Below are 573910 nucleotides of genomic sequence, written 5' to 3' on the forward strand. Positions count from 1 at the left end.
AAGTTCCCCTCTCATCTCAGAGCAAGAGAAGAAGCTAAGTAACCAGAACTCTTCTAGTTGAATTAAAGGAGAAAAGTGCTCAGTGCCTGTTCGCTTTGTTTTCTCTGAGACAGACGTGCCGGAGAGACATTGGAGGTGCGAGCGATCGCTTCGCTTCCAACGCTGACCTCCCAGATGGAGAAGGCAGAAGCGAAAGTGCTAACGCGAGCGGCACGGAAGGAAGTCGACAGGAAGCCAGAAGTGTGGGGTAAGTGAAACCACTTTTTTTTTTTTTTTAAATCCTCACCTGAGGACATTTTTGTCTTCATCTTCAGATAGAGCAGAAGGGAGAGAGGGGGAAGAGAGAGAGAAACATTGATGTGAGAGAGACACATCGAGTGGCTGCCACCCACATGACCCCAACTGGGGCCGGGGACAAACTGCAACCGAGGTACGTGCCCTTAGCGGGAACCGAACCCGGGTCTCTCTGGACCGCAGGCGGACGCTCTAACCGCTGAGCTAAACCGGCCAGGGCCTGACCCTTTCTCTTTGTCCCATAGCTTCTTCAACCAGAAGGTGCCCAAAAATGAAAAACATCTTCCCCCGACCCCCAAATATACACATTTTACCGTGGCTTACCCGTCTCTTTGTTTTATACTAAGTGTTACAACCGTGAGTCAAATACGCGAAACACCGATGAGAACAGAGGCCGTGGGCATAGGCCCTATCGAAGAAGAAGGCCTCCCTCGCTATCAGACTAGGCGAGGCCACAGCCTGACCTTTGCCACCAGATGCTGCCTCCTCCCCAACCCCACACCCCCAGCCCACAGTAGGTCCCCCACCCTTTAAGACAGCAAGTCATTCATTTCTCATGGGAACCTCTCAAAACCCTGCTTGCCCTGGCCAGTGTGGTCAGTGGTTAGAGCGTTATCATCGAAGGGTCACCGGTTCGATTCCTGGTCAAGGGCACGTACCTGAATTGCAGGTTTGATCCCCTGCCCTGGTCAGGGTGTGTGTGGGAGGCAACCAATTGATGTGTCTCTCTCATATCAGTGTTTCTCTCCCTCTCTCTCTCTGTCTCGTCCTCCCTTCCTCCCTCTCTCTAAAAATCAATGGGGGGGGGTATCCTCGGGTGAAGATTAACAGAACAACAACAGAAACAAAACCTGCTTGTGAGTTTCCTGCTAACCACCCCCTTCCATGGGAAGAGCTCACTGCATGGTCACTGGGGGAAAAGCGAATGGTCCCTGAGGTGATCAGTTCGCAAGGATGGTCGCAGGGGATGGTTTGGATGCTTGGGAACGGCGTGGCTGGGGTCTGGATTCTTCTGGAGGGTTTCAAAGACAAGGAAGAGCGTAGGCAAGTCTGACCGAGAGCGTACGAGGGGACTCAGAACCCAGCGTGGGCTGTTGGGAAGGCCTCTAGGCCTTTCTCTGGAGCAAAGGACAGAGCGGGGTTTCTGGACAATGAGCCCAATTCGCCTGGTTGGAGGGAGCCAGGCAGGACTGAGGCTAAAGTCACTTCGTTAACTTTTAACTCCCCTCTGCCTCTTCCCTCCTTCTGCTTCTTTTTGTCCCACAACCTATTCACATTTTGCCATTGCCGAGCAATTTATTTGTCTCACGCATCATAATTATTTGGGAATTTATTTAGTGCATCTCTGCTAGCACCTGCCACACGTTCGGTGCAGTATCGCGGAACACAGAGACAGATGGGAAAGAAGGTGGTTTTCCTGGCTCCGTCTGAAGTGTTAGCCATCTTAGCAGAAGGCGGTTTTGTGTCTTCTGTGTCTTTCGCATGGTTGTCTTTCGTTTTCTTCTTCGCCTGAAAATAAAGCTCAGCGAGGCTGTGTTTCTCCTTGAAACTGCTCCGTTAGGATGGACTGAAGCGAAACGTGCCTACTACTTGGAGAGAAAGCATGCGCTGTGTCAGCCTCCGGATCTCCTTCTGGCCACAGGGGAGTTCCTGAAGTTCCCAGGGGGTTGGCCCCCGTCACCTGGCTCTTTCCGCCACCTGTGGGTCCTCCTCCCTTCCGTCTCCTGCCAGCCACCTGCCTTGTGTTGTGACTTTGTCCCGAGTCTTTTGTTTGGTTGCAGTGACCTCTCCCCTCGTGAACTGAGTCTGACAACTATGCCCCAACTCCTGGTCCAGTGTTCTAACCGCGACACACCAGGCTGTAGCCACTGGCTACATGTTTTCTCTGGCATCTTCCCTTAATTCCTCCCCTGGTGACTCTCTCCTGGTAACTCTTTCTTTTTTTAAATATGTTTTTATTGATTGTTTTTTTTAGAGAGAGAGTTAGAAAAATGGATGTGAGAAACATTCGTTGGCTGCCTCCTGCACGCCCCCTACTGGGGATCGATGCCCTGACCGGGAATTGAACCGGGACCTCTCAGTCCATGGGATGACGCTCAATCCACTGAGCCACGCCGGCCAGGCTGTCCTAGTAATTCTTAAGCAACTCCTGGGCAGCACCAGTGTCTTCTATTCTTCTATGCTCTTCTGTCCAAAAAGTGTGCCTATTCAATTTTTTCCGTCTTAATATCTTGAGGACCTGACATACCTACAATGAAATACACAAACCTTCCATGAACAGCCCCACGAAAGTTTGTGTATGATTTTCATGAAGCCTGAGCCCAGGTCAAGAAAATAGAGGCCATTCTGAAAGGCTCACTTGACGTGTCTCAGGGACGAGCAAGTCCCCCCTCGCCGCCCCAGCCTAGGGTGACCATGGCTCCGATTCCTGCCTTTGCAGATGCATCCCGCCTCTTCCTGAGCTCTGTAGACACGGAACTCTACACTGGCTTCTATTGCTCAATATTAAGTCTGCGAGATTCTCCTCTGGTGTTGCGTGTGGCTGAGGTCGTGTGTTGCCTTTCATGATAGGAATGAACATGATGTATCCATTTTCCTGTTGATGGCATTTGGGTTGTTTCCAGTTGAGGGCTATTATGAAGAAAAGGTTTCTTTTTAATATTAATCCTTATTAGAAAGTGATAAAGAAGGACCTTCCTTTTGAGCCTTTCTGAAGGAGACTCAGAGTGATGCTTGGAGGTCCTTTTCCCCATCCCATCTGAGCAGAGTGGGATCCAGAAGGCCCGACCCCACCGTCTGCCTCTCCACATACTTGGAAGCAGACATCTGGTCCCAGGCAACACACTGAGTCAACCTTCTCAACAGGGGGAGGGTCGAATCTGCTCAGGCTTGTTAAGAGGAAATTTCACAAGCTGAATGCATCTGCTAACATCTAAATGTTGAGTAATGCCGACTGAAAAATTAAAAGGCAGCCAAACAACCCTTTGGCTCATCTTTAAGTCAACTGCAGTGCATTGAAAGCTTGTACTTTTTATTTCTTCTTTTTTTTTTTTTATCCTCACCCAAGGACATTTTTCCATTTTTTGTTCAGATAGAGTGGGAGGGAGAGAGAGGAAGAGAGAGAGAGAGACATCGACGTGAAAGGGACACATCGAGTGGCTGCCACCCACACAACCCAACCAGGGCCGGGGACAAACTGCAGCGGAGGTACATGCCCTTAGCGGGAACCGAACCCGGGTCTCTCTGGACCGCAGGCCGACGCTTCAACCGCTGAGCCAAACCGGCCAGGGCTTGAGTCTATTTCTAAAGAGCTAACAATGAGGCCTATCCTAGAGAAGGCTAGGATTTCAATTGGCCCAGGTAGGCGGCTTTTCCCATTTTCTCAGCCGGGGTGTGAGGATTCTAAGACTCTCCAAGGACCCTTTGAACTCTACAAGCCTGGTGCACCTGCTGACTGGACCTTCCAGTCAGGGCCCTGTGGGGGCTGGGGCACCTGTGTGATGTCACGGAGCTTTGTGAGGCAGCTGGTGCTGTGTTTTAAGTTCTACCCTGCGGGCAGGACATCCCAGCCCAGTCAAGTATTTTCTCAGAATCCAGCTGCCGTAGAGTCAGCCATTCAGAAAGTAACTCCATCTTTCAGGTCATTCCAGCGTACATTCCTGCCTCTGACTCAGAAAACACATCGGTTGCAAAGCAGCTGGAGAGGTGGTCTCGGGGGTAGGTGAGTGAGCTCCGAGTGTTGGGGGCAGGAGCAGAGGCGGGCGAGGTTCCCCACGCGGGGTCTGTGGAAACAGCGCATCGAGCCGCTGAATCGTGAATGAGATGCTGGCTCTGTGGGTGAGGGTGAAGAAGATCTGATTTTGCCCTGGCTGGTCTGGCTCAGCAGTTAGAGTGTCGTCCCACGGACCAAAGAGTCGCGGGTTCGATTCTGGTCAATGGCACGTACCTCGGTTGCGGTTTGGTCCCTGGCCCTGGTTGGGGTCGTGTGGGAGGCAACCAATCGATGTGTCTCTCTCACATGGATATTTCTCTGTCTCTCTCTCCCTCCCTCTCTATCTTAAAATAAATGGAAAAAATATCCTCAGGTGAGGATTAAAAAAAAAAGGAGATAAGAAGATCTGATTATTGTAAGGAGTGATCACCCCCCCCCCCAGGTTACTGGGCCTCCCGGTGACTTCAGTTCTTAAAAATCAGGGCCAATTCTTATTATCTACAATGTTTATTGTGCTTCTTAAGATGTTTACCAAGTGAAGGTGTTATTTACTAATAAAATTAAGTAGGAAACAAAGCCCTTCATGCTGTCAGAAAGCTGTAGGTCTTGCGTGGGGATCGGTGTTAAGATTGTCCAAGGCGCCCTGGCCGGTTTGGCTCAGCAGTTAGAGCGTCGGCCTGCGGTCCAGAGAGACCCGGGTTCGGTTCCCGCTAAGGGCATGTACCTCGGTTGCAGTTTGTCCCCGGCCCTGGTTGGTTGTGCAGGTGGCAGCCACTCGATGTGTCCCTTTCATGTCGATGTTTCTCTCTCTCTTCCTCTTTCTCCCTCCCACTCTATCAGAACAAAAAATGGAAAAAAAATGTCCTCAGGTGAGGATAAAAAAAAAAGATTGTCCAAGGCAAGCGAGGGGTACACGTACAGATGCCCCACAGAGACACTGGTTATGACATGATGTAAAGCAGGGGCACCTTGTCCTGGCTCTAAAGACACATTTTATTTTATTTTATTTTATTTTTTTAAATCCTCACCAAGGACATTTTTCAATTTATCTTCAGATAGAGTTGTGTGTGGGGGGACATTAATGTGAGAGGGACACATCGACTGGCTGCCTCCCGCACGACCCCAACCAGGGCCGGGGACTGAGCCGCAACCGAGGTATGTGCCCTCGACTGGCATCAAACTCGAGACTCTTTGGTCCACAGGCAGACATGCCAACCACTGAGCCAAACCCGCCAGGGCTAAAGACACATTTAAAAAAATTTTTTTTTCCTTTATTGATTTTCGAGAGAGAGGAAGTGAGAGGGAGAGAGATAGAAACATCGATGAGAGAGAACACTGATTGGCTGCCTCCTGCACGCCTCCCACTGGGGATCAGGCCCACAACCTGGGCATGTGCCCTGACTGGGAATCGAACTGGTGACCTCTTGGTGCAGGGTCGACGCTCAACCACTGAGCCACACCGTCCAGACTAAAGACTCCTTTTAAAACCAAGTCAAAGAGCAGTATTATCCTAAGCGAAATAAGCCAGTCAGAGAAAGACAAGTATCACATGATCTCACTTATGTGGAATCTGATGAACAAAATAAGCTGACAAACAAAATAGATCCAGAGACGTGGAAGCAGGGAACAGACTGAGGAACCTCAGAGGGAAGGGGCTTGGGGGAGTAGGAAGGAAGAAACCAAAGAGCTGATATATATACACACACACACACACACACACACACACACACACATATATATATGCATAACCCATGGACAGAGAAAACAGTGTAGTGAAGTGGGGGGCAGGGAGGAGGGTGTCAATGGGGGAAAAAGGAGAAACATCTGTAACATAAATAAATTAATTTAAAAAGTTTTTAAATGAAATAAAATAAAAAAAGAATTAAAACCAACTCAATGCCTGTACCCAGACTGAGCTCAGGGTCCTGGTTTCTCGATGGGTGTGCAGGCGTGTACGCATGTGCGTGTCAACGCTGGGGTTTTTAAATGCATTTAACATTGTGGTTGCTGTAGGTACACGTCATTACTGAAATACGTTCTACAAATTCTGTGTTCTTCTAGCATGTGAAATCAATACACTGTAGAGAAGCAAATAATCGAGCATGATTTCCTTCTGAGGAGACAGAGTTGACAAACCCATCCCAGACCTCCTGGATCTGTCGTTTGGAGGCAGAGGTTTGTGGTGTGTGTTGGAAGTGTGTGTGGGTGGGGGTGGTGATGACATAGTCCAGACAACTGCAGGACCTCTGCTTTAAGAAAATGGAACCGTGCCCTGGCCAGTTTGGCTCAGCGGTTAGAGTGTCGGCCTGTGGTCCTGAGAGACCCGGGTTCGGTCCCCGCTAAGGGCATGTACCTCGGTTGCAGTTTGTCCCCGGCCCTGGTTGGTCGTGCGGGTGGCAGCCACTCGATGTGTCCCTTTCATGTAGATGTTTCTCTCTCTCTCTCCCTTCCTCTCTCTCCCTCCCACTCTATCTGTACAAAAAATGGAAAAATGTCCTCGGGTGAGGAAAAAAAAAAAAAATGGAACCGCCCGGCGGAGCGGCTTGGTTGGTTGAGTGTCGTCCTGAGCACCGAAAGGTGGCCAGTTAATTCTGGTCAGGGCACATACTTGGGTCGCGGGTTCTAACCCCACTTGGGGAGTGTATGAAAGGCAACCAACTGCTGTTTCTCTCACATCGATGTCTCTCTCTCTCTCTCCCTTTCTCTCTCTTTAAGTGTGTCTTTGAGTGAGGATTAAAAAAAGAAGAGAAGAAAAAGTAATATAAGAAAACACAGATTAGTAAAATAAGAAAATTGGGGAGGTATATTTTTATAGATGTTCACATCAAAAGAGAGTTTTCCCCCAATTTTTTTTTCCTTTATTAATTTTCAGAGCGAGAGGAAGGGAGAGGGAGAGAGAGATAGAAACATCAGTGAGAGAGAACATTGATTGGCCGCCTCCTGCACGCCCCCCACTGGGGATCGGGCCCACAGCCTGGGCATGTGCCCTGACCGGGAATCGAACCGGCGACCTCCTGGCACGTGAGCTGATGCTCAACCAGTGAGCCTCACCAGCTGGGATTCCCAAATTTTCTTAATATGTAGGATCCCTCTAGAGAATATAGATTTATTTTATTTTTTCAGTAATAATCCTATTATATGAATCCAGGGGTGTATTTTCTATATAAAATTTAGTTGGCTTCTCTCACCTATATCCTCTTTTAACTGGTTTCCGGTTGCTTTTGGATCTTGGAAAAAGTTAACATGAAAGTCTCTCAGGGTCTAAACACTTAACAGGAAGATGTGGTGGCTGTTGACGTGGAAACAGCTCCATTCTGTTTTTAGTTGTTTTGTTTGGTTGGTGGTTGTTTTGTTTTTTGTTTTCAGTAGTTTTAACCCATCCATTTCCCCCAGTTAGAAGTTATCTTCTTCTCATATACATTTGATACTTCTTCTTTGATCATCAAATACCTCGTTGTTTAAAGTGTTATTTGTTCCATCAGTGAGCCTTTCCTGGGCAGCCAGGATCTGTCAGGGTGGCCAGTGCTGTGTCCTGGGAGGACGCTGCTATGGTCACGAACTCTCCCTCATCCGACCTTGACCCAGTCACGTCAGGACTCCGCCCAGGCCCAGACCCCTGACTCTGCTGGGTGAGCTGCCTGGTTCCGTGGGGAAGGCCCTCTGCGCCCTGAGTGGGCTGTGCTGGTTAACTAGACCCTAGTTATTGATCTGGTGGCTAGGATGGGACCTGAGGGGTGAGCCTGAGGGAGGAGGGCATGTGTCGCCTTGCAAAGCAGAGGCCTCTCCAGCATCCTCAAGTAGAGGGGGACAGCTGGCCTCCCCCAGGAAGGAGGGAGCCATTTCTTTAGGCCCAGAGGATCCCCATAAATCTAGGGTTTCAGACATGTCCCACCCAGACGTCCCCATCCTGAGTCTCTGAGTCTTCCGCCTCCCCCGGACAGAAGACGGGCCAGGGTTGAGACGTCAGCCTTCCTTGGAGCTCTGGAGCCCTGTCGCTAGACCCTGGGCATGACCTTCAGCCTTCTCTGCCCTTCGGTCACAGGGCAAGTCCCTTCACATGCCACGCAGGAGGCCCAGTTAGTGATGAAGCACCCTCAGCCTCTTATTGCCTTTCTCAGATGCACCCGTAGCATCCTGCAACAGCCCCCTAGGCCACGGTATCTACCTCCCTACTCCCTGCCCACCCTGGGACAGCCCTTCCACCAGCATCCCATCCCAGGTCACCGCCACTGAGGTTCTGTTTTTGTTTTTTATCCTCACCCGCGGACATTCTTGCATTTATCTTCAGATAGAGTGGGAGGGAGAGAGAGAGAGAAACATCAATGTGAGAGAGACACATTGACTGGTTGCCTCCCACACGACCCCACCTGGGGCTGGAGACGAACCGGAACCGAGGTACGTGCCCTTAGCGGGAACCGAACCTGGGACTCTGGTCTGCAGGCCGACGCTCCAACCTCTGAGTCAAACTGGCCAGGGCATCACCACTGAAGTTTTTATTTTTTTTATTTTTATTTTTGTTACAGATGTTTCTCCTTTTTTTCCCCCATTGACACCCTCCTCCCCATCTCCCCCACCCCATCCCCAGCTTTGTTGTCCGTGTCCATTGGTTATGCATACATGCATATAAGTTTTGTGGTTTATCTCTTCCCTCCCCACACCCCCCCTCTTCTGAGGGTTGTCAGTCTGTACCCTACTTCCACGTCTCTGGGTCTACCCTGTTCCTCAGACTCTATGTTCATTATATTCCACAAACAAGTGAGATCACGTGGTATTTATCTTCTTCTGCTTGGCTTGTTTCGCTTAGGATGATACTTTCCAGGTCCCTCCATGTCGTCTCAAAGGATAAGAGATCTTTCTTTCTTACAGCTGCGTAGTACTCCATTGTGTATATGTACCACAGCTTTGTTATCCATTTGTCTGATGGACACTTGGGCTGTTTCCAGATCTTAGCTATTGTAAATAGTACTGCTATGAACATAGGGGTACATATATTCTTTCTGATTGGTGTTTCAGGCTTCTTAGGGTATATTCCTAGAAGTGGGATCACTGGGTCAAACGGAAATTCAATTATTAATTTTTTGAGGTTACACCATAGTGTTTTCCATTGTGACTGCACCAGTCTGCATTCCCACCAGCAGTGTACCAGAGTCCCCTTTTCTCCACACCCTCGCCAACACTTGTTTGAGGATTTGTTGTTGGCGGCCATTCTGACAGGTGTGAGGTGACCTCATTGTTGTTTTAATTTGCATCTCTCTGATGATTAGTGATGATGAGCATTTCTTCATATGTCTCTTGGCCGTTTTTATGTCCTGTTTGGAGAGTTGTCTATTTAGCTCCTCTGCCCATTTTTTAATTGGGTTCTTTGTCTTTCTTTTGTTGAGTTGTATGAGTATTCTATATACTTTGGAAATTAACCCCTTATCTGATGTATCATTGGCAATGATGCACCACTGAGGTTTTAACAAGGACACTGCCACGGAGTGCCAGGGCTGTCGGAACACCGCCTCTCCACCAGCAGTGGGGTCCTCGGGGCCAGCCAGCCAGGCAGTGACCAGTCCCCAAGTCCCACTTTAGAGTCTCATTTCCAGCACCACATGCTGCAGATGGTCACCTTTTAACTGTGTCCTCACACGGCTTGTCCTTTGTGCTTTACCCCGGGGGTCTCTTTGGGTCTCCTTATAAGGACACCCGTCACATTGGATCAGGGCCCGCCCATATGACCTTGTTGGATCTGTTACCTCTTTAAGGAACCTATCTCCAAATGCAGTCAGTTGGGAGTTAGTCCTTCAACATATGATCTTTGGGGGACACACTTCAGTGCACGACAGCATTCCGTTCCAATTGAAAAGCGAGATACTACACGCCGATTGGATTCTGTGGGTGTCTGTCCGACCCGGGCCACAGGTGTACTGTCTTCAAGGTGACACACGAGAGTCTCTTTGGGGTATAGTCCTAGAGATCCACACCGTGTGCGCGAATTCAGTGTAACTGGATCCCGCCAAAACGGCTGTTCCGGTTCACAGCTCCATCGGTGCTGGACATAGGTTTCATTGCCCGTTCGTTTTGCAGCATGCGATATCGTGTCTTTATGCTTTTAACAGTCTGATTGATGGCAAATCAGATTTTAAAATAGAGACCTATACTGTCACCCCAAGATGGATTGAACTGAGCATGTATAAGGGATGAGTAGACCTTTCACACTATAGCTTTGTGCTCAGGAGTATGGTCCAGTGACCTTAAATGCTATTGTACATTTTATAAGCATGTTACACATTTTGATGTAACGTAATCTCACGAATATCAGTTCTAAGAGTTGTCAGTGATAGAAAAAAGCACACTATCTTATCCAAGTATATGATAAGCACCGATAGCAAAATGATAATCTAGAACACTGAAAACTGAATTTCAACCGAGTAGATGAGCCTACAAACCACTGAAATATCTAACGTGGCTTCTCTCAAATCCTCCCGATTTAGGAAGTTGAACAATGGGCCCTCAGAAATGCTAGGTTTACGATGAGAAATGTCACAGTCCAGTGTCTACTCTCTGGGACCTTGGTGCTGGGGATCTTGTCGGCTCTGTTATGTATACGTCTGCACCTCTATCACGTGACCCAACAGCAGAAGACAACCCAGGAGCCTCCCTTCATTTGGTCCCTGGATAAAAAACTGCAGCAGCCGGTACCAAGAGAACCTGTGATATTCGAAAGACCTGAAGAAAATAAAGCTGAAAATGACGGATCAGTTCTTAAATTCGGTATTTTTATTTTCTCTGTTAGCAAGTTTAAGGAACACGGTATTCAATATTTGGAAGAGAGAATGTCCTTTTCAGACCCATTCTATTTTCAAAGCGTGAAATATTTTTATATACGGTATACAGAAAATCATGAGATGGGTGTGTATGTATTTAGCACCTGAACGTAACAATTTTTAAATGTAGTTCGTTATACTTGTTTCTGGTAGCTTTTTGTTTTTCACAAAAATAAATGTTAAAATGGTGATGTTTTTAACTACCTATTATCAAAGTGCTGGTAGTAAGCTAATACTTAGTGACTCTAATCATTTCTTCTTGCAGCTCAGGATTTTAACTATACAGACCAAGAAGTTATTCAAGGCTTTTTAAAATATGGGTTCAATGCTGTTATCAGTAAAAAACTGGGCAACAGGAGACATGTGCCAGATACGAGGAATGAAATGTATGTTTCTCTTGTTTTTATTTTTATTTTTCGTATTGAGATATAATTGACATATAACTTTATATGTGTCTCGGGTGTACAACATAATGAATTGATATCAGTATATATTGTGAAATAATCACCACAATAAATCTAGTTAGCATTGGTCACCATACATAGTTACAAAACATATTTTTTTGTAATGAGAACTTTTTTTTTTTTTATCCTCACCCGAGGACATTTTTCCATTCTTTGTTCAGATAGAGTGGGAGGGAGAGAGAGAGAGAGAGAAACATCGACGTGAAAAAGACACATCGAGTGGCTGCCTCCCACACAACCCAACCAGGGCCGGGGACAAACTGCAACCGAGGTACATGCCCTTAGCAGGAACTGAACCCGGGTCTCTCAGGACCGCAGGCCGACGCTCTAACCACTGAGCCAAACCGGCCAGGGTTGTAATGAGAACTTTTAAGATCTATTCCTTGCATCTTCTTTTTTTTAAAAAATATGCTCTTATTGATTTTTTTTAGAGAGAGGAAGGGAGAGAGAGATAGAAACATTGATGTGAGAGAGAAATACGGATCTGCTGCCCCCTACACGCCCCCGACTGGGGATCAAGCATGTGCCCTGACTGGGAATTGAACCGGGACCTCTCAGTCCATGGGATGATGCTCAGTCAGTCCACTGAGCCACACTGGCCGGGTTATTCCTCAAAACTTTCAAATACGCAATATAGTACTATTTAACCTGCAGTCACCGTGCTGTATGTTACATCCCAGTACTTATTTATTGTATAACTGGAAGTTTTTACCTTTTGACTGCCCCGCCCATTTTGTCAGCCCCTGCCTCTGGCAACCACCAATCTGTTCTCTATATCTATGAGTTTGTTTTTTTGCAGCAGGAATATAGGGGATAGTACGGATTTGTCTTTCTCTATCTGACTTATTTCACTTAGCATAGTGCCCTCAAGGTCCATCCATGTTGTTGCAAATGGCAAGATTTCCTTCTTTTTATGGTTCCATTTTTTTTTTGTTGCAATTTTTATTAATTTATTATTATTACAGATGTTTCTCTTTTTTCCCCAAGACACCCTCCTCCTGATCCCCCCTCCTAGCATTGTTGTCTATGTCCATTGGTTACGCATACATTCATGTAAGTTCTTTGTTTTATCTCATCCCTCCTTCCAACCCCCCTCCTCTGAGGTTTGTCAGTCTGAACATGGTTCCATTTTTTAATGGAACTTTTTATGTCTATATATATCATTTTATATATATATATATACTGTATATATAAAATGAAGACATATATATAAAATGAAGACATATATATATAAAATGAAGATATATATATATATATACACACACACACACCACTTTTTTTTTAATCTGTTCATCCACCAATGGACACTTAGGTTCATGTCTTAGCTATTGTAAATAATACTGCAATGAACATGGGGGTGTAGATATCTTTTCAAGTTAGTGTTTTTCTTATCTTCAGATAAATACCTATAAGTTGAATTGCTGGATCATATGGTAGATCTATTTTTAATTTTTTGAGGAACCTCCATAGTATTCTCCACAGTGGCTGCACCAATTTGCACTCATTCCCACCAGCAGAGCACCAGGGTTCCCTCTTCTCTGCATCCTAACACCTGTTATTCCTTGTCTTTTTTTTTTGTTTGTTTTCTTTATTGATTTTTAGACAGAGAGGAAGGGAGAGGGAGAGAGAGACAGAAACATCAATGAGAGAGAACATTGATTGGCTGCCTCCTGCATGCCCCCCACTGGGGATCAGGCCCACAACCTGGGCATTTGCCCTGATGGGGAATCGAACTGGTGACCTGCTGGTGCAGGGTCGACACTCAACCAGTGAGCCACACCGGCCAGGCTGGTTTGTTTGCTTTTGAGTTGTATGAGTTCTTTATATATTTTAGATATTAACTCTTTATCAAGTGTATGATTTGCAAATATTTTCTCTCGTTCACTAGGTTGCCTTTTCATTTTGTTGGGGGTTCCCTTAGCTATGTAGAAGCTTTTTAGTTGGATGCAATGCCCTTACTTATTTCTGCTTCTGTTGCCTTTGTTGGAGGGTGTCGGAACCAGGATTGATGTAAATAAAGTTACCACCTGTGTGTCCTTCTAGGAGTTTTATGCTTTCAGGTGTTGCATTCAAGTCTTTAATCTATTTATAGTAAATTTTTGTATATGATATAAGACAGTGCTCCAGTTTCATTCTTTTGTATGTGGTTGTCCAGTTTTTCCAACACAATTTATAGAAGAGACTGTCTTTACCCCATTGTATATTCTCGCCTCCTTGTCATAAATTTATTGATCACGTAGTCACGGGTTTATTTCCTGGCTGTCTATTCTCTTCCATTGAGTCACATGTCTGTTTTGATGCCAATGCTATACTGTTTTGATTACTATATCTTTGCAATATGGTTTGAAACCAGGGAGCTGAGATCCCAAAACACGAATCATTTTCTTCCTTTTATTTATGCCTGCAGGTGTCTTAAAAAACATTACCCAACCAGACTGCCTACTGCAAGCATTGTCATTTGTTTCCACAATGAAGAATTTCATGCCTTGTTTCGGACAATATCCAGTATCATGGCCCTCACTCCACACCAAGTCCTTGAAGAAATTATTTTGGTAGATGACATGAGCGAATTTGGTAAGACAGAACGCTAATAATCGACCTCATCTACGCTGAAAGCTGTCTCTGATGGCATGTGATTTATTTTCCATGAGCAACAGTTGAGGCAAGCATGGAGCTCGAGGCTGTTGCTACACTGGCGGGGGTGTAAGAGCTGGTCCCCTGCCCTTACGGTGCTGGGCAAATGGGGTGGTCAGCGCTGCCCCGAGGTACATGTAGGAGCACCAGCCTGGTCTTTAGAAGTCATCGATGACGTTCAGGAAGAAGCGATATCTAGACTGAGGTCTGCAGGGTGAATTGGAGTTACCTGGATGGGACAGGAAAGAAGGGGTATTTTAGGCAGAGGAAATAATGTCCCAAGGGCCCAGAGGCAAGAGAAAACGTAGTGAGTTTGGAAGAGTTCTGCAGTTTCTGCCTGAGTATAAAATTGAGGGGAAAGGTGGACATAAACGCAGAGCTGTAAGAAGGTAACCCCTCATGAAGGGCATTGTTTGAACTTCATCTGGAGACAATGGGGCGCTGTTGCAGGCTTAATGCAGGGAGAAGACATGAGCCAGGTACTTTCCATGAAAGAATTGTAACCGGACCCGCTACAGGTAAGTGCTTATTTCTGTTTGCTCACTGGTCTAAAGAACTGGGATACTAGTATAAAAATCTGATTAACTATGCCTCGCCCTTGACATCAGTTGTCTGTTCTACCACATTAAGTACAAACCAGGGGCTAGCCCAGGGGGACAGGATCCAGATCAGTGAAAAGATTACAGGTCCTTGAGCAGATTCTTAGGATCTGCAGGTCCCTGGGGGGTCCATTTCACATGGAAGCCATGTATCTGTTTACCCCGTCACTGTGAATCTGACCCACAGTGGGCTGGGAACTAAAAAGACAAGGGCAGACAGTAGGAGGAAGAACAGAAAGGAGAAGACACTCCAGGTGCATCAATTCGAAGGTGGAATATGACTCAAGCTAACGTCAGCTGCATTTAGGAATTCACACACGACGGTATTTCTGGAGACCACTCAGATTGAGCAGAGTACTGTTTGTACACGACGGTATTTCTGGAGACCACTCAGATTGAGCAGAGTACTGTTTGTTTCTAGCCTCGTGCACGGGAGGGAATGTGGAGACACGCTCAGATTCCTTATCCGTAGCAGGGAGCCACAAATTTGGCCACATGCTGGGCAGGAAGTCCCCCAAAAAGCCATGAGCAGCCCTGGCTGGTTTGGCTCAACAGAGCATCGGCCCGCAGTCCAGAGAGACCCGGGTTCGGTTCCCGATAAGGGCACGTACCTCGGTTGCAGTTTGTCCTGGCCCTGGTTGGGGTCGTGTGGGTGGCAACCACTCGATGTGTCCCTTTCACGTCGATGTTCTCTCTCTCTCTCTCCCCCTCCCATTCTATCTGAACAAAAATGGAGAAATGTCCTCAGGTGAGGATTTAAAAAAAGCCATGAGCTGGGGCAGAATGGGATGTTTTATTAGACTGTGGAGTTCTGCCTTCTCACCCAGGCCAGGGGTTGTGCGCCATGGAGATACCATCTCAGGATGATCACGGGACATGTCCCCAGCCTTTCAGAGCCACACCGTGGGTTCAGAGACATACCTAGTGCCCTGCTCAAATTCATCCTTTAGGCAGGAGAGGACTCACTGCTGATGACCAAGAACTGGGTGTGCACCAGACTAGACACCTCTCCTTGTCCTTGTTCCACAGTCACCTGGCTTGTGGTGACTTCACCTACCCCACCAAGGAGCTTATTCTTTGACTCTCACAGAACCTCAGCCCAGAAAATACAGGAAGCGGGGTATTCTGTGTTCCGATGGAACTCAGGCTCGACACACTCCTGCTTTCAATTTTTAACGGCTTGATGTGGGCTGTCGGAGATTTTCTGAACTACGGCTTGTCTTTCCCAGCTGACACCGGTAGTCCTGCCAATGGACTCTGTCGCTTGGGGAGCAGGGGACAGGGACCCACTGAGTTACACGAGAGACATGTCTTCCACCTTTCTCAGAGTCCTGGTCCCTGCTGACTACAAGCCAACAAGAAGACGATGCTTGGGCAGCTCTCCATGTCAGTGATGACTGTTCTCAGAATGGCGTTCCCCCTGAGTCTGGCCCCCAGACTTCTTGTGTCCGGGATGTCAGACAGATGTTTGTGGACACTGAGCCAAGCTGCCGCCCCGCCCTGGGCGTGCCTCTGAGCAGGGCCCTGGCACTCTCTTTAAAGGTGAGGCAGGAGCCCTGGCCGGTTTGGCTCAGCAGTGAGAGCATCGGCCTGCGGTCCAGAGAGACCCGGGTTCGGTTCCCACTAAGGGCATGTACCTCAGTTGCAGTTTGTCCCCGGCCCTGGTTGGGTCGTGCGGGTGGCAACCAGTTGATGTGTCCCTTTCACATCAATGTTTCTCTTTCTCTCTCTCTTCCTCCCTCTCTATCTGAAGCTAAATGCAAAAGTGTCCTCTGGTAAGGATAAAAATAAATAAAGGTGAGGCAGGAGATGCCTCCACCAAGAGGGCAGTGAGCCCGCTTCCCTTGATCCCCGCCTCCTGATTCCGGGGACTCGGGAGCTGAGACTCGGAGACCTCTGCGTTCTCCTCACCTGAGCCGCCTCCATCATCATCACATTAACCTCCGAGGACTGAGCGACTATTAGGTGCCGGGCTCCATGCCGAGTGTTGTGTTTCTTCCTCTCACTACGACACGGCCCGGGATACAGCGGGTATCACCACGGGAGGGAGCTGAGCCGTGGGTGGTTGCCACCTTGCCTAAGACTCAGCGCCAGGGAGAGGCACGCTGTGAATGGTGGCGCCGGGAGGCCCCCCAGACCCGGCAAGGGCCGTGCGGTCCAGCGGAGGCGTCGCCAGAACAGAACAGCCAGGCTGGGCTGGCGCCGAAACCCCTTCCGTCCGTCCGTCCTCACTCAGGATGCTCGTGTCTTTCCCAGCGAGAACCTGTGTGGCTTGGCGGGTTCTCGGGGATCGGCCACCATGGGGCTGAGTGGTTTTCATGTCTGCAGCTGTCCTTTATATATTGTCAAGTCTTGGATCTTTTCTCTTCCCCTAGATGACCTGAAAGAAAAACTAGACTATCATCTGGAAGCGTTTCGGGGAAAGATTAAAATAATCAGAAACAAAAAGAGAGAGGGGCTGATCCGAGCGAGGCTGATCGGAGCGGCGCGCGCTTCAGGTAAGGACACTGGGCACGTGACCTGGTGCCCGCGCCGTGGGACCTTCCTGCCCACGCGGAAGCCATCTGCCCCGAGAGCCTCCGTGTCCACTGGCGGAAACAGACTGGACGTGCATGTGAGCCATGTGAGAGTTTCACTTTCTTTTGACTCTGACAACAGGCTGCTGCTTCAGAAGGTCAATTTGTTATTTCAAATAGAAAGTCGCCTTCAAGGGTTTCAGGTCAGCCCCTGCTTACAGGATGAGTGTCCCCAGCTACAAAGTCTGAGAGGTAGCTGCATGCTATTGGAACCCACTGGGGTGCTCTAGAGAACCAGGCCCATCAAGCAGCGAGGGGAGAGACTTTTGGGGGCCACTGGGGCTGGCGGTCAGCCGCCTGCGGCACAGGAAACGCTGGAGCCAGGAAGGGCCCCCGTTCAGGGCCTCCGAGGGGCGCTGTTTGCTCAGGGTTCCCCACTGGTCCGGCTGAGCCTTCCTGAAGCTCTTTCAACCTGAACCTCCTTCCTTTCTCCTTCCTCCCTTCCCAGGTGTCAGGCCAGACTTGGGGTTCACACTCCCCCCTCTCCTCGTCATCCTTTACAGACATTTCTCGCAGTAACTCTTTCTCCTCTCATGTCCCCTTGGCCTCAGAGGCCGTGAACAGAGGCCCATCCTGGCTCCCCTCCTGCACCTGCCCCCCTCGCGCCTCCACACAGAGTGCTCAGTCATTGTCTGGGCGCCGGGGCGAGCAAGGCCTTGGTGTGAACACAGTACTAGATCCAAAGACTTGGAAGCTGTCGGGTGGGCTCCTCACAGGAGGTTCTCCTGAATGGAGACCTGAGCAGCGTTCTCCGTAGGCTGCCATCTAGAGCCGCGGCGGAGTAAGGGGACAAGGCCTGAGTGAGGACAACCCTGCCCCAGGAAGGTAGCATCGCCTTGGGCAAGGCAGCCCCCACCCTCGCCAAGGGCAGGCCGCTCCTGGGGAGGGCTCAGCTGAGAGCCCTGAGCCGGCAGCACTACTGGGGGATGGTGCCAGGGGTCTGGCAGGTCCAGCTGTCTCCTTTCAGGAACGGGAGTGTCCTGGGAATTGCATCGGGCCACGATGCAACCCGGGACTCCTTACTGAGCAGAAGGCCAAATAAAAGCAAAATCTGATCTTCTTCACCTAAGGATATTCTTCCTCCTCCCCCTCCCCCTCCCCCTCCCCCTCCCCCTCCTCCTCCTCCTCCTCCTCACAAACTGCAACCGAGGCACATGCCCTTAGCGGGAACCGAACCCGGGTCTCTCAGGACCGCAGGCCGACGCTCTAACCGCTGAGCCAAACCGGCCAGGGCCGTACTCTCTTTATTGTCCTGAACTTACTTTTTAAATTTAATTTTAATGTTTTGGAACGTGTCCCCTGACAGTCCTTAAGACGTACATCAGTTTTTAATGGTAGTGCGGCCTTATGGATTCCATGAATGGATTGCCGTAATTTGTTTAGTCAGTTTTCAATTGGTGATTTTAATTTTTTACTATTACTAAAAAAAAAAAAAAAAAAAAGCTGCACCTGCCTTTCTTGTATCTGTTCGGGCAAATGTGTGCTTGTGCTTATGGGGTAAATTGCTAAAAGGAGAAATCCCGGCCAGAAGGGAATTCTTGCTGTAAATGTGGGAAGATACTGCCAAATTGTCCTAAAACACCACAGCAACGAACCGTCCCACCCCAGGGCGCAAGAGGGCCCTGGACATTTCTAAACACACATCCTTTTATTTCGGCTCTGCCGTTTCCTCCCCACAATCCCTAATCAGAATAGACCCTCATTAAAACTCCAACTCACAAGCAAAAATAGCCCGGCCGGTGTGGCTCAGTGGTTGAGCATCGACCCTGCACCAAAGGTTGCCGGTTCGATTCCCAGTCAGGGCTCCTGCCCAGGCTGTGGTCCCGATCCCCAGTGGGGGGCGTGCAGGAGGCGGCCAATCGATGTTCTCTCTCATCGATGTTTCTCTCTCTCTCCCTCTCACTGTAAAATCAATAAAGGAAAAAAAATGTTCTAATAATTTTTTTAAAAAGCAAAAATAATTATGCATCTTTGCATTGCGAGGGCAATACAAGAGAAGGTGTCCTCACAGTAAACACTCAGTTGAGTTGGTCGGTCAAAGCCACGCTAAAATATTTTGAATCGAATGCCAGCTTGCTTCTACCTGCTTCTTTAGAGTCTTCCCCAACCTGCTCCCTAACCCTTCTACATGTCCAGAGCACATGGCCTCCCACATTTTTGATACAAAGTAATTTCTTTCCTTCCTTCCTTCCTTCCTTCCTTCCTTCCTTCCTTCCTTCCTTTTCTTCTCCCTTTCTCTCTCTCTCTTTCTTCCTTCCTTCCCTCCTTCCTTCCTTTCTTTGTTAATCCTCACCCAAGGATATTTTTCCCACTGCATTTTAGAAAGAGTGGGAGTGAGGGGTGGGGGAGACACAGACAGAGAGAAACATCTGTGTGAGAGAGACACATACATAGGTTGCTTCTTGCATGGATCGAACCTGCAACCCAGGCATGTGCCCTTGACTGGGACCCTTCTGTGCAAGAGCTGACACTATCCACTGAACCACACGGGCCAGGGCAAAATAACGTATGTGTTTCTTGTCTCCCCCTCCAATGGACTTGAAAGCACCTTGGGAGCCAATCACATAGCAAAAGCTCGACAAATCAGCTGCACTGGGCTTTGATTTGGGTTGTCAGACGTGTCATCCATGTGGACGGACACTGGTCCTGTTCTTGCCTCCCCAGGGGACGTCCTGGTTTTCCTGGATAGCCACTGCGAGGTGAATAAGGTATGGCTGGAGCCCTTGCTGACTGCCATTGCCGAGGACCGCAGAATGGTGGTGTGTCCCATGATGGATTCCATTGAGGGCGACACGCTGAAATACAACCCCTCCCCTGTTGTAAGAGGAGCTTTCAACTGGTACCTGCAATTTGAATGGGACACTGTTCTGTCTTACGAGATGGATGGACCAGAAGGACCCACTACGCCCATCCGGTGAGATTTCCTCTGGTTATGGGGAAAGAGCACAGGTGTGCTGGTACCTGGAGTGGGGAAGCTTTCAGAGATCACATCTTCAGTTTCCTGGGCTTAATGATACGTTGTTACTTACCTTGTTTCTGAAAGTTACCTTGTTTCTAGATGTCTATAACAAAATAATAAACGGAGTAGGTGTTGAATTTCTTCCACTGAAAATGAGCATCTCACACCTCTATTAACTCTTCACGTTATTTATTTTTTATCCTCACGCGAGGACACTTTTGCATTTATCCTCAGACAGAGCGGGAGGGAGAGAGGGAGGAAGAGAGAGAGAGAGAGAGACATCGATGTGAGAGAGACACATCGACTGGCTGCCACCCACACGACCCCAACCGGGGCTGGGGGCCAACTGCAACCGAGGTACGTGCCCTCAGCAGGAACCGAACCCGGGACTCGCTGGTCTGCGGGCCGACGCTCTAACCGCTGAGCCACACCAGCCAGGGCGGGCCTTCACATGATTCAATCCAGTGTTCAGGTCTCAGCTCTCATTCACTGGCTCTGTCTGCCGAGCTCTCCCTCCTTCCTCTCAAAGGAACGTGCGTTCTTCCCTTGGCCTCCTGACCACCACCGGGCCTTCCCCCCGCCTCGCCTGTCCCTCCTTCCCATCCTCTTTGCGGATTCCTCCTCTTCTCCCCCACCTCTTACTGTTGAGGTGCTCTTGTCTCAGCCCTGTGTCCTCTTCCCCACCCCATCCTCACAGAGCGAATCTCATCCTCCTCATACTGATGACACCCATACCTATGCCTCCAGCCCCGACCTCTCTCAGGACGCCAGAGGCATCTGTCCGACTGTCTACTGGCCCCTCTCCTTGAATGTCCCACACTAAATCTCCCCGCCCACCCCTGCCCCACCCACCACACTCCCATCTAGCCATGGCAGCTCTGTCCTCCAAGTGCCCAGGCCAAGGGCATAGGAGTCAGTGATGACTCTCTCTTCCTCCCGACACCCCACATCCCACCATAAGCAAGTCTGCTGGCTCCATCTTCAAAACACATTAAGAATTTGACCACATCTCACGGCCTCCTTTATCATACCTTTCTGCAAGATCCCATGCCTTTCTCTGGGACTTTGCACAACCTCTACCTGGACTCCCTCCTCCCACCTTTGCCTGTCGACGCCCTAATGTATCCCTAGCACATTATGGATGCTTAATAGATACTTTGGTTTGCTTGCTTGTTTGTTGTTCATCCTCACCCAAGGATATTTTTCCATTGATTTGTAGAGAGAGTAAAAGGGAGGGAGCAAGGGGGAAGGGAGAGAGACAGAGAGGGGAACATCAATGTGAGAGAGACATATTCATTGGTTGCCTCCCGCATGTGCCCCAACTGGGGTTGGGGATCGAACCCGCAACCCACGTATGTACCCTTGACTGGGAATCGAGCTCTTGACCCTTGGATGCGTGGGCCAATGCTCTAAACACTGATCCACACCGGCCAGGGCAGTAGATACTTTTTTTGAACAAATGCATGAATGAATGAATGAACATGTAATTACTTTTAAACTAGTTTGGTGTGTATGGGCCCTGCCCTTGGCAGACAAAAGAAATGCTTTGTAATGTGACAGTTTTTCCCAGAAGTAAATAGTGCAGTTCACTTAATGCCCTTCAAAGTGGGGATCTCTGAACTCCACCATCCAGTTCAGTCACCATCCGCACAGGAGACTTGCAGCCTAAAGATCATTTTCCCGCCCTGGCCGGTTTGGCTCAGCGGTTAGAGCGTCGGCTTGCGGTCCAGAGAGACCTGGGTTCGGTTCCCGCTAAGGGCATGTACCTCGGTCGCAGTTTGTCCCCAGCCCTGGTTGGTCGTGCGGGTGGCAGCCACTCGATGTGTCCCTTCACGTCGATGTTTCTCTCTCTCTCTCTCCCTTCCTCTCTCTCCCTCCCACTCTATCTGTACAAAAAATGGAAAAATACCCTCGGGTGAGGATAAAAAATTAAAAAAAAGATCATTTTCCCTCTGACCGAGACAACGTCTAGAAGACAGGGTGGGGCAGACATGGGTTTACGGTTGTGAGAATGCCAGACACCATTTATCCCTGTATTATTATTTATTAACGATTGTATTACTTTCACCCCGCCCTGTGTACATAATTTGGCTAGAGCTAAGGGAATGTTATGCCTACCTTCAGGTAGGTATAGTTTTAACTTAATACCTGTACTAAAATATACATTAAGATGATTTCAACATTATTTAATAGGGTTGTTTTCTAGTTTTTACTATGTTATCGTTCGTAGTCAATTTAACTTTGCCAAAAAAAAAAAAAAATCTGTAACAACTGAGTCTGAAGAATCACTTTAATATGTATGTGCCCCGTTTAGGTCCCCTGTCATGGCTGGAGGGATGTTTGCTATCAATCGGCATTATTTTTACGAGATTGGGCAGTTCGACAAGGAGATGAACTTCTGGGGAGGAGAAAATCTGGAGCTTTCACTGAGGGTGATTCAGATTTCGTTGTTAGTTTTTAAATAGTTATCTTTGTACATGCAAAGTGAAACCGACTGTAAATCGCATAATCTGCTGTGACGGTTATGCCATTTTTCTCCATGAGTATCTGGTACCACTCTGGTGTCCCATGAAATATATGATGTGTGGGACTTCTTGTAAAAAAAAAAAAAATTTAAAGTATTGCATAAGATATCCGATTTTCCTACCATATGTTATTTCCAATGTATGATATGTCAAGTTAATAGATTATTTAATCTGTTGTGGAATCTTTTTTTTTCTTTTTGTTAATACTCACCCAAGGATATATTTTTTCCATTGATTTTTAGACAGTGGAAGGGAGGAAGGGAGGAGGAGGAGGAGAGAGAAAGAAAGAGCGAGCCCTGGCCGGTTTGGCTCAGCGGTTAGAGCGGTTAGAGCGTCAACCTGCGGTCTGGAGAGACCCGGGTTCGGGTCCTGCTAAGGGCATGTACCTCAGTTGCAGTTTGTCCCTGGCCCTGGTTGGTTGTGTGGGTGGCAGCCACTCGATGTGTCCCTTTCACATCAATGTTTCTTTCTCTCTCTCTTCCTCTCTCTCCCTCCCACTCTACCTGAACAAAGAATGGAAAAATGTCCTCAGGTGACAATAAGAAAAAAAAAAAAGAAAGAAACATTGATGTGAGAGAGACATCGATTGGTTGTCTCCCACATGGGCCCTGAGACCAGTGCTGGGGATCGACCTGCAACCAAGGTGCATGCCCTTGACCAGAAATCGAACCCTCAACCCTCAGTCTGAGGGCCGGCGCTCTAACCACTGGGCCACACCAGCCAGGGCTGGAATCTCTCTTTTATGCTACCGATTGTCGTGGTAATTGTAGTGTGGCGGAGACAACAAAGGATTAGGAGGTCCGGTTGCTTTCTAGTTTTATCTGTCCCACTACATCCATGAGCTATCTTAGGCCTTAGTTTCTCCATCTGTAAAATGAGAGGACTTGGGAAGAAGATGTCCGCATCGTCTCCTGACTCTTAAATCCTGGGACCCTTGCTACAACACGGATGAAGCTGGAAACCATGAAGGTAAGTGGAAGGGGCCACACACAAAACCACTTATTTACACGGATCCATTCATATGCAATGTGCAGAGTAAGCGAATCTATAGAAACAGAAAGTAGACTTGTAGTTGCCGGGGCCTGGAGGAAGGAGAGAGACTGCGGACGGGTACCAGGCGTCTTAATGGGGCAGGGGTTGCACATGTTCTAGAATTAATGGGGATAGTAGCACAATCTTGAGGAATCAATGAAAAATCACTAAATTCTATGCTTTAAAAGAGTGATTTCTTGTCCCGACAGCTGTGGTTCCGCGGTTAGAGCATTGACCTGCAGACCAAAGAGTCATGGGTTTAGTGGTTGAGGGTTCAATCTCCAGCCAGGGTTGTTCAGGAAGCAATCCATCGATGCATCTCTTTCATATCAATGTTTCTCTCTCACTCTCTCTCCCTTCCTCCTTCCCACTCTCAAAAAAAAAAAAAAAAAAGAGTGATTTCTTGTGGTATGTGAATTATATCTCAATTATTAAAAATAGATTCCACTTTAAAAAAATCCTGTATATTGGAGCTTAGCATGAGCCCAGTTCTGCTGCTGTAAGCTCCTTGGCAGGTCATTACTTCCTGTGTCTCAGTTTCCTCACCTGTTAGGTAGGAAAAAATATCAGTGCCATTCGCAGAATTTTGTGAGATTTCATGAAATAATTGGGGTAGAGAATAAAGTAGAACAAAGTAGATATTCCTGGAGAGAGAGAGTCCAACAAAAATCTAAGCTACGGCCCTGGCTGGTTTGGCTCAGCGGTTAGAGCGTCAGCCCGCGGACCAGAGAGGCCCGGGTTCGGTTCCCGCTAAGGGCACGGACCTCGGTTGCAGTTTGTCCCCAGTCCCGGTTGGGGTCGTGTGAGTGGCAACTAGTTGATGTGTCTCTCCAGTCGATGTTTCTCTCTCTCTCTCTCTCCCTCTCTCTCTTCCTCCCGCTCTATCTGAAGATAAATGCAAAAATGTCCTCGGGGGAGAATAAAAAAAAAAAAAAATATATATATATATATATGGTTCTATTCAAATGTTTATCGTATGTGCATTACAGGTACTTGTTTTTTACTCAATTCTAGGCTGTGAGCTCACTGCTATTCCTCTTAACATTTTTTTTTAAGTCCTCAGCTGAGGATCTTTTCCCATTTATTTTCAGACAGAGTGGGAGGGAGGGAGAGAGAGAGGGAGGGAGAGACACACATCTACTGGTTGCCTCCCACACGACCCTGACCAGGGCTGGGGCCAAACCACAACCAAGGGACGTGCCCTTGACTGGAATCGACCCCCCCACTCCTTGGTCCATACTCTAACCACGAAGCAAAACCGGCCAGGACCTCTTAACATATGTTATCTTTTTCTTTTCTTTTTTTTAATCCTCACCCGAGGACATTTTTCCATTTTTTGTTCAGATAGAGTGGGAGGGAGAGAGAGAGAGAGAAACATCTATGTGAATGCTACACATCGAGTATTTGCCACCCGCACAACCCATCCAGGGCCGGGGACAAACTGCAACCGAGGTACGCACCCTTAGCGGGAACCGAACCCGGGTCTCTCTGCACCACAGGCCGACGCTCTAACCGCTGAGCCAAACTGGCCAGGGCTTAACATACTTTAATTCTCACTTTTCTCTGTCTTGTTTGTCTCTTTGCCCAAACAAGAAAGTTGGAGTGGAGGAAACAGATTAACTGATGAATTTACAGGAGCTGATTAACAAGTGATTACCACTACCCATGCAGTTTAAATTTTTCCATCTGTCCCTTATACTGTGAAGTCATCCACAGAGATCATACTTTGAATTTCATGTTATCTTAGCAGGTATTACATTGTTTGCTGTATTTCTTTGTAGTATTTTCTTTTTCCGACTTTTTTTGTTTTCTCTCTTCTGTTTTGGATGTTACCTCCCTCCTCCTCCTTTTGGCTGGTTACTTCATTCATGTGTGTGAAAGTTCTTTCAGGCATAGACTTATGGTGTAAACCTTCAGACATTTATTGTGAATAGAGGAATATCTAGAGCAGTATATTTTCCTTCCAAGCCCCCAGGTGGCAGCATCCTGTTAGTTATTTTCTTTTAATTTTTTTTTTTCTTTATTGATTTTAAATTTTTTTTTTTTTTTAATCCTCATTCGAGGACATTTTTCCATTTTTTGTACAGACAGAGTGGGAGGGAGGGAGAGGAAGAGAGAAAGAGGGAAACATCGATGTGAAAGGGACACATCGAGTGGCTGCCACCCGCACGACCAACCAGGGCCGGGGACAAACTGCAACCGAGGTACATGCCCTTAGCGGGAACCGAACCCAGGTCTCTCCGGACCGCAGGCGGACGCTCTAACCGCTGAGCCAAACCGGCCAGGGCTTCTTTATTGATTTTAGAGAGACAGAGGAAAGGAGAGGGAGAGAGACAGAAACATTGATGAGAGAGAACATCAACTGGCCTCCTCCTGCACGCCCCCCACTGGGGATCGGGCTCACAACCTGGGCATGTACCCTGACCAGGAATCGAACCGGCGACCTCCTGGTGCTTGGGTCGACGCTCAACCCCTGGGCCACACCGGCCGGGCCTGTTAGTTATTTTCATTGCTTGCTTCCACTCATGCCTTCCCTTCTGATCAGCCGGTGTTGTGTAACACCCAGGCCTTTGCCATCTCCCTCTGCCTGGTGGATCACGCCTATTTCAGACTTTTTTTTTTGGTACGTGCCCCTAGCGGGAACCGAACCCTGGACTCTCTGGTCCACAGGCCGATGCTCCAACCGCTCAGCCAAACTGGCCAGGGCGATCACGCCTATTTCATTCCATTGCTCTGAGAATATGGTGTACAGACCCTCCCCTTTTCAGGGCCTCATACCTTAAAAAGCCTGTTTTTCTGTCTCAGAATAAAATCAATTTTGTGAGTGATGCGTTCATATTTGAAACGTAAGTGTATTCCAGCTCAGCCAGTGTGGCTCAGTGGATTGAGCATCCTCCCATGAAATGAGGAATCCCGGTTCGATTCCCGGTCAGGGCACATGCCTGGGTTGCAGGCTTGATCCCCAGTAGGGGGCGTGCAGGAGGCAGCCTATCGATGTTTCTAGCTCTCCCTTCCTTTCTCTCTAAAGGATCAATCAATAACAACACATAATAACAGAACAAAACTGTATTCCTTTTTCCGGCTCCACATTCCCTCCAGCTAGTGAAGAACAGCTCATTTATTACTCAAATGTATCAATTTTCCTCGCTTCAGTATTTTCCACCGCTCCATTCCTAATGGCCCTTTCCTATCTTGTGAGTATCCTTGGGTCTCTCTTTTCATAAACAAACGTTAAAGCACTCTCAGGATACTGGCGGTGGGCTGGAACCGCGAGAAGCAACCTTGTCTCTCCGGAGAAGAAAAAGATCCTCGATGTCTGTGTGTGCTTCTTCATTTCTCACTTCCTCTTCAGTCCAGTAGACCAGCATCAGGGGGCCTTCGGCATCCAGAAGCATCGTGACAGTGACGTCCCTCGGAGATGGCCTTCGGTCTTCCGCAGACTTGAGATTCCTGCAGCATTGGACACCGCAGACCAGTCTTTCCCCAAAGTTTTCTTGGCTTTCAGGACAACATTTCTGGTCCCCCTTCCCTTGCTTGGTGGTGCTCAAAGTTTCCTTCACAGGAATTTCTTCATCTGAGAATCTCTTAAACGTGGGTGTTCCCAAGACTGTCCTCGTCAACTCTATCTTCTCACCTCTTCCGGGCTCGGGGCTGACCTCAGCCACTTTGCACCTATGAACCATCACCGTGGCTAACACAGCACAATATTTTCTGATGTTGTTGGAGAATATCGTAAGACACGTTTATCATGCCACTCTTCACTCGCGATCAGCCTCAGAATTGGTCAAGGATGACAGAGGCAGAATCATTGTGTATTCAGATTGCTTGCGATGGGGCTGGGTTTCCCGAGTTTGAATCCTGTGCTCTGCTACTCACCAGCCCTGGGTCGGTGCAAGCTGCTTGCTCAGTCTATGCATTCATATCTCCATCTGTAAAATGGGCATGATCACGGGATCTACATTATACGGTTGTTGCGAGGACAGAATGAAATAAGACACTTAATAAACGCGAGCCATTGAGGCTTGTAAAGAACAATGCGTCAGTTGCCGATTACTAGAAAACACACCTGACTGTGTTTTCTGTTTCTCTTCTGTCCAGATCTGGATGTGTGGAGGCCAGCTTTACATACTGCCCTGCTCTCGAGTGGGACATCTTAATAAATGGAGCAACCGTAATACTAATGAATCCAGAAGAGCCCTGATCTATAACAACCTCAGACTGGTGCACGTCTGGCTGGACGAGTACAAGGTAAAGAATACAACTCTGGCCCTGGCCGGTTTGGCTCAGCAGTTAGAGCGTCGGCCTGCGGTCCTGAGAGACCCGGGTTCGGTTCCCGCTAAGGGCGCGTACCTCGGTTGCAGTTTGTCCCCGGCCCTGGTCGGTCGTGCAGGTGGCAGCCACTCAATGTGTTCCTTTCACATCGATGTTTCTCTCTCTCTCTCTGTTCCTCTCTCTCCCTCCCACTCTACCTGAACAAAAAATGGAAAAATGTCCTCGGGTGAGGATAAAAAAAAAAAAAAGAATACAACTCTGGTTTGAAAACATGGGAGTCCACAGTGGGGCTTGCTCTGAAGAAGTCGTCTACTGCCTTTCCGGCAGCAAGTTTTGTTCCTTTCTCTGTGTTCCTGTAGTTAGCAGTACCCCTTCCCCTGCTCAGCCACTCGCCTCCAGACCCTGTTCTCAATGAGTTCACTCTAGGTGGCCACACTCACGCCTGACTCACTCTTTCTTTCCTTCTTTCCTTCTTTCCTTCTTTCCTTCTTTCCTTCCTTCCTTCCTTCCTTCCTTCCTTCCTTCCTTCCTTCCTTCCTTCCTAATCCTCACCCAAGAATAATTTTCCATTCATCTTCAGATAGAGTGGGGGGTGGGGGAGAGAGCAACACCGACATGAGAGAGACACATCGACTGGCTGCCTCCTGCATGACCCCAACCGGGGCGGGGACAAACCGCAACCAAGGGACATGCCCTTGACCGGAATCGAACCCATGACTCGTTGGTCCACAGGCCGATGCTCTAACTGCTGAGCCAAACCAACCAGGGCAGCTTTGCAGGTATTAAAGCGCTCAGTGCTCACAACTTCATGAGGGTAGGGGCCAAGGTCACCTAGTTAATAAACAGCAGAGCCGGCATTTAAACCCAGGCTCTCTCTGAGTCGATTTGCCCTGAGCCGCCACACCACCCCCCACTTCTGCAACCATGACAGTGTTGATTGGAATGGGGCAGCGAGGGCTTTTTGTCCTTGAGTATCACTGAGAGAGTAAGAGGCAGGGGCTAAACCCCACCTCCGCATGGTCCATCGCAGCTCATACTGTCCATACGTGTGGGCTGAGTGAGTCCCAGGTGGTGTGTACCGATACAGAGGGAATCAGAAGGTTGTCCGTTGTTTTTTACAAAGTTCATATGATGCCATGATTGAATTCCCAAAGACTGGTTTTGTTTAATGAAACTCTTTATTTACATTTAGGAGCAGGTGTTTTCACGAAGACCTAGTCTGAAATCCTCTCCCTATGGAAACATTAGTGAGCGTGTTGAATTAAGGAAACAACTGGGTTGCAAGTCATTTCAGTGGTATTTGGAGAACATCTTTCCAGAACTGGAGGCATACAAAGGAAGCCAATGAAGGAAAACCAATTGTTCTCATTAATAAAGAGGTAAAGAGTCCGCTAGTCCTTCAACACAGAGAAGACTAGAAGTTTGGAACATCATGAGATTGTATGAAATGCAATAGGAAATACAGCCAGTGTGCTCTACAACAGACTGCCTACCTTTGCTCCTTGGACGATGACCGTTGACTACTGTGTAAACTCATCTGCCACTACATTTCTGGGGTGGCAAGACCTTGAACGTTAGAAATGGACGCTGTCACACAGCTAAGACTCTATCATATAATTATCTCTAATTGTTTGCCAAACTCACTTGGTCCTGATAGATCGACCATAGGGACTGCCAACTCAATTCCTACTCCAGAAAGGTGACCTGGCCCAGTGGTCTCAGAAAGACATTCACAGAGAGCCTTGGTTGGTAATTCCCACTTTGGTTCAACCTAATTGAACCCCTTTCTTGCTGCCAATGTAGATTCTGGTATTGACACCTTGCTTAGTTGGGTTTCTGAGTTTCTGATGTTCAGTACACTTGCCTGGGTGCCCCGGTCCAGTTCCCATTTGTTCCCGTCTGCCCTTCTGTCACTTGGAGACACTCCCTCTTCCCCACTCCTGATTTTGCCCTTTTCATGTCTGCTCCCTCCTATGGCCCTGGCCTACAGCTCTCCTGACACTTCTTGGATTTCGTGCGCTGTTGATAATCTCTATTCTAACTGACTTGAGGACTATTTAGCTGGGATCAGGGACGAGGCAGCTAGGTTCCTAATCTCTCCTGTACAAACACACTCCCAGATGTCTCAAGTACCTCCTTTCGGTTAGAGGGCATGTCTACTGCCTCTCAGCCTGCTGTGATCGGTGCAACGCAATGAAACTACAAGCACACGATGTTTGGAGTGAGATCGAGCTTTGCAAGAGAGCAAATGCCCCGAATCTATGGACGCAGTCCCTTTTATTTGCATATTGGTACCCCCAGGTTAAAATTATTTCCTTAATGCCGAAAGATCATAAACCCTTATTCTCATGCAAATGAAGCACCCAATACACATGGGCGGGCCGGGTGAGCGTGCTTAACACAAGGTTACAAAACGTCCATCTTCCATCCCCCCAACCCCACAGGTGTCTAGGAAAGGGAAATACATTTAACTTGCAAAGACAGAATGAGAAAATAAGGGAAGGAAGACATGGAAAGGAGTAAAAAGGAGTGGACGAGACTTAGGACAGCCTTAGCTGGAGAAGACATAAGCTGGTTTTTACAGCAAGTAACAGCTTGACTCATCTGTGATGCTCATTCAATCTGTAAATGAGGGGTCATCCAAGCCCAGGTGTCCTCCTAGGTGCTGGGGTGCAGCAGACAACAGAGAAGCCAACCACCCCTCCCTTCATGAGATAATATATACAATGCAAAGGAAAAAACAACAACAACAGTTTGCAATCTCTTTATACCTATGTATTTAGCAAAATACAAAAATCTACTGCAAGAAAGACAGTAAACACCTGTGCTTGTATGTTACAGATGGCCAGGGTAACTTGAGTGAGCCTTTAAAAGGTCAGCGTAGCAGCACAAAATAAGAACAACATTATCATTATATTCTTGGCCCATATTTATACCTTGCCTGCTTCTAGAAATAAAATACTAATTATAACACACCCATTAATCTGTTCAAATTAGAGTAAAATTCAAAATAGAAAATCTGTAGCAGAAGAAAAAAATTATAGAAGTAACACCATTTTTCTAGTTAAAATGTGAGAATTTTTAAGTAAGCATAAAGGAGGATATTATAAATATCTGCTTTGTGGACAGAAAAAGACAGGAACGTTTTCTTATAGCTCTGGGCCTAAGATTGAGTCAGCTTTGTAGTAATGTAGTCACTAGATAGCATGAATAAGTCTTAGAAATGATGTCGCCTGTTGCTTAAACAACCTCTTCTTGAATACTGTTTTGGTTGCCCCTGGAATAGAAAACAAATCAGAATCAACACTCATTTGGTGTGATCGGGAGGACATCCCTTCTTGCCTGTAGGTGGCAATTTTTGTTGTTGTTGTTCTCTTATGGAAATTTAAAAATCTGATGTGTATCCTGCAGCTAGTTGAGAAAGGATCTGCTGACTTGATCAAGGCTTTTCACAAAACACCGTTCTTGGTATGATCAGATGCTCAGACAAGCCCTAAGTTAAACCCATACCTCCAGGCATTGATCCTAAAGAAAGAATGAAATAATGAAATAATTCAGAGCGAACGTTTATTGAGCTCTCGTCGTCTTCCATGCCCCTGGTAAGCCCTGCTGCATGGCTCATCTCCTGTCATCCGCACAACATTATGAGATCCGTGCTCTGCTTACTACCCCGGTGCACAGGTGAGAAAACTAAGGTTAGAATGTGTCCGAGGTTAGGGCCGCAAGAGGTAGCACATCAAAACACAGGCTGCCCGGTTATCGTTGAATTTTGGATGAACAATAAACCTTTAGTATCGGGGCAGTCCATGGGACACACTTACACCGCAAAATTATTCTTTCTTTGGAGTTCCTATTTCAGGCCCGTGTTTCAGCGGGCGGCTGTATCGGGGGCCAAAGTAGCATAGTCCCTACACGAGCTAAGCAGCCCAACCTCAAAGACCCCGGGTTCGACCACAGTGCTCCCCCGCACAGGGCGCTCGTGTCATTGGCGATCTCGGGAAAATGCACATTTTGCCGTATAAGTAGGTGTTCAGGACGGGAGCCTGACGCCTAAGCTTCCGCCCTGCAGCAAGCTGCCAGGGGAGGCGGCTGCACGTGGGGCGGCTCCGCGCATGCGGCCCTCTGCGCATGCGGCCCCTGCGCCCCGCCCACATGCGTCCCCTGCGCCCCGCCCACCGACGCCCGGGGTTTTGCATGGCTCCCGGGAGCGCATCGCCTAAACCTTGACGTTTCAACCTGCATTTCTTTCATCCTAAGTGACGCTGACCACGTTCTCGCGTGTTTGAGGGTATTTGTGTCTGACAAAGCTCTTTATCAAAGAGGAAAAAAAAACACAGCCCCAAAGCCTGCGCGGGGCAGGACGCCCGGCAGCGGCCACGCGCGCGAGGCCTCGAGAACGTTCCGGACGACGTCGGGGCCCGCGGCGCGCGCACCTGCGGGCAGTGACGTCACCCGCTGCGCGCGGGGGCGGGGCCTCCGTCACGTGGCCTCGGCGGGCGCTCTCGCCGGAGTGGAGGCTGCAGCGCGGGCACTGGGCCCGCGGCGGCCCGTGCGGCTCGGACCCGGGCTGTGTGGGAGAGAAGATGCCCCAGCCCGAGTCCCAGAAGGCCGGTCTCCTGCGTTGCCCGCTTCGGGGTGAGTAGCGCGCGGCCGGGCGGCAGCGTCTGGCCCCGCGCGGCCACCGTCCCCCAGCGCCGCAGGCCCCCGTTTCCGGCGCGCGGCCCCCGCATCAGGGCCCGCGGGTGCAGGCTGCCCTCGGCGGGGCACGGCCGGCGCGTGCGGCGTTGCAACCCCCGGACACGGTGCTTCCGGGGGGTGCGGGCCGCGGAGACGCCGGAGACCTCGGCGCCCGCCCCGAGGGACTTCCGGTGGGGCGCGTGCTGGGGGCGGGGGGGGGGGGTGCGGCTCGCCGGGTCGGGCCGCGGGGCCGGGCCGCCGGAGGGAGCCCAGCGGTGCGGGGGAGAGTGCCCGTCAGAGCGGGGGCCCGCTGCGCCCCGAGTCCCCCCGAAGTCCCCGTTCCCGTCGTCAGCAGTAGGGTTCGCGCGGCTGCTCTGTGCCGCCGGGATGGGAACCCGGTCCGCGCCGGCATTGGTGGTGGACGTTGCCCTCGAGGTCTCACCCCCCAAATAATAGTAATTTATTATTATTATCATCGTGTTCACAGCTGCTTTGTGCCCGTCGGGGTTTGAACCTGGTCCACGCGTGACATTCGGTTGACAAGACATTGTCCTCAAAGTCTCACCCCCCAAATAATAATAATTATTTTATTATTATTATTGTCATCAAAGTGTTCACAGCTGCTTTGTGCCCGTCGGGATTTGAACCCGGTACACACAGGGCAGTTGGTTGATGAGCCCTTTGCGGGTCCCCGTTAGAAGACAAGGATGCTTTGCCCCGCACGGGGTCGCCCCTCGGTAAAGCCCGGCCCGTTGGGGTGAACGTAAAACGCCAAGGCCCCTCCCGCAGCCCGACAGACCCTTTGAGGGGCGCTGCCTGCTGCCCGGCGCGGGGTCGTCCTGGGAAGACCCCCGGCTGCTCGGCTTTCCCAACGCGCGCGAGGGGCGTTGTCTGCTGCCCTGCACCCCGGAGGCGCTGGGGTGCTGCTGCCCCCCCCAAGCACCGTTGCAGACCCACTCGCCTCGAGGCTTCCCTTTTATGTAGAAACAGCCTGTGCGCTGCCGCCTACGGGCGGGAGGACAGACCGCTGCCCTCCCTGCGCAGGCACTGCGGGCGTGGGGGCGCGGGGCCCCATCTTCACATGACCTTTCGTGCTGTTCCTTGCAGCTTTTTTTTTTTATCCTCAGGACATTTTTCCACCTTTTTTTTTATCATCCTCACCCGAGGACCTTTTTCCATTTTTTGTTCAGGTAGAGTGGGAGGGAGAGAGAGGAACAGAGAGAGAAACATCGATGTGAAAGGGACACATCGAGTGGCTGCCACCCCCACGACCCAACCAGGGCCGGGGACAAACTGCAACTGAGGTACATGCCCTTAGCGGAACCAACCGGGTCTCTCTGGACTGCAGGCCGACACTGTAACCGCTGAGCCAAACCGGCCAGGGTCCTTGCAGCTTTTTAGATTTATTTTTTAACTTCAGAAAAGGTGATGGTAAATTATGTGTAACACGACGTTTATCATTTTCCCCACTGGAAGTGTACAGTTTGGGCGCATTAAGTACATGTACCATACTGTCACGGTCACCACGGTCCATTTCCAAGTTTTTCATCACCCCAAACAAACTGGCCATCAAGCAGGAACTCCCCGTCCCCTCCCGGTTCTATCGAATTGGCCTGTTCTGGACACACAAGCGGAATCCCGCAGTATCTGCCCTTTTGTGTCTGGCTTATTTACTTACGGTTCAAGGTCCACCCATGTTGTTGCACACAGGAAACTTCATTCCTTGTTGTGGCTGACAGCACTCTTCCATAGCTGTATGAGGGTGGTTTCTCCATTTTTCTGTTCACCGACATGGGTTGTTCCCACCTTTTGGCTACTATAATACTGCCGTGAATATGTGTTTACAGGTATGTTTGAGTCCCTGTTCTTTGGATAGGAATTATAAATTTAACTTTTAAAAAAAATTCTCTATGTTTAGAGAGGGAAAGAGAGAGAGGGAACATGGATAGCTCTCATCTGTGCCCTGACTGGAGATCAAACCTGCAGCACCGGAGAATGCTCCAACCAACTGAGCCCTCCGGCCAGGGCTGTTTAACTTTTTGAGGAACTACCAAACTTCACATTTTAAAACTTACTTCTTAAAGACCCTCGTGCCTTACTAATTGCTAAATCTGATGACTCCCACCTTAACTCCCTCAGCTTGATCTCTCTAAATAAATCTTTGTGACACCTGGTGTTGCTGGTCATCGGACCCTTTCAAGGTTCTCCGACTGTGATTCTTCTCAGGTCCTTGGTAGGCTCTTCCTTCTGTGCATGAGAGGTTCAGAGCTTGCTCCCTAATCCATTTTTGCCCTCTTCATTACTTAAACCATAATTTTGATGTTTATTTTTAACTTCTATCAGAGGCTTAGATTTGCATTTCAAGCAGTGGGCATCTCCATACAGTATTCTCTTGAATGCAACTGTTCAAAACAAAATTCATTTGTTAATGCTCTTAAAACTGTTCTCTCCATGTTTCCTGTCATTGAGACTTGAAAGCTGGTGTTTTTATTCTTCTTTCCCTTAGGGTCCTGTGTCTAGTCAAGTTGATAAGTGCCTCTGACCCGACATTCCATTGATTTCCACAGCTGTAGATCAAGCCATGATTGCCTCTTACTGGCATTTTTGTTACTGGACTCCCTGGTTCTAGATTTTTCTTCATTCCAAACCGTTTTACACACTGCTCCTACAAGTTTCTTCCTAAGATATAGTTGCTTATAGACGTTCCTTTTTGCCTGCAGAACATGTTAATTCTCCTCAGGGCCAGAGCAAATTAATCACCTTCCACTAACCTCATCCAGCCAGTGTGTATTCATTAGGCCAATCATTCTCCTTGCTATTCAATTTGGGAAGACTAAAAACAAACATGTTGCAATTTCCCAAGACTTGGGCTTTCTGTTTAAAATATTTCACTATTTGGCATTGAAATTTTAATCTTTGAAGTCAAACTTAAATCACATCTCAATTTTTGTAAGAAATTTTCTTAAGTTTTTCATACAAAATTAATTTCACCTCCATACTTGTTTCTATAAAGTTTGTTTATATCTTTATTGCACTTTTTAGAGTTTGCCTGAGTTTTTCATCTGATTTATTATTTCTTTAGGATTTTTGTTCTTAGAGAAAGTGAGATTACTGACCAGGGATATTAAGGTTTTTAAGTCTCCTGTGCCATTGTCAAAAGCTTTTTAAAAAGGCCCTGCAATTGCCCATGCAGGGTGGCTCGGTTGGAGCATCATCCCATACACCAAAAAGGTTGTGGGGTTGATTCCAGGTCAGGGCACATACCTAGGTTGCAGGTTCAATCCCCAGTTGGGGCACATATGGGAGGCAACTGATCCATGTTTCTCACATTGATATTTCTTTCCCTTTCCCTCTCTAAAAATACAAACATATCCTCAGATGGGGATTAAATATAATAATAAATGAAAAAAATAAGTGTCCTGCAGTTTATAATTTTATTACTGATAAATGCATCATTTAATTACTTATTCAGTGAGTATTAAAAATGCTAATTCAAGAGTTAGAAAATGTCTTTTTTTTTTATCCTCACTCGAGGACATTTTTCCATTCTTTGTTCAGATAGAGTGGGAGGGAGAGAGAGAGAGAGAAACATCGACGTGAAAAAGACACATCGAGTGGCTGCCTCCCACACAACCCAACCAGGGCCGGGGACAAACTGCAACCGAGGTACGTGCCCTTAGCGGGAACCGAACCCGGGTCTCTCTGTACTGCAGGCCGACGCTCTAACCGCTGAGCCAAACCGGCCAGGGCAAAAATGTCTTATTTTTATTTGCATGTCTTTACTAATTATTGAGACTGAAGACTTTTCCATATGTATTGCCAAGCTTTATCCAAGTTCTCTCATTTATCAACAGTCTGAAAAGTGCTGTATGTAGATTCCCAGCCCCAGCATAACAGAATAGAACAGGTTTTCTCAAATTTGGTACTGTTGCAATTTTGGGCCAGATAATTCTTTGTTGATAGGGCAGTCCTGTGCATTGTAGGATGTTAACAGCATCCCTGGCCTCTGCCCGTGAGATGCTGGTAGAATCCTCCCAGTTGTGACAACCAAAAACATGATTAGACATTGCCAAGAGACGGGGGTGGGGAGGTTGCCAAGTTTTCCCAGACGTTGTCAAATATCTCAGCCCCTGGCTGAGAACCACTGTAGTAGAATAGAGAGAGTGGACTTGGCACTGTGAGACTAACTTCACTGGCACAGTCCACTCTGACAACTCTGCATCTATCTACACTTACCCTTCAACATGCATTTCCATGTGAACATTCTGTTATCTAAAGACTAAATTGAAGAATTAATCTCCAATGAAACTTGTTTTAAATAATGAGGAGGCAGAAGTGAGGAGAAAACAGTTACTCTATACAAAAAACAAAACCCGCCCTGGCTGGTTTGGCTCAGTGGTTGGAGCATCAGCCTGCGGACCAGAGAGTCTTGGGTTCGGTTCCCGCTAGGGGCATGTACCAAAAAAGTGAAATAAAACAAAAAACCCAAAGAATCTGTGTTCTTTGATTTCATGCACCAGAATTAGCTGAGGACTAAATTGTGTAAGCAAGTGCATTACAACCCATAGAAACCAACATACAGGGTGGGGCAAAAGTAGGCTTACAGTTGTGAGTATGCAAAACAGTTTAATCTTGTATTATTTATTAGTTGTTGTAGTATTTTCTATATGAACAATTGGTAAACCTGCTTTTGCCCCACCCTGTACCTCAGAACCCAAAATCTTAATATAAGGGTCATGGTCAGAGGTGCATTTGTTGGGTGATACACACACACACACACACACACACACACACACACAGTTTTATTATAGAAAATTTAGAAAATATTAATATATTTTTTAAAAATCTAGTAGTCAATCTTTATTCATCTAAATCACACCTATTTTACCTCCTGTTGGCTAATTTGAAGCAAATCTCAGCTATGGGATTAGATGATCTTGGCAGTATAAAACAAGTTCCTTTTGACCTCTAATCTTCTAAAGTAGACTTTTAGTTATAGAATAGTTTTAGATTTACAGAAAATTGCAAAGATAGTGCTGAGAGTCTCATACCAAGATTCCGTTATTAACAACTTACATTGGCGTTGTACATTTATCAAAATTAATAAATCAGTATAATTAACTAGCATACATACTTGATTCTGGTTTCCTTAGTTTTTACCTAATGTCCTTTAAACTAAGGGTCCTATCTAGGATATCACATTACATTCAGCCAAGTTTCCTAGACTTCCCTTCTGTTTGTTTGTTTGGTGTTTTTTTGTTTTTTTTGTTTTTTTTGATGACCCTGATAGTTTTGAGGAATAATGGTCAGGTATTTTATAGCATGTCTGTCAATACGGATTTGCCTGATATTTTTCTCAGTGTTAAATTGGGAGTTTGGATGTTGGGGAAGAAAACCACAGAAGTAAAATGTTCTCATCACACCCTATCAAGGATACATATTCTCACCATGATCATCCATCACTGGGGTGAGGTACTGTTTGTCAGTTTTCTCCACTGTCAAGTTCCTCTTTTTCTCATTTTCTACTGTACTGTTCTAAAGGAAGTCCCTGTGCATAGCCCACATTTCAGGAGTGGAAGTTATGCTTCACTTTCTTTTTTTATTTTTTATTTTTTTTCTTTATTGATTTGAGAGGGAGAGGGAGATAGAAACACCGATGAGCGAGAATATCGATTGGCCACCTCCTGCATGTCCCCTACTGGGGATTTGGCCCACAACCTGGGCATGTACCATGACCGGGAATCGAACCAGCAACCTCTTGGTGCATGCGCTGATGCTCAACCACTGAGCCACACTGGCAGGCTCTCCCCATTTTCTAAATTGGATTTTTTATTGTTGTTGAATTGTTTGAGTTTTGTTTTTGTTTTCTGTTAACATATTTTGGATTCTGGCCCCTTATCAGAGGTAACATTTGCAAATATCTTCTCCCATTGGGTTGGTTGCCTTTTGGTTTTGTTGATTGTTTCTTTTGCTGTGCAGAAGCCTTTTAGTTTGATGTAGTCCTATTTATGTATTTTTTTGCTTTTATTTCCCTTGCCTTTGGGGTGAGATTCACAAAAACCTGAGACCAAGGTCCATAAGTTTTGTACATGTTTTCTTGTTTCAGGTCTTATATTTGTCTTTAAATCCGTTTTGAGTTAATTTTTATATATGGTGTCAGACAGCAGTATAGTTTCATTTCCAATGTTCCAAACGTCACTCATTATTGAAGAGGCTTTCCTTTCTCCACTGTATGTTTGTAGCTCCTTGATCGAAAATTAGTTGCCCATTTATGTGTGAGTTTATTTCTGGGCTCTCAATTTTGTTTCATTGGTCTGTGTGTTTTTCTGTCAATATATAATGTTTTGATTATTGTAGCTTTGTAGTATAATTTGAAGTCAGGGAATGTGATACCTTCACCTTTGTTATTTTCTCACAGGATTGCTTTGGCTATTAGGGTATTTTGTGGATCCATACAAATTTGATGATGATTTTTGTTATATTTCTTTGAAAAATGCCAATGGGAGTTTGATGGGGTTTGCATTAAATCTGTATATTGCTTTAAGTAATGTGGCCATTTTAACTATGAAATTATCTAACTGCATTTCCCAGAATGGTTCCCTGAGGTTAACTGACTGCATGACTGACTGTACATACGGTGTTTTCAGAATTAATTCTCCCTGGGAAACAACTTTGTCAACTAGAGTACGGTGCATATGCACAGTTCCATTTGCATTTAGTCTAGTCGGCTCCCACCATTTCCATCATTAAGTCAGCACCTTTTTTCCCCTATTCCCTTCAGTGAGATTGTTTTATACATTTGTAATAGTTAGATTTTTTTCTTCTCATTTTCTATTTTATTCTAGGGTCCCTTGGGCTCTTAAATAATTTTTAAAATTTGCATGCATGTTTTGGGCTCTTTTGTTAGGTAAAGTTTTATGGTTTTGACAAAAGCAGTGTTGTGTATCTATCTCTTTAATATACAGAAGTTGTACTAACCTAAAAAAAAAAATCTGGCCCTGGCCGGTTTGGCTCTGCGGTTAGAGCGCCGGCCTGTGGTCCAGAGAGACCCGGGTTTGGTTCCCGCTAAGGGCACGTACCTCGGTTGCAGTTTGTCCCCGGCCCTGGTTGGTCATACGGGTGGCAGCCACTCGATGTGTCCCTTTCACATCGATGTTTCTCTCTCTCTCTCTCTCTTCCTCTCTCTCCCTTCCACTCTATCTGAACAAAAAAAGGAAAAATGTCCTTGGGTGAGGATTAAAAAAAAAAATCTGTGCTTCACCTGTTTAACCCTCCCCACCCTTTGAGCCCTTGGCAAACAGATCTGTTTATTACCTCTGTAGTTTCACTTTTTCCAGGATATGGAAATGCCATATAATTGGAAGCTGACTTCTTAGTAAAATGCACTTAAGATTCTTTCATATCTCATGTGGCTTGATCCTTCCTCTCTTCTCACCCCTTTCTCCCTTTCTTTTTCTTTTTTCAAAATAATATTTGATCGTATGGCTGTATCACAGTTTGTTCATTCATTCACCTTTTGAGGAACATCTTGGTTGCTTCCAAATCTTGGCAATTATAAGTCAGGTTGCTAAAAAACATTTGTGTGTAGGTTTTTGTGTGTGAGTTTTGGTAGTTTCAGGGAATTGGTCCATTTCATCTTAAGTTATATTTGTAAGCATAGAGGGCTTTGTAGTGTTTATTATTATATGGTGATGAGTGGGTAGCCTGCCTAGAGGTTTGTCAATTTTACTGATCTTTTTAAAGAACCAGTGTTTAGTTTTATTGATTTTTTTTTTTTTTCTGTTTTCAATTTTACAGGTTTCTGTTCTAATTTTTATTATTTATTTTCTTCTGGTAGCCTTAGGCTTAAATTGTTCTTCTTCCTCGGGTTTCCTAAGGTGGAAGCTTAGGTTGTTTGTTTTAGATATTCTTTTCTAATATATGCATTTTAATGCTGTGGATTTTCCTCTAAGTTCTGCTTTTGCTGCATCCCACAAATTTTGATGTTATATTTTCAATTAGTTCAAATATTTTTAAATTTCTCTTGAGACTGTTTAATTTCCAGACATCAGAGGGTTTTTTGTTTTCTGTTACTGATTTCTAGTTTAATTCATTGTGTGTAAGAATAGACTTTGTGACTTTAAATCTTTTATGTCTGTTAAAGTATGTTTTATAGCCCAGAAAGTGATCTACATTGGTGAATGTGGGCTAGAGAAGAATGTGTATTCAGCTCTTGTTCTGGCAGTAAAGAGAGAGGGAGGTTAAGATTTCTGTAATCTTCTGATTAAGTCTCAGCCTGTGTCCTTCGCAAGGGTTCTCCGCTGGTGTGGCTTCCCCCCTTGCAGTCTGCTCCCTTCCCTAGCTGAGGAGTTCCCAGTCTTCCTTTAAGCCTTGACCTTTGTTGATTATCTTTTTACTCTTTAGATATGACCCTAAGGCTAGAAGGGGCCTGAGTGGGAGGAGTATCCTTTCCTGACCTTTTTTATGGAAAAGGCTCTGGGCTTGTTTCACAGTGATTACTCTTTCCCTCCCCTGCCAGATTCACCAGAGGGTCTTTCTGGGATCTTCACCTTCGATGTCACCTTGAGGACCTGCTGGGTTCCTGGAGGTAAAGCCAGCAGAAGTGTGCCTGTCCTCCCAAGACTGCATCCTTGGAGTTTCTAACTCTCATGCCAGTTCACACCCCGCCTCCAGCACGAGTTTATGGCTCCAGCAGCTTTTGCTCCAGGTAAGCAGATCTCAGCTGTGGGTGGCAATTTGCCCCGTAACTTCAGTTCTCTGATGGATCCAATGTATCATTAATTTTCAATTTGTCCAGCTTTTCTTGTTCTAAGGATGGAAATGGACTTCTAAGCATAATATCCTCTAGGTTCATCCATATTATTGCACATGGCAAGATTTCATTCTTCTTAATGGCTGAGTAATATTCATTGTATATATATGTACATCATCTTCATCCATTTGGACACGTAGGTTGCTTCCGTATCTTGGCTGTTGTAAATAATACTGCAGTGAACATAGGGGTGTGTATATCTTGTCAAATGACTGTTTTGGATTTCTTAGGATAAATACCCAGAAGTGGAATTGCTAGGTTGTATAATATGTAGTTCTATTTTTAATTTTGTTGATGTAAGAACACCAAACCTATGGAGACTTTTTATGATTGGGCCAAACAGGATAATCCTGGAAGTGAGATCTCAACAGAGAAAAATGCTTTCAAGAAATGAGTTTGTGCAGCTTTTATACATTTGGAATTAAGGAGAGGACATAGGGAAGATTATACATGAAGGGAGGAGAAAGCAAGGTTGGGATTGGATTATAGAATAATTAAGATCATGTTCTCTTGAGGATGGTCACCCTTTAGATGTACTTTGGGTTTAAAACCCTTTTTATGGTCAGAAGGAGAAAAAGAGATAATAGTTTTCATAATTTGGGGTGGGGGTCCTAAGTGATTGTGTACTATTCATTTTATGACCTCTATCAGGAGTTGTAGTCTGGAGGCCGACTGATCAACAAAGCTTCTTTAGTTTTGGAATTTACATTTCTTTAAGTGTGAGACATACCCTGCCACTTTCCACCACTCTTATGTTTCCTCTCTCTTTGCTCATTTATCTGCTTGGCTTCTGACCACACTTGATTTTATTACCCCTGTGATAACCTAATAATATGCTTTGTTTTGTTGGGATAAAGACATATGCATTCAGAGCATTTCCGTGAGTGGCACATGAGGTCAGAAAAGAGTTATTAAAATATGATGGATCCATCCCTGGCTGGTTTTGCTCAGCGGTTAGAGAGTCAGCCTGTGGTCCAGAGAGACCTGGGTTCGGTTCCCACTAAGGGCGCGTGCCTCTGTTGCAGTTTGTCCCCAGCCTTGGTTGGGTCGTGCGGGGTGGCAACCACTCGATGTGTCTCTTTCATGTCAATGTTTCTCTCTCTCTCCCTTCCTTTCACTCTATCTTAACAAAAAATGGAAAAATGTCCTCGAGTGAGGATTAAAAAAAAAAAAAAAAGATGGATCCAGTGGTGGATCCCAATAAAGCATATTAAATATTTATAGTAGGCCCTGGCTGGTTTGGCTCAGCAGTTAGAGTACCGGCCTGTGGACCAAAGAAGCGGGTTTGATTCGGATCAAGGGCACATACCTTGGTTGTGGTTAGATCCTCGGCCCTGGTTGGATTGTACAGGAGGCAACCAATTGATATGTCTCTCTCTCATCGAAGCCCCCCCCCCCCACTCCCCACTCTGTCTGGAGATAAATGGAAAAATATCCTCAGGTAAGGATTTAAAAAACATGTTTATAGTAGAATATATGGTTAGAAAGATCTGCAGTGTAATGATTCCATGAAGTAAATGTTTATTGTGAGGCCCTTATGAGGCTATGGCCACTTTCTCCTTATTGTCCTCCACTGGCCTTAAGCAGGGAGAGCTGCTCCTGCTCCTTTCTACCTGGGCATTTGACCAGACAGGGTATTAAAGAATGATGGTCAGACCCTGGCCATGTGGCTCAGTGGTTAGAGCGTCAGCCTGCAGACTAAAGGCCGAGGGTTCGATTCCCATTCAGGGGCATGTACCTGGGTTGCAGGTTTGATCCCCGGCCCTGGTTGGGGCACATGTGGGAGACAACCAGTTGATGTGTCTCTCTCATATCAATGTTTCTCTCCCCCCTCCCCCCAAAATCAATGGATAAAATATCGTTGGGTGAGGATGAGGATTAACAACAACAACAAAAAGAGTAATGGTCGTCCTCTCCCGGCCCGTAGTCATTGACCAGCAGGTGTCCCGAGCTTGGTTAGTGCAGGTGTTTTGCATGTTACGTTGTCTGTCCTTTCAGTGTTTTTTTTTTCTTTTAGCGTTTAATTAATTTTTCTTCTTTCTCCTATCAGCATCACGATGTGATTTTCCCCTGCATTTGAGATATAAAATAGAGACACCGCACGTGTTTATGTTCTCCTTAGATTTTCTTAGAGGAGATTCATAAATATCAGAGGGGAGTCAAAAGATATTTTCCAGGGAGCATATGATGTCTGGAATTTGCTCTGAACCTTTTCTCATTCAGTAATCTCTTATTTGTAATTATGAAGTATGTTGGTGGCAGTGTTTTCTTCTAGTCTTACAGGGTAGATAAGGAATGAGAAAGAATAAGGTGTACTTTTGTGTTGTCATCACCTGGTCATTTCACAGGGGTGTTCAGGAAGGGCACTGCTGTAAGTCAGTATTTGTACTCACATTCAGATTTTACCTCAGCTACAGTCATGTGTCTCTTCTGGACAAAGCTAACAAATGTTTGCTGTTTGACAATTTGGAATAGAGCGTATACTGACGAGAAAATAGCTGGACACTACTGAAAGGTAAATACTTAACATTTCAAGATAGACATTTTAAACTTCATTAAATATTATGAAAATTATCTTTTACTAAAGGAAATAAATGCTGTCTTGTTTAGTTAAATAGAATTGTCTCATTAGTCTTGTAGTAAAAACGTTAAACAGTTAAAAGGAACACAAATTTCAAGCCAGATAGTGGTTCATTGAAGAAAAACGGTTTTTCAAATGGTGCTTTTAGAATATTTGTTCATTGCTCAAATTTTATTCTTACATTTTTGACAAATTGATGGAATATATATATATATATTCCTTTTTATGTGCTAAAATCGTTTGCTTCTGAGATTCAAAGCCTCAAAGCCTAAATTTGTTCTTATATCTCTAAGTTAGGAAGTTTTTTCCTAAGAAATTTTTATTTTTTTTATTTTTTTTATCCTCACCCGAGGATATTTTTCCATTTTTTTTGTACAGATAGAGTGGGAGGGAGAGAGAGACAGAAACATTGACGTGAGGGGACACATCGAGTGGCTGCCACCCGCACGACCAACCAGGGCCGGGGACAAACTGCAACCGAAGTACATGCCCTTAGCGGGAACCGAACCCGGGTCTCTCCGGACCACAGGCCGACGCTGTAACCGCTGAGCCAAACCGGCCAGGGCTCCTAAGAAATTTTTACTTTGATTAAAAGAGACACACATGTTCTTTGTAGAAAATGTTTTAAATAAAGAAAAGTAACCAGAAAAATTATCCATAATGCCACTAACCCGAATCTATTAAATTTTTTTTTTCGGTAAGTGCTGATAGTATAACATTTTATAGCTGGTATAGAGATTAAAGATAAGGAGTCGAATTTACAGCAAAACATTAATAGTGGTGAGATTTCAGGTGGGTTTTTAATGTTTAAGCTTTTGCTCATCTGTATTTTCTGATTTTTTTTGGCATGACTGCAGAGCAAAATACAAATTCCCAGCACCTTGTATGGTGTCTGACATAGAGCTCCTACTGTGTTCTAGATATTAGTCTTTCCTTTAGGATTATTGCATGATTTTCAGAAGAAAAATGTTGGATTGTTCACTACATTTAATAGGCTATCACTGGGAGATTAATGGAATGATTTCAAGTATCATGTATGGAATGACATTGCATAACAGGAATGTGCCAGTGAACTTTACATAATTTACTTCATGGAGCATAATTTAGTAGCTGGTGTGTGATTCGTTCTTTGTTAATAGAAACTGGCTGTGAAAATTATCTCAAAATGGGTCTGCTTAGCTCAAACTAGTGTGCTGTAAAGAAATACCCCTCCCTTGCCGTGGCTGGTTTGGCTAAGCAGTTAGAGCGTCAGCCAGTGAGTCGCGGGTTCAGCGCCGGTGAAGGGCATGTACCTTGGTTGCGGTTCATCCCTGGCCCTCGTCGGGTCGTGCGGGAGGCAGCCAGTTGATATGTCCCTCTCATGATGTTTCTCTGTCTCTCCCTTCCTTTCCCATTCTCTCTCTCCCTCCTACTCTGGTAATAAAAAGAAAAATGTCCTCGAGTGAGGATTTAAAAAAACACACAAACGATCACTCGAATCTGATAATGATGCTGGGATTTAAACTGATCAGACTTCTGTGGCCTCGTGTGCCACAGCACATTCTGCTGTAACAACAGTAGATGCTAACAGCAGCAGTGATGTTTGGTTTGAGGTGTGCCGGTACTACAGGCACATTGTTCATTAAGATATCTCCAGTTCACGGAGCTGGAAAGGATTCTTCTATCACTAGTTGTATTTCTCCACAATCTGAGTGTTGGCAGCTCATTTTCCAACTACATCACAGACTTTCCAGGTCACTCTCTCAGGTACATAATTCCAACAGTTATTCAGCCACACCAGGACCTCTAATCCATTGGCCCATACATATTTGTCATCCTGCCCCATTTTTCCACATCCCTCCATTTCTCCTTGCTTGGCTTAGATCTGTGGTCTGTCCTTCTAATCAGCATGTGGATATACTTCTTCTCATTCTTCTGTACTTCCCTGGCAAAACCCTGACTCTCGGCTTACAGGGTCACCTGTCCCTGAGCAGCCACCACACCATGACTAAAGAAAATGTAAAATCACCCTGGCCAATTTGGCTCAGCGGTTAGAGCGTCAGCCTGGGGTCCAGAGAGACCCGGGTTCGTTTCCCGCTAAGGGCGCGTACCTTGGTTGCAGTTTGTCCCTGGCCCGGGTTGAGTTGTGCGGGTGGCAACCACTCGATGTGTCCCTTTTGCATTGATGTTTCTCTCTCTCCCTCCCTCCCTCCCACTCTATCTGAACAATAAATGGAAAAGTGTCCTTGGGTGAGGATAAAAAAATAAAAAAATAAAAATAAAATACTCTTAAAAAAAGGAAACATAAAACCATTCTGCCTTGTTTCAGTGAAAGTTCATGTACACAGCTGGTTAGCCTTTTATTCATTTATTTACCTTTGAAAAATATATTACAGTGATATCTAACTGCTGAAGTTTTGGCTTAATTAACTTCAAGTTTATGATTGAAAGAATTTGTTCAGTAGTTGTTTGGTATTAACTAACCTCTAAAGGTTTGCTTTGACCCTCCTTAAAAGCTGGGTATTAAAGCCATAGGTGATTGCTTATAGAAGGAGTAACAAACAGTATGAAGCAAAAGGCTTTATTGTGTAGATGCTGGATTCATTATTTGTTAGCATAGATTAGATTAAACGTTCAGCTTTCAAGTTGTGTTTGGAGGTTTTAATTTCTTAGTTAAATTTGGTGTTTGCTTTATCTCATCGGTTTTGAAAAAGTAATATTTTTACTATTTGGCTCTAAATAATTTCTGATTTCCATTTAGACATTTCTCATTTTTCTAGTTATCTTTTTGCCATTGGTTGCTTTTTAACCTGTGTGGTTGTCTTGTGACTAGAGCATGTGGTCTGTAAGACAGACGCAAGCACTTTGACCCCACTGGGCACACTTCCTTTTGACGGTCTTTGCTTTTGCTCTGCACTCGCAGGGACAACTCTTGCCCAGATCTTTGCAGTGCCCACTGTTTTGTTCAGGCCTTGATTCGGCGATCACCTTCTGGGTGAGGCCTAGCTGGCCACCTACCTGAAATGTCACAGACCCTCTGCTACTTCATATTGCTCTTCCCTGCCTTATTTTCATTCCTTAGCACTTTCTAATGTTACGTAACATGTTCTGAACGAATAGGGAGGAAGTAAAACTTTAAAGGATGTGTGCCTGGAGACAGAAATAAAAGAAATCTTAACTGTAAGGGAAAGGTTGGGTGTCTGGACTTGGCCTAGAGTGAGACTGAAGAGTTGTATAGTGTGGGCGAGAATGACACAGCTGGGAGTCAGGGTTGTGGTCAGAGTGTGGTTTTAGTTTAAGGCTTAAGATGAGTTCTGAATAATGATGAAATCGGGGTGGGGCAGGGTTTCTTAAATAGAATAGGGGTAAAGGTTATAAAAGGAACATGAATGAAAAAATTTTGTAGTTAGGGTTTTGAAGGGCTCTGAAAATTGCCCAACATGCTGGTGGGATTTGGGGTAAAGAAAAAGACGTGAGTCTGTTGTTCAGAGCTGCTTGATGGAACAGCCCTGATTGCCATCCTCTGGCCCCTCCCTGTGATTAAAGAAGAGATTGGCCGGCTTTCCTCTTCCTGTCCCTTCTGCCTGGGCCACTTCTGTGTTCGGGGTTGAGAAGGCCAAGGTGGGAGTGGGAAGGCCTGGAATAGTCTGAGAAGACAATCTGGACAGCCGTCTGGTCACAGAGCTGGAGGAGGGACTGCTCCCTGGACGCAGAGCTCCTTGCTGAGACCAGAGTGGCCTGTGCCGTCGCTCTTGCACTTCAGGGCTCCATGGCCTTTCCAGGAGAGGGCGCTTTTGTTTTTGATGTTGTTTGCTTGCTTTTTGCCCACCCGCTAGTGAATATTCTAGGAAGTTATAATGTTTAAATTAAATTTTAATGTTTCACCTAAATGTCTCTCCTCTATTCTTTACACTTTTGTTGCAAAGTGGCAAATTTGCAACTTTCTGTCTTATTTGCCTTGATGGCTCCATTCACTGCTTAGAGAACATTTTTCTCCACTTACAAATACAGCAGTTGTTTTATGTACGTGTCTTTCGTTTGACAGTGTGACAGCCGACACGACAGCAAGTGCACTGGTGCCTGGCTTTCCTTCTGTGCTGTCATTCCCAGCCGCTCCTTTGGTGTCACTGTAGTTTGGGTGCTGCTGGTTTGTTTGTTTTTCTAAGCTTTTGAATTGACATGTAGTAAAATAACTACTTGGTTGGCGGTAGTCAAGAAATTGAGCTGTTTATCCACCACCTCCTAGGCTTATGGTATAACGTACAAAATAGTTTAATTTTTGAAGTGGAACTTAACCGATGCTGATTTGCTATGTCTAGATTTTGAGGAGGGTGATACTATTATGTTTAAAATTATTTCAACTGTAGAAATAAAGAGTAATGTATTAGTATCACTTTGTAGATTTCTTCTGTGTGTACATTATTTCCATAGGGAAGTGGTTCTCCACCTTCCTAATGCTGTGATCCTTTAATACAGTTCCTCATGTTGTGGTGACCCCCAACTATAAAATTATTTTCGTTGTTACTTCATAACTGTACTTTTGCTACTGTTATATCTTAGGCGACCCCTGTGAAAGGGTCATTCGACCCCTAGGTTCAGAACTGCTGCCATAGGGTTTCTCTGCCCTAATGTTCCGTGAAACTGTTTTGTATTATGTACGTTTGTCTCTTTATAAAGAATTCCTCAGGAAGTTGTGTGATAAAGGATTCCTCAGGAAGTTGTGTGAGGCCTCCATGAAGACCATATATAATCAGAAAGCTTAGGAAAAATTTGTGGTGCTGTGTTGTTTATAGGACATCATAAGGAGAGGGAAAATAGAATTATTTGAACTCTTTTGGTTATAAATTTAAAATGTAACTGTTTAATCTAGAGTAGGCATTAGAGTAGGTTTAATCTTTGATTAGAAAGGAGAACTGTTTTTTCAAGTTGCTTCTTTTTAATAACAGTTTTTAAGATCCTTGGGTTAAAAGAGTCTTGTAATTTTACATTGGAAGGGATCTTAGATGTACTGTCATGACACATGTCATACTGGTATTTTCCTCATTAAAAATTAGGATCTGAAAAAAGTCACCAAACTGGAAGCAATCCAGAACAGAGGTGGAGCAGTATCCATTAACATGGGCAGGTCAGCTGTTTTGCTGTCATAGATTTTCTGAGCACTAACACACTGGTCTGTGGTTTTAATTGCTGAATTTATTTTTTTAATTTGGTTATCCACATATCTTTTTCCATTTGAATCCTTGTTAATAGTATGCCTGGGGATCCTAAGTGAATAGTTCAGAAGTGCAGTTGGGTGGTTTGGGAAACTGCCTATGAGCTTGGTGGATGATTTACAGGTGTCCCGCAGTGTCTGACACATCTATCCTTCTCTTGCAGGGGAATGAAAATGGCCCTTCAGCTATGCTAGGTCTATGATGGGAAGTGTCACAGCTCGCTATTTCTGTTATGGATGCCTTTTTACTTCTGCGACCTGGACGGTTTTGCTTTTTGTTTATTTCAATTTCAGTGAAGTGACTCAGCCATTTAAGAATGTGCCCATCAAGGGGTCTGGGCCCCATGGACCGTTCCCCAAAAAATTCTATCCCCGTTTTACTCGAGGTCCAAGTCGAGTATTAGAATTACAGTTCAAAGCTAACAAGATTGATGATGTGGTAGATCATCATATTGAAGATTCAGAAAAAGGCATTGTGAAATTCTCTTCTGAATTGGGTGAGTGTATTTGATTTTTTGCTTAGCATGTCAAAATATTTTATCATTGGAGGTTTAAGTTTTAATTATTATTTAAATCATGTGTTGCTTGGGATTAGAAGTTTGTCATTTCTTCCCCACCAGTTTATTTTGTTCATGAACTAGCTGGGGTCCTTATGATTTTTGATGACTTAGAGTGGTGTTATATTCTAATATGTCCAATTCTGACTTCAGTATTTTATGAGGACTTGGGAGAAACTAGTAAGTTCCAGAATAGAAAATGAAAAATTAAGTGGCTGGAAAGACAGTGAAACCTCTGGAGGAAGATTTAAATCGCTATCATTATTTAATTTCTGCTTATAATAATTAATAAGTTGCTGGAATATACTTATTAAGTAAATATAGGATTTTATAAAACCTAAGCATAAAATAGAATTTTTTTTTCTTTAAAAATTCTGTTCAATTTGGTAGCAAGAATCTGTTTGTTTTTTTGAATTATTCTAGAGTACTGGTTTTAGCAAACTTTATTTTAAGGGATAAAGGAGCCATTTTGGTTTTCGTTAAAACTAAAGAAATTTGATCTTGTGGACGCATCAAATAAGTAATATAGTAAAAGATTTTGATATATTGAAAGATCTACAGAATATAAAGGAAATGTTATATTTTTATTGGATCATAGTTTCAAAAATAAAATCAGTTCTAGCACTTAAAGATTTTTAACACATGAAGTCAAAAGTATTTATAGCCTGGCCGGTGTGGCTCAGTGGTTGAGTGTCGACCCTTGCACCAAGAGGTCATTGGTTTGATTCCTAGTCAGGGCATATGCCCAAGTTGTGGGCCTGATCCACAGTGGGGGGCATGCAGGAGGTGGCCAGTCTATGTTTCTATCTCTCCCTTCCCTTCTTTCTCAAATCAATAAAGAAAACAAATTTAAAAAACATATTTAAATTATATGAGGAAACAGAAGCTAATACTTCCATTTTAATAAGATACATCTATTGTTTTTCAAATAGCCATGTAAACATGTTAAGAGTATTAATGGGAAAAGTTCTTATTCATGGTTATTTTGGTAAAACTTTTATAAAGAACTAACACTGGGTTTTTACCATTTTGAATGGACATTGTATTTGCCTTTGAAAGAAGCGGTGAGAGAATTGTAGCTATTTGAAATGACAAACCCAAATTGCTTAACTGAAGAACCAAATTCTCAAAAGGACCCTAAAGAATACACAACAAACTATTATAGCTAGTAAATGAATTCAGCAAATTTGCAGGGTATAAGATCAACATGCAAAAACCAGTTGTACTTTTGTACACTAGTAATGAATAGTCTGAAAATTAAGAGAACAGTTCCATTTACAATACTATCCAAGAGGAATAAAATACTTAGGAATAAATTTAACCAAGGAGGTGCAAGATTTGTACACTGCAAACCACAAATCATTGCTGAAAAAAAGTAATAGTAGGTCTAAATACATCGGGAAAAAAAACCTAGGTTCATAGACTGGAATACTAAATACTGTTAAGATGTCAGTACCACACAAAGCCCGCCACAGATCGAATGCAAACTTTATTGAAATCCCCCACAGCCTTTGTTTAAAAGATGGAAAAAGTCTTATTCAAAAATTAACATGGAATTTGTCCACATGAGAAATGTTCAAACCTGTAGAGAATTTTTATTAAAATGTATTTGAGCCAAAAAGAGGATAGACCTGGGAGCAAGATCTCAACTGACCAAGAGAAATGCTCCCGAGAAAAACAGTCTGCAGTTCTTTTCATGTATTAGAGATGAAGAAGGAAGGAGCGAGCGAGCGAGCGAGCGTAAAAGAGATTACATGGAGGAGGGAAGAAGCAACTCGGGGTGGGATTCCAGGCGCATTAAGATTATGTGCTTTCTGGTTGTGACTGCCCACCATGATTTGCCCAGTTAGGAATTTTTGATCAGATCACCTTATGAGGTTCCTTTCCATAGAACCTCTTTTTTTTTTTTTTTTTTGTACACAAATTGCAAGGGTCTCTGAATAGCCAGAAAAATATTGAAAAAGAACAAAGTTGGAAGACTCACACTTCCTGATTTCAAACTTTCTACAAAGCTACAGTGTGATACTGGCATAAGGACAGACACTTATGAATACAAAATAAACCCTTTGACATCTGTGGTCAGTTGATTTTCAGAAAGTGTGCCAAGGCCATTTAATAGGGAGAGAATAGTCTTTTCAACAAATGGCACTGGGACCACAAGGTACCCACATGCAAAGGAATGAAGTTGGACCCTTACCTCATACATGTAAAAATGAACTCAAAATGGATCAGACCTAAATGTAAGAGCTAAAACAATAAATTCCTTAGAAGAAATCATAGGGATAAATCATGACCTTGGATTTGGCAATGGTTTCTTAGATATTGACACCAAAAATACAACAACAACAAAAAATAGATAAATTGGACTATCAAAATTAAAAACTTTTGTATATCAAAGAATACTACCAAGAAAGTGAAAAAGACAATCCCAAAAATGGGAGAAAATGTTTATAAACCGTATCTCTTACAGGGGTCCGTTATCCAGAATATCTAAAGAACTCTTACAACTCAATAAAAAGACAGAAATAGCCCAATTAAAAGTTATATTTTTGTCCTCACTCGAGGACATTCTTGCATTTATCTTCAGATAGAGCGGGAGGGAGAGAGAGAAACATCGATGTGAGAGAGACACATTGAGTGGTCGCCACCCACACAACCTCAACCAGGCCGGGGACCAACCACAACCAAGGTACATGCCCTTAGTGGTTCTAGCAGGAACCGAACCTGGGACTCTTCGGTCCACAGGCCGACGCTCTAACCGCTGAGCTAAACCAGCCAGGGCAGGAATAGCCCAATTTAATAGATATTTCTTTAAAGAAGATAGCTATCCAGCACATGAAAAGATGTTCAACATAATTAGTTATTACAGAAATGCAAACCCAAACCACATTGGGATACATTAGCTAGGATGGTTATAATTTTTTTAAAAAGGGAAGTAACAAATGTTCATGAGGATGTAGAGAAATTGGAACCCTCGAATGTTGCTGGTATGAATGTAAAATGATGCAGCCACTGTGGAAAAGAGTTCCTCAGTAAATAAGCGTATAATTACCATATGACCTAGCAATTCATGACACTCCTGGATATATACCAAAAAGAATTGCAAGCAGGCTTTCAAACAAAACATGTACAAATTGTCATAGCAGCATTTTTCTCAATGGACAAAAGGTGGAGACCTCCCAAATGTCCATCAGCTGATATGGAAGGACAAACAAAATGTGGTATAGATACAGTGGAATATTACTCACGCATAGAAAAAAAGTTATATATGCTAGATGAATTTTAAAAACATAAGGAAAGGAGGACACAAAAGGTCAACTATTGTGTGATTCCTTTTATATACAAAATGTCTAGACAAATTCAAAAAGAAAGCAGATTAGTGGTTGCCATGGGCTGGGGGAGGGAGGAAAGGAGAGTGATTGCTTTAAGGGGTACAGGGTTTCCTTTTGGAGTAGTGAAAACATGCTGCAACTGGGTACTTGTGATGGTTGTACAACACTGTGAACACCTAAGTGTCACTAATGGCAAATTTTATGTCTGTACATTTTACCATAATCCAAACAATGGGAAAAACCCCACTAAATTTCTCATGAAGTTGGTTTAGAAGGAATTAATATAAATCAGTCTAGTAATAGTTAAAAGTACACTGATTGCTAAATAGGGCACTATCAACAGTCAGGGAAAAGAACCCATAAAGTACATTTTAGAAAAATTATCAACAAAAATTAAAAATAGATTTTCTGATTTAATCAACAGTTATAAAATTAATTGAAATAGCTCACCTGGCATGTCATTTCATTGAAATTTAGCTATAATTTTATTAGTGCAAGAGAAGGAGAAAACTAAGCTAAAGTGATCTCTTTTTCCTCCATTTTTAAGATCTACTCTTAGCAACTTTTAAATATATGATGCAGTATTTTTTTTTTTTTTTTCCTCACCCGCGGACATTTTTCCATTTTTTGTACAGATAGAGTGGGAGGGAGAGAGAGGAAGAGAGAGAGAGGGAAACATCGATGTGAAAGGGACACATCGAGTGGCTGCCACCCGCACGACCAACCAGGGCCGGGGACAAACGACGATGCAGTATTTTTAACTGTAGTCACCATGCTGCACTTCACATGTCCAGAATTGTAACTGGTAGTCTATACCTTTTGATACACTTCATCCAGTCCACCTCCATCCCCCTTCCAATCTCTGCCAACCACAGATCTGATTCCATAGTCATGGTGGGGCAAAAGTAGGTTTACAATTGTCCTAATGGAAAATAACACAATAAATAATAACACAAAAACGAATTTTGTGTTTTTCATACTCACAACTGCAAACCTACTTTTGCCCACCCTGTATAAGTGAGAGTCATACATTATGCCAGTATTTGTCTGATTTATTACAGTTAGCGTAATGCCCTCAAGATCCATCCATGTTGTTGAAAGAGCAGGATTTCCTTCTTTATTATGGGAATAATATTCCATTGTATGTGTGTGTATATATACATACACATACCACATTTTCTTATCCATTCATCTTGATAGATAAAAAATTTTTTAATATGGAATAATTGTTCAACAGGTCTATATTAGAAAGTAAGTTTTTCCAATATTCAGTATGAGATAGTCCTTTCTTTGATATTTGTTGAATCCAGGAATATTTGTTGAGAATCTAATTTGTGCAAGGCTGGTCTAGGTGCTGGGTATCAACCAATTTTTATTTACTTTTTGTTTGTTTTGAACATAACCAAAGTCTGTATTCTCATGGAGTTTTCATCTTTATATAAAATGCTAAAAGAGCTTTGTTCTTTTGTATTTAACAAAGGATGCACTCCAACTTTAAAAGTTCTCATGGATGAAGAGGTGGTGTTTCCCAAAGTGGATCTGTAGTCATGCGGTCAGATAAATTGGGGGAACACTGCCTTCTATATACCCTCCCCATTATTAAAGGATTAGAGTTGTCCTGCCATAAAAAAACTACTCAACTTTTAAAATCTAGCATTTCCCTGACTTATTTGACTAACACCTGTTAATGTCCAGTGGAATTAGTTTTCACGACCAGACTTTGGGAAGTGCTGCTGCAAGGTAGTCATTCCGTGAGGAGAGGCTAAAAGTTGACATGGGAGAGAGAAAGCAAAAGGAGGTATGTTCTTGGTCAGGGGAAGATGGACAGAATGCTCCAGCAGGGATGTTAGGTTGAAGAAGTGACTTTGAGCTCTGCAGAGGGCTTTCTTGACTGATACTGATTAAGCCTGGAACCAGTGACTTTTTTTATTTTTTTATTTTTTATCCTCACCCGAGGACATTTTTGCATTTATCTTCAGATAGAGCTGGAGGGAGAGGGGGAGGAAGAGAGAGAGAGAGAAACATCGACGCGAGAGAGATACATCAAGTGGTTGCCACCCACATGACCCCAACTGGGGCCTGGACAAACTGCAACGGAGGTGCGTGCCCTTAGCGGGAACCGAACCCGGGACTCTGGTCTGCAAGGCCGATGCTCTAACTGCTGAGCCACACTGGCCAGGGCACCAATGACTTTTTTTTATCCTCACCCGAGGACATTTTTCCATTTTTTGTTCAGCTAGAGTGGGAGGGTGAGAGAGGAAGAGAAAGAGAGAGAAAAACATTGACATGAAAGGGACACATCGAGTGGCTGCCACCTGCACAACCCAACCAGGGCCGGGGGACAAACCACAAGCGAGATACGAATCTGGGTCTCTCCAGACCAAAGGCCAACGCTCTAACCGCTGAGCCAAACTGGCCAGGGCACCAATGACTTTTTACAGAAAGGTTTATCAAGTCTTTATTAGGGGAAGGATTAATATAAAAATTTGCTGACAACTGGGACCTGTTGAGGCATATGTGGGTACTATAATTACTGCTTTTATGGACACAAAAATCGTAAGTTTTCTTTTTTTGGTCAGAGTTATATTTTTCTCTTGAAAATATTCTTAAGATTATGACTAGTGAGAAGATGTCATTTATGGTTAAGGTACACTTTCTTTTTGAGCTGGACTGATAAAAATTGGGCTTTAACCTTAATTTACTTTTTCAAAAATGGATTGAAAAACATGGCTATTTGGTTATAAGGGTTTAAAGTCAAGGTTTTCTTAAGATCATAACATAACAGTAATTGCAGTAATCCTTTGCAGATTTCACACACTGACTTAATTTCACTTTTTTGCAGGTATGATTTTTAATGAACACGATCAGGAGTTGAGAGACTTGGGGTATCAGAAGCACGCCTTCAATATGCTTATCAGCAACCGCTTGGGCTTCCACCGAGATGTGCCAGATACAAGGGATGCAGCGTACGTTCCTTATTGGCTTCTGCTGTCACCTTAGTAACATGGTGCTTTCAGGGCCCCGCAGTGAGTCTTGAGGCGGCGTTGATACTTTGCAGTTAAGCTTTATTATTCAGGATGCTGGAAAACTTAAGGCAGATTTCCACTCTTACTTTGCTTGAATCCACAGAGTCTGAGACTGTACTAACAAAGTTCTAGAGCTTGCCGTGTCTCTTAAAAGTTAAAATCATGTGGGGAAAAGGAGAGAGGTGCTAACTGCGTATCATTTTATAACCTTCTGAGCATAAGTTTCTAAAAAAAATGTTTATTGAATTCATGGCAAAAAGGAATAAAATCAGTGAAGAATTTTACTCATCTCACTTTTGTTTTCATTATTTTTGTTTCGTCAAAGGCTTTTCATTCATATGGTTAGTTAGTCATTCCACATACAGACTTTTTTGAGTACTTCTGTTTGCTACACACTGTATTAGGCCTCAAAATAAACAGATTAAGACATTTCTGGGTTCACAGGCCTTCAAATCTAACAGGGGAGGTAAATAAGGAAACAAGTAATTGTAGTAGCACAGGAATGAGGACTGTGACAGGAACTGGTGAAATGGGTTCCCCAAACTGGAGTGGCCAGGGGGGTTTCACAGTGTGATAACTGAGCAGTGATGCAGGGGAGTGGAGAACAGACTGAGGCATAAAGCTACACAGTCTGTCCAGGGGCTGACACGATTCACTTAGGCTCTAGTGGAAGGCTCTGTGCGCCATGCAGAAGAACACAGAGTTCCGGATTCGATTCTGTAAGTTACTGGTCTTTTATTGTCTCATAAAGCCACCTATTAGTTGCTTACCTGGAAGCTCTTCCATTATCTTGATACATATCATAGTTTACTCAAATCTTTTCCTGTTATTGGGCAAAAAGTAAAATTTTAAATACAAAGTTTTATGTTTCTTTATTTCCTTTGGAACTCTCATTGAGAAGAAGCTGCACACCAGCTTACAAGTGCTGCGCTAAAACAGTGAAGGAGGAGGCCAATCAATGTCTCTCTCCCCCTCTTTCCTCTCCCAAAATCAATAAAGAAGAAAAAAAACTTGCAATGATTTTGTGTTACCTATGCACCAAAAAAAAATCAAGTTTTTAAAGTGTTGATCAAAATATGACCAAAGTAGCACATATCCGAGGCAGGAGTTATTAACAAATGTAAAACTCTTGAGTAAGAAATCACATTATTTTCTTAAAAGCTTTTAAAAAAGTTGTTATAATGCAAGGAAGAGGCTGAATAAGGTCATAGTTATTAATAACTTAAAACATTTGAGTCTTTTAAAATGTTGGGATTTTTCTCATCTTTGCAGATGTAAAGACAAGACATACCCAGCAGATCTGCCAGTTGCTAGCATTGTCATTTGTTTCTACAACGAAGCCTTGTCTGCTCTGCTCCGGACTGTGCACAGTGTCCTAGACCGCACACCAGCCCAGCTTCTCCATGAAATCATTCTCGTGGATGATGACAGTGACTTTGGTGAGGAATGTGGCAACTGGTACTGTAGATCTAGGCTGTTGTTCCCTGTGGTATTGATGACATCAGCGGAGCCAACCATTCACTCCATAGCGGATGGGAGAACCCTATGGGCTTGCAATTGCAGTGGAGCCAACTACAAAGAAATGCCTGTCCAGTGATTACGGGCTAATTTTGCAGAAACTGCATCACCTTTGTAATCTGTTCACAAACTCTGCTACCCAAATTTGGCCCTTGGAATTTTTTCCTTGGCTTACGTTTTTTTTAAATCTTTTTAGTTTGGGCCATGTATGACAACCCACAACTAACATCATACTCAAAGGGGAATAACTAAAAACATTTTCCTTAAGAACAAGGCAAGGTTGTCCATTTTCACCACTTTTATTCAGTATAGTGTTAGCAATCCTAGCCACAGCAATCAGACAAGAAAAAGAATTAAAGGCATCCAAATTGGAAAAGAAGGAAAACTGTCATTATTTGCAGAACCCTAAAGATATCACCAGAAAACTACTAGTACTGATAAATGAATTCAGTAAAGAAGCAGGACACAAAATCAATATTAAAAAATCGATTGCATTTTTATGCACCAATAATGAACTATCAGGGAAAAAAATTAAGAAAATCCCATTGGTTTGTTCCCAGGTGGCTATGGAGTAGGTGTAAGTTACACTCGCACCTCCCAGGATCAAGTTGGAATTACAACCAAATTATAGAACAGTCGACCTGAATAACAACTGAAGACTATCTGAACAGAGTTCTTTTAACTAAGTATATGCAGAAAAAGCCATGTCAAGACCGGTAGGAATAGTAGACACACGAAAAGAGAAGAGATTAAATACAGATTGACAGTCACAAAACAGTCACGGGGATGCAAAGTACAGCCATAGGGAATATAGTCAGTGATACTGTAATAACTATGTATGGTGCCAGGTGAGTACTTGAAATATCGGGGGACTGCTTTGTAAAGTATATGATTATCTAACCACTATGCTGTACACCCGAAACTAAGCCATAATAATGTTGAATGTCAGCTAAAAAAAGGAAGCACATGTTGCTGCATATTTGGTGATATAAAGATAGATCAATTTGGTTGTAGTATTGTTACCTTGATTCACCCACACTAAATTTTCCCATTTGTCTTTTACCTAAATTGTATTAAATTCAATTCATGTGCAGGTTTAAAATGAAATCTTGTTTACAGTGATATTAAAAAAAGAAACAACCTAGGCATAAATTTAACCAAGGAGGTAAAAAAGCCTGTACTTGGAAAATTATGACATTAAAGAAAATACAAATAATTGGAAGCATGTACTATGTTCATGGATAGGAAGAATATTGTTAAAATGTCCACACTAAGAGCAGTTTGTGGATTCAATGCAGTCCCTATCAGAATACCAAAGGCATTCCCTAAAATTTGTATGGAACCACAAAAGACCTGAATAGTCACAGCAATCTTGAGAAAAAAGAACAAAGTTGAAGGAATCATGCTACCTGATATCAAACTATACTACAGGGCTATTGTAATTAAACCGATATGGTACTGGCATAAAAACACACAAAGATCAAGAATGGAGAGCCCAGAGATAAATCTACATCTGTATGGTCAATTTGTGACAAAGGAGACAAGAGGCTATACTTTGGGGTAAACAGTGTATTCAATAAATAGTGTTGGGAAAATTGGAAAGATACGTGCAATAAAAATGAAACTAGATCACTGTCTTACACCATATACAAGAATAAACCCAAAATGGATCAAATCCTTAAATGTAAGACCTGAAACCATAAAACTCTTAGAAGAAAACATAGGCAGTAAACTCTCTGACATTTCTCTTAGTAATATATATCCCCTTGGGCAAAGGAAAAATAAATGGGACTACATCAGATAGCAAAGGAAACCATCAACAAAATGAAAAGGTAGCCTACTAAGTGGGAGAAATTATTCACCCTTGGACAGTCCTAAACTAATAAAAGGCATATTTACTGCTGCTATTATATAATTTTTGGTAGGGGCCAGCCATAGAAGTTGTTTCTCAATTATTCTGAAATGGAGTAAGATTTGATAAATTATTTTGAAACAAAAACATTGACATCCTATTTTCTTTGTTTTATATCTGATTTACATGCAGTAAGGGGGATATTTCACTCAAGTAGGCATTTCATACATTTTTTAGGCAAAGCATTGTGCTAACTGCTACCAAATACAACTAAGTGTATAAGGTAACTTCCTCTTGGCTAGTATTCCAACTCCTACCCTTTATCTCTTTTCCTTTTCCCCCCTTATAGCTGCAACCTTAAAGCAGAAGATTCTATAATTTTACGTGAAGTTTGTGATTTCAAGTACCATATACAACTTTAGAGTACTATGAAATGTCTCGTGGTTTGAATAATTGTGGGACTCTTTATTTTCAGATGATTTGAAAGGCGAACTAGATGAATTCGTCCAAAAACACCTCCCTGGAAAAATTAAAGTAATAAGAAATAGAAAGCGTGAGGGATTGATTCGAGGAAGAATGATTGGAGCAGCCCACGCAACAGGTATAACTTCCCGTTGGGTTTGTCGGTGGGTGCTGATGATGAGGGGTGCCCTCGGAGCCTCCGCTGGTTCTGCAGAGGTCTGGAAAGTGGGTCCCACGCGGGCACTGGCCGCCGGAGAGCAGGCTCGTCCGGCCTTGGAGAGGCCTTTTCAGAGCTCGGGCCCTGCTGTCCCAGAGCACAGACTCCGGGGGGTGGCCGAGCGCAAGTCCTCTCATCCATTTTTTTAAAGACACTTATTAATTACTGCTCCTCAGATATGTTTATATCTTGTTCTCTTGTAAGTAAGAGAGTCCAAACTAAAATGCCCTTGAAGTTTTGTAATTTTTTTTTTAATCCTCATCCAAGGATATTTTTCTATTTATCATCAGGTAGAGTGGAAGGGAGGGAGGGAGAGAGAGGCACATTGACTGGTTGTACAACCCGACCGGGGCTGGGGACGAACCAGAACCGAGCTATGTGCCCTTGACCAGAATCCAACCTGTGACTCATTGGTCCATGGGCCAGTGCTCTAACCACTGAGCAAAGCCAGCCAGGGCTGAAGTTTTGTAATTTTTTAAAAAAATGTTAAATGTGTGTACCCAAACTGTTTGATTTGAATTATGCAATAAGTCTTGAAGTGCGGAGGCATACCACTGGGAATGTTAGTTGGGCCAATAGACATGATATTAAAAAGGCACTTTCTTTAAAAATCTCCTCTTAATCCTCCCGAGTCCATCAAGGAAAAAGTCTCTATTGGTACAACTGTATCTTTAAAACCTTTCCAACTTACACTTAATTCAATCCTTTAAAAAACAAAACAAAACCGGTATCAAATTCAGAAACTTCTGCTAAAAATATATCTGCTTAGTCTTCAGTTACATTGTATTGATGCCATTGTGTAAGGTTGGTGATCCTGCTTGTCATTTATTTATTTATTTTTATTTTTTTATTTTTTTTTTTTAATCCTCACCTGAGGATATTTTTCCATTTTTTGTACAGACAGAGTGGGAGGGAGAGAGAGAGAGAGAAACATCGACGTGAAGGGACACATCGAGTGGCTGCCACCCGCACGACCGACCAGGGCTGGGGACAAACTGCAACCGAGGTACGTGCCCTTAGCGGGAACCGAACCCGGGTCTCTCCAGACCGCAGGCTGGCGCTCTAACCGCTGAGCCAAACTGGCCAGGGCCTGCTTGTCATTTATGATCTTGGTAAAAACATTGCCTTTAAAATACATTCAAGTTAAATGAATTTGTTTAAAAATATTAGGTATATAATATTGCACATAGTATGTGGATATTACCCCCCCCAGTCATGAAGGTAATTTATTTCGGTCTGGCTGCCAGTTCAGTTGATGTATTATATGGCATAAAATGTAACTGCTACCCTCCCAGTTCAAACAATTGAACCATTAGTTTTATTCCAAGTCAGAAACAGGAAGTCTTTTATCTAGGAATTCTGCCTGAAGTGTACTGTTGTGAAAAAACTTAGACATTTTTAACTCCTCTTAATAAATGTGAGTGGAAATGATGGTTTCTTTGATAACTGCATGGTTATTCTGAGCAATTGAGAAAAGATAATCTCATTGTCAGCAGCATTATTATTCTAAAGATTTATCCATGAAATGTATTGCTATAGATTTCACATGAATTACTTAAAGCACCAGTATCATCCTATTTCAGTTAATGATAGCCGAAGTCCTGCAGGCAGCCACATTCTCCACAGTGCCAGTGAGTGAGCTCAGTGTCTGACCAGCCTTGTGAGGATGCAGAGTGCGCATGCGCAGCTCGCCAGGTGGCAGGCTACAGGAGGAGGAGAGCTCACCTGTCCACCTGTCAGTGAGCAGCGAAGTCAGTCAGATCAAGGTGGTTCTGAGAAAATGTTTTCTTAGTTTTTCTTAATTCTAAAAATGTTACTGTTTTCAATTTAACTAAATGAAGATTACATACACATGGTCACGCTGAACCTGAGGCTAACTTGCCCAAAATTGGCTTGTTTCTGACAGATCCTAAAGTGTATTTGAACAGTGACCAGCAGATCATGATGAAATATAGAAACTCAGTAGCATGTTGTAACAGTGTGGCACTTCAGATGCACCCTCTTGCCACTTCCCCACCAATGCTCCAGGGTTTCTCCTGCCCCGCTGCTGTCAGTAAGTCACGCGGCTCAGTCAGCAAGTCTTTGAGTAGAATTAGATTGAAAAGTCATAAGCCTTGAATTCAGTCTGCACATGACCTCAGGCTACATGGAGAGGAGTTCTCCTTTTGTGTTAACTGGTTCAGTTTACTGTAGGTTTAATGAGAAAGGAGGGAAGTCTAAAAACGAAGTCCCAGCCAGAGGCAGCGAATGGAACAGTGGGTGTGCAGGAGGGGCGGCGGCGGCGCCTCAGCTCGCAGGTGAATATGTAGAGCGTGCTGTTTGCCTCCTCAGGGGAAGTCCTGGTGTTCCTGGACAGCCACTGTGAAGTGAATGTGATGTGGCTGCAGCCCCTGCTGGCCGTCATCCAGGAAGACCGGCGGACTGTTGTGTGCCCGGTGATCGATATCATCAGTGCGGACACGCTGGCCTACAGCTCGTCCCCTGTGGTGCGTGGAGGGTTCAACTGGGGGCTACACTTCAAATGGGATCTTGTTCCCCTTTCTGAGCTCGGAGGACCAGAAGGAGCTACTGCACCAATAAAGTAAGATTTCTGCTGTGCATTAGAAATTTCCACCATTACTCCTTCAGAAGAAAAAGTATTTCAAAGATAATCCCTTCTTCATAAGAAGCAAGTGTTGGCTTAATTTGTCCGTTAAAATGCTGAGTGCTCACTGAATTTTGTGCACTCTGCCAAATCCTATGGGCAGATTCATGAGTAAGAAATTGTCCTGCTCTCAGGGAGTCACATCTTAGTGAGCAAAGCTGATGGAACGCAGTGTCCTAGGGTAAGTTGTATAGGGGACCTTGGGAACGCCCTGTGTGCTACATTAGTAGTAACTAGCTTCAGTTCTTTGCTAGTGTGAATGCTGCTCAGAAGATCATTTGATATATAGCATTTCCTACAACCAGGATTTTTAGGATGGATTCCTAGCGTATGAATTATTTTCACTTCTCATCCATATTCTCTAATGTTATAAATCTGCTATGAAATGTTATTTCTCCTTATTTTTGTTTTCTTTTCAATTTTTCATGTCAGTTTCAGAGATTTCTCTGTATTTCTACTTTCAAATTTCTTGGACCTGTTCTTTTTAAACTTTTCTATAGTAAAAACAAAATGGCATAGGGAAAAAGTGCATATTTGCGCACAATGTAATAGTTATAATGCAGGTACCTGTGCAACTACCACTTGGGTCAACAAACAGCACCAGATGCCCCCACCCCCTTCTGGTGACAGCCCTGCCCTATGTCATCCCACCTGGAGATCAGCTTCTTCCTGTAGTGTTTGCCAGGGTGTGTGCATCTCTAAGCAATAATGTTTAGTTTTGCCTGCTCGTGGGCTTTATATAAATGAATCCATGGGACTCATGATTTTGTCCATCTGCATTGCAGTATATAGCTGTAGTTGATTCATTATCATTGCTGTGTAGTATTCTATTATATTAATATAATTTAACCAGTTTGCTTTTGGTGGGGTGGTTGGGTTGTTTTCATTTCTGTTTTGTTTTTTTACGTGGCAAACAGTGCTGGTACCAACATTGTTATTTGTGGTTTCTGGTTTACAGACGTGGAACTGCCGGGTCGTAGGGCACACCACTCTCACCTTAGTAGATGAGGTTTTCCCAACACCTCAGGAGACTGGAATGCTGTTGGCTCCTTAGCTAGCCTTTGGGTACTTGCCAGCTTCCTTTCATCTGAACCAGACTGTCCTCTAGGGTGGTTCACAGAGACCTTGGCCAGTTCCAGGTGTCTGATGTGGCTGTCTTCTGCTCTCCGGTTGTGTAAGAAGCTGTGAAGGTCATGAAGAGAGCACACCCAGCTCTCAGTCATCATCTTCACATGCTTGTCGCTGTTCTTGCTCCCTACCAGGGGTTCAGTGTCGGGCACTGCCCCTCTGCCCCACAGGCTCTGCAGATCAGGAATGTAGGGCTGCTTCTGGGCCCTGTCCTGGTCACCAGGACCTCACGTCCTGCCATTACTACCGCCTCTCGGGTCGTGTTTTCTTTATTAGAAATTGAAATATGTGTAGTCCAAAAATGTATTTCTTAAGTTTTCCTTTGCTAGTGGAAGAAGAAAGTACCCCAGACTGTTACATGTACTCTAATTCTCAGTTTAGTGCTGTTGCCAGGTTTTGCCTATTTCACCATCTTTATGGGTGTTTTTCATTATTTAGTTTTTTATATTTTTAATTGAAGACCTGTATTGAGTAACAAACAGGGAACTCAGGTGGAAAGTGGCTCTAGCCCTGTCTCCCCCCCGCAGTCCTCCCCAGAGGCACCTTCTTCTCCTCACCCAGGGACATTGTCTGCATTTATCTTCAGACAGAGCGGGAGGGAGAGAGTGGGGAAGAGAGAGAAGCATCGATGAGAGAGAGACACATCGACTGGTGCCACCCACACAACCCCACCAGGGCCGGGGACAAACTGCAACTGAGGTACGTGCCTTTCGCAGGAACCGAACCCAGAATTCTCCGGTCTGTGGGCAGTGCTCTAACTGCTGAGCAAAACTGGCCAGGGCAAAGCAAATTCTTTTAACTGGTTTTATTTTTGGTCTTCGTTTCTCACTTCAATTCTGTAGGTGATATGGATAGCCCTTTTTTCAACATCAAACCAACTTGAGACCCTTCTGGGAAAAATTAAGATTTAGTTCATTTACCTCACTCCCTTGTACACTTTTTTTTCATTCCTCACCTAAGGATATTTTCTACTTATCAGATGGAGTGTGAGGGAGGGAGAGAGACAGAGAGAAACATCGATGTGATAGAGAAACATCAATGTGATAGAGCCACATTGACTGGTTGCCTCCTGCATGACCCGACCAGGGCCGGGGGCAAACTGCAACCACTGTACGTGCCCTTGACTGGAATCGAACCCGCAACTCGTTGGTCCATGGGCCAACACTCTAACCGCTGAGCCACACCAGCCAGGGCTTATTTATTTTTTAGAGAGAGAGAGAGAGACATCGGTTAGCTGCCTCCTGCACACCCCTACTGGGGATTGAGTCTGTAACTCGAGCATGTGCCCTGACTGGGAATCGAACTGGGACCCTCTATCCTTGGGATGATGCTCAATCCACTGAGCTACACCAGCCAGGCTTGAACAGTTATAAAATAACTCTATTATTTGACCCCCTTGCACATCCGTTTTATTGGAGATTGTTTCTCTTTCATGCAATAGCTTCCTGATTGCTTGGTTATTTGCTTATTTTTGTTTAGTCCCAGACACTATATGAAAAATTGTAGAAATACATTTGTACCTGTGGTGATGTTTTCTTCTTGCATAGAGAATTTCGCTTCACTTGGGGAAAGCAGCTTGGGATGTTAGAATCCAGGATCACCTAATCCAGTTCCAGGACGTGAGGCCTGAGAGCTGGCCTTGCTGTGGGAGGGCCAGTCCACTCTGCTGTCTCCCTAACACAGGTCTCAGTTTTGACATGTTGGGCCGGATAAATTCTTTATGGAGCAGCATATCGGACTCAACCCATCAGAGGCCAGTAGCAACACCCACACCCAGTCTGACAGCTAAGAATGTGTTTAGAAGTTAAAGAAATGTTTACTTGGAGAGAAAACACCCTACTTGAGAGCCACTGGTCTAACACATGTTATGAATCCAATTCATAGTGGTGGGTTTGTCTGGTCTCAGCTTAGCAGGCTCTGGAGTCCAGCTTTTATCCCATGGCTCTGAGAGACTGCCAGGAGGAATTAATTCTTCTCAGGTGCATTTCTGTCAACAATGGTTGTAATAAAATAAAAAAAGTACTTTTGATACTTAGCAAAATAGCCTTCATTTTACCAGTTATCTAATATCACTAGTGACCTAGAAAATTTGCTTATGTGGCCCAGCTCATTCCCTGATATTAGATGTTTCACAATAGTTAGTCTGGTTTTTACTAGTACTCTTCCAAAGCTACTGTTCCAAAACAAAAGAGTAGCTAAATTGACTGTACTGAAAATTTTAAAACAAAAGAGTAGCTAATTGTATAGAATTGGTACAATAATTATTTTTCTTTTCTAGGTCCCCTACAATGGCTGGAGGATTGTTTGCCATGGATAGAAACTACTTCAGTGAGCTCGGGCAGTATGACAGTGGCATGGATATCTGGGGAGGAGAAAACTTAGAAATATCATTTCGGGTGATTTTACTTATTTTTTGCATGCTTAGATATTTGTGTGTTATTGAATATAATTTTCATCCATGATTCCATATTTTCTGTAAATGCTCTTTCATTGCCTTTATTAAGAAATTATCCTTAATGATTGCTACTTTGCCATAATCTGAGATGGATAATAACCACTCAAAATCTCAAAAGCATATAAGAAACCTTATATTTATTTAGTAAGAATTCAAAAAGGGTGTGGGATATAAATTTAGAAGACTTAATGAGCAAGCATTTAATGTAGTTTATAGTTGGGATCAGGTTTCCCAAGAGAAATTACTAATTGCTCCCCATTTCACTTTTAGAAGTAGCCTAGTTTATATGACATCATTCATCACCCCATGAATAGCTTACTGAATCCTGTATATCTACATGTCCTTCCAAGCTGAGGAAGGAAAGGGGGCGGGGAAAGAACTCAGGGACCACCATTCCTGTCTGGTCTGGAGAGCAGAGTCAGCACTCAGACACTAGCACCAGCACCTTGTGTACATGTCACTTTGTGTGTTTGCAAATGTACTCACCACAGTATTATTAACAGGTAGTTTTTCTTATGTAATCTTTACAGTTGTAAAGTTAAGAATAGATATTCAGTCTTATTTTGTAAATAAGGTAATTGAGTCCCATAAAAATTAAAATAACTCATAGGGCCTGTTAGTAAGCATTCCTTGTCCCTAAGTCCTGAAGATCAAGTTTCTTGATCTGTTAAAACAATTGTTGGTAGTAAAAAAACTACATTAAGAGTTTACTTTCTTTTAATCATAAGACAGGTGATTATAAAAAGTATATCCTTTGACTATCTTCTGTTTGAATAAAACATCTTGCAAAGTCCCACAAATGGCTGTTTTTGTTTTTTGTTTTTTATCCTCACTCGAGGACATTTTTCCATTTTTTGTTCAGGTAGAGTGGGAGGGGGAGAGAGGAACAGAGGGAGAAACATTGATGTGAAAGGAACACATCAAGTGGCTGCCACCCGCACGACCAACCAGGGCCGGGGACAAACTGCAACCGAGGTACGCGCCCTTAGCGGGAACCGAACCCGGGTCTCTCAGGACCGCAGGCCGACGCTCTAACCGCTGAGCCAAACCGGCCAGGGCCCACAAATGGCTGTTTTAATGATTAGTTTCATGACGATTCTTACGCCGACTTCACAGCACTGTGGGGCAACTATTGATACGTGTTTTGCTTCTGACCAGATTTGGATGTGTGGAGGTAAGCTCTTCATCATCCCTTGCTCTAGAGTTGGACACATTTTTCGAAAAAGGCGACCATACGGTTCTCCTGAAGGCCAGGACACCATGACACACAATTCCTTGAGGCTGGCACACGTTTGGTTGGATGAATATAAGGTGAGCTTCAATTTCTCATTGAGAGGGATGAATGGTGGGCCATTGCTCCTTTGGGGCTTGCTTTTCACGCCTGTGTATTTCTGTTGGGGACCATCTCTTTCTAGGTTTCTTTTCTCTCTTCACATGGGGTTTCACTCTTTTGTTTTTACTCTTCTTTTAATTTTCCAAGTAACCACTCAATAACAAGTAATAGAGCCAACATCAGAAGAAATTGTTTCTCTTCAGTTCCTTTAGTCCTTCTGGTCCTCCTCCCACAGACCCTGGCTCATTTCCTTTGCTCATTGGGCTTCGCTGTGACCCCACCCAGCTTCCAGTGTTAGACTCTGCTCACGTAATAGTCCTTCCGCACCTCCTGTGAGACACAACCCGCAATGTTTTCTCTCAACATCTTTATTGACATGTAATTCAAAAACCATTTAGAAAATTCTGTCACCCCAAAAAGAAACTCTATGTCCTTCAGCCATCACTTTCCCCAGCCCTGGACTGAGCTCCTTGAGGTCCAGCTCCATGCCGAGCATCTTGGAATCACTACCGTGGAACACAGCAGCCCTCGGAATGTGGCCCCCGGCCCGGAAAGCCCCGCCCACCCTTCCAGGGCCCCTGCCCAGGCAGAGCTGCTTTCACAGCCCGGTTGCCAGAGCAGGTGCCGTGTCCCGTGCCGGCGCCACATTGGTGGGGCCCAGTAAGTCATGGCTCTGGCAGCAGACCGCATCCTTCACTGCCAGTTCCAGCGCATTCAGACGCTAAGAAGGAAAAGGCCGCTTTATCTGAGCATGTCATGGGTGAAGTAGTAGAAATGATTGTGTCAGCCCTCACCTTGTCTCTCAGTGTTCGCAGTGAGTATGGAGACAGTGGTGGTTACCAGGAGAAACGTGTGCAGGAGTTTGAGTTGTAACCGAACTAGCCCTTTATGTCAGAGAAGGACTCACACACAACCATGGTTATTTGGGAATCACGTGGGAATTTGGCAGACATTTTCTCAAAAATGAGCCTCTCACCTCAAAGGAAACAACCGCCAGCACTTGTTGCTAATGATAAAACCTAAGCTTTCGGGAAAATTAGGACTTGGGGAAACTTGCATCCTCTACCATGAGCTTGACTGCTTCCTGGCTCTTCAAAACTGCTGCTGAGATCAGTGGTGCTATTTATGAATATAATTTTTTGGGGGGATATTGTATAGTGAAATTTGTCTATTAGGAAGAACTTCGAGGATCAGTATTTTCCAAGTGACTAATGCATAAAGGTATTAAAATCTTGCGTGGACAAAAGAACCATTCAGAAAGCAAGATAAGCAGGTAGATTTTAATGCAACAGTACAAAAAGCTCAAAGGGATGGTTTCATAATCTACTGCCACTAATCTTGAAAAGTTACTGAGCTTTAATGGCGTATCAAAAAAGAACAGCCCTAATTATCTAATTACTAAAATATTTTTATTTTAAAATATGTTTTCATTAACTTGTATTTTAAAAAATATATTTAACCTAACAAGGTACAGGAACAGGTTAAATGTATATATGAGTCCAGCTCAGTTCCTTTATCTACTGAGCATATTTGCAGGAGTATAAAGCAGTCACTGTTCTCACTCAATTTTTATGTTAATAGGTGGTGAATTTAAACTTCTGATGTGATAACTATCAATAGGTATAACTTACAGGATCTCCTTGGAGTCTTTGGTGATTTTTAGAATATTGAGTCCTGACAGCAAACAGTGAGAACGGCTAATCTCATACGTAGCCTGTTGCATTGATTCTGAAATGCAGTTTAGAATCAGTTTACACATTTTGCCATTTATGAAATTGAGGCTTACAATTTAAGATGTCTTATTATCATTGTCAATTATGGACCTAACTGTGTCAAAACTTTCTGTTGCCACTTTCCTGTGAATATAAGAAAACATTGGCATGAAAAATATCATAATCCATTTTTCAGTTTTTTAGACCCCAGATATAATTGATACTCGTTCATTCTCTTTTTTAAATTTAGGAGCAGTATTTTTCCTTAAGACCTGATCTGAGGACAAGAAGCTATGGAAATATCAGTGAGCGTGTTGAACTGAGGAAGAAGTTGGGTTGTAAATCATTTAAATGGTATTTGGATAGTATTTACCCAGAGATGCAGATATCTGGGCCCAATGCCAAACCCCAGCAACCCATTTTTATCAACAGAGGGCCAAAACGCCCCAAAGTCCTTCAGCGTGGAAGGGTGAGGAAGTAATCTTATCAAATGTTTTCATTAAGTGTTGTATGGTATAAGTGACATAACAAATGTTTATAGTGAGCCCTGGCTGATTTTGCTCAGTGGTTAGAGCATCGGCCCGCGGACCAGAGGACCCAGGGTTTGGTTCCTGTTCAGAGCATGTACCTCGGTTGCAGATTGTCCCGGCTGGGGTCATGTGGGTGGCAACTACTTGATGGGTCTCTCCCTCTATCTGAAGATAAATGTCCTTGGGTGAGGATAAAAACAAACACAAATGTTTAGTGATAGACTGAAGCTTGCCTTCCCTTATATTCTTTTATGAGGATTTCCTTTCCTCAGGTGTAAGACCTTAGACATTTTAATGCCTTCACTGTTAGGATCCTTTGCCTAGCATTGTGAAGAGAGCATGACTTCTAACTTCTGTGAGTTATATGCCAGCTTCCAAGAGGGATGTAAATAGGATTATACAAATAAAAGGCAGTATGAGTATAAAATTCATTTGGCAGAAACATGTCAAATAAGGAAAACAAAAGAAATTAGGGCAGCTGTATACTGCTTGGCCTCAGGTCTTGGAACTGAGTGCAGACAGAAGAAAAAGCTGGGTTCAGGTCTAAGTATTGGTATAAGTGAAACTTCACATCGGGGGTCTAGCCAGAAATTCTTCCTTTTTCCTGAATCATTTCTTGCATTTTCTTTCTGAAAGCTGTGCAGATACTGTCATTGCTGCCCAGTTTTCTTCTGTTCCAAGGAAGGCCCTCCTCTTGAGGTTCTGTCACAGGGCCAGCTGTCTGGTAGCTGGCATGAAGCCTAGAGCTTTCCCCCTTCTTGTTCTTTTCAGATGTAGAGAACCATCGAGGGGCTTTCTGTGCCTGTGCGGCTAGTTGACCCTCCCCATTATTCTTGCCTGTACCCCTAGCCGCGCTTGGCAGCCCTCGTGCTGAGGCTGTTCTCTGCTTCTTGCTTTGGAATTCCTGTGGCATTTATAACGTCTAACTCCAGTTGACCATGAATGTCACATTGATTGTGTAGTGCTTGCTTTCTATCCTTTTTAGTACAGAGATCATTTCATTTTCTTCCTTCCCTGCAGGCGATTAATAAACCTGTACCTGTAGGTAGAAATTCTACTTGACATTAACTATAACCTTGAAGTCTGTTGTAATGCTTCTATGTACTGAAGCTAGAATTTAGGAATAAAAAAGGCTTTTATGACCTTTGGAATTCATACCTCTGAAATATTATTTTCATATTTCATCCCAAACTTTTGCTGGCATTAGTCTTCCTTCAGTGCTGGGTTTCACGAGGCATCTCTTCTTTTACAGCTCTATCACCTCCAAACCAGCAAGTGTCTGGTGGCCCAGGGCCGCCCGAGTCAGAAGGGAGGCCTAGTAGTGCTTAAAGCATGTGACTACAGTGACCCAAACCAGGTGAGTGAGGCCTCTGTGTTTGCAGCCAGTCCCTACAGTGTGTCTTCAGTGAAGGGAAACTCACCAGTGTTGGAGGGAGGGCAGACATCAAGACTTGAATCTCACCTCTGATCATTGTCTTAGCAGCATTGTTCAGAGCAGTGCTTCTCAACCTTCCTGATGCCGCGACCCTTTAATGCAGTTCCTCATGGTGTGGTGACCCCCAACCATAAAATTATTTTTGTTGCTACTTCGTAACTGTAATTTTGCTACTGTTATGTCTTAGACAACCCCTGTGAAAGGGTCGTTTGACCTCCAAAGGGGTCATGACCCACTGGTTTAGAGCATTATTTGAACTTTCCAATTATCTAGAATGAACGGAAGGTTATATGAATTTGTGAGAAATGGCAAAGGAAGTATATACCTTCTCCTAACCCCGACCAATCCCCTTTGGCAACCATCAGCTTGTTTTCTATATCTGAGAATCTGTTTTTTGTGTTCTCTGTCTGGCTTAATCATTTAGCATAATACTCTTTAATCCATCCATGTTGTCACAAGGACAGGATTTCTTTCTTTTTGATTGCTGAATAATATTCCATTGTATATATGTACTGCATCTTTATCCATGCATCCATATCTTGGCTGTTGTAAAGGGTATAGATAAAGGTTTTCAAGTTAGTATTTTTTTTTTTCCTTTGGATAAATACCCAAAAGTGGGATTGTTGGATCATGTGGTAGTACTTTTTTTTTTTTTTTTTTTAAATACTCTACCAAGGATATTTTTCCATTGACTTTTTTTAGATAGAGTGGATGAGAGAGACATCGATTGGTTGCCTCCTGCACGACCAATTGGGAATTGAACCCAGCAGCCTAGACATGACTATGTGGACTCTTTGGTCCACAGACTGATGCTCTGCTGAACCAAACAGGCCAGGGTGGTAGTTTTATTTTTAATTTTCTGCAGAACCTCCCTACTGTTTCCATAGTGGCTGTACCAATTTACAATGCCACCCACAGTGCACAGGGTTCCCTTTCCTCCACATTCTCGCCAACACTTGTTGATGGTAGCTGTTCTGGCAAGTGTGAGATGATTTCTCATCGTGGTTTTAATTTGCATTTTCTGATTAGTGACTCAGTTGAGCATTTTTTCATATGTCTGTTGTCCATTTGTATGTCCTCTTTGGAGGAATGTCTATTCAGGTCTTCTGCCCATTTCTGAATTGGATTGTTGGTTTCCTTTGCTGTGTAAGAACTAGATTATGTTGGTGTAGCTCTATTTGTTTCCCTTGCCTAAGGAGAGACATATCAATGTTCTGTAGTTTTCAGAGTATAGTCTTTGCTCTTTGGTTAAATTCTAGGTATTATTCTTTTTGATGCTGTTGTAAACGGGATTATTGTCTTAATTGCCTAGGAGTGTTCCTTATTGGCCTGTGAAAACACAATAGACTCTCTAGCAACTTTACTGAAGTCATTTATTCTAATAGTTTTTTTGGTGGAGTCTTTAGGGTTTTCTATAGTATCATCTACAAATTGTGACAGTTTTATTCTTCCTTTCCAATCTGTATTTTTCTTTGTCTTGTCTGATTGCTATGGGTAGGACTCTGGGTTTTGATCTTTTGTTTTCTTCCTTAGATCTGGATTTACAATGAAGAGCATGAATTGGTTTTAAGTAATCTCCTTTGCCTGGATATGTCAGAAACTCGATCATCAGACCCACCACGACTCATGAAGTGCCATGGGTCAGGAGGATCCCAGCAATGGACCTTTGGGGTAAGAAACTTGCTTAGTGAGGATGGGAGGAGGCAGATGGATTCATAGCCTACCTTGTTAGAAGGGTGTTCTGAGATTGTAACATCCTGTAAGTCATCTTAAATGTTCCACATCTCTTCTCGACCATATTCTGCCAGTAAGTGTTTTAAGTTACCTTTTTTTGTTTTTCAGAAGAATAATCGGCTCTACCAAGTGTCAGTTGGACAGTGCCTGAAAGTGGTTGATCCGCTGAGTCACAAAGGCTATGTTGCTATGGCAATCTGTGATGGCTCTTCCTCTCAGCAGTGGCATTTGGAAGGTTAAGGTGGATGCCATGGCTGGATGGAATGCATGTCCTCCTGTGGGGATGCTTGGGAAGATTAGCAGAGGTGAGAGCACCATGTGACCATCAGGAGCTGAAGACATACGTGTCACCAAGACATTAAGGTCATGTCTAGGCTGCTGTTAAAGAATTTATTGCTTATGGTAGGAAACCAGAATACAGTTTTAACATAAAGTGTCAGGTTTATACAGAAGGACAAAACCCAGGAAATTGCTAGGTCTATTCAAATTAGTTAATGCTTCTTTTTAATCCCCTTTAATAATGGACTGGTGTTTATCTGATTGGGAACTTGTCATGATTTCCTTTCTTAGAGACTTCATAGCAGACAGTTGACTGAATCCACATTACTTTTAACTTCAGAAGGCATCATTCATAAGATCATATTTAAGAGGTAGTTAACTACTATAAATTATTTTGATGAATTATGGTACTATCTACATTTAAAATAAAGGATCCTTTTAATAATTTACCTGTCTTTTTGTAGTGGAGCCTCAGGTCTGAACTGTCCTGTGATGCATGGTAAGAAATACACTTGGATTCAGCTGATGAGATGGGTAGCAGCTCTAACCGAAGGGAATTCTCAGTTTCTTAGCTTGAATTATGAGTGAAGGTATATGAATTTGGGTACTTGACATTAAAGTTGCCAGATCTAGAGGTCAAGATTCATATATCAATTAGTGATATAAATTTAGGAATCGTGTATGTATTAAATGCCCAAATATAAAGGGAGCTTGTTTCTTTTTTTACCTTGAACCACAAAGCAGTTTAAGCGCCATAGTAGAAACATGTTGGAGAATAATGTATCAGTCATTCAACTTCAAAGACCAGATGGTACCTAAACGAAAACAGACTGGCTGCATTTAAACCCAACAAAATCAGTCCTGGCTGGTTTGGCTCAGCGGTTAGAGCATCAGCCTGCAGACCAATGAGTTGCAGTCGTGTAGGGAGGCAGCCACTTGATGTGTCCCTCCCTCCCTCCCACTCTATCTGAACAAAAGTGGAAAAAATGTCCTTGGGAGAGGATTAAAAAACCCAGCAAAATCAGTCAATGCCCCAGTCAGAAATTTTTAGATGGGGAAATATATGCATGTTGAACACTAACTGCAAAACATAACAGTTAAGGAGATTTCAGAACAAAAGAATATAGCTAAGGATAAAGAGGGTTGTTTCATAACCATAAAGGGGCCAATTCATTAAGAGGAAATAATCCCAAACAACAGAACTTAAAATACATGTTGCTAAACTGTTCTATCAGGACTTCCAGGAGAGACATTGTCTACAATTATAAGAGATTTCAACACACCTCTCAATAGCAGTAAAACAAGTGGACAATCAGTAGGATATAGAGAACTTGAACAATACTGTGAACCAACCTGACATAATTAACATTTACGGAAACACTCTACCCAACTAGAACACAATCATTCTCTCCAAGTACACATGAAACATTTCCCGAGATAGATTATGTTCTGAGATATTAAACAAGTCCCAATTTATATAGATTTAACACATGAAACTTACTTGATTTCTAATATAACAATAATAAATATACCTGGAAAATCTACCAGTAACACCTTCCCAATACTCTCTGGGTCAAAGAAGAAATCAAAAGGCTATTTTGAACTAACTGCAAATAAAAACATCAAAGACTGTAGGATGCATCTAACTCAGTACTTGGGGAATTTATAGCACTAAGCCCCTATATTAGAAAAGGATTAAAAGTTTGAAAATCAGTGAGTTAGGCTTTCATCTTAAGAAAACAGAAAAAGATCAAAGAAGCAGAAGAAATGTTCAGTATCAGAAAAGAAACACTTGAGAATGGCAACCTCCCCAGAGAGTCTACAGAGGTTAAAGAGGATAAGCAGCAACAGGAAGTCTTGCTCATTGTTGGTGGGAATGCAAAATGGTGCAGCCACTTTGGAGGTTTCTTACCAAACTAAACAGTTTCACCATAGGATCCAACCATCAAGCTTCTTGGTAGTTACCCAAAGCAGGTGAAAACTTACACGCAGGCAAAGATCCTACTTATAGCAGCTTTATACATAATTGCCAAAGCGTGGAAGCAACCAAGATGTCTGTCAGTAAAGTTAATGGATAAACTGTGGTACATCTAGACAATGGAACAGTACTCAGTAGTCAAAGAACTGAGGTATCAGTCCACAGAAAGACACAGAGGAACCTTGAATACATATTCAGTGGAAGATGCCAATCTGAAAATCTACTTACTGTATGAGTCCAGCTATATGGCATTCCGGAAAAGGCAACACCATGGAGACAATTAAATGTCAGTGGATGCCAGAGGTAAAGGGAGGGAGGGGACTGGGGACTATTGTGTGTGACATAATGTTTGTCAAATCCTACAGAATGTATAAACCCAAAAGTAGACTCTAGTGTCAGCTATGGACTTCAGATGATGATGATGATGATGTGTGAGCATAGGTTCACTGGTGGTAACAAGGCACCCCTGCTGCAGGATGGGGGGCTGTGCGTGTGTTCTATACTCGATACTCAGTTTCCCTTTGAGCCCAAAACTGCTTTAAAGAAGGATAAGGGATCATTATGACGAACTTTATGCCAATAAATTAAATGGACAAACTCCTTGAAAGAAAGAAATCACCCAATTTCTCTGAAGGAATAGATAACCTAAATAGCCCTATACCTATTAAACAAATTGAATTTGTACTTTAAAACTTTCCCACATAGGAAACTTGAGGCACACGTGGCTTCACTGATGAATTCTATCAATCATAAGAGAAAAACCTATACTTACAGTGCACAACCTCCTCTGGAGAGCTACTGAGAAATTGACATTAGCAATTTTATTATTTTATTCTTTATCAATTTTCGAGGGAGAGAGAACATCAATTGCCTGCCTCCTGTATGCCCCACACGGGATCAGCCTGAAACCTGGGCATGTTCCAACACTCAACCACTGAGCCACACCAGCTGGTATGAGCAATTTAAAAAGCTATAGACCAATAACCTTCATGAATATAGAGGCAAGGACTCACAAGACATTAGCAAATCAAATCCAACAATATGCAAAAAGGATATGTGGTGAAAAGAGGGTTTGACCCCAGAACTGCAAAGTTGCTTTAACATTACAGAATCAATGTCGTTTACGACAGTAACAGAAGTAAACATTTGACCAGATTTCAGCACCCATTTATGATAAAAACTCAGCAAACTAGGAATGGAAGGGAAATTCCTCAAACTGATAAAGAGTATCTGTGGAAAACTATAGTAGTCTCAAAGGAAAAAGAAAAAAAAAAAAAAAAAGACTGGATTAGGAGCATCAGCCAGTGCAGTAGACAAGAAGAAAGGGCATGAACATTGGAAAGGAAGAAGTGAAACTATTTGAAGACTGGAATCAAGTGTGTAGAAAATGATAGTGAGTTTTTAAAAGATTTATCAGGACCACAAAATAAAAGGTCAATATAAAATTGAACTGTACGTTTATACCATATCAACAAACAGTTCAAAACAGAAAATAATGTATTGTCATTGCAGTGTACAAAAGTGTCAAAAATATGAACAGTGAAAAGTATAAAACATTGCTGAGAAAATAAGTGGAAAAGTATTTTTAGGACTTAATTCTCCAGTTTTATCTACAGATTGAATCCTGCCCTCCATCAAAATCCCAGCAGACTTTCTGTAGTTGACCATCTAACTTTCAAATTTATATGGAAGTATATACAACTAAGTGGCAAAAATAATTCTGAAAAGAATGAAGTTGAAGGACTTGCACAAATTCCAGACTGACTGTGATAATGGCTTATAGACAACGGACAGATTGATGGAACAGAAACAACCCCACGCACACACTGACTTTCAGCAAAGGAGCCAACACAGCTTCCTGGGCAAAGAAAACGTTAACAGATGGTGCTGGAACAGAGTCGCATCCCTATGGACAGAAATGGAACCTTATACCACACACAAATTATTTCAAAACCAAAACTATAAAATGAAGCATACCTTCATGACTCAAAGGTAACAGTTATTTTTTAAAAGTTACTTTGTCCTCTTAATAGCAAACTGAGAAGTGCAAGAAGCAAAGAACAAAGTTATCCATGACCACAAGCAGTTTCCAGTTGGGTATGTCCTTGTCGGTCCCCTGTGTGTCTACCCAGCCATGCTTCCATTTTTATGTAATTAGGGTTGTGTAAGTTATGCATCATGTTTTTTCACACATCATGAATATTTACCATTTCAAAGTCCCCAAACTATACCAGTGTTTTGCTATCCAAGAATACACTGCTACCCCAACTCTATCTGGAAGAAGGGAAATGTAACCCTGCCTTTCTTGGTGACAACAGTTTCACAAAGGACTAAAAAAAAAACCCACAACAGGCCTCTAAATAAAGCTGTTGACAGGATTAAAATACTGCATTCCCTGATGTTCAATTGAAAATGAGACACAAAGCAACAGAGTAACAAAGTATAATGCTGCAACAAGAATTCATTAGGATCTATACTTTTGGAATAGCAGCAAGGAGGCAAGTTTGCACTGGAACCCGTGACGTGGCTGCGCTAGAGACAAGGGGGACTCACCAGTGGCGCCAGCGCACTGCACATGGACACGCCCACCCCTCCTGCTCCTCTGCTCCAGCCCCACAGAAGTCCCGGCGCCCGTTTCTGAGCGGGCTGAACAATTCCATTTCCAAGCTGAGGCAAAGATTCTTAACTCGTGACAAGAACTAGTCAAAGAAGATTAAAGAATTGGACTTCATCAAAATTAAAATCATCAGTTCAAGACACCATTAAGAAAATGAAAAGGTAAGCCACAAACATTGTATCCAGAGTGTATAAACAATGCTTAAAATCCAATAAAAAGACTACCCACTCATAGACACAGACAGCAGTATGGTGACTACCGGGGCAGGGGCTGGAGGGGTGAGCATACAATGCAACACACAGATGATGGATTACAGAACTGTACACCTGAAACGGTATAATTTTATTAATGTCACCCCAGTAAATGCAGTAAGAAAAAAAAACACCCCAGTTTTTAAAACAGGACAAAATACTTGACCGTTCAGCAAACATAAATGGCTCAGCATGTGAAAAGGTGTCCAACGTCCGAGTCATCAGGGAAATGCAAACTAAAACCACAATCAGATACTACTTCATATCCATGGAAATGGCAAACGTTTAGAAGACTGATCTGGGTTCTGAGGAGATGGCAGGGAAGCTTGTTCCAGCCTGGATTTCAGATCTTCCCCCAGTCTGCGTCCGTGTCCAGTTAGCCAGACTAACCCGTGTGTAAGACGCAGGCTAACTAGGTGACGAGGTGGCCAGTGTTGGGGAAGCTAGCCGCTGGCAGACCTGTGTGTAGCTGACGTGTGGCCGGACAAAAAGAACTGACAGTGCCTGGTGGACCCAAGAGTAAGAGACCCCGATGGCAGCTTAACAGGACACCACGTGTCGGCGGAGTATGAGAACAGCTAGGGAGCCCGGGAGGACTTTCCCACTCGGGCAGAGGCCAGGGTCGGAAGCATCCTAGCTCCTCTGAACTCTTGAAACTTACCTCTAGGGCTTCTGTCTGGTAGGGCGCTGGCCTAAGGGAATGGAATACATTGAGCAGAATGAGGAGAAGGGAGAGGAGATCGAACTCAGTTCCTGGAGGAGGAAGGCAAAGCCAGGCATCTGGCAGCAGCCACAAGGCACACACCTAGAAATGCTCATCACAGTATATTCTCGAGGAAAACATGGTGTTTTCCCTTCTTGCTTTGTTTATAAGGATAAACATCACAAAACATTATCAAGTAGTTTAGCACAGTATGCGTTCACTTACACTGTTTGATGTCTTAATTTCAAAACCTGTCGTCTTTCAGGGGTCCCATTAGGAAACAAGGCCCATTCCTCTGGAGCACTTCCCTCTCTGAGCTGGAGGCGGAGAGGCAGGATGGGGGACTGCTGGGGAGCACCAAGGCCCGAGCGTGTGCGTCCAGGTCGGGGCGCAGGTGCAGGTCAAGGCATTTGGATCAGGGCTGCAAGCTGGAGCTGATTGGCAGGGCACACGGGAGCAGAAGCGTCGGCCGGGGGTCCTGGGTGGGCAGGGCTGCCACCAACACGGTCAGGAAATATTAGTGGAGTGGCTTTGGGGACAATGAAAATTGAGTTGTGAGCATAGCTTTTACAGCATGAGCAGCAGCCGGAGCAGCAGTAACCGGCAGGCCTCTGGTGGTGCCTGCGTTTGGATCGGAGGAGGACAGGAGGTTTGGGAAGCTGTCACCATATGAAACACACTGGATGGGGTCAGCTTGGAGAGGCAGAGGGCAAGAGAGCCGAGGATGGAGGCTTGGGGTGAACTAAGGCTGAGAAGGCCAAAGGAGAAGTTTGAAGCTCGGGGGCCGGCAGCAGGAGTCCAGTGGGGTTGGGGGTCAGGAGGAGGAAACCAGTGTGGTGGCCATGTGGTAAGAGGGCGAGCTCACAGGGACGTGCCGTGAAGCCAAGAAGTGAAGTCCTTTCTACATTCCCGCGGTTGGAGTAAGAACTGAAATTCTTCCAGAAAAGAATTTCTGGAGCCCCAAAAGCGGTCTTCAAATATGAGAACCCAAGTTTGTAGGCAGAGAGCCTCAAACCATACCAGGGGTAGCCTGCCTCGGGAGGAGAGGGCTGTGGCCACGATGGAGAAAGGAGGAGGCATCTTTCCCAGAACGGCCCGATCTGCCCTTTGGCCTCGGCAGCAGTGTGTGGGAAGTGAAAGAAGGCCTGGGGAATGGGGATGGGGCTGCCCGGTGTGACCTCGGCCACCTGAGGGGGCCTGGGGGACCCGCCAGTGGGATGGAGGATTCCCGGAGAAGAAATGTGTTTGTCGTCGATGGGAGAAGGAGCCGTCCTGCCTTCCTACCAAGTAGACTCCACGCATGAGGAGTGTGCTGATCACGACGTCGCGCGTCCCTACCAGCCACGCAAGACGAGTCCTGGCGCTGCGTCCTGGTCTGTCATCTGCGCACAGGCCTGGTGCCCGGCTACTCACATCCTGACGGGAACCACCTTGCTCTGCTGCTTAATAATGACCTTGTTTCTTCGATGCGTGGCGAAGACTCCTTTGGCTTTGCTAGAAGATGATGGGTGCCCCCCCGCCCCCCCCCGCTCTGTTAGAACCTGTGGGAAAGTGCTGACAGTCTTTCGGGACCTTGCGAGCACACAACAGTACAAAGCATCGGTGCGCCGGAGAAGTAAAGGCTTGTCTATCCACTGAAACAGAAACACAGCACCTTCTCAGTGTGTGTCATCATGGGCCAAAAGGAACCAGACCTTGGAGTGACTGCCTGCTCTACGCAGCTGCTGGAATGCTGGTGGCTTTGACACTGTCCCACAGCAACGGGACAAGGTACCTGAGGAACAGCAGCTTTGCTCTTTCCTGTTAGTGCTGTTTGAAATAAACAGTCCGCTCTTCAGAAGTCGTCTGTGTTGCTTCTGGGCATTTGGAAGTTTTAGGGTGTTGGTGTCTGAGGCTAAAGGTTCTCACATCATAGAAGCCAGGGGTGACTGCATAAGCTGGGCTTCTGGAAGAGGTGATCTTTCAGAAGTTGTTTTTCAGATACTACATAACTCTTTGAATGAAAAAAGCAGATCAGACAAGCAGGAAGGGGCGAAGGTGAGAGGTGGTAATTTGGAAGAGTTGATTGAGCAAGTCTATCTGCAAAACCGCTGACTGCTGAAGACTGCTGGAATTCTCCGTGGTCAGCACGCTGTCCCGCCCCGCCCCCGGCACCACCAGCTCTTCTTTGGGTCAGTACAAAGGCTACTTGGCCTTCCTTACAATCGACCCTCTGCACAGCAGCAGTCACCTTTGTAGGGTTGGGTCACAGCCGCTCCTCCTCCAGTCGCTTTCTAGAGCACTTAGATCATCTGATCTGGGACTTGGATCCTGCTACTCTCTGGTCTCATCTGCCAGTGTTCCAGCCGTACTTGACTCTCGGAGACCCTTCTACCACTGATTTGGGGTGTAAGAGATACTTGGCCCTATGCTGCATTTCTTCCTAGATTCAAAACCTTCCATGTTTCCTCTTCCTGTGTCCCTCCCTCTCCCTATGACACTGTATTCCATTTGTCGATCTGATGGCTAGAATGGTCGGTCTTTCTTGCTGTTCCTGGACAAGGAACAGGAGTTGGCATCCACTCCAGCAGACAGCAGACCCCAGGCTGTGATGACTCAGAAATTTCCTTCCTTCTGTGTCTCCATGTTAGAGATCAAGTCTGAGGTCAGAGAAGAAAACACTAGAATGACGACAGCCTGAGAACCTGGCGCAGGCTGTGAACACTCACCAGCCTCATGAAACTGGCAATTCCACAAATTGTGTTTTAGAATAGTATTAAAAAAACAACAACACTCAGATGGTAGGTGCTTTGAGAATTTCTGCAAAACCATACAGTACAAAAGGTTTTTTAGGGTACTCATGAAGCACAAACTAAAAGTCTGTTGTGGAAATCTTGAGGGGGGACTCTAGTCAAGATAGTGGCACTGTGCTTGCCTCCCACAACCACATAGAAATTACAGCCGAATCGCAGAACCACCATCTCTGAGAACCAACTGAAGACCAGCCGAACAGAAGACCTATGACCGAGGCTATAAAAACCCATCGCCAACGGTAGGAGGGCGGAGATGCAGAACAGGCAGGTCCCACACCCACGCGTGGTGGTAAAGTCAGGAGGGCTACGTTGGCTGTGGAGATGGCCTGAGAAGTGAGGGGTTCCAGTGCCGGGAAGGTAAGTCCCCAACAACATCTGGCCATGGAAACCAGCAGAGGCTGTGTCCAGAAAGACAATGGTTGGTAGAGATGTAGGCGCTGCAGGTCTTGGGGGGCTGTGCAGACTCACTCGCTCTTCACTGTCTGGGGCAGCAGCTCCAAAAAGCACCAGGACATCCGCGGAGATGAAGTTGTCAGGGAAAGGGCCGGAGGGACAGCACTTAGGGCAACTCTGTCAGGGGTGAACGTGCCATTGCTCTTTGGTGGAGCTCCCTTCCCACGCCACTGGCCAGGCACCCGTGGGCACCAAGCCCAAGTCTCCATCAACCTAACACTCCACCACACCACACCACTGCTTCCCCAAGATGCTGCCCCACCCAGCTCATGACTCAGCTAGAACCTCTTCCAGCCACTTTTCCACACAAGCTGTCAGCTTCAGCCCACTTGCCTGGAATCCGAGGTCTGCAAACCCTCCACAGGCAGCGCCAGGCTCGGGGAGCTCGGAAACTCGTGCTAAGCGGCTCCCAGCCCAGCACAGCAGGAGCCAGTCACAAGTCATGTGGGCTTCATCCCTAGGATGCAAGGTTAGTTCAGCATCTGCCAATCAATCATTGTCCTTTACCACATAAACAGAACGAAGCATTAAAATCCTATCAATAGATGCAGAAAAGGCATTTGACAAAATTCAGCATTCATTGATAACGCTCAGCAGTGGGAATAGTGGGAACATAACTCAATAGAGCAAAGGCCATAGGACAAACCCATAGTGCACACACCCAGCAGTGGGAAGCTGAAAGCCTTCCTGTATGATCAGGAACAAGACAAGGTTGTCCATGTTCACCACTTTTAGTCAGCATAGCGCTGGAAGTCCTAGCCACAGCAATCAGAACAAAAAGGCCCTGTCCAGTTTGGCTCAACAGAGCAGTGGCCTGTGGACCAAAGGATCATGGGTTCAATTCCCAGTCAAGGGCACAAACCTGGTTTGAACCCCAGCTCTGGTCAGGGTCATGCAGGAGGCAAACAGTCGATGTGTCTCTCATTGATGTTTCTTTCTCCCACTCAACACCACACACAAAAAACAACACATCATTAAAAAAAACGGGCAAAGGAATTGAATAGACGTTGCTCCCAAGAGGACATACAGATGAATAACAGACACATGAAATGATGTTTGTCACTAATCATTAGAGAAATGTAAATGAAAACCACACTGAGCTATCACTTCACACCTGTCAGAATGTCATCAAGAAATCAAACTGCAAGTGCTGATGAGGATGTGGAGGAAAAGGAACCCTCATACACTCCTGGTGGGATTACAGACTGGTACAGCCACTGTGGAAAACTATATGGAGGGTCTTCAAAAACTAAAAAAATGGAACTGCCTTATGACCCAGCAATTCCACTTCTGGGTCTGTATCTGAAGAAATCCAAAACCCTAATTCAAAAAGAACATGTACACCCCTGTGTTCACTGCAGCATTATTTACAATGGCCAAGCTATGGAAGTAACCCAAGTGGCCGTCAATAAGATGGGTGGATAAAAACAATGTGGGGTACACACACAATGAAATATTACTCGGCCATAAACAAACAAAAAACCTTAAATCTTACGTTTTCAACAACTTGGATGGACCTAGAAGGTATTATGCTGAATGAAATGTCAGAAAGATAAGGACAAATACCATATAATGTCCCTTACATGTGAATCTAAAAACAAAAACTCTTAGAACAAACCGATTGTGGCAGATGAAAAGGCGAAGGGATTAAGAACTACACACTGCCAGTTACGAGGAGTCACGGGAATGCACGCTGCAGCCTAGGAGAGAGTCAGTGCTACCGCAGGGACTATGGCTCATGTCAGACTGGCACGAGACTTTCCGGGACGGTCGCTGTGTAACAGGATTACTGTACTGCACAACTGAAATGAATACAACACTGTAACTGCAAAATCACAAAATTCTAAAAATACAACAAACATATTTCACATTGCACATAGAAAGTTTTACTGGAAGAACAAATACATAAACAAAAGGCTCCAGGTTTCTTCACAAATTGTAATAAACCTCTCTACTAAGTAAAAAAAAAAATCTTCATGAGGATTCTAAGCAATTTTAATTCTTAGTAACCTCTATACATGTTAATACAGTCAATAAAGTCTCTACCACACAGAATAAATCTAGGAGAACTGAACAAGCAAACAAAAACAGGCTTTGAACAAGGGAATAAGGCACAAGTAGTTTGTAATGAGGCCTCAGTGAGCTGAAATGAAACTGAAGTTGCCTCCTTTATCCAACTGCAAGGAAGAGAGTCTCTCTTTGCAATGAGTTATGACCTGTGTCTAAACTTCGAGAAGAGAACCAAGTTGACTACATCAACATGCCAGTAACTTTGGAAAGTGGACCAGACCATCGGTGAATTTCAGACAATCCTCTGTTTCAGAGCTCAAACCAGAGCAAGCGAGGAGTTAACAGAGACTCGGTGGCTTTTATAGATGTAAAATATTTTATTTGTAAATGGTGATCTTCTAAATCTGTGTCCACAAATTCCAAAACCCATAACACTCTGTATACTTCAGAAAATTCCATTTTTGCCAACATTAGAGATACTATTATACAGAAGAGAAAACAAAACAAAAACCTGGTAGGACAAATACTGGTAGGAAGTCAGAATATTGTACAAGAGAAGAAAAATATTCAAGAAACAAATTTCATACAGCTATTTATCAAGAGAAAAATATATACAATTGATTTATTCTGTAAGATAAAAATACATCATGCCATATACATTACAAGTTCAGAACTGCATCACTGGATATACCAACAGCTTACAGTCCACTTGAATTGTGCACACAAAAACTTCATTTTATACTTAGTCTGTGAAGTGTCAGTACCAGAATTTTAAGTACAAAATAAAAAGCTAACCTGGTTCAAAATGCTGATTAAGTTTCTACAAGCAAACACAAAACAGTGTGTTTTTTATTAAAGAAATGTAAACAAACAGTTCATACAAACACATTTTAAAATTACAACTTCCAAAACCCTTTCGCCGGAGTCCTGCAGCTTGCAAAGCATGATCACGTCCCTCCTTTTTTTTTTTCTTTTTCAAATTTTTGTGTTAAATAGAAGGCTAGAGAGTCAGATCTGAGTTCCTGCTACATGATCCTAGTACATTTAAATGATTGTGGCTTGAAACAAAGTTCTAATCAAAACTACTTCTGCTGAAGAAAATTCAGCCTCCATTTGGGTGTCTTTTTAAGCAGTTATTCACAGTTATCACAAATTGTAAGCACAGAAAAACCTGACTGAAGAAGTAGGGATGCAACAATATAATATGAAAAAATTAGTTTAAATTACCAAAACAGCTATAAAAGTTGTAGTCATGGCATACACTCCGTTCTATCAGAAGGTGTATAAAACAGTAAGTACTAACTGACTGCAGTTTCCAAAAAGCCCCGAACACTCTAGGTTGAAATTTTGGTTATTACATAATTATAATGGCATATTTAATAACACAAAATTATATTGTAACATCCCTGTGTGAACATTTTATAAGCACCCGAGCTGCTGCAGAGCCTGGTAGCATTTGGTCAATAACTATTTTATACTGTATTTTTTCTCAAAATATTTACATATTTGTACAAAGTAACAGGGTCTGTTAGTTCTGCAGGTAACAGCAGCAGCTTGGCTTTCTTCTAACTTTTATTTAAAAATAGCTTCATTCACTTATTCAATAATAAATACAAAAAGTTTCTCTTATTTTACAGAAATCAAAAACTACAATAAACTGACTCATGGAATCAAGTATTTAAATGTATTTTAGTGCAAGTTATTATCCCTTAGCTCTATCCCTAAGGAAGTCATTTCAGTACATTCCTTGTTCAGTGGTGTCTACTTTATTTAAAAAACTTTAAATCAGAGGGGCCTGCCCCTTTTTCAGATAAGGCCGTGGCCAGCACTTTGGACATCTCCCTTTCGCTGGTGATTTCAGTCTTACATTCATAGGAAGGCCCCTGCCCCGGGGCAGGGCAGCCATCGGCTCTTTGCCCCAGTAAAAGTTTCTCCTTAGTGAGACTAAAACAACAAAACAAAAACAAAACCCACCCACAAAAAGAAAAAAGAAGGAAAGAAAAAAAGTGCTGGACCATCCTGTAGTTCTGGTTAACCTCAGCATCTTCAGGAGAGCTGCTCAAGGCAGCTGTCTCCTGGGGCCCCCTTTCCTGAAGGACTGAGGAAACCAGAACTCCCAGAAGCTAGGTTTCAAAGTCATAACACAGAGAACAAAAATATCTTCTGCTGCCAAATCCAAACGGTGTGTTGACTCCTCCTTCCTAGGGACAAGCTGCCCGCCGAGACAGCCGGACGCGCTCAGTTCATCCACTTGCGGCAGTTCACGGCTCCACAGTGACAGGGGATCTTGTGCTGGTCGTCTTCGAAGTCAAACTTATAGTCATAGCACAGCTGCCCACGGCAAAGACACAGAGTCAGGAGGACCGGGAAGGGAGGAGAAAGGGGCCCTGCCTCCATCCGCCCGGGGCTCACCACCAGCGAACAGAACAGAAGTTACAGGAAGGCCCGCTTGGTTGAGCTCCGCAGGGCCTGGGTGGGGCGATGGGGGGACCTCGAGAAGAAATAAAGAAACAAGCTGGCTGTGTTTACCTGGGTCCCAAAGGGACAGGAAATCGGGGGCGAGTGTTTCCAGGCCCAGCCAGCTCTGGAAAAGGGCGGCTGGCCAGAAAGGTGCATTTCCTGCAACCTCACCTCACTGCGCCGCAGGCGGAGCAATGGCGGCCCCTCCCCCACCAGCCCGTGGGGCGGGCGAGTGGGACAGAGGTGACCCGCCCTGGCCAGCTACCATCTTTCTCCTCCTCTGCTCCTCACTGGAAGACTATTTCAGGGATGCCTTTCTATAGAGGCCACCGAATTACTACCATCTCAGACCAACCCTGCTGCCAAGAAACCTGGAGTCTGCACGATCCCATGACACAGCCCCGGACCCGACACTGCCAAACACAGGGTGGAACCAACCCCTACTCTCAAGATCCACCTGCTGCTCGCTGGCACCGTGCTGGGCTTCTCACATCCTTTCTCTTACTCATCGAGTTACTTCAAAATGCACAACAGGCCCTGGGTCAATTCTTTATTTAAAAAAGGGGGGCATTCGAAAAAGATGACCAACACACACAAGGAGAAACCCACAGCTCTGTTCCCAAAGGGCTGGGGGCTCCAACAAAGACAAGACACTCAGCTCCTCATCCCTAAACGGGAGGTCGTCTACGGAACCCCGTGTCGGAGGGAGCTCCCAGCCAACGCGGATCCCAGCTCTAGGAACCGCCTTGTCGCGGGCTGGTCACATTCGTGAAAGATGACGTCGGGAAACGCAAATGAGGCAACAAGACTAATAATCTTAACAGTCATCCGTGAGACCAAAGCAGCACATGGCAAGCCCAGCATTTAACGTTTTAAAGAAAAGAAAAAAATATAAGAAAGCCAAGCTATTTGAAAATGTGTTGACTTGAAAAACCTGCAAGCTTGTACTCCTCATGAGTGACAATATAAGCGACCTGGAGCAGATGGCCCCGAAGCTGCTGCCTGCAGCCCTGTGGTGGCCTCGCACGAGCCACAGCGCCCCGAGACCACAGGAGGCCCCAAGGCCGTGATCCGCTCCGGGCCTCCGCTAGGGCCAGGCTTCTGATCGTCAAGGAAAGGGAGCCTGCCAGACTGTGCCCAGGGCAAGGGGGCAAGGAGCCCGAGACACAGGAAATGATGCCACACGAGTGCTGTGGAAATGGAGGAGGGAACACAGAGGGGGCAGTGGGCACTCAAATCTGTGGTGTGGAACATCGGGCAGTGAAACGACAGCAGGGCAAACTGGGCCCTACCTCGAGCAGACTTTCTAGCAATGAAGAACAGGAAGACCACGAGCCAGCTACCTGGACGGGGCGGAGACCACCCAGGGCGCGCCCCCAGCAGGGCTCCGACCCTCTCTCACCTCTTCTCCTTTCTGGATCCTCCGGCTGGAGCTGATGATGATTTTGTGTCCCCGCTCGAAAGTCACCACTTCGGCCACACAGTTCGGTGCACACGAATGGTTGATATACCTGCAAACCACCGTTTCAGAAAACTCAGCATCAACCGGAAGCAGCTTTGAAAACTTGCAGCTCACAGGGAAAGCGTGTCCTAATTACATTTCTATTCACCCACCCCCAGAATGAGAAGAGAGAGACTTCATTTTAAATCAAGCTCTTTGGAAACTTCCCCGCCCTGAATTTTCAATCCCAGGAAGGCTATCGAGACAGTGGCCCGTGGGGCAAGGACACGCTCAGACTTTGTCTCACCTCGCAGGCCCTCCCGTAAGTGTCGCATCGATCACGTGGTCATTATCCATTCGGAACATGTACACACCTCGGTTCTGAAAGAGAAACAACTCAAAATTCCTCTCCGAGGCCCCATCCGCATCAGGAAGTCTAAGCTGGACGTGACCGGAGATGCCCTGATCACACTGCTGCGGACATGACACCAGCCAGTCCGTGGACACTTACACGCTCTGAGTGGAAATCCACACACTGGTGGGCTGCCTGCAAAGCCAGGCTCGTTCACCCGCACACGCCTCTGCAAACCCCAGCGTCAGTGGCGGGGAAGACGAGGGAACGGCCGTCTCCAGACAGGGCTTCTGTTCCAACCTGACCCTAGCCCGGCAGTCCGCTCTGGCCGCCTCCCAGGCTGGCCGCAGCCCTAGGACAGGAGGGCAGCTGGGGCACTGACCTGAGACTCATAAAGTTTCTCTTTTCTGTTTGCGACTTCATTTCGAATGATGGTCCCAATGTATTCAATGACCATGGTGTGCTTCTCGATATCTCTCGCAGCGTACAGGCCCAGCCCCTGCAGGAGAAACGAAGGTGAGAGTGTGTGTGAGTGTGAGAGTGTGTGTGTGTGTGTCTCTCTCTCGCAGCGTACAGACCCAGCCCCTGCAGGAGAAACGAAGGTGAGAGTGTGTGTGTGTGAGTGTGAGAGTGTGTGTGTGTGTGTCTCTCTCTCGCAGCGTACAGGCCCAGCCCCTGCAGGAGAAACGAAGGTGAGAGTGTGTGTGTGTGAGTGTGAGAGTGTGTGTGTGTGTGTCTCTCTCTCGCAGCGTACAGACCCAGCCCCTGCAGGAGAAGGTGAGAGTGTGTGTGAGTGTGAGAGTGTGTGTGTGTGTGTCTCTCTCTCGCAGCGTACAGGCCCAGCCCCTGCAGGAGAAACGAAGGTGAGAGTGTGTGTGTGAGTGTGAGAGTGTGTGTGTGTGTGTGTCTCTCTCTCGCAGCGTACAGACCCAGCCCCTGCAGGAGAAAGTGAAGGTGTGAATGTGTGTGTGTGTGTGTGTTTGTGTCTCTCTCAAACACTGCAAGTCCTTGGGCAGCAGCCCTGCGTTCTTCCACACAGCGGTCCTGCCAGGAGCCACCGGAGGGGACATCTGAACTGGGCCTGTGCGCACAGCTTCTGAACAGGACGCTGTGCCTCGACTGCCTTGTTTGCGCGTCTTTCTTACACCACGCTCTTAGGGCCAGTTCACAGCGGCAGAGCCGACCGGCCAGCCACACGTGCTACCAGCTTTCTTATCGTTCCCGGGGCACCATGCTGAGGCCCCACGCACCCAGGCTAACGGCTTCTGGTCTTTACCTTGTCCCACCACTATTTCTAAAGGGACCAGACATGACAATACACTTGACAGGATACAAACAAGGCTAACTGGAAGGGATTATGGACTATAATCAGCTTTCCGATTAGGTGAGTTCCTGGAAACTAGGGCAGAAAGGAGAAACAGGAAAAGCTAATTTACTCCGATTGTCAGGGAAGCTGGACAGAAACAAGTTCTCGGGACAGGCACGTCCCCCAGCAGAGGAGCCCGAGGCAGGCTGCGGGAGGAAGGCGGAGGAGCAGGCGCGGTGAGCGGCGCGGCCCGTGGCGCCAGCTACAGTCGTCAGTGTTCCAAGTTCTGGAAAAATAGCATCCTGACAAAATATGGACAACCCCACGAAGACCTGTCTTTTCTCATCCCAATCTGAGCTTCTGCGTTCTCCACGAGAACCGCCCAGAAGGCAGCGGGGCGGCCCCGGCCCCGCCCGGGACACACGGGCGGAGCGGCCCCCGGCCTGAAGCGGACTCTTCTCTGGGGAAACGGGTGCGCGTTGTCTATTCGATTCCGGCCATGACTCCGGTGAACAAGCCAGGGCAGACGGGGTCTGTGTGGGGAGCAGGAGAGCTGTACTACAAGGTGCTTCGCGGCTGGGGATTCGTTGGAAGAAAATCGAATCATCTTAAATATAAAAAATTAAACTTCGGAAAGTAAAACAATCTCAGAGATGATATACACAACCTACAGCCTTAACCAAGACTAGAAGCAATAGAAAATTAAAGCCATAGACTATTTAAAATCAATCTTTCGTAAGAAAAAGAAGCCTACCTCCAGGTAGGCAAAGGCTGTTCTGCAGGGGAAATAGCCAATGGTGCGGCCCTAACTGAAAAATGGACAAAAAATATGCTGTGTGATTCACAGGAGAGCAAACTCCTACAGCAAACAGGAGGAGTCACTCTCGTAATTCAAGCAGCAGTGTCAGCCCACACTTAGTCAGCTGCAGAAACAGAAAGGGGCCGTAACACTTCCCACGTGCAAAACTGGCTCAGCGCCTCAGGAAGGAACAAGCAACCGCCGCCTCTCTGGAAAACTGTCATGAAACGTGCCTGTACTTTTACACACAAATAACCACTACGAGTGAAGCTATCAACACCTGAGAGGTTGGTACAGGCTACTGACGGCAACGCTGGTTGTTTTGGGAAAAGTTGTACACAAAATAAATGCGAGTCCATAATGGACAATTTAATTCATCACAGCCACTGAAGAGAATGAGACAGAGCCGCCTTGTGAGTCTAGACACTGAGTGTTAGTGAAAAAAGATGTAAGAAGTATAAATCACATGACTCCACTTCCACACGTGCACACAGATCCTGCGGAAGTAGCACCTGCTCACCCGGGAGGCAGGCGCACAGAGGATGTAAAAGGGAAATCACGCTTCGGGTGAACGGTGGCAGACTGAGCGTGGCTGTCCCGAACCCATTAACGTGGAGGGAGGGAGGGAGGAAAACCACACTCAGCAGCAGGACTGGGAAAGAGTGCTGAGCTACTGGGAGCCTTTCCAACGGAGAGGGACTGATTTAGCAGAGGGGACATCACTGCTGGGAGCAGAGGCCAAGCGTCCGAGTCCCAGGATTCAGGAGTGTCTCTGTTCTTGAGGCAACAGCAGGAAGAAAAGAAAGACTATTCCGCCTTGGCCAGTTTGGCTCAGTGGTTGGAGTGGCGGGCCGAGGACCAAAAGTCTCATGTTTGATTCCGGTCAAGGACATGTACCTCGGTTGTGGTTCTGTCCACGACCCTGGTCGGGGTCTGCGGGAGGCAACCAGTCAATGTGTCTCTATTATATCGATGTCTGTCTCTCTCTCTCACACTCTATCTGGAGATAAATGGAAAAACTCCTCGGGTGAGGATTGAAAAAAAAGAAAGACTATTTAAAATGTAAAAACAAGATACAAGATAAAAAGAGCAGAACACAGAAAGGGCCCTTGGCTAATTTTTAAAAAAAGCAAGAAGAAGTCGCAGGACAAGAACAAGGAAACCAGAAGAGGAGGAGGAAGGGCCGACCGCACAGGTGAGTCTCTGGCTGCCCTGGAGCCCACCTGAGGTCCCGCATCTCGGGACCAGTATGTGCCCAGAGGTGCAAACAAAAGAACAAACATGACGACGTTTCGCAGACTCAAGGCCACATTGCTCCAGGTTGAAAGGGCTCATCAAGTGAGGACATCAATTAAGACGGCACATTTTGTTAAATGCCCACATATCAAGAAGAAAGCCCTAACATCTTCTGGAGAGGGAAAGGGTCCAGCCAAGGAACAGAACCTGAAGGAGCAGACGATGGGCTGTGGGCGGGACTCCCTTCTGAAGGGCTCCTGAGGGGCAGGCAGGTCCGAGGTGTGCAGACAGCAAGTGGGGGTGGCGGAGTCTGAGAGCAGACTAGAAAGCTTTATAATTCCAGTCCGGGACAGCCAAGGGGAGACGCTGACAAGCCTCTGGCCTTCGGGTCTCGGCTCTGAAGGAAGTGGGCATGCTGAGCCCGAGGCCCGCCCGCAGCACCCGGAGGACAGCGTCCCATCGGGCGCACAGCTCCCAGCTCCTCTGGCTCGCCCCTGGCACAAGGCCGGAAAGAACTCCTGTGCGCAGAGGCCCAGTGCCCGTCCCCGAGCCCCGGCGTGCAGCCCACCCGCCTCTCCGCTGGGGAGCGAAGCACCCGTGTGCAGAGACCATCCGTGTGCTGAGACCGCGTGTGGATGTGCTACTGTTTGAAACGATTCTGATCAGAGCTCAGTCTCTCCTGAATGCTAGATCACACCCCTCCTTTTCTGAGCATGCGCCCTGTCCCACCTGGATCCGAGACCGGGCAAGGTACACGTTGGACTTCCACTCGGTCTTCATCTTGCGGTACTGCGAGGACTTGGAGTGGACGAACTGCTTGCTGTAAGGGGCGTTCAGTTCCCCCGTGACTGTGCTCTGGAAGGACTTGGAGGTGCTGGTGCTGTTCAGGGTGTGAGGCCTGCAGACAAGGGCGCAGCACAGGGGGAGAGAAAAGGAGAACTGAAGACATCTCCGAATCACACCCCACGCCAGGCAGATGCAGATTCGCGTGACAGGAACACACACGGAAAGCCGCCTTGCAGAGCCACACGCGCGGTCTCTGATGTCGGGCAGACACAGCCAGAGACACAGGGTTTGTAAGCAGCAGACAAATCAAGCACAGAAACCCTGGGCTGTACTATGTGAAGTTAAAACAAAATACCTTAACACAAACCTCTTGACATGGGCACTCATTTTAGGTTCAGAACGGGCACAACCTGTGGGGTTAACAGCAAGAGGAAGTTCCATGAGAGGGTTCCGGCCATATCGGAAGGTGTAGTTTTCACATGCCTCAACCCCAGGGAGCTGAAAGGAAGCAAAACAGACAACAAGTTAACTCACGTGCCGAAGGCTCCAGGCAGCCGGAGCTGGTGGAAGGGTGGCTCAACGAGCTGCAGGGAAACCACCTGTCAACAGCTTCAAAACGTCACTTATGTCAGCACGATCAGCCTACTCTCAGCTCTGAGGAAGGTGGACATGCACACTCGGTCTCAAAGCAGAACTTAGTCACCGCTGGCAAGTGTCCCTTGCAGAAAACCAACGCGCACGCCTGTGGGAGGTTAGGGCCTGAGGATGCAACATTCCCAAGCACGTCCTCATTCACGACACAGTTCTTGCACTCCGTCCCATGTCAACTCTTGTGTCTTTGCTGGGAATTTTGAAAGCCTAGTTAAAAATCACTTAGGTGGTTTACTTTCGCAATCATTTCTTCAGTTTGACATGATGAGAGGCTCACCCTCAGTGTCCCAGGAGTATGGGTGGTAAAACTCAAGGCTGGCTTGTAAAACGGCATATGCTAAGGTCTTGCTGGAACATTTCTCCGTAGACACAGCAGACACATCATTTGGGCAGGGCTCTCTAACAAAGGCAGCAACTGGGCATGTTACTCAGCAGCTTTTGGGGTTCTTTGCTTCTCCCAAGAAAGCTCATCAACAAGTTCTGAATTCTTGAAAATAATGCCTATAACCATGCGATTTTCCAAAACTGTGGAGACTCACTGACAGAGGGCTTGTAATCTTAAAGACTACAGAGAGATATGAGAGATGACTTGAGTTCTCCTGTAACCTGACAGTGGCCACAGACACCCCCACCATCAGGGGTGGGCACACGACCTCCCTGAAGTGCAGGAGACTTCACAGCAGTGGGGAGACCCCGAACCGTGTGGTCCACCTCACTGAGCGACCGGGATACCTTCCCAAGCTCTTCCAGTGAACACAGAGCCTTGTTAGAGAGAGAGGACCCAGGCCACCGGCAGGGCACCAACGGCGCATGCTGAAGCAGTCACACTCACGCCAGGAGCACGCCACACACCCACCATGTCCGTACTCACCGATTCCGCGATCCGGGCCACTGCAGAGACAGTCAGGCCAAACAGATCCTCTCCTTTCAAATAGGCCGGGAAAAGCTGCAGCATCTCAGACTGTTTCCTCACACAGGCCACCGGCTCCAAGATTTTATCCCAAACACCTACATATGGACAAAAAAAAGTCTGCATGACAAACTTGCTTTCTGTTAAACAGGGAGGCAAGCAGGATGCAGCACTGAACCCAGAGGAGAAACACCACCAAGCCTCGCGGGGCCCTGACGAGCGTCACGTGCCCAAGCAGCACCAGCTGGTGGCAGTGCCCTCCAGAGGCTTGACGGAACTCGGGGGGAAGAACAGATGTTAAGGAAATTAAACAGCGAAAATTTTTAAATAACTGAAATTTATGTAACTAATTTCATCTTCTTTTTTTTTTTTTTAAATCCTCACCGGAGGACATCCCTCCATTTTTTGTTCAGGTAGAGTGGGAGGGAGAGAGAGGAACAGAGGGAGAGAGAGAAACATTGATGCGAAAGGAACACATCGAGTGGCTGCCACCCGCACGACCAACCAGGGCCGGGGACAAACCGCAACCAAGGTACATGCCCTTAGCGGGAACCGAACCCGGGTCTCTCCAGACCGCAGGCCGACGCTCCAACCGCTGAGTCAAACCGGCCAGGGCCTAATTTCATTTTCATATTGGCCATATTAACATTAGATTTTAAAATATCCAATGACTAATATCTCTAGAATATCACTTTCCTCTCAGATCTAAATCAAACTGTGAAACTAATATTTTTATTAATGTCCTCCTCTTTAGAGCATTTTCGTATTTTTAAAAGCCGCTAAGCTTCAAAACAAGGAAACCTGCTGATCTTTAGAAAATACACGGAAGTAGTGACAACCTAGGCCAGCCCCGAGGTCAACACTGCCTCATTTCAGCTCTAAATTGAGCACCCGACGCTCCGGGACAAGGCAGTAGCATGGGATCTGCATTTATAGGTGGCCCCTGCTTCTGGGTGGGGTAAATGGCAGGCAGCCTTTGTCAACAAGCTGCTTCTCTAGTTCATCAGCTCTGCCTGGATGCACACCCGTCTCGCAGTAAGTCCACAAGTGAGACAGCTGCACAGCGAGGGCGAGGCAGAGCCCCAGGAAGCTCGGACCTGCGTTTGTAAAGAAAGGATCTGTATCGTCATAAAGGGAGAAACAAACATGAGAAAAAACATGGAAATATTTTTAAATCCTCCACGAGGATATTTTTCCATTGACGGTTTGAGAGAGTGTGGAAGGAAGGGGGAGAGAAAGACAGAGAAACGTCGATGTGAGAGAGAGAGACATCCATTGGTTGCCTCCCGCACAACCCGTTGGAACCTGACCCAGGTACATGCCCTTGACCAGAAATCAAACCCAAGACTCTTCGGTCCATGGGCCAACGTCTAACCCAGCGGTTCTCAACCTGTGGGTTGCGACCCCTTTGGGAGTCGAATGACCCTTTCACAGGGGTCACCTAAGACCATCAGAAAACACATATTTCCGAGGGTCTTAGGAACTGAGACACCGCTCCTCTGTCCGTCTCCAGGCGGGTCCGCCCACACACAACACGAGGAATGTATTAAAGGGTGGAGGCATTAGGAAGGTTAAGAACCACTGCTAACCGCTGAACCAAAGCGGCCAGGGCTAGAAACATCGACATACGGTGCGCTTACCTTTGGGTGAGGTGTCGCTCAGGACGAGATCTTCGTGGCCCTGCTCCACGATCCTGATGACGAACACGGGGCGCCCATCTTTCTCCTCGATGGAGCACAGGTAGCGGCAGCGCCTGTTGGCGTAGCGCGTGCTCCAGTAGAGCCGGCTGGCTTCGTAGCCGACGGGGAAGAGCGCCTTGGGCGAGTGGAAGGCCTGCATCTGCTGCGGGAGCAGCTGGCCGATCGTGTGGAAGATGAGGCTCCCGACGCGGAAGGTGTGGTCGCGCTCCCCTCGCTGCACGATGCTGGCGATCTGGCGCACCTCGTCCCGTTGCACGTAGACCCTCCGGAAGACCGCGAAGTAGCTTAATTCCTGCTCATGAATTCCCTTTGGTTTGTGCATGGGACAAAGCATAGTTTTATCCTTAAAAAACATGCATTGTGCTTTCATGGCGCAGGTGAAGTGATAGATGCTGGTGCAGCGCAGCCGGTGGCACCCACTGGTGGCCCCCGTCTTATGACAGAAGACACACTTCATGTGCAGGCCCCTCCGCAGGGCGAGCTCCACGTTGATTAGGGCGCCGGCCTGGGTCTCATAGACCTCGGTGGACCACAGAGCACAGTTCAAGTGGACCCACAGGTCCAGGTCCAGGTTGAGCAGCCGGGCCGGCCCGTCCGTCAGGCCATCGCCTTCTTCGTGGCAGAAGCAACACTTCCGAGAGTCTTTGGGCACAGGGTCGGGTCTCAGGGAAGTGCCCAGCTTCTTGAGGAATTCATCGATGTCGTCCTCACAAGGCGGTTTGAAGGAGCCCTTGGGGATCATGATGTGCACGCCCCACTTCTTCCACTTCACCCCGCGCCACTTCTTGGGCAGCGGCCTGCAGTCCTCGAGCCCGCCGTGCACGGCGCGCAGCCGCGGCTTCAGCTTCACCGTCACCTTCAGCTCGTCAGGCTTGGCCTCCACTTTGGCCGCTTCAAAGGCTGGAGGGAAAGTGATGGGAGGCGATGCCGGGGGCGAAGCCTTTTCCTGGAGCTGCGGGAGACAGTGCACGTCCAGAGTGGAGGTGTTGTTGCTGTACTGATGGAACGTTCTGGAAGGAGTCTCTTTCAGAGGCGATTGTGGCAATGGAGGAATGGACTCCTGGTGATAAAGAGAAGAGTAAGTCACAAGCTCTAAAAGCCATTCTGGTTGAAAAGAGAAGCCAAGCAATAGGGTTTAACGGTGTGTGATGGGCGAGTGAGGGGTAAGGCAGCCGGGCGGAGTCTTCAGACACCGAGGTGCTCAGTGTGGAGACAGGGAGGGCTGGTGAGGGGAGGCCAGCCGGTCCCCGTTCTGACCCTCCCAAACCCAACCCCGGAGAGCAGAGCTGGCGGGCTGGACTTGCAGGGGACAATGCTTTTGGAAAACAAATCTCCGCTGAGCTTGTCCCCACTCTCCAAACTTCCTGTCTGGCTCTTGGCGTCACCACTGGCACGCACACTTAAGAAGGGGGAGAAGGCCCTGCAATGAGCGAAAGAACTCTCCTGAGGCTGTGAGGGTGCAGGTCGGCTGCTGGGGGAGTCGAGCGGAGAGAGAAGCTCCGACAGCTCCCCTGGAGGGGAGCGTCCTGCCCGAAGCCCACCCACAGGCTCCCTGTCCTCACGCCGCCCCGCCAGCTCTCTGGAAGACGTGTGCGCTCTCTGCGAGAGACCAGCCCCTCTCTCACGCACGCCAACACACTCCAAGTTCTACTCTAAGCCTGCCTGGCATGTAGCGGATTTCATTCTACTGCGGGCTACTGCCTGCTAAAAACAAAGCCTCCAGGACGTTCTTTCAAGAAGGACACATGAGAGCAAGACTCTGGAGGGAGAAATGACAGGCAGGGTAACTACACGGGAGTAACGTTCTTCCACACTGGCCGGCAGACACAGGAAAAGATGCTCAATGTCCACAGTCATCAGGGACACGCAAACTGAAACCAGAATAAGATGCCACCTCACACCTGTCAGAATGGTATCAAATCAACAAACACGTGCTGGCGAGGGTGGGGACAAGCCAGCCCTCGCGCACGGAGTGGGAACGCAGACTGGCGCAGCCACTGCGGAAAGCAGCGTGGTGTGTCCTCAGAAAACGGAAAAGCGGAACTGCCACGTGACCCAGGGATTCCATTTCTGGGTATTATCTGAAGAAACCTAAAACACTAATTTGAAACTCTATACGTACCCCATGTTCACTGCAGCACTATTTACAATAGCCAAGATACAGAAGCCCCCCAGTGCCCGTCAGTGGATGGGTAGATAAAAAAGAGGTGCTACGCACACACAACGGACAGCACTCAGCAGTAAAGAGAAAGAAACGAAGGGCTGCAACACGGAGGGCTCTAGAGGGCGCTGTGCTCAGTGAAGTGGGTCAGACAGAGAAAGACAAACTCTGTATGATCGCACTTACATATGGCATCTTTAAAAACAAAATGAAAGAACAAAACAGAAATGGACCAAATTGATGGTCAACAGATGGGAGGAGTTGGAGGAATGAGAAAAAAAGGTAAAAGGAATTTAAAGAAGTACCAAGTGCCCGTTAAAGAAATGATCGTGGGGGTGTAAAGGACAGCATCCAGGGGTACAGTAACAGTGCAACAGCAATGTATGATGCCAGCTGGGCACTGACTTATGGGGGACACTTCACAAGGTCAGGCATCTGTACACTGTACACCCGAAAGTGACAGCATTGGCCCGTATCAACCACACACTGAGACACACTTCATTACACAAAGAGTAAAGCAGACCACTTCCATCATGGCATGAGCAAAATAACTTCTCCCCAAAACACGACACAGACTTAAACTGTGTTTGTGAACAGGTTTTCCCATGGGGATAAGATCAATAAAAACAATATTTTATAGTTGTAATTAAACTAAGATATCTGCAACCAAATAAGTGAAGTTAAACACGTCAGTGACATTGTTTTATTCGATTCTGAAGCTCTAAGATACATTCCAGCCTCTCCAGCTGGCCAGGTCTCTAACTCTGAACGGCAACATGGGCTGAGGCAGCTGTGCCCACTTTCTCGACCTGGGCAGCGCCTGCTTAGATCGCCTGCACCCAGCTCTGGACACCTGTCTGATCCACCATGTCCCCAGGACATGGGAGTCAGTCATCGCATACTGTCGATTAATTGAAAGTGGACTAATTTTACCTTGCTTTCTGAGATTTTTGCTTGAGCAGTCGACGAGTAAAGAATAAAGCAGTTATTACTACAGAAGACAATGTCCTTCTCCACTTGACCGGCGCTTTCGCGGGAATCCTGAAAAGCAGAGAGAAATGTGTGGGGTCTCAGCAAGTCACGACGTAACGAAAACAAGATGGACGTGCTGTTGGTTTTTACCTTGTGTTAAAAGTGAAAGCAGCTCCCCATCTTAAGAGTAAAAAGGTGACGTGTCTATTTAGCATATAATAATTTAACCACAGCGAAAATAAATTTATGAAAATAAATTTTACTATCTACATTCCATTCCATTTAAAAACACGTGTTTTTGTAACATCCACTCCACATCTGCTGCGGTTCTTTGGTCTTAAGCATGTCAACACTATATTGCTGCTCCCAGGGGCGTGTGTCCCGTGAGGCACCAGGGGGCAGGCTCCAGGGTGCGCTGCAGGACACTCCCAGCGCAGGAGTGGTGTCCAAGTACCTTGTTCAGAAAGGCCAGGTCTCTGAGAGGTTTCCGCACACCGCTCCCAAGAACGACCACTTTGCAGTGACAACACCACTGGGTTCTGAGTGCCATGCTCTCTGCGACGCCGCGACCAGAATCCCTGTACCCGGAAAGACCTGAAGGCAAGAGCTTGGTCAGTGAGGAAAACGACCAATAACACAAAGTGATGATGGCGCAGACCTGCTCTGTCAGCTTATTACAACGGCTCACTTAACTCACCTATGTTACTCTTTTTTTTTTTTTTTTCCTGGTACGTGCCCCTAGCGGGAACCGAACCCGGGACTCTCTGGTCCGCAGGCCTACGCTCCAAACCACTGAGCCAAACAGGCCAGGGCTATGTTATTCTTCATTAATAAAAACCTCATCTTCTAAGCAGTGCTCACAGGGCATCTGTTACATGCATGGCACCAGGGTACAAATAAAGGGGCAGAGCAGCTCCCAAGCAGCTGGGAGACAACGCTGGTCGCAAGGGGCAGGACGGAAGCCACAGAGCATTACCATCCAGCCAACGTGCATCGGGGAGAGATGTTACTTTCGCTTGAGGGTTAAGAGGATACAAAAACGTTTTATGAAAGATAAAGATGTCCATGTACTGGAGTCTTAAACACACCTGGACAGCCCAAGACGGATGAGCAAAGTCTCAGGGCCAAGGTGAGTGTCGGGACTCTGCAGGGCGTGGCAGTGGGGTGGGGGGCAGTGGGAGCGGCAGGAGCAGTAGAAGCCAGGGGTTCGGACTCCAGGTCAGTAGCTCCCAGCTGGAGCTCAGACTGCGAGCGGGACAGGCAACCAGGCCCAGCTGCAGGGGCAGAAGCAGGGTATGGATGCCACCCGAGCAGAGAGGAGGGGCAGGCCCGGGGAAGGCCTGTGCACAGGGTGCAGAGGGAACCAGGGGAACGGTGATGGAAGGGACAGGGAGGAAAAGGCCACCGGCAAGGCTGCCAGCCCTCTGAGCACCAGCTGAAGCAGCAGCGGGGAGGGAGGTCTGGGTGTGCAGGCCCAAGTGTGCTTCCGGGGAACCCGACCCAACACTTCCTGACCGTCGGTAGATCCCATACACCCCAAGCACCAAAGGCCAAATCCTACCACCGACGGCGGAACACCCACAGGGGGTTAATTTACTGAAGTCTACATCCCATCACGCTACCTGCTACTTGTTAAAAATTAAAGTGACATTTTAAACAGAAAAGGCGTAACTTCTGAACGCAGTGAACCAGGCTGAGGCGGAAACCAGCTCACCATTGCTCGTTGGAGGGAACGGTGCGCTGGGCGGCTTCAGCCGGTAAGAGCTTGCTAATCGGGGAGGGTTCGCAGATCCTGGTGGAGGCCCACGAAGAAATAAATGCTGTCGATACTCCAAACCTGGGTTTACTCTGTGGCTATTGACCAAACCCACGGATGGAACGTCTGGAGCATTACTAACCTCATAGCTGTTAGGGATTCGGACGTGAAGAAGGTCGGAAAAGGCAGCCACAACGCTGCTGATGTTCTAAAACAGAAAGGGCAGGGAGCACCGCGTCACCGCCAGCGACCCTCTGGAGAGCCTGCACACGCAGGACACGCGGTCTGCACGACACACCCCGCAAGCAGCTCCACGAACTCTGCCCACACTCAGAGCCTCGGGGGAAACACTGCTGTAACGGACCAACATCCAGAGAGCGTTTTCATCCACAGAAATGCTCCTGCAGGGCCTCAGCTGGGGGCAAGCACCGAACTAGTCCATAACTGTACCAGACGGTACCCAGGACGCGCCCCGGGAATGAGCCAGACGCTGAGGACTGGATTCTGGCCTGGAGGCTCAAGGGGTCCGAGAACACAGGGTCACGTGACAGCTATGCTCTGGCCACCAGAGTGCCCCACGGTAGGACTAGCTTGTGTGCCAGTGGAATGTCTTCAGAGAGTTGAGAATTAAAGACAACTCAGCGATTCCCTCGTGTCTGATACAAGCAGCTGCCACCTGGATGTTTCTATTTTGCTCCCGGAAAACTTCTGTCCATAACTGCTTTTCACGCTTAATTTTCTGTATGTACACAGTTAACCAACGGGTCCTCTCCAAAGAGTTCCCTCAAGTGCACATCCTTAAATTAGAAAATGAGAACGCGACCTCCACCCTGCCCTCCTCACGTGGACTTGGGCCGAGACCGGCCCGATGCGTGCTGCAGTACGCCGCCGCTGGCCCTAACCCACCGTCACCTCGCCCTCCAGGCCCTGCCGTGCACATTTCACGGAAAGCCGCCTGTCACAGCTTTAGAGACTGGGACACGTCCGATGACACTGAGAACCGTGCGAGCTTTACCTCAGCAGCTGTCGGATGCAGAGTGATGGCCACAGATATCAGGCCCGACCTAGGGCCATTTGGGGAAGAACCAAATGGTGGTGAGAACAAGAAAGTGCCCGGCTCCATTTTGATGTCATTCCTTCTGGGCTCGGAACCTAAGGGGGGCCGGGAGGGAGGGAGGAGGGAAGACCGAGTGTTACTGCTTTGGAAGCAAACGCGCGCGGCTCAGCAGACGGGCCCAGCGCGGAGGCTGCACGCGGCTCTCCCTACCTTTCCCAGTGTTGCTGGGGAGCATCGGGATGATGGGGGACGGCACCGGCTCCGGGGGCTCCTCTTTGACCAGCGACAAGTCTGGGTATCTGCTCACTTCCATCCCCACCACACTCTCGGGAGAGGATGAGGGGACAAAGCTGTCAGGAGAGTCCCGCTCAACACCGTGGTCCTGCATCCTGCAAGAAGGAATGTGACGTCCACACGAGCACACCTGCGCTGGGCCTTCCTGCACCGCCGGCCCCTTCCAGCGTGTCGGATAGGTCCTCTGACATGGCCGTTACCACGGCAACTGGGGCTGGAGGGCAGTGTGGCCTCAGGGAGCCGCTGCCATGCGTAGGGAGGCCCGAGCACAGCCTCCAGGCGGCATCCCTGTGGAAGTCCGGCACGGATGGACCCCTGCCCGCGGGGACCCCTTCCCACAGCTGCTCTGGCACCCCGGACTCCGCGATCTCCAGCAGGGAGGTGCAGAGGGAAAGGAGGCCTGGATTCGCAATCTGAACAAGTCCTTTCTCATCTCTGGTCCACAGCTGTCTCATTAATACAGTAGAGACTTGGACTAATGACTCTCATCCAACAGAAGGTAGTTACCAGATCTTCCGAAGAGGAGACAACGACCTGGATCTAAGCAGTCGGGCAGGGACTACCTACACAGCAACACTGATCCCCACTGGACTAAACCGACACAAAGAAATCACTCAACTACTCAGGAGAGTCCTTAAATTCTCTCCCCAAAACACCTCTGGCACCCGTGACTCGTCGCCTAGTTCAGACTCTGCGCACATCAACAGACCCGATCAATCGCGTTAACAGCGTACGAAGGACAGTGGGCTCTGACATACTTCACGTGCGGATTCCCACTGCCTTTGTCTACGTGCCTGTTCACTTCCTGGTATCATAGAAGATGTCAACAAACTAATTTTATTTAATAGCAAGAATGTTATATAAACTTTAAATTCTGAAGACAAGCCCAGCAGGTGTGTCTCAGTAGTTCAGTGTCAACCGATGCACCAAGAGGTCACTGGTTCAATTCCTGTTCAGGCCACATGCCCAGGTTGTGGGCCCGATGCCCAGTGGGGGGCGTGTAGGAGGCGGCCAGTCAATGTTCTCTCTCATCGATGTTTCTCTCTCTCTCCCTCTCCCTTCCCCTCTCTCTAAAATCAATAAAGAAGAAAAGAATTCTGAAGAAAAATGTTCACCAAATTTTAGCCCTTAAATGTTTTCACAGGCTATTCCTCGACGTCATGCTAAGTACATACCTATGTGCGTTTATAAACTATGTAATGACTACAAAATATTGTGAAAAAAGGACCTTCTACCTTAACTCCTCCTGGTTGTTGTGAGGTGGTGTCGGCAGGGACGCTGGGACGTCGACAGTCTGTGGGCCTTGAGCAATGGCTCTGGCCAGCAAGTCATCCTGGGAGCGGAACGGCAGCTGGAATGGTCTAGGGCCCAGACTCTTGGTAACTGGAAAAGCAAACACACACGGCCATGGGTACATTCAGTCAGATCTGCTGAGTGGGGGGAACACTACGACCCAAGGGCCATTCCCCATCGGCTGGTGAAGGCACAATCCGTGAGGGGTCCCGGGGGGGGGGGCTCTCGGTCATACCTTCGTGGCTCACTAACACTCCGGCTTTCCCAGCAAGCTCTTCAGTGGTGGCGAAGCCATTTGCCATCTTCTGACAGGCCACAGGAGGTGGTGTAGGAGGAAGAGAGGCAGGGGGTGTTGGAGGATTACTTAAATTATTCTGCTGCAGGAGACCAAAAAATTTTAAATTACATGCTACTGAGCAAATAAGCCATGACCTTGTAAAATATAGTTCTGTGAATTCTTAGCACAGGGGTTGCAAGACTACAGAAATGTAATCAAGGTGCCTGCTGCTCCCTACATCACACCAAGAAGGAAAGTAACTGCCCGAGGTCGAGAGGCTTTCTAGTGGAACCGACATGCTGACCGTGTGACTCACTACCGCCCGCTGCCTTGGCCCAGCCGGAGCACTAGGCTCTGCAAGTCAGAAGCAACTGCCCAGGACGCCTGACCCGATTCTATGCATCTCTTTCAAGTGTCACTGTTGTAGCTGGTGAAGGACAGCTTTCAAATACAATCAACGAATTGTACAAGGTTCTCAAAAATTCCTTTGTTCAATTCTTATTAAGATATGCCCCAGTTCTATAAAAAACTTGAGAATTTGTGGCCCTAATTCTATGGCTGCAACTCACACCTCAACATTAGAACCTGGATTATCCAAAATCGCTAAAAGAAGCCAGAGCAGGAGCACTGATGCTAAAATGATGGAGTCATTCACAATGCCGTCCCTCTTCCAAACACTTTCCCTGCTTCGCCTCTGTCACCGATTTGTCATTTGCTTTTGATGTGGGAGTCCACCGACAACAACATGCAAATCAGGTGCAAGGTGGAGCTGCAGGTCTGGGAAAGCCCGAGGCTCCCGGGCCAGACGAGGCCGGAGTGCTGGGCCCGAGCTGAGGGCTTCCCGAGGGCCCGGCCAGCTTCCGGGAGGAGCCACCAGCAGCCACACACGGAGCGCCACCCAGACTGGGCTTAAAGCTCGGGCAGAAGAGAAGCCCTCGGGGAAACCGACAACGCTCTCAAATATTTCGGCAAAAGAGATTGGTCCATTCCATGAGTTAGATGTGAAATGAAAAATGACTGATTGGGCTATCATAAAACTTGGTTTAAAAAGTAATACCTAAAGGATGCACTTGATTTAGTACGATAGTATTTTAGTAGTCTAAGAATTCATGCAAAATTCAATTAGTACCTAATTAGACAAAATACATTTAAAAAGTTTTCAGGGTCAATTCCTAACTGCATGTTGTTATAATCCTCACTATTAACTATGAATTTGGATTTGTTGTAAGAGTTAATAAAGGTTACAGGGAAATAAATACAGGGCGGGGCAAAAGTAGGTTTACAGTTGTATGGAAAAGACAGTAAGTACTAAGTAACGATAAAGAATAAACTGTTTCACATGGTCACAACTGTGAACCTCCTTCTACCCCACCCTGCGTGTTGCCCACCATGGAAACACTTGGTGGATAGTTTTCAAATCTTTATTCTTTCCTACACAAAAATTTCAAACGTTCGTGTCAGAGGCACGTTCACCAGTAAACTGTTAACCTTTCCGTTGTACCAAAGTTTAACTGATACTCGGAAGATCAGATGCAAACTAGATGGGGAAAAAAACAAAAAAACAAGACAAGCCCCCTGCCAATGCTGCTATGTATCCAGCGAGGAAGCGAGGTGGCACCTTGGCAAAGAAACATACCTTGTAGATCAACTGAGAATAGTAATCCGAAACCCCGTCAAGGGTCGCACTGCCAAAAGTTCCTAGAAGTCGACTCCCACTATTAAATTGGCCACTGCCATAAGGAAGAAAGTGCGCAAAGTTCACTCCAATGATTGGTTCCATTAGAGGGAGCAGAGAGAGCTGCTATTGAAAAACACATTTAAGAGTAATGTACACGGTAAACAAAACAGGGCGATTCTCAACTTTTCTAAGACCCGAGGCAACTCAAACAGGCTTGAGAAAAATAGGACTTAAAAATTTCAAGTATCAAAATGCTGGAGTGAGAGACCACAGAATCTTTGAGATCTACTTCAACATAAGCTGCACTGTCTGTCTCAAGGAGACGCTCCAGGCATCTAAGAAGAAAGCCCACTCCTCATCTTTGCTCAGCAAGAATCGGGGCGTGAACCGAGGCCAGGCACCTAGTGCTAGCGGAGGCCGCTCCCCACCTCGGTGACAACGTGTGAGAACAGTGTTGACCGGGAGGACCCGCAGCTGCATGTGTGTGTGTCCGGGCGCAAGTACTGCGGACAGAGGTGCTCTGTGCTGAGCTGCTTGCCTGGCGCTACCTGCCCACGCATTTCCACTGTGCTCTCTGGGCCCACCAGGACAGGCGGCCATTCTGCAAACAGTAACCCTGTTAGGCTCCTTGCCGAGATGTGTTCTATCCCCATAACTAACTCTCTACTTCAGGGTTGCAAAGCGTTTGATGTTCTCACATCCTTGAACTGTTCAAGGGCTACTGGGAAAGGCTCACCTGCTTCAGGTGGGTAAAGGTGTCGACGGCAGAATACACGGCTTGCTTCTCCTCCTCGTCCTTCCTCCTTTTCTTCGAGCGAGGAGCTGCCTTCTCCCCTGTCCTCTGGGTTCGTTTACTTCTCTGTTTCTTGGTTTCGCCTCCTGCATCTGCTTTCGGCAACTGGCTGTTGCCACAGCCAAGGCCACCTTGCACGGGAGCCCCCAGGGTTTGCTGATGTAACTGGAAAGGTTAACAAGTAAGTGAGCTGTTCACACGTGGATTTTCAGTTCACATTGACAGCCGCCACCCTGACACACACCCTTAACGAGAGGAGGGAAGCGGTGACGTGGAATACTGTTTTCTGAAAATACCCCTTTCTCCAAGCTGTTCCCACGTGTGGAAGTCAGGAAGCTACCGGCGGGAGGGAAGAGCAGAACCCTCCGCCAGCTGCGTTCCCTCCAGGGGAAGCCTGCAGCAGCCTGACACCACAGCGGGCACACCAGAGCTCCTGCACCCTGCTCACTCGAGCTCCTGCACCCTGCTCACCCGTGGGGAGAGTGCTCTTGGCCAGGGGGCTGGGTGGCTGCTGCCCGGTGGTCGGGCTGTTGCTCTGGGTTCCCCAGAGGCACAGGCGACACACAAGGTCTGCAGAACAACAACAAGCTCCAGAACAGGCTTATCCTGTGCACCCTTAGCTGGAAGGAAGAGCTAACCTGGGAGATGAACAGAACCGACCACCACGGACGGTCCTTCAGATCAGCCCACGATCATACAGCTGACCACATACTAACTGCTGCACACTGCGCGTCAATGACAGAGGGCTTAAGGGACAGCAAGCAAACCTTTCTGTACTTTTGTTTTTATAACAAACAAGTGAGAATAACTCGGTCCTCAAAGAGGTTTTTAAGAGTACTGCTATCAATAGCTAAAAACAGGTATTTTTTTAGGGCCATTACTTTGCTATATAGGCAACAAGAGCTTTTGAAGATTATAGTTTCCAATTATATTCTAAATGGCTCAGAGCATAGACAGCAACATATTTCTGCAAAGGGCTGAGAGGTAAACACGTTAACCTTAGACAGCGTCTGTCCCCACTACTCAGCTCTCGGCTGGATACTGAAAAGCAGCCATAGACAATTCATAGAGGACAAGCTTGGCTGTGTCCCAAATAAAACTTGCAGCACGGACACGGAACCTTGAATTTGGTGTAATTTTCACATGTTGAGAAATATTATTTGTCTTTAGATTTTTTCCCCCAGCCCTTTAAAAATGTAAGAACCATTCCTTCCTCATCCCAAGGACAGATGAAAGGAGGCTCAGACCGCCCCGAGGGCTGGGCCCGCAGTCCGCAAAGGGCCGCCACAGCCGCAGAGCGCACCCTGCTGGGCCTGGTCAGAACAGCAGGTTCTCTGCCCGGCCCAGATCTATGGACTCACACCTGGGGAATGAGGCCTCCAGGTGGTTCTACACGTTCCAGTTTGGAAAAGCTCGGGCCTCGAGCGGTCCTCTGCATGGACATATGTATAGGAATCACCAGGGATCTTGTGGAAAACACACTCCAATTGGTAGGTCTGTGCTGGGCATGGGATTCTGCATTTCTTCAAGAGCTCTGGGGTGAGGTCACATGGCTGACCCCAAGGGCTCCATCCACATAGCAAGTGCCTATGAGTTCTCAGCAGCTCACGAGAGACTGCTACGCGGCCACTTATGTTAAGTGGGAATGGGCCAGGCACACTCTCTCTAACCCTCTCAATTACTCTGGGGAGCTGACGTGACCCCATTTTAGAGAAGACTTCTAGCTACAGAAGAGCACAAAGATGAAAACCAACGGAAAGTCTGCCAAAGATGAAAGACAGCCAACATTTTCACGTACTGGTGTGCAGTCTGTCATTTGCACCTACATGTATTTTGTCAAACACACACGGGCTGCACTTTGCATGTTGTTTCATGTTGTTTCAGTGGCTGCTTTTCCACCTTGACAGGTGCCCGGTGACACTGGACAGCCTTATGTAGCAGGCATGGTAATGGCTGCAGACCAACCCTGCATGTCATGTTATTATTTATTTGGGACATTAAATAATAATTCAACTGGCAGCCGCTGTAGTAAGTCTACACTGCAAGGTAACGTTCAACCGAAACCATGGAAAAGCAACGGGAGCAGCACTGTGGGAGACTTATGAATACACAGGGGTGCACCAGAACCCCAGTCTCAGAACCATCTCAAGAAAGCTCATCGAAATGCAGGGTCTGGAATCCCATCGAGGTGTATTCGCGAGGAAGCTCCTTGTACGAGGAAAAGACAAAACAAAGCAGGGCCGAAAAGCAGAAACAGGAGAGGATGGCGACAGCAGCACCATGGTGGCGCCGGGCATGACACTAAGTGTGAGTGCCTCGGAACGGTGCTCCCGCTGCCCCCGCTGCCCGAGACCCGCTGCCCCCACTGCCCACAGCCCCTGCTGCCCGGAGCCCCCGATGCCTACTGCTCCTGCTGCCCAGAGGCCCGCTGCCGGAGCCCCCACTGCACAGTGCTCCACTGCACAGAGCCCCCGATGCCCCCGCTGCCTACTGCTCCTGCTGCCCAGAGGCCCGCTGCCCGGAGCCCCCACTGCACAGTGCTCCACTGCACAGAGCCCCCGATGCCCCTGCTGCCCCCACTACCCGGAGCCCCCGCTGCCTACTGCTCCTGCTGCCCGGAGCCCCAGCAGCCCCAGCAGCCCCAGCAGCGACTCCTGCTGCACTTCGAAGGCCACTGGAAACTGCTCGCTTTGTGGCAATCGACACACACAGACATTCACTTCTCTGCCTTAGTGAGAGGGACCCGATGTGGAGAGTCAGCCAACAGGCCCCGGCCACCCAGGAGCATCACGACGACTCTGAGTATCAGAGTAAGCAGATCATTACTTACTATCGTTTATGGGTCTAAGTCAAAACATGGGGTCCAAGGAGACGGACAGAAGGAAATAGAACCACAGAGTGAGGGTGACGCCAGCTGGGACCCCTCACCACTCCCAGCGTTCAAACAGGGAGACCGCCGGCTGCCGGGGCACGAGCCACTTACCGGTCCTGGGGCGGCGGTCCGCCTCTCCAGCGGCTGGCTGTCCTTCCCCCCGTCCTTTTCTGGGCACGAAGCACCGTCAGGCTTCGGGGCCGCAGGGGCCGCGGCCTTCCTGTTCTTCAGCAGGTGCTTCAGAAGCTCGTTGCCCGAGTCTCCTTTGGCAGCAGGGGCCCCGGCAGGGTGGGGGGGGCTCTGCCCCGCGGGGACTGGACAGACCGCGGCCGTCTCCGCAGCCTGACCCCCAGCTTGTCCCTCGGAGGGAGGCCTCTCCAGGCCCGGGCACTGCTGGGGCTCGGCCGTCTCGGGTTTGACCTCCTTGGCCGCGGCAGGGGTGTCCGCGGGCCGCTTGTCCACCTCCGCAGCCTGTTGGCGCGGGGTTCCCCGTGAGAACTCGCCGTGCGGCAGGCCGGTGTCCAGGTCCGCGCACCGCTGCCCGGCGGCCGCACTAGGAGCCAACGGGCCACCTGCTTCCACGGCCTCGGGCTCTCCTTGCGGGGGAAGCTCACTGGGCGTGTGCACTGTGGGCGTGGAGGTAGTTTCGGAGACACTCGGGGTCGGCGGAGCAGTGATATCTGAGTGCGGAGTGGACGGAGCCCTGGTGGAGTCTGTCTCATCATCTTTCTTCTTCTTTCTGGTTCTTTTCTTCTTCCCCTTTTCCTCTGGGATGATATCAGAGTACAGCTGGATGAGAGACTGGGCGGATCCGGGGTAGCCTGGGGCGTGGGTCACGGCGGAGTCTTGGCCGCAGGGGAGGCTGCTGTGGGCGCCCGGCAGTGCTGTGGCCAAGGCAGGCGGGAAGGGCCTCACAGGGGACTGCTGGAGGCCAGCCCCGGGGGGAGCCGTGTGTGCCTGCTTGCCAGGGTGGAAGGTCGGGCTCCCGCCAGGAACTGCCGGCGAGTCGGGGACAAAGGCGGGGGCTCCTATCTGCCTCCGCTCATTGGTCTGCATGAACGCTGGGGCGGGGGGTGAGTTAACAGACCCCTGTTGCAGGCCCCCCTGCTGCTGGTGCTGAGGAGACTGCTGCAGGAAGTCGCGCGGCAGGTCAGGCCCGTAGAAGGGGACAGCGGCCCTGGCGCTCAGCTCGGGGCCGGCCAGGCCCCGCGGCTCCAGCTCCAAGCTCTGCTGCAGAGCCCGCTGGCGGTCCACCTCCTGCATGAGCTGGATGCGCTGCCTCTCCTGCTGCTCTCGCAGACGCTCCTTCCGCTCTCGCTCTTGGAAACTCTCGCTGAAGGGGTTGTTGTCGTCAAACTCCACCCGTGGAGGCGGGCCGCTCTGTGGATTTGCATTGGGCGCTGTCCCTGGGGCTGGTGGGCAAGTTTTCATTGGTAATTGGGCAACTGGAGGCTGAATCCGGGGAGGGTTGAGGGGGAGGTGAGCAGGGGCACTGGGAGGCTGCCATCCGGGCAAGCCGGGCATCCGTGCGGGGCTGGCGTGGCCAGGAAGGACAGAGGTGTGCTGCAGCGGCGGGGCGGCCAGGGGGAAGCCAGGCTGGCCCATGGCGGGGGGGGCAGCTCCGGGAACCAGGGGTGGCTGGGGCGGCACCCTGGGCACGACGACGGGCGGGGCCACGGCGCACTGCTGCTGCTTGATCCGGTAGTCCTCCATCAGCTCCGCGTGCTCCTTCTGCTGCTTCCGGATCTGCAAGAGAGTCACAGCTCACTCGGGGCCAAGGCCGCAATGGCCAGGGCTCTGGGCCATGCCGGGGCAGTGCAGCCTTGCACGGGAAAGCACTTCGCTCCGCCAGCGGTGGGAAGTCACCAAAGGTTGGACTGACAGGCATTAACTAGACTGCCTACAATCTCATTGAGAAATAGGGTTTTTCTTGTCATCTGTCAAAGTTCTTTACATGTGAACTACCAAAAGCAAATTCAAAATACTGTTTTCTGAAACGAACAGTAAGAAAACCTCACAGTGAACGTCAAACTGTTTAAACCACACAAGAGAAACAAAAGGAACCAACTCGCTGTCACCTCAGAAGTGACATTAACACACGTCTGGAGTGGCCTGAGACGAGGCAAATGGAACCGCTGGGACCTGCCGCGAGCTCGCTCCTTCAGTGCACGTGGCACCACCTGGCCCAGCGGATTACCGCCCGGCTGGTGCAGCTCAGTGGCTGAGCATCGACCCTGCACCAAGAGGTCACCAGTTGAATTCCCGGTCAGGGCACATGCCCAGGCTGTGGGCTTGATCCCCAGTGGGGGGCATGCAGGAGGCGGCCAGTCCATGGTCTCTCTTCCTCTCCAAAATCAGTTACGGAAAGAAATACTGTTTTAATGAATTACCACGTTCTCCCCTGCAGGTTGAAAAGACTGGTCTGGGAAAACCTGGCCTTGCTACTAACATGCTCAAGGTGCTCGGGCGGCAGTTTGTGGATCTGCACAAGCTCCAAGGTGATGCTGGAGTAGTTCCCAGGAGGGTCCTGACTGCCTGGTGTCAGTGAGCTCAGTCCGAAGTCCTCCGTGCCCCGCTGCATGGCGCCACCCGAGTCCGGGGCGCTCAGCCTCCCCAGGGGGCTGGGAGGGAGGGGCGCTGGGTGACGTCCACGTCCCTCAGAATCACTCCGTCTGGGGACGCAGTATATTACCATGCCAGAAGCTGCAACAGATACAGGCTCCCTGGCGGACGGGCACACTCTCCACACAGGACCGTCCGGCCCTGCTCTCCAGCAGCCGCTAACATCTGTCTGCCTGCCTTCTCGTCTATGACCACCTCACTAGGCCCTCCTCATAAAGAATGTCTAGAAGCACACCAAAGGCAATTTAAGTGCTCAAATTACTCTAAGAAATACAGGCTTCCCCTGGCCGGTGTTGCTCAGTGGTTAGAGCGTCGGCCCGCAGACCAATGAGTCGCAGGTTCAATTCCGGCCTCGGTCGGGTCATGTGGGAGGTGACCAGTGGATGTATCCCTCTCACGTCGATGTTTCTCTCTCTCCCCCTCCCTCCCTCCCTCCCTCCCTCTCTCTCACTCTAGCTAAAGATGAATGGAAAAATATCCTTGGGTGAGGATTAAAAAAGAAATACAGGCTCTTTACAAGTACAAGGGTGGTGCGCTCACTTCTTCAGACGGTGTCGAGGAGGAGGGTGTGTGCTGGTTCTCATTACACAGACAGCACTGACTGCAGTCAATCTGCTCTGAACTCCTCTCTCCTGTTAACATTTAAATGGCTTTTCAATTTTATTGTAAAAGTTAAAATGGACAGAAGCAAAGGCAACTTTTCAGTGTACAATTCTGTGAATGTTAACACAGACACATATCAGTGCACAATCAAAAGACAGAAACTTCTCTCGTACGACTCACCCCTTCACAGTTACACCTTCCTCCCTGTCCCTCGGTCCTAGAAACCTCTCAACTACTGTCCATCTTCATAGCTGTCATTTCAAGAATGTCTCACAAATGGAGTCAGCATGTAGCATTTGGGGATTAGCTTCTTTTACTCAGTATGAGAGTCCAGAAATCCATTTGAGTCGTTCTTTTTCATTGCTATGTAGTACTCCACTGCGTGGATGTACCATCGTTTGCCTAATCATTTACCACAGATAGACACCTAGGTATCTAGTTGTGGATGACTATGAATTGAACCACTGCAAATTTTCATGTACAGGTTTCTGTGTGAAGCCAAGTTTTTAATTTACTGGAGTAAATACCTACCCATTTTGAATAATTGTTTTATTTAAATAAAAATCTAAAATTTGACTTAAGTACAATTGTTATTTCAGCATGAGCATTTGAGACATCTTGTTTGTAATGGAAGATAACAGCAGAATGGTTTTTTTTAGAAAGGAGTACTTTTTTTATGAAATATACCAATGTATTTAAAAACTGAAATACTAAGAAGCAATATTAATAGCAGACCATGAAAAAGAATCACCAGAATGACTCAAGACCTGTATCTGAAATTTCACCAGAAACCGGGGAACTAAAGGCAAGGGTCAAGAAAAGGTCAACTCCAAGCGAACAAATGTGCCTCGAGCCCAATCCCTGTCCCCGCCGTGCTCTGCGCTCAGAGCTGAGGACCCTGCAGAGCCCCCTCTCAGGCAGGAAGTGCCTGTGTTCCCCAGCGGCCTAGGTTTCATACCCGTGTGGAAACGGTTCCTCTAGGTCAGGATGACTAACACCGACGTCTTCCGTGTGACCACCACTCTGGGGACAGGGCTGGGCTCTCCCGTGGGTGAGAGCCCGACACTGCTCAGCTCCCGGCCCTGCTCGCTGGCGCCTGCGCTCACCTGCTCCAGCTGCTTCTGCACCATGCTCTGCTGCTCGGTCACGTGCTTGAGCTGCTCCGCGTCCTCCTCCGGGAACTCGCGCCCGGCCTTCTTGGCGGTGCGCTGCTTGGCCGACAGCGCCTTCTTGGACTTCCTGTGCGCGCCGATTTGTTCCTCCAGGTACTTCTGCTGCAGCTGCAGCAGCTGCTGCGTCTCCTGCAGCCACTCCTCGTACTGCTTCCGCTGCGAGTCGTCTGAGGGGAGAGGACACAGTCAGCTACGTTTCTCGTCTCAAGAGTCCGACCACGGAAATACACACATCCATTCCGTAAGGAACGCACTTTGCCATGACCTTGCAATAGGTACTCTGAAAACACAGTGCTGACCATCAGACCATAATGTAACTGCCAAGTAGAGATTTTAGAAAAATGTTTGAGAAAACCGAAAGAGGCATGTTTTTTAGGACACAGGCTAATGACTTCACACTTATTGAGACTATAAATCCAGTCTCTGAAAGCAGAAGACTTGTATCTAACAGATAAGAACAATCTACGGAACTACCAAACTCTCTCACCCCTGTGTACTTCAGTAAGTCACGTTCACAGACTTGGGAGAGACAGAGTGAGACGTATCCTGGGAAGGCCCAGAGCACGGGTGATCCCCTCCCATGCTCCTCTTCCTAAGTCGATACACTTTTCCCGATTTCTCAGCAGAGAAATCCTGTGCTCAACTGAGTGGGCGGGAACCTGGAGAGTCTTAGAAAGGACCAATCGGGTCTCTGTTTTAGAGAGGAAATCTGTAAGTTAAGAAGACTGGTGACTTCTATGAATTTTTTAATTTGTACTTCTATAAACACGCAGAGGTAGGAAATAATGAACCAATAAAATCTTTTCTACTTGGCTGACTGTCACCGATGTTGCCCCAAAATCATTTTATCGCTTCATCTTGTATCAACACTCTTTCTTTATTCATTACGGGCATTTCACTTCACTGATTCAAAGTTTAAAAAAAAAAAAAAGTCATCTCACAGTAATGAAATTCAGAATATACCTTTTTGGAGTCACTAGAAGACAAAGAAATGAATAAATACAGTTCTCAGAGAACAGAGCTGGAGAATTCCATCAATCACAGTATTGTCATACAGTAAGAACGCAGCCAGAACCAATGGGCACAGTAAAGCCAGAAAAAGCCAGTTGGTTACAGCAGTTGTTTTTTTTTTTTAATGCGAATGTGTTCAAATCATGATAAGAATTAGCGCAGGGGTAATTTTAAAGGGTCAGACTTTGGGTTTGTTCCTAAACCCAGAAGTCCGGGCCGATGGACGGACTTGCAATCTAGTCTGAATTTGAGGGGCGTTTGTCAAGAACAGGCTTTTTCACAAGGTTTCAGAAGTTCTGCTTCTGCTGGAATGAGACCTACCGCAAGGAAAGCCTTTCTGGTTTCTGGAACCAGGAGAGCAGAGGTGAGCAAAATGAAAAAATAATGGTGAAAAAAAAAAAAAAAGTTAGCTAAACAGTCCGAAGATGTCAGAAAGGTTCAGTTTGGGGAGAACTTTAAATACTATCCTGAACCACCTGGGACCCCTGGCGAGAACTCGAAAGGACTCGGTGGCATCCTGCATCCTGCATCCTGCACACCATGCCGCCAACCCGCCGCGCTCCTGAGCACCCCACGCGGCTCCCCTCTGGTGCCCTTGTCACTGAGGCAGACAGTCAGCCGAGCGAGGCTTGGAGTGCTTTGCGCAGAGATCGCGCACTTTGCAAACAAGCCAAAAAATCGCAGCCATGTCAAAGAGAACGGGGAAGACGATCTTTCTGCATTAGAATCTTTATCTAACTCTAATTCTTCATGCACAGAGGAAAAAAGCAATGAAAACACATGCCTTGAGGAAAAGACGCCAGAGAGGGTCTCGGGAGAGGTGAGGCGCTCCGCCGAAGCAGAACACACCTACACTAACTCCAAGTTTCTGCAAGGACACAGTGCAACACGCAATCCCCAGAGAACACGTAACGTATTAGATTCATACTTACTGACAAAGCCTGGACCAAAATTTGGAGGATTAGGCCTAGAAAGCTGATGTGTTAAACTGCCATCCTAAAACAAGTAAAATTTACAAATAGGTTTATTCCACATTTCAGGTAAAGGGGGAAAAAAAACTTTATAAAAGAAGAAAAAGACATGGAAGGGGGGAAGAACCCTTGAATTTCCTAAGACATCTTTAAAGCACTCATGTTAATAAAACGGAGAGGAAACTGAGTGGTGACAATCTGTTTGGCGGAAAATTCTGAACGATCTCTGAACTGTTTTATTGTATAGATTTCGGCTGAAAAACCATGATGGTGGAGGTGCGGGATCACCCAGCGGAAATAGTAGGGCACATCAAATACTGCTGGCACATGGCCAGAGACCACGCAGAACCCCATTTTCTGATGACATCTACCTGGTTTCTTCTGTGATTAAGACACAGACATGGGTTCTGGGCCGACTCAGGTCCACTCCACAGCATGAAGGTATTCATACACAAGACCAGGTCTCGAGCACGTACCAACAATAGAACAAGTACACACTGCTTGAAACACTCGTCTTCTTTTTTTAATTAAACATCTGTTTCCTTCCAGGGTGCCTGAGCGAGTAGGTTTGTAACCTCACAATTCCCTGGCAACAATCGAGTACATTTCACTTTGGGAAAACACGGGCTGGGTCCTTCCATGTCCCGTGAGGACAGGAGCTGCACGCAGGCAACAGTTACAGACGCAGTAGCAGCCAGGACGTGCTGCGTGTGACCCTGGCTGCAGGGCAGCGGGACCCTGACAGGCTGGGAAAGGCAGGTCACAGAACGTGGACAAACCCACAGGGAAACCAGAGGGTCCTTTGTCCACTGCCTGCGATGGTCTCTCTCCTTTAATAATAAAAAATATATAGTTATGAGCATAATGAATCCAAAGCACAAATGGCTGGGCAGAAAAGGGAATTCCACAAAGATGTCGCTCACGGATAGCTTTCTGTTTGGTGGTTTTTTTAAGGCAGATACTTGGGGGGGATCACAATGGAGAAAATGCTGAGATGCGCAGGCGTCTGCTCTCCCTGGCCCTGCCTGGCCCTGAGCAGTGCAACAGTCACGCCTGAAGCTGGTTATCGTGAATGGGGAGCACCCAGAACAACTAGGTTTTTCTAGGGACTAGTGAACAGAGCATGACTGCATCTAAACAGAATGACTATGATCAGTATGTTCTACTGTTTATAAGAGATTTACTTTTTTAAATAATGAATAACTTCCAAAATGCAGGACATGAAAACGTCTTTGTGGAGTTAAAAATAAATAAAAACTGGGAGAGATGAGCCAAAGAACACGTATACACAGCCCATGGACAGACCACAGTGTGGACGCTGGGGACGGAGTTGGGCAGACAGGGTGGGTGAGTGGGGACGGAGTTCTCGGTAACGGTGTCAACAATAAAAAATAAATAAACGATCTAGAGCAAAACCCCAAACCCTAAGCATTTGGTTTCCCTCCAAATGACTTTCTACCCTTAAAGATATGTGTCCTTTTCAGAAACTGGGGCTGATTTTTAACCTGAATAAAGCAAGCTTGCTTTCTGCGGAGCCGATATCTAGGGTCCTACGGCTCCCCAGAAGCGGCCTCACTGCAGGTCTGTGGGGACAGGGAGACATACCTGAGGAACGGCCTGTGGCAGGAGGGTCTGGCTGTCACTGGACTGGGCTCCAGTCACCGACTGGCCCATGAACGAGAACCTGTGAAAGGGAAGCACCAGGTATCAAATGTTGAGCGTTTACAACTGTTCTTGTTTTTGTTTTGTTTTTTTAATCCTGACCTGAAAATGTTTTCCTTGTATCTTCAGAGTGGGAGGGAGAGACAGAGAGAGAAAACCATCGACGTGAAAGAGACAACCATGGCCTGGCTTCTTCCGCACGACCCCAATGTGGCCGGGGGCAAACTGCAACCCAGGTACGTGCTTTCGTCCGAAATCGAACCCGTGACTCACTGGTCTGCGGGCCGATGCTCTAACTGTTGAGCCAAACCGGCCAGGGCACAACTACCACCGTTTTAAGTGCGTAACAATGTCCTCCTCCAGTGAAGCAAGAGAGCGGCAGGTGCCCTCATCCCAGACCTCTCTGCTCACGCTGCCTTCTGGGTGCCGACCACACTCGACCCTCCTGCCCCTATGAAGTCACTGCTGACCTGACTCCTGAGGGAGGAAGAGACTGTGAGACAAGTCACTGTCCCCACAATGACCAGCGAGCCCGGACCGGCAGCCAGGCCAGGCCAGGCTTGACCTACTCTCTGTTAGATGCTTCCTTGTGCCTTAAAATAAAATCACTTCGGATTAAGAAAAACCTAGTGAAGAAATAGTTTCATTACATACATTCTAAGAAAAATTATTTCTTCTTCCAATCTTAATTTTTTTAAATGCCTTTCCTGAACTAAAAAAGTGTAAGTAATTGAGAACTCAGCTCGTTTGTAGTCTAAGGATGCAGCCCTCAATGAGGAAGTCTCACACGTGCTGTTACATTTCTATACGTAATTTAAGGCAAATTAAAGATTGGTCACAGACCAAGGAAGGAACGTCTACAGGGTTCAAAATATCCGGCCAACGTGCTGATTCACCTGTCAGCCCTGGCCCCGCCGCAGCCTGGGTGGGGCTGACCTCCGAACCCAAGCGGCACTCACCATGACCCTCAGCAACTCCGCAGAACAGCAAGTGCAGCCCAGCCCGGGGCCAGTGAGACAGTAGCCTCTACTCCAGGGAGGGTGGCGGTGAGCCAGCAGGGCCTGGGATTCTGAGGCCCCTCTTTTAAACTAAGGGCGACACAATGTCTAGCATCTCCTTCTAGTCTGACCATAGACGACAAGGCATTATTAGCGGCACAGGAACCACCAGCAGAGTCCACGTCACCTCCACAACAGCCTACTGCACAAACCTAGCATGGGCCATTTGGTGCCAGCGTCACCTTGAAATGACGGTCATCGTCAGACCTGCTGCTAAATTTGTTGATGCCCGGAGCACCCTAACGTGAATTTAAATAACTAGTTTCCAATGTGACCGATCCTTCGCAGCGCTATGCGTTCGGTTCTGTGTATGAGACGGTGAGAGCCAGGAGCTGAGGACAGAAAAGGAACCCCTGGGAGGGAGACCCAGCGGGGACCACCACTGCGCAACAGCGCGAACTCCACTTAGACCTCAGCGAAGTCCTAACCCTTCCCAAACTACCTCGACACGAGAAGAACCACACCTTTCAGGTTTCCTGGCTTGTCGGAAGTCTCATGGTTATGATATTCATGTGGATTTTACATTCGAGTCTATAATCGTCCTTTTCATGAGAAGTTGTTCAAGATGCTGAGGCCAAGTGCAGGCTGGAGGCCTCTCCAGGGACAGCGGCCACCGAAGGGCAGTCTGTCGGCTGGCGGCAGGGGAGGGCCACGGGCAGATCGTCTGCCTCGGGGGCTGCTCCGGAGAGCGAACATGCACTTGAGACACGACCACAGAGCGCTCTGACTGTGGTCCGCGATCAACACCTAAGCTGACTGCCCGAGGTCAACACCCTTCAGGGGAACACGGGCTCTATTCCCAGAGACTCCGACGGGCAAAACAAGTCTTAGAATCTTCTTCAATACAGAATTTCCAGTGCTCTGCCAACATGAAAAGGTACACACAGATCCTTCAACTGCTAACTTTCAAACGTGTTCTTCTCTAATCCCCTCATTTTTTTTCTTTCTCGGATTCGAGTTCAGTTCGGGGCTTTTTTTCAGAACCTGACTCATTCGGTCTCTAGTGAAATAGCCCACGTTTTCCTTTGCATTGCTCCTTTGAGAAAAGAAACAAAATACTCACAGGCTTGAATAAACTACTGTCTTATCTCAACACAGAACAGTTTGGTTCCTGTTTTCCCATTTACCTTCTCATCTCCAATCAGGACCGAAGGTCTTCGCCCCAAGGACCTCTAAGCCAGGACCAACTATTCTAAAGGTATTTACATGAACACACGTAAAACACTAGGACTTCCTCATCAATCCAGTCACTGTGCCAAAACTGTCTACGATGTTTCACTGTGCTTGCCCAGAAACTGAGAGAAATTAGATCCTGACATTCGTTTGATCATATGCAGTTGACATCATATAACAATAAAGACAGTTCAGTCATAGAATACAGGTTTCTGAGTCACTAGACATTCTGTGTAGGAGCCAGCTATGACCCCAGGCCCTTCGTGATGCTGAGGGAAGAGGAGAAACGTCTTCACCTACCTGTTCATGACCATTGGGGGCATGCCCATGTTGCTCTGTGCCATGACCTTGTTTATGCCTTTCAGGGCCACCATCTTGGCTTTCATGATAGGGTCTGTAATTGCATCAAAATCTAAAGAAGAAATACATTTTAAAGTTACTTATTTCCTAGTACGTGAAGTTCACGGTCACACACATGATGTGATGTGCAGGCTCTTGCTCCTCATTGTTTAAGAACCACTCTCAAAGGTTCGGGACGAGGTGAGGAAGGCACAGGTGCCAGAGGCCGAGCCCGAATGGAATCCCATCTCAGTGACCCTTCGCTGACGCAAGTTTTAATACCCTAATCCTGAGAGAATAAAACCCGGAAGTAATCATCAAAGCAGTGTGACTCCTTGTCACCCCGACTAACCCAAACTGCTGCTTTGGGAAGGTCAGCACCGTGAGAATTTGCCGTTCCTTCGCGTACTAAGGAGTTCCACTAAATTAGCTATCACCCTTTACGGGAAAAACGTGTCAGTTTCTCGAGGCCACAGCTCACAAAAGGACAAGGTACTGAGAAGGGATCTCTTTGCATGAAAACGAAAGCGAGATGGTCAGGGTGACGAAACTGGTGACGTGTACAGGACAGAACATCAGTTTTACTGCTCAGACACACGTCCTCTGAGGGCTAAGTCCTATTCCTAGAGACACTCAGAAATGTTACTGCCCTGCTCTTTTGTGGGGTCCCCCCCCATCAGTAAGCTGCTGGAAACGAGGTAAAGAGCTGTATATAACGAAAAACTGCCCAGCATTTACCGTGCACAAATGGACATTAAGAAGTTTATTTCTATCCCAATTTCTTTAGATCAATACCCTGCAAACAATGGTTGGAAGGAAGGGACTTAAAAGACGACTCTTGGCCCTGGCCGGTTTGGCTCAGCGGTTAGAGCGTCGGCCTGCAGTCCTGAGAGACCCGGGTTCGGTTCCCGCTAAGGGCACGTACCTCGGTTGCAGTCTGTCCCCAGCCCTGGTTGATCGTGCGGGTGGCAACCACTCGATGTGTCCCTTTCACATCGATGTTTCTCTCTCTCTCTCCCCCCCACTCTACCTGAACAAAAAATGGAAAAAAGTCCTCGGGTGAGGATAAAAAACAAAAAAACAAACAAAAAAAAAGACGACACTTGTTGCTATGAAATAAGACCGCGCACAGAACTAAGGTCAGACTCGGGGTCCTGAACCTCCTGATTTACCCTGAAAGACTCTCAAACTCTCGATCTCTATGTGACCCTCGGAGACCTAGTCCTTAGGAACGTGGACGCTGAAATCCCACAAGCATGCCGCCACCCCTGCCGCCCAAGCGATTCCCGGCGCGCGGGCCCCCTACCGATGTTGGGGAAGAAGGGCTCCGACCGCTGCCGGATCATCGCCTGCATCTGCCTCTGCTGCTGCTGCTCCTGCCGCTCTTGGTCCAGAAGATCCTGCAGCAGCAGAGGCTGCTCCTCCAGGAGGAGGGGCCGCTCCCTGCTCTGCTGGGCCAGCGTCGGGGGCACCGTCAGCGGCTGGGGTGCCGACAAGCCAGCGGCCCCAGGCTGGCTGGGGAGAGGCACGGTCTGACTCACAGGTTTTCCTGTCCCGAAACCATGACTCACTGCGGAGGGACCCGGCAAGAATCCTGGAGTCACCTGCACGCCCTGAGGAAACGCATGGTTGACCCTAGAGACGAGGGCCACGTTGGAGTTCACGGGGTGGTCCAGGACAGGCCCGGGCGGCGACATCAGCGGAGGCGGCAGACTCGACACGTGGCTGGACGGTGAGGCCGGCAACGTTGGCGGTGGAGACCCCAATGGCCTCATGTCTGGAGCGTCTGGTTTTTCATTCGCAAGTAAACTGGAGAGAACGGGCGCGGAGCCCGGCACGCCGCAGGAGCTGGCCGCGTCTCCGGCAGGCAGCGGCGTGGGCCCGGGAGCTGCTCCGGCGGCGTCGCGATGCGCTCGGGGGTCGGGCAGGTCCACGTCACTGGGCGGCAGCGGGGCCTCGTTGCCCCCGCGCCCATCTGCGGGCGTGGCCGCCTGGGAGCAGGGCCCGTTGGCCTGACCCGGACCCTCCTCGCTTTGCTCACTTTCGCATCTGGTTTCCCCCTTAGACGCTGGGGACAGAACTTCTGTTTTGATCTCACTGGCGACAGTGGGCTTTTTCCATGGGGGATGTTTATCAGAGGGAACCCCCGTCTTCTCCTCGTGCTCCTTTTTTTTTGGTTCAGACACACACTGATTCTCTAACTTATCGTCGATTGGGACACTGAGGTCCAACTCCTCGTTAAACACGCTCTTCTTATCTCCCAGGTCGAGTTCTGGATCTGTGTAGGCGATGAGATCGAATTCTCCCGACCTCAAGAGGTCGTCCAGGTTGGGGTCGTTCGTCTCCAAATTGCCCAGCGTGTCCAGTTCGTCGCCCTTGCCGTCCTCGGCGTCCAGGTTCAGATTCTCGAGGTCCTCGTCGTCCAGGTCCTTGACTTCCACCCCCTCCAGGTCTTTGACATCTAATTCTTTCACCGACGGGTCATCAGAATCAAGTTTCTCTTCGAGGCCGTCGGAAGAAGGGGCAGTTCCCTGTAAGTTGTCAGACGCCGTCTCGACGGGGGCAGGTGCTGGCAAAGGGGCCTCCGAGAACTCAGCACCTAAGGGGTGACCCAGGGACCGCAGGACCACAGAAGACGGGTGGACAGGGTGTCCCTGCTCCGGCTGGGAGGGAGGCACGTGTTCCATGGCCGGGGGCACGGGCAGGGGCTGGGGGAGACCCTGAGCAGGCCGTCTCACGGGGTCCGGGTGTCGAGGGCCTGGGAAGTCCGGCCGGGGGGTGAAGCTGCCAAGTCTCGGAGGCGGAGGCGCCTCGAGCACATGGCCGGGGGCGGCGGCGAAGGGCAGCCGTGGCCGCCCCTCGGGGACCCTGTGCCGCAGCTCGATGAACGCCTGGCCCAGGATGCTGTGTTGCTGCACCGGCAGGCCCTGCGGTGGGAAATGCTGGGGAAGGCCGACGGGACTGCCCATCTGGGAGCTGTTTAAAGGCCTGGGCATGTCGACGGACAGGGACCTCCTCAGCTGGGGAGGGACTCCAGACGCCTGTATTTGCTGAGGAGGCACGAGGAAGCGTTCCTGACTTGACAGGCCACCGTGACCACCTCCTGGAAACCCAAATCTAAAAGCAAAAAAAAAAAAAAAGCCAACAGTCTATATTAAGTATGACATTCCATTCAGAGTTGGGTTGAGAAAAGGGAAAGTTTCAGATTAAACGCAGACACAAGTGTCGCAAAGACCATGACTTGGGAAAGACGAAAGGATCATGATTAAAAAGCATCTGTAAAGTATCCACGTGCACATAAATGTTTGCTAACACCCCACAAAGAACACCGCGTCTGAGCTCTGAAGACATGTGCTCCGCAGACTGATGGGCTTCATCGGTGAAGAATTAGCAAATGAGTCAATCCCAAGACCACCTTGATTCTGTACCTCAATCTAGAGAGAACAAGAGGCAACTTACAAATAGAGATGAATAAGGACAGACCTACACTAAGACTGAGGAGGACAAAAGGGACTTAAGGGTCAGCCTGCATCACACGGAGCAGGTATCACCTGCAGAACGAGCCCCTCAGGCTGCCTGGGCTCCGGTCTTCCCACTGGCCCCCTCAACAGACAAAAACCCCCACCAACATGACAACCTATGTCACCACGAAAAGTTCCTGAAGGAAAACACCCTCTCCCTCTGGAAAGCGCCACAGACAGTCACAGTGTAGACTAAAACCAAAGTCGGGGTCCCCAGGGGAATGCTCAGGCATCATGTCACAGGGGGCCCTGCCTGAACAGGGGTGATGAGCCACGCCCTGTGGCTGTATAACGTGGCTCACACAGAAAATCACAAGGGGGTGTCTGGGGTCTTCGTTAAAGGCGAATAAAAATAAAACCCACTGGATCAAAAAATTTAAGGTACTGAGGTCAAGCATTCGCCAGGGAGCCCAGTGGCCAACGGGTGAGGTTTGGGATGGGAGCAGGGAATACACGGAGCTGTTGTTCTTAGAGTCCAGTCAAACCACCTCCCGAGGCTGCCCGAGCGGGGTTTAGGTCACCCACCCCCGAGGAGAGCACACAGCTCTCTGCCTTGAAAGACTTATCTATGCTTTAGCATTGTTCCTCTGTCCTCCATTCTAGCCCTTCCTGACCTCAGATCCCACAAGTCTGGGCTGTTTTCAAACAAACAAAAATCTTTCTAAAGGTAACAAGAGAAAATAAAAAAGTTAAAAAATAAAAGTTTGCCTGGAAATGGCATTTCTGTCTTTTTCTAAATAAAAAATTATTCGATGTGGAAAATGCAAGCAATATAAAAACACAAAGTATGAAAGATCAACTTACTTAAAATTTTCCCAATAACCACTGTCAACATGTTAGATGTCATTAAAGATACTCATCTATGCAATTATGTACTTTCACACAAACAAAACTCTGTGGTTTACACATCTGTATCAATTATTAAAGAACGGCATTTTCAATGGTGCCTTGTACTCTACAACATAGACATACCATCACATATTTCACCGATTTTTTTCTGAGCTACGCTCTTCAACCTCTAGAGTATCACTGAACCTATGTAAAGATTTTATAAACGCCTGGCGTGCACAGAACAGCACTTCACGTGAAGTCAACGTTCAACAGACGTGAGCCGTCCCTGCTATTTACCACCATTACAGATGCTATTTCGATACTGTCTACTTTTTTGTTCTTCACAACCAACAGTTGAGAGAATACCCTTGAATACAGTCCCTTGCACACTGCACACCTGTGTCTGTGAACATCTAAGTGCCCAACTGTCCATGGTTGAGCCAACCGACGGACACGCCCATCAACTTGACTGGATTGCCCATTTTCCTGAGGAACAATCTTCAAATATTTTCCAATCTACATAAAAACGCAGTATTTTCTTCTAATCCATGACCTCTCGTTAGTGGAAATAACGGGATATAACCAGTAAAAAGCAGTAACAACTTCTTAATCACGAGTTAACGTCTAACAGCAACTGACATCTGGTGGGAAATGAAATCCGTTACCTGAATCCATGGGGTCTCATCCCCATACCAGGGACGTCGGGGGGATAGGGTCCCCGCGGGTCCTTTGGGAAGACGGCATATCTGGGTCCCAGCGGAGGCACGGCGGGCGGCCGGATGCTCCCGGGATAGGGGGGCGGAGGCCTGCTGAAAGCCTGGCCCACCCCCTCGGGCTGCCAGTGCAGGTGGCCGGGGTGCGGCACCGCGGGGGCGTCCTGCGGCCCCTTCTCCTGCCTCCCCGCCATCTTCTTCTGCTGCTGCTGCTGCAGGATGATCTCGCGCAGCTTCTGCCGCTGAAGAAACAAACAAAAGTCACGGGACTGCCGGTCACTGAGGCCTTTCTAAACCCCGTCGTTTCCCATGTGTGACTGCGGTGGGGTTTCAGGGGTCCTGACGCCTGGCGCTGGCCGGCGGCTCAGCTCAAGCGCGGCTCTGATACACCAAGGCTGTGGGTTCAATCCCCAGTCAGGGCACACGAAGGAATCCGCCCACGAGCGCGTGGCTATGTGGAAAAACCCCTCTCTCTCTAAGTAAATGAATAGGTGAGTTCTAAAAATCTTAATCTTTTAAAGTTTGATGACACCCTAGTTACACTCACCTGCTCAACAGGCTATAAAACAGACACCGATTACCGTGGGCCTGCTCCTCACCCCACAACCATCGGAAACCAAAGCTTCATGCAGAAAAATCCCCAAGCCCACGGGTACCGAGGTCAGGTCAGAACGAAGCCAGCCAAACCCACGCTCCTGCCGCCACCCCCGTGCAGGGGCCTGTTTGCAGTGACCGACTCCACAGAAGGTGGACTTAACATCTGTGCCGGAATCACTCCGTTTGCTGAACTCAGCAGCCTTCTCAAGGAACCCACACGAACATCTGAAAACACACGTGTGTTTACCTGTCTCAGCTTCTCCGTGTCCGCCTGAGACATGTTGACGGCGTTCTGGGTGTCGGTGACCCCTGAGGTCGGCACCGGGCCGGGCAGTTGGGGGGCGCTGGGGAACTGCTGGCCTTGAGGGTTCATGGGGGCACTGGCAGGAGCACCGAAGCTCCCCTCGGACCCCGGCCGGGGCTGATCGCCAGCATCCGGGGCCACAGGGCTGGCTCCAAGAGCATCCGCCTGAGGCCTGGGAGTCGCTGGCGGCCGGTCGTACGGATCCCGAGCAGCGGATGGGGACACGCGGCTGAAGGTGTCTGCGAGGCAGGGCCCCGGCCCGGGCGTCTGGGAGCAGGCCTCCGGCGTCCTCCCCACAGGGCCCGGTAAGGCTGCACCTCGACTCTGAGCCGCCTGCAGGAAGGCGTCCTGGCCCGGCATGAGCATGGGTCTGGCCGCTGCGGACCGAGGAAAACCCTCCGACGCCCTTGGCCGAGGTGCTGCTGGCGGCTGAGTGTAGAACACGGAGACACCCGGCCTCGGGGTCCCAGGAGCGCGGGCGTACGGGTCACAGTGCCTGGGACTGGCTGCCGGGGGGACGAACAGCTCAGCTTGCGTAGGCGGCCGTGGGGTGGGGGGCTGCTGACTGTACGGATCCATGGCGGGGGGCCGGGGCGTTCCAGGAGGCTGAGAGTAAGGGTCTGGGTTGGAGCGGGCTGGTCCCGAGGGCTGGGCGTACGGGTCCTGAGGCGGCCTGGCCATGGTGCCAAGCTGGGGAAAAGCCCTGGAGGGGTGGGCGAAAGACTCGCTCACTGCCGGGTGCGGGGGCAGGGGAGGCTGGCTGTAGGGGTCGCTTGACTGACCGTGGGGAAAGTTATCTGCAGGTCTGGGCGTCAGAGCCGGCCTTTCGTAAGGGTCATGGGGCAGCCGCCTCGGGGCCTGGGACACGGATCCATAAGGGTCCTGGGAGGGTGGCGGCGGCTGCATCGGGGTCTTAAACGGCCCGGGACCGCCGTCGAGGGGTGCAGGCGCCATCAAGGCTCGTGCGTACGGGTCGGGGACCCGCTGTCTGTGAAGCACTTTGGGGAAGTTGTCGCTGCTCCCAGCTGCCAGAGGACCCTTCGCAGTTTGCTCCGGGGCCCGGGGCAGGCCCGAGGATTTGGGAAACTGGTCTCCGGCCGCAGGCCTGGGCGTGTCTGGTGGCTTTGCATAGGGGTCGCTGCTGGCGGAGGAGGAAGAACAGAACTCGCGGGCGGGGGACGGCCTGTGGGCTGGGCTCTCGCTCATGTGAGGGGGCCTGGGGCCCGACGGCGAGGACGCACAGCTGTCCACCAGCGCGGAATTCCTTCTGGAAAAGCCGTGGCCCCCAGGAAGTGGCCTTGGGGTACCAACCATTTTCGCGTAAGGATCCATTGGGGAGGGCGGCCGGGAGTTCGAGGAGCCAGGTGAGAACACCTGTGGTGAAGGCGGCTGAGGTGTCTGAGACTGTGCGGGGCCCTCCTGGAGGGGGACCCGGGAGGGGGTGGGCGGTGGCGGCGGCGCCTGCGGCTTCACAAACACGTCGTCGGCTGGGGCGGAAGTCGGGGTGCCGGGGAGCGGCTTTGTGAACAGGTCTTTATGGAATGACTGCGCGGGGGACACGTTCCCAGGGCCCGGCTGGGGGGTCAGGGGGCTCTGCATCCCGCTGCTGGGCGTGTCCGAGCCGGACGGCGCCGGCAGGGGCTGCGGACCAAACTGCTGCTGCAGCTGCTGCTGCTCGTTCTTCACCTGCTCCAGCTTCTGCGTGGCCTCGATCTTCGCCTGCTGCTTGCTCTTCTGGCGCATTTGCTGTCGGGTGGAACAGAGAACGCGGTCACGGGGGTCAGGGAGAGCTCACTGTCACGGGGAGGCTTTGGCCTTTCTCTTCCAACTAATCCTAAACTCTGCTGAGAAGTCATCCGTGTGAGGTCACCAGGACCCGATCGCGCCCACCTTCGCGTCCAAGGCTCCTAAACCGGAGCACTGTTCACTGGATGCCCACCCCTGCCCGGGTCAGCATGTCCTTCCCAGCACTTCAATAAACTCCCCAGAGCAACCTACGGCATTTCACTGAGAAAGCAGAGTCTAATTCTAATCAAGTTGTTATGTTCTAATAAGGAGTAGGTTCTGAGATAATGACCCAAATCTCTCTTCAAGCAAAAATGCAATTTAAAAAAGCTAATTTTTTTGGTTTGCTTATAAAAACCACATATACCTGTCTAAATTTCCATTCCTGCTCGTGCTCCGACTCTCTCTGCTTTAAGGGATCTTTGAAGAGATCCGAGTCGAGCCGAGAGCCGGGGTCGCCGCTGTCCGGCTGCTGCTGCCTCTTCAGAGAGTCGCTGGACATTTGCACTTTGTTGATGCGCAACGCGGCTCTGTTGTCTCTGGCTTTTTGCTTTGAAAAAAGGATCAGAAAGTTATCTCCCCGTTTGTGTCAACAAAGTTTAAGAAGTAAAAAATAAAATAAAACCGATCATATAAAAACAAGGAAAAGGTCGTATTGCGGAGTTGAACTACAACCCTTTACAGCCACGCCTATGAAAGGACCTGGGCCCCGCCCACTGCCCCGCCCTCTCCCTTCCAGAATCCAGCTGAATGGGGCTAGAGACCCCAGGTGTCATCTGGTATTTTCAATCCTAAATCTCTTCGCAATGGGAGAATCCACATCTCTCAATTTAGGCAAAAGGAAACTATCAAATCAATCCTCCGAATCGAAACCCCGGAGTTTGAGTCTTCACATGCCAGACAACCATCTGGATGCTGTAACTACGAGAGTGCAGGTAGAGCAGATGCACGGCATCAGCACTCGTCAAGAACAGGCTCTGCTCTGCCCACAGGTGTCACCGCTGACAGCGCGTGCCAAGGTTCACCTGGGAAGTAACTGTGCGCATTTTTCAGAACAATAATGTCGACCGAATAGGCGGTAACACAAAAGCAAGGGCTGGGAGCCAGCTGACCATATTAATTAGGCTCCTTGGGAAATGTCCATCCACCCTGAACTGTGAATTCTGTAAACACCCGACGACTCTGACAAAGGGCGCACTTCACGAGCTCCCTAAGGCTGTCTGGGTCTCTCTCGGGTTACAGGGCGACTTCCTACTGGACCTCGTACAGAAAAAGCTGATTGTGGAGGGAACGGCCAAGAATGCAGCCTCAAAACTCAGGGATCAGAAGGGGAAACATCTGTAGCAAAAATAAATTAATAAAAAAAAAGGAAAACAAAAACAAAAACTCGGTACTCTATTGAAGAGAGAAAACAGCTTTGACGTGGGATGAATTCAACACGCTCCTAAAATAACAGTTCAATCTTCAACATCCCTGTTCTGTTCAGCGGCTTATAAAAATGCCCCACTCCGTGTGAAGATGGGAAGGCGTCCGGGAGTCACTACATGAAGGGGACTGCGTGCTGCACAGGCAGGAACGTGTTTCCTGCGTGGACCTAGGCAGTAGAAGCAACACCCGGGTACGGGGCTGAGGGATGTGACCGCAGTTCGGATACCACGTATGGCGCTCTCTCCTGGGAACTCGCTTTCCGCCACAGCTTCGCGATCTGCTTCACTCGGGTGGTCCAGTCTGCAAGGGAAACACAGCGCGCGTTCAGAGCTGCAACCAGGACCCGGCCCGGGCAGAGGCTGCCGAATGTCGAACAGCTGAACGCCTCCCGGCCAGCCCTGCCCGAAGGGGGAGGCCAAGTTCACGGCACGCAGCAGGCTGAAATCACATCTTCTGAACAACGTGTTGTCTTATTAACAACCTCGCGTGGAGAGTGGGGAAGTTTTTAAATCACAGGGTGAAGCAGCCAGGTTAATTTAAGCCGGAGGTACACAGTTCCCTCAACCGCGGAAGGTGCCAGCAGAACCCCAGTGGAAAGTTCTGCAACAGCTGAACCCGAGAGAAGTCTCTCCACTTTGACCCAAAGGAAGTGAGATTATAAACAAGCATTTCCCTGGCGTCTTTGCAAAGACACGCAGACGTCACGACTCCAGGACATTGCTATGACAATTTTCGGAGAGCATATAAAATGAAGCTTGGGTGAGATGAACAGTTAGTGGTTAATGCAGAAACAACTTAGTCCATATTAAAAGAATTGCGGGACAGAGGGAAGAAGAAGGGAAGGCGAGGAGGAAGGAGGGAGGAATCGGAGGGAGGGAGGGAGGGAGGGAGGGAGGTTGGTTCAAAAAAGCCTCTGGAAACGGGCAGCAGCTGACAGACCAGCAGCTTTCACGTGTTATTTCACGAGGTTCCAGGACCATCATCAGAGAAAACCAAACTGCCCTGGCTGGCACTGCTCAGTAGTTAGAGCGTCGGCCCAAGAACCGAAGGGTCGCAGGTTCAATTCCCAGTCAAGGGTGTGCACCTGGGTTGCAGGTTCAATCCCCTGCCCCAGTCAAGGGGCATGTGCAGGGGGCAACCAACCGAGGTCTCACTCTGACACTGATGTCTCCCCCCGCAACCCACACTGTCTAAGAATCAATGAAAAACATACTAGGGTGAAGATTAGCAAAAAGAAAGAAAGAAAACAGAAACCCCAACTACAGCTTCACAGGGACCCAGTGTGACTGTGACCTGCTGGGACCAGGCGTGCCGGCAGCAGGTCAAGGGCAGTGGGCTGTGCCGATGCCCTGAGCACTGTGCTCCCAGCTGGGGAAGGGGCTGCACTTCCACACCACAGCGGGTGTGTCAGCAGGCAGGGGGTGTGTCAGCAGGCAGGGGGGTGTGTCAGCAGGCGGGGGTGTGTGTCAGCAGGCAGGGGTGTGTGTCTGCAGGCAGGGGTGTGTGCCTGTAGGCAGGGGGTGTGTGCCTGCAGGCAGGGGGTGTGTGCCAGCAGGCAGGGGGGTGTGTGAGCAGGCGGGGGTGTGTGTCAGCAGGCAGGGGTGTGTGTCTGCAGGCAGGGGTGTGTGCCTGTAGGCAGGGGGTGTGTGCCTGTAGGCAGGGGGTGTGTGCCTGCAGGCAGGGGGTGTGTGCCAGCAGGCAGGGGGGTGTGTCAGCAGGCAGGAGGGTGTGTCTGCAGGCAGGGGGGTGTGTCAGCAGGCAGGAGGGTGTGTCTGCAGGCAGGTGTGTGTGTCTGCAGGCAGGGGGTGTGTGTCAGCAGGCAGGGGTGTGTGTCAGCAGGCGGGGGGGTGTGTCAGCAGGCAGGGGGGTGTGCAGGGGTGTGTGTCAGCAGGCAGGGGGTGTCAGCAGGCAGGGGTGTGTGTCAGCAGGCAGGGGGGTGTGCCAGCAGGCAGGGGGGTGTGCCTGCAGGCAGGGGGGTGTGCCTGCAGGCAGGGGTGTGTGTCAGCAGGCAGGGGGGTGTGTCTGCAGGCAGGGAGGTGTGTCAGCAGGCAGGGAGGTGTCTGCAGGCAGGGGGGTGTGTCTGCAGGCAGGGGGGTGTGTCTGCAGGCAGGGGGGTGTGTCAGCAGGCAGGGGGGTGTGTCTGCAGGCAGGGGGGTGTGTCAGCAGGCGGGGGGGGGTGTCAGCAGGCAGGGGTGGTGTCAGCAGGCAGGGGGGTGTCTGCAGGCAGGCAGGGGGCCCCAGGACCCCGAGAGCCTGGCGTGCTGGCAGCTGGGAGCTATGGCAACACCCAGCATGAACCACCTCACGATCCCGGTTTGTCCAGCAACACGCACTTGGACAATGACAGCATTTGCTGGCGAATACTCTACAAAGGACAATCACTCATCCAAACGGCTCATCCTCTGGTCAAACAGAATTTTCAGGAAGGATCCCACTGTATCATCTGCTATTCTTATTCGAACCAACCTGACCACTGGAGGAAGGGGACATAATCCCGAGTCAGTTTCGATGGGAACAGTCCCAGTCCAGTCTGATGGACCCTAATTCAACACTTTGGATCTCTGAGGACTCGTCTCCAGGACAGTTTCTGTACGGTGACACATACAACACGACACGGAGTTCCACACACACACGAAGTCTCTAGGAGCTGAAAAACGGAGCATTTCACTCACTGAAATGCGCTTCTGGGGAATCTGCAAACGGCCGCCAGGGCCCAGGACTAAGAAAAGGCAAGGTGCTTCCAGGACCCAGGAACTGAGACCATCACTCTGCACAGTCACCCTCGATGACCGCGTGGTGGCACCTGGCTCTCTACCGCAGTGAGAGAGAAACAAAGCAACTCCTGTCTTCCGCCTGCGGAAGCTGGTACCGGACGGGCGGCAACCATCTATGCAGCGCTTACCAGGGAACTCGTCCTTGAGGTTGGGGAAGTTGATGTTCGTGTAGAGAACTGGGGCGACCGTGGCCATCTCCCCCAGCGCCTCCTCCTTCTCCCACTTGAGCGTGCTTCTCTGGGCGTTGGACATCGTGTCGCCCTCCCCTTCCAAGGGGGGAGCAGAGGACGCCCAAGAGCTGTTCGGGTCGCCGGCCAGTGGATTAAATCCGGGGTTCTTATCCCTGGCAAATAATATACAATGTTACTTCATAAACATCAAAATGAATTGCAGGTACAATCTCATTAAATCCTATTGTTACAAAACTGCTAAAATGTTGGATGACTTTTAGCAGAGATCACAATAAATGTAACGAGTGCTAAAATGCACAATAGCCGACTAACATTCACATAACAAAAACTACTTCCGTTTCCGGAGGACGTGGAGGCGGGTCCGTACCTGGCATCGGGGTAAGGGGACTGCACCATGGCGGAGAAGGTCCCCAGCCCGCTCCCGGGAGGCAGAGAGCTGTGCGGGAGACGGGGACCAGGTCCAATGAGGCCGTTCACGAGGGGCATCCGTGAAAAAACATCTTCAAAGAAAAAAATACTCAGTCTGTACATTATGCATAAATCATTCTTAAAAATCAACAGAAATATTCAATACAAACTATTTTATCGAGATAAATGATGCTTAATGATAATGCCATTTAAGAATAATCAAGCTGGATATTTCATTCACGATTATCCTGTAAAAGATTGTTAGAGGGACCGGCCATACCTTTTTGAAATCTGGTCGCTATGAGCCTGTTTCGTCAGCCACCCCACACGCAGGAAGGAGGATGAGTTTTGGGTCTGCCTGCCCTGGGCCTCTACCTACAGGGATTTCAGCTTACTGACCTCGCATCTTGCAACACCCCTTCTCCACTCTGACCTACGGGACCACGGCCCCTCCTCGCCACAGCCACCGGAGTTAGTCCACGAGGGTCTGCCCTCGCCTCCCAGTGAAACCGCCCAGCACACACCTCACTGAGGGCCTCTACTGGCCTCATTTCTAAGACCCTACACCTCTCATTCCACGTGCCAACCTCTCTGTACTTTTCCCCTTACACCTAACCCTTTAAAAGGAGAAATATGTTAAGTGCACGTGCAGTGGAAATCAGGGAAGAACGCAACGAGATTCTGCACCCGCCAGCAATGCTGCAGCCAGCCCACGTCCTGGGCTCTCCCCCTCCCACCACTTCAGATCTGCCTTCCATCAGCACTGCCGGTGGATTCACCGAAACCCAAACTTCCGCTCAGTCCCAGCTGTAACGAACTCTGCACACACCCCTTCTTCGCCTCAGATTCGGTTCCCATGTTCACGTGAGTGCTACGTGGCCAACACATGTAACTCATGAGGTCATTTCAGTGCCGTGTGGTGTTCAGTGGCTCGGAGCCGTGGGGAAGGCAGGCCCCCTGCCCCGGGCGTTTCTCAGCCACCTACGTGCCACCTGCCCCAGGGTACTCTCTCCAGTTCCTCCTCCCGAAACACTGCCCACGCACCTCTCCCCGGCTTCGGGAAATAATCCAGTGGCCTTTCTTAAACATCTGTGCCACCCTGTCTGTGACCTGATCGTGCATTATCCTGAAACTGGATTATTTTTTCAAACATGAGTGTTGAAACCTCAGTGACCCATAGGTTCTACTTGAACTGTGCTCTGCTGTAAATTAGTTGTAACCTGGTCTATGATCCCAGGGTTATACGTCTTATGGGTGGACGGCTTTTCTCAGCTTTACATCCTACAAGCATCTAGGAAAAGCCACCTCCTCAAAGCCTTCTACATGAGGCTCCAGAGAGATGATTTAAATACTGATCATAATGTCTTTGTCCGAGTGTGTGGCACACGCCCAGGGTGTGGGCCCGATCCCCAGTGGGGTGCAGCAGGAGGCGGCCCATCGATGTTCTCTCTCCTCGATGTTTCCATCTCTCTCTCTCTCCCTCTCCCTTCCTCTCTCTGTAAAATCAATTAAAAAAATTTTTTTAAAGAAATACATCTTTAACTCATCTCATTTCTAAAATCCATACTTTCCGTTTCAGACGACAGGGAGACAGATCTTTTCTCTAGGTTGAGAAGAGAAGCAGCGAGGAGTTCACAGTCCCTATGACCCCACCTGGGGGTCGAGCAAGGCGAGCAGCACCTGGGAGGAGTGTCTTCCCCCAGGGTAAGTCACATGCTTTAGCCCAGCGAAAATTAAGTTTACATCTGTGTGGAGAAGCTAACCTGGTAGACACTGATATTTTAATTCTGCGCGGTGTGGAGTTTTTCATGTCTACACAACACTGATAGTCAGGATAACGTGAAATCATCTGTGCGTTTCGGCGCTTACATGACAACCACGTGAGATTCTACAAAAGCATCACTGGGTTATTCTAGTCCGTGTATCATCACAAAGCAGGGTGATCAACGGGACGCAGAGATGGGACCCCGCGCTCCGAACTCCCTTCTAAAGGGGACCCTACACCTGCAGCTCTCTCCTGCGCACCCCGCACGTCGGCTCTGCCTCTAGGCTGTCGGACCCCAGCTCCCAGCAAGAGGCGGAACTAGAGCCTTCGACTCACTGGGTCTGACAACCGCTGACGAGGCAGCAAAGAAAACCAATCATAAAAAAAATAATAATAATAAAAAAACAGGCCAATGTCCACAAAGTCAGGCATTTCATAGCTGACAGCAGCAGAAAGGTCACGGCCCCTCGGGAGCATGTGCACACTCCAGGGCACAGAGATGACGACAGGTGTGACCAAGCCCTCGGGGTGCTCTTAGCCAGAGAGAAAACCAGTGTGACCCACGTGTCCTACGGGCAGCACCCCTAGAAATGAAAGGCCACAGGGACCAGCTCCCCCGTGCTGCACAGCAGGTCTGGGCGAAGGTGGGCCGAGCCACGGAGGGGAGGGTGACACGGCCACGCTGTCCCCACTGCCGATGCAGTGGTGGAAGAATGCCGGTCACCAAGTGAACCGTGGATTGCAGAGGCAGCCGGGGAAGCAGGTGTGGGACTGGGACTGAATTCAGGGTCGGCCTTTCCCATCGTCACAAAGGAGGGCTTTCGCCCTGGCCGGTTTGGCTCAGCGGTTAGAGCGTCGGCCTGTGGTCCGGAGAGACCCGGGTTCGGTTCCCGCTAAGGGCACGTACTTCGGTTGCAGTTTGTCCCCGGCCCTGGTTCGTCGTGCGGGTGGCAGCCACTCGATGTGTCCCTTTTGCATTGATGTTTCTCTCTCTCCCTCCCTCCCTCCCACTCTATCTGAACAAAAAATGGAAAAATATCCCCGGGTGAGGATAAAACAAAAAACAAAGGAGGGCTTTCTCCTCTCGGCGGTGTGTGTTGTCTCTAAGGGATGGGCCTGGGTGCTTTAGCGAACGTGCAAACGCATGCGCACACACGCACACCCCGAACCACACTGGCACACTCTGCGGGTGACCTACCCTGACTGTGGATGGGCATCAGCTGTGGCGCAGGAGGAGGGGGAGGCTGTGGCAATGGAGTCGGCTGGGCGGTCACAGGGCTGAGCACAGCGGTAAACAAGTCTTCGACGTCCTTCCCTCCAAGCTCTAGGAGACACGATTGTAACGATAATACAATTACAAGTCGATGGGAGCCATACAGGGAATGCCACTTTCGTCAACTTAAAAAAAAAAAATCAGAACACGGTTACCTGGAATTTTATATAACTTCCCGAGAATGGCTCCTATGATGGAATAGATAAGAAACATTAATAATTACCACTTCAGAATACTGATACAAAAATAGCAAGTCACAGAAATCATCAGAATAGAAGTTAAATGATAGATAAGCATGCAAAATTCTTTGAAAATCATATTTACTCATGTCTTTTAGAAAGCCTAGCTGTAGGGCAAATATTTTACCATCTGTGACCATTTTGTCTAGTTCGGGACTAAGGATCCCATCCAGCTGCTCCTCACTCAATGGTCGTGAACTCTGATTGACACCTGGCTGAGGCACGGAGGCGGGGTCATGGGCGACAGGGCCAATATCTATTGCTGCTGGAGGAACAAGGTCAAGAAATAGAAAGTGAGGTCAGAATACACACAAAATGCACAACACTGTTCACCTGCATGAGTGCACAACAGTGCGATTCAAGTCAAGCAATGAAAAGTCTGTGACTGAATTCATCAGATTCTTCTATCTATCTGGACAGTCAAAATTAGGCACAATGTATTTGCAAAACTAGCTGCCTCAAAGTTGCGTTTTAATAAAAATAAATAGGGATAAAAGAACACTTCAGGGCCTAAAATGCTCATTTCCATATAAAACAAGCACCGTTATTATTACGATAGGACCCTGAAGACTCTCCTATCTACAATATTCACCGCACAAATAATCGCTTCGCCTTGGAAACAGCGGTCCCGCCGTATCAGGCACAGTTCAGCGATCATGGGCAGCATGTGAAACAGGCCTACGTTTCACACAGATTCATGAAGAGCCCTAGAATTCTTAACTCGTGTTTGGCAAACATCATCCTGGTGAACGGTGTCTACTACAGCTCCTACTCTTGAATTATTCTGCAGTCAAAACACAAAATATAGGTTGTGTTGAGCACCTGACGTGCTCTATCGCACACAAACCGGTTTTGAAAGCAATCGCCACATTTAAAAGTCACCTATCGTCGGAACCCTTTACCATGCTGCCTCCACATCACTATTATTAGAGAGTAAAATGTAGTTGGCTCCTATTTGATTTCATATTAGAAACTACCTCTATAACATTTAGGTAAAATGGCAAATTACGTATTAACAAAAATAAAACCATAAAAAAAAATAAAATAAAATAAAAGGAACACTACTGAGAACGTCACCCAGAGCAGGTGCTGGGGCACCAAGCTTTGGCTCACGCACACGCGGGAACGCAAGGTACGGATTAGTGACACGTTAGCACTACGACCAGCACGCATGCACCGACAGGCCGTGGCAGCTGAAATCACTGTAAAACTCTACTCTAGTCAGCCGGCACCCCGCCTCAGGTTCTTACCAAACGGAAAAGGTGAGCTGTCAACCTGGAAAGTGCATAAATCAAGACCTACAGGACCCAAACCAGATAAAATGGGTAATTACCACAGGGGCGGAGGCGGGGAGCAAGGAAAACAAGAGGAGGAGCCACACACAGCGAGACTTCGGGGCGACACTCAACCGTGCCGCCGTTAGAGAGACGACAGGAATTAACTGACTATTCCCCCCCGCCTGGAGCAGAAAACCCGAGGGGGTCAAATTATACGAGGAGTTCGTTGATAACAACGTGAAAGAAGCTTTTCTTTCCCAGTTTTAGAGAAAAGACTAGAACTTGCTCCACACACACATACACCCTGAGAGAGACGCCGGGCAAAGAGCATTCAATATACCTGAATGATCAACTGATTTTGCAAGGTCATCTGAAATTATTCCAAGAATGTCATCCTCTGTGTTTAAGACTTCAGAAATGTCAGCTAAGGGGTCGTCAGCAGTACCTAAATATAGTAAGTATATTTTTAATGTCTTGATATTTTCCCAGACATTAAATTCTAAAACACCCTTATTCATCGACCACTTAGTACGTATCTCGAGGGCCGCAGATGCTGAGGTAGGTGCAAGGGTCTCAAAGATTAAGATCGTTACTACTGGAGAAAAGGGTTTTTTCACGGAAAAGGTACTCTGATGTTTTGAATAATAAAACATTAAAAAGTAAGACCATTTGGGGTTGGTAGCTAATTTATATTAAAAAGTAAGACCATTTGGGGTTAGTAGCTAATTTATATTAACAATGAATATAAAAACCTATAGGCAATGAAAGTGCAATAGAATACTATAAGAAACAAAGCAAAAAAAAATTTGATTAACCAAGTGACATCTCTAAAAATGACATCTGGAAAATAAACACAGAAGATAAATAAAATATGAAAGACACACCCATTATTTAGAAATTTGTTGTAAATTGTAAAACAGCCCCCCTCACCTAACACCGGACTCCCCCACTTCCTGATTCCCGGGGCACCCACAGAACCACAGCTGCGGACAGGGCCAACCAGCCTGGCTGCAGCCTCTGGGAACACAGAAGGTGCGGAAACCAAGGACCTGCCCTCACCGAGCTTTACTCGGAGGGGGGAGAGTCAATGACATCAGAAGTGCCATGAAGACATGTCAAATAGAGAGACAGGACCGAGACTCAGATGTGGGGGCGCAGTCTCAGATGACGGGGTCGGGGAAGACCTTGTAAAGGACACGGCCACACCTGAGGGTACATGAAATCAGGGAGCTGTGAAGACCGCAGCAGGCGGGCGTGGCCAGCACAGGGAGCCAGGGTGTGTGGGGTCTTACAGGTGGTGCCGAGGACCACGCCCCTCCCTCTCAAGTACGATGTGTAAGGGGAAGATGCTGGCGGGAAGAGGACACATGCACAGGTGCCCGCGGGCTGCCCCGGGCAGAGCAGACTGGGCTGCGGGGGGCTAGGCGAGAGCGGGCAGGAGAGCCGAAGTCAGAAGTGGTGTCCGGGGACACTCAAGGCAGACAGGTGTGTGGGTGCACAAGATGGAGTCGGGGGGCTCCACAGACACGGAGGGACGTGTTTAGGCTCGCTGTAGCAATTATCTTTGTCATTTAAATTAGGGAATATGATTTTTTTTAATCCAAAAGGGACAAATAGTCTGGTCCCATTAAATGCACACTTTACAAGTAGGATTCACTCATAGACAAGAATATAATTTTTCAAATTAAAAGGAAATATAAATTTTCTTTGCCCAAATAGTCATCGAGTTTTAAGAGGAATAAAATCCTTCCAGGTACTGTATTCTCTAGACAACAGCACACTTGAAAGAAACAAGATACTGGTAATTCCTTCAGGGGTCATCTAACGTGAGTGGGGGCATTTTAAACTAATGGCCTCCTGCACACAAATTCAACACACATTTGAAAGGCATGTTCAAAAAGGTTGCCCCTCCCTGAGCAGACTTTATATCCTACAAACAAACGATTAAAACTGATGTCACGGACTGTATTAAATGAAATGTAAAGGAAAGGAAGGGAAGGGAGGGAGGGAGGGGAAAAAGACAAGACAGCCATCACTTGTGCACGCTCCTTTTTTAAGGCAACGAGTGATTGAGCTGCCGAGACCATCTAAGTTCTGAAATGTTTCTCTTTCCTAGTCCTCCTACTTGGCTTTATCTTCAAACCGTTTCTCTCCAGCAATTTTGTGGGGGAAACAAGAGCGGATAAAGGAAAAAGGAAAAACAAGGTGGGGTGATGTCTTTCCCATCACAAGACGGCCGCTGCTCAGTTTCAGGCCTGTTTCTTACAAACACCCCCGTGCAAGTAACTTCTGTCGAAGTGCTGGGTGTGATTCTTGTTCGTCCTCACGCGAGGATATTTTCCCACTGATTTTGAGGGAAGGGATGGAGGGAAGGGGGGAGAGAGACACATCGATTGGTTGCCTCTCACACGCAGCCCACAACTGGGACTTTGCAACCACAGTATGTGCCCCCGTCAAGAAATCGAACCCGAGACCCTGCGGTGCAAGGGCCAATGCTTCCACCTCGGAGCCACTCCGGCCAGGACGCTGGTCCTAATTTTACAGTAAGCTTTACCTTTCAGAGTTAGGGTGTCCTTTGAGGGACCACAGGTTTTTCACTACTCGTCACCTGAACAACAGTCCCGCAAGGACAAGAGCAGGTAAGTACTGAAAACAACAGAGTGAGTGGGAAACTGATGGACAACGTGCTAAAAGGGACGAGCGGAGACGGCCACATGCGATCAGAGGGGCTGAGGCAGCTGTCCCTCCCTTCAGCCGAGAAGTTAAAACCAAGTGAAAGCGTGCGCTCGACCCAGGGCATGCCAAGGTCGAAGACGCTGCAGCGACTTCCTGCACGTGACCTCCAGGGGACGACTCCTGGGGAGTGCTTCGTAAGGGAGCTTGCTGAACGGACGGACGGGCGACCCACGCTATCAATGCTGAAAGGAAGCTCGTCAGAAGAACGCTGACTTGTCACTGCTAGTGACACAAGAATGTGGGAGAGGTGGGGGTTCTGACCACAGCTCCCACACCCTGGACCAGCTCGACTCCCAGAGCCCGGCTGATGCCAACGCAACAACCTGCTGATCAGGTCTGACCTTCCTCCAGCCTAAACAGTCCCCGTAGGCACCGCACCCGGTTCTCAGTCGGGGGGGACTGTGCAGGGGTCACCTGGCAATACTTGGAGACTCTTCTGAGCCTGACGACATCACAGGGACAGAGATGTCAGCAAATAATCCACATGGCAGGGTCTGCCTCCCTCCTCCAACTCAGACTGATCCGGCCCACGCTGTCGGCAGTGGGAATCGATCTAAGGTGGTGGATCTCACTATTGACACGGCCTGTCAGCCAGCCCCTAGCCCGGCACCCGTGGCCTCCTCTCAATTTCGCTGGGCTGTGTAGTTAACAAAACTCTACCTTACTTAAGTTGAAGGTGATCATATTCACAAACTACACCCCCTTACCTTACCCTAGTGTAAACCTAGCATTTCCCTTTACAACCACTGCTTTCGGTGGTAGTACCACGGAGACATTTATTTCCAACATACTGTAGACCTGCCCACTTAGAACAGTTACCTTTACTGAACACAAGGTGTACCCCAATAAAGCTGATTGTAAAACCGCCTAAGAGGCCAAACAAAAGCATTTCAGAGGTCTTCTTAACAGGGAGAGACTGTCACAGGATAAACACACCACGTACCGTGAGCTGCGGGCTTCGCTGGCGTCGAGGACGCGCTGAGGAGCGGGTCTAGGGAGGGGTCCAAGAAAGGCGTGTTCACGTGTGTCTTACAGGACAGCTGGGCGGGGTCTTCCGACAGGTTGTCTACATTGAGCCTGTTCTGTCTACTCGTATCCAGAAGATCTTTTCCAAAGAAAGCTTCCTATGTGGAAACAAGCACACGGGGTAAGATTCTAAACTGATTACAGCTCTGGCACCGTTTCTGAAGAGGAGGCAAGCTTGGTGCTTAATAACACAGACATTGACTCCAGAAATATATGAACGACACAGAAATGTCCTGTCAATTCTGCTATACAGATATCCCTTAGCTTAACCGTACAGATTTTTTTGTTTTACTAGAGAAAAATAAAATTATGCTAACAATAGCACATGCTTCTGTGAAACTGTTTCTGGCGACTGCAGTGTAATAACTCGATCATTCCAGATTAGGCCACAATTAAATTTAAAGGCTGATAAATTTATAAACTATTGGCACCTAGTTCGTGTTCCAAGAGAAACTCAAGCATGAATGTCGTTATTACTTATAGATTACCTGTGGGGGAGGGCACAGGGCCTGATCTATAGCTTCAATACGTACAAGTCCCCGATAGATTAGTAATCTCCTGCCGGTTCTTGATCACATTAAAGACTGAACACATTATCAATCTGAAGGGGTTTGCACAGCCATTTTAATCTTACTATGTGCACAAAATTTACTTCTCGTAAAGGTGTTTGGCTTTTTATCCATTTACTCCCATGAGTATTTCTCCATGTCGACATACGTTCTCCACCCTAGAGACCAGTGTTTCAGGCTGGTCCTTACAACGCGAGCATCGCTCTGCAACAGCTCGAGGCCCGATACAAAGGACAAAGAGAAACACTTGGGGTCATCCCCTCGCTTTAACCCAGCAACTATGCGTTAGTCTGTTTCCTGTAACGAGGTCTCTCTGGAAGAGGGGTCCGTGCAGGACAGCTGTGTAGTGTCTGTCAACAGGAGCACATCCTTGACAGAGACACACAGAACAGGGTCGCTGCAGCCTTCTTAATGCCAAAATCCAGTTAAGTGCCTGGTCTTTGTCAAAAGACATAGAACTAAACAAACTGCAGACACCCACAAAACGGCTGTTTTTACAAAGGATGCTAAGCTATGCTGACCAAGAAAGCAAGTTGAAGATGTGTCCAGCTACACACGAAACACCAACCTAGACTAGTAGGGCTGTGCCAAAATAAATTATTTTGAAAGTTATGAATGAACCAGCACCAGACTGTTCACCATGCTAACTGCGGGAGGAAAAGACGGCATAATCTGACTTTAATTTTTCACGTATTTTACATGAATGATGTTGATAACATTCTTATTAAAAATTTGGTGGCTTTTTACTTCCTGGCCCCCCCATGGATTCTAACTTGATCACGTGGCCAGAGACTCCCAGAACCAACCGGAGACACAGGATCTCCAGGTCCCAGGGCACCCTGGCTACTCGGTGGACCGCACAAACATTTCAGTGCACAGATCATACAATTATGTATATTTTACGTTGACACTGTTGAAAATAATAAAGAGAACCTGGAAAGACACTGTGCCTGAATTCCAGCGGGGTTTTGTCACTGTGTATTCTGCCCACACCCCACCCACAAAGGAAGAAAGTGTAACTGCTATCACAAGATGTCCGGGAACCAACCAGGAAAAAAGCGGTTAGTACCACTATGTACCAGGGAGCAACGTCCACCAGAGGGACAACGCAGCTTCCTGGGGGGCACAGCCGGAAGCAAGAATCAGGCCCTTCTGCTCATGGGTGAGCTCGTCAGTGTCTACGATTTAACAGTTGAAGAAAGCTTCCTAAATATAGATTACACTTCCTAGAAGAACCAGGAACAGGAAGGGGGCACAGGAGGGGCGGGTCTTCTGCGCAGGACTCCCGGGAAGGGCTGCTCCCAGGGAGGTGGAGAGAGCAGGAGACAGCCCAGAAAGGGAGCAATTAGAGACGATGCAAACAGAAGCAGGCCCAGTTCCTGACCAGCAGGGTTACGTTACCCAGTTAACAGACACACAGCTAGGATGAATGGGTACCTGATGGGAACGGGGAAAATAAAACATGGATTAAAGATAGACGGTATGGGCCTGGCCAGTTTGGCTCAGCGGTTAGAGCGTCGGCCTGCGGTCCGGAGAGACCGGGTTCGGTTCCCGCTAAGGGCACGTACTTCGGTTGCAGTTTGTCCCCGGCCCTGGTTGGTCGTGCGGGTGGCAGCCACTCGATGTGTCCCTTCACGTCGATGTTTCTCTCTCTCTCTCCCTCTCTCTCCCTCCCACTCTATCTGTACAAAAAAATGGAAAAAAAAAAAAAAAATGCCCTGGCCGGTTTGGCTCAGCGGTTAGAGCGTCTGCCTGCGGTCTGGAGAGACCCGGGTTCGGTTCCCGCTAAGGGCATGTACCTCGGTTGCAGTTTGTCCCCGGCCCTGGTCGGTTGTGCGGGTGGCAGCCACTCGATGTGTCCCTTTCACGTCGATGTTTCTCTCTCTCTCTTCCACCCCCCCCCCCACTCTACCTGAACAAAGAATGGAAAAATGTCCTCGGGTGAAGATTAAAAAAAAAAAAAAAAAAAAGATAGACGGTATGTAAGGCACAGGGTTAAGCACTTTACATACTTAATTCTACTTAATCTCTCAAGATTTCCGAGCAGCTTCACGGAGGAGAGGCCTGGGTCACACAGAGGCTGAGCAAACCCAACCACACAGCGACCGGGCAGCAGAGCGGTCCTCAAACCCGGACTCCTGAAGGCTCAGTCAGCCCTTTCAACGGACACAGCCCTGGAGGTGTTGGTCGTTTAACACAAACTGACACTTGCAAATATGACTCGATACTTAAGTGACTATGCTTAGAAGTCCTACTTAATGAATACAGACGACCTTTCCCTTAAATGAGTGTTTTACTTCTATGCTTCTCATACACGAGGAAGAACGGACAGGGTCAGGACGGGAGTCAGCTCGACGCCGAGACAGACGGTCTGTCTGTCCTACCTCTCATCCGGGGCTCTTTCCAACACAGACCCCGGCCTGGGACTTTCCCGTGGCCTCCGGTTTACCAGGTGATCCAGAAAGAGGTCTGTTTGCACCTAGTCCACATCTCGCGAGCACAATTTCTTTATACGGAGGGGCATTTTTCTGATGGATGTTTTAAAACGCAAAAACAGTTCTGCTTAAATCTCGGGTTCACTGAACCTCGAAAAGTGGTCAGTGGTTATTACAGCTACACCTCTGGCCGCTGAGAGCCCATCCCCCCTCAGTGAACATCATCATGAGAACCCCGTGCGCCCACGAATCTTCACAACACACGATGCTGGAGTCTTCAGTCGGGCACCACCTCTTCTCCCTTAGGTGGTCAAGTAACAACAAATGACAACGGCCAACACACTAGCTGTCTGGTGTGAATGAATCAAAACTACACCTGTTGGGGTTTTTTCATTTTGTCAGCTGGGCAAAGAAGGTATCTTGTTTGGCGTGCCCCAGAGTTGCGTTAGCGTGTGTGCTGTGGGACGGGAGAGGCTGAGGACCGCTGGGGTGGGCGGGAAGGGAGGGGGCCGCAGCACCCCAGCACACGCAGCTGTGTCTGCTCTGCAAGACGTCTCGCTCTGCCCGTGTGTCCCTGCAGACCTTACGAAATAGTCAGAAGTGGAAAACTAGGATGAAAAAGAACTTTGCATCCAGCCGGTGTGGCTCAGTGGTTGGGCGTCGACCCTACACCAAGAGGTTGCTGGTTCGATCCCCAGTCAGGGTACATGCCCAGGTTGTGGGCCTGATCCCCAGTGGGGGGCACACAGGAGGCAGCCAATCCATGTTCTCTCTCATCCATGTTCCTCTCTCTCCCCACCCCCCTTCCTATCTCTCTAAAATAAGGGGAAAAAAATTTTTTTAAAGAACTTCGTGAAGTGTCTCAAAGCACAGAAAAGTAAACATTCATTTTTACGAGCCCCTGGGAGGTAAAAATGGCACTTATGATAACTAACTAAAAACGAGTAAACCAATGAACAAAAACCAACAACCCATTTCCCAAAACTCCACACACTGCATTTCTCTCACGAACAAACTACGGAACGTGAGGAAAAACAAAGCCTTACTTGCAGATAGGCCGGGAAGGTCTCCTCGAGCTTGTTCTTCCTCTTCCGGTATCTCTTCTTTATCTTCTCAGTGTTTCCGGCGACAGAAACAGCTTCGTCAGCCAGGGAGTCTGGCAGCTGCTCGCTCCAGCCTGCAGGGCAGTCAGCTCGTGAGCGGGCGGCACCGAGACTTCTCCGACCCGCGCCCCGGGCGCCGCGACAGCTTACCGTCGTCTCGGCTGGGTAACTGCTCAGAAATGGAGCCCGAGGAGTCTTTCCTCATCACAGATCTCTTGGCTTTTCCTTGCCCGGTCCGACTTCTTTGCCGTACCATAAATCCACCAATGCCTACCCAAGAAAAAAAAATGACGTAACCTCATAAATACCTAACTTACCCCTCTATGTCCGCAGTAAGTAGGGTGAAATTGCTTAGTCTTCAACAGTAAGGCATTCGACATAATAAATAGCTAAAATGGTTAACCTCAATTTCATGCAAAACCACGAGAGTTCGGAAATCAGCAAGTGCGAGAGACTGAAGCTCCTGTTGCCATATCGCTAACAGGACAGGAGTGGACATCCACTGGAGGACACAGGGCCGCACAGGCCTTTCCTCCTGCACGTGGGGTCAGGGTCAATGTTTTCACCTAACGGGTATCAGTAAGTCGCAGTCATCACTTGAGTGCAGACCAAATGCAAACGATTCAGGGACCCGAGTCCTGCACCTCCTCTGGGGGCCCTCAGACCACACACAGGCGCAGCTCTGAGTTCAGGCCACAGAACCGGAGCCAGAGCCGGAGCTCTGGTCACACTGGGCTGGGCGATGTATTTAACTCCGCGGGGCTCCAGGCCCTCACGGCTACAGGGACAGTCCTGCAGACAGACAGGCTGGGCTAGACGGGCAGGTGGAGGTGCTGGAACAGCTCCTGCCACGCGCTCAACACTGCCAGCTTCCGTCGCTGGACCCAACAGTCCAGCATGTGCTGTGCGACCTAACGGCCCACTCGGGGGGATGGGCAAATCCCCAAGAGGCAGAGAGAGAACAAATCAAATGTGAGCTCCTGGGAGGAACTGTCTACAAAAGTCTACGTATAAGCCTTGTAACTAGGGAAGAAGGAACCCTCCTCTCCAGTGATGGGGTGATGCTGGCCCAGGTCCGCCCAGAGGGCGCCCGGGCCGCAGGGTCCAGCGAGCAAGCCCCTCCTCACAGGAGTTCAGCTCGCTCTTCAACAACGTGAGCCATCAGAACAGAGATGCAACCGTCCGACGTAATGCTCAGTGACTGGTAATAAACATGATGGACTGCCCGAGGGAAGCCTGTAAGCTCTGTATTGTGACCACTGCAATCATTGTTTCCAGGAGAGCAAATAAAAGGTGACAGGCAAGACGGCCTCTCGACCACCCGAGGCAGAGGGGCGGTGAGTCCCATCGGCACAGCGCTAGTGGCACCGCGCACTGTAGGAGCCCGAGGAACCCACGGGTCCCCTGCACAGTCCTGCATGACACTCGAGTTCACAGGAACAGAAAAGCGTCAGAAAGGCGTGAGCAGAGCCACCCTGCGAGGCATTACACGGGGACGCAGGGGGAGGCTTCGGATTCAGCGTCAGCGATCCGCCACCTACGGGCGCATCAGTTTGGTTCTTTAATTTACACACACGATTCATTCTGGAGAGGTGCCGAGAAGCTATTTCACCCTGACTGTGACTAAGTGAAGCCCTCGCAGGTCCCTTTCTGGGAAACAAACCACGCGGGGCGGGGCAGGCCCACCTGGTCGGTAGGGCTTCCGCTTCCTCTTCTTCACGCCCTCGGCTCCTTCGGCGCCCTTGGCCTCGTCATCCGCGGCTTCCCGCTCGGGGCTGGATTCGGACTTCCCGTCACAGTCCATGAGCTCTCCCTCTGGGAAAAAGTGAATACGCAAAGAAAATTGGAGAAACGTGGGGAATCCGCCGATCCTACGGGAGGACACACAGGCGAAGCGGCTGTCGAGCCCGCGGACCGGGCGTCGGGTGGGGAGAGCATGGGGAGGCGACAGGTCCCCAGGGCCGAGAACGCATGCTCCTTCAGCCCTATCTCGGGAAAGGAAGCGGAGTTATGAGGCAGAGAGCACATTACAAATCGATTTGCTCTCGAATCGCCCCCTTGCTTTTCATTTCGGCTTCAGGCCCAGGACCACGGGGTTCACTCTCCTGCCCAGACCTCCGCTGGGTTCCACCTACCGCTGTGACTGATTTCACCCAGCTACCGAAACTGCTTCCAAACAGAGCCACCGACTTAAGACAAACCTCCTCCCTTTCCAGGGGTCACCTAGCCTCATTGAAAGGCATGGAGATGCACCTGGAGAAGCCAGACTCCTGGGGGGAGGCCCTGACAATCCTAGCCTCGCCTGCGATCAAGACGCCTCAAGCTTCCGCAAACACATTTCACTTCTCTACGTCTTAGTCCAGCCTTGACCTGCCGTCTACCTCGCTCCCCTGCCTCCGAGTATAGCCAGGTCTCACATCAGCTCTTGAAATCGCAGGCTAAGTAATCTCTCCATGCATGTGGATCTGCTTTCCGCTTAAATTCTTCACGTCTGCCCACCAGCCTCAAAGTGCAGTTCAAACCAGAGGGTCCATTACACACGAGTCTCTGTGAACTCGCTGGCTCACCGTCTTACAGAATTCCTAATGCTCAACAATGTGACATTCCAGTTACATGTTCCTGAACGTCAACATGATGCTTTATTTTTTTTAATTTTTTATTTTTTTTCCCTTTATTGATTTGAGAGAGGAAGAAAGAGAGAACACTGGCTGCCTTCCTGCATGCCCCCCACTGGGGATCGGGCCCACAACCTGGGTTTGTGCCCTGACCGGAAATCAAACCAGTGACCTCTGGGTGCAGGGTCGACGCTCAACCACTGAGTCACACCAGCCAGGCATGACACTTAATTTTAATTGGTTCTTTTGTGTCATTATTAACCCTCACCCAAGGATATTTCTCTATTGATTTTCAGATAGAACGAGAGAGAAGAATGTAAGGAAGGAGAAGAGGGAGAAATAGAAATATCGGTTGCCTCCTGCAGGACCCCGAGGCCAGGGATCAAACCTGCAACCCAGGTACGAGATCTTGACCTGAAATTGAACCCAAGACCCTTTGGTCCACTGGCTCAATCTCTAACCTCTGAGCCAAACCGGTCAGGGTTAATTGGTTCTTCTAATGTCTGTCTCCTTAATGTGGTACCTAATAGGTATTCAATAATTATTTCACTGGCCCTGGCCGGTTTGGCTCAGCAGTTAAAGCGTCGGCCTGCGGTCCAGAGAGACCCGGGTTCAGTTCCCTCTAAGGGCACAAACCTTGGTTGCAGTTTGTCCCTGGCCCTGGTTGGGTCGTGCGGGTGGCAGCCACTCAATGTGTCCCTTTCACATCGATGTTTCTCTCTCTTCCTCTCTCCCCCTCCCGCTCTGTCTGAATAAGAAAACGGAAAAATGTCCTCGGGTGAGGATTAAAAAAAAAAAAAATTATTTCACTGAATGAAGTAAATGATGAAATTAAGTAATAAATACCAAAAAAATGCAGTTCGTAGAGAAAAAGGCGATTTTAACACTGTAGTGATCAAACCTTTGCAAGTTGTATACGGTTTACACTTCTATAGGAAAAAGATGAAGTTACCAAATACATGTAAGGTTAAATATTAACTCTCTTCTTCACAATTCTAAGCATTATATACATTTTCTGTAATACCATTCCCTAAATTTGCGACTGTTTTTGATAGTATTTGGTTGATGTTTGAGGCCAATTCCGTAACAATCTGATAACTGCTCTATACAGCTAAGACTAAGTGTTAGAAAGAAATGTTTCCTTACTGACGCTTAGCAGTAAGGAAATTTTAAAATATCCACTGTTCACCATAAAATAAACCACTCTATAAACATATGGGGGGGACGTGGTTGAGAGGGTAGACTAAATTCAGATCCAATTTCAGTCTCTAAACCCTACTAGGCTTGGTTGCTAGGGTGATTGTTTATGACTTATTTTCCTAAAGACACATGTATCAGAAGGGTTGAAATTCAACAAACAATGGGTAATGTTGCAATGTAACACATGTAACAGGAACACGAGTTCCCCTGGAGCCTGGCACCGTGAACGTTGTGTACGGAATGTAACGGAACCTAACGGGACTTCGACGTCTCCGGGGATGTATCTTCTAGAGAACAGCCACCATCGGACAGTGCTGGTCGACCGGACATCAGTCATGGGGAGAGGGACCCTCTCAGGTCTTGCGTTCGTGTCCTGTTCTGTTTTGAAAAGGTTCTATCATCTCATAGCTTGAAGACTAATGTGCACTATCAAAAAACCTCCCGGATTTTATGAAACGCAGCAATCCCTAACGTGAACTGTGAAACCATTTCGCAGACAGCACCTCAGAGCCTCCGACGCCAGGGTTCTTCCCGGGGCTCGGGCTGGTGATGGTCCTCTGACCTGCGCCTCCCAGATGCACAGCCTATTTCTTCACAAGCACCAAATCGCTTGAACTCCAAAATCAACTTTCCGTTCAACCGTACCCGAGCCCCGGTCACACGTCAGCATTGGGACGCTTCCCTCCCCACCACAGACCAGAGACGCGGCACTGCAGACGCGCTGCAGGCTAGCTGACAGACCTCGGGAAGACGGAGGGCAGCGTCCTTCTGAGCCCCGGTTCTCTCCCTGCAGCAGCCTCCTAACCCTCCCCCTGCCGCAGGGGGCCTCGCAGTCTGCGTGCATCCCGGCCGAGTCTCCCCGACACAGGCTCGGGCCTCTCTCCTCCCCGGAAACCGCCCGTCCCAGTGAACCCAAAGGCCCGAGCACCACCGCACGGCCCGGCAAGGGTCACCCTCCTCTCCTCCCCTCTCACCCAGCACCTCTCCTCCCCCAGCTCCCTCTGCGGGACCGCTGGGCTCCACTGGGCACCTCGCACCCACGGGCACCCCCACCCGCAGGCACCTCGCACACGCGGGCCCCTGCACTGCTTTCTCCACGCTCTGCCCTCACGTGATCCGGTGGCTCACTCACCCCACCCCGCAAAGTCTGTGCCCAAACATGCTCTCGGTTCACCTGACCCCTCACCCCCCTCCTGTGCACCCCAATTCCCCTCTCTCACTCTGTTTTTCCCCATAGTACTTGCCAAACACATTATCGTTAACGTACTTATTGTCATACATTTCAACAGCCTTTTCTCCTAACATCAAAATGTAAGTTCCTGGAGAGAACGATTTTATGTTTTGTTCGCTGATGAGACTTCCAACACAGGGCACACAGGAGGCATTCAATAAACACTGTTTAGTGACAAGATGTGATAGAGCAGAAATAATCATCGCTTCATTTCCCAATCAGCGGAAAAGACATCACACCCTGAAAATAAGCAGCCCTGTGGTCGTCCGCTTCAAAGATAAAGAAACACATAAGTCAAACTGAATTTACTGCTACTAAAAACAACTTTGTTGTATCTCAAGAATCCAGCTAGAAAAGTCTTCATATTAGAGCAGGAACTTTTATAAACAGGTAGTTTATGCTGAATCTGTGACTATAAACGTCTACGACAGATCAAGGACGGCGTTTCCATTTCCTGAACAGGATGCACGATCGCACTCTGGCTTTAACTTAACCCTGTGCCCAAGCTCACAGCCTCTGGAGGCTCAAGCTGCCATCCAGTAACCTGGAGCCAAGCCGTGCCCTCTGTGATCCTCAAGTGCACGGTGCTCAGGAGGTTCTTGCAGCTCTGTGTCAGAGGGCCCCTAAACAGGGAGGGGCCCCTAAACAGGGAGGGGCCCCTGAACAGGGAGGGGCCCCTGAACAGGGAGGGGCCCCTGAACAGGGAGGGGCCCCTGAACAGGGAGGGGCCCTCCAAAGGCAGGTCCAAGAAGACCACCCACATGGAAAGGGCAGGTGTCACATTGGAGGGTTATCTAAGCCATTGGAATTTACCATTAGGAAAAAAAACCGTTCGTATTTTTAAAAGCTATTATGTATGCTTTATATTCTCGCAAACACACTCCACAGAAAATAAATTAGTGTTACCTCGACTATCATCCATTTCACCGTCCCGAGAATGCTCTGACTGGATGTCTGGGGGGGTCTGCAGGACGGCCACACTGTTCTGATTTATAATCTTCAATTTCAACTTTGGTTTCGACCGTTTTCTCCTTGGAGCGGTGGCTACGAGGCTCTGTAACTGAGCCCTCCCTGATTCGGTCAGGCACACGCCATCCTGGGTGTAGGTCTTGGGTGGATCTAAAATTACAATGTCCAAGGATACAAAGTAAAACTCTCGCTTTAATTCTGCGCAATAAGTTGACTAACGATACAAAGTGCCCGTGTCAAGAGAATATTACTTCTATGGAGCAATTATCTACGAAATGCCCAAATGGTTAACTTAAGAGTACTCGATGAAAAGTACGAGTAATTGGCCAAAGTCCCTTAAGTTATAGGCAGAAAGGCTGCACGTTTTTCTAAACTGGTCTTCCTGGCCTGTCTTTCTTCACGTGTCGATGTGAGGATTTAGAAAGACAGCAATGAAGCCAGAAGCAACGCGTCAGCCTCCCAACTAGGAGCCTTTCCCTGCAGACTCCTGTCTGAAAGGTGAGGACCCATTTATTTAAGAGAAACAAGAACACCCCAGAAACTGGAAAGCAAAGTAGCAATATAATCACTTTCAGGGAGAGGTATAAATAAGGGAGAAATCCTGCAATTTTCTAAATCCACAAAATTGCCGTTCGTGCAAACCATGTCTGAACTATCCGAGTATTTTTTGTGTCGGATGATAGCAAATAGAAATCAACAAGAGAAAGCGAATTTAATAAAGCACATTAGTCATCTTTCTAGGCTGATCTAGCCTGGAAGACGATAGCAACGGGCGGAATTGCGCTGAAGAAGTCTGTTAGCTAGGCCCCGCTTTCGGCTTCCTGATGATATGGGACAGTCGCATATCAATGAAAACACAGCAAACAGGAGTTGGGGGTAATTTCCAGAGCAGTCATGTCACTGCCTGCTGGGTGAGGCACAGGAACACTGCCCCCTAGGGGCTGGAGGACATGAGCACCACCATCAGTTGCAGAAATGAGCACCCACAGGATCAAGGCGGGTGTCCTGCGCATGGGGACAGTCAGGGACCTCGGCAGGGCCACGTCCACGTCCACGAGCACTTCTGGCAGGAACTTACCTAGCTCCTTCGCTTTCGTGACGATCTGCGCCACCAGGGCGGGGTCGCAGCAGTCCGAGGGGGGTGCTGAAACGAGAGGGGTCCACGCAATTGTCTTTCAGGAACAGGTGAAACGTCCTTCCAGGACTACGAGTGACCACGATTTCTATTTCTAGGACCACTTCACTAAAATAAATGCTGGGAGGCGAGGCCGGCGTAAAGGCTGCCTCAGAAACGGGGGTGAGGGACATGCGTCAGGAGGAGAAACAGGGGGGCTGGAGAGCCAGGCCCTGGATGCCCCACATGGTGACCCATGAGGCTGTCACAGAGGCTGGGAGCCAGGCCCTGGACGCCCCACACGGTGACCCACGAGCTGTGATGGAGGCTGGGGAGCCAGGCCCTGGACGCCCCACGAGGCTGTGAAGGCCAAAAGCAGAGCTACCTTCACCGCTACAACACGTGCTTCCTTTGCTTTATGGGGACAGATGGCTGCACTATACGAAGCTGGAGCAACAAGAGTTCATCTACCACACAAGTAACTTGACTTCCGGAAATGGCTCCAACAACAGTTTCCCAGAAAGAAACAGGAAGGAGCGGCGTGCCCACGGTGGGTGTGGCCGCGGGCACAGAGTGGGGGCGGAGGCGGGCGGAGTGGCCGTCTCACCGTGTGGGGGCGGCATGTAGGGTCTGCACAGGCCGCAGTCGAAGCCGGTGTCGGCCACGTTCTCCACCTCCTCTTCGGTGTTCAAGTTCTGACAAACCGCATGCATCCATCTAAAAAGACCACACTTGTGCATTAGAAAGATACACACACACCCATGCACACACACCCCCACTCCCCATACACACACACCCATGCGCGCACACACACACTCACCCACACATACCCACACACACCCCCACTCCCCATACACACACACCCATGCGCACACACACACACTCACCCACACATACCCACACCCCCCATACACTGAGATGGTTTTCTTTTAAAACAGGAGTTGAGACTTGCCTGGCCGGTTTGGCTCAGCAGTTAGAGTGTCGGCCCGAGGAACAGAGTCTCGGGATCGAGTCTGGTCAAGGGCATGTACCTCAGTTGTGGTTCATCCCCGGCCCTGGCTGGGTCATGTGGAAGGCAACCAGTTGACATGTCTCTCTCTCTCTCTCTCCCCCTCCCTCCTGTCTTCCCCTCCCATCCTATCGAAAAAGTCAATGGAAAAATATCCTCGGGTAAGGATTAAAAAATAAGTTCATTAAAGGAGGAGTTGACAATCTCCACACTTCAAGCCCTTACCCTCAAATGCTCCCGTCTAGACCAGGTTACCCTGTTCTCCTAACCTTGCCTGTTGACCCACAGACGTTTCCAAAGCTGAGGAAGAGGGAAGAGAAAGGAAGGAGGCCGTGTACTGGGAAGGAAGCAAAGCACAACTACGGGGAGGCAGGGACAGCCCGGGACCGGTCGCACACCGAGCGTTTCGGAGGCTCGTGGGGCCCCCACTTGGGGGGTACAGCCACGCAAGTGAGGCGGGACGGTGACTGGGAGACACAGGAGTTGTCTCGCCTCAGAACAGGACTGGCGGGGGAGCCATGTTTAAGGAAAACCATGTGTGAGGTCCTCAGCAGAATCTGGTAAATCATCCAGAAGCCTCCCAGAAACACGCATGTGTGTCGGCGATAATTCGCCTGCATCTCGTTCCAAGGGGTTTGTAAGCCTTCCAGCAGCTCTATGCTAACAATCTGCAGCCTGGAACCCAGAAGGCAAAACTGGAAACGTCTGTGGGTTTCTAGCGGCCTAAACATCTGGAAAGCAAGGGCGTCGTTCCCGACGTCCGCCCGCGGAGCAAGGCCCGCGCTGCAGAACCAGGTCCTACCTGTCGCACTGCCTGCACTGCAGAATGAGGTCCTCCTCCCGGTAGCTGCGGCAGCAGATGGGGCAGGCGGACAGGCTGGCACAGGGGGCGCACTGGGTGTAGTTGTTCTGCCACTCGCACCTCAGGCCAGCGGACGTGGCTCCGCAGTGCCGGCACCACACGCACCTGGAAGTCGACACCCACCAGGGCCCCGTGTGTCAACCGACCCAGCGGCCACGGCACGAGAAGCCGCGCACGGACAGGACGGGGAAAGCACTTCACCCCCCTCTGCGAATTCTGATGGGCGGCGATCGAGCGCGGAAACACGGATCGTGACCGCGAAGCGCACGGGGCTGCTGTTTGGCACTGGGGTCGCGTGGGCAGGTTCTGAGCCTGAACGGGGAGCAGGGCACGCGTCAAGCCGAGAGTACCATTTGCACTTCCAGCCTCCTTTGGGGACGGTCTGCAGGGGCGGGTCCAGGCAGTAGGTGTGGTAGCTGATGTCGCAGTCGTCACACAGCAGCAGCCGGCCGGGGTCGGTGGCCTTGCCGCAGGCCTCGCACACGGTGCACTCCAGGCACCGCCAGCCTTTGCTGAGAACCACACTCGTGACCTGCAAGAGAGGCGGCCCCGGCGGTTCAGGCGCGGCCCCCGTGGGGCGCGTGATCCAATACACCCTATGAATGAACATGGCGCTTCTGTCCCGAGGGCGAGGCGGCGGCCAACAGCTAACGCGGACGGGCACCCACCGGGCCCCCGTGGAGGTGGGCACCTTCCCCTGCTCCCTGGAGTCCACCTCCTGGACGGGGTAATCGAAAGGGGCACGGACGTATTTTAATGCCTTTTTCGGTCCAGGTAACTGGCCTGTGGTGCGGGGCTCATGTCCACGTTCTACGTGTGGTGACCGGGTTTGTGGACATCAAGTCACCTGCCCCTTTACTGCTAATAAAGGACTTCAAACGTATCCCATCGGGTCCCCTCGGACACTCTTGAATTGGTGCTTCTGAAACGTGGGTGCTTGCAGACACACTTGTGTATTAAAAATCAATATAAAAGAGAAAAGAGGAAAGGAACGTGAGTTTCTGAGAACACGTCATGACGTAGAGAACCAGGATTTTCCAAGCTCACACTCGCTCCTCTGTCTCTTCCGCACAAGGGTCCAAACTGCTCTGAGAAACTCTAGGGACGTTCGAGAAGCCCTCTCCTTGCGAGAAACTCCTCGAGGCAACCACCACACGTACTATTAAGAGTTTGGAATCCACCTCGAGACCTCGGAAGACCAGAGTCCACGGCCAGAAAGGACCAGAGGGCCCGCGTCACAATGAGAGACGCACGATAAAGCGCAGACGCGAGGAGCGGGGTCTGAGGGGCGCCTACCAGGGCCGTGAGGAGGGTTCAATAAAGGAACAGCCATCGAACTGGCATCAAACTGCACTTCAGCAGCCGGACTTGGGAAGTTTCATTTCACGGGATAAAAACACTTTCTAAGGTACAGTTCTTAACGGAATAAGCCAGTGGTCCCCTGTGAAAGGAGAGTCCCTTCAGACACCGAGGACCGAAGCCGGCTCCGGGAGAAGCCAGCTCGGGAAGCTGCTGGAAGCTATGGGGACAACAGCGGTGTGTGCCGAGCCAAGGAAGACGGGGCTCCAGGAACGGTGGCCCCAACGAAGGGGGTAAGGATGACAGCGAGCAAGACCCAGGCTGGGACAAGGGAAGGCAGGAGGGGGCGGCACCCCTCCCGGGAAAACAGGGACCACCCAAACAACTGCTTCTCTGGTGGAAGCACACAACAGGAGCCGACGGGGATGGGAATCATTTCCTTCCCGCTGGCGAACACTCAGTGGAAAACAAGAAGAAAGTCACCGTGCGCCGTGCAGACGGTCAACGAACATTTACCGAGTCACAGGAACGCGGATCACTGACAAATGCAGTGACGGGCGCCCAGGGAGGGCAGGGCTGTGTTTTGAGAGTTAAATGACACCTGTTCGTGCCCGGGAGGAGGTCGGAGCCGCGGCCAAGTCCAGTGACGGCGGCAGCACTTGAGTTGGAGCCATGGCGTCCACCCTGAGGACCTGAAAGGATTGGAAGTGGCCGCCTGAGGGGACCGGGGTTCAGGGTTCAGGGGTGGAGGTGGAGGCAAGACGGGGTCACCGTGAAGCTTCCAAGCCATTTGACACCCTCAGGCACGTGTACTCATCACTTCGATCCGTCAATTAAGTCTTTTAATCAGCCTCCCGTTAGCACGTCGTCCTATTTCCCAAGTGGAGGGAAGAGCCCGGGGGGAGAGCAGGGCGCAGAGCAGCGGTCAGCAAAGTCCCGTAAAGGGCCAGTGGGGCCTAGACGTCGTGGGCGTGGGGCCTGCTGAGCGCCACACCTGTGGTGTTGCCGTGTGAGGCCGACCACGGACAGGTGTGGACACAGCAGCGGGTACTCTGGTGGAACGGAGCTTACAGCAGCCGTCGACGGGCCAGATATGCCCTGGGTGCCTAGTGTGCCAACCCCCGGTGCAGGAGGAGGACAAGGTGGGAGACAGACCCTCGGTCCTCAGTATAGCAGTGTGTTTTACAGACACCTGCGCTGTGGTCCTGACGGCCAAACTCAAGTTCTCGGTCTGCACTGGCTCCCCAACGCCCTGATCTGGTGACTCCGCCCATCCCCACTGACCGTGCTCTCGCCAGCGAGAACCCTCCGGACTCCCAGCCGCAGTCGCCACGTCTTATCTGACCTCTCGAGTGTATCCCGACATCTGAGCACCGCCCCCTCACACACCCGGGGGGGCCCCGCTGAGGACAGATCCCAGGGCTCTGCTAGCAACTCGTCTCCTCCTGCTGACTGGTTTAGTCTTCATTTTTGAGGACCCTCCGAGGGAAGGATGGTCCAGGGCTCCCCCCAGGGCACCATGACTAACGGCAAGATGCATGCATTTCATTGTCTACAATTTGCATCTGCTTCAGCCAGGGTGCAGTTGCTGAGACGCAACCTTTCTCCCATCATGAGACACTAGGAAACTGGACAAAGTGTCACGAAGCCTCGGTTCCGGGCACTGGACGAGGCGGCCCAGGCTCCGGTGTCTGCCTGCAGACATCCCCGGTGCTGCCAGGGAGGGAGAAGCCCAGCCGAGCACGCCGGTCTCACTGCGCTGCATGCACGTGCCAGTCCAGGGAGGCAAAGGCAGCCGCAGTCTGCCGGACAGAGAGCTGGACAGGAAGGAGCCGTCCACACAGGCTATCCCTGCAGCCTCCGGCTGAACCCCAGGCTGAACCCCAGGCTGCGAAGCCAGAGCCCCCAACCGGGACAACAGCTACCGGGAATGCGTGAAGTCATCAGAGCCCACGCAATGCTGGACAACATCTGGACCTCAACCCGTCGGAGTGCGAAGACCGGGTGAATGCGGGGAGGGGCAGCCAAGCGGCAAGAAGGGGTAACTAGTGCACGGCCGCCGTAAGGTGTGATCTGGGGAACCCCAGTGGTCCGGGAGGTCAGGACTATTTTCTGCCTTCACACATCATCATATCGACCCCGTAAAGCTGGGCCTGTGCAGCTCAGTTTTAACTATTTCCAGTTAATTTCTAAAATAAAATAGTCAGGATTAATTATTCTCATGAACACTCTATGGGATCCTTGACAATGCTTAAGAGCGTGGCAGGGTCTACAACCAAACGTTTCAGGACGGCCACCTCATGCCGGTTCCCTGCAAGGCACCAGGAAGGTTAAAAACAAGCTTCCAAAGGTCTGAGCTTACCCACAAATCACTGCCACCACCAAAACTCAATACACTCCCAAGGAACAAAACCCAGACTCCCTGCAACGTGTAACCACAACGCACAAAGTCCACATTCAATCCAAAATCACAAGATGATAAAAAAACAAAGTAAAAAATAAAAAATGGCAGGAAAACATCTCCTCATGATGAGAAAGATGATTTAATACAATGAGAAACCCCACGTAAATATATACAAAGATTTGAAGGGGAAAAAAAAAAAGTAAGGAAATTAAAAACTACAGGATAATAAATTGTAAAATGGAACTGAGATGAAAGAACACAGCTCCCTGAAAAATCCACAGGATGGGCTCGAACAGATGACACGCTACCACAGTGCCTTTGAACAGATGACACGGCACCACAGTGCCTTTGAACAGATGACACGCTACCACAGTGCCTTTGGGGAACAGAACAGAAACCGTACAAACAAAAGCAGAGAGAGAAAAACTGGAGATAAAATCCAAGTGTCAGTAATCGGGGCATATGTTATGCAGTTTCACACACACACACAACTGAGATTCCAAAGGGTATGGGGGCAGAAAAACTTCGTAAGAAATATGGCCAAGACTGACCCAAACGAATTAAAAACATCAAACTACTGACCCAAGAAGCCAGCAGAACACGCTCTGGATATGGCTAAGGGTTGAGCAGGGGGGATGGGAGGAGAGACCAAGAAAGGCTGACACGTTTTTTTACTAAGTACTCTAGACACTTTCAACTTTTATAATTAACAAACAGAATGTGTGAACTAAACCTCATGCCTTAGAAATAATGGTATGAATTACCTTTTAAGTTACGTGTGTTTTTTTTAGGTTTAATTGTTTTGATGACAATAGCGGGGTGATCACGACAATTTAAGACAGCAGATTTACGGAGTCACTTTCTGCGGGTAAACCGTGAAAGGCAGTGTTGACAGTATTTAAGTATTGTCCCATACGCACGGTTATCCTGATGATTTCTGATTAATGATAAGAACTGGAAGCAGCCCACTAACCAAATCAAATCAAATCAAACGTAAATGCATTTCTGTTAAGTCACTTAAACGCAAGCATATTTACCTTAATACTGACACAGTATGGGTGGTAACACTGACCACATTGAGAACAGGCCAGTAATCGTCCCTCTGCTCCTTGGCCAAAACTGCCACAAACTACGCACATATCCTGAAATTAAGAACACGTGAACACGTTTCGAATGGGGCGCGGAGCTATGGATGCACCGATTTTGTAACTTTGTACAAGTGCAGCGCTAAGCTAGGTGTTAGATGGCGTCGGTGCACAGGAGACACAGCGGAAGTGGGCGAGGAGGGTTCGGAAGTGGAAAGCCGTAAACAGCTAAGTTCAAACCTGGTGCAAAGTGAACTTGTCGCTACTAGAAAACAACACAACCGTGTTGTGCATGGAGTTTTCTTCTTCATCCTTGTTCGATGAAATGTCCGCAGCAGACACCTAGAAAAGGCGATAAAAAAGAGAGAGAGATAAAATATCATGACCAAGAAGAGTGACCCCAGGAACACAAGACAGCCTCAGCATACAAAAGGCCAACCGGTCTCATTCGCCACGTCAGCAAATGAGCTGTAAGAGTGTCTGTATAAACCCGGAACAGGCATTGGAAGAACCCAACATCTACGTCTAGTTTAAAAAAAACAAGAAAACCTCAACAAATTAAGGATAGGAGCTTCCTTAAACTGATTTAAGATGTCTAAGAAGAAAAAAAAAAACAAAGCGAGAGCTCACACCGTATGTTGTGACATAAGACTAAACGCTAACTCCTCAGTGTCCACAACAGGACGGGGCTCCCTGTTCTCATCGTGTCTACCCAACGCTGCACTACAGGTAATATCAAATGCTATCTCATCGATGTTTCTCTTTCTCTCCCCCCTTCCTCTCCTTCTAAGAAAAACAAAAACAACAACATCAAAAACTTAAAAAAAAGAAAGGCCCCCGCCCTGGCCAGTTTGGCTCAGCGGTTGGAGCATTGGCCCACGGACCAGAGAGCCCTCAGTTCGGTTCCCGCTAAGGGCACGTACCTCGGTTGCAGTTTGTCCCCGGCCCTGTTTGGGGTCATGTGGGTGGCAGCCACTCGATGTGTCTCTCTCGCATCCATGTTTCTCTCTCTTCCTCCCTCTCTCCCTATCTGAAGATGAATGCAAAAGTGTGATCGGGTGAGGATTAAAAAAAGGGAAAGGACTCCAAATTAAAAAGACTTAACTCTTTGCAGACTTGATTGAGTACGTACAAAATCCACCAAACTCTACAAATAAGTAGCTAGAAGGAATAAGGGCGTTGAAGGCTGGAGAAGACAAAATCAGTACGTGAAAATGAACACTTTTCTAGATACTGGCAACCAACCACCACAGACATGGAGACGACACAACCATGTGCACTAGCACGGAGAAGAATCCGAGAAGTGGTGTGGAAACATGCCGGCTGCACACTGCACAGCATCAGAGAGAAATGAACGACCGAGAGAAACAGACACACCAAGCCCAGGGGGGAAAGGGCTCGAGATGGATCAAATGTCCCTTTCCTCTCAGGGGTCGGCAGTTTGAATGCAAACCCAACCAAGAGCCTACCACACTTATTTGTAGAAACTGACAGGCTAATTCTAGAATTCTTCCAGGAACACGAGGGGTTTAGAACAGCCAAGACATCTGTGGAAAAGGAGGAAATGAGAAGACTAACTAACAGTGTCTGATTTCAAGAGGAGTCACAAACTGGAAGTGATCAAGTGAGCACCATCCTCGCCCAAAAACAGGGAAAATTGTCAAGATTTAAAAGTCGGATCCACAAATATGCAGATAATTTTCAAGAATGATACAAAGGTGACTCAGAACATGGCACTAAGACAACCGGACACGCAGTGAGACAGACAGCAGGCTCTGCTCCGTACTCATAGCTGCGTGAACAACAGCTCCCACGGGATCGCAGACGCAAAGCCGAGCACCACCACCGTCTGCAAGGAAACCCTGAATACGTGCGGAACCCTGGGCTGTAAATCTCTCTGGCACCAACGGCACAATCCACAGAGGAAAATGAATTGAACTTTGCCAAAATCAAAGCATCTAGTCTTCAAAAGACACAGTTAAGAAATGAAAAGACAGACCAAAAAAAAAAAAAAGGCAAAATATTTGCAAATCCTGTCAATGATAAAAAAAACTGGCACCGAGAATACGTCAAGAAATCTCCACTCAGAAAGTTGAAACACTCTTCCATTTTTAAAAATGTACTCAAGCCCGGCCAGTGTGGCTCAGTGGTTAGAGCATTGGCCTGCGGTCTGGAGAGACCCGGGTTCGGTTCCCGCTAAGGGCACGTACCTCGGTTGCAGTTTGTCCCCGGCCCTGGTTGGGTCGTGCGGGTGGCAGCCACTCGATGTGTCCCTTTCACGTCGATGTTTCTCTCTCTCTCTCTCTCCCTCCCACTCTATCTGAACAAACTATCAAAAAAAAAAAAAAAAATGTACTCAAGCCCAGCCAGTGTGGCTCAGTGGTTGAGCATCGACCCTGCACCAAGAGGTCTCTGGTTCGATTCCCGGTCAGGACACATGCCCAGGTTGTGGGTCCAACTCCCAGTGGGGGGCGTGCAGGAGGCAGCCAGTAGATGTGCTCTCTCATCGATGTTTCTCTCTCTCCCTCTCCCTTCCTCTGGCAATTCAATAAAGGAAAAACTTTTTTTAAAGACGAAGACCGGAATCCGTGTTTCCTTACTCCTTCGGGAGTAAAATTACCAATCCCACCTGTCTCCTGGACTCAGAACAGCAGCTAGAATGCGGCACACAGGGCCTGGGGGAAGAGCGTCTGCAGGAAGTACTCCCTGCCCACACACCTCTTCCGACACATTTAATAAGACAGCCTCGCCACGCACTGCCGAGCAAACCGCTGTCCATCTCAAGTCGTCAGAGTCACGACACACCCCAGGTCTGCACTGACCTGCAGCTTCTCCAGTCTCCCCTGCGAACCATCTCACAACCCCGAGAGGAGCTACGGGCAAAACGGGAGAACGCCGACAGGATGCTCCAAGTCAGCGAGAGTGCGCCGCGAGGCGCCCTCTCCTCAGGAATGAAGGAAAGGGGCTACGTTGGTTCGGGGGGGACAGTGGGCAGAGAAAGAACAGAGTCAAAAAGGGGAGGCAGGAATGGAAAAAAGGGTAAGAAAGTAAAAGCCTGACCAGATTTTTGGGGGGGATTTTTTTAAAAAGTAACTAGAGATAGAGTAAAAACCAGCGTTAGCCTGTTTCTGTGACTCGCAGCGCCCCATCTGCTAGCCAGGAGGTGACCGCCACCCGCCGGCGTTGGGCCGCGCGGAGCGCAGGGGCGGCGGGCCTTACCCCCGGGAGCAGGACGGCCCCGATTCCACTCTTCAACTTGGACCTGCCTCTGCCGCCGCGGCCAGACAGCCCCGCACCTCGGGGTCTCCGCCGTCCTGGGAAGCCGGAGCCTCGGCCCTACACAGCAGACAAGGGAACATCAGCAAAACCCAAGTGGGAGGTGCAACATTGTATCAGACGTCACAACAAACAGTCGCTTCTTTCTTTTATTCTGACCCCATCAATACTGAGAGACCAGGGTTGTTTCGTTGTATCTTTTGATATGTATTGTGCGATGTAAAAGAGATATAAACATAAAACGCCTATAACCTCAAACCTCGTGATCAAACTGGGTCTGTCGCTGGGCATGCACTGTGTCCCCAGCCCTGGCCTTGCTCTCCGTGGCCTGACCTGCCTGCCGAGCGCCCAGAACCCCCACCCCCACCCGAGTAGCTCTAGGAGCAACAGCGGCTCTCAAGCCACAGGAAGTAGGACTGACTTGGCTGCCTGGTCTCAGTACCCACGGTAAGAGCTCACATGTTCGGAGTGCTTCCTATGGGTTGCTCTAAACACCTTTGACTCTCCACAATCTTATAAAGGCAGTCTTATTTTTTGTCCCTTTTAGAGATAAGTGCACTGAGAGATGAAAAGTTAAGTAACTTATCCAAAGGGTTAGCCAGACTCTTCTCAGCCACTGTCCTGAACGGCAGGAAAGCTCGCTTTTCCTAGTTCACAACTGTACCTCTCCTTGCCACTGACACTGTCCGTTTCTCCCACTATTCAGCAGTTGGCTGTGTGGGCGGAACAGGCGTGCCCTTCTTAGAGCAATGTGTGTGGAGACAGGAGAACTGTCGAAAGAGACAAGGGCTGCCTTGAGTCGTCGCGATGAGGATCCCTTACAACGAAAATAACTTATCTGAATTTTTCACCCAACGTGAGAAAAAACATTCTACGGGAAAACACGTTCTACTCTCCGATAGTTTAACAAGTACGTACGCAGGTTATTTGCTGTGTTTTTTTCTTGTGTACATACACTCAGACGGCTTCGTTACCACCTGAGAACACCTGACATCTACACAGCCGTCTACGTTTAAGGTTAAAATACTCGGGAAAACCCTTTGCTATGCTGTCCGAGCAAGCTCCAGAGCAGGTCTTATGCTCATCGGATGCCGCTAATCGCAGCCTGGAATGCTAATCGCATTCCCTATCCAGCAGCTCGGTTTCTCGGTCGGTAACTATCGCTTCTGCTGTGAGCGTCAGACGATGCGTGTGAAGGGAAGGGAAGTGTTTCTCCCTTCAGTTCTAGCAACTGGCCCACCCCTCTCAGCGGTGCACCCGAGCTTCTCCGCACGCCCCTGAAGGAGGGGCAGTGCGGGGGCGCTGGCTCGCTCCTTCCTGCTCCTCGCTCAATAGGCAGGAAACACCATCTTGTAAAGCTAAGTCAGTGACGGACTCGAGCCTGTGATAATCTCACAATTTACGTTTCCCCAACATCCTGACACAGATCAAACTAAGTAAAAATCGGTGGTATGTGCTTCAAAACCATCCAAGAAGTCATCTTTTATCCTCTTCAAACAATTTATACTTTCAACACCCTGCGTGACATCAGAATGAGTTGAAAAAGTAGTTCTTCCGATGCTGATGGGAAATTAAGTGGCATCAACAACTCCTCGAAATCCTTGACTCGTCTCAAGTCAGCGCCCTTAGATGCACAATGACATCAAATGTAGGAGACGAAGAAAAACTGTGTTCTCTGATCAGCAAAATGTTTTAACTTTTCAGATGATTAACGTTTTTCAAAATAATTTTTTATCCTGTCCTGGCCAGGCAGCTCAGTTGGTTAGAGCATCATCCCAATATGCCAAGACTGTAGGTTCAATCCCAGGCCAGGGCATTTGAAAATAAAATAAATAATAATATTTTTTTACCCTTCAAAGTGCATTAGACTGCCCTGACCGGTTTGGCTCAGCAGTTAGAGGGTCGGCCTGCGGGCCAGAGAGTCCCGGGTTAGGTTCCCGCTAGGCCAGAGTGGTTCTCAACCTTCCTAATGCCCGACCCTTTAATACATTCCTCGTGTTGTGTGTGGGCGCATCTGCACGTGGGCGGACCCGCCTGGAGACAGACAGAGGAGCGGTGTCTCAGTTCCTAAGACCATCAGAAATATGTGTTTTCCAATGGTCTTAGGCGACCCCTGTGGAAGGGTTGTTCAACCCTCAAAGGGGTCACGACCCACGTACCTCGGTGAGGGTTTGTCCCTGCCCTGGCTGGGGTGAAAACCACTCGATGTATCTCTCTCACATCGATGTGTCTCCTTCTCTCTCTCCCTCCCCCACTCCTCCTGCTCTATCTGAAGATAAATGCAAAAGTGTCCTCAGGTGAGGATTAAAAAGTAATAATAAAATAACGTCATAAAACAAAGTGCATCAGACTACTTAACCTCCTCCAAGGACTAGTGGGGTCACCAAGGACACAGGACAAAGGCCTGTGATTCTGAGGTTAACGCAGCCAATGGGATCAGCTGGGACTCTGTGGTTATTTCTCCTCCCTTAACCCATTACTAGCTTAGTGTAGTTTTCCTTTTGTTCTTTTCTAAGCAACAAAATTTCATGAAATCACAAATAAATAACCAAGTCCTCCACTACATCATGGCCATGTGACAAGGATTTCCCCACACACTGTGAATACAACTGAACAGGAAGAAACCATGGAAAGGGGCATTAACATTTCACACTTAAATGCAGGCATATAAAACAGCGATTTAATGTCCCCCCGAGTTCAGATTTTTAAGTGCTTCTTGATGGTTAAAACGTTCAGGTTAAAATGTGGCTCTGGGAGCTGAACCAGTGAGGAAAGACAAGGTTCAATTCTTAACTTCTACCCGGAGAAAAGCGGAGAGAAATGAGACATGAATGTAAATGCGATTTTATTTACCACTTTGATGCTCCAAATGGCACCGCCAGGAAGCTGCCTGGGTTTAAAAATGTCCCGACCTTCTGAAATGTCTGGGGCCCAGGAGGGTGGGCTCACTGTGTTATGGGTACTCCAAGCCCCCTAGGGTATGGCAGGTGAGAAAACAGATGTGTAAAACTCAGCAACATAAAAGGTCCAAGCCAGCAACTCAAGAACTTTAGAACAGCAAAAACAATGCAGACGTGGGGGTATTCTGGACAACTTAGGGAAAATAACTTATCACCTTCAGCGGACTTCACACTTAGATGTTTGCAGTAACAATTTACATGAAATATTTTATTCCGGTTAAAACGTCAGTACCGTGAATCATTAAAAATTAAGGCTTAGATGACATCAACATTGACTTATGAACTACAATTGTAACACCAAATATAACTAAAAGTCAAGTAAACTCTAAAATTAACACCGTAAGGAACTATTTAAGGATTACTTTCTTTTAACTATCACTCCACTGGAAAACAGAATGGATGACCCTAAAGGGCATTAGGTAACCTGTTGCTATGAACAGCCCAGCCAGCAGGCTGGAAATGAGCAACCCGTAGACACGGTCACTGTGAATTGTGTCAAATACAGTACCACTATAATCCTGGCACTGAATTACTCTACCCTCAGTGACCTCAGCTGTGGGTTTCGGCTTTTCGCTAGAGGACTATTATACTTAGATCACATCCGAGGGATTAACTTGAAAAGTGAAAAACGTTAAAGCAATTGTCCTAAATTTTAAAATGAAAATGCCTCGGTTACCTGATTATCTATGCAAGAAATAGTACCTTATTAGAATAGCTACAAGAACATTAAGACACTTTACTCCCCAATGACCACACTCGGCAATAACCTGAACCACTCTGACGAAGACGCTCAGCGGCATGAAGAAGAATGGTTACTCCCACAAAATTACATTTTTAAAGGAAAACAAGACGAATGTCCAACAATAAGGTAATTCGACAATGCTTAAACGTAGAACACGCAGTACTTACCAGGTTTCTAGATTATCATCGAGCTAACACGTCGCAGCCTATTTATCACATAAAAACACCACCGGGAATGTGAACCACCAACCGGAGAGAAGAGCACGTGCCCTTTGTGGAGCAGATAGTTCACGGAATAACAGTATTTAAGGAGAAACCGACACAGACAGACAGACAGACAGGTTGCACGTTTAATCAACCTACCTACCCTCGGGCTCGGCTAAGGCCCCGCTGATTTTGCTCCCTTTCCCACTACCACGCACACTCGCCCGACATCCTCGCTGTTCTTACTGTACTCAAACCCGCGCCATCCGCACGGTTGGGTTCGCGCCTGTGAGGGCCCTCTGCCGGCCTGCAGACCTTCGTCCCCAGGCAAGTTCCTGCTGCGATGTCGTCCGAGCCCTGCCTCCCCAGGGCCCAGGCCGGACAAGTCCTCCCTTCGCGGCCTCACCCTGCACCGTCTGGTCGGCGAGGAGGGCGGTCAACACCCTCCTGCACCTGTTGGCTCCCAGGCTGTGTTCTCAGCACCGAGTTGCTAAGAGTTTCAACGTCCCTCCTAGCGTGTCCACTGTCCCACGCGAAACCTCTCACGTTGGCCACGTCTAAACTCTCCCCTCAACCAGCCCCACCTCAGAACCGGACCCGCCTTTCTAAACGGACTGGGAGTCACAGGACAGACCGGGCGGACAACCGACGGGGAGACGGCAGGAGAGGACAAGCAGGGAGGAGAGAGGCGTCTGAGAGGAAGGGACAGGAAGGGGCAGGCTCAGGGACCGGCCGGGGACGGAGGCCAAGCAAGCCCAGGCACCCACGCCTGACCCTCCGCACAGCAGCAATGCTGGCCACGCAGGGACCCGAGGACGGACTGAGGCAGCCTCGCCGACAGTGTAGTCCTGGCTTCAGTGGACATGCAACTCGCTTAGCAGTCACTGCGAACAGCTTAGTTCAGAGAAGAGGTGGGCTCAGTGACAAAAATGTCCTGTCCCAGAAAGAAATGCACCGGGAGGCACTGGATCCGCTCTCTTCCCTCCTCTCTCCGCTCCTCCCTTCAGTCCCCTCCCCGGCCACGGCTTCAGTCCAAACCTGGCAAACTCGGTTCGCCTCACCCCGGCCTCCTCTGAGGCCCCGCTTCTCTGTCCCGTGCTGCCTGGCCCAGGCCTGCGGCCAGCACCCCCTCAGGCCCCGCCTCTACCTCACCTGCACCCCCTCAGCCAGCACTTCTCTTCTCAAACACGCACATCCGATCGCGCAAGCTGCTCCTTCAGCGAGGCCCCGGCTCCGAAGGCCACGCGTGCACAGGGCCTCTCCAACCTGGGCCTGAGGCACCGTCCAGCTGCCGCTGCGCCCTGGCTCCCCCTCCTCCAGACACGCCCCGCTCCTCCCTCCTCAGAGCCCCACGGACCCAGAATAACCCCAACTCTAACGGCTGCTTCCTCCGACCCCTCAGCTCCGGTCCGAACATTCACTCATCAGCGGGGCTCTAGTGAACCGTCACCTCCCTGATCCCTCCAAGTCGGGCTCTTATGTCGAAGGCGCACAGTTCTTCAGTGGCACAGAGCAGGGACAAGGACGTCTGCATTCGCTGTCCAGGTCCGCTGGTTCTTCCCCGGCGACACCTGGCTACTGTCCATCTCCGAGTCCTCGGGCGCTTGTTCCATGCTACGTCGGTAGGCGGTACGTGAGGCGCACTCGATGATGCTATGTTACCCGTCACCATTTACAAGTTAGCTTTGGCACCAACTCTGTACCTCATTTTAAACAGCATTCATACTTCAGAACACACAGAGGGACGAAATGAAGGGTTCTATAGATCGAAAATGTTTGGATGTCGTTTCAGGGATAATTAGAAAACCACTCAACTGCTATGAAGAACTTATGTAATAAAAGCCGGGGTAATTACGTTAAGAATTTTCATAAGTAGGCGATCATGAGACATTGGAAGATAAATTGTGTGCAATTTTGTGGGAAGAGAAGAAAAGTTATGATACGCTTAGGTATTCTGACAAAGGAGAAACGACCTAATGTACTCCCCTTAGACCTTAAAACTGAACCACAGCTGTAAAGGTTAACGTCACAATGACCCTTCACACCTCAGCGTTGATCAAAAGAACCGGCCGTTCTGAGGAGGCTGGCACCCCACTGGCTGAGCATGGTGTGCACCGTTCTCACACTTGAATTTACATGGATTTACACGCGCTACACTTTCATCTGTTGTCACTGGGGCGTAAGCTTGATGAGAGGAGACCGTCCTTCCTTTTCACAGTTATTAATGATTTTGCTCAGCATTTATTCAACATCTACTGTTTTGCCTGCTGAACATTTATCCCCTTTTGCAAGCAAAAATGCATCAACAAACACTTAGTATAATATGAAACATACTACTTCACCTACCAGCTACAGCCTAGAAGCTTGAATTTCCTCACCGATAAAAAATGAATCTGTCCACCCTGGCCGGTTTGGCTCAGGGGACAGAGCATCGGCCCGCGGACCAGAGAGTCGCGGGTTTGATTCCGGTCAGGGGCACGTACCTCAGAGTTGCAGTTCCCCAGCCCTGGCTGGGGTCATGCGGGAGGCGACCAGATGATGTGTCCATCTCACATCGATGTTTCTCTATCTCCCTCCCTCTCTCTCTCTTCTCTCCCACTATCTGAAGATAAATGGAAAAATTTCCTCGGGTGAGGATAAAAAAAATAAATAAAATAAATAAATCTACCCAATGCCCTGTTACTCTTTACAAAGCATCTACACAATGAATTAAAAGCCACAAGAGGCTTCCGGCTGTACAGCTAAACACAACCACTGGCTACCAAGTCCTATAGAAACGTAAACATAAACTACTCTGGCAGAGTGAACTGATTCCAATGATAACTCCAAACCCAAAGTCTATTTAAAGTTGGTTCCACTGGTTCTGCTTCGAGGCCAATCTCTCAGGGGAATGAGTGCATCAGCCTCGTAAATGGTGCAGCGGCTGCCGGGACTGTGGGGCGGGGAAGGGAACGGGCCTGGCAGGGGGATGGGCTCCTCCGGGCCACTTCCTGTGAGAAGTCGAACCCTGTTGCTGTCTGCGAACGACCCACGTCATGATGGGAGCCCAATCCACCGCGTCCGTTCAGGAGAGACGGGAGAGGGCTCGCCGGCTCCGGGCAGACCCCCCGTCAGACAGTCACCCAGCCCCCTCTCCAGTGCACTGCACAACCAGGGATGCAGGAAGGATGAGTCTGGCTTAGAGGAAACGAGACAAGGGAGAACAGGAAACAGCACAACGAGGAAGAGAGAACAGTGCGTGTGTCGTGTCTTCTGGGGCACACGTTCGCTCACACACGTCACGGCCACGCAGCCAAGGGCTCGCTGTGCTTGTCGGCGTCCACTTCCCAGCAGCGAGTCTCAGGTACAGAACGGAGGTCAGAGGTCGCACCCAACAGAGCGAGGAACCTACTCCCAGCTGGACGCGAGGTCCTACAGCGGAGACGTCGCGCCAGCAGTGGTTCTGGTAGGCGTGGCTTCAGAAATGTCACCACAGGCCCAGGGACACTCAGAGGAAAGGGTGATGCTTCTACTCTGTGTGTGTGTTGGTTGACTCCCCCGAAGAGCTAGACATCTTTTAGGGTTCAAACTACATCTTAATTTCTCAGTGGTCTGGAGGAGTGCTGCTTGGCCACTAGCCAGCACAGGCATCTTCTTAAAAGACGCACTGTCACTCAGGTTCAAGTGGACCCTGCAAGCCTGCCAGGCGCTGTGGACGTTCCTGGTCCGCAGGCTGCACTTTGGGGTCGTTGGTTCTCCCAGCATCCGGGCCAGGCCTGCAAGCCACCTCGCCTGCTGCCCACAGTCCCCTGCGGCTCCCTCCACCCCGGCACACATCACACACGAGGTGAAGCCTGCGCAACCACGCTGCGGCTTCGGGCTCCAGACACCCCCTCCGCATCCCCTCCGCTGAGCAGTGCCAGACGGGCCAAGGCCTGCAGCTCATCGGACCTGCACGTTCCAGCACAGACCGTTACCCCCCCCCCCCGCCCACTCCAGCTACCCCGAATCCGGGCTTCTATCCTTCTCGAGTCTCCGTTCTCATCGAACAACATCTGCACTGCTCTGCGGCCCGAGGCAGGGACAGGGCAGCAGCCCCCCTGCTGGGTCAGGGGCGTGTACCGCCCCAGGGACAGCCACCCTACCATGGCCCAAGACCATTCGCAAGGGGACTTGCTCAGTCACACAGACGACAATGGAAGAAGGGTGCACACCCACGCAGCTGCACCGTGGACACGTTTGTGCTGATTTTTATATCAATTTGCCCTTCCTAGAACCGATCAATCATAGTAGAACCGACGTGCACAACACAAAACACTTCTTAGAAGTCACTTTCTCAGAAGACAGCACCTGCCCCTCCGCCACAGGGAGGTGACCTGCCGGCATCTCGGGCCCAGCTGGGGACACGACCTCCTTCCTCCCTTGAACTAGCCCAGCTGACACCAAACTGGAGCAGTGAATTTAAAAAAAAAAGGGGGGGGGGTTGAAAAAGGACAGAAACTAGCAAATGATAAACCCAGAGAGAAACCAGGATTTTAGGCCTGAAAACGTTGGTTGACGCCCACGTGCCGTAAGGAACCCTGGAAGAAACCCTGCGTCTTCCTTCTGCAGGGCAGGTGGACACATGAGCCATCCGCACGACCTTGACGCCGGGAGCGACCCAGACTGCATGGGCCAGCGCCACCCACTCTCACCCTCACAGGAACAGACGGAAACTGATCTGTTCATTCGAATCCCTTCATGTAAAAGGTTACTGCGGTACACACGTACGTTATAGTTTCATGGTTCATAATAAAGTTACTTAAAAGTAGTAAAAAATAAGAAATCCAGGTCACACAGTGCGATGGGGACACAGTCCGGACCTAATGAAGAAGTGTCTTTGGGAACCTACAGTGGAGAAACTTCACCTCTTCTGAGAAACTCCGTAGACACCAGTCTCAGAACTTACAGAAGTCCCTACGCTGTCCATGCTGATGACATTAGCAACAAAAAATGGTGGGAAGGCAAAATCAAAAATGAAAAAAAATTCTTAGAATTTAAAAGTTATCGAAACTGAATTTCTTTAAATAAAATGTTCTTGCAATACTTACAAGAGTGTCTCAAGTAGGTCACAGTTGTGTCATGACATTAAATATTTTCCTACAAAATACGATGCTACAGCCCTGGCTGGTTTGGCTCAGCAGTTACAGCGTTGGCCTGCGGTCCAGAGAGACCCGGGTGTGGTTCCCGCTAAGGGCATGTGCCTCGGTTGCAGTTTGTCCCGGCCCTGGTTGGGGTCGTGCGGGTGGCAACCACTCGATGTGTCCCTTTCACGTTGATGTTTCTCTCTCTCTCTCTCTAAAAAATGTCCTTGGATGAGGGTAGAAAAAAAAAAGAAAAAGAAAAAAAACATTAACCTTCAGCCTGGCCGGTGGGGCTCAGTGGATTGGGCATCATCCCATGGACTGAGAGGTCCCGGTATGATTCCCAGTCAGGTCACAGGCCCAGGTTATGGGCTTGATCCCCAGTAGGGGTGTGCAGGAGGCAGCCAGTCAGTGTTTCTCTCTGACATCAATGTTTCTCTCTCTCTCTCTCTAAAAAACAAACAAAAAAACATATTTACAAAATAAATAGAACATTAACCTTCAATTACTAAACTGTTCTAAAGGAAAAACAGTCCTGTATGATTTGCCATTTGATAAAGGACTTCCAACACTTGAGAAAGAGATTCCATGCACTGTGTCCTGACATGGTCCAGAACGGCAAGGTATGTATCCATACCTCAGAACCATCACATACACACTCGTGTACATGTGCGTGTTTATGCACGTGCTCATCTATGCGTGGACGGATGTGAATATATGAGTCAATGAGAGTATGTATATGTATATGTATATGGATTGCATACTGACAACCTAATGTACATTGAAAATACAGAGGACTTGCTGCTATGACAAATGGTTTTGTTATCTGTTTTAAAATGTGTCCCATGAGCAACTGGAAGTAGTAGAATGTTTCTACTTCAGTCCTTACAAATAGTGACAGCATAGCAACATCTTTGGTTCATCAATTTTAAATTCGCTGAGTATTTCTTTAGTTTCACCAGTAACTCTGGGACTCAAGTTTCCATACATCGGAAAATGCCCTGCCGTGTACTGTGCATCCGGGTACCACTAGTTACCGGCGACGAAGCCCACCGAACGTCGCCCAAACACTGTCGCTAGAACACAGCATGAGAGTGCACGGACAGTGTCTCATCGATCGTTTTATGTAGACTTAACACTGAAATGCAGTGGGCTCAATAAAACATGAAAATTTGCCTCACCTGCTTTTTGTTTCTGCGGTGGGACTACCTGAAAACCTGAGATCGGACCTGAGGCTTGCCTGTTTCTGCTGCACGACGCTGGCTAATGCCACCTCCGGAAGCACCCGACAATCCCATCAACAACTGGCACGTCGAGGCACACTTTCAGATTTTCTTTGTTTCCAATTAAAGTATTCATTTCATTTCTAAGTGAATTATTGGAAAAGCTCATGTACTATTAGAAAACGGTTAAGAGAAACAAAGATTTGGCTACTCTGAAACAGAATTTTCGTTGATGAAACCAAACCGTTCTTTGATGAGGATGGTATTCACTATACTGGTAAAGACCATAAAACTGAGGACATTCAACAAAATACGGAAATGCCAGTGATATTAACAATTTAAAAAAAAAGATGGAAATCAAACAATCTCAATTATATCTCAAGTAACTGCTATGAAAATCCATCTCATTTTATAGCCAGCCCCCACTATCGAGAACAGGCAAAACAGCCCTGGCCAGTGTGGCTCAGTTGGTTGAGCATTGTCCCATGCACCAAAATGTCTCAGGCTGTCTCCAAGTGCGGGGTGGTGAACTCAATCCCACGTAAGGGGTGTGCAGGAGGCAGCCAATTAATTGTTTTGTGCGCTCTCTCTCTCTCTCTCTCTCAAAATCAATAGAAACATTTAAAATATTAATAAATTCAGCCCTAGCTGGCATGGTTCAGTGGTTAGAGCGTGAAGTCGTGGGTTCAATTTCCCAGCACTGTTGGGGTCATGGAGGAGGCAACCAATCAATGTGTCTCTCTCACATCGATGTTTCTCCCTCTCTCTGTGTGTGTGTGTGTCTCTCTCTCACACACACACACACACACATTCTATCTTTTAAAAAAAAATCAATGGAAAATATCCTTGAGGATTAAAAAGTAATAATAAATTCAAAAAAATATGCATTAAGAGATATGCACAATAAACACAAAATAAAACCAAAAATATAATACAGGAATGCCTGATAGTAAAGAAATTCAGCCCTGGCTGATTTGGATCAGCGGTTAGAGCGTCAGCCTGCGGTCTGGAGAGACCCGGGTTCGGTTCCCACTAAGGGCATGTACCTCGGTTGCAGTTTGTCCCAGGCCCTGGTTGGGTCGTGTGGGTGGCAGCCACTCGATGTGTCCCTTTCACGTTGATGTTTCTCTCTCTCTCTCTCTCTCTCTCTCTCTCCCTCCCACTCTATCTGAATAAAAAATGGAAAAATGTCGGGTGAGGATAAAAAAGAAAAAAGAAAGAAACTCATGGAATAGAATAAAGGACTTCAGGATTCCGGACAGAAGGCTGCACACACTCCCGCTCACGTGCACACCATGATCCCAGCGTCTCTGTGCAAGTCCGGCGGCGGCTCAGCACCAAGGACTCACCAAGGCAGGCTGTTTGCTGCCCGGCCACCACCAAGACCATGGGGAGGTAAACACGACCGACTAACCGCTCCTGAGACTAGCAGCCAATCAGGGGGCAGCGAGTCATTGTCGGCTACACAGAGCGCGAGACCCCACCAGAACTGGGGATGGGAGAGGACACCACAGAAGCAAATATGCAGACATGGCTCATACAGAACGGGATAAACCTGGAAGAAAGGACGGACACACACACACACACAGTATTTCGGAACAGAAGTCAACAGAAAAATAATCCTAACGGTCTCTCAGTTGGAACAGAAGCCTCTAAGGAGAAATACTGTCAAACTTAACAGGAACATTTATGATGCCGTATCCTTAAAGAATGTACATTATCTGAACCAAAATTAAATTTGAGAATCAAATTTCCATTGCTAAAACCTTTTCAGAGACAAAAACTACATAATTATTATGTAACAATTTAAGAAATAAAAAAGGAAAACAAACACTGAGAGGTAGGAAAACTGGTTTGAGAATGAAAAACCTCCCTATCCTCTTTAGAGAATAAAAATACGTCTGTACTTCATCTAGAGACTAATTCTCACATTTAAATAAATTACAATTTTATTTTTCTTCTGGCATTACAATTCCAAAATTAGATGATTAAGATATTATTCCTATCAAAAGTCAAAGTTTTAATCAATTTAAATCATGAGACTTGAAATTCCAAATTACTGTTGTGACTGAACATGTCTGTGCTGTTTGATATATGGTCATTTTATAAAAACTTCAGAAAGCAGGAATTTAGTAGAATAAATCAATCTTAGGTACCATGTCTTCACTTTGCATGTCACTTCTCTTAAATCCCACTTCAAAAGAACTGAAATTTACCCTCAAAGGGTAGAACAATCCCGGAAGGAGCTCCCTTCACTTCCTAAAGACCAACAATGTAATCCTAAGATTCTTCCATGAAACCACTGATATAGTAAGTCCTAACCTGAAATGTTAGTTACACTATATCCAAAACTTCAATGGCTTTTAAGGCTCTACTGTTACTATGGCATAGAAATAAAAAATGTTAAGTGTTTTCTATTAGGAGTTACTACCAAATAGGTTACATGCGTATGTTGCAACTGAGCTGAAATCCAGAGATCACTTCAAGTTTAACAACCTTCATGAACAGCATGTTTTTGTCAACGGCCCAAACACCGAAGTCAACACGACATGCGAGTTCTCTCTGAAGATAAATACTGACCCCTGCAGACCAAAGCTTGTTTTATAGAAGAGCTCGGACATCTCTGGTCAACATCATTAAAAGCACCCTACCTGTTTGGACCGAGGTCTACCGGGAGAAAATTTTCTTTTGGTAATAGCTGGTTTACCCATGCCGATTTTTGGAGTGACTGCGAAGTAAGTGGTCGGCATGGTGTTTCCCACAGAGGCGTTGAGCGCGGACGGGTAGTTATGCGGCAGGTCGTGGGGAGGCAGGTCTGAGGAGCGGGGAGGGGAGGAAGACACGGCGGCCTTGCTGGTGTCCGCTGCCGATGGAAACGGTGACCCCGTCTCGGATGGTAACTGGACAGGTCTGTCTTGGCATAAAGCATCCTTCGCACAGCTCTCAACGGCAGGAGTTGTTTCAAAGTCCATAAAGGCAGTGGGAGAGTCAGAGCTAACTTTCTTTTCCGTTTCTTCTTGTACCTTTTCTACAGTCGACTGCTCCTTGGGGCATACGGTGCTCTCCTCACATAGGGACACCACGGTTCCTGGTGGACCGGTGACAGCATCGATGATCACGGTGGGAGACCTGGACTCCTCCGTGGACCCTGCCGTTTGGGGTTCCTCCAGCAACTGCAGCTCCTCTTGCATGGGGCCCGGGTGTGCAAGGACTTCGACGTTTTCTGTCACCTCCATTCTGCTGTCGCTGTGATCTTCGGCACAAGTGTGCGGCACTTTAGAAGAGGTTTCCATTTTTTCATCATCGACTGCGTGAGAAATCTGATTTTCCAATTCGGGGTGCATTTTATCTTGAGATGATTCTATAAAACCCAGAACATGTGTTATGTTAATGGACACATGCATTTTTTTTTCATTTCTAACTATGAGCGGGTCTACGGCATTAATGTCTTATACGTCTGTAGCTTTGCGGCTTAAAACCAACAGGTTTGGGCAGAGTCGGTCACAGATCAGATCAGAAAACCTACAAAAACATCGCCTCAAGAGGATCCCCAGAATGTAAGGTATTTCTGGTAAGAAGGTTGAAATAGAACTTTTAATATAATTCTATTAAACGGTAAGCTGTTTTATAATTTGAGCACTTATAAAAGTATTTAAAACCTTGGAGGTGAAGTTATACTCGTTTAGCAGCTAGGAAAAGGAGGCTCAGCGATGTTATGTGAGGTCTCCGAGCTGAAAGGTGAAGACTCGTCTAGAAGATACGGCTATTTTGCAACAGCAGGCACCCAGAGGTAATGCCTTGCGACTCACGTGGGTAATGACCAAGACAGGCAAACTCATTTTGTCCAGCTGTGCCTGCTAACATACTCAGTGCACACAACCCCTGTTCGGCCTCATCTCCATTAACAGATGAAACTAGTACGAAGCAAGTCAATAAACATAATTAGATATCAGAAATCTCTCTCATCTCGACTAGTAAATTTTAAATCAGGGGACAAGTGTGTGTCAGGCCACTAACCCAATCTTACTTAATAAATTTAGAGGTCCAACTGACATGAACCCTAAGTGCTGCATTCAGTAAGACCACTGACAATAAAAAGCACTTGATTTCAAATACCACCGAGGTGACATCTAAGTTACATGAACAGAGACTCGTTTCCTCCTTTGTGACGTGCTATGGTGACTGAAATTCACCTACATTCCGATGAAAAATGAAAACGCACCTCTCGTTCCCACTTTCTTGCAAGAGTATAGTTGAGGATAGAGGAAAAAAAAACAACAAATAACAGATCTGATTGTATCCAATATTTTTAAACACAAAATGCTTAAAAAATACTTAATATAAAATTAAACACATACGAAGAGTAAACACTTAAAAAGGTTTAAAACCAAAAGCACCATCATGTGAGTGACGCGAGGGAAAACACCTTAACCTGATACCTCAGGAGGCCTGAAGCACAGGCTAATAGAAGACCAACCGCCCCCGGTCACACTGGCAAAGAGGAGCGAGTATAACACATGTACAGACCACAGGTATATATATTCTTTGTTCTACGTTGGAAGTATTAAGAGGAAAATGTGAACACACAGTTCAGTTATGATCAGCTACTAGTCTTATACAATAATAAACGTTTGACTTAGCAACTGTTTATAGAGAATGTAACCTCCTTCAGAATTCCACTGCCAATTTTTTTGCAAGAAAAGGACCGCTTAAGGATTTCACTCCCGGTATGTGTCAATAAGCAGCAGTTAAACAATTCTTTGGGATAGTTAGTTTGACAAGTCACCACACAATGACAGAAATCTATACAGAAACCGTAAAGCATGGCTGTGGTGCAATCCAACCAGACAATAGGAACATGCTGCTTACCAGAAATGAGAAGACCGTGTGTGTCGAGACTTTCTGGTGGATTCCTCTTCTGTTGCTCTCCAGCGTGGATCTGAACTGCTGTGAATAACACACGTATGGAATCTCTAGAAAGGAGTCAAAATTTCCCTAACCCTGCTCTCTCAACAGAAACTTGAATACAAATTTTTATCCTGTTGCCAAATGCCAATTTCCAACACAAGCACAAAACACAATGCTATGATTTTTTAGTGAGCAGGGTGTGAAGATGAAAAAGAATGAGGATTATGACTATGCACTATGACAAGACTTATTATTACAGACAGCTTTGCCTTATTCATCTTCACTTTACGTACCTTTTAATGAGTTGTTAAATATAAATTTAATCTAAAAAACTCTGAGACTTTGTACATATATATTCAATCTATAAAACACGCAATTTCACATGAACTACCACAGACCATTAGATGAGCCCATGATTAAATTTAATGCGTAGTTTTTCCCCAACCTGGTCTCTCATTAATTTCAGATGCTGAAGTACAGTAATAGCTATTATCGATATTGCAAAAGCTTAATTGAAATAACTGAAACAACCCTCAACAGGACTCCTGAGACAACCTAAAATGTCTCATTATCTCATCACAGAACATCTCACAATTAGCAACAGCTCGAGGTAGTAATTAACAGGTGTAACAAAAGAAGAAAATAAACTAGTTTTTAAGGGAAATCACTTGATTCCTAAACAAAGTATTTATTTGTGATTAAGTCTAGATCACAGCTGAACTACAGATAATATATATATGTGCCCTTTCTCATTAATTTCTGTCTAAGGTTATTTTACTAAAATCTCCTCTGTAATTGATTTCCTAAATACTGCATGTATCTTGGCTCATTTTAATAAAGGGCACTAAACTTTTAGCAGACATTCACATATTCGCTGCGCATACACATTTTCTCCAGAAAACGGACTATGCCCATGACGGAAACAGCCTTACCCTCTGGAACAATTCCAGGTGTGGACTCCTGACTACTGGCATCTTTACGAACTGCCTGCTCCAGAAACACCACTGGGTCTTCAGGGCCTTCAACTTCCATTTCATTGTTATAATCTGAACAGAAATGCATCGATTCTTGAGCTTGGAATGAGTTTTCCTGTATTTCTTAACTAAGTCAACAATTATTACTCTGCTTTAGTGACAGTGTAAGTTATCACCAGAAATGCCGTAAATTCCTCTTCGACACATTTTCCTATTTTGAACCCAATATATATTTATGCTTTGAAAAACATGAAAAGTACCATGAATTAAGAGGTCACTGGCACTCCACTATTAGAAAGCACATTCCACAACTGTATCCTGACGTCATCCTCCCGGAGGAGAGGAAAACACAATTAACACGTAACAAGCTACGTGCGGAGAACAACACAGGGCGTTTTACAGACGATGCCACACTCGCCAATGAAAACAAAAACATTCTGGCAAGAAGCTGTTTCCTCACCATCTAAGCATCTTATCAGGTTTATAGCCCACAGCACACAACTAAAAACACCTGAGCAAAATTTGGGGCCTAATGGTGAAATTTAACATTTAAGAAAGACATTATAAAACTAAAGCTTGTGTCCACACGGTGTGGCTCAGTGGTTGAGCGTCGACCCTGCACCAAGAGGTCACTGGTTCAATTCCAGGGCACATGCCCAGGTTGTGGGCTTAATCCCCAGTGGGGGACGTGCAGGAGGCGGCCAGTCGATATTCTCTCTCATCGCTTTCTCTCTCTCTCTCCCTCTCTAAAATCAATAAAGAAAAATAAAATATGAAAAACTAAGCTTGTTTGGAGTGAAATAACCCAGATTTTGAAGCGCAAACGAGGTCCCGTTGCTATACACGGAGGACCCCCAATGCGGGCTCAGGGAGCACACCTGGGGCACAGCTCCCCACCAATCCCGGACTGAGACACCAGCATCACAAGCTTACTGAGCCGAGAAATCAAGAACAACGGGATCTGGCAGACGGGACTCACTCGTCATGACTACAGTAGCCCATTGGCGGCTGGCCGGCCCAAGCGTACCTGGGTTGACGTCGGCCATGTCCACACTGCTGCCCGTCTGCAGCGCGTCCATCTCGGCGGCCAGGTGTCTGCAGTACGTGCAGACATACTCTTCTCTGAGCTGCGAGTCCAGCTCGGGATCCGCTGGCTTGTCACATTCTGAGTGAACCCACCTGCAGTGATCAACAGTTTTGAATAAAACTTTCCAGTTGAAAGTCAAGTTCATCATGTAGGGCAAAGAGAGGCACTTCCTGAAAAGCCGGATGAAAGAGGGGTTGAGGATGCCAGAGAGGCTGTTGCAGGGCTTGGTGACCAGGAAGGTCCTAGGTAAGGCCCTGGCATTTCTGCCCGGCAGGACAGCTGCTGACAGGCATTGGTCAAACTACTTCCTTTTCCGTGTGTCCCCTCTTAATGCTCATTTCTAGTCTCATCTTAGCCTTTGCCCTTTGACTTCCTCATGCGATCCAGGAAAAGGTGACTCCACTGCACCCGGGGCAGCACTCAAAGGGACCCGGGGCAGGGAGCGCGGATGTGGGCGGAGCGCGACCCCGCGGGGCAACGGTCTTCTTACCTTTTGCACATGTTACAGTGAAGCATGTCCTTCTGCAGTTCTGGGCTGTAGCACTTCCCGCAGAAAGGACACAAGTTATCCTGCTGCTGGTAACAACTGTCACATACCAGGCAATTGTGGTGCCACTGAGAACTGGACCGCGTGCCGCACTGGACACATATCCTGCAGTTCTGGACGCGGGGGAGACGGGAGAAAACCAGCGGTTACACCTCGGGCGCGGACTGCAGCCCTGGGGGGCGCCGCTCCCCACTCGACGAAGCCCACGCGGATTGTTCGTTCAACCCGAACGTTCGCGAGGCTGCTTTGAGAAAGCCACTTGTTGAGAACATCTGACAAGACATCACTCAGTTTCCACTAAAACCGACAGGAAAATGTAAACAGGGGGTAGACACAGCCAAAGAAACATAAAAGGGGGGGGTGGGCACAGCAACTACTCAAACGTAAAAAAAACAGAACAGAGGTCCCGAATCAGGAAGTGGCTGTGTGGACTTCGTGGACTTGCCCCACTGGCTACGGCTGCTCAGAAACCACAAACGAGGACTCGCACTGGAAAGTATCGGCACCGATTCCAAATGGCCTGGTGTCTGAAATCGTGACAAGAATCACCCCGCATCAAAAGCCAACTACAGCTTCTCCTGTTTTCAGAACAGAACGACACTCTCCTTTTCAAAATAGAGCTTTTCATGGAGTGCGAGGCCAGCCAAAGCCTTCCTGTGCGCCTGTGAGGGAGCACAAGCCACACTGCGGGGCTCCCGCGACCCGCCCTGACGTTCCAGCCACACCGCCAGCCGGAGCCGCATCTTTCTGAGCCGCTGGACAGCGATGCGAAGACTCGCTCGCCGGAAAAGAGAAAGTAGACTGAGCCATGGTCTGCTGAGGTCTTACAGAAGTCACGAGAATGCACTAATATGAATGCAAAACTCCTGAATAATATTACAAATGGACCCCAACAGCAAATCAGGAAGATAATAAGCCACGTCCAAGTGGAATTTATACAAGAAATGCAAGGATGGTTAAATAGTAGAAAAATCTATTAATAAAATTTAACATATCCTTAGGTCTGAAAGAATACATCATTTCAACAGATGCTGAAAAAGCCTTTGGGGTGGGGATCAAAACCCATTCCTAATTTTAAAATTCTTGAGAAAATAAAAATGGACGGGTATTTCCATAACATGATGTACATACTCTAAAGCCAACATTTTATTTAACTGGGGAACACGAGAGGTGGTCCCACAAGGGTCTGCTGCTCTGCCCACTACTCCTACCACAGTTCTGAAGTCAATCATTGAGACAAATAAAAACACAGTAAAAAAGGAAGAAACAAAACTCTATTTGTAGATGCCAAGACAGCACACTTGGAAAACCTAGAGAATTGGTCATAAATTCAATTTTAAAAATTTAAGAAACTAGCAAGATATAAAACAGGCAATGAAAAATCAAGAGAATTCACATACACAAATAATAACCAGTTAAAAGATACAATAAATGAGAAAATGCATAAGAATGAACTTAAGAAATGTCCAAAACCTACACAAGGAGGATCACGGGCACTCTTATAAGATGCTGAGCTAGACCTGAACAAACATTGAGACACCTGCTCTTAGTAGGGTGTCTTATCATCAGCAAGATGTCTTTCCTCCCCTACATCAATTAATAAATGTAAAGCAGTCCCATTGAAGACGCCAACGAGGTTTTTCGTGGCGTTAGGTAAGCTGGCCCTGAGTTCATAAGGAAAAACACGCAGAAAGGCCAGAGGAAACGGGTTTAGAGAAAGCTCTGGAGGACCAACCCTTCCACACTGCAAAGCTTCCGCATGGAAACAGGATGGTAGAGGTTCACAAACAGAAAGACAGACCAGGAGAACAGACTAGACATTCCAGAAATAAACCCAACCAAATCTAAACTCCAGTCTGGAATCTCACGTCGCTGGGTGAAGGGAGTCTTCTCAGCGACTGGTCTGTGGCCAGCTGGAAAGAGACCACTCACACCACACAGAGGAGCAACTCCAGATGAACTGGAGGTAAAAGTTCACGTGAAACTCTTCCACAACCTCGGGGTCGGGGAAGGATACTTTTAACTAAAACATCCAGATGTAACAGAGATTGATAAATCGGGCTATACTGTGTGGCAAAAAAATAATAATAATAAAAAAAACATAAGCAAAGTCAAACAGGAAATAACTAGAAGAAAATATTTGTATCAAATAACACAAATAAAGGCCTTATATCCCCCAATAAATATATAAAAAAAAAAAACACCTTAAATTGGGGGGTTAAAAAAAAATCACATTCTTCAAGTATAACAGGTAACTAACACACATGAGCAGACAACTCAAAAAGAGATCAAAACTACCCTTACACATAAAAAATAATAACCCACTGCACTCAATAGAGAAATGAAAATTAAACTACGTTGAGATACCACTTTTCACCATAAAACAGGCAAAAGTTCAAAAGCCGAGGAGGACACTGTTGGCCAGGACACGGAAGAGAAGTTTCGTACACTGCCTCCCGGGGCCGTGGCTGCAGCGGCCCCTGGAAGGAACTGGACACTGGGGTTGGCTTCAGGTGCTCGGGCCCCAGCCAGGAATCCCACTTCCGGGGGCGTGTCTACAGATCCCCTCAACCATTCAAACCCCGTGCACAAAGTCGCTGCTTTCAGAACCCTTTGTTATGTAAACACGGGAAACTACCTAAATATCCCAGCACAGGCCACTGGCTGAAATAAACTAGGGTAGGGAAGGGGTGGGGGGAAGAGAGGGAAATCTCTATGCACTGATGTGAAGTGACTTGTCGGATTTGTTAAGTGAAGAAAGCGACCTGCCGAAGAGCATATATAATATGCTACCTTCGGTGTAAAGGGAAATAGTGTATCTGCTTATCATTACAAAAATAAATACAAAAAAGAGAAAGCAAGTTAGTTAACAAATGCGATGGCAGTCATACAGGAGTTGACAATTCTGTGCCTAACTTTTTATATAACTGGCTCTTGAAGGCATGTTAGTATCCTACATATTTCTCAGATTTGAAATCAGTAAGAACAGGGGAATAAGATCTACCACCGAGTGCAAACTGAAGGTTTGTTTATTGCACTGAGCAACTGGGTCAATGTGGGGGTGTCGCTGGGACCCGGGATTCTTACTATGGACATAAGGACTTGCAAGATGGGAAAAGGCAGACACCTCAGAGGGAGGGATCAGAGCTGGAGGCATTGGTGTAAATCCGTTACTTATAAACGATGCATGTGCGTGTGTGTGCGTGTGTGTGTAAGTGCGTACACATGAACTGCTTCCTGCCCCGGATGCTGAGGGGCAAGCCCACTGCCCCTGCCTACTAAAGGCACCCGGTCTAGGAAGCAGGGCTGGTCCAGGGCTGCAGCAGGGGGGTGTAAGATGAACCTGAACATCTCGGTAGCCGGAATGTCAGAAAGTGCTCAAGTAAGTGGGGAGGGCGTGTCACAAAGAAGGGGGGGGTGAGGGGGCAGCTTGAAGAGGCTGCCAAAGGGGAACGTGGGACAGTCTGAGCAGAACACGGACCGGCTGCAGTAAGGAATGAAAGAGTCATTTTACCACCAACAGGTCCCAATGGCATGGATGGCAGGTTGGACGAAAATACTGCACGGATGCAAATGCATGAAGTAGGAACAGTGCTTCCATGATGAGAGAATAGATCATGTAAGAACATCCCTACTGTTGAGAAATGCACGCTGAAATATTCAGAGGTGAAGGGGTCACAGTGTACGTAACTTACTCTGAAATGGTTCAGGGCCCCCTCAAAAAAAAAAAAAAAGGGCGGTGGGGGGGTGGAAAGGAAGGAGAAGGGAGATGATACTGAAATCCCAGCAACAGGTGAATCTAAGCAAATGGCATATGGGCATTTTTATTTTCCAAACTTTAAAAATTTGAAATCATTCTCAAATAAACGTTTGTCTAAAATGTGTAATACACCAACTCGCAAGCATTCCCGAGCGAGCAGGGAAAGAAACCTACATGACGGTGACCGGGACACTCTGCCAAGACCCTGGGACCACCCTCACTTCAGCCTCACGAGGCCAGAGCCGCCCTGAGGGCTCTGCCGCTCCAGCCTCACCGCAGTGTAGGACGCCTGCCAGGCCTTCCAAGTTCAACAAGTGAGCAAGTTATGACTCAAGACCGTAGAGACGTGTGCCAGTGCTCAGGTGCTCCTCTGAGGCATCAGGCTGGGCACTAGACACCATCGTCATGCTAAACCCAACACCCCTGTGAGCTAAGTACTGCGAACATTCCCTCCTGAGGAAAACTGGCTCAGCCAAGTCAAATAATTGCCAGAGACCAGGCACTTCGTCAGCAAGAAAGCTGGGGCCTGCCGCCACGACCTAGCCTTCTACCCACTTCCTGTGCCTCCACAGAACAGCACTGCTTTAGAAACACAGCTTCCCGGTCTGATTCGCAGCAGGGTTATAAATGATTCTGTCCCCAGGAAGAGGGAAAAGCAGAATAAGATAGAAAGCAAATGAGTAAAAGAAAGAAGGACAGAGGGAAGTCTGAGAACAATCGTGAGAAGTAAACCTGGAATTCCGAAGACATTTTCCAAGATAATGAAAAACATGACAAAGAAGATAATACATTAAGAACAGGAAGCAAAAATCACCTGGATGCACTACGTAGGATTAAAGAGAATGTAAAAAACACTCTTCTCTAGACCTTTCCATCGGGCCCAACCGGAGACCGAGGGTGGTCACCATGTTACATCCACTCTAATTTGTGTACAATCAGAAATGCGGCCTGGAAACAAATATGAAGAAACAACCAAAAAATAAAATAAAAATCCGAAAGCTTTTAAGCAGAAAACAGGATTATAACTAGGTTGACTTACCAAAAATTTTTTTTCTTCTGTGATAAGCTGAAAAAACTCTGAAAACAACAAAACCACAAAACTGTTTCCAGAGTATAAAAAAAGGTATAACACAAAATTAGAACAAACCAACTCCTTGTGGTAGTCCAAAGGCAACAGTCTCCTTTCAGATACGGCATTTCGGAAAACTCACCATTCTTTTTTACAGGAGAATAACAGGGACATATCCTTGTGACAAGGTTTATAGTCGGTGTTCATTTTACCAAGACAAAGAGAGGGAAAAGAAACATCTCTCCTGTCTTCATTTTCAATGGGAAGCGAGAAGAAAAAAAAATTACTTTCAACATTTATAACTTAACATTCATAAAATAAGATTTTGAATTGCAAATCATTGCAGGAAATAGGACGAGTCTGTCTTAAAGTAGCCAAGTATTTCCATCACAACCATTAATCACAAACAGTTAGCTCTATTAAACCTTTCAGAAGATACATTTAAAATTACAAAGGAGGATCCAAAAATTTTTTTTAAAGATGTGAAAAGATCATTCAACTGGTAAACTAGAGCCCCCCGTGGCCATATTGTCAAGCAAAGCAAAGATATCTGGTGAAAAGCATCACACAGAATAAGAGCAGTTTTGCATCAATAAAAGGCACAACCAATGCACCAACACCGGCCTGACCTACTTGCTCAGTAACAGCCACAAAATAATGGTTTCATTAAAAAAAAAAAAAAAAAAAAGGCAAAAAACAAGGAGAAACTATATGAACAAGTACAGAAGTCAATTTTATCTATATCCTTACATGATATTGGATCAGCTAGTCAAAACACAAGGACGTTAATGAAATGAAATTACAACTACAAATACTACACCTTAAAAAGTCACTATTTCAAGCGTCAAAGTTATTTGCAAAAAAGAAAACCACACTGGTTCGACTATCTGGCTAAACGCAATTACAGCAGAATTTAACATGCGAAATACAACCTAAAAAACAAATTTACTAGCTCAAATGCACGTAAATGCAGATCAAGTTAAAAACATAACCCATTCGGGGACAGCCAAACCTAGAATCAAAGGTACATGTATAGTCTTAAATATCCTTTTCCTTAGAGAAACGAGGAAAACGAATGACGCTCCCACGTCCCCTTTCAGAAAAGGCGGGCGGAGGCGCGGCGACGGGGGAGCGCACACAGCGGCCCGCAGCCGGCTCTCCCCGGCCCCCAATCCCGCCGCGAGGACAAACCACACCACCTCGTCCCGCAGACGCCCAGGGCCCGGATGTGCTGACCGGCGGCCGCAGCTTCGACCAGCGGACTCAGCGCCTTCCCCCGGCGGGCGGCCGCACCTGAGGGCAGTTACCGGGAGAGCAGCCCTCCGCCCCCGCAGCCCCACCCTCCGGCCCGGAACCCGCCGCCGGGGGCCAGGAAGCGCCGCCCCGTCCAGGCCCGACCCTCACCTGCGCGGGGGCGGGGGCGGGGGCGGGGGCGGGGGCGGGGGCGGGGGCGGGGCGCAGGTGTCCGCGGGCTCGCGATGCGCCTCCTCCCGCCCCTCACCCACCGGCCCTGGACCCCGCCGCCAGGAGGACAAACAGCCCCCACTCCAACCCCTACCCCTGGCCAGCGCCTCGCTCCAGCCCTCAGGTCTCCACCTTCTCCAGCTCCGGACGGGGGTCCCTGGAGCAAGACTGTGGGGCTGCTTGATTTCTGCGGGCTTCCAAGTTTTCCAGAGACGTGCCAACCTAAAATACTGTCGAACCCAACGGGCCTGCAAGGCCCGCATCCAGCAGGGTCCGCCACTGTTAGTCCCCGAGCTGAGACCTCGGGAAGACGCGGGCGGCGACGGGTAAAATCGGGCCGAGGGCGCAGCGCGGGCCGGGGGCGTGCGCCGCGGCCTCGGGCGGAAGGTCCACGGAGCGAGCGGAGGTTCCAGCTCCATTCGCATCACGTGGCAACAGTTACGCCGCGAACAACAGGCCAGGAACTCATCATGCGGACCCGCTGTTCGTCTTCTGGCAGAGATTGGATGGGTGCCCTCCACGGGGCACCTGGGAGCGAAGCTGTACAGCGCTACCCGGGACGCTCGGCTCCATCTCACGCTCCGGGACCCTGCTGGCGTCCCGAGGCCTGCGGCTCTGGGCTAGGAACCGCGTCATGACTATCAGTACTGGTTTTACACAAACACCTACCCGAAAGCCATGCTCAGGACCAACGCTGTTCACACCAAAGAAAAACCTGACGCACTGATCGGGACCTGAGACAGTATCTGTCTACTGAACCCAGACCTGAGAATTTAGTTTCCAGGCAAAAAAAACCAAAAACGGTTTGTTAGATTCACTGAATATTTTACTTTATAAGTTATATTGAGGTTTATGTTTAAAGTCAGTGTAGTTACTGTAGATAAAAAAGTTTACGCCTAGCTTCATGTCTGTGCTATAAAACATCATTTTTAAAACCCTCAACGTGGGGGGGAGGGGGCATAAATGGCCCGTGGTTCTCGAGTGTTCCGTGTTTTACGATCCACACCCTAGTACAACATGAAATGAGATCCGGAAATGCTCCTGGAGAGAGCCCAGTCCTCCTACTCCGCCAGTACAGGAAGACAGCCCAGGGAGACGGTTCATGTGGGATAAAGTAGGACAGGACAGGAGAGAAGGCCCGAGTTCTAGTTCCTATTCGGCTTTTACAAATCAGTCACCTTCGACGATTTAATTAACCATTAGGCCCTCACTGGCTCCCAACCTGGAATTTATTAGTTAACCTTACAGATTTCAAAGGAAACATGAACGACTTTTAAGACTCATTCAGCCTAGAGAACATGCAAGGAAAAGTCATAGTAAATATTTTTTGTAAATATCTCCTAAACAGGAAAAAACAAAAAGTTTTATCCAATCAGTTAAGAGTTAAAGGTGGGCACACAGCACAGTACACAGATCCCGTATCATGGAAATGCACACTTGAACAATATGATCCTAATGGCACCCAAAAAATTTTAAGTTAAAAAATAAAGGTAAAGGAGGTAGTCTTACCTTCTACTTTAAGAATTTAAATAGTGTGTGTTTCCACAGACAAATAATTCTAAAATTTGTTCACCGGGTCCTAGACTCACTTTCCCTATAGGTAGAGTTGTCAGCCAACTCACAGTTTAGAGGCATGGAAACAGAACCCCTGGAAGTTAGAGAGACCGGCATGGAACACCTCAGGGCCACAAAGATGCAGATACCAAAACAGACGGAAGAACAGAATCAATGACTCAAAGAAAACCCAGAAAGAATTGAAAATAACTACAGAAAGTCTGATCGTGTCAACTGGAAATTATTTCACTGAATGTGGTATGTACGATCGATAATGCTATGTACGAGGCAGTATCAAGCACACTGATATCTTAAGCAATAAAAAGGGGAAATGTCTATAGGTCTTGTCTCTTAAAACTCAAGAGAAACTTTAAACAACATCTAAAAAATCAGTATCTAAGTCAATCATCACTTACTAAAACTACTATGGGGGAGACACAATATACATATACATATGCATATATCATATTCTAAAAATGTAATACAATTGTTACATACATACATAAATATATGTACGTATAAAAATCACTGTAAAACCACCTAGAAACTTATCTATCAAAATGTAATGTATTTTATCTCTGGATTTTAAATTAATAGGTTTCAAAATGCATCTCAGTATCTTCATATGGGGACACTACCTATTTCAGAGATTTCTGAGAAGATTAAAGATAAATCACTCAAAAACAACGTGTAAGCCATGAAGTACCGTACATGTTAGTTAACAGATTCAGCAGCATTTTTATAACAGCCTAAAACTGTGAACAACCCCGATGTTCACCAAAAGCGATTCAATAAACAAGCCATGGTGTCTCCACTACTCAGCAACTATATGGGTGAATCTCAAAATAATTATATTGAGTTTAAATGCCAGAACAAAAGCAGAAAGAACAAAAAGGGTATATACTATACAATGTCCTTCATATAAAATTCTGGAAAATGCACACTAACCTACGGCAAATTGACTGGAAGTCGAGGGGCATCAACCGGTGAACGGTTGGAGGGACTCACAGGGGCACCAGGGAACTTTTAGGGGACATGAATATGTTAATTATCTTGAAGGCGGTGATGATTTCATGAGGTATACATGTGTCAGATTAAATTATAGACTCTAAGTATGTACAGTTTAATGTATATCAATTATGCGTCAATACAGCTGTTTATTTTAAGTGATGGCAATGTATATAAATTTGCACAGGTATCCAGTTTGTCTGCTCTCTATAAAAAAAAAAAACAAAAAAACATACAGATGCTGATATTTTTCTTAAAAAAAAAATAAACAACTTACTTTGCATTTCCAGCCATTGGTTGGTACTGATTTCATAACTGGTTGAAGACAAAAAGTATGATACCCTTTGTCACACGTATCACACACTAGCATCTTGCTATCTTCTCCCGATTGTCTAAAAAATAAGATAACATTAATGATGCCTGACCTTCCAACTTATGTTTGTAACATAAGTAATCATCTACTGAATCAACCCTGGGAACTGCCCAGTTCATAAACACCTCTGTGTCTGTTTTGCCCACGTGCGGACAATGGCAAAGGCAACCCCCGGACTCTAGGGCCTAGAGGATGTGACAGCACTCTCCCAGCTGTCCTTACTGAATGCTCACCTGCGGGGAACCTGCTTTAGTCATTTAGGGACTCCTGCAAAGAAGGAGGGGTGACGGCAGGACAACGGACTCTGATCCCACATGTTAAGCCTCCCCTTTTTTGGGAAGGAGCTATAACTGAAAGCCGATGCTGAAGGAACACATGTTGGCGCCGTGAGTTGGGAAGACACACTCATAATAACAGGAGGATCAAATCTGGCATCAGCCCTATCTTTGTATTCGAACCGCTTTCTAGCTGTGTGACTCCTGAATAACTTGGACTTGAGTTCTCTTAGTTTCAGATAGTAAAATGTAAATAATTACCAAAGATTACTGTGGGAATTAAACATAATTCTGGTTGAAGAGCTTAGAATATTCATTAAGCAATACATGCTAAATAAATAGGTATAAGAATAACAATCTTATCATCATTAAGCACGATACTCAAAAAGACCTCTGCCTTGAAACCTGGCTATTAACCACTCTCAGATGCGGAGAGTTTAACTCGGGAGGAGGAGGAAGGGAAACAGGAATGCAAAAGCAGAGCCGAGAGAAGAGACCTGCATTAAACCTGGGGATCAACAGAAGTAAAAAGGAAGATGGGTTAGTGGGCCTCCAGTTATGTCTTATTCAGCTTAACAAATTCTACATACAGAATTGTGTATTTTATCTCTTCGGCTACATAGATAGTTCTCTTGTTCTCTCCCAAGAAACGAGGCACAGATCCAAGGTACCAAATAAATGTTTACTGATGTTTTCTTTAATTTTTACCAAAATGTAACAGCATCTGGTCCTACTTAACTCCACGCAATTCTGAAACGTTGATGTTTATTGTTAGCAAATTAAATTATGAGTAAAACAGACTGATTATGGCAATGGTGGGCATCATTTCTCCTGGTTACAGAAGTCCTCAGCTTGTAAATAATTGGAAGACCGCTGTAGGTATGGGTAACATCCCCAAATTCCCATGCTAATTAGTAGCACGAGAAAAAAATAATCTCAGAAAAGATTGGAGAAGGGACCTACAATGGAATAGAACAAACAGGGAAAGATCACCCCACTGCAGATGTTTACATGCCACATGCTACTTTGTGTCAGTCCTACGGTGACTCTACTGAGGTAACTGTCTTTCAAATAGATAGACTTTTTTTTTTTTTAAACAATCTTAGTATAAACTGTTCCTTCTGGAAGGGAGGGTAGCTCAGTCTAATAACTACTTTCCGAAGTTAGGTTTACTTTCCTATTAAATCCCCTCCCCAGGCTCACTCTGAAGAAGCTACTTTACTTTTCTAATACTCATTAATTTGAAACTCAATATCACCCATTTAAAAAGTGTTGGCGCCCTGGTCGGTTTGGCTCAGCGGTTAGAGTGTGGGCCTGCGGTCCAGAGAGACCCGGGTTCGGTTCCCGCTAAGGGCATGTACCTCAGTTGCAGTTTGTCCCCGGCCCTGGTTGGGTTGTGTGGGTGGCAACCACTCGATGTGTCCCTTTCACGTCGATGTTTCTCTCTCTCTCTTCCTCTCTCTCCCTCATACTCTATTTGAGAAAAATGTCCTCGGGTGAGGATCTATGAGAAAAAAAAAAGTGTTGGCAAATTTAGGCAACCAGAGGCAATTTCATTGACTAAAATTAGTTTATGTTTAGACTTTGTTGCAAAGTAATAAACATGTTAACACCTATGTAGCGCTGACTGTTTAAAGGAAGGCACGATGAAGTCCACGTGAATACACACAGCCACAGCCCGAGAGCCTTCAGAGCCTTCAGCACATCACGCGCAACCTTCCGCCCCGGCGGACAGGGTCTCTCGTAAGGCGACACACACCTCGGGGCTGAAATGGGAACTTACTTGCAGTTCTGGCACACTTTGCACTCAGGACACTGCCACCCTGCGCGCTTTACCGGAGTGACCGCGATATCCAGGCACATCCCGTGGTAGTGCTGGCCGCACGTGGTGCAGAAGAACTGATCGAACAGGTCTCCCGGGCTGTCGCACACCGCGCAGTTTGCATCTTCCTTGGCTACAATTAAAGGGAAACATGACATTGTTGGGTAAGAATTTACTATTTCTCTGACTTTCCAGTTTTAAAAAATCACTCTAAGGGGGTTTGCATGGTACAGCGTTCAGACACTTGACGTCATCCACACAGAAGTGTTATCCAATCAGAATACGGTCTCCATAAAAACAATGCGATCTAGTTCCTCTAACTGTGATCACGTCAGGTTTAATCATCTGGTTTTGCGAGCCGTGTACTTGAGACCAAGCGGCTCTCGGGTAGCGGTGCGTCCCTAGCACAGCGATAACCCGGTCCGTGCTCAGCAGGTGCCGCTGAGAGAACCCACCTGGAAAGCACCTGAGAGACGGAGCAGTGTGAAAAGAAACATTTTATTTGGATGTTCTGAAATTAACCAAACCAGATAAAAGACAAACATTAAGAAACGTTTGTATCGATTAGATTAAGATGCTTCTTAAACATTAACAGATGAATTTTTATTTAAATCAAATAAGTTTTTTTTTTCAAATACTGGAAAATATCATATGAGGGATTACAGATGGAAGCTACATATTCACACCCAAAGACAATACTTTATACACTGTTTCAATGTTCATCTATACTAACTGCCAATTGTAAAAAAAGCATTAGATTCTCCATAATTATGAACATCATCTATCCCCTAACTGTGGATCAAAAGAAATGACACTTTTTAACAGTTCTTTTACCACTAAAACAAATAACCGTAAGAATAAACTGCCTTGCCAAGTACACATTCAGTCACGCAACATTACAAAATAAGGAAATATAATGTTTTCTAAAATGATACCAATTTGTAATATATATGTCATTATGCCTATATCCGACACTTAAGGTCATAACTAAATGATCTGATTAGCTGATTACCCCAGGACTGTTCTAAACTCTCTATATTTTTTTCTCTCTTGTATTTTGAAGGTTTGGTCAGTCCCCTCTCTGACTATGAGCCCTTTCGACCTTCTTTCTTTCCCAGTCAAGCATCTTGAACCAAGTAATAATTTATTCCTTTTCCTTATACCTGCGGTCCGCAAACTGGTTTTATGGGCCATAGAACTCTCTAGTGTACAGACTTTTGTCTTTATTTTAAAGTCCTTTCAAAATGGTAAGAAACCACTCCTAGCTTGAGGGCAGCACACAAACGGACCCTGAGGCTGGGGAGTATCTGGTCTCCAAGGCGGACCGGTAGTTCCACACCCACCACTGTCGGAAGCTACTTTAATGAGGCCACATAACCTGTGAACTCCAAGGGTTACTTTGTAGACCTTCCCTCATTTGCACCTCACAGCACTGACATTACCATCCACGCCCTCAGTAAGGTCTCCCTTACCTTGGCTTCCAGGACGACCTTCCTCAGGATTTCTCTTAAGTTCCCCTGCCTCCATCCCTTCCTCCTGGGCCTTGGCCTCTCTAAATGCCGGTGTCTGGTAGGTCTGCATCCTGACCTTCCTTTTCTCATTCCCCGTAGCTTCTCTTTGGGATCACGTACACTCCCCCGATTCCCCAATCCACACCACCAGCCCCAAACTCCTTCCTCAACCCAACGCATTGTTCTCAAGTCTTCCTGGACCTCAGTAACCAGATGTTCTAAAAAATGCACACTCGACACCTCTAAAATGAAATGTTTTAAATATCGAAATCTCCCCCTTTTCCCTCAACCAACTTTTTGTATTGCTATTGACTCTCTACCTCTTCCCTGACCCCACATACCCACGGTCACCAACTCCCGCTGAGCCAACTGCCCACGTCCCGGCCCTGTTTGAGAGTGGGTCCTCCCACTCCCTGCCTCCCTGCATGTGGTCCCGCCCTGCTCCTACATCTTCTCCTTCACATCAGGGCAATTCTCAAAACTGTGAACCTAACGGTTACGCCCTGCTGAAATTAAAACTTCACCAATACTTCCTTTTCCGCCTTAAAGTAAAAAATTAAAAGCTTTCTAGTATGAGGCAAAAAACCTACACATAAAACAACAAAAACCCCACAAAAACAGAAAACCTTCACCTCCCTTTCCAGTGGACTCCCAGGACCACTCGCCAGCACCTGGCCACACCAAGGAGCCTGCTGTGCATGTGGCACACCCCACTGTTGTCCAGTGCCATGGCCTGGCCACGCTCCGGCCCTCTGTGTGAGATGTGGGACCTTGCTGTGCCCCGAGTCCATTCCAGAGACACCTTCAAAACTCGGCTCAAACATGGTCCCCAAGTATGAAACATTATCACACCTAAGTGTCTACGTAAGTAAAATGTTGAGTATTCCTGTCTCCATAGGCTAGAAGAAACTGTTCTAAGACTGATTATGACACAGCACTGTGCTCCCTTGAAGGGTAGGGACCGTATCTTTTTCAACTTTGCATCCTCGACCGCCTAGCACTGATAAAGTCTCATTAAACATATACTTTAAATAAATGGCTTGCTTCTAAAAATCATTTTTAAATGGCTCTCTGATTGATAGGCATTCATTTAAAAATGGAAATGTCATAAATTAGTTCATTTTTAATACAAATGACATAATAGGGCAAATTATTTTTCTTCATACTAAGAGGGAGTACCAATATTGACACATTCAAGCCAAGGACATTAGACTATCCGCCTGCAGACCAAAAGGTCTCGGGTTCAATTTCCAGTCAAGGGCACGTACCTGGGTTGCCGGTTCGATCCCCACCCCTAGTCAGGGCGTGTGAGGGAGACAACCAATCGATGTGTCTCTCTCATCGATGTTTCTGTCTCTCTCTCTCCCCTTCCCTCCCTTCTGCTCTATCTGAAAATCAATGGAAGAATATCCTCAGATGAGGACTAACAAGAAAATAAATAAAATAAAATAAAAACAAATCCTTGATATTTGCCCACCCTCAGAACATGTAGAAATTGGGGCAAGTACTGGCCCCCGACGATCAGACATTCAGCTCATCTGCCTACTGTCACTGCCAGGACTCCTGCCTAAAACGTCTCGTTCGGCCCTGCCCACTTTGGCTCAGCGGTTAGAGCGTCGGCCTGCGGTCCGGAGAGACCCGGGTTCGGTTCCCGCTAAGGGCACGTACCTCGGTTGCAGTTTGTCCCCGGCCCTGGTCGGTCGTGTGGGTGGCAACCACTCGATGTGTCCCTTCACGTCGATGTTTCTCTCTCTCTCCCTCTCTCTCCCTCCCACTCTATCTGAACAAAAAATGGAAAAATGTCCTCGGGTGAGGATAAAAACAAAAGTCTCGTTCGCCAGGCTGCCACTTCTGCTTGCCATGGCTGCCACGGCCGCCACGTGTGGCTGCGAAGCCAACGGAAGAACGTGACCAGTCCAGACTGAGGCGAACTGTACATACAGAACACACCCCAGACGCCACAGATGTCCTGGGGGAAAACGTCAGGCATCGCAAAACGCTCCGACTAGGTGCTGAAACAGCACCGCCCTGTGGCCACCAGGAGAACGGACAGCACTTCTGGGGCTCACGTCCTGCTTCTGCGGCACACTGAGCCCTTCGGCACCCAGAGCGCTGTGCATGGGGCTCTGGCAGAGGACCTCCCCGCTCCACGATGGAGTCCGGCCGTTCCTTAATGACGATTAAGCTGCCGTACTGTTTGATTACTATGGATCATCAGTAATAAGCAAAGAAAAACATCCACAGGATAGCCTGGGTCCAGAAACCATGACTGTACGTGCGCTATGTGAAAACAACAACAAGGAAAAGTGCTACATGAAGATGGAGAGTGGTTGCACCCCACTTCCAAGTCGGGGAGAAGACACGCGCAGAAACGCAAGCCCGGCTGTTCAAGGGGCACATGAGAGATGGCATCCCTGGGTGCTTCGTGACACGTCTCACGTAGGTGTGTGTACAGAGGCCCACGTGTCTGCGAACCACCAAGACGTGAAGTCTGGAGAAGAGAGATGGTGTGTCTGAGTAAGGCTAGTGTGCGGGGACAGGAGAGAAGCCAGGTCCACCTGCTCCGAGGGCCGTGCTGGGCACAAGTCCTCAGCACCAGCTCCCAGGGGAGGTCAGCGGAAGGAGGTGTGAGCAGGCACAAAGCGGGAAGGGCCAGGCCAGGCCTAGAATGAAGAGGGTAGATGATGGGGGGGGGGCAAGAAAGAGCGGAAGAAACAGAAAGATAAGCTTTGCACAAGGTCACCCCGAGTGACGGCTGTGACAGGAGATGGAGGGAAAGAAACAAACGAGGAGCTTAAAGCAGAAGGGAGCTCGTCACGGACGCTTCGACTCCATCAGGCTGAAGGCGAGACCACTGCTCACCAGCGTCGAGAAGCCCGCGAGGGCAGATGTGCGGGCAGAGGCCAAGAGCGGGAAACGCCAGAGTGACGCAGGCGCATCAGTGTCAGGAGGACCGAGCCAGCATGACAGCTCCCCCATCGACGCCCTCACTGCTGGTGGAACACCGTGCTGGGGGTGACTTGCCTACCACAGGGCATCTCTGCAAAGAAAACGTAAATCGTGGATGCTGTCCGGAGAGGCTGGCCCATGTGGTAGGCAGGTAGGTAAGAGAGGTCGGGCATGGGGTAACACAAATCAGCAGGACCTGGTGTCAAGAGACACAAAGACAACCAAGAAACAAAGTCTGGAGCTAAAAGCTTAACCGGAGTCAAGGGAGCGGAAGCTGAGTGGTGGCAGTAAATACGCTGGGGGGGGGAGGGGGGAGGGCCTGAGAGAGCGGGCATGCCCACGTTTGGGCCCTGCCAAGGGTCCCACTGCAGACAGAATGAGATCAAACCCTCTCCCGGTGGGACCTCGCCTGTGTTCTCCGGGCTGCTGTCCCTACGACCCACCTAGCAGACGCCCCGGTCCAGGCACGATGACTAGCGGCCGGGCCCACAGCCGCGCCAGGCTCCCTGCTCGAGGCCTGCAGAGGGCTGTTCGATCTGCCTGTAATGTTCTCTGCTCGGACCCTGCGTGGCCGGCTCCCCGCACCCCGCTTTCCCAGGGAGGCGAGCGCTCCTCGGAAGGATGGCGGGCTGCGTCTCCGCCGCGGGTGCTCAGTGCAGCTTCCAGACCAGGCCCGTGCACACCTAGAGCACCACCACCACTTCCTATGGGAAGTCCCGGCCTCGCTCCTGACGCCCTCTCTGCTGGCATTTCTTTCTAATGAGGTCCGTATTCAGTTAAGATTTGTCAACTTTCACGGAAGGACGTCAGTCGGACTCCCAACTCGGCTAACGATCCCTCTAACATCTTGCTCTACACTCAGCAGCAGCACAGAGTGTTATATGCGGTGTATTCGGATAGCTTGAGCCTTAGGCAAGAGCTAAAACCACTTTGCAAAGCGAGGAGTGCAGACAAGGTCTGCCGCTCCGTGACAGTCACTGACAGTGTCTCTTCACCGCTTTGTGAGACAGAGTTTCAGACTCTGTGCTACACACAACCCTGGCGGCCAGCAAGGTTCCGAAGACCAGTGCACAGCCCCGTACATCACTGCGATGCATCGTGTGTCCTACCTTCTCTACACCCTGGGAGGAAGACCGGTGGTCAGAGGCTGTGTATTTAGACTTGCACTGTTCAAGGTCCCCAAGAAACATTGGGCTCTGAGTTTATCCCAATGGCTTATTTCGAGGACCGTCATAAGAAACTGCCCTGCAGGACTTGTTTCCTAGGCTGCCAGGCAGCTACCTGAGGACAGTTTTTCACTGCAGTGTACAGTATCTACGCAGTCTCCGTATCAAGCGGATTCTTGTAACATTACTATGAACCAGGTAAATCTCCATCGTCCACGGATGGGCAGCTCCGGAGCCGAATCCAGGACGTGGGTTTAGGAAGCAGGCGTTTACCTGGGCATCAGCCTCCCCACTACCACGTGTTTATGCTCTCCTGATCCCCTGGCCAAATGTCCTTGCTCGTGTGCAGTCTGACTTTACCCTGCAGTGCACGTGTGTTCGTGCGTCTCCCTAAGTCGGCCTGGAGACAAGGCACAGCACCAATACTCTCAGAGCGTCTGTCGGTGCGAACCTTTCACCGTGGGCGTAAGCAATGATGGCAAATCACGTCACCCGCGCTCTCTCACGCCATCGCCTCCCAGAACCATCTACGATCCCTCACCCACAGATGAGGTCTATGCTGTAGCCTGCAGCAGAGCATGGTACTGCCATTAGATAATAAAATCGCCAACACCGGAAAACACAGTCCTAGAGAGGTTCACACACAGCTCACTGAGCTGTCTGAAGTGTGGCTTACGTGCAACAGGCTGAGTGCGACTCGGACTCCTAAGTACACAGCTGTTTGATTCACTGGCGGAGTGGGACGCGCCACTGAACAGAACCGACTGTGATGACTGGCGTGGCCGTCTGTGCACTCGGTGAGGTTATTCCCTGCACGAGGTCTTAGATAAATAACACCCGTGAGAGTGGCTGTGCCTGAATGTTCTTCCTCTCCAGATTTAATAGTGTGTAATCCAAAACATTTTTTTAAACTTTAAATCCCTTATTAGCCTACATACAATTTGACATTTCAGCTTGCCTTACCTATAATTTACTTCTGCTATGATGATTATACGTGTAGATACAAAATAATTTTAACCGAAGATAAAATTATGGTACTAACTAAAGATAAAAAATAATGATTATGAACCCTAACTGTACGCAAGACGACTTCCTTCAAGCCTGAGGCAGCTGTGTCTCTGTTCCCCAGAGATGAAAAAGACAGGGGAAAACCTCTCTTGGCATCGCTAAGGAAAAAAGTTAACAATTCGGTTCAAAGAGATTTCACAACGAGATTGGAAATTCAACTGACCAGGGACAAAGGTCCCAAAGCACACGTGCTCATTGGAGATGCTCAGGAAGGAAAAGGTAAAGATGAAGACAGGAAAGAGCTGTCATTTTCTGTGCAACGTGAAATTCAAATCCGTAAACATTTCCCCCTTCATGACGCTGTTTGGAAGAGAAAGGAAAAGGCAGAAGTGGGGGTCCCCGTGAACCCCAGAGAGGGCTCAGAAGCAAGTGGCGGGTCGCTGGGAGGTCCTTCAGCAGCACCAGCTCCAAGAACTCAGAAAGTCCGTGGAGACCTGCCCCCGGCGCACATCCCGAAATAACGCCTGACTCAGCAGTTCCCAACCTTTTCCATCTCTTGGCGCGCACACACTAAGTATTAAAACTCTGTGGCACGCCAAAAACTATATGGTATTTTTTGCTCATCTGACCCCCGCCCACAAGAAAAAGGTGTACTTTTTACTCACTGGATGGCTAGTGCCATGTTGGCTGCTGTCGTTTCTTTATCTGACAATCTAAGGGGAACGAGGTCAGTGCCCCGACTAAACGGTCAGGCACTGGAACAGTGTCAAAGTTCTCGCAGCTCACCGGTGGGAATCGCAGACCCGAGTCAACCATCTAAGTCTCCAGCTGGGTGGTTTTTTGGTGTGAAGGACACTGAATGCTGCCTAACATTTGGAAAGACTGACTTCATCGCGTGGATGAACATATTAGATACTCAGTATTTCTCTCTTTCAACAGTGGCTTGAAAAACAACAACATTTTTTTTTAATAAGAAAAAACATGTAAACTACATTTGAACTTGTGAGGAAGTCACTTCTGGATTGAACGTCAATGATACTGTTGATATCAGATTTCCCCCGAGGACCTCTGGCAAAAATCCCTGGATTATCAAGAGTCTACATTGTTACCTTTTTTAACACAAGCAGAATGACGCTCAGGGAACTTGCGACACGTGTTACCGGAGGAAGGAATCTGTAGGACACTTACATCTTTCGGGAGCTTGGTCGATGTGCTCTGGACAAAGAAGGAAGAAGTGACTGACGTCCTGAAAGGTTCCGGCCCCCACAGCACAAGGGTAATGGTACCTCTGGGTACAATTCTCTTCACAGCATTTGATAGTGGCTCCAAGGTGCTTACAAAATGCACATCGCTGAAGGGGCAAAGGGGAAGAAATCGCTTTGTAAGACCTGGTAGAGGAACATTCAAAGGCAGGGCTAGGCAGGTATCAGATATCTTTGCATATCACTCATAAAACGATTTGTATCTGCAGAACAGCAAATGAAGGATCTGTTCAAAATAGTAAGACATAAGGCGCTCAGCTGGATGCTTCCATTCAAGTTTACCAAGTTAGCATTTCACTGATGTTTTTTTTAATCCTCACCTGAGGATATGTTTATTATTTTTGAGAGAGGAAGGGAGGGTGGGCAGGGAGGGAGAAAGGGAGTCAGAGGGAGGGAGGGAGAGAAACAGATGTAAGAGAGAAACACTGATCCACTACCTTCCATATATGCCCCAACCGGAGATTAAACCCAAAATGTAGGTATGTGCACCAACCAGGAACTGAACCTACAGCCTTCTGGTGCACAGGAAAATGCTCCAACCTGCTGGACCATCAGCCACGGCAGCATTTCATTTTGTTCTACTTTGTCAAAAACGTACTACTGGATTTTTTAAAATTCAGTTATATAGTTAAAAAGCAGGTTTCTAGCCCTGGCTGGTTTGGCTCAGCGGTTGGAGCTTCGGCCTGCGGACCACAGAGTCCTGGGCTCGGTTCCCACTAGGGGCACGTACCAAAAAAAAAAAGGGCAGGTTTCTAGCCCTGCTGGTATGGCTCAGTGGTTGAGCGTTGAACCCATGCACCAGGAGGTCGCCGATTCAATTCCCGGTCAGGGCACATGCCCAGGTGGGCCTGATCCTCAGTGGGGGGAGTGCAGGAGGCGGCCAGTCTATGTTCTCTCTCATCGATGTTTCCATCTCTCTCTCCTCCCTTCCTCTCCCTAAAATCAATAAAGAAAAAAAATTTTTTTAAATCAGGTTTCTAGTTCAGAGTTATTTTATTTTTTAATGCATTTTTTAATAAAGTTTTTTTTCTTTATTGGTTTTAGAGAGACTGAAACACCAATGAGAGAACATCGATTGGCCGCCTCCTGCAGGCCGCCCACCGGGGATTTGGCCCACAACCTGGGCATGTGTCCTGACTGGGAATTGAACTGGTGACCTGTTTGTGCCTGGATCGATGCTCAACCACTGAGCCTCATCAGCCGGGTATTTTAAGTGTTTAAATCCTATCAATAAACAAATGAAACGAGAGTATGGTATTCATAGAACATCGTACTATCACCCAACCTAAAAATCAGCACGACATCAACTAGCCCAGCACAGAAGGTAGTGACGGATGACCATACCATTACAGGCAGCATATTTCACTGTGATAATTCAGTGTACGCGTCCTCGTAAATGCTGGGGGTGAAGAAAAATTAGGTCGTATCTCCTCCCCCCTCCTCCCACCACGTTCAACCCGCTTCCACTCTCTAGCAAGCAGTACCCTGGCTGGCGTGGCCCAGCTGTTAGAGCGCAGGCCCTCGGACCACAGAGTCACAGGTCCCCCATCCCTGGTCGGGGTTGTGCGGCAGGCAGCCAATCAATGTGTCCCTCTCACATCGATGTGTCTGTGTCTCTCTTTCTTTCTCTCTCTCTCTCTCTCTCTCTCTCTCTCTCTCTCCCTCCCTGCCACTCTAAAAACCAATGGAAAAAATATGCTTTGGTGAGGGTTTCGGGGTTTTTGTTTTTTTAATCTTCACCCGAAGATGTTTTTCTCTTTATCTTCAGATAGAGTGGGAGGGAGAGAGAGAAACATCAATGTCAGAAAGACACGTCGACTGGTTGCCTCCCACAGAACCCGACCAGGGCCGGGGACGAACCACAACTGAGGTACGTGCCCTTGGCTGAAATCGAACCTGAGACTTATTGGTCCACGGGCCGATACTCTTACCACTAAGCCAAACCGGCCAGGAGGATTTTTGGTTAAGGCAAAGAACTAAGCCACCACAATCCACAAGGTGAGCCCAGGACACTGGAGTAAGAAGTTGGTTCAGATGACCTGCAGGGGTCCCCCCTCCTTAGCTCTCTTCCCTCGGAACCGCCTAGAGTCTGCCACCCTCGCCAGCCCGGTGCAGGGCCTCCCCGTGGGGAAGGGCCGTATCACACAGACGCCGACTCAGCCCTCATGCCGAGTGCGTGCAATCCGTCTTCTCCTCCTGGTCCTGGACCCTTGAGCAGACGCGGCTGGTGGTCCTGCCCGTTTCCGCAGCACCCCGAATGCTGCGGACAGAAAGGCCAGATGTACGCATCCTGAGTGGACCTCACTCCTGGGACATCCGTCTGTGGGCGCGGCTCACAGATGGCACAGCTGGGACACCCGGGGCGGGGGCCCTCGAGTGGCCAGAAACAGAGGGAGCTGCTAAGGGTACTGTGGACACCTTCACATTCTCATGTACACACTACATTTCTTTTTTTATTTTTATTTTCATTTTTATTCTTTTTGATATGGAACTATAATCTCAGCTGGTTCCTGATTTTTTATTTTGTTTTATCCTCACCGAGGACATTTTTACATTTATCTTCAGACAGAGCTGGGAGGAAGAGAGGGAGGAAGAGAGAGAGAAACATCCACGTGAGAGAGACACGTGGACTGGCCGCCACCCTCACCCAACCGAGGCCAGGGTCAAACTGCAACAGAGGTATGTACTCTTAGTGGGAACCAAACTCAGGACTCTCTGGTCCATGAGAGGACACTCCAACTGCTGAGCAAAACTGGCCAGGGCTGGAGTCAGGTTTTAAATCTAGGTCTTTCTGCTCTGTGGTGCAAGTGACTCACCTTGGGCTTGGAAAGACTCAAAGAGCTAATGCACACTCAATAGGCAGTTAGTCTGTACTATTCTTTCCATCATCATCATCATCATCATCATAAAGTACTGCCCAGCCAGTGTGGCTCAGTGGTTGAGTATCAACCCATGCACCAAGAGGTCCAAGGCTTGATTCCAGGTCAGGGCACATGCCCAGGTTGTAGGCCCAATCCCCAGTGCAGGGCGAGCAGGATGCAGCCAATGTTCTCTCTCATCGATGTTTCTCTCTTCCTCTCTCTTTAAAAGTCAATAAAGAAATATATGTACGTGTGTGTGTGTGTGTGTGTATTTAATCCTCACCCGAGGACACTTTTGCATTTATATTCAGATAGAGCGGGAGGGAGAGGGAGGGAGAGAGAGAGAGAAACAACGTGAAAGAGACACACAGACTGGTTGCCACCCACACTTCCCCAACCGGGGCCGGGGACAAACTACAACCGAGGTACATGCCCTTAGCGGGAACCGAACCTGGGACTCTCTGGTCCGCGGGCCGATGCTCCAACCGCTGCGCCAAACCGGCCAGGGCAAGAAAAATATATTTTAAAAAATCAAGTATTTGTATGTGGCAAAGGAGGGAAACACACTAGATGCTGGGTCGTCACTAGTGACGACAATGAACATCTTTGACCTTTAAACGGAGGGCACGGAGACAAACAAAAAAAAGAGGGTCCCAAAGAAATATGAAAGGAAAAGGAGGCTGGGTCCAAAAGAAGACGAGGCTTGAGGTGGTGAGTCAACTGACACTTGAAAAATGAGGAAGAGTTAGGCCTGAAAGAGGCGGGTAGGGACAGTCACAGGCTGTGGAACCTGACCTTGGGGAACGCTTGTTCAGTTGGGGGACTAAACGAGGTGGGTCCTGGAGACGGGGGCGCCCAGAGGTTCTGGCCCTTCACTGCGTTCATGTCTTGACCCGCGGTGAGGCCTTCCCTATGTAAAATTTCCACGATCTGCCCTGGCCGGTTTGGCTCAGCGGTTAGAGCGTCGGCCTGCGGTCCGGAGAGACCCGGGATCGGTTCCCGCTAAGGGCACGTACCTCGGTTGCAGTTTGTCCCCGGCCCTGGTTGGTCATGCGGGTGGCAGCCACTCGATGTGTCCCTTTCATGTCGATGTTTTTCTCTCTCCCTCCCTTCCTCTCTCTCCCTCCCGCTCTATCTGTACAATAAATGGAAAAAATATCCTCGGGTGAGGATTAAAAAACAAAAACACAAAATCTCCACGACCCACCACGCCTCCATCTCTTGCCTCCCGCCTGCCTCCCCCACTGGGCCGCGAGCACCACAGCGGCTGAGATTTCCGCCCCGTGCTGCAACATCTGCTTCTGGGACCCAGGAACGGATCAATAAATATTTTCTCCACTATTACTCGCTCTAGGTGGGCTTCGCAGACACAGCAGCCAGGGCCGAGGCCCCCCTGGCCCCGCCGAACAGGACCCGCCATCGCCCGACCGGAGATGAAAGCGATTCCCAGGCCCACGCTTGGCCGACTCTGTTCAAGTTCAGTCCAGCTTCACCCAGGGCCTCCGGACCTCACTGTCGAGTCTCAGGGCCCCTGACAATCCATTCGCCGCGACCACCGCCGCCCCCCCCGTCCCATCCCCCAACTTCCCGCCAACGCCGCCATCACCGCCATCGCCACCGCCGCCGCCATCGCCGCTGCCGCAGTGGTGTTCGCTCTGCGCATGCTCGGCGGCGTGCAGCCGCGCGGCGCCGGAAGACGAAGATTACGCAACATCTCACCACGTGTGTGTACGCACAGGCCAGCACGTGCCACCCCTCCTCCCTCGGCCTCAGGCCCACCGACCCGCACGAGAGCTCCCAGCTCCCGGCGGTTCCGTGCAGGGGTGCGTGCAGCCCGCAGACCGCTCGGCCGCGCGGGACCACCTGCGGCATCGCTGGGTGTGTGAGGTCCGCACACCTGCAGGCCGACACACATTTCAGGGTGGCTTTTTATTTGTTGTTTTTTTTTTCTTGGGTGCTCAAGGACATGACTGCCTTCAAAACAGGGGAGCCCTGGCCGGTTTGGCTCAGCGGTTAGAGTGTCAGCCTGCGGTCCGGAAAGACCCGGGTTCGGTTCCCGCTAAGGGCACGTGCCTCGGTTGCAGTTTGTCCCCGGCCCTGGTTGGTCGTGCGGGTGGCAGCCACTCGATGTGTCGTTCTGACATCGATGTTTCTCTCTCTCTCTCCCTCCCACTCTATCTGAGCAAAAAAGTGGAAAAATGTCCCCGAGGATTAAAAAAAAAAAAAAACCACAGTGGAAAAGGAAACAAGCCTCACTACTTCTCATTGATAAAATGTAACAACCAGCTTTTCCCAGACTGGCTATATTTTTAGTCTAAAACCACCCATGGTATCTAACTAAATACGTTTGGTATGTGAACAGAATCCAGGTTAACAGCAGGTGGAACACCCAGGTAGTCTGAGTATCCCTGGTCCCAAGGGAAAGGCCACGGAAAAGCTGAGGGAAGAAGGTGCATCTGTAAATCCAATCAGCCCGACCGGTGTTCCTCAGAAGATTGGACATCGTCCCAGGGACTGAGAGGTCCCGGTTCAATTCCCGGTCAGGGCACATGCCCAGGTTTCGGGCTTGATCCCCAGTAGGGGGCGTGCAGGAGGCGACCCATGGATGTTTCTATCTCCCTCTCCCTCTCCCTCTCCCAAGTCAGGAAAAAATATATTTAAGTCTAATCAACCACTGAAAAGTGTTTATATGAACTCATTAACATATAATAATTTAGGCCAAACTGTTAAAATCTAGAATCTTTGTTCCTTTTATGGCATATGCCGAGTGGTACAGAAGCCTTTTGCACTAAAAATGATTCTGGCAAATAAAACATAATGACTTTTACTTAAGCGCATAATAAGGAAATAAAATAATTTAAATTGATCCTTTTCCCAGTGTCTGTATCATTTTAGAAACATCGACATGTTCTCTTAATCACATTTGCAATGGAAAATATTATATGACATTAGCTAAACTACTATGAGAAGTCCTGGCATGTATTCAACATACTAATTCACAATAACATAAAGATATCAGGGAATAAAGGAAGGAAATAAAATACTAACTGCATTTAAGTGAACGCCTCAAACCCATCTGGTATATAGTTACTGAAAGACATTTGGCACTGCAAGAAAATGTATACTTTATATATAGGGTGTAATACATCTTTTTAAACCAAATAAAAATTGTAGAGAATATCAGCACAAATGTCCACAGGGAACTTTTCTAACGTCAGTACTTTCATAAGCCACGTATTAGAAATCAAACAAGTTATAAACAAAGTAACAATTATAAACTAATTAACATCTGGAGAAAGGAAGGCAAGGGAAACAGTTCTTAAATGGTTTATCAACTCAACGATTTATTTGAATCACTGTTTAAGACTCCTAAATAGCATTCTTCCCCCACTATTTAATCATTTTGAAAAAGAGAGGGAGGGGAAGAGAAAAAAAGAAAGGTAGTATAACATGTTTTGACGGTAGTCCAAGAACACCTCCACTGAAGGGCTGCGGGTTGGGTTCCCCGCCAAGGACACCTACCCGGGCGCAGGACTGTTCCCCGGCCCCGAGAGGGGCGAGTTAGGGAGGCAACCAACTGATGTGTTTCAATGTGTCTCTCGCACATCAATGTTTCTCTCTTCTCTCTCTCTTTCCCTCCCTTCAACTCTCTCTAAAATTCAATGGAAAATATATCCTTGGGTGAGGATTAACAAAAAACAAAACACAAAAAGACAAAAATGTCATCCAGCTTTCCTAGTTGTTCTCACTGGAGGAGCTGATCAGATACAAGGTTCTCTGCTAAAGGTGGAGGTGAAAATTATGCTCCCCGCCCAGGCATCAAGACCTATGAGCTACAGTAACCGTGGCAGAGTGACCCTGTCCTGAGTAAATATACAAAGGAACTAAAATACATAGTAAGAAACGATCCACAGAGAGAGACTGTATTAATTAAACATTTGCTCGATGACAGAGGTTATATTTCAAATTAGTGGATACAAGAACAGACATTTCAATAAATGATGGAGTAACAATTGGCTCTCCACAGGTGAGAAAATGAAACTGGATTCTTACATAAAAATATGAAACAAAAAACAAAAAAACACCTAAATGGTAGGGCAAAAGTACAGAAAAAAGCTTTCATTTTTTTTTTTTTTTTTTTTTTATCCTCACCCGAGGATATTTTTCCATTTTTTGTACAGATAGAGTGGGAGGGAGAGAGAGGAAGAGAGAGAGAGAGAGAGAGAGAGAGAGAGAGAGAGAGAGAGAGAGAGAAACATCGACGTGAAGGGACACATCGAGTGGCTGCCACCCACACGACCAACCAGGGCCGGGGACAAACTGCAACCGAGGTACGTGCCCTTAGCGGGAACCGAACCCGGGTCTCTCTGTACTGCAGGCCGACGCTCTAACCGCTGAGCCAAACCGGCCAGGGCAAAGCTTTCATTTTTTTAATCCTCACCCGAAGACATGTTTTTATTGACTTCAGAGAGCGGGAGGGAGAGAAACAACGTGAGCAGAAACACTTGGCTGTCTCCTGCATGCACCCTGACTGGAGATCAAGCCTGCGACCTGGGCAGGTGCCCTGACTGGGTTGAACCAGCCACCCTTCGGTGCACGGACGACACCCAATCAGCTGAGCCACACCAGCCAGCGCACCATGCCTGTTTTTTTTTAAATCCTCTCCCTAGGGTATATATATATGTGTATATGTATATATGTAGGTATATGTGTATATATGTGTGTGTGTGTGTGTGTGTGTGTGTATATTTAATTTCATTACATTCTTTTTTTTTTTAATCTTCACCTGAGGACATTTTTGCATTTATCTTCAGAGAGAGAGAGAGGAAGAGAAAGAGAGAAACATTGACTGGTTGCCACCCACACAACCCCAACCAGGGCCAGGAAAAAACTGTAACCAAGCTACGTGCCCTTGCGGGAACCAAACCCGGGACTCTGGTCCACGGACCGATGCTGTTACCACTGAGCCAAACCGGCCAGAGCCCTAGGATATTTCTCCATTGATTTTTCAAATAGAGAGGTAGGAAGGGAGAGAGAGAGAGAGAAATATCGCCGTGAGAGGGACCCATCAGTTGGTTACCTCCCTCAGGACCCCAACCAGGGCCAGGGATCAAACCCACAACCGAGGTAAGCGGCCTTGACCAGAATCGAACCCACAACTCTTCGGTCCACGGGCTGATGCTCCAACCGCTGAGCCAAACCAGCCAGGGCTCCATGACTCATCTTTCATGTCTACATGTCAGAGTGAAGATACTACAACGTCTTACTATGCAAAGTGAAACTGAGGACAGACAGGTACAGGATGATTTGGTGAAGATGTCACATGACATTAGCTAACCATGTCAGACACAGAAGAAGTCCAGACGGCTCAGTCTCCCCATTACAGAGAGTAATGTTTTACTTCGAAAAAGCACGATACAAAACCACATTTAGAACAATGGCCCTTATCCCCTTCATCCTAGGAAATCTCGGGGACTGCTGGTGCGCGCCCTGTAACTTCACCCCACGGGCACCCCTCTCTTCACTGGTCCTCCTCTGAACACCACCTAAGGGCTCGACGTCCATCTTCCTTTCTCCTCGTTTACTGTCTCCACCGGCAGCTTGATTTGCTGTCACTGTGCTGGGAGAAGCTGTCTGTAATTCCCACCCTGACATTTTTGTCCCACAGAACTTTCATGGGGTTTCGGGCTGAACACAGCCACACATACTCGGGCCTGAAACTCCGGAGACATCTGCAAGTCCATCTACCTCATCAAGAACCCAACGCCGCTCACTCTGTCCCTACCACATCGTCTTTATATTTCACACAGCACACCTCAACTCCAAATCTTACACTCACTGACCTTGAATAGCAGCGGTAATCCTCAACTACTCTGTCTTCACGTAAACCTCTTCCAACTTAACTACCAAAAGCTGGGAGAGTCCAGTTCTCTCAATGCTGCTCCTGCTATTAAGAGAGTTCGTTCGTAATGAAATTCCTCAGCGTGGCATACAAAGCTACGGGCACTTTTCCATTTCTTTCCCCTCCGGGCCCCACCCTACACATTCTCCAGCCCTTCAATCTGCCATTCCTCCAAAATCCACAGACCCTCCTACTTGAACATTCTGCTCAAGACGACTCTGTGTCTAGATGCCCTATGTTAACCTATTGACACCTATCCATGCTCCAAGCAACATCTTACACTTCCCAACTTTCAAAATATTTTCAGGTTCCCTCAGTCAAAATACGCTTCCAATAACAGACACGGTTAGGGAACTCCAAAACACCCATTCCATCTCCTCCCTCCCCGAGGCCTCAGTGGTGTTCAGAAGTCCAGTCCTATCGGCAGCGATGTTCCCGTCTGTGCATGCTTCTGGCCCGGAGGAGCACGGTCTAATTAAATGGTGATCATCCCAACGCTCTCATTACTGGTTGAGGCATGAACGTAGGCGGTAACTCTAGGTAATGTGATATGAGGAGAAATATAAGGTAGAAGAAAGCATTTGGAAAGAATTTCCTTAACTAAAGTGACAATAAAAGGTTCTTTCTGTTTCTGTCTCTGAATGTTATCTTGACAGTGTGACACTTGGCGCCCACCACCTTCAACTGCAAAACGAAGAGGACCAAGGTAAAGACAACACGCTGTGATAAACCATGCAGAGACGGCGGGAACCGGGCGTCAAGACGCCAGTGACATCCCTGTCACCCTAACTCTGGATTTCCTGCTGTGAAAACTACCCAGCACCCAACCAGGTAGAGTTCTCGTGTGGTATCCAAATAGGGACTACCAGTCATACCAAAGAGCAGGAAATCACAATCTACGCCGAAAATAATCAAAACTGACTTAGAACTTCCACACATGCTAAAATGAGCAGATAAGGACGTGAAACAGTTACTTACAAGTGTAATCAATATATTCAAAAAGTTACGTAGACACATAGAAGATACAAAAAGACCCAAGTCAGCCCTGGCCAGTTTGGCTCAGTGGTTAGAGCATCGGCCCACAGACCAGAGAGTCCCGGGTTCGGTTCCTGCTAAGGGCATGTACCTCGGTTGCAGTTTGTCCCTGGCCTCAGTTGGGGGTGTGTGGGTGGCAACCAGTCGATGTGTCTCTCTCACATTGATGTTTCCCTCTCTCTTTCTCCCTCTCTCCCTCCTGCTCTATCTGAAGATAAATGCAAAAAATGTCCTCGGGTGAAGATAAAAAAAAAAGACTCAAGTCAAACTTCCAAACATAAAAACACCTAAGATGAAAATTACATTAAATGTGATAAACAGCAGATTAGAAAATGCAGAAGAAAAGATTAGTGAACTCGAAGACAGAAAAACAGAGATTACCTAAAATTAAGCACAAAGAGGGAAAAACCATCTAAAAAAAGAGAAAGACAAAGAGCATTAGTGAGAAGTGAGGTCACCTCAAATGCCTAACGTTTAGGTCACAGGAATCCCCAAAGGAAGGGAAAGAGAGAAGGAACAGAACAAATTTGCATAAATAACTGCCGAAAACTTTCTAAGCATAACAAGAATGAAAAACTCACAGATCCAAGAAACTGGACAAACCCCAAACACAAGAAACACACAGAAAAGCACACCAAAGGCATAACAATCAAACTGTCCCACGTCAATGATCTAATACTAAAACTATCCCGATAAAAAAACATGCTATGCAGAAACAGACTCATAAATACAGAGAACAAATTGGTGGTTGCTGGATAGGAAGGGGGTGGGGGTATGGGTGAAAAGGGTGAAGGGATTTAGAAGTACAAACTGCCAGTTATAAAAATAGTCACAGGAGTGTACAAAGATACTATAGAGAATATAACCAATAATATTATAATAAGTATGGATGGTGTCAGAAGGGTACTAAACTTATCGGGGGGAATCACTTTGTAAGTTAGGTAAATGTCTAGTGATGATGCTGTGTGCCTGAAACTAACACAATATTGTATGCCAACTGTAACTGAAAAATAAATTTTTAAAACAATGAAAACACAAGGGCACGAGGACAAGAAAAGGCATGTTTTATACAGAAAGAAAAAAAAAAAAGATTACAGGATTATTCATTGGGATACTCCAAGCAAGAAGACCACAGCACATCTTTATACTACTGGCCGGGGGGGCAAAATCATCACCTGCAGGCCTGTACTGCAAAATATGTTCAAGGACATCCTTCAGGCAGAAAGAAAATGAAACCAAGTGAAAATCTGGATCTGCACAGAAGAATGAAGAGCACCAAAGCATGTAACCACATGGATAATTTAATTTTTTGTTATTTAAATCTCTTTGAAAGACATCTGACTTAAAAATAACAATCATGCCCTGGCTGGTTTTGCTCAGTGGTTAGAGTGCCAGCCCACAAACTAGAGAGACCCGGGTTCGGTTCCCGCTAAGGGCATGTACTTCGGTTGCAGTTTGTCCCCAGCCCCGGTCGGGTTGTGTGGGTGGCAACCACTCGATGTGTCCCTTTCACGTCGATGTTTCTCTCCCTCTCTTCCTCCCTCTCTCTCTCCCGCTCTGAGGATAAATGCAAAAATAGCCTCAGGTGAGGATAAAATAATAATAATGATAAATAAAAATCATATGGAGTTGAGAACATACGTGCAAATCAAACGCATGAGAGCAACAGCAGATGGTCCAGAAAGGGGGAAAATGGAAGGAAATAGAACTATACTTTTATTACACATGGAACTACATAGTATCACTTGAAAGCAGACAGGGATGAAGTGAAAGATGCACACTGTAAACCCTGAAGGGACCGATACAACAACTTAGCAAAGAGTTACAGGCAATAATCCAACAGAGAAGATAAAATGGAAACATGAAAACTACTCAATCCAGTCCCACTGGTGTGGCTCAGTGGTTGAACATTGACCATTGCACCAGTAAGTCGCTGGTTCAATTCCTGGTCAGGGCACATGCCAAGTTGTGGGCCCAATCCCCAGTGGGGGGCATGCAGGGGGTGGCAGATCAATGTTCCCGCTCATCGCTGTTTCCATCTCTCTCTCCCTCTCCCTTCCTCTCTCTCTAAAAATCAATAAAGGGGGAAACATTTTTTTAAAAAGAAACTGCTCAATCCAAAAGAATGGAGGAAAATGTAAACAATAGAGATAAATGGGGGGAAAAACAGGACGACTTAATCATATTAAATGTACATGGCCTAGCCTGGCCGGTGTGGCTCAGTGGATTGAGCATCTTCCCATGGACTGAGAGGTCCAATTCCTGGTCAGGGCACATGCCCGGGTTGTGGGCTCGATCCCCAGTAGGGGGGGGCATGAAGGAAGCAGCCGATAGATGTTTCCATCTCTTTCTCCCCTCCTCTCTCTCTAAAAAAAAATCAATAAAAGCATATTTTTAAAAATAAAGAAATAGTGGCCCTGGCCGGTTTGGCTCAGCGGTTAGAGCGTCGGTCTGCGGTCCCAAGAGACCCGGGTTCGGTTCCTGCTAAGGGCATGTACTTGGGTTGCAGTTTGTCCCCGGCTCTGCTTGGGTCGTGCGGGTGGCAGCCACTCGATGTGTCCCTTTCACATCGATGTTTCTCTCTCTCTCTCCCTCCCACTCTATCTGAATTAAAAAAATGGAAAAATGTCCTCGGATGAGGATAAAAAAATAAAATAAAATAAAGAAATAGCCCAGGCCAATTTGGCTCAGCGGTTAGAGCATCAGCCCACGAACCAAGAGTCTCAGGTTCAATTCAGGCTAAGAGCACATAACTCAGTTGTGGTTCGTCCCCAGCCCTGGCTGGGGTCATGCAGGAGGGAACCAATCAATGTGTCCCTCTCATATCGATGTTTCTCTCCCCGTCTCCCCCCACCTCCCACTCCAGCTGAAGATATCTGAAAAAAATATCCTCGGGTGAAGATTTAAATGAATGAACGAACGCACATGGGCTAAACCAATTAAAAAGCAGCGCTTGTTAGTTAACTTTTTTAAAGCAAAACCAGTTCCTACAAGAAATGTGCATTAAATATAAAGTCACAAATGGGCTGAACGGAAGAGATGGAACAACATATGCCACATTTGCATTAGGCAGGAGGAAGCCGAAGTGGATATATTAATGTTAGACAAAGCAGATTTCTGAGTTCAATATGGGGTTTTTCTGTTCCAATCCAAAGTATCCTTATCAGTATTTTCCCTCTGATCAACGTTCTTTTATATAAACGCTGGGGCACGGTCACAACCTACGATGGGGAAAATTCGGTCCTGTACACTAGGAAGTACCTACTCCAGTCCTAGGGAGAGAAAGAGGTGGACGCGGAGACACGGTCCACTCCGGCACTGAGCCAAGGGTTAAGTGATCAGGCCCCAGACGATGTCCTCACACAGGCCTGCTTGGGAGCCGGCGCCTGGGAAGCTGGCCTCCGGGGGGTCCCACGGTTCCTTGAGCACAAGGGCAGCGTCCTGTACCTGGGCCAAGGGCGTAAACACCGGCTGCCCTCTGGTGCACGCAGGGGGCAGCGGGTGCTCCAGGCGGCCCCGCATGGGAGGGCGAGCACCTCAGGGAGCCCGCACCTCAGGGAGCCCGCACCTCGTTCCTTCAGAGTCTCTCATTGCCTTTGCCTCCTGAGATGCTTCCATATTCACCCTCCCACATCACAGCATAAGTCTCAGCCGGAACCACCGCTAGGAGCCCCGCGGGTCCTTCCTGGGAGCCTCCAGTCTGGAGACCGTCTTATGGACCCAGCACTAACACCGCCAATGTGTGCCTTTCCTCTTAAAAAAACTATGGGGGAAAATGAAGACGGCGTATTTTGATAATTTTTAAAAATTTACAAGTCCCTCGGATTACATTAAAAATAAAACTACCTATCAGACGTGAGTGATTAAACAGATACCTGCAAATCACCCACCGTAAAGACGCAGACCAATATTTTAAATCTTATTACACCTACTTTCAGTTGGTTAGAAGGGTGTGGGGACAGACTTTTACTGTCCTGTATACTCTTTTCAATTTTTTTAACCAAAATTACACTTTCATTACATTGTTTGCATCCTCAATGTGTACTGCCATCTAATTATAGAAAAGCTATTTGTGTTCTTTTGCAGTCTATGCCAAGAACCCCAAAGATACACCAAAATGCGCAGCTCTCCTCCCAGAACTAAGCTGCTTTTATACAAAGACACCTGTATAAAATCAGTATCATCCGATGGAATTTCAATATGGGTTTGTGCTGGGGGTGACGGCAGAGAAAACATAAGGAATGATCGATTCTAAGGGGGATAATAGAAGCAATTTTTGACTTTTTAAAATAGTGTATGCCACCCTATTTGACTCAGAATTCGTTTAAAGAACCGAAATACGTTAGAGGTTGACGAGTTATTTCTTTTGGGGGGGGGGGGGAGTGCAGGAAAGAGAAGCGTTAGGTCAATAAATGACCAAACGTGTGTAGCATGCAGAACTTAACTATCCCCTTGGTACTCCTCAAAATACCTAGATTTCCAAGATGCTGGCAGCACCCCCAGGGCTCCAAAGAGGAAATTAAGAGAAACCACCATGACCTTCCCTGAAATACAGGTCCATAGCGGCAGCGTATTCTTCCAGCTAGCAAAGATAAATAAAGTTCCCCCGAGAAAAACTAAAAAGCGGTGTGAGGGGAACTCCAGAAAAACCAAACTGCTTGATAAAGAATGCCATTTACAGGTGAGAAATTATGTTAAAGATATCAACTTCGGCCAGGCCGGTGTGGCTCAGTGGATGGAGTGTCGTCCCATGGACTGAGAGGTCCCGGTTTGATTCCTGGTCAGGGCACAGGCCAGGGTTACGGGCTCCATCCCCGGTGCGGGGCGTGCAGGAGGCCGCCGATCGACATTTCTTTCACATGGATGTTTCTATCTCTCTCTCAAAAAAAAAAAAAAAAAAAAATCAATGAAAAACTTTTTTTTAAGGTATTATCTTGAAAAGAGGAACGGTGTTATTAGTTACACCAGGATTTCTCAACTTCAGCGCTTGGCATTTGGAGCTGGATAATTCATTCTTTGTTGTGGGAGGCTGCCGTGGCATCCCAGGACGTTCAGCAGCAGCCACTAGGTGGCAGTAGCACCTCCCTCTCCATTCCCGCAAATGCCCTTTGGTCAGGCCAGTCATGCTTACATTCACCCCATAAATGGCTGTGTGTGTCCCAGGATTCAGATGCTCGAGTCAAAATGATAAGCCTAACCAGACAGTATCATGTGTGGGAGGCAGCCAATCAATGTGTCTCTCTCACGTTGAGATTTCTCTCTCTCCCCCTTCCTCCCACTCTATCTACAAATCAATGGAAAAATAACCTTGGGCCCTGGCCGGTTTGGCTCAGTGGTTGGAGCGTCAGCCTGCGGTACAGAGAGACCCGGATTCGGTTCCCGCTAAGGGCATGTACCTCGGTTGCAGTTTGTCCCCGGCCCTGGTTGGTCGTGCGGGTAGCAGCCACTCGATGTGTCCCTTCACATCGATGTTTCTCTCTCTCTCTTCCTCTCTCTCCCTCCCGCTCTATCTGAACAAAAAATGGAAAAATATCCTTGGGTGAGGATAAAAAAGAAAAGAAAAAAAGAAAAATAACCTTGGGTGAGGATTTAAAAAAAAAAAAGTATTTGCAATCAAGAGGAGAGAGTACTGCAACCCCTCCCTCCACCTGAGCTCTGTACCTTGTTCTCGTCCTTCGTCTTAGACGGAAAAGCCTTTTCATTTCCACCGTTGTCATAGGTTTGGGGGAGGGGAGCTCACAAAAATAGGGAGATCTAAACAGCAGTGCATCATTATCACAACTATTTTTCAATCCCAACTGACATTTAGCTGAAAATGTTCACTTTCTGTGATCACAAAGTATTTTATTTTTAACAAAAGGGTTTAAAAATATACCCAAACTCTTTACAATATTTTAAACAGATGGGGAAATTTCTCATCCACAGTACTTGTTAATCCTCGCAGGAGGTTATATTTCCATTGATTTTTAGAGAGTGAGAGGGAAGGAGAGAGGGAGAGAGAGAGAAACATTGGTGTGAGAGGGACACATTGATTGTGATCAAACCCACTACCCAGGTACATGCCCCCTTGACCAGAATCAAACCCAGGACCCTTCGGTCCCTGGGACACCACTCTAAATGCTGAGCCAAACTGGCCAGGGCCCGTGTCCATGATTTTTTGGAGACATCTGTGTTTGTTTTTACACACTTGCATTACTTCTGGCAATAAACTATCGATAAATATAGTCCCAAATATTTGTTTTTGAAATGCTCAACCCCTAGCACACTCATTTGAAAACTCATCATATTCTCATTGTTGATTTCACATTTGTCTCGAAGAGGCAGATGAAGTATCGTGACACATTCAGCCACATGTCATCCTAATGGAAGCCAACAGACTTAGAACATCTGTCTTCTGGTCAAATGAAAACGTATCCCAAGTTCAATAGCACTTTTACAGAACTCTGCCCCAGGGAACCTCTTGAGATAGTAAAGATTTTCATTGTCATCAACCCCCACCCCCGTCACTTAGGCAGCACTGTAAAGTTTACTCTGTTTTAGACATTTGGGGGGACAGCTGTAAACGCACAAACTTGTGTAAGATGAACCACACTGGGGGCCTCCTTTCATACTCTGGACTCTGGACTTCCTACCTGCACCTATGAATGAATGATTCCATGAACAATCTCTAGTGCCCTTCGCGGAGGCTCCAGATATTTATTGAGGAGAAACCGAAACAGAAAAAGGTCCTGTCAGAAGGGCACCGTGACGCTGGTGAGGCGAGAACCCAGAGACGGGCACACACAACGCGTGAGCTGCACTGCGTGAACAGGGACAATGGGGTGCTCATAGGTGCCTGAAGGAACTGAGGGAGCAAGCCACGCATGCATCTGAGAAGAAAATCCAAGAGAAAGGGAGGCAGTGCAGAGGCCCTGAGGTGGGTGCGTGTGTGGCGTGTGTGAGGAGGACCCCGCAGACACGCGTGGCTGCAGGCCGCAGAAGGGGCAGACTGCTGAGTGGTGTGTAGGAGCGCTGGTGTGGGGCAGAGGGCGCCGGGACCGGGCCTTGCTGGCGGTGGGGACCAGCTGTGACCCCCCAACGCTGCGGGAAGGCTCTGAGGAATGTCGGGGAGGAGTGAGGTGAGTGGCTGCACTGTTTGTTGATTTCTATCCATCTGGACTCATTTTATTCTGTGGATGAAACCTAATCTGGCCAATGTTTGCTGCTGCTGCAAGGACCTGTCAAGGGGCCCCCCCGGCTGGCTCCTGCGCTCTCAGGGGTGCCCACCTGTCTGAGCCCTCCCTACCCCCTGGCGCCTCATCCCGCATCTTCCCTGCGCCCAGAGCTACTCCCCTTATCCAGGAGAACCGAGTCTGCGCCCGAGGGGTGCTGCCGCCCCGGGGTCCCCGCTTCCGGCCTCCCGGTGGACAGGGCTGGGACGTGCGTGTGCGAGGCCGCCTCGTGGGCACCCGCACGGCACAGCGCCTGCCTGTCACCGTTACACACCACGAGTTCACGCTGCCCCCGATGCCACTGCACCCCACATTCACGCCAGGCCCTCCCCACACTGACGCGCCCAGCTCGTTATCCACCACGTATCACTTATCCGCTCGCGGACAGCACACGCGGACAGCAGCTTCAGGGCTGCTCACCCACACCCATGAGAAGCCACGGACCTGCTGGGTCAGCACCGGCCTGTGCAGGGCTCCCTGCCGTCGGCTGTGGTGCCCAGTCAGACCCTGTTCTGCAGTCGGGCAGGTGGCTCTGCTTGTCCCTGGCCCTCAAAGTGTGGACTGCGCTACTCCTTCTGGGGCCTCATATCCTAGGACAGCCGTCATTGCTTATTGCGGGGCCGGGGGGGTTGTGAACCATTCCCACTGCTCTAAGCCAGAGCTGCACAAAAATCTGTATCTGAGAATTGACTGCCACCCCTCGTGCCTGCTGTATCGGTCCATTCTGTCTTCTTTGCACCCCTTCCCCCCCACATCCCCGGGGAACCAAGCTCTGGTCCTGGTTCAGCCTTCCTGTATCCCTTTCCCAGAAGTGAGCACATGCATGTGCACTTCCTTGTATCTTCTTCTTTCCTGCACGAAGGCTTGCACACCATCAATGGTCTTTTGCATTTTGCAAATACCTATTGGAAACCACCCACATCAGCTTACAGAGCTGTACCTGGCTGAGTGGCCCCCCCCCCCGCCCCCATTTGCACCATATTCCACTGTGTGGACCAAACCAGAGTGTCTGCAACCATTCTACTCTCTGTGGTCATTTACACTGTCTCCAATATTTTGGAGATTAAACAACGGCACAACTATTCCAAGAGCACCAGCACTTTGATTACTGCAGGCATGTTTTCAGCATACTCCCAGAAGGGGCACAGGGAAGTGCAGACACAGCTTGTTGGGTAGCACCAAATTTCCCTCCAGAAAAGTGGTACCGATTTGCATTTCTACCCGCAAAGTACACGAGAGTGCCCATTTCCCACAGCCCCATCAACGAACGTGCGGCTGTGTTTAGACTCTTGTCAATGCAACAAAGTCTTCTTTTCTGAGGGAAGAACACATGCTAACTGGTCTACCTGTGCCTAGGTTACAATGGAGAAAAACAAAACAAACACAAACGATGTAGAGACGGCAGCAGACTGACACTGACTGAATGTAGTGAAAAAGGAAAGGTTCCCCTCTTGTCTCGTCTTCCCTCTACTCCCAGAACGCCGTGCGCGTTCTTCTTGCCAAAGCCCAGCCCCACACTAATGCCCAGATGGAGGGATCAGCGCGGGTCTCTCGTGGCCCTGACTCCTGTCTGGGGCGGGGCACAGCCTTGACCTCTGAACTCCATGTAAGTGTTAGTCCGTGTGCACTTAAAGAACAGGAACGGTACCTTCTGCCGAAATGGACAGGGCGGGGCAAGCTATCCCGGAACGACCCTCTCAGCAAACAGCTGACTCAGGTGTGTGCTCTTAGCTGCCTTCCTGTATCGGCATAAACACTGGAGAGGTCGTCTCGATCCCTTCTCTTCCAATCCAGCCCCGGAGAGTTCGCGTCAGCCTTCGCTCACGGCCTCTCCTGGTACACAGGCGGGCCTCGTTTCACGGGCTCCACGGATGCCCCGTTTTCTGCCAAGTGAAGGCAAGACCCTCCACCACGCGACTGCAACTCCCGATCGTGACATCTGCTTTGCTGCAGCGGTCTGGGGCCCACCCCACCACCACCTCCGCGACAGGCCTGCACTTCCCAATGCCATCAATAACCCAAGGCTACGTATGATTAGTTCCTAGAAGAAATAACCTTCACTGTCCGTCCGTCGCGATGTGGCCATCTACGTTCGTTCAGACAGTGGGAGGCGCTGTTACACGTCAGCACTGAAACTCTGATCACATGACAGGTGCTCAAGAGTAACGCTGCGCTTCCCCAACACGCTCTCCGACTTGACTCAGCCTGAGGTGAGAGTTATCATCCGTGCAAATCTGATCGCCGTGTATCTGGGTCAAGCTATGTTATAATAACTGAAGAAGTACACGAATCGACGTCCTGGTCTCAACTACACTTCTGAAAGTTTTAACTACACATTCGATCGATCAAAGGCCATACGAGTTCTATGGTCATAACTTCCCTTCTTAATATTCCTCCGGAAGGGCCGTTTCACTTCACCCAAATACACTTGCCAAAAACCAAAGGGGATCTGTAGGCAGCAGAGCCTTTTTGATTCACGGGGAGTGTTGCCGTTACGGGGGGAGGTGAATGTTCCATTTCTTTCTCTGCTGGTTTCGCAGTGAAAGGTGGCAGGCTAGGGCCGGGATGTTGCTAGGCACAGTGCCCGAAAGATGCATCGAACTGCCAACTTAGCTGAAAATAAACACTTTAATCAATCTTTAAAATATCAAACAGGGCTGGTCCACCTTGTGGGACCAAAGACCTGTCAACTCTCGTCTCCTGTAAGTTAAATCATCATCAAGTGGTCTTGTCTTAAAAAGTAACCACAGGGATGTATAAGTAGAGTCAGTAACTCACATTTCTAAAAATTTCAATTTCTGATTTAAATGGAAAACGTTTATTTTAGAAAGTGACATTTACTGCATAACGTAACACGACGTCCTGGTGGTTTGCACAAACTCTCGGACACAAACTGACGATTTCCTGTCCGGGGGGGTTTTGCATCATCACGATCATCGAATAAAGAACTCTCCCAAGCGGGCCTGTACGCTGACCGCGGGAAAGGTGACACAGTGTCTGCGTCTGCTTCTCCTACTTACTTCTGTGCTCCCTGAGACGACAGCTTTGTCCACGCTCACCGACAGCGGCCCCTCCACCTGGCACACTCCCAGCGACCACTCCACGCAGCGGTGATGGGCCCAGCAGGTGCCTGAGGGTCAAGTGAAAGGAGCCAATGGAAAACGTTAGCTGCATTAACGCCAGAAGGAAAGATGCAGCACCCCCAAACCCACTCTAAGCAGCCCGTCTCAAACTGTGGTCCAGCACCCTCTGGGAGCTCGTCAGAAACGCAACATCTCAGACCACAGCCAAGACCCCCGGAATCACAACAGCGGTGGAGCCAGAAAGCTGTCTCAACAAGCCCTCCGGGTGAGTCTGACCAACCCAATGATCGAGAATCACTGAATGAGTAATTATGGCTCCAACAACAACAAATTAGTTTTGAGTCATTTTACTGAAATATGACCAGAAGATATTTTATTTGGAATCTAACACATAAAATACAAAGGACATTATTTAGTACTGTGTTTATGGCAAACAGGCTACAACATACACCTCTACTCTGCTCTGTCCCGCACCCAGAGCCTACGTCGGTCATGAGGGACAGCCCGGTCGTTACATTCTCCGTCCCAGGGCCTGGAACCACCATCAGTACGCAGGGCACCGTGGGGTGAAATGTACTCAGAGCCCCGCAGCGCCATCTCCTGAGTGTGCGCTGCTCCTGTTCTAGGGGGAAACCCACATGACTACGAACCACGGGCCTTCAGCCCACAGCAGGACAGACCACACTGCCTCACGGGTCCTGCTAAAGTGTTCTGTCTTCAACTGTCAGATCACCGTGGCATCGCTGTCTACACAACACTAAATGCAGATATTGACAAAAGCACCCAGGCCCGGCGTTAGCCTGTGCAGGCGCTAAATAAATTAGCTCAACGTAATTAGACAGTTTGTTTTACCTAAGCAGGCACACTTAACAATGGCATTCTTTACAATGTGATTGTAATTATTTCTAGAGGAAAAGGCATTTACTATGAAGTTGGTAATTCACTGGAATTAAGAGGCCTCCAGACTCAAGAGGTAGCTGTGACTGCAGACCGGCTCCTACCTGTAGGGTCAAATAAGGCTTGGACATCAACGGCATCGGGAAGGCCGACCAGACTGAGTTCATCCCATAACTGACCAGCCTGGTCGTCGGAAGGGGTCTGTGTGCTCACACTCACACGGGACACTGTGTTCTGCTGAGGAGACCGTTCTCTGGGGAAATAAAACAAAATCGATGCGGAAGGGGTAACAGAAAATGTTTCATTTCACACCAACTTAGTGCCAGGTCATTTTTAACTTACTAGGCATAAAATGTCATAAAACAACGTTTAGAACACATCTAGTACGACTCACCGTGCAGTCTAAAACTGGACTGCTACCTTGTAGCTGGTAAGCAACAACAAAAAAGTCTCCGAATCGGTAAAAAGTACAAAAATTACAGTCGCAAAAACATAAAATGAAAATTACCGCTGCAAATTTACTTCGCTATTCCGTAATTTCTTTACAAATTAGCTCTCTGATATTCTAATCAGGGACCACAGTCTATTGCATACAACGAGGACTCTCTCTGGCCTTAAACGCCTCTAAAACCCAAGGCGGTCGAATCAGAAATGTTCACTTGCTTTGGCAGAGGTGAGGACTAACTACCACGCAGAACTGGTTCGGTCTGTACACAGAGGTTATTTCCCAGGGAACGGAGACGCACAGTGAGAGGCAGTGGAGCAGGAGGTCAGCGGGGGCTGGAGGTGGGGGGCCGGCTGCCGGTGCCCCACCATCACGACAGCTGGCCTGCGGCAGGACACCGCGGGCACTCTCAACCGAGACTGCACCTCACAAGTCGGAAGTGAACAAGCAAACGCGAAATCGCCACCGGGAGGCTGGGGACGAGGGGCTTCAGCGTGACAGCGAAGCCACAGCACACAGATGAACAGTGGTCGAGGTCTGCAGCAGGCGGGAGAGTCCGGACCCTGGAGGCCCTGACACGTCCGGTATTAACCACCGTAAGCGATGCCTGCTATTGTGTTTACACATGAGACATGGGCAACCAGATGACCGGCAGCAAAGCTTGAGTCTTCTCCTGATATCACAGTGTTTGACCCATTATCATGCTGGATTACACCGCTACTGAATATAGCCCATAACTCACTGCATGTCTATCTGCTGGGTATTTATCATGATTCCTGTTAAGAGAAAATCAGCACAATGACCAGGGCACTAAACTTTTTATACCTGGAATCACTAATAGAAAAAAAGTATTAACATACGTCAACAAGTACATTTAAATATCAAACCATACGAAAATAGTGAAAATTTTTTACGTTCAGCATCAGGAATGCAGAGCCTTAACTTTTTTTCTTGGAACCTTCAGCATGCTATGCTATCTTTAAATTCTCATTTTTATAAATGTCCACAGTAAAATAAACTCTTTCCTGTAAATATAAAATCCATTCCTACAAATACACTCTTCATTATTAATCATTATTATTTTAATGGGGGGAAAACTAACAGTCCATCCATAAAGACTATTGTACCATTTTATCGTATTTCTTCTGCGCCAGCATTTGATGGGTGGGGATGGGCATAAAACCCAATGGAATGGCTAACCAGTCTATACCAACCAGTTCCTAACCAGCAGCTTAATCAACGTCCCCCTCAGGTCTGGCGACGGGTGTGCCAGACACACCACGTCCACAGATGCTGAGGCCAACCCTGAGGGTGAAGCACCCTCCTCAGGAAAGAACATTAGGAGAAGCCAGCTGACATGCACAGCCCAAAATTATCAGTCTAAACAAAAGGAAAGAAGAAAAAACCCTTGATTATCTATTCTTATATTTAACAAACCAAGAAGAACAAACTATTTTAAAACCTTTTACAAATTAAAAAGAAAAAAATTAGCTGTGTATCTGGTTTATAGCCCATTAGTAACATATTCTGTAAATATTTAAAACCATTACCAAGCTAAATTAATTGTTTACCCCTAAATGATTTCCAAATTTTATAAATGTGCTTTGTTCCTAAGGTCCATTAACTGGTTTATTATCGTTGCTTAATAACTTGGTAAACACTAAGTGTGTATAAAGACTTTCATTAAACCAAGGCTATTTTTATATAATTATCATCTTAGCTCATAAAGGTTTTCACTAAAAATTAACTTAGCTTATAAAATAAGTTATTGAGGCCCAACTGTATTTCCCAGAACAGGTGTTTATATAATTGCCATTATTCAAAGCAGAACATGAAGATGTAAGATATGACCTGGTCCAGTGCATAAATGTGCTAATTATCAATGGACATTGTAAGTCTGCCAAACTTTTAATATATTAGGATGAGACCGTGCATTTTATCAAAGAGGTACCACTCACGTAGAGGATCTAGCTACGGTCTTTAAAACAACAAGGCTGCAAAGACAGGCCTTCTGAACTTCCTTAAAATGTTCCCCCTTAAATTCTTTACAAAGATTCTCTCTGGTGATTGTTTCATTTCCTACTTCAGGTCTTCAAGGCCTTGGCGGCAGCCCAAAAGAAGGAGCCAATCAAATAAGTACAACACAACAATGCCTTCTACTTGCTTCTGGACAGAGGCCAGACAAGCACTGGGGTGGTTACATCATCACCCTCCGGGCTGCGCTCTGAGCCTTCCAAGCTAAATTAATCTTCCGCTTTCCCGTGGACCTCAGGAAACTTCGGCTCCCTCCACCACCAAAGCCAAGTCCACAGATTCAGATGGCCTTGAACCAAAACTCTACAACACGTAAAGAGATTTTTAACTCGGAGAGCAAGCATAGCAGACAAGAGTTTTGGGTAACCAGACTGTCCATGAATACAAACACACATATATACTCATACAAAGATCTTATTCTTCGTTTAAAAAAAAAAAGCATCTTCTTTAACTCGGCATAGAATTACTACTGAGAATGCAGGCAAGCCCACACTGTGCTGTGGCGACAGTTTGCAAGGCAGCCGGACGTTCTCGAACCGTACAATCAATCGCTAAAGGGCACAGAAAGGACGCGAGTGAAAAACTTGGTTTTGCTGTTCTCGTCATATTCTTACCAGGAAAGACTTCATTAGTCTTTGTTATCCTCTTTCCATTTATGCTACGTTCTGGAAAGCTCTCTTCCCTGCGTTAACTTTGGTGACACACTGATTTTTGTGAATGTACCACTAAGATCGCAAACTCTTTAAAAACAAGAGAGGAGGTTGGAGAGGGGCTCGTGGGTTCGTGGTGAGCCAGGAGCGCTGGGTCGCCCACCGTTGGCACTCGGGCGGCGTGACCACACGCTCGGGTCCCGCACCTGCTCGGGCCTCGCGCGCGCCCGGGGAGCGGGGTCGTACCTTCTCTGTCCTCTCTGTCTCCGCGGCGCGGAGGCCGGCGTCTTCTCACAGGTGCCGTTGCTGTTGCCGTCAGCGTCCTTCCTGCTCGAAGGCTGGTTTTTCCTCGGCAGGATAAATCCGGGCGTCCCTCTGAATTGTTTTAAGTCTCCTTGTCCCAAGGAACTTTTTTCACCACAGTAACAAAAAGCGCAGAGCTGTTCACTGGTAGAAATGAAAGCGGGGGAAACAGAGGAGGAGAGAGCGGGTTAACTTTTTAAAGTGACAAAAGTGGGTGCCTGCGCGTGAAAATTAAATGTGTTTTCAGTGTGCGCTAAGCTTGTAAATAGGTCTGCAGCATAAGAACAATGAAGTTGGATAACACTTCTCCATTGGCAATTCTACTTTTCCACAGCATGACTTAAAAAAAGGCAATAGAAATAGTAAACATACCAAATCAAAAAAAGTATCGTCTATACTTAGCGACACAATTTTCTTTTCAATCTGATTCAAGAAATGCAAATGATCAAAAAGAATAAAGACAGCAGAGCTAAGACTGGGGAAGAAGGCAGGGTCATGGCCACACGGTGACGTACAGCTCTGTCAGACAAGTGACGACCAAGTTGTATTTCCCACCCGGTGGAACGCCCTCTGTGCACGACAGGACCGCACACAAACACGCGCAGAGAGATGTAGATACGGGAGGTGAGGGTTACTGGGCTGGGCAGTTAGTGAAGGGAGGAGTGAAAGGGTTGGAACGGAATGGAGAGGGTGAAGGGTGGAGCAGGGTTGGGAGAGCAGAGAAACTGTTTCACGGGATACACTGTATCGGCAGAGACCTGACCTTATGCGTTTAGCAAAACAATGCCACACAAAGAATGAGCCCTAGTGTAAACTAGGGACTTTGGTTAATAATACTGTATCAAATCAGATGTGTGGGTTGTAACAAAAGGCACCACACTCAAGCACAATGCTAACAATAAGGGAAACTGAGGCAGGAGAAGGTTGGCAATGAGAACCCTCTGTATCGTCTGCTTGGTTTTTCTATAAACTTAAAATTGTTTTAAACGATAAAAACTATTAATTTTTTTCAAGAAACTTTTAAAAGTGAAAGGACAAAAATAACCTATACTTATGGAACATATGCTTAATGAGGGACGTTGGGAAGACAAAATGAAAAGGACCACTTCTCTTGGATGTGTTTCTTTCCGCAACACATTTACAGGGGCTGCACCCCAATCTTTCTCCCCAGACATCAAAGTTCCCACCACTACCTCTGCCTTACCTACCCCGTGAGCTTCATAATGTCCTGCACTAACAGGTGATAGAAATAACCTATAATCTTTTTGTAGGTAATTTTTTTATATCTGAAGATCAAATTGGCTTTATCAAGCGATTCATGAATTGAGCAGCTTCCCTCCTAGCAACTAGAAGTCTCGACAATTGTTTGAACTTAAATTCATCTCTCTCAACTAATTTCCTTTTCTGAAAGTTGCCTATTTACATTTTTCCATTATTACCTATTTCAACTGAATGATAAATGTGTTGCCCATTGACTGACACGCACACACACACACACACACACACACTAAATGTAGTCTATTTTCAGAAAGGTCAAATAGGGGGGAAAAGTGTTTCTTGCTTTAAAGGTTCTAACGAGTAGCCTTTGCCAATATTGTATTATTTTCTAATTCTCTTGTCTGTAATTTTCTCTATGCCATTAGGTTGGCACTCTCTCCGTGTACCGTTGCTGGCTTGCTTCTCCCCTAGAAGCATCAGCTACGAGCAGCAACAATCAGACTGACACCAGCCTTATCAACAACACTAAGTACAACATCACTGATCAGAAAACCAAGCGATACTTTTAAGGTATTGATAGAAAATAGCTTAACCTTCCCTCTTATATCCAAAACCATCCCTCAAATGGGAGGTGGCCTACAATGATCCCTACCTTGTGAGACCTCAGACGTTCCACCACACAACAGGCCCCCAGGGAGGTCTTTGTAGAGAAGGACTCAAGTCACTGACGCTTTAGGACAGGTTGTAGGAGAAGCAGAGGTAAGGACAAACGCCTCAGAGTACGTTCCCGACTTTGGGGGGCCCGGAGAGCTCAGGGCAGCTCCCGCCCTCGCAATCTACAGAGCCACCTTCAGCGCAGCGGGCTGCCCGAGGGGCAGGCCAGCACCGCACCTGCAGCCCGAGGGGGCTCTTCTGGAGGACGGGAAGCAAGCGCTCGCTTCACGGGGAAAGAGGGCACTGTGGGGCGGACAGGCAGGGTCAGAAGAATTCAGCAAGAAAACTTAACCTGCACAAGACGGAGTGTGAGAGGGGGTGAGAGCAGGTGACCACACCAAATGTCCCTGACCAACAGGCACAGGGAATCTGTCCGGGGACCAGCCCAGGTGCCCGTGCGCACGGGAAAGCGTCCTGGGGACGTGCCAGCCAGGTACCCCCCTGGGGAGGGGAGCAGCAGCAGTGGGGGAGACACGACGACCCGCCCAGACGTCCTGGGGAACACAAGCCTCAGGCTTGTGGGAGACCAGCAGAGCCACCACGCTGCTCGGTGATGACCTCGGGTGCAGGAGGAGGAGTCGGGGACGAGGAGCACAGAACACCCTGGACCAGGCCGGGTAGGTCTCCTGCAGCTGGGACCACGCGGGGCCACCGGGAACACCGGCCCCTGAGACCGGGCACGGGGCCTGCCGAAGAGCCGGTGCCAGCAGGACAAGCAGCGCCCCCCAGGCCGCTCCCCGGCGGGACTCGCACACACCGCCAGTGGGAACATAAAAGGGCACAGAGCACCGGAAAACACGGGGGTTTTCCTTTAAAATTACCTCTCCCCAGGCACCTACCCAAGTGAAAATAAAAACCCTATGTTCGCACTGAACCTAGGAGCATTTACACACGTTTTATTCATGACTGCCCCCAACTGGAAACTACTCACTGCGAAATGTGTGGGAAACTGTGGTAGGCACCTCCATAAACAGAACCCTGCTCGGCCATGAAAAGGAAACGCCTCCCTGGCCAGTCTGGCTCAGCGGTTAGAGCCCCGGCCTGTGGACCCAACAGTCTCAGGTTCAATTGCAGACAAGGGCACGTACCTTGGTTGCGGTTTGGGCCCTGGCCCTGGTTGGGTCATGCAGGAGGCAGCCAGTTGATGTGTTCCTCTCACATCGATGTTTCTCTCTCCCCCCGCCCCACCACACTCTAGCTGAAGATAAATGGAAAATATCCTCAGGTGAGGATATAAAGAAAACAAAAAACAAAAAAAAACTACAACATACACAATTACACAGAGAAGCCACAAACGCATCATGGCGCTGAGAAAAAGGCTAGATTCTTCCTGGCTCCTCTCACATGATAGCACTGCAAAGCCCAACTACGGGGACAGCAAACAGGCAAGTGGTTGCCGGGGGCAGAAGCCGGGTAGGGTCGCCCACAATGGGCACATCCTATTTTTGGGTGTGACGGCCCCGTTCTTGGTCTTCTGGTGTAGTGGCCCTGTGACCGTCTAGAACCGTCAAACTCACTCAACGGCACGTAAATTGAACTTTCATTTCATAAATGGGGGGTGGGAGGGGGAGGTTGGGAACCAAGACAAAGAAATTATGTATCTAAAATAACCAGAAAATTAAATGCTAGAAGACAGATTGTAAAGAGGTATGAAAATATGATAAAGCACAGGCCAAAAAAAAAAACTTGAAGTTTGAAATTCTTTCAAAATTCAATTTCATAAAGAATCATCAGGTCTTCCCTGGCCGGTTTGGCTCAGAGGTAGGAGCGTCCACCTGTGGTCCGGAGAGACCCGGGTTCGGTTCACGCTAAAGGCACGTACCTCGGTTGCAGTTTGTCCCCGGCCCTGGTTGGTCGTGCGGGTGGCAGCCACTCGATGTGTCCCTTTCACATCGATGTTTCTCTCTCTCTCTTCCTCTCTCTCCCTCCCACTCTATCTGTACAAAAAATGGAAAAATGTCCTCGAGTGAGGATAAAAAAAAAAGAATCATCAGGTCTGAGCCTGAAGTTAAGGGAAACCATTTTTTTTTTTTAACTTTTTAATTGATTTATTTTTGTTACAGATGTTTCTACTTTTTTCCCAATGATTCCCCATCCCCCCGACGCTGTCCCCAGCTTTGTTGTCCGTGTCCATTGGTTATGCATACATGCATATAAGTTCTGTGGTTTCTCTCTTTCTTCCCCACTTCCCTCTCTTCTGAGGGATGTCGGTCTGTACCCTACTTCCACGTCTCTGGGTCTACCCTGTTCCTCAGACTGTTATGTTCATTATATTCCACAAAAGAAGTAAATTCATGTGATATTTGCCTTTCTCTGCTTGGATTGTTTAGCTTAGGATAATACTCTCCAGGTCCCTTCATGTGGTCTCAAAGGATAAAAGATATTTCTTACCGCTGCATAGTACTCCATTGTGTATATGTACCACAGCTTTTCTATCCATTCGTCTAATGATGGACACTTGGGCTGTTTCCAGATCTTAGCTATTGTAAATAGTGCTGCTACGAACGTGGGGGTACATATATTCCTTCTGATGGGTGTTTCAGGCTTCTTACGGTATATTCCTAGAAGTGGGATCACTGGGTCAAATAGAAGTTCCAGTTTTAATTTTTTGAGGTAACACCATATTGTTTTCCATAGTGGCTGCAGCAGTCTGCATTCCCACCAGCAGTGTACTAGAGTCCCCTTTTCTCCACACCCTTGCCAACACTTGTTGTTTGATGATCTGTTGATAGCGGCCATTCTGACAGGTGTGAGGTGGTACCTCATTGTTGTTTTAATTTGCATCTCTCTGATGATTAGTGATGTTGAGCATTTCTTCATGTTTCTTGGTCATTTGTATGTCCTGTTTGGAGAGGTGTCTAATTAGCTCCTCTGCCCATTTTTTAATTGGGTTCTATGTCTTCCCTTTTGTTGAGTTGTATGAGCACTCTTATCTATTTATTTTGGAAACGAACCCCTTATCTGATATATCATTGGCAATTATGCTCTCCCATACAGTGGGTTGCCTTTCTATTTTGGTGGTTGTTTCTTTTGCTGTGCAGAAGCTTTTGAGTTTGATATAGTCCCATGTGTTCATTTTCTCCTTTGTTTCTGTTGCCTTGGGTGATGTATCAGTGAAAATTCTGCTGCGTATGATGTCTGAAATTTTGTTGCCTACCTTTTCTTCTAGGATTTTTATAAATTCACCAGGCACATTTAAATCTTTTCTCCATTTTGAGTTTATTCTTGTGTAGGGTGTAAGTTGATGGTCTAGTTTCATTTTTCTGCAAGTAGCTGTCCAATTTTCCCAGCACCATTTATTAAAGAGGCTGTCCTTACTCCACTGTATGTTCTTGCCTCCTTTGTCACATATTGAGCATAATGTCTTGGGTCAATTTCTGGGTTCTCTGTTCTGTTCCCCTGATGTATATGCCTGTTCTTGTGCCAGTACCAGGCTGTTTTGATTACAGTGGCTTTGTAGTATAACCTAATATCTGGCATTGTGATCCCACCTACTTTGACCTTCTTTTTCAAGATTGCTGTGGCTATTCGGGGTCTTTTTTGGTTCCATATGAACTTTTGAAGTATCTGTTCTAGTTCTGTGAAAAAAGGCGTTGGTATTTTGATGGGGATTGCATTGAATCTATAGATTGCTTTGTGTAGTATGGACATTTTAATGATGTTAATTCTTCCAACCTATGAACAAGGTGTGTGTTTCCACTTTTTTATATCTTCCCCTATTTCTTTTTTCAATGTCCTGTAGCTTTCTGCAAATAGGTCCTTTACTTCTTTGGCTAAATTTATCCTCTAGGTATCTTAATTTTTTTTCCACAATGGTAAATGGGACTTTTTTTAGTTTCTCTCTGTGAGTTCATCATTGGTGTATAAAAATGCCAATTCCTTGACGTTAATTTTGTATCCTGCTACTTTGCCAAATTCACTTATTAAGTCTAGTAGATTTTTGATGGAGTCTTTAGGGTTTTCTATGTATAATATCATGTCATCTGTGAATAATGACAGTTTCACTTCCTCCTTTCCAATTTGGATCCCTTTTATTTTTTCTTCATGTCTGATTGCTGTGACTAAGACTTCCGGTACTATGTTAAATAAGAGTGGCGAAAGTGGACATCCCTGTCTTGTTCCCGTTCTTAAGGGGAATGTTTTAGTTTCTGCCCACTGAGTATGATGTTGGCTGTAGGTCTTTCATATATGGCCTTTATTATGCCGAGATATGATCCCTCTATTCCCACACTGCTGAGCGTTTTTATCAGAAATGAATGCTGGATTTTGTCGACTACTTTTTCAGCGCCTATTAATATGATCATGTGGTTTTTATCTTTCATTTTGTTTATGTGGTGTATCACATTTATTGATTTGTGACTATTGTACCAGCCTTGCATCCCTGGGATGAATCCCACTTGGTCATGGTGAATAATTTTTTTGATGTATTGCTGGATCCAATTTGCTAGTGTTTTGTTAAGGATTTTGGCATCTATGTTCATCAGGGATATTGGCCTGTAGTTTTCTTTCTTTGTAGTGTCTTTTTCTGGTTTTGGAATTAGAATTATGCTGGCCTCATAAAACAAGTTTAGAAATCTTCCTTCTTCTTGAATTTTTTGGAATAGCTTGAGGAGAATGGGTGTTTGTTCTTCTTTGAATGTTTGGTAAAACTCCCCTGTGAAGCCATCTGGGCGTGGGCTTTTGTTTGCTGGGAGAGTCTTGACTACATCTTCAATTTCTTCTGTTGTTATTGGCCTGTTCAAGTTTTCTATCTCTTCCCAGTTCAGTTTTAGGAGACTGTGAATTTCTAGAAATTTGTCCATTTTGCTCAGATTGTCAAATTTGTTCAGAATATTTGTTAACAATCCTTTGTATTTCTGTGGTATCAGTTATTTTTTCTCCTCTTTCATTTCTGATTTTGTGTATTTGGGTTCTTTTTGTTGTTCTTGTTGTTCAGATAGAGTGGGAGGGAGAGAGAGGACGAGACAGAGAGAGAAACATTGACGTGAGAGAGACACATTGAGTGGCTGCCTCCCACAAGACCCAACCAGGGCGGGGAACAAACTGCAACCAAGGTACATGCCCTTAGCGGGAACCGAACCCGGGTCTCTCTAGACCACAAGCCAACGCTCTAACCGCTGAGCCAAACCAGCCAGGGCTCTTTGCTTCTTGGTGAGTCTAGCTAAAGGTCCGTCAATCTTGTTTATCTTGTTGAAAAACCAGCTCTTTGTTTCATTGATCCTTTGAATTGTTTTTTTGGTTTCTATGTTGTGTATTTCTGCTCTGATCTTTACTATTTCCTTCCTTCTACTTGCTCTGGGGTTTTCTTTTTGTTTGCTTTCTAGTTCTTTAAATTGTGAGGTTAAATAGTCAATTAGAAATTTTTCTTATTTCTTGAGGTAGGCCTGCAGTGCTATGAATGTCCCTCTCAGAACTGCTTTTGCTGCACTCCATAGATTTTGTGTTGTTGTGTGTTCATTTTCATTGGTTTCCAGGGCGTTTTTAATTTCTTCCTTGATCTCCTCGGTGACCCGTTCATTGTTTAATAAGATGCTATTTAGCCTAAGGGAAACCATCTTAAAAACAAAATATAATGTATAATCAATGGGAAAACATGACCAAGACAATGGAATGCAGAAGAAAAGCACTGCCTTCATAGAACGCACAAGCCAGCAGGAGAGACCGGCAAATGAGCAGCTGGGAAATAATCAGTGTTACCGAGAACAGCAAAGCAGGATTAGTGGGTAAAGTGTGGGGGGGGCGGGGGGAGACACATGTAGAAAACAGTGCAATAAGAACACCCGTATAGCCCTGGTCAGTTTGGCTCAGCAGTTAGAGCTTCGGCCCTCGGACCGGAGAGTTCTGGGTTCAGTTCCCACTGAGAGCACATACCTCGTTTGCAGTTTGTCCCCAACCCCAACCGGGGTCGTGTGGTTGGCAGCCACTCACTGTGTCTCTCTCACGTTGATGTTTCTCTCTCTCTCTTTCTCCCTCTCTCCCTCCAGCTCTATCTGAAGATAAATGCAAAAATGTCCTCGGGTGAGGATAAAAAAAATAAATTAATATAAAAACAGCACCCGTATACCCTTAACTCAAACTCACATTGCTTGTTCTCTTTTTTCCTGAGACAACTAAGTTGAAGCACAGGAACTTCGGAAGAGACAGGTATTGTACGCAGGGTGTTATGGGGGGCCTCTCGGGGAGGCAAGCCACACGACAGGGCCTGCAGAAAGAAACGTGACCCACGCGTGCTGGGAGCGGCAGGAAGCCATGTGACAGGGGCACAGGAAGTAACAAATGAAGGCAGACAGGCAGCCAGGCTCGGATCATAACCCACAGACCATGATATGGATGGGAATATAATTTAAGTATTTAAATATAAAAGCCACTGCCCAGCCAGTGTGGCTCAGTGGTTGAGCGTTGACCCATGCACCCAGAGGTTGCCAGTTCGATGCACCGTCAGGGCACATGCCCAGGTTGTGGGCCTGATTCCCAGTGAGGGGCGTGCAGGAGGCAGCCAGTCGATGTTCTCTCTCATTGATGTTTTTATCTCTCTCCCTCTCCCTTCCTCTCTCTCTCTCTCTGATATATCAGTATGGGCTAAGTAAATAAATAAGAATGTGAAAGCCACGCTGGAGATCTGGGCGCAGGCCTGATGGGTTCGGAACGCGTCTCTGCAGCTGTGCTGAAAACATCTGGGCTGTGGACAGTGTGAGAAGCAGCTGCAGAGAAACTCGTGAACAGGCTATCGCGCCTCCTAAACACAGCTGGGGCTCGAACCAAGATGGGGGAAGTTCAGAGGGGAAGGATTGGCTCGGGGTGTCTCCCAACACTGGGCTCCAGGACTGAGGGTACGAGGCACGAGGCAAGACGGAGATCGACGGTTAACTCGAAAGCTTTGGCCTGAGCAACAGGGCGAACACCGGTATGAGTTACTGGAAGGGAGAACTCTGGGGAGGGGCGTGTCAGAACCAGAGTGATTTGGGGTATTCTCGCACATTCGAGGAGACGCCAAGCAGACCGGATTGGGAGTGTGGGGTTCAGGGGGAATCGGCCTGGGAGGGAAGTGTCGGGTTCCTTGGCGCACAGGTGGGGACTGAGCGAGCCTTCCGGGGAGCGAGCAGAGGTCAAGCAGACAGCTGAGGTCTTCGACCCGAGGACCCCAGGGTCATCAAGGCGGGAGTCCCCAGGGAAGCCAGACAAGGACACGAAGAGGGGGGGGTGTGGCCAAACCAAGAGAAAGGAGACATTCCTAAAAGAGGGGAGCATTCACCGCTGGGTGACTTCAGAGTTCTATTCGGGGCTTTGAAACACAGTCAAAAAACTAAAAGGCTTCAACGCTGAATGATACTCCGTTAGGTTATAACATCCTGTATTTCTTTTTTCAAGAATAAAGAGAAGGTTGGTTACAAGAGAACACGCTTAAGTGTACAGGTAACCATCAAATCCACCCTCATCCCGAAAGCTGGTCACACCTGTTCTGGTCTGAGAGGCCACGCTGAGGATCGCTCACCTGCGCCCACAGACATCCCTCCCCCAACTCCACACAGGTGTCAGCCTCAAGCCTGAAGCTACTAAGTAATAAAACTCCATCGCGATTTGCGTCCCGGGCTGCACCCTCTGAATGCTCTCCGCAGTGAGCCCGTCACCCCCGACCCCGCTGGAGCATCCTCTGACCTGATTTTGGCTTCCACACCCACGGAGACCGGGGAGCTCGCCGCCTCTTCCGACAGGGAGCGCTGCAGGGCCGGGGGCCGCTGGCTGCCGTCCGCCTCCGCCTCCGCATCCTCCTCCGCAGACTGCTCTTTGACCTCTGCTGCATGGCCAACGAGAAGAGAGCGTCATTGTCGCATTTCCACTCATCTCTGGCGAATTTATCTTAAAACACGTGTTGGGGGAAAAGAGGGACACAGGTGACGATGCTTCGCTAACAGGGAAAGTTCATGTGCATGAGGGATGGCATCGGTCATACTTCTTCTCTAGTGCGACATGATCGTCGCATCATGGAAACACGGCATGCTTTTCCGGTCCTCAAGTCACCCTCCACTCTGAGGAGGCTCCTCCTGGCAGTCACGGTTAAAACCAGTATGTTCAGGTCTATAGGAGTGCGTCTACACCACACACGCGTTGCAACGCGACTCATCAAAAAATATTTCTTCGCAATGTACAAATTGAGATGATAAATGTAAAACAGTCCGTATGCCCTGTAATTGTCAGCCACCCCGAAAGCCGCAGGGCTGAAAAGAACCCACCTTCATGCCAGCACCCTTTCAACCACCCTCAAGACTGCACCCCGAACCCCTCACGAGTGCCTTCTAAGGCCACGTAACCGCTGAGAGGCTTTTCAAACACGATCACCCCGAGTACCTTTCTTCTCTGTAAACGGAAGACTTTTCTCCTGGATTCTGGACAGTACTGAGCATCACCTCTCCACCTGCCTGCGGGTGCAGGTCCGCGTTCTTGGCTCGGTCCTTCCTAACTTCACTTAGACTTTTCTGCACCGCCCCTCCCCCACACATGTCATAGTCCCTCAAGCTCCTCCTCTCTGTCTGTCCTCCTTTTACCACCAAATTTCACGAAATGGGACTTGGGACTGAGTGCACCATGCTCCCAGCCCAGCCAGCGGCCCCTCCACCACGGACGGCTGCAGAAGCAACACTCTGGAGACCTCTCGCAATCTTCAAGCGATCCGGAAATTCACCGGACACCGAGGGCTACCTCCTCCTCGGCGAGATGACCTCCTGCCTTGTAAGCAGGGAGATGCACCAGATGTCCGCAGGCTCTGGCGTCATAAAGACCTGTCCTGGTACCAGCTCTACCAACTACTAACTCGACAACCTTCGGTACAAGCGCCCTCTCTCAGCCTCGTAAGCTTGCTTGTAAGTTAGAAGAGGTTCTAACCTCTGTCCCTTCTGCCGGTTCTGTTAGACCTTGAAATCTCGTAGGTCCCGCCGGCGCTCTTCTGTGAGGAACGCGATTGTTATCCTGCTCTCGAGAGTCTCCTCTGGACTTCGACTTTCTTAAATCGGCACCTCTAGCCCTGACTCCTCTCCTGAGTGCCGGACCCGACTTACCATCCAGCCGCCGGGACAATGACCCTCGCATGGAACCTCGCTCTCATTTCTCAATCAGCACCTCCTGTGGACGCCCCCACTTTTGTGACTATCAAAGTCTTCCAGATTCAAAATGAATCTTAGGGAAGTATTTTGACAAATGAATAATCTGGAGAACTGTTGCCTGCCTGGCCAGTGTGCTCAGTAGTTAGAGCATCAGCCCACGAACCTAAAGGTCTTGGGTTCAATTCCTGGTCAAGGACAAGTACCTGGGTTGCAGGTTCAATCCCCAGCCCCGGTCAGGGTTGTTTGGGATATGACTGATTGATGTGTCTCTCTCACATCTATGTTTCTCTCTCTCTCTCTTCCTCCCTCATTTCCATTCTATCTAAAAATCAATGGGAAAATATCCTCAGGTGAGGATTAGCAAAAAAAATAAATAAATAAAAGGAGACTACAAATAATTGTAAATACTGTCAAATCATAAAGCTAATGATGAAATGAGGCATCAAACAGATGGTTTTGGTTTTCCTATTTAAAATAACATGTTTCTGCCCTGGCCGGTTTGGCTCAGCGGTTAGAGCATCGGCCTGCGGACCAGAGTGTCCTGGGTTCGGTTCCTGCTAGGGGCATGTACCAAAAAAAAAAAAAAAGAATAATGTTTGAAAAGTTTCCAAATGTAATAAAAACTATAAAAATTTAAAAAAATAAAAATAAAAATAAAATAAAATAACATGTTTCTTTTAAAAACTGAAATTGAAAAGTTAGCCATAAATTAAGTTCTTATGGGGCCTATCAATCATGGTGTCTGACCCTGGCCAGTTTGGTTCAGCAACTGGAACATCAGCCCATGGACCAATGAGTCGTGGGTTCGATTCCAGTCAAGGGCACGTACCTCAGTGGCGGTTTGTCCCCGGCCCTGGTCGGGTCGTGCAGGAGGCAACCAGTTGATGTATCTCTTTCATGTCGATGTTTCTCTCTCTCTTTCTCCCACCCCCATCCTCCCTCCCACTCTATCTGAAGATAAAATGGAAAAATATCCTCAGATGAGAATTTAAAAAAAGCAATCATGGTGTCTGTCCTGCCTACCCCTAGACACAAAAGGGACATAGCTGAAACCAAATCTACAAATACAACATACATTTGCATCAAAAATTATAAAAAGATTTGCAATGTTTACTACGTTAACTTTTTTTTGTTTCTATACAACAAGAGTCCACCCCGCGGACAAAATGAAAGTCTATGCCACAGATGGACAGAAAGTCCCGATAATCTGTATGTACCCCCCAAGCTACTCAGAGCCAGAGTGGGCAAGGAGCTCCGCAGATGAGCAGGGCACACAACCCTCTGGGGAAATGGACAGACCCATACTCTCTCATGTATTCAACTCTTAAGTCGGCCACATCACTGAGCAGCTGTGGACTGTATTTCCCAGGGTTTTGGCAGCTGAGCCTGGCAACTTCTCACCAACAGAAAATGACCGGAAGTGACCACACAGCTTCTACCTCCCCTGGAAGGACTCAGCTATGCCCCCCTTTCTATGCACACGGACGCATCAGCCACCTGCTGCAGCAGTGCAAGTGACAGCGACACGCTGGGGGCACAGAGAGTCACGGGACGGAAGGAGCCTGGGTCCCCAGACCACCACTCGGAGCAGGGACGCCCCGTCAGCCGGGGCCTCTCGCTCACAGATCTGTTCCACGGGAGAAGGCCTGCTTTGTTTAAGTCGCGGCTGCACTTTGGGTCTCTGTTACGGCAGTTCAACCCTAAGTAACACAGACATGGGGTCAGGGGGGGGAAATGCCACAACAAAAGTGTGAAATAGGCGGGTCGGTGACCAGGTGACGGGGTCGGTGATTCTGGAGATTGGAAATCAAATGACCCTGTGATGTCATATCAAAATATGTGCTAGACCTCTGAGCTGCCACGCCGTGGACAGCACGTATCTGGCTGTCCGCAGCCCACCGGTAGGAGTGCGCCCCTGAACCCCACCCTGGCTGGTGCCTGGAGCAGGTAAGCTCCACCCTTGAGGGTGATGAGAGAGACTGTATCCTCCGCCCCACCTGTGCTTATTTGATCTGCGACCACTAGGTGGCGCATGTGTGGTGACTCTTCTAAAGAACCCATCCAGGTCGGGGTTCCTGAGGGCGTGACAGGCGTGCCCATCTTTCGGTGACATGGACTCTGTGCTGGGCACAGCTCGGGGGAAGCAGATGTCACTGGGATAGGATGATAAACCAAATCTAAAGCCTGTTTCACCTCCCACAACTCTTACGTAGTCCTGAACAGTTGGTCCTGCGACGCAAAAAAGTTTAAATTGACAGCAAAGGACGTTTGCCGGGGTCGCCAGAACCAAAGCCTTGGAAGTGAACGGTGCAGAACCTGGCATCCTCGCCGGGTCACTGGCTAGCAGTGTGCCGCCGGCCAGTCACGTGGCCACGTCTCCAGTTCAGTGTGGGAAACCATCGCAAAGGCAGCGAACTCACACCACCTCGTACACACCTGTCTTCCGGACGAGAAGAGGTGCTGCGTGTAAAGCCGTAGCCCTCTGCCTGAAGTGCGCGGAGGTGCGTGGCCGCTGCTCCGCCTGCCTGCCTGCCTGCCTTCACAGGTGGCACGCCAGCGCCGGGTTAATGCCCCGCCCGGCGGGCACCGGCCCCAGACACTGCACTCCTGACGGCAGACCACACCTTCTGAAATTGCGTTGTCAGAAGTTAACAGGAATGAAGAGAGCTGACTCAGCACCTTCTGGCCGTGTGCCACTTTTCACCAAACAAACTCACTACCGTGTACCACGCGTTCTACTCAAACGGCAGCCAGCAGAAACACAGAACGGGGTCCTTATCGGCAACGGATCCAGCCAGGAGACAGCAAGTGCACCACCAGGGTGCAGTCTGCCAAGATGACGTGACAGGTAAAGGGAAGAGGTGGGGGTGCAGCTGAGAAAGGATTGCGAGGCCTAATATCTTCATTCGAAAGAGAAGGAAACTGAAGTCTGAAAGTCAAACCAGAAGCTCAAGAGCACTAACAGGGAGCAATGCTGGGAGTCAAAGCCAGGGGGCGCTCTTCCCACCAGCACCCGGGCATTACGGCCTGGCACAGTGCTGGACCAGGCTTTGGGGAGACATGCTCACAGTGCCCTAGGGCCCTGTCACCAAGGAACGGTAGTTGAATATGAGGCCAAATCTGAAAATACGGAGTTTTTCCTCTTTCTGTGTTAAGCACGACTAAGATTATAGAGAAGGCACCTCACAGCCAAGTTCACAGAAATGAAACATGTTGGTTGGGGACAATTATGGAATTACTGCCCTGACAGGTGAAATGATCCTTTGAAAGGGCTACGTGTGTCCTACGACTGCACCCGGCAAACTCACCAACATGACCGAGAGACAGCCTAGAGGACGTCAAACATATTCCAGCGCCGGATACGGGCTCCGTCATCGACAGACATGCCCTCGAAGCATCATATGGTTCAAGAGTATTTCTACTGTGTCTAACCGAGTGTTCCAGGATCTTGGAGCGAGAGGTTGCACCTCTGTTTTACTAACCACTGAGGTGCCGAATTCTAAACGCCCGTCTCTGTGACCGCTCGCACTCCGAGCTGGCGCAGTGGCGCCTCACACCGGCAGGAAGCGGGCGGTCTCATCATCACGTTCCGTTTGCAGAGAGCTCCAAGTATCTCTTACCCTCATCACTACTTCAAAATTACAGCCATCATTAACTCAGATGTCACAACGAAGGGTACATGTAAAAACGGATTACAAAACTATAAATTTGGCTTTTTACTGTTTTGATCATATTTCAATCCCGAAATCTCAACGGTTAGTAAACCTCACAACCACCGTATGGCGACAGATGCCAGGCCCGGGATTTCACCCCAGCTCACAGCTCAGGGGTTTCACCCCAGCTCAGGGTCACTGCTGCACAGGTGCTGGCCGAAGACACGAGGCTCCTGGGCCCACGTCGAAGGACTCCCATGGCTCACTGCAAGGCCAGCGGCAGGAGCATGAAGACATCGGCTTCCTCTGGGCCCCCAGCCTCACGGGGGCGGCACCAGGAGCCCGAATGTTCGCACACGCGGTGAAGCACACGACCAGGACGGACGGGACACAGTGTGGGGAACCTGCTGCTTCTGAACAAGCCCGCGCTGTGTCCCAGAGGGAGACACGGCCGCATGCGTCCAGGCTGCCCGGTGCAGGTGGCCCAGACGGGGGAGCGGCCAGGGCCTTCCTCCGGGCCTGCTCAACAAGGTGCGCAGGGGGAGCCGCCGCCCACAGCCGCTGCTGCCATCTCCAGGTTAGAGAGGGGGAAGCCAGGGAGAGGCTGACGAACTCTGCTCCAGAACGCAGTCCGCAACCCTGGCCGCGGTGCTCAGTGGTTAGAGTGTCGCCCCATACACCGAAAGGTTGCGGGTTCAACTCCTGGTCAGAGCACATCCCTAGGTTAGATCTCCGGCTGGGGCACGTACGGGAGGCAACCAGTCTCTCTCTCCCTCAAATCTATTAAAACACATCCTCGGGTGGGGATATAGAAATAAAGGGCGCAGAGGGGCCTGGACTCCAGCACAGACCATCTGGCTGCAGAGCCTGAACCGACTGCTGCCCGGAGGAGGCGTGTGGCCGCAAGGTGACTGGGGAAGACTAAGTGACCGCAGATGAGAGCAAGAGGGGCCCCACTGAGGCCGCGGTGATTCTGAAAACCATGTCACGATGCGGGGGGCGGGCCAGAGAAACGCGGAATCTGCAACAGCAGGAAGAGGAAGGTTAGTCGAACCCTGGCCGTGCGGCTCTGTGGTTAGGGCATCAGCCTGCGGACCGAATGGTCGAGGGTCTGATTTCCTGTCAAGGACACGTACCTGGGTTGTAGGTTTGATCCCCGCCCCAGTTGGGGCGCGTGTGGGAGGCGACCAATCAATGTGTGTGTGTGTGTGTGTGTGTGTGTGTGTGTGTGTGTGTCTCTCTCTCTCTCTCTCTCTCTCTTCCGCCCCCTCCTTTCCACTCTCTCTAACAATCAATAGGAAAACATGCTCTCAGGTGAGGATTAACGAAAACAAACAAGATTAATCAAGGAAGACAAATTAACACACACAACCAATGTGCATAATTATTACGACTTGAGAAAACAGACGAAATGGAAAAAGTATTCAAAGGTTCTGTGGAAGAAAACATGCTCAAAACAGTACAGATCGAATCTGTACATCAACGCAGCTCCCCCAAAGCAGCAGAAAAACTAAGCAGCTACCTGTCCCTGCCCTTAACACAGGCAGCAGAGGGAATCACCTCACACGGAGACAGCTCCCCGAGAGGATGCGGACAAGGAAGCAGGTACGGCCGAGACTGACCGGCTTCCATCAGAAAGACGCTGACTCAGGGGCAGGGGGTGGAGATGCACCGACCAGGCACTCTGGGGCAATGGCGGGCCAGAATGAAGTCAGCTCGAACCCATCTTACTTCTGAACAGGACCGTGTCCCTTCTTTCCTGGGATTTGAGTTATTTTATTTTTAATAACAATATCCTACTGACTGATTCTAATAACGGACATCAGGTTTCATGTACTATCCAAGGGGAGATAAGAGATCATACATTCTACCCAGATGTATTCTGAGTTGCACACTCAGAACAGAGAGCACAGTCGTCACCATGAACTCATGGTCCCCAGTCACCTGTGCCCCTAGGTCCCTGGAAAATTAAAAAATCAAAACAAAACTATCCCTAGAGGAGAAAAAAAAAATCAGTATATTTCTACCAAAAAAAAAAAAAAGTGAAATATATTGTCCAGCACACGAGCACCGGTCGTCAGTTCCAGTTCCAGGAGGAGGCCGGACAGGGTGGGCAGAATGGGCCGTCACAGGAACCACCTGATTCACTGTGTCAAAGGTGATAAAACCCACGCATTCAAATTTTCAGGAGGCGAGAGAAAGTAGAAAAAGTAATGCTGTGCCCAGCCAGTGTGGCTCAGTGGCTGCATGCCGACCCATGCACCAAGGGGTCGCCGGTGCGATTCCCGTCAGGGCACATGCCCAGGTTGTGGGCCTGATCCCCAGTGGGGGGCATGCACGAGGCGGCCAGTTGATGTTCTCTTTCATCAATGTTTCTATCTCTCTCTCTCCCTCTCCCTTCCTCTCTACAATCAATAAAGGAAAAAAAATTTTTTAATAAAAAGTAATGTTGCAAACTAATAGATTTTAAATTATGTAAATAGGCTCAACTGGTATATCTGACAGCAGATTAGACAGAGTAAGACGGGTATAAGTGAGCTAGAAGGTCTACGTGGAATGATCTGTCTAGAATACAGGACAGCCCTGGCCAGCTCAGCTCAGTGGTTAGAGCACTGGCCCACGGACCGAAGAGTCTCAAGTTCGATCCCCAGTCAAGGGCACGTGCCTGGGTTGCAGGTTCGAACCTTGGCCCCCTTCGGGGCCATGCAGGAGGCAGCCACTGATGTGTCTCTCACATGATGTTTCTGTACCTCCCCTCCTTCCTCCCCCTCTATCTAAAAATCAATGGAAAAATGTCCTCAGGTGAGGATTTAAAAAATAAGGACAAAGATAAATAGAATAAAGGGACCAAAGAATGAAAAAACACAAAAGAGGAGCTAAATGGCAACAGACACAGGGACCCAGCCGGATGAGCGTTTAACCAGAGAGGAGGAAGAACGCAGAGACAGTATCTGAATATGTAACAGCTGAGCACTTCCCACAACCAACGAAGGCGGCAAGAAACCTCGAATTCCAAAATATAGAAAGTGTGCCAAAACGACACAATGTGATAATATTAGAAACTGATAAAAACAAAAAGAAAATCTGCACAAATACTTAGAAAAATTGTTCAAGTCTCTCAAGCAGCACCTCCCAAGTCAAAGGGGAGACCAAAGCGGCAACTGGAAACCACTCAGAAAATAAGGATGATGAGAATAATATCCAAACCTAGTGAAAACACCAGAAAACGTGACGAGACAAGAATCGCAAGCCTTAAACACTCTTGTTTTTCTTTTAGTTTAGTAATTAAGGCAAATTAATGGACCAAACATTTACTCCATAAGCTAGCTGGAAAGAACAGCCACAAACATGTCCACAGCTCACACGAGACTGGCAGTGAGTTTAGCAAGACCGCAGAGTACAAGGCAAATATGCAGAAATGTGCAATAGGAAACCGGTTTTTAAGTGTATCGTCTCGTCAACAATTCACACCAGGTTACCGTGATTAAGCGCGTGCTCGGTGTCCGTAGCTTACTTTAAAAGGACACCAGGCGCTGCATCCGCGCGCAGGCTGGTGCTAATTCCCTCTTTGGGATGGGTGTGGGCGGGAGCTTCCTACTCCAGCAGCGCAAGGCCCACACACCTACACTTAGCTCCCAGAGTCTCAGCTCATCTTCCCCCTCAGCGCGCCGAGGGCGGTGCTAATTAGCATAATGGTGTTAACACTGTTTTCATTGGTGAAGGTGGTGACTCATTAATCAGCTGGGACGGTAGTGGTGCCCTCTGTGGCTGGCTGCCACACTCCAGCCCCAGCCCCAGCCCCAGCCCCAGCCCCAGCCCCAGCCCCAGCCCCAGCCCCAGCCCCAGCCCCAACCGGGTCTGGAGCTCCCAGCCTGCAGGCCCCGTCCTGAGGGGTGATGCCTCAGGCTCCACCCCTGCCCTGCCCCTACCCAGCAGAGAAATCTTAGTATTCTGGTGGCTTGACCTGGCCATCTGTAAGGGAAACCATACCCTTATTGGAGACCGAAATGAACCTCCTTTCTTTTTTTTAAATCCTCACCTGAGGATATTTTTTCCATTTATCTTCAGACAGAGTGGGAGGGAGGTGGGGGGTGGAGGGGAGGGGGCGGGGGAAGGAGAGGGAGAGGGGAGAGAAAGACACACACACACACGGATGTGAGAAAGGCACATCGACTGGTTGCTTCCTGCATGACCCTGACCAGGGCCGGAGAGGAACCGAAACTGAGGTACGTGCCCTTGACCAGAATTGAACCCAAGACTCCTTGGTGCAGGGGCTGATGCTCTAACCACCGGCCAGGGCAGGAATGAACCTTTTCTATTGGATGCAGACAGACTCTCTAAAAGGGGTGCAGTCTGTGGTGTGCTGAGCTTACAGACAGGACGTTTGATTTCTAACGTGGAGTGTGCCTGCCGGCTAATAAATGTTTGAGGAGTACGGCAAAAAAAAATGTATCATCTATAACGGCCTCCCAAGAATTGAAATAACTAACAACACATGAACAGGCCCTGGCCGGTTTGGCTCAGCGGTTAGAGCAATGGCCTGCGGTCTGGAGAGACCCGGGTTCGGCTCCCGCTAAGAGCATGTACCTCGGTTGCAGTTTGTCCCCGGCCCTGGTTGGGTCGTGTGGGTGGCAGCCACTCGATGTGTCCCTTTCACGTTGATGTTTCTCTCTCTCTCTCCCTCCCACTCTATCTGAACAAAATATCAAAAAATGTCCTCGGGTGAGGATATAAAAAAAAATAAATAAAACATGAACAGGATCTGTATAATGAAAATTACGAAATGCCGATGAAAGACACCAAGGGAGCCCCAAATGGGGAAACATGCCAGGGTCACGGAATGGAAGACAACACAGCAAGGTGTCAATTGTCCCCAAACTGATACTCGGGTTTAACACAACGTGAATGGAAATCCCAGGAGGAAGCCCTGGCAGGGTGGCTCCGCTGGTTGGTGCACCATCCCGGACACCACAGGCCGCGGGCTCGCTTTCTGGTCAGGGCACAGACCAAGCTTTCAGATTCAATCCCCTGCAGGGGCGCTTACAGGAGGCAACTGATCAATGTTTCTCTCTTCCTCTCTAAAATCAGTGAAGAAAACATATCCTTGGGTAGGATCTTTTTTTTTTTTCCCTTTATTAATTTTAGAGAGAGAGGAAGGGGGAGAGAGAGAGATGGAAACATCGATGAGAGAGAACATTGACGGGCCGCCTCCTGCATGTCCCCACTGGGGATTGGGTCCACAACCTGGGCATGTGCCCTGACCGGGAATCGAACCAGTGACCTCTTGGTGCAGGGTCGACGCTCAACCACTGACCCATACCAGCTGGGCTTGGGTAGGATTTGTTATAAAAATGTCTCCCGCCCTGCCAGGTTTGCTCAGTGATTAGAGCGTCGACCCGTGGACCAATGAGTCGCGGGTTCGATTCCGGCCAAGGGCACGTACCTCGTTGGTTGCAGTTCATCCCTGGCCCTGGTCAGTCGTGCAGGAGGCAACCAGTCGATGTGGCTCTATCACATCGATGTTTCTGTCGGTCTCTCTCTCTCTCCCTCCCTCCCACTCTGTCTGATGAGAAATAGAAAAATATCCTCAGGTGAGGAATAAAAATAAGTAAATAAATAGACAGATAGATAAATTAAAAGTCTCCCCATAAAAGTAAGGTCCAGACACTTCTGGCTATATAAAACTTCTAGAAACACAAGCTTAGAGAAGTCTAATGCCTGAGATTTCTGAAAAAGGGGGTGGAGTGGGTAATCACAGAAGAGGTGATTCTTCGAGAAGGACTGGGGTGATTCATGGAGAGTGGCCCACACAGTGAGAGCCAGGACCAGCCTGCACTGGGAGTCCCCCTCAGGGGCACGGGGCCTGCCCCAAGCCCAGCTGAGTCAGAGCACTGGGCGAATGTGTCCCTCACTGTGAGTTCACTAACACTGGAGGGAGGGTTCACGCCAATGCTCACCAAGTCTCCCCAGGGGTTCCCAACCTTCCTGATGCCGCGACCCTTTCACACAGCTCCTCGTGTTGTGCTGACTCCCAACCGTAAAATTATTTTCATGGCTACTTCATAACTGTAACTTTGCCCCTGTCAGGTCTTAGGCGACCCCCGCGAAAGGGTCGTCCGCGAACCACAGGTTGAGAACCGCTGCTTTAGACAGAAATGATGTACCAGGGATGGTAGGGGGCAAGTCCCCCCAGGTCGGACATTAAAACTCACAAACCAAGACAAAGTTCTCATTTTAAAAACTGTCAAGTTGGGCAGAAAACAGAACAGCAGTTGCCCGGGGCTGAGACCCGGGGAAGGGGGGGAAGTTGGTCAGAGGTGAGGTTGTAGTTGTACGGGATGAGTAAGTCTGGAGGTATAAGGTGCCTGAGGCCTGTAGCGAAGACTGTACTGAAGACTGGAAATTTGCTGAAGAGAGTGGATTTCCGATCCAAAGAAAGCAGAAGCTATGTTCATTTCAGACACACGGCAAGTCAACGTTATCAAGAATCACCAGAGGGGTCAGTTCTCCTAAAACACAAAGTAATCTTCAACGCGTGTGCAACAGTGTCAGAATATGTGAGGTGAAAACCGACAGAATGACGAGGACGGACAGATAAATCCAGCACCAAATTCGGGGCTGTTAACACCCAGGTGTCAGAATGAGATAGGTCCAGCGGGCAGCCCATCAGCCAGGGCACCGCTGAGCTCAGCACCACCATCAATCACGGGGGCAGAATGGACAGCCACAGACTCCTCCAGCCAACGGCAGAACACACAGTCCTCTCCAGATCATAGGCTGCAGTACCAACAGCCCACACCCTGGGCCATAAATGAAATGTAAAATAATAGAAATCACACACGGCCGGCTTCCAGAGCTCAATGGAATTAAAGTAGACATCAAGAACAGAAAGATAGCCCAGCCGGCGTGGCTCAGTGGCTGAGCACCAACTCTGCACCAAGAGGTCGCTGGTTCGATTCCCAGTCAAGACACATGCCCAGGTTGTGGGCCCGATCCCCAGTGGGGGGCGTGCAGGAGGCGGCCGAGAGATGTTCCTCTCTCACATCAATGTGTCTTTCTCTTCCTTCCTCCCTCTCTAAAAATAAAAATAAAAACATTTTAAAAATTAAGCTAAAGGTAAACAAAGTATCAACGTGAACAGGTGTTGATAAGCCTTCACTCTCATATCACGTTGATGTAATTACTAGCAGCATCACTACAATGGAATGATATAACTAATCATCCCCAAAGCCTAGATTTTTAGCTCTAATCATATCCTCTCTATTAAAAAAAAAACTAGGACTCAAGAGAGTTGACTTTGCATCTTGGGGTAGAAAGAACTAAGAAATGGGCTTGGCCCTGGCCGGTCTGGAGCACCAGCCCATGAATGAAAGGGTCATGGGTTCAATAATTTCAGGTCAAGGGCATGTACCTGGATTGCAGGTGTGATCCCCAGCCCCACTCAGGGTCGTGCGGGAGCCAATCAATCTATGTATCTTTCTCACATCAATGTTTCTCTCCCTGACTCCCTCCCTCTCTTCCACTCTCTCTAAAAATCAATGGAAAATATCCTTGGGTGAGGATCAACAAAAAAAAGAAGGAAAAAAAAAAAAGAGAGAGAGAGCGCCCTGGCCGGTTTGGCTCAGCGGTTAGAGCGTCGGCCTGCGGTCTGGAGAGTCCCGGGTTCGGTTCCCGCAAAGGGCACGTACTTCGGTTGCAGTTTGTCCCCAGCCCTGGTTGGTTGTGCGGTGGCAGCCACTCGATGTGTCCCTTCACGTCGATGTTTCTCTCTCTGTGTCTCTTCCTCTCTCTCCCTCCCACTCTATCTATACAAAAAATGGAAAAATGTCCTCGGGTGAGGAAAAAAAAAAAAGAGAGAGAGAGAGAGAGAGAGAGATGGGCTTGAAAACATTGTCACCAAGGAGCAAGGGGCGTTGACACATTGTGAGATTATTTTAAAAAGACTGAGAAGCCAGCTGCACAGGGCCCCCCACTAGCCACACTATGACAACTTGAACAGTAAAAAGAACATGTTTCATTATAATTAGCTAAATCATAATTAACCAATTATAATGAACTAAAACAAGTTTCGAAGCTCTAATTATAGACTGGATCTCAAAGAAAAGTGGACTTCCTCTTCTCCAGTGCCGGGCACCTGGCGTGTTCCATCCGTGAGGACGGCGCGCAGACTGGCGGCGGCCGCCGACCACAAACACAGGCCGGCCCTCCTACCGCCGGAAGTAACCCAGGAGCCCGGGGCTGGCGTTCTTGCTACTTTCCCCATAACCGTTAGATCCCCACCATTTACACCCCGCACACCCCCTAAAGAGTGCTCATCGTAATAAATACTCTTCTAGGACAACAAATCATACAGTCAGTGGGTCAGGACACGGACTCTACAGGAATAAAACCAACCTTGGGCCCTGACACACGCACAGGAAGCTACAGCTTTGCACCGACGCGAGTGTGGTTTCAGACGGACCCGAGAGGTCCGGCTCTCCTCGCTGCCTGGGTTTATCTGCAGGGGGGTGGTTCTAACAACTGTCCTTTGTCCTTTTCCTTACTGTCCTCCTTGTCCTACGTGTCCGCTGAGAGAGCTGGAAAAAGGTCTCTTCCCGGACAGAGACAGAGCGCAGCCCATCACACTGGGCTTTATTTCACGCGAGGACGACAGGCCAGGGTGAAACGTGTATCGTCCTGCTCCTGTGAAAACCTCTCACGAAGCTGTATTTGCCTTGACATTTCACAGGAGGTAATGCGAGAAGACGGTTTACTTGTGGGCTTACTCCTTTTCAGGTAAGACAAAATCAAGTTCCAGAATTCGAGTTTTGTGGTGATGTTCCAAGCAACAAAGACCAAACGCGCCCAACGCCAGAGGAAGGACGGTGTCTGGTGCGCCCCGGTACTCGCGGGGGCCAGCGTGGCGGTTAGCCCAGGGGGCCGGGGGGCGCGGAGAAGACAAGGCTGGCCTGGCGGCCAGGGTCAGGCCCGCGGAGCTTGAAGACCGCGGTGTGGACCTGGGTTTGAGGATCGCGGAGGCTCAGGAGGGGTGACAGAGAAGTAGGAGGCTCTTCCCTCAGCTGCGAAGAGCACTCTGGCATCACCTGGGGGACAGAGGAGACTGGGGTGACAGCAGAGAGCAGGCAGGAGGCTCTGGCAGCCGTCCCGTGAGCAGTGCGGGACGGGAAATGCGGCAGTGGGGACAGGCTGTGAAGGTCAAGCCCAAGGGCTTTCCGACGGGCTGCATGCATCAGTCACAGGCTGCCTGACGGGGCACACGAGCTACGTCCTCGGCCAACGCCGGCGGCTCACCGCCTGCACCCATACGCCCGGCAGCGCGGCCGGTGTGTGCTCGCACCAGCACCACATCGCGGGACCGCTCAGGGGAGCCGGTGCCACATGCAGGTCTGACCGACACGCTGTGGCTGGCCCACGACTGTGTGTTGAGGCTGAAGGACAGGGTGTCGCTGCCGAGCTGGAAACACCGGAGGAGGAGGTTTCAGGCTGACAGTGAAGAACCCCAGCCCCGGCAGGTGTGGCTCAGCGCTTAGAGCGTCGGCCTGCGGTCCAGAGAGACCCGGGTTCGGTTCCCGCTAAGGGCACGGACCTCAGCTGCAGTTTGCCCCCGGCCCTGGTTGGGTCGTGCGGGTGGCAGCCACTCGATGTGTCCCTTTCACGTCGATGCTTCTCTCTCTCTCTCTCTCTCTCCCCCTCCCACTCTATCTGAACAAAATATCGAAGACTGTCCTCGGGTGAGGATAAAAAATAAAAAATAAATTAAAAAAAAGAACTTGTCACCATTATGGAGACAAAATGTCACTTAAAACTTCAAAGACCTTCCCTAGAAGTAAGTGTATAAAGTAGAGACAAATAATTAAATAAAAGGGGGGAGCCATACGTATAGAACTAATGGAGAACTTGTGTAAATGCGGGTTGGAAGTCACACGGCGATGACAGGTGAAATGCAGAATTTCTGAACACCAGGCTTCCCTCCTGTCGTCTGCCTGCCCGGCCCCTGCTGGGGAGAGGGTGCAAGTCACAGACTCTGACAGCCCCCGAGAATTATAACCATGTGATACCAACACATTTGACACCGGAAGTATTGTAGGGAAGACAGAAAGATGAAGCCCTCTCTACCTTTCCTCCAAACACTGCGTGACATTCTCTAGGCATCACGATGACATTCGGCCTGAGACGCAGCCCACCGCCGCATCCAGATTCCATTCAGCAGCTGCTAAACGCGCGGCCAGTGACTGACCACCTCACACAGCATCCTCCGATGACAGCAGGGAACCGCGTCCCCGACACCTCATCAAATCACGAACTTGGGGTACATTTTGGAAACCTTTGGGCCACCTATTCCCCCCACCTCTTCAGACACAACACACACTGGCTGCACCTGTCACCTAACAGTCCGGCAGACCAGGACGTGGCAGGTCCGGCTGAACCAGCCGTTCACAGTGTCCTTCCCCCTCACACATCACAACACAAATCAGCTTTCAGCAAACATCACACGGCTCACGGACCAGCAATATACTATGAGCGGTTATACGGGTGGCCTGGAATTACCATTTATTCCAGTTTCAATCTCCTTTAATTAAAGATTCCTCCATAGACGTTACACAACTTCTACTAAGTCAGGGCTGGGGAGGGTTCTCTGTCTTTTCACTTTGTTAGGACTTATCAAACTATTTCGGCACAGGAAATTTCAGAACTCAGTGTACAGCAAAATGCTGATGTGCAAATCATGATGTCCATTTCTATCATCTTTATTCAGTTCTGATACCTGTTTCCACGATATTCTCCGTTTCTGCAGTCTCCAGCCCATCCAAGCTGTCCTCATCTTCCACTGTAGATTTTCCTCTACTCCGAGGCCTACAAAGAAACAAACGTGCACCGTTAAACGTTAAACTGTAAGGCTCAGTATGACACTCAATGTAAAGCACCAGTTGAAGGGTGCGCAGACCAAAACGACAGAGACAACTTTCCTAACACGTCACCATATTAAATAGCAATCCAACCCCTCCCGCAGTCCCCTCACACCCGACGGGCGGACACCGTGTGTGCGGACAGGCCCCGGCGCCGTCGTGACTTCACGCGCGTCCTCGCTTACTCTGCTCTTTCAGCTCTGGCCCTGTCAGCTAACCTTCAGACGATGCCTCTGTCTGCAGGCGCAGCTTCTGATCACCTAACAGGCTCCATGCAAAGCTCGTGGAGGGTGATGCGGCTACTTGTGATGACGTAAGGAGTGCTGCCCCGGCAGGGGTGTTTTTAAGAGCGTGATGCGTACCCGTCAACCACTCAGAGAGGAAAAATTCTAAGTATTACACATGATCTAGTCACATCCACCTTGCAAGTGTGATAAAATTTAATTTATAAACACTTCAGGGAAGTAAACATAAGAGTCGGGGTGCTTCTTTGACCCGATGCAATTCAAAAACAAGACAAAAAAAAACAAATGCCTTTAAATTTTGTCACGTCTCCGTAAATAAGGGAGAGTAATGAATCAAGAAATTAACACACTGCGTACCGCACAGAAACCTCTACGTCACACGCCAGGGACGGCACGTTTTCGGGCAAACTGCACGTTAGAGTCTGGGCTGCACTCACTTGAACCAGCAGATATCCCTTCCCCAGCTACTTCAAGAACACAGAATGATGTGCTGTTTTTCGAACTTTGACCCTCAGGGCGAAGAGTCACAAATACAATAATCCTATATTACCCTGAGTTTCAAAACCTGAAACAGCTAAGGCAAGTGCAAACCCAAGTTAACTCGTGTGTGGTCCGTTTGGGCAGGAAAACACGAATTAACTCGTGAGCGGTCAAAACTGTGTTAGCACATATAGTAAGAAAAAACATGACATTTTTCAAAAAACCTTAGAAACTGACAAAGCCGTATTCAGATTTTCAGCACAGTATTTATTACTTAAAAAGAAAAGATACAAGTGAACTCAGTATTTAGTTTAAAAAAGTCACTGAAAGAATAAAAAATATAAAAAAATAAAGCAAAAGGATGTTTTAAATAGGAAATCCATTTAAACCTACTTTTAAAAGCACACTCAATGATTAAAACCAAAAAGGAGTTATAAATTTTTTTAAATAAGAATTTTAAGATAGAGAGGAAGTGAGAGGGAGAGAGAGATGGAAACATCTATGTGAGAAACACTGACAGGCTGCCTCCTGCACGCCCCCTACTGGGGATCGAACCCGCAACCCCGGGCATGTGCCCTGACTGGGAATCGAACCAGCCACCTCTCGGTGCACGGGACAACGCGCAATCTACTGAACCACACCGGCCAGGCAAATAAGAATTTTTTTAAATGATCAAAGTCCAAATGGTTTTATAAGTGAATTATTACAAATTGTCAAAAAGTCATCTCTACACCCCCCCAAAACAATTAAAAAGAAACACCTAAACCAAAACTCTAAAAAACATAGCCAGAAAAAAATATGAATTAAAAAAATATAAACAGCCCGGCCAGTGTGGCTCAGTGGATTGAGTGATGTCCCACGGACTGAGAGTTCCCGGTTCGATTCCCAGTCAGGGCACATGCCCAGGTTGTGGGCTCCATCCCCAGCGGGGGGCATGCAGGAGGCAGCCGGTTGATGTTTCTCACATCAATGTTTCTCTCCCTCTCTCTTCCTCTCTCTGTAAATCAATTTTTAAAAATTGGGGGAAAAAAATCTAAATAATATACAAGTAAATGTAATGAATACAAACATGATTCAATATATAGAAATTTATCAAAATAACACACCAAAGAGCCAAAACAGCATTGTTTCAAATTTCAAGAGGGGGCGGGAGCCAAGCAGAACTAAACTAGAGACTACAAAGACTTCATGTTGCGTATTAATGTTGATCAATTAGAACCAACTTAAGTTCCTAACACAACATAGGAGACGTCTACTCAAAGCCGCACGGCAGTAGTAAGAAGATTCGACGTCACCATCAGCCATTAACCACTAGAAAACCAGACAGAATAGGAGGCGCAGCCATGATCAGAACTGGACAGCAGGCGGGGGGGACAGGACCGTGATCCCTGAACAAAGGGAAGCAAACGGGGTGAGGTGAGCGCTGCCATCTCGAAGGCCATCCGCCTGGGCTTCGTGAGCTGCACAGACAGAAACCATCAGTCCAGGAGGCCGAAGGAGGCTACAATGACAGGATGGACTCTCCGTGCTGGGCAGGTAGGAGCTCCAGAAACCTGCCTACGGGCACCCGTGAGCTTTGACCTGGATGCCAGGCTGCACAACTGTGGTGTAAAGCCCCGTAGGGGCGAACACGTATGACTTCAGGGAAGAAGTTACAGGACAGCTGTGATGCAAACAAGTCCCCGAGCTCAGAGAGCCAGGGTGCTCAGACCTCAACGCAGAGACCACAGAGGAACGAACCGGCCTTGGGGAGCAGGGCTCACACCAGGGTGCTCAGACCTCAACGCAGAGACCAGAGGAACGGACCGGCCTTGGGGAGCAGGGCTCACACCAGGGTGCTCAGACCTCAACGCAGAGACCACAGAGGAACGCACCGGCCTTGGGGAGCAGGGCTCACACCAGGGTGCTCAGACCTCAACGCAGAGACCAGAGGAACGGACCGGCCTTGGGGAGCAGGGCTCACACCAAGGTGCTCAGACCTCAACGCAGAGACCACAGAGGAACGGACCGGCCTTGGGGAGCAGGGCTCACACCAGGGTGCTCAGACCTCAACGCAGAGACCACAGAGGAACGCACCGGCCTTGGGGAGCAGGGCTCACACCAGGGTGCTCAGACCTCAACGCAGAGACCACAGAGGAACGGACCGGCCTTGGGGAGCAGGGCTCACACCAGGGTGCTCAGACCTCAACGCAGAGACCAGAGGAACGAACCGGCCTTGGGGAGCAGGGCTCACACCAGGGTGCTCAGACCTCAACGCAGAGACCAGAGGAATGAACCGGCCTTGGGGAGCAGGGCTCACACACGCTATTCTAGGCCTGGAAGAGCTGACCAGTGTAAAATCACAATGACCCACAACCAACTCCGCTGCCAGGCAAGCAGAGCAGCTCAACACCAATAAAAGCATCACAACAAAAACTCCCTCGGCAGCAAGGAAGTCACAGTAGGTGGCATCCAACAGAAATGCACAAGGTATGAGACGCAGGAAAATGTGAGTCACAATAGTAAGAAAAATCAAGGAAAGGAAACAGAGAACAACGAAGATGAAAGAATGGACAAGGCAGGACATTAAACCAGTTACGATCAATATGTCTCACGTGCTCACGAAGGTCACGGAAAATAAATATGAGCAAATGGGAGATGCTAAATATAAACAAATGGAACTCAGACAAGTAACATCAAAAGATAACACCAGCCCTGGCTGGTTTGGCTCAGCAGCAGAGCGTCCTCCCACGCGCCGAAGGGTCAGGGTTTGTCTCCCGGTCAAGGGCACGTGCCTCGGTTGCAGGTTCGATCCTTGGCCCTGGTCAGGGTCGTGCGGGAGGCAACCAATCTATGCGTCTCCCTCGCATTGATATGTGTGTGTGTGTGTATGACTCCCTCCCCCCCACTCTACCTGAAGATAAATAGAAAAATATCCTCAGGTGAGAATTAAAAAAAATTTTTAAATGGAAGATTAGCCTCTGATTAGAAATAACAAAAGAAAACATAACTGATCTTACAGACATAGCAAAAAACATCTATCCGAAATTAAAGGGCGGGGTGAAAAGGGACGCAGCTGTGAGGTGGCTTTCCTCGCGGAAGCACACGGACCCTGCGCTGTCTGCAGGATGCACTGGAGGAAGGGACGCTTCGCCCAACTCACCCTAGGAGGCTGGCATCACGCTCACGGCAAAGCGAAGGCATAACCAACACCCATCATAAACAAACAACCTGTTCCACAGAACTAAGAAAGGGATCCCTCTGCCACCCGATTTCCCTAGATATTGTAACTGTCATACCAAATTACAACAATAGAAAAAAATCACAGCCTGTTTTTCATTTTAAAACACACATAAGCAAGCCCTCGCCTGTGTGGCTCAGATGGTTGTGCGTTGCCCGTACACCAAAAGGCTGTGGGCTCCATCCGGGGTAGGAGGCAGGCGGGGGGAAGCTGGTCAATGTTTCGCACTCTCTCTTTCTCCCTCTCTCTCTAAAAATCAATGAAATAATCTTTTTATTTATTTATTTATTTATTTATTTATTTTTTTTAATCCTCATCCGAGGACATTTTTCCATTTTTTGTACAGACAGAGTGGGAGGGAGAGAGAGGAAGAGAGAGAGAGGGAAACATCGACGTGAAGGGACACATCGAGTGGCTGCCACCCGCACGACCAACCAGGGCCGGGGACAAATTGCAACCGAGGTACATGCCCTTAGCGGGAACCGAACCCGGGCCTCTCCGGACCGCAGGCCGACGCTCTAACCGCTGAGCCAAACCGGCCAGGGCTGAAATAATCTTTTTAAAAAATAAAGGAGAAAATACACACACGAAACTCAAGCACGGGATCCAGCTCTAGATATAATGTAGAAATAAATATGCTGACTTTTTTTCCCACGGAACACAAGTATAAAACATGAAAATAACCTACGGAACAACTATTTGAGTTTCCTTAAAAAGACATAACAGCAGCCCAGCCGGTGTGGCTCAGTGGTTGAGCATCGACCCTGCACCAGGAGGTCGCCGGTACGATTCCTGGTCAGGGCACATGCCCAGGTTGTGGGCCCGATCCCCAGTGGGGGGCCTGCAGGAGGCGGCCAGTCGTTCTCTCTCATCAATGTTTCTATCTCTCTCTCTCTCCCTCTCCCTTCCTCTCTCTAATATCAATAAAGAACAATAATTTTTTTAAAAATACACAAGAGCAGGTTGATCAGGAACAAACACCAAAATGCAACGTACTGACAAACTGTCCTCGACTTGACCTCTCCGTTGTCCGGCGCGTGCTGAGTGGACTGAAGCAGTCTGACACCCAGCAGTGCGTCCGAAAGACAGCGCACTGAGCCACCTGCAACCCGCCCGCAGGGGGCCGACCATGACCAGGGGGCCGACCGTGACCGAGCTGCAGACCTCGGCCCAGGTCCCAGGCTGACCACCGGGCGCTGCACACGGCGCGGGGACAGCCCGGCAGAGGCTCCTGCCACCCACCCACGAGGCAAGTGGTCGCCTTCTCCTCGGCCCCTTGGACACCACACTCCCTCGCGCTCCTACACGTTCTCCGGCGGCTCCTCTCCTTCCTTACTGACCTCTAAGTGGTAGAGTGTCCAGGACTCAGGCATAAAGTCTCCTCTCTACACACAAAGGCGCATTCCCTGGACATCGCAGCCAGTCTCTTGACGTTTATGCTGTCGATGGAAATCCCTCCGTTCCCCACCTGTCCGCTGAATTGCAACTCACATTTTACTATCTGCCCCACGTGTCGACTTGGATTCAAACACGTATTTCAAAGTTAACATGTCAAATCCAAATAGGATTCCACCCCCTACCCACCCCTGAAACTCGCTCTTTCTCCAGCGTTTCCGTCTCAGTCAAGAGTGGTATCAGTCACCTGAGTAGCTCAGCTTCATAACTATTTATTTTTATTTTGTTTAATCCTCACCCGAGGATATTTTTCCACTTATCTTCAGATAGAGCAGGAGGGAGGAAGGGAGGAACAGAGAGAGAAAGAGACATCAATCCGCTGCCTCCCACACGACCCCAACCGGGGCCGGGGACAAATCGCAACCGAGGTACGTGCCCTTGGCCGAAATCGAACCCAGGACTCTTTGGTCCACGGACCAATGCTCTAATCGCTGAGCCAAACCGGCCAGGGCTCAGCTTCATAACTTGACGCTGCTCTCTCATACCCCATGTATCGTATCAGCAAATCCCATCCGCTCTCCCTTCCAAATATGATCCAAATATGAAAACTCTTATCAGTCACCCTGTCACCGCCTAAGGCGACCATCATTTTTCCTGGTTACCGTTACAACTGGAAATTATACAACTCACCTGCACTGAGTATTTAGAATGTAAGGGCACTCCTACTACCATCTCTGTTTATGGATAAATAGAACGGAGCTCAGTGAAGATAATGAGTATGTTAACGTAACGACTATGCAAACTCAACAGGCCTAGCTCCATGGCCAACATCCCTATCCACTGGCTATGAGTGACCCCGTCCCCACGCTCACCGGCCCACAGCCTCTCCGAACAATCACTAATGATCTCCTAAAACCTTAAAGTAAACCAGCTCCCTCTCCTCCTCTCAGCCCTGCACTGGCTGCTCAGCACGCCCGGAACAGAGCCTGCACAGCCTCCTTGGTGTGGCCGCCTGGCTCCCTCCGATGTCGTAGGCCAGGGGTGGGGAATGTCCAGCCCGCGGGCCGAAGGAGGCCCACAAATCAGTACCAGCCAACATCACACACCTCACCAAATTAGCTTGACCTGATACAGCAGCTAATTTGTAAGCTGATCATTTTGTACGGACCTCAAATGATGTTGCAAATATCCACATGCCCTGAGCAGAACAAGGGTCCCCGGTCCGTCTAGGCAGACGCCTCCTTCCACAGCCTTGCCCTGGGGTGCAGCACCTTCATGAACACGCCTGAGATGCAGAGCGTAACCTCCACGGGGCCGGGCCTCTGCTCTGTTCACTCCCGCACCCCCCCAACCCTCTCAGTACCGCACACATCACAGGCACTCAGCTTTGCTGAACGAACACAATGGTTCTGCACCTCGGGGGGAGAAACACAGACTTAATAACCAGAACTGAGATAACTGCCTAACTATCCTAAAGATACAAATTATAGTTCCACTCCCCACTGAGCAGAAAAATACAATTTCACATGGAGCCAAAGTTTTTTCTCTTTCTCTCCCTTTCTTTTTTATTTATTGATTTTTCGAGAGAGAGGAAGGGAGATGGAGAGAGAGAGGGAAACATCGATGAGAGAGAGCATCAACTGGCCGCCTCCTGCATGCCCCGCACTGGGGATCGGGCCCACAACCTGGGCATGTGTCCTAAGCAGGAATCGAACCGGCGACCTCTTGGTGCATGGGTCGACGCTCAACCACTGAGCCACACCAGCTGGGCTCTTTCTTTTTTTATCCTCACCTGAGAATATGTTTATTGATTTAGAGAGAGGGAAAAGGAGAGAGAGAGGGAAAGGGAGAGAGAGAGAGGGAAACATCAATGTGAGAAACACTGATCAGTTGCCTTCCGTACACACCCCAATTAGGGATCAAACCTGCAACATTCCAACCAACGGGGCCCCCCAGCCAGGCTGGGGTCAAACTCTAAAAGAAAGCCATGCATTACAATCCTGAATGTATGTCATCAAGGTAAATAAAGGAAAAATAAGAAGTTTTAACACCACAAGGGCATAAACGAGACTGTCATCATTAGCAGATATTATCACCAACATCCACCTAGAAAACACAAATCAATCAACCAAAAGGCTAGAACAGTTCTAGATTGTCGGATCAACACAGTAACAGAAACATCAACCACTGTCCCACGCACCACACTGAATTCAAACGTCACGAAAAGATCAAGTTATTAGGAGTCGTACTTTAATGAAAAGTACAATAACACTTACTTATGAACATCAAGAAAACACCAAGTAAATTGAAAGACAAACCCGACAGAAAAGGGGACAGAGGACATCAACAAGCGATTCACACACAGACAAACGAATCAACCTGTACACCATGACGTGTTCAACCTCACCAAGTCGTCAGGGAAATCCAACAGCGAGACGGAAAGCGAAAACTACCGACACTGCCCACAGACAAAGCGGGGGAGGGGGGGACACAGGAGGGACCAAGGCTCACAGGAGCAACAAGGGCATGAAGGTGCGGCGTACACAGGAAGGCCACCGCGCAGGATCTACCCAAGTGCAAAGCATGCACACCGTTCGCTCTACGACTTTCAAGACAGCTCTACCCAACCTCACGTGCATGAACACGTTGGTGACATACACGAGGACGCTCACGACAGCACACACAACACAGAAGCAGATCGCAGGGAACACTGAGGTCGAGGATGGGCTAGCCCTTCGATGACGTTCAGTCTCTCATCACCACAAACAGTAAGAACAGAGAAAGAGCCCAGCCGGTGTGGCTCAGTGGCTGAGTGTCGACCCTGCATCAAGAGGTGGCCGGTTCGATTCCCGGTCAGGGCACATGCCCAGGCTGTGGGCCCGATCCCCAGTGGGGGGCATGCAGGAGGCGGCCAATCGATGTTCCCTCTCATCGATGTTTCTCTCTCTCCCTCTCCCTTCTTCTCTCTCTAAAATCAATAAAGAAAAAAATTTTTAAAAGAAGAAAGATCCTAAGACCTAGTTCAACAAGAGCGCGCTACAGAAGGTGCACGATTCCAGGGATGTTTTATACGTGTGTGCGAACGTACAGGTGTGCATTTGTGATTGGTAAGCACAGACATCTGTGCACAGGTGTATCCACAAACAACCCAACCGCTATTCTAAATATCCTAAAATATTCTAAAATATTTAGATATTCTAAAATACCTAGAATGCCACACACAACGGTAACTGTCCTCTCTGCAGATGTGAAGGAACACCAAGGACCAAGGAAGGGCCTTTCGACTCCTTGTGGGTTTTTGTAAAGAGCATGTAGTCATCTATAGTTTAATAGACGGGGGAGGGTACAGGATGTTCTGCCTTGGGAACCACTGGGAGAGTGTTTTATCTTTTATGCTCTCGGCGTTCAGGGGTCATTTCTTATCCCGTCTATACAGCAAACCTTCCCAAGTCAGACAGCTTGTGTATCTAACGATAGTTCTTAGGAGTCGCATGCAAAACTAAAGGAGTCGTTCATGGTGTTTGGGACTTGTTTGCAATAAGAGTTAGAAATGCCTCTGTGACAAAAGTCTACGGCCTGATTGTCAACCTGATACTTCGAACCATTACTGGGTCCCTATAACACCAAAACCACCTCGAAACTGAAAATGTGTGCCAATTATTTGGATTATTAAAAAATAAAATAAAATCCTTGCAACCGTTTTGTTCAATAATCTGATATATCTCTATGATATGAACATATGCACATACATACACACGTGCATGCACATGCATACATACATATACACACATGCATACATACATATACACACATGCATACATGTACACGTGCATACACACACGATAAAAACAGCGTCACTGCATTACTGTTCTCTGGTCAGAGTATAATTTGCCCTTAAGCCACCAACAATATGCCACTTCCTGGATAACATTAAATAATTTTTCTTAAAAATATTAATAATACAGTATGTTTTTTTAATCCTCACTCGAGGATGTTTTTGCATTAATCTTCAGATAGAGCGGGAGGAATGGGGGGAGGGAGAGAGAGAGAGAGAGAGAAACATTGACATGAGAGAGACACATCGACTGCCACCCGCACAACCCCAATGGGGCCGGGGACAAACTGCAACCGAGGTATGTGCCCTTAGCGGGAACCGAATCCGGATCCCTCTGGACTGCAGGCCGACGCTCTAGCTGCCGAGCCAAACCAGCCAGAGCTACAGTACTGTTTTTAAGAGGAAAAGAGCCCGGGCCGGGTTTGGCTCAGCGGTTAGAGCTTCGATCTGCGGATCAGAGAGTCCCAGGTTTGGTTCCCGCTAAGGGCATGTACCTTGGTTGCAGTTTTTCCCCTGCCCCAGGTGGGATTGTGTGGGTGACAACCACTTGATGTGTCTCTCTCGTGTTGATGTTTCTCTCTCTCTCCCTCCCACTCTATCTGAAGATAAATGAAAAAGAAAAAAAAAAGTCCTCAGGTGAGAATTAAAAAAAAGAGAGAGAGAGGAAAAGGGCCAGTCCATTGTGGCTCAGTGGACTGAGCATCATCCCATGGACTGAGAGGTCCCGGTTCGATTCCCGGTCAGGGCACATGCCCGGGGTTGCAGGCTCAATCCCCAGTAGGGGGCGTGCAGGAGGCAGCCAACTGATGTTTCTCTCTCTCTCTCTCTCTCTCTCTCTCTCACACACACACACAAAATCAATAAAAACATATTTTTAAAAAATAAAATAAGAAAATAATTCTCAGTAGAAAAACAAAGACTAATAAAGAATATGACCGGCCCTGGCCAGTTTGGCTCACCGGTTAGAGCGTCAGCCGGCAGACCAGAGAGTCCCGGGTTCGGTTCCCACTAAGGGCACGTACCTCGGTTGCGGTTCATTCCCAGACCCCACTGTGGTCATGCGGGTGGCAACCAGTCGATGTTTCATATTTAGCCTTGTACACTAATATATAGGATTGTCCAATAATAGAGAGCTGTGAAGTTGGAGCATGTGTTGAGCACCATTCAAAAAACAGAAATGAAAAACACAAGGAAGAGACCATGCAAAGATCCATTTTTCAGAAGGTCCTTGAACTGAAAAATGACAAACCTGAAACTCAGACCACTGTTTACCTGGAATCTCCTTTCTAATAAGTCTCCTTGCAGGGAGGGGTCATGGGAACTGCACTTTCTGGGACATTCTATAACCCTGAAACTGCCTTAAGAAATTAAATGTTTTTAAAATGTCTTGACCCATTTACGAAAAAAAAAAAAAAAACTTGTGTTCTAGTGAACTATCTTCAAAACAATGTTTTGTGGTGAAATATGGAAAAATAGGATGAGCAGAAGCACAGAAATAAACGTCTGGAAGGGAGATTTATTAACAAAAAGGATCAAGAATCACAACTGCACCAAATTTCTCAGCAGAAAGATTGCACGTAGGAAAAAAAAAACCCAAACACAAACATGGAGGGGGAGGGAAAGATCTGACAAACAATAAGTATAAAATAAAATGACAGAAATAAATCCAAACATATAGCAGTAATTATAAATTATCGATAAGCAATACCTATAAAACATGTGAATAAAATCCCCAGCAGGAAGACAAAAATTACCACCTTAGATTATGAACAAAACAGTTTTAAACTATAAAGAGACATCTAAGCATAAAGGCAAAAAAATAGTTGAAAATAAAGTTAGAGAAAAATACTTTAAAAAGTGTTCCATCTCACAGATAACGAGAACAATGACGTGTACAACAATATTAAGACATTTCTCACCTACTATATAGGGAATGTTTTAAATCTGATACCGAGAGCTGATTTATTTTTATTTATTTATTTTATCCTCACCCGAGGACATTCTTCCACTTTTTGTTCAGATAGAGCGGGAGGGAGAGAGAGGAAGAGAGAGAGAGGAAGAGAGAGAGAGCAAGTGAAACATCGATGTGAAAGGGACACATCAAGTGGCTGCCACCCGCACAACCAACCAGGGCCAGGGACAAATTGCAACCGAGATACATGCCCTTAGCGGGAACCGAACCCGGGTCTCTCTGGACTGCAGGCCGACGCTCCAACGGCTGAGCCAAACCAGCCAGGGCCCAAGAGCTGATTTAAAAACAAAAACCTACGGCAACAGGGACTTGCCTGCGTCCGCAGATGGGAGTGAACCGTGCTGTGCGCAGAACACTCGGCGGCACCCAGAGGGGCTGACCGATGGCTCCGGCACACTGCACAGTTCCCACCACCACTGACCAAGTCCCTACCCAAGATACTACACAAAAGTGCAAGTAGCTTTCAAAGAGGAGGGCAAGCTTGAAGGAAAAATGACGCCAGTTAACTTCCAAAGATTCAGGAAGTTCCCAGAAGAAAACCTGAGACCGAGGAGGAAGGCAGGGCCGCATGTCACCGTTCCCACACGAGCGCTGAGCGGAAAGCTCCCACGAGAACCCCGACTTCGGGGGTCCCCACGGGCTGAGACAACGGGCAGCCAGGGCGGGCGAGTCGGGGCAAGTGTCACGGGGGAGCATCGGCGTAGTCACCGATGGGGAGCCCGGTGGATTATTCCTTCATGTTCCGTTCTGGACCGATATGCATGCTAATATTTCTGGGGCAGACAGCACACAATGCAGACAGAAGGTGTAACTACCACGGGGGGAGTGTGGAAACAGGATGGAATACGGGCGCTATCTCAATCCAGAGTGGAAAGGAACACACCGGTCAGTGCGTGGACAGAGAGGAGCCCCCGAGGGGGAGGAGCCCCGGACGGAGAGGAGCCCAGGAGGAAGAGGAGCCCCCGACGGGGAGGAGCCCCTGACAGAGAGGAGCCCCTGACGGAGAGGAGCCCCCCGACAGGGAGGAGCCCCCGAGGAAGAGGAGCCCCCGACGGAGAGGAGCCCCCGACGGAGAGGAGCCCCCGAGGAAGAGGAGCCCCCGAGGAAGAGGAGCCCCCGACGGGGAGGAGCCCCCGACGGGGAGGAGCCCCGGACGGAGAGGAGCCCCCGACGGAGAGGAGCCCCCGAGGAAGAGGAGCCCCCGACGGGGAGGATCCCCCGAGGAAGAGGAGCCCTCGACGGACAGGAGCCCCGGATGGACAGGAGACCCCGACGGACAGGAGCCCCCGATTGACAGGAGCCCCCGACGGACAGGAGCCCCGGAGGTGGGGGACTAAGCTGCCGGAGGCTGCAGCCCACATACACGACCGTGACTCCGTGACTCCGCTGAGACAAAGCTCAAAAGCAGGGACACCTGAGCATGTATCACACAGGGATACACAGGAACGTGCTTTGTAACAACTGTGAGAAGAACCAAGAAAATGTTCAACATTCCGGCTGGTTACTCTGGACCGGAAGGAGGGGAAGGAGGGGTATTTAAGGGACGGCAACAATATTGGGTAAAACCTCCTGTTCTTAAACTGCAAGGGAGGTAACACAGGTGTTTGTTATTCTGTAAACTAGACACATCATTATATACAAAATTACATGTAGAAGAAACGGACACAAAATTTAAAGTTAACTCAAAAAAAAAAAAAAAGACTCCCTCCACTCCAACTACCCCAGCCTCCCCCAATCCTTTCTTCCAGACCCCAAACAGGTCTCCTCCCAAGCCACCCACTCAGTGCTGTTGTGTTCCGGATACCATCTCTTCTACAGATGCCGCTCACTCTTTTTTTTCTTTCTTTTTTTTTTTTTTTATCTTCACCTGAGGACATTTTTCCATTTTTTGTTCCGGTAGAGTGGAAGGGAGGGAGGGAGGGAGGGGGAGAGAGAGAGGGAAACATCGATGTGAAAGGGACACATCGAGTGGCTGCCACCCGCACAACCAACCAGGGCTGGGGACAAACTGCAACCGAGGTACATGCCCTTAGCGGGAACCAAACCCGGGTCTCTCCGGACCGCAGGCCGATGCTCTAACCGCTGAGCCAAACCGGCCAGGGCCGTTCACTCTTATTGAAACTGTGATTTGTAATTAGCTATTCCAACAATGGGGGTGTCTCTCTTTTCTTTTTACTTTTTGTTCCCCATCTAGACTAAGTTCCCTACAGCAGAAATACCTCTTTGGTGCTCCCCCCGACCCCCAGAACCGGCCAGACCTTGCGTGCACAAAGTGGACATTCAGATGTCCATTCTTGTCCATCCTCATATACCCGGACATTACTTTCCAGTCTCATGTTCCTTAGTCAGTTAACATGAAACTGATAACGATGAACCATGAAACACAATCAACTATCTCAAGCTCCAACAGTTCCTTCACTCTGTAAAAAAAACTTTCTTTAGTATGTTAAGTCAGAAGTCCTGGGTTTGGGGGACACTGCACTTAATTTTCTGCGTTTGATTTTCTACTTCAAAGAACCCTCTTGTGCACTCCCCCTCCCATAACCTAGCTTCTGGGAAGAACCCTCATACTGTGCCCCCGGCTCATCTCCCAGCCCCCCTCTATCCAAGGCCCTTACAGGCCCCTTCTTAGCAATGTCTACACTCCCACTTCCCATTCTCTCCCCTGAACCCGTTTTCCCAAAACATTTTGCAGAAATCATGTAAAAAACTAACAAAAAACCCAAAACCTAGTTACATGCTGAAAGATGCATTGATAATCCGAATTCTAGACCTTGTTTCAAAATAACCCACAGGGGAGGGTGGGCGGCACAGATGGAGTGGGACTGACCACAGGGGGACAGCTGTTATTCTTTTATTTTTTTTTTTAAATATTTTTATTGATTTTTTAGGGAGAGAGAGAAACATCGATCAGCTGCCTCCTGCACGCCCCCTACTGGGGATCGAGCCCACAACCAGGGCATGTGCCCTGACCGGGAATGGAACTGGGACCTCTCAGTCCATGGGGCGACGCTCAATCCACTGAGCCACACCAGCAGGACAGGGGAATCGCTGTTAAAACTAAGTGATGGGGCCCTGGCCGGTTTGGCTCGGCGGTTAGAGCGCCGGCCTGTGGTCCAGAGAGACCGGGTTCGGTTCCCGCTAAGGGCACGTACCTCGGTTGCAGTTTGTCCCGGGCCCTGGTTGGGTCATGCGGGTGGCAACCACACGATGTGTCCCTTTCACGTCGATGTTTCTCTCTCTCTCTTCCTCTCTCTCCTCCTCTCTCTCCCTCCCACTCTATCTGAACAAAAATGGAAAAATGTCGAGTGAGGATAAAACATATAAATAAATAAATAAACTAGGTGATGGGAACATGGGGGGATCAATATAAACATCTTACTTTTAAACATATTCAAAACTCCATGATGAAAGGGCCCTAGAAATACTTATTTACTACTTGGATCAAACCACACAACAGAAAAGTGCACCTAAAGTAAAAGGTCTGAGCCGGCGGGAGATGACATCACAACGCAAGGCCAAGGTAGAGCGAAATGGCTCTACTGCATGCGCCTGGGTGCCGGCGGGCTGAGCGAGAAGGGTCAGCCTCGAAGCAGGGTTGGGGTGTCGGTTATATATTCTACTTTAACTTCCAGCAGTTCCTGCTGATGTACTCCGTCTGGCCCGTGGTCCACTTTGCAGGTGGACTGGTCTGGTATACCATCTCGCATCTATCTGCTGGGTTATCCATTGCCTTGTGGACAATCCAGATAATCCTTATCCGTCCTCAACAGAAGGCTGAGCAAAGGTCATGCAAGCGACACAATTTCCAATGTCCACCTTTTGCAAGCTTTTCCCCTTACCCTTTAAAACGTTACTAAGACGTTTATAAAGCGGTATCGCAGAATCTGCACATCAGCAGGATTCATTCAACTCGATACCCATGAATGAATCCCTCCCAAACATCCCGGGTAAGACACCCAGCCTCGACGCCAATCCACACACAGCGCGCAACGCCGCCGCCCAGATGGAGGCGCAAGCGGGAATCAGACACACGCGCCAAACCTAGAAGACGTGCGCACGGGAAACAGACAGCGGAGTGTCTCAAGCTCAGTGAGCACACACCAGTCAGCAGCTGGGAGGAGACATCACTTTAGGGTTAGTGAAGCCTTCACAAAGAAGGGTGGGAAGGGTTTCGGGCTGAAAGTGGAGAGAGGGAGGCGAGAAAGTACTAATTCAGGTAGAGAGAAAGCCTCGAGCAGGTACAGGCGGGGGTGACAGCCACACTCAGAAGAGAACAGAAAGTGTGGACAGATGAAACGGACTCAGGATATGGGAAGGACGTGAATGTCCCACTGAGATGTTTGAATAAAATTCAGCAGGGAGGTTCTGAATGTTGTATGGCAAAAAAAAAAAAGGCGTCAGAACCCATCACACTGGGAGAAATAACCCTGCCCGTGCACCAGCCCAGATTAGGGAGTGAGACCTGAAGGAGGTGCTCCATGGACACCTCGTTCCGGGATTAAGCAGCCTGAACAGTTAGTCCAAGTCTGAGTCTGTTTTTAAATCAAAGCCACAATCGGGTTGTTCGTGCACTCAGCAAATACTGGGGTGCTGGCAGGGCGCTGTTCTGGGGGGCCCCAGTGATCCTTATGTACCAGTCCTGGTCTGCACACGAGAGCAGTGCTTCTCGACTTGGGAAGGGGGCGTATTTAACACACACGCACACCCACAGTTGGCAACGTCCGAAGACATCTGGTGGGTGGAGTCCAGGGTCGCTGCCAAACATCCCTCGAGGCCCAGAACAGCCCCCAACAAGGAAGCGGCCGGCCCCAAACCTCGGCAGTGCCCAGAGGAGCGGCCCCTCTCGTGCCTCTTCCCAATGCTCAATGCGTGTGACGTCCATGTTCTTACCTCTGCCCCTCGGCGGCGGCCTGAAAGAATCTTAGGACAGGCACCACACCATGTCCACAGTGGCGGGACCAGCACACCGTGATCTTACGACGTGGCCTAAACATCTATAAGCTCACATTTCACAACAACTTTTAGAAAGAAAACTGCCTCTTGGCGTCGGCTGTGCTCGAACACTCAGGCTCAGAGGTCCAGTACGGCTCGATGGCTCCTTTCCCTGTGTCCCTCCAGCAGGGGGTCACCGCGTCCTGCCCCTTCTCTCCAGGCCGCGCCTCTCTCCTACCTGTGTCTGCCCCGGCCCAGGGCTGCCTCCCAGTGTCCGCCTGCACTCCACCCATCAGGGCACCCACCACATGTCGATTAGAACCCACTCCTGAGGCTTGGCGCTCAAGGTCTTTTTTAACAAGTGACCACAATCGACCTTTTCTTTTTCTTTTTCTAAATACGTTTTTGAGGTGGTTGTTGTTGTTTTTAAATCCTCACCAGAGGACATTTTTGCATTTATCCTCAGAGCGAGAGGGAGGGAGGAAGGAAAAGAGAGAGACAAACATCGACATGAGAGAGACACATCGAATGGTTGCCACCCACACAATCCCAACCAGGGCCGGGGACAAACTGCAACCGAGGTACGTGCCTTTAGTGGGAACCAAACCCGGGTCTCTCTGGTCCGTGGGCTGGCACTCTAACCACTGAGCCAAACCAACCAGGGCTAAATGTTTTAATTTATTTATTTATTTTTCCTGAGAGAGAGAGAGGAAGAGAGAGATACAAACATTGATGTGAGAGAGAAATATGGATCGGCTGCCTCCTGCACGCCCCCTACTGGGGATCGAGCCCACAACCCCAGCATGTGGCCTGACCAGGAATCGAACGGAGACTTCTCAGTCCGTGGGCCTGTGCTCAATCCACTGAGCATACCAGCCGGGCAACAATCCACCTTTTCAATTCTTTCTCCCAGTACCGCCCTCAGGAATACCCCATTTCAGCAAAATGAGTTACTTTGGGGCACAAACAGCCTCTCTGGATCAGAGAGATCAAAAGTCACGCAGGCTTAATTCAGACCAAGGGAATCCTGACCTACCTCCTGGGCTCGCTGTCCTTCCTGACACCCTCGATTCACGGTCCCCCCTCTGAACTCACCCTTCCCTCCAGAGTTACCACCTTCTCCGAGGTGCTCACGATACGGATGCCGTAACACAGCCCCCCACCAACATCGCCCGCCCCAGCCTGGGGCCTTCGGGCCACCTCATCGGCAATGGGGGCGCCACTTCCTTTTAATTACTGGTTCTCGTCTCTGTCCGGGCAGCTGGGAGTATGAGTGATTCAACCTACGCTGAACGAGGGGTAAGGAGGCACACACCTTCCCAAGCCAACCTCCAATGCCCTTTACAGACTTTTTTAAAGTAATAATTCCTAGCATTACCAAGAAAATAGACAGGCGTATTCACATATTATCGGTAGGGGCATACTTGGTGCAATCACGCACGCTGCTACGGGTGAATACTGACAGTCATTCCTCCATCGAGGAATTCATCACGAGTAAATAACAAAGCGCACGACGGGTCGCTGTCAGGAAGACCAGCTGCTATGGCCTCCACCTCTCAGAGGCTGAAAACCTCCTCCTGGTCCAACAAGAGGAGACCTTTCCGATGGGTCATCTATCTCCCTGAGCCAGGTAATACCTGCGGCTACTACACTCCCGGCGCCGTGGTTACCGACGGAAATCTCATGACTACCCTCCTCGGCGTGAAAACAAGCAGTATGATCCATATACCTTTCACGTATGTTTTATAGCATGGGTTTTCTCTTTCCGAAATGTTTTCTACACATGTAGATGTTGAGACAAAACATTGTTATTTTCTTTTGCTATATATATATATACCTTTTTTTTCCCTCACCCGAGGATATTTTTCCATTTTTTGTACAGATAGAGTGGGAGGGAGAGAGAGAGAGAAACATCGACGCGAAGGGACACATCGAGTAGCTGCCACCCGCACGACCAACCAGGGCCGGGGACAAACTGCAACCGAAGTACGTGCCCTTAGCGGGAACCGAACCCGGGTCTCTCCGGACCGCAGGCCGACGCTCTAACCGCTGAGCCAAACTGGCCAGGGCTATACATACTTTTTTGTACAGATAGAGTGGGAGAGCCCTGGCCGGTTTGGCTCAGCGGTTAGAGCGTCGGCCTGCGGTCCTGAGAGACCCGGGTTCAGTTCCCGCTAAGGGCATGTACCTTGGTTGCGGTTTGTCCCTGGCCCTGGTTGGTTGTGTGGGTGGCAGCCACTCGATGTGTTCCTTTCACATCGATGTTTCTCTCTCTCTCTCTCTCTGTTCCTCTCTCTCCCTCCCACTCTACCTGAACAAAAAATGGAAAAATGTCCTCGGGTGAGGAAAGAAAAAAAAAAAAAAAAAAAACTGCCCTGGCCAGTTTGGCTCAGCGGTTAGAGCGTCGGCCTGCGGTCCGGAGAGACCCGGGTTCGGTTCCCGCTAAGGGCACATACCTCGGTTGCAGTTTGTCCCCGGCCTTGGTTGGTCGTGCGGGTGGCAGCCACTCGATGTGTCCCTTTCATGTCGATGTTTCCCTCTCTCTCTCCCTTCCTCCCTCTCCCTCCCACTCTATCTGTACAAAAATAAATAAATAAATAAATAAAAAATAAAAAAAATAAAAAAAAAAACAGATAGAGTGGGAGGGAGAGAGAGGAAGAGAGAGAGAGAGAGAAACATCGACGTGAAAGGGACACATCGAGTGGCTGCCACCCACAAGACCAACCAGGGCCGGGGACAAACTGCAACCGAAGCACGTGCCCCTAGCGGGAACTGAACCCGGGTCTCTCCGGACCGCAGGCTGATGCTCTAACCGCTGAGCCAAACCGGCCAGGGCCTTTTGTTATATTATTACTTTAATTGACATTAAAAATTATATTGCTTTTTTTTCAGATATAATAAACATTTTAAAGGCCTATTTATTATTGAATGGCAATCTTACAAAACCTAAGAAACCTTGGGTGTACCTGTGGGAAGAACATTTTCAGTTGACATGTTAAAACATTCCCCCATCACACACACACACCCACACACACACACGTGTGCCCACGTGCACCTCAATGATCCGATCAGATCCTCAGCTACACTGGGGATGCCACTCTGACACGGGCTGGGCAGCGAGTGGACCAGAGACCCCAGCAAAGACTGTGCCGACACAAGACTAAGGCTGAGCCCGGAGCCCGGAAGCCTGGAGGGGAACAACTGCATGACAGGTGCCATGGGACTGGTCTGTGTGTGCTGGGTGACGAGAAGGGTGTCATTCAACCAGGAAGGCTATACTGGGGGGGGCGGGGGGAGGTGTCCGGAGGCCGGATGCTTAGGTCCCATCTCACCTCGACCTCCACAAGGGGCGTCACCCTGAGCGCATTTGCTCATCTGTACAACGGGGTGAGGGGTGCAGAGGACAGGGCCCGGCCCTGCGGCCAGGGTTAGTATCATCGTTACCCACAGCTCTGACACGACACACTGTGCCTCTGGGACAGCAGTGGTCGCTTCTCAACCATTAGCCACTTTTTTTTATTTTTGTTTTTTGGTTTTTTTTAAATCCTCACCCAAGGACATTTTTCCATTTCTTATACAGATAGAGTGGGAGGGAGAGAGAGGAAGGGAGAAAGAGAGAGAGAGAGAAACATCGACGTGAAAGGGACACATCGAGTGGTTGCCACCTGCACGACCAACCAGGGCCGGGGACAAACTGCAACCGAAGTACATGCCCCTAGCGGGAATCGAACCCGGGTCTCTCCGGACCGCAGGCCGACGCTCTAACCGCTGAGCCAAACCGGCCAGGGCCCTAGCCACTTTTTTTTAAGACAGCCTCCTTTCCAGCCTCGCCAGGTGCCAGGGTCCGAAAAGAACAGGAGCCAGGACTCTAGAAGGAGGGCCGAGGCCGAGCCCGTGCTGAGGGAGGGGGACGAGGAGTAAGCCGGGGGGGGGGGGGGGGGGCCAGCTCCCGGACAGTTCAGGAGCAGGGCACCTGAGTCACTGCAGGGAGCTGCCAGAGCCATCTTCCCAGCAGGGGGTCTGCATCGCTCATGGACAAAACCTTTCAAGGACTCTCCGTGCCCTTCAGAGTTAAAACAGAACTCCTTCAACTGATTTAAAATCCCCACCACCTCTTCTGCCAAGCGCACTGGGCTCCGGCCACACTGAATGTCCTCAGGAGAAACTCCCTCTGTGCTGTCTAAGCTGGGTGACGGGTCTGCAGGGCTTCACGGGACTGCGCCACCCGTCTGCACGTGGGCACACTTTCCACGGCGTGTACGAGTGGCTACAGGGACCGTAAGTCTGAAACACAGCAAGGAGGCCTGGATGGAGCCGCACATGAATTTGACAACACGACAAGACAATGAAGAAAACCTACGCCTCCACCACCCTTGGAAAATAAAAATACAACAAAAAGCAGAAATTACACACAAAGAAACTCAAGAAGCATTGCGTCTTCCGGTGGCGTCTGGCTGGACGAGGGGTGAACAAACCAATCTGGGACTCGGGGTGCTGAGGGGAACCCAACCACGGCATTTTATAGCATCTACTAAACACATGCAATAACACTGTTCATCAGAACAGATGATCCTCAGTGATCTCTCCTTGATAATAATGGAAATTCTTGGGCCTAAAAATAATAAAGTTGGAGAAGTTTTAATTTATAATTCAGGTGTGTGAATCTAGACAGACTTGCATTAGAATTGGTTTACAATTTTTAAAGTTACAAAAAACTACCCAGCCGGTGTGGCTCAGTGGTTGAGCACTGGCCCGTGCACCAAGAGGTCGCCGGTTTGATTCCCAGTCAGGGCACATGTCCAGGTTGTGGGCCAATCCCCAGTGCAGGGCATGGAAGCAGAAGCCAATCAGTGTTCTAACGCTACTAAAAACTTGTAATCACAGCCCTGGCTGTGTGGCTCAGCTGGGTGGAGCATTGTCCCCTACAACTAAAGGTCTCAGGTTCAATTCCCAGTTGGGGTGTGTACAGGAGGCAACCGATTGATGTTTCTCTCTCTCTCTCTCTCAATTTTGTTAAAGTTTTTTTTAACTTGTAACACAGACTCTAGTACTGAATAGGTTAAAATATTTGGAATGGGCCTGCTTTAACAACTGCTTTTTAAAAACTTCCTATACTTTTATACATTTTAGTGGATGCATGAAATTTTCACTTTACAAATTCATTTCTAAAGCTACCATATTGAGCCCTGGCTGGTTTGGTTCAATGGTTACAGCATCGGCCGGCCCATGGACTGAAGGGTTGAGGGTTCGATTCCCGGTCAAGGGCATGTACCTGGGTTGCAGGTTCAATCCCCAGTCCCGGTAGATGCTTGTGTGAGAGGCAACCAATCAACGTGTCTCACTCACATCCATGTTTCTCCACCCCACCCCGTCCTCCTCCTCCTCCCCCCTTCCTCCCTTCCACTCATTCTCTCTAAAATTCAATGGAACCGCTAACCTTGGGGGAGGATTAACCAAAAAAACAACAACAAAAACCTACCATATTGGGTTGAATCATGTCCCCAAAATTCATGTCCATCTGAGAAATGTGCTTAATCAGCATCGAATCAATAAATCAAGCTCATAGATTCACACAAAACCAATGTTAGCACATCGATGATGTAAGACAAACATGAAACTAGTCAACTTCGTACTGATGGGGCTTTACTATACGGTATTTCATACACTCACACGCCCACAGATATATCACCTTGTCTGGTTCCGAAACCATGTCTGGTTTCCCCAACTGAGCACAACCCCGTAGTAATTCCTTGCCACTGTGTACACTGCTCAGCTGCTCACACTGAGTTCAAAGAAACTAATTTTTTTTTCTTTATTGATTTTAGAGAGAGAGGAAGGGAGAGGGAGAGACAGAAATATTGATGAGAGAGAACACTGATGGCCGCCTCCCGCATGCCCTCCAACTGGGGATCGCGCCCACAGGGTGGGCATGTGCCCTGACCAGGAATCAAACCAGCGGCCTCTTGGTGCATGGGCCGACACTACTCACCCACTGAACCATACCGGCCAAGTCAAAGAAACTAATCTAATTACCCCAACCACATAAATTCATATGCCCACAGGAGTAAGAACAGAAAACTTCCCTGGAAATAAAAGTTATTACTGATTGCAAGAGTAGGACAGTGTTATAGGCTGAATTGTATCCCCCCAGAATTCACGCTGAAGCCTTCACACACACACCCAGTACCTCAAAATGGGACTGTATTTGGAGACAGGGCTTTTAGAGACGTAACTGAGTTAAAATCAGCTTGTGAGAATGGGCCCTAATCCCATATGACCGGTGTCGCAGACGGACAACCAGGTGAGGTCACAGAGAGCAGGCAGCCACCTGCATGCCCAGGAAGGAGGCCGCAGAAGAAACCGCCCCCCGACACCTCCATCTTGGACTCCCAGGCTTCAGAACTGTGTGAGAGTAACTCCTGTGGCTTACACGACCCCGACTGCGGTGCTCTATGACCCCCACGCTGACTACGAAAGGAGCGTCTCATTCATCCTGATCGTGTCCGTGGAATTGTTTTGTTGGGGTTTTTTTAGAGAGAAGAGATGGGGGCGGGGAGAAACACTGATGTGAGAGGGAAACATCTACCGGCTGCCTCCTGCATGCCCCACAACCCGGGCACGTGCCCTGCCCGGGAATCCCACCTGCAACCTTTCGGTGCACAGGACGACACCCAACCGACGGAGCCACACCCGCCAGGGCCACGGGTATTCTTCAAGCCAGGAGAGGTTATGTGAGCAGTGGGATTACGGACATTTCCATTTTCTTCTTTATGTCCCTCTGTATTTAAAAACCTAAAAAAATGCCACTACACTAGCAACATCATTGAATACTCTAGCCATCAGAGTTTACCGTACTCTGGCCGCATTGTATCTTACTATTTCTGATTTGAAACAAAATAATATGCGACGTTAAAATAAGATATATTTTTGCCCGGCTGGTGTTGAGCGCCAACCCTGCACCAAGAGGTCACCGGTTTGATTCCCGGTCAGGGCACACGCCCAGGTTGTGGGCCCGATCCCCCGTGGGGGGCGTGCAGGAGGCGGCCAATCGGTGTTCTCTCTCATCGATGTTTCTCTCTCTCCCCCTCTGCCCCTCTCTCTAAAACCAATAAGGGGAAAATATTTGAGCTAAGATATCCTTGTGTCTTCGGCAGCTCCGCAGGAACTGGAGAGGTGGGCACTGACTGGAGAAGAGCGCGGTGGCGAACACTCCCTGGAGACTGGAGACTCCGTTACAAAGTACAGCGACAAGGGACAATCTCAGACCCTGTGAGTCAGGCACTTCTACACATTATCAGTCAATGCTCCTAACAACCCAGCCGGCAGAGGCCGATCCCATCTCTCCCAGAAGGAACCTGGGCTCAGAGAGATGAAGTAACGGGTCACGGTCACACCGTTAGGAAGCAGAAGTGCTGGGTGGGGCTCAAACCCGAGTCTCCAAATGCCTTACCGTCGCACCCTGGGTCCAGCGACAGCCCTGACAGCTGAGGCAACATCTGCTAACACCTGCTCCATGCACTCTGCTGCGTGGGTGAGACGGAGCCATGACTCAAGGCCTCTCCTCCCGGACCCAGACCTTCCCCAGGTTTCCCTCCCTGCGTAACTAGCGCTCGAGGCCCTCAAAGAGCGACGAGAGAGAGAGAAAGGCAAAGGGCCCCGAGTCCAAGGCCTGGAAAAATCCTGGCTTTTTCACTTACCTAAATTAACAACTTCCTCGACAGTAAACGGGATCTGGGTTTGTTTTAAAAGGCGGGGGGCGGGGTGTGGATCAAGTGATACATGTGAGACCGCGGGAAGGGGCCTGGCACACACACGGCAGACACTAAATAAATGTGACTGAAGCATGGATACTCACTGACAAACTCTACAGGGCTGAGCAGACCTAGACGTTTTTTGCTTTAATTTTTTTTTTTTTTAATTGTTTCCGCCATCAGTTAGATCCGCTGAACAGCTTTCCATGGGGGGACGCCTTCATCCCCAGTCCATCAGTGACACCTCAAAAATTTAAAGCCACCATCAAAAAACTGACGTTGCACAGAACTTACCACAGACTGTGGCAGACTGATTCTCTCTGTCCCACAGCCGGGCAGAAAGGGACAACTGTCTGCTGGGACCGGGACTTTGCTCGACTTCCCTAACTGTCTCTTCAGGAGTCAGTCCCCTCACTGCTGGCGCGACCCTGTCCTCCTACAACACCTGTGGCTGAACACTCAGAGCGAAAAACCGACCTGCTGAGCCCTCGTCACAAGCTGGCCTCTCAGACACGAGACACCTATCTCCTGATCACAGGCCTCAGACACCAGAACTCAGGAGTAGTGAGAAGGCACTCCTAAAATTCAGCAACCCATACCTAACGTAAGGGTTTATCCTCACCCGAGGACATTTTTCCATTTTTTGTACAGATAGAGTGGGAGGGAGAGAGAGGAAGATAGAGAGAGAGAGACATCGACGTGAAGGGACACATCGAGTGGTTGCTACCCGCACGACCCACCAGGGCCGGGGACAAACTGCAACCGAAGTACGTGCCCTTAGCAGGAACCGAACCCGGGTCTCTCCGGACCGCAGGCCGACGCTCTAACCAAACTGGCCAGGGCCTAACGTAAGGGTTTAGAGTGGTTCATATGGAAACTAATACCATAATAAACAGTAACGCGAGAATAAACTCTGTTTCGCCTACTCACACTGTGAACCCATGTTTGCCCACCTCTGCCCACAATTTATTCAAAAGTAAAAATTAAAACAAATACAAAAGTGAAAGTCCCGGATCCAAATCCTTACTAATGGAGGCACAACGCCCCCGTAAGACTGAAGACAACCGCATCAGGGCCACCGTGAGCGCGTTCGTTTTGGTCACACCCCACGCGGGAGCTGACCCTCAGCATACTGCGTTTTCATCAGCACTGAGCACTTTACAGACAGACCCAGCAATTCCCACCTCTGTGCCCCCAACCCTTCCACCGCTCGTCCTGTGTGCACACCCCCAGCGCACACCCCCACCCTTCTCGGCAAATACCCACTCCCCCACCAGGAGTCCTTGCTGCGTGGGGCAGGGGAGAGCAACCACTCCGTGAGCCGGAGGCTCTGAGTCTGCGAGGCCACGAGAAGGAAAAATGTAGGCGCCCGTCTTGCAAGAGACCACTTCACTAAGAATGAAACTATCTTGCCGGTTTGGCTCAGCAGACAGAGCGTCGGCCCGAGGACCAAAGGGTTGCAGGTTCAACACCCAGGGAAGGGCACGTACCTGGGCTGCAGGTTCGATCCCTGGTCCCGGTCGCGGTTGTGAAACATACTGATGTTTCTTCTCTCTCTCTCTTTCTCTCTCTCTCTCCCTCCTCCCCCCCCCCCTTCTCCCCATTCCACTCTATCTAAAAAAATAAACAGAAAAATACCCTTGGGTGAAGATTAACAAAACAAAAGAAATCATCTTATGTAGCATTATGCTCCCCTCTGCACCTCCTGGAAAAATTCTCCTGCAGGTGAATTTTAATCGGAAGAAACACATTGTATACAATGCATATGAAACTGGTTTCCTCCTAAGCCTACACATAAACCTTCCCCCCAAAAGTGCTCTGCACAGGACAGTGAACAGGTCGTTAGTTGGAGCCTAGAACCCCAGCTACCCGACGACCACTTGATCAGCGCTGTGACTCTATCCGCATCATGGCACAGAAACAAACCCGTGACTTGCTTAGAGAATCTCCCGTTTTTAAATACAGAACCGGGAACTCGGAAGTTATTCTAATATCCTGTCACCCCCATAAATTCTATTTAAAAAGGACAAAACTAAACAAGATAACCATTCAATCTTTCATGGATATGAAATTATTTCTTTTCTCGCAATTCAACATTAAATGCATTTAGCTTGTAAAAAAGGAGAGACAGCATTCCACTAACCTACCAAAGGTATATTCAAGCGAACACTTTGGAGAGAGAACTAAAGAGGCATTTACTCGCCTCTCGGCAGCCTCCTGGTAAGCGCCCACGTAGGGCGTGCCCACGGGTGCCGTCTGTCTGCGCCCCTGCAGTCCGTCTCCAGCGCCACCGAGACCTGGAAAGGCCTCGAGCACCCGCGCAACTGTGGAAATGACCCTCGCTCGTACACTCACGATGCCCCCTTCAACGACGAAGTGTGGTGTAGGGGGAGATGACAGCTTTTCAAAGGACCCTTCACAGCCGCTTCACAACGACCCTCCCTCCCCACGCCTAACTCCCCCGGTTAGTCATCAGTATCAGCCCTCGGCCACAAGTAAGACGAAGAGCCACTGAACCGCATCACTTCCCCTACTCGGCTCACCGGGCTGCGCATCCGCCGCGCACCATCTCCTGGAAAGCTCGGGGTTCCCTTCACTCACTCCACGTCACTTCGGAACCACCCCGTGGACAACTCCGGCGGCAGCACACACACAGGGCTCTCCTGCTTGGGGAACAACGTCCGTCCCCCGCACACCACGGTCACCCAGCTAAGACGCCCTGAGGCTGAAGCTCAAACACTCTGCCGTCTGATGAGGAGGAAACACACTCCGAACCTTAGAGCGATGCTGTTCCCTTCTTGGAAGTGAAGTATGAACAATTAATCAGACAGGAAAACAAAAATCTCTCATTATACAATCAGCCAGTGACCGGCCTTGTGGGTGAAGGAAGAAAGGGAGGGAGGCCCGGCCCGTGTGGCTCAGTGGTTGAGCGTCGACCCATGTACCAGGAGGTCGCCAGTTCGATTCCCAGTCAGGGCACATGCCCAGGTTGTGGGCCCGATCCCCAGTGGGGGGCGTGCAGGAGGCGGCCAATCTATGTTCTCTCTCATCCATGTTTCTTCTATCTCTCTCTCTCCCTCTCCCTTCCTCTCTCTCCAAAATCAATAAACAATAAATAAGTAGAAGGGGAGGGAGGAACGAGTAAGGCCAACAGATACGAGCTGTGGAGGAGAGAAGCAAGAACAAATGAGTGGAAAGACACGTCTTCACTGCGAGGAGGGTGTGTCAGCCCAGAGACTGTCCCCACAGGGGACAGAGGCACCGGGGAGCTGGGTTCCCTCCCCACCCACCCACGGCGGCCCCCACGGGCACACACGCGGGTTGGCACAGGAGGGCTTGCCAGCGTTCAGGTTGACACGAAGGCACCCGCGGCAGGGAAACTGTACATCAGCATGCGACTCTGCACTCGCCTGCCCGACCGCAACTCTGAGAGAGTCCATTTGCTTCAAAATGTAAAAACTCATCTCAGAGTAAAAAACCTCTTTAAAATATATGGCTTGGAAAGATTCAGAGTCTGTTGTAACAAGAGCTTCTTTTCTCAGGATGCAAAAAATTCTTTACAAATCACTTTTTCCCCCCTTCATTGACTTTAGAAAAAGGAAGGAAGAGGGAGAGAGAGAGAGAAACATTGATGAGAGAGAGCATCAACTGGCCGCCTCCTGCATGTGCCCTGACCGGGAATCGAACCAGCGACCTCTTGGTGCAGGGTCGACGCTCAACCAGTGAGTCACACCGGCCAGGCTACAAATCCTTTTTCAAAGGGGGGAGCAGTGACCCACCCAACACAAAAGGGGTCGATGACATGTATCGCCCACCAACAGCCTTCCCTCCCACGCACCACCTTTCCTGCGGTCAGGGCCTCCCCCCACCAGAAGGCCTGAAAGGAACACGTCTGCTGTCCCGGCCTCGCGGTGCACCTGGGCGTGAGCACGTGCCGGCACAGCACGGGCTCCGGGGCAAGGCTCTGCTCATGAGCAGATGCACACGGCCTCCACTGCTGTGGTCACCTGCAGTGACCTGCAGCTCCCCCCACGCCGCCCCACGCCCCACGCCCGATAACCCTCCACCTCCTCCCTGCCCTCACCGCCTGCAGCCTCCCCAACGCGGTGGCTCCGGCCTCCCCCCTTCTCCTCCAAGTCTCAATGCCACAGCCAGCCGGACCTTTGAGTCTTCATCAGACAAAGTCAGCCCTGTGCTCAAAGGCCCCCAAAAGAGATCTCCTCGCCCCAGAATAAAAGCCAAAGGGCTCCCGATGGCCCAGGAGGCCCTGCCGGTCCGCTCCGGCCAGCACTCAGCTCACCACACGGGCGCTCCGCCGGGTCGTGGGGGCAGGTCTCACACCCCCACCCTTCCGTCTGAACTGCTCTCCCCTACCAGCGGCCCTCTTACCACCCTGAACACGCAAACGGCACCTCAGTGAGGCCTTCCCCGATCACCCCATTAAAAATAACCCAACTCAGCAGGACCGGGGTGGCTGAACATCGACCTTGCACCAAGAGGTCGCCGGTTCAATTCCCGGTCAGGGCACATGCCCAGGTTGTGGACCTGATCCCCAGTGGGGGTCACGCAGGACGTGGTCAGTCAATATTCTCTCTCATTGATGTTTCTCTCTCTCATTTCCTCTCTCTAAAATCAATAAAGAAAAAATATTTAAAGCCCTGGCCGGTTTGGCTCAGTGGTTAGAGCGTCGGCCTGCGGTCCTGAGAGACCCAGGTTCGGTTCCCGCTAGGGGCGCGTGCCTCGGATGCAGTTTGTCCCCGGCCCTGGTCGGTCATGCAGGTGGCGGCCACTCGATGCAGATGGCGGCCACATCCTTTCACATCGATGTTTCTCTCTCTCTCTCTGTTCCTCTCTCTCCCTCACACTCTACCTGAACAAAAAATGGAAAAATGTCCTCGGGTGAGGATAAAAAAAATAAAATAAAAAATTTAAAAAATACAAATGAAAAGAACCCAGCCAGCCTCACCAGCCCCTTCACTTACCATCTCGGACACGCGATCCATTTCACCTGCGCGTCTGTCTGTGTCCTCCCTCACCCCACCAAGAGTAACCTCCCTGAGGGCAATTCCCGTGTCTGTTTGCCGAGAGCTGTTACTTCCCACGTGGGGGCTGAATGATGATTTCAGTGACTTCATCTAGCGACCACCAACAGCGCCGAGGATGGAAGACCCGGGAAGAGAGGCGTCTGGGCCCTGGGTGGTTTCGCTGAGCTACTGGGTTACCATCCGGACTTCTGATCACAGGGTAAAATTTTACCCATCACCTCAAACACGGTAAGTCAAGGCCTGTGTTATCTGAAGCCAAAAGGTACCTGATACAGGACATAGGTAAGTGGTTTGGAGCGGGGGGGGGGGAGGGCAACTGGCAAGTATAGTCCATCTAAGTCAATCACGAGGCATGCAAATTACAATAACCATGAAGTAATGTCACACAGAAAAAAACAAAGCTTAATACATGCACACCCCATTCAACATCACTCACTAGAACACCTGCGGTATTGTTATTTTTTAAATTTTACACACAGACACAGATATCTCACGAGTGCAGTTCCAGCGCCTGTGTCCCCCAGGCTGTGAGTGCTCGGCAGGGTGCCCCCTCTTGGCCAGCAGTGGAACCAATAGGGAGCTCGGGTGAAGGCCTCAGTGCGCGCCTGGCCCCGTGCCCGCCCCCTCCACACCCGGCCCTTACTGCCCACAGCGAGCTCACAGAAGAGGTGCTACTTGTAAGTTGTCCCGTTTTCTTTTTTTTTTTTTTTTTTTTAATCCTCACCCGAGGACATTTTTCCATTTTTTGTACAGATAGAGTGGGAGGGAGAGAGAGGAAGAGAGAGAGAGAGGGAAACATCAACGTGAAAGGGACACATCGAGTGGCTGCCACCCGCACGACCAACCAGGGCCGGGGACAAACTGCAACCGAGGTACATGCCCTTAGCGGGAACCAAACCCGGGTCTCTCCGGACCGCAGGTGGACGCTCTAACCGCTGAGCCAAACCGGCCAGGGCAAGTTGTCCCGTTTTAAAGACCACAACACTGAGCTTCAAAAGGATCAATGACCCACCCCCAACCAAGTAGCTAGTGCGTGTAAGGCTCAGAATGGAAGCTGGACATGTCTGAATGCCCAGGCCCCACACCCTGTCAATGCTCGGGACCGAGCAGTAGCGTGGCAGCACCCCCCCCCCACGGCACAGGTCTGCACCTCCTTCCCTCCACGCACCCCTCTCTCCACGCACCCCTCCCTCCACGCGCCCACTCCCCTCCACGCGCCCCTCCCCCCGTGCGCCCCTCCCTCCACTCGGCTCCCTTTCTGCCTGGACCCTGTTTGGGTTTTCACCCGACAAAAGACACTCAAGGGCCGAACTTACCAGAAGGAAACAGGACAGAACAAGAAGACAGAAATGAAGAGACAATCAAAGGTCCGCAGACGGCCTTGGCCTCCGCTTTCCCCACTGAGAGAAGTGGAGGTGACGGCCGTTCACTGGAATGAACAGGGGCCAGGCGGAGCGGGGGCGGCACTTGCAGACGGCGGCGAGGGTTAAAGAGGTAAACACAGCCCTGGGAGCCGGGCTGGTGCCCGGGAGGCCCTAACAGTCACCGTTATGCAGTTCTGAGGAAGGGCTTCCTACGTGTCACCAGGCGCAGGGCAGAGCACACAGGCTGCGACTTCAAAGGAGAAGGCCCTGGCCGGTTGCTCAGTGGTTAGAGCGTCAGCCCGTGGACCAGAAAGACTGGGGTTCAATTCCAGTCAAGGGCACGTACCTCGGTTGTGATTCATCCCCGGCCATGGTCGGGGTCATGCGGGAGGCAACCAGTCGATGTGTCCCTCTCATGTCGATGTTTCTCTCTCTCTCCCTCCCTCACACTCTATCTGAAGATAAATGGAAAAATATCTTCAGGTGAGGATTTACAAAAAAAGAACCCAACAAACAAAAAGACAAGTACTGCCCTGGCCAGTTTGGCTCAGCGGTTAGAGCATCGGCCTGCTGTCCGGAGAGACCCGGGTTCGGTTCCCACTAAGGGCACGTACTTCGGTTGCAGTTTGTCCCCGGCCCTGGTTGGTCGTGCGGGTGGCAGCCACTCGATGTGTCCCTTCACGTCGATGTTTTCACCCTCTCTCCCTTCCTCTCTCTCCCTCCCACTCTATCTGTACAAAAAATGGAAAAATATCCTCGGGTGAGGATTAAAAAAATAAATAAATAAATAAAAATTAAAAAAAGACAAGTACTGATGTTCACTCGGGGAAGGGGTGGTGGTTCAGTGACTCAGCGAAGAGCAAGTCCTTTTAGAACCACCAGAAACCTATGTCCTGCCCCTATCCCCTCCCCCAGAGGATGCCAAGGGGACAGACAAGCTCTGGGTGGGAGTCCAGGTCACCACCTCCTTAATGGAGAGCTGCTGGTCACTACGTATCAAAACCTAAAACTTACCCGCTCTTTGGTAAGAGAACCCTACATCGAGGAATTCAGCTTCAATAATGTGCCCACAATGACAAGTATACCAGGATGTTCGCTACAAAGATAACACGACTGTAACAGTGACATGGCCATCCGCAGGGAATGGGTAGATAAATAAGGGTTCCTCCGTGCAGTTTAAAACCCGCTTCTCCACAGGGCTCTCTAAGTAAATGACACCACTGTCCACCCACGCAGCTACCGCCAAAAATCTAGAAGACAACTTGAATTCTTTTTTTTCTCAGACTCATTTCATCCAATCCTTTATTAAAGCAAATTTCATCACCCTGGCCGGTTTGGCTCAGCCGTTAGAGCTCCGGCCCGCAGATGGGAAAGTCCCGGGTTCAATTCCTGCTAAGGGCACGTACCTCGGTTGCAGTTTGTCTCTGGCCCTGCTTGGGGTCCTGTGGGTGGCAACCACTCAATGTCTCTCTCTCACATTCATGGTTCTCTCCCTTTCTTCCTCTCTCTGTCCTTCCTGCTCTATCTGAAGATAAATGCAAAAGTGTCCTCGAATGAGGATTTTAAAAAAAGCAAGTCTTATCATAGTAACTTTCAAAACACATATGAGCCCAGCTGGTGTGGCTCAGTTGGTTGAGTGTTGTCCGGTGCACCAAAAGGTTGCCGGTTTGATTCCTGGTCAGGGCACGTCCCTGGATGCGGGTTTGGTCCCTGGTCAGGGCATATACCGAAGGCAGCCGATCAATGTTTCTCTCTCCCCCCGCCCCTCTTCCTTCCTCTCTCTAATCATGTAAATGAATAAATAAGCACACACAGCCCTGGCCGGTTTGGCTCAGCGGTTGGAGCATCCGCCTGCGGTCCTGAGAGACCCGGGTTCAGTTCCCGCTAAGGGCACGTACCTCGGTTGCAGTTTGTCCCCGGCCCTGGTTGGCCATGCGGGTGGCAGCCACTCGATATGTCCCTTTCACGTCGATGTTTCTCTCTCTCCCTCTCTCCCTCCCTCCCACTCTGCTGAACAAAATATGGAAAAGTGTCCTCAGGTGAGGATAAAAAAAAAAGGGAGTAACAGAAAAGAACGAACGAAGAAATAAGCATGGCATTGTAAGAGAATTTCCAAGAACCACCCCCCCAAAAAATTAGTCTTTAGTTTCATGATAGCAAAGAACATATGAAGACCTCATTGAGCGGTTTCAATTTAAAAACAAAACAAAACACATTACCCACAAAAGAACGTGAGTCACCCTGTCATCAGACTCCTTCTCCTCAACAATGGGCACTGGAGACACTGCACCAATGCCCTCCCGACGCTCTCCCAACAAGCTGCATGGAAATCCGGCTTAGTTTGGCTTCAATAAAATACCAGTCAACTAGAAGGGCCAATCAAGATTTTTCAGACATGCCCAGGTTCAAAAATTGACCTCCCACACAGCCTCGCCTAAAAATGCATGTGAGGGGTGTACGGCATCAAAACACGTAACTCCAGAAAAAGTCAAGATCCATAATAACAGAACCAGAGGCCCAGCACTGAGAGTGGTGTGGACCGGGTCTGGGTCTCGTCGGGTCCAAACGGAGGAAAGAGGACTCGCAGAGACCTTTCCTCGGGGGGAAATACTCATGTACACAAAATGCCAGTGACCAAAACAAACTGCATGGAAAGCTGATAACATGGAAGACGGGGGGGGGGGGGGTGTCAGTGAAAAATAAAGCGAGAGGAAAAAAAAGGCAATTCCTAACTCGAAAACCAGAAAGTAATACAGGACAGGAAATCACCTTCTCTTTGCCTCTGCTGTGAACACCTATTCTTATCGTCACAGTAATGCAGAAACTTCTTTGCTTTTCAACAATATAAAACCAAGTCACAGGCGACGTATAAGGGGGTGCAGTACAGAGTGTAAAGGTCTTTCGACCTTGACAGTGCCCACATGAAAATGACCGACACACACAGGCATAAAGGGGGGGTGAGAAAAAAGGAGTACTAATATATATAATATATATTTTCTTACATATATTTTGCATTTATCTTCAGATGGAACAGGAGGGAGAGAGGGGGTGAGAGAGAGAGAAACACTGATGTGAGAGAAACACATCGACTGGCTGCCACCCGCACGACCAACCAGGGCCGGGGACAAACTGCAACCAAGGTACGTGCCCTTAGCGGGAACCCAACCCAAGACTCTCTGGTCCACAGGCCGACGCTCTAGCCGCTGAGCCAAACTGGCCAGGGCGAGAAGTACTAATGTTTTCCTCAATTTTCCTACTCGGGCAAACAAGATACACAATCCATGGGAACAGGAAGGGAAGTCTAGTATGTTACAGGAATTACAAAGGTAACAGAGAAACTAAAGTGGTAACAACTACTGGGAAAGTGAAAGCAAGGAAACCAAATCCTCGTTCATCAGAAATCAATCTCAAGTTGATACATCTTCAAGTGAGCTCTCTTATGCCGTAGGAAGGAGCGAGGAAGGGTTGCTGGCCTTCCTCATAAGCATTTTGGGTCTTGGGGGTTTGTTTCCACTGTCGCAGCTTCTTCGCTGGGAGAAGGCAGCTGAAGGAGAACATTGTAACATTATGTCTTAAAAACAAACTGGGATTTATTTCTTCAAAAGACAAGTGACATTGTGCGGGAGCTCCTGGGGTGACAGGTTCTTCTCTGCATGGACAGCAGTTGAGCACCGTGCACTGTTCGCTGCAGGAGTTCAGGCCCCCCTTCAGCAGTAAGAGCCGAGCGCCCACGGCAGCAACACAGGCGCATCGCACGTCATCTTCCAGGCAAGTCACACACCCCCTTGGCCGTGATCCGTGAAAACCAATAAAAAGCTAAGAAACATTAAAGAACAATTTACCAAATCCCTCCCAAATTAAATGAGAGCGCGCGATCATGCGATCTGACAGTTCAGAAAATTACATTTTTGTTGTCACTAAAATGAACCCAAAGGGGGCGGGGGGGACTTCGGTGTTTCCTAAGGCATTGGGTCGTTCAGAAAGGACACAGCAGCCCTGGCCGGTTTGGCTCAGCGGTTAGAGCGTTGGCCTGCGGTTCAGAGAGACGTGGGTTTGGTTCCCGCTAAGGGCATGTACCTCGGTTGCAGTTTGTCCCCGGCCCTGGTTGGGTCGTGCAGGTGGCAGCCACTCGATGTGTCCCTTTCATGTCGATGTTTCTCTCTCTCTCTCTCCCACTCTATCTGAACAAAATATGGAAAAATGTCCTCTAGTGAAGATTTAATAAAAAAGAAAAATAAAGAAAGGACACAGCACATTAGTCTGTTCTGCATGTTGTGGGGTCTGGACGTTAGAAACGTGTTTACAAAGAAACCACACAACTAGAACAATGATGATTATACAGCAAATGATTTCACATGAAAGGCAGCAACTGTTTTTTTTCTGAAATATGTACTATTGAAGAGTTAAAATTCAAGTTTATCTTGTTAGAATGCATTGTTTCCAAATCAGCGATCTTTACAGAAAAGAAAACATATTTCAGTATTTTTGATGTTGTTGTTGTTAATCCTCAGGCAAGGACATTTGTCCGTTGATTTTCAGATAGAGTGGAAGGGAGGGAGAGAGAAACATTGATGTGAGAGAGAGAGAGACATCAACTGGCTGCCTCCCGCATGCCCTGGACTGGGGTCGGGGCTCAAACCTACACCCAGGTAAGTGCCCTTGACCAGAAATTCAACCCACGACCCTTTGGTCCAGGGGCTGACACTCTAACCGCTAAGCCAAACTGGCCAGGGCTATTTCAGTACTATTTAACCTTACCTTTAGAAAAGTGGCCAAGAGCCCAGCTGGTGTGGCTCTGTGGATTGAGTGTCATCTCATGGACTAAGAGGTCCAGGTTCAATTTCCGGTCAGGGCACATGCCCATGTTGTGGGCTCGATCCCCAGGAGGGGGCGTGCAGGAGGCAGCTGATGGATGTTTCTCTCTCACATCAATGTCTCTCTCTCTCTGTGTCTGAAAAATCAATAAAACATATTTAAAAAAAAAAAAAAAAGTGGCCAAGAAGGATTTTATGCCCTGGGTTAAAAAAGAAAAATCTACTTATAAGTGAGACACTGTTGCTTTGATACCGAATAAAAATTATTCTAGAAGAAACAGTACTGAACATACAATACCAGGTTTTATAAGAAGAAAGTATAACATGCCACCTGAGGTTAAATACATAAATTTTATACGTAATGTATAAGTATATCTAAATATGAAATTGGATGGGTGGACAGGTGCAAGTCTAAATGCGAGTTTGTGAACGTAATGAAGTTAACCCTATATTATCGTAGTTTAACAAAAAGAGAATGTGTTTCATCCATCGAACTGTTTACCTCTCAGCTGAAACAAGTTCCCTAAAACACACTCGCTACAAAATAATTTGTTTTTTAAAAAATAATTTCTTCTGCCCTGGCCGGTTTGGCTCAGCGGTTAGAGCATCGGCCTGCGGTCCGGAGAGACCCGGGTTCGGTTCCCGCTAAGGGCATGTACCTTGGTTGCAGTTTGTCCCCGGCCCTGGTTGGGTCGTGTGGATGGCAGCCACTCGATGTGTCACTTTCACGTCGATGTTTCTCTCTCTCTCTCCCTCCCACTCTATCTGAACAAAATATCGAAAAATGTCCTCGGGTGAAGATAAAAAAATAATAATAATAATAATAATAATTTCTTCTGGAAAAAAAAAATACTACTACTACTAATAATTTCTTCTGGTTAAATTCTAGTAGATCACCAGAACAGATATGTCAAATGCTGGTTAAGGAACCAAAGATTGTCCTTCTCATTTTTTTTTTTGTTTGTTTGTTTTCTAATTAAAACTGGGAGTTAAACACACATGAAGAACTACTTTGAAAACCCTCAAATCTGTAATGCCATACTTGAGCCAACGTGTTTTATTCAGCTTTCAAATTATATAAATATTTCAAAGTACGTTCAAGTCCTAGTACCACTTAAATATTTTACAGAACTATATATTTTCATATACATGCTATTTCTCCAGAATTAGAACCAAAATGCTGAATTATCTTAGAATGGCTAATAAAACTCAAGACACGAAGTGAACACCTTGAGAACAGCAGAGATGCTACTTTATTCCCAGTCCTCATCTATCCATCATCGTCACGTCCAGAAGGTGAAACTTCTATGGTTGGTACCTCGTTTCCAACCCTAGCCTGGGCCACAGACACACGCCCCTCGGTGTGTAGTGTGGCAGAGGGGTGCTCTCGGCTCAGACAGAGAACACAATGCCTCTGCTCTGTCTATTTTTAACAGTCACAATCCAAGCCAAGTCACCCTCCGGAACCAGATGCATCAAGATGATCCTCTGAAAAGAAGCTACTTTTTTCCCTTCGGGTATGAGGGGTTCTGGCTCTTGTTGTTGTCATCTTACACTTCTGGACCTACACCGTGGCCGCTGGGATCAGCCATATTCCCGTCAGAGCCCAGGCCCCTGGAGGAGAACCCCGGCCTCACCGCCCAGCCTCCCACAGCTCGATTCAATGGGGCAGGCTCCCCGCCGCCAGCCCGGTTCTGCCAGCCGGACCCCCTGCGGCACCCACTGCACAGGGCAACACAAATGAGCACCAAGGGTCTCTCTTGCGAGCTCTTCCTAGGGTTCTGGGCACCTCCTGCCACACACCCCCACTACCCCAACACTCACAGACACACTCCCGGGAGCCTACAAGAAAGGGGGGGGAGGTAGGTGGAGGTAAAGCACAGACCGAAGAGAAAGTAGATCTCTGTGCAGCAGGCACCTCAAAAAGGTGGGATGGATTTTTGCAGAGCCCAGACCGGAGCCCTGCCACAAACAGCCAGCGGAGAAACCCCCCACGTTAACTCTTTGCTCACCGTTCCCAAGAACTTTCCCCTCTGCAGATTCATTTCAAACCATCCACGGAGCCTATTGCATTCTCTGATAGTACTCCATGACATTTTGTTGGGAGCAGAGAAAAACAAAAGGAAACATTTTTTGTCACATCCTTAAAACCTTTATGTTAACCCTCCCCCTTTCTAATCTCTCGAGTGAGGAGGTCCTCAGAGGGTCTTCAAGGTCTACCAGCCATGTCCCCCTCAAATATTACTCTTCCAAACCAGAGCCCCCCCCTTTTTTTCTCATTTAACAAAGTTTGTTTTTTTCATGAAAAAGTCTACTTCAGAGGCTGAAACCACTTTTGCCAACTTCTTTCTCCTTTTACTTAGAGATGTTTATCATGATATTTTGAAATATAAATTTTTTTTTAACCACCTTTTCCAAACCTCTAAACACACATCCGTAATTATGGAGAAGGGCCTTCCTGCTCAATAAACAAACAATTCTGCTTTCCCCCCCAAACTTCCTAATACTCCATGAAGCTGGCCAAGTGTTTTCTACTCCCAACACTCAATTAAAAAAAAAACAAAAAACCATTACGTAACTGTAGTCTACTTCTGTTGTTCTAATAAACTAGCTCAGTGATGAGTTAACAGTGGTCTTGGTCACCAACGAGTCCTATTTTTAAATAAACAAACGTCCTAAAAATGGTCAGTGTTGGGGGGCTGCCGGGTCAGAGCAGCCCCAACGGCAGGCCGGTTCGTGGGGCGGTTTCCAGAGGTCAAGAAACTGCCTTTTTCAGATCCGGCATCCTGCCCAATCTTACCAGCTCAGGACCTGCATTATAGGTCAGGGTCTTCTAGGTGACATTCTCCACACCCGAAATGTTACAGGGATGCCACTGACGTGCAGAATACAATGAAAGGAGCTAAGATTTAAGACATGACCAAGACAGCCCCTTGTACAGAGATGCGGCTGCGTGGCTGGTGCTTGGATGGTCACACAAGGGATCAACCCAGGCACTTTGGGCAGGAGAAAAGTGAAAAATAGAAGTTTATTCTTTCGTCTTAACAGAGTTAACCAACGCCATTCCAAAGAATATTTGAGCAGGCACAACGCAAAAAAACGGTTTTCTCGTTTTTATTTCCACTGCAATTAGTTTCAAATATGAGTAAAATTCTATTCGAGTCTCTACCCCAAGATTTTTATCCTAATGAAGTTAAAGTCACAAAGGTCTTTCAGAAAGTGTACTTCACAAGCACACAGATGTGCCGATGGTGAAAACTACCCAACAAAACTTAATAAAAATGTTGTGTTTGGAGAATCATTTCTATCACCATCAGGTCACAGGCCCCCTTCATTCATGGTTTTTGGGTCTGAGCCCTTCCGCCCAGGACACCCCAAGCTGGGGCACAATGGCTTATTCTGTCTGACGGGACCTTGTCAGCAGCAGGAAGATTAATCTAGCCCGACTGGCTTTAATTAACTTATCGTTTCCCCTCACCCACTCCATGGTTCCCCTCATTTCCCCCACAACTTCCCCTAAAATCCTAAACGTCACTACAAGGCCGGTGGCAGAGAGGGGTGGGACCCAGGGCAGGGCGCAGACGACCATTCTGCACCTCGAACCTGCACGGTTTTGTTAACCAGTGTCACCCCGATAAATTCAACAAAAAGGAAAGAATAAAAAACTCTGTGGAAGCACAGAGCTGCTCTTTAGCGGCTGCCAATGTAAATATGAAGGGGAAAAAAGCATAAAGTTACAAAAGAGAGGGGTCTGTGACAGTTAAGTAAAGACACAGACCCAGCCTGCATCTGTGATGGGTTATCTGTGACTCTCAACACGTTACCATCTTTCATTACCACTATGAAGTTAGCTTCTCAGTATTCTCCCTGATAAAAGAGAAGCCCCTAAGTTATTTAAAACAAGTAAGAACCAAACAGGATCAATGCCATGATTAAAACCTAAAGACATTTCTCCTCCCAGTACCGTGTCCTGGTCATGAGATAGAGGATGGGACTGGACAGAAAGGGACATTTAAAAAAAAAAAAAAAAATCAAACGTTCTGACCTTCCAGAAAGTTAATCCTAATGTGCTATACTAATCTACAAATATTCTCCTCCTAAGAAGAATCCAATAAAACCTTAAAGCACTTACTTTTTTTACTTGATTAGTAGGATTAAAAGAAATAAGGGAACCGAACTACACAAAAGATAACTTGCTATATAGCCAAAGACAAAACACTCAGAGCAAATGTCTTATTATGGTACGTAAAGAGGTTAATAGGAAAAACATTAGAATGTCCTCCCACCAATAAGCCATGAACAAAATATGAAGGAGAAATTCACAAGAAATACAAGTAGTAAAATTCAAGAGTTTTCAACAATCCTACTAATCAAGTAAAAAAAATTTTTTAAGCTGAAGTGCAGATTTTCTGTGATTAAACAACAAATATAAAGGGTTTTTTAAATTTTTTATTTACAGTTATTGACTTTTTTTTTTTTTTTTTTTTGAGCGAGGGAGAAACAGGGAGAGAGACATTGATTTGTTGTTTACTTTTTCGTGCATTGATTGATTGATTCTTGTATGTGCCCTGGGATGTTCTAACCAACTGTACTACCCAGCCAGGGCTCAAACATGGTATTAACACTGAACATCTGCTTTACTATTTTTTTCCCCCTAAATTAAATCCTTTAAATTTGTAATCAGTCAACTGAAATTTCACTTTTTTTTTTTTTTTTACCCTCACCTGAAGACATTTTTGCATTTATCTTCAGATAGAGGGGGAGGGAGCAAGGGGGGAAGAGAGAGAAACATAGATGTGAGAGAGACACATTGACTGGTCGCCACTCACCCAACCCCAACCGAACCCGGACTCTCTGGTCTGCAGGCCAATGCTGCAACCACTGAGCAAAACCAACCAGGGCTGGGGTTTCACTTCTGAGGTCCTGCCTTTCCCGCAGGAAATACGAGAGTGGGCGGGCGGAGCAGGGAAGACAGTCCCCGGCCACCCTGGGTCCCCTCACGCACAGAAACCCAGACAAGTGACCACCTGCCCGCACACTGCACGAGGCTGGGCGGGGACGACCCGCTCACCTCAGGGTGGAGGGTGGGTGCGGGCAAAGGCGCAGGAGTGACACTTCGTGACGTCACTGAGCCGCGGGACTGGACAGGTAGTGACTCTGCCGGGTCTGGGAGGTGGCCGCCGCTGACATGCCTGGGCTGGTGTCCACAGGGTGGACACGGGCAGGGGCCTGCACACGCTACATACGGAAACATTTCAGCCCTGGCCGGTAGCTCAGTTGGTCAGAGTGTCATCTCGATACACCAAGGTTGCGGGTTCGATCCCTGGTCAGGGCACATATAGGAATCAACCAATGAATGCATAATAGGTGGGTAACAAACTGATGTTGCGCGCTCTCTCTCTCTCAAATCAGTAAATAAAAATTACAAACAAGCAGCAACAATGTAAACAGAAGGATATAAAACCCTGCACTGTTTACTGGGGACGCAATGTGGAGAAGCCACAGGCTCTGTGTTCAAGACAAGGGACACCTGCGCTGTCCCTCGGCTGTGTCCTGGCGGAACCGCAAAAACCGCGAACCTCACTTCTCAGCCTCAATACCGAACCGAGGGGTTTGTCCCAGTCCTTTCTCACTAATTACACTTTAAGAACTAAAGTGTGTGAAATTTTACTTATGCCCTGGCCGGTCTGGCTCAGCGGTGACAGCGCCGGCCTGTGGACCAATGAGTCGAGAGTTCGATTCCCGCCAAGGGCACGCACCTCAGCTGCGATTCGTCCCCCATCCTGGTCAGGGTTGGGCAGGAGGCGACCATCGATGTGTCCCTCTCGCGTCGATGTTTCTCTCCCTCCCTCTCTCCCACTCTATCTGAAGATAAACAGAAAAATATCCTTGAGTGAGGATTAAAAATAATAATAATATAAAAATAAAGTAAACGAGGGCGGTTACGGTTATCCCTCTGACCCCTCAGTCCCCATCACGTGCACGTGCTCCCTTGGGCACAACCACAGCACGCGCTCGTACCCGCTGCTCCACCTGGGAGAGGAGGGCGCTCCCTCGACACCAGCTGCCCGCTGACCTCCCGCACCGCCCGGGCCACCCCAGCTGCCCTTCACGGACACGGCCGGGAGGACAAAGCCTCCGCCCTCGTCTACATTCACCACAGTTGCCTTCAGAGAACACTGTAGTTTTCAAGGAAAAGTTCTTATTCTGGGGACTATGCACCCAGGGGGTCACTGAACCCTCGCCTTTAAATTATATAAGATTTGGCCTGGCTGGTTTGGCTCAGCGGTTAGAGCGTCGGCCTGCGGTCCAGAGAGACCCGGGTTCGGTTCCTGCTAAGGGCATGTACCTGGATTGGTTTGTCCCCGGCCCTGGTTGGGTCGTACGGGTGGCAGCCACTCGATGTGTCCCTGTCACGTCGATGTTTCTCTCTCTCTCTCTTCCTCTGCTCTATCTGAACAAAAAATAAAAAAATGTTCCTCGGGTGAGGATAAATTATATAAGATTTGGCCTGGCTGGTTTGGCTCAGCGGTCAAGCATAGGCCCAAGGACCGAAGGGCCACGGGTTCAATTCCCGGTCAGGGCCAGGTACCTGAGTTGCAGATTCAATCCCTGGCCCAGGTCAGGAATCGCGGGAGGTAACCAATGGCCGTCTCTGTTTCTCTCTCTCTTCCCTTCCCTCCCTACCTTCCACTCTATCTGAAAATCAATGGAAAAATATCCTCGGGTGAGGAGTAACAATAAATACATTGATTAAACAAAACGAAATGTGTACAGCCACATTCCTGAATGCATTCGTCTGTGTTAAGTGGGGATATATCCAAAGGGATCGGTAACCTAAAAACAGACTAAGAACCACCCCAAGACTTTCAATCAAACCCCCACGAAGAGGGTCTCAGACCAGTGAGACAGTTTTCCTCTCCTCATCGTCCTGAAGCCGTTTGGTGCTGAGGGAATGAATGAAGTGCTTGCTGTGTGTCAGTCACCGTGGGAGCACGTCACGGACCCGAGTGTAACCTCACAACAACCCTAGGAAGAGGGCACTATTTTCCCGCTTAGAAGACGGAGCACCCAAAGCACCAAGAAGGCATCTGCTAAAAATCACACAGCGACTCTGCCTGAAAACTGTGAAGCTTAGAACAAACGTGGCTGTCGGCTCCCGTCCACTCTGCGCTCTCCGCTCAGCTAGCGGCCTTCTGCTTCACCCTCACCTGAGTCACGGAGAAAACGAAGTGGTTTTGCTGTCCAAGACGTCCCTGCCCGGCTGCGTTCAGACAGACCTCGTTCGAGAAAGGCCTAACGTACAAGTGTGCAAGGACCAGGAAAGGGATTTGTCCCAGGATAAAACTTGGTTTGAGATTTTTTTTTTAAAATAAGCAGGTGGTCAGTCAAAATGTAACTGTTTGGACGTAGGAAATCCTGAAGAACCTACAACGAAGTGCTAAAACTAACAAGCACGTTTAGTGAGATACAGAATGCAAGACTAATAAATAAAAATCAGCTGTGGAGCCAAAAAAATCAGGAATGGAGCCCAATCTCTCACTCAAAACCACACTGTGGTAGTCCCCCCGAAGGGGTCTGCCTCACCCCCTTCAACAGAAATCAACTGTATACACTAGCAACAACGTACAAATGAAATTAAGAAACAATTCCACTCACAACAGCAAGGGAAGAATGCAATACTGAGGAGTAAATTTAACAACAACAAAAAGCACAAGACACTGGAAATGAGAAAATACAGCTGAAAGAAACTAGAGAGCAAAACGAAGAGAGACATACATGACTTTATATACTAGAAGAGTGAGGTAGCAATTCCCTCACAACTCACCTCCAGATTCAATGTAACCCCTACCAGAAGCCCAACAGATGCCCTGGCCAGTTTGGCTCAGCAGTTAGAGCACTGGTGTGCAGACCTAAGGGTCTCGGGTTCGATTCCTGGTCAAGGACGTGTACCTGGGTTGCAGTTTGATCCCCAGCACTGGTTAGAACACATGTAGGAGGCAACCAATTGTGTGTGTGTGTGTGTGTGTGTGTGTGTGTGTGTCTCTCTCTCTCTCTCCCCCCCCTCCCTCCCTTCCACTCTCTAAAAATCAGTGGAGCCCAGCCGGTGTGGCTCAGTAGATTGAGCGTTGTCCCATGGACTGAGAGGTCTTGCTTCGATTCCTGATCAGAGCACATGCCTGGGTTGCAGGCTCGATCCCCAGTGTGGGGGGTTGTGCAGGAAGCAACTGATCAAAGTTTCTCACATTGATGTCTCCACTTTTGAAAAAACAAAAATAAAAATCAGTGGGAAAATATCCTCAGGTGAAGAGTCACAACAACAAAAAACCCACTACATTTTTTGGTCGAGATGAACACGCCGACCCTGAAATGTGGACGGAAAGGCCACAGGCAAACAGCTCTGGAAAAGGGCAGAGCTGGACAATACACGACCTGATTTCAAAACCCACCGTAACCCTCCAGGAAGCACGTTTGTGCCATGTGGGCACAAGGACAGACATGCAGACTGAAGGAACAGGAGAGTCCAGAAATAGACCCACACATTCAGGATCGAGTGATTTGCAACAAAGGGGCCAGGACAATTCAACAAGCAAAGGGCAGTCTTTGCGACAAACGGTGCTGAAACAATTGTATGTCCATATGCACATCAACTTAGCCCTTCCCTGACACCATACCCAAAAACTAACCCAACGTGTATGCAGCACTGACCTGAAGGCAAAACCTACCCCTACAAAAGCTTCCCCAGGTAAACACAGATCTTTTCCATCTCGGGTCAGGCAAAGAGCTTTGGACAGGAAACCAAATGCAGAATCCAGAAGGGGAAAAAAAAAAAAATGATGAAATGGAGTTCATCAAAATGAGAAGCCTCGGCATTTCAAAAGACACTACTTAAAAATGAAAAGAATAGCCCTGGCCAGTTTGGCTCAGCGGTTGGAGCATCCGCCTGCGGTCTGGAGAGACCCAGGTTCGGTTCCCGCTAAGGGCACGTACCTTGGTTGCAGTTTGTCCCCGGCCCTGGTTGGTCGTGCGGGTGGCAGCCACTCGATGTGTCCCTTTCACATCGATGTTTCCCTCTCTCTCTCTTCCTCTCTCTCCCTCCCGCTCTATCTGTACAAAAAATGGAAAAAAAAAAAAATGTCCTCGGGTAAGGATAAAAAAAAAAAAATGAAAAGAATAAGCCACAGACTAGGAGAAAATAACTGCAAAACATGTAACTTACGAAGGATTTGTATCAAAAATATAGAAAGAAGCCCAGCCAGTGTGGCTCAGTGGTTGAGCGTCGACCGTGCACCAGGAGGTCGCCGGCTGATTCCCGGTCAGGGCACATGCCCAGGTTGTGGGCCCGATCCCCAGTGGGGGGCGTGCAGGAGGCGGCCAGTGAATGTTCTTTCTCACTGATGTTTCTCTCTCTCCCTTTCCCTTCCTCTCTAAAAGTAAAGAAAAAAAATTACATATACATATGTGTGTGTGTGTGTGTGTGTGCGCACGCGCGGGTGTGTATAAAGAAGGCAAACTATAGATTTTTTTTTAAGCAGTGGTTGCCAGAGCTCAGGGAGAGAGGAGAGATGACTAGGGGAGCACAGAGGATTTGGGGACAGTGACACAGCTCTGGACATTAGAAAGTTAGATACATGTCATCGTACACTTGTCTCATACCAATGAGTTGCGGGTTCAATTCCGGTCAAGGGCATGTACCTTGGCTGTGATTTGTCCCCGACCCTATTTGGGGTCATACGGGAGGTGACCACTCGCGTCCCTCTCACATCAATGTTTCTCCGTCTCTCTCTCTCTGCCTCCCTCCCACTCTGATGATAAATGGAAAAATATCCTCGAGTGAAAAAAAAAAAGAAAAAGACAATTTCAAGCATCAGCAACAATGTAAACCTTCATACAATGCTAATGAGAATATAAAATCTGCTGGCCAGTGTGGCTCAGTGGTTGACTGAGCGTCAACCCATACACCAAGAATACAAAATCACTCAGGCACTTTGAAAAGTTTGGAAGGTCCCAAAAAGTTACACAATCACTAACCACATAACCACCCAATTTCTATTCCTAGGTATCTGCCCAGAGAAATGAAAACATTTGTCCAAAAGACATGTAAGCAAATAATAGCATTATTCACTGTAGACAAAACACCAGAAACAACCCAAAGAGCCATCAACTGGCGAATTCATAACATGTGGTACATCCATACAATGGTATGCTGCTCAGCAGCATAAAAAAGCAAACTACTGGCCCTGACCAGGTAGCTCAGTTGGTTAGAGCGTCGTCCTGACACGCCAAGGTTTCAGGTTCAATCCCCGGTCAGGGCACACACAAAAATGAACCAATAAATGCATAAATAAGTGGAACAACAAATCAATGTCTGTCTGTCTCTCTCTCTCTCTCTCAAATCAATAAATAAAAATAAAAAAATGAAAAAGAAACCATTGATATATGCGACAACATGGGACATCTTTCCAATCAGAGGTCTAACATTTGGTCGTTAGCTCATAGACCTAGGATGAGTACCAGTTATTGGCAAAAAAGATCACCATCTCCCAATTTTGCAGCGTAATCTCAGGTGTCAACCTGCCTGTCGGTACTTCATCTCCTAACCCTAAATTGAAGACACAAGTAGATGACTCTGAGGTCCGTCTGGCTCTAGGACTGAAAGCTACGCATGGATTATTTCTCGATGAAAAAGAGAAAACGGTCAATCAGTGTGGGTTCTCATTCCGGTCCCTGTACCATGACACGTGGGGTACACCCTCCCTACACACCATCTTCCCACTTGTTGCCGAGGTTTTTCTTCTTTTCTGACGGAGAGACAATGTTACTCTTCTGTTTAAAATTCCAATGGCTCCCTACTGCCTACAGTAAAAATATGAAATCCCCAACTTCCTTCCCTTTCCTCCTTTTCTCACATACAGGACTGCGATTTCTCCTTTATGCGCACGGGGAATTTTTTCCAGCCTTCCAGAGGTATAACTGACAAACAAAACTAAGATATCTGAAGTGTACAACATGATGGTTTGATATATATACACACACTGAAAGGATTCCTCCCATCTCGTTAATTAAAACATCCATCACACCTCAGTTACCTTCTCTTCGTGGTGAGGAAAGTTAAGTTCCAGTCTCGTAGCAAATTCCAATCATATAATACAGTGCTTTCACCTATAACCACCTTTTTTTGTTGTTGTTGATCCTCACTCAAGTATATTCTTCCACTGATTTTTAGATAAGAGTGGAAGGGAGGAGAGAGAGAGAAACATCAATGTGAGAGAGACAGTGATTGGTTGCCTCCTGCATGACCCTAACTGGGGCTGGGGATCAAACTTGCAACCCAGACATGTGCCCTTGACCGGGAATCGAACCTGAGACCCTTCCGTTCCCAGGCTGATGCTCTATCCACTTACCAAACCGGCCAGGGCCTAATGAATGTTATACATAAAAGCCTCAGACATTTTCTGACTTATAGCTGTAAGATAGGCTGGAGTTCCTTAAAAAGCAAAGACCAGCCTGGCCGGTGTGGCTCAGTGGTTGAGTGTCGACCCATGCACCTCTTGGTCACCAGTTCGATTCCCAGTCAGGGCACATGCCCAGGTTGTGGGCCAAATCCCCAGTGGGGGGCATGCAGGAGGCGGCCAATCAATGTTCTCTCTCATCGATTCTCTCTCTCCCTTCCTCTCTAAAATCAATAAAGAAAAGTTATTTGTTAAAAATAGCAAAGACCAGCCCTGGCCGGTCTGGCTCAGCGGTTAGAGCATCGGCCTGCGGTCCAGAGAGACCCGGGTTCTGTTCCCGCTAAGGGCATGTACCTCGGTTGCAGTTTGTCCCCGGCCCTGGTTGGTTGTGCGGGTGGCAGCCACTCGATGTGGCCCCTTCACATCGATGTTTCTCTCTCTCTCTCTCCCTCCCACTCTATCTGAACAAAAACTGGCAAAAAAAGTCCTCAGGTGAGGATAAAAAAAAAAAAAAAAATAGCAAAGACCAAAGTGTGGATTCAAATCCTGACTCAGTCTTGTACCAACTAAGGGACCTTCCCAAAACTGCGCCCCTTCGCTGATAAAGCTGAACCTACTCATTCTACCGCGTGTGACTGTTAAACATCAAGTGAAATGACTCTGGTCAGCACTGGACGTGCCTGTGATGGCCACGTTCTGGGTCCTCACTCACCCCTTCTTCCCGTCAAGCTTATTTCTTTTTTTTTTTTTAATCCTCACCCAAGGATATCTTTCTATTTATCATCAGATAAAGCGGGAGGGAGGGAGACAGACAGAGAAAAAAATCATCAATGCGATAGAGCCACATGGACGGGTTGCTTCCCACATGACCCAGACCAGGGCTGGGGATGATCCACACCCGAGGTACGTGCCCTTGGCCAAAACTGAACCCATGACTCACTGGTTCTCGGGCCGACGCTCTACCACTGAGCCAAACCGGCCACAGCTCAGTCAAGATTATTTCATCTTCAAGACTCGACTCAGATGTTTTCTTCCTTCAATCCCCCTGCCTCGAGTTCTCCCTTCTCTAAGTTTCCTCAGTCCTCTGAGGGATCTTCCGCTGTAGGATGCATCACTTTTCCATTACAGTTAGTATGAGAGAAACATCGGTGAGAGAGAACATCAACTGGCCGCCTCCTGCACGCCAGGAATCGAACTGGCAGCCTCCGGGCACATGGGTCGATGATCAGCCACTGAGCCACCCGAGCCGGGCAAAACACACCCCTTAATTAATACCTGTTGTACAACAGACAGTCAGGCGGTCGTACTCAGTGATGGGTAAACAAACACATTCCAAAGTCGGATGTGACTATCTGGACTACAAATAAATGTCACCTGTACGATGTGTATGAGTACTTTTCACCAAGTATGTCTAGTTCTCCCTGCACAAAGAGGCTGGGGTTTCACGTCCTGGTCCCCTTCAAGGCAGGTGCTGCCGCTGACTTTCCAGGGCCAGTGACGTGGGCACAGCACTGGCACGCGCCACGTCTGCAAGTCTGAGCGCCACGGCAGGTCCGCCACGCTCTCCGCTGCCTCGCTTGGCAACGGGAGCCCAGGACCGTCTCCCTCGGCCCAGATTTGGGTGCTGCCGAGCTCCCAAGTCGACCCGATGACCGTGCACTACGAGCAGGAAATACACCCTTGTCGACAGAAGCCACCGAGAACAGAGGCTGGTGGTGACCCCAGCAGGTGCTAGCTACTGACATACAGAAAGTCGTTCACCCTTTCGCTCCCTCACCGTCATCTCTAGTTTTCAGACGGTTCTGCACAAAGCTGGACCTCGGGTGTATTAGAGAACTTTTAAAATAAGGGACAAATTTTAGGAAATTTTTTTAAAGAAAAAAAAAACAACAGACCGTTCAAAGGTTAGCAAAATCATCAAATATTTTGAATGAAAAGATTTTAAAAATTGAAGTACATGCACGTTAAGGTGTACATGGGCGGTATATAAACCATAGCAAGCTATTACTCCCATATTCATCCAAAATAAATGCCTCTAACACTTCCTGACTCTGCTGAGACCAAACACTGGCCTTTGGGGTCCCCAGAGCACCGCAGTCACCACCACACCGAGGTGGGGCTGGCGCTCGACAGGAAATCTACCTGCCATGTCAGGTGGTTCCACATCCTCTCACCGGGCCTGTGGGGATAAAGCAGGTGCTCAGAGTGGCGAAGACGGTTGTCTACTTCTGCAACGCCCATTCCCAGCCTCAGGACAACACTCCACTATCCTGGCAGCACTGAGCTCGGCTAAGGAGCTGCATCCCCAGCCTCCTTGGCAGCTGCATGGGGTACAATGGCTATGTTCCAGCCGAGGATCCACAGGCTGAAGCCTAGGGTACTTCTTAGAAGGGGGTTTTTGTTTTGTTTTGTTTATTGATTTTAGAGAAAGACAAAGGGAAAGGGAGAGAGAAACATCGATAAGAGAAAACATGGATTGGCCACCTCCTGTGTGGTCCCCACTGGGGATTTGGCCCACAAACTGGACAAGTGCCCTGACCGGGAGTCGAACCAGTGACCTCTGAGTGCATGGGTTGATGCTCAACTACTGACGCACACTGGCCGGGCAGAACCCAGGTATTCTGACATACAATCTGTGATACTCCAAATATATATGAGATCTATATATAAGTCAAAAAGTAAAATCAGCCCTGGCCAGTTTGGCTCAGCAGTTAGAACGCGGGCCCGTGGACCAGAGTCCTGGGTTCAGTTCCCACTAAGGGCATGTACCTCAGTTGCAGTTTGTCCCCGGCCCCAGTTGGGGTCATGTGGGTGGCAGCCTCTCGATGTGTCTCTCTCACATCGATGTTTCTCTCTCTCTTCCTCCCTCTTTCCCTCCCACTCTATCTGAAGACAAATGCAAAAATGTCCTCAGGTGAGGATTAAAAATAATAATAAAAATAAAAAATAAAAAGAAAATCATACTTTTTTGAAGGTCGATATTCGTAATTCTTTTATCATTCCATTACATATTATCTGATTATACTACAATCCACGGTGTGACAACAACATTTTAAAATACTCATTTAGCCCTGGCCAGTTTGGCTCAGCAGTTAGAGAGTCGGCCTGCGGTCCAGAGAGACCCGGGTTCGGTTCCCGCTAAGGGCACGTACCTCGGTTGCAGTTTGTCCCTGGCCCTGGTTGGGTTGTGCGGGAGGCAGCCACTCGATGTGTTCCTTTCACATCGATGTTTCTCTCTCTCTCTCTCGCTCTTCCTCCCTCACTCCCTCCCTCTGACTCTATCTGAACAAAATATGGAAAAATGTCCTCAGGTGAGGATTAAAAAAAATAAAAATAAAATACTCATTTAGCCCGGCCAGTGTGGTTCAGTGGATTGAGCATCGTCCCACGGACTGAGAGATCCCGGTTCAATTCCCGGTCAGGGACATGCCCAGGTGGTTTCAGACTCGATCCCCAGTAGGGGGCGTGCAGGAAGCAGCCAATCAATGGTTCTCTATCACACCACCGTTTCTCTCTCCCTCCTTCCCCTGCCCCCACTCTATCTGAAAATCAATGAAAAAAATATATCCTAGGGTGAGGATTAAAAAAAAAAAAAACAAAGTTGGAAAACAATTATTTTTATCATTCACATCTCAGATATATTTTTGTTCTTAAGAGTCCCTTTATTCACAAAACCATCTGCTTCCATTCTATATGGCTATATAATAAGCCACCAAAAAAAACTAACAGATGAAAACAACGTTTTATTTATTCATAAGTTTGCAATCTGGGCAAGGCTCAGATGGCTGGCTTCTCAGCTGGTCTCACTGGTGGTCACCTGACTCGGGGCTGAACCCAGCTGGAACCCTGGCAGAGCAGGGCATCTCTGTGTCCTTGTCGTCCCAGAATCCTTCCCTCTCCAAATGGTCTCTCCAGCAGGTTGTGACCTAGCTTTTTTTTTTATCCTCACCAGAGGACACTTTTTGTTTCTGCATTATAGAAGGGGGGGGGGGGGGAGAGAGAGAGAGAGAAACATCGATGTGACAGAGACACATTGAGTGGTCGCCACCCACACGACCCCAACCAGGGCCGGGGACAAACTGCAACCGAGGTACATGCCCTTAGCGGGAAACGAACCCAAGACTCTCTGGTCCGCAGGCCGACGCTCTAACCGCTGAGCCAAACTGGCCAGGGCCTGACCTATCTTTTTGTATGACACATCAGGGCTCCAAACCTGCAAAAGTGAAGTTCCGGGCATTCTTCAAACTCGGGCCTGAAACTAGCACAGTGTCATTTTTTGCTGCATTTTACTGGTTACAGTGAGTCACAGCTAGACCCAGGAGGGGGTGGCTACACAACAGTAGTGATCCAGTAGGCATGGTTCACTGGGAGTCACCAATGGAACAGATTACATTCTCCCCCTTTATTTACGTGCTGGTTAACACCTCCACGTATGACTTCCAGCATGCCGCAGTCTCTCCAGGCTCAGCTATCTGCCTAAATGTTCTCAGAATTCTCGTCTGGTTTTTGAATTCTGTAACTTTGTAAGTCACTTTTTTATTTATCTTTATTGTTGAATGTATTACAGATGTTCCTCGTTTTTCCCCCATTGACCCCCTCCTCCCCACTCCCGCCCCTCTCGTGCCTTTTCCCACACTGTTGTCTGTGTCCATTGGTTATACATATAAATTCTTTGGTTTATTTCTTCCCTCCCCCCAGCTCCCTTCTCTTTGAGGTTTCTCAGTCTAGCAACCAATTTGTTCTTCTTAATCCCTTCACCTTTTTCACCCATTCCCCCAAACCCCCTCAAATCTGGCAACCAACAAAATATTCTCTGTATCTATGAGAATGTTTCTGTTCTGCCTGTTCATTTTGTTTGTAGATTCCACCGTCGATAGATATGTATTCATTGCCATTTTGTTTCTTCATATATTTTATCTTTTTCTTCAAAAAGACCCTTCAACATTTCATATAATAACAGTTTGGTGGTGATGAACTCCTTTAACTTTTTCTTGTCTGGGAAAGTTTTTATATGTCCATCGATTCTAAATGACAGCTTTGCAGGATAGAGTAATCTTGGTTGTAGGTTCTTGCTTTTCATCACTCTGAATATTTCTTGCCACTCCCTTCTGGCCTGCAAAGTTTCTCTTAAGAAATCAGCTGAATGTCTTATGGGAACTCCCTTGTAGGTAACTGCTTTTCTCTTGCTGCTTTTAAGATTCTCTGTCTTGAACCTTTTGCATTTTGATAATGATGTGTCTTGGTGTGGGCCTCTCGGGATTCATCTTGTTTGGGACTCTCTGTGCTTCCTGGACTTGTATGTCTGTTTCCTTCACCAAGTTAGGGCAATGTTCTGCCATTATTGTTTCAAATAGGTTTTCAATTTCTTGTTCTCTTTCTTCTCCTTCTGGCACCCCCAAGATGCGAATGTTGGCACACTTGAAGTTGTCCCAGAGGCTCCTTACAGTATCCTCATTTTTTTGGATTCTTTTTTCTTTTTGCTGTTCTGATTAGGTGTTTTTTGCTTCCTTATATTCCAAATCGATGGTTTGTTTCTTGGCTTTACCTACTCTACTATTGAATCTGTGTAAATTATTCTTTATTTCTGTTAGTGCCTCCTTCATTCCTGACTGTGCATCTTTCATTTCTGACTGGTCCTTTTTTATGCTCTTGAGGCCCTCACTAAGTTCGTTGAAGTTCTCACTAAGTTCATTGAGCATCCTTATAAGCAGTATTTTGAACTCAGCATCTGTTAGGTTGCTTATCTCCATTTCGCTTAGTTCTCCTCCTGGGGTTGTGTTCTGTTCTTTCTTTTGGGACCTGTGTCTTTGTCTCCTCATTTTAGCTGCCTCCCTGTGTTTGTTTCTGTGTATTACTTAACAAGAGGTATGGGGCTCACTGAGACCAGATGCTGCTTGTTTGAGATAAATTAGGAAAACCTGAAGCAGGATCCAAGCCAGGCCAATCCTATGGTAAAGTAACTGGCAACAGCTTGGGTGGGCCTGAAAGTTGGGTGGGGTGGGGCGGGGCCTCAGGGAGTAACCAGGGCGGGGCTACCAGTGTGAGCCAGGTTGCTGGAGTCCCAGATATGGCTTCTGTCTGCGGCCCCCGGGAAGGGCTCACCAAAGGAACAAAGGCCTCTGACAGCACGTTTGAAACCCCCTCTCCAGCCCTCGCTCCAGTGCCAAACAGCTCAGTTCTTCCCTGTGTGTCTCTGGTGCCCCTCGAGCTGCCTCCCCTCCAACCTTAGAGGGAGAGAGTCCGATAAGTCCATGCACGGGCCCTTTAAGGAGCTGCCTGGGGCTCCAGCGGCTTCAGCTTCCCTGAGTTCCTGCTGGTTTTTCCAGCCAGAAGTTATGGGGACTCTCTTCCTGGCACTGGAACCCTGAGCGGGGTGCCTGCTACAGGACAGGGATCCCTCAGTCCTCAGGAAGGACCTTCCCAGCAGAGGTGTCCTCCTGATTTTTATCCGCCACCCACCCGTAGATGTGGGACCAGCCTGACCCCTCCGCCCTCCTACCAGTCTCGATGTGGCTGCTGCTTTAATTCCGTGGTGGTAGGACTTCCATTCAGCTCGATGTCATGCGGCTTTGAATGATGGTTGTTCTGCAGTTTAGTTGTAACTTTGATGTGGTTGTGGGAGGACGCGATACCACATTTACCTACCCGCCATCCTGACCGGAAGTCTTGTAAGTCACTTTCTACATAACTGGGTGCTTACTCCAAACACATGGTACATGGCATTAGGATCCCAAAGATCAGGAAATTGGGAAGTTTTGTTTTGGGGCTTTGGAGGGGGGGGTTTGGCTTGGCTCCACTAAAAGATGGAATTAAGAACAAAACACACACACTTCACTATGACCATCAACTATGTTGCTTCTGGTGTAAATGGATTAATTACATTGAGGTATAAAGATTAAAAGTGACCCAAGCATAAAAGACATAAAAAATAATTCTAAAACCACCCACTAATAAGTCTCATTTAAGGAGACCTAATCAAAGATCACTATGACAGCAGCTACAAATCCGGTTAAAGAAAGATTCTGAAATGCTTTTGTAACAACATGACTACATATATAGCTTCTAGAGAATTGTTTTGGTTTTTCATGTGTTACTTGTAATAAAAAACATTCTATAGAGATTTCTGCTGACCTAGCTTTTTCATCTTCTTTTCTCTTTATTAAGGACAGCTGTACAGAAAGGAAGTCGTCATTATCTCCCACCCCCAGTAACTGCTACATTATTTTATGCCGTGGCATGTTTAGAGAGTCTGGCATCTCATCCTATGTCTGTCACTAACAAGTTCTATGACATCAGGGAAACATGTGATTGGTAATTAATGACATTGGCAAAAACAATCATAGGAAATTCTTATAATAGTGCTCACTTTGTGCCAGACACTGCTGTGAATTCTACACAAGCACAAATTCACCAGCATCCAAACGAGGTGTGCTCACACGCCCATTGTGCAGATGAGGTGGCGAAGGCATGGAAAAGTCAAGGAACTCCCCACGGTCCAACAGTTCATAAGTGGAACCAGGATTTGAATTCAGACAATCTTGGCTCCAGAATCTGTGATGTCCCCAGAACCGGGTTCTCTCGTTTGTAAAACAAGACTCTGGTTTGTTTGGTTTTTGTAATGTTTTTATTGATTTTTAGAGAGAAAGGAAGGGAGAGAGAGACAGACAGACAGACAGACAGAAAGATAGATAGATCAATGAAGAACATCGATCGACTGCTTGCTGCATGCACCCCACCAAGATCGAGCCCTAAACAGGGGCATTGTCCTGACCAAGAATCGAACCAGTGACCTCTCTGGGTGAATGGGACAACACTCAACCAACTGAGCCACACCGGCCGGGCAAGACTATGGTTTTAAACCACAGATGACTCTTGAACAACATGGGTCCACTTACACCAAATTTTTTTCAATAAATTCTGTAAATGTATTCTCTCTTCCTTATGTTTTTTTTTTTTATTTTATTCTTTTCTCCTTTTTTCTCTTTTCTTTTTTTATTTTACTTTATTTTTTATCCTCACCCGAAAACATTTTGCATTTATCTTCAGAGAGAGCGGGAAGGAGAGAGGAAGGAAAAGAGAGAAACATCAACCTGAGAGAGACACATCGACTGGCTGCCACCCACACGACCCCAACCAGGCCCGGGAACAAACTGCAACCGAGGTACGAGCCCTTAGCGGGAATCGAACCCAGACTCTCGGGTCTGCAGGCCAACGCTCTAACCACTGAGCAAAACTGGCCAGGGCTTAATTTTTTTCTTTACTGATTTTTAAAGAGAGGAGAAAGATAGAAACATCAATGAGAGAACATGCCCCTCCTGCATGCCCCCCACTGGGGATTTGGGCCCACAACCTGGGCATATGCCCTGACTGGGATTGAACCGGTGACCTCTTGGTGCATGGGTCAACGCTCAACCACTGAGCCACACCGGCTGGGCACATTCTCTTTTCTCTAGCTTACTTTACTGTAGGAATACAATGTATAATATATAAGCCCTGGCTGGGTATCTCAGATCATCCTTATATGCCAAGGTTGTGGGTTCAATTCCTGGTCAGGTCACATACAAGAATCAACCAATGAATGCATAAGTGGAACAACAAACCAATATCTCTTTCTCAAACAAGCTCTCTCTCTCTCAAATCAATTAATAGAGAATTTTTTTTTAAAGTTATACACATATTTTTGACTGTGCAAGGGGGTCACCTCCCCTACCCCCCACATTGTTCAAAGGTCAACTGTATTGGCTTTCTTAACATGGCATCAATGCCCAGCCACTGTGGGTCAGTGGATTGAAGGTCTTCCCATGGACTCAGAGGTCCCGGTTTGATTCCAAGTCAGGGCACATGCCCTGGCTGCAGGTTCAATCCCCACTAGGGGGCGTGTAGAAGGCAGCTGATTGATGTTTCTCATCAATGTTTCCATCTCTCCCTCTCCCTTCCTCTCTAAAATCAATAAAAACACATTTTAAAAAAATAAAAATTTCTTTGATGTACATATAAAAGTATATAACCCTCAGAACTATTCGTTTTTTTTTTCTTCACTGATTTTTAGAGAGAGAGAGAAAAGAAGAGGGAGAGATAAACATTGATGAGAGAAAACATTAATTGGCCGCCTCCTGCATGCTCCTCACCGGGGATCAGGCCCACAACCTGGGCATGTGCCCTGACCAGGAATCTAACTGGCGACCTCTTAGTGCAGGGTCGATGCTCAACCACTGAGCCACGCAGGCCGGGCTATTCATGTCTATTATTTATCCTTCCAAATCATTTCCTATGCACAAAATATATACATAGTTTGGGTTTGTGTGCTTTTTACAAAAAAATAGTACTGAACTTACTGCTTTGCATCTCTTGGAAATTGTTTCCTTAAATGTTACGGTAGACAGTCTTTCACCTGGATTCCCGCATGGTTGTCCACAGACCGCTACTTTGTTGTTGCCAATTCTTCTCGACTGTTTTTCTCCTTTGCTCTGCTGCCACGAGCATCTTTGCACAGATACGTGTACTTGCCCATTCATACTGGGACTATATTCCGATTTCCTTTCTCGTGTTTATGGGCTTCTGGAGCCAGTCCCTTCCCCTCATCTCCTAAGGATAAGTATTTCAGTCCTTCTCCTATTTTCTACACTCTCCGTCTTCTCGGAGATTTCTGGTAAGTCACGTCTTTCATCGCCTATCCTGCTCTAGCTCCTGAACCCCAGTGCTACATCCCAACACTCCCAGATAGTTCCATCCTCTTAGCATCTGTGTCAGGAACTTAAAATCGCTCCTCTGCACTGATTGAGACCCCGCTTCCTTTCCATCCACTCTATGGACAAGCGGCCCTCTGCCCTGACTGCCTCACACCAAGCGCTGCCACAGCCTGTGCGCCTCCAGGTAAAGCCTCTCCTATTCCCAAGGGGTGGTTTTCCTGAAATAGCTATCATCACATCAAGTATGAGGAGCTACACTCAGCAAAGTAACGAACACAAAGTAACTTAATAACATTTCTGGCCTCGGGAAGACTGCAAACATCTACTTTTAGAACATTAATTTACAAAATAAAATAACCCGAGCATGGAGCATCATCCAGAGCATCGGTTGAAGACCTGCAGCCTACTCACAGTCCACAGACTGAGCCTAGCCAGGAAGAGTCCCAAATAGTGCTGTGGGTGTTCATTAATTGAAAATACTTAAAAATCAAGAAATTCACATAAAAACCTAAGCTTCTAGCCTCTGTTGAAAAACCAAAGTGCCCGGCCGGTGTGGCTCAGTGGTTGAGCGTCGACCCTGCACCAAGAGGTCGCCGGTTCAATTCCCAGTCAGGGCACATGCCCAGGCTGTGGGCCAAATCCCCAGTGAGGGGCATGCAGGAGGCGGCCAAACAATGCTCTCTCTCATCGATGTTTCCATCTCTCTCTCCTCCCTTTCTCTCTCTAAAATCAATCAAGAAAAAAAATTTAAAAAGAAAAGAAAAACCAGAGCATCTAGAAACGTGTCTCCGTCCACATGGCAACCATCTGCTAGAACTGTCTATTGGCTGCACCTAGGCAGGGCCCGTGGGCTCCTAGGTTTCTCCGGGCTGCTTTCCCCAATCAAAGGCCAGGGTGTCAGCTGTCACTCAGGATATTACAAGCTGTACACAACTCATTTAAATTACCTGCCTGGTCCTTGTAAACAGTTTATAGCCCAGGGACTATAAAGCCCAAACTCATTAGTGTGGCATTCAGGGACCATCACTGTGTGGCCCCAACCCCTTTATGAAGCCTCCTGCTTTAGTCACGCTACAAGAAACCACCTTCAACACCTCCCTCCAGCCTCAGTCATTTTATACACATTGCTACCCACTCCCAACACTCTCGCTTTCTTCTCATCTACTTGGCTAAGCCCTATTGATCCTTCAAGGTCTAATTCAAGTCCTGCTTCCTCCAAATCTTTGCAGAGCCCTCTGGGCCACGGCGAACCTTCCTCCTGGCTGACTGTCCATCCCAGCGTGTCATTGACACGCTCTCGGAACACCGTGCCGAATGAAAGGTCTGAACAGTTACAGGGGAGTGTTTCTCAGGCGCCCTAGACAAGTCCGGCACTGGCGCGGCATACCTAGTGACTGCTGCTGCGAAATGAACAGGAGGAGCAGAGTCGGACAATTTTCCTTTCTTCTGCAGGACGCTTTTTCTACCGAAAGTACAAAAAGAGCTGTGTCATTCCCGCTTCTCTGAGAAAACTTGTGTTCTTAAGTCCTTCATATTCTGCAAATAGAGAGACCGACACTTCCAATTACAAATTCAAGACGGTCTCCACGAACCACAAGCATACGTTCATGTGCAGGTCATCACAAGAAGGGGGGGGGCCTCCTCCCTACCTCACTCAATAACTTCTGCAATTTATACTGCCAAGAAGTTCTGAAAATAGCCGCTTAGCACAGACATGATAAAGAAAAATTTTAAAGAGGGAAGGGATTAATATGTGTGTCAAAATGGAAGGACAGTCCAAACAATAAAGAAAAAAAAGGGACACACACGCATAGTGACTGGAAAGCCTATTCTCTATCAGCTATGTTCAGTTTATGTTCAGTCCAAACGTCTCACAGATTAAAAAACTTTATCAAATCCTGTCAAGGGATCTCACCTGTCCCCAACATGAAAAGCGCACACAGAGAGCATCCAAGTTTCTCTCTGAAACCAGAAACTGACCATTTTCAGTTTGGAAGGACAATGAGGTTCCACGGACACCCCTCAGGCATTACAGTCAGTGGCTTCAGAACACAAGGTTGGACAAGCGCTGTTTGCCCAGAGGAAATCTGATTGCGGCCGGGGACAGCTGTGCAGTTTTACAAACAGGTAGGGGAAAGGTAGAGGGTGGAGCAATGGGCCTCATCACTGTGCAAATTGACTACAATCTGGGCCGGCAGAATTAAATCAGGAAAATAAACTTGAGACTTTTAAATTTACATGGGAGCCCCTGTTTATCAAGTTTACATATTCATAACCACCAATACACTTTACTTATTAAAAATTCTATAGTACACCCTGGCCGGTTTGGCTCAGCGGTTAGAGCGTCGGCCTGCGGTCAGAGAGACCAAGGTTCGGGTTCCCGCTAAGGGCATGTACACCTCGGTTGCAGTTTGTCCCCGGCCCTGGTTGGGTCGTGCGGGTGGCGACCACTCGATGTGTCCCTTTCACATCAATTTCTCTCTCTCTCTTCCTCTCTCTCCCTCCCACTCTATCTGAACAAAAAAAAAAGGAAGAAAAAAAAATTTTATTATTACCCTTAAAACATCATATTCTCAAAGACTGGAGATGCCATGAATAAGAAAAACAAGAACAGGGCGAACTATGATGAAGTCAGGTTAGACAGCTACCGGCTGCTGTTCCTGGACCGGCTTTTCCAACAAAATGAAACATTTCAGTGGGAGCCGGGAGGAGGAGGTCAACAGGAAAGGGGGGGAGGGGGTGCATCTGTAATACTTCCAACAATAAAAATTAAAAAAAACAAAACAAAAACATTTCAGTGCCTAGTTAAGTGCCAGAGATCAGTAATTACTGAAAATTTCCATTTATCTAGTTTCTTTTAAAATAAAAATTCCGCCCTGGCCGGTTTGGCTCAGCGGTTAGAGCGTCGGCCTGCGGTCCTGAGAGACCCGGGTTCGGTTCCCGCTAAGGGCATGTACCTCGGTTGCAGTTTGTCCCCGGCCCTGGTCGGTTGTGCGGGTGGCAACCACTTGATGTGTTCCTTTCACATCGATGTTTCTCTCTCTCTCTCTGTTCCTCTCTCTCCCTCCCACTCTACCTGAACAAAAAATGGAAAAATGTCCTCTGGTGAGGATTAAAAAAAAAAAAAAAAAAAAAATCAATAAAAAGGTATTTTTTAAAAAAATAAAATAAATAAAAAATAAATAAAATAAAAATTCCTATCATAAAAGTTACAAAGTTGCACTATCTCAAAGAGTATAAATAATGATCATGATACCTCTCAACCACAAACTGTTGTTTTATGAAACTGCATATATTATAGTGCAACGGAGTTTTTAAATCACTTATTCCAAGTTCACAGGTATGGAAATAGAAATCCTGTTGGGGGAGGGGTCTCACATTGCCTGCAGCACAGCTACATTTTGATCTGTTGTATGACATCACTAGTTGTGCCTAATTTTTCTACAGCAATAATGCTCAAGGTGGCCTTCTAGTAACAGTAACTGTCCTTTTGTGGTACAGGGCATAAAGAGTTTATATGCAAAGGGTCAAGGACAGTGTGTCAGAAATCCTATCCCCACCACCTGCTGTTTCGGTACCACCCCAAGACCCACCCCATCCCTAATATCAACTTTTGTTGATGTGGTAAGAAATATGGTAAAATATTTTCTTGGCTTCCCTTATATAGTCTAAGAAGGAAAAAAAAAAAAAAAAAGTCAAAGCTTCAGGAAGAGTATCCTCAGCATTAAACAGAACAGTGGTCAGACCTCTAGAGTGTGCCTGCCCTGTTGCAGGGGCTTCTTCACCAACAGGAAGACCTGTGCCTCTCTACTAAAGACTGTGAGCTACTCCAAATAACCAAATAATTAGATAGCCCTCAATTAAGAAAAACTTTTAGACAAATGTCAATGTCACTGTTCCACCTGACTTTAGTACTACAGGCAATTCCTATTAATATACCTACTTTTCAAATTCTGCCTCAAAGACTTAGTAGCTTCAGTTCAAAATTCTTGATTTTAGGTAGTCAACATAATTTTAAAGTAATAATAGTTCATGTAAAACCAGTAACTACATAGTCTGTGCTTTTTTACTTCGATAAAACATAAAAATTATCTAATATTACATACACCTGAAGCAAGATCTGGCCAAAAATAAGTTATCTAATATTATAAAATAAGATGTTTAATTTGTTTGCCTATTAAAAATTCAAACTCTATGAAAGTGTAATTAGCAGTACACAACTACATTTTTCTAATCCAACAATACACAAATCCATCGTTAAAAAAGCGTCATGATGCATCCATCTTCTCTAACAGAAAACCACCCACTTAGTGACATCTAAATAACACTGACAATTTAAAAACCTTTATCTCCACCGCATTTCTCAAAGAATATTAATTTTCATTTCTTACATAATGAATTTGCAAATACTTTTAGCTTTTACAAACCCAAGTCACATTTGCTGTGTATCAGTTTCACTTTCAAGGTTTTCAATATCCAACTAAATACAGGGTCTGTTCTTCAAGTACATATCCTAACACTGTGTAGAACTACCCAGCTGAAAACCCTGCTCTTTGCTTTCATTTCACTTATTCGTTTCCATGTACACGTTTCTAAAACAACTGGAGATCCCATCCTCTTCAAAAGACACCTAATTTTAAAGGATTCATTAAAAAGTTTGGAACCGACCAAGTTACCACTGGCTTAATTTCCTATAAGCAATGCTGTACCAGCTTTCAAATCTAAGAGAGAGAAAGAGGAAACAAACAAACAAACAAAAAAAAAAACACCTCTCTTGAGACTTAGAATGGTTCTAAACATTTTCCAAAGCGTTGATGTTTTTATACTATTAGATTGGTGTCTTCTGCAGAAATTAAAACAATAAAGTGGCAATATACCCCAAATCAACCCTTCTTCTGATGCCGTAGAAGTCGCACTAACACATGCGAGCTCATTTCAATCTCGCAAATGTGTGTGCCCTCACACTTGCCATGTGTATGAGACAGGGGCTTGACAATAATAGATGGGTCTAGTCTTTCTAGAGTAAGAATTTAAAAAGAAACCTTAAACACACATTAATCCCAAATTAATGTTCAGAAAGAAGCCAAGAGGTGCTTTCCAAATAGTGAAAATGGGAAGCAATCAAATTTAAAAACCCTAATATGACTTGGTATGTGTGGCTTTTGAGTGTACAAAAAGTTTAAAGTTACTCCAAACTCCACCTCCCTTCTTCAAATTTCAATTAATACAGGAATAATAATGGGATTTTTATACACCAGGCATTACAATGCAAATGGCATACCAAACCCTCCCTAACTTTGTATCACAAAGAAGCTAATGAAATAGTATAGACATCCTGTACTTGTTTCCCTCATGATATGTCACAGCTCAGTAAGAGCTGGTAATAAAATATGGAGGCAAGCAGAAGGCCCTGAGTTGTTTTCATAGTCCAAGGATAGGAGAGAGAGGGAGAGAGAGAGAGAGAAAGAAAAAAAAAAAAAAAGCACTCCAATCGAGAGCTGCTCGGGGTCCCTGCAACCCTGCTCTGCTCTGCTGCTATTTTAACTAAGTATCAGCAAACGCAACAATGTTACTAGTGAATTCACTCGTACAAAACAACAAAATACAGTATCTACAAATGTGCAGCTTTCCTCCGTCCCGTGCACCCTTCCAGCACCAACAGTTGGGTAGAGAGAGTCGTGCAGTGAAATGAGTAAGCGACACACGCCATTCTACAACTTCAGAAGACAGTCCCAGACCTTCCCTGGCACCAAGAGCCACAAGGGCCGCGCGACTCACTGGCACCAAAACGGGTGTCTTCATCCCCAGGCAAAGTTGCCGCACAGCCGTTCCGTAAAGAGCCAACGCTAGCAATGGAGTAAGCCAAGGCACACAGCGCTGGTGCGCGTTCCAAAGCCACCGAGGGCCGTCCCTGACCCAGTAACTTCCATGGAAGTTCGGCGGCGCTTCCTGTGCGTCCCGTGGGCAAGCGTGCACGGCGCATCGGCCTGCGTTTCCCAAACTTCCTGCACGCGCCGCCTGCAGCGGGGCGATCGCAAGGGAGTCGTGCGTTTGGGTGCTGGGCGCTGTGGCTCGGGGTGGGGGAAGGGAGGAAGAAGTCAAATGACTTCCTAATAGATCGCGAAAGGAGGAAAGCGCAGGTTTGGGAGCCCGAAAAGTTGAAGGGTGACAAAGAACAGCGGCGCTCGTCGCGTCCCGGCCCGCCGCCCCCTCCCCCCGCCGGCCGGGGGACCACCTGGCCGCGGCGTTTGACAGCTCGGCCGGCGTCCCGGGGCGCGCCGCTTTGTAGTTGACAATAAACTCGCCCGGGCACCGCCAGGTGTGCCGCCGTGTTTGTTTTTTAAAAGACCCGGCTAGGCCAGGCGGCGTCCGCGACCAGGGCGCCCCAAAGAGGGGCCCCCCGCAAGCACGGCGCAAGGGCCCAACTAAAAAGTAAAGTGTGGCGGCGGCGGCGGCGGCGCGAGGCGGCGGAGCCCGGCGGGGCGGGCGGTGCGGGGCGCCCGCGGGAGGCCCGGGCGCGGCGAGGGGCGCGGGGCAGGGCGGCGGGCGGGCGCCGGGCCGGGGACGCGCGGCGGGCGGCCCCACCCCCACCCCGCGGGGGCGGCGGGGGCGGCGGGCGCGGGGGGCGGCGGGCCGGGCGCGCGGTGACAGCTCCGGCCCGGCGCCGCGGCTGGCTCCCGGCCTGGCTCCCTCACACTCAACTTACTTCTTTCTGGCTCTCTGGAAAGGGGAAGCGCCATCTTTGCGAGGCCGGCCCCGAGGTCTTTTGTCTGCGGCTGCGGGGCTCGGGGCCGGGGCTCCGGGCTCCTCGGGGGGTGGTGGCGGCGGCTGCGGCTGCTCCGCGCTCTTGTCCTCCTCCGACGACATCCTAGTCACCAGGAAAGACACATGGATCCCGGTCCTCCTCCTGGGGGGCTCCTCCCGCCGCCGCCGCCGCCGCGGCCGCCGCCGCCGCTGCTGCTCGGGTTCCTCCTCCCCGGCTCAGCCTCTCGCATTTCCCGCAGCGCCGGGAGCAGCAGCAGCAGGTACCGGGAGAGGCGGCAACATGGAGCGAGCAGGACACGCACTCACACACATAGGCGCGGGCGCGCGCACCTCGGCGCGCAGGGGCCGGCGGGGGGCGGCGGGCGGGGCGGGCGGCGCGAGGGAGGGGCCGGCGGGCGGGGAGGTGCGGGCGGCGGGCGGGGCGCGGGCGGGGGCCGGGTGCGGGCGCGGCGGGGAAACTGAGGGGTGAGGGGCGCCGGCCGGGTCTCCGCCCGCGCCCCTCCCCCAGGCCGCCCGCCGCGGGGAGGAGAAAGGGGCCGGGCCGCGGGCGCGCGGGGCGGGCGCGCGGGGCGGGCGGGAGGTGGGGGTCGCGCCCGCGGCTGCCCCTCCCCCGCGCGGGCCGCGTCAGGCCGGGCGGCGGCGGCGAAGTTTTGACAGCTGCTCCAGTTGTTGTTGTGGGTTCCGGGCTGCGCGAGCGCCGGCCCCTCAGCGCCCGCCCTCCCGGGCAGGGGAGGAGGAAGTTTTGCGGGTGTGCGTGCAGCACACACCGACACACACACGCACGGCCGTGGCCGCCGCGCCGGGGGTCCCCCGGGCGCCCCGCACCACGGACCTCTCAAACTCGCCGCCGTCTCGCCCACACACGGCCGCCGCGACGCCCCCGCCCCCTCCCCTCCCCTCCCCCACCCGCGGGCCCCGCCGCCCCCCGCGCGCCGCCGCTGCCACTCACGGGGCTGGCTCCGCGCATGCGCCGCCCGCGGACGCGCCGCCGCCGCTGACCTCACCGCCCCTCCCCCGCCCCCGCTCCCTCCTCCTCTGACGCCGCGGCTCCGGCTCCGGCTCCGGCTCGGGAGAGCGCCAAGCTGCGGAGGAGGGAGTCCGGGATCCGGGTCCGGGTGTGCGCGCCGGCCCGGGGGAGGAGGAGGCCGCTGCTGCGCGCGCCCCGGCCGGGCAGCCCGCGCCGGCCCCGTCCGCGCTGCGCCCGCTGCAAGGCGTCCGCGGAGGGGGACCGCTGCGACCCCGCGGGCATCCCGTGCCGCCGGGAGTTTTGTTATTCCAGCGTCGTTTGCAGAACTGATCCGGAAAGGGCTGGCACGGCGGGCACTCCGGAACGGTGGGCCATCCAGGACCACAGCCCCGGGAGACGTCGTGCGCCCGTGCCAAACCCCGCGGCTTGATTGTAGCGTTCAGTGTGGGGTGGCGGACAGTCAGAATACCAAGTACTTCCCGGCCACCTCCTGTCCGGAATAATGGTAAAAGAAAAACGGGCTAGAATCAGAAACCTGAAATGCACACTTTCTCTGGAAGGGTGCCTAAAAATGGGGATTCTGGGTCTCTTGAACAGGGAGGCAGCTGGACAATGTGCTTTCCGTCCACAATTGATGAGGACAGGGCAGTGAAAACGTCATGGATTTGAATCGGGTTGAAACACGACCTGTCAACCCTCTGCAAAAGAAGTAGGGTAAACAGTAATTTAATAAGCATATACTCTAGGCTGCACATGCTGGGCACTTCCTATTTCTTTTCATCTTCACAACAGTTTTAGACTAGGGTAAAATGTGCTGGTTTTTCCAGCTCTTCCTCCCAATAGCCAGAATATAAACTTTAAATTGTGTTTCCTCTTTGGGTAAAATACCCAGTTTGATTTCCAGAGCCTATTCTGATGAAAAGCATCGTTGTTTTTTTTTTTTTGAAATGGTTGAAATGAGGACTCTAATAAGATAGTCATTTGAAATTCCTTCAGGATTTAATCCCTACTGGCTTGCTCGAGTTGACTAAATTTACAGCCATGGGAATTTTGAGCTTGGGGAGAAGTTGGCTTGATAAACGCAAACTATAAATTTAAAGTGTCTATTACGCATAGAAATAGAACATAGCTGTGACAGATGATAAATGTATGAAGTGGCATATTTAAAGTTTATTATTACTCTTTCATATTTCCTACACATGACACTTTAAAGTATACTTCCAGAGATTGGGTTATTGGTCCAAATGTTTATCTGGGTTCAATGCTGAAATTAGAACAGCCATTTCCAACTGTGCACCAAATGACATACCTGGGTAAGGTAGTGTACTTCTTCAGCACGTGGGACAATGTGTCAGTGTGCACACTGCAGTCACTCCCACTGGAGAGACGTTTTCCAAGGAAACAGCTAGGGACTAAGGACAGAAAGTGGGTAGAAGAAACGGAAGGGTAAAGTAGAGGTTTGTGCAGATACTCTGGAAAGATGAAAGATGGTGATGGTGAGTAAGTCCAGCCTTCAGTCTCCATTCCTTCGGCTACTGTGAGCAGAGTTGTAGTTGGGATCTGTTTTAAAAAGGATAATAGGCCCCCCGCTGGTGTGGCTCAGTTGGTTGGAGCATCCTCCAGTACACCAAAAAGATTTGTGGGTTTGATTCCCGGTCAGGACACATACCTAGGTTTAGGGTTCAGTCCCTGGTTGGGATCAGGGCTAGGTCAGGGTGCATACAGGAGGTGATGTTTCTCTCTCTCTCTCTCTCTTTTCCCCTTCCTCCCTCCCTCTCTCTCTCTAAAAAAAAAAATCAATAAACATATTCTTGGCTGAGGATAAAGAAAAGGGACATAGCCCTGGCCTGTTCGGCTCAGCGGTTGGAGCATCGGCCTGCAGACCAGAGAGGCCCAAGTTCAGTTTCCACTAAGGGCATGTACCTCGGTTGAGGTTTGTCCCTGGCCCCTGTTGGGGTCATGTGGATGGCAGCCAGTCGATGAGTCTCACATCGATGTTTCTCTCTCTCTTCTTCCCTCTCGCCCTCCCACTCTATCTGAAGATGAATGCAAAAATGTCCTCAGGTAAGGATAAACAAAAAAAGAAAAAAGGGACATATCCCCACTGGTGTGGCTCGGTGGTTGAGCATCAACCCTGCACCAAGAGGTCACCAGTTTCATTCTCAGTCGGGGCACATGCCCAAGTTGTGGGCCAAATACCCAGTTTGGGGCAATGCAGTAGGTGGCCAATCGATGTTCTCTCCCATCGATGTTTCTGTCTCTCTCCCTCTCCCTTCCTCTCTCTCTCAAATCAATAAAGAAGAAAAAAAAGAAAAGGGCATAGTAGGCTTGTCAGCATGAAGGGATCACAGGCAGAACACACAAAATATAATTGGGGATGCAGAGGAAGTACTCAAGAAATACTTATTCAACATAAGGGTGTTCCATCTCCATTATCCCAATTACACACACAGCTCTGAGAGCACAATGGCAGCACCAATGCAGAAGGCAGGCGGCTGAGGGGCCGCCAGTGATAAAATTAGAAAGGCGTGGATATCTGGAAAGACCCCCCCCCCAAAATCAGAATGTCTACTTTCTGTCCAGGATGTATATTAAATAGGTACTTTGCCCCATATGGTAGATATGCATCAGAGTGCAGTCACCTCTGAAGGGTGGGATTTATAAGGAACTTTCACTTTCTGTATTACATTTCTCTGCAATAATATGATCTTTCAAAGCACATGTAGTAGAATCAGAAATATATATTCAATATTTAAAATGTGGGTGGGGTGAGGGTGTTTATCTGCGACAAAGTAAAAACCACCTCTCATGAACCTGTCACCAAATGAGATTTTCAGAGTCTGGTAAACAAGTGACAGTGACTAAGAATTCATAGTACAGCCCCGGCCGGTTTGGCTCAGCGGTTTGAGCATCGGCCTGCGGTCCGGAGAGACCCGGGTTTGGTTCCCGCTAAGGGCACGTACCTCGGTTGCAGTTTGTCCCGGGCCCTAATTGGGTTGTGCGCGTGGCAGCCACTCGATGTGTCCCTTTCATGTCGATGTTTCCCTCTCTCTCTCCCTCCCACTCTATCTGAACAAAATATCAAAAAATGTCCTCTGGTGAGGATAAAAAAAAAAGTCATATTGCTTTGCATATGTTAGTAATGCATACCATGTACCTGTGTGACAGAAAAACTAAAGGAAGAAACTGAGAAGACATAACCAGAACAATCACCTTCAGAAATAATTTGTAGCCCTTACTGGTGTGGCTCAGTTGGTTGGAGCATCTTCCCGTACACCCAAAAGTTTCTGGTTCAATCCCTGGTCAGAGCACATCCGGGAGACAACCAATCAGTATTTCTCTTGCACATCAATGTTTCTCTCTTTCTCTCTCCCCCTTCCTGTCTCTGAAATCAATTAAAAATAAAAATAATAATTTGTGTATAAGAGTATGAGGCATTGCCCAGCTGGTGTGGCTCAGTGGTTAGGCATCAACCCATGCACGTAGAGCTCTCGGGTTCAGTTCCTGGTCAGGGCACATGCCCAGGTTGTGAGCCAGATCCCCAGGAGGTGGCCAATAGATGGTCTCTCTCATCAATGTTTCTCTCCTTTCCTCTCTAAAAATCAATAAAAGAGAAAATAATGTTTTTAAGAGTATGAGGCATGAGTAAGTAGGCCTTCTCTACAGGGTTCAGCTAGATAAGAATCTTACCCTCTAGCGGTGAGCACGAGGCCTGGCACCACTCAACAAGGTGAACACACAGGAACAAGCAGGCAACTGAAAAATACACATGGAAAAACGTGTAAATAGAAAGATTAAATATTTATATCCATTGTGTATGAGACCATAGTTTTCAAAGAAATGCATCTGGGGGTTGGGGGAAGGGCGGAGGTACGACAAGTCAGCAGAGAGTATGTGTATTCACAAGAGGGTGGTCTAGGGAACATTCTGCTGGCAAGTGTTACAAACTCCCAGAAATGGGTTCTCTCTCTCTCTCTCTCTCTCTCTCTCTCTCACACACACACACACACACACATACACATACACTTTCTTAGACTCCTCTCCATTGATACAAAAGACTATAAATTCCTAGGGCTGTTGCACCAAACGACCACCAACTGGATGACTTTGAACAACAGGTCACTCTCTCCTGATTCCGTCAGCTAGGAGTCCAAAATCGACGTGTCCGCGGAGCTAGTTCCTCTGGAGGCTCTGAGGGAGAACCTGTTCCATGTCCCTCTCCTGGCTTCCGGTGGTTGTCCACAGCCCTTGGCATTCTTGGCTCGTCAGTGCATCACTCCAATGTCTGCCTCCAACATCACGTGGTCATCTTGTCTGTGCGTCTGTGTCCCCACATGGTGTTCTGTGTGTGTGTCTCCTGTTCTTGTAAGGACACCAGGCATATTGGATTCAGGATCCACCCTACTCCAGTATGACCTTATCTTAATCAATTCTATCTGCAGCAATCCTTTCTATAAATAAGGTCACATTCTCCGGTCCCGGGAAGGTTGTAACTACCGAACAAACGGCCTCCATTGTGCCTGCCCGTCTTAGCAGATCAAAGCGTGTGCCGTTGGAAATTTCTATAAAATGGGTTAACTGCATGCGAACTCTTCTGGACACACACACACACAAAAAAAAATTTGTATTTGCGCCCTGGCCAGTTTGGCTCAGCGGTTAGAGCGTCGGCCTGCGGTCCGGAGAGACCCGGGTTCGGTTCCCGCTAAGGGCACGTACTTCGGTTGCAGTTTGTCCCCGGCCCTGGTTGGTCGTGCGGGTGGCAGCCACTCGATGTGTCCCTTCACGTCGATGTTTCTCTCTCTCTCTCTCTTCCTCTCTCTCCCTCCCACTCTATCTGTACAAAAAATGGAAAAATATCCTCAGGTGAGGATAAAAAAAAAAATTTGTATTTGCATTTCTTTTACATCTAATCAATCAATCTAAAGGATAAATAAAATCCAAGTGAATTTAACAATGACTGTGTCCACATAGTAAAATTGAGATTTAGTAGTTCCTTGGCTAGTTTGTTTGTGTAAAGATAGGGGGAGGAGGGAGCCAGTCCAGAATGTACCATTTGGGGCCTATTTAATGAGACGGACTGTCTTTACGGGTCAGAGATGGGTCAGATTGTCCCTTTCCCCTGTGCTGGGTACTCAAACAGGTGAGGGTTTCACAACAGAAAACTACACACTTTTACAATGGAAATGGGACTCAGTCCCATCAGTCACCCTTCAGGTTGAAATCTGAAGTCCTCGGCATGGCTCTCTGGGTCTTGGAGAGCCCCCGGCCTCCTCCGGTCATCTCCTTCCAGCCCCTTCCCTCCGTCCTCACCGTGAGCTCCAGCCTCCAGGACGACTTGTGGTGGAGAACACCCTTTACCAGGTGGTCCCAACCCCTCCTTCACTTTTCCCTTCAGCTCTCTGTAGACTTCGGTTCCGTCCCGGACCACTGCTCTCCCAATGGTAATGGTTCTGTGTTCCTCTGGATGTTTCTGCAACACCTGCGCTTTACCCCTCGCCGCTCCCCTGGCCTGTAACGAACTGCCGATGAGCTGTCTGTACCCCACCCTAAGCCCCGTGGAGACATTCCCCTTTTACCTCTTACTCAGCAGCAGCTCAGTAAATAATTGTGGAATAAGTGAAATAAATGGGAAAACATATGTTAAGCGTTACGAGAAAGGGCTAAGACGATCCTTCACAGGAGTGTTTAACTTTTAAAAAGAAACTGTATCTTTACAAATACTGTATACATGCATACGTGGCTACATTTTATGTTGTTCGTCTTCCACAATCTTCAGACCACATACTACCTGCTTAGAAACATTTCTCTCAGCCAAGATAATGTTGAGGGGGAAATGATTACAGAATGGCATATACAAGGTATCGTACAACCCAATTCTGCAAAACTGTGTCAGTCCACAACTCCCTTTGTATGTATATGTATAAAGTAATCATGTTCACCAAAATGCAAACAAGGATTACCTCTGGGCTGGGATTCCAAAAACATTTACTTTCCTTCCTTCCTTCCTTTATTTATTTATTTATTTTTGGTAGGTGCCCCCAGCGGGAACCGAACCCGGGACTCTCTGATCTGCAGGCCGATGCTCCAACTGCTGAGCCAAACTGGCCAGGGCTCCTTCTTTTTTTTAATTTGTCGATTACAATTGACATTCAATATTATTTTATATCAGTTTCAGGTGCACAGCATCATGGTGACACATAATTTACAAAGCGATCTCCTAATAAGTCCAGTGACCACCAGGCACCATTTATAGTTATTATAGTATTATTGACTATATTCCCTATGATGTACTTTACACATCCCCATTTGCTTTCTTTGTATTTTTCTTTTTAACCTATTTTTGTTGTTGTTGTTAATCTTCAGCAAAGGATATTTTTCCATTGATTTTCAGATAGAGTGGAAAGGAGGGAGAGAGGGAGAGAGAGAGAAACATCAATGTGAGAGAGACACATTGATTGGTTGCCTCTCGCCCGACCGGAACAAGGTCTGGGATCAAACCTGCAACCCAGCCCTGATCGGTTTGGCTCAGCGGTTAGAGTGTCAGCCCTCGGACTAAAGAGTCTTCAGGTTTGATTCCAGTCAAGGGCACATACCTCGATTGCGGTTCGGATCCCAGCCCTGGTCGGTGTCACACGGGAGGCAACCAGTCAATGTATCCCTCTCACCTCAATGACTCTCTCTCTCTCTCTCTCTCTCTCTCTCTCTCTCTCTCCCCATCTCCCCCTCCCACTCTGAAAATAGATGGAAAAATATCCTCCAGTAAGGATTTTAAAAGAAAACAAAAAACAAAACCCTGCAACCCAGCTAGGTACCCTTGACTGGGAATCCAAACTGCGACTTTTTTTTTTATCCTCACCCGAGGACATTTTCGCTGGATGCTACCCACCGGACCCCAACTGGGGCCAGGGACAAACTGCAACCGAGGTACGTGCCCTTAGCAGGAACCGAACCCGGGACTCTCCGGTTTGCCGGCTGACGCTCTAACCGCTGAGCCAAACTGGCCAGGGCTGTATTTTTCTTTTTAACTTTTATAATGAATAACTATCATTTTTATAAAAAGCAATCAAGTTGTGTTTTTAAGGGGAAATTTTTTTTCTCCAAAATTATCCCTTTAGCCTTAATTCTATTTCGCATTCACTGTAATTTTGTCCTTTTCTTTCTCACTACAGTCTTGCCTGTGGACACACTAAGACGATGTCTGCCGCGCGGTCCCGACTCCTGGCTATTCCCATCGGTTTCAGAGTTCTATTTTTTTCCCTTTGGAACATCTGCCATTAAACAAAGTAAAAGGGGTGGGGTTCCCCCCCCCCCGATGAAAATGAATGATATCGCTCTATCTTTCCCCTAATCTCAATAGGGATACTCAGCCCTGGCCAGGCGGCTCCGTTGGTTGGAGCGTCGTCCTCATACGCCAGGGCTGCGGGTTTGATCCCCGGTCAGGGCACATACTGGAATTGACCAATGGATGCATAAATAAGTGCAGCAACAGGCTGATGTTTCTCTCTCATTCTCTCTCCCTTCCTCTCCCTCTAAATTAAAGAAAGAAAGATGTATTCATCCCCCCGAGCTGATGCCAGCCTAACACCGGTGGAAAGGTGTGTTCATTTGGTAACAATCCCTCCCTTGCCGGTCTCCATAGTCCTCTCATCTCTGTTTTCCTCGTGATATTGTACATTATGGGTGCTCAGTAAATATTTGTCAAACCGAAGAAGCAGCAATCATTACTCCAGTAGGCTCTGTATGAGGAAAGGGAGCGAGGGAGGGAGGGGGGATGAGAGGAAGAAATGTACCTGGGGGGGGGGCAACTCCATTTACATTGGTTTTCTACCTCCCTGACCACGGGGAGGCTGGGCCTTTCACTCCTCTGAGTCCATTTCTATTTGTGTGGGGGCCTGTCCGCATCTTTCCCTCCCCGCCTTTGCCAGCTCAGTGACATCACTGTCATTGGGAGGAGCTGTGGCCTCACACACCTGCAAGCTGAAAGACAAACAGACCAACAGACTTCTGAAGGAGGCTGATGAGCAGCACAGCTGGATAAGGTGGCCAAGGAGGCAGAGCAGACAGATGACAAACATGGTTCTCCTCGGCCGTGAGGGCTGCACTGAGCCCCTCCCAGGCGGACAGCTCGGCCGCTTCAGCAGGAATTTGAAGTGGGTGGGTCTTTCCATCTGATTCATTGTCTCCGCACAGTCTCCAAAGTTAAACGAAACTCTGGGGCGGGGGGCAGAGGCGTGTCCCTCATCTGCTGGACAGCCAGGCCTGACTTCAGCCACCTGCAGGCCCTCCTTCTGTGACCTCATTCCCTGCTCCTGGTTCCATGTGCCACTCTGTGAGGTCATCAAGATAAGATCCTTCCGACTACGAAGCGTCAGAGGCCCCTAGAGCCTGGTTCCTGTACAGATCACTTTGGGGTGGCCTTGGGCCCGTGCTCTCGGCAGGTCATCCCTGCACTGAACCTGGAGGGCAGAAGCCCCCAGACACAAGGTGGTGGCCCTTTTGTCCACTGACCCCTTACGTAGCTTTAAAAGTCAGTGTCTGGCCCCGCTGCTGTGTCTGAAGTGTCCCTGCAGCCCGGTGGGCCCCTCTCTGCGGGCCATGGACAGTGGGGCCCCCTCCCCGCAGGAGCTGCCCCAGCGGCTTTGGCCGGGCCCCAGCGGTTCAGCAGCAGAAGAGAAGCACCTTCTCAGCAGCCTGGCCGCGGCCCACACCTTGGCCAGGATCATCCGGCCTTGCTACGGCCCCCACGGCCTCCAGAAGCTCCTGGTGACCGCCAAGGGAGAGACCGTCTTCACTGGGTATGCCACGGCCATCCTCGGGGCCCTGGACCTGGAGCACCCTGCCGCCCGGCTCCTGCGGGATGCGGCCCTCAGCCAGGCCCAGCACAGCGGTGACGGAGTGGCCTTCGTGGTGCTGCTGGCAGAGGCCCTGCTGGCACAGGCCGAGCGCCTGCTGCAGGCCGGCCTGCCCCGAGCCCAGCTCCGGGAGGCCTACGCCGCGGCCACCGCAGAGACCCTGGCCCTGCTGCCCTTGCTGGCCGTCCGCTCGCTGGGGCCTTTGGAAGACCCGTTCTGGGCCCTCCATTCGGTGATGAATACGCACACTCTGTCCCACGCGGAATACTTGACCAAGCTGGTGGCCCAAGCATGCTGGTCGGCCAAGGAGCTGGACGGCACCTTCCGCCCGGAGCAGGTGGGGGTGTGCGTGGTGCAGGGGGGGCAGCTGGAGGACTCGTGCCTGCTCCCGGGGCTGGCCGTGCGCGGGACGCCCCGCGGCCAGGTGACCATGGTGCAGAGAGGCGCCAGGGTGGCTCTCTTTGACTGCGCCTTTGGCCCCGCCTGTCCCAAGGCGCCCTCCAAGGCCCGGCTCTCTAGTCCCACCGACCTCCTTCGCTTCAGGACAGGGAGCGACATCCTGATAGAGAGGCAGGTGGCCCAGCTGGCCGCCGCGGGGGTTAACGTGGCGGTGGTGCGGGGGGACATCGAGGAAAAGAGTCTCTCGCAGGCGGACAAGTACGGCATCATGGTGATTGAAGTGAAGTCGCTGCGGGAGCTGGTCTTCCTGAGCGAGGTGCTGGGCACCCCTTTGATGCCTCACCTGGTTGCTCCCCAGGAGCCAGGGAAATGCCAGCAGGTGTACCCGCAGGAGCTGGGGGAAGGCCTGGCGGTGGTGTTCCAATGGGAACCTGCGGGCACCCCTGCCCTCACCCTGGTCCTCAGGGGGGCCACGAAGGAGGGGCTCCGGGGGGCAGAGCAGGCCGTCTACCACGGCATCGATGCCTTCTCCCAGCTGTGCCAGGACCCCAGGCTGCTTCCGGGGGCGGGGGCCGCGGAGATGGCCCTGGCCAAGCTGCTGGCCGACAAAGGCTCCGCGCTGGAAGGGCCCACTGGGCCCGCGCTCCTGGCCTTTGCCCAGGCCCTGCGGTCCCTTCCTGCAGCCCTGGCGGAGAACGCGGGCTTGGCGGTCTCCGCCGGGATGGCAGACATGACGGCCTCTCACCAAGCTGGGCACTGCCTGGCGGGAGTGGGGCCGGAAGGGGTGATCAACGTGGCCCAGGAAGGGGTGTGGGACGCCCTGGCGACCAAAGCCCGAGGACTTCGCACGGCGGCAGAGGTGGTGCTGCAGCTCGCCACTGTGGACGAAATCGTGCTGGCCAAGGACAGTCCCGCGCGCCAGCAGGACTCGGACCCTCATCCTCGGAGGGCAAAGGACCGCGCATCGCCCGTAGGAAGAAATAAGTAGCAACATCCTCCGAAAAATGGGGGCTGCCATGGAGGCACCATCATCCCCCCCAATAACTGTTTGCCTTACTTATTTCCTTCCGTGTTTGGGACACAGTCCATTTCTTTAGTTAAAAAATAACACGAAAAGTCCTTTTCATGGACTGACTTCCTTTCAGATTCTTGGCTTTTTTTTTATTTCCTGTTCCCATCAGATCCTGTTCCTTTCCTCCAATAAGAGCAGGATTCAATTCTATTAGAGGTTTTTAGATTACGTTCCTGGGGGTGCAAACAAAAAACAAAAAAAAAGTGCAGAAATCTCTTCTCAACTATATGCATATTCCTGCATGATCTAAGGTCGGTGGGTTTTCACCTGGGTGCCACTGTAGCATCCGAGAACATCGCCTCAGGCTCAAAGCAGGGGCTGACCATTCCTGTTGTATTTAGAAAAAGAAAGGAACTTTATTTAAGGCAGGAGGAGGGGGGGGAGGGGGGAGGAGGAGGGGAAGGGGGAGGGGGAGGAAGAGGAGGAGAATGGAGGAAAATCCGCAGGCAGGCAGGCAGGCAGAAATACAAAGATAGGAGCACACAGGTTAAACGTGCACTAAAGTTGTTGTGCAGGGACAGGGAGCTGGGAGCACCTGGCACCAGGATATCTGGGTGTGGCCGTGATTATGACTGGACACCCCTGGGCACTGAAGAGGGTTTGAGCAGGGCTGGGAGCAGACGAGAACACACCACCCAAGCCTTTCCACTCGAACCATCCAAGTCACTCTACCTCTGGGGAAAAGAGCAGAATCCAGGGGCAGAATCTAGGAGACGAGAAGCTGCAATCTCTTAGAATCATAAGATGGAAAAACAAAAGCTTTAAGCATTTGGAGAGAGCCAGACTCAAGGAACAAAGCTCTTATAACAGGTAGATCACCTGGAACCGAGCAAGACGAAATTTGCAAAGATCCTACTGAAACTGGCAAGACGTGAAGTCCTGTAAAGCTGTTTGTGGACAAAGGATGAGAAATGGAAATGTAGAGAACTGGACTCATTGTTACTAATTTAAGAGCTAAAATACCCTTGATGTGTCTTTCCTTGTTTTGTCTTCCCCACTGTAATTTTTTTGTGTGTGTGTGGTATGTGCCCCTAGGGGGAACCGAACCCAGGACTCTCAGGCCAACGCTCAACCGCTGAGCCACCCCGGCCAGGGCTTCCTCGTTGTATTTTACGGAATGTAAGGGCTTTTCTATTTCTCTCCTGCCCTTCAGCCCTGTATTCTCAGGGTCTCAATTCTGCAATAGTGATAAAGACAGAAATAGCCAACTTTCTAAAGCAGTACAAAAGAACTTGATTTAAATTTTATTTAATTATCAAAACATACTTGGGAGAAAGAAGCTGGATTCTCTCTCAGTGGCCGGAAACACATGTGAGCTCCAGAAGAATTAATTGGCCAATGTTACATGGTAAATAGAAAAGGGAACTTCATTGTGTCATTCACTGTTTTATGGCCCCAATCATAAATTTCTCTATTGTGATATTTTGCAGAGATATAAACCTAATGATTACAAAGCAAATATGCCTCAAAATGACCCTCTGAAAATTTACAATTAGACAAAAAGCCATGTTTATTTTGTAAAATAAATAAATAAATAATAAAGATGGCCCTGCTCAGAGAGAACATTTTATAGATCCAAGACATACAGAGATATGACAGTGTAACATAGTATATTTTAAATGTTCTAAGTTTGATACACAAGGGAATTTTTTTATAATTTATTTGAGGCCCGGCTGGTGTGGCTCAGTGGTTGAGCGTCGACCCTGCACCAAGAAGTTGCCGATTAGATTCCCATTCAGGGCACATGCCCAGGTTGTGGGCCCGATCCCCAGTGGGGGGCGTGCAGGAGGCGGCCAGTCGATGTTCTCTCTCATCGATGTTTCTCTCTCTCTCTCCCTCTCCCTTCCACTCTCTCTAAAATCAATAAAGAAAAAAACAATTAAAAAAAAAATAAAAGATCCTCATAGGAGTTGAGGAAGAAATTCCAGGGTGGAGACCGGAGATGCTGATGGAGTTCTGAGCGAGACTGTTCACCGCCCGGTGGGATCCAAGCGGTGAGATGGGGAAAGCAACAAGAGTCTCTGGGAAGGTGGGGGAGATCTAAGAACAGAGGAGGTTCTCTGTCTCCAGCCCAGCACCCTGGAGCCCCCGAGGAGTTCTCTGGGCCAGGAGGATGGAATGGAGTCGGGGCAGGGGAGGGGGAGGGGAGGGCCAGAGGAATGTTCCCTGGCGCCTGAGTGCCGTGCCTGGAGGCAGGTTCCCGCCCGAGGAGGAGGAGGAGACCGAGAACTGACTTGGTTGAGGTCTGAACTGGTCAAGAAAAACCATGAAGAGACTGATTTACTCGGAATTAACTAGACTACGTGTTCTACCATTAGGCAGGAAGGGAGCTGGAAAAAAGAACATTGAGTCCTGGCCGGGTAGCTCCGTTGGTGACAGCATCGTCCCAATGACACCAAGGTTGTGGGTTCGATCTCCATCTGGGCTCATACAAGAAGCAACCGAGGAATGCGTGAAGGGGTGGAAAAACAAACTGATGTTTCTCTCTCTCTCCCTGTCTTCCTCAAAAATAAGTAAGTAACACACACACTAATTAAAAACAACAATAACAACAACACATTGGGATTATTTAGTTATAGACCAACATAGTTCTACACACTGAGTTCAGGGCTTGAAAAGCAACTCTTGGCACATGTAAGACTATTCGAGGAGTTCCCACCGTCCTGCATGCAACGCCAGCAGAGCTGGACACTGGTCACAGCAGAACCCAGACAGACTCCAAGCTTGTGAGCCAAGCAATGCGGCACGTCTTTGAGATGCAATTTTATTTGCTACGCAGGCTAAAAAAAAGAATGGCTGTACGTTTTCTTCTAATTCTGATGCATCAGAAAGGCAAGGTAGATCGCAGCAAACCTTTCTCAACTTCACTGAGCTCACAATGAGGAACGTTTTCATATCCAGATGGCCATTCATCTCTTTAAACTTCTTAACTCCTGTGTATTCTGCTCCCTGTGCCCACTGGCTCTGGAACCCCGAGCTGGAATTGCAGAGGCCTCCACGGGGCTCCTCACCTGGGCTCACCCTCACCGGAGCCACTGAGCTATGCACCAGCACGTCCCCTGCAGAAGTGACGAGACCGAATGCCCACCTTTTTTTCCTACCTTCATTTTGATCGAAACCTATTAAGCCTGGCCGGTGTGGCTCCGTGGTTGAGCGTCCACCCTGCACTAAGAGGTCGCCGGTTGGATTCCCGGCCAGGGCACATGCCCAGGTTGTGGGCCCGATCCCCAGTGGGGGGCGTGCAGGAGGAGGCCAGTCGATGTTCCCTCTCATCGATGTTTCTGTCTCTCCCTCTCCCTTCCTCTAAAATCAATAAAGAGCCCTGGCCAGTTTGGCTCAGCGGTTAGAGCGTCGGCCTGCGGCCCTGAGAGACCCGGGTTCGGTTCCCGCTAAGGGCATGTACCTCGGTTGCAGTTTGTCCCCGGCCCTGGTCGGTCGTGCGGGTGGCAGCCACTCAATTGTTCCTTTCACGTCGATGTTTCTCTCTCTCTCTGTTCCTCTCTCTCCCTCCCACTCTACCTGAACAAAAAATGGAAAAATGTCCTCGGGTGAGGATAAAAAATAAAAAAAAATCAATAAAGAAAAAAATAAAACGAAAACCTATTACAATTTTGTTACTGTAACTAGTTTACAAAAGGTACAAAAATCCATTGCAACATATTGTTTCATGTGAAAACCAGTTTCCAGAACTGCTTACAATGTTTTTTACATTCGATTCTGATGTGAGAATCGACACCTGCCTTAATTCCCGAGACTGAATAGAAAATTTTTCCAAATATACCCAGCTGTTACTGAAATTTAAACTCCCCTTTTAATTCATGGAGATACCACGGACATAAAATATTGTACCGTTTTAGGTGTGCTACACCGTGGTTTGATACGCGTAGGTATTATGAAATGCTCACCACCGTAAATTAACATCCATCTCCACACAATTACACACTTTTTTTCTCCTGATGAGAACTTTTAAGATCTACTCTCTTAGCAAACTTCAAATATACAATACAGTATTGTTAATTCTAATCACCACGGTGTGTCTGTTATACCCCCAGAACTTATTTATCTTATAAATAGAAGTTTGACCTTTTTGGACCTTTTGATTTTCACCCATTTCACCCCCACCCCCACCCTGTCTCCCTCTGACATCACTAATCTGTTCTCAGTATCTATGAATTTGGGTTTCTTTGTTTTTTAGATCCACATAGAGGCAGATCACATAGTACTTGTCTTTCTCTGGCTTATTTTACTTAGCATAATGCTCTCAAGGTTAATTCATGTTGTTACAAAGGACAGAATCCCCTTCTTTTTATGGTGAATGCTGTTCTGTTGTATATATGTACCACTTCTTTTTTTTCTTTTTTCTTGATTTTTAGAGAGAGAAAGAGAGAGACAGGCTTGGGGTCCCACTTGTCATGCACTCATTGGTTGATTCCTATATGTGCCCCTATCTGGGATCTAACCCAAAACCTTGGCGCACTGGGGTGCTGCTCCAGCCAACTGAGCTACCCGGACGGGGCTGTACCACATCTTCTTTATACATGTGTCCACGGACACTTGGGTTGTTTCCAGGTTTTGACTATTGTAAATAATGCTGCAATCAACATGGGGTGTAGATATCTTTTTGAGACAGCAATTTAGTTTTCTCCAGGTTAATACCCAGAAACGGAATTGCTGGACCACAGGGCAGTTCTAGTCAGGTTTCTGAGGAACCTCCATACTGTTCTCCATGGTGACTTCACCAGTTAACATCCCCAGCCACAGAGCACCAGGGTTCACCTTTCTCCACACCCTTGCTGGCACCCCCCCATTATATTACAAATTTGTTAGGTCTCATTGCCTCTCATGTTTTATTTTCTCTGTCTTGCCCCCCCCACACACACACACACTGATTTATTTCAAATCCCTAATCATATATTTCTCACCCATTAAAAATTTTTTTTTTTTCTTTATTGATTTGAGAGAGAGAGGAAGGGAGAGGGAGAGAGATAGAAACTTTAATAAGAGAGAACATCAACTGGCTGCCTCCTACACGCCCCCCACTGGGGATCAGGCCCACAACCTGGACACGTGCCCTGACCGGGAATCAAACCGGCGACCTCTTGGTACATGAGTCGATGCTCAACCACTGAGCCACACCAGCCAGGCCTCTCACCCATTTCTTTATTTCTTTGCCCACGGATTCTACTTTTCCGGTGGTTTCTTGAGGTTCTCATCACGATGAGTAATTAATCTCCTTCGCCTCTCATTTTATGTATAGCTTCCTGAAACACCTGTGTGACCTTATGGGAAAGAATAAAGTTAGGCAGGAAGATAATTCCATGTTTTCTCCCCAGGATCTGGCTTTCCTTTTCATACATTAAATTTCTTTTCTTTCACGTTTTTCAATCTCTACTGATCTCTTCAGCGTTTTACTTTCATAACATTTTTCCTCTTCTGGAAAACCCTCAGACACTCTTATTTTGGACGTAATCAAATAACAGGCGTCCAGAGGTTCACGCGTCCCTGTCATTCTGCACAGTAAACAGTGGCGAGTTCTGGAAGGAAATGTAACGATACTTCGCATCCCAGTGGGGTACAGCGCCTTTATCTCTGCAATCTGAACATGTTAAGTGCCACGCCAGCTACCCGGATACCAGTACTCAGTGTGGTCAGCAAGCAAGGCACCTTGACCAGGCAAATTTGTCATTTAGAAATGTAACAAATTAGGTCCTGGCCGGGTAGCTCAGTCAGTTAGAGCATCGCACCCATACACCAAGGTTACGGGTTCGCTCTCAGGTCAGGAGACAGAAGAATCGACCAATGAGTGGAATAAATAAGTGGAACAACAAATCCATGTCTCTTTCTCTCTCTCTCCCCCCTCCTCTTCCTCCTCTTCTCTCTCTGTCTAAATAAAATAAAATAAAAATAAAATAAAATTTAAACGTGAAAAGGAATATAACAACTTACATGGAAGGTAGCCGGGAAAAACAAGGGTCACATTTGCTACAGTGATGGACACACGACACATGGTAGATGTTCGGCCTGTTGAATGAATGAATGTATGAATGAGTGAATGAAGCTATTTTGAAACCTCAGGGAATGGTGTGGGGCTGTGAAGACACCCACTCAGATCTCCTGCTCCACGGACGGCACCTGACTAAGCCTCTGTGTTCAGAATCCAGCAGCACACTCCCCACAGGGAAGCTCGGGCTCCAGCCCGGCCAGCACCATCTTAGAGCTGCAGGTCCTTCTGCCTCTGTGCCCTCCGCCTCCCCTCCCAGGGGTCAGATCGCCCTGCTTCTTCTGCCTCCTCTTTCTGCCCTCACAGATACTTCCTGCTAGAAGTCTGACTTGGCATCTGCTTTGCAGAGGACCTGAATTAACAGGAGAGGACAAGCCCTAAATGTGAGATTACTCTGAAGCAGGCTGTTTCTTCCTCACGCCGGATTTGTCCTCCCAGGGGAGTGACTCAACAGTCACTGGAAGATAACTTCATTTGTAACCCCACCTCCCACCCGAAGAGCCACACCCCAGGCCCTCCCTAAAGGCAGGAGCCACACCTGATCGGCAGCTTTACCCCTTCCCACCTCAGCTGAGAGAGGCAGACACACAGCTTTCTTGAGAGTTACTATTCATTCATTTCTAGAAGCCAAGTGCCAAGTAAGCTTAGAAAACATACTCTCCCTTTCTCCTCTTAATAAGGCATTATTAGTCCACGATCAGCAATGAAATAAAAAGCCCTTGCACAAGAGGAGCGTCGGATTTACTTCTCCCAGAACCATCACCTCCTCTGGCCCAGGGATGACCATGCGTGCAGACGGGGCGGGTAGCATCAGCCCCACTTCACAGAGGAGGAAACTGAGATTCCGACTAATCTCTGCGGCTGTCAGTTTCCAAGTCTGTCCAGTGAAGGCTTCAACCCTTTGACCTCTCAGTCCTCTTCCGGTTCCAAAATGGTGCGACTTCCGTACGTGGTCTGAAAGCCAGATGAGACGTGGGGTGAGTACCTTCGGTTGGCAGGCTAACTCGCCCACACCATGTACTCTGCAGACAAATGCATGGCTGATGGTTACCAGCTGTCCCCGTGGGCCACACACTGAGCCGAGGACTTACAGGGGCACTGGAAAACCTACTGGGCAGCCATCCCCACCCTCTGCCTAAAAGTATTTAGATCTCAGTTCTACACACTTCCCAGGAGCTGGCCCCATGCCTGGGCTAAGGATATGCTCGGGTCGGTTTAACCTGATCAACACCTTCCACCCTCTTGGCCAGTCCCTGGTCCAGGGGTGGGCCTAGGCCCAAGCGGCCCGAGCCGGGTGAACGGGAGGGTTCTGGCCTGGAGCTCAGGACTAGAAGTGACCTCTGTTCTCCTGGACACGAATTAGGAAGCGCTGGCAGCCTCTCCGTGGCCCCAGGGGAAGCCACAGGATTCCTCGTTGGGCTGATGGTTGTCTGTATCCCTGAAACTATGAGCAAACCACCTAGGCCAAGGCAGACGGTGTAACAGACCCAGAATGACCAGGCCTGGCCAGGCTCACACTGCCTGTTTGGGGCAGTTAGGACTAGATTTCGACCTTCCACCGACCGACCCGGGTTCCCTTGGCCTCAGCAGCTGGAGAATGCTTCCCTGCGCAAGGACTCCTGAGAAAGGTGAGACCGTTCTAGCTGCTGAGTAGACCCGGGAGGGGGGAGGGGGGACGGGAAGGGGCTTCCTTCTCTACTGCTTTCCTGCCTATGGCAGAACCGAGGGCGGAGGAGGACCCAGCCTGGGGCGTTTGTGACACTGAGCCAGTCCCTTCCTCCACCCTAGCCCTCTGAAAGCCACGCCCTCTGAGGCTGCCCTGGAGGAAGAAGGCACTCCCTGCCAGGTATCTGCCCACCTGGGGTCAGGGTGAGGGCAAGGCAGTGACAACCTGCTGGGAACAGCTGGAAAAGAGGCGGGTGGAAGGGTGGTTTGGGGGCAACAAGCGTCTCATCTTCCTTGTCAAAGAATGGCCAGAAATAAAGCACACGGATCCAAGAAGCACAAAAGACGTACAAAGAGAACAGCTATTTTCCCAGCTCTCTCTCTCTCACAGGTGTGTCTGTGCAGTGTTGGCCGAGTGAGACATGAAGGACACTTGGGTGGGGCCATGCGAACACAGCTCACGTACCATTCATTGATTCACCAAGGATTTGTCCAGTACCCACCTATTCTGTGCCCTGGAGATACAGCTCTGGAAAAAAACACAGGAAGGTCTGCCTGCCCAGGAGGGGAAGTGAAGGGGAACAGATCATCAGTAAATGAGATTTCTGTAAGATAGAAAGTCAGGTGGGAGGGGTCCTACTTTAGATAAGGGGTCAGAATGCCTCCCTGGAGGCACACAGGGGCACAGCCTTGTGACAAGGCTGAAGAAGAGCTGATTTAGACAGGTCAGGAAACAACCAAAAAAATGCAAAGGCGTTGGGGAAACCTGCTGGGCAGGAAGATGGTCAGTGTACAGGGTGCAGTGGGCAGAGGCTGGAGAGGCCTGGGGATCCTAGAAGGAAGGGTTTTGGAGGCCATGGTTGGGGTTTCTAGGGGCCCCTGTGGCAGACGGAGCACAGCTGTGTGTCTGCCAGTCTGCACACAGTAGTAAGCCATGGTGGATCTCCTGGTAGACTTCCGTGGACTCTGACCTGGGTTTAAGTTTGAGATCTCTCACTTTAATGACCTTGAGAAATCTACATGAGCGATTTCCTCATTTCAATAATTGTTTCTCGGATTTTGTTTTGTGTTTGAAGCCAAAACTCTTGTGTGGGTATAAGCTCCAAACCTTAGTCTTGTCAATTTATCCTTACAGTCAAAAAACAGCCATTACAGCCATTTATAAAACTAGCACAAATTTCTCTCTCTCTCTCTGTCTCACACACACACACACACACACACACACACACGCACGGCTTAAATTGTTAGAACAATGCGGCACCGATCAGAGTCAATGCCCCACGAAGAACCGATTATGTGGCAGGATGATCAACTTTGTCATTGCGTGCTCACTTGGTCCTTTTAAGAACTCAATCTTGACCCTGCGTCTGGGTAGATCTGGCCGGTCCAGTTCATTTTCCGTTTCAAAACCTCCAAGCAGTAACCCTCTTAGCGTGGACGCTGACCGCGTGTGTCCCTGGTCTCCCGCTGCCTGGGAGGTCCGCTCCCTCGGCCGCGCTCAGGGAGGGTCCGCGCGGCGGGGCGGGGGAAGGGGACGCGCTGAGGCCCCTCCAGCTTGGACACCGGAGGGAACCCGGAGGCTTCGCTGCCTTACTCCAGGGGAGAAAGGAAAATGCGAAGTGACGCGAAGTGGAGGGAAGGGGCAGGATGCGAGCGAGTGGGTCGCGCTGGACGCGAGCCCGTGGGGCAGGCGGAGCCGGGCAGCGCGGGGTGCAGCCAGGCTCGGGGCTCCGGCTCCCGGGGCGCAGGGCAAAGAGTGAGACGTGCGGAGACTGTAAATACTGGGAGTGGAGCACAAACGGGGGACAGGAGCTCAACAGGGAGGACGACGAAGGCGGACGGCTGGAGCCCACCCTCGCAGAGCGACCTGCAGGGCTCGGTTCCCCAAGAGGGACCGTGGGGGGAGGGGCAGGGCGGGGCGCCGGGCCAATGGGAGGACGAGGCGGGGCGCCAGGAACCTCTATACCAATGGGGGGGAAGAGTCGGAGAAAAGGGAGCCAATGGGAGACCGAGAGGGAGGAGGGGCGGAACCCAAAGCAGCGAAGGGGCCAATGGGAGACCGAGACCGGCAGAGCCGGCGGCTGGTGGACCCGGCGCCCCGAAAGGGGAACCCGGAAGGCGGTGGGGGCGGGGAGCCGGGCTGACAACCTGTCAAACCCACTTTGGGACGAACTAGGTCACGCGCCTCCCCGAGCAGGGCGCCCCCGCCCCGCGAGGCCCGGCCGGGCTGCTTCCTGTTCCTGCCGGCGATGGGGGCGGGGCGGGGCCGGGACACCTGCCTCCCCCGCCCCGCGGCCGCCCCGCCGCCCTGCTCGCCGGCTCGCAGCGCTCGGCCGTGGGTCCCCCGACAGCGGGCCCAGCGCGGCCGCAGGTGGGAACGCGGCGCCGCGCGGCCCTGCCCCGCCGGGGGCCCCGACACCCCGGCCGTGCGCACCCGCTCCCTCGGGGCGGCGGCGGCCCGGAGCCCGCGGCCCGCGTTTGCGGAAGCCGGCCGGCGGCGCACTACTTGGCGCGGAAGGACCGCGGCGGAGGGATCCGTGCGCCCGCCCCGCCCGGTCACCTGTTCCCACCGCCGCGGGCCGGCCTCCCTCCGGCGCCCTGGGAGCGGGGCGGAGCGTGCGCCGCGCGGCCCTGCCGGGGCCCTGGCGCGCGGGTGCGGAGCCCCCCGTGGTCCCCCGGGCAGGCGAGGGAGCGGGGCTCGGCCAGCGGGGCGGGAGCCGGACACTCCTCGGCGGGGCCGCACGTGCGCCGCTCCGCGCTGTCCGGCCTCATCGCGGCTGTGGACGCGCCGCGCCTGGTCCAGCCCCGCCGGGGCTCACGTATCCGCGCGCCCGGGGCTCGATGCAGATTCGCCGGGGGCTTTGCAGGCAGTGGACAGACTCGGGTTTTCATTTTTCCTGCTTGGCCATTCACGTTATGTTACCCCCCCTCCACACACACAATGGCCAACTCCTGGACTCTTCTCCCCAATGGTATAAAATCTAAGAATAAAAGGTAGATCGAAAACGCTGTAATTTGAACGCTCCTGTTACATTTTTGACATAGTAATTATTTGAAGTGTTTCATGTCACTGTAGTAGTGACATGAAACGTTTCATTTTCACTCAAATAACATTCAAATGTTAATATATGCAAGGATTGCATTTACACCAATATTTGCATGTGTTTATATGCAAAGCACTGGGTTCAAATACTTATATTACTTTACCAAATGCATATTTCATTAGTCAAAGAATCTTACTTCGTTTTAAAAATGTGGTCTTTAACTGCATTTTGGCTACCGGATTGGGATGAAAACATACTGTATCATCTGTGTACGAAATGTACAGATGTAATTTTTTTACATTTACGAGAAACATGGTAATCAAGAAAGAAAACTAGATAAAGATTTTAAAAAGTAAAATGTCCTTTAAATTCATGAGCTTAAAATATGCATGAGTTTTACCCATCGATCAGCAGTAGCTTTATACTACTAGAAGAAATACCATATTTATGACTCTATAGTATTATTAATAAAAGGTTGGGGTAGATTCCAAATAATTTTTATAAAGATTAAAATCTAACAAAACAACAAAAGACCTTTTATATGTTTTATGGTAGCTAATTCCTAATTGCCAGCTAATTTTCTAAAAGGATTAGTTGTTCTCTGTTTTGACCAATTAGCAACCCAACAGTGTTACAAGCTCTTTGCCCTCATTGGGGATATAAAAAATGTGATCTTTTCTTATTCCAGAAGTGTCATCCTTTTAATGTCAGTTAATACTAAGAAAAAAAGTAAAACAACAAGTGTTTTTCTTCAACAAATAAACCACAAGATGGTCAATAACAGAAAATCAACATGAGAATGGATTGTGTTTTCTTACACACAAAAAATTGCATGACAGAATTTAAATACTAAATATATTACATTAGTAATTAAAACTAGAGATTTTAAAACTTAAGGTGCAATCCTTAAAACCATCATCTTGCTACTTTGGGGTATATTTCCACTCCTTTAACAAAGGTCAGAAACTGTTTCTTAAAAGGAGTGTTTTCATAGGATACGTCATTTTTTTTTAAACTTATAATTTCATAAGAAAGCTAACTCCTTCTACTTTTCTCCTCAAATACAAGAGTTAGAAACATTCTGCCTTAATTATTTCTTCTGTTGTATCCCTTGCTAGCAAATTCTTTGGACTAGATTTGGGAAATTAATTACTTTTATAAATGGAGTTACTGTTTTACCTAAACACTTCATGTATAATACCCTCCCGTAAGGAGGATTTTTATAATTCCCTACCAAAATGCCTTGGCACGGTTTCATTTCTCAGTTGGCAGTGTATTTCCTGGACTGGAAGGGAAGAGCAGGCAACCTCGTTAGTCCTTTTGGAAGGAGGGCGGGTAGCTTTACCCTGGGGTACAGACGTCTTCATGGCAGCTCAGCCTTGGATGTGTGATGGGAAATTCAGCTTGGACAGAAAAGGGGGAGTCTGTGAGGAGGCAATAAACACGCCTTGAGTTCGAGGTTGCAAACCAGTGGTCGACAGATGTGTGTTGCTGGCCTCCCACAATGTTTAGAACATTTTTAATTAGTTTCCAAGACTTAAAAAAAAAAAAAAGTGAGACTTCAGATAAAAATACAGAATTGCTTCTGTTGAAAAATCAGACAGACAGGGCTCACTCCTGGCCGGGCTGCGTGCCGCTGTAGCTGACGAGCTGCTGCCCCCTTTAGACAGGGTGTGCACTCGCCTTTGGGCTCAGCGCAATCGCTTGTTTTAGCCACCTGGCCACAGAGTGGATGTGTTTGGAAAACCTGCTCTGGGTGACACATGATTGTGAAAGACTTGGCCACTGAGAGCACGGAGACCCAGGAAGAAGACATGACCTTCGGGTTAAAGTAAAGCTTAGAAATGGGAAGGTATTGGAATGATATATGGCAACTGGACGTACCTCATTGTTTCTCTTAGTCCCCTAGCATGAGGAAAGGTCACATTGTGTCAAAGTGACAATTTGAATTTAAAAAATGGAAACAATGTTTTTGTGGTATATTTTCCACTGAGAAAGTCATTGCCTTGATTCAAATGAATATGACTGGAAGTCGACTAACAGGACCTAGATTATGTAAGAAGAAGGAATTCCCTGAAGGGCTATAGAATAACAATGATGATGATGATGGTGGTAACAATGTCTTGACATTACTGAGCACTGACTATGTGCTGGACATTGTTGTAAGTGCTTTATCTGAACTAGGTCATTGTATTATATTTGTTACCTCACCTTATTTTTCTTCTTGCAGCTGCCGTTAACCCTCTGAAACCCAGGCGCGAGGTGAGTGCAGTCATTGGTTGTACCTCAGGGTGCCACTAACCTTTGGCCGTCATTGGCCCCCAAAGTGCCCAGATGTTCGTTCTTTCCTGCCTGCCCCTGACTATGCTCCCAGGTTGTCCTCTCTTAGGCCACTTCCTGTCACCGTCTGTGTCTTTTCCTACTGGCTTCAGATTTCTCAGCTCAGCGAGAAAACGCTCCCTTTCTGGGGCAGAGGAGAGAGAAACAGCCAAGAATTGAGGCAACAGATGTGGTAGGAAGAGAAAGAGAAATAAGATCGATAGCACGGAGTACAGAGAAATGGAGATAGAAACAGCCACCACCCACCCTCTCCTCACGGGTCAACGTCAAAACCCACAACAACCCAGTGAGCAGAGCAGCTCAGTAGGGAGGCTGCAGGTGTGTGTACGATGGGCTGTGTGTGCCGATTGCTGGGCGTGTGAAGCAGACCAGCTCCCGCGCTGTTACCGTCCGGGGGGGTCCAGGCACGTCGATGGGGGAAAGTTAAAATAAAATGTGTACTCTCACTCACCCGGTGTGGCTCAGTGGTTGAGCACCGACCCTGCACCAAGAGGTGGCCGGTTCGATTCCCAATCAGGGCACATGCCCAGGTTGTGGGTCCAAATCCCCAGTGGGGGGCATGCAGGAGGCGGCCAATTGATGTTCTCTCTCACCGATGTTTCTATCGCTCTCTCTCTCCCTTCCTCTCTCTCTCTAAAATCAATAAAGGGGAAAAAAGATCTTTAAAAAAAAGTGTACTCTCACATAATGTTTGCAAAAATTTTAATAAGATGGCCCAATACCGTACTCAATGAAGAAAGAGCAAAAAATAAAATTAGATAGAAAGACATATTGAGGAGTTAAAATATCGTTTTAATTTTTTTTCTAAAAATGTTTTTATTGTTTTTTTGTTTTGTTTTTTTTTAGGGAGAGAGAGATAGAAACAGTGATGTGAGAGAGAAACATTGATTGGCCGCCTCCTGCATGCCCCCCACCAGGGATCAAGCCCAAAACCTGGGCATGTGCCCTGACCAGGAATCGAAATGGGACCTCTCAGTCCATGGGAGGACGCTCAATCCACTGAGCCACACTGGCCAGGCTCGTTTTAGATTTTTAATTGATTGAACTGTTACATAGATACGGTATTTAAAAGGCTAGAAGAAAATACGGCAAAATACTAGTGGTTCTGGATTTCCAAAAAAAATAAAATAAAAAGAAACCAAAACAATAGAAATGGACTTTCAAATTTTTTTCTAGTGATTGTAAAGTACTTATATAATCAAAAGAAGGTAAGATAGTTAAGAATGGGGTGGGAGGGGGTGGTCACTAAAAATCAAACTGAGATGCACTTACTGAGTTTTAGTTCCACGAGAGAGGAACTAACAGCTACAGATGTTACCATCTCCGGATCTCAAAACCTTTCCTACGGTCTCAAGGGGCCTGGGCGAGAGGGGACGGACGGGTGGCTGAGCAGAACCTACGCCCGGTGCTGGAAAAGTAACTCAAAAGTCCGCGTCGGACTGATGCTGCAGCTGGGGTCAGAGAAGGACGTCTTGGAGCATTTTCTCGTGCCGCAGCTCTTGCAGCCTGCCCTTCCCCCACTTCCTTTGAGGAACCGGTGTGTGATCCAGAACACCTGAGAAGGTGCAAAGGTCGGCTTGGGCCGTGATCACCAAGTACCACGGACGGAGGGGCTTCAACAACAGACACTGATTTTCTCACAGTTCTGGATGTTGGCCTCTGAGACCGAGGTGTCTGCGGGGCTGCCTCGTGTCCTCTGTCTGTGGCCTCATCACCCTTATTTATTTATTCATTTTTTTATCCTCAACCGAGGACATTTTTCCATTTTTTTGTACAGACAGAGTGGGAGGGAGAGAGAGGAAGAGAGAGAGAGGGAAACATCGATGTGAAAGGGACACATCGAGTGGCTGCCACCCACACAACCAACCAGGGCCGGGGACAAACTGCAACCGAGGTACATGCCCTTAGTGGGAACCGAACCCGGGTCTCTCCGGACCACAGGCGGACGCTCCAACCTCTGAGCCAAACCAGCCAGGGCTCATCGCCCTTATTTTTAAAAAATTTTTTTTTCTTTATTGATTTTAGAGAGAGAGGAGGGGAGAGAGAGAGAGAGAAACATTGATGAGAGAGACCATCGATTGGCCGCCTCCTGCATGCCCCCCACTGGGGATTTGGCCCACAACCTGGGCATGTGCCCTGACAAGGAATCAAACCAGCAATCTCTTGGTGCAGGGTCGACGCTCAACCACTGAGCAACACTGCCCGGGCTAGGCCCTAATCTCTTCATAAGGACGCCAGTCTTCTTAGATTAAAGATCCTACCTCCAAATACTGAAGTCCTGGAGGTTAGGACTTCAGTGTGAATTTTGGGGTCATGCAATGCAGCCATACCCAAAGGTGAGGGGCTGGCTGGAGCAGGTGGCTCTGAGTGTGACAGTCATTATCCAGACACTGGGTGACTCTGCGTGAACCGGGAGGATGGATATCAGCTTGCTGGGGCCCTAGTAGAAGTGGAGAGACTAGACAGGTGAACAGTTTTCAAGAGGGAAGAAGGAAAGGTTTGGTTAGAACAGAACTAATAACACTACAGTTAGCTGTGTCCTTTTCTTACGAGCTTTTGGCCAGTTTTCCCTATTTAAATTTCTCAGGATTGAAGAAAACTGTTTGAAGGCCTACCTGTAGATAGGACTCTCCAAAAGTGGCATGAACACTTAACCAAAAGATTGTTAGAACCAAGGAAAGGAAGACAACAGCAGATCTGCCGATCAGCCTGTGTGAGTTTTTAAAGTCTTTCCTTTAAGATGCATGAATTACAGCAGGCCTACCTGGGGGTCTACTCAAAAGTAAATTCATACCTCCAGCCCAGCTGCTTTCAAAGAACTAATGTCTACCTGGCCAGTGTGGCTCAGCGGTTGAGCATAGACTCAAAGAACTCATGTCCATATGCCTGAATGCAAAGAAACACTGTACATCGTACAACCTTTCATGCATTACCTGTGTTAAAAGATGAGGTAGAGCCCGGCCGGTGTGGCTCAGTGGTTGAGTGTCGACCCTGCACCAGGAGGTCACCAGTTTGATTCCCGGTCAGGGCACATGCCCAGATTGTAGGCCCCATCCCCAGTGGGGGGCATGCAGCAGGCGGCCAGTTGATGTTCTGTCTCATCGATGTTTCTCTCTCCCTCTCCCTTCCTCTCTCAATTCAATAAAAAAAAAAGAAGAAGGAGAAGGAGAAGGAGAAGAAGGAGGAGAAGGAGAAGGAGAAGGAGAAGGAGAAGGAGAAGGAGAAGGAGAAGGAGAAGGAGAAGGAGAAGGAGACGGAGACGGAGACGGAGACGGAGACGGAGACGGAGACGGAGACGGAGAAGGAGAAGAAGAAGAAGAAGAGTCCTGGGAAGGTAAAAATAAAAAACGAGAGCAAGGTTCTGGCCGGTCTGGCTCAGCATTAGAGCGTCGGCCTGCAGACCCGAGAGACCCGGGTTCGGTTCCCACTAAGGGCGCATACCTTGATTGCAGTTCATCCCCGGCTCTGGTTGGGGTCATGTGGGTGGCAACTGCTTGATGTGTCTCTCTCCAGTTGATGTTTCTCTCTCTCCTTCCTCCTCTCTCTCCCGCTCTATCTAAAGATAAATGCAAAAACGTCCTCAGGCGAGGACTTAAAAAAATAAAGCAACACACACAAAAAAATGAGGGCAAGGATAGCAATAATCAACAACAACAACAACAACAAAGCGAATTCCAGCCCACCTTGGCCTTGCTGGAGTGAGAGTTTTACCCCAGCCAGAGAGGTCCCCACTTCATTTAGCAGCAGGCTCCGCCCCCTTTGGGGAAAGGTGAGGGTACATGTAATGAATGAGCCATGTCACCACCGTATGTTGCCTCCGTGGGAAGAGAAAGCCTGCTTGTGCCTGCAGTAATCGCTTCTTTGTTTCAGCATGAGGTTGCCTAGCTGGACTGAAGCAAACCTCCAAAAATAAAAATAAAAACCCTGTTTGGCCTCCGTATCAGTTGGTGTAAAAGATTAGTCAGCATTAGCCAGTGACGTTGAGCAGACTTGGACTGGTCTTCCTTCTGTACTTCTTTCTACGCCGGCTTTGGGGGGTTACCTCTCGGGGGAGCCCCCGAGGCGCCGACAGCTCACATGATGCTGGGGACTGAAGGGCAGCTCTCCCAAAGGCACAGGTTGAAGCTCTAACCTCCGGGGTGGCCGTGTCTAAAGACGGGGCCTTTGGGAGGTAACACGGGTTAAAGGAGGTGACAGGGTGGAGCCCTGATCCAATAGGATTAGTGTCCTTACAGGAAGAGAGTCAGCAAGAACGCGCCTTCTGAACGCCGGGACTGGATCAGCAGGCAGCCTGGTCTCGGACACCCCGGACCCCACAGCTGTGAGAACAAAACCGTCTGCTGCTGACGCCACCCAGTCAGGGCGTGGCAGCCCAGACTGACTGACCCTAGTGACCGGTCTACACACCTGGCTGTCTCCTTTCATCCTCCAGGTCTTCCCCCGAATGACCTCTTCATTTCCTTCTTTTGGGAAGAAGTTACGCCCAACCGCCCTGGCTGGAATGTGCCCCTCTGTGTGGGGGGCACCTTGCGAAAGGCATTTACCCCGGTGGGGATCGATTCCGGTTATTCAGTTCCTGTTGATGCTCCTTTGCGTAGGAGGAAGGATTCCTATGCCTGCTGCAAAGCAGAAGCCTGGCACACGGTGGGCAGGACAGGTGAGCGCTCCGTTTTACTGCCGCTGTGCCCATTTTGTTCATCCTCACCCCAGGATCTTTTCCCGTTCATTTCTTTTAGAGAGAGTGGAAGGGAGGGAGGAAGGGAGGGAGGGAGGGAGAGAAAGAGAGACATTGATGTGAGGGAGACATACCGATGGGTTGCCTCCCACATGACCCGGACTGGGGCCGGGAATCATATCTGCAACCCAGGCACATGCCCTTGACCGGGAAGAGAAACCCTTGACTCTTTGGTCCAAGGGCGGATGTTCTAACCGCTGAGCCAAACCGGCCAGGGCCAACTGTGCCCATTTTGTTGAGCAGAAGGGTCTGAGGACCTTTTTAGTTTTCCAGTCACAGCGAAGTGAGGAGAATAGCAAATATTTCTAATGTAGGTCAGGCAGTTAACCTATTCATTCACTAAGTCAAGACCATCTTGGTTCTGTAGTTCATTCAACACGGGCTCGGCGCAGACAGAGAGCGGCTGCTCAGGGGGGTCCTGGCCTCCACGCGTCCGCAGGTAAGGAAGGGACACGCACAGTGATGCAGCTCACAGTTCCCGTGGGGGGGCCCGGGGCCTGCAGCCAGCACGCGGACTCCGGTGCGGGTTTGGCCGTTGCTAGTGCCTGGCCTGGGGCTAACGGTGCCCGCCTTACACAGTTCACGGGGCTGGGGTGGAAATGAGGATGCTCAAGACAAGATAACAGGGTTTTTAAAAATCTTTTTCTTTTCCAAATAGGTTAGTGTAATCCCAGGTGGTACAGAATTCCAAATAGAACAAAGACGGAAGAACACACTTGGGCAGGATGCTGGGCTGGGTTGACTCCGACCTCACGGCTAAGGCTGAAGAGGCTGAGTGAGGACTGAAGAGACAAGCCCCTGCGTGATCCTTATCATTTCTATCATCTTCTTGACAAAAGTCTGTTCTCAAATGGACAGCAGGCTCCAAGACCACACTTCCTTCTAGCTATAGATGGCAAGAGATGTTAGGGCAGGGAATCCAGATGTCAGAAAAAGGAATGGAATTAAGGTTCACCATTGCCCCAGGCACAAGGAACAGTTCATTTTTTGCCAGATTTCTTTCTTTCTTTTTTTTTTTTAATTTTATTTTTTGGTACGTGCCCCTAGCGGGAACCAAACCTGGAACTCTCTGGTCCGCAGGCCAACGCTCCAACCGCTGAGCCAAACCGGCCAGGGCCTGCCAGATTTCTTAATTCCACCTGTGGCTTCAGGGCTGCTTCTTGCCACCTTCGTGGCCGGAAACAGTGCCTGCCGCCCCTTCCCCAGACCCTGCCACCGGAAGCTCTCTTATAAGAAATTTGATCCAGCCCCGCCGGTGTGGCTCAGTGGTTGAGCGTCGACCCTGCACCAAGAGGTCGCCGGTTTGATTCCCGGTCAGGGCACATGCCCAGGTTCTGGGCCCGATCCCCAGTGGGGGGCATGCAGGAGGCAGCCGATTGATGTTCTCTCTCATCGATGTTTCTCTCTCTCTCTCTCTCTTCCCCTTTCTCTCTCTCTAAAATCAATAAAGCAAAAATATAGATTAAAAAAAAAAAGCGCAGAAATTTGATCCAGAGGGATTAAAAGTCTATGTCCATACGAGCTACGAGTGAGATCTTAACCCTGTTCCCTGGGTCCCAGGGAGCCGGTGCACCGGTCCCCTGGGTGAGCCATGGATCAGACACTGTCTTGCTTCGCGGTGCTCCTGGTGGCTGCGTCGGGTCAGCCTTGGGGAAGCGGACTCATCGTCTGTGTTCAGCCGTGCCCGGCTTCCCTCGCAAGGATCACACAGGCAGAGGTGCTGTCACTACCCCAAGGTGCCAGGAGGTGCCCCTTCACCCCTTCGGAGGGTGAGGAGTGGCACGCAGACCCCCTGCTCCAAGCTCCAAGCTCGCACAGTCCCTTCAGAAACTCCCCTGCCAGAGAGTTGATCAGGGTGTTTGCCCGGGAAAGATTCCCGTTGTAAGAGCGATGACGACGGGCAGAACGGGACACGCGGCTGGCTGCACCCTGCACCACAGTCACGGGCGTTATCGGGGGAGGGGAAGGGAGAGGCCGGCTCAGCCAGGGTTCGAGGCGGCTGCAGCGCTCATGGACAGCGCTCAGGCCCCTGGTTTCTCAAGAAATAAATAAAAAACATTGTTTTTGTTTTTTTTTTTATCCTCACCAGAGGATATTTTTCTATTTTTTGTTCAGGTAGAGTGGGAGGGGGAGAGAGGAAGAGAGAGAGAAACATCGACGTGAAAGGGACACATCGAGTGGCTGCCACCCACACGACCAACCAGGGCCGGGAACAAACTGCAACCGAGGTACGTGCCCTTAGCGGGAACCAAACCCGGGTCTCTCAGGACCACAGGCCGACGCTCCAACCGCTGAGCCAAACCGGCCCGGGCTTTTTTTTTTTTCTTTATTAATTTTTGAGAGAGAGGGAGAGAAAGATAGAAACATCGATGAGAGAGAACATGCCGCTCACTAGGGATTGGGCCCACAACCTGGGCACATGCCCTGACCGGGAATTGAACTGAAGACCTCTTGGTGCAGGGTCGACGCTGAACCACTGAGCCACACCAGCCAGGCAAAACATTCTTTTTTTATTTGGAGAGAGAGAGAGAAAAGCACACCCCCTACTGGGAATCTAGCCCTCAACCCGGGCATGTGCCCTTACAAGGAATCAAACCAGTGACCTTCCAGGGTATGGGATGCCAACTGAGCCACCCCAACCAGGGCTCAGAGGACATTCGTGAGACTTGCAAGATGAGAACTGTAGAGCATTGGGTCCTGAGCACCAGCCTGCAAAGGGGCCTGTCGCTGCCTGACTGCCTGACTGCGTGTCCCCAGGGCTAGTCTCCTGGAGGGCCCACGCCTCCAGCTTCCCCCGCAGGCTGCCAGGCCAGGTGTCCTCTCCACGGCGCAGATCACGAGTCGAGGCCCAGGGAGCAGGCAGCTGCCCGAGCAGGCGGAGTGGGTTCCCCGACCCGGAGCCCGCACGCCTAACGCCGTCCACGCCGCCACTCCTGCAAGACGGGCTCCAGAGGGTGTGAGTGCACGGCAGCCGGCCAGACAGGGCCCTTCGCGTCCGGCTGACCGCCAGGCCCTGTCCTCACTGTGGTGCCCTTATTTCCCAGAAGTTCTGTTAACCCGCTCCCAAAGCAGCAGCAGAAGAGGCGTCAGCCACTGGCCCGCCTGGGGTGAGCAAACTGGTCAGGCTGGTTGGAGGCCCGCCTCGGGTGGCCTTCCTTCCATGATTAGCTCAAGCAGGGTCTCGGGACCTGGCAGGACGAAGGTCCCGGTGGCAGCCAGGCCCTGGGACCTAGAGCCTCACAGCCCACACTTCCTGTTTTGCTTCCAGTCGAGTCCACTGAAAGAGTTGGGGTCTTTGAACACAGTCCCCGAAGGATGACTGACCCCCTTGGAAAGTTGCCTCAGCCATTTAGACATAGGCGGTGGTGTGGTAGTAGCTGCTTAGCCCGGGGCTCTCTGGGGTACTTTTTTTTTTTTTCTTTATTGGTTTTAGAGAGAGAAGAAGGGAGAGGGAGAGAGATAGAAACATCGATGAGAAAGAACATCGACTGGCCGCCTCCTGCATGCCCCCCGCTGGGGATCAGGCCCACAACCTGGGCATGTGCCCTGACCGGGAATTGAACCGGTGACCTCTTGGTGCATGGGTTGACACTCAACCACTGAGCCACACCGGCCAGGCTTTGGGGTACATTTTTCTAAAGGTCCTCATTTTATCGTGTCTGCCAAGTCCCGAGCGGTGAATGCTACACCGTAACTGATGTCAGGCTACCGCGGTGATACCCACCTGCTGGCAAAGTCGTCGATATTCTCACAACCTGCCCTTGGCTGAGGGAAGCAGGCACCCCCAGGTCCAGCACACCCGCAGACACAGCCTTTCTTTTTTTCTTTAGTTATTGATTTTAGAGAGAGAGGAAAAGGGAGGGAGACGGAGAGAGAAACATCGCTTGGTTGTTCCGCTCATTGATGCACTCATTGGTTAATTAGTTTTTTGTTGTTAATCCCTACCGAGGATGTTTCTCCATTGATTTTTGTGTTTTTTTTTTAGATAGAGTGAATGGGAGGCAGGGAAAGGGAGAGAGAAAGAGGAGAGACATTGATGCGAGAGAGACATACCGATCGGTTGGCTCCCGCATGACCCCGCCCAGGGATGGGAGTTGAACCCGCAACCCTTTGGTCCCCAGGCTGATGCTCTAGCTGCTGAGCCAGACCAGCCAGGGCCATTGGTTGATTCTTGGCTGTGCCCTGACCGGGGCAAAACCACAACCTTGGCCGTCAGGAGGATGCTCTGACCGATGAGCTGCCCGGCCAGGCCAGGCTGTCTCTCAAGCTCCTCACTGTCACAGTGACTGGGCCAAGGAAGAGGAGCCACAGCCCTGTACCATCTGCCTCACGGCGGAGCAGAGAGAGGTCCCAGTACTGAATATTTTGCTGAGGGTCCTCAGCAAAGACCCAGACTGTAGACGACAGTGTCGAAGGGTCTGGCTGTGGTCACATTGGATGAGTCTGGCTTGGAGGTGGCTGAGGTCTCTACCCCGAGGACGAGAGGCAGGAGTGGCTGGAAAAGCCCTGAGAAAGTCCCAGAGCAGGGACAGTGCCTGGCATGTCAAGCGTGCTCTGGGCAGAAAACTGGGGTGGGGGTGGGGGACGGTAAAAAGAACCAAGTGACTTCAGGATTTAATTTGCTGGCAGAAGAAGTGTGATAATGAAATAACTTATCTGTCCCTCCTTTGCACTAAAATCCCGTTTGACTATTAACTGACTTTCTCTCTAATTTGCCTCCCGTCGCCCCTCCCCCAGCCTCATTACCACAGCCATCATCCCTACTACTATTTAGTTAATTTTTAATTTTTTAACTCCTCACTTGAGGGTATTTTTCTGTTTATCTTCAGACAGAATGGGATGGAGAGAAAGAGAGAGAGAGAAACATCAATATGAGAGGGACACTTCAACTGGTTGCCTCCTGCACGACCCCGACCAGGGCCGGGGACAAATCACAACCGAGGTACGTGCTCTTGGCTGGACTCGAACCTGCGACTCATTGGTCCACGGGCCGACGCTCTACCGCTGAGCCAAACCGGCCAGGGCCCTACTACTATTTCTTATGAAAATCCTCAGGGTGAGCACTTGGGTGTAATCAGAGTTGGCCTCATGACTCTTGGAATGAGTCCCCATTAGGGCAGTGTCACGATGACGTATCTCTTTGGAGTCTGGGAGTGGGCGGAAGGGAGCCATGGGACGGAACGTGTCTTCGGAGCGATTGTTCCTGGGAAACCACCTCCTGGGGTTGGCGCCGAGCCTTTCTCTAAACTGGCTTAGCGTGGCCCTGGCATGAGCAGTGGTCAGAGCGCCGGCCCGCGGACCAATGAGTCGCAGGTTCAATTCCGGCCAAGGCCTGCGGTCCAGACAGACCCGGGTTCGGTTCCCGCTAAGGGCATGTACCTCGGTTGCAGTTTGTCCCCGGCCCTGGTTGGGTTGTGAGGGTGGCAGCCACTCGATGTGTCCCTTTCACGTTGATGTTTGTCTCTCTCTCTCTCTCTCCCTCCCACTCTATCTGAACAAAATATTAAAAACAAAAAAACAAAAAAAAACCCCAAAAAACAAAACAATTCCGGCCAAGGGCAGGTACCTCGGTTGCAGTTCAGGCCCTGGTCGGGGTTGTGCGGGAGGCAACCAGTCGATGTGTCCCTCTCACGTCAATGTTTCTCTCTCTGTCTCTTCCTCTCTCTCTCCCTCCCACTCTATCTGAACAAGGAATAAAAAAAATGTCCTCGGGTGAGGATAAAAATAAATAAATGAAAGATTTCCAAACATGTGTAATGAAATAGTGAACGATGCAGAATGAGGTTCATGAGGGAGTTGGTGGATTTCCTTTCTATTCCTGTTTTGAATACTTTCATACCTGTACTCCAGGAAAAACTTTACATGTAGAGAAATTTACAACGCATAGGAGAGGACTCAGACTGGGAGATAACCCGCGTGTAACTCTCTGTGCAGTAAGCACAGGGATGGCAGTTTTAGGCAGAATACAGGACAGAGGCAAATACATATATACGAGTGTGAAATCTTTTGTTTTGAGGGAGGACATTTTCCTGATGATGATGACGACGACGATGATGATAAAACTGCCATTACTGTATAGTAGGCAATGTGTTAAATATTTTACTTTTATTAAGTCTTATCATCTTAACAGTTGCCCAGCCAGGAAGACCTATGGTTATTCCCCCTTGACAGGCGAGGGACAGAAGCCGAGAGAGACGAGGGGGCTTGGCCGAGGTTCCACCGCTCATCAATCCCCGGGGAGCGGAGCTTCCAACCTGGGCAGGATGGAGCCAGTCTGTAAATGGAGCCAGCTGTAAATGGTTCCTTTGGATGCTTGTATTCCGGTCATTTTCTGTGACTGCACGTAGATGAGGAGGTTAGCGTGTCCTGGGAGGTTAGCCATCACGGAAAGAGAGGACGCCAGAGAAGTGGGGTCCTCAGGGCAGGAAATGGGGGGGATGAAAACAGATTTATCCGTCGGTCAGCAGCCGGGACAGAGTACCCCTGAGGCCTTCTGCAGGGCCTCGTGGGACTCAGCACAGGACGCTACGAATCACTTCGGTAGTTAAGAAGGAAGGTGAAGCCCTGGCCGGTGTGGCTCAGCGGTTAGAGCATCGGCCGGCGGACCAATGCGTCTCGGGTTCAATCCTGGTCAAGGGCACGTACCTTGGTTGTGGTTTGTCCCCGGCCCTGGTCGGGCCCTGTGGGAGGCAACCAGTCCATGTGGCTCTATCACGTCGATGTTTCTCTCTGTCTCTCTCCCTCCCTCTCTCCCTCCCACTCTATCTGATAATAAATAGAAAAATATGCTGCTCAGGCCGGTTTGGCTCAGCGGTTAGAGCATCGACCTGCGGACCGTAGAGTCCCGGGTTCGGTTCCCCCTGGGGGCACGTACCTCGGTTGCAGTTTGTCCCCGGCCCCGGTTGAGGTCGTGCGGGTGGCAGCCAGTCGATGCGTCTCTCTCCTGTCGATGTTTCTCTCTCTTCCTCCCTCTCTTCCAGTCTGTCTGAAGATAAATGCAAAAATGTCCTCGCTTGGGTGAGGATAAAAAAAAAATAGAAAAAAGAAAAATATGCTTGGGTGAGGAATAAAAAAAAAAAAAACTAAATAAAGGGAGGGTGAAGCCTGAGCCCCAAAGCTCGGAATTAACACCCTGTGGTCACACGGACCTCCACAGATGAACACCAAGGACCGAAACACACATCTCGCTGAGGATTTGGGCGTCGGATCCCATGCCAGAGCCACCCGGGCTGTATAATCGTGGGCAGACGACTTATCCTCTGAGCCAGCCTCTGTGGCCTCAGCTCTCATGTGGAGGCACCTCCCCGATGGCATGGGGTGCAGGAAGGGTCCGAGGGGGTCATGTGTGCTGAGCAGTTTGGCTCTGGGCTCCCCATTAGCCTGGCGGGGCCTGGGGGGCTCACTTCCCACCTGATCCCCCCTTCCCTTCCGGTGCACAGAGGGCAGCCCTGCTCCCCGCCTGCCTGCTGCTCCTCCCCCTCACCTTTCAGATTTTTCTCCGGTGAGTCTCTCAGACTCCGGGCTCCATCTTGGCACCTGCTGCTGAAAAGTCTGGAGCTGGCACAGAGGCTGGAGACCCAGCAACGGGCTCCCGTCTTGAGAAACAGAACGTAGAGAAGAGGTCGAAGCGAATGGAAGGTAGATACATTGTTGCAAATCTCTTCCATGTTTGGCTGATGAGCAGACAGCCTGCTGCATGTGGTCTGCCCGGTCTCCTGCCAAGTCCTCTCTGGAAGGCTCTGCCGTGCCCTCCGGAGACGGTGAGGACGAGGAAGGCGAGCAACATCCATCCGAGTACCCGTGTGAGAACAGTCTGGACCTGTGGACGTCCTGAAAAGATCTCAGGAACGCCCCTCCCCGCCAAGGGACCCAGGCCAGCCCGAGAGAACCGCTGGGTTGAGATGATTTACGAGGCATGACTGACAGGCCGCAGTTACAGTGTGCCTGTTGCTAACAGTCACTGCGCGATCGACTGTCCCGTGCCAGGCATGGTTTTCATCTTCGCGACACCTCCATGCAGGAGGCACCATCCATGTCACACGCCAGAAACTCCGTGATGGTAACCAGCACACATTTTGCCTTGACGTACATGTCTGTGTACACTTTTATTTTTTTTCAATCCTCACCCAGGGATATTTTTCCAATTTGTTGTGGGAGATGAAGTGGAAGAGAGGGAAAGAGAGAGAAACATCGACGTGAGAGAGAAACCTCGACGTGAGAGAGACACATCGACTGGCTGCCTCCCACACGACCCAACCAGGGTACGTGCCGGAATCGAACCTGCGACTCACTGGTCCACTGGCTGACACTCTAACCAGAGCCAAACTGGCCAGGGCCGTGTATACCTCTATCACAATGAAATCGGACATTCTTATTTTTAATAATGACATAACATCTCATGACAAATGTAGTTTTTGGATGGTGAGGCTAACTAAGCCCAGCTCCAAAGAGCCACAAACATAAAAGTGCCCTGTTACCTTCTATGGTTCCCTTACTTTTGAAATCTGACTTTGATTTTAATGCATTTTTGAGCCATTTCTAGGGGATGTTAGAAATGAACCAAATCTTTTGCCTTCGAAGTCTAATTCTTCCACTTCTGGTACATCATCCACGGCCGTGAGACCAAACGCCCACCGCTCGGCCGTCCGCACCTGAGGTAAAGGTGCGGGGACGCGGACCTTGAGCGGATGGCAGGCCAGTCCTTTGGTCTCCCCGCCGAGGTTTCGGACCAGGAGTCCCAGCCCCTTCCTCTGCCCTCAGCTCCCTTTCAAGCGCTGGGTTCCGCCGGCTTCTTTCCACCGCACCGCTTTCCAGTCCCGCCCGCGCCGGACCCCAAGGCCCCGGCCTGAGCTCCTTCCTGCTCCTGACACGCAGTCTGCCCCGCATCGACCTGGTCGGCACCTGCCCGGGCTCTTCCCCAGGGGCCGGCCCGCAGCTGCTCTTCCGGAGGGACAGACGCTGCGCCAGGCGCCTGCATCCTCCCACCTCTCCACCCCCACTCTGCCTCCTCCCACCCCTCCACCCCCACTCTGCCTCCTCCCACCCCTCCACCCCCACTCTGCCTCCTCCCACCCCGTGCCCACCCCCACTCTGCATCCTCCCCCCCCCCGTGCTCACCCCCACTCTGCCTCCTCCCACCCCGTGCTCACCCCCACTCTGCCTCCTCCCACCCCTCCACCCCCACTCTGCCTCCTCCCACCCCTCCACCCCCACTCTGCCTCCTCCCACCCCGTGCCCACCCCCACTCTGCCTCCTCCCACTCCGTGCCCACCCCCACTCTGCCTCCTTCCCCACCCCGTGCCCACCCCCACTCTGCCTCCTCCCACCCCGTGCTCACCCCCACTCTGCCTCCTCCCACTCCGTGCCCACCCCCACTCTGCCTCCTCCCACTCCGTGCCCACCCCCACTCTGCATCCTCCCCCCCCCCGTGCTCACCCCCACTCTGCCTCCTCCCCCCCCGTGCTCACCCCCACTCTGCCTCCTCCCACCCCGTGCTCACCCCCACTCTGCCTCCTCCCACCCCGTGCTCACCCCCACTCTGCCTCCTCCCACCCCGTGCCCACCCCCACTCTGCCTCCTCCCCCCCGTGCTCACCCCCACTCTGCCTCCTCCCACCCCGTGCCCACCCCCACTCTGCCTCCTCCCACCCCGTGCCCACCCCCACTCTGCCTCCTCCCACCCCGTGCCCACCCCCACTCTGCCTCCTCCCACCCCGTGCCCACCCCCACTCTGCCTCCTCCCACCCCGTGCCCACCCCCACTCTGCCTCCTCCCACCCCTCCACCCCCACTCTGCCTCCTCCCACCCCTCCACCCCCACTCTGCCTCCTCCCACCCCGCGCCCACCCCCACTCTGCCTCCTCCCACCCCTCCACCCCCACTCTGCCTCCTCCCACCCCGCGCCCACCCCCACTCTGCCTCCTCCCACCCCGCGCCCACCCCCACTCTGCATCCTCCCTCCCGTGCTCACGAAGCCCGTGCGGCCGGGCCCCCCACTCTGCACACGGGACGATGAACTGAGGGCGCTGAGATAGGCCCAGACACCCAACCGCAGCACCACTGGGAGGCACAGGGGCATCATGGGAACCCGGCTGTGCCGCTGAGGCGGGGTTCGAGGTCATCGGCGTTTCCTTTCCCTCTGGCCTGTTTAAGCTCCTCTTACGCTTCAGTTCAAGCGTCTTCTCCAAGAAAACCTCCCTGGACTGGGCCTCAGGTGCCCTTCTCTCCGCCGCGGCACCTGTTACATCGGTACCGGTTTCCTTCCCGGAGACTGGGTTCCACGTCTCATCTCTGAGGCTCCGCCATCCGGCACTCGTCCCTGACAAACAGTGGTGTTTCCTAGGAACAAGTGATACACTCTTTGTAGTGTGTTCCCTGTTCTCTAAAACTGAGTGAAGTCTGTTGGTAAGTTTGTTCGGAACCTGAGCTAAAAATAGTGAGCACGGTTGTTGAAGTGGTGGGAGCCTCCTGGTGCGCAGAATTGGAGGGTGGACAGGTGTGCTTCCCACAGTTTTATTACTTTTTTTTTTTTTTAGGAAAATACAGTCCAAATTTGTTTTGTTTTTGTTTTTTGCAACATAGTCCAAATTTAAGGGAGGTCGCAGACCTAAATTTTAGACCATCGCTCTGACAATTGGTGGACTGCTCTAGGAGCTGACTGCTTTATATTATCTGTTAGGAGTTACTTTGAGTATAACTGTCTGTCTACCTGTACATTTTTGCCACCCATCCACCCACCCAGCATCCATCCACCCGTCCATCCACCCTACACTCATGTTAAGTACTTACTACTTGCCAGCCACTATTCTAAGTGCCAAGATCACAGGTGGACAACAGGGTCCCTGAACTTAGAGGTTGAGTCTGATGGAGATGAGTAGTTACAGCCATGTGGTAATAGCAGACACAGAGGATCAGAAGGGCGGACACTTGATTCTACTCAAAGAGAGTAGAGGAGGCTTCTGAGAGGAGGTACTTGCGCTGTGTTGTGTTGAAGGCCCCAATTTCTCAAGCTGCCTGGCAACCTCCCCGTTACTCTACCTTGCATACGGATATTTGCAGAGTTTTTAAAAGCCTGTAGTAACCAGTACCCATAGAGGGGCCTAGGGTTGCCTTTCAAGAAGAGTGGCCACCCTGGTGTAAACTGTGGTCCTGATGATGTTGACCAGTTGTCTAGCTGGTCCTAAAGGGCAGGCACACCCGTCCAGCACATGTTCAGATAAAGAAGGCGAAGTCCTTTAGGGTGGCTGTGTAGGGTTGTCTCACGGGTTACCCAGTGTCCTCCTGCAGCTGGGCAAAAGGGTTTGACAGCTGGGCAAAGGGATTCGTGTGGCATGAACAGACCCTAACTCCTACTCTAAACCCAACCGAAACAGCAAGTGGGCACGGGGGTCCAGAGTTCTGCTCCCGAAGGGCAGGGAGGAGCATGCACCATGTGGGAAGTGCTCAGCAAGTTGGTTTTCTGATGGATTCAATGCCAGCCACTTGCAGGCACCGGATTATATCCCTAGTTGGAGGGACGTCACGTGGGCAGGTATTTATAGTGAGGAAGGACCCTGCCACCCCTGTTAAGTCTAGAAATATACTTGATTGTCTGCTGGGCCTGGAGGGGCCACGGGAATGAATACACAGGTGATTAGAGAAAGATCTAACTGTCTTGTATACGTTGGCTGAAGCTCTGTCTTTACTGTAACATGAGAGGTGTCCGGTAGCAAGACCAGGGCGGCCCCCCTTGGCTTGTCTGCTGAAAGAGGGCCAAGCGACGTGGTAGGAGAAGCGTAAGGTGCAGACTCTGAGGTCTGGGTTTACATCTTTACTGGGGATGGTGCTGTCCTGCTGCAAACTATCCCTAAACTCACAGTGGCTCAAAACTGCTCCAAGACTCTGACCAAACGTGACTCGGGCTCCCCCTGAGTCCTCTTCTTATTTCTTTCTCTATTTGTTTATTTTAGAGAGAGAGGAAGGGAGAGAGAGAGATAGAAATAGCGATGTGAGAGAGGAACATTGATTGGCTGCCTCCTGCACGCCCCCTATTGGGGATCAAGCCTGAAACCTGGGCATGTGCCCCAAGTGGGAATCGAACCAGGACCTCTCAGTCCATGGGACACGCTCGATCCACTGAGCCACACCGGCCGGGCTGAGTCCTCTTCTTGATGAGGCCTCCATCGTGGCCTGTGGGAACTGCAAAGTCAATCTCAGCACACTGCTGTCCACCCCTCACTCTAAGGGACTCGCACAAACACCAGCCTGGTTTCTGACAGCTCGTGCCCTGGCATGACCCAGCCCCGCCTTGCGCTCTTGCTTGGGAAAGCAAACTGCCAAGAGAATTTTCTGTTTGAGATTTACCCTGACCCAGCACCTGGGTAATTTTCCACTTCTCGACTCTGCTCAGGCCCTCAGTGGCTCCTCCCCCTCCTCCCCCGTCCTTCCCTTGAAACGCCCAGGCTCTGCCCAGATTGGAGCTGAGCTCAGTGTAGGCTGACATCCGACTGCAGCCGTCAGGATAAAATCCAGGTTGTCGCGAACGTCCGGCTCTGCTTCCCTCTGACACCACGGTGAACACGTAGGTGTCCACTTTCACCACGGGGACCTCGCCACAGGGCTGCTTGAGTGTCTCTGTGACATGGCAGCTGGCTCACCCAGCCGAGAGAGAAGGCGGGAGCTGCGGTGTCTCTGATGCCCGAGCCCTGGAAGTCACACGCGCCACTTCCACAATGTTCGATGATTTCGCAGCCCAGCCCTAGTCCCTGGGAGAGGGGCGCTGAGGCTGCGGACACCGGCAGGCAGGACCCACGGGGGTGGGGACCTTCTTGGGGGCCGGCTGCCGTGACTCTGCTAGAATCCGTGTCCTGACCTTGGGCAGGTCTCTGGAACGAGGAGCGGCGGGCTCGGCTTCGCCCGGGGGTCCCGGCTGGCCCTGACTTTACCCTCTGCTAAGGAGAGAGTGAGTCAGTGGATGAAAGAGTTCATGTGCTTCCGGAAGCATTTCTCACAGAGAGCAGCGCATCTGCCAGGGTCTGGCCCAGTTCCTGGAGCTGGGAGGCTTGTTTTGTGGGGGCGGGGGCGGGAGGGTCTCCCCTGACTTCTGAGGTCAGGGAGGTGGGGGGGACGCAGACAAGTGGCCCCTGACGAAGCTGGCTTGGATTAGCCCTGCACAAAGACGCGAGTGGGGCCCGGGCGGGCTGCCCCGGGAGGAGCGGGTCCGTGTCCTCCTTGGAGGAGCGTCCACCTGATGAATGGCTCTGCCCAGAGGGACTCGGCTGCTGGAACCTTTCTCCGGGGAGCCGGCCAGCCCTCCCCTCCTCTTAACTCTGCGTGTGGCTGCTCCCAGCCTCCCCCACCCCAACTTCTCCTTGGGGCAAACCACGGGTCCAGGGTGAACCGGCTGTCCCCTGGCAGCCCGACTGGCAGGAACGAGACGGAGGGGAGCTGGAGGCAAAGCCCCGGCTCCTGGCTGAGAGTCTCTGACTCCTCAGCAAATACAGCCGCTTTCAGAGGAAGGCTCCTGGCTCGTCACCCTCCCGACGTGAGCAGGAGGAAGGGGGCCGCCCCCGGGCCAGGAAGCTGGGAAGGAGCTGCTGTCATGGAGAACGTAGAGAGAAATCCCTCATCCGACATCCCTCGGGAGACCGGTCCCCGGCTCCCTTCTGTCCTCTGCCCGCTCCTCACAGCCTCACAGGACGGGTGCAAAGCCTCATGAAGGGCCACGGCCGCAGGGGAGTCCTGGTCCCTCTCCCGGTCCCCCTTCCCGCCAGAACAGGCTTTTTGAGCTCGCTGACCAGTCATTTGGGGAACTGTTCTTTCTGGGGACAGCTGGCAGATGAGGGGCCGGAGGGAGCCCCTGACAAGGGACAGGAGAGACAGGGCTCTGTGTCCACCCTTCCTCACTCGGCCTCCCCTTTGCCCCGCTGTCCCCGACTCCCCACCCTCCTCCTATGCGGCTCTTTTTCAGCGGGGACCCAGGGGTCCCCTCCAGAGAAAGCAGGGCATCCGTCGCAGGCGCAGGGAGCCAAGTCCGGCGGCTGGGGCCCAGCACAATGCTCCTTTATGTCGCTGTGCAGCCCTTCCTGGCCCGGCGGCCGCTTTTCCAGCTGACTGGCTCAGCACAGTGCCTGGGCCCGGAGCAGAGGCTCTGGAGCGGGGGGGCCCCACCGCGGCCAGGGGTCACCTTCCCACCGCCGGCCCCGTGTCCTGGTAGACACTTCCCTGACCAGAGTTCTGCCCCTCGTCTAGGACATTTCTCAAAGGAGTACTGGGCATGGAGGGGGTCGGTGAGGCCCTGCCGGCTCGGCTGCAGCCCAGGCACAGAGGATGGCGGGCTGATGCCGGAGGGAGGGGGCAGGGCTGCGGGTCGGGGGTTCACCTGCGGACGGACTCCCCGTGCAGCCGGGTGCCCCTCCCGCCGGGACTGTCCTGTGAGCTTAGCCTGGAAGCCAAGGCGGTGGGCGCCCCCTTCCTACTCCCGCATGCGACCTCCTCCTTCCGTCACGGTTACAAGGGTCACGGCGACCTCCAAGAGCTACGAGCATGGCACGAACATTGAACATCGGCTTTACATTTTTTTAAATCTCTAGATTAAACCCTTTGAATTTGTGAGCAGACAACTGGAGTTTCACTTTGGAGGTCCTGCATTTCCCGCGGGAAATATGAGCGTGGGCGGGCGGAGCAGGGAAGACAGTCCCCGGCCACCCTGGGTCCCCTCACGCACAGAAACCTAGACAAGTGACCACCTGCCCGCACACTGAGAGGCTGGGCGGGGACAACCCGCTCACCTCAGGGTGGAGGGTGGGTGCGGGCAAATGCACAGGTGTGACACTTCGTGACGTCACTGAGCCGCAGGACTGGACAGGTAGTGACTCTGCTGGGTCTGGGAGGTGGCCGCCGCTGACACGCCTGGGCTGGTGTCCACAGGGTGGACACGGGCAGGGGCCTGCACACGGTACATATGGAAACATTTCAGCCCTGGCCGGTAGCTCAGTTGGTTAGAGCGTCGTCCCCCTGTGCCAAAGTTGCGGGTTCAATTCCTGGTCAGGGCACATACAAGAATCAACTAATGGCCCTGGCCGGTTTGGCTCAGCGGTTAGAGTGTTGGCCTGCGGTCCGGAGAGACCCGGGTTCGGTTCCCGCTAAGGGCACGTACTTCGGTTGCAGTTTGTCCCCGGCCCTGGTTGGTCGTGCGGGTGGCAGCCACTCGATGTGTCCCTTCACGTCGATGTTTCTCTCTCTCCCTTCCTCTCTCTCCCTCCCACTCTATCTGTACAAAAAAATGGAAAAATATCCTCGGGTGAGGATAAAAAAAAAAAAAGAATCAACTAATGAATGCATGAATAGGTGGGTAACAGATAGATGTTTCTCTTTCTTAAAAAAAAAAAAAAAAATCAGCATATAAAAATTTAAAAATAGCCCAGCTGGTGTGGCTCAGTGGTTGAGCGTCGACCCTGCACCAAGAGGTCGCCAGTTCGATTCCCGGTCAGGGCACATGCCCAGGGTGTGGGCCCGATGCCCAGTGTGGGGCGTGCAGGAGGCGGCCAATCCATGTTCTCTCTCATCCATGTTTCTCTCTCCCTCTCCCTTCCTCTCTTTCTAAAATCAATAAAGAAACAATTAAAAAATATAAAATGTTGAAGTACACCTCTACAAGCCATTAAAGAGACACTGCTCCTCCCCAGGTCTGTCTGCCCAGCCCTCCTCCAGGCAGTTCTCCGAGCTTCTCGAAACCCAGCCGCCTGAGTCCGGCGCAGCTGGGGCCCAGGGCCGGTCTCAGAGCTGCGCGAGGGCCCCGTCAGGTGCTGCACGTAGGAGCCCGGCGTCCCGACGTGTGTCTCGGCAGCGGTGTCTGGAAGGAGCTCGGCTGTGGCGGCGTTAGCGGGTCTGATCCATAGAATCCGAGAGTGAGTCCTGGTCCGCGGGCTGGGGGCAGGGCCCATGGCACGAAACCCGTTCCTAGACATCGCCATTTGATTTATTAATATTGGCAACAGTTCCGGGCCATCCTGCCAACAACGTTCCTGAAATTGGAATCACATGGCGCTCTGCTCGTCCCTGCTGGTGCGGCTAGGCCCTCGCCTCTCCCGGGCAGCACTTTCGCTGGGACCCGATCCGGAGCAGATTGATGGGAGTTTGGAACCGTCGTGAAAAACCTGATCTCATTAGCCAGCCATGAGTCAGGGCCAGGCGCTCTGTCAGAGGCGGGCGCGTCTGCGTAATTAGAAGCTGATGCCGGGGAGCTGATGACGGCGTGAGTTAAAGTCAAACGGGCATCGCTTCGGCTGTGCCGAAACCGGTCCTGCTGCAAGGGTTCCGAGAGGTCTCCTTGGAGGGCGACCCGCCCACCGTAACCGAGCTGGTGGAAAGAAAGCCGTGGTGAATGCACTGAAGGACTGAATGAGCCTGGCCGGCGTGTCTCCGTGGCTGAGCGTGGACCCTGCACCGAGGGGTCGCCGGTTCGATTCCCGGTCAGGGCACATCCCAGGTTGTGGGCCCGATCCCCAGTGGGGGGCGTGCAGGAGGCGGCCAGTCGATGTCTCTCTCATCGATGTTTATCTCTCTCCCTCTCCCTTCCGCTCTCTCTAAAATCAATAAAGAAAAAAATTTTTTTTTTTTAAAGGGACTGAACAAAAGGGACCTTCTCGCTAGGTCCTCTGTCAGCTCACTGAGGCTGGTTCCCGTTCACTTAACTTCACGAGGACACCCCCCGCCCCCCCACCCGGGGAGCACGTCTGAGAAGAGTCAGAGGAGACGCACCAGCCCTGAAGAGGCTGCGGCGAGTTGGCGAGTTGGCGTGAGACAGCGGTGGCGGCCCCTCCGCCCCTTCCAGCGGCGCCCGGGCGGCCGAATCCCAGAGCGCGGTCCGCTGGGCCGCACGGTGGGCCCGAGCACAGCACGCGGTGGGCCCGAGCACAGCGCCGCCGTTTACCGTGAGGCTGCGCGGCGAGCCGTTCCCGGGGCGGGCGCTCCCCGCACGTGGTGTGTCGTGTCCCCCCTGCGCCCTTCTTCACGCGGGGGAGCGGACGCGGGCCGAGTGTCTGTGACGTCCCAGGGGTGCTGGGCTGCGGCGGCGAGCCGGACAGTCTGGAGGGACTATGACCTCGTCCCAAGCAGGTCGAAGGCCATGGGCACGCGGTACCAGCTTGCCCCCGAGCACAGGGGCCTGGAGGCTGCAGGGAATCCCCGGGCGCTGGGAGCCGCTGGAGAAGGAGGGTCTCGGAGGGCGCACGAGGAGCGGGCTCAGCTCGTCTGCACCATCGTGCCCGTCGTTAAAACATTAGAACCCGGAGCCCTCAGGGTCCTCCCCTCGCCCCCATCTTGGTTCCCTCCCCTGGAACCCACGGCCCTCCCCAGTCTGCCATGGGAGGGACCTGGAGGCCCTCCTCCGGGCACACCGGTCAGTCCTGACAGGACTCTGGGTGAGTGTTCAGCATCCCCCTGGCGTGTGAGGGACAAGGGGCACCCCCCTGGCGTGTGAGGGACAAGGGGCACCCCCCTGGCGTGTGAGGGACAAGGGGCACCCCCCTGGCGTGTGAGGGACAAGGGGCACCCCCCTGGCGTGTGAGGGACAAGGGGCACCCCCCTGGCGTGTGAGGGACAAGGGGCACCCCCCTGGCGTGTGAGGGACAAGGGGCATCCCCCCTGGCGTGTGAGGGACAAGGGGCATCCCCCCTGGCGTGTGAGGGACAAGGGGCATCCCCCCTGGCGTGTGAGGGACAAGGGGCACTCCCCTGGCGTGTGAGGGACAAGGGGCACTCCCCCTGGCGTGTGAGGGACAAGGGGCATCCCCCCTGGCGTGTGAGGGACAAGGGCATCCCCCCTGGCGTGTGAGGGACAAGGGGCATCCCCCCTGGCGTGTGAGGGACAAGGGGCATCCCCCTGGCGTGTGAGGGACAAGGGGCACCCCCCTGGCGTGTGAGGGACAAGGGGCATCCCCCCTGGCGTGTGAGGGACAAGGGCATCCCCCCTGGCGTGTGAGGGACAAGGGGCATCCCCCTGGCGTGTGAGGGACAAGGGGCATCCCCCCTGGCGTGTGAGGGACAAGGGGCATCCCCCCTGGCGTGTGAGGGACAAGGGGCACCCCCCTGGCGTGTGAGGGACAACAAGGGGCACCCCCCTGGTGTGTGAGGGACAAGGGGCATCCCCCCTGGCGTGTGAGGGACAAGGGGCACCCCCCTGGCGTGTGAGGGACAAGGGGCATCCCCCCTGGCGTGTGAGGGACAAGGGGCATCCCCCCTGGCGTGTGAGGGACAAGGGGCATCCCCTGGCGTGTGAGGGACAAGGGGCACCCCCCTGGCGTGTGAGGGACAAGGGGCATCCCCCCTGGCGTGTGAGGGACAAGGGGCATCCCCCCTGGCGTGTGAGGGACAAGGGGCATCCCCCTGGCGTGTGAGGGGCAGAAAGGAGTCCGGGGAGGACGTCACGGGGCCTGTGTCGGATGCTCTGAATGGCACGGGGGACAGGAACAGCAGACACAAACTGGAAGGCCACTGCACAGGACCCATCAACCACTGGCCACGGGGCCTCACCAGCCGCTCGGAGACAATCCGAGGCAACGTCACCTCTGGACCTGTCCCCAGAGCCTGAATGTGCCATGTCGGGCCAGGGGATCCCTCTGCGCTGCCCACCTGTCGTCCTCACCACCCACCCATTCTCACCCTCCTACTGGCCAGGCCGCCTCCGCCTCGACCCCTCCTCCCTGTCCACGCCCTTTAGCTCGCGTCTGAGCACCGGGCACCGGGCGGGCGCTTTGAGGACACTGTTCGGTGCGACCCCTTCCCGCCCTTGTCTCAGGAGAGGCCCCCTGCAGGGCGCGGTGGGTGGAGGTGGTTGGCTTGTGCCAGCCCCGTGTAACGAGGCCTGGGCTCCGCGTTCTCCAGCTCCTAGGTGCCCGCCAGCTTTTCCAGTGGCTGCCGTTCCACCCGAACAGAATCCCACCTGCCCCGGGGCCCACCGCTCCCCTGCGGCACCACGGCCCTTGCTTCGTGGCACTTGGTTTTCTTGAGCTTCGCAATGTTGCGTTTTTCACACATGGAAGGCCAGACCCTCCGCCCACAAAAAGGCTATTGGCTTTATTGCAATCCTCGTTTTACTGGGGGGGTGTGTGTGTCTGGAACCGAACCCATAATATCACTGAGGTATGCGTACTTTTATCCTCTTCCTCCGTGCCGCCTACTCAAATCCGGATCACTCTTCCATACTCACTGAAGGCACAGGTTAAACTTTCATCCTCCTGCTTGGCCGGTGTTGCTCAGCGGTTAGAGCGTCAGCCTGTGGAACAGAGTCCCAGGTTCAGTTCCCACTAAGGGCTTGTACCTTGGTTGCAGTTTGTCCCCGGCCCCGGTTGGGGTCGTGTGGGTGGCAACCAGTCGATGTGTCTCTCTCATATCGATGTTTCGCTCTCTCTCTTCCCTTCTCTCTACCTCCTGCTCTGTCTGAAGATAAATGCAAAATTGTCTTCAGGTGAGGACAAAAAGAAAAAAAAGTTATGATAGCCTCATATAGTGAGTTGAGGAGTGTGCTCTTTTTTTTTTTTTTTTTTTTTTAATCCTCACCTGAGGACATTTTTCCATTTTTTGTACAAATAGAGTGGGAGGGAGAGAGAGAGAGAGAAACATCAATGTGAAAGGGACACATCGAGTGGCTGCCACCTGCACGACCAACCAGGGCCGGGGACAAACTGTAACCGAGGTACGTGCCCTTAGCGAGAACCGAACCCGGGTCTCTCCGGACCGCAGGCCGACGCTCTAACCGCTGAGCCAAACTGGCCTGGGCGAGGAGTGTGCTCTTTTTAATGTATCTGGGAAAGTTTGTGTGAGATTGGTTTTATTTCTTTCTTATATGTTGGTAGAATTCATAGGAAAAGCCAGCTGGGCTTGGAGTCTTCTTTGGGGGAAGGTTTTTTATTTTTATTTTTTCCTTTATTAATTTCAGAGAGAGAGGAAGGGGGAGGGAGAGAGAGATAGAAACATCAATGAGAGATAACATTGACTGGCTGCCTTCTGCATGTCCCACACTGGGGACTTGGTCCACAATCTGGGAATCAAAGCGGCGACCTCTTGGTGCATGGTCGATGCTCAACCACTGAGCCACACCAACCGGGCTGGGGGAAGGTTTTAAATTACAAAGTCAACTTCATTTATAGGTATAGGACTATTCAGGTTTTCTATTTCTCTTTGTGTCAGTTTCTGATCAAAATTTTCAAACTTTTACATAAAGTTGTATATCTACTCTTATTATCCTTTGAATTCCTACAAGAACTGTAATGATGTCTTATTTTTCATTCCAAATATAGTTGACCCTTGAACAACATACATTTGAACTGCATGGTCCAGTTATACGTGAATTTTCTTCAAGAAATACCTGCACTGTTTTTGATCGGTTGGGAGTTCATGGATGTGGAAGGCTGATCGTATGCATTGATCTACACCATTTTATATAAAGGACTTGAGTGCTCACGAATTTGGTATCCTGAGGAGGTCCTCAAACCAATCTCTTCCATAGATACTGAGGGACAACTTAAGATTTTGGGAAGTCAAATTTATACACAGCCCTGGCCAGCGTGGCTCAATAGTTAGAGCATTGGCCCATTGATCAAAGGGTCAGGTTGCGGTAGTGCAGGAGGCAACCAATTGATATTTCTCTCTCTCTCTCCCCCTTCCCACTCCCCTTCCTTCCATTCTCTCTAAAAATCATTGGAAAAAAATATGCTTGGATGAGGATTAAAAACAACAAAAAATTATACACAGATTTTTGACACATGGGGGACTTGCACCCCTAATCCCTGCATATTTTTTGGTTCCTCCTTTTTTATTGTAACTTAATTTTTTTTAATCCTCACCTGAGGACATTTTTCTTTTCTTCTTCTTTTTTTTTAATCCTCACCCAAGGACACTTTTGCATTTATCCAGATAAAGCAGGAGGGAGAGAGGAAGGAAGAGAGAGAGAGAGAGAGAAACATTGATGCAAGAGAGACACATCAAGTGGTTGCCACCCACACGACCCCAACCGGGGCCAGTGACAAACCACAACTGAGGTACTCACTCCTAGTGGGAACTGAACCTGGGACTTTCCAGTCTGTGGGCCAACACTCTAACTGCTGAGCCAAATTGGTCAGGGCTCGAAGACATTTTTCTATTTGTCTTCCAATTGAGTGGGAGGGAGGGAGAGAGAAAGAGAAACATTGATGTGAGGGAGACACATCAACCAGTTGCCTCCTGCATGACCTTGATGAGGGCAGGGGACAAACTGCAACCAAGGTACGTGCCCTTGACTGGAATCGAACCCAAAACTCATTGATCTGAGGGCCGTCGCTCTAACCACTGTGCAAAATTGGCCAGGGCAGATCCTCCTTTTTTTTCTTGAGCAGTCTCCTCAGAGATTTGAAAAAGTCTTTTTAAATTAAATAAATAAATAAATAATATTTATTTTTTAATTCATCTTTATTGTCCACTATATTACAGATGTTTCCCCTTTTTTCCCCATTGTCTCCCCTCCTCCCAATCCCGCCCCTCTCCTGCCTTCCCCACACTATTGTTGGTATCCATTGGTTATGCACATATGCATATAAGTTCTTTGGTTTATCCCATCCCTCCCCCCTTCCCTTTGAGGTTCATCAGTCTAACAACCAATTTGTGCTTCTTAATTCCTTCACCTTTTTCACCCACTCCCCCAGCCCCCACCCATCTGGCAAGCAACAAAAAGTTCTCTGTATCTATGAGTCTGTTTCTGTTCTGCTTGCTCATTTTGTTCGTAGATTCAGTTGTTGATAGATATGTATTAACTGCCATTTTATTGTTCATATTTTTGTTCTTCTCCTTCAAGAAGACTCTTCAACATTTCATATACTACTGATTTGGTGGTGATGAATTCCTTTAGCTTTTTCTTGTCTGGGAAACTCTTGATTTGTCCATCGATTCTAAATTATAGCTTTGCAGGATAGTGTAATCTTGGTTGTAGGTTCTTGCTTTTCATCACTTTGAATATCTCTTGCCACTCCCTTCTGGCCTGCAAAGTTTCTTTTGAGAAATTGGCTGACAGTCTTATGGGAGCTCCCTTGTAGGTAACGAACTGCTTTTCTCTTGCTGCTTTTAAGATTCTCTCTTTGTATTTAACCTTTGGCATTTTGATGGTGGTGTGCCTTGGTGTGGGCCTCTTTGGGTTCATCCTGTTTGGGACCCTCTGTGCTTCCTGGACTTGTATGTCTGTTTCCTTCGCCAAGCTGGGGAAGTTTTCCGTCATTATTGTTTCAAATAGGTTTTCAATTTCTTGTTCTCTCTCTTCTCCTTCTGGCACCCCCACGATGTGAATGTTGGCACGCTTGTAAAAAATCTTTTTAAAGTAGCAATTGTTGGCCTTATTGGTTTTCTCTATTTTACGTTTGCTTTCTATTTCATTAATATATATTCTTCATGACTTTATTGTCTTCCTTCTACTTTCATTGGTATTTTCTGCCCTTCCTTTCTAACTTTTTGGGACAGATGCTTAACTCATCGACTGAAAGTCTTTCTTCTTTGTTGATATAGCATTTAAAGCTGCAGTTTTCCTCAAATAATGCAGTTTTGGGGTAGAATGTCCTACTTATGTCATTTAGGTCAGCTCCTTAACCTTGTTGTTCAAATCATATAAACAGGGGTGGCCAAAAGTAGGTTTAACGTTGTTTATGGAAAATAACATAATAATTAATAAATAATACAGAAATAAACTCTGTTTTGTGTACTCCTAACTGTTAACCTACTTTTGCCCACCCCTGTATTCTTACTGATTTTTAAAAATTATTCTATGAATTACTGACGAGTGGTGTGTTAGACTCTCCTGGGATAACTAATTTGACTATTTCTCCTTGTACTTCTGTTGAATTATTTACTTAATTACTGGATATGGGTCTATTTTATTCATTTTTAATTTATTTCTAATTCTTGGAATGTGTGTCTTTGAAGTTGGCAGACTCTGGTACATTACAACCGTTTTCTCCCCATCCTCCCTCCACCTTCTCCAGATCCTCCCACCAGTCCTGTCGTCTGACCAGCTCCTGTTCATCCCTCAGGACTCGGCTTAGTGCTGCTTCTTCCGGGAAGACGTCCGAGTCCCCGGATTTGGAATTAGAGCCTCCTCCTCTGTGTCTCCATGTCTGTGAACTTGAGTTAAAACCTGACATGGTGTTACAGTTTTCTTTTTCTGGTCTGAGTCTTTCAATGTTTTGTTTTTTTTTTTTATCCTCACCAGAGGACATTTTTCCATTTTTTGTTCAGGTAGAGTGGGAGGGAGAGAGAGTAACAGAGAGAGAGAGAGAAACATCGATGTGAAAGGGACACATCGAGTGGCTGCCACCCGCACGACCAACCAGGGCCGGGGACAAACTGCAACCGAGGTACATGCCCTTAGCGGGAACCGAACCCGGGTCTCTCCGGACCACAGGCTGACGCTCTAACCGCTGAGCCAAACCAGCCAGGGCGAGTCTTTCAATGTTAAAAAGAACCTTCTCATCTTCCAAGTCCCGTGACCCTGTGTCCGCCTCTCCCTTCTTCTCCCACCCTGCTCCCTGACGCGATTCACTCGCCGGCGCGTCTCTTCTCCGAGTGTCGTCCGCGAGGCGGGGGTTCGAGCCACGGTCACCTTCCGTTCCTGGAAGATGGCGCCGTGCCTGGCACCCAGCGCGCTCGGTGACTGTGCTCTGGTCCGTTCGACCCACAGCAACCGAACGCGTGCGCACGGCCAGCAGCCGCACGGCCGGAGCTCGATGCCGTCCAGCTGTCGGTTTTTTTGCTTTAAGGATGGGTCATGCGTTGGTGACGCGGATCTCTGATTGCTCAGATGATTAGAAAACTGTCGTCTACGCAGGCAGCCTGAGCTGTCCCTCCGCAAAACGGCAAAGTTGGTGACATCTGTCTGACTGTTCTATTTTCTTTATTGATTTTTATTTTTTATTTTATTTTTTTATCCTCACCCGAGGACATTTTTCCATTTTTTGTTCAGAGAGAGTGGGAGGGAGAGAGAGAGGGAGAGAGAGAGAGAGAAACATCGATGTGAAGGGACACATTGAGTGGCTGCCACCTGCACGACCAACCAGGGCCGGGGACAAACTGCAACCGAGGTACGTGCCCTTAGCGGGAACCGAACCCGGGCTCTCTGTACCGCAGGCCGACGCTCTAACCGCTGAGCCAAACCGGCCAGGGCTATTTTCTTTATTGATTTTTGAGAGGAAGGAAGAGAGAGATAGAAGCATCGATGAGAGAGAACATCGATTGGCCGCCTCCTGCATGCCCCCCACTGGGGATCGGGCCCACAACCTGGGCATGTGCCCTGACCGGGAATCGAACTGGTGGCCTCTTGGTGCAGGGTCCACGCTCAGCCACTGAGTCACACTGGCTGGGCTTCTGTCTGACTTTTGAAAGCTCCCTGCCTCTGCTCTCGGTGGCCCTCTCCCTGACCCAGGCACCCCGCAAACCCTTCCACATTTTCGTCTCCTCCCCACGGGTCTTGTTCTTCGCTTGTCCTCGAGGTTAGAACACGTATGACGAGTGGGTTCGACTTCAAGGTGCAAAGAGCATGGAGCCTCCGGTCTGCACTGTGTCCTGGTGGCGTCGGGGCTCTGAATGCTTCTCCCAACCCCACAGTCCGGGGACGGAAAGAGACAAGGGCAGGGATGACGCGTGGCCGCCGTGTGCTGAGCATCCGCCGTGCGCTTCGTCTGACACGCACGGTCGGTCGTACTAGCAGCCGTCACACCCAGCGGTGCGATGAGACATGTGAGGTCCTCCCCACTGTGCAGGGCGGGCCGGCGGGCCCACTGGACGTGCCTCTAGTCTCACATCCAGTCGGCGGCAGCACCGAAATGCAAACTCTCCACGGTCCGGTTTAATGTGGGTTCTCTGACAACTCCGGTCCAAACTTCCATTTTTTTTTTTTTTTTTTAATCCTCACCCGAGGACATTTTTCCATACTTGGTTCAGATAGAGTGGGAGGGAGAGAGAGGAAGAGAGAGAGAGAGAAACATCGATGTGAAAGGGACACATCGAGTGGCTGCCACCCTCACGACCAACCAGGGCCGGGGACAAACTGCAACCGAGGTACGTGCCCTTAGCGGGAACCGAACCCGGGTCTCTCCAGACCGCAGGCCGACGCTCTAACCGCTGAACCAAACCAGCCGGGGCCAAACTTCCAATTTTCACAGGCCAGGCATCCGGGAACTGGAAGGTGTGGCCCAAATTCTAATCCAAATTATTAAGGTTTCATTGTAGCATTTAGTGCCTGAGGCAAACAAGTGAGGGAGTATTTGGGGGCATGCGGGCCAATTTTTGCTCCTAAAATCACCTCCCCGGATCTCCTATGTATGTGGATTTCGCAATTTTGAAGGTAACAAAGTTGGAATGGAGAGGTAAGAGAGAGCCCCTCGGGTCTTCTCTCCACCAGCTCTGTACTCCAGGGAGCAAAGCAATTATTCCCCGTGCAGTTTTTACCAGGAAAAGGACACACGTTTGCCAAGGATCATTCATCCTTCTTTAGCAAAACAAACCTCCCTCCATTCCCTGGAGAGTCAGTCCGTTTCAGGAGGGAATACACACTGAGTTCTGAGCTTCAAAGAACTTAATGGGGAGCCGCCCTCCCCCCCCAGAAAAAAGAAGTAAAAGAAAAAGGGGGGGGAAGTTTCCATAAAATTCCAGTAAGAGACACTGAATTGGAGGGCAAACCCCTGGATCATCAGAGGGCCAGTGATTATTGTAGCCCAGTTAAAATCCCTGGGAGGTCTGTAACTTTCTGCTCTTGGAACAAGAGGGTAAACATACATTGGCAACATAGCTGCTGGTGTTTTGATCTAAGGGTGGACAGGGCTGTCTGCAGTCTGCTGGCTGAAGAAGGAGCTTCCCGGGGGTCTGAGTAGTTTGAACAGCCCAGCTGGCGGGTCCAGAGTCCTGGCCACAGGTGCTGTTTTAGGAAGAGCAACGTAAGGCACCTTCAGGACTGATTCAGCCCATGACCGTGGGCAGACCACTCAACTCCCCACTGTCCCAGCTCTGTCCACTGGAACAGGCGCGTCTAAGAATTTCTTGGGAGAAACTCTTAGTTCGGAGAGTCTCTGATACCAAGGGTGATTTCTGTGTGTCAATGCATTCATCCCTACGCACGCGCTCAGTGAATCATTCACCCTTCTAGCATTTATTTATCGAGAGCACTGACCAGCCAGCAGGCAGTTGCTCCGTGCTGGGAGTAGGTAAGGGGGGGGGGTGTGTCCTCAGGAGTCTGCGTGCTGCTGGAACTGGGTCTAGACCCCAGCAGGGCTGACTCCGGTGCACATGAACCTTGAGTGTGATCGGAAGGGCGGTAAGTGGCCGCCTGTCCAAAGTTACCGTTCCTGGGTGTTAAATGAGACACTCACGCTCCCTTTGGGTTAAAGCGGCATCTCCCAGGGTGCACCGGACGGAAGGTCCATTTATTCATCTGGCAGGTGTCTATTGAGTGCCCGGCTGCCCAGCTGGGTTCCACCTCCAGGCAAGTTTGAGAAACACTGGACTAAACCAAGGTGAGCCTCTTGTGCTGACTAAGACGTAACGGGACTCAGGACTCAGGCCGCGGGAACCTGGGGCCCTCGCCGTGGGGGGCGAGCTGTAGACCAGTGTCAGGCAGTTCTCACCTCGGGCTGGGGTGCTGAAGGCCCCTCTCAGCATGTGAGCATAGTGTGTGTGTGTGTGTGTCAGGGGGCTGGGGGGTAAAATGAAAGCTATTCATGCACGTATGGTTCACACCTTAACTGGAATCGGAATGCTATACTTCATCAAAATACTCTTCCCAGCCCTGGCCGGGTAGCTCGTGGGGTTAGAGTGTGCTCTCGTTTTGCCAAGGTTGTGGGTTCGATCCTCCGTCAGGACACATACAAGAAGCAACCAATGCACGCATAAGTGGATGACAAATCAATGTCTCTCTCTCTCTCTCTCTCCCTCCCTTCCTTTCGTCCTCTCTCTAAAATCAATAAATAAAAAAATTTAAGCCCGCCCAGTGTGGCTCAGTGGTTGAGTGTCATCCCCTGCACCAAGAGGTTGCCGGTTTGATTCCCGGTCAGAACACATGCCCAGGTTGTGGGCCTGATCCCCAGTGGGGGGCGTGCAAGAGGCGGCCAATCAATGTTCTCTCTTATCCATGTTTCCATCTCTCTCTCTCTCTCCCTTCCTTTCTCTCTAAAATCAATAAAGAAAAAATAAATTTTAAAAACACGGTTCCCAGAAAGTTGATTTGAGGTCGTGTTTCTGAGAAGGCATCTCTTTCAGGGCAGAATCGGGGTGTTCGATGAGCGGAAGTTACTCGGGGGCCCTGTGAACCCGGGCTGTGCTCTGTCAGACGCGAGGCCGTGTTCTGTGTGGCTGGTGCTCTCTCCGGGCTGCTGGGAGGGAAGGGGCCAAAGCAGACCACTGGATGAGGTGGGAACTGCGGGACGCGGAGCCGAGGAACATGCACCAGGCTCGTCAGGGCGAAGGGATCCCCAGGCCAGGCCCCAGCCTGGGTGTCACAGCCGGGCCAGCGAGGAGGAGCCCGGCCTGGGTGCCCCTGGCTCAGGGGGGACTTTTCCAAGGGATTGGTCTCCGGGAGTGTGTTTCTGTTTAGTGAAGAAATGTTCTGGGGTTTGCAGCTGTTTGTTTACCAGATGAAGGCTGCCCGGGGGGCCTGGGGCCTCGGGCCACCGTGATGACAGCAGTGACTGGGGGGGGGTTCATTGCCTGGCGCTCCCCCGAGGGCAGAGCTCAGAGGAACTGCGGTTTGCTCCCTCCTGTCCTAACTATGTTTTCATGTTAGATGATGAGATTAAAACCAAGGAGAAGAAACTTGGAGAAAGGTCTTGACAATGCGTATTGGGAGCGGGGGCGGGGCAGCCCGGCGGGGACCTGGGGGAGGGTGTGTGTCACGGTCCCTCATAAGCCCTCGGAGCTCTGGACCCAGCTGCCTGGCGGCGCCCACCCTCCCAGGAGGCAGCTGGCTCTGCCGGAGCGCTCCCCGAGGTGGAGCAAGGGGACCTAGAGATGCGTCCGTTTGCAGGAGCTTTAAATCCTGAGAACCGGCAGGTACAGCTATGGCGTGTGGGCCCGGAAGTCACCCGGCCCACCTAGAACTCCCAACATGAGGTTTGAGGAGAGACTCCTTTTTTCCGCTCTGGTTATCCTAATTGGAGATGATCGGTGGAGAATCCTATCCAGGCCAGGACTGCTGTCCACATTCACAGACGGGTGGGCACTGCCAGAGACCTGAGCACCCCCGTCTGAGCACTCGGGTCTGAGCACCCCCTGAGCATCTCCATCTGAGTACCCCCTGAACATTCCCATTTGAGTACCCCTGTCTGAGAACCCCCATCTGAGCACCCCCTGGGCACTTCCATCTGAGTACCCCTGTCTGAGCACCCCTATCTGAGCACTTCCATCTGAGTACCCCCGTCTGAGCACCCCCATCTGAGCACCTCCATCTGAGCACCTCCATCTGAGCACCCCTATCTGAGCACTTCCATCTGAGTACCCCTGTCTGAGCACCCCCATCTGAGGACCCCCTGAGCACCTCCATCTGAGCACCTCCATCTGAGCACCCCCGTCTGAGCACCCCCATCTGAGGACCCCCTGAGCACCTCCATCTGATCACCTCCATCTGAGCACTCCCGTCTGAGCACCCCCATCTGAGCAACCCCGTCTGAGAATCCTGCAAACACATTACTTGGCTGCTTCTTTGGGGCCATTTTTTCCCGGGCAAACACTGACCTCACTGAGTTTCCATGACGGCAGGAAGGAGCAATTTGGAACAAGGGGAAGACTCGTTTATGGAGACACGAGTGTGGGACGATGTGGCCACGGGCATGTGCCTAAAAGCAAAGCCAGTGCCCCCTCTTCTGTCGTGGGCCCCTTCTTCTGTCTGCCTCAGGAGGTCCTGGGGAGCCTGGCAGTCCGGCAGAAAGAAGAGGGGCGGTTAGGTAAGGGGTACAGCTCCCCATTGGGCCCAGGAGGAGCCAGGAATGGGAGAGCCTAACTGAATTTGGGGGGATCAGTGGTGGGTTCAGGGGAGACTGACTCCAGGTTCGTCCATCCAGGCTTGGCTCGTGCAGGTCTGTCTCTGCACGGGTCACACCCGGCGCCGAGGTGCCCCCCGCCTGCAGGTGACACAGCGCCTGCTCCCCTCAGGCCCAACTACCTTCCGGGAACTGCCCCCCTTTGGGACAATGGAGGCAACCACATCCCCTCTCCTTCCACTGGGCGCCTTGCCAGGGGCTGAAGACAGCGCCCCCATCCCTGTGCCCAGTCTCCGCAGACCAAGGGGACGAGAATGAGTCCACCCAGGGCCGGGCCGCCCCCACCCCAGGGGGAAACACGTACCTGCAAGCCCCGTACCTCCTGACCAAGCCTCCAGGAGGCACAGGTGACGGTCTGACGGTGGCGGCGCCCGGAGAAAACCTGCCCCTTTGAAGACCTTCTTCCTACCATTGCCAAACCTCTCAAGCAAAGGCTTTATGGCGAAAACCTCTAAAAAGCAACGAGGCGAGAACGTTGGCCAAGGATGCGGTCAGAAGGTGCCCTCGGGCCTCTCTGTTCCTCGTACGGGCAAAGAGCAGCTAACGCGGACGAAGCGCGTGTCACGAGCTGGGGCGTCCTGCGTGCCAACGTCCGCGGAATCCTCCCGACGCTGAGCTGCACGTCCCCCCGTTTTCCAGGCGCGGAAACTGAGGTGCAGTCACTTGGTTGAGAGCAAACAGCTGACCAGGGAGACCGATGTGCCACCCAGGTGGCCCTGACCACCGCGCTGTGCTGCCGCTCGTGGACAGTGACGCGGCAAAAGAAAAGACGCTGATGGGAGAGAAGGAGAGAGGTCACCAGCAGTGGGGGGCACGCAGGGGGCCGGAGGTGCTGCAGTGCTGTGTCGAGCTTTACGTCTGGGAGGAGCGGGGTCTGTGCGTGGATCTGTGAAGTGGCAGCAAGAAGGGCCTGCCGGGGCCGCGGGGGGCGCAGCCTTCCCATAGGGCAGGTTGGCGCCGGGCACCGGGGCCGTGGGGGGCGCAGCCTTCCCATAGGGCAGGTTGGCGCCGGGCACCGGGGCCGCGGGGGGCGCAGCCTTCCCATAGGGCAGGTTGGCGCCGGGCACCGGGGCCGTGGGGGGCACAGCCTTCCCAAGGGCAGGTTGGCGCCGGCCCCGAGACTGTGCCCGTCTTTGGATTCAGAGGTGCTATTTCCAAGGACTTATCCGGAGGATCAGTAAGAAGGCAGACAAAGGTTTGGTTGCAGAGGTACTCACAGTGGTCATGGCGGAGCTGATGTACACAGGAAAGTTAGAAAAATACAGACTGATTAAACAAAACAGGACATGTTCACAGAGTGAGCGACCACATGGTCAATAACAAAAATTACATGCAACACCTGTAATACGCTCAACAATAAAGATAAAAAAATTTGCCTGGCTGGTGTGGCTCAGTGGTTGAGGGTTGACCCCTGCACCAAGAGGTCGCCGGTTTGATTCCTGGTCAGGGCACAGGCCCAGGTTGTGGGCCAAGCCCCCAGTGGGGGGCCTGCAGGAGGCGGCCAATCGATGTTCTCTCTCATTGATGTTTCTCTCTCCCTCTCCCTTCCTCTCTTTCTTTTCTTCTTCTTCTTTTTTTTTTTTTTTTCCTCACCCGAGGACATTTTTTCCACTTTTTGTTCAGATAGAGCGGGAGGGAGAGAGAGAGAGAGAAACATCGCTGTGAAAGGGACACATTGAGTGGCTGCCACCCACACGACCCAACCAGGGCCGGGGACAAACTGCAACCGAGGTACATGCCCTTAGCGGCAACCGAACCCGGGTCTCTCTGGACCGCAGGCTGACGCTCTAACTGCTGAGCAAAACCGGCCAGGGCTCCCTTCCTCTCTTTCTAAAAAATCAATAAAGAAAAAATTAAAATGTTTTAATGTACAATAGAGTTTTAATACATGGCACCCACCCAACCACTTTTTAATAGAAAAATAAACCATTATTTTCACCTTTTTGGGTCAACAGAACAATTATTTGTCTATGCACTGAGAAATGAGCATAAAGCTATATCCCAGGCCCTGGCTGGTTTGGCTCAGTGGTTAGAGTGTCAGCCCTCGGACCAAAGGGTCGTGGGTTTGCTTCTGGTCCAGGGCACGCACCTCGGCTGTGGTTCATCCCTGGCCCTGGTCGGGGTCATGTGGGTGGGGGGGACCAATCGATGTGTCTCTTTCACATCGATGTTTGTTTCTCTGTCTTTCCCTCCCACTCTATCTGAAGATAAATGGAAAACATACCCTTGGGTGATGATTTAAAGACAAAGAAGACACATGCCCGGTTGTAACCCAGGATTATCACTTAAGTAATGGAGTAAAGGGGGTGTATATCATCTTCTTTATTGTATTTACATTTCTTTCTAAACTCAACACATAAAAATCTCATAACAGGAAAATAAAAGTTATTTTTAATTAAAAACAGGAAGGCAGAAGCAGAAAACTCCACAATGAAGAACCCGCTGGGTCTCCGCCGCCCCCGGGGCCCCTGTTGCCAAGGTCCTCGGGGTTCTCTGAAAATGAGGATGGGAGTTGTGTCTCACCATTAAAATAAAACCCCATCAGAATTCAGCAATTTTCTTGTAAAAGAGAGAGTCGGCGAGGGAGTCACAGGCAGAAACAGTTTTGCATTTTCCTAGAATTTGTCCGTTTGTTCATACCTGAGCATGAGTCCCCCGGGAAGAAGAGACTGTTTTGTTTCTGTCTCGACCACAGAGTCTAAAGAGGTGAGGACGCTCAGCCTGCCTACCTCTCTGTGGCCCTGGGACGACCCCTTGGTGGGGACTGGGGGTCTCCGGGCAAATCCCACTGTGTAAGGAACTGTTTCCTTCCTTTATCCAGCGTCTCCTAACCGGTCACGTCTTTGTTACCGAAGTTGGCCTCAGGGGAGTCTTTGGCCCCAGGGATGGGGCAGCTGTCAGCGGCACAGGCGGGTCAGGGGCTCAGCCCAGGCGCTGGGCCCCCCACGGGCTGAGGGGGTGACTGGATGGCTTGAGGCGGCGGAACTCCCGGTGTCTGCGCTGAGACCCGTGGGGAGCCTGGGAGCCCAGTTTCCTGGGGGCCAGCAGGGCGTCCACAGACTCCTGAGGCCTGCAGCGGTGACAGGCGGTGACTCATCAGTGTCCTCGCCGGGCCCCAGGGGGACGGGCCTGGCGCTGACGTGGTTCAGCCCAGACTGGAAAGGTGCCGGCCTGGTTCACAGGAACGCGGTTCTACAAGCCTCGGGCAACGCCCCGCAGGTTTGATGACGCCCCTGGAGAGCAGATGGACAGATGACTGTGCTCTGGCTGATCCGGAGGTTCTCTTCCTGGACTTGCCTTTGGCGGGAGCGGAAAGGGCCCGGGGTCAGGCGGAAAGGCCTGTGCCGACCCGGCCGGCTCCTGCTCTCTCCGGCTCCTGCTCTCTCCGGCTGCGGCTGACCCCCACTTCCACCACCTTGTCCTCGTCCTCGCTGCTCCGCACACTGAGCGCGGCTCCCCTCTGCGGCCACCAGCCTCCACCCCGGGCCGGTCCCGCCCGGTCCACATGGCTCTCCTTGCGTTGTATGCGCCTGCGAAGAAACGTTGGAAGGCCAACTCAGAGGACAGAGGAAGTGCCCGCCAGCTCGTCCCTGGAAGGAGGAGGTCCAGCAGCCGACACTGGCTGGGGCCGAGCAGTCCCGCAGAGGGTCTGGGAGCGGAGGGGGGCCAGCAGGGACCGGTGAGCGCAGCGTCATCTCGGACATCAGTCTGCGGCGGCATCTCGGAGGGAACAGTCGACGCGTCTGTGACTCAGATTTGTTGATGCTTCTCTCCCCTTCCTCTCTCTGTCAAAAAAACTTTTTTTAAATAACAAAAAAATCTTCCTTTTGCCTGGCTAGGGTGGCTCTGTGGATTGAGTGCCCTCCCATGGATTGAGAGGTCCGGGTTCAATTCCCGGTCAGGGCACGTGCCCGGGTTGTGGGCTTGATCCCCAGGAGGGGGCGTGCAGGAGGCGGCCCATTGATGTTTCTCTCTCTCTCTCTCTCCCTCTCTCTTCCTTTCTCTGTTAGGGAACAAACAAATCAATAAAAGCCCCCCCCTTTTAAATTCCTCACCTGAGGATATTTTTATACTTATTATCAGATAGAATGGAACGGCAGGAGGGAGACAGAGAGAAACGTCAATGTGATAGAGCCACATGGACTAGTTGCCTCCCACACGACCCGACCAGGGCTGGGGACGAACCACAACCGAGGTACCTATCCTTGATCGGAATCAAACCCGTGACTCATTGGTCCAAAGGCCAACGCTCTAACCACTGAGCAAACCGGCCAGGGCTATAAAAACATATTTAAAAAAAAGAATAAAGAGAACATCTTCGTGCTACCGGAGGAGAGACATGAGGACTGGACTGACACCTGGTCTGCAAGAAGATGAGAGGGACGCCACCCAGGGCCGAGGGGGGCCACCACCCTTGGTCTTGGACGTGTATTCTCAGCCAATTCCCATTCAACATTCAGAGTAAAAGGAAGACCTCCGGAGACCGGCAGACCCTCTCCGAAAGAGCAAGTGAAACGGAGAAAGGTAAGAAATGCAACCACCGTGAACGAATGGACAGGGCCGTTCTCCGAGAAGGAGGGCTGGGTCCTGGCAGGCACAGGGCTGTGCGAAGAACTGACGAGCGCCGAGGCCTGAGCAAGCGCGTTGACGTAACAGGCGCTGACGGTTTGGAAGGAGCACCCGGAGCTGGGCGGAGGCGGGGCTGGAGGGGAACGGTGGCTCACAGTCCGCGCTTCTGACCCGGCTGGCAGACCTGTCCCAGCGCAGGGCCTGGCGCGTAGCAAGAGTGACCGAACGGACCGATGGCGACTCTGTCCGTGGTTCCTTCCTGGGAACCAGCAGTCCGGTACAGTGAGATGGCCCAGCTCCACGAACCCACGGCAGCGGGGATGTGGGCAGCCAGGGCGGGTTTTGGTGCCTGCTCCAGAGACAGGTTCAGACTGTGCTCCTTCCAAGGGCTCCTGGGAAAACGCCTCTGTCTGGCTGCTCTGTCCTTGGGCCTGAGGCCAGGAATCTCCGAACAGACGCCCTGCGGCTGAGGGAGCGCAGCAGAGGACGCCACGTGTCCAGGGAGCCCACACTTCCTGTCCGACGGTGCCAGCTGGGCCACTCTTTCTCCGTCTTCCAGACCAGGTCCAGATTTTTCACACACAGACCCCCCCTTTGTGTGAGCCCCACTCCTGGCATCAGGAGGATCAGGTCTGCCCGACATCTCCCTCGTTTCGTTCTGACGCTCGGAGAAGTGATTACCTGGAGCCCAGGGAGGGGCTTCACCCATCACCGCGGCTGGCAAGACGCTGTCCCGTGCGTGCCAGCCGTACACGGAGACCGCGTTCGCCGCACCCTTCCGATGTTGGGGCGAAGTGAGGCCGAGGGCAGGGCAGGCCCCGCTCACTGCTCCCCGGGAAGACACCACTGCAGCAGTTTAGGAAGAGTGGGGAGAAATCGTGCCCGTCCCCACTGATGTGTAGGACAGCTGCTGGGTCTCCAGGTGGAGTCTAGAACGGGGCAGGATGCAAGGCGGGTTTGGCCTGGTCACCAGCAGCCGGTGTGCACGGGTCCTGTCGTCCATCGTTCCGGAGAAGACCGTGTCTCCTCATCTGTCTGTGGGGACCACGGTGACTTGGGGACCTTGAAGGTTCGTCCCTGGTCTAAAATGGGTGAGTCACTGCATTTCGGCTGCAGTATTTCCCCGGATTCCCCTGCTGCTTCTCCGCATGAACTCGCTTTCGGCACACAGGTGAGGCCCGCACACGCTCCTGAAGTAAGTTCACACAGGTCCGCTCCGCGTCCAAGCTCTGCGTTCTCGGCTGCAACAGGAATCCAGCCACCTGTTAAGAAGTCTCTCTCTCTCATTTTTAAATATGCTTTCATTGATTTTTATTTTTAGAGACAGACAGAGGGAGAGAAACATCGATGTGAGAGAGAAACACCCATCGGCCGCCTCCTGCATGCTCCCTACTGGGGATAGAGTCTGCAACCTGGGCATGTGTCCTGACCGGGAATCGAACCAGGACCTCTCAGTCCATGGGACACACTCAATCCACTGAGCCACACCGGCCGGACACAAATAGTATCTCTTGCCGATCACGTGCCGAACGGTGTCAGAGCAGGAACAAAGCAAGCGGACAAGCAATAAACACGCAAGCAGACAGCTGTGCACAGGGAGTGCTTTTGGGTAAGAATAACCGTGGGGAGGGAGGGGTTTGTCTGGTGAGAAGGCAGCACCAGCGATGACCTGAGAAAGCCCGCCCATGGCTTCACAAAAGGCGTTGACGCAAAAATAATCCAGCCCTGGCCAGTTTGGCTCAGCGGTTAGAGCATCGGCCCGAGGACCAGTGAGTTGTGGGTTCGATTACAGTCGAGGGCACGTACCTCGGTTGTGGTTTGGTCCCCAGTCCTGGTCAGGGGTCGTGCTGGAGGCAACCAGTCAATGTGTCCCTCTCACATCAATGTTTCTCTCTCTCTCTCTCCCCCCCCATTCTATCTGAAGTTAAATGGAAAAATATTCTCCAGTGAGGATAAGAAAAAAAGGTCCAAACCTGCAGAGGAGTCTCACAAGAGTTTATTTGGGCCAAGACTGGGGACAGGTGCAGAGAAGCAAGATTCCTCCTCTGGAGAGCACCAGTGTTGCAGTTCCTTCCATTACAGGAAGGCGGGGGAAAGGGAACTGGGGGTGGGACCCCAGGATCGTTTCCAAGACCATCTGCTCTCGTGCGGGCTCACACCCCTCCGAGGTATGTTAACCTAGATGCACAGAAACAGTGGACGGCCGGCGCAAAACCTTTCAGTACAGAGGTGGCTACAGGCCTGGGCCGTGACTGGGCCCCGTGGGTGCCCAGGTAGGGACTGATGAGGTGTCACAGCACCCCTCTTCCATCCGCAGGGGTCACATCCCTTCCTCTGGGATTCTCCTCGACGCCAGGCGACAGGCCCATGGTCAGCTTTCACTGTCTTAACCAGAGGCCCAGGGACCTCCCTTCCCTGAAGCTGGAGTCTTCTCCTTACCTTAAGAAATGAAACAGCCCTGGCCGGTTTGGCTCAGCGGTTAGAGCATCGGCCTGTGGTCCGGAGAGACCCGGGTTCGGTTCCCGCTAAGGGCACGTACCTCGGGTGCGGTTTGTCCCCGGCCCTGGTTGGGTCGTGTGGGAGGCATCCACTCGGTGTGTCCCTTTCACATCAGTGTTTCTCTCTCTCTCTTCCTCTCTTTCCCTCCCACTCTATCTGAACAAAAAATGGAAAAAATGTCCTCAGGTGAGCATAAAAAACGAAACAAAAACAGAAACAAATAAATGCAAATTTCCGACACATTGGGTGAATCTTTACCCAATAAACATTACTATTCTGCTTAGGTTACCTCATGTCTTGGTTTTTCAGGTCTAAATGACTGACGATCTTGGGATTCTTAGGTGGCCCTCCCCACCGCACCCCACTTCTGTCTGATGCCCCATGCTATGTCAGCCACCTAATGCCTGGAACTAGGGGTGGTCCTGTCTTTTCAGCCTTGAGCTGCTCGCTGAAATACCCGAAGGGTGATCTGTGTGGCTGACTCTGGTGCATCCAGCCATGGTTTTTGGATTCCGGAAGTTAAGGACACGCGACCCCCAAATGCCTGCAAAACCAACGGCTTCATCCTTCTCCCCGAGATGCGAGAGCCTGAGTTTTCCTCGCCAGCCCACCTGGTTTCTCCCCGGAGACGGGGGCCCAGCTCCGGTCCCAGGCCTGACACTACTCGGGGACCCTGTTTCAGTCTTTTCCTGGACAGACTTACAGCACGGGGGAGGCCTGAGCTACAGACAGGGTCCGCGCTTCGTCTGAGCAGCTGTGGCGGGCAGCGGCCGGGGCCAAGCCGGACAGGTCTGAGCCTGCTCCTTTCTGACACGGAGACAATGCACTGTGGGTGGGCGCATCTCAGGGATGTTTATCGTTAGCGACATTAGGGACGTGTCTAAGGTTTTACATAGTACCTCAACACAACAGGGGTCCTAAATGCTCCAGTTTATTGAAGGGGAGACCGTGTTCCAAGTACTACGATCCGGCTTCTAACACGCATTCTCAGCACGAGCCTGTGGGAGGGCTGTTAGGGTCTGTCCACCGTATTTCCGAACGAGGACACAGAGGACTGGGCTAAGTGACTTATTCGGGGCCATGATGAGCAGGGGAACCCTGGGAGCGGAAGGGGCGTGGTGTGGTTCTGAAGCCTGTCTTCCTCACCGTTCCAATATGTTGTCTCTTCCTTTTCTTTAAACAAATTTTTTTCTTTATTGATTTTAGAAAGATAAACATCGATGAGAGAGAACGTGGATTGGCCGCCTCCTGCATGCCGCCCACTGGGGATCGAGCTCACAGCCTGGGCATGTGCCCTGACCGGGAATCGAACCGGCGACCTCTGGGTGCAGGGTCAACGCTCAGCCACTGAGCCACCCGGGCCGGGCAGCATAGTTATTTTGAGACTCAGCCACACTGTTGCCTGGATGTCACTGTACAAACACCCGAGTTGACTCCTCACCTACTGAAGGACATGTGGGCTATTCCTAAATCCTGGCCGTTTGGAGCAGAGCAGCTGCGAACAGTGTACAAGTCTGTGGGCGGGTGCTCCTCTCCTTCTGGGTCATGGTAGCAGGGGAATGGTTGGCATACAGAGTCGGGTGGTATGTTTACATTTTATTTATTTACTATATATATATATATAATCCTCACCTGAGTGTACTTTTACATTTATCGTCAAACAGAGCGGGAGGGAGAGAGAGAAACATCGGTGTGAGAGAGACACATCGATTGGTTGCCTCCCGCAGGACCCTAACCGGGGCCAGGGACCAACCGCAACCAAGGTATGTGCCCTTCTTTGGTCTGCAGACCGATGCTCTAACCGCTGAGCCAGACCGGCCAGGGCATATGTTTACATTTTAAAAAACCCACCAAACTGATGTCCTCCAGTCTCGCCTTCCTCGAAGGGTTGCCGAATCCCCAAGAGGTGGCAAGTGTGTCCTTCCTCGTGCTGCCCGGGAGCCAGCGCCCCTGGAGGACGACCTTCGCTCGCTCTCTGTCCTGGTCTCTGTCTCTGTTCGCAGTCCCCTCGGGAAGGAGTGTCCCTGTCCCCAGAGGGGCCCCGGGGTCTTGAGAGAGGTGACCATGCCCCTCCAGCTCCCGGGAAAAGACTTCCGTCCCTCACAGCGAGGCCACGTGTCTCTTCTCCTAACCCGTCCCTCATCCCGGTCGTGAAACGCGATCGAGCGACCTGACATTCTCCTTCAAGCTCAACTCGGAAAACACGTCTTACACAGGGGAGAAAAATAGGAAGTCTGTGCTCCGTTTCCGGGTGTCTGTCTGTCCGCGCCCCACGCAGCCGTCCACTTGCTTTGCCGATGCTCTCTGTGCACCGGGCACTGAGCCAGCTCCCAGAAAAGGCCAGGATGTCGTCCTCTTCCAGGGAGGTGGCGGAAACCCTTCTCCCACCAGGGGGTTGGGGGAGGGGGGAGGGAGGGAGCCTCCAGGAGGTCTTTACTACTCAGGGCAAGAAGACCTGCTAATCAATCAATCAATCAATCAATTAACAAGCACTGAGCAAATGGCGTCCAGCAGGAAGCGTGGCTCCCCTTCCGAGTGCTAACCACTGGTCCCTCGGAGGAGCGCGGACAGCACGGGGAGCCGGCAGGGTCCCAGGGGACCGGCAGGTGATGCGAGGCGGCTGGGACTTGCGCTCACGCCGCCAGTGTTCGCCTGTGACAGTGGTTAGAACGTCCGGACGTGCAAGCCGGAGCCATGACGTGTTGACATGCCTGGTGCGGCAGGTGTGCTGAAGCAGCCCAGGCGGGTTTCGGGCACCAGCCTGGACAGGTCCTCGGAGGGGGTTTTCCACGGCCTTTCGGGTACAAGCTCCCCGTGGCCCTTTGCCCTTGAACTGCGCTTGCCCCTGGGGTTCCTGCCCCCATCCCCCTCACCCCTTCTGTGCTTCCCAGAGCTTGCACCTTATCTTCCTCTGTGGGTTGGTTTGTGAACCTCACCGAGGATATTTTTCCATTGATTTTTAGAGCGAGTGAAAGGGAGGGAGGGAGAGAGAGAAACATCCGTGTGAGAGACACATCCACTGGCTCCCACACGATCCTGACCAGGGCTGCGGACCGAACCGGCAACCCAGGTACGTGCCCTTGACCGGAGACAGAACAGAGACCCTTGACTGCGCGGGCCGGCGCTCTAACCACTGAACCACCATGGCCAGGCCATAAATTCGATTTTTATGCACTGACGTAACAACTCTATTTTACTTACTCAGACCATGAAATTGTAAGTGACTTTTTTTTTGTGTCTTTGAAAAGGGACAGAGGTTCCCGTGAAGTAGGTAGACACAGGGACTGTGCTCGAACCCTGTCCACCACTTCGAAATGACGAGGGACCTGCAGGACCATCGGTCAGAGCGCCCCGTCCTCTACAAGGACACGAAGAAGCCGCGTGGAGGCGGCAACAGGAAGAGCAGGAAGACGGCGTTGCTTAGGCAGGGAGTCCAAGGATCTAAAACGGACCTTGTGAGGAGGCCACGGACAGGGCGGACGCAGGCCTGAGAGGGGCCCCCCTTCACCGGCCGGCCGCAGGGGGGCCACAGGCGTGTCTGCGCAGGGGAGCTGCCGTGTGCCCGGGGGAGCTGCCCGGCCCCTCCGCCTCCCCTCCCAGGCCCTCTTCGCTCAGGCCACTGCGGTCACAATAACCCGGTTTCCGTGTGGCCAGCTTCTTCTTAGCTATTTCGTTCCTGAGCTAGGCTACCGTCCTTCTACATCAGAACCCTCGGAAACTGATGCGGGGACCTCCGCCCTCTCACCCTCCCCGCCCACCACTTGTCTTTTCCAGTGAACTGGCTTTTCCCACTCGGCCGTGTCCACTCGGCCGACCTTCCAAGGCCGGAGCCTCCTCTCTGCCCAGGGCCGTCTGCACATTTACATCATTCGAGGGCCATACAGAGGCATCCACCTAAAAAACTGCCTGATCGTGCCCGGCCGGTGCGGCTCAGTGGTTGAGCGTCGACCCTGCACCAGGAGGTCGGCGGTTTGATTCCCGGTCAGGGCACATGCCCAGGTTGTGGTTCAAATCCTCAGTGGGAGGCGTGCAGGAGGTGTTCTCTCTCATTGATGTTTCTTTTTTTTTTTTCCTAGTGTGTTTCGTGTGTGTGTGTGTGTGTGTTCTGGTGGTCAAGCATTGTACCGGGATGCTTGTCCTCTGTGCCATCAGAAGCTAGAAATAGTACGAAATACCAGAACTAGACTACGGTTATCTATTTTTAGAAGATAAGTACTGTGGATTCTTTTAGTCGATTCTTCTTTCTTAGGACAAATAGGGACAATTAAAAATCTTCCCTCTAGTAAGTAATCAACAAATATTTATTGCCTACATATTGTGCAAGGAAATATCTATATGGGATGACTTCCAAATTTATTTCTCCAACCTGGACCTTGATCCCAAAGTCCAGATTTCTCTCTCTGCAACCTATTCAACTTGAATGTCTACTAAACTTATAAAAAACTGAGCTCCCGACCTTCCCTCTCCCTACAAATTTGCCCTCCCATGGACTTTTCTCATTGATGTTTTTCTCTCTCTCTCCCTCTCCTTCCTCTCTCTCTCTCTAAAATCAATAAAGAAAAAAAATCTCCTGATCTCTTTGGTCAGCCCGATTTGGTGAGGTGTGGAAGTGCGCTGGTGTTGATTTCTCGGGCCTTACAGGCCCTTGGGCTGGACATTCCCCACCCCTGCGGCAGGGCAGCCAGAATTCCCTTCTAAAACCTGAGTCACATAAATGTCCCTGCCCAGGACAAAAGTCTCCAGTCACTTGTGATCACAGCTGCCTTAGTTCCAAGATCCTCACAAGGGTCTCGGAGGCCTGCTGTGCCCTGGCCAGGACTCCCCCGAGCTCACCTCCCGAGCCCCTGAGGCCCCTGGAGCGCGGGACCACCTCCTGCTGCACGGCCCTCGCCAGGTCCTCTCCCAGAGTGGCGCTGACAGGCCTGTCCCTCCCTGCAGTCAGGGCTCTGCGGAAACGTCACCTCCCAGAGAGGCCTCCCCTCACCCTGATCCGAAAGGGCGACCTCACCGCCACCCAGCGCCCCTCTCCTCTGCACTTCTCCTCACGGCCACCGCCTGGCGCTGCAGAATGTGCCCTCTGCTCACGCCCTGCGATCACCTGCAGCCCCGTCCTGTCGCCGGCTCCCGGCCGCGTCACGTGTCTGCCAGTGCAGTGACGGACGGATGAATGGACTTGACAACGTCCCACTACGCGGTCTGAGTGACAGAGCCCGCGCCAGCAATGGATGACCTAGGAGACAGGTGGATGACAGGGGACTTCCGTCTCCAGACCGGCGCCCGGAGGTGGGACGTGGCGGACAGGCGGCAGAGCCCAGGCCGGTGGGAGCCCCAGGACCCGGAGTGGAGTGTCGACTGGGAGGACTTTAAAATGACCAATGTTGCCCTGGACGGTTTGGCTCAGCGGTTAGAGCGTTGGCCTGCGGTCCTGAGAGACCCGGGTTCGGTTCCCGCTAAGGGCGTGTACCTTGGTTGCAGTTTGTCCCCGGCCCTGGTCGGTCGTGCGGGTGGCAGCCACTCGATGTGTCCCTTTCACATCGATGTTTCTCTCTCTCTCTCTGTTCCTCTCTCCCCCTCCCCCCGACTCTACCTGAACAAAAAATGGAAAAATGTCCTCGGGTGAGGATAAAAACAACAACAATAAAATGACCAACGTCATCGTTCATTCGGCAGTTCGGTGATGCCCGGGGGTGTGGTGGACGTGGAAGATCCAGGTCACTTTGGTGACGAGGTTGCCATTGTCCTCATCATTCTGCTCCGGGGAATTTGTTCAGTACTTACTGGCACATGGTGTTTTTTTTGGTTTGTTTGTTTTTGCTACAAAACAAAAGCTAAATCAATACAGTCAGTACAACATCGGAGAAGGGGAATTACGGAATCGAGGGAGCAAGGGAGTAAAGACAGTTAGACCCATGCAAAGGGCAGAAGGGAAGACACTATTAAAAGATAAACAGAAAACAGGAACATCTTAAAAATCAGACCAGGCATATCAAGGATCATCAAAAATTTATTTAAAAAATTATTTTCAATTCTCGCCCAAGGACATTTTCCCATTTATCTTCAGACAGAGTGGGAAGGAGGGAGAGAGAGGGAGACAGAGAGAGAAACATCGACGTGAGAGGGACACATGGACTGGTTGCCTTCCGCATGACCCCTACCAGAGCCGGGGACGAACTGCGCATGCCCTTAACCAGAATCGAACCCGTGACTCATTGGTCTGCAGGCTGACGCTCTATCACCAAGCCAAACCAGCCAGGGCTATAGTATAATTTTTTTAAAAATGTTTTTATTGATTTGAGAGAGAGAGGAAGACAGAGAGAGAGGCGTTGATGAGAGAGAAACATCGATCGGCCGCCTCCTGCCTGCTCTGCCCAGGGATCGAGCCCACAACCCGGGCACATGCCCTGACCAGGAATAGAGCTGGTGACCTCTTGGTCCCAGGGACGACGCTCAGCCAACTGAGCCACACCAGCCGGGCAACAGTACAATGTTTTGTTGTTGTTATTCAACTGTTTCGGATAATAGAAAAGGAGCCGGAGAGAGTTCCAACTCATTCTGCAAGGCTGGCGTAACCTTGGTCACAAAACTGGGCACAGACAGAAGGAAAACCATAAACATCAATGCATAGCACCAAACACAGTATCGCACGGCCAGCCCAGCAGCCCGGTAAAAGCTCGGCGTGCGGGGGGACACAGCGGTGGGGTCTACGACCGACATAACCGACGGTACCCACAGGGAACGGCGGGGGAACAGCAGCATTTCGACAGAGGCGACAGCCGTCCTGGAAAACCACCACCTGGGCGCGGACGGAGCTCCTTCCCTGCGATAACAAGTCGGCCTGAGTTTCTGTTCAGGGGAGAGACCACACGCGAAACTGAAAAATGACCACCTGGGAAAAGCATGAAACGACAGAGGTGATGGTGAGAACCAACAGGAACACAGGGGTTGCCACCTGCCAGGGATCACGCTGGGCATTTTACATGAATCATCCGATCCCAGTCAGTAGGTATGATAACCACTGTGATCACTATGTTGTTCCATTTTAACAGGTGGGAACACTGAGGCCTAGAAAGGTCACGCATATGCTGACAGGGTCCCTATCTGTACGGGGCATTTGTTGTTCTGGGTCATTCAGGACGCCCCGTCTCTGGCCCCATCGGCCCGCAGACGCGTGAGCCGGGCCAGCTGCTCGGAGTCTCTGCTGCGCGGAGCTGGACCTTCCCTCCGGGCTTCGGACGCTTGAGGCCACCGACGCCCTGGTGACACAGAGAAACCCTGACTCCGCAGGATGGAGTCATGGTGAAGAGATGAGCAAGGTGACAGGTACACGGAGACAAGCTTGGACCTGGCCCGCTGGGCCCCCGAATGCACCTGTGCCTGAGTTTAGGGCTGCTCCTGGACCCCCAGGTTCTGGGGCCTGCGGGCTCTCTTTTCCTAACTAACCCGGATGGGCTCCCCTGGGAGTCCGGCATCCATAGGGCGAAAGGACTCCACCTGCTGGACGCTGCTCTTACCTGCTCCTCCTGAGGACCCCACGCCGAGGACACCCCGGACACCCGGGACACCCGGTCAGTGTGCAGGGTGCTCTGGGTGTGCACATGGTGGACCTTGGGATCACCTCCGCCTTATTATATGGATCCCTTACTTGACTCCATGAAATAATTTGCTTAAATATGGAGTCCGAAAAGATGGCCCTGCCCGGTGCGGCTCAGCGGTTAGAGCGTCAGCCCGTGGACCGGAGAGTCCCGGGTTGGGTTCCCGCTCAGGGCACCTACCTCGTGCAGTTTGTCCCCGGCGGGGGTTGGGGTCGTGTGGGTGGCAACCAGTCGATGTGTCTCTCTCGCATCCATGTTTCTCTTTCTCTTCCCCCCTCTCTCCCTCCCGCTGTATCTGAAAGATGACTGCAAAAATGTCCTTGGGTGAGGATAAAAAACAAACAAAAAAAGAATGACAAGATGAACAGTGATTAAGGGTACACTGTTTCTGAAGGGTTGAGGGACTGAGAAGAGGTTGCCCCTCCCGGCGCTGTGAGCTCTGTGGCTGGGGTGCGGCGGTCACCGGCTCCTCCCAGCAGTCTCCGCCGGCCCCTGCGTGGCTCGCCCCGGAGCCGTAATGAGGCGGACGGCTCCTCCAAGCACGCCTTTGCCCCTCGGTGTGTGGCTTCTTTGGAACAGAATCAATTACAGAGTTTTATTTTAGCCCATCGCTACAAATTGGTTGTGGGATGATGCTTCTTTGGTGTGGAAAAAAAAAAAAAAAGTCCCCAGATGAGAGATTGACACAGAGCCGAGACTGTCTCCACCGAGTGTGTGGCCCAGACGGGGGGCCTGTTCCAGGTCCATGCAAAGGTGACTGAAAACCTACTCTGTGCCCAGCTCTGTGAAGGAGCCGAAGTGGGCAGGAAACAGCCCAGCTCTCTAACGGCTGTCAGTCTAGTCTGGGAGAGGGCAGGGGACAGGGAAGTCAGGTGGCCGTCCCTGGCTCACCGATGGAGAGGGCGATGCTGATGGTGGGGGAGGCCACGGACAGCTTGTTCTGGAAGCGGAGACACTGGAAGCGTACTTTGGACACCTGTTCCTCTGGGCGGCAGGAAGCTGGATGAGGGCAGATGCTACCAGGTGACCTTCATGCAGGCCGCCTCCTGCGCGCCCCCATGGGGATCTGCCCACGACCTGGGCACCTGCCCTGACCGGGAGTCAAACCAGCCACCTCTCGGTGCAGGGTCGACGCTCAGCCACTGAGCCACACCAGCCGGACCAGATTGTGACGCTTTAAGAACAAATGACCACCTGGCCACCCAGTCACAGCTAAATGCAGCGTGTGACCTGGACTAGCGCCTGACCAACCGCACCGCGGGCGTTGCTGAGGGCGTGGAGAGGTGAGCCCCAGACACTGGGGCACTGAGGAACTATTACTGATTATTACTGATTTTGTTGGGGATAGTAGTAGATGTGGCTACATTTTAAGATATCTTTAACTGAATTAGAATCACACACTAAAGCACTTACAAGGGACACAATACATCTGAGAGCTGCTTTTAAACACTCCAGTGAAAAGAAACGAAAATGGGGGGTTAGATAAAAAAGAAGTAAAGAGCCGGGTGATGGGTGCACGGGGGGGGGGGGGGGGGGGGTTATGATGTCAGCCCACTTCTGGGAGTTTCTGAGCATTTTCACGATAGAAGTTAAGACTCCTTTTCTCCTCCGGGAAGTATTTCCAGCTGCAGGGCAGGGCGGGCCATGCGGGTCCCTCTCTATCTCTAAGTATCTTGGAGGACGTACCCCGAGCCTCTCAGCAGTTTTCCAAAATAAAGACAGGCCCTCCCCAACGTGCTGCCCGCCCAGGGCTGGAGTCCTGCGGGTGCGGCGCCCCGTGGAGCCCGGGACCCTGCGGCTGCGGCGCCCCGTGGAGCCCGGGGCCCTGCGGGTGCGGCGCCCCGTGGAGCCCGGGGCCCTGCGGGTGCGGCGCCCCTGGCGCTGGGCGGCTCCCAGCTGCCAGTCCCCTTAGGGACCGGGCTGCCGGGTTAGGGCCGACTGCCGGCGGCCTCCACGTGCGATCACAGGGCTGGAGGTCCTTAGGGAGAGGCCGGGCGGGGAGAGCCTCTTCCCGCGAGCGCGCGTGCGGACACGCAGCCGCTTCCTGGCGTGTCCTGCGGGCTCCAGAGGCGCCGCGCTGCGCGGTCCCGGGGATGGACCTGCGCGGCCCTCAGGAGCCCTCTGACCCAGGAGGGCCTTCCTTCCCGAGTCTGGTCTGTGCCCGCGCGAAGCCCGTTCCCCGAGCACGGCGCCCTGACGGCTGTTCCTGGACAGACAGACAGACAGCCGGGGAGACACGGAGCGTGGCCGAGGGCGAGGCTGCCCGGGCCGCTGGGGAGCCCGTGCAGGGGGGGGGGCTGAGCTGGGCCGCTGGGGAGCCCGTGCAGAGGGGGGGGCTGAGCTGGGCCGCTGGGGAGCCCGTGCAGGGGGGGGGGGCAGAGCTGGGCCGCTGGGGAGCCCGTGCAGGGGGGGGGGCTGAGCTGGGCCACTGGGGAGCCCGTGCAGGGGGGGGGGCAGAGCTGGGCCGCTGGGGAGCCCGTGCAGGGGGCGGGCTGAGCTGGGCCGCTGGGGAGCCCGTGCAGGGGGGGGGGCAGAGCTGGGCCGCTGGGGAGCCCGTGCAGGGGGGGGGGCTGAGCTGGGCCGCTGGGGAGCCCGTGCGGGGGGGGGGCAGAGCTGGGCCGCTGGGGAGCCCGTGCAGGGGGGGGGCTGAGCTGGGCCGCTGGGGAGCCCGTGCAGGGGGGGGGCTGCCTGGGCCGCTGGGGAGCCCGTGCAGGGGGGGGCTGAGCTGGGCCGCTGGGGGGCCCGTGCAGGGGGGGGCTGAGCTGGGCCGCTGGGGGGCCCGTGCAGGGGGGGCCTGAGCTGGGCCGCTGGGGGGCCCGTGCAGGGGGGGGCTGAGCTGGGCTGCTGGGGGGCCGTGCAGGGGGGGGCTGAGCTGGGCCGCTGGGGAGCCCGTGCAGGGGGGGGGCTGCCTGGGCCGCTGGGGAGCCCGTGCAGGGGGGGGGGCTGCCTGGGCCGCTGGGGAGCCCGTGCAGGGGGGGGGGGGCTGAGCTGGGCCGCGGGCTGGGCTGTGTGCTGTGGGCTGCGGGCTCCTTTCAGAGACTCCCTGGCAGACACTGGGGACCTGCTTCAGGCCGGCGGGGCGGCGCAGCGGGTGGAGCGCTGGCCCACGGACTGGGAGGTCCTGGTTCGAGTCCGCTCAGGGCACGTGCCCGGGGTTGCGGGCTCGATGCCCAGTAGGGGGCGTGCAGGAGGCAGCCGATGGATGCATCTCTCTCACATCAGTGTTTCTCTCTCTCTCTCCCTTTCTCTCTAAAATAGCAATAAAAATATATATTTTTAAAACTTACTTCAGAGCCCTGACCGTGTGAAATTTGTGCCCGGACCCCAGAGAGGACAGGGCGGTTGCTTTCATGGGGACGACTTCAAACCACCTTAAGTTGGATTCTGAGAATACAAGATGCCCAGTGTCTGCTCCTGACCTTCACGGAGCCCTGCTGCCTTTATGGTCCAAACACAGAGAGATGCCAGGGCAACTATTTAAACTGCTGATGGGAAAAAAATGGGAGGATTTCACCCCCACCCCCACCGCCTCACATTACATGTTCGCATTTAATTGAATTAAAAATACTTTTTAAATTGATTCTGAGCCTGGCCGGTGTGGCTCAGTGGTTGAGCATCGACCCTGCATCAAGATGTCGCCGGTTCGATTCCTGGTCAGGGCACATGCCCAGGTTGTGGGCCTGATCCCCAGTAGGGGGCATGCAAGAGGCGGCCAATCGATGCTCTCTCTCATCGATGTTTCCATCTCTCTCTCTCCTTCCTTTCTCTCTAAAATTAATAAAGGAAAAAAAAATTGATTTTGACAGAGAAAGAGGAAAGGGGGGAGAGAGAGAGAGAGAGAGAGAGAGCACGCGATTTGCTGCTCCACCCGTGTTGCATTCGTTGGTTGACTCTTGATTGTGCCCTGGGACGGTCCACTAACCAACTGAGCGCCCCAGCCAGGACTCATGTAATTAAGTTTTGTTAGAACAAAATACACACACACACACACACACACACACACACACACGGAGTTTTCAGTCTTAACCTCTTTTGAAAGTCAGGAATATTGTAATGAATGTGCACTGTTTGGGAAAATACATGTCTGAGCTCATCTTAAACACGTTTCATGAGCAGGACGCCCGTCACAAAGACAGCCCTTGCTTACCAGGGGCTCAGGGACAAAACGCTCCTCCGCAGATTGGACACAATGACCAGCTGGGGTCCAGCCGTGGATGTGCTTCCTGGAAATACCATGCCTCTTTCTGAGTGTTTGTGGAAACCGGACAAGGGATGAACCACACTGCTATTTTGTTCTTTTGCGCAGAGATGAATTCTTGTTCCTCTTGCACTAAGAAGTCTGAAGGCGCCCTGGCCGGTTTGGCTCAGCGGTTGGAGCGTCGGCCGGTACAGAGAGACCCGGGTTCGGTTCCCGCTAAGGGCATGTACCTCGGTTGCAGTTTGTCCCCGGCCTTGGTTGGTTGTGCGGGTGGCGGCCACTCGATGTGTCCCTTCACGTCGATGTTTCTCTCTCTCTCTCCCTCCCGCTCTATCTGAACAAAAAAAAAATGGAAAAATGTCCTCGGGTGAGGATAAAAAAAAAAAAGAAGTCTGAAGGTATTAAAGTAAAACTACTGGAAAGTAAAAAAATATATTATGAGCCGTTCTTAACTATTATTTATTTATTTATTATTATTATTTTTTTTATCTTCACCCGAGGACATTTTTCCATTTTTTATTCAGATAGAGTGGGAGGGAGGGAGAGAGAGAAACATCGACGTGAAAGGGACACATTGAGTGGCCGCCACCTGCACGACCCAACCAGGACCGGGGACAAACTGCAACTGAGGTACGTGCCCTTAGCGGAAACCGAACCCGGGTCTCTCTGGACCACAGGCTGACGCTCTAACCGCTGAGCCAAACCGGCCAGGGCTGTTCTTAACTTTTGACCTCAAATATAACCCAGAGCAACTTTTTTGGGGGTGTGAATCCCAACCTGAGGATATTTTTGCCATTTCTTTAAATTAACTATTTATTGATTTAAGATTTTTTTCCCCTTCATTGTTGAGAGAGAGAGAGGAAGGGAGAGGGAGAGGGATAGAACCATTGATGAGAGAGAACATTGATCGGCCGCCTCCTGCAGGCCCCACTGGGGATCGGGCCCACAACCTGTGCATGCGCCCTGGCTGGGAATTAAACTGGCAGCCTCTAGGTGCATAGGTTGACGCTCAAGCACTGAGCCACACCAGCCGGACTTGCCATTACTTTTTAGAGAGAACTGAAGGGATGGAGGAAGGTGGAGAAGGGGGGAGAGAGAGAGAGAGAGAAACACTGATGTGAGAGAGACGCATTGATTGGCTGCCTCCTGCATGCATCTCAACTGGAGCAGGGGAGCTAACCTGCAACCCAGATGTGAGCCCTTGACTGGGAATCAAACCCAGGCCCTTTGGGTGTATGGGATGACGTTCCAACCAACTGAGCCACACCAGCCAGGGCCACAGTTGTATTCGATTCTGATAATAACCAAAAAAAAAAAAAAAAAAAAAAGCAAAGTAAAACAAGGTCCCATTTTGCACAGAGCAGCATGACAAAGATTAGAGAAGAGGCTAATACTCATGGCTACAAGTCCCTAGGAACTGGAACTGGTATAAGCCTTCTTTCAAACTGCGTATGGAAACAATTAGACAGCAGTGCAAAGATTCCATCTAGACGAATGTCATCAAAACACTTGAAACAATTTGTAAAAGGGAAAAGCAAAGAAGGAAATCTCCAAGAGAGGACTGCCCGACTAAATGACGGGTCCAGGAAACGTCATGTAGCATCCAAAACTGTAATGACATAGACTTTAACGGTGTGGAAAAAATGGCAAAATAGCAAGTGAGAACGAAGCGTGTCATAAAAGCCAGTATGGTCCCAATTTTGATTAAAAAAGAAACCAAAGGTTAAAAAAAGTATCTTTGTTTCCCTGTTTCTTTCCAGATTATTCCTTTGGGTCTCGTCTCCAACATTTAACACTCATTTAATTCTAAGACAATACTTTTTTCATTTCTTATGAGGGACTCTGGAATCAATTAGTGAAATCTACCTACCTACCTACTACCTACCTAAAATAATGCTTAAGAAAACCTGAAAGGATATATACCAGGAAAGTTAATACAAATGTTAATTTTCTTCATTTTTCAAAATGTCTGCCAAAATAGCAAACATATGATGATGATTATTATTTTTATCCTCACCTGAGAACATTTTCTGCACTTATCTTCAGATAGAGCGGGAGGGAGAGAGGAGGGAAGAGAGAGAGAGAAACATTGATGTGAGAGAGACACATCGTCTCCAACATTTAACCCACACGACCCCCACTGGGGACAAACTGCAACCGAGGTATGTGCCCTTAACAGGAACTGAACCCTGGACTCTCCGGTCCGTGGGCCGATGCTCTAACCGCTGAGCCAAACCGGCCAGGGTGCAAACATAGAATTATTTACAAACTAAAAAAAACAAAAAACAAAACGGTCTTATTTTAAATAGCAGTAATGCTTCTAGGAATTGGGTCTAAAGAATTAGTCATGTACCCCTATGTTCATAGCAGCACTATTTACAACAGCTAAGATCTGGAACCAACCCAAGTGTCCATCAGTAGATGAGTGGATAAAAAAGCAGTGGTACATATACACAATGGAGTACTACGCAGCTGTAAGAAAGAAAGATCTCTTATCCTTTGAGACGACATGGAGGGACCTGGAAAGTATTATCCTAAGCAAAACAAGCCAAGCAGAGAAAGACAAATATCACATGATTTCACTTATTTGTGGAATATAGTGAACTAAACAAACTGATGAACAGAAATGACCCAAGACATAGAAGTAGGGTACAGACTGACAAACCTCAGAAGAGGGGGGGTTGGGGAGGAAGAGATAAACCATAGAACTTATATGCATGTATGCATGACCAATGGACACGGAAAACAAAGCTGGGGATGGGGGGGGGGCATGGGGAGGAGGGTGTCAATGGGGGAAAAAGGACAAACATCTGTAACAAAAACAAATTAAAAAAAAAAAAAAGAATTAGTCATGGCCCCTGGCCAGTTTGGCTCAGCGGTTAGAGTCCCTCCCCCACCAACCAGTTACCAGCAGGTGGACTTGCCCCTCCCCCACCAACCAGTTACCAGTAGGTGGACTTGCCCTTGGGCTCTCTTTCTGGGGAACGTGGGCTGAGATGGTGCTGTGCGTCCATGACTAATTTTTTTTTTATCCTCACTAGATTTTTGCATTTATCTTCAGATAAAACGAGAGGGAGGAAGAGAGAGAGAGAGACATCGATGTGAGAGAGACATTGAGGGGTTGACACCCACATGACCCCAACCAGGGCCAAACTGCAACTGAAGTACGTGCCCTTAGCAGGAACCGAACCCGGGACTCTCCGGTCTGTGGGCCGATGCTCTAACTGCTGAGCCAAACCGGCCAGGGTCAGGGCTGTTTTTATTGATTTTAGAGAGAAAGGAAGAGAGAGGGGGAGAGAGAGAGAGAGAGAGAAACATCGATGAGAGAAACAACCATCGGCTGCCTCCTGCACACCCCCTACTGGGGAATCAAGCCTGAAACCCAGGCATGTGCCCTGACTGGGAATCGAACCAATGATTTTTTGGTGCATGGGATGAGGCCCGACCACTGAGCGACACCAGCCAGGGCTCGCCACAGACCGTAACAGGGCTGGCTGGTCTCCCAGGTGTCTTCAGTAGGGTCAGGTGCTTCCTGTCGGCACAGCCCACTGGGGTGGGGGTCACTGCTGGCTCATCCTTCCCTTTCCTGAGTCCTGATAGCCAAGGCCAGCCCAGCAGGCAGTAAGGCCCCACCTGTGCGGGTGTCACCTGCCCTCTCTAGGGGGACACCGAATGCAGACCTGGCAGGAGGTCTCCATGTCAGGTGGTGCACGGGGCTCCTTGAGTTGTGGGGCTGAGGCGGGGCGGCCGTGCGGGGTCTAGGACCTCGGGGGCACTGTGTCCGCGTGTGTGTGCCCCGGGCATGGCCGTGCGGAGTCTGGCTGGTACCACAGAGCAGGGCAGGCAGTGCCCTGGCGGTGTGGACACACCTGGATCCCGTTTCGATATGCAGGTCTCGGAGGGGGAAGAGATGAAAGCATAATCTTTTTTTTGTTTTTTTTTCCTCACCCGAGGACACTTTTTCCATTTTTTTTTCAGGTAGAGTGGGAGGGAGAGAGAGAGAGAAACATCGATGTGAAAGGGACACATCGAGTGGCTGCCACCCGCACAACCGACCAGGGCTGGGGACAAACCGCAACCGAGGTACGTGCCCTTAGCGGGAACCGAACGCGGGTCTCTCAGGACCGCAGGCCGACGTGAAAGCATAATCTCAATGGTGATGGCCAGTCAGCTCCCGGAAGCATCCAGAACAGGCCCTGCTACTGCCACCGGCCCATTTCCCACCCCACCATCCACCCAGACCTCGCGTCCAGCCCCACGTTTTGGCTGACCCGGCCGGGTCGAACCCGTCAGCATCTTGCCCTCGCTGGGCCCTGGCGGCTCCCATTGCTCATGGACCCAAACCTTCTTATGTTACGCTGCTCCCAGATACAGAATCTTCTGAGACTCCCCTCACTTCACACTCACCAAACAAGGTGGGGGCCGGGGGCGAGGATCAATGTGAAATACTGGTGTCTGCGAACCTTTCGTCGGAGAACCATAAACCCACGGCAGGTGCCATGTGTCCCCGTCATCCGACAAGAGGGAGACATTTTATAGGCTGAGCCCGTGGAGAAGACACACTTCTTCTTCTTCTTTTTTTTACTTTTATTATTATTATTTTTTAAATTGATTTATTTTTGTTACAGATCTTTCTCCTTTCCCCCCCACTGATTCCCCTCTCCCCCACCCTTTCTGCCCTGTCCCCAGCTTTGTTGTCCATGTCCAATGTTCATGCATACAAGTTCTGTGGTTTATCTCTCCCCCACCACCCCCTCTCCTGGGGATTGTCTGTACCCCACTTCCACGTCTCTGGGACTACCCCATCCCTCAGACTGTTATTGTTTATTATATTCCACAAGTAAGTGAGATCATATGATACTTGTCTTCCTCTGTTTGACTTGTTTCGCTTAGGATAATACTTTCTAGGTCCCTCCATGTCGTCTCAAAGGATAAGAGATCTTTCTTTCTTACAGCTTCATAGTACTCCATTGTGTACATGTATCACTGCTTTTTTATCCATTTGTCTACCGATGGACATTTGGGCTGTTTCGAGATCTTAGCTATTGTAAATAGTGCTGCTATGAACATGGGGGTACATATATTCTTTCTGATTGGTGTTTCAGGCTTCTTAGGGTATATTCCTAGAAGTGGGATCACTGGGTCAAATGGCAGTTAGATTTTTCAAAACAACCTGGTACTGGCACAAGAACAGGCATATAGACCAGTGGAACAGAACAGAGAACCCAGAAATGAAACAAAGGCAATACGCTCAATTAATATTTGACAAAGGTGGCAAGAGCATACAGTGGAGTAAGGACAGCCTCTTTAATAAATGGTGTTGGGAAAATTGGACAGCTACATGCAAAAAAATGAAACTAGACCATCGACTTATACCATATATAAGAATAAACTCAAAATGAATAAAAGACTTAAATGTGACTCATGAATCCATAAAAATCCTAGAAGAAAATGTAGGCAACAAAATTTCAGACATCGTACGCAGCAGAATATTCACTGATATATCCCCTAAGGCAACAGAAACAAAGGAGAAAATGAACTCATGGGACTACATCAAATTCACAAGCTTCTGCACAGCAAAAGAAACAACCATCAAAACGGAAAGGGAACCCACTGTATGGGAGAGCATAATTGCCAATGATACATCAGATAAGGGGTTAATTTCTAATACCTATAGAGTGCTCATACAACTCCACAAAAGGAAGACAAAGAACCCAATTAAAAAATGGGCAGAGGAGCTAAATAGACACCTCTCCAAACAGGACATACAAATGACCAAGAGACATACGAAGAAATGCTCATCATCACTAATCATCAGAGAGATGCAAATTAAAACAACAATGAGGTCACCTCACACCTATCAGAATGGCCGCCAACAACAAATCATAAAACAAGTGTTGGCGAGGGTGTGGAGAAAAGCGGACTCTAGCACACTGCTGGTGGGAATGCAGACTGGTGCAGCCACTATGGAAAACAATATGGTGTTACCTCAAAAAATTAAAAGAATTAAAAAATTAAAAAAAAAAAGACACACTTCTTTTAATGATGTAGCCTCTTGGATTACTTAGAAAACGCGTAACTTCTGAAGACTGCTGCATGTGTAAGAGGCTTCCGTTGGAAACGCTGAAGGCAGCACAGGCTTACCTCGCCCCGACCCCAAGGTGGCCAGGACTGCTGACCTAACCTGTGTCCATCTGTCCGTCCATCCATCCCTCCACCCACTCATGAAGACATCCAAGATCTGTAACTACCATTCTGGGAAATACCGACCGGTTACAAAGTGCGCTTTCTCTGCCTTTTCTGAGTTTTGATGATGGGAACGCACTTACCGAGCATGACCACGTAGCTGCTCTCGGTGGTGTGTTCCGCAGGACTTCAGGGATGGAGCGTGAAAGTTTCCATGTTTACTTCTGACAGATGAACTTTCCCGCGTCTGGTGAAAGAAAGACAGAGTCAAAGTAAGTTCACATTTTATGTTAATGCGACAGTTTTCCTAACTTTCAGATTGCTGGCTTTTAAAACCCATACTTATTTTTAAGCTGGGGCAAGTCTCCTTCCTGGTGCTACTGATCAATCGGTTCTGTTCATTTATTCGGGCTTACTATGTACTTGCTATATTTAGCCTTCACTTACAGATCTTATTAAGAAATGCATCTCCAACAGATTTTATTTTGTGTTACCCATTATTTGTCAATATTTGAAAAATTAGGTTCTGGGTAATTGTGGTCTACTAATAACCATTCATATTTACTCAGTTTCTTTCTTTTTTTTTTATCCTCACCCGAGGACATTTTTCCATTTTTTGTTCAGATAGAGTGGGAGGGAGGGAGAGAGAGAGAGAGAAACATCGACATGAAAGGGACACATCGAGTGGCTGCCACCTGCACGACCAACCAGGGCCGGGGACAAACTGCAACCGAGGTACAGGCCCTTAGCGGGGACCGAACCCGGGTCTCTCCGGACCGCAGGCCGACGCTCTAACTGCTGAGCCAGACTGGCCAGGGCTTTATTCAGTTTCTTAATACTTAAAGCCTTAAGCTCACAGGAGAAAAGAGTCGCAAATATAAATTTATGAGCACATTTCTGTTGCAGACACATTGGTTGGGCTAACCAAGTCAGTAAAGAACTTTCAAATGTAACAAGTATATTAGATTAGATGAAAGCTCTGTAATGAAAGGGAACGGGTGTAAATTCAGGAAACGGTAACAATGTACAAATTCTGACTGGTCAGTACTTTTTACTTTTGAAAAGTTGTGGTCAATGCACGTAACATAAAACTTTCCCTCTCCGCCGTTTTTGAGTGTGACGGAGGAGCATTCCGTACATTTACATCTGTGCAACCAGCACACTGACTGCCCCCTGCAGAACTACCACTGTCCCCACCCCACAGGGCCCCGCCCCTGGCACCCACCCTCCTACTGTCTACAAATGCAATCATGTTGTAGTTAATACAAGCTTTACTTTTGCTTAAAAAAAAAAGGCAGGGGGTGGGGTGGTAGGTATCAAATTGCTATGATATGTAGATTTCATTGGATATATTTGATACATGTTTTATTTAAAAATGTTAATGTCGGAAATCAAACGTTCTCCTAACCTCTGAAGATATGCATGAAAGTTCTGAATGTTAATTCAAAAGACATACAGTGATACACACGTCGTTTTCCAAATTTCGTTTTGGGAGTATGTAAGTGGAAGGGACGCCCAGTGATCCTGATTCAGTCTCAGTTTTATGCCTTAGAGACTAAATGATTTGCATGGTCACAGGACTCGCTGGCTGGGGGGTGTCGGAGATAATCTAAGCCTCCTGACGCCCGAGAGTTCCTTCCAGCTACAGATTGTGTTGTCCATAAATTTTATACATTTCCATTTCAAACGCACTAGTCACATATAATCTTATGTGCAGATAGATATTCTTGTATAGTCGAGGATCTTTAGTAATTAAAAATACCCTGCCCTGGCCGGTTTGGCTCAGCGGTTAGAGCGTCGGCCTGCGGTCCGGAGAGACCCGGGTTCGGTTCCCGCTAAGGGCACGTACCTCGGTTGCAGTTTGTCCCCGGCCCTGGTTGGTCGTGCGGGTGGCAGCCACTCGATGTGTCCCTTCACATCGATGTTTCTCTCTCTCTCTCTTCCTCTCTCTCCCTCCCGCTCTATCTGAACAAAAAAATGGAAAAATGTCCTCAGGTGAGGATAAAAAAATAAAAATAAAAATAAATAAAAATACCCTACATCGCCCTGGCCGGTTTGGCCCAGCGGTTGGAGCGTCAGCCTGCGGACCAGAGTGTCCCGGGTTTGGTTCCTGCTAGGGGGCACGTACCAAAAAAAAAAAAAATACCCTATATGATTAGTACACTAAAATGGACTTACAGAGGTCGGAGGGGCCTCGGAGGTCATGTACTCAGAAAAACACAGAAGAATAAACTAAGACACCATGAAGCAAACTGCCCCTAGCCTTCAGGAAATTCTGAACCATATTTGAAATGCAAAGACATGAATTATGTGACTACCCATAAATATTTCCTAATCTTTTAAAAGTCAGCTTTTAAGAAACTTCAAAATAGATTAATGGAACCTAATAATTTAAAACTCAAATGCTGTTATTTCCACGACATCTCGGATTATATGTTCATTTGTTCATTGGAAGAAAAATCACATTTTCATTTCTTATATTTTATTTATATTAGAGAGAGCACTTTCCTATTAATTCAAATATCTATCCATTAAATGCAAACATGTTAATGTAATATTAAAAAGTGAAATTTAAATGAAAGCTAGGGACTATCGCATTAAGGTTCCCATGGCAACTCTCACTACACTTCCCAGATTCCGAATGGTAATACGGTCGTTTATTACAGACTCGTACGAAATATTTAAAGATGCCAATAGGCTAATTCATGTCAATGCAGGAGTTCAGCTGCAACGTAGCATAATACAGCAGACTAAGAATACTCTGAATATTAACCCGTGTTCTTCATTTAGACACATCTACATAAAACCTCCTAAATGTTGGATGATTCGTTGGCGCTCGTGTGAAATCACACGATGTTGCGGTTCCCAAGAGGGCTGAATCGGAACCTGATAGCCCTGACACACGAATGCAGGTGTGTACGGTCCAGGCCTGCCTAGTGTAGCGAGAGTTTGACCTTACAGTTTGCAAAGCAGCCAGAGGTAAGTTCCTCATTCGCACAAGCTCAAGGCTCAGGAGCCGAGTTTTGCGGGAGAAGGGAGGCTGCGGCCCAGGCCCCGCCTTTACGACGACTCTCCTTTCTGTTCACCTGTGTGTGTTCACGTACCGTGAACTGTGACGTGTACACGCCCTCTAACAGAGCGGTGTCTTTTTATTTCTCTAAAGGGATGCATTGCACTACTGGGAAGCTATATGTATCAGAATTTAGAAAAAAAAAATCTGAATGTCCAACAGGGGTAGTTCAGGCCAACTATGGTGTGCGGAGCTTTGGTCGGTGAATACGGTGAGGAAAACAAAGCAGGTGTGAAACAGCAGGTTGGGTAAGAAAAAGAACCGGAAAAAGGCAACACTGTATCAAAAACAACGTGTAGGTATGTATAGAGAACAGTCCAGAATGACATACTCTAAATGTCCATGGGAGAGACCTCTGGAGGGTGGGATGCTGACGGACTTATTCCTCCGGTGTATTTTTCTGAACAAGCGGGTACAGTGAGAAAAGGCAGGTATGAGAGGTGGAGAATGCACTGCCTGTGGTTACGGAGCCTTGTCTGTGCTCTTCCGCGGAAGGCAGGCTGGGAGCTGGTACGAACCTGCTTCTGGGGATGCTGACCATAGGAAAAAGTTGCAGCAGATCTGCTTCTAAAAATGTATTTAAAAAATAATCATCATGGAACTTGGAAACCACTTGCATCTTCAAGAATGTGAGATCATGACCTGTCTGCACGAGGGGAACTCTGTGTAGCCATCAGACACTCCCTGCGGACCGTGTCTGTGGGGAAGGACTGTGGGCGACAGGTCGGATGGGGATGCTGTCAGCTGCCGCAGAGAAGCTGGCTGCAGGTAACCCACAACGTTCTGGGTAACCCCGGCAGGTGAGTGAACCGCTCAGCTCTCCTTCCTCCGAAACCTGCCTACAGCGGCAGGAAGGGGGAGCAGGAAAGCCCATGAAGACAAAGAACGGGGCCAGGAGACAACAGCGACACAGTGTTTGGAGGCAGCAAGCCGGCAGCTGGGGCAGGTCTGTGACTGTGACGCGCAGGGAACCCGGGCAGGCGGCCCGGAGACAGGGTGCTCTGCCCATCAGCGATCAGAAAAGGTTCGGGAACTGAGCACATGTGGCAAGTGGAGGATTTGTTTTATTTATTTATTTTAAAATATGTTTTTTATTGATTTTTTAGAGAGGGAGAGAAACATCGATGTGAGAGAGGGACATCCATCGGCTGCCTCCTGCACGCCCCCTACTGGGGATCGAGCCCGAAACCCGGGCGCCTGCCTGAGCGGAATCGCACCGGGACCTCTCAGTCCGGGGGATGACGCTCCATCCACTGGGCCGCACCGGGACCTCTCAGTCGGGGGATGACGCTCCATCCACTGGGCCGCACGGGTGGGCAACCATGACGATTGTTGTGTGTGTGTTTGGAGCACTTCCCTGGCCATGTGTGGGTGTGTTCTGGCACTCAGCGGTCTGGTCTGCTTCTCTGCACCAACACACACTACCGTAATTACTGTGGCTACGCGCCCTCCCATATACCGGGTGTGTCTCCCTGCGGCGGTCTCCTCTGAGAACACACAGCAGCCTTTAGGAGCCTGCTCAGGCCCCCAGGGACAGCGCATCTGCCACAGCGGGTGGGGCCAGCTGACAGCCCCCCCCAACCCCCCTCCCGTTTCATTTCATCTGGATCCCCGGTGGCATTTGCAGTAGGCAGTGCTCTGCGGCAGCTGACCCATGTCCGAGCCGGGCAGGGGTGCCTGGCCTGCCCATCGCGCCGAGGTGGGAACCTCGTCTTCGCCCCGGAGCCCCCTGTTGGGCAGGCCAAGGTGTTCTCCTAGCTGCCCTGCCAGCCTCAGGCTCTTCGCGCCGATCCTCCTTCCTGCCCCGTCCAAGGGTCAGGCCACCAGGCCGGGGCGCTCCCTGCCTGCTCCTGATCCTTCTCTTCCCACATCGTACACTTCTGACCGCTTCGGCCACTGCCTCCCGGGAGGGCTGGACTGTCGCAGGGTCTTGCCTATTCTTGCTCCACTACATTGAAGAATCAGATGGTCAAGTCTCAACGCAAAGCCCAACAGAAACGCTTCGGGGGGGATTTTTAACTTTTTGTTTATTGGTATTATTATTATTTTTTTAAAATCCTCATCCGAAGACATTTTTCCATATTTTTTGTTCAGATAGAGTGGGAGGGAGAGAGAGAGAGAGAGAGAGAGAGAGAGAGAGAGAGAGAGAGAGAGAGACATTGATGTGAAAGGGACACATCGACTGGTTGCCACCTGTACGGCCCAACCAGGGCCGGGGACAAACTGCAACCGAGGCACGTGCCCTCAGCGGGAACCGAACCCAGGTTTCTGGACCGCAGGCCGACCGACGCTCTAACCGCTGAGCCAAACCGGCCAGGGCTGTTGACATGATCTTAACTTTCCCCTCTTTCACCTGCCTTATGTGGCAGGTTACACTGACTGAGTTTCTAGTGCTACACCGACCTTTTGTTCCTGGGATACAGCCAACGTGGCCACGAGGGGGCATCCTAGTCAGATCTTGTTGACTTGTTGGTATTTTTGCACATATGTTCATTAGTGAGAATGGCTTGCAATTTCCCTTCTTATGTCTCGGTCCAGTTTTGGCATCAAAGTGAAGGTAGCCAGATAAAAAATGGGAATCTGCTTTTCTATTCTCTGAAAGGTTCATGTAACAATGATACTGTTTTTCCTTAAATGTCTGATGGAACTCACAGGCGAAGTGATCCCAGCCTGCAGTTTTCTTAGGTCTTAATCCAATTTCTTTAATAGTTATAGACTATTTAGGCTTTTAAAAATGTCTTCTTGCCCTGGCCAGTTTGGCTCAGCGGTTAGAGCGTCGGCCTGCGGTCCAGAGAGACCCGGGTTCGGTTCCCGCTAAGGGCACGTACTTCGGTTGCAGTTTGTCCCCGGCCCTGGTTGGTCGTGCGGGTGGCAGCCACTCGATGTGTCCCTTCACGTCGATGTTTCTCTCTCTCTCTCTCCCTTCCTCTCTCTCCCTCCCACTCTATCTGTACAAAAATGGAAAAATGTCCTCGGGTGAGGATAAAAAAAAAAAAGAAAATACAAAATATGTTGAACTCATGAATTTTATGTCAGGTTTCAAAAGTACGGTTCAAACAGTGCTAAGGGGAAATTCATATACTCAAACCCTTTTGCTTTTAGATGGGAGAGGCTAAACAACAGGAGGTAAATAAGTATTTGCTTACAGAAAAGAATGAAGAGCAAATTAAATCTCACTCCCAAATAGAAAGATTTAATAAAGGAGACATTCATAATAATAATTAATAAAGTAGGAAACATGTAAAAGAGGGTCAACAAAGCCATTTGCTGGTTCTTTGAAAGGGCTAATAAAATGGATGACCTCCGCCTGGCCACTGTGGCTCAATGGCTGAGCGTCAAGTCATGCGCCAAGAGGTCGCCGGTTCGATTCCCGGTCAGGGCAAATGCCCAGGGTGTGGGCTTAATCCCCAGTAGGGGCGTGCAGGAGGTGGTCAACTGATGTTCTCTCTCAGCGATGTTTCTATCTCCCTCTCTCCCTTCTCTCTCTAAAATCAATAAAGGATATTTTGATAAATTGATAACCTCCTGGCTAGATGAGTGAAGAAAAAAGAGAAAAATACACAAATAACCCATATCAGAAATGGAGAAGGGGATCCCACTACAGATTCTACTGACCTTCAAGAGATGTTATTTAGGAACAACTTTATGCAAAGCTTTTGTACAAGGGGCAATAGAAAAATATAGCTTAAGACCGGCACAAGAACCCAGGACTCTCTGGTCTGCAGGCCAACACTCCAACCGCTGAGCTAAAGTGGCCAGGACAGAAAGAATTCTTTCTATTAAAAAATTTTTTTTCTTGCCCTGGCCAGGTTGGTTCAGTGGTTGGAGCATCTGCCCGTGGACCAGAGAGACGCGGTTCCCGCTAAGGGCATATACCTCGGTTGCAGTTGTCCCTGGCCCTGGTTGGGGTCATGTGGGTGGCAACCAGTTGATGTGTCTCTCTTACATCGATGTTTCTCTCTCCCTCCTCAACCCTCTCTCCCTCCCTGAAGATAAATGCAAAAAATGTCCTTGGGTAAGGATTAAAAAAAAAAATTTTTTTTTTTTTCTTTATTGATTTTAGAGAGAGGAAGGGAAAGGGAGAGAGAAACATCGATGAGAGAGAACACTGCCTGGCTGCCTCCTGCATGCCCCTGGCTGGGGATCAGGCCCACAACCTGGGCGTGTGCCCTGATGGGAACTGAACCAGTGACCTCTTGGTGCAGGGTCGATGCTCAACCACTGAGCCGCACCGGCCTGGCTATTGATTCTATTTTTTATCTTTACCTTTAGTAAAGATACCTTCCAACATCTTCACATATTTTGTCTGGTATCTCTGTACATATACCAGACTTCTCTTGATTCGTGTTTAGTGATTTTTTTCATTCCTCTAATACCATGTTTCCTGAATTCTTATGTCCAGATGTCTCTTTGAAATGCCATCTCCGCGTGCTCTTTCAATTTGTCTGGCTGCATTGTTCCTTCTTGTCTTTTAAATGTTAAAAAATCATCTCATTTTTCCTCTATTCGTTTTAAAGTGATACCCTTTCTCCATTCCTGCGTGGTCATTCTATAAATTACAGGACACAACCCCGTATCAGTGCTGATGCTGAAACCTTTCCCTCTCCCGGGGGGCAGGGCCTTAGAACACGAACTCCATTTACCCTCGCGTCCAGGTCCTTTCCAGGTGTTCCAAGTCTGTATACGCTGGGTGTGTATTCATGTTCGCCTGTGGTTTTTTTTTTTTTGGGGGGGGTGTCATTTGTTTCTGCAATTTCTCACTCACAGAGACTTGTCTTTTTGTGAGTCAGGTTACCTTACACTGTATTCCGGACACTGCATCTGAAATTCACTTTCAGAATTTCCTCCGAGGCCCAGGCTGATATGAACACACTCTAGAAAGAGCGTTTCGGTTGGGACATGGGGCACTAAGTCTGGGGTCACTCTACACAATAGACTCATCACTCAGATTTAAGTTACTGACATTTTGCCATTCTTGTTTCATATTTATTTCCCACTTTCGAAAAAAATGTTAAATACATTTAAAATATGATTTTCTGCCCTGGCTGGTTTGGCTCAGCGGTTAGAGCGTCGGCCCGCGGTCCAGAGAGACCCGGGTTCGGTTCCCGCTAAGGGCACGTACCTTGGTTTCAGTTTGTCCCCGGCTCCGGTTGGGGTTGTGTGGGTGGTAGCCACTCGATGTGTCTCTTTCACATTGATGTTTCTCTCTCTCTCTCTCTCTCTCTCTCTCTCTCTCTCTCTCTCTCCCCCTTCCTTCCCGCTCTAGCTGTAGATGCAAAAAAAAAAAAAAGGTCCTCGGGTGAGGATAAAATATGATTTTCTAAGGCTTACGATTTTTTTTGAGCCACCCATGTAATTCGAGGCCACACTGCAGTGTGTGCAAGGGTTGGCTTATTTTTCTCTCCGTCCTGCGGCGCCACCATCCAGGTTCCCAGTGAAACGGGTGTGGTTACGAAGGTTCCCAACAGTGATCGCAGGGGAAGCACGGTCACCCTCGGCCGCTACACTGATGTCTGGCTTCCTTTCTCCGCTGGGCCTTGGCCTGGTGACTCTTCATGAGCTGGGCAGCTCCCGGACACTGTAAACATGCATTTCTACTTTGTCCTCTAAGCCATTCCTAAAACTGCTTATTTGCAATTCCTCTTCTTGACCATTAGGTTTTGTTCTTCCTATTGTTTTAAGTTTCATTAATTTCTGCTATTTTTCTTTTTTTTTTGTTAATCCTCACTTGAGAATATATATATATATATATATATATTTTTTTTATCCTCACCCGAGGATATTTTTCCATTTTTGTTCAGATAGAGTGGGAAGGAGAAAAAGGGAGAGAGAGACACATCAACTGCTTGCTTCCCACACAACCCCAACCAGGGCCGGGGATGAACCCCAATCGAGATACGTGCCCTTGACTGGAACCAAACCCATGACTCATTGGTCTGCGGGCCAACGCTCTAACCGCTGAGCCAAACCGCCAGGGCTGGGAATATTTTTTCATTGATTTTTAGATAGAGTGGAAGGGAGGGAGAGACAGAGAGACAGAAAAACATGTGAGAGAGACACATCGATTGGTTTTCTCCTGCACGACCCCAACCAGGGCCGGGGATCAAACCTGCGACCCAGATATGGGCACCAAACCGGAGACCCTTCGGTCCGCAAGCACTGTGATCCTTTTGGTTGCTGCCTTCTGACAATTGCATTGGTCAAGAGACATGATCTCCATGATTCGGATTCTTTGAAATCTGATGTATTCCCATAGCATGTGACCAGCTTCATAAATTTACTTTTGTGTTTAAAAGAATATGCATTCAGTCCTGGCTGGTTTGGCTCAGTGGTTAGAGTGCTGGCCTGCGGATTGAAGGGTCTTGGGTTCGATTCCTGGTCAAGGGCACATACCTGGGTTGCAGGTTCAATCCCTGGACCCAATCGGGGTGCGTGTGGGAGGCAACCAATCAATGTTTCTCTCTCCCTCCTTCCCTCCCTCCCTCCCACTTCACCTAAGAATCAATGGAAAAATATCCTCAGGTGAGGATTAACAACAAAATAAATAAAATAAAAAATAAAAGAATATGCATTCTTACTTTGTGTGAAGAGTTCTTCATGAGTTCATCAGATCACGTCTGATTTTGTGTTCAGACTCTAGATCTCCGACTCACTGTTTAACTGCTTTACCTCTGAGGTATATTAAAGCACCCATCATGATGGTGACACTGATTTTTCCGTGTAGTTGTCTAAATTTTTGGTTTATATTTTTTTGAAGCTATCTTACTGAGGGCACACAAACTTGAACGATGAATCAACCTTGGGTCACTGTAGCGATCTTCGTTAAAACAGGAACTTACTGCAGCACACGGGTGCACACACACGAGCTTCCTTCGGGTCCCTCTCTGGTTACCCCGTGGCTCTCAAAACTCCTGCATCTGTTGCAGACGTGTTTCTTTAAGAAGCACAGCATGCATCGTTACAAACCCAGTCTAGCCCGGCTGGTGTGGCTCAGTGGCTTGAGCGTTGTCCCACGGAATGAGGACCCAGTTTGATTCCCAGTCAGGGCACATGCCCGGGTTGCAGGTTTGGTCCTGGGGGGTGAGGACACATGCAGTAGGCAGCTGATCCATGTTTGTAACATCAATGTTTCTCTCTCTCTTTCCCTTCCTCTTTTTTTTTTTTATCCTCACTGGAGGACGTTCTTCCATTTTTTATTCAGATACAGTGGGAGGGAGAGGAAGAGGAGAGAGAGAAACATCGACGTGAAAGGGACACATCGAGTGGCTGCCTCCCGCACGACCAACCAGGGCCGGGGACAAACTGCAACCGAGGTGCGTGCCTTCAGTGGGAACCGAACCCGAGTCTCTCTGGACCTCGAACCAAGGCTCTAACTGCTGAGCCAAACCGGCCAGGGCTCCCTTCCTCTCTCTTTAAAAAAGTCACTAAAACTGTATTTTAAAAAATTGAGTCTAATGACCCAAGAGTTCAGTTCCACCCACTTCCTCTCCTGGGCTTTTGCTCCTGAACACGTTACTTTGTTTCTTCTAAAGGCAGCTCCTCACATTGTCAAGGTCACACTTACTCAAGTCTCAAGTTGATCCACATTCTTTGCTCCTTGAGGACACAAGATCTGAAGGCTGATAGCATCTCAGTGAGCACCCCTAAGTGCACTAGGCAAACACGCCGAGGGGCCGAGAATGTTTCCCTGCAGCAAACTAGACCTCTGTGTTTTATACCATCAGCATTTCCGCAGATGTGCTCAGCTGCTTAGTCTTTGCTTTACTCATGGCTGCTTCTTACATCACCGACTTTCTGGGATAATTTCCCTCCTCCTCGAAGTGTATCTTTCAGAAGTTTCTTTAAATGAGGCAATTTTGGTAATAAATTATTATTTTTTTCATCTGAAAATGTCTTTCTTTCACCCTCATTCTTAAATAATCCACTTAGCAGAGCGGTCTGAATGAAAACATTCTGAATGATACAGCATCTGATGGTTGAAGGCTGAAGAGTGTGTACATACAAAGGTGAAAAGGTAAATACTATCTTAATTTTATACAGCATCTCTCAGATGACTGTCTGAAATATTTCTATATGCTTTTCGAACTAGATCTCCCAATCTGTCCTGAGTTCACCTTTAAGAAAAGTATTTTATGATACCCACTTTTTCTTTTTTATAGGCAAATAGGCTAAATTTTCTAAGATTTGTGATCACTCCCTCCTGAGTCTTTGGGTTCTATCTGCCACCTGTTTAACTAAGGGTGTGCCACCTGAACCTCTTTCTTGTTAAGCCTGCTTCTTTTTACAATTATTTAAATGTCTATAGTGTTCAAGAAATCCCACTGGTATAACTTTTAGTTTAAAAGAATTTTTTATTAACTAGCAGTCTTAATTCCTTACAGCATGTTGGATAACAAATCTTTTAAAGATAACTACGTTTGGTCTGGTACATTAATATATAATTATAATTTAAGCTAATATAAAAGTTCATTATTTTTTAATCATGTTCCCGAAGAATAAGTTATTAATCTGTGAATAACGGCTCATTAAATTAACACTTCATTTATACAGAGGAGAAATGGAAAATCCTGTCATGTTCAAGGCTAGATTTCTGCTAAGAGTTGCTACGTTTTTCCTATACATCTTTAAAATGCACGCGCGCGCGTGCACGCATGCTCGTCCAGAGTGCAGTGCTTGATAGGGAAGGTCACTGAATTGTCATCTTTCTCAACAGTTAAAGGAGACGTCTAGACTAGAGCAAAAGAGTCTCAGTCTTAATGAGCACACACTCTTAGCAGGGTTTGGAAAAATAAGCCTATTCACCCTGGCTGGTGTGGCTCAGTGGTCAGAGTGTCGGTCTGCACACCAAGGGTCATGGGTTCGATTCCTGGTCAGGGTACACACCTGGGTGGCAAGTTTGATCTCTGGCCGCAACTGGAGCACACACAGGAAGCAACCAATCGATGCATCTCTTTCACGTTGATGTTTCTCACCATCCCCTCCCCCTCCCTCCCTCGCTCGCTTCCTCTCTCAAAAACTCAATGGCAAAAAAAATATATTCTTGGGTGAGCACTAACAAAAAATTAAAAAAAAAAGAGAGAAATAAGCAGATTCCCCTAAAACACAAATATTTACAAATTACTTGTGTGGCAAGTATGGCCCGTGACAGACACAAACATGTGACGTGAAAAGGGGTGACCTGCAGCTAAAGTGTGTCATGGTCTTAACACCTGAAATCAGACGGATGCCAAGAGGACCTACTGGGGGAGACGGGTGTGCGGGAGCGACAGCAGCGTGACCCGGGGCCACCTCACCTCGGCACCGGCCGGACTGCGGCCCTGGAAGGGCTGCGGGCTGCCGACAGGCTGGCCCCCTCACCCTTCGGCAGAAACAGTTCCTGGGCCAGGGACTGCCACTCCCGAGCGAGGCCACACAGGAGGCCCCGGAGGCAGCTGAGGGTTGGGTGGGAGGCAGTGAACAGGGTGCTAGGAACAGATTATTGCTTTAAGCAGCTGGGACTCGCTCCTGCTGGGGACATTCTGAGAAGTAACAGTGTCCTCTCACCGAGGGGCACCTAGCCCTGACCCTCCCGGTACCGACCCCCAGCCTGGCCCACCTGCTGCCCAGCAGCCTCCGGCACCCCGGAGACGCCTGCAGACGCCCTCGGACTGCGCACACTCAGGTGAGTGAGAGGAGGCCCGGCGTACACGTTGGGCACAGACAGCCGGTGCCACTTCTGTGCCGTGTAAGGGAGGTATGAGCTTCAGTCTTAGTTTCTTTGCAGGATTCTCTGTGTGATCTTTGTTAGATAAGCAAAATTAGAGTCAAAAGTTTTAACTAAACACTGTCATTTCTTTCTGCTCTTCCCACAGGAGAGCTCAGGCACGTATGCGACGTAAGACAACTGGACAGACAGACTGTGTGAGTGCAGATCAATCTATCGAATGCCGACTCGTCATCTTTCCTTAGACCGAGTCTGTGAACGTTCTCAAGCGCTCCTGCTCCACTGCAGCTCAGCACTTCCTGTGCCCCGAGGCGCGTGCTGCCCACCCTGCCCCCACGGACCAGGCGTGGACAGCCGGCCGCTCCCAGCTGGAAGCGACTGGAGAAACGGGAACAGCAACAGGCGGTCTAACACAGCGTCAGCGTTTTTCTATCACGTGACAAGGAGGGACGAGCATTTCAAAACACTTCACAGTCTTCCCTGAGCTGCAGGAGCCCCCCCACGCAACTGCGCCCTGGAATTCAGGGTCTCTGACTTCCCGTCGTTCGCGGTTCGTGGTGTGGAAGGCAGATGGGCAGACGCGTTCCCATCGCTTTTCCAGAAACATCTTACTTAGGCTGAAATGTGTCTGCTATTTCTTCAGTCTTGAAACAAACTCAGTGTATGGTTTACTGTCAGTATCCCGCAGAGGAACCTTCAGCGACCTGGAACAGAGCACCGAGGTGCCCGCGCCCGTTTAGGAACTCCACCCACGTCGGGACTGGGAAGCCCACTCCCTTACGGTTCTCAACTGCAGAACTGGATCACTTCAGCCTATTTAAGACTTTTAAAAATATTTATTTCATTTTTTTCTTCTCAAGACTTAAAAACTTGGATAATATCCTACAAGACTATTTTGATACATATCAACAAAACTCAACTCCACTTTCTCCAATAATGAAACATAGTTTTTTTAAACGGTTACTTTTTAGATGACGCGAAACTAAAGAAAACTGGTTGCTGGCCTGAGAGTCGTCTTTGGAGAAGAACACCCTGTGCCTCACCAGCTGCTGCCAGGCCTTGCAGAGGTAGGGCCTGAAGTCCCCACCGGCGGCCGGGGGGCCCGAGGCGGGGGGCGGGCCTTCCGTGGGGCTGGGGCTCTTGCGCATTAGACTCTGGGTTGTGGCGAACACGGCCAGGCGATACTCGTTCACAAGTTTCTCCAGGAACTGCGAGCATTTCTTCAGAGTGGACTCCTGCAGGTGCACGCTCTCCCCTCCGCTGGCCCGGTCTACCCAGTAGAAGGCCGAGACGCTGTCCAGGATCAAGAGGCGGAGGGAGGGGCGGCGGCAGAACAGCGCCTCCAGCGCGTGGAGCGTGAGCAGGAGCTGGCTGCTGCTGCTGCAGCGCGCCAGGAACAGCCTGCCCAGGCAGCGCGTCACGGCCTCCTCCGAGCTGCGGGGCAGCCTGTGCTCCAGGACCGTGACCAGCCGCAGCATGTCGAAGTGGTAATCTGTGTCGATGAACAGGACTTCCACCTGCAGCCCGCCTTCTGCCCGTGGGAGGATGCACCGTGCCGCTATGTGGTAGAGCATTTCCGTCTTGCCTGTTCCTTCCGGGCCGTGGAATTCAAGGACAGCACCTGTGTGAGACGCAAAAGTGTCCGTCAGAAGGCGGCGGCACGGGAAGTGGAGGCTGAGATGAAAAGTCCGCAAAACGATGAAAAAGACATTCACTGGGACGTAAAGGAAAATCTAAATCCATCTGCTGAAACAAATCTGTACAGGGTAACGCGGATAACCAGGGAAGCCGCCACCGTCTGCACAGCAGGGGGGCGGGGCTGAGCAGCCGGAGGGGCTCTCCAGGGCGGCCCACAGGCACGCCCACCTACCCTGGGGACAGGACAGTCAGGATCAAGCGCCACAGACCTAGGGCTTTTCAAACACTATTTTTTTTAATCCTCACCCAAGGACATTTTTCCATTGCTTGTTCAGATAGAGTGGAAGGAAAGAGAAAAAGAGAGAGAGAGAAACATTGACGTGAAAGGGACACATTGAGTGGCTGCCTCCCTCACGACCCAACCAGGGCAGGGGACAAACTGCAACCGAGGTACATGCCCTTAGCGGGAACCGAACCCGGGTCTCTCTGGTTCACAGGCCGACGCTCTAACCGCTCAGCCAAACCGGCCAGGGCTAAACACTCTGGACTGCTGAGGTGCACACTTCCGGTAGCTGATAGCCCAGCATCCCGTCTCTCCTTCTCCTTAGCGATGCAGCCCCAGGCTCTCCCTCCAGAGCAAGCCCATGGTTCCCTCCCCACCAGGTACCAGCTCCTAAACTGAGGGGCCGCGCGAGACCTGCAGCCAGGGGAGCTGTGGGCAGCGGCAGCTTGTCCCAGGCTGAACCCTGACCTGTCTCCAGGCCTCTTTCCTGCTGCTGCTTCTATCCCAGGCCTTCCTCGTTTCCTGTCCCAAGCTGTGATGAATGGCCTCTCTGAACTTAAAATAAATAAATACATAAAATAAAACCCCAACTGGAGGTGGCAATGTGCCCAAACTGAAAAACGATCTGCTTCGTCTTCCTGCAACGAGGACCCAGCTGTCCCCGCTGTAGCCAGTGGGCCCCTGGGATTCCGAGCCGAGCACCCCGACACAGGTGCCGCTTCTGCTCTGCTGCTCCCTTCTCCTCGGGTGGAGCAGCTCCTGGACGCAGCGGGGGGACAGGGGGGGGCAGGGGCCCTCAGGAGGGGCAGCGGGAGGGCAGCGGGCCCCGGCCCAGCGACGCACAGCCTGCCAGGACACCGCTTCTGCGCGAGGAGAACGAGTTCCATCTGGTAAAGCCCTCGGCCGGGCTCCTGTCACCTGCAGATGAAGCGATCCCTCACTGGGGTTCCTCAGTGCCACTGCATCATGGGTAGAGCGACTTGCGACTGTGCAGTGCCACACGACCAGGGTGGTCGGGGTGGCCGGCTGTGCAGCGCCACACACCTGGAGTGGCCGCGTGACAGCTCTCGGACCTCGAATGCTGTTCGCCCAGCCAGTGAAAACACGTTTCCAAACTGCCTGCAGTGCCTCTTCGCTGAGCGGGTCTCCCTGGAAGCTGTGTCATTGAGGACGGCTTCTGCTGGGTGGCTGCCCTCCTGGCATTACGAAGCTCTCTCACCGGGGACGCACGGGTTCGGACACTGTCCTACCTCCAGAGCTTTCCAGCACCCGCTCCGCACAGGGCCTCCCGCTTCCCGCCCCCACGAGCACCCGCGGGAAGCACTGCCCTGTGAGTCACGGCCGGACCGCGGGACTGGACGCGCCGTCAGAACCGGGCTCCCGGGCCCCAGACAGGCGGCGCCGCTGCGAGCCCGGCTAGTCTCTCCTGCCGTCACTGGTAAGTCACTGTGTGTGGGGATAGTCACACAGAATGTGTGAAAAATCTAGCGAGTTGTCATCATCCTATACTTACGGTAGCATTAAAATTCAGCCAATTTCTTCTACAGAATTACATACAATTCAAAATTTACCAAAAAAAAAAAGATTCTCCCCAAGAGATTCCAGCTTCAAGGAGTGAAACTATTTTCACATTAATAACTGTCCATGGACACTTTTGTTAAAAGTTAACAGAGCTGCCCTGTCCAGTCTGGCTCAGCTGTTAGAGCATCAGACTGCAGATCGAAGGGCTGTGGGTTCGATTCTGGTCAAGGGCACGTGCCTGGGCTGCAGATTCAATGCCTGGCCCCTGTCAGGGTCATACAGGAGGAAACCCACAGATGTGTCTCTCTCTCGTCGATGTTTCTCACTCTCTCTACCTCTTCCCCTCCCTCCACTCTCTAAAAATAAATAAATAAAAATACACAAAAGCTAACAGAGTGACTATAACTACATCCAGCCCAGATGTTCTGTGTCCTCTCTCCTCCTGTATCACGGGGGAGCTAAGCTGCCCCAATGAAAGTCTCTCACTGCCTTAGAACACGGGAGAGTACGCTGCACACACGAGATGAGACGCCACAGCGGACCCGTGGCGGTGAAGGGACGCGGGACGGTTCCGCAACGAGCCTGCAGGTGGTCTGAGACACCGCGGGCCGAGTGGACACGGCGGGGCAACGAGCATAGCGCATGGAGCCCCCCCCTCCCCCCGAGAGTGGGCAGGGACGGTGGAGAGCACGTCACACGTGAGGGGGCTTCTTCTCGTGAGGGGGCTTCGTCGTGACAGCTGGCGCCTTGGGTCCTGGCAGCGACACCGAGGCGGAAAAGCAAACTTCGTCTTCTTCACGATGGTGTTTGTTGCGCCTTGTAACCTTCTGTTGTTGTTGATCCTCACCCGAGGCCATTTCCCCACTGACTCTTAGATAGAGCGAAGGGAGGGAGGGAAAGGGAGACATTGATGTGAGAGAGACACATCAACTGGTTGCCTCCCATACGACCCTGACCAGGCCAGAGATCGAACCTGCAACCCAGGCACATGCCCTTGACCAGGGATCGAACCCGCAACCCTTTGGTGTGCAAGTTGACGCTCTAACCACTGAGCCAAACCAGCTGGGGCTATTGTTATATGATTCTGATTATTTACTTGATTGTATTTCTTGGCTACTTTGCGGTTGGGACTCAAACATTCTATCTCCGACACAAAACACAGCCTCTGCTCCATCAGATGACTTTCCTCTTAAGAACTTTTTTTTTTTTTTTTTATCCTCACCCGAGGACATTTTTCTATTTTTTGTGCAGATAGAGCAGGAGGGAGAGAGAAACATCGACGTGAAGGGACACATCGAGTGGCTGCCACCCGCACAACCAACCAGGGCCGGGGACAAACTGCAACCGAGGTACGTGCCCTTAGCGGGAACCGAACCCAGGTCTCTCTGCACCGCAGGCCAACGCTCCAACCGCTGAGCCAAACTGGCCAGGGCTTAAGAACTTCTTGAGCGACATCTAATGAATGGAAACGGAAGTCCTGCCTGGGTGAGGGCTCCAAGCCCCAAAGTTGATGTTGGAACACAGATTTTGAAGGAAGCTGGTGCCGCAGGGTGGCTTTGGTTAGCAGGTGCGCATGCCCATGACCACGGCTGGGAACAAGGGCTGACGGCAGACGGAGGAGGAGCAGTGTGCCCAGTGCCAGTCTCGCCCCCCCCGCTGCTCCTGCCCAGCAAGAGCTGATGACCAGCTTCTGTCAGGGTTCAGCCCCTTCTCCGAGTCCCGAGGCGAAGGCAGCGACTTCACGGTTCTCAGAAACAGCTTGGGGGTACGCGCACAAACACACTATGTGAGCCCACAGGGGCTTTTAAATCACAGAACCCACGTAAATGCCCTAGCATGAATTCACCTTCCCGTGATTCCGAAATTTTTAAAGAATAAAAACACAGTAACGAAAGTCCCACGAAAGTTGCGCGTTGGGGTAAAGCTGGGTTTTATCTGAAGGTTTATGCAGACGAGCCAAGCTCCACCTCAGCTGACGGGGAGGGGGCGGGGCTCAAAGCGCCTGTCAGGACCGTTGTTTTACTTCTATGGCTGAGCCTCCAGGCCTCCCGCTAGGCGTAGGTGTCTACGACAATACTCTGTGCACATTCAACCTATGACACGGCATCGTTTCCGACTGTGTGTTTACCATGCATCGCAGAGTCTTCGTCAGCAAACAGACGGGGCTCTATTTCCTTCAAAGACCGTCTGCCTTCCAGCCGGGCAAGGAGCTTCAAAGGGAAAAGAGAGAATGAACAATCATAACCTGAAACTGGAGGGGCCTAAAACCCACATTCAGAGAGCTCTCCAAGTGAATATGAAAGGCTTTTCCTAATTTTGAGGTACTGGAGGAAATGATGAAGTAGGGAACATAATTTAGGAGAAAAGCGTTCATTTATTCAGAAAATACTTCATTTTTTGTTTACACACCCAATACGGGTGGCCTGAGTCTTGCCCTCGAAGGAGCTGATGGAGCTGGGTGAAGGACCCAGCTGCTCTTGCAAGGCGCCTGCTGTCCTCGGGCATGACATTGACACAGTCCCCGTCCTCAGGCATGACATGATCTTCCTCACTGTACTCACTACACCTGCCACACTGGTACCAGCGTTTAATTTGTCTGCCAATCGCACTGTCAGCTCCCTACCTGTTGGGGGTACTGGACACAGGAGAAAGGGGGAGAAAGCTTCCCTCGAGGAGCTCCACCTGAGTGAGGGAGCTCAGTGGGGCAGAGGCGGCCACGGCGCAGAGGTTATGAGCAGCCCCATGTGTAGGTCAGCTTGAAGCGCACTCGAATTGCTAGAGCTGATAGCCCAAAAAGAGCAGGAAACGGTAAGTCCAAAGAGCAGAGGTCAGAGCACAGAAGGTCTCAGACGCCATGTTTGGGCGTCTGCTCCCTGGCTCGGACACAGTGTGAGGGGTTTTGAGCTACACAGAGGGGCAGTCGGGCAGTGCGGAGCAGAGAGTCGGGACCCCAGAAGCAGACCTCGGTCACTTCCCTGGGCCTGACTGAGGTTTCTCGTCAGCAAAGTGAGCGTAACGAAGAGCACCCACCGCACAAGGCTGTTGCGGATTTAGTGTGTTCAGAGAACTGCCCTGGTTAGGTAGCTCGGCTGGTTAGTGACGTCCCAGTATGCCAAGGTTGTGAGTTCGACCCCGGGTCAGGGCACATACAAGCTGAGTGCATCAGTAAGTGGAACAGCACACTGATGCTCCTCCCTCTTTCTCTCCTCTCTCTAAAAATCAATTGATCAATAAAAAAATCTGCCCAGCTGGTATGGTTCAGTGGTTGAGCATTGACCCAAGCCCAAGAAGTCACCAGTTCGATTCCCGGTCAGGACACATGCCCAGGTTGAGGGCCCGATCCCCAGTGGGGGCGTGCAGGAGGCGGCCAATTGATGTTCTCTCTCCCTCTCCCTTCCTCTCTCTAAAATCAGTAAAGGAAAAAAAATTTAAGAGTGCTTAGCACTAAGTAGGTGGGAGTTATTATTTCCTGAGTTTTAAACAGACCACGTTGGTGGCTGGTAGGGATGGATCTGAGAGTAACACCAGCCACGGAGGGAGGGCTGGAGGCAGGCCCAGGAATCTGGAGGCGGAGGGCCCGCACCCAGACTGAAGTCAGGGTGGCTGCAAGCAGAACTCGGTGGCTGATTTCAGTGTCAACGAAGGAAATGTGATCAAAGCTGGTTCTCGAGCCTCCGAGTCAGCACAGGTCTGACAACCCTTCTACACCACAAGAGAAGAGTGTGCTATCGCAGTGGGAAGGCAGCAGTCCCCCTGGTGTGTCTTTAACTGGAACAGAGGCTCTGACCAGGTCTGCAGCGATGACGAGGCTGCGCGGTGACGGCAGACCCCACTGTGTCCGGCATGCGAAGGCGCTGTGGCAGGTGGGATGGGACGGCAGGTGGGATGGGGTCGGCAGGGACAAGGTGAAGCCCGCGGACTGCACCGGAGGGACAGAGCACCCTGAGTGCAGCAGAGGGCCTGAGCACCCCAGGTCAAACTGTTCCCTCAGTGCTAAGGCAGCATGTCTGTCACTGCGCTGGTCTGCGCGGCGGGCAAACTGCTGGCGCCCCGCCCTGGTCAGCTTGGCTCAGCGGTTAGAGCGCCAGCCTGCAGACCAAAGGGTCTTGAGTTCAATTCCTGGTCAAGGGCACACGCCTAGGTTGCAGGTTTGAGCCAAGGCCCCAAGTGGGGTCATGCGGGAGGCAATCAATCAATGCGTCTCTCTCATATCAATATTTCCCCCTCTCTCTCTCCCTCCCTCCGTCTCTAAAAACCAATGGATAAATATCCTTGGGTGAGGATTAACCAAAAAGCAAAGGCTGCCAGCGCCCAGCAGCCAAGGCAGTGGGCCCAGCTGTGCTCACACGCAGGGCACGGTTGTCCCTCGCCGCTTCGATTGCGCGGCTTCACCCTGTCACAGTTTCCGAATATAGTATAGCATTTTCCACACGAAGCCGCGACAGGCGAAGCACGAAGTGCCAAGGGACAACTGTATATAAATAAAGACCCCACTCTGCGGAAATTCTTTATCGTGGTAGAGTCTGGAACTGGTTAGCCCTGATAAACGAGGGCCGACTGTATTCCTCACTTGAGGGATGAAAAAACCCAAAATAGCCCTGGCCGGTTTGGCTCAGCGGTTGGAGCGTCGGCCTGCGGTCCGGTCCGGAGAGACCCGGGCTCGGTTCCTGCTAAGGGCACGTACCTTGGTTGCAGTTTGTCCCCGGCCCTGGTTGGGTCGTGTGGGTGGCGACCACTCGATGTGTCGCTTTAACGTCGATGTTTCTCTCTCTCTCTCTCCCTCCCACTCTATCTGGACAAAATATCGAAAGGTGTCCTCGGGTGAGGATAAAAATAAAAAAAAAACCCCAAAATAGCAAAACTAGTTTTACATAAGAATGTCTTGGATGGGACAGTAAACAGTATTAATTCTAGTAACTCAAGACCCTTCAGTACTTTTAAAAAACATATGTTTTTATTGATTTTTTTTTACAGAGAGAGGAAGGGAGAGATAGAAACATCGATGTGAGATACAGCCACCTGCCGCCTCCTGCACGCCCCCTGCTGGGGATCGAGCCCGCAACCTGGGCATGTGCCCTGACTGGGAATCGAACTGAGGCCTCTCAGTCCATGGGACGATGCTCAACCACTGAGCCACATTGGCCGGCACCCTTAAGTACTTTTAAAACTACTCTTTACAAGGACAGAGGAACACAGAGTAGTCAAGAATTTAAACTTGACCAGCCCTGGCCGGTTTGGCTCAGCGGTTTGAGTGTCGGCCCAAGGACCAAAGAATCATGGGTTCGATTTCGGCCACAGGCATGTACCTCAGTTGCGGTTCTTCCCTGGCCCTGGTCAGGGTCGTGAGGGAGGCAGCCAATCAATGTGTCTCACATGATGTTTCTCCCTCTCTGTCTCTCTCCCCCTCTTCCCTCCCTTCCACTCTATCTAGAGATACATGGAAAAAAAAATCCTAACAACAATGAGGTATCACCTCACACCTGTCAGAATGGCTGCCATCAACAAATCATCAAACAACAAGTGTTGGCGAGGGTGTGGAGAAAAGGGGACCCTAGTGCACTGCTGGTGGGAATGCAGACTGGTGCAGCCACTATGGAAAACAATGTGGTGTTACCTCAAAAAATTAAAAATTGAACTTCCATTTGACCCAGTGATCCCACTTCTAGGAATATACCCTAAGAAGCCTGAAACACCAATCAGAAAGAATATATGTACCCCCATGTTCGTAGCAGCACTATTTACAATAGCTAAGATCTCGAAACAGCCCAAGTGTCCATCAGTAGACGAATGGATAACAGAGCTGTGGTACATATACACAATGGAGTACTATGCAGCTGTAAGAAAGAAAGATCTCTTATCCTTTGAGACTACATGGAGGAACCTAGAAAGTATCATCCTAAGTGAAACAAGCCAAACAGAGAAAGACAAGTATCATATGATCTCACTTATTTGTGGAATATAATGAATATAACAGTCTGAGGAATGGGGTAGTCCCAGAGATGTGGAAGTGGGGTACAGACTGACAATCCCCAGAAGAGGGGGTAGTGGGGAAGAGAGAAACCACAGAACTTATATGCATGTATGCATGATCAGTGGACATGGACAACAAAGCTGGGGACAGGGCAGGGAGGGAGGGGGAGGGGGAGGGGGGAATCAGTGGTGGGGGAAAGGAGAAACATGTGTAACAAAAATTAATAATAAAAAAAATATATCCTCAGGTGAGAATTTAAAAAAAAAAAAGTAAACTTGACCTGCGAGAGGTCTGGCCTTTGCGGGGGCTCCTGGGAGGTCACCTCTGAGCCCCGTAGAGCATCCTGCTGAGGACAGAGCTTTTGCCTCCGTGGGGCCTGGAGCCTGGGTGGGCTTTGGGGCAGTGGGGTCTCTGCTGTCACGCTGGGGTCAGCTGTTCCCAGGACGCAGCCCGTGAAGGCGGGACACTGAAGGCCAGGTGGTCTACCTGGGGCACACTATCACACTGCTGCTGGAGAGTCGGCACTGCCCACAGCTCCCCAGGAGAGGACGGCCGGAGGTCTGCACTTGGCATTCGGCCTCTGTCCAGTCACACCTCTTCCCTTGGCTGGTACCAACCTGGAGCGACCCATAACCACAAACAGGGGGCAGGCAATTCTGCGAGTCCTTACGAATTCTTGGACATGAAGGTGGTCTTGGGGATCCCTGAACTTGCAATCAGTGTTACAGTGAGCAGAATCTCGGGGCCCTGAACTCTGCAGCTGGTGTCCGAAGTGAAGGCAGTTTTGGGGGACTTCCCCAACTTCACACATAAAGCATTTTTGCTCCAAATTCAAATATAATGGTTTTCCTCTGGGAAAAGCAACTATATGGTTATTTAGTTGGATCCTCTTTTATTATTTGAACTTGGGAAAACTTGCATCCATCACTGAGTTTGACAGCTTCTCAATACTTACGATCCTTTTGGGTGAACTCACTGGTGAGTTCAACAAGTGTGATTTTTCTGGATAATTACTTAACGAAATAAGTCAATACCTGGAAGATCTGCACAACTTAGTGAACCAGTATTTCCAAATGATCAATGCATGATGTTAAATCATTTCTGGGTAAAAGAGTCACTCCAAGTGTAAGGCAGATCAATGGGTTTTAATGTCTGAAAAATTCACTGATATAATTGTATGTTCTACATTGCAATTAATCTTTTAAAATCCTCACCTGAGGTTGTTTTTTCTATTTATCTTCAGATGGAGTGGGGGGGGGGGGGACATCGACATGAGAGAGACACATCAACTGGTTGCCTCCCACACGACCCTGACCAGGGCCAGGACCGAACTGCAACCAAGGTATGTGCCCTTAGCCGGAATCGAACCCGTGACTCTTTGGTCTGCGGGCCAACGCTCTAACCGCTGAGCAAAACTGGCCAGGGCTACATTGCAATTAATCTTTGTTGAAATTACTACCTGTCGAGTTTTGTTATAGTGGCAAAGAATATCCACAATGCTCTGAAAAGATCTTAAAATGCTACGTTTTCCAACTACATACCTGTGAGCAGCCAGATATTCTCAATATACTTTAACCAGACAATATATAGTAATAGACTGGAGACAGAAGAAGAAATGAGAACCCACTATGGTTTTGAAGCCATGTATATGAATGACTAACTTCCCCATCAGAATGATTAACTTGGGAGGTTCCTTCAATTGTTCACCCTTTAAAAAAAAAAATTTTTTTTTACCGTGATTGATTTTAAAGAGAAAGGAAGGAAGAGGAAGAGATAGAAACATCAATGAGAGAGAACATGGATTGGCCGCCTCCTGCACGCCCCCACTGGGGATCAGGCCCACAACCTGGGCATGTGCCCTGACCGGGAATCGAACCGGTGACCTCTTGGTGCAGGGTCGACGCTCAACCACTGAGCCACACTGGCCAGGCCGATTGTTCGGTCTGACTGTCACTGCTCAGAATGTTTCAACCCCCTCCCCCTCTGAGACTTTCTGGTAGATGGTATCCAAGAAACTATTATTTTCTTGATATGACTCTTGGACATACTCCTCTTACCAAATGTCTGATTTAGCCAATTTGCATCTGACTTTCCACTGTTATTTAAAAATCAAATTTGTTTTCAAAGGATGGAAACTCCCCACCATTCAAATACTCAAAATAATGGCTTACAACGCCAAAGCAGAGCGTACAAGGGCGGGAAAGGGACTCCCAGAACTTGGAAATAGATTTGCTCTTAGATTTAATCTTACAAGGGGTAATATTTACAAGATGTCTTCCAAATAGAAGCACAAAAATACCCTAAAAACCTGACATAAACATGAATGACTTATAGAAATTAAAATGAATGATGACGTGCAGACTTGAGCAGTAAGTAGAAAGCAGCAGTCAGTCAGTCTGGTTTCTGAAGCGCATCCAGGTAAAAGGGACCCAGATGAGTTCTGCCTGGTGTGACCGTCTAACCTCCAGGGGAACGAGCACATCAGGCGACCGGAGCTGGGAGGTGCGGCATTCCTACCACCCGCCGTTGGCCCTGACTCCCTCAGCAGCCTTTCTGAGGTCCAGCCATCGCGGACATGCTCATCTTTGTCTGTTGGGCAGTTTCACTAATATTGTGAAGTGGCAGGTTTGCATTTGGTTTGCACATTAGTATCTCCTAGGTTTTATCACCATAATAAATGTCTAACAACGGCGACTGTTTGTGCTTCCTGCGGAATCAGCTGAATATGATTTAGACGCAGTCTCCCTTTTAATCGTCACATTAACTCTACTTGTCATCATTCTATTTTCAGATGAGAAAGGTAAGACGCCAGAGCCAGGGTAACAGGTCCCTCGGCCCCCAAAGCCCAGAACTCTCCCGCTGCGCAGCAGCCTCAGCGCCGCTGGTGGCCACCGAGTCCCCTGGAGTCTGAGCACAGGGACTGCTGCCCGAAGCTGAAGCCAGTCTGCGGTGCGGTCTAGGCCACTGTCTGGCCTCTTCACTGTCTCCCTAGTCCTCCTCTAACACCAGCGGGCCCACATGTCCTCAGCAGCAGCACCGTCCCTGGAGCGAGCGTGCAGTCTGCAAGGGACAGTGCTCAGTTGTACAGAAAGTCAACACGCCCAGTGGCTTGGTTGGTCGAGCGTCGTCCCTTGCACCGGGAAGTCACAGGTTCGATTCCCAGTCAGGGCACACGCCCCGTTCGAGGGCATGATCCCTAGCAGGGAGTTGCAGGAGGCAGCCGATCGATGGTTCTCTCTTTCGCTCCCTTCCTCTCTTTCTCTAAAATCAATAAAAACATATTTTAAAAAAAAGAGGAAAAACAAAGTACGGCAGGTGCTACAACAGAAACACACATGGGCGCCGTGAAGGCATCAAAGAGGGGTGTCCATTCTGGGCTGTGTGAGAGGCGCCTTTCATCTGAGGGAGACTGAGCACGCGGTTCTCAGGCAGACGCAGAGTGAGACCGACGGCACAATGCTTCTCTTCTTCCTGGTATGTCCTTCCCTGTTCTCTCCACTAAATTCCCGAAGTCCGAGGGAACAAACGAACACACAAAAACTCCTCAAGCACCTCCTTCCACGAAGCTCCACCTGAGAGCACATTCCCCGCCTGTCTCCCTGACTGGGATGGAAAAGCTTGAAAGGAAAGCATCTACCTACCTTGGCTCGCCACCAATTCCAAAACGCTTTGCATTTGGCACAACTTAGCAGCTGCCTGGTATGTTGAAAGTAAACAGGGCACAGGTCGAGAGAAGTGGGGGCAGGGTGGCGAGTATAAGGAACCTCAAACTACTTAGATTTTCACGTATGTGAATAATCTATGCAAATTTCCACTAAACAAGTCCATGGGTATTCTGCTATCATCCACGTGCTTAATATCCACTATTAAAGTCCATTCCAGAGGCAGTCATACATCCCCAGTGCCTGCAAAGCAGAACACACATCACACAGATGTTGTTGAACATATGTAGTCATGGAAACGCTACACCAGAGCAGGAAGGAGTGCTTTGAGTTAACCAGAGAGATAAATGACGCTAAGCAAACGTGTGTCTAAGACTCACTCGGATAAACTCGCTTCCCCGCCCTTCCGTGAGTGCGCCTGCTCACAGATGCACCTTCTCACAGGTGCGCCTGCTCACAGATGCGCCTACTCACAGGTGCGCCTTCTCACAGGTGCACCTGCTCACAGATGCACCTTCTCACAGGTGCGCCTGCTCACAGATGCGCCTACTCACAGGTGCGCCTTCTCACAGGTGCACCTGCTCACAGATGCACCTTCTCACAGGTGCGCCTGCTCACAGATGCGCCTACTCACAGGTGCGCCTTCTCACAGGTGCGCCTGCTCACAGATGCGCCTGCTCACAGGTGTGCACCGGGTTTCAGCAAGCCCAAGGGCTGCCCACAGAAGCCAACCTTCTACCACACGTTCCTAGTGCTGTCCGCCCTACCGCAGGGCTGGTTTACACCTACAAACGGAATACAATTCTGAGTAGTCTCAGTAATGATTTCAGGAGGAAATCTGCTTCCGGAACCACACACCACAGGGAAAGCAGGAGAGGAGATGGAGTGCGGAGAAACCACGGAGAGCAGTGACATCCACACGCGTGTGAGCAATGCAGACGTGGCCCTAGCACGGCAGCGCATTAGATGACAGGACTGGCCCTGGCCGGGTAGCTCAGCAGGTTAGAGCACTGTCCCGAGACGCCAAGGTTGCAGGTTCGATCCCCGGTCAGGGCAACACACAAGAATCAACCAATGAATGCACAGATAAGTGGGACAACAAATCAGTGTTTCTCTCTCTAAAAATCAATACATTAAAAAAAAATAAGTTAGAGAACTAGTTCTTTTTCACATGTGAATTTAGGCTCCTCTGACGCTCTGAAGATTAAATCATCTTTTGGGGCATAGTACTAGGCCTGGCTCATCAATAAAGCTTTCGTCTGAATTATACGTAAAAGACAGCTGTTATTCGTATACTGTGTGGTTAAATCCCACTGTCTGCCCTGGCCGGGTTGGCTCAGCGGTAGAGCTTCAGCCCACACATCAATGAGTCATGGGTTTGATTCCGGCCATGGGCTTATACCTTGGTTGCCCGGTCATGTGGAAGGGTGTTTCTCTCTCTCCTTTCCACTCTACCTGAAGATAAACAGAAAAATATCCTCAGGCGAGGATTAAAAAAAATCCCATTGTTTCTGAGACTACTCCCTGAAGGGCTGTTGCTTTGCTGTTGCAGTTACCCTCACCGGAGGACATTTTTCCATTGAGTTTGAGAGACAGTGGAGGGGGGAGGGTAGAGAGAGGGAAAGAAACATTTATGTGAGGGAGACACATCAATTGGTTGCCTCCCAAATGTGCCCTGACCGGGCCGGGGATCAAACCTGCAACCCAGGTACGTGCCCTTGACCGGGAAAGTCCTTGAGAAGCGTCAACAGGGTGGACGGGAACCACATCACAAGTGAAGAAGCTGCCCTTCTTTAGGAGCAAAAATACTTATTCCATTTTACGGGAGGAATTCAGAGGAAAATCAGTATTACTAATACATACATATGTTATACGTAATATGTTATATGTAACATATACTATTATCAACGCATACTTAATGAAAAAAGCAGGAGTTGCTCTATTAATAACCAATAAAGTAGACTTCAGAGCGAAGAAAATTTCCAGAGACAAAGAGGGACGTTACATAATAAAAGGATCAGCCTGCCAGGAGGACATATGATCCCAACTGTGTACCTATCGAACAGTCTCATACACATACGTAAGGCCAAACTGATGCAGCCAAAAGGAGAAACAGACAGACCCACGATTTTTGTGGGGAACTCAACACCCACCTCTCAGACAGGTTTACTAGGCGGAAAAACATCGAGGATATAAAAGATTTAAACAGAGCAACCGACAGGACCTAATTCATAGATATAATAAAACATTCCACCCAAAGAGAACAGAATATACATTTTTTCAAGTGCCCTTCGAATGGTTATCAAGATGGATCACATCCTGGGCCAGAAAACAATTCACCACACATTTAAAATAACTGAAATCATGCAGTGTGTGTTCTCTGACTGCAACGGAAACAGGAAAAATTAGCCGTGTTGCTGTCAAATTCCTTGTTTTCTCAGTGACACATGAGGTCCGGCAGAATGAGGGCAGAGGGCAGAGGGCAGAGGAGGAAGGCAAGAAACCCACCCACTAAAGGATCACTGAGCACCCAGCGTGGGCAGACTACTGCTCTGGACACGGACCAAAGGAGAACGCCCAGACAAGGTCTGCTCTCCCGTCCCTGCCTGGTGGGGCGGGAGGGGGGCGGAGGTGTGTCCCAGTGTAAATGTCAGGGGCGGTAAGTGTGCGAAGCACAGGGAAGGAACAGACCAGCCCGGAAGGATGACCTTACACAAGATGCCCAGGAAAGGCCCCTCAGCTGGCGGGACAGAAGCCCGAAGGAGTGAGGCGTGAGCCTTGCGGATTTCCGAGGGCACAGCCACCCAGGCGGAGGGGACAGGAACGCAGAGGCTCCGAGGCGGAGGGAGAGCAAGGAGAGGGGAGAGGAGAGAAGGCAGGGGGTGAGATGGGAGGTTGTGCAGGAAATTCGGGTGGCTCTGGACATAACTGGACCGGGAGGCTCTGGAAATCTGAGCAGTGAACAGCCGGCTTGTTGTGAGTGCTCACCCCGAGGACCACGGGGAAAACACGCCTGTGTAGTGGGTGGGAAGGTGGAAGCAGAGACCGAGTAGGAGGCCACTGCAGTGAAGCAGGTGACGTGACCCGGAGTGACCGCAGTCGAGGTAGTGAAGGTTCCGATACACTGAAGGGACAGCAGACAGAATCTGCTAAGGGACTGGATGTGGGCTGATATGGGATATGAGAGAAAAAGATTTCAGGAATGGCTCCGAGGTGTTCGGCTTAGGCAACAGGTAGAGGGAGTCGCATTTCACAGGACAGGTAGGGCTTGGGAGGAAGCCGGCTGGCGTGGCGTGTACTGGGTGTGGCGGTAAATCCAGGCTTCAGCTGCGGCACACTGAAGCTGCTCTCGACTTATTTTTAATTTGTGAAGAATTCCAAACCTACCGAGAAACATTAAGACGGTGCAGTGAACACGTGTATACCTTCACCTAGATTTGCTTATTGCTGACATTTTACCAAATTTACTTAACGTTTCTCTTTTGCTGGGCCACGTCCCTCCAATACTTTAACATCCTGTTGTCTCCTTAGAAAAATCATTTTCTCCTGCACAAGTGTATTATAATTATCACACTAATAAATTTAGCAGCGATACACACACTACGTGTCTTTAATACTCTACTTTCCCTGGATCCAGCATTCAATCGTGAGCGCGTGAAGTTGGGGATGCCTATTAGACACCCATGTGGCTACGCTGTCAGGGAAACAGGACGTGTGTCTGGGATTCGGGAGTGGCTTGGTTTTGATGACAGTGTTTGGAAATGAGAAAGTCAACTCACTACTACAAAATACAGTTAGACTGTGTGCCCATTTGAGGTTGATGGCTCTAACTTTAAAATGGAATCCATCGGCCTCGCAAGGGTTTTCTCCAGTAACACTCCGCGGAGGAGGTAGACACAGCGCAAGCAGACAGCTGGGTTTAGCCTCAGTCAGGAAGGCAGGTTAGGATGTAAGGAGACAGAGGTGACGGGACTTATAAGGGAGTCATGGCGATGATGGTGCGCCGCCCCCTTTCCGGGTCAGAAGGGACGCAAAGAGAGGAGGGGACGGGCGTTCTGAGAGTCTGTCGCACAAAACCAAAACAGTGTTACTGAATAAATACCATTAAACACTGCACGGCACTATCATTCCATTGTAAGTCGTATTCAAATGCTTGTCTTACTGATTATTTTGATCTTGGCAAAAAAGGCCACCCTATTCCTTTTGTAAGAACAAAAAAAGCCCCCAGACCACACTATTATGAACAAATACTTATCGAGTGTTTACTCTGCAGAGAACACTTCTCCTGCTGAGAGGACACAAACAGTAGAGCCCACCTGCCAGAGGCAGAGCTACCAGGGACCTGAGAAACCGCAGTCTCCCGCCCTGCGTGCACAAGGTGACAGCCAAGGGGTAAGGGCTTATCCAAAGTCACAGAGCTGGTCCACGGCAGAGCCAAGCCGAGAACCCAGGCCCCTGGACCGCCCTCCAGTCCCGCATTCTCCATCTCTGCCTCTGAAATCAGGACATCAGAAATGTCTGGAAGAATGCACAAACACTCACTTTGGAGGACGACACTGGGGGTGGGGTTTCCCACTTTTCACTTGAGAACGGGAATTTTCTGTCATAGGCATGTACTACTCTAGTAGCAAATATAGAACGATTATAATACAGTTAACTTTTTAAAAAAAGCTAGACGAGCCTGGCCGGTGTGGCTCAGTGGATTGGAGCATTGGCCTGTGGTCCAGAGAGACCCGGGTTCGGTTCCCGCTAAGGGCACGTACCTTGGTTGCAGTTTGTCCCCGGCCCTGGTCGGGTCGTGCGGGAGGCAGCCACTCGATGTGTCTCTTTCATGTCGATGTTTCTCTCTCTCTCTTTCCCTTCCACTCTATCTGAACAAAAAATGGAAAAAATGTCCTCGGGTGAGGATAAAAAACAAAACAAAAACAACAACCAGACAAAAAACCACACAGAAGGCTTTAGCACACCCATGCTCATGGAAGCACCGTTCACCATCCCCGAAAGGTAGAAACCACCCATGTGTCTAGGGGCAAATGAAGGGAAAGACTAAGTGGGACCGATCCACACGGTGACCTGTCGCTCCGACTAGAAGGGAAGGACATTCTGCCTCAGGGGTGAGCCTGCGGTGAAATAAGTCCGTCACAAAAGGACAAGTACTTTACGGTTCCACTCCTCTGAGGTCCCTAGAAGAGTCATCACAGAGACAGAAAGTAGAATGGGCGGGTGGCAGTGTCAGAAAACAACAACAACAAAACCCACAACACACAGTATTTTGTGTGGCAACCAAAACTGGACACCTTCAATTTTTGATCATCAATTATTACTAGTATATCTTTATCTCACTCGAGGATATGTTCTTTGATTTTAGAGAGAGAGGGAGGGAGGGAGGGATGGAGAGGAAAGAGAGAGAGAGAAACATCAATGTGAGAGAAAAACATTGATCAGTTGCCTCCCACATTTGCCCGACTGAGAATAGAACCTGCAACCTAGGTATGTGCCCTGACCAGGAATCGAACCCATAACCTATGGTGTACAGAACAACGCTCCAACCAACTGACCCACCCAGCCGGGCTATCATCAATTATTTTTAAACTCAAGGCATGTTACCGTCTTTGAGACAACGTGAAGTACACCACTACTGAGCGACGGTGTGTAAATGAAACCACTGGGTGGATGATGCCGAAACAGTGCCAAAATCACTGTGAATCTTTCCTGTACGCTCAGGAGGACATAAATGTAAAAATCCCATTGCTACGGCACAGAAGGTGAGAACGGATTATTCTGTGCTAAGTTGTATTCAAATGCCTGTCTTCTTTATTTATTTATTTATTTTTTAATTCTCACCCGAGGATATTTTTCCATTTTTTGTACAGATAGAGTGGGAAGGAGAGAGAGCAAGAGAGACAGAGAGAGAAATATCGACGTGAAGGGACACATCGAGTGGCTGCCACCCACACGACCAACCAGGGCCGGGGACAAACTGCAACCGAGGTACGTGCCCTTAGCGGGAACCGAACCCGGGTCTCTCCGGACCGCAGGTCGACGCTCTAACCGCTGAGCCAAACTGGCCAGGGCAATGCCTGTCTTCTTTAAATCAAGGGCTCATTATGCGAGGTTTCCACTCCATCAGGACTGCCACAAACTGAATATCCTAGGACTATCCTCTGCAATGCCGTTTTCCTGGAGGAGCCGGTATGGAACGTCTTTCCCCCGCGATTCGCAAGATGTAGGAAAAGTCAGCTATTTGAGAACGGGGTAATTCTAGTGAATTCAAATTTTCAAGCAGCTTTATTTCAGTTTCTTGGGATAGATTCTGACTTCAGATAGCTTCCTCAACACAATGCCAAGTAGAATCCCTCAAGTAAGACTAATGTGCACAGAAAGAAAACACCCCAACGGGATACGCACTTAAGGGAACAGAGGCCTGCTTAGTTGGTTTTGTTAACAGAAAGGAAAGAGAACAGAGAAGCACCCATTGCCCCGTGCCTATTTTTCTCTTCCCCACCCCACTATACTCCAAAGTAACACGAGCGCGGCAATCTGGTTTCGGGTCACTAGACAGGCGTGGCAAGCATAGGACAGGATGCTAAATTCTTTGTTCAAGAAGTTGACTGTGCTGGGCTCCCACTTTCTGGACTAGCTAGGCTTGTTCGGACTACAACTGTAACCCGGTTTCAAACGATCATTGAAATAAGTAAGGTGGAACTGTGGCGGCTCTTATACCAAGCAGTGAGGCTCTGGTGTTCAGCAGTGAGAGTCGGCAAACCCCAGCCAGCAGCCCAAATCCCAAACAGAGCTGGAAACGGAACCTGGGGCAGTGAGGGAGACGGACACCTCGAAAACCGCCTGTTCCAGAAAACATCTATAAACACTCCCACTGGTGACCCCTCCCTTTTCCGAGCTTCCGTAGTGACGGCCTCTGGCCCGTCGTTACATTGTGTCAGGTTTGGGCCATAATCCTAGCGAGCAGAGGGCTCCAGTTTTACCCACATAAGTGCACGCAGGGAGTTTCGCATCTACGGGAATGGCTTCCTCCGGCTCCGCTCTGAGCATGCACTTCAGCCAGCCTCAGGCTGCCCTTCTCGGAGGACTCTCGCCAGGGGCGTGGGGATGATGATAAGGGGCCAGTGCTAACCTGACAAGCTCAGGGACCGCCTGCTCGGCACCCTTGCAAACTCAGAGACCTTAAGTAACCACAAAGGACAGTCTGAAATGAAAACTTTTTAACTAAAAGCAGTTTAAGGCAGGTAGTCATGTCCTAGGCTAGAACCTTCCCTGATAAAAGTCCATCTTTAGCCCTGGCCGGTTTGGCTCAGCGGTTAGAGCATCGGTTCCCGCTAAGGGCATGTACCTCGGTTGTAGTTTGTCCCCAGCCCTGGTTGGTCGTGCGGGTGGCAGCCACTTGATGCGTCCCTTTCACATCGATGTTTCCCTCTCTCTCTCTCTTCCTCCCACTCTATCTGTGCAAAAAATGGAAAAATGTCCTCGGGTGAGGATTAAAAAAAGAAAAAAAAAAGTCCATCTTTATCTTAACTGAGCCTGTCTATTGTCTTTTGCATCTCCGAGAACATTCCTTTGGAATGTCAGGGAAACTCCCCTTTCTCCAGACCCCTCAGGGCTCCCCCAATGCACCAGGGCGGAGACCATACACACCCTCATTGTTATTTTTATCATGTTAATTGTTGACTGCTAACTAGCCTGCACCCACCCAAGTAAAAAATGTATCACCCAATTTATCATCCAATCCGAGAGGTTTCCCAGCTTTGATTTCTCCCACCTCCCCGACCTGTCACCGGTGGATTTCTTGTGACCCACTAGCTCTTCCCTTTGGACTGTAATACATAAGATAAGGTGCAAAACTGCCCCTCTCTGGGGCATTATCTCAATCCGTTGAGATGATGCTTCCCGGCATTTGTCCACATTCTGGCTCAAATAAACTCACAAAAACTCGGTATAGATTAGAATGTTTCCTGCAGTGACTGGGGCCGGTTTCGGGTGCACAGGTGGGGTGGGGTGCACAGGGGGGCAAGTGCATAAGTCTGGCGGGTGCACACAGGTGTGCTGGTGCAAAGGTGGGGTGTGGCTGGGTGCACAGAAGGCGGGACTCGAGGCCCAGTGCGCCCCCGCCCCAGCCGGCTCCCGGCCTCCCGCGCCCGCCCCCGCCCTTCCTCTTTCCTTCTCGCTCACCTCCGTCCCAGACTCCGCCTTATGGAAGTCACTACACATCGCCCCGAAGGCTCGGCGCACCAGGGACTCAACTTTCCCGCCACCAGCGCCATTTACCGCCGGCCTCCGCGGCCCCGCCAGTCAATCAGCCGGTCAGGCGCGCTGACCCGGACGCGAACGTGCGCGCTGCGCCCGCCCTCGGCCGCGGAGGAAGTGAGCATGCGCAGGAGACAGGCATGCGCAGGAGGCGGGTATGAAGGCGAGGGGACGTGCGCAAGAGGCGGGTATGCGCTGGAGTGGGCATGCGCAGGAGGCCGGTATGCGCTGGAGTGGGCATGCGCAGGAGGCGGGCATGCGCAGGAGGCGGGCATGCGCAGGAGGGCGTGGGGTCAGAGGGCGTCAGCCACCATCGCGTCGGAGGCCGAGACACGAGCGCGGCGGGCGACGACTTGCTCCTCCTCCGCTTCATTTCGTTTTAATTAGGTAAAACCCGCAGCACGTCCTTATTTTTGCTTTTACTGTTAACGCAACATTTGCTGAGCAAGCAGGCTTTTTGGGGGGGTCCGCTGGGTTGAAGGCCTCTGGCGGGCCGTCCTGTGGCTCGTGGTGAATTCCGAGGAGGGAGGGAGAAGGGCCCCGGACGGGAGGGCTCGAGAGCGGGGCCGAGCCTGCCGTGTCCGGGTCGCTGGGGGAGAAGGGTCCCGTTGCCGTTGGTTACCGAGCGTCCCCCCGCGCAGGTTGGGCGGATGCGTGGACCCGCAGTGTCTTGCGCCGGTTCCGGGGCTTCGGCCAGAACCGGAGCCGCCGAATGGGTTTTACAACCTACTGTTTCCTTTTTATGTTTCTTATTATTGTTTTTTTTAAAAACCCTCACCCGAGGACATTTTCCCACTTTTTTGTTCGGGTAGAGGGGGAGGGGGAGAGAGAAGCCTCGAGGGAAAGGGACACGTGGAGTGACCGCCTCCCGCGCGACCCCGCCAGGCCCGGGGACAGACCGCCACCGGAGCCCGCGCCCCCAGCGGAACCGGGTCTCCCGGGACCGCGCGCCGACGCCAACCGGGCCGGGGCTGGTGGTGGTGGTGGTTTTTAAACCCACTTTCCAGCGGTTGTAACGTGGTGTCCTGCGGGCTCCATTCCGGTCCCGGCCACGTGCCTGGGCCGCAGGTTCGGTCCGGGCCCTGGTCGGCGTCGCGCGGGAGGCAGCCCACCGGGTGTCGCTCTCACGCGGACGTCTCTGCCCTTCCCGCCCTTCCACTGCGTCTAACAACGAACAGTCGGTGGGGAAAGTCGCGGGTGAGGACCCCCAGGAAGTAAAGGGGAGTAAAGAGGGTGACGATGGTGGGAGCGGTGCTGGTCAGCTCGTCGGGGGCTCGGTATCGACCGGGCCGGGCCTGCGCGCTTCGTGGATAATGACCCACCCAGCCCCCCCTTTCCCGGGCAGGTCCCGCCACCCCCTCGGGTGGAGGAGGAAACGGAGCCGCAGACTGGGCCCACTCTACTTCGTTGCCCACATTGTAGCGGCTCAGGGGGTGGCAGAAGTAACACGGTGTACTCTTGAGTCGTTCTTTGTTTATAGTGAAGCTATTGCAATAATCACCAGCATGTCTTTTTGCATACGAACAACTGTAAACCGACTTTTGCCCACCTCTATACCGGATGAAGGAACAGTATTTCTTCGTTTTTTTTGGTTAATCCTCACCTGAGACTATTTTCCCATTGATTCTTTATTTTTTAATCCTCACCTGAGGATATTTTTCTTTTTATCTTCAGATAGAGTGGGAGGGAGAGAGAGAGAGACACACACATCAGTTGGTTGCCTCCCACGCTGCCCCAGACCAGGGCCAGGGATCACACCTGCAGCCCAGGGAGGTGTCCTTGACCGGGAATCAGCCCAAGACCCTTTGATGCTCCAGGAAGCCTTGTAAAAAGGCAAAGCCTGGGGCACCTTTAGATGCTGATAGGCTAGAGCTGGAGAGACTTCCTTGTCAAAGGTAGGACCAGGTAGGACCGGAGGAGGTGCTTGGAGGAATTGGGACTTGAAGAGGAAGGGGGAGGGCGTCTGGTCCACTCCCTGCAGGGTGGAGCATGGGTGCAGGTGCAGATAAGTTTTGGAATAGGGAGCTCAGAAGGACTGCAGAGGTTCTAGTCAAATGTTTTTTTTTTCCCCCCTCTGAATTAAAAAGCAAGGTAGTAGAAATCCGAGACTTACGTTAAAGTCAAGTAACCTACCCAAATGTTATCCATCTGTGGGCCTTAAAACTTTCCTTAGAAAACAGTCCTTGGTCCGTAGTGGTACCTGGAGCAGCGGGTTTCCTAGAACTGAAGCACTACACTGCCGCAGAGTACGCCAGTAATAGCTGTAGGTAGGGGACTTTTCCTCAGCACTCATTGTCTGCGCTCACATTTAATACTCAGCATGGATTAGCACTGTTTTTTGTTTCCATTGCACAGAGTTTTTCTTCCTCAGTTACAGTCTTGAATTCCAAGATGAATTTTCTGATCTTACCATGGATGTTTATGTCAGATACACCTAAAATCTCCAACCTGGTTCTGTCACTTATCATGACCCTGGACCTTCGTTAACAAAGTGCTGTGATGACTAAATGAAATAATGTACTTAAAACAGCCAGCACAACACCCAGCACAGAATATGGATCCCTTTCATACCCCCCTGTATTTTCAGGTCATCAGTTAACATAGTGCCAAGATACAATAAATACTCAATATGTGACTCCTGTTCACCATGATGGCAGTAATTAGGGGACAGAGTAAGAGGTGAGACTGGCCCTGGCTAGTTTGGTTCAGTGGCTAGTGCATCGGCCTGCAGACCAGAGTCCCAGGTTCGATTCCGGCCAAGGACACGTACCTCAGTTGCAGTTTGTCCCGGGCCCTGGTGGGGTCGTGCTGGTGGCAACCAATCGATGTGACTCTCACATTCCTTTCTCTCTTCGTTCTTCCCTCCCTCCTGCTCTATCTGAAGATAAATGGAAACATATCCTCAGGTGAGGGTTTAAGAAAAAGGAAGAGCCTGTCAGGTAGTTACCAAGGTGGCTGGCAATAAAGGGTGCTAAGACTACGTGCGAAAACATGAGAATATGAGATGGAAAAAACCACTTTTATTGCAAATCCTTTTGAGGAGAAGAAGTGGTTAGGAAGGAAAGGCCCTTGGAAAGCGGGGGAAAGAGCAGAGAAGACGGGACTGACAGCAGGTCACCATGTGCAGGTCAGTGGGTTGTCGCGGGAGGTGAGGTGGCCCAGCCCCTCCACAGCATTCATCCCCTCGTCCTTCTCCCACCCCCTCTTCACCTAGAAGCAGGGTTCTGAGTCTGTAAAAAGAAGTATTCAAAATGTGCTAGATTATATTATTCGCTCCCCAAGCAAGTCCATAAATGTTCATCTAATTCTGGTGGTACTGATGATGGTGATGGCTTGAGTCAAGTCCTTTTCAAACTGGGGTCCTGGATTTCTTGTCAGAAAGGGGAAGTCTTTTTTTTTTTTCCCCCTCCAGTTCTACAAGGAGTCAAAGTTGTTTATATAGTGAACAAAGCAAAGTCATGCCTACTGCCCAGTATGAAAGATTTGGGTTCTGATTTGGATTCCCTAAGCTCAAGTTTCCTCTCCAGTAATGCAACCCACTCCCCCTGCAAGTGTTCCTTACCATTTCCTGACCCGACCCGCAGGTCGAGCAACGAGGACTCTAGAGGGGGAGTGAGGATGAGGAAGGACAAGAGCCATGAGAAATGGAGACAAGACAGGGTTCTGATCAAGTCTCGTTTATTCGGGGGGGGGGGGGGGGAGTTCACATAATATATAGGGGAAAAACAGGTGAAACAGTTAATGAGTATCCCACCTGAGGCAAATTCCAGTAAATACCCCGGTGGAACAAATGATAAGCAAAGAATGGAGTAAACAATTATCTAGAGGAATGCAGACAGTGTATTCAGAAAGACCCTGCCCTGGGGCCAGAGACAGCAGAGCAGACTGCAACAAAATGGATGCCATGCAAAAGTCTCCCACAATTTCCCATTGCCCTGTGGGTACTGGGACTCCCAGAACCAGGGCGAGGAAGTGCTGACTTTGTGGGTGCTGCTGCTGCTACGAGTCAGGCTAACTTGTCAGCTTGCAGGGTTTTTACAGCTCTTGGTATCTTGCACTGAACAGTCTGTAACAGGGTAAATGAAACATTTTGAGTGAACAGAGTGGAAGCTCAGAAGCATGGATGTGACTATAATTGAGACAGGCAGGAAGACTTTATTTTAAAATGGTGGCAGAGTGGAGCCAAAATAGATGAAGGTGGCTTTCATGCTGACCGGAAAATTTTTTAGGCCTTGTTAAACTTTCTTGATAACAGTTTGTATCTAACTCTTAAGATTTGAGGAACTAGAAATTTAAACCTGGTAACAATAATCCCCATTCTAGGGGTTCTAAACAGTAGGAATTTAAACTAATAGCATTGACCATTATTATCAGAACAAACTGTTTTCTGGAATGAAAAAGATTCATGCAAAAATATATTTTTTTCACCTATCTACTTTATTGATTTATTGTTTTGGTGGTACGTGCCCCTAGTGGGAACTGAACCCGGGACTCTGGTCCGCAGGCCGACGCTCAACCGCTGAGCCAAACTGGCCAAGTCACCTATCTACTTTAAAAGCCTAGGGAATAGCATGGGTTTATGACATATGTCTTGTAGGTAGTACTAACTTGCTCGTTGTATAAACTAGAATATGTTTGGTTGCAAGTCACAGAACACTCAGCTCTTACCGACTTAAATAACAAATGGAATTTATTGGTCAGGCAGCTGGAAGTCCAGAGGTAAGACAGGCTTCGAGTTCACTTTGATCGAGAGGCTCAGTTATACAAGTACCCAGTTTCCTTTTTCTCTGGTCAGATTCTTAGTCTCTACCTTGGTCCTCATGGGACTGTGTCCGTACCTGAAACACTGAACAATCGAAGTAACTGGGCTGGTTAGCCGAGGCCTGAGCCACATGTCGGACCATTGGGGTGGAGGTAGGTTCTTAAAAGCTTGTAGGCTCCGTGGAGAGGGGTGGATGACAGTAAATGACAATGACGAACAGAACGAGGTTACAGTAAGCCCTCGGTTCTGCCGACCTCAATTTAATGGACTTTGGATTTAATAGATGAAATTTCCAGTCCATGTCGTATGTGAAAATGAACACCCTGATAATTTTAAAATGCTTTTTTTTTTTTTTTTTTTAATTTATTTAGTGGGAGGGAGAGAGAGGAAGGGAGAGAGAGAGAGAAACATCGACGTGAAGGGACACATCGAGTGGCTGCCACCTGCACGACCAACCAGGGCCGGGGACAAACTGCAACCGAGGTACGTGCCCTTAGCGGGAACCGAACCCGGGTCTCTCCGGACCGCAGGCCGACGCTCTAACCGCTGAGCCAAACTGGCCAGGGCTACAATGCTTTTAACAAAGATTTGCTTATAATTAAATTAACGGGTTGTGTTTTTTTGTTGTTGTTTGTTTTGGTACGTGCCCCTAGCGGCAAGCTAACCCAGGACTCTGGTCTTTGGTCCGTGGTTCGTAGTCTGCAGGCTGACGCTCCAACTGCTGAGCCATACCAGCCAGGGCTGTTTTGTTATTTTTAACAAATTTTAGCAAATAGGCAATATGTTGGAAAAAACACTGTAGTCATTTCTCCAACATAAATAACTATTACATATCTACAACTGTAGTCTACATATTTAAATCCAAGCGTCACTGCTCATACACAATGTTCTGCGTATGATTAACACATGGTCACAGCCTGGAGCGGTAGTAATTGGTTGTTTCCTGGCGTGACTTTCTGCAGCAGTTTTAACTCATGCTGACTGATGTTCCCGCGTGCACTCAGCTACGATCCAGCCGGTGCGTTTGTTTGCTCCCAGTGACTGCTGGATGCACGCATTCACTGGACCTGTTCAGTGTAAATGTAAAATTATGGTAATATTGAAAACTTTTCTGTGAAATTAAACTTTTTATACATAATTTTAATTACACAAATGTGTCTACATAAGTAAAAACAGGGAAACTAGCTAATTTATCAATTTTTGAACATCAGCATTCAGAAAACTTTATTATGTAATGGACTTTCGGTTTTAGCGGACACTCCCTTGCCCACATTAGTCATTTATATGGAGGTTTGACTGTCGTTAGGTGAAGTGGGGTAGATCCTGGGGAGGCAACTTCTACCTCATTGTACCCTCCACAGTGAGCACACGTACACAGCCGCATATCCAGGTCACCTCTTCCGTTCCATGCCCTTCAGTACAGAGGAAATCTTTCCTCACATATAAGGAAATTATTTCAGAAAGAAGGCTTTACAGTTGAACAGCTGCTCTGTGCTAAATGGCTCTTTGCTCCTCGTGGAGCTCGTGTGTCGGTGGCACTAGTCTAGTTCATCAGGCACCTGTTTGTGTGGGTTGTGTGGGCCATCTTCGCAACGTGCTTTTGAAATTAGTTTTAATGTTCCAGAGACATGGTGAAACGTCAGTGTGAGAGGGACACATCAACTAGTTGCTTCCCACACGACCCCGACCACGGCCGGGGCCGGACCACAACCGAGGTACGTGCCCCTGACTGGAATGGAACCCGGGACTCATTGGTCCGTGGGCTGACGCTCTACTGCTGAGCCAAACTGGCCAGGGCATGAGGCACTCTCATAAATTGCTGGTAGAAAGGCAGACATGGCCTGGCCAGTGTGGTTCAGTCGTTGAGCATCAACTCATGCACCAAGAGGTCGCTGGTTTGATTCCCGGTGGGGGGCATGCAGGAGGGGGCCAATCAATGTTCTCTCTCATTGATGTTTTTATCTCTCTCTCCTCTCTTCTTCTCTGTCCAAAATCAATAAAGGGAAAAAAAAGAAATGCAAACATGTTCAGTCATTTTGGAGGGGAATTTGGCAATCTCTTAACAAAACTAGACATTAACTTTTTGATACACCAGTCCTGCTTCTAGGAATTAATCCTAAAGTCATGCCTCCAATTCTACTGTTAGGTATATACTCATGAAATCCATTTAAATCAGTTCTGATCTGCCCATATGATTCTGGGTATGCCTGTAACTTCCATGAGATAGTAGCCTCCATTTTTTTCTCTGAAGTGAATTTGGAGTAGATCATAGCTTCTGCTTATTGAAAGTCAGCTATGCCCTGGCCGGTTTGGCTCAGCGGTAGTGTTGGCCTGCGGTCAAGAGAGACCCGCTAAGGGCATTTACCTCGGTTGCAGTTTGTCCCCGGCCCTGGTTAGGTCGTGCGGGTGGCGACCACTCAATGTGTCCCTTTCATGTCGATGTTTCTCTCTCTCTGTGTCTCCCTCCCCACTCTTATCTCAACAAAAAAATGGAAAAATGTCCTCTGGTGAGGATAAAAAAAAAAAAGAAAGCTACGTTCCAGGCACTGTTCTTATTGTTCCGGGCATATGATGGTCAACCCTTGCCTGCCAGGTGTTTATTCTGCCCCTGGTGCCCAGAGAGGGTTAGCGATTGTGGAGTCCTCTAGCTAGTGAGAACCCAGGCATACTTGACTATAAAACTGTGGTCTTCCTAACACATTAAGTTGCTTCCAGAAGATACAAAGATCTAAGGCCTTTTTACAACTCCAGATTCTGTGATTTTTTTTTTTTTTTTTTTTTTTGGGTACGTGTCCCTAGCAGGAACTGAACCCGGGTCTCTCTGGTCCGCAGGCCAACACTCCAACCGCTGAGCCAAACTGGCCAGGGCTGTGATTCTTTACTCTTCAAAAAAATTAAATTTATTGGAGTAACATGGGTTAATAACATTATCTAAATTTTAGGTGTAAAATTTTATAATCCATCATCTGTTTGTTCTGTTGTGTGCTCACCCCCCGAAGTCTAGTCTCCTTTCGTCGTCACGTATTTGACTCCCTCGTGATTTTCTTACTTTCAGGCAAGAAGACGGTCCTCTATCCGTGCCCACCTAAGCCATGGCCCGTGGTCCCAAGAAGCATCTGAAGCGTGTAGCGGCTCCAAAGCACTGGATGCTGGATAAACTGACCGGTGTGTTTGCCCCCCGGCCATCCACCGGTCCCCACAAGCTGAGAGAGTGTCTCCCTCTCATCATCTTCCTGAGGAACAGACTGAAGTACGCCCTCACAGGCGACGAAGTCAAGAAGATCTGCATGCAGCGCTTCATCAAGATCGATGGCAAGGTCCGAACCGATGTCACCTACCCTGCTGGGTTTATGGATGTCATCAGCATTGACAAGACCGGAGAGAATTTCCGTCTGATCTATGACACCAAGGGTCGCTTTGCCGTTCATCGTATTACACCCGAGGAGGCCAAGTACAAGCTGTGCAAAGTGAGGAAGATCTTTGTGGGCACAAAGGGAATCCCTCATCTGGTGACCCACGATGCGCGCACCATCCGCTACCCCGATCCCCTCATCAAGGTGAACGACACCATCCAGATTGATCTGGAGACCGGCAAGATCACCGATTTCATCAAGTTCGACACCGGTAACCTGTGCATGGTGACCGGGGGTGCCAACCTGGGAAGAATCGGCGTGATCACCAACAGGGAGAAACACCCTGGCTCGTTTGACGTGGTTCATGTGAAAGATGGTAATGGCAACAGCTTTGCCACCCGGCTCTCCAACATTTTTGTTATCGGCAAAGGCAACAAGCCGTGGATCTCCCTGCCCCGTGGCAAGGGCATCCGCCTCACCATTGCCGAAGAGAGAGACAAGAGACTGGCGGCCAAACAGCTGGTGAAGTGAGCCGGCGTGCCGCGGTTAGAGGGATCTTTATGCTTCGTTCAGGTTAACACAGCGCGGGGCGGGGGGCCGGGGATTGGCGTGCCCACTAAGGTGTTAGTGTTCATCCACAACCTACATTCGTTCCCTCCTCCTCTGGGCTTAACAGCAGAATGAGTGTGACAGCCCCTACCCTGAGTCAGTCTCTCCCTAGCCTCTTCCTCTGTGCACACCCGGTTAGCTCATCGTGCTTTTCAGCCTGTGGCGGCCCTGAAAGCTCCTGCTCGTTTCTTCGTTGATTCCTTGAGTCGCATTTCTTACGTTCTGTCTCCTGGCCGCATCGGCAGGTGCTCTCACGTGCTCTCTCTGTCTATTTGAGTTTGTAGGTTTCTAGTAAAATAAGTTTTGTTTTGATTGCTTATATAATTGTAATTGAAATGCAGGTATAGATTCTAGTTCATGATAATGGATTGATACTGGTTTATTAAATGTAACGAGCACTATGTACTACCTTAATTTTTCTGTAAATGTAAGATTTCTTTAAAATAAAGCCTATTAAAAATGTGTGTACAAGGATGAGAAGTTCCTGGATAAAAAGATGCTGTTTGAACTGGCAGTTCAGTGCCTTTCAGCACCTTTTATGTTCAAACTAAAGTGAGAGGTAAAGTGACAAATGTCACAATGTTTACTGGTTTTATTTTTTAAAATTTCACTAACTCATGTTCAAAGACTAAAATAGTCCATATAAAATATAAGTTCATAATTTATGAATTTATTTTTAACTACTAGGGGCAAAGGAATATTCTTTGCCTTGTTTAAAGTGTAACTGTTAGGAAGTTCCTTCCCCCCCACTTTAGACTCAGATTATTTTGTTCCTGGTAGTCTCCCCAAACCCCCTGTTGAGCTGAAATACCTAACTTCAGTTTTGATGGTAGCATTTATAAGGGATAAATAATTGATGAGCACAAGAATTCTGGGAATTGCTGAGTAGCTTATGCTCAGCATAAACTGTTTCTAAAGGTACTTGGGCACCCACCCAAAGTGGGCACCACAAAGATGGCAGCGGCATTGGGAAGCACCTGGGGCTGGGAGTGCATCTTTTTTTTTTTTTTTTTTAAGAAAGAAACATTGATTTGTTGTTCCACTTATTTATGCATTTATTGGTTACTTCTTGTATGTACCCTGACCAGAGATGGAACACACACCCTTGGCGTTTGGGTACGGCACTCTAACCAACTGAGCTACCCAGCCAGGGCTGTGCGTGTCCTTTTTTAAGTGCACCTGCAGTGGTCACCCCCCAACCTGGACGTTGAGGCCCAGGCATTGTGCTTGGTTCTGGCATCTCACTGGATCCTGTCCGGCTGCCAGGTTTATTCTCCCCAGCTGTACCTCTAAATCGCCAGTAGCCCCTGCAAAGCCAGGGATCAGGTACAAAGGCACCAGGGGCTGTTTGGCTGAGGGAATTGTTCTGACACATCTTTTGACCACAGATCTGTTTGGACTCGTCTTTTCCCTTCCTGCTCCCGGCAGGTTTCTGCTCTCCTGTGTGGTAGGTCGTGCCTACCAACCATGCTGCCCAGCTACCCACCTACCTGTCTTCCGTGCGCTCTTCCTAACTACAAGCCCGTGCAGTCACATACTGAACGCCAACTACATGTCGGGCACTGTTACTAGGTTCTCATGCATTGTTGGGGAGAAAAAATCCTTCGCCCCTGTTCTCCTGGCTGGATTGATAATGAGATGAACACAACACTGATTAGTAGGAGAAAATCAAGTCACTAATATGTACACCTGTACACGGGCGAGACCCAAGAACATAGTAATTTATCAAAATAGTGGAAGCCACCCCCTTAAGTACCGCCCTCAGCTGAAGGGTGTTGATGAGGTGACCCGGAAGAGCACAGAAAACAAGGGGAAGGTTATGGAGAGTTAAGCCCTGGGCTTCAGTGAGGGTGAAGGCAAGTCTGTTCTGGGAGGGAAGCACCCTTACAGATGCAGATCTTACAAACGTAAATGTTTATAACTTAAGTTCTTATTGATTTTTTTTTTTAGAGTTAGAAACATCGACCTGCTGCCTCCTGCATGCCCCCTCCTTCGCCCTTGTTCGGGGATCGAGCCCACAGCCCCGAACCGGGACCTCTCAGTCCATAGAACAACTCTGTGTCCTCTGAGCCACACCGGCTGGGCATATTATACATAACTTTTACTAGGGTTCTCAGAGCTTCTCCCAGATCTGCTGATTCTTAGACAGTTTCAATAATCAAAATCCCAAAGAGTCATATTTAAAAACATTTTTTTTTCCTTTGTTGATTTTAGAGAGAGGAAGTGAGGGGGAGAACGTCGATTGGCCACCTCTTGCTCCCCACTGGGGACTTGGCTCAACGTGGGCATGTGCCCTGACTGGGAATCAAACCAGTGACCTGTTGGAGCATGGGTCGACGCTCAACCATTGAGCCACACCGACCGGACAGAGTCATATTTTTAAAACAAAAAAAGATTTATTGACTGATTTTAGAGAGGGGGTGGGGAAGAGAGAGATCAATTTTGTTGCACATTTCTGCATCCATTGGTTGATTTGCACCTGCTCTGACCGGAGCGAACCCACAAACTTGGTGTATTGGGATGGTGCTCTCACCAACTGAGCTACCCTGTCAGGGCCCAAAGAGGCATATTTTGGGGTGGCAAATGGTGCTCCCCCTTCATACTCCATGTAAAAATCTCTCATTCATCCCTAACCTCCCGGCCCTAACACCAGAGTTGTTTCCTTTTCTTGGATTCTCATGACTTCTAGCCTTCCCCTTCCTGTCTGTCAGTCCATCTTACAAATGGCCTTAATAGTCACCCTTCTGAAGAGCAGCTCCTGAGCCCACCAGTCAAATAGAAAAATGTCAGTCCTGCCCTGGCCAGTGTGGCTCGCTTGGGCATCGTCCTGTGCACCCAAAGGTTGCCAGTTTGATTCCCAGTCTGGGTACATGCCCGGGTTGCTGGCTCGGTCCCCCGTGGGAGGGCGTGCAGGAGGCGGCCAATGGATGTTTTGCTCTCACATCGACATTTCTCCCTCTTCCTTCCTCTCTCTAATAATAAATCAATTAAAGAAGAAGAAATGAAAAAAGGTCAGTCCTTTGCCCACCCCCCGCCCCCGGCCCTTGCTACTTCTTTGACCGCACCTCCCTGAAGGATAATCATCTGTGGGCTTGTCTGATGTGACGGCTCACTGAGGACATGAGACTGATGTCCAGAAGCCGTTCAGGAAAATCGGCTTTACTCTCCTACACGCGGTCACATCGGCCGCGGACTAGTCTGCTGTTGGAAGGGAAGCTGAGCATTACCAACATGTCTGCAGACCCATGACGACATTCCCAGTGACCCGCAACAAACTCCCAGTAACCCAGAAAACACTTTTCAGTGGCTGCGGTAAGAAAAGCCAGGCTGTGGAAAGCAGACGGCATATTTAATGACCGTGGAATCCCCTTTGGAGAAGTTGGCTTAGGGCCAATAGAAGAAGTAAGCAGACAGACTCCCAGTATTACGGCCTTAATGACACAATTATCACCACCCTCCTTATTTAGTCTGATTCATTCAGTCCTTGGTTTCCCTGGACTCAGTCCTTTTGTTGCTAGCGGAGGTAATAAAGAGTGACTGGCACCTTTCTCCAGCCACCCATTTGAGTAGCTTGAAATGACCTCATACTAGTTTTATACCCTAGCATGATTCAGACTGATGTCATCGGATCCTGCTAAGTGACTACTGACTCCCCAGTGCAATCAGCACCTTCCCAAAAGCTCCCGCAGAGAAGATTCTTAAAAGCCTTTTAAATTGTTTTTGAATGTTGGGCAATGGCTTTAGCCTTGAGTCCGTCATCTCTGTGTTTAATTTCTAGTGTCTTGCATGCAAACAACATGTTGAGAATGAGCCAACCTTCATTTTCAGTTTTTAGTAAAAGCCATCTCCTAGAAAATCTAAATCCAAGAACTAATTTATCCTGGTTGGAGAATATTAGTCAGTGTTTCCACCCACGAGTTATTAATGAGAACACCTGACATTTGAATCCCTTGTCTTATTTTGTTTTTAATTTAAAAAAAAAAAAAGATTTTAGAGAGGGTGGGAAAGAGGGAGAGAAAAACATCAATGTATCATTCCACTTATTGATGCATTCATTAGCTGATTCTTGTATGTGCCCCGACTGGGATCAAACCCACAACCTTGGCGTATCCAGACAATGCTCTAACCAACTGAGCTGCCTGGACAGTCTTAAGGGCTTACCATTTCCCACATTACTGAGTTGAATAAAATATTTGATAATATGTTTACGCAGAATGTGATTCCATCATTTTCAAAGCTGTGCTGTAGTAATGTGCACGCATGACTTCGGGTATCTGAATTCTGTGACAAGACAGGGAATGATGACTTCCCACAGGAAGAAGATCTAGTTTGTTGGCAACGATAGTAATTTATCTCTCTTTTGTTTTCATTTATCTTGAGATAGAGCAGGAGGGAGAGAGAGAAACATCAATGTGAGAGAGACACATCGAGTGGTTGCCACCCGCACGACCCCAGCTGGGGCCAGGGACAAACTGCTGCCGAGGTACGAGCCCTTAGTGGGAATGAACCCCGGCCTCTCTGGTTCGCGGGTCGATGCTCTAACTGCTGATCCAAACCAGCCAGGGCAGTAATTTATCTCTTTTTAAAAATATGTATATATTTTTAATGAATATAGAAAGAGAGGAAGGGAGAGGAAGAGAGAGATAGAAACATCGATGAAAGCCCTGGCCGGTTTGGCTCAGCGGTTAGAGCGTCGGCCTGCGGTCCAGAGAGACCCGGGTTCGGTTCCTGCTAAGGGCACGTACCTCGGTTGCAGTTTGTCCCCATCCCTGGCTGGGTCGTGCGGGTGGCAACCACTCGATGTGTCCCTTTCATATCGATGTTTCTCTCTCTCCCTCCCTCCCACTCTGTCTGAACAAAAAATGGAAAAGTGTCCTCAGGTGAGGATAAAAAAAAAGAAACATTGATGAGAGAGAAACATCAACACAGATCAGATGCTTCCTGCACGCCCCCTGCTGGGGATCTGGTGGAAACCCAGGCATGTTCCCTGACTGGTGTTGAACTGGCAACCTCTTGGTGCATGGGACTAGGCTCAACCACTGAGCCACACCTGCCGGGCTAGTTTATCTCTTTTTATGTACTTGAACTTGAGGTGCCCTTGGGACATCCAGAGACGAATGTGTACTGAACTTCCTCCTGGAGACAGGAAAGAGCTTAGGGAGTAAGGATAATGTAGCAAAGGTGTTAGGGTGCTCTCTGCAACTATGTGGCGCGTGCGCACACACGCGCACAGGACAAAACTGCTACCTGCAGATTTTTCAATCTGAAACCCAGAGAGAGGGAACATCTTCTGAATAATTTTTTTTAATCCTCACCCGAGGCTATTTTTCCTATTTATCTTCAGATAGAGTGGGAGGGAGAGAGAGGGAGAAAAGGGGAGAGAGAGAGAAAAACATCGACATGAGAGGGACACATCGACTGGTTGCCTCCCTGACCCGGGCAGGGGACGAACGGAAACCGAGGTTCGTGCCCTTGGCCGGAATTGAACTTGCAACTTATTGGTCCGGGGGCCAACACTAACCCCTGAGCCAAACCGGCTAAGGTGTCCCGCATAACTTTTAAATCAAATGAAGCAGCCCTGGCCGGTTTGGAGCGTCAGTGGTTGGAGCGTCGGACTACGGACCAGAGAGTCTCGGGTTCGGTTCCCGCTAAGGGGCGTGTAGCAAAAAAAAAAAAAAAAAATCAAATGAAGAAGCAGAGCAATTACTTTAATCCAAAAATACTCTGAGAGGTATATCCTTTCTTGACAAAGGAAGTCACACTCTTGCTGCGACTTTGTAACAATCGGACCAAACAGGGAGACCGACCTGTACTTGTCATCAAAATTGTCTTCGGATATTATGTGTGTTCACAAGAGGGGAGGCTATTTAAACATTTATCCAAAACTTGGAGATGCGGTCCGAAGGTAGGTGGCATGTCCTTTCGAAGCCACAGGGGGTGGAAGCCAGCTGGGACACAACCGGGGGTGGGGTGCGCTCTCTGTCTTTGCTATTGATGGTGCTCGAGTCTGAGGCGCTATGACGGACACTCTGCACTTCGCAGGAACCCACACTTTCAACGTTTCTCCACGGGGAAGGTTTCATTCTCCCCACGCATTCCATTTTCTAAACGCTTTATTGAAAGCAGCTATTTTTTCCCTCATAAGGCTGTTGTAGATTGATGGTGCTCCTTGTGATTAAGGAAATATTGTACTACTTCTATTGAATTTTACTTCCGTTCCTGTGAGTATTCATATTAACTAATCAAATCTTCCAGTTTTCCATGTATCCGTCTAAGACATTGACGGACGGCGTAGTGCCGTCAACGGCCGACAGCAATCCATCAGTCAATCATCAGGCACAGTTACCAGCAGCAAGGCTTGTCGGTCCTTTTCGTCCTCTTCCCCACCAGAGTGACTGTCTTGATAGCTAGAAAGAGTGGCGCAAAAGACGGGCAATATTTTTATTTTCTCGGAGCGTTGAAGGTCTGTATTTTGAATAACAGTCCGCAGCAGGTACAAATTTAAGAAAGATTCGATGCCTCTGGGTACGCATCTTTGTTCTAGATGTCGTGGTGGCACAGAGCCAGGGGGTAAATTGTCCCCGGCAGTTACGCATCTCGAGTGGGAAGCGGATTCAGGCTCCTCATTTCATTTCCCCTGGAGGGCCTGTGCGGCGAGAGATGGGAGTCTCTGGACTTCCACTGAGGTGAGCCGAGAAGAGCTCAGTAAAAGGAACGGAAAGTTACCCGGCCCACGTGGCTCAGCGGTTGTGTGTCGACCCTGCACCAAGAAGTCGCCGGTTTGATTCCCCGACAGGGCACACGCCCAGGTTGTGGGCCAGATCCCCAGTGGGGGCATGCAGGAGGCGGCCAATTGATGTTCTCTCTCATCCATGTTTCTCTCTCTCCCTCCCACTTCCTCTCTCTAAAATCAATAAAGGAAAAAAAAAAAAAAGGAACGGAAAATTAACCGAGTTTATCTTGCTGCTTTTGAGTATCTCTGAGAACAGGTGGTTGTGATAAATGGTCAAACGCATGTCTCTCCCGGCCCCTTTGATAATGGAAGCTGAGCTGTCAGGCTGTACTTGTGGGGACATCCTCCTGGTAGGAGGGGGCTTTGGACCCAAGACCCAAGTTACCCACGGGAACTCTGGGTTCTTTCAGGAGACCAGGTGCCCCTGGAACAGCTTCACCCGCATTTTCTCTGGCAGCCCCTCACGAACTGCACGCGGGAGCTGCCGGATGGAAGGTGTTGAAGGCCCCTAGCTACTGTGAACTTGCGGGAAGGCACCCGGTGCGATGGGTGCTCTCCTGGCCTGGCGGGGAGACGGAGCAGGTGTGGGACGAGACAGTCCACTTCTTTCCAGCCCGGAAGACGTCCAGAAGGCCACTCGCAAAATCTCAACGCGGGTCTTTGCGAAAGGCACCCTTCATCAGACCAATCGTAATCTTTTGTTGTTGTTTAATCGTCACTCGAGGATATTTTTAAAAAATAATTTTTCTTTATTGATTTGAGAGAGAGGCCAAGGGAGAGGGAGGGAGCGATAGAAACATCGATGAGAGAGAACATCGACTGGCCGCCTCCTGCATGCCCCGCCCCCCTTCCCAGGGATCAGGCCCACAACCTGGGCAAGTGCCCTGACCGGGAATTGAACCAGCGACCTCTTGATGCATGGGTCGATACTTACTGGCTGGACTGGAAGAAAAACTTTTTTTTTTCTTTTCAAATGTTTAATAACATGAATTTTTAATTTAAAAAGTTACAAAGTAGTATGTATGTATCATCTTATAGAAGAATGGAAGAAGAACTTTTATCTTCAACTTTCTTCTTTTTAAATGCTCACCTGAGGATATTTTTCCTCTGATTTTTAGAGAGACTGGAAGGGAGGGAGGTGGGGAGAGAGAGAGAGAAACATCGATGTGAGAGAGACACATCGATTAGTTGCCTCCGGAATGACCTTGACCAGGGCTGGGGATTGAACCTGTGACCCAGGTACGTGCCCTTGACTGATCATTGAACTGGCGACCCTTTGATGGGAGGGCCGACGCTCTAACACGTAGCCACACGGGCCGGGGCTGTTTACATTTTTAAAGACACGGGGTCTAGACTTTCAGGCAGTGAGGCAGAGAGCGAGCCCAGAATCAGTGGCACCGGGATACTCACAGCGCCCCCTCTCAATGTCGTGCGGAAAGCGGGGTGCACGTGAAGGTCCTTCGAGGCAGAGCAGCCAGACCGGGAAGTCCCCCGGGATCGTCTCTCTAAGCTGGTCCCATTTTCTTCATCACCTCCTTCCTTCTGTCTCTTAGACCAGTTTCCTGAGAGCCCTGCGTGTTTTCGGGCAGTTGGAGGGTAGCGGGGCTCTGGTGACAACATGCTCAGTGACTGTCTATGTATTTGCGGGACACAGAAGTACATGCCGACCGCGACAGACTGTGGGCGCGATGGGTAACCGATGACAGGGACTTGTATGGGCCAAGCCAGAAATTAGGACACAGACTCTGACAAATACATTTACGGGGACAATGGGACCAAAAAACGGAAGCTGGGATGTGGGCCAGAGACCCGGAGCTGAAAGAGCTGGGCAGAGAGCTGGGAGGGGAGGCTCGCCCCGCAGCGGGGGACTCCTGACACCCCTGTATCACTGTCACAGAGACCTCGATGAACGGCCCACGCTCCAGGCCCCTTCCAAACCGAACGGAGGGGGGCCCCGTGCTTTCTGTGGCCCTGCGGTCGCCGGGACAGTGTCTGCCCTGGGCTCAGCTCCCAGGTGCTGCTGGAATGTCCCCTCACGGGGAACCTGCTTTGATCACAGTTCCTGGCTTCACCTCGCAGAGCCGCCAGAGCTCATCTTGTCTTCCTTCCCCGGACGAATGAAAAATCCCGCCGGCCCCTGAGAACGTTTGTTTCTGTATTTCTACCACTGAAATGTCTTTTCTGTCCCTGTTGCCGTGACGGCTCTCTACGTGAACTCGTTAGTGTCCCCTAATTAATTTCCTCCCTACCCACTCCCTCCAGACGCACACACACACACTGCCCTCCGGAGAAATACGCAGATATTTGTCGTCTAGAATGAAGTACAAATGTCGTAGAACAGCACAGGTTTCTCCAATTTGACATCAGATCCTTCTGACTTCCTTGCACCCGTGCATCACTCTGGACTAGTCTTTTCTGAAATAACCCTCTGTGCCTTTGCAAATGCTGTTCTTTTCTCGCTTTTCATTAACTCATTTAAAAGTGCTTCTCCCTCTGCGGAGCTTGTCCCTGTTCTCTTCGTCGGAATTAATCGTCCTCTCCTCGGGCTCCTGATGACGTCCCCTTTCTACCTAGCGTGTTTAGAGCCCGCCTTGTCCATGTGCTGCCTCCTCTCCACGACCTTACAGGTGTTCTTTATCTTTAGACCCCAATCTCCTGCCCCCTGCCAGCACCTAAAACGTACTTAATCATAAACGCATAAAGTCAGAGCTGAACCAAGAAGTCGCCGGTTCGATTCCCGGTCAGGGCACATGCCCAGGTTGTGAGCCAAATCCCCAGTGGGGGGGCCTGCAGGAGGCGGCCAATCGATGTTCTCTCTCATCGATGTTTCCATCTCTCTCTCTCTCCCTCTCCCTTCCTCTCTCTCCAAACAAAAAAAAAAAGGCCCTGGCCAGTTTGGCTCAACGGTTAGAGCATCGGCCCGCAGACCAGAAAGAAAAAAAAAATGTCAGAGCTGAAATCCAAACCCAGACAGTTTGGTTTCAAAGCCTGCACCAAGTACCAATATAGACTCTTTAGCTCCCAATCACAAAATCTTTAGCACCATGACAGTTGCGTGTCCTTGGTCCAAAGGAAAGGTGCTAACAGGACAGGAATGGTTGAACGTAGCTCATCTCCATTCATGGAAAAATGTATCAAACCTTCAGCAATAGTGGGGATAGGTTTACGTCAAGCCGTTTACATCCCTCAGTTATCCTCCAAATGGCCAGAGTAGAGCTGTGTGACTGTGGCCATGCAGATTGAGGTCGAGAGCATCAGAAAAGCAGCCGCCGAGTACCAGGGCAATGGCGATGTTGAACCTTGCTACGTTACAGGGTCTGGTATTTCTAGAAACTAACTTTAAACGTGGAACAACCCTTAGATCAAGAGATTAAAGCCAGAGGGTATGTGTGTGTGGGGGGACCCAGCTGGGAAAATCCTCCCTTACAGATAAGGACATTACAGCTCAGAGATATTAAGTGACTCATGCATAAACATATTTAAGTTTCTGAGGTGGGATTTTGACACAGTTCTGAAAGGCTGCTAAATTTGGGCTCTTTTTGAACTCTAATCAAGTAAAATTAATAATTTATTTATTAAAAAATTATTGTTGACAGTATTACAGATGTCCCCCATTTCCGCCTTTGCCTCCTTCCACCCAGCATCCCCCCCCCATTTTTTATTGGTATAAACTGATACAATTAAAGATGTCTGGATTAAGATGACAGCATGCTTTTTGCCTTAACTGACAGCTATTTGCTATCAGCTACAATGATCTGGAACACAGTGACTCTTTTTTTTTTTTTTTTTCTGCAGACTACTCTTGCTTAGAACCATCCTGTACCTAGATAAGTGAGCAAGCACAAGAAACAGTAAGATAAGATGTGGAAAAGTTGTAATTCTGTGCTCAGGTTTCAGATATACATTGTTGCAACCAGAGTTTCATCTGGATGAAAAGACAAACTCAGCAGGCAGCCCCCCTCCCCGCCGAGTCCACCCTCCCAACCCGGGTCACTGGTCACGATGACACTGTTCACCTTGGATTTCTCACACCCAGAAGGACCAAGTCAGTATCCAGGAAGATGGTTTGAAACGGCATGGTCTCGATTCATTGCTTCTATTATAATTACATAAGGGTTCCCGCTGTGCGCGTCTTTGGAAATGTTCTAGAATGAACATTAATAAGGAAAGCAGAGGTCCCTGGGAAGCCAACTCTTCCAAAACCTGTTGCTTGTGAGATTTCACCATGGCAAGAAACATTTGGGCTTAGCTCTTGGCAGTACGCTCTGTCCAGATTGCTTGGCATCCAATTATCCTACTCAGCAGTTTCATGCCCTTTGGCAAAAGAATTAGATTTTTATTGGCTACTATTCAGTCTCTAGAACATATAGTGACTGCCTAATGGGAGTTTGTGGATATTTGTTACTGGAACTAGAAAACATTCAAGGTGAAGAGCTCAACATTTTCAAAGTGTGTTGGAAATGATCAGAGGGCCAGGTGAGTCTGAAGGTCGACGGGTTGCTAAGATTCCTTCTGGCCCCAGCATCCGCAACACCTCTGCTCACCAGATGCTGCGCTTGCAACATATTAGCTTTCTCCTGCTTCCTCCATAGGGCCTAGGCAAGGTGCCCAGAACAAAATTGAATTTTTAATATATCCCCATGTGAAAAGTGTGAGCCTCCGTTTTCTTATCTGATGAAGAGAGACATTGATAATATCGACCTTTGGGACTGTCACGACGAGGAAATGTGATGAGGTACCGAAAGGCTTTGCACGCTAAGATCTCCGTGTAACTCAGTTCTCCGATGAGACCTGGATAGGAACCGGTGACAAATACAACCGTCGCTCCGTTTGGTAGAACAAAGGGGCTGATTAACATGCGTATCTTCAGGTTTCGGTATATTCTGACTCTGATGAGAGGCGTCGAGAAGCCCTCCCCCTGTTTTGTCGAAGGACTACACGAAGTGGATAGGAATCGACACTGGAAGGATGCGTGGCTCTGAACGGAGTCCTGAAGGATGAAGAGGGTGGGGTAGGTGAAGAAGAACGTTCTGGACCGAGGCCCTGCCTGAAGACCTGACAACACAGAGGGATGGGCAGGTGCCTCTGTGCCTAGATATGCCACGGGACGTAGAGAGGGCGGAGTCTTGAAAGGTAACTCAGGAGCAGATCATAGGGGACCTTGAATGTCACAATAAGGGGTTGGATCAAATTCCATAATCATGGGAGTCGCTGAAGGTTCGGGGGAAAGGAGACTGACATGATGTATAGACCGCCTGCATGTCGGCATGACGCCTCCCACAGCGGTAGTGTCTGCCCAGGACGTGTCTTGACCAGCAGAAGTGGGGGGGACAGCGTGGCGAGAGGGGCGCTATTGAGCAGTTCAGCAAGAGGGACAGTAGGATAAAAAGCAAGTGGTGGGATGAAATGAACAGGACCTGGCAGCTGAGAGGTAGTGGAGGAGAGAAGGGGAGGAGGAGCCCGGCCCCATAATCACCACGCCGGGTCGATCTGCGGACGGTCCGATCCACTAACCGGTCCTTCCTTAGCAGTCTTGTGTTTTTGGGTCTGTTATCAACTCCGGCACAGCCAACACGCTCCGGCCCGTCAACTGCGACTTGGACCGTTTTCCTGCGCTGTTGCCAGGACCTCTGGGAGGTCCATTGAGGGCAGTGACAGGCGCTTCCTCTTAAAGGAGAATGCCAGCTGCTTTCAAAGGAAGGGGCCGCTCGTTTCTGGGTACTCCTTTCTGCGTCTGCTCCCGCGTGGCAGCAGAGAACGCACAGACATCCCTGCCTCCAGCCCCGCCGTGAAGGCTCGGGGAGCTGCCCGCTGGGTGGGCAGCCTCTCCCCTCCTCGGCCCAGCTCCTGTTCGGTGCAGGAAATTGAGATCCCGTCGTCCCAGGCTCGCTGACTAAATCCCGCTAGACTGACAACCCCGAAGCCCTGAGTATTTCTTAAAGTCGTCCTCATAGCGGTAAAATGCATCCAAAGGTGTTGATTAAGAGTTCGTCTGAGGGGGTGCTGGGTTGGGCAGCAGTCAGAGTCGTAGTTATGAAATGGTTGCACCATCCAGCCGCGGAGGAGATGCTGAATTCTACCTGGAAGTGATCCAGGGTCCACGTTTCTGCCTGCTGGGAGTGCGGGGCTGGGGGCGGAGTGGGAGGCCCTTGTTGGGCAGAAGCACAAAGAGATGCCTCTTTGCTAAATAAAATAAAATAAAATAAAATAAAACCGCCAACTAAAACTTTCCTGTCATCGCAAGGTAGAGAGAATTTTGCAGTCTGTTGGAAGCAGCAGCCCTCCTTAGCAACAGAACGAATAGCTTGTATTTGAAATGCTTCTGATGGAACGCGGCCTGAATTTCTCCGTGGGTGTTCTGCTCTGGACGCTACCCACAGGGTGCCAGCAGCCTCTGATCTCTGGGCGTTTCCCATCTGAGAAGAATAACACAGAAGCGTATGTCGTAATAGACGGGGCGGGGCAAAAGCAGGTTCACGGTCGTGAGTACGCGCAACGGAGTTTATTCTTGTGTGATTATCTAATTATTGTATTATTGTCCATATGAACACCTGCAAGCCTTCTTTCGCCCCACCCTGTCCAGAGAACCCAGTGAAAACCACGAACACAGAAATGACACAGACCAGTCACTTTTATTTGCTTGTGATAATGAACAGCTGATAAAAGTGAATGTTATGCGTAATTGGGGGGTTTAAAAACGGCCCGATGACTTTTCTTGATTGAATAACCATTTTTTTGAGTTTGTACAAGATGCCAGGTAGTCTCCGGTGAACTCAAGATATAAAAATATGTAAGACAGCTTTCTCTCAGGGAGCTGCTGCGGGTACCCCGGGGTTCTGTAAGTGTGACCGGTACCGGGTCACCGTCCGTGCACAGGGGCAGGGGTGCAGGTGCCTCTCTGGGAGCACGGAGGACAGTGAGGGTCTTTTGTGAAGTTGAGGGAAAGCGTCAGAGAGGTGGCAAAGGTCCACCTGGGTCAATAGAATGACTTCTTTTTCTCTATTGACTTTTAGAAAGAGAGGAAGAGAGAAGGAGAGAGTTAGAAACATCCATGAGAGAGAACATCAATCGGCCGCCTCCTGCACGCCCCCCACTGGGGATCTGGCCCACAACCTGGGCATGTGCCCTGACCGGGAACCGAACCGGCGACCTCTTGGTGCGTGAGTTGATGCTCAACCAGTGAGCCACACTGCCTGGGTGGATGATTTCTTTATTTTATTTACTTACTTTTTTTTTTTTTTTTTTATCCTCACCCGGGGACATTTTTCCATTTTTTTGTTCAGATAGCGTGGGAGGGAGAGAGGAAGAGAGAGAGAGAGAAACATCGACGTGAAAGGGACACATGGAGTGGCTGCCACCCGCACGACCAACCAGGGCTGGGGACAAACCGCAACCGAGGTACATGCCCTTAGTGGGAACCGAACCCGGGTCTCTCTGGACCGCAGGCCAACACTCTAACCGCTGAGCCAAACCGGCCAGGGCTACTTACTTGTTTTTTATCCTCACCCGAGGATATGTATATTGATTTTAGAGGGAGAGGAAGAGAGAGAGAGATGTCGATATTGGTTGCCCCCATACTCATCCCACTTGGGGATCGAACCCAATCCCACTTGGGGATCGAACCCACAGCCTAGGTATGTGCCCTGACCAGGAATCGAACCCGCCACCTTCTGGTGTCCGGCACAACGCTCCGACCAACTGAGAATTCCAAGAAGAGGCTGGAGGAGTAAAGAGCATAGAATGAGCGAGAAGAACACGGTTCACTTTGTCATTTCCCTTCTTGCTGACCAAGCCCACCTCCAGCCAGGTATTGACAGCTGTGTGTTTCAGGGGACACGGGGCCCCTCTCCAGCTCGAGTGGGTCATCCTATGTTTTAATATATGAAATGATAATTTTATGTCAAAAGAGAATCTCTCACATTGGCAACAGGACACCCCTGCTGCTTAAAAAGGGCTGACATATCACATCCCACCCCATGACGGCCCCAGTGGCACATTGGTGAACATGTTGATTTCTCAGGACAAAGTCCCCTTTCCTGGAAAAAATGCACAGGAGCAAATGAAGGAGCAAATCCCAGGGGAAGGGGTTGATGGCTGGGGGCCCGGGGCCCAAGGCTCAGAATTTCAGTGGAACACCAGCCAGTGTTTGGGTCACTTTCGGTCCAAGGGCACGTTAAAGCTCAGCTGTGTGGCAGCCTCCATGGCTCGAATCTTGGCGGCGCTGCGCCCGTACAGGCGCTTCATCTCCGCTTGGCGGCGCTCGCGGGCCTCTCGGATGGGGGTTCCACTCGCGGCGCGTCTTGTAACACAGGTCGTGGTGGGCGTTTACACAGTCCTCCGTGCGCTCCAGCCGCTCCGCCGCCGCCGCTCTTCCCGGTGCCTTTCGGTCTCCGCGAAGTACTGGCGGAGCTCCTCAGTGATTTCCATGTTGCTCAGGTTGGTTGTCCTCTGTCCCCTCATCCCAGTCGGTCTCCACCTCCTCCTCTGTGGCCCAAGTTCAGTCTTCCCTTGTGCTGCCACAACGGACATTTGAGGATGCTTCCCAGACCTTGGAGAATGTGAATAACCACAGTGGGAGTCCTGGGAGGCCGAGTGAGGGTCACAGAAGGACTGAGGAGACCCGCCCCTCTGATCATCACAGCTCTGGGAAGACCTCCAGAAGTGAAGTCTTCCACGGGGAATGGAAATAAGACTCCACGGACAGGCATCCTGGTGCCTGGCAGCCAAGCCATTGCTTGGTAATAATGTTGCCAGTCTCTTGCATATACTGGAGGACAAGCCCGAGGCTTGGCAGTTTCCGATGCTGCTGCCTCTGCTGCCGTCTCTGATTGTGAAGGTCCAAATGGGCACCGCGACTCGCGGGCTCCTGGCTTGCTGATCCCAAGTGGGTCGCCCTTAATAGTCGAAGCCCATCACAGCCCATCGCCTCCCCTCACGGACGGCTGCCTTGGCTCAGGCTGGTGTTATGAGTCAGAAGGCGTCTGCTAAAAAGACACGTTGAAGCCCTAACTCCTGGTGCAGGGGACGGGGTCTTCTCTGGAAACAAGGCCTTTGTGGTAGTCAAGTTACGATGAGGTCATTAAGGTAGGCCTTAATCCAGTCTGACTAGTATCCTTATAAGAAGAGAATACCACCCTGGCCAGGCAGCTCAGTTGGTTAGAGGGTCATCCCAATACACCAAGGGTGCAGGTTCGGTCTACAGTCAGGGTACATACAAGAAGCAACCAATGAAGGCATAAATAAGCGGAACCACAAATCGATGGTTCTCTCTTTCTCCCTTCCTCTCTCACTCTAAAAAACATCAGTACATAAAAAAATAAAATTAAGAAAGTAAGAGAATGCCACGTGAAATGGGACAATAGAGGGGCAACACCGTGCGGCTAGAGGCAGAGGCTGGAGTGCTTAACCTACAAGCCAAGGAACGTCAAGGATTGGCGGCAACACCCAAAGCCGGGGAGAAGGCAGGGAACGGAGCCCCTCCTACAGCCTCCACACCTTGACTGTGGCCTTCGACCCTCCAGAACTGTGGGACAAAAATGTCCGTTGTTTCAAGTCACCCAGTTTGAGGTGTCTCGTTAGGGCAGCGCCAGGAAACTCATGGAGCTGGTTGATGAAACTCGAGGGGAAATGGCCAGGGCCTTCTGAAAACCCGTTTTCTAGCTCTGGGCCTTATTGGACACTAACAGGGAAATTTAAAAAAAGGAATGATCATGGGTTACTTAGAATGACCAACCAATCAATTACTTCTCCTAGGGGAAGAGCACAATGCTTTGAATACTAGCTTCGCTACAAGGAACTCTCTCTCCAGAAAGTTCCCAAAAATGAACGTCAAGAAATTGTGACAGGGCAGGAAGCCGAAAGCCGGTACGACCTTCAGTTTCTTTATAACGTGGTAGCAATTTGCCTGCTTTGGTCCCTGGATTCGGTGACAACGTTTGGACGATTCCATCTTTGATACTTGAAAACTTTCTCCTGCAATGATGGGGGTGCGGTGCTAACTCAAATCTCAGGTCATGCATCCTGGCCACGCATTTGTTTTGCTTATTGTTCTTCTAGAGAAGAAATTACGCAGGTGTTCTGCTAGGTATCATGTCTAAACATATATATATACACACACACACACACATATATTTTTTCCTTTCCTTTATGGTGAAAGTTATTCATTCATTCAACAGACATTTGGGTCGCAGCAAGTACTGTGCACACATGTGCAATACCTGTCACCAGTGGTTAAAACAAACGGAAGCTCCATCCGAGTGAGGGCGACCGACTACAAATAGATACAGATACAAATTTGCTTCAAATGTTGCGAAGAAAGCAACAGATTGCTGAGATAGAGAGCAAGGTGCGGGGAGGGGACAACTTCCGTGAGCAGGTGACGCTGGAGCCGAGCCCTGCCGGACGAGAAGGAGCCAGACCACTGACACCTGCCACGTCCCCGGTACATCGGCCAAACAGCCCCAGGTCCGGAGCGGAGGTCCGGCCTGCAGGCCACGAGGCCTCGCGGCTGCACCGAAGCAGGCGGGTGGGCGGGGCTTGGGCGTGTCCGCGCCCTGATTGGCCGGCCGGAGAGGCGTCACGTGGGCGGCCGCGGAGCATCCGGCCCCGGCAGCGGCGCTGCGGAGGCTGCGGGGAGCGGGCGGTGCAGGGCGCGCGGGGCGAGCGCGGCGAGCGGACGGCGGCGGGGCCTCGGGGCCGCCCGCGGGGCCGAGCGGCGCGCGTGCCGAGCATGGCGGGCCCCCTGCCTCCCTGCGTGGTGGACTGCGGCACCGGGTAAGAGGCGCCGGCGCCGAGCACCTGTCCCGCGGCCCGCCCGCCCTCCCCTGCGCCCCGTCCCGGCGCCCCCCGCGCAGGTGGAGGCGGCCCGCCCGCCCCAGGCCGGGAGGCGCCGCGCGGAGGCCGCTCACCTTGCCCGCGGGGAGTCGGGCAGGAGCCGGCCCAGCGCCCCGCCGCCCCTCTCCTCGCGGCGGGGGCGCCCTGCCTCCCGGCTCCCCGCAAGCCAGCCTCAGGCAGGGGGCTGCGGACCCGCCGGCCCCCTGGCCTCCCACGCCCCGGCGTGCCCTGACCTCCCGACGTCCTTCCGACGGGCCTCGGCTGGGCCCCGGGTGCAGCCGCCGCCCCTCGCCGACGGCTCTGCCGCTGCTGCGCGGAGGGCGCGGCATCCACCTGCCGCTGGGCACCTGCTGCTGCCGGGCTGTAGCCCGCGGAGACCCGCCTTCTCCTTTCAAAGATGCGAACCAGAAAGGCTCCCTTTTGAAAAACGAAGTCTAAATTTGGGATAGCCTGTTGGTGGTGTCAGTGGTTTTTCTCCCCCAACCCCCCTTACTCTTTGGGTGGGATCGCTTTGGACGTTGTTTAGGGGGCAGACGTGACCTTCGGAAATGTCCTGTGCTCTCCGCGGCCCGAACGTAGCTGATGTTTGGGAAGGTGCTCACCGAATCCCCGCTAGCTGGTAGCTTAGACATTCAAGGCTGCCTCCTTGCTTCATAGGTGAAGTCCTTAATCAAATAACCTGGAAGGAAAGGTGGATTCTTAAAGATTTTTCAAGAAGGAATTTTAACCTTTTTTTGGGGGGTGGGGTGGGGGGAGTCACAAAATAATCCATGGCGTGTTTACCTTTGCCTTGATTCTTTTCTGTACAGAAATGCAGTTGGTTTAGTTTCCATGACAACCTTGTGGGAGTGTCGTCTTTAATTTGCTTCAGTCCAACTCCTACTGATTTTTTTTTTTTCCCCTTTTGCTGCCGAAGGTACCAGGCGTGGTTACAGGCTAGGGAAAAAACCTGCCTTTTTGCTTGTACTAATTCTTCTTTTTGAGATCCACATTGCACCAGAAGTATTGTGGCTCTTTATTTTAGAGTTCACTTTGCTGCCCAAAACACAGGCCAAAGTCAGGATGGGTATTAATACCCCACAGCTGCCGGGGAATTCATCCCCTCCTCCCAGGTGGCGTGTTCACCCCGCGCCCACCTGAGGTCTGTGGCGTGAGAGCCAAGGCAACAGGTAAAAGTATTTTTCACTCCCACGTTTGCAGCTGAGAATCTTGCTTTTGTATTTTTGGTCTTGTCCGATTATTAAAATCCAAAGCATTTCTTGGTAGTGGTAATAAAAGAATGCTCACAGGTTTGTCACCTTTAATATTAGCAAGCTCGGGACAACTCATTTTTGCTCTGAGTATGTAAAATGCGTGCTCAGTTTTGACCTTCTGAGGTGAGTGATCCCTGGAACTTGTTCCCTTGGGCTTTGGCATAGAGACCTAGAAGCAGTGACAGGGACTCTTCCCAGGGGGTCTCCCATATTCTATCATGGAAACCACTGTGGTCGTCATGCATGCCCAGGGTCCCGTGTCTGGCCGGAAGGAGCCGCTCGGAAGAACCTCAATTTACTCTTCTTCTTCTTTTTTTTTTTTTAATCCTCATCCGAGGACATTTTTCCATTTTTTTGTACAGACAGAGTGGGAGGGAGAGAGAGAAACATCGATGTGAAAGGGACACATCGAGTGGCTGCCACCCGCACGACCAACCAGGGCTGGGGACAAACTGCAACCAAGGTCCGTGCCCTTAGCGGGAACCGAACCCGGGTCTCTCTGGACCGCAGGCAGACGCTCTAACCGCTGAGCCAAACCGGCCAGGGCGAACCTCAATTTACTTAGAGCACATTAGTAGTGCTTATATTTCCCAGAGAGTGAAAACGGTTTTGGATTGTCTTTTGACCTCAAAATAGGATAAAAAGGGGGTAAATGCAGATGAAAACAACCAGGCCCAAGGAAAAGAAGGTGCCTGTGGAGTCACCCTGAGGTGGCCTGTGGCTGCTGCAGGCGGCCTCATGCTTGCTGCGTCTTCCTGTCTGACACAGTGCTGAGTCTTCCCGCTGCACAGTCCGTCTTCAGGGAGGAAGAGACATACCTGCTTCTCAGGAAAAGCTCTTTCTAGTGCTGACTTCCGAAAGGGAAATTCACCTGGAACTGCACGTGGTGGACACCGGTGATTTCGTGCGCAGTGCGCTAAGTAGTAGTTAAAAATATATTTTTTTTCTTTATTGATTTTTAGAGAAAGAGGAAGGGAGAGGGAGAGAGAGAGATAGAAACATCGATGAGCGAGAACATCGATTGGCCGCCTCCTGCATCCCCCCACTGGGGATCAGGCCGACAACCTGGGCATGTGCCCTGACCGGGAATCGAACCAGTGACCTCTCGGTGTACGGGTCGATGCTCAACCACTGAGCCACACTGGCCGGGCTTAAGTAGTATTTTTATTTATTTTTTTTATCCTCACCCAAGGACATTTTTGCAATTTTTGTACAGATAGAGTGGGAGGGAGAGAGAGAGAAACATCGACGTGAAAGGGACACATCGAGTGGCTGCCACCCACACGACCGACCAGGGCCGGGGACAAACTGCAACCGAAGTACGTGCCCTTAGCGGGAACCGAACCCGGGTCTCTCCAGACCGCAGGCCAACGCTCTAACCGCTGAGCCAAACCGGCCAGGGCTTAAGTAGTATTTTTATAGCAAATTTTTATTCTGGTAGGCTAGTATTTTCTAATAAACCCCGAGACAAATTTGCTGAGCACAAGTGTGCTGGGGGCCAGGAGCGTATGGACCAAGTGGGTCTGTTCCATCCCAAGACAAAGCTTTGTTTATTTAAAGGAATTACTGGGAGCCCTGGCCAGTTTGGCTCAGCGGTTAGAGCGTCGGCCTGCGGTCCGGAGAGACCCGGGTTCGGTTCCCGCTAAGGGCACGTACTTCGGTTGCAGTTTGTCCCCGGCCCTGGTTGGTTGTGCGGGTGGCAGCCACTCGATGTGTCCCTTCACGTCGATGTTTCTCTCTCTCTCCCTTCTTCTCTCTCCCTCCCACTCTATCTGTACAAAAAATGGAAAAATATCCTCGGGTGAGGATAAAAAAAAAAAAAAAAAAAAAAAAATAAAGGAATTACTGGGAGACACAGTTTTTAGAGACTACCTACAAATACAGTCTCACTTGGAGCCAGACTCTTTTAAGGAAGATTTCTGTATTTTTTAAACCTATTTTGAAAAAATTTCTAATCTACTGAAAAGCTGCAACACGTATCAAAACAAACTACACATTCTTCATCCAGTTTCGCCGACCATTAACATTTGCTTCATCATTCTCTGTATATCCATGTATATTGTTATTTTTCTGATTTTGTCTAGGTTCACAAATGTCCTACAGATTCTCACCTCTCCCTCATCTGGCACCATACATTCTGTTTGGTTATCATGTCTTTTTATTTTTTTATCCTCACCCGAGGACATTTTTTCATTTTTTGTTCAGATAGAGTGGGAGGAAGAGAGAGAGAAACATCGACGTGAAAGGGGCACATCGAGTGGTTGCCACCCGCACACCCAAACAGGGCCGGGGACAAACTGCAACCGAGGTACGTTCCCTTGGCGGGAACCAAACCCGGGTCTTTCTGGACTGCAGGCAAACACTCTAACCGCTGAGCCAAACCGGCCAGGGCTTATCATGTCTTTTTAGTCTCACTTAACTGGACCAGTTCCTTCGACTTTTTCTGTCTTTCAAGACGTTGACATTTTTGGCAGCCAGTTTTTGGTGTATCCCATTGGAAGGCTTTTTCTCCCCTCAGTGTTATTGAGATGTAATTGACAGGTAATATGGTGTAAATTTAAGGTGTACAACACGTTGATTGCAAAAAAACGGTCATCACCATAGTGTTAGCTAACACCTCCACCGCGGCCTAATTACCTTTTTTTTTTTGTGGTGAGAGCATTTAAGATCTCTCTTAGCAACTTCCTTTTTGGGGCGCGGGGAGGAGAGAGAGAGAAAGAAAGAGAAACATCTATGTGAGAGAGACACATCAATTGCTTGCCTCCCGCACGGGGATCTATCCTGCAACCAGGTACGTGCCCTTCACTAGGAATCAAACCCAAGACCCTCTGGTCTGAAGGCCGACTCTCTTAGCAGCTTTCAAGTGTGTAAGACAGTATCATGAGCTATAGTCACTGTGCTATCCTTTAGATCCCCAGAATGCATTCATCTTAAGAGAAGGCTTAAGAGAGTGATTTGCCTTATTCTCGATAAGGTTCTCTTGGATTATTTGAGTATGGTGGTGTCCACTAGATTTCTTCACTGTCTGCTTACTGTTTTCCCCTTTGTTGTTAATGCCATCTGTGGAGAGACACCGTGTTCTTCCTTAAACATTCACCCGTGAGTTTCAGCATCCACTGGTGATTCTTGCTCTAAGTGGTTATTACAGTGATGCTTGCAAAATTGTGATGAAAAAACAAACCAACAAAACTCTAGTAATGCCTGCATTTATTAGTTAACATTTGACTCTAAGGAAGCACTTCATAGCCCCCATTTATTAATCATCTGCATGGGTTATTATTTTATTCATAGGGTCATAATCCATTATGTCATTCTTACTATATTCAGTAGGTTCTTATCAATTGTTGCCATTATTTGTTTTTTTTGTACATATAGAGTGGGAGGGAGAGAGAGGAAGAGAGAGAGAGAAACATCGACGTGAAATGGACACATCGAGTGGCTGCCACCCGCACGACCAACCAGGGCCGGGGACAAACTGCAACCGAGGTACATGCCCTTAGCGGGAACTGAACCCGGGTCTCTCCAGACCGCAGGCAGATGCTCCAACCACTGAGCCAAACCGGCCAGGGCACCATTATTTGTTTTGATGCTTAAATTGTTTTCAGATTTGTCCAATAGAAGCTCATTCAGCCCGTTTCTGAGTTTTTTAGATATATATAAATATGTAATAGACATATATAAATATCTATATTTTTATATATTTCTTTTATTTTTCTTTCTAGCATTTTGCTATTATCAAAAGACTTCAGTGATAAACTGTGCAGTGCATACATCTTGTATTTTTTGCTGGAGCATCTCTGGGTTATATTTCCAGAAGTGGGATTTCTGGGTCAAAGAGCAAATGCATAATGTGATTTTGCTAGACAGTGTCGAGTCCTACTCAGTAGTGTGCTGGTGGAGACACTAGCAATGTGTATTCTGTTGCACCTACTTTCCACATACTATGTATAAACCATATTATACACCTGTATATGGCAATCACACACACCTGCTTCATGTTTGATGACCGTGGAGTATTTATTTCCCTGAGTGACGAATAGAACATATTTAATCTCCTGTAGTCGATGGCATTTCAGTGTGTCCAGTTTGTTGATTTGTGGTTGTGATACCGTGGTGAACATTCTCGTGCCTGTCTTTGCACATGTGTGAAAGTGCCTGTGTGGGGTAAATTCCCAGCAACGTGCTGTTTGGACTGTAGGGCATGTACCTTTAAACTGTTTGGACCACAGGGTACATGCACTGAACATTTTGGCCGATAGTGCGAAACTTCCCTTTATAATGACTCTTCAGCCTTGACTGTGCCCATGAAGAGTTTACTACCATCCTCTTCAGTATGGGCCCGATTTTGAATGGCTTTGCATTGAACTTAGAGGTGGATTTAGTAATATTTGATGTTTCTTTTGAAACCGTTGACTTCCTATATAAGATACGCTTCCATGTGTTTGCCGGCTTGTATATGGCGAGTTCTTCACACACACCACATACTTGATGGGCGAGGGCAGTACTTGTTCATGTTTCCATTGTGAAAGACATTCTCCCCCCGGTGTGTGTCCTTACTTGTATAGGTTGAAAAGTTGTTGACTGTTGATTCTTCATGTAGTCCCTGGTCATCTTACTGAGTTCCTTTTGCTTTTAGCTTTTCACTTAATTTCCTTAGATAGTCCAGGTCTAAAATTATGATACACACATAAATGTGTGTCTCCTTGTTCCCGGTATTATTCCTTTTATTAGTTTGTGATCCGTATTACCTACTTCTCCCAAACCGATGTCAAGTGAGGGCAATGATAACGGGTCTCCTTGCCTTACTTCTGACTCGAATGGGGATGATTCTGGTGGTTCACTGTCTTTTGATTGAGAGGCCCTCCCCCTCACTCCCATCATCTCTTCCTGGATATTAAATGTTTCTGATTTGAGCCTGTTTTTTCTCTTTCTACTACCAACGGTTGCAGTAAAGATACTTTGTTTCCATAAATGGTGTCACGAATACTCTCCTTGCACAGGTTCTGTGTTTCACGTTGTTTTGCGTTCTGCTCTGTGTGCAGTTGTGCCGTTTGTCTGAGACTATCTCTGATGGGCGCGCCCGCCCCGCACTGGGCTGTCCTCCTGGGGGAGGTTATTGGAATGAGCGCTTCTCAGGGTGTGCTGAGCCGTTTGTCTGAGATCGTCTCTGCTGGGCGCACCCGCCCCGCACTGGGCTGTCCTCCTGGGGGAGGTTATTGGAATGAGCACTTCTCCGGGTGTGCTGAGCCGTTTGTCTGAGACTATCTCTGATGGGCGCGCCCGCCCCGCACTGGGCTGTCCTCCTGGGGGAGGTCATCAGAACAAGTGCTTCTCGGTGTGTGGACAGCCTTCCAGGTAACAGCTTCTCATCGAAGACTGAGATGAGCCTGTGTTGATGATTTTATTAAAAATGTAAATTTGAGTGTCTCCTTAAAAAAATCTTTTAAGCACTCACTTTGTTGTGGTCATTCAAAGTAACAAAACGTCCCGTGTGTGTGCTGTCTCCGGAGCAGCACGGGGAATGGAAAGACCGCATCACCGTCAGGCCATCTGAAGAGCGGCTGCTCGGCCGGTGTTTTCAGTGGGTTCAGTGGCATCAGCACGGTGAGGGAGCCTCACGGGGCGCTGCTCACACGTGAGGATGCTCGTGTATCTTCACGCCAGTCTGCTCAGTCACGGACGTCACGGTGCTCAGTGCTGCTGCCGAGGTGCCCGCTGCCCGTGCGGAGCCCCCCGGGAGGCCGCCCCGTCCACCAGAACGTCTGGCAGCGCTGCCGGGGCTTCGCCAGGATGTGGCTGGATCTGGAGCTGCGGCCTGGGCGCCTGGTCCTCTGCTGCGGGCTGACCCTCTGCTGCGGCCTGGGCGCCTGGTCCTCTGCTGCGGCCTGGGCGCCTGGTCCTGTGCTGCGGGCTGACCCTCTGCTGCGGGCTGGGCACCTGGTCCTCTGCTGCGGGCTGACCCTCTGCTGCGGGCTGGGCGCCTGGTCCTGTGCTGCGGGCTGACCCTCTGCTGCGGGCTGGGCGCCTGGTCCTCTGCTGCGGGCTGACCCTCTGCTGCGGGCTGGGCGCCTGGTCCTCTGCTGCGGGCTGACCCTCTGCTGCGGGCTGGGCGCCTGGTCCTCTGCTGCGGGCTGACCCTCTGCTGCGGGCTGACCCTCTGCTGCGGGCTGACCCTCTGCTGCGGGCTGGGCGCCTGGTCCTCTGCTGTGGGCTGACCCTCTGCTGCGGGCTGACCCTCTGCTGCGGGCTGGGCGCCTGGTCCTCTGCTGCGGGCTGACCCTCTGCTGCGGGCTGGGCGCCTGGTCCTCTGCTGCGGGCTGACCCTCTGCTGCGGGCTGGGCGCCTGGTCCTCTGCTGCGGGCTGACCCTCTGCTGCGGGCTGGGCGCCTGGTCCTCTGCTGTGGGCTGACCCTCTGCTGCGGGCTGGGCGCCTGGTCCTCTGCTGCAGGCTGACCCTCTGCTGCGGGCTGGGCGCCTGGTCCTCTGCTGCGGGCTGACCCTCTGCTGCGGGCTGACCCTCTGCTGTGGGCTGACCCTCTGCTGCGGGCTGGGCGCCTGGTCCTCTGCTGTGGGCTGACCCTCTGCTGCGGGCTGACCCTCTACTGCGGGCTGGGTGCCTGGTCCTCTGCTGTGGGCTGACCCTCTGCTGCGGGCTGGGTGCCTGGTCCTCTGCTGTGGGCTGACCCTCTGCTGTGGGCTGACCCTCTGCTGCGGGCTGGGTGCCTGGTCCTCTGCTGCGGGCTGACCCTCTGCTGCGGGCTGACCCTCTGCTGCAGGCTGACCCTCTGCTGCGGGCTGACCCTCTGCTGCGGGCTGACCCTCTGCTGCGGGCTGGGCGCCTGGTCCTCTGCTGTGGGCTGACCCTCTGCTGCGGGCTGACCCTCTGCTGCGGGCTGGGTGCCTGGTCCTCTGCTGTGGGCTGACCCTCTGCTGCGGGCTGGGTGCCTGGTCCTCTGCTGTGGGCTGACCCTCTGCTGTGGGCTGACCCTCTGCTGCGGGCTGGGTGCCTGGTCCTCTGCTGTGGGCTGACCCTCTGCTGCGGGCTGACCCTCTGCTGCAGGCTGACCCTCTGCTGCAGGCTGACCCTCTGCTGCGGGCTGACCCTCTGCTGCGGACTGACCCTCTGCTGCAGGCTGACCCTCTGCTGCGGGCTGACCCTCTGCTGCAGGCTGACCCTCTGCTGCGGGCTGGGCGCCTGGTCCTCTGCTGTGGGCTGACCCTCTGCTGCGGGCTGACCCTCTGCTGCAGGCTGACCCTCTGCTGCGGGCTGACCCTCTGCTGCAGGCTGACCCTCTGCTGCGGGCTGGGCGCCTGGTCCTCTGCTGTGGGCTGACCCTCTGCTGCGGGCTGACCCTCTGCTGCAGGCTGACCCTCTGCTGCGGGCTGGGCGCCTGGTCCTCTGCTGCGGGCTGACCCTCTGCTGCGGGCTGACCCTCTGCTGTGGGCTGACCCTCTGCTGCGGGCTGACCCTCTGCTGTGGGCTGACCCTCTGCTGCGGCCTGGGCGCCTGGTCCTGTGCTGCGGGCTGACCCTCTGCTGCGGGCTGGGAGCCTGGTCCTCTGCTGCGGGCTGACCCTCTGCTGCGGGCTGGGTGCCTAGTCCTCTGCTGTGGGCTGACCCTCTGCTGCGGGCTGACCCTGTGCTGTGGGCTGACCCTCTGCTGCGGGCTGGGTGCCTGGTCCTCTGCTGCGGGCTGACCCTCTGCTGCGGGCTGACCCTCTGCTGCGGGCTGACCCTCTGCTGTGGGCTGACCCTCTGCTGCGGGCTGGGTGCCTAGTCCTCTGCTGTGGGCTGACCCTCTGCTGCGGGCTGACCCTGTGCTGTGGGCTGACCCTCTGCTGCGGGCTGGGTGCCTAGTCCTCTGCTGCAGGCTAACCCTCTGCTGCGGGCTGACCCTCTGCTGTGGGCTGACCCTCTGCTGTGGGCTGACCCTCTGCTGCGGGCTGGGTGCCTAGTCCTCTGCTGCAGGCTAACCCTCTGCTGCGGGCTGACCCTCTGCTGTGGGCTGAACCTCTGCTGTGGGCTGACCCTCTGCTGCGGGCTGGGTGCCTAGTCCTCTGCTGTGGGCTGACCCTCTGCTGCGGGCTGACCCTGTGCTGCGGGCTGACCCTCTGCTGCGGGCTGGGTGCCTAGTCCTCTGCTGTGGGCTGACCCTCTGCTGCGGGCTGACCCTCTGCTGCGGGCTGACCCTGTGCTGCGGGCTGACCCTGTGCTGTGGGCTGACCCTCTGCTGCGGGCTGACCCTCTGCTGCGGGCTGACCTTGTGCTCCAGGCTTCAGGGTGCAGCACTGGGGGGAGGGGGCCCAGCTGTGGGGGGCTTCGGACACCTGAGCTCTGACTTTCCACGGGCGTGTCTGCAGAGCGTGGAGTGTGTGCAGCAGGTGGCCCAACGCAGTGACTCGGGACTCAGAACGTGCTTAAAATAATGGTTTTGTTTTTCTTCCTCAAAAATTTAATTGAAATATTTCAAAGATACAGAAAAATAATATTTTAGACATACAGAAAAATAATAGTAAAAATCGTAACAAAAACATACAGATAATACTGTTGTAGAGTTCATTCTTCTTTGCTTTAAAAAAAATTGTTTTCTTTATTGATTTTAGAGAGAGGAAGGGAGAGGGAGAGAGAGATAGAAACATTGATGAGCCCTGGCCGGTTTGGCTCAGTAGTTAGAGTGTCGGCCTGTGGTCTGGAGAGACCTGTGTTCGGTTTCCACTAAGGGCACATATCTTGGTTGCAGTTTGTCCCCGGACCTGGTTGGGTTGTGTGGGTGGCAGCCACTCGATGTGTCCCTTCACGTCGATGTTTCTCTCTCTCTCTCTCTTCCTCTCTCTCCCTCCCACTCTGTCTGAACAAAATATGGAAAAATGTCCTCGGGTGAGGATAAAAAAAAAAAAAGAAACATTGATGAGAGAGAACATCGATTGGCCGCCTCCTGCATGCCCCCCACTGGGTATCAGGCCCACAACCTGGGCATGTGCCCTGACTGGGCATCGAACCGATGACCTCTTGGTGCAGGGTCGACGCTCAACCACTGAGCCACACCAGCCGGGCTCTATTGATGTAGTTTTCTATATTAACTCACTAACTCCAGGACATACTGTGTTATCATTCTCACTTTACAGATGGAGAAACTGAGGTACAGACAGGTGAAGTAACTTGATTAAAGGTACAAACAGGGTGTCCCCCAAAAAACATATATCGGGTGTCTGTAGATTCTATTATATTTTGAAAGTGAGTTGTATTTTAATAAACACTGGCCTCACACTTACACTTTTTTCATGTATGCAGTGTTTTGGGGCACCCCACTTGGCAAATCGCAGAGCTGGGATTTGAACCCAGTCTGTGCCAGAGAGCAGGTCTTAGCCAGCCCAGTGCACCGCTGCCTCTCAGAGATGCAGAGGGTAGTCTCACACACGTGAATGACGTTGAGCACCTGATCTGAACAAATACTAACATTTTACTGCATTCGTTTCAGTTTCTATTTTATTTATTTTTTTGTGGTACGTGCCCCTAGCAGGAACTGAAACCCGGGACTCTCTGGTCCTCAGGCCGATGCTCAACCGCTAAGCCCAACCGGCCGGGGCTCGTTTCTGTTTCTAACATAACGGCCCCATTGCACAGAAACCAGTGTTTGCTCAGCTGTGAGCAAGTGCATGAGACAGTCTCTGGTCCTCTCTGGCCCGTCAGATGGGTTCCCCGCAGCCCCCTTTCCAACGCTGGTGCTTCCCCGGCAGTCGGACGGTGACCACCTCTTCTTCTACCTGGGCAGCACTCACTCAGCATGTGCCTTCGGGGTGTCCGCCACCTGCCAGGCCAGGGCGGGGAGGAGACACAGTCAAGGAACGAGACACAGCCCTGTTTTGGTCATCATGCAAGTCAGAATCTTAGCGTGGGAATGGGGACTTACTTTAGTGTGAGGGGTGTACTTTGCGGGGTGGATGATATGGCCTGTTCAAAACATAGGCTTAGAAGTGATGCCTTTTTATTCCTGGCCCGCGTAGTTTGACCCTGTTGGCTTCTTTAGCCGTGGGTCAGTAATTCCGTTCATAATGATTGTCTGCAGTACACTCCAGTGAGATCGTGAATTGGGGGTGGTCCGGAACTGCTTCTGTTCAGTCTATGTTGCCTTCCTTCTGAAAAGCCCCCGGCTCTGGTTGGCTTTGAACCCACCCTGCGGGTCTGGTGAGCCCTGGGGTGGGCACTGGTGGGTACACGTGTACTTGGCTAATGCGTGGAACTCGGGAGGGCCCTCAGGTCGGTCCAGGGCCTGGCCTCGCCCCAGCTTTGAATACCGAGACACTGGCCCGGGAGACGGAGCAGTGAGGTGAGGTTGAGTGTAGCTCTACTTTGTCGTCGCCTCAAACCCTTCCACTCTGTGTTCAATGAGGTAATAAAGTCAGTTTCAGCACGGACAGCAAGGGTTTTACTTATTGTAAGCATCACTGTAGAATGGGGGTCCCTGTTCACTGCAGGAGGTGTGATCAGGGTGGGAGGGGGTCACTGTCACTGCAGGAGGTGTGATCGGGGCGGGAAGGGGTCCCTGTCACTGCAGGAGGTGTGATCGGGGCGGGAAGGGGTCACTGTCACTGCAGGAGGTGTGATCGGGGCGGGAAGGGGTCCCTGTCACTGCAGGAGGTGTGATCGGGGCGGGAAGGGGTCACTGTCACTGCAGGAGGTGTGATCGGGGCGGGAAGGGGTCACTGTCACTGCAGGAGGTGGGATCAGGGCGGGAGGGGGTCCCTGTTCACTGCAGGAGGTGTGATCGGGGCGGGAAGGGGTCCCTGTCACTGCAGGAGGTGTGATCGGGGCGGGAAGGGGTCACTGTCACTGCAGGAGGTGGGATCGGGGCGGGAAGGGGTCCCTGTTCACTTTAGCAGGTGGGATCAGGGCGGGAAGGGGTCACTGTCACTGCAGGAGGTGGGATCAGGGCGGGAAGGGGTCCCTGTTCACTGCAGCAGGTGGGATCAGGCGGGGAAGGGGTCCCTGTTCCCTCCAGGAGGTGTGATCAGGGTGGAAGGGCCGCTGTCACCTTCCAGCTTTTCATATTCAGCACTTGGTTCTGAGGGGTCGTCCCCACCTCCTTCATCACTAAAAAAAAAAAGTCGGAGAGTAGCACATGCTCTTGGAACAGACAGTGATATTTTGGCCTTCAGTTCAGTCGAGACTTTGGAAGGTGTCTCGCAGGGTGTCTGGACATAAATGGGCTCGTTCTGAACCGGGGCGATACAGAGACGGCTCTGTCTCGGGGGAGGGGGGCAGTTTCTGACGGACGCCCAGGCATCTGGCGACCCGGAACCACTTGCTGCCCCCCGACGGCCGTGAGGCTGGGAAATCCCTGCGTGGCCAGCAGCCTGGGGGCCCGTCTGCACCCGGGGACTCGGGGTCTTGTCCTGCTCACCGGCCGCTCGGCTTCGGCAGCTGCGTGAACTCAGTGCCTCCGTTGTGTCGTCTGCCGACACGTGGTGGTGCTGACGTTCTTCCCAGGCTGGTGAGCACCGGGACAGCGGAGGGCACTCGGCGTCACCGGGGACGGCGAGATTCACGTATTCACACACGCGTGCAGGGATTTCCCAGTGGAAACCTTCCAGTTGAGGTTTTTGTAACTGCCCGCTGCTCCGACATCAGTACTGAAATCATCATCATTTCTGTCTTTTCTAACTTCCAGGGGATGTCCCGAGGCTCCGTGTTCTAGGGCTTGGAGCGCTGGGGCCGAGGGGGAGAGTCCTGCGATCTGACCGCGTGTCGCTGGCTTTGCTTCCAGGTACACGAAGCTGGGCTACGCCGGCAACACGGAGCCCCAGTTCATCATCCCGTCCTGTGAGTACCGCCGCCCGCGAGGGGCAGGGTGCCGGCACTGCCGCGGCCGCCCGTTTCTCCGGCTGTTCGTCACCTGCACGCAGAAGACTGTCCTGGTTACGGGGGCGGGAATTTGGTGGACGTCTAGGTCCCGATGTGGCTGTCGGCCGCAGCGACGGCCTTGAAAAAACCCCGACTCTCCGATAGCCTTCGTCACTGTCCCTGGAGTCCCAGCCGGGGTGGTGGCCGGGGGCCCTCTGTCGGTCACAGCTGTCTGAGTTCCTTAGGAGAGGCGTCCGCGTCTCTTTAAGGAGAATTTGTAAGTGGTAAGTCAGTGCGGTTTCGTCAGCAGTGTCATGGACCTAATGTCCACTGGGCTCACTAGTCACGGTGAGGCCCGGTGACCGCCAGAGGCCGGGCGACGGTCACTGTGCTCAGCTGTGCTCTGCTTTTGCTCACACTTCAGTGAGTAGACAGGGACAGACCGAGAGGAAGAAATGTGCCCGCGTTTCCCACAGGCGTCCCCGGGGTCTGGCCAGGTGCCGAGAGGGTGACTTCTCCTCTGACGCCGCTTGAATTCCAGGTGGTCAGCGGAGACGGCGCAGGGCAGCTCTGCTCCTGACGTGCGCCGTTCGGGGCTGGTGACGCGGGGACGGCTCTCGTGTCCTTGGGAACCTCCCTGCGCCCGCGGCAGGCTGCTTGCTGGGGCCTGGTGGATCGGGAGCCTTTGGCGCCGTGACGAGGTGTCCGGGACAAGTCTGCTGTGTCCTCACTTGAAATTCATAGTGCGAATCACAGGAAGGGGCTGGATGTCCAGGGCCGGCTGCCATCGGGGTGGGTCTGGGAGGCCTCGGTCCTGGGCCTGTTGGTGCCTTCGCACTGTGTCCTCGTGCGGACTTTTCTCCGCGGCCGAGGGGGCTGTGGTGTCTCCCTCTTCTGAGGACACCAGCCCCACTGGGCCAGGGCCCCATTGTCATGACCTCCCAAGCTCCTCAGAGGCCTTATCCCCAAATGCAGCCAGGGTGGGGGTCAGGGCTGCAGCGCTGGAGGGGACGTTCAGCCCGTGGCAGCTGGCGTGCGCGGGGCCGATGGTCTCTTGTGGACTTGGTCCTTGGGAGGCCCTAGCACTTGGCCGTTCCGGGCCAGTGACGCAGGCGGGGTCTCACCTGCATGAGCGCAGCAGCCAGAGGCGCACCTCGCACCTGTGCCCACGGCACTGCCCGCTAGAGGCTGTCTGCGCCCTGCAGCCTGGGGGGGGGGGGCAGCAGCACCCGCAGGATCTGTTCCCTGGATGGCAGGCCCTCCCAGGATGGGGCTTCGGGACCTTGGCCGTGGCGGAAGCTGGAGGACACTGCAGAGTCCGGTGGGAGGGAAGGAGGAGCTGCCCTGTTGGCTGACCTGGGCAGCTAGGGGTCTGGGCAGAGTCAGGGTGCTGGGCAGGCGGCCCCGCCGTGTTTGTGCTGGAGCCGAACGGTCCTGGTTCCAGAGGCTCCGCACACAAGCCAAGGCTGACACCACGGGCTGAGGTGCGTCCGGAGAGCGGGGAGTGTGGGCCGTGCGGGGCCCAGGCTTGCTGGCCCAGGCGGGCACACAGGCGGGGCTCTGCCGTGTGGGGAGCAACGCTCCACGGGCCCAGAAACCCGCTCCGAGGGGACTGCGGCAGAGGTGGAAACACGGGCTGGTGACAAAGGACGGGGAGCCGCCCTCCTGAGGGATTTCAGTTTCCCACCAGCGATTTTCAGACTGTTTCTGAGGTTTCGCTGGGGCCTGGTCCCGGCACCAGAGCCGTGCGGAGCCCCACCCTGCCCGCAGGGCGGCCCAGCTGGGTCTGACCCTCCTGAGCCTCTGAGAGTGTCCCATTGTCAGAGCATATTGGGGCTCACTGACAGGTCTCAGAAGAGGGGGGTGTGGGGTGATCGCACGCCTGGAAGTTGGTGCAGGCAGGGTGGTCGGGAGGAAGTGTGACCCAGACATTTGATGTTTGAAGGGCCCCGGAGGCCCTGGGAGAAGGTCTGAGGCTCTGGGGGAAGGTCCGGACTGTGCAGGTCTGTGTCGTTTTGTCCCCCGCATGGACTCCTGTGACGGCCTCTCCGCCAGCCTCCCTGTCCTCACCACTCCTCACCCCTGACGACCGTCTGTGTCCATCTCCGCACGCTTGTTGGTTCGATAGTGTCAGGTAAATGGAATCACACAGCACGTGCCCTCTCGGGACTGGCTTTTCCACGTGGCATCGTGCCCTTGGGACCCATCCAGGCCGCCCGCCTGCATCCATAGACCGTCCCTCTGCATTGCCGGCCGTACTGCAGCGTGTGGACACGCCGTGTGTAACCTTCCACTTGCCAAGGGCATCTCGGCGCGTCCAGCTTACAGCTCCGACAGATGAAGTTGCTAGAAACCCTTGTGACAGGCTTAGTGTGGGTGTGAGTTCCCGTGTCCGGGTGAGGACCGTGGAGGGCGGTCACGTGCGTGGCAGGTTAGTGTGGGTGTGAGTTCCCGTGTCCGGGTGAGGACCGGGGAGGGCGGTCACGTGTGTGGCAGGTTAGTGTGGGTGTGAGTTCCCGTGTCCGGGTGAGGACCGTGGAGGGCGGTCACGTGCGTGGCAGGTTAGTGTGGGTGTGTTTCCGTGTCCGGGTGAGGACCGGGGAGGGTGGTCACGTGCGTGGCAGGTTAGTGTGGGTGTGAGTTCCCGTGTCGGGTGAGGACCGGGGAGGGCGGTCACGTGCGTGGCAGGGTTAGTGTGGGTGTGAGTTCCCGTGTCCGGGTGAGGACCGGGGAGGGCGGTCACGTGCGTGGCAGGTTAGTGTGGGTGTGTTTCCGTGTCCGGGTGAGGACCGGGGAGGGCGGTCATGTGCGTGGCAGGTTAGTGTGGGTGTGAGTTCCCGTGTCGGGTGAGGACCGGGGAGGGTGGTCACGTGTGTGGCAGGTTAGTGTGGGTGTGTTTCCGTGTCTGGGTAAGGACTGGGGAGTGTGGTCACGCACGTGGCAAGTTTATGTCTAGTGTTTTTAAGCAACTGCCACAGCGGTTCCCGCCCAGATGGCAGCCACTGCCCCGGGGTCTTGTGTACCCCCCAGACGCTCACCGCACATACGGCAGGCGCACCGGACGCGCTTGGACCAGGGCCGCTGCCTGCTCGCCCTTGGGCCTGGCCCTTCTCCCCCTGTGTGCCCCACACTCACATGTGAAGCCAGCTGGCGTGTTTAGCGTCGGCTCCGTGACCGGGTGTGATTGTTCCCATCTTTGTGTCTCCGCCCGTGTCCTGTCTGCTGTGTGCACCCGAGCCAGGGTCTGCAGCCTGCCGGGCGTGCTGGACAGCGACTGGGTACGGCCTGTGTTCCTTCATTCTGTCACGGGGTCGTTTGCTTCCTGTATGATCGTTAAAAGAAGTAGCTTTTATGTGTGTTGTCTCGGTGGTGGTGGTGGTTCTGAGTGCCACTAAACAGATCTGCTGTGGTTTGGGGTCAGAGTCCTTTGATGTTCGTTTTAGGAGGGATAAGAGAGACTCTGTTGTCATTTAAATGTTCGAGTGTGGTAGTTCTCATCCCCCCCAAGTTCAGGACCTTCTTTAAGGTGGCTGCTCTTGGAGGGTCGTGACCTGCAGTCTTTCCGCCTTGGCCCCTTCGCAGCCTTTCACGTGGTCTAAGTTCCCGCACGGCTGAGTGTGGTCCCGCCCAGAGCGTGGACTCGTCGGGTCCGGCTCGGGCTCGCCCTGCGAGGTCTTCTGCGCTCTCCTGCCCGGAGCGCTCTGCAGTACCCGACCGGGGCCCCGGTGGTCCCGGGTGGCGTCGGCCAGTTTCCAGAGATGAATTTGGTCTGTTTCTGCAGATGGCCCAGTGAGGGCGGCCCGCACGCCTTCCTGGCCCGCTCCCGGCCCGTGGCCCCAGCCGTGCCCACTGCTCTCAGGCGGACACCCCTAGGCTCAGCCAGCACTGCCCAGCACACCTGCTCCTTCAGCCCTGCGGGGTCCTGCCCCCAGATTCGAGCCGCCTTCTCTAGCGGGGGAGAGTGAAAAAGGAGGTGGGCAAAACGATTTCTGTCCGGCATCACTTTCTTTCTTTTTTAATATGTTTTCATTGATTGTTTTAGAGAGGAAGGGAGAGAGAGACACACACACATCCATTGGCTGCTCCTGCACGCCCCCTACTGGGGTTTGATGCCCTGACCGGGAATTGAACGGGGTCCTCTCAGTCCCTGGGACGCTGCTCCAGCTCCACCCGCCGACCCGCACCGGCCGGGCCTGTATCACTTCCTTTTCTCCTCTGTGGCCCTTGCTTCAAGATGCCCGTCTGAGAAAAGGCGTTCCGTCCACTCTTCCAGCTCTACGTTAGCCTGTTAGTAGTAACGATCGGGGTTTTCGGACAATCTGCTTTTTAAAATGATCATATATGTTCACTAATTTATTTTGGAATGAGCTCGATGCAGGTGAGTTCATGGGCACTCGGAGTGGAACCGGGGTTAGGAATTTGAAGGGAAAATCGGATCTTTGTGAAGCTTTCCACGTCTCCTTAACGCGGAAGCCCGCAGGGAAGTTGTGTGTAATTACGAGCTGAGTGTGTCCGTGCATCAGAGCCCACGGATACACTTGTCTCGGCAGGTTGAGCACTGTCTCTGTGATAGGTCCGCCAGCATCTCCCTTTCGGTGGGAAGTCTGTTCTTTTTCTTCTGTAACGAGACTAAAACTATCTTTTAAATCTGCCTGGTGCCGAGTTTTATTAAAATGTGTACGAATAGACAGGCATTATTTTCCAGTTGATTTCTCCTCTTCTGCATCCTATTTTTAATTTTGCCTCCGTCTGTACTGTATTTTAACATTTGGGACCTGTGGATACGTCCTCCAAGAGCATCTGGCTCTGTGGCGTGTCTTGGAGGAAGCGGAAGCCGGGCAGTGTGGCTCCCGCCGGCTCCGAGTGTCCGGCTGAGTCCCGTTCGCCCCGACGGTACTGCCGGCCCTGCGGCGGCTCCCGCAGCGCCGTCTGCTTCTCCGTAGCGTCCTGTGAGCACTGGACCCCGGTGAGCCCCTCACGTTGCAGAGTCGCTCGCCCATCATGGGGATTCTGTCACCCTTTCTTAAGCACGTGAACACGTGTGGACAGTGATGGAGCTCTCGGCCTGTTTCCTTCCTGCTCCAGGCATCGCCCTCCGAGAGCCAGCAAAGGCCGTGGGCCCAGCGCGCAGGAAAGTGCCGAGGGGCGTGGGCGACCTGGACTTCTTCATCGGGGACGAAGCCGTCGACAAACCCGCCTATGCCACAAAGGTGAGCCCCGCCGGCCGGGGAGCTGTCGGAGTCTCCGGGAAGAGCTGCAGATTGAGCCACGCGGTGAGGTGGATCGTGCGTGTCAGCCGAGCGCGTTTTCATTCTGATGTGTGACGAGGCTCCGCTGTCGTGTCTGGCAGGGGACTCGAAGCCCCGCGCGCAGCCTGGCCCCAGACGCTGGGTGGCGCGTGAAGGCGGGCTCTGCCGAGCGGGCGTCACAGATTGGCGGTGAGCCTGTCAGGGACGGTTGCAGATTGATTGATTAAAGAGAAGCACTAAAATGGTTGAAGTAGACATTTGTTCTGAAAACAGAAAGCGCACGATCAGATGGTCCGGTCGATAGGCTGCACCGGCCCGGCCGCTCCTTTGAGAGACCTCCTGTGTCCTGGGAACGGGTGGTCGGAGCAGAAGCAGTTACTGCCAGTCTCTGTGGGAGACTGTCACCTGCTCTCTGTCACCTGCGGTCCCTGCACGAGCTCACCCTCCACGCCGGGGCTCCGGGTTCTGGGGGGCTCCGTCTCCCCGATGGGAACCGAAGCTTGACAGCCTTGGTTTCCCTTGTGTTAGTGGCCAATAAGACACGGGATCGTAGAAGACTGGGATCTCATGGAGAGGTTCACGGAACACGTGATCTTTAAATATCTTCGCGCCGAACCTGAGGACCACTATTTCCTAATGGTGAGCAATGGACGAGGCGGACGTAGCTGTAAATTCCCAGGGGCTGGGGTTCTCGCCTCAAGACAGTCTTCCCAGGGAGTCTTTCATTCTGCTAACGGGACTGGTACGGATTGGGGTGTTCCTTTGAGCAAATAACAGAAGGCTCCACTCAGTGTCGGAAGGCAGGGCTCACTGTCGCACTCTCAGAAGCCGGAGGCGGGTGGTCCCTGGCGGTCATCACAGCCCAGCCGCAGAGGTGAGAGGCGGCCGGTGAGCTGGCCCGGCCGCCGTGAGCTTCCCGGAGTCCGGCCGGCCTGCCAGGTTCTGGGTCACCTCGGGGGGTGTGCTTCGCAGTGAGGTGCCCTCTTAGGATTCTCAGCAACCTTCCCGGCAGATTGGCCCCCATCCTCGCCTAGCCCGGTCCCTAGCAAGGGGGATGGAATTGCTGGACAGGTGTAGAGTCATCAGGATGCTCTGCCTGGGGCTGGGAGGGGACCCTGTCCGATCACCTGGCCCGGGAGGGTAGGTACCGAACAGGCCTCCGACTGCCGGGAAGGTGGAGGGAGGAAACAGCTGATCCTTCCGTAGCCCATGAAGTGAGTGGACGGCTCATTCTTGTTGTTCTTTTTAAATCCTCACCTGAGCCCCGGCCGGTTTGGCTCATTGGTTGGAGCGTCGGCCCGCGGACCAGAGAGGCCCGGGTTCGGTTCCCGCTAAGGGCACGCACCTCAGTTGCAGTTTGTCCCCGGCCCCAGTTGGGGTCGTGTGGGTAGCAACCGGTCATGTGTGTCTCTCACATTGATGTTTCTCTGTCTTCCTCTCTCCCTCCCTCCCACTCTGTCTGATGGTAAATGCAAAAATGTCCTCAGTTGAGGATAAAAAAAAAAAAAAAGTGACATTTAGCTTTTGGTCTTGTCCAATACAGTACATTGTGAATGTTCCCAGCCACACCCAGTCATGTCCTTCCTGACCTCAGACGTGGAGCATTCTCTAGAGTCACCTGGCGTGAACCACGTTACCTCCGAGGCGGTAGTGCCGGTGGAATCTGTCTGTCAGCATCTGTTCAAGCGGGTCCTCGACGGGGCCGACCTCGTGCTCCGGCTGCGTCTCCACAACCCGAAACCGCCCCGCCTGAGCGCCGTGTGGCCTCCTCTGCGTCTCCAGGGTTCGTGGCCAGTCACGGGAGCTGGGATGCTGACAGTGCCTCCGAGGGGCTCTGCCTCCGTGGCCAAAGCAGATCAGAGTGCCACCTGCCATGTGTGGCCTCTCCCTCCCTGGGTGGGACCTGGGGCGCAGGCAGCGTGCCCAGCTCTCCCCGTCTGCGCGCCCACTTTGAGGGACAGCACGCCCCGGCCTGCGGAGCAGGTCCTCACCGGACACGGCCCACGGCCCACGGCTCCTGACTGCGTCTTCTCTGCTTTGGCTGCAGGCTGCTCAGCCGGAACCACTTGCCAGGAAGCCTTGGAGTGTTAGGTGTGAATGTGGAAAAGCCAAGGCCCTTTGCCGAAAACGAACACCTGCCGTGACTGTTGGGAAGTCGCGGGGCCCTCCAGGTGGGACGCCCCGCAGTGCGCCGCCCTCCTGTTCTCAGTCCTGCAGGGGGTCCGCTGCGTGCGCGGGAGGGTGTGGAGAGGCTCCGTGTCCTGGGTCTGCCGTAGCCGTGGTTACTGCAGCAGGGCCCGCGGGGGAAGCAGGTGCTGAGATCTGTGGCCAGGTGACTCCGCTGCGGCACCGAATACGGGCTTCCTGGTGTGGAGGAGTAAGAATTCTACATCCCACGTCCCTCAGTAGCTCACGAAACTGTCGTTTCTGACTGCTGTGCCCAGGTGTCTGAGCAGATGGGGTGCTCATTGCGGCTCCCCGTTCTCATGAAGGTTCAGCTCATGTTTGTCGTGTGGGCTGAGCAGGTAGCACTAGGGAAGCACTCTTCTCCAACATGGAACTGCCCAGTGCTCAAACCGGGTGCACGCATTTCAGAGAATTGCGGTGCCGAGGAGCAGAACGCAGGGGGCCCCGGTGCCGGGGAGCAGAACGCAGGGGGCCCCGGTGCCGGGGAGCAGAACGCAGGGGGCCCCGGTGCCGGGGAGCAGAACACAGGGGACCCCGGAGCCAGGTATCAGCGCACAGGGGTCCCCGGAGCCGGGGATCTAAACCCAGCGGGCCAGGGTACCGGGGATCAGAGCACAGGGGTCCCCGGAGCCGGGGATCAGAACGCAGGGGGCCGGGGTGCCGGGGATCAGAACGCAGGAGTGCCCGGAGACGGGGATCAGAATGCAGGGGTCCCCGGAGCCTGGGATCAGAACGCAGGGGACCAGGGAGCTGGGGATCAGAACGCAGGGGGCCAGGGAGCCGGGGATCAGAACGCAGGGGGCCAGGGTGCCGGGGATCAGAGCGCAGGGGGCCGGGGTGCTGGGGATCAGAGCGCAGGGGTCCCCGGAGCGGGGGATCTGAGCGCAGCCGGCCAGGGAGCCGGGGATCAGAACGCAGGGGTCCGGGGTGCCGGGGATCAGAACGCAGGGGGACAGGGTGCCGGTGATCAGAACGCAGGGGGCCCGGGATCCGGGGATCAGAGCGCGGGGGTCCCCAGAGCCGAGGATCCGAACGCAGGGGGCCAGGGAGCCGGGGATCAGAACGCAGGCGGCCAGGGAGCCGGGGATCAGAACGCAGGGGGACAGGGAGCCGGGGATCAGAACGCAGGGGGCCAGGGTGCCGGTGATCAGAACGCAGGGGTCCCCGGAGCCGGGGATCAGAACGCAGGGGGACAGGGAGCCGGGGATCAGAACGCAGGGGGACAGGGAGCTGGGGATCAGAACGCAGGGGGCCAAGGAGCCGGGGATAAGAGCACAGGGGACGCCGGTGCCGGAGATCAGAACGCAAGATGCCGGGGTGCCGGGGATCAGAACGCAGGGGACCCTGGAGCCGGGGATGAGAACGCAGGGGTCCCCGTAGCTGGGGATCAGAACGCAGGGGGCCGGGGTGCCGGGGATCAGAACGCAGGGGGCCAGGGTGCCGGTGATCAGAACGCAGGGGGCCCGGGATCCGGGGATCAGAGCGCAGGGGTCCCCGGAGCCGGGGATCCGAACGCAGGGGTCCCCGGAGCCGGTGATCAGAACGCAGGGGTCCCCGGAGCCGGTGATCAGAACGCAGGAGGCCGGGGGGCCGGGGATCAGAATGCAGGGGTCCCCGGACCTGGGGATCAGAACGCAGGGGGCCAGGGTGCCGGGGATCAGAATGCAGGGGTCCCCGGAGCCTGGGATCAGAACGCAGGGGGTCAGGGTGCTGGGGATCAGAGCTCAGGGGTCCCCGGAGCCGGGGATCCGAACGCAGGGGTCCCCGGAGCCGGTGATCAGAACGCAGGGGCCGGGAGGCCGGGAATCAGAACGCAGGGGCCAGGGTGCCGGGGATCAGAACGCAGGGGGCCCGGGATCCGGGGATCAGAGCGCAGGGGTCCCCGGAGCCGGGGATCCGAACGCAGGGGTCCCCGGAGCCGGTGATCAGAACGCAGGGGGCCAGGGGGCCGGGGATCAGAACACAGGGGGCCGGGGAGCCGGGGATCAGAACGCAGGGGTCCCCGGAGCCGGGGATCAGAACGCAGGGGGCCAGGGAGCCGGGGATCAGAACGCAGGGGTCCCCGGAGCCGGGGATCAGAACGCAGGGGGACAGGGTGCCGGTGATCAGAACGCAGGGGGCCGGGGAGCCGGGGATCAGAACGCAGGGGTCCCCGGAGCCGGGGATCAGAACGCAGGGGGACAGGGTGCCGGTGATCAGAATGCAGGGGTCCCCGGAGCCGCGGATGCGAACGCAGGGGTCCCCGGAGCCGGGGATCAGAACGCAGGGGTCCGGGGTGCCGGGGATCAGAACGCAGGGGTCCCCGGAGCCGGGGATCAGAACGCAGGGGTTCAGGGTGCTGGGGATCAGAGCTCAGGGGTCCCCGGAGCCGGGGATCCGAACGCAGGGGTCCCCGGAGCCGGTGATCAGAACGCAGGGGGCCGGGAGGCCGGGAATCAGAACGCAGGGGGCCAGGGTGCCGGGGATCAGAACGCAGGGGGCCCGGGATCCGGGGATCAGAGCGCAGGGGTCCCCGGAGCCGGGGATCCGAACGCAGGGGTCCCCGGAGCCGGTGATCAGAACGCAGGGGGCCAGGGGGCCGGGGATCAGAACACAGGGGGCCGGGGAGCCGGGGATCAGAACGCAGGGGTCCCCGGAGCCGGGGATCAGAACGCAGGGGGCCAGGGAGCCGGGGATCAGAACGCAGGGGTCCCCGGAGCCGGGGATCAGAACGCAGGGGGACAGGGTGCCGGTGATCAGAACGCAGGGGGCCGGGGAGCCGGGGATCAGAACGCAGGGGTCCCCGGAGCCGGGGATCAGAACGCAGGGGGTCAGGGTGCTGGGGATCAGAGCTCAGGGGTCCCCGGAGCCGGGGATCCGAACGCAGGGGTCCCCGGAGCCGGTGATCAGAACGCAGGGGGCCGGGAGGCCGGGAATCAGAACGCAGGGGGCCAGGGTGCCGGGGATCAGAACGCAGGGGGCCGGGGAGCCGGGGATCAGAACGCAGGGGTCCCCGGAGCCGGGGATCAGAACGCAGGGGTCCCCGGAGCCGGGGATCAGAACGCAGGGGGACAGGGTGCCGGTGATCAGAACGCAGGGGGCCGGGGAGCCGGGGATCAGAACGCAGGGGTCCCCGGAGCCGGGGATCAGAACGCAGGGGTCCCCGGAGCCAGGGATCAGAACGCAGGGGGCCAGGGAGCCGGGGATCAGAGCACAAGGGTCCCCGGAGCCGGGGGTCAGAACGCAGGGGTCCCCGGAGCCGGGGATCAGAACGCAGGGGGACAGGGTGCCGGTGATCAGAAGCAGGGGGCCGTGGAGGGCCGGGATCAGAACGCAGGGGTCCCCGGAGCCGGGGATCCGAACGCAGGGGTCCCCGGAGCCGGTGATCCGAACGCAGGGGGCCGGGGAGCCGGGGAGTCGGGGATCAGAACGCAGGGGTCCCCGGAGCCGGGGATCCGAATGCAGGGGTCCCCGTAGACGGTGATTCAGAGTCGACAGGGGTCCCGAGCCGGTGATTGACGCAGGGTCCCCCGGCCCGGGGGGATCCGAAAGGCAGGGGTCCCCGGAGCCAGGGATCAGAACGCAGGGGGCCGGGAAGCCGGGGATCAGAACGCAGGGGTCCCCGGAGCCAGGGATCAGAACGCAGGAGGCCGGGGGGCCGGGGATCAGAACACAGGGGGCCAGGGTGCCGGTGATCAGAACGCAGGGGGCCGGGGAGCCGGGGATCAGAACACAGGGGGCCAGGGTGCCGGTGATCAGAACGCAGGCGGCCAGGGAGCCGGGGATTCGAACGCAGTGGTCCCCGGAGCCGGTGTTCAGAACGCAGGAGGCCGGGGGGCCGGGGATCAGAACGCAGGGGTCCTCGGAGCCGGGGATCAGAACGCAGGGGGCCTGGGAGCCGGTGATCAGAACACAGGAGGCCGGGGATCAGAACACAGGGGGCCAGGGAGCCGGGGATCAGAACACAGGGTGCCGGGGATCAGAACACAGGGGGCCGGGGATCTGAACACAGGGGGCCGGGGATCTGAACGCAGGGGGCCAGGGTGCCGGGGATCAGAACGCAGGGTTCCCTGGAGCCGGGGATCAGAGTGCAGCGGGCCAGGGAGTCGGGGATCAGAACACAGGGGACGCCGGTGCCGGAGATCAGAACGCAAGATGCCGGGGTGCCGGGGATCAGAACGCAGGGGGCCTGGGAGGCGGGGATCAGAACGCAGGGGTCCCCATAGCCGGGGATCAGAATGCAGGGGGCCTGGGAGATGGGGATCAGAACGCAGGGCGCCAGGGTGCCGGGGATGAGAACGCAGGGGGCCAGGGAGCCGGGGATAAGAACGCAGGGCTCCGGGGTGCCGGGGATCAGACCGCAGGGGACGCCGGTGCCGGGGATCAGAACGTAGGATCCCGGGGTGCTGGGAATCAGAACGCAGGGGTGCCCGGAGACGGGGATCAGAACGCAGGGGGCCGGGGAGCTGGGGATCAGAACGCAGGGGTCCCCGGAGACGGGGATCAGAACGCAGGGGTCCCCGGAGCCGGGGATCAGAGCGCAGGGGCCCCGGAGCTGGGGATCTGAGCGCAGTGGGCCGGGGTGCCGAGGAGCAGAACCTGGGGTGCCGGGTGGCAGAATCCAGGGGCCCGCTGTGCTGGGTGTCCTAGTCCAGGGGACACTGTGCTGGGCGGGGAAATTGAGTTTTAACTTAAGAAGAGATTTGGAAATTTTGAATAGTTGAGCAAAAAGGAGGACAAATAAAGAGGGAGTATCACCCTTCCTCCTCCTTTTGTTCCATTCGGACCCTAGTGGATTACGGATGGTGCCCCCCATGTGGTGAGGGGACATCGCCTCACTCAGTCTGCAGAACACCAGCCTCTCCAGCAGCACCCTCCCAGCCACACCCAGAGATCTTGTCTGCCAGCACTGGGGGCAGCCCTTGCCCGGTGAGGTGCACAGTGCAGTGAACCTTCCCACACGGCGTGTCCTGATGCACAGTGCTGGTCCCTCTCTGCCCCTCGGGGAGGTGGGAGCTGCTCTGCCCCAGGCCGCCTGTGAGTGTGGTCTGCTTCCTGGTTGCTCAGTTGGCTCCTGGTGGCCCGATGCTGTCATCTCCTCCCAGCCCCACTTCCTTGAGCACTGATGGGTTTTTAATAGTTTTATTTGCTGCAGTCACAGAGAGGGGGGAGTGGGGCAGTATTAGGTACCTGTGTTCAGTGTGCTGGCTTTGTGCAGAAATATGGATTGGTTTTTATGGCAGGGACCAGTTCATTCATTTTGGAATCAATACCAGATGATACTTCACCACTGTTACGAACAAACATGTTTACGCAGCTTGCGTTTGTGTGATGTTTTAATATGTTTGAGGATTAAAAAATGAAAACGCAATACCTCCAAGTTAGAGCTTGTTATAAATAATGGTTTGGGAAAGGTTTATTTAAATCGGCCTCCCCAAGGAACAGTCCTTGGTAGTAAACCGAAGAAATGGAGGGTTGAGGAAGATGTGGCTTTGTGATCCTGGTTCCCGACCCATGAGGATGTGTGCTCAGTACTGTAGAATTGGGTTCCAGAGCCGGGGCGGGGCCTAACTGTACTGTGAACGTCCCTTAAATGGAAGTCTGTGGATTTTCATGCTAGTCTTTCACAGATGAATTGTTTGGTAGAAGCATAGAAAACAGTAGTTTAAACCAGGTGGGGCTGTGTTGCTGAATTTGTGGTAGGGGCCAGTGCCGGCCTGGCAGCTCCCCGGTGTCATCAGGGACCTCTGTGCTCCTGTGTGTTTAGCTTGTGGCTGCATTCCGAGGATGCCTCATCGTCACAAGGTGGCTGCTGCAGCCCCTGTCGGCACCTCTGCGTTCCAGGAGAAGACGGGGTCAGGGGCAGAGGGAGACTCCTACTCAAGTCCACCCTCGGCCTCGTAAGGAGCTTTCCTGGAGGCTGGATCCATCAGCTTTCGGTTCTTACTGGCCAGCACGCAGTCACTTCGTCATCCTCGTCCACAGGGACAGGCTTGACCCCGGGCCTGCCCTGCCTCCTGTGATCGCTCAGTGGTCAGTCAGAAGGCGGAAGGGAGAATGGGCACGGGGTAGGCTGCGGGTTGTGTCTGCTGTGATGATGTCACCACAGGTATGAGCGAATCTGCCCTGACCGGGAATCGAACCCGAAACCTTTAGTGCACAGGATGATGGTCCAACCCATGGAGCCACCCAGCCAGGGCCTGTTTATACTTAAAAAAAAAAAAAAAGTTTTTTAAAATTTATTTTTTAGAGAGATAGAAACATCGATGAGAGAGAACATCGATTGGCCGCCTCCTGCATGTCCCCCACTGGGGATCAGGCCCACACCCTGGGCAGGTGCCCTGACCAGGAATCGAACCGGCGACCTCCTGGTGCAGGGTCGACGCTCAACCACTGAGCCACACCGGCCAGGCCTGTTTATACTCTTCACACCTTTGTAACCTTTCCCTCCTGGCAGCTCTCCCTGCCACTCAGTGAGTCAGTCTGTCTGTCTGTCTCTCCCCCCCGCCCTCTGCCTTCCTCCCTTCCATTCTCTCTAAAAATCCATGGAAAAAATATCCTTGGATGAGGATTCACCAAAAAAAAAAGGAAAAAGAAAACTCGAGTCTGACCGCTAGCTGGAGTCCATGCGCGTGGTCAGTCTCCGGCGGTGCTCTGCGCTCTCCTGTCTGGCTGTAGTTTATCCCCCAACAGGTAATCCACGCGGGGCTCGGGAATCTTACCTGTTTGAAGATCCCTGTTCTCGCAACGCACTCGACGGCAGTGTGGCCCGGTGTACAGCTCCTGGCGCGTAGCTTCCTGCTGTGACGCCTGAGTGTGGCCCGTGTGGCCCGTGTGGCCCGGCGGCCAGCGACGGTGTGCTGACGGCCGGGCTGCCGTGCGGCTCCCGCCCTGAGGGTCTTGGATGGCGCGGACTGTGCCACTGGCCGGCGCTGCGGCAGCGGACGTAGTTTCCTCAGGGCTCTGGACAGGCCCAAGGTCGGGGTGCCCTGAGGCTGGTGTCTGGGGAGGCCTGCCTCCCTGGCGTGTAGGTGGCCACCTTCTGCGGTGACCTCTCATGGCCTCTTTCCTCTGTCCACGTGAGCGAGCGAGCTCTCCGGTGTCTCTTCCTTTTCCAGCAGACGTCAGTCCTGCCCAGTTCGGGCCCAGCCTGATGACCTCGCTTAACCTTACTTCCCTGGAGACCCCTCCTCCAGATGCAGTCGCCCTCGGGTTTGGGGGCTCGGCACGAATTTTTGGGGACGTAGTTCAGTCCAAAACAAAGGGTAATGGGGGCTGTGTTTTTGTTTGTTTTTTTTGGCCAGAAGACCCAGAGAATTTTTTTTTATTCTTTTTTTTTTCCCTTTTGCAGCTTTCAGTATGCGATATAGTCCCACGCTCACTGACGGGGAGACGTTCTCAACGTGCTGCTGAGTGGCTAATGCGGGTCGAGTTCTTCTTGTCTTTCCATGTAATCCGGTCACTTCCCCCTGTCTGACCACGGCTGTGTTTTTAAAACAGATATTTGAATTTTTGGAAATGTCTTTGGCTGTGATCTTTTATTTTTTTAATCCTCACCCGAGGACATTTTTGCATTTTTCTTCAGATAGAGCAGGAGGGAGAGAAGGAGGAAAAGAGAGAAATATCCATGTGAGAGAGACACATGGCGTGGTTGCCACCCACATGACCCCAACCGGGGCCGGGGACAAACTGACCGAGGTCTGTGCCCTTCGCGGGAACCGAACCTGGACTCTCTGGTCTGCGGGCCGACGCTCCAACCGCTGAGCCAAACTGGCCAGGGCCTTGGCTGTGATTTTTTTTTTTTTTTTTTAAATCCTCACCCATGGACATTTTCCCATTTTTTTGTTCAGGTAGAGTGGGAGGGAGAGAGAGGAACAGAGAGAGAGAGAAACATTGACGTGAAAGGAACATATCGAGTGGCTGCCACCCGCCCGACCAACCAGGGCCGGGGACAAACTGCAACCGAAGTACGTGCCCTTAGCGGGAACCGAACCCGGGTCTCTCCGGACCGCAGGCCGGCGCTCCAACCGCTGAGCCAGACCGGCCAGGGCTGCTGTGATCTTAATCCGCTTTATCTTCACACTTTTCTGGGGAGGAGTCTTTCACCTGCCCTTTGCTTCTTCCCGTGGCTCCTTGCTTCCGTCTTTATCTTGTTGTCTGTGTGGCCTTTGGCTAGTTTCTGCGTGGTCCTTCCTGGTCTCTCGGGAATCCCCCCGGACTGGCTGTAGGTGTGAGTTTAGGCGGGGCCGGGGGTGCGGTGACTGGGTGAAGCTGCTTCTCTCTGGGGTTCCCCGCTTCACAGCAGGTGCCTGAGACGCTCACAGAGCCGCCTGGTGCTCTGGGGCCCCGTCTGCTCGCACCCCCTTCCCGCTGCGGCGGGGGCGGCCTGCGCGCTCTCGGGGAGCCCCGTCCTCGTGCTGCGCTCCACGTCCCTGGGCTGTGTTCATGGCCCGCGGCGCCTTGCTCGGTCCGCTGGGTTTCAGGGGCCGTCATCCCAGATGGTTTTCTTCTCTGCCGCTCGCCCTTGGTCTGGGGGGTCACCCAGAGCAGCAGCGCTCAGAGAGGCCTCGGCTCCGCACGGCATGCTTGGGGCCCGCCGGTTTCTCTCGGGGTCCACGCCGGCCCGCGCCTCTGTCAGGGAGGGGCCCTCAGCCTCGGCGCCCACGCTCGTAGGTCCAGGGGCAGCTCCGTGGAGTCTGGGTGAACACTAAACACAGTGACTCTTTTCTTACAGACAGAACCTCCGCTGAACACACCGGAAAACAGAGAATATCTTGCAGAAATTATGTTTGAATCTTTCAATGTACCAGGACTCTACATTGCAGTTCAGGTAAAAGCAGAGTCATTTCCATGATTCCCAAAGGACCTGTCCCAAAGAGCGAGGAATAGCGATTCCAGAGGCTGTGTTGTGAGATGGGCTGTGCAGATACATACACACACACACATTCACACAGACACAGACAGAAACACATTCACACACACATGCACAGACGCACACACACAGATAGAAACACATTCACACACACATGCACAGAAGCACACACATACACAGACACACACAGAAACACATTCACCCACACATACAGACACATGCGCACACACACGCACACACACACAGATACACACATAGGCACAGACACACACAGAAAGACATTCACCCCACACATACAGACACACGCACACACACACGCGCACACACACACAGATACACACATAGGCACAGACACACACAGAAACACATTCACCCACACATACAGACACACGCACACGCACACACACGTGCACACACACAGATACACACATAGGCACACACACACACACACACGCGCACACACACACAGATACACACATAGGCACAGACACACACAGAAACACATTCACCCCACATACAGACACACGCACACGCACACACACGTGCACACACACAGATACACACATAGGCACAGACACACACAGAAACACATTCACCCACAAATACAGACACACGCACACACACACGCACATACACAGATACACATAGGCACAGGCACACACAGAAACACACAGAAACACATTCACACACACATGCACGGGCGCACACACACAGACACACACATAGACACAGAAACACATTCACACACAGATGCACACACAGACACACACAGAAACACATTCACCCACACATACAGACACACGCACACACACACGCGCACACACACACAGATACACACATAGGCACAGACACACACAGAAACACATTCACCCACACATACAGACACACACAGAAACACATTCACCCACACATACAGACATCACGCACACACACCACACGTGCACACACACAGTACACCACTAGGCACAGCAACACAACAAAACATTCACCCCACAAATACGACACACGCACACACACACGGACACATAGGCACAGGCACACACAGACACACAGAAACACATTCACACACACTGCACGGGCGCACACACCCAGACCACACATAGACACATAACACCGTCACACACACCCATTCACACAGATGCACACCACATCACAACAGCAAAAAACATTCACCGACCGCGCACAAACATTCACACCGCACAACAGCACCACAACAAAACATTCAACACGCACACACACATTCACACGCACACACACACACACGCACACGCGCCCCCATTCCTCTCAGACCGGGGTTCTCCAGCCTCGCGTTCGGGAGGGCGCTTCCTCTGGTGGCTTCCTGGGCACCGGAGGGTGTTCATCAGGGTCTCTGCCTCCACCCACCGGCTCCTCCTCCCAAGTGGTCACAGGGCACCGGGCCTTTCCCAGTGTCCCTGGGGGCAGGATGGCCCTGCGGAGAACCAGTGTCCGAGCCCTGGCAGAGCAGGGCTTCCGAGCGGGCCTGGTGCTCTGTCCTTCACAGACTGCACAGTGGCCACCGCAGCCCGGCCGTGGGCCCGCACGGGGAGCGGGTGCACAGAAAGTCCATGCTGAGCCCACGGGAAATCCCGTCTCACTGGCTCTTTGTAAAAGTGGATTGACTTTATCGGACACTTGAGTCCTTCAGTTCAAGTGCACAGAATTGGTCTGTTCCTTGTCCGATTTGGAACTTGAATTTCGGGGGGAAGGCGAAGGAGAGGGCGGGAAAGAGCTGGGCTTGGTCGGGAAGAAAGACCTACTGCCTGACCCTGAGTGCGAGCGTGCTGGGGACGGTCACCTGTGCTGACGGCTTCGTGCCCTGTCCAGGCGGTGTTGGCCTTGGCGGCGTCATGGACGTCTCGGCAGGTCGGGGAGCGCACCCTGACGGGGACCATCATCGACAGCGGGGACGGGGTCACCCACGCCATCCCAGTGGTAAGCAGACTGGTCAGGGCTTCGCTCTGTAGGACTCACCTGACTTGAGGTAAGGGAGCAAATGGAAGAAAACCCCTCCGTAGTCAAAATACCACTTTGAAGTCATAGAAAGGTACTGCGAGTTCTTAAGGCAGGCACGCGAGGACAGAGGTGCCCGACACGCGTGGCCTGGGCAGTTCGGCCGTCGGATGGCACATCGGCACGGTGGCCAGGGCTCTGCCGCACCCGCCGGCACGGTCACCAGGGGGACTTCCCTGCTCACGTTCTAGCTTGGGGACCGGGGTCTGGGGAGCCCGCTCGGGAGTGCTCTGTGACAGGGGCAGCCCTCCCCGCTCTGCTGTAGAGGGTTTGCTGCTGGGGTTTGAGGATTTATTTAAGAGCCGAGAAGATGGGATCGTGTGTTTCGACCTGCAGGGTGTCCCACCCGGTGGCTGTCTGGTTTCAGGTGTCAGAATGTGAGCGAAGCGATTCCCAACTGGGGCTCTAGGGGGCTCCATTTTCTTCCTTTTTTCCTTTTCCTCTTTTTATTGGGTCCAATAAACTATTTAAATGAATTGTTTAAAGTTGTGTTTTGGAAAATAAGTTGAGCCTGCAGGTAGGGAGTATACAGGGGCGTCACACTGGGCCTCATCCTGATGGCCCTCCAGGTCCCCCATGCCCCATGGCCCTCCAGGTCCCCCATGGCCCTGCAGGTCCCCAATGCGCCTCCAGGTCCCACATGCCCCTCCAGGTCCCCCATGGCCCTCCAGGTCCCCATGCCCCTCCAGATCCCCAATGCGCCTCCAGGTCCCACATGCCCCTCCAGCTCCCCGATGCCCCTCCAGGACCCCCCTGCCCCTCCAGGACCCCCATGCCCCTCCAGGACCCCCATGCCCCTCCAGGACCCCCCTGCCCCTCCAGCTTCCCCCTGCCCCTCCAGCTCCCCGATGCCCCTCCAGGACCCCCATGCCCCTCCAGGACCCCCATGCCCCTCCAGGACCCCCATGCCCCTCCAGGACCCCCATGCCCCTCCAGCTTCCCCCTGCCCCTCCAGCTCCCCGATGCCCCTCCAGGACCCCCCTGCCCCTCCAGCTCCCCGATGCCCCTCCAGGACCCCATGCCCCTCCAGCTCCCGATGCCCCTCCAGGACCCCCATGGCCCTCCAGGACCCCATGCCCCCTCCAGCTCCCCGATGCCCGCTCACCGGCCCCTCAAGGACCCCCATGCCCCTCCAGCTCCCCGATTGCCCTCCAGGACCCCCATGCCCTCCAGCTCCCCGATGCCCTCCAGGACCCCCATGCCCCTCCAGGACCCCCATGCCCCTCAGCTCCCCGATGCCCCTCCAGGACCCCCATGCCCCTCCAGCTCCCCGATGCCCCTCCAGGACCCCCATGCCCCTCCAGGACCCCCTCTGCCCCTCCAAGCTCCCCGATGCCCCCCAGGACCCCAATGCCCCTCCAGGACCCCATGCCCCTCCAGCTCCCCGATGCCCCTCCGGACCCCCATGCCCCTCCGCTCCACCGTGCCCTCCAGGTCCCCGCCTGCCCCTCCAGGACCCCCATGCCCCTCCAGGACCCCGATGCCCCTCCAGGACCCCCCTGCCCCTCCAGCTCCCCGATGCCCCTCCAGGACTCCCATGCCCCTCCAGCTCCCCGATGCCCCTCCAGGACTCCCATGCCCCTCCAGCTCCCCGATGCCCATCAGGACCACCCATGCTCCCCAACCCTGCCCCTCCCCTTCCCCCTTGCCCCTCCAGGTCACCGATGCCCTCCAGGACCCCCATGGACCCTCCAGGACCCCCAATGCCCCTCCAGCTCCCCGATTGCCCTCCAGGACCCCCATACCCCTCCAGCTCCCCGATGCCCCTCCAGGTCCCACCTGCCCCTCCAGGACCCCCCTGCCCCTCCAGGACCCCCATGCCCCTCCAGCTCCCCGATGCCCCTCCAGGACCCCCATGCCCCTCAGGACCCCCGACCCTTCAAGGCTCCCCGATGCCCCTCAGGACCCCCCATGCCCATCCCAGCTCCCCGATGGCCCCTCCAGATCCCCCGACCCCTCCGGAAACCCCTTGCCCTCCAGCTCCCCGATGCCCTCCAGACCCCCCATGCCCCTCCAGATCCCCGATGCCCCTCCAGCTCCCCGAGCCCCTCAGGACCCCTGCCCCTCCGCTCCCCGATGCCCCTCCAGGAACCCCCATGGCCCTCCAGGACCCCCCTGCCCCTCAGCTCCCCGATGCCCCTCCAGGACCCCATGCCCATCCAGGACCCCCATGCCCCTCCAGCTCCCGATGCCCTCCAGGACCCCATGCCCCTCCAGCTCCCCGATTGACCCCTCCAGGTCCCCCCTGCCCCTCCAGGACCCCCATGCCCCTCCAGGACCCCCATGCCCCTCCAGCTCCCCGATGCCCCTCCAGGACCCCCATGCCCCTCCAGGACCCCCATGCCCCTCCAGCTCCCCGATGCCCCTCCAGGACCCCCATGCCCCTCAGGGACCCCCTTGCCCTCAGCTCCCGATGCCCCTCCAGGACCCCCCATGCCCCTCCAGGACCCCCATGCCCTCCAGCTCCCCGATGCCCCTCCAGGACCCACCAATGCACCTCCAGCTCCCCGATGCCCCTCCAGGTCCACCCTGCCCTCCAGGACCCCCATGCCCCTCCAGGACCCCCATGCCCCTCCAGGACCCCCCTGCCCCTCCAGCTCCCCGATGCCCCTCCAGGACCCCCATGCCCCTCCAGCTCCCCGATGCCCCTCCAGCTCCCCGATGCCCCTCCAGGACCCCCATACCCCTCCAGCTCCCCGATGCCCCTCCAGGACCCCCCTGCCCCTCCAGCTCCCTGATGCCCCTCCAGGACACCCATGCCCCTCCAGCTCCCCGATGCCCCTCCAGCTCCCCGATGCCCCTCCAGGACCCCCATGCCCCTCCAGACCCCCATGCCCTCCAGGACCCCCATGCCCCTCCAGGACCCCCCTGCCCCTCCAGCTTCCCCCTGCCCCTCCAGCTACCCTATGCCCCTCCAGGACCCCCCTGCCCCTCCAGCTTCCCCCTGCCCCTCCAGCTCCCCGATGCCCCTCCAGGACCCCCATGCCCCTCCAGCTTCCCCCTGCCCCTCCAGCTCCCCGATGCCCCTCCAGGACCCCCATGCCCCTCCAGGACCCCCATGCCCCTCCAGGACCCCCATGCCCCTCCAGCTTCCCCCTGCCCCTCCAGCTCCCCGATGCCCCTCCAGGACCCCCCTGCCCCTCCAGCTCCCCGATGCCCCTCCAGGACCCCCATGCCCCTCCAGCTCCCCGATGCCCCTCCAGGACCCCCATGGCCCTCCAGGACCCCCATGCCCCTCCAGCTCCCCGATGCCCCTCCAGGACCCCCATGCCCCTCCAGGACCCCCATGCCCCTCCAGCTCCCCGATGCCCCTCCAGGACCCCCATGCCCCTCCAGCTCCCCGATGCCCCTCCAGGACCCCCATGCCCCTCCAGCTCCCCGATGCCCCTCCAGGACCCCCATGCCCCTCCAGCTCCCCGATGCCCCTCCAGGACCCCCATGCCCCTCCAGGACCCCCTGCCCCTCCAGCTCCCCGATGCCCCTCCAGGACCCCCATGCCCCTCCAGGACCCCCATGCCCCTCCAGCTCCCCGATGCCCCTCCAGGACCCCCATGCCCCTCCAGCTCCCCGATGCCCCTCCAGGTCCCCCCTGCCCCTCCAGGACCCCCATGCCCCTCCAGGACCCCCATGCCCCTCCAGGACCCCCCTGCCCCTCCAGCTCCCCGATGCCCCTCCAGGACTCCCATGCCCCTCCAGCTCCCCGATGCCCCTCCAGGACTCCCATGCCCCTCCAGCTCCCCGATGCCCCTCCAGGACCCCCCTGCCCCTCCAGCTCCCCGATGCCCCTCCAGGACCCCCATGGCCCTCCAGGACCCCCCTGCCCCTCCAGCTCCCCGATGCCCCTCCAGGACCCCCCATGCCCCTCCCAGGACCCCATGCCCCTCCAGCTCCCCGATGCCCCTCCAGGACCCCCATGCCCCTCCAGCTCCCCGATGCCCCTCCAGGTCCCCCCTGCCCCTCCAGGACCCCCATGCCCCTCCAGGACCCCCATGCCCCTCCAGCTCCCCGATGCCCCTCCAGGACCCCCATGCCCCTCCAGGACCCCCCCTGCCCCCTCCAGGACCCCGATGCCCTCCATGGACCCCCCTGCCCCTCCGGACCCCCATGCCCCTCCAGCTCCCCGATTGCCCCTCCAGGACCCCATGCCCCTCCAGCTCCCCGATGCCCCTCCAGGTCCCCATTGCCCCTCCAGGACCCCCATGCCCCCTCCGACCTCCCATCGCCCCTCCAGACCCCCCTTGCCCCTCCGGCCTCCCCGGCCCCTCCAGGACCCCCATGGCCCTCCAGGACCCACCATGCCCCTCCAGGTTCCCGATGCCCCTCCAGGGCCCCCCTGCCCCTCTCATGCTACCCGATGCCCCTCCAGGTACCCCCATACACCTCCAGCTTCCCCATGCCCCTCCACTCCCCATGCCTCCAGCTCCCCCATTCCCCTCCAGCTCCCCGATGCCCCTCCAGCTCCCCCATGCCCCTCCAGCTCCCCCATGCCCCTCCAGGTCCCTGGCCCAGAGGCAGCCCCGCTGCTGGCCGCTCCTGTGCTGCAGGCACACTGTCTGCATGAACAGGGTGTGTGCGTGTGCGCCTTCTACAGATGCACACTGGGGCCTTATAACAACTGTGCATTTATTTCCATTTCAAAAACAGTCACCATTTCTTTCCGGGAGTGGGAGGACCTACTGATGTGTTTTCATTCCCTCAGGTCTGAGCTCCCTGCAGGGGAGGGGAATGGTGGACATGCCTTGAGTCGGGAGAAAAGTCAGATGCCCCCCAGGCCCCATCCTGTGCCCTCCCGGGTGCCCTTCGCAGGGGGTGGGGAGGGACAGGCAGGACTGAGGGACACCCCGCAGCCTCCTCCGTGCTTGGTGCTCCGCTCCCGCAGGCCGGGCCCCAACCCTCGCTCCTTCTGGAGCTGCTGCCCCGACAGGGACACTGACTGTGGACGCGTCGTCTGCTGACCTGGGGTGCTCCCGAGGCCAGGCAGCGGGGACCTGGGGTGCTCCCGAGGCCAGGCAGCGGGGACCTGGGGTGCCCCCGAGGCCAGGCAGCGGGGACCTGGAGTGCCCCCGAGGCCAGGCAGCGGGGACCTGGGGTGCCCCCGAGGCCAGGCGCGGGGACCTGGGGTGCCGTGGGCCCACCGCCCGTCCCGTGTACAGTCGAGAGGGAAGGCACACATCTCACCCGGGTCGAGGCCGCAGAGAAAGTCGTTTTTAATTTTGTCGTCTGTATCATAGTTCAGTGTTTTCCTAAAAAATTCCATGTCTTATACAGAATTCAGATAAAATAGAGAGGTGCGAAGGAGAAAATGGAATGAGCCGCACACTCCCCCCCAGAACCGCACACTCCCCTGGAGAACCGCACCCCCCAGAACCGCACACTCCCCCGGAGAAGAACCGCACCCCCCAGAACCGCACACTCCCCTGGAGAACCACACCCCTCAGAACCGCACACTCCCCCGGAGAACTGCACCCCCCTGAACCACGCAGTCCCCCAGAACCACACACTCCCTTGAGAACCCCGCACTCCCCCGGAGAACCGCACCCCCCAGAACCGCACACTCCCCCAGAACCACGCAGTCCCCCAGAACCGCACACTCCCCCGGAGAACTGCACCCCCCAGAACCACGCAGTCCTCCAGAACCGCACACTCCCCCGGAGAACCACATGGTACTTTCGCGGGAGGGCCTGGAGGCTCACTCCCGAGCTGCTCGTGGGCACTGTGAGCAGAGTTGGGACGTCCTGTGTCTGGTTTGTGTCCTAATAGTACAGTTTGACCCTAGAGTGATACGTTGTGCATTGGTCGATCCCCAGTAGTATTCCTTGTGGTGAAATACTCTGTAAAAACTATTTAAAAAGTATTTACTATCTACATAAAAGCATAATCCACTTGCTTCTTTATTCTCCTGCTGCTGGACCTGTAGGTGTCTGGGTGTTCTGGGTGCTGAGAAGAAGCAACACTCATTAATGGTTGAATTAGTGTTAGAACCTGTTACCTGTGACCCGCAGGGTACCACTGTTGTGAGTAGTTTGTGTAGCCGATATCCTTACAGCTTGAAGTCGATCTTCACTATTTCAGAAATGTGGACACATCTTTGCTCTCCCTCTTACAGTAGTTTACAAACAACACGGGCGCTGTGGGAAGCCACGTCCATCAGAAGGACACATGGGGACTCAGTCCATTCTTGACCGCTGACGGGTCTCACTGGGGGTGGAAGCATGGGACGGACCCCCGTACAGGGAGGCAGCAGTTCCTGCCGTGCCCTCTGCCGCACGGGCACGGGGCACAGGGGCCGTGTTCTGTGGGACCCGGGTGCCCCGTCCTTGTCGGGAGACATTGCGGTAGGACGTTCCCCTCTGCCCACCAGGGCAGGCTGCATGCGCGCCAGCCTGTGGCTTCCTGGCCATTGTGCCCTCGGAAGGCTGGTGAGGGCCTTGGGCCCCGCCGCGGGCGTGTGGACTCTTGACCGGCCCTGCCAGTGCGGGCCGCCCCTTTCCGGGCCCCGGCAGACAGGCCTCAGCGCAGGAAGGCAGCCCAGGGAGAGCGGGGGCCGGGACCCCTGGGGTCTGAGGTGCACAGTGCTGGGTGAACACCTGCAGCTCCTGGTGCTGAGTGATGCCCAGACTGCGCCGTGTGCTGGACTTGGGGTTCCATCAGCCCCGTGTTGTAACCCTGGGTGTCGCTGGTCCCGCACTGTGCACAGGTCCTGGGCGGGCGTGTCGGCAGACCTCCACAGCCACACAGCTGACTGGCGGGGAACCAGGTTTGAATCCAGGTTGTTAGAATCTTAGTCTTACGAATGTAACCACATTGTTGATACTTTTTTTTCAATCCTCATCTGAGGATATTTTTTCCATTTACCTTCAGATAGTGCAGAAGAAAGAGAGAGAGAGAAAGAACCATCTATGTGAGGGAGAGACGTCGATTGGTTGCCTCCCGCACGACCCCAGCCAGGGTCGGGGACAAACCGCAACTAAGGTACGTGCCCTTGGCCAGAATCGAACCCGGGACTCTTTGTTCCGTGGGCTGATACTCTAACCACTGAGCCCAACCTGCCAGGGCCACATGGGTGAGTCTTAAATAAAAGTAGATTTGCAGTCGGGTCAGCGGTTTGTAGTAAGACTCTGCTGGGGAGCCAGGACGGGCCCCGCGGCCCCGCACACGCTCCGTCCGGCAGCGGCCCGGGTGCCTGTCTTTGCACACCCGGTGCGGGCGCCATTCTGGAGAGGCCCGCCAGTAACGGACCGAGAACGTCGTCACTGCATGGTGATCAGTTTTAAATACGTTTGCATTGATTTCACAGAGAGGAAGAGGGGGAGAGAGAGAAACATCGATTGGCTGCCACCTGCGTGCTCCCTACCAGGGTTCGAGCCTGAAACCAGGCTTGTGCCCTGAACGGGAATCGAACCAGTGACCTCCTGGTGCCTGGGACGACGCTCAGCCACTGAGCCACACGCCGGCCGGGCTTGATATTTTATGTTTTGAACACAGTCACTTTAAAGGACTTGTCCGAGGTGTGGGGGGCTCTCTAAATGCGTGTTAGTGCCTGGGGGGCAGGAAGCCCCCGGGGCCGGGCGCCCCGTGGGCGTTGCTCACTCTGTCTTCTGCCTCCTCTCCCCAGGCAGAAGGTTATGTCATTGGAAGCTGCATCAAACACACCCCCATTGCAGGTAGAGATACTACGTGTTTCATTCAGCAGCTGCTAAGGAGAGGGAGGGGGGAATCCCGCCCGACAGTCCCTGGAGACCGCAAAAGCCATTAAGGTAAAAACAGCCGGGGAACGGGCTGGTTTGGGGGTGAGAGATGGTGTCTGGACGCTTCCCCTCTGACGCCACCCTGCTCCCTCCTCCCCTCCCCTCCCCCTGCCCTGCCTCCCTGCCAGCGTGGGTCTCCCTCTGTTCACCTCGTGGGGTAGGGGCTGAAAGACCGGGCTCAGCCCCGTCCTCTGAGCACCAGTGTGGAGGGTCCGGAGTAGAGAACAGTGATGACCCGACTGGGCGCCCGCTGCGCCGTGCGGCCTCATAGTCTGCCCCTTCCTCTCCGTGGCCCTTCCACCTGTGACCTTTGACCTGCTGTGTCACCTGCTTAGTTATTATGGACCCTCAGCCAGAGTGCAGGCTCCAGGGCAGGGGTCTGCGTTGTCTCTGTGCGCCCCCTGTGCCCGGTGCTCAGGGAACACCTGCTGTGGAGCGGATGACTGCTGTCAGCCCCCACGGCCGTCCGGCCTGCTGGTCCGCGTGGGCGCCCACGAGGGACACGGGAAGGGGAGATGGGGACAGGAACTTAGACACCCTGAGACATCCTTTCAGATGATACTGTAAGGCCGAGATTGACAGCCACGTTGCGCAGGGAGCAGCTGCACGCGTCCCAAGTCGAAGCGTAGTCGTGTCTGCCGTGAGGGGCGGTGGGCCCAGGCTCGGCAGCATGTCCGCGCTGTTCCCCGCCTGGGCAGCTCTCGGTTCCGGGGTGCGCGTGGTGCTCGGGGTCCCTGGCGTCTGTCGGGGGAGGCCCAGGTTCATCAATGCTTGGTGATGTGTGTGTGCGCAGGAGAAATACTGCTACCTTTGCCCTGACATCGTCAAGGAGTTTGCCAAGTACGACGTGGACCCCCGGAGGTGGGTCAAGCAGTATGTGGGCATCAACGCCATCAACCAGAAGCGGTTCCTGGTGGACGTGGGCTACGAGCGGTTCCTGGGGCCCGAGATCTTCTTTCACCCCGAGGTGAGGCGCTTGCTTCTCCAGCCCGTGGAGGTGCCTCGCGCGTGGAGCGTACCGCCACCGCGTGTGCGTGGCGGGGGTTCCCAGTCACGAGCGAGCTGACCCCCGAGCGAGGGCAGGGTGTGCGCGGGGCTCTCTGAGCCGGTCACTGCCCCGGCGGTCTGTCTGCTGGACAGGCTGTTCCCTCTGCTCTCCGCACGGACGCTCTGTAGCCAGCAGCCGGCTGTTATCGACCACGAGTGGTTAGGAAGACGTTGGAGGAGCGACGGGAGACAGTGGGTTAGAAAGGAGCAACACGTGCACGAGTACTCAGGGACCGAGCGCGTTGCCTCTGCCCGGTGGGGGCGGTGACCGTCGGTCCTTCAGGTCTGAGAGCTTGGGTCTGAGCGCGGTCCGCGAGGATCACAGAGATGGTCACTTTAGCTGCTAGTCACAAATGATCATTATTCTGTGGAAGCAGCAATTAAGGGCCAACATTTTAAGGTTTAAATAAAATACATTTTTTTTGGTTAATCCTCACTGGAGGATATTTTTTCCGACCGATTTTAAATTTTTTAATCCTCACCTGAGGATATTTTTCCATTTGTTTTTAGATAGAGCAGTAGGGAGGGAGAGAGAGACACACACATCGATTAGTTGCCTCCCGCACAACCCTGACCAGAGCTGCGGACGAACCACAACCAAGGTACGTGCCCTAGGCTGGAATCAAACCCAGGACTCTTTGGTCCGCGGGCCGCCGCTCCAACCACTGAACCAACCGGCCAGGGCACTGCTGATTTTTAGAGAGAGTGGAAGGGAGGGAGGAGATGGGGAGAGAGAGAGACACATGGATAGGTTGGTTCCTCCCCGACCCCAACCAGCCGGGGATTGAATCCTCAACCCTTTAGTCGGCCAGCCGACACTCTAACTGCTGAGCCAAAATGGCCAGGGCCAATCATTACATTTTTTTTTTTTTAATTCTTACCCGAGGCCACTTTTTTTTGCATTTATCTTCAGATAGAGCGGGAGGGAGAGAAGGAGGAAGAGAGAGAAACATCCATGTGAGAGAGACACATCGAATTGTCGCCACCCACACGACCCCAACTGGGGCCAGGGACAAACTGCAACCGAGGTACGTGCCCTTAGCGGGAACCAAACCCGGGACTCTGGTCCACAGGCCGACGCTCTAACCGCTAAGCCAAACCGTCCAGGGCCCATTACATTTTATTGATTTTTTTTTTCAGTCATTACATTTTAAAGCCACTGTACAGTGACCTTCCATCAAGTGTTGTTGTTTTTTTTGTATCCTGGCTAATTCCTCCATCAGTTGGTATTCCTAAGGGATGACCCTCGTACACAGTGTTCCATGTTCCTTCCTGCGTGTCGCAGGCTGGCTCAACGGTGTCCCGTGTTTGTGCCGTGGGCGGGTTTCCTTCGCTGAGCCACACGTTTCACCCCGAGGGAGTGGTGGTGTCATCGGTCTGCGCACACACGTGGTCACAGACAGGGGTTCATTTGTCGTGGGGTTCACTCCCATGTTGTATTTGAAGGTGTAGTAAATTCTGTGTTTGTTAAAGCTACTATTTTTTAAAATAATTTTTAAAATTGATTTTAGAGAGGAAGGGAGAGGGAGAGAGAGATAGAAACATTGATGAGAGACAACATGGACTGGCTGCCTCCTGCATGCCCCCCACTGGGAATCAGGCCCACAGCCTGGGCATGTGCCCTGACCGGGAATCGAACTGGTGACCTCTTGGTGCAGGGTTGACGCTCAGCCACTGAGCCACACCAGCTAACCTGTTGAAGTTACTTTTCGAAAAGCGTTCGGCTTTGTCCTGCTACGAGAAGTGTGTAACGTTTCTTCTGTGTCCGTATAAACTGCAGTTTGCCAACCCAGACTTCATGGAGTCCATTTCGGACGTTGTCGATGAAGTGATACAGAACTGTCCCGTCGACGTGCGGCGCCCGCTGTACAAGGTAGGACCCCGTCGGGTACTGTGACTCTCCCCAGCCCTGGCCCACCCCGCTCCGGACAGGTCGCCGACGTGGGCTCAGGCTCCCAGGTTCCGGCCCGAGTGCTGGCCAGCAGTTCTCTGAGAGTGTGGTGCCTCCCACGTGGGGAAGCGTGGCCCCGCACACCGGGTCTCTAATTTAGCTCCTCTAGTGTCTTCTGTTGTTTATTTTTTTTATTCCTTACCCGCGGATATTTTTCCACCTATTGTCAGAGTGGGAGGGAGGGAGGGAGAATCATGGATGTGATAGAGCCACATCGACTGGTCACCTCCTGCATGACCCCACTAGGGTCTGGGCTGAACCGCAACTGAGGTACACGCCCTTGACCGGAATCGAACCCATGACTCTCTGGTCCGCGGGCCGACGCTCTAACCGCCGAGCCAAACTGGCCAGGGCTGCTCTAGTATCTTTCATTCTTGTCTGGCATGCTGCACCATTTTACTTCATTATTATTTTTAATCCTCACCCGAGGATCATTTTCCATTGATTTTCAGATAGAGTGGAAGGGCAGGAGGGAGGGAGACAGACAGAGACATCGCTTGGCTGCCTCCTGCACGACCCCAACCAGGACTGGGGATCGAACTGCAACCGAGGTCCATGCCTTTGACTGAAATCGAGCCCGAAACTCCTTGGTCCTCGGGCCAATGCTCCAACTGCTGAGCCAGACCAGCCAGGGCCAGCTAGGCCGGTTTGGACGGGACAGTTTTAATTGTGTTTGTTGGCTGAAAAGGGACGTGGTCCCTCTCATGGTGCCCTGAGCTCCGCTGGCTTTGTCTGATGCCCGTGTAGGCTCGGTGGCAGTGTGGTGTTGCCAGAGGAGGTCAGAGCCTCACGTGAAAACATCAAACAGGAAACGCTCGTGTAGTCGTTTTTCCAAAACTCTGTGATGCAGGGGACTTTGAAACTTAAGAAAATGATAGGATAAAAGGACATATTGCTGGCAGCCAAATACTGAGGGCAGAAAGGGATGGTCAGTGACCCCCGTCACCTCTCACTGACCGCTGCGTGCAGGGGTCATGCTCTCAGCCCAGCCCCAGGCTGCCTCACTCAACCTCTGGTAGCCACTCTTCCAGAGGAGGGACGCCGGCTCTGTGGAGACAGCTTAATATATTTTTTCGTCTACAAGATGGAATACTACGCAGCCTTGAAAAAGAAATGGGTAAATCAGTGTAAAAGCAAGTGAAAAGATGTCAGTACATATTGATAGCTGAAAAGGCAGGTTGTAACATTTGCACACAGCATCTTACTGTGTAAAAACAGTTTGCATCTATATAGAAGGCTAGGTTCTGAAGGACATACACTAAACGTTTCTTTTGGATAGATCAACTTCCATTTTTTCCAGATTTTCTTTTGTTTTTAACTTTAAAAAATTTTTTTACTGTTCAATTATAATTGACATACAATATTATATTGGTTTCAGGTGTACAATGCAGTGACTAGACATTAGATAAGTTACTAAGTGGTCACCCTGATAAATCTAGTACGCATCTGATACCATATACGTAGTTTTACAGTATACTCCCTATGCTGTACTCTACATTTCCGTGACTGTTCTGTAACTTACCAAGTTTTGCTTCTTAGTCCCTTCACCTTTTTCCATCCTCCCCAACCCCCCTCCCATCTAGCAACGGTCAAAATGTTCTCTGTGTCTGTGAGTCCGTTTCTGTTCTGCTTTTCGTGTATTTTGTTCACTAGAGCCCACATGTAAGTGAAATCACAGGGACTTTGTCTTCCTGTGTCTGATTATTTCACTGAGCATAATACCCTCCAGGTCCACCCATGTTGTTGCAGATGGTAAGATTTCCTTCCTTTTTTTTTTTTAATTCTCACCCAAGGACATTTTTCCATTGTTTGTTCAGATAGAGTGGGAGGGAGGGAGGGAGAAACAGCGACGTGAAAGGGACACATGGAGTGGCTGCCTCCCACACAACCCAACCAGGGCCAGGGACAAACCGCAACCGAGGTACATGCCCTTAGCAGGACCCAAACCCGGGTCTCTCTGGGCCACAGGCCAATGCTCTAACCACTGAGCCAAACTGGCCAGGGCAGATTTCCTTCTTTTTTTTTTTTATGACAGTCATATTCCATTGTATATATCCACCCCTTCTTTATTCTTTCATTTATTGATGGACACTTTGGCTGCTTCCATGTCTTGGTTATTGTAAATAATGCTGCAGTGAACATATAGATGTATATGTCTTTTCAACTTAGTGTTTTGGGGTTCTTTGGATAAATACGCAGAAGTGGAATTGCTGGGTCCTCCTTTGTCTCTTGTCGTATAACCTTTGTTTTAAAGTCTGTTTTTGTCTGGTGTAAGTATTGCTCCCCCAGCTTTTTTTGGTTTCTTTGTTTCCATTTTCATGACATATCTTTTTCCATCCATTTACTTTTAATGTCTGTGTGTCTTTTGATCTGAAGTGAGTCTCTTGTAGACATAAATGTAATGGTCTTGTTATTCATTCAGCCTCTATATGGCTTTTGATTGGGGCATTTAATCCATTTGCATTTAAAGTAATTATTGATAGACGTGTTTATTGACCCTTTATTATTCCTATTTTTTATCTTTTTTTCTTCTTCTTAAAAAAGACCCTTTAACATTTCATATAATACTGGTTTGGTGGTGATGAACTCCATTAGCTTTTTCTTGTCTGGGAAGCTCTTTATCTGTCCTTTGATTCTAAATGACAGCTTTGCTGAGTAGAGTAATCTTGGTTGTAGGTTCTTGCTTTTCATCACTTTGAATATTTCTTGCCACTCCCTTCTGGCCTGCAAAGTTTCTGGTGAGAAATCAGCTGACAGTCTTATGTGGGCTTCCTCGTAGGTAACTAGCTGCTTTTCTCTTGCTGCTCTTAAGATTCTCTCTTTGTCTTTAACCTTTGGCATTTTAGTGACGATGTGTCTTGGTGTGGGCCTCTTTGGGTTCATCTTGTTTGGGACTCTCTGTGCTTCCTGGACTTGTGTGTCTATTTCCTTTGCCAGGTTCGGGAAGTTTTCTGTCATTATTTTTTCACATAGGCCCGAGGTGAAGGGGGGAAGATGAGGTTGGGAGGGGTGTGGAGAGGGATGGTGTGGCTGCCATCGCCCACATCAGAGGTTGAAGAGCCTGATAGTCAACTCTGTTTGCGGGGCTGCGGGCGGAGGGGCAGGGCCGAGGCGGGGCTGTCGGCGGAGGGGCGGGGCCGAGGCAGGTTCGCAGGGCGGCCGGGTACAGCTGCTTCCCCGAGGGCACCGGCTGGCTGCTCGGACTGCAAACAGGCTGGACTGCGTGGTTGGCACCAGCGGCCGTGACGGTTCTGTGTGGGCGGGCGACCCCCCCATGGAGACCCCTCTGTCTTCTAGAATGTCGTTCTGTCCGGGGGCTCGACGATGTTCAGGGATTTCGGATGGCGGCTGCAGAGAGACCTGAAAAGGGTGGTGGACGCCAGACTCCGGCTCAGCGAGGAGCTCGGTGGCGGCAGAATCAAGGTGGGGCTGGGCTGGGTGTGTCTGCGCTCACGCCGCCCTCCCTCCCCGCACCCACGCCTCCCTCTCCCCGCCGCCCTCCCCCCGCGCCCACGCCGCCTCCCCTCCCCCCGCCGCCCTCCCCCCGCGCCCACGCCGCCCTCCCTCCCCCCGCGCCCACGCCGCCCTCCCTCCCCCCGCGCCCCACGCCGCCCTCCCCCCCGCGCCCACGCGCCTCCCCCCGCGCCCACCCGCACCACGCCTCCCCCTCCCCGACGCCCTCCCCCGCCCCACGCCGCCCTCTCCCCCCGCGCCCACGCGCCCTCCTCCCCCGCGCCACGCCGCCCCCCCCCGCGCCCACGCCGCCCTCCCTCCCCCCGCGCCCACGCCGCCCTCCCTCCCCCCGCGCCCACGCCGCCCTCCCCCCGCGCCCACGCCGCCCTCCCTCCCCCCGCGCCCACGCCGCCTCCCCCGCGCCACGCCCGACCTCTCCCCCCGCGCCCACGCCCGCCCTCCCTCCCCCCCGCGCCACGCCGCCCCCCTCCCCCCGCCGCCCACCCCGCCCCACGCCCCCCTCCCCGCGCCCTCCCCCGCCCCACGCCCCCCTCCCCACCCCCCCCCGACCCGCCTCCCTCCCCCGCGCCCACGCCGCCCTCCCTCCCCCCGCGCCCACGCCGCCCTCCCTCCCCCCGCGCCCACGCCGCCCTCCCTCCCCCCGCGCCCACGCCGCCCTCCCTCCCCCCGCGCCCACGCCGCCCTCCCTCCCCCCGCGCCCACGCCGCCCTCCCTCCCCCCGCGCCCACGCCGCCCCCCCGCCCCCCCCCCCCCCCCGCCCCCCCCCCCCCCCCCGCGCCCCGCCCGCCCCCCCCCCCCCCGCGCCCACGCCGCCATCCTCCCCCGCGCCCACGCCGCCCTCCCCCCGCGCCCACGCCGCCCTCCCCCCGCGCCCACGCCGCCCTCCCCCCGCGCCCACGCCGCCCTCCCCCCCGTGCCCACGCCGCTCTCCCCCTGCGACCACACGGCTCTTCCCGCCCCCCGCGCCCACGCGGCCCTCCCCCTGCGCCCACGCCGCCCTCCCCCCGCGCCCACGCAGCTCTCCCTCCGAGCACCGCCGGGAAGGGGTGGGGGCTGCTTGTCTGGGCAGCGGAGATCAGGGTGTCTGAGTGGCCGTCTCAGCCACACTGGGTGCCGTGCGGGGTGGTCGTGTGCCCTCCGCCGGTGTGTAGTGGGGACGGATGGGACCGCTGATGCCGCGGCTGCCAGTTCCTGCCCCCGCCCACCCAGGTCGACCAGCACATTTACTCGTGTCCAGGGAGACAGGACCTCTGTGCGCGGAGGGTCCCTGATGTCCTTTGGGGACATTCTCCGTAAACGGAAATGCCTGGTCTTAGCGGGGAGTGACCAGTGTGTCCGCCACCGGGAGCCTTCTCCAGGGGGTGTCGTGGGCCTAAGCAAGCCGGGGTGTCGTGGGGCACAGGGGAACAGGCCCTCGCCTGCTGGAATCACCCCGTTGGCAAATGCCATTTCTCAGAACATTTTTGGGACACGTAGTGTTATTTGGAATTATTGCTACAACACAAAAAATCTCATTTGTTCAGTAAGAAAAATGAACTGGGTTAGTTGCTTGGATTTTTCCCCCTTTTAAAATGCCTTGAGTGTTCCCAAAGAGGAGCCCTCCTGTTTTTATTGTATTTTTAACATTTTTATTAAAATTTTTTTCTTTATTAATCTTTAGAGAGAGAGAGAGGAAGGGAGAGGGAGAGAGAAACATCGATGAGAGAGAACATGGATTGGCCGCCTCCAGCACACCCCCTGACTGGGGGTCAGGCCCACAACCTGGGCGTGTGCCCTGATGGGATTTGAACTGGCAACCTTTTGGTGCAGGGTCGATGCTCAGCCACTGAGCCACACCTGCAGGGCAAGCCCTCCCTGTTCGCCCGCTTTGTTCTTTGTCCCACCTAGGCTGGGGGCTAGGGTGGGGGCTAAAGGCCGGAGGGCTGAGGGCTGAGGGACTGAGGGCTGGGGCCGGGTTCAGGGGGGAGGGGAGGGATTGGGGGGTGGGGGTAGTGATCTAGAGGGTAGGGGGCTGCTGGAGGCTGGGTGCTAGTGGGTTGGGGTGGGGTTGAAAGGTCTGGGGTCTGGGGCAGGGGACTGGGGTTTAGCAGGAGGAGTTTCCTTTCTGAGATAGGTGCCCACAGCGGGGTCGCACGTGAAGGGCCTGCGGGCCAGGGTGGGAGGCCCCTCGTCTGTCCGAGTGACCACGCCCTTCCCTTGCAGCCCCGCCCGGTGGAGGTGCAGGTGATGGCGCACCACACGCAGCGCTACGCCGTGTGGTTTGGGGGCTCCATGCTCGCCTCCACCGTAAGTCCTCCCCCGCCCTGAAGGTTGGGTGCTGTGTGGGGCCGACAGTGCACATTTAATTCTGAGACGGAAAACGTACGGCACTTAGTTCTCAAGGGTCCTTGCTAATTAGGGTGCCGGATAGTAGGGATCAGTGAAGTCCACACAGAATGGGAAGCAGCTGCCTTAATCACTAATTCCAGTGACTTTTTTTTTTGTTAATCCTCACCTGAGGATACTTTTCCATTTTAGAAATTTTTAGATAGAGTGGAAGGGAGGGAGGGAGAGAAACATCTATGTGAGAGAGACACATTGATCAGTTGCCTCCTGCACTGGGGATCAAACCTGCAGCCCAGGTATGGACTGGAACCCAGACCCCTCTGTCCACCCGCCGGTGCTCTAACTGCTGAGCCACACTGGCCAGGGCTCCAGGGTCTTTTCCAAGTAATTGTTCTCACCCTCAGCCTCTGCATAGGTAAGGAATGGCTGAGCGCAGGTCGGTCCTGAACGGGCTGAGCAGGTTTTTAACACGTGCCTAGATGGGGTGGAGCTGCCCAGGCCTGGGGGAGAAGGAGGGGGCTGGGGGAGGGAGGTGGGGGGAGGGCGCTAGGGGAGGTCAGAGAGACACAGCAGACCTGGGGGAAGGAGGTCTGGGGGAGGGAGGGTGGGGGAGGGGGTTGGGGGGGAAGTGGCCGGGGGAGGGGTTTGGGGAGGGGCCTGGGGGAGGAGTTTGGGGAGGACCTGGGGGAGCGGTTTGGGGAAGGAGCCTGGGGGAGGGGGTTGGGGAGGGGCCTGGGGGAGAGGTTTGGGGAGGGGCCTGGGGGAGGGGGTTTGAGGAGGGAGTTTGGGGAGGAGGCTTGGGGGAGGGGTTTGGGGAGAGGCCTGGGGGAGGGGTTTGGGGAGGGGCCTGGGGGAGGGGGTTTGAGGAGGGGGTTTGGGGGAGGGGGCTTAGGGAGGGGACTTGGGGGAGGGGTTTGGGGAGGGGCCTGGGGGAGGGGGTTTGGGGTGGGGCCTGGGGGAGGGGGTTTGGGGAGGGGCCTGGGAGAGGGGTTTGGGGAAGGGGCCTGGGGGAGGGGTTTGGGGAAGGGGCCTGGGGGAGGGGTTTGGGGAAGGGGCCTGGGGGAGGGTGCTGCACTGGCTGCGCCCCACGTGCTGTGTGGCCTCCTGCAGGATGCTCACATCCTCCTGCTCCTTGCCTCCCAGCCCGAGTTCTTCCAGGTCTGCCATACCAAGAAGGACTATGAGGAGGTCGGCCCCAGCGTCTGCCGCCACAACCCCGTCTTCGGAGTCATGTCTTAGTGTCGCCCGACCTCGGCACCCAGTCCTGTCATGCCAGTGAGCAAGTGTCCTTCGGAGCGGGAGACAGCCCCAGCCCCAGCTCCGGGGGCGTGATGTCGAGGGGGGGGGGCTTGTGTCCAGGGCAGGAGCCCCCCAGCGTCAGCTCTGAGAGCAGCTGTGTGCCGGCGGAGTCCCCCTCCCCATTGAGCCCCTCCCCCACGCCCCACGTTCCACCTGAGCCTCTAGTGACCGCGATGCTGCTGAAGGAGCTTAACTGCGGCTTCAAACACCCTTAGGAAAAACAACCTAGACCCTGGCGCAGAACCCCCCGCAGAGGCTGGGGCTGTGAACCCTGTCCCTCCCAGCCTGTTTTTGTAAATAAAATGTTGCAGACTTGAAATACAAATTGATGTTTATATTTCCTGTAATTTTGTATTTTATGGTGTTTGGTACAACTGACTGGTGCTGAGAGTGGCAGGCGCCTGAACCCTGGGCTCTGTCCCCCGCGCCCCTGCACCCTGGGATCTGTCCCCTGCACCCCTGCACCCTGCACCCCGGGCTCTGTCCCGCGCACCCCTGCACCCCGGGCTCTGTCCCCCGCGCCCCTGCACCCCGGGCTCTGTCCCCCGCGCCCCTGCACCCCGGGCTCTGTCCCCCGCGCCCCTGCACCCCGGGCTCTGTCCCCCGCGCCCCTGCACCCTGGGCTCTGTCCCCTGCACCCTGGGCTCTGTCCCCTGCGCCCCTGCACCCCGGGCTCTATCCCCCGCGCCCCTGCACCCTGGGCTCTGTCCCCCGCGCCCCTGCACCCTGGGCTGTGTGCCCCGCGCCCCTGCACCCCGGGCTCTGTCCCCTGTGCCCCTGCACCCCGGGCTCTATCCCCCGCGCCCCTGCACCCTGGGCTCTGTCCCCCGCGCCCCTGCACCCTGGGCTCTGTCCCCTGCACCCTGGGCTCTGTCCCCCGCGCCCCTGCACCCTGGGCTCTGTTATGAACTTTATGGTGATAGGAATATTATAGGGATGCTTTAACTTAAAACCTAGTAACTGGCTCTGGATGGTTTGGCTCAGCAGTTAGTGTTGGCCGAAGACTGCAGGGTCACGGGTTCAGTTCTGGTCAAGGGCACATACCTGGGTTGTAGTTTCAGTCCCAACCCTGGTCGGGATTGTGCAGGAAGCAACCGGTCAAAGTGTCTCCCTCACATCAGTGCTCTGTCTGTCTCGCCCTCCCTTCCACTCTACCTAAAAAATCAATGGAAAAGTTCTCGTGTGAGGATTAACCAAAAAACAATAACAGTGAAAAAAACCTAGTAACTGGTAGGTCTTTCTTTTTTTTAAAAAAGATTTTTAAGGAGAAAGGAAGGCAGGAGGAGAGAGAGAAAAATCGACAGGTTGCCTCCTGCGTGCCCCCACCTGGAATCGAACCGGCAACACCCAGCCAGCTGAGCCACGCGGGCCAGGGCCCGTGTGTCCGACCACAGCAGCAGCCCGCGCAGGCTGCTCTTCACAGCACACCTGTGGGAGCTCCTCTCGGGTTCACCTGGGGACCCACCAGCTGACCCTGAGGGCTTCAGCTTCTGCCGATGTTGAACTCCCAGCCTAGGCTGGGTGGAGGACCGGGGCGCTCAGATTTGTTCCTACCGGGGCGGAGTGTGGGAGGAAGAATCCTCGAGAGGAATCGAGGGTACCGAGGGGCTGGGGTAGATGGCCCCCTGATCAAAGTCCTCGAGGAGGCGAGAGGACACACCTGGAGCCCAGGGCCCTCTGAAAGCACAGGTGCTCACAGAGGACAACCCGGGGGCTCTTCCTTGTAGCCCAGAGGGAAGAGGGAGGAGCCAGTGAGCTGACCAGCTAGCATGGGGACCGGGCAGGTATCCTGGGGGTTCTCTGTGTTGAATTCCCCGAAGTCCAGAAAGGATGGGGAGAAAAGGGGAGTGAGGTTGGGAATGGAGGGGTCTGAGGACTGGAGGTCCGGAGCCCCAAGGTCCAGAGATGGGGGTCAGAGAGGTGAAGCCCTTCTGAGCCATGACAGCCTCACTGAGGTGGTCCTCGTGTAGAGGTTGACTTTGCCGGACATCGAAGACTTGAGGGTGTTGGGTAGATGGTCCAGCTGGGTGCTGGCCTCATCTGGGTGGTGTGGGGCTTTGGAGATGAGAGCAAAACCGATCCAGTTGTCTCAGTCCTGAGTCACGGATGGAGCGGCCATGAGCTGAGCGTTGACCCTGTGCCGGGAACTGTGCAAAGTGCTGACTACGCATAACCTTATTGGATCTTGACAGCATCCTGGGGAATTGGTATTTCTATCACCCCCATTTTCCAGGTGAAATGATGGCGGAAAGGAATAGCCTACTCAAGCTCACACAGCGAGGAGGCAGAGAAGCCACGATCGGATCTCAGGTGTGCATCCGTGACCGGTCCTGTAGCAGTAGGTAGATAACAGCCACCCAGTGGGAGCAGGGTGGGTACACCCCAGGGCATGCGTCTGCAGTGGTTTCATAAGATACCAGCATGTCGATTTTGGAAATGTCAATGGGGAGCTAGAAAAAACCCTCTAGTCCAGTTCCCTTGGTGTGTCATGTAGGAAGTGGCCCATGTTGGATTTTTTGTTTTTGTTTTTGTTAATCCTCACCCAAGGATATATTTTTTTCCATTGATTTTTAGATAGAGTGGAAGGGAGGGAGGGAGAGAGAGAGATACATTGATGTGAGAGAGACACATCGAATGGTTGCCTCCCGCAGGACCCCAGTTGGGGTCAGGGATTGAACCTGCAACCCAGGTACGTGCCCTTGATGCGGAGTTGAACCCGTGACCCTTTGGTCCATGGGCCAATGCCCACCACTGAGCCAAACTGGCCAGGGTTGATATTGGATGTTTTGATGTTGAATTATTTTTATTTTTTAAAATATGTTTTTATTGATTTTTTAAGAGAGAGGAAGAGAGAGAAACATTGATGTGAGAGAGAAACATCCATTGACCACCTCCTGCACCCCCCGTACTGGGGATCAAGCCCACAACCCGCGCATGTGCCCCGACTGGGAATCGAACCGGGACCTCTCAGTCCATGGGACGACGCTCAGTCCACTGAGCCACACTGGCTGGGAAAATCATTTTTATTTTTGTTCAGACTGCTGTGCCGACATACATAACAAGGCAAATGAGATAGAAGAGAGTCATTAATCCGAGTACTTGGAACCACAGTAGGTCGTAGTAAGTGTTCGATAAATTCTAGCCGTTCTTATTCTGTTAAAAAGCACTTGTGGTGTCCCGAGAGCCCTACTCATCAGAACTGCATTAAAAAAAGAAAAGGTTTTGGTGGGGAGGAGCGAATTCGAGGTCCACGAACTAAATGTTCTGTAGGACTCCAGAGAGAAAACAGTTTAAAAAGATGCTGGTGTATAGTTGTAGAGTCTGCACACCCCCAGACCTTCTCTTACTGTTACATTGTGGATATAACGGAATCACTTATCATCCATATAATTTAAAAAGCCACCAGGTTGCCTGCAGGACACCTGCCCCCCCAGCCCAGCTCCGTGCTGCCCATTATCACCCTCACCCGCTGTGAGACTGTCTTCAGTTTCGGGTACGCGTGTTCTGCAGCTTCAGGGCACACGCTGGGATTTGGGAAGTTCCTCTTTGGGTATCGCTGTGTTATTTCGGCAGCAGGATGGTGAGTAGCATCCTGCAGTGTTCAGCCCCACAACAGATCCCCTTTCCCTGGGGTGCTCTTACCTGTGCCCTCGTCTCCAGCGTCAGCCCTGCAGGAAGACTTCTTTGACCTCCATCGGTCAGCCTCTCCTTACCCAGTTATGCCCTGTGTCCCTCACCGGACTGAGGTCATTGAAAATAGGGGACTATGCCCAGCCGGTGTGGCTCAGTGGTTGAGCGTTGACCCTGCACCAAGAGGTTGCCCGTTCGATTCCCGGTCAGGACACATGCCCAGGTTGTGGGCCTGATCCCCAGTGGGGGGCATGCAGGAGGCGGCCAGTCGATGTTCTCTCATCGATGTTTCTCTCTTTCCCTTCCTCTCTCTCTAAAATCAATAAAGGAAACAAAGAAAGAACACAGGAGACTGACCTTCGCAGTGCGCGGCCCATGGTAGGCGCCCAGCAGTGCCGACTTCGACTCCGGCCCCCACGAAGACGCCACCCCTGCTTCCCCAGGCTGGGCGCGCTCTACTGAGAGGGGGTGCGTGTTTGGGTAACCTCAGAGGAAAGCTGGTGTTGGAGTTCTTGGGGTGCTAACTAGCGTTGCTTTAAGATTTCGAATGGCATGAAGCCTAGCCCTTGCATTGTGGCTGCCGTGGGGGTCCGTTACCTGAAGGGTGACGCGTGAGCCACAGCGCGCCTGTGTGAGTGGCTTCCCCCCACCGTGGTGACCGTCAGCAATGACGTGGACAGAAGAAACCTCCCCGCAGAAGCCCTGCGGACGTGTGTTCCGTGGTGGCACCGGCCACCTCACGCTGCAGCTCACCTACCGTGAGTGAGCGACGAGCTGCCGTCAGGGGAGCGTCCCTCTGCGGGTCCGTTGTCCTCTCTGTCCCCCTCCCCGTCACCTCTGTAAAGTCAGGACTGCGCCTAACGGCCTCGGGAGATTACTCGGGCGCTCAGCTTATATAACACCGAGAGCCCGTCGAGAATATTTCTCTGTTAAATAAGTCCTCACTTAATTGAAGAATATTTCATAACGTTTCTTTTAAAAGCAACTGTCAGGCTTGTTACATAGAAACAGAGTAGCCAACGAGCTGCCGGCTTTAATTGGCAGTGACGTCAATTTCACTTGGTCAGATGGAAAGAATTTGTTTTTTAAAGAGAAAGGAGAGCAGACAACCCTCGGAGGGAAGGGGGTGAGGGGGTGGCAAGAGAGAAACTGAAGAGCTGACATGCACATATATGCACAACCCTGGCCCCAGGCGCAGCGGGAGCGGGCGGGGAGGAGGGTGTCGATGGGGAAAAAGGAGGGACATTGGTAATACTTCCAGCAATAAAGATAAAGTAAAACAAAAAGAAAGGAGCAAAGAAACTATAGCTTGATATTGGTGTCACAGTGGGATTTTCCTCGTGTTAACAGACGAATTCTTTCCATCCTGTTGTGTCTCAGGTGTGTATTCCCTGCAGGTGGATGTCTCAGGGTTTTGTTTTTGTTTTTTTTTAAATATGTTTTTATTGATATTTTATTTTTTTATCCTCATCCGAGGACATTATTTTTTTATTTTATTTTTGGTTCAGTTAGAGTGGGAGGGAGAGAGAAGGGGGGAGAGAGAGAGAGAGAGAGAGAGAGAAACATCGACGTGAGAGGGACATGTGAGTGGCTGCCACCCACACGACCCAACCAGGGCCGGGGACAAACTGCAACCGAGGTACATGTCCTTAGCGGGAACCGAACCCGGGTCTCTCTGGACCGCAGGCCGACGCTCTAACCGCTGAGCCAAACTGGCCAGGGCGTTTTTATTGATATTTTAGAGAGAGGAAGGGAGAGAGAGAGAAACATCGGCTGCCTCCTGCACGCCCCCTACTGGGGAATCGAGCCCACAACCCCAGGCATGTGTCCTGACCGGGAATCTAACCGTGTCCTCTTAGTCCATGGGCCGACGCTCCATCCACTGAGCCCGACAGGGCAAAATTTTTTTTTAAACTTCACCCAAGGATACGTTTTTATTGGTTTTAGAGAGGGGTGAGGGGGGAAGAGAGAGATTGATTTATGTGAGAGAGAAAAATCAATTTCTTGCTGGATTGGGGGTTGAGCCTGCAACCTTGGGTATGTGCCCTGACTGGGAATAGAGCCCCAAGCCTTTCGGTGCACGGGACAGTGCTCCAACCAACTGAGCCACCGACCAGGGCAATGTGCTTTGACAGTTCTAGCAAAGTCCAAGCCCTGGTTACGTCCGGAGAGGCGGGCTGGTGGTTTAACAGATGAGACGCTCTCTCGAGCCACTGGGAGAGGGCCGAGCTGTGGGCTCGCCAGGGACGGAGCAGTATGCTTCCAGCGCCCCCGAGAGGCTGAGTGTGGGGAGATTGATCGAGAAATGTGTGGGGACAGGGTGCCCCAGGAGGCGGCCAGCCGAGGACCAGGGAGTCAAGGACGAGCCCGAGAGGACGCTGGATGGTGTCCCCATTCTCTACCCACCTCAAACCGACAACCCCCAAGTTTCACTTCCTGCTTTCTTTTAGTTCACCCCCCCAGCTTTGTAAAGATACAACCGACATATCGACAGTATACGTGTAAGGTGTGCACCACTACCTCCATTTATTTATTTATTTATTTATTTATTTATTTATTTATTTATTTATTTTTATCCTCACCCGAGGACATTTTTCCACTTTTTGTACAGATAGAGTGGGAGGGAGAGAGAGGAAGAGAGAGAGAGAGAAACATCGACGTGAAAGGGACACATCGAGTGGCTGCCACCCGCACGACCAACCAGGGCCGGGGACAAACTGCAACCGAGGTACATGCCCTTAGCGGGAACCGAACCCGGGTCTCTCTGGACTGCAGGCCGGCGCTCTAACCGCTGAGCCAAACTGGCCAGGGCAACACTACCTCCTTTTGATCGAATGTCTAATCGATCCAAGTTCTGAATTTTACACCTAGAAATAACCCACGTAAGTGCAGATGTCTCATTGGGGCAACTAGCTTTTTGAGGGAGTGGAGCTGCAGAGACAGATGCCAATGTCCTTGCCCCACAAGGACAAGGAGAGCAGAGCGGGGGGCAGGGGGTGCCCATGTGGGGAGAGCAGCAGGCCCCATACCCAGCCCCAGAAACCAGTTCGTCCCTTCACAGGGGTGCTGGGAGAACCCTCGGCCACTACATAAAGCTGCTTTGTCCGCTCCCGGCAAACCACACACTGAGATCACCACGCCCCGCGTCTGGCAGACGTCTGTGTGCAGGTGTGTCGCTCTCGGGCGCTGGCCTGTCGGAGCACCTGGGAAGGTACTCTGCTATCGCAAACATTCGCAGCTCTGGTGCAGACGCGAGGCTTGCTCTAGAATACGGAGCGATGCCTCAGTGCCCAGGGGCGCCACGGGTCTGGGGCGCCAAGGGACACTGCCGCAGCCAGCGTGCGACCGGCACTGGCTGGGGGAGCCCTGATGGAGCAGGCGAGGACCTAGGCAACGTTCGTGAGTTCAAGTGACAGCAAACGGACTGGCGACTGCTTCCAGCTGCTCAGCCCGCACGGAAAATCCGTGGGTATCTACGGGGGGACCTAGATGTCCGGATCCGACGGACGGGTGGTTCGTGACCAGCGGGAGAGGCTGGGCGCTCCGTCTGATGACGACTGGGCCGAGGAGAAGGGGGTTATCTGTTTGTAGCGGTGATCTCTGAAGTCTCACCAGTGGTAGCAATTGGGCTCTGTGACTTTTCTCCCGTGCAGACTCACACCACCAGTGGAGTCCTGTTGTATCTCCCCGTAAGCGTGTGTACAGGCCACAGCCGGGGGAGGGTGTGTGTGTCAGTCTAACTGTTGCCATTTGGCTTTTAACGGGAAATCTATTGATTTCAGCTTATCCCACTGTTACTGCGCATTGGATGTTAACTTTCATGTTTTCTTTTATCCTCACCTGAGGACATTTTTCCATTTTTTGTTTAAATAGAGTGGGTGGGGGAGAAAGAGAGAGAAACATCGACGTGAAATGGACACATTGAGTGGCTGCCACCCACACAACCCAGCCAGGGCCAGGGACAAACTGCAACCAAGGCACATGCCCTTAGCAGGAACTGAACCCGGGTCTCTCTGGACCGTGGGCCGACGCTCTAACCGCTGAGCCAAACCGGCCAGGGCTCACGTTTTCTTTAAAACCCCCTCCCGCTCCCCTTTGCTCGGGCCCTGGGGAGGAGGCTCTCGCGAAGGTAAACTTGGCGCACGAGACCCACCAGGGGCTCGCTGACGGAGTCACGGACTCCCTCACGGCTTCTGTGGGCGAGCATCGACTCGATGACTTCGCGTTCTGCCGAGGGTGTCCCGGAGAGCCTGCGAGGGGGCACACGCATGTCCTCAGGGTCACCGCAGGCCCCAGCAGGTCAGAGGAGGCAGCAGTTTCTAAACCAGGGAGGGAAAGTCCCTGGTACCTGTGATGGCAGGTTTGACGTGTGGCCAGGCTGTGGTGCCCAGGTGCTTGGTCAGGTACCGGCTGGGGTGCCACTGTGAAGGTAGTCCGCGGACGTGGTTCCCAGCTGCTGTCGGCTGACGTTACGTGAAGGAGATTACCCCACGCAACGTGGGTGGGCCTCGCCCAAGCAGTTGAAGACTTTTAAGAGACAAAGCCGAGGGTTCCAGAGGAAACAGGAATTCTGCCTCGAGGTTGACATGGAAGTCCTGCCCAGGTGCCCGCTGCTCCACAACTTTCACACTCAAGACCGGAACATCCACTCAGCCTGAGTCCCCGGACTGCGGCCAACCCCCCGCAGTTCGGACTGGCCAGCACCTTCCATCACGTGAGCCGGTTCCTTAAAGTGAACCTCTCAGCCCCACCCACACACCTGTGTGTCTCTCTTTGGCTCTATTTCTCTGGACTAACAACACCTGCGCTGCCCATCGTCCCTCTTGGCCCGGGGTGTTCTGGGTAATTGCCGAGCCCGGATGAGGCCTTGGAGGAGGCTGGGACCCCGAATGGGAGTCGGCACCAGAGAGGGAACCTGTCTGTTGTTCTGATTCTAGGGGATACTCTTGGTGGTTGATGGGCAATCACACACATGACTGTTCTCACATTAAGTACCATCGAATGACATTAAGTAACTCTTCACCTGATGTTTGTAGGCTTTGGAGGCCCAAGTACCGTGTCGAGCAGTAAGGGGATGAGAGACGGACCAGACACAGAGTCCTGGAAGGGTTGGCTAAGCGTGTCTGGTCACACACCTGGCCGGGGGCTCCCTGGGGGAGGGTGGACAGAAGGAGGCGGGACAGTAGTCACTGGAGCCAGTGGGAGGGGGTCCCAAGATTGGACGTTCATTGTGAGCTGGGAGCCCGCACGGCCGGAGCTCACTGCAAGGAGGACACGCCGACCACCCTGCCACTTTTAAACCCTCATGTCTATCGGATGACCCGTTCAAGTCAACTGAAAATACAGTGACAGTGATGAAAGAATTGACGTTTTTTTTTTTTTTTATCCTCACCCAAGGACATTTTTTGATATTTTGTTCAGATAGAGTGGGAGGGAGGGAGAGAGAGAGAGAGAGAGAAACATCGACGTGAAAGGGACACATCGAGTGGCTGCCACCCGCACAACCCAACCAGGGCCGGGGACAAACTGCAACCGAGGTACGCGCCCTTAGCGGGAACCGAACCCGGGTCTCTGGGGACCGCAGGCCGCCGCTCTAACCGCTGAGCCAAACTGGCCAGGGCAAATTGAAGTTTTTTTTAAAATCCTCATCCGAGGATAATTTTCTATTTATCTTCAGATAGAGTGGGAGGGAGGGAGGGAGAGAGAGAAACATCAATGCGAGAGAGACACATCGACTGGCTGCCTCCCGCATGACCCGACCAGGGCTGGGGACAAATCACAACCGAGGTACGTGCCCTTGACCAGAATGGAACCTGCAACTCATTGGTCCGCGGGCCGACGCTCTGACCGCTGAGTCGAACTGGCCGGGGCGAGACTTGGGTTTTTGCCAGAAAGCAGAGAGCACGGGAGGGGCTTTGAGAGCGGTGACGTGTGTGGACCTGCTCCCGCGTGCGGGCTCGTGTGACTGAAATAACAAATGACGCTGTTAATAAACCAGGAGGAGGTTCTAAGTGAACCGCAGCCCAAGATTGGAGATTAATTTTTTAAAACGTTTCCGAACAAGAAAAATGAAGCAAATACATCCTGACAATTAGGAAGAAATGAAGACCTTGCAAGAAGAGCCAGTTGCCGAAGACGGATGAGGGGCCCCTGGCAGGGCCCGGCGGTCAATCAGCAGGCGGGCCATGCCGTCCTCAGGTCCTGCGGGGATTGGCTCGCTGGCCTTGAGCACCGAGCAGCCAGCCGAGGGAACAGCCGAGGGGGCCGAAGCAGGGAGCCGGCTTCCTGTACCCCCTCCCCACCCCACCCCACCTGCAGGCCACGTGCTGCGGCCACAGCGCTCACCATGCGGGAAGGCCAGGGGCGCGGCCACCACACCCTCCTCTCCACCCCACGAACCCTCCCACCCAACGTCCGCTACTTCAACACCGTGTTTAAAGCCCTGAGCGGAAGAGCTGGAGGCCAGGATTTATTTATTCCTTTTTAACATTTTTATTGATTTTTAGAGGGAGAGGGAGAGGGGGATCGAACCCGCCACCTGGGCACGGGCCCTGACCGGGAATTGAACAAGCAACCTTTTGGTGCACCGGGCAATGCCCATCCAGCGGAGCCACCCCGGCCGGGGTTGGAGGCCAGGACTTAAATCCTGGGTCCTCATTTCTTCGTCGTGTGTACCTGAGTGTGTTTCCTCACCTCTGAGCCTCAGTTTCCCCTCCAGGAAATGGACTATGTCAGCTGAACTGTCAGGGTGGCCAGAGGCGGAAAGGAGGAGGGGGGATGTGTAGTGCCGAGACGCGACATCTCTGGGTGCCTGGTCCTTCTCTCTCTCCCTGCCTTTGTTCCTTGAGCCCTAGGTTTCCAGGGAGGGGAGCGCCCTGTGTCCAGAGGCGCGCGGGGTTCAATCAGACTCAGGGTCCCAGGTTTGCAGGCCGCCTGTGCCAGAGGCGGACACCAGGGGGCGCCCGGTTCAATCGGACTCAGGGTCCCAGGTTTGCAGGCGCCTGTGCCAGAGGCGGACACCAGGGGGCGCGCCAGCACCGCCGACCGACCCACCGACCGCGGTGGGGGCGGGGGAATCACCTGCACCAACCCTCTCAGGGGATTTGATGGCTTGTCATTGCACGGGGTGCCATGAGCCACAGGGCAGGCATTCCGGGACAGCAAGCTTTTTTTTTGGAACTTGACCCTCAGAATAATATTCCTGTAAAATGTTCTGGGACCTTTGGGACAAGAGCCCAGAGGCAGATGGACACCATCACTTTTGGGGAACAATCAGACCGCAGAGGGTGAGTGGTGGCCCCTGCTGAATAATGCAGTGTGTTGACCCTGTGCCCTCCGCAATCCTGACACCCCGCCTCTGGCCCCCCGTCGCACCCCTCCTCTCCGGCGCCCCTTCTCCCAAACCTGCCTGTCGCCTGTTCTCGGGAGGTGGCCAGCGGGTGGTTAGCCAGCCTGGCACCCTGGGCCCAGGAGGCTGGTGTCCTGACGGGCAGGCGGGCGACCTTGCGGAGCAGCCCCGGCTGGGCTGGCTTCGGTCACTCTGCTTCAGTCGCCGTGAGCTGTGTCGGTGAGCACGTGGCCACGCCCACAGTCCCGAGTCCCTGTCGCTGTGACGAGCACCCCGAGGTCACCGAGACGCTGGCTGCCCTGCCTGCGGGTCATCAGTAGGACCGAAACGCAAACGCAAAGGTTCTCGCTCTCCGGACAGGCGTGTTTCTGCAAACCCACCGGTGAGAAGAGTCTCGCGTGGAAAACCACGGCGGTGAGGTGGTCACCCCGCGGCCTCTGTCCTTTCCTGCTGTCCGTCCACGCAGCCTTCTCGACACTCGCCCACGGCCATAACCGACATGGAGTGGGCATGACGGAGCTGCACACGTGTGGCCCGGGGCGGGGAGCAGGTCCTCTCTGCCTCTTGCCTGTCGGGACGGCGTCCCCTCCTCTGTGCCTCTCTTGCTGGCCTGTGACATGGAGACCGTGGCGGGGTCCATGCGAGAAGGCCGCTTGAGGAGGAAGCCAGCGTGCCCACCAGGCGGTGCCTCCTCAGGGACGCCCAGCCGCCTCCCCTTGAGGATGTCGGCCCGGTGACCACGGCGTGGGGGCTGGTGGCGGATGAAGGAAAAAGGCACCGAGCAAGGAAGGAGGAGTAGGAGAGAAGGGCCACCGTGACATCATCAACACATCATGATGACGTCATCCAGACAGCAGTGTTGCCAAAGGTGATGATGGTGCTGTGACCTCTGGAAGCCGGAACGGACCCCCAGAGCATGGGGGGGCCTTCCCTCCCCGCAGCCCCCGCCTCTCAGCACCCGAGAGTCGGCACTTCGCTAACTTCTTTTTCTTTATTGATTTTAGAGAGAGGAGGGGGGAGGGAGAGAAACATGGATGAGAGAGAACATCGACTGGCCACCTCCTGCATGCCCCCCACTGGGGGTCAGGCCCACAACCTGGGCATGTGCCCTGCCGGGGAATCGAACCGGCGACCTCTTGGTGCAGGGTCCACGCTCAACCACTGAGCTCCACCGGCCGGGCTCTGATTCTGTTTTGATCGGGAGCATATTTTGTTCGTGATGTTCCCTAACAGGTGAGGCCCTGTGGTGCTCGTCTTCTCTGACCGGCTCCTCGGTAGCCGGCGGATTCGTACACACACAGTCTCCCATGACAAATGTTCAAGGGAACCCCTAGATGCAAGGGGGCAGGCGCCGAGGACGAGTTCTCCGGAGACACGGCGCCTTAGAGCCCGCGACGCGACCAGTCTCCCACGGCGTGTCACCTCCGACCCTGGGGGCCTGTCCCCTTGGCAGGGGCGTGTTTTCCCCGCGGCGGTGCCCGCTGCTGGGCCCTGAAGATGCCGGTGCCATGGCACACGGGGTGCTCTCCGCATACGCGGGCCCATTTCAGCAGGATTTCCCCAGCACACACGCCCTAAAAGAGCAAACGGAACCCAAATGAAGCAGAAGAAAGGGGACGATAAAGATAACACAGATCGATGAGCGAGACATCAGGTTAACAATAGGGAAGATCAATGGCACCAGAAGCCGGTCCCCGGAACACTGACAAATCTCTACGGCAGCGCCGGTTGGGAGATGAAGAGATGGGGCCCAGGTTACTGGGCTCGGAGATGAGACGGCTGCTTTACGGGGTCCACCCGCTTGAAGGGCAAGAGCATGTTGGGAACAGTGTAGGCCCCCGAATTCCACAACGTAGAAAAAAATGGGTCAATTCCTTGCAAACCTATCAGGACTCGCTTAGGAAGGAGGAGCTATCTCGAGGTCCCGGCATCTGTTAACAATGATGGAATGTGGCACTGGCCGGTTTGGCTCAGCGGTGAGAGCGTCGGCCCGCGGACCACTGAGTCGCGGGTTCGATTCCGGTCAAGGGCACGTACCTCGGTTGCGGTTTGTCCCCGGCCCTGGTTGGGTCGTGTGGGTGGCAACAGGTCGATGTATCTCTCCCACATCGATGTTTCTCTCTCTCTCTCTCCCTCCCACTCTACCTGAACAAAAAAAAAAGGAAGAATGTCCTAAGGTGAGGATAAAAAAAAAAAAAATGGAATGTGTAATTAAAAACCTTCACATACAGAAAACCCCAGCCTTATTGGTGATTTCTACCCAAATCTAAGGAAGACATAACACGAATCAGCATTGCCCTGAGACCCACCACTGAGACGGCACAAGGGAATCAAAGCTCGGGCCAGCAGCCATCGCGAAGTTAGATGCGCGTAGTCCGAATCCAAAAATATAAATACGTAGTACATCGTGGTCCAGTACAGGGTTAGCCCAGGAACGTGAGGTGGACTGGACGTTCCAAAAGCGGTGTGATGCACCATATCTACAAATTCAATAAACGCAGAAACAACACTTGAGAAAACGCTGCCCGGGCCCTGGCCGGGGAGGTCAGTCGGTCACAGTGTCGTCCAAATACGCCAAGGTTGTGGGTTTGACCCCCGCTCAGGGCACATGCAAGAATCCATGAACGAATGCACAAATAAGTGGAACAACACACCGATGTCTCTCTCTCTCAAATCAATAAAAATCGATCAGTAAATAAGATCCTGCCTCCCCACCTGACCTTGACCACACCTGCCGGCCAGGAGAACCTTCACTGTGCTGTGTGTAGATGATGAGGGTCAGCGAAACGAGACGTGCTGGGGACTCCCTGTGAGGACCTTGTCATGGGGAGCGGCGGTATGGACCGTGTCTGTTTGGTCGGGGTGTGGAGGTGGCCGCGCCGTCCCCCTGCACGAGGGGCCCGCTGCCCCAGATGCTGGGGGGACTTGTGTCGGACAGCTTAGCCTCAGCTGCAGAGACCCCCTCTCCTGGGTGGCCCACCGGCAGTGACCCGCAGACACAGGGATGCCGGGACATGAGACGCCCTGCGGACACCTTTGCAGGTCACCTGGACTCCAGGGCTCCGGTGGGGACGGAGGCTTAGTGGAGCTGGGAAGCTTCGGTGCCCACGCCTGTGCCCGAGCCCGTCCCTGGCCCCCCAGGCTGCGTGCCTCCCGGGTGCCTCCCGCAGACTCACACAGCGTTGGCTCCGGGAAGGCGGTGACGGGGGTAGAATCTTCCGGAGTGGTCTCGGGCTTCCAGAAGGGACCCGCATGTAAGACCCACCAGGAAAGAGAAGCCGCCCACGTGCGCGAGCGCCCAAGCCATTTGACGCGAAGCCACCAAGCAGCTGTTTGCGGCGGGCTCGTCCCAAAGAGTCTTCAGCCCCAGCCCATGCGGACCTGGAGTGGAGAAGGTTATGCAGAGCGGACCTGGGTGACCGACAGTGCGGGGTTGCTGACTTCTAGCCCCTACGGCTGTTTTGTGTGGATTGCGTTGACGATGCTCTGGTCCTGTGTCTGCGGGAAACCCGACTCCCCCACGGCCGGCCCTGTGAGAGGATCCGGTGTGTGTTCCCGGGTCCCTGCTACATGTGCTGGCGGCACCGGGAGCAGGGCGAGGCCGCTGTGGTCCCCGAGACCTGGGACGGTCAAGTGTGAGGCCAGGTAGCAGCAGGGGCGTAGCAGAGCATAGGGGGAGGGGCGGGGCGAGAGGTAAAGGCTTCCTCCTCGGGTCCTGTCCCCTGGGTGAACGACCGACCCTGCCTCTGAAAACGAAGGCACCTTCTCTGCCACCATTTCACCCACAGACACAAGCTCTCTGTGATGGCTCCTCCCTCCCTCTTTCCTTCCTTCCTTCCTTCCTTCCTTCCTTCCTTCCTTCCTTCCTTCCTTCCTTCCTTCCTTCCTTCCTTCCTTCCTTCCTTCCTTCTTTCCCTCTTCCCTTCCTTCTTTCCTTACCCAAGGATATATTTATTGATTTCAGAGAGAGAGAGAGAAGGAGAGAGAGAGAGAGAAACATTGATGTGAGAGAGAAGCATCAATCGGTTGCCTCCTGTACACGCCTGGATGAGACTGGGGACTGAACCCGAAACCTAGGTACAGGCCCTGACTGCGCATCGAACCCACATTTTGGTGCACAGGACAACGCTCCGGCCACAAGAGCCACCCAGCCGGGGCCAGCTTTGGTTTCTCGAACCAGCAACAGGCTTTGCTACTGTGTTCAGCTCTTCCTAAGCGCACGCGTGTCCGAGTCGTAAGCCCGCAGGGGTATCTCGCTTGGACGGAGGAGACTGCTCAGGCAGTCGGGGGTGGAGCCAGGGGGCCGTGTGCTCCCGATTCCTGTGAGCGGTGCACCCTCTTCAGGCTCACACGGAGCCCTAGTGAGGTGACCGGGCCAGCGTCTGGTCCTCAGGCGGACGCCAAGCTCTGTTTCAGTGCGCGGACGGGCCATTGGTGGTGATTTGTATGTGGCGTTGGCGTATTGTCTGTTAGCCGGTCCTCCTAGGCACTCGGAACCTTTGTCCGGTTACACAGGCCTCCGGCAGGCTGACCCTGTCTCTCAGCAAACTCACTTCTACCACCTTATCTAGACTACCCTTCCAGCTTTCAGAAAATCAGCGCCAAGTTTTGTATTCACTTCTGAAACCGACGTTAGCATTTTCGCGGCCCAGACGCAGGTCCGCGCACAGATTCCGAGTGCGTGGGGACTGAGAAAGGACCGCCTGACGGGGCAGCTCAGCTCCAGGCCAAGGGGCCGGGGGAGGTCAGACCCCTAGCCCCTGGCTGCGTCTTGCTGTCCCTGAGCCGGTCGATTCCTCCTTCCCTTCCGAGGACGGCTAAGCAGCCTCTGGGAGCAGGGGTTCAAGCGGACGTGGGTCCAAAGGGACCTTGCGGGGAGCCAGACCCGAATGAAGGCTCGTCTCCGGACTTGCCCTGCCTGGGTGATGTCCTCCGTGTCACGGTGGCCACCAAGGAAAAGCAGCCGTAGCGTCGCAGTGACATGCTTCTGTCTCAGCCTCCCTGGTCCATCCCAGCTGGAGGGGAGGCGGAGCTGCTGGGCCCCCTGTGCGCTGGTGAGGGGCAGGACTGAGCGCCAGCCCCGGGCAGGGCGGCGGGGGGCAGGGTCTGCCACGGCGACACAGCCGAGTTATGCCCAGACTGTCGCCCGAGCGGCGGGAGCTGTGGGTGAAAGAAGAAGCAATTAGACAATAAATACGGATTACTGGCTCTGCGGGAGCTCCTGGGGTATCGATTCCAGCCCGAGATGAATACATTGTTATCCTGTTTGACTTGCCGGGGATTATATTTCACCGCTAATTAAAGGTTAGCCGAGGAGGGCTCCTGTGACTATGAAGGGCCCTCGGACGCTGGCAGATTCTAGAAACAGCCGCGTTGTCGAAGGACAGTGAGGACCTCTCGCCGGGGACACCCGGGCGCCGCGAGCCACCTGCCGGAAGTGTGTCGTCAATGGTGCTGTTGCCATTTCACACAGCTGCCCCGGCTGGTGCGCTCAGTGGTCAGAGCGTTGGCCCGCGGAGTGAGGAGTCACGGGTTTGATTTCGGCCAAGGGCATGTACCTCGGTCGCGGTTCGTCCCCAGCCCTGGTCGGGGTCGGGGTGGGGACAGCCAGCCTCTCTCTCTCTCTCTCTCTCTCTCTCTCTGCTGATAAATAGAAAAATATCCTCGGGTGAGGATTTAAAAAAAAAACAATTGCACCTTGCTGCTTTATTGAGAATTCACAAAAGACCATGTGGCCCAACAAGGTGGGGACAGTGACCAGACAGCTACTGTCTGGCTCACTGCTGCTTGAGGTTGACTTAGCCGGTGACAGCCAGCCACGCTGGTGGGTATTTTTCGGTTAAGGGTGTTACGCTCATGTCTGAATGGCCAGCGCCATCAAGTCAGCTGTCATTCGTGTCGACCACGGGCAGCTCTTTTTTTTTATCCTCACCCGAGGACATTTTTCCATTTTTTGTTCAGATAGAGTGGGAGAGAGGAGAGAGGAAGAGAGAGAGAGAAACATCGACATGAAAGGGACACATCGAGTGAGTGCCACCCTCACGACCCAATCAGGGCCGGGGACAAACTGCAACCGAGATACGTGCCCTTAGCGGGAACCGAACCCGGGTCTCTCAGGACCGCAGGCTGACGCTCTCACCGCTGAGCCAAACCGGCCAGGGCAGGCAGCTCTTTATTGAGAGACATTTCAAAGATCTAGGCCGGGGTAGCGTTGCCTCAGTTTTGAACTATCAGAGAGGTGCCTTGATGAATTTTAATACCACTTGGTTTAAACGCAAATGTTAAAATAAATGATTGCTTTGCGGCGGGCCACAGTCGAGCAGGCTGAGACTATCTTTCTATTAGGCACAGGGATAAGATGAATGTCTCAGAGGAGAAACTTGACATGTTATCAATTATTTCATGTAGGGGAATTAGCAGAAAAAAATGCCAAATGTAGCAATTTCCTCTTCTCCAATCACACACTCAGAAGCCATTGTTCATCTGACTTGCAAAGCATCATGACCTCACGTGGATGGTGTTAACAGGGTCCTCACATGTAACACAGTGAAGCAGTTTCCTTTTTTAATAGATTTAAAAATAGGTTTTAATTGATTTATTTTTAAAGAGGAAGGAAGAGAGAGATAGAAACACCCATGTGAGAGAGAAACAGCAATTGGCTGCCTCGTGCACGCCCCCTACTGGGGATTGAGTCTGCAACCCAGGGCATGTGCAGGCATGTGCAGATGTGTACAGTGTGTGCTGGCAAGTTCAGATGTGTAAATTGCGTGGAGGCATGTATAATGTATGCAGGCATGTGCAGATGTGTATAGTGTGTGCAGGCATGTACAGCGTGTGCAGACAGACGAGTTCAGATGTGTACAGCATGTGCTGGCGAGTTCAGGTGTGTATAACTGTGCTGGCGTGTACAGATGTGTACAGTGCGTGCAGGCGTGTGTAGATGTGTACAGCATGTGCAGGTGATTTCAGATGTATACAACGCGTGCAGGCGTGTGCAGATGTGTACAGCGTGTGCAGGCGAGTTCAGATGTGTACAGCATGTGCAGCTGTGTGCAGGTGTGTACAGTGCGTGCAGGCATGTGCAGATGTGTACAGTGTGTGCAGGCGTGTGCAGATGTGTACAGCGTGTGCAGGCGAGTTCAGATGTGTACAGCATGTGTAGATGTGTGCAGGCGTGTGCAGATGTGTACAGCGTGTGCAGGCGAGTTCAGATGTGTACAGCGTGTGCAGATGTGTACAGTGTGTGCAGGCATGTGCAGATGTGTACAGCGTGTGCAGGCGAGTTCAGCTGTGTACAGCGTGTGCAGGTGTGTACAGCATGTGCTGGCACGTGCAGATGTGTACAGTGTGTTCAGGTGTGTGTGGGCTGACATGGCTTTCGTGCCAGCTGTTCTTACGACCACTCCCTGCTCTGACACCGTCCGTGCCCTCTGCCTGATGCGTCCCTCTGTTCGTGTGCCTCTCGCGTTTTGTTCCTCTCACTGCAGCAGGTGAGCTGCGGAGGGCGAGGGCTGGGCGTTCTGGGTGCGGGCCTGGGGCCGAGCAGGAATGGGTGAGGTGTGGGCAGGTTTCCGGGTAGGGGGAACTTGAGGGGGTCTGGGAAGATCAGGTGAAGTAAATGGGGTGGGGCATACGAGAAACTATTCATGGGAATGATGAGAAATGGGAAACCAGCTTGAGCTCAGAGCCGAAGAGCGCCTGCCAGGAGAAATTGCAGTTGGAGCGCGCCCGGGAGGAAGGCGCCCGTCCCCTTGGCATCTGCCCGAGCCCCTCGCATGGTGGGGAACAGTCTCTCCCTCTCAACCTGAAACAGGGTCCGAACCGCGGAGAAAAAGTCAATGAGGAAAGCGACGGGGGACAGAAAATCGCTGACTCCCACACCCATTCTCACCGGAGGAGCTAATGCTGCAAACAGAGCGAGAGAAGGGCAGGAACCGACGCCCTGCGTGGTGGGCGGAGGGATGGCATGAGCCTGTCTCTCAGGCTCTGCCCGCCCCCGTTCTGGGGTTGGGGGCTGAGTGCAGTTCGACTGGTCTGGGAACGCGTGGGAAAGAGGGGTGCAGAGGTGACCGAGGTGACGACACTGGGCACCAAGTCCTTCCTGATGCTTGGCCCCTGACTTCCCTCCTGTAGAGCCCTTACTGAGAAGCCAAGTTCCTTCTCCGCCCATTTGAGAGATAAATCTTCTGAACACCTTTTGCTGCTTTTTACGACCCAGGACCGTCTTCCCCAAGGACCTGGAGCATCCCTTTGAGATGTGAGTATCCAGGGAGACAGCAGCCCTGGTTTTGGTTTCCACTGGAAGGTGGGAGCCCAGCTTCTGAGCGTGCCCAGCTCCAAGCACAGAACTGCCTTCTGTCCCCAATGTGCGCGTTCGCTGTCCTGGGGAACAGGCAGCTGGCAGACAGGTGACGGCATCTCCCCCAGCGCCTTCGCTCCAACTCTTTACAACAAAGATCTTTCCCCTTCGTTCATTTTTAGAGAGAGAGGAAAGGAGAGTTAGAGAGAGAACATCGAGTGGCCGCCTCCTGCGTGCCCCCCACTGGGGATTTGGCCCACAACCTGGGCATGTGTCCTGACTGGGAATCGAACTGGCAACCTCTTGGTGCAGGGTCGACGCTCAGCCACTGAGCCACACCAGCTGAGCTGTGCTCCAACTGCTAACAACCGTCCTGCCCTTTGGTTCAGTGGAGTTGAGCTCGAGCAGAGCTCTGCCCCTCCCCCCCTTTGCAACAGTCTTGATAAAGTCTTCCTTGCCTGTTTAACTTTGTGCAATGTCGCCTGGACAGAGAGGGGGGCCACGCCTGGGGGAAGACACACCCCTTCCTTTTGGGAGGTGGAGAGATGGAGGGGGAGTCCCCGTGTCCCCAGTAATGTGTGTGGCTCATTTTCTAGGTCCTGGGCAGTAAAAATGGGAAGGTGGTTGGTATTGTTGCTCCTGTCTGGGAAGTACCAGCAGCCACAGGAACCAAACCTGCTTCCATTCATATTTAATCCAAGAAGGACAATGGCCACTGGATGACTCCACGTCGCAGTTGGGATGAAGGCCCACGTGGACCATGTGGATGTGACAACCCCTCTGGGAGATTTTCGCTGCCTGCGTGGGCTTCCCCCGGACAGCCCGTCGTCCCGGCATCGGGCTCACTGGATTCGCTGCAGAGAGGAGCTGAGCCGCCCCGTGTCCCTCCCCGTGTCCTGGGCCCGGAGGCGTTCAGGGCGAAGCACGGAGGGGACCTGGTCACTGAGGACGCCAGCTGCAGGGCGGGGGGGGGGGTCCACTGGGTGACTTGGGCTTTGAAGTTAAAGACTCAACTCAGCTGAGGGACATAAATGGCTCCCCAACAAAGTCATTACTTTTCTTTTTTAGTTTCAATGGTCTTTTGTGCTGTTATATATATGTGTGTGTGTGTATACATATATATGTGTATATAGATATATATGTGTATGTATATATATATTTATCTCCAATTTACCATAGATTTTTGTCCTGAATGGTTTGGCTCAGCAGTTAGAGCATCGGCCCGAGGGAGTTGCAGGTTCAATTCCAGTCGAGGGCACGTACCTCGTTGCTGTTTGGTCCCCGGCCCTGGTCGGGGTCGTGCGGGATGCAGCCAGTGGACGGACGTGTCTCTCCCACATCGATGTTTCTGTCCCTCTCCCTCCCTCCCACTCTATCTGAAGATAAAGGAAAAGTATCCTTGGGTGAGGATTTAAAAATAAAAAAGTCCTTCCTCCCTCCTTGCAGCCTAGAAGCTACATATGCTTATCACTTTAGAAGTATTTTTCACTAGGGCTCGCCATTAAGCCCAGGTTTCTCTTCCCTTTTGTTTTCGGTCCCCCCAGGGGTCTGTGACATTTCAGGCGTCAGGCCCGGGACGGGACGAGGGGAACGATGCAGGTGGGGGCAGGGTCAGGAGAGCCTCCGCCCACATTAGAAATGGCATTTGCTGGTTGCGCAGTGCCGGGCAGGCCTGGTCCACAAGCGAACGGCAGGTAAGGAGAGAGAGTGCGGAAGAATCCAGAAGCCATAAAGATACCAGGAGCTCAGTCAGCCCCAGGAGCCGGCTCCCCCAGAGACGAGAGTGCCAGGCGGCAGGTGCCGGGAGGGGCAGGAGAGCCTGTGCCTGGTAGTTGCTGGTCGTGCTCTGGGGCCACTGTCCTGACTTGTTTTTCTACCATGACCACCACTAGTACTACCACTAGTACCGCCTTCACTAGTACCACCATCACTAGTACCACGATCACTACTACCACCATCACTAATACCATCATCACTAATACCACCATCACTACTATCACCATCACTAGTACCACCATCACTAGTATCACAACCACTAGTACCACAATCACTAGTACCACAATCACTAGTACCACCACACTAGTACCACCATCACTAGTACCATCATCACTAGTACCACGATCACTACTACCACCATCACTAATACCATCATCACTAGTACCACCATCACTAGTACCACAACCACTAGTACCACAATCACTAGTAACACATTCATTAGTACCACCATCACTAGTACCACGATCACTACTACCACCATCACTAATACCATCATCACTAGTACCATCATCACTAGTACCACAACCACTAGTACCACAATCACTAGTACCACAATCACTAGTACCACCACACTAGTACCACCATCACTAGTACCATCATCACTAGTACCACGATCACTACTACCACCATCACTAATACCATCATCACTAGTACCACCATCACTAGTACCATTATCACTAGTACCACAATCACTAGTACCACCATCACTAGTACCACCATCACTAGTACCACGATCACTACTACCACCATCACTAATACCATCATCACTAGTACCACCATCACTAGTACCACCATCACTAGTACCACATTCACTAGTACCATGATCACTAGTACCACAATTACTAGTACCATGATTACTAGTGCCATGATCACTAGTACCACAATCACTAGTATCACCATCACTATTACCACGATCACTAGTACTACCCCTACTAGTACCACTATCACTAGTACCACAATCACTAGTGCCACAATTGCTAGTACCACCATTACTAGTACCACAATCACTAGTACCACAATCTCTAGTACCACGATTGCTAGTGCCACCATTACTAGTACTGTGATCACTAGTACCACGACTATCACCATTGCTACTGTCATCACCACCACCACCAGTACCATCACAGCTACCAATGCTCTGCGTGCGCCCGTCCCTGGCCCCTCGGCCCCACATTGACCTCCTGGACGGACGCACCCGAGGGTGTCTGCGTGTGAATTCCAGGACCAGCGAGGTCCAGCTTGCACACGGGCCTGGGAACCTCATCCTGCCCCCTGCGCACGCAGCCTGACCTGAGTCCGCCCCTGCCCTGCCCTCCTGTGCTTTTCTGCAGACGGAAGCAGCATCACTCATGGTGCAGGGGGCCCTCGCGGCAGCAGGACATTTAAATTGTTTCCTTGCAGGTGTTTGGTTTGTTTTCAGTTGAACGGACCGAAAACTAATGGGACCGGCGGGGATAGTTTTCAGTTTTGCTGCTGTCTGGAGGGAATTAACTTATCCCTTTGTAACAGAAGATTAGACCCAACGATTCCTTTTGGTTGGAGGCTCTCCTCAGCCGTGCAGCTTTCTCGGCAATCAAACATGTTAAGTGCTTTATTTTCCCCCCTTTCTTGACTTTCTTTTGGTTATTTTTCTGGCTGGGCTGAGGCATGGACAGATTGGAGCGGTGTTTCCTAAGGTCTGACGGGTGCCTGAAAATGATGCGCCTTGTTTTCTCCTCCTGAGTATCGAAACCCAAACCCGAATGTCTCCTGTGTGTGGGGTAACTGCACAGTCAGATCAGCAGGAGCCAACGACTGGGTCGCTGAGGAGGGACGAGGGCTGGATGGTGGTGGGTCGAGGGCTCTGCGGTCGGACGCCTGGGTTTCAGACTTTGCTGCTTATTGGCTGTGTGACCTTGGCAAGCTATTTATCGTCTCTGTTCTTGGTTGTCCGTATCTGCAAATGAAGAAAAATCAAGAGACTTATCTCCTGGGGTTGTTTGGGAGATTAAAAATACTATTTATAACTCAGAACAATGTCCTGGTACATCGTAAGCATAATGATGGTTGAGCATGTTCTTTTTGTTTTGTTTTTGTTAATCCTCCCCTGAGGATATGTTTTTCCACTGATTTTTGGTGAGAGTGGGAGGGAGGGAAGGAGGGAGAGAGGCACACACATTGATGTGAGAGAGACAGGTGGATTGGCTGCCTTCTGCATGACCCTACCGGGGCCAGGGATCGAACCTGCCACTCAGGTATGTGCCCTGGACTGGAAATTGAACCGGCAACCCTTTGGTTGGTCGACCACGGCTCTAACCTTCGAGCCAAACTGGCAAGGGCTGTTGTTGTCTTTTTAGATTTTCACGTCCAAACAAAGTGACCAGAGTCGGCCGCGGCCACTGTTCAGCCAGTGGTGGGAAATGTCAAAGCCAAGAAAAACGCCTGGCGAAGGCTGGGTCTCCGGACTTTCTTCTTGTCAGCAGAAACAGGTGCATTCAGGGAGCTGTCGTTAACAGTGAGATTTAAGATGTGTGGTCATACAAATCAAAAACCACAGGTCTGCCGGGGTTCCCCGGGACACATTTACGATGAAGAAATCATACTCAAAAAAAGAAAAAAACAGCAAGACGAGCTGAGGTTCCTCTACCCGCTGGGCGATTTTTCCTCGTGAAAGTTTGAATTTCTCATCAAGGCGAGAGGTAGTGTCAGTGGCCTTAGGTATGACCAAGAAAGCAGCGTATCTGCAGAGTGACGTTTTCTTCCCAGATTGTTAGCCTGTCGCTGGCTCGTCCGGGAGCTGCTTGGATTTATGCAGCAGAAGGGATGCTGAGCCGGCTCACTGTGGAAACATGACGCAGCGGAATTCCGACGGGGCGGGGCCGCCGGGACAGACATTCCCCTCCAGGGCCTGGCGACCCTGGGACACCTTCTAAGAAAATCTGTAAGGTGAATGGAGAAACAAAGAAGACGCATGGAAATGGGGGGAAAAAAAAAATCTTCATTCTGAAACCATTGAAAGCCAAGAGTTTGAAGGCAACTCAGAGATAAGACGAATGCCGCACCGTTTTAAAAGCGACGATGCCAAGCAGGGTGTAAAGCAAGATTTGTGCAAAAAAGTGAGCAAGCAGTAGCCATGGAAACCGAAAGTCCCCTAGTGACTGGAAGTCGGGGTAGGCTGTTCACTCATTCATCAAGCAGATTTGCTGAGCGCCAGTCTGGACAAGCCCCCCAAAATATAGTTTATTATTATTTTTTAATCCTCACCCGAGGATATTTTTCCATTTATCTTCAGAGAGTGTGTGAGGGAGAGAGAGAGAGGGGGGGAAAAAATCGACGTGAGAGGGACACATGGACTGGTTGCCTCCCGCATGACCTGGACCAGGGCCGGGGACCGAACTGCAACTGAGGTACGTGCCCTTGACTGTAATCGAACCCGGGACTCTCTGGTCCGCTGGGCCAGACTGGCTGGGGCCCAAAATACAGTGTAAAAGGCAGTTCCTGCAACTTAGAAGCTCACGGTCTTGGAGCGGAGTCTGGTCATCTGCGTAAGGGCCCCACTCCGATCCGTCCCGTGAGCCTCACATGGCGAAAGGTGCGCGTGGGACGCGGTTGCTGGGGCTCCTGCGTTGGGGAGGTGGTCCTGGGTGTTCGGAGAGGCCCCAAGTGTTGCCAGGGTCCTTACAGGAGGGGGTGGAGGTGGGGCCGGAGAAGAGGGCGATGTGACCAGGAGCCAGGCTGCGGGCTTTGAAGACGAGGGGCCAGCAGTCAGAGAACGTGGGGAACACAGCTCCGAGCTGGAACCGCGGCCCCGCGACATGGGCGGTGGCCCAGCGGGACCCAGTGCAGATGTCTGCCGGCTCCACGGGTGTTTGTGTCGCTTTAAGCCCCAAGTCTGTGGCCATCATTCCCGCGCCCGCCCGAGGAGGCGGGAACAGGGGCTTGACTCAGGAGCTCTGTGACGTCATTTGAGGAACTGAGGAGCTGCCCTTGGGAGAACCTGTACCCCTCAACTGCGGACATTAACACGTTCCCACGTTCCTTTCGCCCGCTTCTGGTTCGTTCAGGAGCCGGCGGGCAAACCTCCTTGGTGTCGTCGGGAGATTTCAATAGTAGCGAGAGAGAGACAGAGACAGGTGGAGGAGACCTGGTTAGGACAGGTCTCCATTTTGGGAGACGTATGATGTCATCACACTTTTTAATGTAATGTAATTTAATTTTTCAGACTCTTTAGAACAAATCTTTATTGTTGAGAGTATTACAGATGTCCCCCCTTTCCCTCCCTCTGCCCCCCTCCACCTGGCTCCCGCCCAGCCCAGGCCTTCACCACCCTATTATCTGTGTCCATGGTGGGATAGAAAGCTGTCTATTAATATTTGGGGTAAAGACAAACTATTCACACGTGAATACAGACCCCGCCCCAAAGAGGCAATGCACGTACGCATGTAAGTTCTTCCGTTTATCTCTTCTCGCCTCCCCTCCACCCTTCGCTCTGAGGGGTGTCAGTCTGTACCATGTTTCCATGTTTCCCGTGGTTCTAGTTTATTTATCAGTTTATTTTGTTCATCTAGCTCTACATATACGTGAGATCGTGTGATAGTTGTCTTTCTCTAATGGGCTTATTTCACTTAGCATAATGCTCTCCAGGTCCCTCCATCCTGTCTCAGAGGGTAAGAGATCCTTCTTTTTTCACAGCTGCATAGTATTCCACTGTATACAGAGATAGCTCGAAACTTGTGCATGCAAATACATTTTGGACAGGCTGAGTGTCCATTTGGGGTATTGTGTAGTAGCTCTAATGACACTGCTGTTGTTTTAAAAAAATGTAGATGTTATATGTTCTTTAAAAAAAGAAAAAAAATTTTATTCTTCAATTACAGTTGACATTCCATATTGTTTTGTGTTCGTGTCAGGTGTACAGTACAGTGGTTAGACAGTCATGTATAAGTTCAATTCCTCCCCCCCCCCCATCTCATAGCCTTTGAATATCCTCAAAGTTGGCAACTCTGTCATCTGTGAAGATTCTGGTTTTGGTGACTAGCGCACATTGTCTCCAGGGCCCAGTGATTAGGTGGGATAGAAAGCTGTCTATTAATATTTGGGGTAAAGACAAACTATTCACACGTGAAGACAGACCCTGCCCCAAAGAGGGACCCCGATGAAGTATTGAGTTTCGTTTCTGTGGGCGTGTCTGTGAGAGACGAACATCGATCGGCCGCCTCCTGTGTGCCCCCAATTGAAGAGCAACCCTGGCATGTGCCCGGCCCGGGAACTGAACTGGTGTCCTCCTGGGGCATGGTCAACGCTCAGTCCACTGAGCCACACGAGCCAGCCTCTGGTCTAGAATTTTTATTTTACATCTATTTTAACCTTATTTGGACACCCCACCCCCCTTATCATTCTGTGCTCGTCTGACAAAGAAGATCCCAGTAAAATGGGTGGAGAAAATCCTGAAATGTGTTTTCAGTCAGGGTCTGGCTCCTGTGAGTCAGCTTCAGCCTCAGAGTCACTGATCTGCACAGGTAGGTCCTCTGTGCCATGAAGAACATTGCCGAAGGAACATTCTGGAAACCAGGGCTCCACCGTGTTCCGCGGGGGTCTCTCCAGCCCCCTCCCCTGCTCACTGTGTGAGTTTGGGTCCCGGGGAGCCTTCCCCTGACGAGGACTCTTTGCTTTGCCGACTTCGCATTTGCTCCTGGCTCTTCCCTGACCTCACCTCTGTGTGAACTCAGAATCGTCACCTTTGTTTTAATACATACATTTCTTTTATCAGTAGACTTTTTTTCGGAGTGGTTTTACATTTATAGAAATCTGAGCGTGTTTTTATTTTTTTATTATTATTTTTTTTATCCTCACCTGAGGACATTTTTCTATTTTTTGTTCAGGTAGAGTGGGAGGGGGAGAGAGGAAGAGAGACAGAAACATTGATGTGAAAGGGACACATCGAGTGGCTGCCACCCACACGACCAACCAGGGCCGGGGACAAACTGCAACCGAGGTGCATGCCCTTAGCGGGAACCGAACCCGGGTCTCTTGGGACCGCAGGCCGACGCTCTAACTGCTGAGCCAAACCGGCCAGGGCTGAGTGTGTTTTTAATACATTAATTTCTTTTATCAGTAGACTTTTTTTCGGAGTGGTTTTACGTTTATAGAAATCTGAGCGGAAAGTTCAGAACACTGTCTCCTTCTGCACGCCATCTCTCTCTCTCTCTCTCTCTCTGTCTCTCTTTATCCTCATCCAAGGACATTTTTACATTTATCTTCAGATAGAGCAGGAGGGAGAGAAGGGGGAAGAGAGAGAGAGAAACATGGATGTGAAAGGGACACATCGAGTGGCTGCCACCCACACAACCCAACCAGGGCCGGGGACGAACTGCAACCGAGGTACGTGCCCTTAGCGGGAACCGAACCCAGGACTCTCTGGTCCATGAGCTGATGCTCTAACCACTGAAAAAAACCAGCCAGGGCCCATCTCTCTTTTTTTAATCCACCTGAGGATATTATTATTTTTTCATTGATGAGAGAGAGAGAGAGAGAGAGAGAGAGAGAGAGAGAGAGATGTGAGAGAAACATCCATCAGTTCATGTACATGCCCTGACTGGGGATCAAACCCACACCTGGATGTGAGCCCTGGTCGGAATTGAACCTGTGACCCCTCGGTGCAGGGGTCAGTGCTCTAACCAGCTGAGCCACACTGGCCGGAGTATGCACGCCATCTGTTGGAAGACCTGTGAACTAGCAATGGAACCAGCAGGACGGACAGTGTGTGCCACCCGACGGCCGGGAGCCCAGCGGAGCGGCCACGTCGGCCAGCGCACACTTGGCGGGCTGTGACCGCAGGACCACGCGCCGCACGGCAGGAGGGCGGGACAGCGACCGTGGGCCTGTGAGAAACCCCGATTTCAGAGCGGCGAGGACGTCGAGTCCACCTGTCGCCTCGCTTGAATGTCGTGCCTTTGCTTAGACTGCACGTTCCTTTACACTTAATTTATTAATTTTTTTTATTACAGACGTCCCCCTTTCCAGACCGTTTTCAGCCCGTGTCCCGCACCCCTGAGCTGCTGAGGGCAGCCGTCGTTATTGACCGTGTTAGAAATAAGTGACAGCAAAGGGTTCGCTCAGGGTCGGACCGAGTCCAGGACACCGAGCACGGTCAGCAGGGCGACTCCTCTGACGACTTCTTTGTTCTCTTTGTGGCCCTGCAGCAGGTGATTCATGACAGGTTTTGACAAACAGAAACCTGGACCCACAGACTGAATGAGCAGGCGCAGTGCGGTGCTGGGGTGTTGCTTTCTCCGTGGCTGGGGATGACCACCCGGGCAGGGTTTCCGCACGCCGAGTTCGGTGGGACGGAGAGCGTCTGTATACGTTCAACCGAGCCCTTTCCAACGCTCACCACGTTCTCGGCCGCCCAAGAGAATACTGCTTCTCTCCTCGCTCCTACTTGCTAATTTGTCCTCAAATGTTACCCCCAATTGGAGCGAATCCTAGTCTTTTGTTTTTTTAAAGTCTTTAGACACTTTCATTTAAAAACCTAATTTGCAGGGACTATTGATTTCATTAGCCCGGGGTTGTTGGCTGGGTTCACCTGTCCCCTGCTCTCTTCTGGGACCAGGAAAGTGGACGTGACGGTGACAGGACAGAGTCTGAGCTCAGCTCCCGTGGACAGCTCCGCCGGGGTCTCCCGGGGACGCCCACCCTGCCTCTCTGTCCTCCTCCACCTTCTGGGGACCTTGATGCGCCTGGCTCTTGCAGAAGGCTCCCAGACTTTGGGGAGACACTGAGAGGCATGACGTTGAGGAGAGATGGTGCCTTGGGAGACCACTCCGCCAGGGAGTTGGTTATTTGGGGGCTTCCGTGGCTACAGTGGAGATGCCACGAAGGTCTGATTTCCATGGTGTCCACTCAAGCATTTGTGGAGTGTGTAACTGACGCATGTGGGGACTGGGGAGACCAAGATGAAAAAGACAGGGTTCCCGCTCTGGGCATGCCTGGTCACTAACGGCAAAGGCACACGGGTCTAGTCCGCGGGGACCCGTCATCCAGCAGCGGGGTAGAGAGGATGGGGTGGGACCCAGGGGGCGGTCTACCGGTCTGGCTAGTGTGTGTGTGTGTGTGTGTGTGTGTGTGTGTGTGTGAGATCAACACAAAGTTCAGGCTTTATGCACTGAACCGAGGAATTGTCTTGGCACCCGGTGCCTGGGAAGAGCTTCTAAAGGGCAGGACTTTTGGAGGTTGGGTGGATAGGAAGACAATTTCCAGCTCTGCTAATGGTACAGGACTGCAGAGAGCAGGGCCTCCATGACGAGGGTAGAAATCCCTGTACTCTGGTAGGTTCTCCGTGGTCACGTGGGTGTAACGTGTGACTGGGCTTGTCCACCTGCTTCATTCGTTCGTTCAAATGTTGGCTAAGCACGAGCTCAGGCCAAGACGGAAGTCTTTTTCTTTTCTTTATTTTTATCCTCACCCGAGGACATTTTTCCATTTTTGTTCAGCGTGGGGAGGAGGGGAGAGAGAGAGAAACATCCACACGAAAGGGACACAACACATTGGGTGGCTCTCTCCCACATGACTTCAACCAGGGCCGGGGACGAATCGCAACCGAGGTACATGCCCTTGACCGGACTTGAACCCGCGACTCATTGGTCCGCGGGCTGACGCTCTCACCGCGGAGCCAAACCAGCCGGGGCTGGAGTCTTTTCATCATTCAGTTAGCTCTCGGCAGCACTGGTAGTGGGATCTCACCCAACTTGACTCATGTATGATTTTAAGCTGTGCCTTGGGTTCCTCACACCGCCCTCAGCTGGGACCTCATCCGGGCCTCTCCGCCTATTACTTATTCAGGTTGCTTCTTCCTCTCCTTCTCTGCACGATTGTGTCCTTTTTCATGACTCCGCCTAGTATCTGTGTGCTGATCACACACACACACGGAGAGAGAGAGAGAGAGGTCGGCTCTCCTTAGCTTCCAGGATGACTTGGGCACTTGACCATCTGTTCCTACTCACGGAGAAGCTGACCCTGGAGCCTGGAGCCTCCGTCCTGAACTAGCTGCAGCTAGAACCGCTGCAGGAGGCTTGTCTTCTCGAAAGCCTTGAGTTGGTAAGCGGCTTCCTGGGGTGCTCATAGCCAAGCACCACCGCCTTAAGCCAGACATTTGTTCTCTGGAGACTGGCACTATGAGATCAAGATGTTGGCACAGCCACGCACCTCCAGAAAGCTCTAGGGGAGGACCCTTCCTGGGTGTTAGCTTTTGGGGGTGGCCGCCAGCCCTTGGTGTTCATTGGCCTGCGGAGGCATCACTCCACCCTCGGTCTCTGTTGTCACGAGGACTTTTCCTCTGTGTGTGAGTCTCCGTGTCAACTAGTCTCTCTTTCCTTATGAGGTCACCAGTCACTGGATTTAGCATCCACCCCAATCCAGTAGGACCTCATCTTAACTGCTGCTCAGAGGCTCGGCCATGCAAGGGAACACGTCGCAGGTTCCGGGATGAGGACGGGGACACCTTTGTGGGGGAAATTGATGTGCCGACCATCCAATATCAGAGCAGAGAATGACGTGTGGCAGCAGCACGGTGCCCACCGGGTGCCTTCCCCACACTGCACACTGGGTACGTTGTTTCGAAGTGAATTGGAATTGATGTAGATCGGTTGCTCTCCAATCCCCCTCAGCAGGAGGAGAGTTCGGTGGGAACGTGTTGACCTTCTGCCTGGGAACAGCTGGGGGAGTGGCCCAGGGGTCTGGCCCATGCCTGGGAGGTGGGAGCTGGGATTCCTGATGGACCCGTGATGGAGGGCATTGGGGAGAAAACCGGAGAATAGGTTCAAAGCAGAGAGAGCGCAGCCGAGGCAATATTCCAGAACTAATGGGGCCATGAGGCAGGGAGGGGCAGGGTCTGAAGAGATGAGCAACAACAGTAGCAGTAATAATAATTCATCATATATGTCGTCTGGGCATGCGCTGTTTTAACCGCTGTAGTTACATTGACCTCTCACAAGAACTTTATGAGATAGGTATTGTTCACATCCTCATTATACAGAAGAGGGGACCGAGGCAGGGAAATAACTTGGCAAAGGTCAGGAGCTCGCAAGCGGTCGAGTCAGGATGGAATGTGAGGTCAGTTCAGCTCCAGAGTTCATAAGGTCAGCCCATGTCAACATGCCACAGGTACATTTCCGGTGTCCCAAGTGGTACCTGAAGCTGTTCCTATAGGCTGGGTCCCCAGAAAAGCAAACCTTAGGGGACTGACCCCAAGATGCTGGTTTTAATTGCAGTAAATTCTAAACAGCAGAGCTGACTACACTCAGACCATTGAGAATACTTTGGTTTGTACATAACAGTCAATTCTTTTATTATTGTTGCTGTTATTTCCCATGGGTAAATGTCTCAGGGTTTCCCCCGTTTTCTTGAGATACACATTGACTTACAGCTCTGGATAGGCTTAAGTTATGTAGCATAGTGACTTCTTATGCATATACAATAATGACCACAATGTCTAGTTACAGTCACAAAATGCCTAGTTACAGTAACAGTTACAAAGTCTCATTACAGATATAGTTACAATGTCTCCTCATTACAGTTACAATGTCTAGTTACTGTTACAGTTACAATGTCTCCTCATTACAGTTAAGATATCTAGTTACAGTTACAATGTCTCCTCATTACAGATACAGTTACAGTTACAACGTCTCCTCATTACAGTTACAATGTCTAGTTACTACAGTTACAATGTCTCCTTGTTACAGTTACAAATATCTTTTTCATAGTGTCATTTGCAGCTCTGATAAATCGGTTTCTATGTTAAGTGCCAGAAGGTTTGTTTGTTTATTTATTTATTTATTTTTATCCTCACCCGAGGACATTTTCCCATTTTTTTGTTCAGATAGAGTGGGAGGGAGAGAATGAGAGAGAGAGAAACATCAATGTGAAAGGGACACATCGAGTGGCTGCCACCTGCACGACCCAACCAGGGCCGGGGACAAACTGCAACCAAGGTACGTGCCCTCAGCGGGAACCAAACCCGGGTCTCTCTGGACCGCAGGCCGACGCTCTAATCGCTGAGCCAAGCCGACCAGGGCTATTTATTTATTTTTAAAAATGTTTTTATTGATTTTTTTTAGAGGGAGAGAGACAGAAACATCAACGTGAGAAACATCAATCAGCTGCCTCCTGCACGCCCCCTACTGGGGACTGAGCCCACAACCCAGGTATATGCCCTGACCCAGCATCAAACCAGGACCTCTCAGTGCACGTGAGATGCTCAGTCCACAGAGCCACACCGGCCGGACAGTGCAGCTTGTGTCTGCCTCCCAGTCGCTGTTTCATTACCGTTGTTGTTATTTTCCGCTGGTGTTCCCTGCAGCACTGACAATCAGGGAAGGCCCCGAAATGCAGTCCAGCGCAGGCTGGCTGTTACGGATTCTGCTGACGCTGCTCGCTGCGGTTTTGCGCCCAGCTGGGGAGTGTCCTGCATTAGCATTTTAATTGCTGGCCGGTGGCTCTCCTGTGGCAAGGCTCAGCCCACTCAGGTACATGGAGCAAGTTTCAATTACTTCTTCCCCTGTGATTTACGGGGCCTGGAAGGAACAGCTCCCGTAGCACTGGTGAAGTAATACCCTGAGTGTGCCGAAAGCAATACAGAACATCACAGAAAACAATCGTGTGGGCCAGAGTATGGGCGTCCAGGATCCCTGTTTGGGGGGCATTCCTGGGGGCTCTCAAGGAAACAAAACAAGCAAAAAACCAAATTCCTCTAAATTCCTGGCTGAGGATTATCTCTCTCTCTCTTTACATAGAGTGAAAGGAGGAGAGACAGAGAGAGAGAGAGAGATCAATGTGAGAGAGATGTGAGAGAGACGCATTGATTGGTTGCTTCCCGCACAGCCCCCACTGGGGCCAGGGATCGAATCTGTAACCCAGGTACTTGCCCTTAACTGTGAATCAAACCCCAGACCCTTCAGTCCACTGGCTCATGCTCTAACCACTGAGCAACACCAGCCGGGGATTCATCTACTCTTCTTATAAGTACTCCACTCACATTGGGTCAGGGTCCACCCATAGGACCTCATTTTACCTTAATCACCCCTGCAGAGACCCTCTCTCCAAATACAGTCACATATGGGTTCCTGGGGGTTAGGGCTTCAACTGATGAATTTGGGGGGATACAATTCAGCACATACCAGGAGACAAAGAGACATCAAGAGAGAAACATAAGGCCTGGCTGGTGCGGATCAGTGGTTAGCGTGTTGGCCTGCGCACCACAGGGTGTGGGGTTCGATTCCCAGGCAAGGACATGTACCTGAGCTGCAGGTTTGATCCATGGCCCCAGCTGGGGTCGTGCAGGAGGCAACCGATCGATGTGTCTCTCTCACCTCGAAGTTTCTTTCTCTCTCCCCATCCCCTCTCTCTCCCTTCCACTCTTTCTAAAAGTATCAATGGGAAAATATCCTTGGTTGAGGATGAACAAAAATAAAAAGAGAGAGAAAAATAAACTTGGAGGAAAGGGAGCGGCATGTCCCTTTGGTGGACACGTGTGGGATTACTGGCCGGCTGGGGGAGACCGTGGGGGACGGAGGGGTGACTCCAGCCATTCACATTTGAAGAGCGAAGGGGCCACATGGCGGGAATGTCAGGAAGGGTCAAGGAGCAGCCAGGCCACGTTATTTCCGGACGGCATAGGTGCGAAGGGAGCGAGTGTGTGAGGCGACCAGAGAAACAGTATCTGTCCAGAAAACAGAGACACCGGGCCAGCGTGCGAGTGGGTGACTCATCTCTTCAGCGGTAAAAGTGTGGGAAGCGGCGGGGACTCGGAGCCGGGAGAACTGGCTGGTAGACAAATCTCTCTAATAAAAGCTGGTGACCTCGGGCAAATTGCTTGTCCTGTCTGGGCCTCCATCTCTCACTGGCGTGACAAGGCGGGGGACTCACTGACCCCTCCTCTCCTGCTCGGCGCCAACAGTGTCCTTATTAACGTCGTGGTTGGGGAGAGGGAGGGACCTCCAGTCTCCCTGTGGCCAGTGTGACACTGAGTCATGGCGGTGGAACGTGTCGTTTCAGAGAGCGTCCTGGGGGGACACCAGCTTTGCCAGGAGACAGACAGGGACAGGGCCCCGCTCGGGGTTGGGGCTGCTCTCCGCCCCGCCCTGGGGGGGTGTGATGGATGGAGACCCCTCTTTCCGCCAGCGGCTCCCCCGGCAGGTCTCCTGGCCTCGGGGACTTTACCTGGAGCACAGAAAGGACTATGCCGTCGCCCCCGCCTCACACCGCCGCCCGCATGGCCTTAGTCATGTTCCTCCTCCTCTGCAGACCGACGTGTCCTGGCGCCATGTCTGTAGTTTGGGCTCCTTCAGGGCGACGCTGTCTTACTCATCCCTGAGTCTGGGCACCCAGAGCAGGACCGAGGGGGGACGGAGGCGGTTTGGGAGGGAGCGCTGGCACTTTGGGAGGGGATGCCTGCCCCCTTCGCACCCACCTGGGTCCGGGAGCCCCGTTGCCCTGGTGGCCTCTGCCCTTCCCTTCCTGCCCCTCCCTCCACCCCTCCCTCCCCCGTCCCCGTCCCCCTGAGCTACGGTGGCCCCAGTGCTCGGGTACGTGTCCAGTCCCAGAAAGGTGGACGGAAGCAGTAACACTTGATTTCTAGAAGGATAGCAAAGAATAACACCCCTTTCCAAAGGGGCGCGTGGATTCCCGGCGGCCTGTTCCTGGGAGAGGTGGTCTGTGTCCTTCACCCACCGGATGGGCAGAGAGGACACACCGCAGAGCGGGTGGGAACAGACACAGGACCGCTGCGACTTTGTCCGAATCCAATGCTGGATTCTCATTGATATGGCGTCTATATTTTTTCATTATTAAATAGCCCATTTTAATACAATTGAGCAATAAATACTGATAATGGTGTCCCCTGTGAGTGATTCTGTTAGGAATAATGACTCTTTGATTATGCAGTGATTTGGCTTTTAATTCACACCAGCACTTAATGGGTTCCTGTTCACTCAATTCTCTCCCAGGGTGGTGTGCGGCCGTCCGAGGACAGTGACGAAGGCCCGGGGGTGACCGCATGAAGGGGCAACTCCTGGGTGGGGCCGCTCTGAGCTCTGTGGCCTGCAGGGGGCCACGCGGGGTCCTGGGGCCCAGGGTTGGGGTACCGTGTGCTTCTGGGTCACCTCTCCCTTTTCCCGGCCTGCAGGCTGTGTCCGTCACATGGCTCAAGGACATCCATCACTCGGGAGAAGTCTTTAGGAGCCCATGGCGTGTGGACACTAACTAAGGGCCCTGCCGGAAGAAAGAGTAATCACACGACGAGACCCTAAGGACAGCGTGGTCCTGGACAGGACGGCGGTCGTCAGTAGCGAGGGGTGAAGTCCAGCCCGCTGTCCTCTCTGTCCTCCCCGAGACGCCCTCTGGCCACCAGGGCAGAGCGGACTGGGTCCCCAGTGTCCCCAGCATGGCACCGGGCCCATCATTTCATTCTCTGGGACAGAAGGAAGTGAGCGTCACCTGCTGGGACGGCTCTCCTCGGTGAATTGTCACAAACCAGTCGTTAACGGTCGTCCACCCGCACTCCAAGTGTCCGCGGGGGACCCAGTCTCCTGAGACCTCCTCGTCCGCTCCTCGTGCCCGTTGGAGGGACATCTGCACCCAGTGGCGCGGCGGTAGGTGTTGAACGGCTGCTCTGGTGAAAAATCCCATGTTGTGATTTCCTTGGTGGGACACGCCCCTGCGTCACCTCCAAGCTTCCCAGGGTCTGATGTGGGGGCGAGAGTAGGAGGGAGCTGTCCCCGCCTCCCCTGGACGCACTGTCCCTGCGGTTCGGGCTTCAAACCCACTTCAGCGCTGACCCTCTTTGTTTTGGTTAATCCTCACCTGAGGATATTTTTCCATTGCTTATTTTTTTCTTTTGAGAGTAGAAGGCAGGGAGGAAGGCAGGAGAGAAAGAACATCGGTGTGAGACAGACACATTGATGGGTTGCCTCCCCAATATGTCTCAATGGGGGCCAGGGATCAAACCCCCAACCCAAGTATGTGCCTTTGACGGGGAATCGAACCCGCGACCCTTCGGTGTGAGGGTTGATGCCCTAACCACTGACCACACTGGCTGCCTTTACTTTTTGTTGCTGTGGTGGCTCATGTCACCTGTAGCAGCTCTGAATGATGCAGACTTATTGTCTCAGGGTTTCTGCTGGTCCCAAGCCCAACTTGGGGCTCATACCAGGCTGAAATCTCCCTCCCCCTCCGTCCCCCTCCCCCTCCCTCCCCTTCCCCCTCCGTCCCCTCCCCCTCCCCCCCTTCCCCTCCGTCCCCCTCCCCCTCCCTTCCTCCTCCCTCCCTGTCTCCCCCCTCCCTCCCTCCCCCTTTCTTTCTCCCTCCTCCCTGTCTCCCTCCCTCCCTCCCTCCCCCTTTCTTTCTCCCTGTCTACCTCCCTCCCTCCCCCTCCCTCCCCCTCCCTCCCTCCCTCCCTGCCCGTCTCCCTCTCACCCCCCATGTGAGGACGCAGGGACAGCGCCTCTCTGCAAGCCAGGAAGAGGACTCTCATCAGAAAGGACACTTGCCAATACCTTGACCTCGGACCTCCCGGTGTCCAGACTGGGACAAAGAAATGTCTGTTGTTACGTCACCCCGTCTGTGGTGGCTGTTACCTCAGCCCAGGCCGGCGACATTCTGAAAGTGGACACAGATTGCAAAGGCGGGGGGGTGGCCAGACCAGTGGGGTTCATCGTTCTCAGCCTCGCAGAGCTGACCTCGGACAGACCCTCACACCTGTTGTTATTGTCCCCTCTGTGAGGTGGCGGCCCCAGGGTCCTCCTCTGGCAGCCGCCCGGGCCCACGGAGAGTCAGAAGCCAGGGTCGCAGCAAAGACCTTCCTGCGGGGTTCACGAGGTCCCAGCTGCCGGCACAGAGTGGTGCTGTCCCCGCGCTTCCTCCGGCCGCTGTCTGGTCAGTGCTAGGTGCCACGTGCCGCGCCCAGGGGCCGAGCACACCCGACCCGCTGTTGCCACGGAGCCGCTTGCAGTGTGGTGACACGTACGATCCGTTGGCTCTAAGCTGGAGCTTTTACTTACACTAGAAGCTCCACAGTGTGGGCGGGCGCTGTCCCATCAGCTGCAGGCCCGTGTCTCAGCTGCCCTGGCACCCCGACAGGCCCGCGGACGGCCTGTCCCACCACACGCCCCTGTCCTTGGGGTTCTGGAGGCGGGGAGTCCCAGACCAGGGTGCGGCCGCTCGGTTCCCAGGGGAGGGCTGTGTCCTCGGCCCGCCGGCGTCTGCTTCCTACGTGCACTCGCCTGGCAGGGACACGCTCCTGGTGTCTCTTCTGATAAGGACACTAACCCCTCGGGAGGGCCCCACCCTCACAGCCTCATCGAACCCTAATCCCCGCAACGGCCTCACCTCCAAACACTGTCGCATGGGGGTTAAGGCTTCAACACGGGACACTGGGGACACAGTCAGTTACAGCCGGAGGAGTCCGGCCTCCACGTGCAGTGCCCGCGGCCGCCCGGGTTCCCAGCCCCGTCCCCCCGGATGCCGGCGGCTGCCCTCTCTGCTGGCTCCCAGGGGTCTTCTCCCGGTCCCCTGGCTGGAACACGCTGAGAGGCAGAGTCGGAGGGGACGGTGTTCTGCCCAGCAGAGGCGCAGATCAGCCAGAGCCTGTAATGTAATGTGACTTCTCCTCAGGAAAACAGGGACGTCCGCGGCCAGACCCCGTTTTCCTGCTGGGGGACCCGACCCCAGCCCTCTGCTCGACGCCTCCCGAGAAGCTTGTCGGTGGAGGTTTCCTGGGAAGGTGTCGCCCAGACGCGCTCGGTGTTCTCGGGGGCACCGTTCGGCCGGTGCGGTCCCCTCTTCGTCAAGACTATCGCTTCATTCTCAAGCCTCGCGTTATTTTAGAAGTTCAGGGGGGAGGTGAGTTAGAAAACAGACAGAGGGAAGAAGGAACGACCTCCCAGGAGCTCCTGACTCTCCCCTTTCACCCCGTTCTCCCCGGTCCCTGCAGACGTTAATTCTCGGATCGTCTTAATGACCAGGTGAGCTGCCTGATTGAAGCTTCGTCCTCCGCAATGTGCTTTGACATCACGTCTGAAGTGAAGAAGGACACGTTGCTATTCCTGTTGTTAATGGTGCACCAGAGCTGGGCCGCGTGGTGTCTCCGAAAGTCCTCTGATAGGTCCCATTTCAACCCATGCTTTACACACGCTGTCCCTGTACACAGAAACCCTTGGCCTTGGCGCGTGACTTTCCCCGCAGGCGTCTCCGGCCTTCCCAGTCAGTGTGTGTCATTTCCCGCTACGACGGGAAGGAATGTGATCACAGTGTGATGAACGGCACCTGCAGGCACGGTAGGCGGGGAGCAACCGTGAGGAAGGAGCTGTTGAATTCGGGGCTGTGCTCCCCGCGACGTGGCCATGTCTCTGCCTGTGACCGGGGCCGGGACCCGGCTTCTCACCCCTACCCAAGCCCGCGCCTCAGATGGATTCAGTCAGAGGCAGACCCAGTCCTAGGGGATAGGATCTGCGGTGCGCCAGCTACAGAAGGCAGAGTCTCTTTGTAAGGAGACAAAAACAATCTGAAATCAGCTGTGGCAAGAGTTGCCCAGATTTGGGAATACCCTAACCACCACCCAACTGGACTGCTTGGACGGGTGATTGTATGATATGTGAATTATAGCTCAATAAAGCTTCTTAGAGATGGAGGAATTGTTGGCCGGTGTGGCTCAGGGGGTTGAGCCTCGTCCAGTGCGCCACAAGGTCGCCGGTTCGACTCCCAAGCAGGGCCCATGCTCCCCAGTGGGGGTGGGCGGGAGGCTGCCGAGCGATGTCCTCTCTGTCTCTCTCGTCGATCCAGCTGATACTGGGACAGTTGAATCTGAGGGTCTACAGCAGGATGGCAAACGCAGAACGTGTGGACGATTCCCACTTGCGACCCTTCGGCGGACACGCTTGATTCTCCGCGGAGCTGTCTCCCACTCCGCTCTGGGCTTGGCCGCAGAACCCGCCTTGGACTCAGCATTCCGAGCAGCCACCGATCAAAATCGATCAGAATCGTGCTAGGCTTTCCCCTCGTTGCCACGGGGCGCCGCACGGTTCTTCCACCGCTGGAAAGGAATCAGAAGGGCTCCGGACGACATCCCCGGGCTCCGGAAATACCCGAAAGGACGGGAACGTGGAGACGGAGAACGACCCTTTTACCTACGGGACGAGAAGCTGTGCATCACCCAGGGAAACCTGAGGGACCAGGACCAGAGCTAGATCCCTGCCCCGTGACCTACTGACGTCACCAGAAAGCTTTCCAAAGACGAGGAGGCCCTGTCCTCGCTGCGCGGAGGGAGTGGTGAGATCACGGAATCGCGGACCGGAGGGGCCTGGGCCAGCTTCCCAGGCATCGCGGGACAGGACCACCCAGCCCTCACCTGCAGTCCCGCGGCAGGGAGCAATTTGTCTCGAAGCCTTTCCATCTGGGCTCCCGCTGAGTTAAGATCGTCTTCCCAGACCTCTCGACAAGTGACCCCAGTTTCCCTCTCCAAGGGGGCCCTGCAAGTGGGTGACGGTGTTGTCTCTGTCTGGGAGGACAGAGATCTGACCTAGTTCGGTGCCTGTCCCTCGACACAGCCCTTACCAAGTGAGTGCGGCGCTGACCACCTGGGGGGCGCTGCTGGGTGGGTGGGAGACACTTCCGGGCAGAAAGACATGCTTTGGGGAACTTCCAACAGCTCCATCCACGCAGCAGCTGTTTTCTCCTCCACACAAGGGCCGACGCTCTTGGGGAGCAGGAAGGCCACGTGGGGCGTCTGCAGCCCGGGAGGCCGCACACCAGGCTGTCGTCACACGGGCCCCGCGGAGGTTCCCTGCCCTTTGTCCGGAGGGTCACCGTCCAGTATTTCCTGAGGCCGAGAACAGCTTCTCCGGGCGCAGAGCACCTCCCCGCGCCACGTGGACTGTAGTCATTTTTCCACCGTAGAAGCCGTTCTGACATGAAGAGTGTGCTTCTCCGGGGCATGTCGGAACTGATGGCTTCCCACCAGCCCGTGACAGAGCTGTAGATGATCGGAAACCCCCCAGGGCCAGCTCTCCTGTCCATTCTCTCTCGGGAAGCACCTTGGACTGAAATCCGAATGCCTCCTTTTCACGACAAACGCCCCAACCAGCCGCCGCCGTGAAGCTCTGTTCCTGACAGCGGTGGCCCCGGGGGGAGGGGCAGGCGCCCAGGGTGTCACCTGTCTGCTGCAGCGCGTGGGCGCAGGGGACTATGGGAAAGCCAACCCCACGTTAGGGCTGCCATTCCCCCGGCTCCGGTGTCCGAACGCTGAGTGGAGTAGCTTCTGAGGCGCAGGGGCGTGTCAAGAAGCCAGGATGGTGACAGTTACACTTGACCTTGCCCTGAACACAGAGCCCTTGGCAAAAGGGGACAGACAGCCACAGGGGTGAGCACACCCTGTCGTAGTGAGCACGCTGGTCTTGGTTGCTGGCACCTCCCCGGGGGTTCTGTGAGAGGACCAGAAGGTGTCCAGTGTGTGAGCCCTGGTCCCCTCACCGGACATGCAGAGGAGAAGGCGACTCGGTGTCTGTACCAACCCTGGGAACCCCAAGGGCACTCAGCCTGAGTTACCCAGTTCCCGCGGCAGAACAAAACTCCGAAGCAGGAAAAGGCTCGTCCGACCCACATCCAGGAGACGAGCGGTTAGGATGTGGGGGGCGGACAGCACCCAGCGTCCTTCACAGAAACAGAACCTGTAGGACGTGTGCATGTTCATATGTACGTACGTGTGTACCTGTGAGAGAGAGAATCGGCTCATGCGATCATGGAGCCTGACGAGTCCCAAGACCTGCGGTTCAGAAACCGGAGACCCCGAGGGCCGAGGGTGTGGTTCACGCTAAAGGCTGCAGCCTTGAGACCCACGAAGAGCTCACTGTCAGGCCCCGTTCGAAGGCAGGAGCAAAGACCCGTGTCCCAGCTTGGAGGCGGCTGGGCGGGAGAAAGTCCCTCTTCCGAGGCCTTCGTGTTCATGCCATTCGGGCCTTCGTCTGATGAGACGAGGCCCACCCACTCGAAGCAGGGCCACCGGCTTTCCTCAGGGTGATTCAAACGTTCATCTCCCCCTGAGGCACCCTCACAGCAACACCCGGACTCTTGCCTGAGCAAACGTCTGGACGCCCTGCGGCTCAGTGAAGTTGACACGTCAAATTCACCATCCCAAGTCTCTCTTGTCAACTTGGCTCCCACAAACAGCTCCATAAACCATGCTAAACGTCCCCCTCCCAAAGACGACGACATTCTGCCCAACAAGATAAGCTACCCTGAGTAGGACTGTGTTGGGGGGCAGGCTGAGCCAGGCTCACCCGGAGTCTGTCCCCTGATCAGGGCAGGCACTTGGGCTGGATGTAGGAGAGGTTAGGATTTGGGTCTGTGGATCACACAGTGGTTTGGGTCCACCCACCTTGTCTAGCAGAACCAAGAGCAGACACATTTCTTCTTCTTTTTTTTTTATCTTTACCTGATAACATTTTTCCATTTTTTGTTCAGATACAGTGGGAGGGAGAGAGAGAGAGAGAAACATCGACATGAAAGGGACACATCGAGTGGCTGCCTCCTGCACCACCAACCAGGGCCGGGGACAAACTGCAACCGAGGTACGTGCCCTTAGCGGGAACTGAACCCAGGTCTCTCCGGACCGCAGGCCGATGCTCCAACCACTGAGCCAAACCAGCCAGGTCCACATTTCTTCTTTTTCTTGTTAATCCTCACCTGAGGATATTGTTTCATTGATTTTTAGAGAGAGTGGAAGGGAGGGAGGGGGAGAGAGAGAGAAACATTGATGTGAGAGAGACACATCGATTGGTTGCCTCCTACATGTGCCCTGCCTGGGGCCGGGGATCAAACCTGCAACCCAGGTACGTGCTCTTGACTGGGAATCAAACCCTTCCGTGTGTGGCCGGCGCTCTAACCACTGAGCAAACCAGCCAGGGCAAGAGCAAACAAATTCCCACCACATGCCTGCTGCCCTCAGGTCGCTCAGACAGTCGGATCAACGCCGCGTGAGCCAGGCACAGCCTGAGCGGGGGAGGGAGCCAAGAGGAAGCTCACCACCAAGCTGATGACTCCTCGGCCGAAAGGGCCCTATGTTGTCCCCGCCCCCATTCAGAACGTTCCATTCACTGGCCAATTATAGGCCCGAAGATCAGACTGAATTCCTCGAAGCAACACTTGGACGGGAAGCATCGTAGGTCGAGTCGTTTTGTTAGCATTCCTAAAGGCCTGTGATGAGGAGAACGATGGAAGTCATTAATGCATATTCTCAGCTGCTTTCAAAATTAAATCTGTTCCACCATGTGTTCCACGATTTTATGGCCGTCATCCAGAGTCCTTGGGGGTCGCCGCGTAGAAGGCATCCCCTCAATTCGATCTGCCCGCAATGCACCGCCTTTTCCAGACGCACAGAGGCCTCCGCTCTCCCAGGGGTGGCCAAGGGGGCCTGGGGGGGCAGAGCCGGGCCTGGGGTGGGCCTGCGCCCCTTCTCAGAGCGGGGTACGAGAGGCGTCAGGTGTGACCAGTGCTCTTTGGAGGGACTTTCTGCACTATTCCTGGGGCGTCCTGTGAAAGCTTATTGGGTACGTCTCTGCCTCAGTTGTCCTCCCAGGCTGGGGCCACGGGGCCGCCACCCAGACGAGCCCAGCCCAGGCCGTGGGTGACTGATTCACCACGGTGTCCCCGCCGGTTCTGTTTCAGCGGTGACCACGGTGCTCGGCCAACCTCTGCAGGCCTTTGCAAATCCAGACCCAAACCACAGGGCAGGAAGGCAGGGCTGAGCGGCCGAGGGAGTGTGTCCCTCCCTGAGCTCGGTGTTCATTTGGGGTTGGCACTGGGGTTGGCACTGGGGTTGGCACTGGGTCAGCTGCCTCATGTGGCGTTCAGGAGGGGCCCTGACCAGCGCCCAGAAGACTTGGGGTCGAAGTACTTTACATTCGGAGTTGATGTCTCCGTCAGTCCTTGGGGCGACCGCAGCTGCAGGAAGGCGGGCTCTCCCCCGAGGCCGGGGCCCCACTCCTCCGGAGGAACCTAGGAGATGGGGGAGGGGAGGAAAGGGGGAGGGCGGGTTCATTTCGGGAAATCCCAAATGCTTCGCGGGAGCAAGACCTGGACTTTACTGTGTGTGTGTGTGTGTGGGGGGGGCGCTTTGTTCAGTGTCGTGGGTGACAGTGAACCGGGGTCCCACAGCACCGGGAGGCGTTCTGGGGCTCTTTCGATGTGCCGTGGGCTTCACGGGGCCACGTGGCATCATAGCCAATACTGCTCCTTGGCACCTGGAGCCAGACACGTGACTACTTCCAGCCAATGAGCTGTGAGCCGCAGGCTGTGGCCCCTGGGCTGTCCTGTCAGCCCGGCGTCCAGGCCCACGGCGTCCAGGCCCACGGCGTCCAGTCCCACGACGTCCAGGCCCACGGCGTCCAGGCCCATGGCATCCAGGCCCACGGCGTCTGGTGCTGAGTTGGAGGAACGAGCTGGGAGTAGCAGCCAGTGCCCCGAGTGTCCCCACCCCCACAGAGGGCTTTCCACAGTGGGCAAACGCATGTCTGTGTGCTAAGCGAATGGGATTCTGGAATTTTTGTTTTGTTCTGTCGCTTTAGTGTAGGCGGGCTTACCTCGACTGGCAGAGTCATCGTATATAATTCGGGATCGAGATAACAGAGGGTCAGCTCTCTGCCTACTGCGTCAAGGAGCCCGCGGAAACTTCCCATGTGCTTCTCATTCATTTCGAAGGCTTCTGAGGGCCACGGTGGAGACCGACTGTCAGCCTTGAGGGGTGGGTGCCGCCTCGTGGGTCCCCGTTATCCGCATCACAGTCGTAAGGACTGGGGACAGTCCTCAGGACGCTCCTGAGTTCCCACCAGAGGGAGCACAGCCGCGGGGGCACGGGTGGCTTTCCCTGGGGAGTCCCTGGCTTCTAGCCCCGGCTCACAGCCGAAGGTGGCCGACGGGGACCTCCTGAAGGGGTGGCCCCGGGCCCTGGAGGACCTCTTGGCAGCCGTGCTCAGAAACACCCTGCAGGACTGGCCCCTTGTTCAGGTCTGTGCCCTGGTCATCATTCCTACGGTCGGCGTTGCCGGGGGTACTGATCGCCAAGGAGCACCCAGTGGGATGCGGCCGTCCCGGGCTGCTCACCTGTGCTCCGGCCTCCGACTCCTCCGCGGCAGTGACCCAAAGCCTTCCGCGTGTTTGCCACGCTTCGCCCGGCGCAGCTGAACCCCATCCTCGCCAGCTGTAATCAGAGCCACACTGTTTAAACGTGCGCGTGGCTGGCAGGTAGGTTGAACCACCCCCTTAGCGAAGGGCTCCATCAAGCGCCAGCCTCCGCACCTGCCGCACGGAGCGTGCTCAGCACCATGTTCCCGCCTGTCCGGACGTTCCAACACCTCCTGTCTCTGTCCCTGCTGCCCACTCGTGAGCCGTGACCCCGGGGACTCGTCACACCCTCCCGGCACATTCTCCTCCTGTCTCCCTGGGCCACCGAGGTGGCTTCGTGAGGCTGTCCTGAGAATGATCGCCTCCCTGACCCGTCTGCTCGCCACAGGGAAAGACCACTCAGCGGAGACCAACTTCTCGTATTTCGGGTTCGTTTGAAACGCCACAAGGAGGAAAGTTTCCTGTGGAGAAAGACTTGGGAGGTACCAGACTTTGAATATTGACACTTAAAAGGCACCTGTTTGGCACCTGGGGAGAGAGGTCTCAGTGGGTCACTTAGCGGATACTTCTCGTCCTCATTTCGTTCTGGTTGGCAGAACATCCCGATAGCACCAGGCTCCAGAGCAGCCCGCGCCCGGATCTGAATGGTGGGGGTCTCCAGGGAGGGACCCTCGGCTCCCCAGGGAGCCCCGCCGGTCAGGGTTTGAGATGCTCAGTCTTCCTTCTCATTCCCTTGCCCACCCCCCCTCTGTGAAACTGCAGGCACCTTCCCAGGCTCCTCTAGGTAGAGACCAATGTCCCCGTCCCTCTCCCCCAGGGGACTCTGGGCCATTTCCACCGTCACACTTGTCACGTTGGCGTGACTGTCTTCTCCACCGGACTGGACCGTGCGCTGCTCTCGGGAAGGTGTGCTTTTGGGTTCACTTCCACATTCCTAGGGGCGCCTGACACGGGGCGGGGCCGTGAAGACATCAAGGTTCCGCTCAGCATCCTGTCTCTCGGCTGTCGGCGTGGAACAAACCGTTTGTTATGAAACTGTTGGCAGACGGTGATGTAAAACCATACGGGAGGGATGCCCTGGCTGGTGTGGCTCATTGGATAGAGCATCAGCCCGCGGTCCAGAGAGACCCGGGTTCGGTTCCCGCTAAGGGCACGTACCTCGGTTGTCGTTTGTCCCCGGCCCGGGTTGGGGTCGTGTGGGTGGCAGCCACTCGCTGTGTCTCTCCTTCTCCCTCCCGCTCTCTCTCCTGCTCTATCTGAAGATAAATGCAAGAGTGTCCTCGGGTAAGGATAAAAAACAACAAAAAAAAACCCAAACCCCAAAAACATATAGGAGGAGGCGTCTTGGTCGAATTGTGCAGGGAGCAGGTCCCACTGGGAAACCGAGGAGACCCGAGCGAACGGACTGTTTAGGGAAGACGCAGGTTTGGGAAGCTGATGGGAAAGTGGGGCCCTGGGGTGGGCCGTAGGTGGAGTTGACTGAGAGGAGCTGGGGGACCACTGCCACCGAGGGCGGGGCCTGCCGAGGCCTGTGTGTCAGGAAGGGTGCTGGCGGGCCTGCTGTTGGGAGGTGGAGGGAGCCAGTGTCTAAGGCCCCTGGATGTCTGGCTGCGCCTGTGTGTCTGTTCCCACTGGCTCAGGTCTGAGAGCCCTTTGCCAGAAAACTAGACAGTAGCTCACAGACCTCATATATCTGCTCCGACCCTTGAGGTTCTTGTGTGTATGAGGTGAAGAGGATCCAAGGATCTCCAGGTGTTTTTCAGCTCTTAGAGTCCTCTGAACACCTCGCAGCCCATAGATGGTCCTCTGGTTTCCCCCACGGAATTGTCCACCCATCCATCATCCATCCATCCATCCATCCATCCATCTACTCATTCATCCATCCATCATCTATCCATACAGCCATCATCCATCCATCCATCACCCATCCATCAATCCATCCATCCATCCATCATCCATCCATCATCCATCCATCCATGCATCCATCCATCCATCATCTATCCATCCACCCATCATCCACCCATCCATCCATCCATCCATCCATCATCTATCCATCCACCCATCATCCATCCATCCACCCATCCATCCATCATCCACCCATCCATCCATCCATCCATCCATCCATCATCTATCCATCCACCCATCATCCACCCATCATCCATCCATCCATCCATCCATCCATCATCTATCCATCCATCCATCATCCATCCATCATCCATCCATCCATCCATCAATCCATCCATCCATCCATCATCCACCCATCATCCATCCATCCATCCATCCATCCATCCATCATCTATCCATCCACCCATCATCCATCCATCCATCCATCCATCCATCATCTATCCATCCACCCATCATCCATCCATCCATCCATCCATCCATCATCTATCCACCCACCCATCATCCATCCATCCATCCATCCATCCATCATCTATCCATCCACCCATCATCCATCCATCCATCCATCCATCCATCCATCAATCCATCCATCCATCCATCATCCATCCATCATCCATCCATCATTCATCCATCCACCCATCCATCCACCCATCATCCATCCATCAATCCATCCATCCACCCATCCATCCACCCATCATCCATCCATCCATCCATCCATCATCTATCCATCTACCCATCATTCATCCATCCATCATTCATCTATCATTCATCCACCCATCCATCCACCATCATCCATCCATCCATCCATCCATCCATCCATCATATATCCATCCACCCATCATTCATCCATCCATCATTCATCTATCATTCATCCATCCATCCATCCATCCACCCATCATTCATCCATCCATCATTCATCTATCATTCATCCACCCATCCATCCACCATCATCCATCCATCCATCCATCCATCCATCCATCCATCATATATCCATCCACCCATCATTCATCCATCCATCATTCATCTATCATTCATCCACCCATCCATCCACCACCATCCATCCATCCATCCATCCATCCATCATATATCCATCCACCCATCATTCATCCATCCATCATTCATCTATCATCCATCCATCATCCATCCATCCATCCATCCACCCATCATCCATCCATCATCCATCCATCCATCCATCCATCCATCCATCCATCCATCATCCATCCATCATCCACCCGTCCATCCAAAAGCCCCTCTCACTTGCCATGCTGTGATGAGACCGAGGGCCCCTTAGTGCAGTAACCCTGCTGAGCATTTCCAATGAGGCAGAGCTGGGTGTGAGACCCGATTTCTACGGACCAGGCTGAAGCCTTGAGCACATGATGGTACCTACATTTTCTGAGCCCCAGTTTCCCCATTTGAGGACAATACCTGTTCATTAAGGTAGAACGTCATCTGCCGACACTGATGTCCTTATAAAAAGGGTACATTTGGACAGAGATGGGCATGTACAGAGGGAAGAATGCCACGTGATCGTGAAGGTGGAGACTGGGTGGTGCGTTTACACGGTGCAGCATGCCATGGCATCTGCCACAGGGCGTGAGGTCATCAGAGCCGGAGGTGACTGCCCGGGGGGCCTCTCAGAGTGCCCAGTCCCCCAGTTGTCTCCAGTTCTCAACGGGGTTGGGAGCTTCCAGCACAACGTACAGCAGTGCTCTGCTTCCTGTCTCAAAAAGTCTCGCCATGAAAAAAGTCAGCCAAACTGGCCAGTGCCCTCAGCGATAGCGCTGACTTAGACCCAGGCACCAACTCCTCTCCCGAGGACGGGGCACCGTTGGCGGACCTGCACCAGTCTGCAGGCCACTTGCTGTAGACTTGTTCTGTCCCTGTCACACAGGAAAGTCACCTGGCGTGTGTCCTCTCTGCTCTGCCTGTGAGGTTGATGTTTGACTTTCAGGGCCCGGGGGATAAGCTTTGCCTGCACGCGGCTTTTCTAACAGACTTTCCCCCTTTATTCCAGGGTGGGGAGGCTGATCCATCTCAGCAGATCGTGTCGGATTGTGTCTGCCTGCATCTATTTTATCTTCCCAAACGTCCAAATTTTGTCAGTTGTGAAATATTCGAAGCGCTGACCATGCTTTTGTGGACAACACGCCTATCACGGCAGAGTCTGTGGGATTAATTCTTCTTAATTATGTTAGCGCCGGGCCATCATTCACGTTTATTGATGCTGTCTGCTCATGTCGGGGAGATTTATAGGGACCCGGTTTGCTCCCACATACGAGAGACCACAAACACGTCTTTGCGGCATCCTTGTTCGCACGAGACGGATGCCGTCCGATGATGACAGAGAGCTTTTTGATAAACAAGCATTTGCTTCTCCAAGGTTCCTCTTTGGGAGGGGAGTTGGGAAATCTGGGATTTGATTTTGCAATTCCTGTTTCTTTCCCCCTGTAGGTGAGTTAAAAACTCACTCTTTCCAGGCAAAGCTTCATTTCTAGTCCAGGGAGTATTTTTTGAGAATGATATACAAGTTCACTAGGCAGAATTGGATCATTTTAATGCCCATGGCCTTGACTTTCATATCACTGAGTATAAAATGATTGGATTTAAGTCCTGGCTGATATGACTTAGTTCGTGGGGCATCATCCCAGGCACCAAAAGGTCGCCAGTTCCATTCCCGGCCAAGACACATGCCCGGGTTGCAGGCTCGATCCCCAGCAGGGGGCGTGCAGGAGGCAGCCGATCAATATTTCTCTCTCTCTCTAAGAGTCAATAAAAAACATATTAAGAAATGATTGGCCCTGGCCGGTTTGGCTTAGCGGTTAGAGCATCAGCCCACAGACCAGAGAGTCCCAGGTTCGGTTCCCACTAAGGGCATGCACTGCGGTTGTGGTTTGTCCCCGGCCCCATTGGGGTCGTGTGGGTGGCGACAACTTGATGTGTCTCTCTCTCACGTTGATATTTCTCTTTCTCTCTCTCCCTCCTGTTCTATCTGAAGATAAATGCAAAAAAAAAAGGAAATGCGTCAGAAGAAGCCAGAGTGGGTCTAGAACCACAGACTCGTGGGAGGCCAGAGGTGAAACAGACCCAGACCAGTCCAGAGAGTATTCACCCCGGCTGCACAACGCCATTCTTGGGGTCTGGGGTTCTCAGAGTCACGAGGGATATTCCAGCATCTGTCTGTCTTGAAAGGCCCACAGAGGAGTCTTGTGTTCATCTGGGTTTAAGAAGCACGGATGTGATTGTCTCCGAATCTGGCGACGGGAAGGCAACTGGAGGAACCGTGTCTGTGGTGGGCGGAGGTCCCCGGTTTCCGCAGAGGGCTTTGGGGACGTAAGCCATGGGAACGGAGCTTGAAGCCAGAGGCGATGATGTTGGCCAGTCCGAGTACTGCAGCCGTGAGCCCACAGAGGGACACTCGGTGCCAAGTCCTGGGCTGAGCCCTTCGTGCATGATCTCTTTTATTTTTATTTATTATTATTATTTTTTTATCCTCACCCGAGGACATTTTTGCATTTATCCTCAGATAGAGTGGGAGGGAGAAAGGGAGGAAGAGAGAGAGAAACATCGATGTGAGAGAGACACACTGAGTGGCTGCCACCCACCCACATGACCCCAACCAGGGCTGGGGACAAACTGCAACTGAGGTACGCGCCCTTAGTGGGAACCGAACCTGGGTCTCTCTGGTCCGCAGACTGATGCTTGAACTGCTGAGCCAAACCAGTCAGGGTTACATTATCTCTTTAAAAAAAAAAAAAAATATATATATATATATATATATATATATATTTTTAATCCTCATCCGAGGATATTTTTTCCACTTTTTTGTTCAGATAGAGTGGGAGGGAGAGAGGAAGAGAGAGAGAGAGAGAAACATCGACGTGAAAGGGACACATCGAGTGGTTGCCACCCACACGACCAACCAGGGCCGGGGACAAACTGCAACCGAAGTACGTGCCCTTAGCGGGAACCAAACCCGGGTCTCTCCGGACCGCAGGCCGACGCTCTAACCGCTGAGCCAAACTGGCCAGGGCTAAAAAAATATATTTTTTTATTGACTTTTTTAGAGCGAGAAGAAGAGAGAGAGAGAGAGAGAGAGAGAGAAACACTGATGTGAGAGCGAAACATAGATTGGTCGGTCTCCTCCTGTACGTATCCCAACTGGGGACCAAACCCACAACCTGGGCGTGTGCCCTGACCGGGAATCGCACCGGCGACCTCCTGGTGTTCGGGACAGGGCTCCACCAACTGAGCCACACTGGCCAGGACTTCAGTGCATTGTCATTATACAGCTAGAGTCCTATTCAGCGGGTATTACTATCCTCACTTCATATTCGAGGACACCAAGACCCAACAGGTTCAACAACTTGACCAAGACGACGCCAATAGTCGGCTGGCATCGGGGTGACCCCAAGTTTTCTGGTTGAAGACGCCTCTTTTTTGCCTCCCTGCCGGAGGAAGACAGCCTAAGGAGGAGGCTGGGGGGCGCCCCCTGTAATTGCCTCTGGACGGAAGATGGTAAGACGGAGGTGTGCAGCACCCGTATAGATCTCAGCACGGTGGTCCAGCAAACTCAGGGTGGTCCTCACTGTGCCAGGAAAGACCACCGTAGACAATGCAATGAGAGGGAAAGTCAGGGTTTGAGAAAGGGAAGTGGGGGCACAGGGTGAATGATGGATGATCCGTGGGAGATGGTGATCAAGACAGGGGTGATCCAGGGGGACAGGGACAGATGAGACCGACGGCAATCTGTTAGTCACAGCGGTGGACGTGGGCTCCATATGCCATGCAGGCCACACGGGGGTGGCCCTTGGGAGCAGAGTGAACATGGGGGGGGGGGCATGGGAGACATGCTTTGTTGTGAAAAGAGGGTGGGGTGTCCCTGGTCCCCACAGGAGGGTGAGAGTGGTTTGAATGACTCCACAGGCTGATGGGGGACCCAGACCCCCACTCATGGCTAAGCGGGCACTGTGCCGGTCCCTGCGGTGGGCGGCTGTCTGACCGGAGGAGCTCATCCGCAGAGTGGGAGGGGACTCGGAACCGGGCCCCCGAGGCCGCCCGATTTCACCAGGTGTCAAGTGAGTGTGTACAGAGAGTCTTAATTTCGGGCCTTAAGTCACAGCATCCCTTCCTCAGGAGGTCGTCGCGGTGACGAAGATGCATGACGACGGGGCCCCTGATCGTGGGAAAGATAATTTCACCCTTAGATTTGTTTTTTTTCCTTCTTGAAAAAAAAAAGTCCTATACAAAGAACTGGAAGGAAAAGGAACATTGGGACCAGAGGTAAAAAACAGAAGGGCCAGATACAACTTCAGATTTTAATGAAAAGATCATCTTTTTTTTTTTTTTATCCTCACCCGAGGATATTTTTCCATTTTTTGTACAGATAGAGTGGGAGGGAGAGAGAGGAAGGGAGAGAGAGAGAGAAACATCGACATGAAGGGACACATCGAGTGGCTGCCACCCGCACGACCAACCAGGGCCGGGGACAAACTGCAACCGAAGTACATGCCCCTAGCGGGAACCGAACCCGGGTCTCTCCGGACCGCAGGCCGACGCTCTAACCGCTGAGCCAAACCGGCCAGGGCGAAAAGATCATCTTTTTATGTTCAACTAACAGAACTCTCCCTCTGTTCTCAACATTTAAGATGAGAACTGAAGTCCGGCCTGTGTGGCTCAGGGGGCTGAGCCTTGTCCATGGCCTGAGACGTCCCAGTTCTATTCCCGGTCAGGGCACGTGCCCGGGTCGCTGGCTCGATCCCCAGTAGGGGGCGTGCAGGAGGCGGCCGATCCATGTTCTCTCTCATCGATGTTTCTCTCTCTCTCTCTTCTTTCCTCTCTTTCTAAAAAAATCAACCAAAACATTCAAAACAAACGAAGGAAACAAGGTGAGAACGCTCCTCCCCAGACAGGACGGCGCCGCCCCTGCGGAGGGCCCGGCGGCCGCGGAGCACGTGGGGTGATGGAAGGGACACACACCGGGGGCGGATTCGACATGCAGGCACGGGCCGAGCCTTCCGAAGGACTGAGCATGCGTGGATTCTCCTCCTGATTTAGAAAAGGGCGATGACAAGCGAGTGGGGAAGGAATGGGTACGGACTCATCGATGAGGGGTGGAGCGCCATATGCAATGGAAGACAAGCCCCTGTGGTCCCACGTCCCCAGGTCTGGGTCTGAGCCCCGAACCCATCAGTATTAAGTGCCCAGAACTCAGCAAGTCCCCTCCTCCTCCTCCTGCTCCTCAGCCCCTGTTTATAAAATGGGTGTGTTGTCACCTGCCTTACAATCCCACAGTTTGGGAGGGATGAAATGCTGAAAGGCAAGAAAAGACGTGGCATTTAAGTCAGGCTGGTGTGGCTCAGTGGTTGAGCGTCGACCCTGCACCAAGAGGTCACTGGTTTGATTCCCGGTCAGGGCACATGCCCAAGTTGTGGGCCCATCCCCAGTGGGGGACATGCAGGAGGCAGCCACTCGATGTTCTCTCTCATCGATGTTTCTTTCTTTTTTTAAATAATTTTTATTGCTAAGTTAAGTGACAAGTGTTAGAAAAACAAACTATTACTGTTAAAAGCAGAAAGCCTGGTACATACAGTTTAGAATTGCTGCTACTCAAACTGCTCAGAGTGTTTTTGGAGGTTAACAGGAAGAGGACGATGAAACGATGTGATGTTTTAAACTAGAAACTTAACCTCACTCTAAAGACTTACCTACCTCTTAGCTAATACTACAATCTTTTCCTATCACTTAGGTTCAAGTCCCTCCTTCAAAGAGTCAGAATAACGTGGATTGAAGAGACGTTCGAACCCTTGCCATGTGCCGCTGCTGAGTGTCCATCCTAATTTGTTTTGGCAACATGGCCATTTCTTTTTTAGGTTCATTTTGTGCCCCGGTAAGTAGAGTATCACGCATCTCCTCCAAGTCCCCGGTACTCTTTAGCAACTGCTCATATAACTGTTCGACTGTTCTCGGTCTCTGGGTCTGAACAAGTCTGGATTGTTGAAGAACCTTGTGTGGCTGTCGAAACACATTAGCTAGTTTCTCTTCTCCTTCCTCAGCTCTCTGCACCTCCGTCTCCCACGGCCAAAACCAAGTCAGAAAGTGCTGAGAATATTCTCGCTGAGCCTCCGCCTTCGATCTCGTGGGGTTTTCCAAACACGTCCAGTTTTCTGGCTGCTGGTTGTGGGAGAAGCCTCGGTATACGTCGCCGGTCCCTTTGTCTCTGCGATAAGAGCGTTGTTAATGGCGGCTCCACATCCTTCCGGCGTATTCGGCACGGCACCCCCACACCGTCACCTACTGCAGAGGTCCCTTTCTCCCCACGCCTACCCGTCGCTGAAGTGTTGGCTCCAGGAGCATCCGCCTCTGCACAAGCCCTAGATTTACCTTCTTTCTGAGCCACAGGCTCGCACCTGGTCCTCCACTGGTGTCTCCCCAGCCTTCCCGGGGTGTTTTCTTCTGGGGGGCACCGTACCTAGACGTTTTCCTAAGCCCTTGCTGCGCCGCCTGGATGCTCCTCTCTCATCGATGTTTCTCTCTCTCTCCCTTTCCCTTCTCCTCTCTCTAAAATCAAAAGGAAAAAAAAAATACGTGGTGTTGAAGAACCATACACCGTTATTTCTTGTATCATCTTCGGTAGTCGCCCTGATAGACGTAGGTGTCGTCGCAACACGTGAAGGAACGAGCGTGCCCGTCAGCCGTGAAGGGGCGGGAACGTCCAACGACGAGGTGGACACGCGCCAGCTGGCTGGTTCGTTATGGAAGAGAGACACCTGTCGGTCTTCCCGGCTGCACACGCGCGTTCACGGGGCACAGGGCAGCTGTGGACGCGGTTTCCGCAGTGGGTAGTGCAGATCCGGTCGCCCTCCCTCTGCTGGAGCCCAAGGTGAGTGGCTGTGGCTGTTTTTGCCTCTGTCCTGGCTCTGCGCTGTGGGGCCACCTGGGAGTTTAACCCGAGGGCGCTGCTCACAGCTAAGGCCGCTGGGGTCTCTCAGCTCCCAGTCCCCCTCTTTTGCCTTCACAATCCTACCAGGATCCAGTCAGGGTCCTGGTTATGTGGTCCTCGCAAGCTGCTTTTCCCTGACGATTTGTCTTTATTTTCGTTGTAATTCCAGTTTGGTCCTGGGAGATGGTCTGTGTAGCTTCCGTTCACTCTGTGCCACTTTGGAATCTCTCTTCTTTTTTTCTTTTTAGTTTTTAATTCCTCACCAGAGGATATTTTTCTATTTATCATAGACAGAGTGGGAGGAGGGGAGAAAGAGAGATAGAAAGAAACATCGATGTGATAGAGACACATTGACTGGTTGCCTCCTGTACAACCCCACCAGGGTCGGGGATGAACCGCAACCGAGGTCCGTGCCCTTGACTGGAATCGAACCCACGGCTCCTTGGTCTGCAGGCTGACGCTCTAACTGCTGAGCCAAACCAGCCAGGGCTCTCTTCTTCTTTTTTAAATCCTCACCTGAGGATACCTTTTCTCCATTTTATCTTCGGATAGAGTGGGAGGGAGAGGGAGAGAGAGAAACATCAATGAGAGAGAGACACATTGATAGGTTGTCTCTGGCACAACCCTGACGAGGGCCAGGGACCGAACCACAACCACAACCATGGTATGTGTCCTTGGCTGGAATTGAACCCGGGACTCTTTGGTACATGGGCCGACGCTGTAACTGCTGAGCTAACCTGGCCAGGGCAATTTCTCCATTTTCTATGTGGCTTTATTGAGCTATAATTCACACACCGTACAATTCACCCATCCACGATGTCCAGTTGGGTGTTTTTTAGGATATTCACAAATCCGGGCAACTCTCAGCACAGCTGATTTCAGATTGTTTTCATCCCTCAGGAAGAAACTCTTATTTTTTTCATCCTCACCCGAGGACATTTTTCCATTTTTTGTTCAGATAAAGTGGGAGGGAGAGAGGAACAGAGAGAGAGAGAGAGAGAGAGAAACATCAACGTGAAAGGGACACATCGAGTGGCTGCCACCCGCACGACCAACCAGGGCCAGAGACAAACTGCAACCGAGGTACGTGCCCTTAGCGGGAACTGAACCCGGGTCTCTCTGGACCGCAGGCCGATGCTCTAACTGCTGAGCCAAACCGGCCAGGGCAGAAACTCTGTCTTCTTTAGCTGGCGCACCGCAGATCCTATGATCTCGGGAGTGTTGGGAGCACGGACTGGGTCTACCTTGACTGAATCCTGACTGAGGCTTGGGCTTAGATCAGAAGGGTTTTGCTGAGGTCCACTAGGACCCCTGCATCTTTGTCAGGAGTAGAATTCCACAGTCAGTCCCGTGAGCGAGACATTTTTGCCAGGTGGCTCCCCCCATCTATTCTCGTTCTTTGGGGACAAAGCGTTTGACTTTTTTGAGGTCAAGGCGAACAGCAGGGAGAGCGTTTGGTCTCAAGATGACTTGGCTGAGTAGAGTCAAAACCGCTATCATGGTTTCTCAGTGGGATGCTGTTGGCATTTTGGGCCAGGCAGCTCTCACCGGGTGGCTGCATCCTGTCTATCTCAAGATGTTGTGCATCCATGGTTCCCTCCCCTAACATCTAGTTTGCCCCACGATTCTGTTCCAAACGAGTCCGTCGTATGTCCCGATGTCCCCTCGGTGTAGGAACCACCCTCCGTCAGTTCTCCACCACGACCAGATGAGGCACAGACTGGGATGGGACATCAGCATCTTTCCAGGAGTAGCTGTTCTTGGAGCTATGGCTGTGAGTCCATCCATCCCGTGTCCTTTCCATCTGTGGCGCCGAGCCTGCCTTGGGATTGTACGCGGAAACACGCTGACTTCCTTCCGTCCTTCGGGGCAGAAACCGTTGGATTCTGGACTTGCGGTTTTTAAAAAAAAATTTTTTTTTTTTATCCTCACCCGAGGACATTTTTCCATTTTCTGTTCAGACAGAGCGGGAGGGAGAGAGAGGAAGAGAGAGAGAGAGAAACATCGATGTGAAGGGACACATCGAGTGGCCGCCACCCGCACAACCAACCAGGGCCGGGGACAAACTGCAACCGAGGTACGTGCCCTTAGCGGGAACCGAACCCGGGTCTCTCCGGACCGCAGGCCGACGCTCCAACCGCTGAGCCAAACCGGCCAGGGCTGGACTTGCGGTTTTAAGAGACCTGCCATTTTATTTTTTTACCGGTGATTTCTTCCCACGGAACATCGGCCTTCTATTTGCTTTAACTGCTACGGTCCGGGGAGATTCAGAAATGCCTTCTTCGGGGGCAGTGTTTCCCTTCGCTGGGTAATACCCACTCCCGCCCCTTGGCAGTATTGGCGCTTTCAGAACAACGAGGTCTGGGATTTTCTCACGTCCGTCAAAGCCGCGGCTGAAATAGGGCGTCAAGCCCCCGCACCCGCCGTTCTGCCCGCGAGGGGGCCTCCGCTCCGGCGTGCTGGCCGCCGCGTGATCTCGCGTGGGCGCTCGGAAGGAGCGCTGAGCACTTACACCTTCAGGCCTGGGCCCGCGCCACCTCCTGTGGATGTGAGTTCTCTGAGATGAGGTGACTCGCAGAAGGGTCACGCGTGGGCATCGGTGCCGCGGGCTCGGTCGCTGGCAGGTGGGTGGATCTTGGAGGATGAGAGAATTCTCTTCTTTGTTTTTCTTTTGATTGTTTTTATTTATTTATTTGTTTTTTAATCTTTATTGTTAAATGTAAAATGTATTACAGATGTTCCACATTTTTCCCCCATTGACTCCCTCTTCCCCCCTCCCGCCCCCCTCCCGCCCCCCTCCCACCTTTTCCCACACTGTTGTCTGTGTCCATTGGTTATGCATATAAGTTCTTTGGTTTATTTCTTCCCACCCCCCCAACCCCTTTCCCTTTGCGGTTTGTCAGTCTAGCAATGAATTTGTACTTCTCAATCTCTTCACCTTTTTCTCCCATTCTCCCAACCCCCCTCCCATCTGGCAACCAGCAAAATGTTCCCTGTATCTATGAGAATGTTTCTGTTCTACCTGTTCATTTTGTTTGTAGATTCCATTGTCGATAGATATGTATTCATTGCCATTTTGTTTGTTCATATATTTTATCTTTTTCTTCAAAAAGACCCTTCATCATGTCATATAATAACGGTTTGGTGGTGATGAACTCCTTTAACTTTTTCTTGTCTGGGGAAGTCTTTATATGGCCATCGATTTTAAATGACAGCTTTGCAGGATAGAGTAATCTTGGTTGTAGGTTCTTGGTTTTCATCACTCTGAATATTTCTTGCCACTCCCTTCTGGCATGCAAAGTTTCTTTTGAGAAATCAGCTGACAGCCTAATGGGAACTCCCTTGTAGGTAACTAGCTGCCTTTCTCTTGCTGCTTTTAAGATTCTCTCTTTGTCTTGAACCTTTGGCATTTTGATGATGATGTGTCTTGGTGTGGGCCTCTTGGGGTTCATCTTGTTTGGGACTCTCTGTGCTTGTATGTCTGTTTCCTTCACCAAGTTAGGAAAGTTTTCGGCCATTATTGTTTCAAACAGGTTTTCAATTTCTTGTTCTCTCTCTTCTCCCTGTGGCACCCCCAAGATGCGAATGTTGGCACGCTTGAAGCTGTCCCAGAGGCTCCTTACACTATCCTCATTTTTTTGGACTTTTTTTTTTTTCTTTGCTGTTCTGATTGAGCGTTTGTTGCTTTCTTACATTCCAAATCAATGGTTTGCTTCTTAGATTTACGTACTGTTGAATCTGTGTAAATTATTCTTTATTTCAGTTAATGCCTCCTTCAATTCTGACTGTGCATCCATAATTTCTGACTGGTCCTTTTTTATGCTCTTGAGGCCCTCACTAAGTTCATTGAGCATCCTTATAAGCAGTATTTTGAACTCAGCATCTGTTAGGTTGCTTATCTCCATTTCGCTTAGTTCTTTTCTTGGGGTTTTTTCCTGTTCTTTCATTTGGGACCTGTTTCTGTGTCTCCTCATTTTGGCTGCCTCCCTGTGTTTGTTTCTGTGTATTACTTAACGAGAGGTATGGGGTTCGCTGAGACCAGATGCTGCTCGTTTGAAAGAATTTAGGAAAAACCTGAAGCAGGATCCAAGACAGGCCAATCCTATGGTTAAGCAAGTGGCAACAGCTTGGGTGGGCCTGAGAGTTGGGTGGGGCGGGGCCTCAGGGAGTCACCAGGGTGGGGCTACCAGTGTGAGCCAGGTTGCTGGAGTCCCAGATATGGGGACTGTCTGCGGCCCCAGGGAAGGGCTCACCAAAGGAACAAAGGCCTCTGACAGCACGTTTGTCCCCGAGGAAGCCCCCTCTCCAGCCCTCGCTCCAGTGCCAAACAGCTCAGTTCTTCCCTGTATGTCTCTGGTGCCCCTCGAGCTGCCTCCCCTGCAAGCTTAGAGGTAGTGAGTCTGATAAATCCCTGCACGGACCCTTTAAGGAGCTGCCTGGGGCTCCAGCCGCCTTAGCCTCCCTGAGCCTCAGTTCTCGCTGGTTTTTCCAGCCAGAAGTGATGTCGATTGTCTTCCTGGCACTGGAACCCTGAGCGGGGCACCTGGTGTGGGACGGGGACCCCTCAGTCCTCAGGAAGGACCTTCCCAGCCACGGGAGCCTCCTGATTTTTATCCGCCACCTGTGGGTGTGGGACCAGCCCGTCCCCTCTGCCCCTCCTACCAGTCTGGATGTGGCTGCTGCTTTAATTCTGTAGTTGTAGGACTTCCATTCAGCTCGATTTCAGGCGGTTCTGAGTGATGGTTGTTCTGCAGTTTAGTTGTAACTCTGATGTGGTTGTGGGAGGACGGATACCGCGTTTACCTACCTGCCATCCTCACCGGAAGTCTCGAGAATTCTCTTCTGATTCCCGCTCAGAGAACAGCCGGCCCTCCGCGGGGCTGCAGCTGCCAGCCGGGAAGATCTCCAGCTCACCCGACTGAGGATGTTCCGTGGGGACAGTTCCCTCCTAAGGACATACTTCACATCCGTGTGCCTTACGTTCCTAAACACGGGGGTGGCGTGAGGCCTCCGTTCCAATGTCTGAGTCTTCGTTTATATTATGCTTCATGCCCATAACGCCCTCGCTGCGTTCTTCCTTTTCAAACTATTTCCCACCCGTGTCCAGGTGTGACTTAGAGGCGGTCTCTCCCGTGAAACCCTGTCTGGTGACGACGCCTTTGAACGGGCCGCTCGGCTGGACGCACTCACCCCAGCGGACGACTTTGCCGTCCACGAGTCTCTCTGAGCCACGGAGGGCACGGCGGTGTCACACTTGGCGAAGGAGACACCGCGTCGTGAGGGCTCATTCGTGGGTCGTGTAAAACTGCAGAAGGACCTCCGCCTTCCCGCGCCCGATTCAAGTGCGCCTGCCTGGGGTTCCCAGCCCGCCGCCCCGTCTGTGTCTCTGGTGTCGTCTTGTTCGGCGGGGCAGCCAGGAACGTGTCTGCCCGGCGGCCGCGGCGGCTCCATTCATCCGCTTCCCTTTTACACGTGGTCCTCGCTCTAATTTGTTTTTAATCGTGTATTTAACACACCTAACGACGGAGGCGAAACGGCCTCTTTGACAAATGGGGGAGCGTTTAAATGACTGCTAATTGCTTTTGTTAATTAAAAGCGATGCTTTATGTTGTGTTATTGGTATTCTCCAAAAGAAAACCGGATTAATGACTTCCAATCAATCCTGCGGCCAAAGGACACTCCGGTAGCCGCTGGGACAGCAGGGCGAGCTGCTTCTGCAGAATGACCGCGGCCAGTTCAGGGAGGGTCCCAGCCCACGCCCACCGAGTTCCTGGGAAGCCCGGATGAGGGCCGCAGGTTCAGTCCGCGTTCCGAGGAGGAGGGACACACCCACCTCAGGGTGATTCGAGGATGCTGTAGCGCTGGGACTGATTCTAAGGGACCGGGCTGGGTATAATGGCTGCAGCAGGAGGGCCGGTCCCCCCTTCAGGTCCGAGGGACCAAGGCGGGAGGGTGCTGGAACTTGGACCTGCAGCAGCTGAGTCCCGGGAGAAGGCTGTTTTCCGGGAATCAGTGACCGGGCGGTTGGAGGATCCAGTCAAATCGAAGTGACCTCGCAGAGATGGGCCCAGGTACCTAGCAGCCAGCCCTCCCCTGCGGTTCCCCCAAACTCTTTTAGTTCTTTCTTCTGTTGATCTTCGATCTGAGGATATTTTTCCCATTGATTTTTTTTTTTTTTTTTGGAGAGAAAGTGGAAGGGAGGGAAGGGGTGGAAGACAGAGAGAGAGAAACATTGATGTGAGAGAGACACATCGATTGGTTGCCTCCCACATGACCCCAACCAGGGCCTGGGATCAAACCCGCAACCCAGGTACGTGCCCTTGACCGGAGTCTAACCCATGACCCTTTGGTGCCTGGCCTGACGCTCTATCCACTGAGCCACGCTGGCCAGGGCTCCCCTCTGAACTCTGTTTTTTATCTTTATTTTTTTCTTTATTGATTTTAGAGAGAGAGGAAGGGAGAGGGAGAGAGAGATAGAAACATCGATGAGAGAGAACATCGATTGGCCGCCTCCTGCACGCTCCCTACTGGGGATCGGGCCCACAACTTGGGCATGTGCCCTGACCGGGAATTGAACCGGTGATCACTGGGTGCAGGGTCGATGCTCAGCCAGTGAGCCACATCGGTCGGGCTCCCCTCTGAAGTCTCCTGTGGCCCCTTCTGGCTGGATGGAGCTGGAGTCAGAGTGGGGAGCCCTCGGGGGGACAGGTGTGCGTCCGGCTGGCATCTGTCCGGCAGAGAGCAGAGGAGGGCCCCTGTGGAGCCCAATGGAACTTTGTGGAACTAACATTTGTTTCCGAAATGTCCAGAGGGGGAGGCGTCCTGGCCCCAGAGAGGGAACGGTCATGCTCACCTCCTGCTAACGTTTCTTCCAGAAAGGTTCAACCGCTTTCTATCCCCCCTGCTGACCTCGTCCTGGGCGTTAACTGCCATTCACACCCTGCCCTGGGCCCTCGGAGCCCCCGTGGCTGCAGACAGGGCGCTGATGTGGGGGAAGAGCAGCTCGAAGTGAGACGTGCCGGGAGCCCGCAGTGCCTCTCGCTGCCCACGTGTCATCGTTGACGGCTGGCGCCAGTACCCCCTCCTCCAAGAAGTCTTCCTTGGCTTCGCTTGGGCTCTCACGCCCATAATATGCTGCACAGTCCCCATGTTTCACACGCGACTGTCTTCCTACTCCCGTCTTCAGGTTTTCGTCCTGGGCTGAGACGTGCCTACCTCCTCCACGCCCCTCCCTGCCTCCCGCGGTCCTGGAGTAACGCTCCACGGGGCAGCCTGCTCCTTTTGCCAAAACCCTGGTGGTCGGTCATTACCTCCTCTTTTCCTGACACCCAGCACTTTGTTCCCAGGTGTTCCCTTCACGCAATATTTACAGTCACGTCGGGGCTCCTCGTTACACCCCGGCTCACCCCGGCGTTACTCATCCCCTGCGCGGAGTGCTTGTCTGGTATGGAACAGACCCCCGGTGGGCTGCCTGATTCAGCAGGAGTCCAGGACGCCCCCTCAAGTGTGAACGTCACGTAAATAACAAATACGTTTTTGTTGATGGATTGATTTTAGAGAGAGAGACACACACACACACACGTACACACGCACCTTGATTTATTGTTCCGCTTATTGATGCCTTCATTGGTTGATTCTTGTCTGTGCCCTGACTGGGGATCGAACCCACAACCTTGGTGTATTGGAATGACATGCCAACTAACAGAGCTACCCGGCCAGGGCTACAAATACGTTTTTAGGATAGGTACAGCCCATACCATATTTTGGATATGCCTGTGCTAAATTATTATTCATTGTTTATTCAGAATTCGAACTCAACTGCTCGGTGTCCTGTGGTTTATCTGGCAACCCTGCCAAATAAATTCCTGCGCTCAGAGGAATTGCGTTGTTCCCTTGCAGTGTTGGTAATGCCAAGGACATGTGTGCCATGTACATCTGCTTTGTGTGAGTTTACAAAGAACAGTCATCATCTTAAAGCAATTTACCCCTTCCGTCCAGCTGGTGTGGCTCAGTGGTTGAGTGTTGACCCTGCACCAAGAGGTCGCCAGTTCGATTCCCGGTCAGGGCACATGCCCAGGTTGTGGGCCTGATCCCCAGTGGGGGGTGTGCAGGAGGCGGCCAGTCGATGTTCTCTCTCATCAATGTTACTATCTCTCTCTACCTCTCCCTTCCTCTCTCTTCTAAAATGAAAAAAGAAAACAAACTTAAAAATAAAAGTGATTTACCTCTTCACCTTGGCTGGCTTCCCCATCTCTCTCAGCTCTATTCGTCTGTCTCTGTGTTTTCTTTTCTTTTTTTTTTTTTTTTTTTTAATTTTTTATTATTTTTTTTTATCCTCACCCGAGGCTATTTTTCCATTTTTTGTTCAGATAGAGTGGGAGGGAGAGAAAGGAAGGGAGAGAGAGAGAGAAACATCGACGTGAAGGGACACATCGAGTGGCTGCCACCCGCACGACCAACCAGGGCCGGGGACAAACTGCAACCGAAGTACGTGCCCTTAGCGGGAACCGAACCCGGGTCTCTCCAGACCGCAGGCCGACGCTCTAACCACTGAGCCAAACTGGCCAGGGCTGTCTCTGTGTTTTCTTTAATCCCCCAGTTGCTGGGAGGATTCCGTGGATGTTCTCATAGTGTCCCGAGCCACGCACACAGGGCATCAGAGCGAGTCTAGCTACGAGCGTGGCTGTTCCACCGATTATTCTAAACGGGCATTGACGTATTTCACTGTTGTCAAATGGCCTGTTTATCCTTTTAGTGCTGTCAATGTGTGCTTTATATATTTTTCAGCCTTTTTGGTAGGTGCGTATATGTTTATAATGGTTATAATTTCCTGGTGGTTAGACCCTCTTATCATGATAGAATGGCCTTCTTTCACTCTAGTAAAATGTTTTATTATTTTTATTGATTTTTTTTTTTTTTTTTTTAAGACAGAGGAAGGGAGAGAGAGATAGAAACATCGACGTGAGAGAGATACACTGATCGGCTACCTCCTGCACGCCCCCTACTGGGGATCGAGCCCCCAACCTGGGCATGTCCCTGACCAGGAATAGAACCGGGACCTCTCAGTCCATGGGACGACGCTCAATCCACTGAGCCACACTGACCAGGTGTAAAATTTTATTTTAAACTCCACTTACTCTGGTATTGATGTAGACTCTCCACCTCTGGTGTGGACGCTGTCTGCATACTATTTTTATCCTTTTATCTTCAACCTGAGGCATCTCTGCATCGAAAATGTTCTCCTGTACACAGTTCACCTCTTGCTTTTCATTAATTAATTATTTAACATCCAGCCAGACCACCTCTGTCTTTTGATCAATGTTTCTCTCTCACATAAATGCTTCTCTCTCTTTTTCCAAGCATGTCCTCTGGTGAGGATTAAACACACACACACACACGCACGCACGCACACACACACAAACAACCCCCCAAAAACAGACCTAATGACTGCTCCCGTACCCTGTATACTTGTGAGAGAACCAGACCAGCTCCCTCCTGTTGGCTAAGAGGTAAGGTGGCCGTTAGGTCTGATGGGCTTTTAAGTTAATAGTTGAGCTGTCGGTATTTTGGGAGAGAGAAGACACCACATTAAAAAGGTTATTAGTAACTGTAACTCAGGTGATGAATGTCGGCCAAGACAGGGAGAGGGGACAGCATGAACCCAGGTACAAATGATCACTAAGATCGAAACGGGGGACCTGGAGTCCAAAATACTGGTTAACAGCTTTCACTGTGACCCCCGGCAGGGACCCCAGTGAGCAGGTCCATCATCTGAACCGTCATCAGCTTGTCGTCTGAGGACGTCACTGTCGTCTCCGCCTCTCACATCGGAGGCGAGAGAATGAGAGACCACTGGGGTTGACACGGGAAAACCAATAGCGTTCCGGGGTCCCTCGTGGGAACTCGGAATGGTGAGCTGCCTTCTACCTGGGAACTGGGTTTTGCCAGGGCCAGGAGCAAAGCCTGCAGGCAGGGTGGAGAGTTGGGAGTCTCTCCAGGTGCATGGTTAGGCCTTGGGGGTCTCTTATCTGTCGCTGGTGTTCTTCTGGCCATAAAAATGGTGACGGTGCCCTCAGCACACCCACAGGCCACCCTGCCTTCCTTTGGTTTAGCATTTCTTTTTTTTTTAATCCTCACCCGAGGATATTTTTCCATTTTTTGTACAGATAGAGTGGGAGGGAGAGAGAGGAAGGGAGAGAGAGTAAGAAACATCGACGTGAAGGGACACATCGAGTGGCTGCCACCCGCACGACCAACCAGGGCCGGGGACAAACTGCAACCGAGGTACGTGCCCTTAGCGGGAACCGAACCCGGGTCTCTCCGGACCGCAGACCGACGCTCTAACCGCTGAGCCAAACTGGCCAGGGCTGGTTTAGCATTTCTTAGGAATCCATGGCCAGAGGGTGTCACTGTATCCCAGGCCTAAGTGTTTTTCCCTTGCTGCTGATCGAAGAGGGGGAGAAGGAGAGAGAGGGAGGGAGGGAGGGAGGGAGGAAACAGACTCCATCCTCTGAGTGTCTCTCGAGGATTTATACGCAGTTAGCAGCAGCGAAGTTTGGAGAGAGCCAGTGATTTTTAGGACCTTGTTATATTTAGCAGGATTTATTTATTATTTATTTATTTTTTATTTCTATAACCTTTGAAATACTCCAAAGGTGCTTCCTTGGTCCCATTGTGTCGGAAAGAGCAGACTCGATACGCAAACTGAACCTGACGACATACAAAACTCCTTGTGATTAGAATTTTCAATGGTCATTCATGGGCAGGTGTCGCCAAGATCCGAGGTCACATTCAACAAGTGGGGTGAGCTCATGGAGCCGCTCACCACCATGCGACCGTGCACGAGGCTGGGAAAACGCCTCCTCCCTGGCCTTCCTTGGGCCACAAGCTCTCCTCTTTATTATAATAATTAAAATAGTCAACAATGACTCTACGGATTCCGTGGTGTAAGTTTCGTTTACATACCAGTGATTTAATTTGTAATGTTTTACCTTTGCAAAGGGGCATAGACATCGGTGTTGTTGAGAGATACGCCCTGAGACAGGTTTCATCCGCCCGCCCACAGGCAGACACGGTGTACCAGCTTCCTGTGCACTGTGCTCGGTATGTGCCAGCTTCCCTGCGTGTGCACTGTGCTCGGCGCGTGCCAGCTTTCCTGTGTGTGCACTGTGCTCGGTGTGTACCAGCTTCCCTGCGTGTGCACTGTGCTCGGTATGTGCCAGCTTTCCTGCGTGTGCACTGTGCTCGGTGTGTACCAGCTTCCTGTGCACTGTGCTCGGTATGTGCCAGCTTCCCTGCGTGTGCACTGTGCTCGGTGTGTACCAGTGTGCACTGTGCTCAGTGTGTGCCAGCTTCCCTGCGTGTGCACTGTGCTCTGTGTGTACCAGTGTGCACTGTGCTCAGTGTGTGCCAGCTTCCCTGCGTGTGCACTGTGCTCGGTGTGTGCCAGCTTCCCTGCGTGTGCACTGTGCTCGGTATGTGCCAGCTTCCCTGCGTGTGCACTGTGCTCGGTGTGTGCCAGCTTCCCTGCGTGTGCACTGTGCTCGGTGTGTGCCAGCTTCCCTGCGTGTGCACTGTGCTCGGTGTGTGCCAGCTTCCCTGCGTGTGCACTGTGCTCGGTGTGTGCCAGCTTCCCTGCGTGTGCACTGTGCTCGGTGTGTGCCAGCTTCCCTGCGTGTGCACTGTGGGTGGTGTGTGCCAGCTTCCGGCGTGTGCACTGTGCTCGGTGTGTGCCAGCTTCCCTGCGTGTGCACTGTGCTCGGTGTGTGCCAGCTTCCCTGCGTGTGCACTGTGCTCGGTGTGTGCCAGCTTCCCTGCGTGTGCACTGTGCTCGGTGTGTGCCAGCTTCCCTGCGTGTGCACTGTGGGTGGTGTGTGCCAGCTTCCAGCGTGTGCACTGTGCGCGGGCTGAGCCTCCTCTTGAGCATCGCTGTTCTCAGTTCCTTCCCAGCAGGGCACTCCGTTGACCAGATGCCCGGGAGGGTGGATCTTAGGGTTCGTGTGTTCCCCGCAATTGGCATGTGGTTTTAGCGAACACCATTTCCTCTCTGCTGCCCGACGGCTTCCTGCAGGAAGTTCGGTGCCCAGAACTCTCAGGATGGGAAACTCCCGAGAAGAGAGCAGAGGGATGTTCGCCCCAGTTCGGAATATGATGTCGTCATCACAATGGGGGTCCCCACGCTTGGCCCTTTGGCTGGTTCATCCGAAGAACGTATTAGAAAGCAGAGGTCACCTGGCCGGTGGGCTCAATGGATTGAGCATCCTCCCATGGACTGAGAGGTCCCGGTTCGATTCCCGGTCGGGGCACGTGCAGGGTTGTGGGCTCGATCCCCAGTAGGGGGCGTGCAGGAGGCAGCTGATCCATGTTTCTCATATCGATGTTTCTATCTCTCTCTCCCTTTCTCTCTAAAATATCAACAAAAACATATTAAAGAAATAAAAATAAAAAAGCAGAGGCCTGTACTTTCTCATACAAAAGAAAGAGACAACGGCCGTCTGTTTTCCATCGGTCCCAGGAACGGCCGGTGAGACAGAAGCTGTGTTTGTGCTTCTGTTGCCGGAAGGCTGGCTACGTCAACATAAACTCGCTCTAAACAAGCAGCTACCTGGCTGGACCCCGATGGCTCTGTTAGCTCGTAGGCATGTCTGTGGTGGGCTCAGGCATCTGTGATTTTTTTTTTTATAGCAAAGTGCCTCAGAAAACCCGATATAGGGTCCGTTTGTCAATCAACCTCATCTGCTCGACTTCCGTGCTGTCCACGCCCTGGACGCCTTGGTAAGTCTTTGCTGAACCCTCCTGATTGGACCCTCTCATTCAGGGCCAAGGGACAGAGGAGCTTGTGTCCCCTCCTACAGCTTCAGGGGGAAATCCTTCCGTCTGTTCAATGGCCCCACTGGCCAATTTCCTAATAGACTAAATGTTTTAATGCTTCGGTAAGGGCCAACAGCCTTTGTTTTGTCGGCCGAGACTTCGATACGCCGTAACGTCGTCCACGCGCTGTCACGGGACGGATTCCCGTCGGATCCACACACCCGCCACGCCGCCGCGGGCCCCGTGCTCAGGGGAAAGGGATCAGAAAGAGCGAGCACACCTGAGGAAATGTAATTAAGATGAGAGTTTTGAATTGTGTCATTGATTTTTGGGGGGGAACTTGGCTTTCTATTAGAATAAAAATCACTTTGAAGTGTTGTGGAAAGAGAGGATTAGGAGGGATTTGCATTTTCTAATGGGGATGGAAATCCTTCTGCCGGTCGCCCGAGATGCCTCCGTTACAGATCTAATCCTTCGACGTGAACGATGGCTCTGGTGTGTCTGGCCCAGTGAAACAGCCGTTGGCTGTCAGTTTGGGGATGTTTTCAAGACGAGACCGTGTGGCGGAAGACGTGTCTTGACAGCTCTGTGGTCTGAGCCGAGTCACCGGACCCTCTGAGCGGGTGTAGAACCGAGAGCGCGGTCAGCTTCGAGGGCACCTACCAACCCTCCTCTTCCCGCGAGAGCGACCCAGCCCTGCTGGTGGGGCTCAGTGGTTAGAGCGCCAGCCTGCGGACCGAAGGGTCATGGGTTCGATTCCCGGTCAAGGGCACGTACCTGGGTTGCGGGTTTGATCCCTGGGCCCAGTCAGTGTGGCGCAGGAGGCAACCCATCGATGTGTCTCTCTCGCATGGATGTTTCTCTCGCCCTCCCTTTCCACTCTCTCTAAAAATCAATCCGGTGAGGATTAACAACAACAACAAAAAAGCAAACCCACGGTCAGCCGGCAGGAGTGGGTTCTTTAAAGAATGGGGACACGTGGTTTCTCTCAGGAGCAGCTGTGGGTGGGCAGGATGCGGGGCCGGTCCGTGCGGGGTCAGTGTTGTGGACGCTGTGAGCGGACGTTTTCTCCTTCCCTCCTGGCTGTTCCCGCCTTCTCTCCTTTCCCGTCTTTCCTGGTCTCTCATCCTGTCCTTGGAGCCCCGGCCCGAACAGGGACCATTGCGGGGAGAAGCTGCAGCCCCGAATCGCTCTCTGGGGAGTGGAGAGAGGGACGTAGCTCAGACTGGCTGCCACCTGTCCATCTGTGATGTTAGTTACATACGGGCGGGGCGAAACTTTTTTTTTTTTTATCCTCACCCGAGGACATTTTTCCATTTTTTGTTCAGCTAGAGCAGGAGGGAGAGAGAGGAAGAGAGAGAGAGAGAGAAACATCGACGTGAAGGGACACATCGAGTGGCTGCCACCCGCACGACCAACCAGGGCTGCGGACAAACTGCAACCGGGGTACATGCCCTTAGCGGGAACCGAACCCGGGTCTCTCTGGACCGCAGGCCGACGCTCCAACCGCTGAACCAAACCGGCCAGGGCCAAAACTTGTTAATAATAATAATGAAAAATTCTACCCTCATTAAGGAAGAAGTCACAATACAAGGATCATCTCCGGCCGGGTAGCTCAGCGGGTTAGAGCCTGGTCCCGATACGCCGAGGTTGTGGGTTTGATCCCCGCTCGAGACACGTACAAAGTCAGCCAGTGATGCACATGGCAGTGGAACAACACATTGTTCTCTCTCTTCCTCTAAAAATCCGTAAATTAAAAATACAAATTAAACTCTGTGTTTTGCATACTCCCAACTACAAACCTACTTTTGCCCACCCCTGTGTAAATATCACTCTGCATGGTATATTTCCATCTCTGCACCTGTCTTCACATGAGGGTTCATTCTCCCCTCCGAGAGACCTCTGAGCTGCCTTTCCTTATTGAGTTTATTATTCTTAAAAATATATATATATTTTTTCTTTATTGATTTTAGAGGGAGAGGAAGGGAGAGGGAGAGAGAGATAGAAACATGGATGAGAGAGAACATCGACTGGCCGCCTCCTGCAGGCCCTCCACTGGGGATCTGGCCCACAACCTGGACATGTGCCCTGACTGGGAATCGAACCTCCGACCTCCTGGTGCAGGGTCGACACTCAGCCACTGAGCCACACGGGCCGGGCTTGGGTTTATCATTCTTATGCTCAGCAATAAATATTGAGGGTCAAAAAAAATTCTCCGCGTTGGAAGAGAGTGAGAAGGCACAGCGGCAGAAATGAACGTGGGCCAAATCGGGGAGAGAATCAGACATGTGCACCGGGAGGAGGCAGGGCTGGATTTGGGGGCCACGGAAGCCAGGTGAGCAGTTTGACTTTGAGGGAAGAGGGGTCACGAGCCACGCCGGCTCTGAGATCGCAGCCAGCAGGGGTTCAGCGGGGACCACGTTCCAGGTCGCCACGTGCGGAGGTTGCGGTGACGCCTAAGAGCTCTGGCTCCCGGCCTGCGCACCTGACTTCCCGGTCCTCGCTGGGACCTGCCCGAGCCGTGCGCTCCAGAGGGCGCCGCTGGCGTGTGCGGTGTTTCGGCTGGTTGTCCGCGGGTCTGAGAGACAACGAGAGGCGTGGAATCCCTGGGACAAATGAGCTGTTTCAGGTACTGTGAGCTGTGGAATTCAATGGTTTAGAGAGACAAACACGCAGGCGTTTGGAGGACCCCGCCAGGGCAGAACCCCACCAGCCCCTTCCCGCC

At 50.9% G+C, this 573910-nt stretch overlaps 7 protein-coding genes, 2 long non-coding RNA genes and 1 pseudogene across 21 annotated transcripts; 6 read left to right on the top strand and 4 right to left on the bottom strand.

The window, feature by feature from the left end:
* Positions 1 to 3953: 3953 nt before the first annotated feature.
* On the top strand, positions 3954 to 29545 carry GALNTL5 (polypeptide N-acetylgalactosaminyltransferase like 5). Its single transcript, XM_036247015.1, has 10 exons — positions 3954 to 4011; positions 6068 to 6181; positions 10483 to 10762; positions 11081 to 11201; positions 13687 to 13853; positions 16888 to 17010; positions 19753 to 20002; positions 22362 to 22479; positions 27703 to 27852; positions 29069 to 29545. The coding sequence occupies exons 3-10, from the start codon at positions 10522 to 10524 to the stop codon at positions 29222 to 29224; spliced, it is 1326 nt and encodes a 441-aa protein (XP_036102908.1). The 5' UTR covers positions 3954 to 4011; positions 6068 to 6181; positions 10483 to 10521; the 3' UTR covers positions 29225 to 29545.
* Positions 29546 to 32383: 2838 nt separating this feature from the next.
* GALNT11 (polypeptide N-acetylgalactosaminyltransferase 11) lies at positions 32384 to 73335 on the top strand. Of its 8 annotated transcripts, none has more exons than XM_036246668.1 (14): positions 32388 to 32511; positions 41072 to 41260; positions 49302 to 49634; positions 55869 to 55992; positions 57325 to 57491; positions 59898 to 60023; positions 62008 to 62154; positions 62433 to 62682; positions 66152 to 66269; positions 67487 to 67639; positions 69624 to 69842; positions 71156 to 71260; positions 72872 to 73009; positions 73181 to 73335. In XM_036246668.1, the coding sequence occupies exons 3-14, from the start codon at positions 49337 to 49339 to the stop codon at positions 73310 to 73312; spliced, it is 1977 nt and encodes a 658-aa protein (XP_036102561.1). In that variant the 5' UTR covers positions 32388 to 32511; positions 41072 to 41260; positions 49302 to 49336; the 3' UTR covers positions 73313 to 73335. The 8 variants fall into 8 exon arrangements, 6 of the variants coding, with proteins under 6 accessions (XP_036102567.1, XP_036102561.1, XP_036102565.1 ...); XM_036246670.1 differs by lacking the exon at positions 32388 to 32511 and adding an exon at positions 34271 to 34400; XM_036246672.1 differs by lacking the exon at positions 62008 to 62154 and having other exon boundaries at positions 32389 to 32511.
* On the bottom strand, positions 73003 to 79007 carry LOC118619871. Of its 2 annotated transcripts, none has more exons than XR_004957339.1 (4): positions 78859 to 79007; positions 74079 to 74166; positions 73802 to 73980; positions 73003 to 73139 (listed from the first exon to the last, which is right to left on the bottom strand). It is a non-coding gene; the product is annotated as an uncharacterized LOC118619871 (long non-coding RNA). The 2 variants fall into 2 exon arrangements; XR_004957338.1 differs by lacking the exon at positions 73003 to 73139 and adding an exon at positions 73242 to 73347.
* Positions 79008 to 84517: 5510 nt separating this feature from the next.
* KMT2C (lysine methyltransferase 2C) lies at positions 84518 to 311657 on the bottom strand. Of its 4 annotated transcripts, none has more exons than XM_036246300.1 (60): positions 311482 to 311657; positions 248436 to 248524; positions 232576 to 232714; positions 222931 to 223131; positions 219660 to 219808; positions 218596 to 218705; positions 198493 to 198655; positions 190632 to 190803; positions 188478 to 188592; positions 179289 to 179458; positions 178739 to 178890; positions 177670 to 177783; positions 176699 to 176773; positions 174481 to 175190; positions 164453 to 164572; positions 161543 to 161659; positions 158564 to 158665; positions 158276 to 158380; positions 153886 to 154067; positions 153476 to 153640; positions 152272 to 152381; positions 151629 to 151694; positions 150488 to 150700; positions 146222 to 146350; positions 144686 to 144805; positions 144479 to 144609; positions 140346 to 140526; positions 137007 to 137111; positions 135517 to 135654; positions 135306 to 135338; positions 135076 to 135201; positions 132072 to 132204; positions 131642 to 131856; positions 128966 to 129039; positions 127679 to 127861; positions 125470 to 127272; positions 124578 to 124867; positions 120867 to 122677; positions 119522 to 119633; positions 116934 to 117012; positions 115290 to 115353; positions 113281 to 113513; positions 109061 to 110695; positions 106021 to 106242; positions 105243 to 105407; positions 103565 to 103706; positions 103272 to 103419; positions 101953 to 102131; positions 101701 to 101837; positions 100644 to 100893; positions 99384 to 99523; positions 98891 to 98998; positions 95737 to 96856; positions 94058 to 94194; positions 92891 to 93033; positions 92479 to 92647; positions 88791 to 88907; positions 88364 to 88437; positions 88018 to 88126; positions 84518 to 86486 (listed from the first exon to the last, which is right to left on the bottom strand). In XM_036246300.1, the coding sequence occupies exons 1-60, from the start codon at positions 311640 to 311642 to the stop codon at positions 86394 to 86396; spliced, it is 14748 nt and encodes a 4915-aa protein (XP_036102193.1). In that variant the 5' UTR covers positions 311643 to 311657; the 3' UTR covers positions 84518 to 86393. The 4 variants fall into 4 exon arrangements, with proteins under 4 accessions (XP_036102193.1, XP_036102192.1, XP_036102191.1 ...); XM_036246299.1 differs by having other exon boundaries at positions 105243 to 105404; positions 176699 to 176776; XM_036246298.1 differs by having other exon boundaries at positions 176699 to 176776.
* A 9445-nt stretch (positions 311658 to 321102) lies between these two features.
* CCT8L2 (chaperonin containing TCP1 subunit 8 like 2) lies at positions 321103 to 322746 on the top strand. Its single transcript, XM_036246368.1, has one exon. It carries the CDS (start codon positions 321103 to 321105, stop codon positions 322744 to 322746), a length of 1644 nt encoding a protein of 547 aa, XP_036102261.1.
* A 16418-nt stretch (positions 322747 to 339164) lies between these two features.
* Positions 339165 to 341603, top strand: LOC118620415. The gene is made up of 4 exons (XR_004957405.1): positions 339165 to 339214; positions 340313 to 340537; positions 340983 to 341054; positions 341274 to 341603. It is a non-coding gene; the product is annotated as an uncharacterized LOC118620415 (long non-coding RNA).
* A 65785-nt stretch (positions 341604 to 407388) lies between these two features.
* On the bottom strand, positions 407389 to 428814 carry XRCC2 (X-ray repair cross complementing 2). 2 transcript variants are annotated; one of them, XM_036246913.1, is made up of 4 exons: positions 428713 to 428814; positions 413021 to 413102; positions 408494 to 409071; positions 407389 to 407525 (listed from the first exon to the last, which is right to left on the bottom strand). In XM_036246913.1, exons 1-4 carry the CDS (start codon positions 428749 to 428751, stop codon positions 407496 to 407498), a joined length of 729 nt encoding a protein of 242 aa, XP_036102806.1. In that variant the 5' UTR covers positions 428752 to 428814; the 3' UTR covers positions 407389 to 407495. The 2 variants fall into 2 exon arrangements, with proteins under 2 accessions (XP_036102806.1, XP_036102805.1); XM_036246912.1 differs by having other exon boundaries at positions 407409 to 409071.
* A 282-nt stretch (positions 428815 to 429096) lies between these two features.
* On the top strand, positions 429097 to 437969 carry LOC118619910 (40S ribosomal protein S4, X isoform-like). The gene is made up of 2 exons (XM_036246755.1): positions 429097 to 429174; positions 436605 to 437969. The coding sequence occupies exon 2, from the start codon at positions 436642 to 436644 to the stop codon at positions 437431 to 437433; it is 792 nt and encodes a 263-aa protein (XP_036102648.1). The 5' UTR covers positions 429097 to 429174; positions 436605 to 436641; the 3' UTR covers positions 437434 to 437969.
* A 14399-nt stretch (positions 437970 to 452368) lies between these two features.
* LOC118619742 lies at positions 452369 to 454975 on the bottom strand (annotated as a pseudogene).
* Positions 454976 to 473948: 18973 nt separating this feature from the next.
* Positions 473949 to 504273, top strand: ACTR3B (actin related protein 3B). Its single transcript, XM_036246953.1, is given in 10 exon segments — positions 473949 to 474059; positions 484321 to 484416; positions 486304 to 486411; positions 494105 to 494199; positions 494201 to 494246; positions 495031 to 495204; positions 497065 to 497157; positions 500533 to 500658; positions 502912 to 502995; positions 504178 to 504273. Coding segments are annotated over 10 exon segments (990 nt in total). The 5' UTR covers positions 473949 to 473987.
* The last annotated feature ends 69637 nt before the right edge of the window (positions 504274 to 573910 follow it).

This window comes from Molossus molossus, unplaced genomic scaffold (assembly GCF_014108415.1).
Source record: "Molossus molossus isolate mMolMol1 unplaced genomic scaffold, mMolMol1.p scaffold_m16_p_7, whole genome shotgun sequence".
In the NCBI taxonomy this organism is placed as follows: domain Eukaryota; kingdom Metazoa; phylum Chordata; class Mammalia; order Chiroptera; family Molossidae; genus Molossus; species Molossus molossus.

Coding starts and splice junctions, on each gene's coding strand:
- XRCC2 (XM_036246912.1), bottom strand. CDS start 428,751: ATGTGTAGTGACTTCCATAAGGCGGAGTCTGGGACGGAG. Junction 413,103..428,712: donor AGGCGGAGTCTGGGACGGAG/GTGAGCGAGAAG, acceptor TTCCCTTTGAAG/CTCCTTGCCCGGCTGGAAGG. Junction 409,072..413,020: donor CGAAGACTCTGCGATGCATG/GTAAACACACAG, acceptor CGTCTCACACAG/GTGCTGTCCTTGAATTCCAC.
- GALNTL5 (XM_036247015.1), top strand. CDS start 10,522: ATGAGAAATGTCACAGTCCAGTGTCTACTCTCTGGGACCTTGGTGCTG. Junction 11,202..13,686: donor CCAGATACGAGGAATGAAAT/GTATGTTTCTCT, acceptor TTATGCCTGCAG/GTGTCTTAAAAAACATTACC. Junction 13,854..16,887: donor AGATGACATGAGCGAATTTG/GTAAGACAGAAC, acceptor CTCTTCCCCTAG/ATGACCTGAAAGAAAAACTA.
- GALNT11 (XM_036246668.1), top strand. CDS start 49,337: ATGATGGGAAGTGTCACAGCTCGCTATTTCTGTTATGGATGCCTTTTT. Junction 66,270..67,486: donor ACTTAGAAATATCATTTCGG/GTGATTTTACTT, acceptor GCTTCTGACCAG/ATTTGGATGTGTGGAGGTAA. Junction 69,843..71,155: donor AAGTCCTTCAGCGTGGAAGG/GTGAGGAAGTAA, acceptor CTTCTTTTACAG/CTCTATCACCTCCAAACCAG.
- KMT2C (XM_036246298.1), bottom strand. CDS start 311,642: ATGTCGTCGGAGGAGGACAAGAGCGCGGAGCAGCCGCAGCCGCCGCCA. Junction 175,191..176,698: donor ACACGGTCTTCTCATTTCTG/GTAAGCAGCATG, acceptor TGGGTTTTATAG/AATCATCTCAAGATAAAATG. Junction 102,132..103,271: donor AACAACCAGGAGGAGTTAAG/GTAGAAGGTCCT, acceptor TCCTTCTTGCAG/GATGCAGGACCACGGTGTTG.
- CCT8L2 (XM_036246368.1), top strand. CDS start 321,103: ATGGACAGTGGGGCCCCCTCCCCGCAGGAGCTGCCCCAGCGGCTTTGG.
- LOC118619910 (XM_036246755.1), top strand. CDS start 436,642: ATGGCCCGTGGTCCCAAGAAGCATCTGAAGCGTGTAGCGGCTCCAAAG.